Here is a 553,641-nt window from a genome sequence, read left to right as displayed (position 1 = left end):
AAGCAGCCTGATTTAGCAGCTGAATGCAAGTGCCCAAGTAGAAAAAACCCTGTATCTGAACAAAACCATCTGGGGGTCAGGGATTCCACTTGGTGTAAGGTTGCAAATCTAAATGCTTCGTAGTCTCTGAGCTTTATGCAGAGTTTTCTGTATTTTCATTCCCTCTCTGAGGACGCCATGGCCATTGAAAGGTTCTCAGCGTCTTCTTGAGAAATCCTGCATGTAATTCCTTATCCTAGACAGAAAACTATGCCATTCTTTGCAGGATTGCTTACCAGCAGCAGAATTAATTTTACCTGCTGTTCTGCAAACAAGCAATGGCCCAAATCCTGTAGCTTTAGTGAGTCAACCGCCCCATAAGTTCCATTGATTTAGATGGGCCTACTCTAGTTGCAACTTACTTTAGTGGAGTAAGTTGTGACTAAAATATGCTCATTGAACAAGGGAACTTGTAGAGGAACTGCCTCACCGGATCCCCATCAATTCAATGGGCTATGCTAATTGCAACTTTGTACAGTAAACAACATGTTTTTAGCCTGTATTTACCCATCTACCTACTTACATAACTTCGCTATCCCATACAATCCCTTATAGCAATTCCCTGCTCCAAAATGCTTACAAGCCAATGCGGAGACCATTTCTGATAAATTACATGATGTTGGTGTTTGAAAACCTCCAAAGCTCAGTAAAATGACCTTTACACAGGACACTCTTTCTTGCCCAGTTATGGAGAAGGAGAACACATGCTGGCTTCTCCATGCCATTTTTTTAAGTTTGAATTCCCATCCATTGCCTCACGTTACGGTAGCAGGACAAGGTAAGGCTCCCAGCCCTCCAGTCCTTCAGAACTGCTTCCGATAGGCAAATCTGTTCTCCATCATCCTAGAGTACAGTGGTGCCCCGCATAACAACGTTAATCCATTCCGGATTAATAGTCGCTATGCAGAAACATCGCTAAATGGATCGAAAAACCCCATAGAAATGCATTAATGGTTTAATGCGTTCCTGTGGGCCCAAACTCACTGTTCAGCGAAGTTCCTCCATAGCGCCGCCATTTTTGCGAAAACACTTGCGGCGGCCATTTTGGGCGCCTGGTGGCCATTTTGGAAACGCCGATCAGCTGTTTAAAAAAAATCGTGATGCGAAGATCAGTAAGCAAAATGCTTACCGATCATCGCAATGCAATGTTTTGCCCATTAAAACATCGCAATGCGATCGCATTAGCGATCTCAAAAAAGAGATTGCTATGCGGATTCATCATTAAACGGTGCGCTCGTCATGCAAGGCGCCACTGTACAGGATATGTAATAATGGGCTCAAGTTACAGGAAGCCAGATTTTAATTAAAAAGGAGGGGAAATGTCCTAACTATTACAGCAGTAAGACAATGGAACCTACTAGCTCAGGAAATGGTCAATGCTCCAATCTGGGGAGAGGTCGGCATTCAATCTGTGGTATATACTTTGAATTTGATTCCTGCATTGAGCAGGGAGGTTTGGACTCAATGGCCTTATAAGCCCTTTTGAATTCCATTATTTTGTGATTCAATGGGATTTGAAACACATTCACATACTGCAAAATGTGATTTGATGAGAGAAGTTGAAAGAAATTAAAGCAAAGACTGCAAATGAATGGGTTTGGAGGACTGGTGCGTGACCAAAGAATATGATGCCCTCTATATTTGCTGAAAGGGAGACCTATAAAGAAATGTGGAATGCACTTTGATAAGGAACACAGCCAACTCACTATCTGCAGCAGAAAAAGGTAAAGCTGCACTTTCCAATGGTTCCCGTCCCACGAGGGCACATGAAACGGTAGCATTTGCCTCTACTCCTTCTGCATCCGTCGAAGCCACTGCGAAATTGAATGTCTGCTGTGTGCGGAATAACAATTACCATTAGCTCAGTGAAGAGGTACATAAAAGTCTATGAGACAATTTTTAAACACATGTCAAAGAACTAGGGTTTCCTCTTTCTGAAATAAGCAGATATACTGCAGGTGTTCGCTTCAGTGGTCACCGTTAGATAAGATACTCCCTCGTTTCTTTTCTCATGACTCTAAAGCTACAAAGTCTTCTTTTCAACATGAGTCCTTCCTAAACATCATGCTTGCTTTCCTCTCTCCCGCCTCCCGCACTGAATTGTCCATCAAAAAAAAAAAAAAAACATGTAGGAGACAAAAAGGACCACTTGTTTCAGAGAAACTCCCTGTGGGATTCCCTACTGCTATATAAGATCCCACCACTTGGGAACTGCCGGATAGCTCAGCGACTTAGGCATCTGGCTGCAGAGCCAGAGGTTGGGAGTTTGATTTCCCCCACTGGGCCTCCCTGACAGGGGCTGGACTTGATGATCCCTTCCAGCTCTGCAGTTAAGTTGATTTTGGTTATTATGATACACTGAAAATTGATAATTAACAGTGGCCCCCAACCTTTTTTATGCCACGGACTGGTTTAGCAAGTTGCAAGGATGGTGCGTGCATGTATGTGTGTATGCATGCAGGAATATGCCTGTGCTTGTGGGGGACTGGTGGGGGAGTGCTGCATGGGGGCCATCTGTGCGTGTGCGTGTGTGTGTGTGTGTGTCCATGCACGAGGGTCATGCATGCATTTGTGGGTGCATGCAGGGGCATGCATGTGTCTGTGCATGAGGAGAACGCATGTGTGTACGCGCATGCATGGGGGACATGCATGCTTGGGGGAGTGTGTGTGCATTTGTGCATGTGCAGGGGGTGGGAGATCTATCTCTGCAGCCCGGTCCTGTGAAGGCCACAGACTGGTACCGGTCCACAACCCAGAGGTTGGGGACCCCTGTTGCAGAAGACAAATCAATCCATTGCTTAGTCCGATTAGGACATTGTAAAGGTAAGATGGCCAATTGGTTGGGAGATTACCATTAAAGATCAGGCCTCTCCAATTCCAATAACCAATGCTAGAAGGAGTTACTTATGAAACGGGAGACACTGATCTGCAGTTGGCAAGATGTCTTGAAGATGAGTCTTGGTTTGTTTTAGAGACTATTGCAAATAACAGCATTTCATGGCCGTGGCAAAATAGGCAGTATCGAGGAGCATGTGAAGAGTGTGCATTTTTTCCACTGAGGTACAATGTCTCTGAGAGGATGAGCAATGTAGCGATGGGGGTGATCATACCATCACTAAAGTCAGTATTAATTGGTTTCAATGGAAGTATGAAGCATGGGGTCCCTCTTTGCCACTGAAATTCTCCTGAATTCTCTTTGGCTGTATTGAACAGTCAATATTAAGAGAGATCTTTGATCTACATTTCGATCCCTTCCAAGCAGGTGAACTGCATGCAGACCTAAACTGTGCAGCTCCTATTAAAGCTGGAATAAATCCTGACCTCCATGAAAGTGAAAAAGTGTTTAAAATCTTCCACTTACCTCGGTCCTCTGCAGCATCGTCATCAGCACCGAGATCATCTGGGGGTTGGTCCTGGAACTCATCTAAACCCTCCCAGGGGTCTCCTTGTTGCTCTTGCTCCGGTTCGGCATCCTCAGCCTGCACACTGAAAAGGAAGGCGACTGCAAAGAGAAGATAGAGGAACCTCATGGCTGGAAGGTTGGATTCGGTCACTGCAGCGTCACAAAGCTTGATTCCTCAGAGGGATGCTTCCAAGGACGGAGCTGGCGCAAATTTATACAAGATGAAGAACTGGAGGGGAGCCAAGATAACTCCAGACGGCTCACGTTCTATTCACTTCGACTCACCAACCTTGATCAGGACACAAGATAAGCTTAGGTGTAGAGTTTGAGGATATTTTACTCTTCCAAATCAAGTCCTCTTTGATGTTGCCCTCAGCTTCCTTGTTCTTTCATCCTTACTGGAGCCCTCTATTTACCTTGCTTCTATTGGTACAAAACTGTTGAATTCCCCACTGAACAGCTGACACATCCAAACACAATCTGCTGTTCACTATTTAGTCAGAATCTTTCTGGCCATTAATGGAAACCAATGTAGCAAACTTTTGGACTTTCAAGCTTTTGGTGTTCACTGTACATAAATATAAACTTATTCTTTTATCCAGTGCTTCAAAATCTTGCAGTTGGTTACATATGATTAACTATCACGTTCGCTTATACATTTATAAACTTTTCATCTTGCAGTGAATTGAACCTTTGGTCTGCCAGGGAATCACTCCAACTGAGTCCCATAAAGTAGTAGCCTTATGTTGTTGTTGCTGTTTAGTCGTTAAGTCATGTCCGACTTTTCGTGACCCCAAGGACCAGAGCACGCCAGGCCCTCCTGGCTTCCACTGCCTCCCGGAGTCGGGTCAAATTTATGTTGGTACCTTCGGCGACCCTGTCCAACCATCTCATCCTCTGTCGTCCCCTCCTCCTTTTGCCCTCACTCTTTCCCAACATCATAGTCTTAGCCTTATACCTTGACCAAAAAGGTCAAGTTTGGGCATTGATTGGAGTCAGGCTGGAGCACAATTCCTCGTAGGTCATGTGATTACCAAGAAATGGATCACACTGGACTGCTCCACAAGCAGTTCAAAAGGTCAGCTAAAGATCATGGAAATTCCTTTGTCTGGTGCTTCATCTGTAATCCTTCTGCCTTGGGTGACCCTTCTAGGAGTCTAGCCTCCCGACAACACTGCTCTCAGCTTCCAGGACACACTCAAGCCACAACTCCAGAATAAGATGTGAATCCAGGAGGATATGGATCATAAATCCAAATGAGAAGACTGTAGAGAAATTAGAGAAAGTCTGAGAATAAGAAGGGAACCTATGAAGGAACTAGAAAATATAAAACCAACATTAAAAACATAACAATAGCAAATCGAATCAAGTCTAGGAGCCAAAATGTATAAGCGTAGGCTATTGTCCTTTGGGAACCTCATGAGAGGAGAAAACTCATGGGAAAAGACAACAGTGTTAGGAAGAGCTGAAGGTGTCAAGCCAGAGGGAAGGCCAAAAATGAAATAGACTGACTCCCTCAAAGAAGCCATGGCCTTCAGTTTGCAGGGGTAGAGCGTGAGCGTAAGTCAGAAGCAAGTGGACAGCATAGAACCACAACAATAGGATATGTCAGCTGTTGGACAGGAAGATGAACAGTAGAACAGATGTTGAGCAAGTGAGTTATTACAAGTATTAGGATAAACAGAAAGACTGTAATTATGAGGAAAGCAAACAGACAGGGCAAGATCAAAGAAACCACACTCCTTTGGATTAAAGCTGCCTCATATACTCTATTAGGTCTTATCTTCCTTCCTTATGGAAGAGCTGATTGAAATATGTCCCCTGTCATTCAAAGATATTGAAATATGGCCCTTGGGGATGATGACCACTTAATGGCTAGTCTTCCTGGCCAACCTCTTTCCCTAGAGGTTGGGCTCTCCCAAGATATTGTGATGGCTGAGGAAAATGCCATCCGCTCCCATTTCTTAAGCCAACGGTAGAGAAAAGCAGATAAGAAGTGACTGAGTACGGTGCAGAGAATAAAGAAGAGCATGGCTCATGAAAAATCTCCTATTGGTGGCCAAGCTAGTGGGTTTGAACTGCCCCCAGTGTGTTTGGTTGGGGAGGGGGACACTCCGGATCATGGCAAAGAGAGAGAGAGGGACCAAACCTCCCATTCCTACAAACTGTGTCACAATCTGGGCCATCGCTCACACAAACATTGTTTAGTTAAAGAACAAATTAAACAAAAAATCTCCAACTTCTGAGTATGTCAAAGTAATGGGTTTAAAGCATCATGGAGAACTGATGCCTGAAGTTGCTTATTTTCAGTTATGGACCTGTTGACCCTTTAAAGGTTCCACAGAAGGGAGCATGAAGTAGCTCACACACACTTTGCTTAATTAACATACAAATAACATTAAAGACCCCCATCAACTGGGTATATCAAGGTAATGTCTTTCAAGTGGATAGAGAATGGTGCTTCTCCAGCTACTCATGAACCACACTTCCCGTTTCTCTCTCTTGTGGATGTGGTATTTGCCCAGAGAAGCAGACAGCACCGGCATCATCTTTCTCACCATCAGAAGTGTGCAATCCCATAAAACTCCCAGTGAAGGCAGGAGGAGGAGAAAGAGGATGCAGAAGAAGAAAGAAAGGGTGTCTTCCTTCCCATCACCATATTCCTATTTGCCACTTCTTAGCTGGACATGTGGTGCTGGAAAAGATTCTTGAGAATCCCCTGGACTTTAAGGAGATCAAACCTATCAGTTCTGAGGGAAATCAACCCTGAGTGCTCACACTGGAAGGACAGATCCTGAAACTGAGGCTCCAAGACTTTGGCCATCTCAGGAGAAGAGAAGACTCCTTGGAAAAGACCCTGATGTTAGGAAAGTGTGATGGCAAGAGGAGAAGGGGACGACAGAGGACGAGATGGCTGGACAGTGTCATTGAAGTTACCAACATGAATTTGACCAAACTCCGGGAGGGAGTGGAAGACAGGAGGGCCTGGCGTGCTCTGGTCCATGGGTTCACGAAGAGTCGGACACGACTTAATGACTAAACAACAAAAGCTGGACATATTAACAATCCTGACAGCCAAAGTTCCCCAGCGTGAAGTCACTATGATAGACACATCATATGTATCTATATCCTTAAATGATGATGATGATGTTTTGCACATGCACACTACCTCAGGCTATACTCAAGTCTCCTAGCAAGCAACATCCTGAAGGATAATCAGATAAAAATGGGGTAGGTTTCGTTCTTTGCTCATGCATATATCCATTTGTTTTGCAGTCACTGCTTTACATTTATTTTCCTGAATGCTTCCCAAATCAAATTTTGCAGTATGTGAATGAATTTCATAGATCAATGAATCGTGGAGTTGGAAGGGGCCTATAAAGCCATCGAGTCCAACACCCTCCTCAATGCAGAAATGCAAACCAAAGTATATCTGACAGATGGTTGTCTAATGTAGTATTCTTAACTGGGCACAGCACACAAGATAAGGCCTAACTGATACCTAATCCAACCAACTGAGTCATGTCAGGATTGGATCCTGTGGTGGGTATACTCTTGTGAGGTGCCTGTACACTCTGGGCCGAAACCCCTATGAATCCATAAGCTGTGATCTGTGTTCTGCTGGATACCAGGAAGTCCACAACTCTCAGCATGAAAACTGCCTCGCCCATCGGGTCCATTGGGGACAAGGAAGGCCACCCTCCCTTCTAGCACTGATCTCCCACATCATCCTTTTCTAATGTGGTTCTTCTTTTCCCCTTGAGCTCACTGGTTGCATTTCTGTACTGCTCTAACTGTTAGGGAGTTTTTCTTCATATTCGGCTGAAACTGGCTTCCTTTAACTTGAGCCCATTGTTGTGTGTCCCTGCACTCTGGGATGATCAAGGACAGATCCTGCCCCTCCTCTGTACGACAGCTCCTCAAGTATTCGAAAAGTGTTATCATATCACCCCTCTGTTTTCTTTTCTCGAAGCTAAACATGCGCAGTTCCTTCAGCCTTTCCTCATAAGGCTTGGTTTCCAGCCCCCTAATCATCCTTGTTGTCCTCCTCAGGACTTGTTCCAGCTTGTCAGCATTGTTCTTGGCGTGTGGTATCCAGAACTGGACACAGTACTCAAGATGAGGCCGAATCAGTGCCAAATAGAGGGAACCTAGTACCTCACGAGATTAGGAGATTATACGTCTGTTAATGCAGCCTGAAACGGCATTTGTCTCTCTTGCAGCCACACCACACTGTTGGCTGATATTCGGCTCGAGATCGATGATTCCATGATCTTTCTCTCTCCCTTATTTTGTAACTGTGTGTTCCGTTTCTTTTTCCTAGATTCTGTACTTCGCCCTTACCCTTGGACATATCCCAATATGTCAACAGCCCCATCCACGTGGCGGGTCATATGCTGGACCTGTTTTTCCACAGGACGGTGGGAGATTGTCCTGGGAGTGACTGATCTTGTGTAGATTCCTCTGTCATAGTCGGACCATGCCACCACCACCCCCGTGCCTTGGTGAGCTCCAGTAATGATGCTCTAAATCCGTCAGTATCTCCCCTGGACTTTTCACTTAAGAGTTCATTGCTCGGCATAATCTAGCTGAGGGAAGAATCTCTTTAGCCTCCCACCAGGGCTACCTGACAAAAGAATTAGGGTGAGTGGAACCCCAAACCAGATTACACCTATAGAACAGGTCTGGTTTCTGCTACCCTCCTCTGCAGTCTATAATGGTGTCAATCCCTGGACTCAGCAGGTCGGTATTTCATGATGCCAGCGGCTCAGCATTCAGACGGAGAATAACCTTGGCATCCTTTTTCCTGCGGGCAATGCGGGCACAATATTGTGTGGTAATATTGGGGAATCTCCTGGCTTTTTTGAACGGTGGGTGCAGAAAGACAACATTTCACAGTCATCAACCAGAGATATTTTTTTTTTTTGAAGTATTGCATTTCAGACCAACGTGTCTTTCATGCTTTCTGCCAAATGCTTTTTGTAACCCCAATATTCAAGGGATATTTTACTGGAAGCATTAAAGACAAGTTGATATTAAGATGTAGTAGAAATACTAAATTCATTTAAATGGAAATTGTAACTTCATAAAAAGGAAAGGCAGACTTGATAAAGGCCAGAGTAGAAACATTTTTTTCCCTGCTTGGTAGCTATACCCTCCATTACATTTTTGCCTCTGATCTTACCCATGGATATGAGGATAAACGTCATCTCCACACTTCCTATCTCATATTGCTTGAACTGTGCTAGAAAATTGACTGAAATCCTAGAGATTAACCAACTGTAGAATTCTGAATGGGTCTTCTGTAATTATCTGAGTATATGAATATATGATTCGATTACCCCAAAAGAATGTAAATGAGAATTTGCATTGCTGTTTCTAAATAGGATTATGACAGGGACAACGATGATGAAATGATTTATTGTAAAGGAAGGGATAACAAAGAACAGAAAGACATCTGCATAGAATGTTCATGTTTTGATCACAAATGATTCACTTGTGGGGGAGAAGGAAAAGGTCAGTCAGGAAATTCTACACCCAAGATGTGGCAAATCCTTCAAACTCCAGATTAAGAAACTTTCATGTTTGTTGACCTGTTAAGAGGATAATGGATGAGTCCCACTTCATTTATTTGATCTGTCAAAAGAAAAATAGTAGATTGTCTTATTCGGGTCAGGATAAGTTAAGAATATACAGCATTTTCACCCCATGAACCCAGTGACTGAAAATCAGAAGTGAGACCTGGTTTTGTCATGTACAACCATGGAAGTTTAGAACTTGAATGGCAAATCTCTCCCAGCCACAATACATATGATAAGGTCACAATATCATCCTGCACAGCGACAGCATATAGGCTGTAATCCAGTTGCTTAATATAGTAAATAGTATTAAAGTAGGCCTATTGAAACACTAGGGCATTGGTGAGTCAACTGCTCTGAATGTTCCATAGATTCAAATGGACCTACTCTACTTGGAATATAGAATGCTGAAGTGCATTGCGGTATACACTGTATACATAACTGCCTTGCTAGTTCTCTGTCCCGTGCTATCATTTCTAGTTCTTAGCTCCACAAATAGTGCCAACAAGCCAATGCTGTCACCATTTCTGATAAATGATATGGTGTTGGTCCTTGAGAACCTCAGCAACCCAGTGCAATGGCCTTAACACGGCCCACTCTTCCTTGCATTGCAATGGAGAAGCAAATCACATGTTATTCTCTCCGTGCGGTTTCTCAGGTTCAATCCCTGGCCACTGCATGCTCCTCAAGTAGAAGGACAAGGCAAGGTTTCCATGTCTGGATCCCTTCAGAACGTCTCCCTGTTAAAGTAAAGGATACAGGACAAGAAGGGCTAGATCCTGACTAGTATTTAGCACCGTCATGTCCACATGCATTTGGTGCTCAAGTCCACAAAGATTGGTATTTCCTTCATTTATAAACATGCATAGACTTTTGTGGATTAAGTGCCACAGCCTGGAGTTTGAAAGCCCTTGGAATATTGGCTTCATTTGTAAAGGGGACGTGCCCAATGCTACAGTTTGCTTCTACCCTCTATGGATTTCCCTACTGCTCCTTTGAAAGGGGTAAGGCTCAGACAGTTGACTGTCACTGTCACAAAATTCCAATAGACCCTAGTGTTTGTGACAAAATATCAGCACATAGTGACTCAATCATCGTTATTTAAATCCTGACTGAATAATGGGTCCTGATCTCTTAGTAGAAGGATGAAAGGGAGGGGGGTAAAGCTCCCAAAGGAGCAAGCTGGAAGCCACCACAGAGATAGAGACCTCTCTTGTGTTCCCTTCAATGTGTCTGTGTTGGCAATGGGCCCCGAGGGAACAGCCTCCTTTGCCAGGAAGGCCCATGTGGTGAGATCCAGTGGATAACTTGAACAGAAATGAAACAGGCTTTATCCTGCTGCCATGCGGGCATGGTAGTGTGCAAAAAAACAGCAGGCCATTTTCTGGCTTTTTGAAACATGGATACAGAAGCACAGGATCCGACATTCGTAAACCGGAGACTTATTGAAGAATTTATTTATGTCATTCTCCTTTTTTCAGCTTCTGTTATTATTAGACGGCTGATTGCAAAAATGTTGATGACCGGGGGGTGAGGAATAAATATAACTAGAGAACCCAACCAGTCCCATTAATCTGTTCCCCTTATGGGATCTCACCAGGATTTCCATAGGATTGATCAAAGGTTTCTCCTAAATTGGCTCCATACAAGGGAGATCGGGGCACTGGGCATTCTGGGGAATAAAATCGAGGGCCTGCGGGTCAGATTACGGGATACCAATTGGTCTTTAATGCTTTTGTTTAAAAAATAGCCTCCTCTACTTTAGATCAGATAATATTTTACAAAGTGGATCAAAGACAAGTTGGTATAGAGAAGAAAGAGTGGAAATGGTAACTTCATTAAAATTGAAATAGTGCCTTTGCTAAAGCGAAGGCAGACTTGATAAGGGCCAGAGTAAAAGCATTTGTTCTGCTGCGTAGTTATACCCTCCCGTACATTTTCGCTTCTGACCTTGCCCATGGATATGATGATGTACCCTCACCTCCACACTTCCTATCTCATATTGCTTGAAACCTGCTAGAAGCTTGACTGAAATCCCAGAGATTCACCAACTCTACACTTCTAAATGGACATTCTGTAATTATTCGATTATATGATTAAGTTAATAGATTACTCTAAATGAATGTAAATGAGAATCTGTCATGCTGTTTCCAAATAGTAATACGACAGGGACACTGATGATTTCCTGATGATTAAATTGTTTATTTTAAAGCAGGGGTCTCAAACGTGCGGCCCGGGGGCCATTTGCGGCCCGCCGGATGATAGTTTGTGGCCCCCGACTTGCCTGCCCCCCCAACTGCCCACGTGGCCATTGCGGTCAAGAGTCAAAAAAAGCCTTGCCTCGCTTGCCTGCTCTTCCCCAAGACAGCGCCTCTTGCAGTCTCCATCCGGAACTTCAGCCTGCCAGCCAGCCTGCCTGCCTGTTCGCTGGCAAGCTGTGGTTCCGGATGGAGGGTGCAAGAGGTGCCGTCTTGGCGGAGAGCCGGCGAGTGAGGTGTGCTGATGGCCCTTTTCCCTGAGCGCCCAAGCCGCCGCCGAGCAATGCCTGAGAGCAGAGCTTGCTCCCAGCCTATCCTCAAGGAGTGCCTTCAAGCCGCCAACAGCAGCTGCCACTGTCACCGCCTCTTCCAGGCAAGTGGTACTCTGGCTCTTTTTCTCTCAACACCCCCAGCACACCAGCCCAGCCAGCAGCCGCCTCAGCACCCAGCAGTGCTTCCTCCTCCTTCTCCTCCTCCTCCTCCTCCTGCTTCAGCCGCCTCAGCTCTGGAGTCTGCCTGGGCTCGCCTGGCAAAGTTTGCTCTTCTGTCGTGGTGGGGGTAGCTGCTGCTGCTGAGTGTGCCTTTTTTGAGGGGGTTGCCGGACCTCCGTGTGTGTGTTTGTGTGCGTGCGCGCACGCACACCTGTGGGGGCCCCCCACCCGCTTCTGCTTAATTTCACAGGTACCGATGGGGGCTTTTCTCCTTTGGCAAGGCGATTCTGTGAGGTTGTTTTTTTAAAAAAATTATGATGTGCCCTAGGTGCTAGGCAGTCGCCGGCACTCCCTCCCTTCTCCGCTGCTGCTGCTGGTGGTGGTGGTGGTGGTAGTGAAGAAGGAGCCGGAGGGGCTCGTGGTCAGCGATGAGGGCTCTCACACCCCTCCTCCTCCTCGGAGCCCCAGCCAGGCTAAGGAAACTCCTGGGTGGCTTCCTCGGGCTCTTGCTCCGCTGGGCAGAAAATCTGATGCGGCCCGGCCTCACCCAGACTCTGCCTCCAGCGTCCCCCAGGTAAATTGAGTTTGAGACCCCTGTTTTAAAGGAAAGGACAACAAAGCACAGATGTGAAAAGATTTCTACATAGCATGTTTATGTTTTGTTTAGGAATGATTTGTTTTGGGGTAAAAGAAATAGGTAATTTAGTAAATTCTTGGCTCCAGAGATAACGTGTCCTTCAAACTCGAGATGAAGAGAGTTTCACATTTGTTGCATCTGTGAAAGAATACTGGACGAGGTTCCACCTCATTTTTTTTCGCTCTGTCAAAACAAAAAAGGTAGATTGTCTTGTTCATGTCAGGACAAACTGAGAAGGTGCAGTATTTTCACTCCATGAACTCAGTGGTTGAAAATCAGAAGTGAAAGTTTATAACTTGAATGGCAAATCCCTCTCAGCCACAATATGTTCGGCAAGATCACAACATCGTCCAGCACAGAGACAGTATGTGACATATTAGCTAAAATCCTGTTGCTTAGTGTAGTAAATTGCACTAGAGTAGGCCCATGGAATCAATGAAGATTTGGTGAGTCAATTTCTCTGCAAATTCCATTGATTCAATGGAATAGGACTCTTGACATGTTGACTGTTGACCCATTGGTTCAATGGGATACTACTGTTGACCTTAAAGCAATTGTTCTTGTCTTGATCTCTGGTGTGGCCCTTCCACCCAGCCTTGGAAAAAAGGAAGGTACCGTAGCCACAATCCTGCTGCTTGGTGTATTAAACTGCACTAAAGCGGACCCATTAAATCAAAGGGTAATTGGTGCGTCAACTGCTCTGAAAGTTCCATTGATTCAAATGGGCCTACTCAACTTGGAACACACTATGCTAAGGCTCATGGCAATTAGAGTCGGTCCATTTGAATTAATAGAACTTGACAGCAGTTGACTCACCAACTCCCTTTTGATCCAATGGCTCCACTTCAATGCAATTTAGTACACCAAGCAACAGGATTGTGGCTACAATATCTGTCATTTTATTTTTTATTTTTTTGCAAGGTTGAGTGAAATGACCATGCATAAGATCAAAGGAAATTACTTTAAGGTCAAGAGTCTTATCTCGGGATGAGAGGATCATGTCTGTAATATTTCAACTCTAATCTATATATTGACTAAACCAGTCTGAGAATAACTATTCTGTCTTCTGGCCTGGTCAGCAGCAGATTTGCCTGCTTTACTTAACTTGATCTCGTGGCTTATTGTGGGTCGCCACTAGATTATTTGTTTATATTATTTGTTCATGCCCAGAGGCAGACGTGTCAATTTCTTTCCTCTTGTTTAATGCACACTCCATAACTGGCAACTGGATGTGTGAACTCTCTCAGAAAGATGCTGCATGTTTTTTTCTTGACCTATCAAGAAATTGCAACCCTTCTGTCTGCTTCGTAAACCATTTGCTCTGTCAGGCTTTTTCATCACTAAGCTTCTCCATACGAAACACACCAGCCTCTTCAACAGATTTTCTGTTCCTCATGGGCATTGTTCGAGAAGATCAGAACAATCCAGCTGTATCTGTTTCCTTTGCAATTGTTTAGATAGAAGCAGTCTGATTTAGCAGCTGAATGCAAGTGACCAAGTAGAGAACAAAACCATGTGGGGGTCAGGGACTCCACCTGGTGTAAGGTTGCAAATCTAAATACTTTGTAGTCTCTGAGCTTTACGTGGAATTTTCTGTCTTTTCATTCCCTCTCTAAGGACGCCATGGCCATTGAAAGGTTCTCTGCGTCTTCTTGAGAAATCCTGCATGTAATTCCTTAGACCTTAGACAGAAAACTATGCCATTCTTTGCAGGATTGCTTACCAGCAGCAGAATTAATTTTACCTACTGTTCTGCAAACAAGCAATGGCCCAAATCCTGTAGCTTTAGTGAGTCAACCGCTCCATAAGTTCCATTGATTCAGATGGGCCTGCTCTAGTTGCAACTTACTTTAGTGGAGTAAGTTGTGACCAAAATAAGCTCATTGAACAAGGGAACTCGTAGAGGAACTGGCTCACCAGATCCCCATCAATTCAATGAACTACACTAATTGCAACTTTGTACACTAAACAAGAAGATTTTAGCCTGTATTTACCAATCAACCTATTGATCACAACTTCACTATCCCATACGATTCCTTATAGCTCTTCCCTGCTCCCAAATGCCTACAAGCCAATGCCAAGACCATTTCTGATAAATTACTTGGTGTTGGTGTTTGGAAACCTCCAAAACTCAGTAAAATGACCTTTACACACGACACTCTTTCTTGCCGAGTTATGGAGGAGAACACACGCTGGCTTCTCCATGCCATTTTTCAGTTTGAATTCCCATCCATTGCCTCACGTTACGGTAGCAGGACAAGGTAAGGCTCCCAGCCCTCCATCCCTTCAGAACTGCTTCCGATAGGCAAATCTGTTCTCTATCATCCTAGAGTATAGGATGTGTAATAATGGGCTCGAGTTACAGGAAGCCAGATTTTAGTTAAAAAGGAGGGAAATGTCCTAACTATTACAGACAATGGAATCAACTAGCTCAGGAAATGGCCAATGCTCCATCCCGGAGAGAGGTCGGCATTCGATCTGTGGTATATACTTTGAATTTGATTCCTGCATTGATCAGGGAGTTTTGGACTCAATGGCCTTATAAGCCCTTTTGAATTCCATTATTCTGTGATCCCATGGGATTTGAAACACATTCACGTACTGCAAAATGTAGTTGGAGGAGAGAAGTTGAAAGAAATTAAAAGCAAAGACTGCAAATGAATGGGTTTGGAGGACTGGTGCGTGACCAAAGAATATGATGGCCTCTATATTTGCTGAAAGGGAGACCTATAAAGAAATGTGGAATGCACTTTGATAAGGAACACAGCCAACTCACTATTTGCAGCAGAAAAAGGTAAAGCTGCACTTTCCAACGGTCGCCGTCCCGCGAGGGCACATGAAACGGTAGCATTTGCCTCTAGTCCTTCTGCATCCATCGAAGCCACTGCGAAACTGAATGTCTGCTGTGTGCGGAATAACAGTTACCATTAGCTCAGTGAAGAGGTACATAAAAGTCTCTGAGACAATTTTTAAACACATGTCAAAGAACTAGGGTTTCCTCTTTCTGAAATAAGCAGATATAATGCAGGTGTTCGCTTCAATGGTCACCGTTAGATAAGATACTCCCTCGTTTCTTTTCTCGTGAATCTAAAGCTACAAAGTCTTCTTTTCAACATGAGTCCTTCCTAAACATCATGCTTGCTTTCCTCTCTCCCGCCTCCCGCACTGAATCGTCCATCAAACAAACAAAAAAATGCAGGAGACAAAAAGGACCACTTGTTTCAGAGAAACTCCCTGTGGGATTCCCTACTGCTATATAAGATCCCACCACTTGGGAACTGCCGGATAGCTCAGCGACGTAGGCATCTGGCTGCAGAGCCAGAGGTTGGGAGTTTGATTCCCCCACTGTGCCTCCCTGACAGGGGCTGGACTTGATGATCCCTTCCAGCTCTGCAGTTAAGTTGATTTTGGTGATTATGATACACTGAAAACTGATAATTAACAGTGGCCCCCAACCTTTTTTATGCCACGGACTGGTTTAGCAAGTTGCAAGGGTGGTGCGTGCATGTATGTGTGTATGCATGCAGGAATATGCCTGTGCTTGTGGGGGGCTGGTGGGGGAGTGCTGCATGGGGGCCATCTGTGCGTGCGTGTGTGTGTGTCCATGCACGAGGGTCATGCATGCATTTGTGGGTGCATGCAGGGGCATGCATGTGTCTGTGCATGAGGAGAACACATGTGTGTACGTGTATGCATGGGGGGACATGCATGCTTGGGGGAGTGCGTGTGCATTTGTGCATGCGCAGGGGATGGGAGATCTATCTCTGCAGCCCAGTCCTGCCAAGGCCACAGACTGGTACCGGTCCACAACCCGGAGGTTGGGGACCCCTGTTGCAAAAGACAAATCAATCCATTGCTTAGTCCAATTAGGACATTGTAAAGGTAAGATGGCCAATTGTTTGGGAGATGACCATTAAAGATCAGGCCTCTCCAATTCCAATAAGCAATGCTAGAAGGGGTTACTTATGAAACGGGAGACACTGATCTGCAGTTGCCAAGATGTCTCGAAGATGAGTCTTGGTTTGTTTTAGAGCCTATCGCAAATATCAGCATTTCATTGCCATGGCGAAGTAGGCAGTATCGAGGAGCATGTGAAGAGTGTGCATTTTTTCCACTGAGGTACAATGCCTCTGAGAGGATGAGCGATGTAACAATGGGGGTGATCATCACTGAAGTCAATATTAATTGGTTTCAATGGAAGTATGAAGCATGGAGTCCCTCTTCGCCACTGAAATTCTCCTGAATTCTCTTTGGCTGTATTGAACTGTCAATATTAAGAGAGATCTTTGATCTACATTTCGATCCCTTCCAAGCATGTGAACTGCATGCAGACCTAAACTGCGCAGCTCCTATTAAAGCTGGAATAAATCCTGGCCTCCATGAAAGTGAAAAAGTGTTTAAAATATTCCACTTACCTCGGTCCTCTGCAGCATCGTCATCAGCACCAAGATCATCTGGGGGTTGGTCCTGGAACTCATCTAAACCCTCCCAGGGGTCTCCTTGTTGCTCTTGCTCCGGTTCGGCATCCTCAGCCTGGACACTGAAAAGGAAGGCGACTGCAAAGAGAAGATAGAGGAACCTCATGGCTGGAAGGTTGGATTCGGTCACTGCAGCGTCACAAAGCTTGATTCCTCAGAGGGATGCTTCCAAGGATGGAGCTGGCGCAAATTTATACAAGATGAAGAACTGGAGGGGAGCCAAGATAACTCCAGACGGCTCACGTTCTATTCACTTCGACTCACCAACCTTGATCAGGACACAAGATAAGCTTAGGTGTAGGGTTTGAGGATATTTTACTCTTCCAAATCAAGTCCTCTTTGATGTTGCCTCCAGCTTCCTTGTTCTTTCATCCTTGCTGGAGCCCTCTATTTACATTGCTTCTATTGGTACAAAAGTGTTGAATTCCCCACTGAACATCTGACACATCCAAACACAGTCTGCTGTTCACTATTTAGTCAGAATCTTTCTGGCCATTAATGGAAACCAATGTAGCAAACTTTTGGACTTTCTAGCTTTTGGTGTTCACTGTACATAAATATAAACTTATTCTTTTATCCAGTGCTTCAAAATCTTGCAGTTGGTTACATATGATTAACTATCACGTTCGCTTATACATTTATAAGCTTTTCATCTTGCAGTGAATTGAACAGTGAACCTTTGGTCTGCCAGGGAATCGCTCCAACTGAGTCCCATAAAGTAGTAGCCTTATGTTGTTGCTGTTGTTTAGTCGTTAAGTCGTGTCCGACTCTTCATGACCCCATGGACCAGAGCACGCCAGGCCCTCCTGTCTTCCACTGCCTCCTGGAGTTTGGTCAAATTCATATTGGTACCTTCGGTGACACTGTCCAACCATCTCGTCCTCTGTTGTCTCCTTCTCCTCTTGCCCTCACTCTTTCCCAACATCAGGGGCTTAGCCTTATACCTTGACCAAAAAGGTCAAGTTTGGGCATTGATTGGAGTCAGGCTGGAGCACAATTCCTCGTAGGTCATGTGATTACCAAGAAATGGATCACACTGGACTGCTCCACAAGCAGTTCAAAAGGTCAGCTAAAGATCATGGAAATTCCTTAGTCTGGTGCTTCATCTGTAATCCTTCTGCTTTGGGTGACCCTTCTAGGAGTCTAGCCTCCCGACAACACTGCTCTCAGCTTCTGGGACACACTCAAGCCACAACTCCAGAATAAGATGTGAATCCAGGAGGATATGGATCATAAATCCAAATGAAAAGACTGTAGAGAAATTAGAGAAAGTCTGAGAATAAGAAGGAAACCTATTAAGGAACTAGAAAATATAAAACCAACATTAAAAATATAACAATAGCAAATCGAATCAAGCCTAGGAGCCAAAATGTCTAAGCGTAGGCTATTGTCCTTTGGGAACCTCATGAGAGGAGAAAACTCATGAGAAAAGGCAACAGTGTTAGAAAGAGCTGAAGGTGTCAAGCCAGGGGGAAGGCCAAAAATGAAGTAGACTGACTCCCTCAAAGAAGCCATGGCCTTCAGTTTGCAGGGGCAGAAGCAAGTGGACAGCATAGAACCACAACAATAGGATGTGTCAGCCATTGGACAGGAAGATGAACAGTAGAACAGATGTTGAGCAAGTGAGTTATTACAAGTATTAGGATAAACAGAAAGACTGTAATTATGAGGAAAGCAAACAGACAGGGCAAGATCAAAGAAAGCACACTCCTTTGGATTAAAGCTGCCTCGTATACTGTATTAGGTCTTATCTTCCATCCTTATGGAAGAGCTGATTGAAATATGTCCCCTGTCATTCAAAGATATTGAAATATAGCCCTTGGGGATGATGACCGCTTAATGGCTAGTCTTCCTGGCCAACCTCTTTCCATAGAGGTTGGGCTTTCCCAAGATACTGTACTGTGATGGCTGAGGAAAATGCCATCCGCTCCCATTTCCTAAGCCAACGGTAGAGAAAAGCAGATAAGAAGTGACTGAGTACGGTGCAGAGAATAAAGAAGAGCATGGCTCATGAAAAATCTCCTATTGGTGGCCAAGCTAGTGGGTTTGAACTGCCCCCAGTGTGTTTGGTTGGGGAGGGGGACACTCCGGATCATGGCAAAGAGAGAGAGAGAGAGAGAGAGGGACCAAACCTCCCATTCCTACAAACTGTGTCCCAATCTGGGCCATCGCTCACACAAACTTTGTTTAGTTAAAGAACAAATTAAACAAAAAATCTCCAGATTCTGAGTATGTCAAAGTAATGGGTTTAATGCATCATGGAGAACTGATGCCTGAAGTTGCTTATTTTCAGTTATGGACCTGTTGATCCTTTAAAGGTTCCACAGAAGGGAGCATGAAGTAGCTCACACACACTTTGCTTAATTAACATACAAATGACATTAAAGACCCCCATCAACTGAGTATATCAAGGTAATGTCTTTAAAGTGGATAGAGAATGGTGCTTCTCCAGCTACCAGTGAACTGCACCTCCCGTTTCTCTCTCTTGTGGATGTGGTATTTGCCCAGAGAAGCAGACAGCACCTGCATCATCTTTCTCACCATCAGAATCGTGCAATACCATAAAACTCCCAGTGAAGGCAGGAGGAGGAGAAAGAGGATGTAGAAGAAGAAAGAAAGGGCACCTTCCTTCCCATCATCATATTCCTACTTTGCCACTTCTTAGCTGGACATGTGGTGCTGGAAAAAATTCTTGAGAGTCCCCTGGACTGCCAGGAGATCAAACCTATCTATTCTGAAGGAAATCGAACTTGAGTGCTCACTGGAAGGACAGGTCCTGAAACTGAGGCTCCAAGACTTTGGCCATCTCAGGAGAAAAGAAGACTCCTTGGAAAAGACCCTGATGTTGGGAAAGTGTGATGGCAAGAGGAGAAGGGGACGACAGAGGACGAGATGGCTGGATAGGGTCACTGAAGCTACCAACATGAATTTGACCAAACTCCGGGAGGGAGTGGAAGACAGGAGGGCCTGGCGTGCTCTGGTCCATGGGTTCACGAAGAGTCAAACACGACTTAATGACTAAACAACAAAAGCTGGACATATGAACAATCCTGACAGCCAAAGTTCCCCAGCGTGAAGTCACTATGATAGACACATCATATGTATCTATATCCTTAAATGATGATGATGATGTTTTGCACATGCACACTACCTCAGGCTATACTCAAGTCTCCTAGCAAGCAACATCCTGAAGGATAATCAGATAAAAATGGGGTAGGTTTCGTTCTTTGCTCATGCATATATCCATTTGTTTTGCAGTCACTGCTTTACATTTATTTTCCTGAATGCTTCCCAAATCAAATTTTGCAGTATGTGAATGAATTTCATAGATCAATGAATCGTGGAGTTGGAAGGGGCCTATAAAGCGATCGAGTCCAACGCCCTTCTCAATGCAGAAATGCAAACCAAAGTATATCTGACAGATGGTTGTCTAATGTAACATTCTTAACTGGGCACAGCACACAAGATAAGGCCTAACTGATACCTAATCCAACCAACTGAGTCATGTCAGGATTAGATCCTCTGGTGGGTATACTCTGTGAGGTGCCTGTACACTCTGGGCCCAAACCCCTATGAATCCATAAGCTGTGATTTGTGTTCTGCTGCAGTGGTCCCCAACCTTGGGCCTCCAGATGTTCTTGGACTACAACTCCCAGAAGCCTTCACCACCACCTCTGCTGGCCAGGATTTCTGGGAGTTGAAGTCCAAGAACATCTGGAGGCCCAAGTTTGGGGACCACTGTTCTGCTGGATGCCAGGAAGTCCACAACTCTCAGCATGAAAACTGCCTCGCCCATTGGGTCCATTGGGGACAAGGAAGGCCACCCTCCCTTCTAGCACTGATCTCCCACATCATCCTTTTCTAATGTGGTTTTTTTTTCCCCCTTGAGCTCATTGGTTACATTTCTGTACTGCTCTAACTGTTAGGGAGTTTTTCTTGATATTCGGCTGAAACTGGCTTCCTTTAACTTGAGCCCATTGTTGTGTGTCCCTGCACTCTGGGATGATCAAGGACAGATCCTGCCCCTCCTCTGTACGACAGCTTCTCAAGTATTAGAAAAATGTTATCATATCACCCCTCTATTTTCTTTTCTCAAGTCTAAACATGCCCAGTTCTTTCAGCCTTTCCTCATAAGGTTTGGTTTCCAGCCCCCTAATCATCCTTGTTGTCCTCCTCAGGACTTGTTCCAACTTGTCAGCATTGTTCTTGGCGTGTGGTATCCAGAACTGGACACAGTACTCAAGATGAGGCCGAATCAGTGCCAAATAGAGGGAACCTAGTACCTCACGAGATTAGGAGATTATACGTCTGTTAATGCAGCCTGAAACGGCATTTGTCTCTCTTGCAGCCACACCACACTGTTGTCTGATCTTCAGCTTGAGATCGTTGATTCCATGATCTTTCTCTCTCCCTTATTTTGTAACTGTGCGTTCCGTTTCTTTTTCCTAGATTCTGTACTTCGCCCTTACCCTTGGACATATCCCAATATGTCAACAGCCCCATCCACGTGGCGGGTCATATGCTGGACCTGTTTTTCCACAGGATGGTGGGAGATTGTCCTGAGAGTGACTGATCTTGTGTAGATTCCTCTGTCATAGTCGGACCATGCCACTCACCCACCCCCCGTGCCTTGGTGAGCTCCAGTAATGATGCTCTAAATCCGTCAGTATCTCCCCTGGACTTTTCACTTAAGAGTTCATTGCTCGGCATAATCTAGCCGAGGGAAGAATCTCTTTAGCCTCCCACCAGGGTTACCTGACAAAAGAATTAGGGTGAGTGGAACCCCAAACCAGATTACACCTATAGAACAGGTCTGGTTTCTGCTACCCTCCTCTGCAGTCTGTAATGGTGTCAATCCCTGGACTCAGCAGGTCGGTATTTCATGATGCCAGCGGCTCAGCATTCAGACGGAGAATAACCTTGGCATCCTTTTTCCTGCGGGCAATGCGGGCACAATATTGTGTGGTAATATTGGGGAATCTCCTGGCTTTTTTGAACGGTGGGTGCAGAAAGACAACATTTCAGAGTCATCAACCAGAGATTTTTTTTTGAAGAATTGCATTTCAGACCAACGTGTCTTTCATGCTTTCTGCCAAATGCTTTTTGTAACCCCAATATTCAAGGAATATTTTACTGGAAGCATTAAAGACAAGTTGATATTAAGATGTAGTAGAAATACTAAATTCATTTAAATGGAAATTGTAACTTCATAAAAAGGAAAGGCAGACTTGATAAGGGCCAGAGTAGAAACATTTTTTTCCCTGCTTGGTAGCTATACCCTCCATTACATTTTTGCCTCTGATCTTACCCATGGATATGAGGATAAACATCATCTCCACACTTCCTATCTCATATTGCTTGAACCGTGCTAGTAAATTGACTGAAATCCTAGAGATTAACCAACTGTAGAATTCTGAATGGGTCTTCTGTAATTATCTGAGTATATGAATAAATGATTCGATTACCCCAAAAGAATGTAAATGAGAATTTGCATTGCTGTTTCTAAGTAGGATTATGACACGGACAACGATGATGAAATGATTTATTGTAAAGGAAGGGATAACAAAGAACAGAAAGACATCTGCTTAGAATGTTCATGTTTTGATCACAAATGATTCACTTGTGGGGGGGGGGGGGGAAAGGAACCGGTCGATCAGGAAATTCTACACCCAAGACATGGCAAATCCTTCAAACTCCAGATTAAGAAACTTTCATGTTTGTTGACCTGTTAAAAGAGGATAATGGAGGAGTCCCACTTCATTTATTTGATCTGTCAAAAGAAAAATAGTAGATTGTCTTATTCGGGTCAGGATAGGCTAAGAATATACGGCATTTTCACCCCATGAACCCAGTGACTGAAAATCAGAAGTGAGACCTGGTTTTGTCATGTACAACCATGGAAGTTTAGAACTTGAATGGCAAATCTCTCCCAGCCACAATACATATGATAAGGTCACAATATCATCCTGCACAGCGACAGCATATAGGCTGTAATCCAGTTGCTTAATATAGTAAATAGTATTAAAGTAGGCCTATTGAAACACTAGGGCATTGGTGAGTCAACTGCTCTGAATGTTCCATAGATTCAAATGGACCTACTCTACTTGGAATATAGAATGCTGAAGTGCATTGCGGTATACACTGTATACATAACTGCCTTGCTAGTTTTCTGTCCCCTGCTATCATTTCTAGTTCTTAGCTCCACAAATAGTGCCAACAAGCCAATGCTGTCACCATTTCTGATAAATGATATGGTGTTGGTCCTTGAGAACCTCAGCAACCCAATGCAATGGCCTTAACACAGCCCACTCTTCCCAGCATTGCAATGGAGAAGCAAATCACATGTTATTCTCTCCATGTGGTTTCTCAGGTTCAATCCCTGGCCACTGCATGCTCCTCAAGTAGAAGGACAAGGCAAGGTTTCCATGTCTGGATCCCTTCAGAACGTCTCCCCGTTAAAGGAAAGGATACAGGACAAGAAGGGCTAGATCTTGACTAGTATTTGGCACCATCATGTCCACATGCATTTGGTGCTCAAGTCCACAAAGATTGGCATTTCCTTTGTTTATAAACATGCATAGACTTTTGTGGATTAAGTGCCACAGCCTGGAGTTTGAAAGCCCTTGGAACATTGGCTTCATTTGTAAAGGGGACATGCCCAATGCTACAGTTTTCTTCTACCCTCTATGGATTTCCCTACTGCTCCTTTGAAAGGGGTAAGGCTCGGACAGTTGACTGTCACTGTCACAAAATTTCAGACCACACTCGGCTCAGATACTCTTTCCTGACAACCTTGGACCTTTAAATCATAGATTTGTGGCTTTTGTATATGGAAGACACTTGGAGTGTCTGGAAGTTGTCTGATGGTGGCATTGAATATTTTCATGATGAAACTGCACTCTTCAAATACTTGGAGAATTGTCATACAGAGGAGAAGGAGGATCTGTTCTTAATCACTCTGGAGCACAAGACTCATGATCATAGGCTCAAGCAACAGAAAGCCAGATTTTACCTGAATATCAGGAAAAACTTCCTGGCTGTTAGAGCAGTATGACAACAGAACCCATGAAACTGGGAGACAGTGAGCCCTCAAACACCGGAGGCATTCAAGGGAAAACTGGACAATTGTTGGCAAGATCTGATTTAATTTGGATTCCTCTACTGAGCAAATCGGAGTCCATGTACTTTTTGGACCCATCCATCTCCATTATTCTGTGATTCGATGACCTTTGAAATACATTTGCATGCTACAAAATTTGATCTGAGAAGAGTTTTGAAAAAATTAAAAGCAGAGACAGCAAAATGAATGGGTTGGGAGGGTTGGTACATGACTAAAGAACAAGATGCATCCCATTTGGGCTGTCAGAGACACCTGCTAATAAGAAGAATTCACTTTTGTGAGGAGCACAGAAAACTCACCGGCTGCAGCAACGGAATAAGAAGTTGCACTTTCCAATCCTTCTGGTCCCTCCGCGGCAAAAGGCTATCTGGCATGTGCCATTCTTCGCACTGCATTCATCAAAGCCAGGACCACGTAGAAAGCTTCCTGTGTGTGAGTGACAGATACCGTTAGCACAGCAAAAACATACATGAAAGGCTACGAAACAGCAGCAAAATTTAAAAAAAAAAACATTTCAAAGACTAGGATGCCCTCTTTCTGAATTAAGTAGACATAGATTTATCCTCAGTGGTCAAAATTAGGTAATTCTCATTTGGTTGTTGTGAATTTTTCGGGCTCTTTGGCCGTGTTCTGAAGGTTGTTCTTCCTAACGTTTCGCCAGTCTCTGTGGCCGGCATCTTCAGAGGACAGGAGTAGCACTCTGTGCTCTGGTGCAGTTTGCTTGGGAGTGGAGTATTTATGGCTGTGGGATCAGCTTTTGTCCTTTTCAGGAGATGGGTGATTATGGTGATCAGTGTGTTTTTGTTGTAGGTGGATTGTTGTGATAAGGAGGAGAGATTATCTGTCACTGTGATTGATGGGTGTTGTTAGCTGGATCCTGGCCGTGAAAGCCTTTGTGAATACATTAAGTCTCATTTCTTTTCTCATGGACCTTCTTGCAGACCTAGGGCTATAATTCTTCTTTCCAACATGTACAACAGAGTCTGGCTTAAACATCACACTTGTTTTCCTCTCTCCCACACTTGTTTCAATGGAACCCCGTATGGGATTCCCTGCCACTATATACAGTATGGTATCAAAAACCAACTAAAAACATGGTTATTCAGACAGGCCTTCCCCCCAGTCACCTAAGTTCTTTTCCCCCTTTTTTCTGGTTCTTAATGTTGCCATCTTGGATAATATTAATTATCATAATTGCATCATGTTATTTATTTTTCTACATTGTTTTAATGTGTTTTAATTTTTGTAAGCCGCCCCGAGTAGACGTTGTCTAGAGGGGCGGGGTAGAAATTGAATAAATAAATAAAATAAATAAAATATCAGCATTAAACTGGGAAAAAAACGATCATCAAATGTTGTGAAAGATGGCTGGATCAATGGCTTCAAACACATTAAGAAGTTGTCTAGGTAGGATGAGCCAATTGGTTAAGATGGCCATTAAGGAGCTACAAGAAGAGCTATGTTAGACACAGACCTATGTATAATTAATTATAATAGTTAATTAAATAGTATCCTTTAGCTGGCTGTATGAGCAGCAGGATTTATTAATGGTAAACTGACTGTTTTAGTATTGGGTATTATTATAATATTCAGTATTATTTTAATGGTTTTTAATATGGGTCTAATGCCGCTCAGAGACCATTGGTAATGGTGCAGCATGAAAAAAAAATCTTGTAAATAAATAAATAAATAAATCTGTAACAGTATGCACAGGTTTGCAGCTGTCAAAATATTTTGATGGTGACTCTTTGTATGTTCTAGAGCCTATCACAAATATCAGGATTTCGTTGGCATGGCAAAGTAGGCAGTATCGTGGAGCATGTGAAGAGTGTGCATTTTTTTCCAGTGAGGCACAATGCCTCTGAGAGGATGAGCGATGTAACAATGGGGGTGATCATCACTGAAGTCAATATTAATTGGTTTCAATGGAAGTATGAAGCATGGAGTCCCTCTTCGCCACTGAAATACTCCTGAATTCTCTTTGGCTGTATTGAACTGTCAATATTAAGAGAGATCTTTGATCTACATTTCGATCCCTTCCAAGCAGGTGAACTGCATACAGACCTAAACTGTGCAGCTCCTATTAAAGCTGAAATAAATCCTGGCCTCCATGAAAGTGAAAAAGTGTTTAAAATATTCCACTTACCTCGGTCCTCTGCAGCATCGTCATCAGCACCAAGATCATCTGGGGGTTGGTCCTGGAAGTCATCTAAACCCTCCCAGGGGTCTCCTTGTTGCTCTTGCTCCAGTTCGGCATCCTCAGCCTGGACACTGAAAAGGAAGGCAACAGCAAAGAGAAGATAGAGGAACCTCATGGTTGGAAGGTTGGATTCAGTCACTGCAGCGTCGCAAAGCTTGATTCCTCAGAAGTATGCTTTCAAGGACGGAGCTGGTGCAAATTTATACAAGATGAAGAACTGGAGGGGAGCCAAGATAACGCCAGGTGGCTCACGTTCTATTCACTTCGACTCACCAACCTTGATGAGGATGCAGGATATGCTTGAATCTAAGATTTGAGAATATTTTACACTTTCCAAACTAAGTCCTCTTTGATGTTACCCCCCAACTTCCTTGTGCTTTCATTACTGCCAGAGACCTCTATTTACCTTGCTTCTATTGCTATGGACCCGGTATGTTGGGCTGGTGAATTCCCCACTGAACAGCTGACATGTCCAAACACAGTCTACTGTTTCCTGTTTAGTCAGAAGCTATGGACCATTGGTGGAAACCAATGCAGGAAATATTCGGACTTTCAAGCCACTCCCGATGTTTTGGCATCCACTGTAGACTTGTTTCTTTTATCCAGTGCTTCAAAATCTTGCAGTTGGTTTGTTGTTGTTGTTGTTTAGTCGTTTAGTCATGGCCGACTCTTTGTGACCCCTTGGACCAGAGCACGCCAGGCCCTCCTGTCTTCCACTGCCTCTCAGAGTTTGGTCAAATTCATGTCGGTCGCTTTGATGACACTGTGCAGTTGGTTATATATGATTAAGTATCATGCGTGCTTATACATTTATAAGCTTTTAGTCTTGAATAAAATCTCAGGGAGCCCAGCAGCAGAGCAGGAAAGCAGTAATTGATGTTGTCTTCTACCTACAACAGAGGAATCCTGCAATGAACATGGAGATGCAATCCTCACCCAGAAAACTAATCATTTTAGCCAACATTCCCATTCAGAGACCCTAATGCAATGATCATTCATTTCCTTTCGCTCTCCACCTTGCTTCCTGAGGGCTCTGGCAATTTCGAGTCATCCCTCTTGCTTTCTGGTGGTTTTTCTTGCTGCAGTTACTGAAGTGAGGAGTAGGATCTCATCCCAAAACTAGGTACACAAAGCTAATCTCCCCAGGATTTGCATTCAACACCTCTCTACATCTTACAGCAAAGCTGTCTTACGGAGGAGTGGCATGATGTGTTCTCGATCATCCCAGAGTGCAGGACATGCAACAATGGGCTCAAGTTAACGGAAGCCAGATTTTGATTGAATATGAGGGAAAAAACTTCCTGAGTCTTGGAGCAATGGAACCGATTCCCTCAAGAGGCAGTGAGTGGTCTAACACTGGAGGCATTCAAGAGAAACTTAGACAACCATCTGGCAGATAGCCTTTGATTTGTATTCCTGCATTGAGCAGGGGGTTGGACTTGATGGCCTTAGAGACCCCTTCCAACTTCACTTTTCTATGATTCTACTGGACATTAAAAGCTCCACCTTGGATTAGGTCAGACATCAGAGATGGTCATGGCTGGTCTGCAGTTGTTCCATGAATTCCTAGCAAAAATGAGAGAGGCAGAACGTACTTTTAGTCTAGACTAGGAGATCTCAAGATTGCTGAGCAATCTTGAAGAAGAGCTTGAGTGTGTGTCTTTTAGAGTTGCCTCAACTCTAACGTAGTGGCGCTGCAGGTTAAACCACAGAAGCCTCTGGACTGCAAGGTCAGAAGACCAAGCAGTCATAAGATCGAATCCACGCAACGGAGGGAGCTCCCGTTGCTTGTCCCAGCTCCTGCCAAGCTAGCAGTTTGAAAGCATGTAAAAATGCGAGTAGATAAAGAGGTACCACCTCGGTGGGAAGGTAAACGGTGTTCCATGTCTAGCCACGCTGGCCACGGAAACTATCTTCGGACAAACGCTGGCTCTATGGCTTAGAAATGGAGAGGAGCGCCACGCCCTAGAGTCGGACACGACTGAGCTAAATGTCAAGGGGAACCTTTACCTTTACCAACCAAAATGACTGTGATGATGGCCAGCCACCAGTAGGAGATGAAAAAGAAGAGGAGGAAGAAGTTCTGTCTATCCCAGGGCGTTGAGCAGCTGGTGAGCAAGAGAGTTATTACAAAAAAAATAGGATAAATAGAAAGACTGTAATTAGGATGACAGTAAATAGGCAGGGTGACATCAAAGAAAGCATGCTCCTTTGGAGTAAAGCAATCTTATATATTACATAGGGTCATATCTTCTATCTTCATGGAGGACCTTTTTTCAAATATGGCCCCGGTCATTCAAAGTTATTGAAATCTTGTTACCTAGTTTAGATGGGGAAGTTTCTGGCGAAACACCAAGAAAAGGGAGACCAGGGTGGTGATAAACAGCCAAAAGATCCACACTAGTAGCTATGCTCTAAAGATGACCCAGAGCCCCTAACAGAGACAAAGACTGATTCTTCTACCTTAGCTTATTATGCTAAAGAGCTCGAGGGGTGTCTTGAATGAGTGTTGGGTGAGGCCTGGAGAGCAGTTTTTGAGCTGACCGATGAAGAATGGATGCTTTTGAATTGTGGTGCTGGAGGAGACTCTTGAGACTGCAAGGAGAACAAACCTATCCATTCTGAAGGAAATCAACCCTGAGTGCTCACTGGAAGGACAGATCCTGAAGCTGAGGCTCCAGTACTTTGGCCATCTCATGAGAAGAAAAGACTCCTTGGAAAAGACCTTGATGTTGGGAAAGTGTGATGGCAAGAGGAGAAGGGGACGACCGAGGATGAGATGGCTGGACAGTGTCTGCGAAGCAACCAACATGAACCTGACACAACTCCGGGAGGCAGTGGAAGACAGGAGGGCCTGGCGTGCTCTGGTCCATGGGGTCACGAAGAGTCGGACATGACTAAACAACTAAACAACATCAAAAGGACAATACTGGCCATCCTTTATAAGGACATGGTATTGTCCAGGCCCTACCGAAGACCCCTTTTCAAGGTTACAAGGGTTAAATAACACAGTAGACAAAACTGAGGTACCCCATAAGGTTTGGAACATGAATTGCCCAGCATCACTTTCTGAGTCCTTTCCTTGAGGTTCTTATCCACCCATGGGGCTGAGTCCTTAACACAAGTATAACAAGCGAGTGCTGATTTGGAGATACTTACCAGCCTTCTGGACTAGGCACAGTCTGGTGCTGCCAGGAGCAAAACCTGGAAGGAGCCCCATGGGTTTGCTCAGACAGACCCATTTTGGTCAGAGACGCCTTGGGTTGCCTGAAGCTCTAAGTAAATCATCATGTGCTAGGGTTGTGCTGAGAACAAGCCTTGGGTAAAACTGTAAGACATTTAGGAATAGAGATGGGCACAAAACAGGAGAATAGTGGTTCGTGATGGTTTCTTGCTGGTTGCCACCACTATGAATCCCTGGGGACCAAAAGTGTGTTTGTCTTAAATTCACTGGGAAAAAAAATACATAAGTGCAAAAGTGTTATGTGTGTGACAGTGTGTGTGTGGGTTCCAGAAAGACCAGCACCCCAAACCTGAGAAGAAGGTGGAAAAATCACAAGGGAAGATGGGATGGCGTTGTTATTGTTTAGTCGTTTAGTTGTGTCCAACTCTTCGTGACCCCATGGACCAGAGCATGCCAAAGCCCTCCTGTCTTCCACTGCCCCCAGGAGTTGGGTCAAATTCATGTTTGTCACTTCGATGACACTGTCCAACCATCTCGTCCTCGGTCGTCCCCTTCTCCTCTTGCCTTTACACTTTCCCAGCATCAGGGTCCTTTCTGGGGAGACTTCTCTTCTCACAAGATGGCCAAAGGATTGGAGCCTCAGCTTCAGGATCTGTCCTTCCACTGAGGACTCAGGGTTGATTTCCTTCAAAATGGATAGGTTTGTTCTCCTTGCAGTCCAGGGGACTCTCAAGAGCCTCCTCCAGCACCACAATTCAAAGGCATCAAATCTTCGGCAGTCAGCCTTCTTTATGGTCCAGCTCTCACTTCCATACATTGCTACTGGAAAAACCATAGCTTTGACGATGCGGACCTTTGTTGGCAAGGTGAACTCTCTGCTTTTTAAGATGCTCTCTAGGTTTGTCATTGCCTTCCTCCCAAGAAGCAGGTGTCTTTTAATTTCGGGGCTGCTGGCATGATGAGCCTGATATAAATCTGCAAAGAACTGCAAGAGTTCATGTTTCTATATCAGTAAGGAACTGCAGACGTGGAAAACATTCTAAATGTGGACTTCTTTGTGCAGATAGAGAAAAGGAAGAAGGTTGTTGTGGGTTTTTCAGGCTCTTTGGCCGTGTTCTGAAGGTTGTTCTTCCTGACGTTTCTCCAGTCTCTGTGGCCGGCATCTTCAGAGGACTGGAGTAGGAACTCTGTTCATGCTCTGAGCACCTGGAGTTCCTGCTCCAGTCCTCTGAAGATGCTGGCCATGGAGACTGGCGAAACATTGGGAAGAACAACCTTCAGAACACGACCAAAGAGCCCGAAAAACCCACAACAGCCATCAGATCCCAGCCGTTAAAGCCTTGGAGAATACAAAAGGAAGAAAGCTGACTTTAATCAGTTCTCCAGACAAGAAAGAGGAAACAGCCTAGATGGAGCCAGGTTTGTGGCAGATGGAACAAGCTATACACATGAAAGGAAGCATTCCTGCATGGCAACAGATTGTATCTGCCCAGGAAACCAGAGTCTGACCCCCTGCTTGCCCAAAAAGGGAGTTCTATGCCTATAAGAAGGATGATGCCTATAAGGTCCAGATTCTACTCTGCTCATAGTACAGAAGCATCCATTGTAATGTCCAGTGCTTATTTTCAGATGTACTTCATGATAGTGGTTTGTCAGTGTGAGCCTGACCCCAGGCCCCTTGCTGGGGAAAGTGTGCTTCCTACCTCCTCAAAAGCAGACGCCCTCTTTCCCACCTGCAACCCACATGTAGAGTGGTGTGAAGCCCTAGAGGCATCCTGGCTAAGTCTGAAGGCTTGGGAATTTAAGGAGAACTAGGAGGAGAGTACGTGGGGCGTGGTGGCGCTGCAGGTTAAACTGCAGAAGCTTCTGTGCTGCAAGGTCAGGAGAGCAGCAGCTGTAAGATCGAATCCACGCGACGGAGGGAGCTCCTGTCGCTTGTCCCGGCTCCTGCCAACCTAGCTGTTCGAAAGCACGTAAAAATGCGAGTCGATAAATAGGTACCACCTCGGTGGGAAGATCACACAGTTCCGTGTCTAGTCACGTTGGCCACATGACCATGGAAACTGTCTTCGGATAAAATGCTGGCTCTATGGCTTGGAAACGGGGATGAGCACCGCCCCCTAGAGTCGGACACGACTGGACAAATTGTCAAGGGGAACCTTTACCTTTACCTAGGAGGAGAGTAAGGCCTGGGAAGATGCGCAGGATTGGGAAGCCCCGGCAGCGCAGGAGGAGCCACTGCCCCCCCCCCCCAAAAAAAACCTCTCTACAGAAGGTTCGGAGAAGTTCTGCTTTAAGGATCTTGATGCAGGTTGGTGGGAGGGATGGCTCAAGGCTGGAGGGATGAAACCAGGAACCAGGAAGAGAAGCGCTGGGCAAGGCATTGCCGAGGCTGCTACCCACAAAGACACCCAGATGGCACTGTCCTAACCCACGAGGATGGCCAGGAGTCAACCCTCCCCTCCACGCCCTCCTCCTGCAAATCTGCACAAATTAAGGTGGACCTGAGAAGAAGGGGAAGACATGGAGGCAGTGGGAGATTTTATTTTCCTGGGCTCCATGATCACTGCAGAGAGTGACAGCAGCCACAAAATTAAAAGACGCCTGCTTCTTGGGAGGAAAGTGATGACAAATTTTGACAGCATCTTAAAAAGCAGAGACATCACCTTGCCGACAAAGGTCCAAATAGTCAAAGCTATGGTTTTTCCTGTTGTGATGTATGGAAGTGAGAGCTGGACCATAAAGAAAGCAGACTGCCGAAGAATTGATGCCTTTGAATTGTGGTGCTGGAGGAGACTCTGGGGAGTCCTCTGGACTGCCAGGAGAGCAAACCTATCCATTCTGAAGGAAATCAACCCTGAGTGCTCACTGGAAGGACAGATCCTGAAGCTGAGGCTCCAATACTTTGGCCACCTCATGAGAAGACTCCTTGGAAAAGACCCTGATGTTGGGAAAGTGTGAAGGCAAGAGGAGAAGAGGACGACAGAGGATGAGATGGATGGACAGTGTCATCGAAGCGACCAACATGAATTGGACCCAACTTCGGGAGGCAGTGGAAGACAGGAGGGCCTGGCGTGCTCTGGTCCATGGGGTCACAAAGGGTCGGACACGACTAAACGACTAAACGAATGAACAAATGAGATGCACAACCCACAAGGGATTCCAGCAGCCTAATTATGGAGCAATTTGTTTGTTAACTGCCCAAAGTGGCTATATTTGTGTTTAACAATTTATAAAAACCTCTGCAGTGAAGCTCCATCAGCTGCATCCACGGCAGCCGGTCAAGGCGTAATCACTATCCGTGAACCACGAATTTTTGCAAGCTTTCTGATGAAATGGCCTGTATTGCGATTTGTGCAATTTGGACATTTTGGGTCTGGTCAAATGGCCCCAACAACAGTTAGGGATTCCAAACTCACGGGGAATCTTTAGCTGACCCTGGAAGTTTGATAGAGATTGGATTTGGGATATCTGAGTTATAGCCTCCCAAAAAGTAGGTCACCCAAGGAAAGTGCTCTTGAGCAACTGGCTTGGGGGAAACGAGTGATTCATGAGAGGGCACTTGAGACCAGGAGTTCCTTATCATGAGGTGGACTGGAGAGGGAAGAGAAAGGGGGAGGATGAATGGACTTGCTAGCTAAGTGTCCTTGTCTCATACCGGCTGCTGCAAAAGTGAAACCACCATCTGAGCTGCCCAGGGTGGGGCTCCTGCAATCAGCTACTACCTATCAGAGAACAGCCCTGGAGCTCCCTGGATGGCTGCCTGCCCTGACAATCAATCCTATGCAATGTTTTCTCTAGGCCCACTGCAGCACTGCCTAGGGAATTGAATGAGTGGTGCCAGGCTGTCTGGCCAGGGACGACGCACCTGAAAGTGAAGTGCATGAATTGCCAGATTAGGCATCCTTCAGTCTCAAGAGACGATGGTAACGTGCTCTGAATAGAGAACTTGGAACAGGGTCTAGTGTGGCTGAGAAGACCAATTCGAGAGTGACCATCGCTTCCACACTGAAGACAAATCCAGTCTATCCCCTGTCCAGCTCCCTAGTTTTCCTGCTTTTGTGACTTCCTCTTTGCCTCGGCCTGCTGGACAAGGGTCTCTTCAAATTGGAAGAGGCTGTGATGTACTGCCTGCCTCCAGGCTGAATGCTCAGATGTCAAGGTTTCCCATTTGTTGAGTTCCATTCCTAAGGCCTTCAGATCCAGCCTGCAGATCTCCTTGGATTGCAGCTGTGGTCTCCCTCTGGGGCGCTTTCCCTGCACTCATTCTCCATACAGGAGATATCGTTTGGGATCCGATCCTTAGCCATTCTCACGATGCCAATAATATTTCACCATTTTGTTTCATTCTGGGCAGGCGTGTTTCTCCAAAGTGCCCCAAAGTAAAACCTGAAATGGCTCTATTTGTGCAGGAAGAGTTGCTTCATGGTCCATTTTGTGTCCATCCCTAATGGACACAAAGGTAGTGAAGCAGTTCCAACTGGGAGGGGGGAGGATGTGATCCCTGGGACCAGCCCCGTTTAGCAAACTGGCTGCCTCTGAAGATCCAGATTCTTTCTAGTCTCCACACATGGCACAGCTCCATGGAAAACTTCATCGTAGTGCATGTTAAATGAAATGTCTGCTTCTCTTGGGCATGTGTGGTATAAGTTGTTCCTTTTCTGGTTACTCATTAGAACAATCACCCTCCTTCTCTTCAAGCAAGCTTTCACCCTCCCCTGAACTTAGTTTCTGATTCCTCCATGTCAGGCATGTGTACATCCATGCCTGTTTTTCATGCGCGTACATTCTGATAGCTCACATTTGACAATCGCTGGCTAGGGACTGTGCATGGGCAATACGGTACTGTATTGCACTGCATTGCATTGTAATTTTTTATATTCATGTCTCCCATAATGCCTTTGCACTGAAGACCCTTCTGTTTTTCACACTTCAAGCTAAAATGTGACTGAACTATGCAGACAGATGGTGGCAGGAAAAGAAGACGCCATGGGCTGCCCTTCCAGTCCTCTTCTACCTCCTCTTCCTCTTCCTCTGTGTGTGCTTGTGTATGACTTTGTATCAATGTCACCTTCGCCCTAAGGGTACCTGTCCACTTCTGGCTCTGTCCACCTGAATTGTGACTTCTACCCCACCAACCGCAATGATCACCAGCCGCCAACGGTGGATTAAGCCCTTCCTCCCTGCCAGCCTGACCCCCAGCTGGCTTAAAATGTCAAGAAAGGTGAATTAGGCATAGCTCTGTTAATATTTTACTTGGCAATAAAAGTTATGGCCTGTTGCATTCCCACCAGCAAGTTCTAATCATGACTGTTGTAGGTTTTCCTGAGTTTCATATCCTTTAGCCTTGAAGTTATGTAAGGGGTTTTTCTTTTGAAACATGATGTTGTAGGAGAGTTTTGCTGATTGCCTATGGTTTATTTTTTACACACACACACACACATTATTCTTTCTAATTTTCCCCTCTGGATTCTCCTGGATCAATTCTCCTGCACGTTCCCCATAACCTTCAGGAAACCTGTTCCTTGGAATAGGTAGCTCTATATCTTTCTTTGCCAATCTTTAGGCTTAAGACTACTGATGCTCAACTTAATGAGCTTCAAAGAGAGGAGTGATGGAAGATTAGCAGCAAATACGGTGTTTTCTAAAGGGCTAACTGTGGCTCATCTTGCCGAACTCTAATAGCGTCTGCTACTTTAATACTGGTTGTTCTGTTTTTTACTTTTAATTTCACCATTGTGTATTCTGTTAGAAACCGATTGATTTTTTTTCATATTTTCCCTTCATTTTGTGGATCTTCTTTCCTGTTTATAAGCTGTGTTTTAAATGATTTTTTCAGATTAATTGCAGCTGTGGAGAACTGCTAGATAGCTCAGTGGTTTGGGTCTCTGGATGCAGAGCCAGCGGTTGTGAATTCGAATCCCCCACTGTGTTTCCTTGACAGGGGCTGGACTAGATGATCCACAGGGTCCCTTTCACTTCTACAGTTCTATGATGATGATGATACTATAATATTATTATTATAATTATACAAAAATACCAGGCGCAGTCAATCAAAATTATAAAAACGTTGTATTATACAACAGATAGATGTTTTAACCCAAATCCTAATATTGATATAGAATGCATGCTGTTCCTAATATTGCCGTTTTTTGTAGCTCTGCTGGTATGATTTCTGAGATCTGCAAATGCTTATAATAATGTGTGAAATTTCTTGATATTGTTCCCGAAGCCCCAATGACTACGGGGACCACTGAAGGGTGTTTCATCCGATTACCAGGTCTCTGTACTTTGTACGTTTTTCCAATTCTTTAGCTTCAACTCTGGCATCCCCTAGAACTTCAATGTCAATGATCCAGGCATTTCTTCATTCTGTTACTACTATGCCTGGTTCAAGGTTCAGTTTAGATCTGGAAATCCCCCCAAAATCTTGACTTCCTCATTTTCTGACCCCACCTCTACCTGATGTCCCCATGGGTTTTTGGAGGCTGGCAAGTTACATTTTTTTTAATAATAACCAACACACTCATTTTGCCACTCCATCATGTCTAATTTTGTACTCTGTGCAATCTTTGGACATTCACAGATAGCAGCAGCAGCAGCAGCAGCAGCAGTAGTAGTAGTAGTGGTGGTGGTGGTGGTGGTAGTGGTAGTGGTAGTGGTAGTGGTAGTAGTAGTGTAACCAAAGATAGTCTGCTGCTGCTGCTGCTGCTGCTGCTGCTGCTACTACTACTACTACTACTACTACTACTACTACTAGTAGTAGTAGTAGTAGTAGTAGTAGTAGTAGTAGTAGTAGTAGTACCACCACTACCACCACCACCACCTCCTCCTCCTCAGAATATCTTTGGTTACACCTTTTGCCCACTGGGACAAATAAAGAAAAAAGTGTGTTGCTTATAAAGAGCTTATTATTCCCTATATCTTTTCAGGATTGTTGCCTGTCATCACCCTACTTTATAGGTTTAGTTCTGTGTGGAATTCAAATTGAAACAGAACTTTGGAAGACCGAAATGCCTCATCCAAGTGGTTTAGTGTTTCTAGAAAGCCCTCCCTCTACCTCGTCAAAAGACTAAACAGTAACCTGCCCTGGATGAAAAGTATTAGAAATGAACAGAGGAGTACTAGTAGTTCATTCTTCCGGATGAAAAGAGATGATTCAAAAGTGCCGCAGAAAACAGAGTAGGACCAGAGATACCCAGTGAAAGAGAGGTAACATCAGTTTTAATGAAAGTGGAGAAAGAGGACCAAGTGTGAAACAATTGACTGTCAGTCCCCGGATTTCAGGCTTTTCTGAGTCTCCGCTGGGTGGGTTCTTCATGCAAAAGGAAGGCAACACGCGACACCTGTCACACAGGCCCCAGTGTTTTGCTCAGTGGATAGGCACTTGGATGGACGGCAAATCCCTCCCACCGAACGACACTGAATGACACTTCTCGGACGGACAGCATCTGCAGGAATACAAAAGAGGCATTAATAAATCCACCCTTCTTTCATTCCTTCTTTTTTCCTTTGTTTGGTTAAGTCCTATATTTACACAATTATTCACCCTGCATCCTCTAATTTTTTTTTTCAGCGCAGTGTAATACTGGCAGTAGCTGACCAAGGAAATATCATACAATATTTATACCCTATTCCTATTCTGTTGTGAGCTGTCTGGGTATTTCAGTGGTTTAGGCTTCTGGCTGCAGAATACGAGGTTTGGAGTTCGAGAGCCCACTGGGCCTTCTGCAAGAAGAGTCAAACTGTGTGATCCTCACAATCCCAAGGCGCCCCCAGAAGATGGGAAGGATAGACCACTTCTGGGTACAGTTTTCTCTACTTGTAAGTCTTCGCCATAAGTCAGAATTGACTTGAAGGCGTATTATTATTATTATTCAAAAATACCAAATATAATCAATCAAAATTAACTGGTTGTTATCATTATTCTGTCTTGGAATGTACTGTCCAATGTATTCCCTAATGAAGAGCTGGAAACAAAGGTGCAACCTTGAATTAGAACATTCACTCTTTTATTTTTAATTTTTTTTAAAAAAAATAAATTTATTTATTTATTTTTGGATGACATCTCACAGAATCCCAAGCTAGCTAGACGGGGTGATCTGGAAATACAGTGTTTCCAGTCTCTGAATCCAACCCTGAATTAACTCCACAAGTTTCAATCAGGTCAGCAAAGTTACCATTAGAAAACTATTGCTAATATTTATTGTGTTATTCTACCCTTTATAGCCAACTAGAGGTAAGACGAACCAGGAGACAAGGAACCTCCTTAATCTTCAAATCCATCAGCAGATCCGAAGGATTCCTTACGATCCTACAACCCTCCTCTGCCTGAACTGGATTCCATCTTGCTTTCATTTTCAGCCCTCTAAACGACAGAGGATGAGATGATTGGACCATGTCATCGAAGCTACCAGAATGAATTTGACCCAAATCCGGGAAGCAGTGGAAGACAGGAGGGCCTGGCGTGCTCTGGTCCATGGGGTCATGAGGAGTCGGACATGACTAAATGACTAAACGACAACGAAACCTCCTTGGATTGTCGTCATGCTGAACCCTCAGTTGAAAGACCTCAAGTAATGGCTGCCAGTGGAAGAGGGAAGGAAGGGGACAATGAAGAAATATAAACAGGCAGGGCAGGAAGGAGCTGTCTGAGCCCAACAAGGATGCTTCATTCTCACTGTGAAATATGGCCCTTCCATGAATTCCTTAATTCCACCCAACTTCTCCCACCGGGATATTACCTTGAGGTCCTGGTGCTGGCTCCGGATTTGGCTCAGCCTTCATCTGGAAAACCAAGAAAGCAACAGCAAAGAGCAAGAGGAAGGCCTTCATGATGGACCGCGGGCTGTGATCTCAACGTCCCTGGTGGATGGATGGAGGCTGAAGAATGGATGCAGGAGAAGGACGCAGAAGCCTTCTATTTAAAGATGCTTCTCTGGTTGCAAGCTGGGTAGTTCTGGGTGGTGCACCTGCCATACGATGAAAAATTAGCTCTAGTGCAAACATCCTTGATCAGAACTCCCCCCTGAGAAATTCCACTGTTTGCTCAATACTTGCTTGAGATTAAAGGATCCTATTCTCCAGATGGAGGACCTTGTGTGAGCTTTCTGTACATATGTACGTATAATAAACCAACAACAGAGAATATAATAGTATGATTCTTCAGCTGTCTGTGTAGACATAGTCCCTGATGCATTCAGTTGCACTTAACTACATGGTAATTAACTGCAGAGTTTGTGCTACAACGTTGAATGAATATTATTCAGAATCTTTAATTATTTCAATGTTTGTCAATAGAGATGGGCATGAAGCAGGAAACCACCACAAACTCCCAAAAAATTCACCTGGTTTGCGGTTCATTTTGTCTGGTTCATGCCTGGGGGGAGAGGAACAGACCAGGTCCACTCCCTCTGACTTCCCACGACCCCCATCACCCCCCCTTCCTGGTTTCGCCACCTTCTCCTCCTGCACTGGTGCCGTCAGTCCCCGCCACCATCTTCACAGACAGCGGCCGAGCTTTCCTTTTCAGGATCTGGCCCACGGTCTCTGCCCAAGTGCCCACCTCTCTACTGATAGGCAAGTACATGCCCAGAGCCAGCTGGCCGGCCTCTGAGAAGGTCAGCTGGGCTACTGTCTCTGAAGAGGGTGATGGCAGACAAGGAGGAGGAGGAGAAGGCAGGCCCAGCTAGGCAGATGATGGGGCAACAGAAAAAAGGTGAATGGGCATCCATTGTGCCAAAACGTAATGAGGCACCAAGTGGAAAAAAGCTCAGTACTTCATTTTGTTTCAGCAAAATGGGTTGTCTCCATGTAGCTTTGCGTTCCCCCCCCCCCCCCCATTGGGACAAAAGTCAAGGCCACAAGTGCACCAAATAAGCTGAAATGGGATTATTATTATTTTTTGCAAGACTTGCAACTCATTCATTTTGTTTTGTTTAAATGGTGATCTTGGTACTCTCCTTGTATTTTGTGTTTTCTGTGATAACGAATTTCGTGACTGGTTCCATTTTTCGACAATACATGGATTAATCTCCCTTTCAAGATGCATCTTCTGGAGGAAAAGGTGTTCTTTCCAGCGAAGCACACCAGTGAAGACCACAGTCTGGAGACCACAATCTGGTCCGTGAGCTAATGGTACCTGCACATGTTGTTGTTATTGTTCGGACTCGTATATCACCCCATAGTGCTACAGCACTATCAGGACAGCTTACAACATATTTATTCAAACAATAACTTACTCCACCCCACCCCACCCATAGTGAACTGGGTATTCATTTCACTGACCTCAGAAGGATGGAAGTCTGAGCCAACCTAGGAGCGACAAGCTGGATCCCTTGGGATTGAACTCAGGTTGTAATAAGAGAGATGGGCATGAAACAAACACTGAAGGGGGGGACATGAATTGGGCCATTTTGTGGTTCGTTTTGGGGAAACACGCTTGCCGAGAACAAAACCAACGGAACTATTCTCAGCATCTACCATTCATCGTCCATGGCTGGACAGCCTGGAGCCGCTCAATCATTTCCCTGGGCATCACATAGAGAAAACTTCGAGTAGGAACACAAACACACACACACACACACACACACACACACACACACACACACACACACACACACACACACACACACACACACACACACGCCAGCGACTTCACTTCTTCACTTTACGTTATTTCTTCTCGTTTTCCCCTCTGGATTCTCCGGGATCAATTTTCCTGCACGTTTAGGAACCTCTAACTTGGAATAGGTAGCTATGCATCTTTCTTTGCCAGTCTTTAGGCCTCCTAATAGTAAGCTTGAAAGAGAGGAGTGGTGGAAGATTAGGGGCAAATATAGTGTTTTCTAAAGAACTAACTGTGGCTAATTTTGCACACAGTATCTATAAGATCATCTGTAACTTGAATGCAAGTTGTCCTGCTTTTCACTTTTGATTTCACCATTGTAAACTGTGAAATACAGTGGTGCCTCGCATTACGACGTTAATTCGTTCCAGCGAAATCGCTGTAGAACGAAAATGTTGTAATGCGAAATTTAAAAGCCCATAGAAACGCAGTAAAACCCAATTAATGCATTCCTAGGGGCTTGAAACTCACCGTCCAGCGAAGATCCTCCATAGCATGCCATTTTCGCTGCCTGTGCAGTGAGGAATCTGTCCCAGAAAAGAGCGGGGAGCCATGTTTTTTACCTGGTGGCCATTTTGAAACTGCCGATCAGCTGGCCGAAAATCATCACTTTGCGAGAATCAGTTCCCAAAGCAGGGAACCAATCATCGCAAAGCGAAATTCCCCCATAGGAAACATCGTTTTGTGATCGCTTTTGCGATCGCAAAACCTTCAATGTAAAGCAATTTTGTCGTAAAATGGAACACTCGTAATGCGAGGCACCACTGTATGCCTCATACTTGAATTACTGAGTTTCGTTTACCTTCTTCTGCTTGGTAATCATCCTCAGTTGAAAGACTAGGTCCTGCCTCGGTATTTGGCTCAGCCTTCAACTGGAAAACCAAGAAAGCAATAGCAAAGAGCAAGATGAATCCAGGCAATGCTGGGTAATGTGCCTGTCATATGCACCTGGCTACTGGGCAAACATCCTTGATTGTCGCTCACATCTGTGAAATTCTACATTATTTACAAAATACTCACTTGAGATTAGAAGGTCTTTCTCCAGATATTGGATTATTCGCTGACGTTTTCTGTTTTGTATGACCCTGTGTGAGGTCAGGTATGTACTTTATCCTAAACCAATAGCAAAGAATTTTTATAATGCACTCTATACCTGGATTCTGTTCAGCAACTCAGTAACTATAACAAGAAAACCAAAGGAAACCAAGAGGGATAAGTTGAAATTGACAGAGTCCTAAGAAAGTAAGGAAAGATGGAGTGAAAGGAAATGAAAGGCCTTCTGAACTGGCGTGTTGGGTGAGACCATTAGAATTTTCTAGCTTAGCCCCATGGATGGAAATTTGGATCTCCCTGTTCAATGAAGTATTTCTCTGTTGTTGGTAGAAGACAACATGACCCTTTTCTTTCCTGCTGTTCCATTGGGCTTCCTGGTTGGAACTGAATCCCTTAGGATCAAGATTGAAGCTATCATTAAATTACTGGAAGAAGAAAAGATTATAGGTGCACAAGCTAAAGTAGTACTTAATCACATGCAACCCACGACAAGACTCTGAAACGGTGGATTAAAGAAACAAAATGGATGGATGGATGGATGGATGGATGGATGGATGGATGGATGGATGGATGGATGGATGGATGGATGGATGGATGGATGGATGGATGGAACAATCTATCATTATAATATCATATTTGAGTGATATAGCGAGAAAGAAAGAAAGAAAGAAACCTTCTTGACTTAATAACAGATGGTTGACTGTATCTGGATGTGGAAAGTTTTGTGGAAAGTTCAACAGCCTGACAGACCAGTTTCTTAGCTATAGAAGCAAAGTCAATAGAGGGCTCCAATACTGATGGAAGCACAAGCAAATGGATGACAACATCAAATAGGACCGATGTAGTAAGAGCAAAATATTCTGAAATCCTGAAATAGCTATGCTTACAAATTCTTCAAGACGGACGTGGTGGCGCTGTAGGCTAAACTGCAGAAGTCTGTGCTGCAGGGTCAGAAGACCAGCAGTCGTAAGATTGAATCCACGTGACGGAGTGAGCTCCCGTCGCTTTGTCCCAGCTCCTCGCCAACCTAGCAGTTTGAAAGCATGCAAATGCGAGTAGATAAATAGGTACCACCTCGGTGGGAAGGTAAAACGGCGTTCCCTAGTCATGCTGCTATGTGGCAAAGGAAAACTGTCTTCGGACAAGCGCTGGCTCTATGGTTTGAAAATGGGATGAGCACCGCCCCCTAGAGTCGGACATGACTGGACTGAAAATGTCAAGGGGAACCTTTACCTTTACTTTACAAATTGTTCAAGCCCTGTCCATTTCATCACCTCTCTCCACCTGAAAGCGATGGGACTTTATCAGGACCACGCTTGGGGTCGGATGGTGGCCTTTGCAGTTATTTATCTCTTTGTTGATTAAGATCCAGTGGTAAAGACATGAAATTAAACTCTACCATGCATTTCGCATTGCAAAAATCTATGAAAGTGGACTGAACCCTTTCAGAAAAAAAGTTGATACCAAATGGTGAACTGACATGCGCCATGCTTCCTTGGCTTGGAAACGGGGATGAGCAACGCCCCCTAGAGTCAGACACGACTGGACTAAATGTCAAGAGGAACCTTTACCTTTACCTTTATCTGCATCAGAAATTTCTTTCTTTGAAAGGAACGTTGATGTCGGGACCAGTTGCAATGCCTTTTAATCCCATCTACAACCTGTTTCCTCTTTCCATTTTGGATAACAATCTCCTGCTTGGCACCTGCTACATTGTTTAATTTAGAATTGGTAGCCGGCACATCCTAGAAACCGTCTTTTGATTTGATTTACTTTGAGAGTTCAAGGGAGCTATTATATTTATCATGATGAAATAACAAATATTCGTTGGGTTGGCTGACTAGGGAATCCGAGCCTCCTTCAATATGATGAGCCACCCACAACACAGGCGGACAAATTATTTATTTAAAATATTTTTACCCCACCTTCCTCCTTAAAAGGCCCCAGGGTGGTTTACAATAATTAAAGGACAATATTTAAAAGATAAAAACAGTGAGTAGGCAAATATTTTAAAACAGAATTAAACCAGTATTATATTTAAAATGGTCACTAAAATTAATAGTAGAAACACATTTAAAAACAGCAGAGCAAAACAATTGATTACAAATATTTAAAAAAAGAAAAAGGAAAGAAAAACCCTCTCAGGGAAAGCCTGCCTGAAGAGAAAGGTCTTGGCCTGTTTGCGGAAGGACAGCAAAGAGGGGGCCAGGCTAGCCTCCAGTGGCAGGGAGTTCCAAAGTCTGGGAGCAGCCACTGAGAAGGCTCTGTCCTGTGTCCCCACCAAACACACGAGGGTGGTGGGCTTGAGAGAAAAGCCTCCCCTGACATTTCAGGGCAGTATATATATTTGTACGAAGTTTCTTGTGGCATGATTCCAGAGAACATAAAGGGGTTGCGCTTCTCACTGAATTCATTTTGATCGTTCCTTAGGTAATTCTGTGCATTTTTATATATTTTAGAAGGCGTCCAAGGTTTTGACAGGATTAATGACAAAGGGCCACCATTGGAAACATCCCAATATCCTCCCCCACAAATTACAAGTGACCTGATGACCCCAACCACTTTTTATTGATGGGTTGGAATATGCAAGCTGTCCTGCCTTGTCAAACCCCAAATGTGTTGTTCCTGGAAGGAAAAACAGATATATATTTTTTTGTCATTATAGGTCATGGGAGGAGGCTTCAGGTTTAAGGAGCTGAAGCTAACTTGAGGAACCTCTTGATCCAGCTCGGAATTAGAGGGAAGCAATAGATGTTGGATTTCTTTCTGGGAAGAGTGAAAATCGACACAGGCCAAAAGAAAGCAGGAACAGGAGATAAGAATGAAACAGAAAAAAAGGAGGCTCAGTTTAAGAGGCTTAGGGTGCGGTTTTACTGGCAATAAGAGCTACTGTTACATTGATTTAAGTATTATTTAAATCGATTTTTGCATTCCCAGGCACATGGCGCAAGGTTGGAATCCATTTATTTGCAAAGTGAGGTGTTTTTTCCCTAGTCAGCCAGCAGTATTTTTATATATCACTTCTAAATCCATGCAACTGAAATTTGTTCGGTTGTTGAAATGAGGATGTTGATTCACTTTGTAGTCCTGTTCAATATGAGTGCCATTAGCACCGCAATTTTTTACTCTCCTATTTCTTATAGAAACGTTTAGCTTAGTGAACCATGACCCTGAATGGGTTTGGGTTTTGAATGGGGGGAGTTTTGTTTGTTTTTGGTTTAGAGTTTATCTCTGCATCACTTAATCAATACGTTCTGTTCTCAGATGAAAGCAGCCATTGATTTTGTGATGTATTGCTTAAAAAAAGTTGGAAAAGGAAGAAACATCATGCTTCCAAAACAGAAAGGAAAGGAGTTTTATTTCATTGGTGCAGCGGCCAAGAACAGTTTTAATAATCACATTAATAAATAAATCAAATTAATTTAAGTTAAAATGAACACGGCTGCCAGTTTATATACCATGTGACTTAAGATCAATTTAAAAAAAAATCAGAACATGAATTGATTCGAATTGCCAGTGGAACCGCACTCTTAGCATATAGTTGCGGAGGATGAGAATAGCCAGAAAAGTGAATCTCCTCTACAGCAGTGGTTCTTAACCCTTTTGAAAGAAACGCCCCCTTGAGCCATTGAGGAAGTTATCATCGTCCCCCCCTCCCCACGGTGATCATATTTTTATTTATTTATTTATTTATTTATTTATTTATTTATTTATTTATTTATTTATTTATTTATTTATTTATTTATTTATTTATGACACTTAAATCCAATGACCCCTGAAAACAAAATTCAATTCCAAGAAAATGAAATGCCCCAAAAAAGTAACATTTAATGATTTAGTTGCAAGCGAATTTTAAGATGCAAAAAGAAATACAAAAAGGGCATAAAAACAAACCACATTGCAGGAACTAAAAATTTCAAGACGAAAACTCTGAAACTAAATTAAGATTGGAGGAAAATATATATTCATGCACACTGTAAAAAGGCTGCAGCCATCTTCACAGGTTTGGCTTGCTCCTGCGCCCCCCTGCCGCCCCCCTTCTGCTCCAGCGCCCCCACGCTGCCCCTTTTCGTTCTACCACCCCCCTGAAAAATGAAATCACCCTCTGGGGGGCATTATCGCCCACCTTAAGAACCACTGCTCTACAGTTACAGGGAGGAAGAGAAGAAATTCCATGAACAATCGGGAAAGACAACTTGAAGAGAAGAGAAAGTACTTTCCCTTGAAAGGGGAAAAGAAAAATTTTGAATTGGAACCAAGACGTTCTCTACGAGTAAAGGGAGAGAGAAAGTAGTGAGTGAGGAAGGGGGCAGAGTTACATTGATGTTACTAGACCCCAAAGTGTGTACATTGCCATGTGTATCATGAAGTTTATAATGTCCAGTTCAATGCCAAGAAACAATCCTGCTGGTTTTGTGCATTTTTTGTCCAACTGGGTGAGGCAGGATTTCTTTATCTTTTCATCCACCTAGAGTAGAGTAGGCATCCTTCAGTCTCGAAAGACTATGGTACCGTGCTCTGTATGGAGGACTTGGAACAGCATCTAGTGTGGCTGAGGAGGCCAATTCGAGAGTTACAATCTCTTCCACACTGAAGACAAATCCAATCTGTCCTCTGTCCAGCTCCCTGGTTTTGCTTCCTTTGTGACTTCCTCTTTGCCTCGGCCTGCTGGACAAGGGTCTCTTCAAATTGGGAGAGGCCGTGATGTACTGTACTGCCTGCCTCCAGGCTGAACGATCAGATGTCACAGTTTCCCATCTGTTGAGGTCCATTCTTAAGGCCTTCACATCCTGCTTGCAGATCTCCTTGTATCGCAGCTGTGGTCTCCCTCTGGGGCGATTTCCCTGCACTCATTCTCCATACCATGTCTATGTTATTACTATGCTATTCCCTGCGTTTCTGAAAGTTACTTTTTTGGGGGGGCTACACTCCCAATTCCCAGTTACTGTACCTCACATGGCTGCATTTTTCCTAAATCCAGTTCCACATTTACCTGTCATCTGTTGTGCTGTGAATTCCAGAAGAGGAAGCCTATGACTTTTAACTTCATACACAGAACTGCAATTTATTGTTCTGAATGTATCCCTGGACCCTTTATCGGGTGATTACATATTTCTGTCCAAATAAGAATGTGTTAGTCAAAAAAAATGCCCGTTAGTCTTAAAGGTGCTACGAGACTCGTTGGTTTTGCTGCAAAAGACTTACATGGCTTTGCTTGTTACAAACTGTCAAGTCCCTTCTGATTCCTAATGGCCCTTAGTAAGCTTTCTGAGGTTTGCAAGACGTTCCACAAGTGGTTTACCATTGCCACCTACCAGGATGAGCAGGGGTTTGTACCCAGGTCTCCTGTATGCTAGAGGGATGTGGTGGCGCTGTGGGTTAAACCGCAGAAGCCTCTGTGCTGCAAGGTCAGAAGACCAGCCATCATAAGATCGAATCCCCACGACAGAGTGAGCTCCCATCGCTTGTCCCAGCTCCTGCCAACCTAGCCATTCAAAAGCATGTAAATGTGAGTAGATAAATAGGTACCACCTCGGTGGGAAGGTCACGGCATTCCGTGTCTAGTTGCGCTGGCCACGTGACCAAGGAAACTGTCTTCGGACAAACACTGGGTCTGTGGCTTGGAAACGGGGATGAGCACCGCGCCCTAGAGTTGGACACGACTGGACTAAATATCAAGGGGAACCTTTACCATTACCTTTACTCCTATGTGCTAGTCTGATACTTCATCCACAATGCCCTACAGTCTTTTCTACCATGGATAGCTCCTTAGGAAAGAACGGTGTCCAGATGGTTTCATCTAATGTCTGAGCCCATGCTGATACATTGCCTAGACCTCCTTCGCACTACAATAAGGAAACTGAAGAATTTGCACAACCAATAAGGCATTGAAGAAGGTGACTTAACCAATAAAAGTTGAAAAGGATAATTATCTGTATATAGACCGATATGGACAGCTGCACATTTTATTGACAAATCATCCTTTTGATAACCACTTCAATCGTCTCTTACATGAATTGCACAGCTGGGAAACGTAACCCATATTTCAGCAATTGGACCACATTCCTCACTCTGGCCATAAAACCCTTGTATATATACAAGGGGTCTTGACTGCCATCCTCCAGAGGCTGTCTGAACATCTTCTGCTCACTTGCGTTGAGACCGAGATCTTAGCCAACCTTCCACCATGAAGACCCTTTTCTTGCTCTTTGCTGTCGCCTACTTGGTGTTTCAGGCCCAGGCCAGCCCAGCTCCGCAAAGTCTTGAAGATACTATCGGTGAGTAAAATGAAATCCTTCTCTCACAATACCTCATCAAATTTTCCCTCTGTGCATCCAGAGCCCAGTCTTAGGAAAACAAGACTGAGGTGAGATAAGATAGCACTTTTTAAATACAGTGGTGCCTCACTTAACAGCGATAATCCATTCCAGGAAAATCGCCGTTAAGTGAAAACATCGTAAAGCGAAAATAAAAAGCCCATTGAAACGCATTGAAAACCTTTCAATGCGTTCCAATGGGCTCAAAACTCACCATCCAGCGAAGATCCTCCATACAGCGGCCATTTTCACTGCCTGTATAGCGAGGAATCCATCCCTAAACACAGCAGGGAGCCATTTTAGTTACCCGGCGGCCATTTTGAAACCGCCAATCAGCTGTTTAAAAATCATCATTTTGTGAAGAATCTGTTCCCAAAGCAGGGAACCGATCATCGCAAAGCGAAATTCCCCCATTTAGGCCAATCTTTTAAGATCGTCATAAAGTGGATTTGTCGTAATGCGGGGCAATTGTAAAGCGAGGCACCACTGTACTTGAAAAGTAGTAATTCAAAGGAGGGGCAGGATCTGATCTCAATAATCCCAGAGTGCAGGACATGCCACTATGGGCTCAAGTCATGGAAGCCAGATTTAGACGCAATATCAGGAAAAACCTCTTAACTGTTGGAGCAGTATGACAATGAAACACATGACCTTCAGAGGAGGTGAGCACTCCAATGCTGGAGGCATTCAAGAGACAGTTGGACAACCGTTTATCAGATCTGCTTTGATTTGGATTCTTGCCTCGAGGAGGTTGGACTTGATGGCCTCATAGGCCCCCTTTCCAACTCAATTATTCTGTGGTTCTACAAGGGCCTTCTCTTTTCCTTTCAATCCTTCACTGAATGGCTTGTGCTTCCCTTCTCAATTGTTCAACAACATCAAACATGCCTGCTATGGCATCCTGGCAGTGAGATCCTTTGAACCTAATAGTATTTTCCTCCTGGTAAACAGATGTTAGACATCCAGGGGTAGGAGCCAGTTGTGCTCCTCTAGCACAGCACAAGCAAGCATGAAAAGCATAGTGGGACCTCATGACCTTCAACCTGGCACATGCTTTGTTCAAGGCAAGGACTGTTGCCCCAGTTAGAGTAGGAAGCCCTCCAGGATGGAGGTGAGGAGAAATGGGGAAGATCATGATTTGAATACAGTGGTGCCTCGCTTTACGATTGCACCGCATTACGATGATCTTTTTGCAATCGCAAAATGATGGTCTAAATGGGTTTTTTCGCTTTGCGATGATCGGTTCCCTGCAAAACAACGTTTTTAAAACATCTGATCAGCGGTTTCAAAATGGCCACTGGGTAAACAAAATGGCTCCCCGCTGTTTTCTGGGACAGATTTCTCACAAAACAGGCAGTGAAAACGGCTGCCCTATGGAGGATCTTCGCTGGATAGTGAGTTTTGACCCCATTGGAACGCATTGAAGGGGTTTCAATGGGTTTCAATGGGTTTTTTCCGCATTACGATGTTTTCGCTTAACGGCGATTTTCCTGGAATGGATTATCGCCGTTAAGCGAGGCACCACTGTACTGGTTGTCTTGCCAACAGTCATTAAAAGGAAGCATTGCACTAAAGCGTGACTCCCAACCTTGGGTCCCCATAAGTTCTTGGACTCCTAGAAATCCTGGCCTGCACAGATCCTGGGAATTTTAGTCCAAGATCATCTGAGGTTGGCAACCGCTGCACTAAAGCACCCAAACTGTATGGTTATGTGCTTCTTGAGACGCCCATTATAACTGAAAGATATGCACAAAATAATGTAATTGGGTTATACTCCCTACAATAGCATTAGCATTACAGGAAAATAAGGCACAATCAAATAACTGGGTCATAGATAGGCAAAATTTAAAAATAATAGATTTGTTTTTCTTTTCTTTTTTTATTGACAATAATGGGATGATGGATATCCCCCCCTCTCTTTTCCTCCAGAGCCCCAATTGAAAGGTGATAGCAGGAATGGCATCCTCATTGTCACTTGCTTCGGCCGGAGGGGCCTTTGCCAGAGACGTGACTGGAGGTGTCCCTCAGGGAAAGTGTGGTCCGAGGGAGCCAACAACTGCCCTTATCGTCATTTGAACAAGTGCTGTGTGATTTGAAGAACGAGGCGAAGCCCTGGGTGTCCCAACCACATGATCTTCAGCAAGAGAAAGAAGAAGTAGTTGTAGTTCTGTAATAAAGCATGTGTTAAATTCAAGAACCTCTTTCTTCTGTCTGTGTTTTCTGTTTTGTTTGTTTTGAAGGATGAAGTTAATGTGATTGACTTCATTCATTAGGAGTTAGTCCTATGAGGAATGCCCTATGAAGAAAGACTGCAATAACTAGACATGTTTAGCCTTGAGAAAAGAAGTCTGAGGGGAGAGAGGAGAGCACTTTTCAAATCCTTGAAAGGTAGTCCTACACGGGAAGGTCAGGATCTGTTCTTGATCATTCCCGAGTGATGTGATAAGCTCAAGTTACAGGAAACAGATTTCAGGTGAGTATCAGGGGGAAAAAATCCTAAATGTTAGAGCAGTACAACAATGGAACCAATTGCCTCAAGAGGTGGTGAGGGCTCCAACGCTGAAGGCATTTGAGAGAAATTTGGACAACCACCTGGCTGATATCTTGTGATTTGTATTTCGCAATTGAGGAAGGAGTTGGATTCAATGGCCTTTTAGGCCCCTTCCAACTTCACTAGGCTGATTCTATCTTGTAAGTGTAGATTGTGGCTAATTTAATGGTTGTTTTATGTGGAGATTAGAGGACTCAGACTTTCACAAAGAAATGAGTACTCTTTGATAGTTCTCTTGGTGGTTTTCTTGTATGGCCCTTTGATCATTACTCGCAACAGGAAAGAACTGGGAGATATTTGAGGCAATTTAGTTCCCCCTCCACTCACTTTTACGCTATCGCGAATCAACCTACCAGAAAACCAGACTCTATGTCTTCCTCTTCTGAGGAGAGGACATTTTGTAGGTCATCCCACCTCATACTTTCCTTAACCATGCATCCAGAGCAAGGTGTGCTGACGACCAAGGTATCTGTGATATTCGGTGTTCCCGTGGTGAAACAAAATTATTTTTGTGTCACAAGCTGGTGTTCTTTTCCACATACCCAGTGGTGTATCACGGACCAGAAAGTTCTGGAGCGCTCCAAAATTTCGAGGTCGGCACCAGCTTTCTCTAGTCATGGGTGTCCTGTGCAAATAAGAAAGGGCAGAGCCATCTGGTCTACATCATATCTTCACAATTTGGAGCACAAGTCTGCAAACGGCGTTGTTGAATCACAACGCCATCACCAGAAGGGCTTAGAATGATCACAAACTAAAGCCATACATATTGAGGCAAACACTGAAGTGACAATCAAGTAATAAACCAATAATTAAGCCAACGGGTTATCTAGAAAACCAAGAACCAAGAAAGAGAAGTTTTGTGGAGCATGAAAGTTACAGCAAATTGTGCTGCTTATATGCCATTCTATAGCACTTATAGCACTCTCAGGGTTGTTAACAATTTAATTATACAGTGGTGACTCGCTTAACGATAATAATCCATTCCAGGAAAATCGCTTTTAAGCGAAAACATCATAAAGTGAAATTTAAAACCCCATTGAGATGTATTGAAACCCGTTCAACGCGTTCCAATGGGGTAAAAACTCACTGTCCAGCGAAGATCCTCCATATGGTGGCCATTTTCGCTGCCTGTATAGCGAGGAATCCATCCCTAAACACAGCGGGGAGCCATTTTAATTACCCAGCAGCCATTTTGAACCCACCAATCAGCTGTTAGGAAAACGTCATTTTGCGAAGAATTGGTTCCCGAAGCAGGGAACCGATCATCACAAAGCGAAATTCCCCCATTAGACCATCGTTTTGTGATCGCAAAAGATCGTCGTAAAGCAGATTCGTCGTAATGTGGGGCAATCGTAAAGTGAGGCACCACTGTACAGGCTACACATTGCCACCCCCCAGCAAGTTGGGTACTCAGTTTTCTAACCTCAAAAGGATGGAAGCCTGAGTCACCCTCAAGCCAGCTACTCGGGATTGAACCCCAGGATGTGAGCAGAGTTTTGGCTACAGTACTGCTTTTGACCACTGCACTATGAGGTTCCTCAGTTACCTCTAAGAAAGGCTTACTCTCTCCAGTCACTAATTCAACCTTGAGCTTGCTCAAGGCCACACAGAGGGCAGAGCATGTACGGTGGCGCCTCGCAGGACAATGTTAATTCGTTCTGCAAAAATCGCTGTCTTAGGAAAACATCGTCTTGCGAAATGAAAAAGCCCATTGAAATGCATTGAAACCGGTTCAATGCATTCCAATGGGATGAAAACTCACCGTCCAGCAAAGATCCTCCATAGGGGCGGCCATTTTCGCTGCCTGTAAACCGGGGAATCCGTCCTGAAAATACAGCGGGGAGCCATTTTGCACAGCGAGCGGCCATTTTAGACCTGCCGATCAGCTGTTTCTAAATCGTTTATTGAAAAATTGGTTCCCGAAGCAGGGAACCGATCATCGTTAAGTGAATTTTCCCTATCTAAACATCGTTTTGCAATTGCAAAAGTGATCGCAAAACTTCATCGTCTACCGGTTTTGTCGTTTAATGAGGCAATCGTTAAGCGAGGCACCACTGTATCTCCATCAGCCACATACCTTCTGGGTGATCATGGGTGTAAGGGGAAGACCTTAATGAGTTGAACTGACACAAAAAAGAAAGCTAGGTCTTTAGTTTGTAAGATCAAAGCACATCTGTCAATCACAGGGCCTTTTGGAGATTCCTTCATAAAATTGCCTTAGCCATCAAGTTGTGTTTTGATGGTGCATGACAAAAAATGGAAGCAACATCACCATCTACTGGAGCATCACAGTAATGCTTTTAACTCAGGCATAAACTCAAACAAACAAAAAGTCCACCCCAAAAACGCATCCAAAATGTCTCTAAATGGCATTTAGTAGTGACTTCTAAAGTAAGTAGTATTTGCTGTTAGTAAAATCTAACATGGGAATGAAGTTGAGAGTTGGGATCTTCATTCCCAGTTGTCAACATTACTTTCGAAAGTTGAGTCATGGCAAGTCTGGAGATAACCTCACCTGGATGACTGAGATTCTTCACATTACTTTTGAAAGTTATTTTGTCAGGCCGGAAGGGCTTCCGGTTCCGGCTCAGCCAGGCAAGACGCTCATGGCTACACAGCGGTGATTTTATCTTTATTTTATGTAATTTTATATGGTTTTTATAGCTTTTGTTTAGTTGAAGTTCCTATTCTACTTCTTGGCTGAAGGCATGATTTTAACCTTGGTAAAAGTAAACACAGAGATAATGACCACTGGAGCTGCCGAGAGATATTAGAAATACCTCTGTACGACAAAATTACACAACTGCAGCCTTGGGAAGATAACAGAAGAAAATAACACCGCTATTGTGGACAGTAAGCACCTGCTTGAATCAAGTCTGCAAGAAAAACATTTACTTTGTTTAAGAAAAGCCATCTGCCTTCGGGGGTTGTTTGGCATACAGCAGGGACTGATCCGCTGACTCCGTCAATCTACAATTGACTCACAGTGAGTAAAAGTCCTCCAAGGAACGGGTGGAACAACCTGCCCTTTAATGGTTTATGTTTGAGTGTTTACCGGAGCTAAGAAGTGTTTTTATACAGCTACTACTGACCGTAACTGTGAAACCCACATTCTTCTCCCTTTGAGTGGTAGTTTGCACCTGCAGAAGTAGAAGGGGACACTAAATAAGCTTAATTTGTGGAGTATAACTATGGTCACCACTAGGACCAAAAAAACCTATGGCAAGTTAAAAAAGGCTCCCAAAAAGCGAAATCAGAAATCTATAGCAGACTTCTGTGTGGTCTCAGATCAACGTGAACATGTACCCTCCTATAATCAAAGGCCGCTGAGGGAATTTACATCAAGTACCCCACTTACTACGGACAATGTAGGCATAAGTAATGGAGAGACATACCAGGGGGCTGTAGTCGGAACTCCGCACTCCGGAGGAGAAATTGGCAATTGGTCTCTGGACCCAGAACTCCTAGAGAAGGCTCTCTCTGCCTCTATGGAATCATTCTATAAATACTTAAATCTATCAACACCTGGGCCTAAGGAGAACCATATGGAAGGAACAGTAGGCCCCCAAGATGCTCAAGGGCCCGAGAGTGAACAAACTAGGATTATTTACACCCAACTACGTGATCAGTGTCTCCTCTCAGCTAAATCCAACCAGACAATTTTCAATAATCTGCATGATCTAAAGAAAGAAATCGCTGATACTAAAGCAATACTACAATGCATTGCTGACATGATAAAGTTGGGGATTTTAAAAGCAGCACCCCCCTCAAACCCTCAGAATACTGAACAGAGAGGACTTCAGGCAAAAAAGGAGCTGGGTACAAAAGATCAAACACGCAAAGATAACTCCCTAGCCTTTAAAGGTCAGAGTTACCCACAGTTATCAGAAAAAGCAACTCAGGACCGAATGCCCATCTCTGGGAAGACCCCAAAGGCCTGGGCTGATCCATATGAGCGAAACGAGGACACAGAGGACACAGAGGGACCTGACCTAACATCCTCTAATCTAGAGCTAATAACCATAGACGAATGGTGGGGAAACACCCCAGAAGAACCCTATCCCCAGCATCCACTTGCTGTGACAACATGCAAGGAAAATATACAGATTAAAAAACCTCAATGGTCAGCAACCTCAGACAGTGAAGGGTCCACCCCTGCTGAAAGCCCATCACTCAAGCCTGTGAACCACATCACCATCTACAACTGGCCACTAAGAAAACCAAATGGCACCTGGGCCTCCAACTCAGAAGTATTATGGACAATAACAGAAATGCTGGGCAAGGATTGGGATGCTCAAATGAACACAAAATGTTACTGCATCTATCCCAGCAAGCCCGGGCAACTAAGAGGCAGGGTGCACTTGATCTTCGCCAATAGTGAACAGGCCCATCATTTTTGGAGCCTGTTGTACAAGTTTGAAAAAATAGCAGTATCTTTCAAATGGGGAATACATACAACTTACTCAAATATCAACCTAAGACCGATCACAAAATTGGACACCTACAAACTAACAAATACATCCAGAGAAATTCAGGTTCCAGAACAAAAAGATGGCCCCACAGCCGCTTCCATAAGGAGGATAACAGCCGAAAACCCTAGCTATGACCTGTACAGAGATAGGGCTGAAGCTTCCACCATTTACAACAGATCACCTTCCAAAACCAAATCAGATGGCAGAGGAAAGGAAACGCAGATCAATGTTGCAACCTTCCCAAACAATATCCCAATTAACAAGCCTCGTGATCTTACAAGCAAAATCAAAAACCAGAGTAATCAGGTGAAAATGCTCTCAAGGCCAAGGCATCTTTCAAAAGGTATTACATCCTCCAGAAAAAATAGAATATACCATCCATACAAAGAGAAGTTACATCTAGCCTGCTCGATGGGAACTATTTCCGACTCCACCTCTGAGTGGCATATGGGCAATAGATATGCCCCTTTAGTAGCTTATCCCCAGAACTGACTATTGGAAGGCAAAAAATATAAACATCTTAAGAAGCCTTTGTCCAGGAATATTGCATGGGGGGAAAACAAACAAAAAGTCCAACTCCACAAAGATACCACAGTTCCAAACACAACAACGATTACCTACCTGGGTAGAGCTGAAAGATATCCCTTTAGCAGAGAGACACAAAGAAATCAAAACAACAAAGACTGGGCCCGTAAAGATTATCCTTTTCCCACACCAGTTGCTCCCCTCACCTACAGAGGATGTCAGTCATCAGATGTATCCCTGCCTGCTCTGGAGAAGCTAACGTTATACAAGGAAGGGAACCCCATTAAAATGCTCTCTGCCACAAGAGGGGAAATGACCCCAAAGGCAGAACAACTGAACATTCAGGAGCGAAATGAGGCACCAGACACTCAAGAATCACGGTGTGCTCCAGAAAGCAACCAAACATCTGCATCTAAAATTGAACTTTTATCATGGAATGTGGCAGGTTGGACCAGATGTATCTCCCAAACCCATGATACTCCTTTCTTTCGTAGCAAATATGACATCATTCTTTTGCAAGAAACTTGGTCTGACAAAGATATAATTCTAGATGGTTTCAACTCTTTCATGGTAAAGGCAATCCCAGGGCGCGGACCGGGGAGACTGAAGGGGGGACTGAGCATCCTGGTATCAACGGCTCTGAAAGTGAAATCTGCGATGAAACCCCCCCTGAGACAGCTGGCCATGGCAGTAGTACTTACAGGAAGTATGAAAACCCTATTGATTATTAACATATACTTACCTCCCACATCCAGAAAAGCTGAAACAGAAGGAAACTGGACAGACCTTGAAAACTATGTAAGAGAGCTTATCATGGAACATCCGGATGCTCTGGTCCTGACTGGTGGGGATCTAAACGCCCGTATGGGACCAGATGATGACTATCTGGGAACCAAATTTAAGATGATAGCCAACATAAGAAATGATAATGTGGGAACCCTGAATCAGGAGAGGGCATCTAAGGACCAACATGCAAATTATGCCGGGGCCTGTCTGTACAAATTTGCCTACAGACTGGGCCTCTCAGTTTTAAATGGCACAATCACAGGTGATACTCCAGGAAAATATACATTTATGGCAGCAACTAAAGCTAGTACAATTGACTACATCCTGGTGTGCAGGGGGCTCCTTTCCATGGTCAAAACTCTCCAAGTACTTCCTTACATGGAGGGGGATCATTTCCCCCTACATCTAAGTTTCCACCTAAACGTCAGAAATTTAGACACAGAACCAAGATATTATACTGAAATTACAGCACTAGAAAGAGTGGGTTGCCGAGTAAGATGGTCACCTAAACTGGCACAAAATTTAAAACAACTTTTAACTTCGAAAAATCTGATTGATGCCCTTAATCCAGTAGGAAGCCAGACAGTCCACTGGAATCCCATAGATAAATATGAAATTCTCCTACAACAATTACAGCCACATCTCGTCCATTCATATAGCAGAAACCTTCAGAATTCATATAACCAATCCAAACCTTGGTTCAACCAAAGCTGTAAGGCAGCAAAACAATTAGTTAATCAGACATATCAGGAATACCTGAGAGCAGAAGACCATGTCAAAAAAGAGGCCCTCCTAAAACTACTGGTACATAAGAAAGAATACAAACAGCAGATACATCACAGTAAAAGAGTACACACGAGAGAACTATGGAGGAAGGTGATTGAAGCAGCAAAAGCCAAAAATCCATCCCTTTTCTGGAAACTAATCTCAGGCAGACTATCAGAGCCCAAACACCCATTATCCTCTTGTATTCCACCAGATAAATGGGTATCCCACTTTACAAGTATGTATGAGGATGTCATTGTACCCCCTTCTCCAGTAATGCTTGGAAGCACTCCCAAATGGCCCCCGGTGACCCCAGGTGAAATAATAGCTCATATAGATCAGTTAAAAAATGGAAAAGCCCCAGGCCTTGATGGCATCCCACCAGAACTCCTAAAAGAAAACAAGACATGGTGGGGCTCCTTTCTAGCACCTCTCTTCACCCATATTAATGACACAGGCCAAATCCCAATATCATGGAAAACGGCCACAGTGGTCCCATTTTATAAGAAAGGGAAAAGGGAAGATCCAGCCAACTACAGGCCAATAAGTTTGCTGAATATTATAAGCAAACTATATGCAAGGCACCTCCTAGACAAACTCCTGGAGTGGCTTGAAGTAGAAAATATCATTGGGGCAGAACAAGCAGGCTTTCAGCCAGGGAGATCCACAATAGAACAATGCCTAATTATACAGCATCTTATAGAGAAATACTCAGCCAAAGGAGTAACATCACTCTATGCCGCCTTTGTGGACTTTAAATCAGCATTCGATTCTATATCGAGAACACACCTCTGGGACAATCTATCAAACTCATCTATAGACAAAAGACTTCTATATCTAATCAGGGCCCTACATGAAGAAACATACCTGAGAGTCAGGTGCAGCAGACAGGGACACCTCACGGAATCTGTGCAAACGCACAGAGGTGTTAGGCAAGGCTGCCTACTGGCACCAGCATTATTCATATTTTACATAAACGACTTATCAAGCTGGCTTAACACCGCCGATCTCCATTCACCTAAACTTACAGATAGAACAGTGCCAGCCTTACTCTATGCTGATGATACAGTAATTCTATCCAGAACCCCCATAGGGCTTAGGAGGGCACTTAAGAAGCTTGCCTCATACTGTGAATATAAATCATTAACGATTAACTATCAGAAGACCAAGATAGTCGCCTTTGGACAGAGACCCAAGAGTAGGTCATGGCAAATAAATGGACACAGTATCGAGCAGGTGAACAGCTTCAAATATCTGGGGGTAGTATTACAGGCCTCAGGATCTAGGCTTCAGCATAGTAAATTTGTGGCTGATCAGGGAGAAAGATCGGCAAATAGTATAGTAAAATTCCATCTCTCCCAAGGAGGGTCCTTCATACCAGCAGCCCTCAAATTGTATAGAGCAAAGGCATTAGCCCAGCTGCTGTACGGCTCATTCATGGGGCCACCCAGTTCTCACTTCGCACCACAAGAAATAGTCCAATCCAAATTCTTAAGAACTATACTCCAGGTCCCAAGATGCGTGTCAAATGCAAGGATAAGGCTAGAAACAGGATGCCTTAAAGTAGAAGCCTGGATTAGAATTCAATCTATATATATGTGGCTAAAGGGACAGTCAAATCCAAAAGGCCTATTTTCCTTATTATTTAAAGATAACTATCAATCTAAGTGGGTTAAATCGGTCCAGGGCTACTTGGGGAAAATTGGCCTCTCACCTCAGGCGCTTATATCCTCTGGAATAGAGCAGGCAAAACAAATAGTTAAACAAAGAATAGAGGACAATGAATACCAAACAGACCTTTCTAGCATCCAAAATATGGCAGCAAGGACTTACATTAAAAATTGTATGGTACCGGCCAAATACTTAACATCTTTGGAAATTAAAGGAATTAGAAGAGCCTTTACTCTGGCAAGGTGTTTGGCCCTCCCCTCTGCTGTACTAGAAGGGAAGTATAAAAATACCCCTTTTGCTGAAAGGTTATGCTCCTGCCACCTGAGGGAGATCGAGACCATACAGCACATGTTCTTCACCTGCCCATTGTATGAAGCAGTGCGAAAAGAGACTATAACCCCCTTAATAGATAGATTGCCAGGACGTTCAGAGGGAAATAGGCTAGAGTTCCTTCTCTCAGATGTTGATGTCCAGATCACCTGTCGGGTTGCGAGGTTCTGTGTAGCAATTCTTCGATTGCGGAAGTTAAATACCAATTAGATTGCCGTTCCCAGTTGTATGTATGCCAACATGTTCTAATGGAATATTGAAAGTTAGAAATTTTAAGGTTTTATAAGGTTTTATACTTAGGTGACTGGTCTAAGGACTGTAAATAAACTATTGATTGATATTTTGTCAGGCCCTTGTTACTTAAAAAAGAATAATTCCTTGCTGGGAACTACATTACTTGTAACTCATTAGTTCCTTGTGGCACAGGAGTGCTGGACAGCATTAAACTCTGCTCACGACCTGGGGTTCAAATCCCAGGTAGTCAGTTCAAGGTTGACTCAGCCTTCAATCCTTCCAAGGTCGGTAAAAGGAGTACCCAGCTTGTTGCAGGGGCAAGGCGCAGCCTGCATCATTAATTTGTTAACCACCCAGAAAGTGCTTTAAGAGCTATGGGGTGGCATATAAGCAGCATGCTTTGCTTTCGCTTTATTGATGTCAAGGAATCAAATGGGACTAAGGGTGCAATCAGAGGGCAAGAAAAGCATGTATCTGATCACACTGAAAAGGGTCACATTGTAGGGAGGGATCTCCCTTAAACCACCCCTTCTGTCTGTTGGGGAATCGCTCCAACTTGTCCCCCAAAAGTAATAGGTGTCCAGATGGTCCAAAAAGGTCCAGCTTGGGCATAGATCAGTGTCAGGTTGGAATGCAGTTCCCCATACCTCCTGTGACTGCAGAAGATATGGACTGCTCCACTAATCATCCACAATGTCAGCTGTTTCCCCAGGTGATCACATCCTAAGTATACAATAATCCCCCTGGTTTAAAAAAAAAAAAGAAGAAGAAAGGGTTATCTTTAACAAGATCATTAAAATCATTGGAAAAAATCATCAAGTCTGGGCCTGCATGCACATGCCCAGAGATGGCAGGCCCGACTCCCAGAAAGGGAAAGCAGGCTGTTGTCTCCAAAGATGATGGCAGTGGCAGGACAAGGTCAGGAGTCGATGGGGCAGAGGGAAGGGGGAAGGGGACAAAGCCACTGGGCTATCTAAAGGAATACAGTTGTGCCCCGCTTAACGATTACCCCGCATTACAACAAATCCGCTTCACGACGATGTTTTTGCGATCACAATTGCGATCGCAAAATGATGGGGTTTTTTCGCTTTGTGAAGATTGGTTCCCTGCTTCGGGAACCGATTCTTCGCATTACGATGATCAAAACAGCTGTTTGACGGGTTTTCAAAATGGCCTCAGGGTGCTCGAAATGGCTCCCCACTGCGCTTCGGGATGGATTCCTCGCTATACAGGCACAGAAAATGGCCACTGTATGGAGGATCTTCACTGGACAGTGAGTTTTTAGCCCATTGGAACGCATTAACCGGGTTTTAATGCGTTTCAATGGGTTTTCTATTTTCGCTTTACAGCGATTTTGCTGGAACGAATTAACGTCGTTAAGCAAGGCACCACTGTAAAAAAGAAAATTCCCAGAAGAACAGATGGTTCATTGGTCCCAAAGGATCCATGGTTCATTGGTGAAAAATATAAATTTCTGGTTTTGTACAATTTAATTTTATGTAAAATTTACAAAAATTGTAAATTTCTGTGGCCTTTCACAAACCACGAACCAAGATGAAATGACCATTTTGCTAGTTCGTGCCCATCTCTAGCAACAACTTACCAGGGGTACAAAGATGCTTTGGAAAAGTATAGAAGGAAATGAGTGACGTGCTGAGGTAGCCATGTTGCCCCACTCTTCTAGGGGCCCTCCACCCCAAAAGATGGTTGTGCATAACGAAAACACAAACACTTCCGGGTCAGCGCATGCATTTTTATTTTTTCCCATTTCCACCTGGATTGAAGCCCACTCGTTTTGCAGTTGCCATGCCACTGGGGCTACTCTTAGGCAACGCTTACAAGGGCTCAACACATGGCCGGCAGGGCTACCAGGAAATCTTGGGATCAGTGAGGGGGGGGATGACAGTTGGAGGAAATTGGTCTTGACGAGCCACTTCAAAGAGGCACCTCACCCCGTTGCCTGGGTGACCCAGAATTACAACAACATCTGAGAGGCAGCTAATGAACAAAAGAATCTTTATTTCATTGACAAGTCCAGGAAGTACTTGAAAATTAAACATTCTATGAGGAAGAACAATACCAAAAGAACTTCAAAAGGTAGTACTTTGTAAGACTATTGGGCAAAAATTCAAAAATACAACAAGATGAAAACATGTATGGCACCTTAAAGACTATTATATATTCTTTGTAAGAAGCCACACTTTGACTGGAATGAGGAAGCTCACAGCCAAGAGGAAATCCAGGATGAATCAAGAAGGAAAATGGGGTTGTTACCGTGGGCCCAATTTTGGACTGTTGTATGTGTTTTGAGCTAATGTGTCTACAAGAAACCGAACAGTTAGATTCTGCAATGCAGTAAAACTTCCGCAAAATTTGTAAAATATCTGCAGATGGACTGAAGCTCTTACTGAAATCAGAGGGTTGGTCAGTCAAAACTTTATTGTTTGTGGCCATAGGCCTTTATAATATGCAACATATGGTATAAAAAGAAAATCCAGGTTTTAAAAACATAAATTTTAGAATGACACATTTTAAAATGTATTCTTCTTTGAGCATCTCCAAATAAACTATGGACCATTAAATTAAATGGCGTGACGGTCTTTGAAAAAACCAGATTTCAGCTTCTCGGCTGGCAATGCAAAGAGTGCTACAGCATATGTAATGAATGGCTGATTGTCAATAAGCAATTTTAATACTAATTCCTTGGGTGTGCAATTAGGGAACGACTGGATAATAAGTAACAAAAATCTTTCTCTGGCGTCCTTATAGATGGGGCAGAACAATAAATAGTGGATTATGTCTTCTATCTTCTATCAGAGGGTGCAAACTCACTTTCTTCCCTGTACACCGATTTCTTCCAAAATTTCATTACCATCTGCATAAGGATTCAGATCAACCAGGAAAGAGTAAAGAGTGTTCCAAAACTGTCACGGGGATATTTTTGACACCTCTGCAGGCCACCAAACCAAGGACTGGGGAGGGGGATAATAGAAAGGTTGCTTTTCTGTCGTTCTGTGAGGGATTTGGGACTGTTGGGTTTATCATCGAGAGATCTCAGAAGTCCAGCCTCCAAGCTCCTGCAAAACCACATACACACAAAACAAAAAACAAATCTGAATGTTTTGAATCCACCCCACCCCTATTCTTGGACCTAGATTGCTCCGTGGGGGATGCTGAGGTTGAAAATGTGGCCTGAAGACCCACCAGCCCTCGGAGAGGACCTTCTTCATCAAGGCTTCCCACAGGCAACTGGTTGGCCATGATGTGAACATAGCAGGGGATGTGAGGGCCTTTCTAGCTGATCAGTCAAGGTTCTTCTGATGTGCTTATGGTCATGAATAAAAGGCTTTTTCCAGCTCTTTGGGGAGGCTGTCCACACAATATCTTTCTCTGGAAGCCTCAGAAATAACTCAGGTGGAAGGTGGGCTAACTGGAATCCCATGCCAGCTGCAGAAACAGCTGGCCTAGTTCTTAAGCCAGGCCATTGGACTAGAACTCCCAGAATCTCCAGCCATCACAGCTATAGGTGTTTCCAAGTTCTAATGCAACCTTCATAGAGATTACTGAACTCTACTCTGGTTCTGGTTCCCCATCCTGGTCAAAATTTGGATTCTTCGGAGCCATAAGATGGGAGCAACTCACCATAAATGGTGAGGTCCGTCTGCCAGGATCTACATCACAGGACCACCTCATTGCCATGCCCTGCCAGAAACACAAGTTGGGCCATCAGAAACTGAAGGAAATGATACGAGGGGAACCAAACAAGCTTGAAAAATGAGTAAACCCCCCCCCCAAAAGGCCTTCCTGAATACTCAAGGCCAAAATCCAACCAAAGAAAAATTGCAAGCCTAAGGAAATTCCGTTTCCTTGTTTCCCAAGCATCTAGTTGCCCACTCAGTGGCACTAGTGGTCACGTAACTGGTTGAGCCACTTGTGGAAGATCAGGCATGTGAACGACAGGCCAAGAAACAAGTATATCCTCTGATCCTTCCATAGTCATGTAAGGCCATAAGATTCTGGCCTGGAGAATTAATTCGGCAACAACGGATGGATATTATTCCCCTATAGAATGACCTTCCACACAATCTAGTGAATGTCTATGCAAAAATGAATCCAACAGGCAGACGTGTAGGTATGTAGAAGAGTGCAGCCAGGGCCATAGCCAGAACAGAGTAACTGGCGCTTGGTCTCAGGGCACCAAATCTAGAGAGTGTGCCAGTTTCCCCAGACGTCCACGATTGCCCAGCAACTTGGTCTGCCACTCCAGGGGAAAAAAAAACAGTAGACCAGGCCTCTGGGGCAAGGCAATCATTTTTGCAAAGCAATGGTAAAGCCGCCAGGGAAGAACAGATGGAAGGTGGTCAGTATACCAGGCCCTGCTGAGAAAGTAGAGGGCAGATCTACATGTGGATCCAGAGGCAGAGATGTTACTTCCTCTCTGTGTTTCCCAAAAAAGGGCAGCCTGGGTAGCCTTGGGCAAACTGCACAGTCCCAGGGCTTCCCCAGAAGAAGGGAATGGGAAACAACTTCTTAGTATTCTCTACCTGGAAAACAGCGTGGGCCATCTCATGAGAAGAGAAGACTCCTTGGAAAAGACTTTGATGTTGGGAAAGTGTGACAGCAAGAGGAGAAGGGGACGACAGAGGATGAGATGGTTGGACAGTGTCATCGAAGCAACCAACATGAATTTGACACAACTCCGTCAGGCAGTGGAAGAGAGGAGGGCCTGGCGTGCTCTGGTCCATGGGGTCACGAAGAGTCGGACACGACTAAACGACTGAACACACACACCTGGAAAACATACTTTTGGTTTGTTTTTGCTGCTGATCCTCCGTGATAACCACTGAGGACTAATGTGATCTTGCAGAAGTAGGATTCTATTAGGACTCTGAAAACCTGAGTTCAAATTCATCCTCAGTCATGGAAACTCTTGAAGATGAGTATGTATCTCCAAAACCAAATCTGGATTGCCATACATTAGAAGTAACTAGACAACACAAAACACCGATGATAGCCATCCTAAACTATCCAAAGGACTGCTAGATGGAACTTCATTTCTGCTGGACATGAATTGATCCATTCAACTTACAGGGCAGGAGCTTACAACTAAATATTAAGTAGAACCTTCTGATGGGGTAAGAGCTGTCTAACAGTCGGATGCGATCCCTTGGAAAGCCTCCCACCTGCAAGGGGTCAGACTAGATGCCCCTTGGGACCGCGTCTGATTCTAAAACTCAGTTATTGTATTATTATTCTTCCGTGGCTCATTGAGTAATTTCAGAAAAAAAAAATGAGCCAGGCTCCTTTTGGATTGTGCAATGGTGCCAACACAATTGTGCAAACAAACTAGCTATTTTGCCAGTTGTCTGTTGTGCAATCAACCGCACTAACAGTCGCTCCTCCAGATGTCCGACGGGCTACCGGCAAAATGCAAGAAGCACAGGTGCGAGATTGCACTTTCTTGGGCAGTAAAACTCCATTTTTTAGCGATTTGGACCAGAAAATTTTAATTTTGGAATAGGAGGGAGAGATCCTGCCTTGTGACTCATTTATCTCATCACACACACAGTATAGTATCTTGAGATGTACATCAGAGGCATCCTGCTGGTGTTCTCTTAATGATTCTTGGGTTCTGCACTCCGTTTCCAGAGTGTGCTTTCACAAAGAATCTCTCCTGCACCATCTGTATAACATAAGGCACTAAGTGAAAAAGTTGTGAAATTTATTTGAGATTGATTCACCTGAAGCAGACAAAACGGAACAGGTCTATGTCCCTGTGAAATTTCTTATCCATCTGAAAGAGGAGAAGAAGGACCACCCAGATGATTGATTGAAGGGAACAAAGAGATCATCCTTCTCAGTGGCTGGAGACTGTTCTCAGCCGAATACGTTGGCACGTCGTCCAGATTCCTCAAAGAACACAACATTTGAGTGTACGGGTGTTAGGACAGTTGTTGAATTCTTCCTTCATCACAAAGCCCGATGAACACTGATAATCCCGGAATAAGCAGTATCCCCACGGGCTGAGGCAATAAATTTTCCCCACCGTGTTTGTGAATGGAAGTCCGGGCTCTGCACAAAGACACAAAAAAAGAGATAACACTTATTACTTAAGGGTTTATCATTTTGAAAAACAGCAATAAGAAGAACTGAAAGCAGGTTTTATTTCATCCTCTCGTTTCTCCCTGCCAATCTTTCCTGTCTACCTATATTCTTTTTGGGAAAGAAAACAGAAGCAAAAGCGTTTAGTTCAATCTACCTAACAACACCTCTGTCAGATCTGCTTGGATTTGGATCCCTGCATTGAGCACGGGGTTGGACTCGATGGCCTTCGAGACCCCCTCCCGACGCCCTCATTTTATGATTTTATGGAAAATCATGATGGCATGAGAAATGAGATGGGGGGCAGGCCTAAAACCTCAAGGGATTTGTTCAGCTTCAATTGACTTGCAAAAAGAAAAATAAATAAATATGGAGTCTTCCAGCCTGATGTTTGTTTATGTTTTCATATTCAGGTCTTGAATGTAAAGGGAACAGATTAGTGGATGGGCAGGGGGAGAGGATTGAACAGTACTTAATTTAGTAGATGAAAAGTTAAAGTCTGATTCACACAGGGCACATCTATCAATGTCTGAAGGTAAAAGGTAAAGGTTCCCCTTGACAATTTTTGTCCAGTCGTGTTCGACTTTAGAGGGCGGTGCTCATCCCCGTTTCCAAGCCATAGAGCCAGCGTTTTGTCCGAAGACAATCTTCCGTGGTCACATGGCCAGTGTGACTTAGACACGGAACGCTGTTACCTTCCCACCGAGGTGGTCCCTATTTATCTACTTGCATTTTTACATGCTTTCGAACCGCTAGGTTGGTGGGAGCTGGGACAAGCAACGGGCACTCACTCCGTCGCGTGGATTCGATCTTACGACTGCTTGGTCTTCTGACCCTGCAGCACAGGCTTCTGCGGTTTAGCCCGCAGCGCCACCACGTCCCTAATATCAATGTCTGAAGCAACTGCTTAATCCTTTCAAGATCCCAAAGACTATGTCTAGAGATGAGCCTGAACAAAAAAACAAAAAAATGGTGATTCGTGATTCGAGATGGGGGTATTCGTATTCGTGTATGAATCTGAATACTCCCGCACAGGTGGTGATAATGAGGGTCCGCCAGTGCCACCTGCTCCGCAATCCTTCCTGTCACTCTGGAGCTCACGATTGGTGATCTGCTCTTCGACCTGGCGGGGAGACTTGACATCCCACCGCCTGTCAGGAGAGGCGAGCGGATCACGAGCTCCAGAGTGATCTGAAAGATCGCGGAGCCGGCGGTAACGGCCAAATTGTGAGTGGACCGTCTGGCTCCAGGGGGGGCAGACCATTGTTCTTGCCACCTGTGTGGGGGGTATACATATACGAATACCCCCATCTCTATTCGTGATGGTACGTGGTTCGTGGCAAAGCTCAAACCACCACGAACCCCTGGAAAAGTGAATTGGTTTACCAAGAGCCGGGAGTGCTGCTTCTAAGCATGCACCCACCTGTCAGCTGGGCAGTGGGGCACATGTGAAGAGGCAATGGGGTCCGGCTTCCGGCAGGGAAGCCAAGCCCACTGCCTCTGAGGAGGCAGCACCAGAGGAGGGGGAGGAAGAAGAGGAAGAGGAGGGAGGAGGAGCAAGCAGAGAGGCAGTAGGGGCAGTGGGAAGGGCAGGCATCTCATTCTGCCGAAGCCAAACAAAGCACCAAAGGCAAAAAAAGTTCAGAGTGTTGTTTTGCTTCGGAAACACGGTATCCTCTAATCAGGTCACCAACCAAACCACGAACCAGCCCAGTTCGCCCATTTTTTTTTCTGGTTTACGGTTTAGTTTGTGCCCATCCCTAGCCTTTTATCCTGGAAAACCCATAGAGCGGAAAGGTGACGTGCCTGGCCTCTGGATCCTTTGGCTTGGGTCACACCATCCATGTCATCTATTTACTTTGGTTAACAGCCTATTCTGGAATGTTTCATATATCTAGCCTTTCATTTTCACAGATTGAAATGAAAGCAAGATTTAAACTAGAGCTAGGTATATGTCCATGAGAGATTGTTTGCCCTGTGCAGCCATAATTTGAGCAAGAGATGTCTATCGGAGCCAGGGAGTAGTTTGAAACAATAATAACAACAACAACAACAACAACAACAACAACAACGACAACAACAACAACAATGACAACGACAACGACAATGACAACGACAACGACAACAAAACAACAACAATAACTACTATTAGTACTACTACTACTACTACTACTACTACTACTACTACTACTATTATTATTATTATTATTATTATTATTATTATTATTATTATTATTATTATTATTATTATTATTGAAAAGTCATGTTTCTGTGATCTGAATTTAAATCAATATAAATCCTACCTTAGCTCTTAGAACTGCAGAGCTGGAAGGGACCTTATGGATCATAAAGTCCAGCTTCTGTCAAGGAGATTCGAACTCCCAGCCTCCGATACCTAAACCATTCAGCCATCGAGCCATTCCATGTGGCAGGCCTTTCTCTCTTTTCTGATTCTACCTGCTTCCTTAATCCTCTAAATCAACAACAGCTGTTTTCTTGCTGTTATTCCTTCCAGTATATGGAAAGATCGTCAAGCTGGAAGTAACTCATAGCGACCCTAGTAGGGCTTTCGAGGTCCGTGAGATATTTAAGGAGTGGCTTTACCAGGCCCACTCCCTTCCCCGCGAGTCTCTGTGGCTGAGTGAAGACTTGAACCCAGGCTTCCCGAGTCCTTGTCCACCATTTTGTCTAGTACACCACACTGCGTAGCTCTGAAAGGATAATAATAATTCCTTTCTTTATTGCAAAAACCTTTTTTAGAAGTGGCTTACTTTAACTGATAGACCCATTTGGTTTGTTCCTTTCTAATATCTGCTTAGTGAAACTTATTGTTTCGGCTTTAGTATCGTCTTTTCATGGTGTAATGGCTGCCGCTCATTGTTCTTAGCTTTAAATATTGTCTTTTAATGGCATAAACCACCCGTTGTAGACTCATTGTTTTCGGCTTAAATATTACCTTTCAATTGTTTAAGCCTCCTTGGGTCCTTCTGAGGGAGAAAGGTAGGGTAAAAAATATTTTAAATAAATAAATAAAGGCATATATTGGGCAAATGTACTGTAGGACATTTAGGGGAACAAGGAGAGATGTCACTGTTTCTCAGCTGCTGATATATCCTCACCCTAATCGGGTATGTTCTTGCTATATGAGACAGCTGCCTAAATTCATCACCTACAAATGGGTGTTTTAATCCAGCCCTGTATAAAACTCTACCTGTTCTGGCATCATATCACAGATGGCTTTATACAAAATGCGAGGGACACAGGTGGGAAGTGAAAAGGAGATGGCCGTGTGCATCTTGAGGGGCTCCCACGGAGAAAGTTTTGACCACATTCTTTTCATGTCTGGTATAGTGGTTTGTGGTTTGCTTTAACTACAAATTCCAGAATCCCCCCCAAATAGCTAGTCACTGGGCACGCCACCTGGAAGCATGGTGAGAGCTGTATTTCAACGAAGGGACGTCTTCTAAGTATCAGTCTAATTTCTAAAAGGCTCAATAGCTCAGTGGTTGAGGCATCTGGCTGTGGAGCGAGAGGTTGGGAGTTCGATTCCCCCACGGGGCCTCCCTGAGAGGGGCTGGACTGGATGATCCTTAGGGATCCCTTTCAGCTAAGCAGTTCTAAGATTATTGGGGAAATGCTGGATAGCTCAGTGGTGAAGGTAGAGGTGTGTGTGGGGGGGGGGTTAATTCCCCACTGTGCTTCCTTAACAGGGCTGGACCCTAGGATCTATAAGGTCCTTTCCAACTCTGAGATTTTTATTATAATACTCAATAGAGTGGGAAAACAAATCTCTGTCTGTAGAAGAATATAAAGAAACAGCCTCAAGAATGCCACAGCACTGAACTGCAGTCCAAAAAGCACACTTATAGATTCAGACATCAACAATGTTTGCAGATTTTTTTTCCACACTTGACCAATAATGGCTATCTCAATATATCACTGTAAGAATTGTCAACCATTACAATGGTACATTTTCATCCACTCTCCCCCTCCCCCTTCTGCACAGGGCAAACAAGTGCGTACTTCTTTTTCTCAGCTTCAGATTAGAAAAAAAGGGGGAGTGGACGAAAATATACTTTGCACGAAAACTTTGTTGCTTGATTTTTATTTTTTTAAAAAGCTGTGCATTTCCCCCACAACCATGAAAAAAATGCAAAGTTTTTGCACAAAATGCCAAGAGGAGTGAGGGCTTTGCACAAAATGTACATCATTCTTGGGCCGGACTTACCATCTCTCTGAAAAGCTGCCCGCACAGACCCTTCGTACTGTCCCAGTTTCTCAAGCAGTGAGGGATCAGGCTTGGCCTGGATGTGAAAAGCCAGGAAGACCACAGCAAAGGAAAAACAGAAGGGCTTCATGGTTGGATCCAGCTACGACGGTGGTGTCAACACAGAGGAAAGCTCCAGTGGATCTTGGCAATGTCAGGAGGGGTGTGAAGAGTCCCTCGTATTTATTCAGGGTTTTGTGTAATTTTTTTTTTTTTTGTCTGCTGGCAAAGGACCAGGAATTTAAATGTGGAGCTAAGTCATATCAGTGGGTACAGTGCCAATGCTCTTTAAAACAGCTATAAAACAGCCACTTGAAATTTCTTGCATTTTTTTCCGGCTTACAGGCTGCCCAACCTTGAGCACAAGGAAGTTCCTTCAGGCCTGCTTTGAATGGTGCCCGTTGTCCACTCTCTTGGGACAAAGGATGACTTTTTTTTCATCACCTAGTACATCATCCTTTCAACTCAGAGTGCCAGAGATTAAATATGGGACCTTTAGACCTTCTGGGGAAAAGAATTATTATGTATGGGTATGGGTACTGTGACAGTGACAGATTTTACTTTCCTGGGCTCCATGATCACTGCAGAGGGTGACAGCAGCCACGAAATTTGAAAAGACTGCTTCTTGGGAGGAAAGTAATGACAAACCTTGACAGCATCTTAAAAAGCAGAGACATCACATTGCCAACAAAAGTCGGAATAGTCAAAGCTATGGTTTTTCCTGTCGTGATGTATGGAAGTGAGAGCTGGACCATAAAGAAAGCGGACCGCCGAAGAATTGATGCTTTTGAATTGTGGTGTTGGAGGAGAATCTTGAGAGTCCCCTGGACTGCAAGGAGAACAAACCTATCAATTCTAAAGGAAATCAACCTTGGAAGGACAGATCCTGAAACTGAAACTCCAATTCTTTGGTCATCTCATGAGAAGACTCCCTGGAAAAGACCCTGATGTTGGGAAAGTGTGAGGGCAAGAGGAGAAGGGGATGACAGAGGACGAGATGGTTGGACAGTGTCCTCAAAGCTACCAGTATGAATTTGACCCAACTCCGGGAGGCAGTGGAAGACAAGAGGGCCTGGCGTGCTCTGGTCCATGGGGTCACGAAGAGTCAGACACGACTGAACAACTAAACAACAACATGGGTGCTACCCAGTGTAGTACAGTGGATACTGTGAAAGACTAGGAGTTCGAATACCAGTTTGGGATTAAAATGCTCAGGGGGAGGGGTGGACCTGGTAAAACCACTTCCTAAACATTTCTTCTACCTTGAAGGCCCTATTTGGGTGACCTTCAAGTGAGTTCTGATTTCATGGCACATAACCCACACATACAGGTGTGGCAGCATGACTGCTGTGACTCACTGTAAGAACGTTTTGCTAGATCTTGTCAGAGTGCCACTAGAGCATCGCAGGCCATGTTCCTTTGGGTTGCCACACCGAGGGAGGCCAGAAGAAAAACAACAGGCTAACAACCAAGCTTTCCCAACTGTGGCCAACCTTTCAGAATGGGCTTCTGGCCAAGCTGCGCCTGGCCCCCTCCCTCCCAACCTTTACAAGGCTGCTGAAGATGATGCTCTTTATAGAGGCTTCCAATGGCATCAGTGAATTAGCCGGTTTGTGGGTCCCTTCCACTTATGGTTTGATGCTCTTGGTCTGTTTGTCTCACGATGTTTCAACTTGATCTGATCTGATCTGATTGCTGTTTATTTTTCTTCTTATATTACTGTACCAGTGGTGCCTCGCAAGATGGGCGCTCTGTTTAACAATGAATTCTCATTACGACAAGGTTTTTGTGATCACAAAACAACATTTTCGCTGCGTGATGATCGGTTCCCTGTTTCGGGAACCAATTTTCACTTCCCGACGATCAAAACAGCTGATTGTCGGGTTTTCAAAATGGCCACCGGGTGCTCAAAATGGCTCCCCACTGTGTTTAGGAGCCATTTTTCACTGCACAGGCACCCGAAAATGGCCACCCCTATGGAGGATCTTCTCTGGATGGTCAGTTCTTAGCCAATTGGAACACATTAACCAGGTTTTAATGCGTTTCAATGGCTTTTTTATTTTCACTTTACGACATTTTTGTTCTACAGCGATTTCGCTGGAATGAATTAACGTCGTAATGCGAGGCACCACTCTATTTGGTTTTATTTGATTGGTAGCTGCCTAGAGTACTGCTTCACTTTAATCCAGCAATATACAAGTTTAAGAAATACATGAAGAGGAATAAGTTTAAGAAATACATGAAGAGAAATAAATCATATCTAGTTTTATATTCTCTTTACAACTTAGCCAACCAAGATTCCTACCAGTAAGATGTGACTGGAGTTCCTCTTCTTATGTCATATTCTCTAGCAACTGATATATGAAGGCTCTGATAATGGGAGGTGATGCATAACCACCCTGACAAGTAGCCGCATATGGTCCTAACATCTTTCAATTTATCCTCTCCTCCCTTAAAGCTGTTGTCTCCAGACGTCTTAGTATCTTGTAGTGGTGAGTTCCACAGTTTAACTGTGCATGAACAAGTACTTCCCCTTGTCCCTTCTGAAACTGATCCTTTTCAGATTCAATGACTCAAGGTCCCAACAGTACTGTATAAGAAACATACACCTGCCTTTCTACTTTTGCTACACTAGACATAATTTTAGACTTCTTTTTGCCTCTCCTTACCTACTTTTTTTCTAAGCTAATCACCCCCAAGCTTTCTTTATAAATGAGTTAGCTGGCTGGATTGTTCGGAACTGGAAATCCCACAAGATCTTGACTTCCTCATTTCCTGACCCCTTCTCTACCTGATGTTCCCACAAGTTTTTGGAGGCTGGCAAGTTATATATATTTTTTGATAACAACCAATGCACTAACTTTGCCACTGAATCATGTCTAACTTTGTAATCTGTTTGTTCAATTTTTGGACATTCGCAAATGAGGTGTGACACATTGTTGTTGTTGTCAAATGTCCAGTTTTCTGATTTTTCATTTAATCAAGAGAGAGGATTCGAAACAAAGCCCCTTATGGTTGTGTGGGGCCATAGACTAAGATATTGCTTTCTATGGATATGGTAGGATTAAAGTGGAGGACCCCTTCTCATGTTCACCAGACATTCATTGTTGCTGGGATGTGTCTTCCAATCATCATCATAACCAACTCAGTGCATCAGAAGAGTTTGTCTGAAGAGCACCTGTAATATCTTATGTGTATCCAGGGGGGTGGCTACATAAGCATTTGTCTCACTGCTTGGACTGTTGGTGGGGACAGGTTGGTTCATTCCTTTTGCAACAAACCAGATGACCTAAGTACCAGTGTAAAATAGCCCAACCCCAGAGCGTTCTCACCTGCACCATTCTGGATCCTAATCAGGGGCTACACTTTTTTAGGCGTGGGCAGGATCAGTCCATCTGGGGTTGTTTCCAGCACATGCAATCGATGGACTCAAACCAAAGCTTGCTGTTTTAATTCTTCCCTTCCGCTTTCACTTTCCCAACATCATTAAGCAGCTTAAGAAGACAGCCACTTCATGATGTTGGGAAATTAAAAACTCCCTTCCTATGCCCACACCACAGAGGAACAGAGAAAAGAAGCAAAAATAGTGGGGTTTTTCAGCCTATTAGGGCTGTGCTGATGCAGTGTACCATTTAGGGGGCACAGGAGGGGGCAAGCAGGGTTTTTTTCCATCTGTTCTGCCTATTTTCTTAAAGGAGGTGGACGAAATAAGTGTTTATGCCGTGGATTGCAAAGATTGAGTAATTATTTAGCTAAATCTTTCCCCCGCTGTTCCGTGTGTTCGGAAAGCAAACAGACAGGAATCAAAGAAAAGTTGTCATGAACAGATGCTTTACTGAAAGGCGTGGTGCTAATGAACCAATGATTTACTGCCATGAAAGAGGAAACAGTGGGACAATTCGAAGGAGGAAGGCAACAAGGCCATGATCTTATGAACAAAAAATGACCTTCGAAAGAGTAGGGTGTCCTCTAAATAACTGTCAATCAACTGTTCCTAGGGAGAGGGGGGAGAAGGGACTAGTGTCAATGTGATCCAGGATATCTCATTTCCAGAAAAGAGCTTAGCTGTTGTGATCCCTTTTTTAAAAAGCCTCTGCTGTCACCAGATCACTGTTCAAAAGGTTTGTTTTCTTAATTAAGTTGTACCCTATGTGACCAAACCTCCTGGGTAGTAAATGTATGCATTGATCATGTTCAGGCTTAATCAGGCTTAGACATGCTTGCAGGTGGTCTATGTGTATTAATTTAATCAAGCCCTTGCACTGTTCAGCCTGCCCACAGACATTACTATTCCTTTTAATAATACAGCCTGTATCATTAAATGTTTTCTCCAGGAAAGGGCCTGGCGTGCTCTGGTCCACAGGGTCACGAAGCGTCGGACGCGACTTAACGACTAAACTACAGCAAAAATCATTAAATGTTACTTCAAACCCTTTTTCTGTTCAGCATTTCACACTCAGCAAATTGTTTAATTGGGGTATCAACAATACTTCTTCAAGCTTACCTAAACCAGGTATTTGAACAGAACCTTGTGCTGTTACAGGGGAACACAATCCATTTGCTAAGCTTACACATTGTAACTTGCAATTGTCCCTGGAAATAAGCAACTCCGGATTCCTGGTCACGAGGTAGCTGGCTCCGCTGTCAAGGATCCAGTCTCGTCCTTGAAAATGCTCAGCCTGGTAAAGGCCTGAAGCCTCTGGAATCTGTCGATTCTGCTTCTCTGCTTCAGCTGCCACCGCTTGCCTTTCCCTCCTGAAGCTCTGCTGGATGAGAATTTCAACCTTTCTCTCCGGACAGGACTTTAGCCGATGTGAGGTACTTCCATAGAAAAAACACCTTTTCACTCTCAAGACGCCTGGAACTTCGTGCTGTCTAGGTACAGCTTCCTTGACTGCTCGGGCTTGCTGGCTCCTTGCCACCTGGTTTACTGCTCTTCTGGACTCCTCCTCTCTGAGTCTCACAGAGATGTAAGGCAGAGTAAGCTGATCCCTCGGGACTGCCTCCAATGTCACAGCCAATACATCATAGGATGCATCAAGGCTTGACAGAATTAAGTAAAGTTTATGCAATTCAGAAAACTCCAAACCCATTTCTTCAAGCTGGATGGACATCCCGGTCATCTGTTCCAGGTTTTTTGGATACACTCCCTCCTGGCTTCAGCCTCAAGCGATAGAGCTGCCTGGCGAGGATTATCTGAGAAGATAGAGAGTCCCGTACACGTGTCCTCCTTAATGTTGACCAGCGTTGTTGTGCTGAGTCAATTCCTCTGACCAGAGATAACTGACTGTCCTCTAAGCTCAAAATAATAATACACAAGGCACGTTGGTTGCTCTGGATATCTTCCTCCCTCCTTATGGGAGTTGGTGGGTTGTTAATTATGTCCCAAAGACCTTCCCCGAGCAGGAACATTCTCATCTTCAGCTCCCAAGAAAGATAGTGCCTCTCATTTAGACTGGGAAGTTTGAAATTAGGAGCAGTCACTGCCATTCTGATAAGAATTGGTGCTCTCTCTCTCATGCTCTCGCATAAACAACAAAAAATTAAGCTGTGCACATGGGCTTGTTCTCACAACATGAGAGGCTCAAAAATAGCCCGTTAACAGGTCGGTAGCCTGGGCCCATAACCTGTTAAGATTTGGTGGGAGATAACGGAGCGGTATCGTTTATGCCATTTGAGATTCTTCAGTAATCTCCAAACTGAGAGCAAAAATAAAGACTCTGGACACAGACGTTCCCTTCACCGAGAGAGTACAGTATTTACAAATATACATACGCCGCACCTCAGAACTGGCAAGGTCCATGATTTCGACTGACAAAGTAACATGCTGCTCCTCCATGCATCAACCCAACAATAAACTTAGTCAGCACAGGATCCAGGATATCTCATTTCCAGAAAAGAGTAATCCCATTTTAGCTGTTGTAGTCCCTTTTAAATAGCCTGCACTGTCACCAGATCACTGGTCAAAAGTTTGCTTATTTGATCTCTTTTGGCATAGCTTCTGAGTGCCTCCATCCAAACCCACAAATTCTGATCTAATCTGGACAATTCAATCTGAAGCAATTATCGATGGGTATTTCCATGTCAATAAAGCCCAGAGCATTAGTCAAAGGTACTTCTTAACTTTGCCTATTCAAAAAGAATGTGCAATACTTTAACTGTATTTTAAAGTGTTTGCGTTTGTGCCACAATCAATAATAACTAGCAGAACCAAGAAAGTGGATTGGGGGGACTTCAAACCAATGCCCATGAGGAAAGGCGGAAAGAACTGAGCAGGTTTAGTCCTGAGAAAAGAGGTCTGAGGGGAGATACTTGAAAGGTAGTCATGCAGAGGAGGGGCAGGATCTGTCCTCAGTCATCCCAGCATGCAGGACATGTAATAATAGGCTCAACTCCTGGAAGGCAGATTTCGGCTGAATATTGGGAAGAAACTTCTTAACTGTTAGAGCAGTACAACAGTGGAACCCATGATCTTGGGAGATGGTGAGTGTTCCAACACTGGAGGCCTTCAAGAGAAAATTGGACAACAATCTGCCAGATCTGATTTGATCTGGATTCCTGCCTTGAGCAGGGGGTTGGACTCGATGGCCTTATAAGATCCTTCCAAATCCATGATTCTAGTATGATTCTATGAACATGATGCATCTGGAGATGTGGAAGCTGTTCTCTCTCCCCCTCCCCTTCTCTCTCTGTCTGTCTCTTATGGCAGAAAGAGTTTTGTTCAACTGAGGGGGTTGTAAACTATTCCGAGAAGGGACAAACAGGATATGCTTATGGGGGGGGGGGGTGAAGGATCCTTCAGTCATTGTTGTATTCTGGTCTAATTGGGTTTTTAATTGGGATAACAGTGTATTGAACCATAGGATTTGGCCCATAGTGATTGAGACCGGACATGGGCTAATTATATTCATATCCCTGGGGATATGAATATGGAGGGCCATGGAGGGCCATGACCTCCCCTGAGAACTAGCTGGTCCACACAGTGCTGGGGTCCATTATTGCTGTTGTCATGCCAATCCGGGAAGGAACCTCGCTAGTGCTTCTCTGCCTCCCCGAGCAGCCGACCACTGCAGCATAGGGGGGGGCGGGGAGTCTCCCTGCTCAGCCGGCCGGTTCTGAGGCGAGGGACTGGGTCTCTGTGGCACCTGTGGTGCCGCTATTCATATTCATATCTCTGGAGATACAAATAGAAATGTAGCCCATGTCTAATTGAGACCCCAAGGAAGGGAATGTGCTGTGCCTCCCACCCAGTGAAAATGACCTCCCCAAAGATCCCCTCTGAATGAGGAAGGAGTTTCTGGCATCAGTCATGAAGGAATGTTTTTACTGGAAGAGGATTCTGGATGTTGTAATCCAAACAAAGGGATGTTTCCTTCAACCTCCACCTTTTGAGCCCACCCTGATCTAATACTGCTTGCACACTGAGAAAACGAGACAGAAAGAGACACACACAGAGAGAGATAACACTGCAGGACCAAGACACGTAATTGGTGTAGCCTGTAGTTTAGCCCTCAAAATTCAGCTCAGCTGCTGTGTTGTTCACAAAGCCTCCCACTGGCCCCACCTTCACCCTGAGAACTCCAGATATCGTGAGAAGCTGGCGAGGGGCATGTGTTTCTCCTGCATGCTCAAATGCCCAATGTGGGCTGAACAGAGCTTCAGCCAGGTATCTCTGAGGACTATAAACACCCAGAATCTCTCAGCCAGACTCTGTTGGGGGATTCTGGAGGCTGTGATCTGAAGCAGGGACTGACGGTTGAGACCTTGTACAATTGCCACCACTGACAAATATCCTATGTTGAGTTACCTGCTTCACTGCCATACCCATGCAGAGGGCAACATGAATGACCCCATGCTCCCACTGGTTAACCTGAACTCCACATACCGAAATATCAGGAATTGTATAGTTGAACCCAATGGTTCTCAAACTTGGGTCCCCTGATGTTCTTGGTCTGCAATCCCCAGAAATCCTGGCCAGCACAGCTAGGGGTGAAGACTACTGGGAACTGCAGTCCAAATAATGGATTTTCTTTGTCTCTGTTTCCATCTTTGACACTGACCAGTGATTGTACCTTTGTTGCCCTGTACCTAAGCTTTCATTAGCCATAGATCTAGAAGAAGCTACGTCAGCTGTCCAGTCTGGGCAGGAACCCAGGCTTCCCTGCCCTGCCTCCTCCAGCAGCTGACCGCTCAGACAAGAAGCCATTGAGCGGTCGGCTGCCAGAGGAGTGGAGCAGGGATGCTGGGCTCCTACCTGGATGGGACAGTCAACCCAGAGGGACAACGTGGCCAGTGTGCAGAGAGTTGTAGGTGGGGCAGCCAGCTAGGGGGAGGGAGAGGGAACTTGGGTCAAAGCATGATAAAACATTTTGTGCCCATCTCTATTTGGGAGTTCAATTCCTGCTGTGCCTCCATGACAAAGGCTGGACTCATTGAGCCACAGGGGCCCTTCCAGCTGCAGGCCTTTGATAGATACTGCATGTTAAGACAACCCCAGACAAGGTTCTGAAGACAGGGAACTGCAATGCGTAGACAATTTATTGAATGTTGAACAACAGGTTGTTCTTGTTAATTGAAGAATCCTGAATCAATTCTTCCCAAAGATTTCAGCATCTTAGCCAGTTATACGTCCCACGCAGCATTTGATTTGATCCTTTTGGGGGCAGTCATTGTATTCCTCCTTGAACACTGAACCGAGAGCACAGAAATATTGCCGGGGTAGACAATATCCGGCCCCTTCAAAGCAAGTTATTAGGATTGCTCGAAACTTTCCAGCTGGTTCATCCTTAAGGTTCTTGTCTGCATGAAGAAAAAATAATGAGGATGGTTAATGTTTTTATTTATTATAGAGTAGCAGATACAGATGTACCAGGCTGGATAGATCAGTGAGATAGCTACATGTTGGGACTTCAATTCCCCACTGTGCCTCCCAGAGGAAGAGCCAGCCTGTGTAGCCTTGGGCAAGCTGCACAACCACAGCGAACCCCTCCCAAGAAATTACAAACAGTAAAACACTTTTGTGTTCTTTATATCTAGAAAACCCTGGGAATGGGGGCCATAAATAGAAATCAACTTGACAGCACACACAGGGGACATGGTGGCATTCCGGGTTAAACCGCAGAAGCCTCTGTGCTGCAAGGTCAGAAGACCAACAGTCATAAGATCCAATCTATGCAACGGAGTGAGCTCCTGTCAATTTGTCCCAGCTCCTCGCCAACCTAGCAGTTCGAAAGCATGTACAGTAGATGCGAGTAGATAAATAGGTACCACCTCGGTGAGGAGGTAAAACGGCGTTCCCTAGTCATGCTAGCCACGTCGCAACGGAAACTGTCTTCGGACAAGCACTGGCTCTACGGCTTGAAAACGGGATAAGCACCGCCCCCTAGAGTCAGACACAACTGGACTAAAAATGTCAAGGGGAACCTTTACCTTAACTTTGCCTGACAGCACACAATGGTTACCATTATTTATTTAACTCTTAAAAAAATATTTTTGCCCTAACTTTCTCCTTAAAAGGACCCAAGGCAGCTTCCATGGGTAAAAAGGCAATATTTAAACACTATAAACAGCAAGTATACAAATATTTTAAAAGCATTAAACAAGTATTAAATTGAAAATGGTAATTAAAATCAGTACTAAAAAAAATTAAAAGCAACAGAACTCAGCAATCTCTTCAAAATCCCTGCTGAGATAACTGGTCGCTAAGAAAACACCTCCGTCAAGATAGTAACTGCATAATTACTCAATGTATCCAATGTAAGATTAAAATTAGAGTTGTATTCTTCCAGAAACAAATATTCTCACAAAAATGAAAGGTGGACTGATGAAAATGTCGAGGTCTACAGAACGGTCCTTTGATTTGAATTTTTCCCCCCACACCTGCTGTTTGGGTCACTTTGCTTTCTTTAGTTTTGTGGAGACCCCCCATGGACAATCTTTCTTCTGCCCAGGGGGAAACCTTATGCTATTTGGGAACACTCCAGCCCGGTTCCTCTCAATACCCATGCCAATATTTATAAACATCAAGGTCTCCATGAAAAGCTGCTTTCTCATGAATGAGGAAATGCAAATGGCTATGAATGGAGGTGGTTACACAGCAACATCAGAATTCTTTCTGGCAGAATTATTGGCCCACCTTTAGCCAAAAGAACAGGAAATGGAGATGAAGATCACTATGAGAAACTGTAGAACTAGTACCAGCTCACTCTCAAGAAAAAAGAAGCCAGAGAGAGAGAGAAGAACACAGCTCTAAGCATCCTAAAATTAAGTTCAGACTCCGGCAGAAGGACTCAACAGTCCATCTCCATAAGTGTCCTCTATCTCAACAGGATCATACTCCACTGAGGTTCCTCGCTTTGCACTAAAGCTAAAAATATGCTGATAACAGCTGCTATAGTCTGGTGACCTCACTCGGAGGCCTTCCCTCACATCTCAGTAGATAAAGTTATCTATCAAGCTTTCAGTCACTTTTTTCTTTAGGTGAAGTATTTCCCTTTTCTTGACTGATACATCTTTTCTTTTTCTTTTTCACGCCAAGAATCCTAGATTGAACATGAGATGACCATGTAGACGACCATGTTTTATCACCTTATATTCCAGCCGATGTATGGTGGTCATTCCACATTTCACCCTAGGATGCTTACACATCCCATAGTCTTTAGCAGACAAATCCTTGTTCCAACCAGTTACCATCAGCTTGAATAGCAGGACCTTCAGGGACCTTTACATCCGCCTGAGTTGTTGGTTTTGGGTTGCTCTCAACCCGGAAAGCCAAGAAGACAACAAGCAGGAGAAGGTAAAAAGCCTTCATGGTTGAACGTTGGCTCCAATTTCAGTACCCAGGAAAGTCAAAGGTTCAAGAAAGAGGACGTTGGACCAGACCACCTTTGGGAGAATCTTTCACACCTTGGATATTTATAGAGTTTTGCTTCTGGCAAAACTACAAGGAAATGTTCAACATCTCCCTGAGGGTGTTCCCCACATTGCTAAAGCTCAGCTTTGGATGGCCAATGGAAACCACTTGAAACCTTTCCAAACTGTTTCTCTTTGCATTCAGCTTTGAAACTGGCTCATGTGATAACATTTCCTTAACAATGATCCCACGCTAGTCATGCTCCATACTTTGGATCACCGCTCTGCGTTACATCTTTCTCTCCTGACTGCCATATTTTCATTGTCTCCAATCCCTATATTGGAAACAAGTTTAAATTCACATAAACCCCAAATTGTTCTATGCATATCTTCTGAACACATGTAGCAAATAGAAGATAACCATGTAATCTTTATGCACCTTCTGTGTCACTAAGCAACCTTTGAGATGCTCCTTTCTCTTGCAGAAAGAGGCAGTTGTACCCCTTCAAGCAGAAGAGACCTTACTAGAATTTCCCCCATCACCCCGATAGGAGACAAGGCGTCCATGGATGAAGACAATGTGTCTTCAACCAAACAAAGAGGATTAGGAGGTTAATTTTATAACATTCTTTTTTTCTATCTGGATGTCGTTCAGTCCCTTGGGCACTGCCTGGAGGCCATCCTACAATGGATGTAGTCAAAGGGACTGAGGTTGAACCTGGACAAGACGGAGGTCCTGCAGGTGGGCGGTCCCAATGTCAGTGGTTTTGGGAACTCCCTCTCTTGGGGGGGGTGACTCCCACAACAAAAACTTCTGTTCACAATCTGGGGGTCCATATTGATCTGGCGTTTACCATGGAGACCCAGGTAGCGTCCATGGTTTGGTCCACCCACTTACATCTTCAGCAGATCGCCCAGCTGTGTCCCTGTCTAGACGCGGGCTCGTTCACCATGCTGATAGTCTCAAGAATAGACTACTGTAACACTCTCTACGTGGGGCTTCCTTTGAGACTGATGCGGAAGCTTCAGATGGTCCAGAATAAAGTGGCCAGGCTATTAACAGGGGTGAAAAGATTTCACTATATTTTCTGCACCCTGACCACATTGCACTGGTTACCTATCCACTTAGGTATTGATTTCAAGGTGCTAACTATTACATATAGAGCCCTAAACGGTTTAGGCCCTCAATACCTGGCAGAGCGCCTTTTTCTGCCCAGTTCTACTCGTATCACCTGCTCCATTCACACCGTGCAGCTGAGGGTCCTAACACCAAGTGAGGGCCAAAGGGAAAAATCTAAAAATCGGGCCTTCTCGGCAGTGGCCCCTCGCCTCTGGGACAACTTACCTGCAGAGATCCGCCTGGCCCCCTCGCTGAGGGCCTTCAAAGCCAATCTGAAGACATGGATATACAGGCAGGCCTTCCCTACAACCATTGCAAACCTGATTTCTTTTCTTTTTTCCTCTTTTTCTTTTTCCATCTTGGACTCTGCGATTAATTCAGATTTTACCTTTAGTTTATTTATTATGCTTTATGTAAACCACCCAGAGTAGACACGTTCTAAATGGGCAGTAAATAAATAAATAAATAAATAAATAAATAAATAAATAAATAAATAAATAAATAAATAAGAAAGACATAATTTTATACTTTTCCTTTTTGCCTCTCTTTGTTTACCTTTTTCCTAAACTAATCCCCCCCCAATAAAAAATGTTTTATGCTTTCCTTATAAAGGAGTTACCTGGCTGGAGAGTTCAGTCATTTAAGCATCTGATGGGAGAGCCAGAGATTGGGAGTTTGATTCCCCGCTCTGCATCCCCAAAGAGCCAGCCTGGGTGGCCTTGGGCAAGCTGCACAGTCCCAGACACTGCACAGTTCCAGAATGGACCATCTAGGGCAGGGATCAGGGAACTTTTTTTACCTTTTACCCCCAAAAGGTTTATATACGCTGACATTACCCCCTTGATTTGAAAGGAAGGAAATCATACATTATTTGAATTCAAAATATTGAATCTACACAGGCTGTGTACTGAACTAGCAGCATATATCATAAGTATCAATGGCTGCCAGGCTATATACCGAACTAGCAGGATGCACCAAATTTAATAAAGATGTGCACTATTTTGCTGGAACACACTGGACTCCAGCCATGGGGTGGTATAGGGAGTAGTAAGGTGTCCAACGTGCCTAGCAAGTTGCATTAAATTTTTGCTAGCTCGCAGAGGATTTAATCATCATCAATGGCTGCCAGAGTTGTGCTAGCAATGACATCCTTGCTAGAGACAGGCAACACAGAGTTGGGGAGGGGGGGTCCTAACACTTTAATCATTCTGTGTGTGTTGTGCAAAAAGGAACAAACCAGGCTAAAGGTCATGTCACCCACCCTGGTGCCACAGCCCCTTATCAAAGACCAGTGTGCTATTTTTTTTTAATCATCATCAATGGAAAACTCAGCAGTGGCCAGAGGATTGGAAAAGATCAGTCTACATCCCAATCCCAAAGAAGGGCAGTGCCAAAGAATATTCCAAGTACTGTACAATTGCACTCATTTCAAACGCTAGCAAGGTTATGCTCAAAATCCTACACGGTAGGCTCTGCCCATTACCCCCATGATTTTCATTTTTACCCCATTTGGGGTAATTTACCCCTGTTCCCAGACCACTGATCCAGGGGAGAAAATTTTAAAAATTGAAAACTTCCTCCCAGAAGGAAGGGCGCACAGGAAAGGGCAAGAAGGGTTTTTTTCCATTTGTTTGTTTTGCCTGTTTTCTTAAAGGAAGTGGGCCAAAGAAAGCCTGGCTAACAACAAGGCCAGTGGAGGTGATAGCATTCCAGTTGAACTATTTAAAATCTTGAAAGATGATGCTGTTAAGGTGCTACATTCAATATGCCAACAAGTTTGGAAAAATCAGCAGTGGCCAGAGGATTGGAAAAGACCAGTCTACATCCCAATCCCGAAGAAAGGCAGTGCGAAAGAATGCTCCAACTACCGTACAATTGCACTCATTTCACACGCTAGCAAGGTTATGCTCAAAATCCTACAAGGTAGGCTTCAGCAATATGTGGACCGAGAACTCCCAGAAGTACAAGCTGGAATTTTAAGGGGAAGAGGAACTAGAAACCAAATTGCTGACATGCAATGGATTATGGAAAAAAGCCAGAGAGTTCCAGAAAAACATCTACTTCTGCTTCATTGACTATGCAAAAGCCTTTGACTGTGTGGACCACAACAAACTATGGCAGATCCTTAAAGAAATGGGAGTGCCTGACCACTTTGTCTATCTTCTGAGAAATCTATATGTGGGATAGGAAGCAACAGTTAGAACTGGATATGGAACAACTGATTGGTTCAAAATTGGGAAAGGAGCACAACAAGGCTATATATAATATTCTTAATTAAGTTACAGTATATGCAGAATACATCATGTGAAAGGCCGGACAGGAGGAAGCCCAAAACGGAATTAAGATTGCTGGAAAAAAATAGCAACAACCTCTGATATGCAGATGATACCACACTGATGACAGAAAGTGGTCGCAATGACCAGATAGGCGGGTATAAATGAAATAAATAAATAAATAAAATAAGTGAGGAGGAATTAAAGTACCTCTTAATGAGGGTGAAACAGGAGAGCACCAAAAAATGGTCTGAAGCTCAACATCAAAAAAGCTAAGATCATGGCCACTGGTCCCATCATCTCCTGGGAAATAGAAGGGGAAGATATGGAGGCAGTGACAGATTTTATTTTCTTAGGCTCCGAGATCACTGCAGATGGTGACAGCAGCCACAAAATTAAAAGATGCCTGATTCTGGGGAGGAAATCGATGACAAACCTAGACAGCATCTTAAAAAGCAGAGACATCACCTTGCCAAGAAAGGTCCACATAGTCAAAGCTATGGTTTTTCCAGTAGCGATGCATGGAAGTGAGAGCTGGACCATAAAGAAAGCAGACCGCCAAAGAATTGATGCCTTTGAATTGTGGTGCTGGAGGAGACTCTTGAGAGTCCCCTGGACTGCAAGGAGAACAAACCTATCCATTCTGAAGGAAATCAACCCTGAGTGCTCACTGGAAGGACAGATCCTGAAGCTGAGGCTCCAATCCTTTGGGCATCTCATGAGAAGAAAAGACTCCCTGGAAAAGACTCTGATGTTGGGAAAGTGTGATGGCAAGAGGAGAAGGGGACGACAGAAGACAAGATGGCTGGACAGTGTCATCGAAGCTACCAGAATGAATTTGACCCAACTCTGGGAGGCAGTGGAAGACAAGAGGGCCTGGCGTGCTCTGGTCCATGGGGTCACCAAAAGTTGGACACGAGTTAACAACTGAACAACAAAATGGGCTGGATTACAAAGATTGTGTAACTATTTATCTAAATCTTTCCCCCTCTGTTCCGTGTGTTCGGAAAGCAAACAGACAGGAATCAAAGAGAAGTTGTCATGAACTGATGCTTTACTGAAAGATGTGATGCAAATTAACAGATGATTTACCGCAAGGAAAGAGGAAACAGTGGGACAATTCGAAGGAGGAATACAACAAGGGCATGATCTTATGAACAAAACAGAACCTTCAAAAGAGTAGGTGTCCTCTAAGTAGCTCTCAATCAACTCTCCCTAGGGGGAGGGGGGAGAAGGGACAACAGGATCCAGGATATCTCATTTCCAGAAAAGGGTAATCCCAGTTTAGCTGTTATAGTCCCTTTTAAAAAGCCTGCGCTGTCACCCGATCACTCTTCAAAAGTTTGCTTATCTGATCTCTTTTGACACGACTTCTGAGTTCCTCCATCCAAACCCACAAGTTCTGATCTAATCTGGACACTTCAGACCTGGCAGGGATTTTCTTTTTGGAAATGTTTTTTATTTTTTGGCTTTTCATTCAGCCACAGTGGGTCAGAGGGGGTTGGATTTTTACTAATTACATTATACTGAGGGGGCGGACTTTGTTTGGGTAGGAAAGTCACATTTTAGTAAAAGAATTAGTCCACCACCTCATCACCCCCAAAAAATAAAATTTGCACAGTCACTCCCTCTTTCCATTGCTCTATGAATTAGATTGCTGTTATTATTACAGTGGTGCCCCGTATAGCGAGGTTAATCCGTTCGGGATTAACCTTCGCTATACGAAAACATCGCTGTGCGGGGCAGGAAAACCTATTGGAACGCATTAAACTTAGTTTAATGCGTTCCAATAAGTGTGTAAACTCACCCCCTCCAGCGATGTTTTCGCTCCGGCGGCCATTTTGGAGCCGCCGATCAGCTGATCGGCGGCTCCAAAATGGCCGCCGGATGACCCGAAATGGCCCCTATCAGCGTTTTCGCGCCCTCCCCTTGCTTAGGGAGGTCGCGAAAACGCTGCGGGGGGGCATTTCGGGCCATGCGGCGGCCATTTTGGAGCCGCCGATCAGCTGTTTGGCGGCTCCAAAATGGCCGCCGGAGCCCCAATCGTCGCAAAGCGAGTGCGGCGATTGGGGCTGATCCGTATAGCGATCCCCAAAAAGGGATCGCTATACGGATTTTTCGTTAAACGGTGCACTCGTTAAGCGAGGCACCACTGTATTTGTGTAGTTGGTTTGGTAGGCAGGCCGTAGAAAAGGACGGGATTTCTTCAGGGCCAATCCAAGGGGGAAAAGGCTGTGAAGCTACGCAGGCTAGGCAGTGGCAGCATGTCCATCCCCACCACGTGTACGTCCGCTACCACCACCACGGCCACCACTGTTCCTCCTCTGGGGGCCTTGGGGGCAGTCATGGAAGCACAGCTTCCAGAGGTGACAAAAGAACTGCCGCTCCTCTTCCTAGAGCAGTGGTCCCCAAGCTTGGGCCTCCAGATGTTCTTAGACTGCAATTCCCAGAAGCCTTCACCACCGCCTCTGCTGGCCAGGATTTGTGGGAGTTGAAGTCCAAGAACATCTGGAGGCCCAAGGTTGAGGACCACTGTCCTAGAGGACTCTGAGGAGTTACTGGTTGTTTCTGAAGATCCCATGTCGGATCTGGAACCAATAACGGCAGGGCAGGCTTCACACTTCCCCCAACCCCTGTCCCCAGAGTCATCTGTTCCCTCTTCCCAGACCAGCAGCACCCCTGGGACACAGAGTTCTAACCCTTACCAGCAGTCAGGGGCAGGCGGTGGGTCCTCCTTTGGGCAAACATGGCACAGGGGCCACGTGGGCTGATTTCATGATGCTCAATGACCCACCACTGGCATGCTGCAATGCCTGTCTTGTCCGGAGAAGGTCAGACCCCAGGCATCTGTCCTCCACCACCCTCCACCAACATCTGGAGAGGCACCACCAAAGGCTCCTGTCCAGGGAAGGCACTTTGTCCGCACCGTCCGGGAGAGGGAAAAGAGCAGCACCAAGGGAGGCAGGAGATAGGCAGGAGGAGGCGCCTCCTTTCCAAAGGGCAGTACAGGGGTTTCTGGGGCTGGGAGCATGAGGCAGGCCACGCTCCATGAAGTGGCACTCATTCAGTCTGCCATGACCCTCAGCCAGGCAGAAAATGTTGGTGGCAATGTTGCCGGCTTTGAGGGCATTGTATGCATGGTGCACAAATAACACCTTGTGGTGTGTGATGCCGTCAGCCTGGGCAAGCCCGAGTGGGATGCAGACACCCGGGAGATGCAGGCACTCCTGGCGCAATGCCGCCAACTGTGTGAGCCACTCCTCCCGCAGCCTGAAAGCCGCCCGCCGGCAGGAGGAGTTGGGTCAGGAGGCCCACCTTCTCCTGACAGACCTGCCCACCAGGTGGAACTCCACCTACACCGTGGTGTCCCGCCTGGTGGAGCAGAAGGCCATTTTGGAGGACATCGTGTCAGACATCTCATCAAGCCCGGCACACCTGAAGGTGTCAAGAGGGCCAGCCAACCCTCTTGGTACAACCAAGGCCAGTCCTGGCATCCTGAACGTGCCAAGAGGGCCGGCCTGTCTCAGCCCCCACCCCAAACCTCAGAGGGCTATCTTTATCATATCTGGGGAGTCTCAGCAGCCAAGTTGCGATCCCGATCTTTCCAGTTCTAAACTAGCATCTTTGCTTCTTCGAAAGTTGTCAGTAAGCCTAGTTAGACGTTGATGGACAGGTGAGTCTCCTAGGCCAGGCTCTGCCCCACCCAAAGCCTGTTCGGGCTTCACCCCATTGCCCGGCTTTGGATTGCAGAGCTGATCTGTTTCCGACAGCCCTGCAGCCCCATGGATTAACTGCGGTTAGTAGCACCGACCCTGTTCATCTGATGGTGCTGCTGGTGTGGTTGGAAGTTGCAAGCAACCTCAGTTGCCTCCTGGGGGCAAAAATCTTTCCTTTGCAAGCAAACCTGATGTTGCTGAAGAAGACCAGAGTCTGCTCTGCTGCCTTTTGCCTCAGTGCCCTGATGGGGCCCAAAAGCCTGCTTTCCGGCTGCCAACTACCTCAATCCTGGGGAGACCCAATTCGTGGGCGAATAACTCAGAGTTCAGATATCCAACCTTCACCAAAGTTGGCAGGCATGTTGGGGAAAGACATAGGAATCTCCGATGTGATTCTGGATTCTCTAAGTACCTGGGGGAAGCTTTCCTGGGGGGAGGGTTCCTCTTTGTAACTATATAACTCAGGGGTTCGTGATCCAATGTTCACTAAACTTTCAGGAATTGTAGAAACACAGAGTGGAAGTTTTCCCTGCAAATTTGGTGTCTTTAGGTCATCAGGGGGCAGTGTTATAGCCATTTAAAGTGTGAATGAATTGACAGATCAATTAGGAAGAACAACCTTCAGAACACGGCCAAAGAGCCTGAAAAACCCACAACAACCAATTGACAGATCGATCCGTCGATTCGTCGAAGAATATTTGTATATTTGTATTCGTTGATGCATTAATCTTGATGAATAAGAGATCAAAACGAATTGCCATTTCTTTTTTAATTTGTCCCCATCTCTAATGTCCATCCAGGTGGACATACCTTGTGCTCTGGCTTGAACCTTGTGGTTACACTGCAGTACTGCAGTGTAGACTCTGCTCACAGACTCTTTCTCAGTAAATTGAATCACTGAGTCAGTAAATTGAATATCCAGCTTGAGGAGGGGAGTATTCTGCAGCCTGAATTATTTGTTTGTTGCTTGCTTCTTTCCTTCTTTCTTTCCTTCCTTGCTTGCTCACTTGTTTATATCCTACCCAACTACTCTAGGTGGCTAACAGAAGAACACACCATCATGTACAATCATGGAAGGAACACTAAAACTGTGGGGGGAAAGGGGTTCCAGACATAGATACAGGAACCACAAAAGAGAAAAGAAAAGGTAATGGTGGGCAGGGGCAGAAGGAACAGATAACATTGCTTAACCAAGAGCAGACCATTTAAAGGCTTGGGAAAACAGCCAGGTCTTCAGTTGCCTCCTTAAACCCAGGAGGGCTGGGACCTATCGCAGCTCTGGCAGGAGCGAGTTCCAAAGTGAAGGGGCCACCACAGAGAAGGCCTGGTCTCAAGTGACTGATTTCTGGGCCTCCCCCGAGGTGGCCCCTTGGAGTCTCCCAATACAAGAGGTGCAGGTGTGATGGGTAGACGCTTTGAGAAATAATTACAATAATTAGATTGTGAACTGCCCAGAGAATGTTTTAAGCACTGTGGGGTGGTATATAAGCAGCAGGCTTGGCTTGGATTTTGCTTTGCTGAGCAAAAGAATAAAACTCACATGTATTTTTGGAGAAAAATCCTCACCTGGTTCCCCGCTTCCCTCTCAGCATTCATTTTAAGAAACATCATTTAGAAGCAGAAGGCTTTTCAGTTACTGGTAGTGTTGGATGACTGAGGGCCAGAAACTCTCACTGACCTCTTGCAAAAACCTGCCCAAACCTCTGCTCCTTCCTGTTGGATTTCCAACAAGGCTTTGCGGAAATTGAAAATGCTACTTTGCCGACAACAACCGGCTGCAGCCATTTTGGATGGAAGTTTCTAGGAATTCTCGTTTAAAAAGAATGACTTGAACTTGAAGGAAACTGGTTGGATAGCTCAGCGAGCTAAGTCTCTGGCTGTAGAGTGAGTAGAGCCAACCTGTGTAGCCTTGGGTAAGCTGCATATTCCCAGGGCGTTCCCGGAAGAAGGGAGTGGTGAACCACTTCTGAACACTCTCTACTTAGAAAATGCTGAAAAGGCTTAACAGAAGCCAGAACTGAAATGACATCACAAAATTATTATTATTATTTTAACCTGAAGATCTCAGGAACTGAGTATGAATGTCCTTTCTACTGCAGAGAATTTTTTTTACTGGAAAATGCTAACTAAAATCATCTTTAGCTCAATGGTTTAGGTCCCTAACTGTGAAGCCAGAGGTTGGGAGTAGAGATAGACACAAAGTGCTTTGTCGCACTTTGGCCCAATTTGTATGTGTGGCACCACAAATGCTGTGCGTTCCCTTCCCTACGGCTGGCTGCCCCACTCACAAACCTCTGTGAGCTGGCCATGTTGTCCCCCTATGTCGGCTGTCCAGTCCGGACAGGAACCCAGGCTTCCTTGCCGTGCCTCCTCCAGCAGCTGACCACTCAGACAAGAAGGCAGGACGAGGATTCTCCCTGAGAAGTCATTGAGCGGTCGGCTGCCAGAGGAGTGGAGCAGGGATGCTGGGCTCCTACCAGGATGGGGCAGCCAACCCAGGGGAACAACCTGGCCAGGGTGCAGAGGGTTGTAGGTGGGGCAGCCAGCCAAGGGGAGTAGTAGGGAATGTGCAGCACCTGTGGTGCTGCGCATACAACTTGGGTCAAAGCATGATTGAACACTTTGTGACCATCTCTATTTGGGAGTTCAATTCCCGCTGTGCCTCCATGACAGAAGCTGAAATCTATGAGTCATAGGGTCCCTTCCAGCTACAGGCCTTTGATAGACACTGCATGTTAAGACAACACCAGACAAGGTTCTGAAGACAGGGAACTGCAATCAGTAGACAATTTATTAAATGTTGAACAACAGGTTGTTCTTGTTAATCGAAGAATCCTGAATCAATTCTTCCCAACAATTTCAGCATCTTAGCCAGTTCTTCTTGCCAGGCAGCATTTGTTTCTCCCCTTTTGGGGGCAGTCGTTGTATTCCTCCTTGAACATTAAACCAAGAGCACAGAAATATTGCCGGGGTAGGCAGTACCCTCTCCCATTAGAGCAAGATCTCCGAATTGCTCGAAACTTTTGAGCTGGTTCGTCCTTAAGGTCCTCCTCTGCATGAAGAAAAAAGAAAATGAGGATGATTATGGTCGCTATTTATTATAGAGTAGAGCATGGAAGCAGATACAGATGTACCAGGCTGGATAGATCAGGGAGTTATCTGTGTGTTGGGACTTCAGTTCCCCACTTTGCCTCCCGGGGGGAAAGCCAGCCTGTGTAGCTTTGGGCAACCTGTACAACCTCAGGGCAACCGCCCCGCCCCCCAGAAAATACAAACAGTAAAACACTTTTGTGTTTTTTATACCTAGAAAACCCTAGGAACAATTATTTATTTTACTCTTTAAAACATTTTACCCTAACATTCTCCTTAAAAGGACCCAAGGCAGCTTACATGGTTAAAAAGGCAATATATTTAAACACTAAAACAGGAAATTTACAAATATTTAAAAAGCATTAAGCAAATATTAAATTTAAAATGGTAATTAAAATCAGTACTAAAAAAATTAAAAGCAACAGAACTCAGCAATCTCTTTATTTAAATTATTTTTATTATTTGGATAACTTGGGTTGGGGTGTGGGATCCAGAAGGTAAAAGGGAAGGAAAGAGGATTGGGGTTAGAGGGGGAGGAGAAACAAAAATATACTAACATCCATGCTATTCATATTGCAATATCAAGATTCATACTGTGCTGTTCTGCTATTTTCTGCCTTCCATATTTTAGTTCACATTTAGATGTATGTTATTCGAGCACTATCTGATAACTCTAGCCATTTGTCAAATAAGTCCCATCTTTTTGTTGTCTTTTGTAATGTGCAGTCTCTTCAAAATCCCTGCTCAGATAACCAGTCTGCCTGAAGATAATAATTGCACAATTACTCAGTGTATCCAATGTAAAATTAAAATTAGAGTTGTATTCTTCCAGAAACAAATATTCTCACAAAAATGAAAGGTGGACTGATGAAAACGTTGAGGTCTACAGAACGTTCCTTTGTTTTGAATTTTTTCCCCCACACCTGCTGTTTGAGTCACCTTGCTTTCTTTAGTTTTGTGGAGACCTCCCATAGACACTCTTTCTTCCGCCCAGGGATACACCTTATACTATTTGGGAATACTCCAGCCCGGTTCCTCTCAATACCCATGCCAATATTTATGAACCTCCAAGTCTCCATGAAAAGCTGCTTTCCCGTGAATGAGGAAATGCAAATGGCTATGAATGGAGGTGGTTACACAGCAACATCAAAATTCCTTCTGGCAGTATTATTGGCCCACCTTTAGCCAAAAGAACAGGAATTGGAGAAGAAGATCACTATGAGAAACTGTGGAACTAGTACCAGCTCACTATCAAGAAAAAAGAAGCCAGAGAGAGAGAACACAGCCCTAAGCATCCTAAAATTAAGTTCAGACTCCGGCAGAAGGACTCAACAGTCCATCTCCATAAGTGTCCTCTATCTCAACAGGATCATACTGCACTGAGGTTCCTCACTTTGCACTAAAGCTAACAATATGCCGATAACAGCTGCTATAGTCTGGTGACCTCACTCGGAGGCCTTCCCTAGCATCTCAGTAGCTAAAGTATGAGAGTTCTTGGCCTTCAGTGATAGGGGTTCAGCTTTCAGTCACCTTCTTCTTTATTATTAGCTCAATCTTCCTGACACTGCAATTTCCCTTTTCTTGTGTGATACATCTTTTTTATTTTTTTTATTTTTCACCCCAAGAATGCCAGATTAAACATGAAATGACCATGTAGAGGACCACGTCTTACCACCTTATGTTCTAGCCAATGTATGATGGTCATTCCACATTTGACCCTATGATGCTTACGCATCCCATAGTCTTTAGCAGACAAATCCTTGTTCCAACCACTTACCATCAGCTTGAAGAGCAGCACGTTCAGGGATGTTTAGATCCTTTTGTTCCGGTGGGTTTGGGTTGCTCTCAACCCAGAAAGCCAAGAAGACAACCAGCAGGAGAAGGTAAAGAGCCTTCATGGCTCAACGTTGGCTGCAATCTCAGTACCCGAGGAAGTCAAAGGTTCAAGAAAGAGGACGTTGGACCAGACCACCTTTGGGAGAATTTTTCAGACCTTGGGTATTTATACAGTTTTGCGTCTGGCAAAACTACAAGGAAATGTTCTACATCTCCCTGCGGGTGTCCCCCAGATTGTTAAAGCTCAGCTTTGGATAGCCCATTGAAACCACTTGAAACCTTCTCAAAATGTTTCTGTTTGCAGATTAATTCAACTTTGAAGCTTGCTTTTGATTCCCGCTTCCTCTTTGGTCTAGATCCTTATTGCTGGAGCTCGGTTTCAGATGCCCCTTGACGCTGGCCTGAAGCAATTCAAGGGTGAGGCATCGTGTGATAACAATTCCTTACCAATGATCACACACCGGTCATGCTCCATACTTTAGATCACTGCTCTGCTTTACTTCTTTCTCTCCTGACTGCCATATTTTCATTCTCTCCAATCCCTATATTGGAAACAAGTTTAAATTAACACAAATCCCAGATCATCCTATGCACGGTTGGTGTGGGTTTTTCGGGCTCTTTGGCCGTGTTCTGAAGTTTGTTCTTCCCGAAAAACCCACAACAACCATTAGATCCCAGCCGTGAAAGCCTTCGCGAATACATCGTCCTATTTATATATATTCTGAGCACGTGCAGCAAATAGAAATTGACCATGTGATCTTTGTGCATCTTCTGTGTCACTAAACACCCTTTGAGATGCTCCTTTCGCTTTCAGAAAAGGGGCGGTTGTACTCCTTCAAGCAGAAGAGACCTTACTAGAATTTCTCCCATCACCCTGATGGTTGACAATGTGTCCATGGATGAAGATAATGTGTTAATGGATGAAGACAATGCGTCTTCAACCAAAGAGGAGTTGGAGGATTTGCAGTCTTTTGCCCTTCCTCAGTCCTTTGTTTGCATCTGTGTTAATGTTCGGTGTTGTCTGTGTTGCTTGCCTTCTCTCCTTTGAACCCTGCCCTCTTTTTCTTCTAAAAACGATCCTATAGCTATGACACTTCTCAATCTGAGAAGGACATTTGGAAAGGTGTGGGGAGGAAGAGGAGGGATCTGTCTCCCAGCCTGAGATGAACTTGTTATCACTTGACCTCAGTCCCTAATCTGAGGAGAATATTTGGAAAGGTGAGTGAAGGAAGAAGAATAGGAAGAGGAAGAAAGATTTTCCCTCCTCCCTGCCCCATATGCCTTTGTTGTGCTTCTTGTCTTTCGTTTCCATTTCACTTCTCTCAAGTTTTCCTAACAGTCTTGTCAAGGAAATCCAATATGGCGGCGTTGCTCTTTATGAGTACAGTGGTGCCTCGCTTAACGAGTGCCTCGCTGAGTGATGAAATCGCTTAACGAGGCACTCTGGGCCATCGCTGGAGCATTCGCTCAACGATGGCCCCTATGGCGATTTTTCGCTTTGCGAGGCACCACTGTATCTGAGATCTTCTGGGTTGCCTGCAGGAAGCAGCTCCATGGTTCATTTTGGAATGCCAACCAAAAAGTAGAAGTTTTGTGTGGATGAGTAGAGAGACTTCAGCTGGATTTCCAAAGAACTTGGTCAGGATGCAAGAAATAGTGGCAGCCAGGAAAAGGAGAGAACCAGATGGACTCCAAACCAAGACATCAGCTGGATTTCCAAAGAATTTAATCAGGATGCAGATTTGAAGAATTACCAATAATTTCCAAATCAGTGGCAGCCAGGAAAAGGAGAGAACCACCCGGACCCCAAAAACATGGCACAATTCGCCATCTAATCACATCCTAAATCTACCCAGTCTTAAACCAATGCAACATCTATGTGCATGCAATTTATACCTCCCCATGTGTACAAAAGATCTACCAAATAGTCGAGATGACACTATTAAAGCAAACCACTTCTGATCAGAAATAGTCTAATTATTTTAACATTCTACTTTGTTTCTAATTTTCATCCACATTTCATATATGCCCATAATTTTAGATTGTCCACTACTCTGATACTAATAAAGGAAGAATTCCTTGAGAAATATTAGGGTACAAACTTTAAAGCCAGCCATGGGGACAAAGTTTCACAAGGTACCAGGAAGGGTCATGATCCGGAAGCTACTCCATTATGCACTTTCTGTGCTCCATCTAACGGTACGAAGTAGTAAGAAGAATGGCATGAACACAACACTATGGGATTTTGAGATTTTCTTCCTTTTTTTCCTGTTTGTTTTTCTTTTGTTTAGGCTGGAGATGAGTGGGAATCATATTGTTTATCTTTAATATTTGTCAAAAGTACAATGAACTATATCTTTTGTGTAGTTTTGATCTTGTTCTCACAGGTGTTTAGCTGGAATTTTGCCCATTCCGCTAGGGGAAAAGGCAAGGGGGGGGAACGGACGGACGGACGGACGGACGGACAGAAAGACAGACAGACAGACAGACAGACAGACAGACAGACAGACAGACAGACAGATAGATAGACAGATAGATAGATAGATAGATAGATAGATAGATAGATAGATAGATAGATAGATAGATAGATAGATAGATAGATAGATAGATAGATAGATAGATAGATAGATAGATAGATAGATAGATAGATAAACCCAGTGTGTCATGTGTTTTCAAGTAAAACCAACTGACTACCCGGTCCAACTCCATGCTTTACACAGATCTACCATTAAAATTTGTTTGTTTTTTGTTTTGTCCCTGTTAGTATCTCTTTTATTTAGACTACTGAGGACTTGTCTCCTTTACAAAATGGCAGCTGCAGGGGCTAAGGCAAGTCCTAAAAGATATGGTTGCCAGGAAAAAGAGTGAATCAGCTCATCTCTCCAATTCAAAGGACGAATATCCATACGTGGAATCTTCCCTGTTCTCATTCCATGATCAATATCAGGGTACTAGTGGATTATAACAGGTTTGTGCATTTGGTTTCCCATAAAAAGTTTGACATTTCTACTTGTGCCTTTTATGTAAATGTACAGGGCAATTCTGCAGTGAAAAATGTGTCCCCCCCCTATTTACTAAACCATGGTGGAACACATCTGGTACTGAAATGTGTTTCCTTGGCAAGAACTTTAAGGATCACACCAACAGTATGTTTAGAACCTATGAACAGCCCTTCATTGTACAGAGAGCCCATCTTTTTATGAGAGAAGGTTAAATGGCTCTGCAAATCCTTCCCTTTATGAGTGGTTGGGGTTTCCTTCACTCCCTCTTTGGGAGAACTTGGTCTGCTTTGGGCAGTGGGTATAGCTGTTGACTGTTTGGTCTTTGCATGCATGCTGCAGATGACCATTGACAACTGAGTGAGTGGGAGAACAGTGAAATAGACCATCAGCCGTGAAATGCATGCAAAGTCATTTTTAATGAGAGAGCAAACAAAAATGTGATGGCCCGAGTAATCATTAATTTGGATTGATTAGGAATATCTTGTCCTCCTCAAAGGCAACTGCTCTTTCTTGAGTTGGGGATTAATTTCACTTGTACCGCAGACAGCACCTCACACCGGCCTCACAGAATCCGACCATTTTTTCCCTTGAGGTGCAGGTTAGCCGGCAATTTCCTCCTACAGCAGAGCACGCAAGGTCTTTCCCTGCAGAAATAAGAAAGAGAGTTCTCATGTAATGAAGAGTGGTTTTGGTGTTATCTGGATCAGTCTATTTTTCTGTGACAACATGATTTAGGGGCAATAGTGATCCTTCAATATCTTTTCCATTTTGACGAGGAGCGGTCAAGAGGCTGCACTACCTGGTCCAAACCCATGCTCAATCCAGATCTACAAAACAAACAGGTGATGGTATACATACAGTAGTGCCTCGCAAGACGATGTTAATTCGTTCCACAAAAATTGCTGTCTTATGAAAACATGGTCTTGCGAAAATAAAAAGCCCATTGAAATGCATTGAAACCGGTTCAATGCATTCCAACAGGCTGAAAACTCACCGTCCAGCGAAGATCCTCCATAGGGGCGGCCATTTTCGCTTCCTGTAAAGTGGGGAATCCGTCCCTAAACACAGCGGGGAGCCATTTTAATTAAGCGGTAGCCATTTTGAAACCGCCGATCAGCTGTTAGAAAAACATCATTTTGCGAAGAATCAGTTCCCGAAGCAGGGAACCGATCATCGCAAAGCGAAAAAAACCCTATTTAGACCATCGTTTTGCGATTGCAAAAGTGATCGCAAAAATGTTGTCGTGAAGCGGTTTCGTCGTTTAACGAGGCAATCATTAAGCAAGGCACCACTGTAGCTTGCTTGACTTCAATGATCAAAGCACAGCTGGGTTCAGAACCCAAGCATTTAAAAAAAACAGTCTTTTGACTGCAAAATAGTCATTCCAAATGAACACCCATTTAACAGAACAGAGGTCCTATTAGAAATCCTCTGAATTCAATTTTTACATTACAGTAGGAAGATCACTGGCTATCAGACTTCTGACGTCTGCGGAAACTACTTCATTTTACGTAGTGCAAGAGGTAGTTCTGATGGTGAAGACAACAACTAGAAATAAGGGTGCATCCAGATGGGGGAAGATATTGTGAGAAGCTGAAAACAGAGAAGGTTTGTTCACTGGTCCCTTCTATTGTCAGAACCCACTGCATAGATCCCAGGGTGTATAACCCAAGAAAATGCCTCCCACAGCTCTGTTTGTGTGTGAATGAAGTAACCGCGCTGATGGCCAAACTGGATCATCAGGAGCAGTTCCGATCACATCAAATAAATGACAGAAAGTAGTGGAGCAGCTTGCAAATAATAAGGAAGCAATTAATCTCACTTCTTGGGGAAGAGAGTTCAGCCATCACGGTGCAGCTCCTTAAAAGGCCCTGTTTCATGTATTGACCAACCTAACCTGTCTAGGTGATTCTCTAGAGATACCATAAATGAGAGTTTATGTTAGGGTCAATCATTCAAAAAAGTCTCACTAGGCCAATTCTTGTCTTTCCTTCCCTGCCTAATTCTCCATCTTCACTTCTGCCACTTGAAGCCACCTGCTTTGCTTTACCACCTGCTATGCTTGCCCTGCCTTAGCACCTTATGTTTGGTGTATGGTGGTCACTCCAGGTCTCACCGTAGGATGCTTGCACATCCCACGGTCCTTAGTCCAAATACTTGTTCCATCCACTTACCAGCAGGCTGAAGAGCAGAACATTCAGGGGCCATCATATTAGCCTCCTCTGCTGGTGAGTTTGGATTGATTGGACTCTGCAAACCCAAGAAGATAAGAAGAAAGAAAATTTAAGAATCCCCATGGACCACTCTTGGCACCAATCCCAGTGCCCAGGGAAGTCAAAGAGAATGTAGGACCAGACCACCTTTAGAAGAGTTTCCCAAACTTTGGAAATAGATACAGTTTTGCTTCTGGCAAAACTACAAGGAAATGCTCTGCATATCAGAGTGTGCCAGCCACACTGTTAAAACTCAGTTTTTGATGTGCAATTCAAACCACTTGAAACCACTTCATTTTGTTGTGCTTCCACTCTTTCGTTTTTCACTTGACCTTGCTCCAGTGTTTGCTCCTGTTGTTTTCTTCAGGAAATCGAACATGATGACTCTGCCCTTGGTAAGTATGTATGGGCTTATTTGTGGCTTGCAAAAAGCACTTGCATCATTCATTCTTAAAAGACAACCCTCAAAAAATGGAGTGTCCAGGTGAATGAGTAGAGACACTTCAGATGGATCTCCTAAGAATGTGGTCAGGATAAAGATCACCAGGAGTTCCAAAATAACAGGGAGCAGTGGCCGTCAAGAAAATGAGCAAACCCGCCAGTTCCCAAACTAATCACACCCTAAACCTTCCCGGTCCTCATTGTGTGATAAATATTAGAGTACAGTGGTGCCTCGCAAGACAATGTTAATTCGTTCCACAAAAAACAAGCCTCTGACATACATTGTGGTGTGTATCAGTAAATGATACAGTGGAGAAACTTCCCCCTTTATGACTGTGTTCTCAAAAAAAGTTTTAAGGTATTATTAAATGATGCAGTGCTATTCCGGATACACTGGAAGGAATCATTTCATTCTGTGTATCTAAAACAGCACTGAATCGCTGTGAAGAAAATATGGCAATTAAGTGAAGTGGTGGTTCTTTTAATATTATTGTGTCCCTTTATTTCCATATTATGGGTACATGTTTTTGGTATATTTTCAGTGCTTGTGCTGCAATTGTAACCCATGTTTGACTTAATGTTGTAGCGCTATGTCACTTACTAACGGTAACAAAATAAAATAGAAAATCACCCGTGGGGTGAATATTCTGGATGTCAGTAATAAAAACCAGGGGGAGGAAAAACACTCACAGAACAGCAAGATTATTATTCCCCCCAATGCATCCCTGCACTTGATTAATTGCCCTAAATCTATTTCCCACAGTCGGAAGGTCACTGGAAATAGGACACACCTTTTGCCTGCAGAAATGGCTTTATTATACTTTATGCAAGGTGGTAGCTCTTAGGCTCTAGAAATGAAAGGCATTAGTCCAGATTGTTGTTGTTGTTGTTGCTGCTGCTGCTGTTATTGTGGTTGCTCTCCTCCTCCTCCTCCTCCTTCCTCTCCTCCTCCTCCTCGTCCCCCTTCTCCCTCTGTGGTGGGGTGGCATCTGCTCTCAAGCATCCCACTGTAATTATTTTTCTCACAAAAGAGATCTTTTACACCTGAAAAACTCCATTACACCCCTTAGTGCCCCAGAGTATTTTTAAACCAGTGTTGTTTTTACAAAGAGTAGTGTGACATCTTTCAGAAGTGGAACCATTAAAACATAGCAAAATTGTCCTCAGTGCCCCCCAAAAATAAAAACAGACTTGACAAACCAAGGAAGTTTTCAAATTCTTTCTACAGCAATGGTTCTGGGGAAACAGAGACTTTATTTATTTCATTTTGATGAACAGTAGAGATGTGAGCATGAAGGCAGAAGGAGTATCATTCAGAATAGAGGAAACCCTTACAATAAGGACTCTGTTGGAGTCCTTATTCTGAGGGTTTCCTCTGTTCTGAATGATACTCCTTCTGCCTTCATGCTCACATCTCTACAGCTCATCAAAATGAAATAAATGAAATGAAATAAGGAAGTAGCTAATCTCACCTCCCAAGGAAGAGCATTCAGCCATCATGGTGCTGTTCCTAAAAAGGCCCTGTTTCATCCATCAACAACCTAACCTAAGTGGTTCTACACAGTTGATCCTTAGGCTCATTCTTGTTTTCTTCTTCCCCATCTAATTCTTCCTCTTCATTTCTGCCTCTTGCAGGGAGCCTGCTTTTGATTTGCCACCTACTCTGATTGCCATTGCTTAGCTCTTTACGGTTGGGCTGGTGTGTGATGGTCGTTCCAGGTCTCATCCCAGGATGCTTACACAACCCACAGTCCTTACCAGACAAACATTTGTTTCATTGTGACCACATCCCGTTCAGGAACCTTCATTTTGGCTTTCACATCCTCCTCAGCTGGTGGGTTTTGGTTGCCGTGAACATGGAAAAACAAGAAGGCAATGAGGAGGAGAAGGCAAAGAGACTTCATGGCCAAGCGTTGGCTCCAGTCTCGGTCAAATGTTCAAGAAAGGGAATACTTGACCACAGCACCTTTGGGAGATTTATGCAGTTTGGATTTTGGCAAAACATGCAGGGCAATGACCGACCTATCTACACCCTGAACAAACAGCTTTGGATGGTCAGTGGTAACCACTTGAAACCTTTCCAAACACTTTCTGTTTGCACATTATTTCTGTTCAGAAACCTGCATTTCGTTTCCAGTCTTTGGTCTAGATCCTTATCGCTGGAGCTCGGTTTCAGATGCCCCTTGACACTGGCCAGAAGCAATTCAAAGACCACAGGGTGAGGCTTCATGGGATAACAATTCCTTACCAATGATTCCATGCCAGTCATGCCCCATACTTTGGATCAGTGCTCTGCTTTACATCTCTCTACCCTGACTGCCATATTTTCATTCTCCACGATCCCTCTATTGAACATAAGGTGAAATTAGTAAGAAACATATTAATGGTTTGGGAGTAGCTCTGTAGCGGACAAAAAAGCTCTACAGAGAACCATTAAAATTGCCCAGAATATCATCGGGCTCCAGCTACCAACCCTGGATGACATCTTCACATCCTGCTGTCTGAGGAAGTCACACAGCATCCTGAGAGACTCTTCCCATCCTGCTTATAACTTTTTTGAACTGTTGCCGTCTGGCAGAAGATATAGAACAATTAAGACTCGGACCACACGTTTTCTCAATAGTTTTTATCCCAGAGCTATAATTGCACTTAATAATGAGCTTAAAAACCACCAGTAGTGAATAGTTAGTTGGACTGTGTTACTTGGCCTGCGGTGTAGATGTTTGTATTTTTAGTGGGGACTTTTAGTGGGTGGGGAGTGTTGGGGGATTTTTTTAGTGGGTGGGGAGTGTCTGGGGAATTTTATGTATATGCATGTGTCTGGTCTCTGGGTGTCTGTGAATTTCATTATATGAGTATACTGTGTATATACTTACAATGACAATAGAATTATTATTATTATTATTTTAAAAAAATTATCAGAAGACAACAATCACCCAATCTTTTGCAACCACGCCCCACTGCATATGTCACAGGCTTTTCACCATGGCAAACACTGCTCACACTGCTATTTGGGAGGAGAATAAGCAATGCAGAACACTGAAGAGAAATAAACTGGAGCGCTCCCAATTGCATCAAAATAACAGAAGCATTAGCACTGCTCCAGAAAGCAATGGCACAGCATGCAGAACTATGGGGATATGACTCCACTGCCCATAACTTGTGTGGTCACAGGAAAATAAATTGATGCAGAGACAGTCATTGGGGGTGTCACCGGGGGAGTCGCTCAGGGAATCCTTGGGAAACTCGTTGAGTGAAGGGATAAAATGGCCTCAGAGCTGCACCTTAAAGGAGAAGACAGTTAGATGTTCCTTCCTAGGTACAGGAAGCTTTCAGGCTTTACAAAAGAAACGAATCTCTATTGGAAACTGAAGATGGGGCAGTTGCCTTTGATCAGAGCAAGAAATATCCAGTCAATCCAAATTAATCATTAATCTGTTCATCTCACATTTTGATCCCTCTTTAATTCGAAACAGCTTTGTAAGCATTTCACTGCCTATGTGCAATATCACCCGCTCAATTATCACTGGTCATCTGCAGCATGCATTGAAACAGCAGTCAACAGCAATACCCACTGCACAAAAGCAGACCCACATCTCCCCAAGAGGGAGTGGACAAAACTACACCCTGCTCACAAAGGGAACAGTTGCAAAGCAGTTTAATTGTCTCTCCTAAAAAGATGGGTTCTGCATACCAGAAAGGGTTCTTCACATGTTCTACACAGACCTTTGGCGTGTTGCTTAAAGGTTTCCCTCAGGAAACAAATTTCAGCATCAGAGGTGTTCCACCGACATCTAGTAAATAAAGGGAAGAATGACATTTTCACCTCAGAAGTGTCAGGGTACATCGCCCATGCTCACAGAAGACAAAATAGCGACGTCAAGCTTTCTGTGGGAGAGCTAGTACATAATGCTCTTCGTAACCCACTTGTACCCTAATATTTATCATGGAATGAGGACTGGGAAGATCCAAGGTGCCATCCTATGGGGATTTGTCCTGCGGGTTTGGGGACAGGCTGGTCCACTCCTCTTCCTGGCATCCACATGAAAATGTGAGTTTTCACAAGCAGAGCACAACATTTGAGGACAGGACATTTTGGAGGCTGTTCATTCATAGGATCTACTTGACAATACATGGCAACTGAAGCAGAACATGGCATTCTTTTTAACTTGGCATTTTAATCACAAAGGGGGCATCCAGGGTATTCAAAAACTACTGGGGGCTGGGGGCTGCAGGTGGGCTAAAATATTTTAAATAATAATAATAATTGGTGGAAGGCATTTGACCTATCGACAGGCCCACTAAACATTTGAGTGTGTTGATGCTGTTCATCATTTCTTAGGATTTATGTTTTTACCTTGGCGTAGGTGCCACAAGGAAGAATCTGCACAAGGCAGAGGGGAAGGTATCTGCAAAGTTAAACACACTGTTGGAGACTATCAGAAGTTGAAAGCTTTCAAATCTATACACATTTCAAATGAGTCCCTGGACCCAGCCTTAGATAGTGCCCAGAAAGTCAGTCAAGAAACTTCTCTGTTCCTAGGTGTGTTTCGCAAACCATTTGAGGAAGCGAATTTATATTTATATTTCTTTAAGTGTATCGCTGGTGAAGTGTGAAGCGAAAAAGCAAAACTAGATTCTTGGTTATGTAACCAGGAAGCAACAAGGAGAATGTTCTGTGAGTGGGAAGCTATAAAAATGCATCTCCTTACGCTGTGCTGTTTTGTGGGGTGAAACCGAGAGCAATCCAGGAAGAAGTGTGCAAAAACATTTTTGTTCTGGCTCATTGGCAAGGAATATGTCAAGATTTGGAGTGTGAGAGATGGCTCAGAGACAAGTCAGCCTTCCAGGTTGACAACAAAGAGACTCACAGAGTTGGTAAATCCTTTCACCAGCAGTGTGTTTACTGACTATGTACAATAGAACTCTGTACATCGGTCAACTGACTCAATAATACACTCTCAGTAAATGAACGCATAGCACTTTGTGTTTACAGAACCCATCACTGGGCACATCACCTGATGTCTTCTCCCAGACATTACCTCATGTCGAAAACACATTTCATTGATTGCATCAGCTTCGTGTGCATGGCATGAGAGGAAGTTGAACACGTTCCATATGTGTTGTCTCTGACACATTTTTGGCATCACCTGGCAGGACAAAGTTCCAAATAGTGCAATCCTGGAACGAGCTGTAATTTTTAGCATGTATACATTACTGAAACAGTGATGTCTGTGTTGGCTTGGGCATGTCGTGAGAATGGCTGACGGGTCGGATTCCAAAAGATCTCCTGTATGGACAATTAGTGCAGGGAAATCGCCCCGGGGGAGACCACAGCTGCGATACGAGGATATCTGCAAGCAGGATCTGAAGGTCTTAGGAATGGACCCAAAATATATCACAATCTTTGTAAAGGAAGGGGTTTCTGAAGCAAGATGGCCACTGGGACACAAAGAGCCTCAGGAAGTGCTTTTATTACCAGCGGCTTAGGACTGAAGAGATTAGGAAAAACCACTGGGCCACTCAGGTATAATCTAAACCAAATCCCTTATGAATACACAGTGGAAGTAAAGAACAGATTTAAGGAACTTGATTTGGTGGACAGAGTGCCTGAAGAACTTTGGATAGAGGCTCGTAACATTGTCCAGGAGGCAGCAACGAAAACCATCCCAAAGAAAAGGAAATGCAAGAAAGCAAAGTGGCTGTCCAACGAGGCCTTAGAAATAGCAGAGAGGAGAAGGGAAGCAAAATGCAAGGGAGATAGGGAAAGTTACAGAAACTTGAATGCAGACTTCCAAAGAATAGCAAGGAGAGACAAGAGGGCCTTCTTAAATGAACAATGCAAAGAAATAGAGGAAGATAACAGAAAAGGAAAGACCAGAGATCTGTTCAGGAAAATTGGACATATTAGAGGAACATTTTGCGCAAAGATGAACATGATAAAAAACAAAAATGGGAAGGACCTAACAGAAGCAGAAGACGTCAAGACGAGGTGGCAAGAATACACAGAGGAATTATATCAGAAAGATTTGGATATCCCGGACAACCCAGACAATGTAGTTGCTGACCTTGAGCCAGACATCCTGGAGAGCGAAGTCAAGTGGGCCTTAGAAAGCCTGGCTAACAACAAGGCCAGTGGAGGTGATGGCATTCCAGTTGAACTATTTAAAATCTTGAAAGATGATGCTGTTAAGGTGCTACATTCAATATGCCAGCAAGTTTGGAAAACTCAACAGTGGCCAGAGGATTGGAAAAGATCAGTCTACATCCCAATCCCAAAGAAAGGCAGTGCCAAAGAATGCTCCAACTACCGTACAATTGCACTCATTTCGCACGCTAGCAAGGTTATGCTCAAAATCCTCCAAGGTAGGCTTCAGCAGTATGTGGACCGAGAACTCCCAGAAGTACAAGCTGGATTCCGAAGAGGCAGAGGAACTCGAGACCAAATTGCTAACTTGCGCTGGATTATGGAGAAAGCCAGAGAGTTCCAGAAAAATATCTACTTCTGCTTCATTGACTATGCGAAAGCCTTTGACTGTGTGGACCACAGCAAACTATGGCAAGTTCTTAAAGAAATGGGAGTGCCTCACCACTTTATCTGTCTCCTGAGAAACCTATATGTGGGACAGGAAGCAACAGTTAGAACTGGTCATGGAACAACTGAGTGGTTCAAAATTGGGAAAGGAGTACGACAAGGCTGTATATTGTCCCCCAGCTTATTTAATTTATATGCAGAATACATCATGCGGAAGGCTGGACTGGAAGAAACCCAAGCCGGAATTAAGATTGCCGGAAGAAATATCAACAACCTCCGATATGCAGATGATACCACTCTGATGGCAGAAAGTGAGGAGGAATTAAAGAACCTTGTAATGAGAGTGAAAGAGGAGAGTGCAAAAAAACGGTCTGAAACTCAACATCAAAAAAACTAAGATCATGGCCACTGGCCCCATCACCTCCTGGGAAATAGAAGGGGAAGATATGGAGGCAGTGTCAAATTTTATCTTCCTGGGCTCCATGATCACTGCAGATGGAGACAGCAGCCCTGAAATTAAAAGGCGCCTTCTTCTTGGGAGGAAAGCGATGACAAATCTTGACAGCATCTTGAAAAGCAGAGACATCACCTTGCCAACAAAAGTCAGAATAGTCAAAGCTATGGTTTTTCCTGTCGTGATGTATGGAAGTGAGAGCTGGACCATAAAGAAAGCAGACCGCCGAAGAATTGATGCCTTTGAATTGTGGTGCTGGAGGAGGCTCTTGAGAATCCCCTGGACTGCAAGGAGAACAAACCTATCAGTTCTAAAGGAAATCAACCCTGAATGCTCACTTGAAGGACAGATCCTGAAGCTGAGGCTCCAGTACTTTGGCCATCTCATGAGAAGAAAAGAGTCCTTGGAAAAAACCTTGATGCTAGGAAGGTGTGATGGCAAGAGGAGAAGGGGACGACCGAGGATGAGATGGCTGGACAGTGTCTGCGAAGCAACCAACATGAACCTGACCCAACTCCGGGAGGCAGTAGAAGACAGGAGGGCCTGGCGTGCTCTGGTCCATGGGGTCACGAAGAGTCGGACACGACTAAACGACTAAACACACACACATAGGACGAAAAAAAGAGCAGAGGACAGATATAACTATCAGGTTTCGTAATGCTTTTGTAGCCTCTGCCTGACTATATCCGGTGATCAAGCGGTTGGTTAAGGAAAATGACAATTCACCTGCTTTTCTTTATCAATGCATCAATGTCTCATCTTTCCTTTAACTTTGTACAATCTAGAAGGCTTAAAGGGGGACAAGGGCTCTTGAACAGTTATGCTTCGAATTCCCCCTCCCTCTTTAAAACAGATGTAATATTGGGAGAACATTATCTCACCTGTTTGTCCAAAGCAAACATACCTTTCCAAGAAGTGTTACCTAAACACTCCTCTCGCTGCATGGATTTGCTCTGCACTTCCTCCTCACCTGCTCTTAGGATGACTCTCCCAGTTGTCACCTGAAACACAGCAGGAATTAAACATGCACTGAGCATCTTCTATGGCAGGGGTTCCTAGCCTTGGGTCCCCAGATGTTTTTGAATGAAAACTCCCAGCTATCCTAACCAGCACCTTGTTTGTGGACCTTGGCGAACCATGAACCAAGAAGAACCACTATTTTGCTAGTTCATGCCCATCTCAAACTGGCAACATCTGTCCAGATACAGTGGTGCCTCGCTTGACAAAGATAATTCGTTCCGTTGAAATCACTGTTAAGCGAAATCCTAGTCAAGCAAAACGAAAAAGCCCATTGAAATGCACTGAAACCAGTTCAGTGCGTTCCAATGGGCTAAATACCTCAGTATCCAGCGAAGATCCTCCATATGGCGGCCATTTTCGGTGCCTGTAAAGCAAGGAATCCATCCTGAAAACACAGCGGGGGAGCCATTTTGCACAGCGGGCGGCCATTTTAGAGCCGCTGACCAGCTGTTTCTAAATCGTCGTTTAGCGGGAAATCGGTTCCTGAAGCAGGGAACCGATCGTCGTTAAGCGATTTCTTACCATTAAAACATCATTTTTGCGATTGCAAAAGTGATCACAAAAACTTCATCGTCAAGCGGTTTCGTCATTTAACATGGTAATCGTTAAACGAGGCACCACTGCGTCTTTCTGGCAGCACCTGGATGAAGCTAAGATTAAATGTGGGAACTTCTGGATGTAAACAGAGTGTCACTGATTTATTCTCTTTTTCCATCCTCCCTTCACTTGGAAGGGCTCTATCACTTCCCCTAGGTTCTGGTCCATTTCCACATGGCCACTGGCAAATGTGTCTTAGAAGAGATGGGGTGGGCCGTCAACGAAGTCCTGATTCAAATATTCGCTGGGCTGATCTGTGTCAGGATCTCCTGCACTTCAACATGAACTAGCTACATTTCTAAGGCTGGCATCTCGTGACATAGAGAGCGTACCAGAACGTACTGACCAATGGAAAGAGGCAAACCTGGAAATGGCTGGTGCCCATTTTGAGAAGGCCGCTCTCTGTTCTTTTCTGGTTTCCAGAAAGGGCAGTCCTTTATTAACGAAACATTATCTGCTGTGCAAGGAGATGCTGTTTTAAAAGTTCAGGTTGATTCCTTTTTTTTTTTTTTTTTTTTTGTAGGAGAAAGTACAAAAACAAGACTTGCAGGTTGTGTGGAGAGCCCTATAGCAGGAAATGGAGGGAACATTTCACAGGTTTGTGTGTGTGTGTGTGCGTGCGCGCTTATGGTCAAGACCCGCTGGCCAGAATCCTACTGGGAATTTAAGTATAATTGTGCAGGTTGAAGCGGAAAATTGTTGCCAATTAATGAATTGCCCCTGGCATTCCTGGTTGAATACCAGTTGCACAACTTAGCAGACGAGTTGTTAATTTGGGGCAATTTGCAGCCACCGTTTATCACACTAACTCCAGTGCGAATCCGGCATGGGGACTCAAGCTGCGGGACTTACAGTCAAGTCAGACTTAAGTTGCACCAGTGACTCAACATGGACTGAACGCAGGATTGGTTTGTTTGTTTGTTTCAATGACTCAGACCCAATTCACGACTTGGGGGAACAAACTTGTTTTTAATAGAGACTCTGATCTGGGGCTTGGGAATTGGGACTCAGATGCAAAGACTTCCCAACATCGCTGATGCAAATTCTCAAGAGGATTCTGGCTTGTAGCAGATTACCCAGTTTCCTTGACCAGTCTGTCTTTCAGTGCAAGAACAGGAGATCAAGGGGTTCCCCCCCCAAAAAAAAACATAAATACAAAAATGTTCACCACATCCATCTCTAACTACAACTTCCATAAACCCTGATCAGCAGCCCAGCTGTTGGCAGCGGTTGGGACTGGTCATCAAGCCTTCTGGTTAGCCATGCCAATGTCTGCCAACAATCCAAGAGGTCAACATGTACTTAGTTCAAGAAAGAAAGAAAAAATCATTCCTTCACAGAGCTGTGAGTTCATTTGTCCTCCCTGCGATGTAGGTTCGTAACAATTCTCTCCAGTGAGAAAACTCACTGCTCTTGTAGTAGATGTTATCAAATTTGTGAGTCTTTCAGTTTTTCCATTGCAAGCATTTTTCCCCCAATGGAAAATGTCCAGAGGTGTCAACGTTTTATAAATCTGTTTTGGGCAAAGCTCAGGATTTGAATCTTACCTTAACAAGAGTTCTCCTGTATCTTCTGAGATGAAATCACTGGCTCTTCCATGCTGACGAACCTCTACCTTGTCTCTGCCATTTTATGAACTCATCTCCAAGCTTCTTCACAAGGTACCCAGTATGGTGTCACAGAGAGGTTGGAGGACTCTGGGTTCAAATCCCCACTTGGCCATGGAACTCACTGGGGGAGTACAACTGGTAAAACCACTCCTTAAATATTCTCACTTACTCAGCTTCTTCAGGTAGAGAATGGAAGGTGTACAGAAGAATTATATGAATTTCATGAAGGACATAATATGGGCTAATCAGGCAGAGGAGGAAGGAGAAGGTTGGATCTGGCCTTCAGAAGAGGAAAAACATATTAAACCCTGCTCATAAGGGTTGCAGATCATGATGAGGCAGTTACTCCAGACCACAGGATTATAGATTATTTCACAAGATTAGATCTCAAGCACTATGTGTCCTTTATAACAAGGAACTGCCATTTGAAACAGGGTGGAGCAGATACGTGTCATTTTGACTTTTGATTCTGGGTGCCAGACTGTCTGGGGCTTCTGCTGTTGTTGAGTGGATTGGTGAGGAAGGAATATCACAATTAATCCTCTGGAAGTCCCCTGTGTGGAGGGACACACACAACAGATCACCTGTTGCATTTCTTATTTTGGTTGACACACACACCCCAATAAAACTGCAAATATATCTTACTTCTCTTTGATTTGTATCCATTCAACTGCTTGTAGGGTTACATCCTGGCAACATGCTCCAATATGGAAGAAGGACCTTATCGGCTGTTGTGCTTTTGATGAGTTTCAGCTCAGTTGTGTTGCATTGTTAATCTCCCAAAGTTAGCAATGATTCAGATAATGAGGAATTCAACTCCCACACTCCTGTTGTTTTTCCTGCCATTCTGATCCAGAATAATTGCTGGCTAAAATCACCTTGAGATTTTATGCACATGAGGAATCATATAAGTTATCATGGCTAACTGAGGGTGTCCTGTGCACATAGGTGCTATGCACAATCATGCTCCCAATCACACACCCAGGCACACCAAGCACCTCATCTGTAAGCCACAATCAGCTGCAATAACATATGTGATTTCTCTCTCTCTCTTTTGCATGCACGTAAAACCCCAACAGGAATTTGACCAGTATCTTTTCAATTCCTTTTTTCCTTGCTGCTTTGAAAAATTCAACCATTCATTTTATCATATCCTCAAAGGGTGTTTTTCTGCCATTTTTCAGTTCTCCAAATTTCTGCTACTATCATCAATGTTCTGCAGTAGTAGAACTGGACACAATACTCAAGGTGAGGCCTAACCAGTGCTGAATAGAGGGGGGCTAGCACCTTGTGGGATTTGGAAACTGTACTTCTATTAATGCAGCCTAAAAAAGCATTTGTCTTTTTTGCAGCCATATCACACTGTTGGCTCATATTTAGCTTGTGATCTATGACAATTCCAAGATCCTTCTTGCTCATTGTTTTGCTGAGCCAGGTAACCTCCATCTTGTAACTGTACAATTAGTACTTTGCACTTATCCCTGTTGAATTTCATTCTGTTGCTTTCAGCCCAGGGCTCCAGCCTATCAAGGTCATTTTGAATTTTAATGCATTCTCAAAGGCATTTTGAATTTTGTTTCTGTCTTCTAGGGTATTCGCTATTCTGTCCAATTTTAGAAAATAGCAGATCTGCCTTCATGTTATGGAAACTGTTTCTGTCCTGGGAGAAGAGGGCCAATTATTTCTCACTACTTTCATGAAAGTTCACACCATTCACTTGGGGGTGGGGGTGGGGATGCCATCCCTTCATTGAATTAAGCCCAGGAGAGGACTAAGGATGCAGCACAGAGCAGATGGTAGATATTCGCAGCAAAAGGACAGATCCTGTTTCAGGATTTTATTGTTCAGATAAAAGCGGATGACACTTTAGTTAAGTTCTCATCATTTAGTCGTTTAGTCGTGTCCGAATCTTCGTGATCCCATGGACCAGAGCATGCCAGGCCCTCCTGTCTTCCACTCCCTCCCGGAGTTGGGTCAAATTCATATTGGCTGCTTCACAGACACTGTCCAGCCATCTCATCCTCTGTCGTCCCCTTCTCCTCTTGCCCTCACGCTTTCCTAAACTCAAGGTCTTTTCCAAGGATTCTTCTCTTCTCATGAGATGGACAAAGTACTAGAGCCTCAGCTTCAGGATCTGTCCTTCCAGTGAACACTCAGGTCTGATTTCCTTCAAAATGGATAGGTTTGTTCTCCTTGCAGTCCAGGGGACTCTCAAGAGCCTCCTCCAGCACCACAATTTGGGCAGATCAACATTCATTGGTTTAAGAGAAAATAAAAATGCCAGCCTCCTGAAAACACTGATAGTATCTCTTTGTGGAGCAGGGCATTTTCCTTTCATGTAGAATGACACCTCCTGTCCTGGAAGCAGGCAAGAACTAAATGTGCTCCTCTCAAACTGGGCACATAAAATTTTCCAAGGTTGTTCTATTGTTCCTCCAGGACTTACTGACTCGTTAATAGTTTTCCCTCTCTTCTCATGACATGACTGTTTTATCATACAGCTTTATTTTGTCCATCTATATTCTTTTACACTTGCATTCTAACAATAATAGAGAATCACACTGCGTTGCAGGAAAAGAAAAGACATACTAATATAAAAGCATAAGCTTCACATTCTCAGTTTAGCAGCATCAAGAACAACAGCCAAGCTTGGATAAGTTTCTTTAGGGGATATTATTTCCCGGAATCTCCCCGTCAGTGGTGGTCAATAATGGATCAAAAGCAATGTTTTCAAAGCTGTGTTTGAAAGAACCCTGAATCATATACTTGGTTGTTCAGGAAATTGGGATACTATAATTTTGAAGAGAGGAATATTTATTGATTGATTGATTGATTGATTGATTGATTGATTGATTGATTGATTGATTGATTGATTGATTGATTGATTGATTGATTGATTGATTGATTGATTGATTGATTGATTGATTGATTGATTGATTGATTTGATTTATATCCCGCCTATCTGGTCGGGTGAGGACCACTCTAGGCGGCTGCATTGTAGGAAGAAGCAGGAGACCTAATGCCTTCCCTGGCAGATTTGGAACTAAACAAAAGTAGAGTTTTTCAACTATGAGGATGTCCACACTGGCATATAAATAAGATATATGGGCTGCTGGCGGCATGGTTTGGAACAGTAGGGAGGGGGGAGTCCACAGCAGTATCTGTTTCTACTTAGATCGATCCATGCTTCCACTTTAAGTGCCGTTGTGCGCCTTTCTGGCCCAGCAGGAGGACACGCATTCTTTTTGGCACTGTTGTTGTTTATCCTGTTTCATCAGGAGATGTACGCATCCTTCAGACTCAAGAGACGATGATAACGTGCTCTGAAGAGAGGTCTTGGAACAGCGTCTAGTGTGGCTGAGAAGGCCAATTCAAGAGTGACAATTCCTTCCACACTAAAGACAAATATAATCTGTCCCCTGTCCAGATCCCTGATTTGGCTGGTTTCGGGACTGCCTCTTTGCCTTGGCCTGCTGGACAAGGGTCTCTTCAAATTGGGAGAGGCCATGATGCACCGCCTGCTTCCGGCTGAACACTCGGAGGTAAAGCTTTCCCATCTGTTGAGGTCCATTCATAAGGTCTTCAGATCTTGCTTGCAGATGCCCTTGTATCACAGCTGTGGTCTCCCTCTGGGACAATTTCCCTGTCTAATTCTCCATACAAGAGATCTTTTGGAATCTGACCATCAGCCATTCTCATGACATGCCCGAGCCAATATAGACGTCACTGTTTCAGTAATCTACACATGCCAAAAATTCCAGCTCATTCAAGGACTAATCTATTTGGAACTTTGTCCTGCCAGGTAATTAAGAACATCCTCCTACCGTCCTGTGGGCCCCATGGCTTCTCAATCATGAAAGAGATTACCATAAACCTCAGGACCTTCAGAAGTGAAGTCAGAAAGGTTTAATTCCTGAAAAAATTGCCACTCTCAATGACAACATCAGTCTTACATGGTGTAAGTCAATGGCCAACAGGATTCCAACCATCAAACTGGTTTGTGTTTCTAAATTTCCTAGTCCATATGGAAATAGATCACATTTTGGACTACTTGTGGAGTGATCTGGTGCGATCTATTTCCTACGGGCATGAACCATAATTCAGCGGTTTGGCCCGCAAAGGCATTTTGTGGACACCATGAGCTTCCCCCCCTCCAAGAAGATGGGCAGGGAAGCCTTTGCTGCTGCCATTGAGTGGGTGATCACCCGAGAAGGCAGAAGATGGAAGTGCATGGTGCCCACAGAACACCTGTGTGGATGTCACACCTGAACCACTAAACCTTGGCTTGTGCCCATCTCTACTGATAATCAGATGACATACAGGGAAACGCGCCCCAGCTAGACCATGATTGGTGCCCATAAAAGGTAAAGGTAAAGGTTCCCCTTGACAATTTTTGTCCAGTCGTGTTCGACTCTAGGGGGCGGTGCTCATCCCCGTTTCCAAGCCATAGAGCCAGCGTTTTGTCCGAAGACAATCTTCCGTGGTCACATGGCCAGTGCGACTTAGACACAGAATGCCATTACCTTTCCACCGAGGTGGTCCCTATTTATCTACTTGCATTCGCATGCTTTCAAACCGCTAGGTTGGCGGGAGCTGGGACAAGCGACGGGCGCTCACTCCGTCACGTGGATTCGATCTTACGACTGCTTGGTCTTCTGACCCTGCTGCACAGGCTCCTGCAGTTTAGCCCGCAGCGCCACCACGTCCCCATGCTGGATGAAAAACATTTGCTACTTTGTGGGGATTGGCTAGAGCAGTGGTCCCCAACCTTGGGCCTCCAGATGTCCTTGGACTTCAACTCTCAGAAATCTTGGCCAGCAGAGGTGGTGGTGAAGGCTTCTGGGAGTTGTAGTTCAAGAACATCTGGAGGCCCAAGGTTGGGGACCACTTGGCTAGAGGGATACCCCAACAGATGGTTGAGTTGCTTTAAGGGAGATTTTTTCCCTCCAAAGTGACCCTTCCTGATGCGATCGGACACACACCTCTCCATCCATCCGATGTCACTTTTAGATCTAACCTGACAAGCATTTTTTTCACTCTTATACTTTTGAGAACTGTATCCCTGCAAATGAAGGATGAAAGGAAATTCTTAGGATCTCTTACAATGACAGTTGAAGTTTGAAACTGGTTAGACTGGATAGTGTGGGCACCTCCTAATGGTCCACACGACAAAATGGATTTAGAAAAGAAAAGGCCATTGATTCCCAACTTTGGGTCCCCAGATATTCTTGGACTGCAGCTTCCAGAAGCCTTCACCAGTAGCTCTTCTGGCCAGGGAGTTGGTTTCTGGGAGTAGCAGTCCAAGAACATCCGAGGACCCAAGGTTGGGAACCACTGCCTCAAGGGAACAGGTGTGGAGAAACACTATGTAATCAGAATTTAATAATCCCTTTTTAATTCCAGCACAAAAGGTGTTGCCTTCCTCTATTCTCTTTTAGAAGAAAATGTCATCTTTATAAAATAGGCTATCAAAACTTTCCTGGTTTACAATGAAAAACAAGGGTTTTGTTTCATTTTTTAAGACTTCATTTATATCTATTCCTGGAAGAAAAGGTGTTCAGCGTTCTTGATCCCCAGCAATGCAACTTTGTTGGTTTCTGAAAATATTGGTCTCCCTTCTTAGAAAAAAAAAGGTTTTCTGGTATACAAGTCCTTGAATCTTCTCCGTATGCATAGCCATAACTGTGCTCTTTTTCCCGGTAGAATCCCAGCTCTTATGAGGTTAAACGTCATCCAACTTTCCATTATGAAGCCCTTCTCCTGTTTCTTCTCACATTATGGGATGGGAATCCAATCGAGTGAATTATACAGGCTAAGAAATGAGAATAGGGCTGTTCAGTGTTTTCTGAACCAGTGGTAAACAACCTCCATTTCGCGGGCTGGATTTGGCCACAAGAATCCCCATCTGGTCTCCTAGCACACTGGTTCTTAACCTTGGGTTACTCAGGAGTTTTGGACTGCAACTCCCAGAAGCCTTCACCACCAACTGTGCTGGCTGGGGTTTCTGGGAGTTGCAGTTCAAAAACATCTGAGTAACAAAGGTTAAGAACCACTGTCCTAGCATCTTCTTTGGGGGGGCCAAGAAGGTGTGGAAACAGTAGTTTCCGACCATGTAGCAGTGTGGTCCATTTCAGTGGTAGATCTGAGGTACCAAACATGGACAGGGTCTCACTCTCATGGAAACCCGATGAACTCTCAGTCCAGTTTGGCGTCTTTCAGCAAAAAAATATCTCAGTGGGCCAGATTTGGAAAAATCGATGGGATTGAATGAATTTCTGTTTGAAACATCCCCAGGGAGATGTTCCGAGTCCTCCATTCATAAGCAGATACAATCCAAAAGGGTGCGGGTTAAATCTCTCCCTTGGAGCAGCATTTTCTGCCAAAACGGCAAGGCACATCCAGGATGAGATCCGAAGGACACATCTGATTTGGCTGCAGGATGCAGACGCCACCCAGGGAGACGCACGTCAGCAGCATCGCTTCCACCAGGCTGCCCTCTGTGAAAAGACAGAGAGGTCTTGAGGCATCTCCCTTTCTTAGTGCACATATTTTAATTATACCTATTCTGCTGCTCTTATCGCAGTCTTTTGACACTGTTAATGGACAAGGGGATCCAGGCTGAGAAATCCCCAATGCGCGGCTCCTACAGTGAAACACTGAACCGGAAGGAGAAGCCGGAGGCTTACACAATAGACAGGGAGGTAGGATAAACATGGTTTATATATTTAAAAATTGCAATAAATGTCAGTTGGGTTTGTAGGTCAGACTGATTTGGATTATAAACAGGCACAGACAGCTTGAGTGCATCCCTTCAAGGAAATCTGGGAATGTAGACATCAGTATAGATTGTAACGCACTAAAGCAGTGGTTCTTCACCTTGGTTACTCAGATGTTTTTGGACTGCAACTCCCAGAAGCCTTCACCACCAGTTGTGCTGGCTGGGGTTTCTGGGAGTTGCAGTTCAAAAACACCTGAGTAACCCAAGGTTAAGAACCACTGCACTAAAGGATCTCCTGTATGGAGAATGAGTGCAGGGAAATCGCCCCAGAGGGAGACCACAGCTGCGATCCAAGGAGATCTGCAGGCAGGATCTGAAGGCCTTAGGAATGGACCTCAACAGATGGGAAGCCCTGACCTCTGAGTGTCCAGCCTGGAAGGAGGCGGTGCATCATGGCTTCTCCCAATTTGAAGGGACCCTTGTCCAGCAGGCAGAGGCAAAGAGGAAGTCACAAAAGCAGCAAAACCAGGGAGCTGGACAGGGGACATATTGTGTTTGTCTTCAGTGTTGAAGGGATGGTCACTCTCAAATTGGTCTTCTCAGCCACACTAGACACTGTTCCAAGTTCTCTATTGAGAGCACGTGACCATCGTCTCTTGAGACTGAAGGATCCCTAATCTGGCAATTCATGCACTTCACTTTCAGGTGTGTCGTCCCTGGCCAGACAGCCTGGCACCACTCATTCAATTCCCTCCTAGGCAGTGCTGCAGTGGGCTTACAGAAAACATTGCGTAGGATTGATTGTCAGGGCAGGCAGCCATGCACGGAGCTCCAGGGCTGTTCTCTAATAGGTAGCAGCTGATTGCAGGAGCCCCACCCTGGGCAGCTCAGATGGTGGTTTCACTTTTGCAGCAGCCGACATGAGACAAGGACACTTAGCTAGCAAGGCCATTCATCCTCCCCCTTTCTCTTCCCTCTCCAGTCCACCTCATGATAAGGAAGTCCCGGCCTCAAGTGCCCTCTCATGAATCACTCGTTTCCCCCAAGCCAGTTGCTAAAGAGCACTTCCCTTGGGTGACCTTCTTTTTGGGGATGGGTGGGAGGCTATAACCCAGATATCCAAAATCCAATCTCTATCAAACCTCCAGGATGTGGGGAGGAGAGTCAGCTAAAGATTCCTGGGGAGTCTGGCATCTCTGACTCATGTGGGGGCCATTCGACCACTCCCAAAATGTCCAAATTGCACAAATCTCAATACAGTCCATTTTGTCAGAAAGTCTGCGAAAATTCGTGGTTCATGAATAGTGATTGCGAGCATAGAGGCATTTCTGATCGCAGCTGCTCGTCCTCCTCCTGCTTCTCTTTTTAGAAGACAAATCAGAATTGCAGAGCTGGAAGAGACCCAATGGATCATGAAGTCCAGCCTTTGTCAAGGAGGCACTGTTAAGGAATCAAACTCCCAGCCGCTGGCTCCGCAGCCAGAGACCTACACCACTGAGCTAGCTAGTAGTTCCAGTAAAAGGGGGGTTACTTCTAGGACTTATTGAATGCCAGTGGTAGGTTGTTGACCCAGTCCACAACTGCAGAGAGTTCTAAACAGGAACACAAGTTTTACATACAGTAAGACCCCCATATCTGCAGGATCAGTGTCCATGGTTTCACTTATCCGTAGTCTTCAAATATTAAATATATTAAAAGGGGGAAAAAACTAGAAATATGGATTTTTCACCATGTATTTACTAGAACTGGCCACTGGAGGGAGGTGCCAGGGCATAGACTATAGAGCAGGGAGAAACGAGATGCAGACTGTGGGCCAGATGCCTCCCCAGGGACCCAAATGCCTCCCCCCACATCAATGCTCCCATATTTTTGTTCATAAAAATAGGTCAAACCAGTTTAATTGGTTGTCGTGGGTTTTTCGGGCTCTTTGGCCGTGTTCTGAAGGTTGTTCTTCCTAACGTTTCGCCAGTCTCTGTGGCCAGCATCTTCGCGAATACATTGAACAGCTTAATTCTTTCCTCTTTTTTAAAGAATGTAGGGTTGATACTGGCATGTTTTGAGAGGCACCCTGTATCTCTGGGGAGCCTCCCAACTCCCAATTTTTAATTAATTTAAAAGCAAATGTTGGGCCACTAGAAAGCTCCATAGGTATTTCACTTAAAGCCCCCACAGTTTTTTTTTAAAAAAAGAAAACCCATTTGTGAGACAGGGTACCATGTGCTGACCCTGGATCTCAAGAGGTTGTCAACCCTGATGCAGAAGAACATTTAGAGTGGAGAACCAAAGTCAAGGAGTAATATTTGAATGAGAGCAATCCTGCCGGTGTGGGCAGAGTGTCGGACAAAAGGCTCAGGAAACTAAGCTTCAAATCCTTGCCCAGTTACGGAACCTCTCTTGGGTGAGTGGCAGTAGGAAACCAACCCTTGAGTGTCTCATACTTCAAAAACCCTACCAGGATCACCATTCATTTGAAAGTGTCTTGACAGCAACGTAACAACATTGCATGACATAAGCCTCCTTCTCAGGTGTAACTGGTGAATGGAGTCATTATGCAGTGAAAATAGAATAAAGCTGGGATACTGACCATCACCCTTTCCGGCTGGACCAGCCCAAACCCTGAGATCCTCTCCTTGCAAACATATGTTAGAAGAGGAACAAACTTCTAGGGATGAATAGGGGCAGATAATTATGAGGAATCTTCAGGGCAGTGGTCTAGCCTGGGGAAATGTCACTATGGTGGTGACCAGTTCACCACCTGCATTGCCTTAACTTTGACCTCCCAGCAGTCCACCCAACAAATGGTTCGAATAAAGTGGAGGACAGCATCTTGGTTCAGCCTCCCAATGCATTTGATGGCTCTGTTTACATAGTTCACGCTCCTTCAGTTGTGTGTCTGCTCATATCAATGTCATGCCAAGCCCCAGATTTATAATCCCATGAGCTCTCAAATGTGTGGGACAGGTTTTTGACTCGTAGTTGGTCAACATCCAGTATCATTCTCAAAAAAGCAGTGGAAGTCCTCTGCATGTGTTTATGCCTCACCTGCACTCACCTTGAACAGCCTGAAGGAAGAAGATCACAGCAGAAAGACAGTAAAGGAATTTCATGGCTGACATTCAGATGGAATCACGATGTCCTTCTGAAGGAGATAGAGTCACAAGAAAAGATCCAGTAAGCTGGAGGAGGAGAAAATCTTCACCTCATGTTGGTCATATAATTAGAAATTCCATTTAATTATTCACTGCCATAGAGACAGGCTTCACCTTTCTGATCGCTATGGGGAATGGCCGAAAGCGACTGTGTGAGGCACGAGACACTGACTTCCATTGTGAGTCTCTAAAGTCCAACTGCCGACACCCTCAGGGTAGGTGGGCGCAGACTTCAGAAAGGTGAAGGACATAATCTTGCTGCAACACACGTCAACAGAAAGTGACCTGGTAAAGAGACAAGATCTATAGAATCTTGTAACAGTGTTTTTTCTCTTTACCAGATCACTAAAATCCTTCCGTTATGACACTGTATTTTTAAACACTGGAATTCACTGGGAATTCCAAACAGCAGAAGCCAAAGACCAGCTGGTGGTAGGACAGGACGATCTCAGAACGAGGTAGGGAAAAGGTGAACAAGCAACACCCAGGCACCGTATTTGAGACCCATTGCGAATGTACAACATACCCACCCTCCCAACCATTGGCCATGATATCCTCCCCTAGATATAATCTCATCAATGCTATGTGTCGGGCAGAGGGTTGTGTCAATCCTTATTCACAAAGCAGGAGGTCAATATTATCCATGGGTCAAAACATTGGTTCAATCCCAGTACACCACTCACCTTCATGAAAGGGAGCAGGAAGAGGCGAAGTTGTTTTTGGTCCCTCAAAGGTTCTCAGAATCTGGATAGGCAGGACGGAAGAGCAGGAGACAGAGAACATCCATGTTGTTACCCACATGAGCCTCACGCTACTGCACTTCTCTTCCTCTTCTGATACGCTTGACTGTGGTCCTTCTAGAAGGTTCTAGAACAACTCTGACATGGGGAGCACTGAAATCCCCTTTCACACCTACAGCCAGCTGTCAAAGCTCTTCCCCCACTTCTGAAGCTGATTCAGCCAGGTGAGGCATGACGGTAAAGCATAGTTCCCATTTGGAGTCCGAAGTTATATTTTCTGCATTGCAGAAATTACAATTGCCTCGCATGCTGCCTTTAGTAGGCTTGGCTGGGAGGGATCTTTCTGGGTTGGGATAACTGTCAATCAATCCAGCAGTATGGCAGCAATGCGGCCGGCAGTTAGCTAGCAGTTAGAGAATATAGTTTGCCAGTTGAGAGTCTGTTGAGGCTTGTTGCTGTAAGCAGTTAGTTGTGTTGCATATACTGTTTTATCTGTTCAGAACTGTGAGTAAATGAGACCTTTTTATTCTTCCCATCACAACATCTCTGAGTGGGTTATTCATTCATTCATTCATTCATTCATTCATTCATTCATTCATTCATTCATTCATTCATTCATTCATTCATTCATTTGATTTCTATCCTCTCCTTTTAGACAAAGTCTACTCTGCGTGGCTTCCATTAAACATTGTGAGCTAAAACAGTGATTGAGACTGTAAGTGCCAGTTGATGAAAAGAAAAAGGGTAGACGACTCTGGGAAACCTGAAGCGAATCCTGCTCTGTGAATCCATGCACTTCTACTGTGCAGCCAGAGGAATTTAACCAAAATGCAAAAAACAATAAAAAAACTGTAACTCTGTTGCAAAAATTCTCTTGTACACAAGTAGAAATGTGTGAGTAAAGATTTGGGGAAGGAGGGAATGCTTGCGAGCTCTGTTCCCCAACCCATAGACTCTGGCTGCATTTGGTGTCTTTAGCCATTCCTCTCCACACATCTACAAAGCGTGTTCCACTGAATGGGCTTACAAAGGGGTAGAAACCCCTGGCTGGTCAGTGGCATGAATTGCAGGATCTCCATGAAATCAAGGCCCATGCAACTTTTATCCTGTTCGGACAAACAGAGAAAAAGGCATCTAGTGGAAGTTAAGGGGAGGCATAAAGACTGTTCCTCTGAGGTAGAAAGCAATGTGGCGCCCACCACCGCCACCAAGTTGGAACAAGTTCAGAGGAGGGCAAGAAGAATGATTAGGGGACTAGAAACCAAGCCCTAGGAGGACAGGTTGAAAGAACGGGGCATGTTCAGTCTTGAGAAAAGAAGACTGAGGGGAGATCTGATAGCATGTTTCAAATTCTTGGAAGGCTCTCCTGCAAAGGAGGGGCAGGATCTGATCTCGATCCTCCCAGAGTGCAGGACATGCAATCATGGGCTCAAGTGACAGGAAGCCAGATTTTGCTTGAGTATCAGGAAAAACTTCCTAACTGTTAGAGCGGTACGACAGTGGAATCCATCACCTTGAGAGGTGGTGAGAGCTCCAGTGCTGGAAGCATTCAAGAGAAAACTGGACCAATATCTGGCAGATCTGCTTTGATCTGGATTCCTGCCTTGATCAAGGAAGGGCCTCGTAGGCCCCTTCTGACCTCATTATTCTATGATTCTATGGTTCTGCCATGGGAGCCAACAACAATACCCATAAATCACTGCCATGTGGAGTTACAGTCGTGCCCCGCTTAACGATTACCCCGCATTACGATGAATCTGCTTCACGATAGTTTTTGGCGATCACAATGGCAATCACAAAACGATGGTCTAAATGGGGGGATTTCGCTTAGCGATGATCGGTTCCCTGCTTCGGGAACTGATTTTCACTTTACGACGATCAAAAACAGCTGATCGTCAGGTTTTCAAAATGGCTGCCGGGTGCTTAAAATGGCTCCCCGCTGTGCTTAGGGACAGATTCCTCACTATACAGGCACCGAAAATGGCCGCCGTATGGAGGATCTTCGCTGGACTGTGAGTTTTTACCCCATTGGAACGCATTGAACGGTTTTCAATATGTTTCAATTGGGTTTTTAATTTTGCTTTACGATGTTTTTGCTTAACAGCGATTTTCCTGGGACGGATTATCATCGTTAAGCGAGGCACCACTGTATACATACAGCCAAGACCACAATCACTCTCAACTTCCTATCCAAGGAAAAGAAGAGTTATTTCATGCAGAGAAAGGAGAGAGGGAAAGCAGGAGGAGAAGGGAAACAGGAAGGAGGAGTCCCACTTCACATCCTCTCCAAAGGAGGAGGAAAGTGCAAGAGGGACTGTAATAGAGGATGCTGCAGTAATACAGACAAGCCTGCTCACACCACCAAAGAAGGAAGCAGAAGCTGGCACTGCCACACATCCTAAAAGCTGGCTAATTGTGTTGAATGTGGCTCTAGACAGCTGGCTAGTTCTTCTGAATGCATGATCTGAGAAATAGCACAGGTATCTAGGAATCAAAGCTATCCCCCTCCTGTCATCCCATAGATCCAAGGATCTCTCAGAGGAAAGCACTCAGGAAAACCAGTCAACAGTATTTTACATAAGTAAGGTATTAAGGTCCCAGTGGTGTGGTGGTTAAACTGCAAGACTGCAGTCCAGCCTCTGCTCAGGACCTGAATTCAATCCCAAAGTGGCTCAGGTAGCCAACTTGAGATGGATTCAGCTGTCCATCCTTCTGAGGTCGGTAAAACGAGTTACCCACAAGCAATGTGTAGCTTGCATCATTAAATTGTAAGCTACCCAGAGAGAGCTTTAAGCATTGGGAAGCAGTACATATATGTCAAAACAACAATAATTCTCTGCATGGCTGGCCGTAGCAGTAGCTCTGCAGAACGGATCAGGCTGTTCTGAGACGGTAGCACTGTGGGAGAGACAGAAAGGAGCGTCGATCATTTTCAGAGCTTCATCGCGTGCAACAGCCACTTCAATGGGACCGAGGCTGGTTCTGAATCAATGTCGAGGTTCACAAATGAGTCTGATTGAAGGAAAGGATCCTGAACATATGGCCAAGTTGGATCGGGCTATTTTTTTGCATGGAGGAGGAGGAGGGCAAACTAAACCATGTGCTTAGCGCCCATCCCGATTTCTTTTCAACTGTATGCAATGCCTGTACTTTACATAAGTAATGCATATCATAGAATCATAGAATCATAGAATAGTGAAACTGGAAGGGGTCTATAAGGGTCTCAAGTACAACCCCCCCTGATCAATGCAGGAATACAAATCAAAGGATATCTGCCAGGTGGTTGTCTAAGTTTCTCTTGAATGCTCCCAGTGTTGGAGCATTGGAGGTAATTGATTCCATCGACGTACTGCTCTAACAGTTAAGAGGTTTTTCCTGATATTCAATGGAAATCTGACTTCCTGTAGCTTGAGCCCATTATTATGTGTCCTAAGCTCAGAGAACAAAGAGAGTATGGCTTAATAAGAAGTTGACAGCATAGACCAAGATGCAGGTCTGTAGAGCCTGTGTCCTGAGCACTCTCCTGTCCTGCAGTGAGTCCTGGACCCTTTGTGCACGGCAGGAGAGGAAGCTGAACACCTTCCATATGCGTTGCCTCTGATGGATTTTTGGTATCCCCTGGCAGGACAAACTTCCAAATAGAGTAGTCCTAGAATGAGCTGTAATTTTTAGCATGTATACATTACTGAAACAGTGACGTCTACATTGGCTTGGGCATGTTGTGAGAATGGCTGATGGTCGGATTCCAAAAGATCTCCTGTATGGAGAATTAGTGCAGGGAAAGCGCCCCAGAGGGAGACCACAGCTGCGATACAAGGAGATCTGCAAGCGAGGTCTGAAGGCCTTAGGAATGGACCTCAACAGATGGGAAATCCTGACACCTGAGAGTTCAGCCTGGAGGCAGGCGGTGCATCACGGCCTCTCCCAATTTGAAGAGACCCTAGTCCAGTTGGCCGAGGCAAAGAGGCAGTCCCAAAAGCAGCCAAATCAGGGAGCTGGACTGGGGACAGATTGTATTTGTCCTCAGTGTGGAAGTAACGGTCACTCTCGAATTGACCTTCTCAGCAACACTAGACGCTGTTCCCAGTCCTCCATACAGAGCACATTACCATGGTCTCTCGAGACTGAAGGAGGCCTAATCAAGAGCTCAGGGATGATTGAGAGCAGATCCTGCGCCTCCTCTGTATGCCAGCCTTTCAAGTATTTGAAAAGATAAGATCACCCCAGCAGCAGTGTGATGTGGTTTTGCTCTGCATCTTCACTGCATTATGACACCAACTGACAGAATGGCCCCTCACTAGCAGTCCAAAAGGATCTTTTCTATTGCTTTCTGTTGTCGCAGACATCATAGTCTGAATAACTGGTCTGCGAACTTTCCTCTCTCCCCTGTCCCCACCCATTTCTCACCTGGAAAAGATATTTGAGCTCTTTGAATATTGCCTTCGAAGTTATCACATGCTGGTGGTTTTGATATTTTAATGCTCTGGATGTGATTTTGATGGTTATTCATACTGGTCTGTGCAAGGACGCAGCTGTATTTCACATTTGCAATTATAAATAAAATTAACCAATTACTGTAAAGTTTGGGAGATACAGTATGAACCATTTTTGCATAGTTCCTTGCTACGTAGTCCTCCACAGATGCAAATCTGACGAAAGCAAAAACATGAATTAAAAACGTCTTACCTTTACGGCTCAGGAGAGGCAGCTGCCTGCCAAGAGACCTCACAGGCAAAATGCGCTGGACGTCTGCCTCTGAGCCGGGAACGACAGCCTTCTTGATCAAGCTTAGCTGCATCATTTCCTGTCATGATTCTGGGGAGGGTAGTTTTCTCACCCGCCTGAGCCAAACGATGAGGCACAGAGCGAGATACACAGAGATGTGCTCCCTTCAGTAAATGTTCTTCCTCTAGATCAGACAGGAAACCATCTGTCTTTATCTATTTTATTTATTTATTTATTTATTTGATTTATATCCTGGGAGGAGGAGGAGGAAGAAGAAGAAGAAGAAGAAGAAGAAGAAGAAGAAGAAGAAGAAGAAGAAGAAGAAGAAGAAGAAGAAGAAGAAGAAGAAGAAGAAAAGATTCACACACACACCATTTCCCATCAAGTTTGTTCACACAAATTGTACGAGTTCTAAAGATCCTCTAGATGCACACGCCATACTGATTGTTCAGAATGAAACAAACCATTTTCAGTCGGGGATGTTGCTTCTCAAGTTACAGGAGGCCAGATTTGGATTGAAAATTAGGAAGAAGAAAAAACTTCCTGATGGTTAGAACAGAACGACAAGGGAACCCATAACCTTGAGAGGTAGTGAGCACTCCAACCCTGGAGGCTTTCAAGAGAAATTTAGGCAACCCCCTGGCAGGTACACTTTGATTTGTATTCCTGCCTCGAGCAGGGGGGTTGGACTGGATGGCCTCATAGGCCCCTTTCAACTTCATGATTCTACAATTCTCTTCTATAATTCTCATTTATTCCAGCGGTTCCTAGAATCAACCTTCTGGATGACCCAGGGCTCTACTGTGACCCATTTAATTTCTAAAATGAGAAGAACCTGCACTCAAGGCCGTCTGGAAGCTAGTTAGCACTGCCTCTATTCCCAGGTAGCGTAATAGGTCCACCTTGGTCCATCCAGACGAGTGTCCTGTTAGCAACAAGAGACAGCGACAGGATTCTGGGGGAGCCATCAGATCACGTCAATGCCTTATAGGAAAAGACTGAGGCTGTTCCTTGATAAGTGGCTGGCTCCTTGAGGTGTGGTTTGAAAGATTCTGGGTGAAATCCAACCTTGAACAAGTGGGTTTCGGTTTGTGGGACAAGAATTTCCTCCCCCTCATGCAGAGAGCCCGTGCCAGCCCGAAGCTGTCCTGAAGGGTCTTCTTCGCTGCTCCAGTTACTATGGTACAGTAGTTACCATGGCAACCCAAATTGAGAAAAACGAGATTGCTGAAGGCTGTCTTTATAGGGAAGAGAGTCATCATTTCTTCTGTCTAAAATGCTTTGCAATCTAGGACAACATCTGTGGCGGAATGATTGAGGGCCAAAGTAGACATTCCAGGTGGCCTCTCATTCATGGTGTTCCAGATACATGATTCAGGCAGATCGTCATGGAAGTGTAAGCAGAGGCAATGGGGTTGGTGACCCCCACTGCCCATAACTCCATCAGACCCAAGTTGCTAATAACGGTGTTCTTTATTTTACCACCGGTGGCTAACACAGCTTCCCACCATCCCACCCCCGCAGGAGACTGAATTTCCACCACTCGTCCCTGGAAGCAGTCAATTTTATACTGGACCCCTTAGCGGAAATCCCACAGCTGGGAGGCCTGCAAAGAAGTCTGGAAGAGCTGATGTTGGCTGTTCCTCAAGGCCATATTACAGTGGTGCCTCGCATTACGATGTTAATTCGTTCCAGCGAAATCGCTGTAGAACGAAAATGTCGTAATGCGAAAATAAAAAGCCCATTGAAACGCATTGAATGCGTTCCAATGGGCTGGAAACTCACCGTCCAGCGAAAATCCTCCATAGGGCAGCCATTTTCGGTGCCTGTGCAGCGAGGAATCCATCCCAGAAAACAGCGGGGAGCCATTTTATTTACCGGGCGGCCATTTTGAAACCGCCGATCAGCTGCTGGAAAATAGTCATTTTGCGAAGTATCGGTTACCAAAGCAGGGAACTGATCATCGCAAAGCAAAAAAACCCCATTCAGACCATCGTTTTGGGATCGCAATTGCAATCGCAAAAAGATCGTCATAATGCGGTTTTGTCGTAATGCGGGGCAATCATAAAGTGAGGCACCACTGTATTCATAAGGCTGACTAAGCTGAAGACCCATGGTCCCTGCAGGGATTAGGGGCGTGTCAATTTTATTTTGGCTCCAATGGTTAAAGGCACTTGGCACTACCCGGACCCAAAATACTGTACCCGAAAGATCATGGACTAATATGGCCCTGCTGTTCCCTTGCACCTTTTTCCTTCCATGCTAGTGTGGGTGAAGCCACTGCCTTAGCTGAATTGGGGTGGACACCACAGGACCATCTCAGGTGCCACAGAGGTGGTGTAGCGAGAGGAGATTTTTTAGTGCTGATGCGATCCCCTGGATGATCTCCTTGGATAGGGATGCCTGCCTTGAGCAGGGGGTTGGACTCGATGGACTTATAGGTCCCTTCCAACTTCTGGGTTCTAGGATCAAGATGCTTCTTCCATGGCCTCAGACGCTTGCTTCAGGAAAACGGCCCACTGACTCCTGCCAGGGGCCGTCCCCCCAAGTCCCATGCCACCTCTCCCATTATACAAAACATGGGGTCTACTTCCTCAGTTGCTGAGCCCCACGTCTCTTCCTTATCTGTCAACCTCTCACCTGGAAGACCCCGAAACATCTTCCCTGCGGTACTTTTTTTAAAAAATGCAACTCCAATAGATTTGTTAGAACTATTCTTGTTCAAACTAGTTTTAATCTTCTTTTTATAAAAAATTGTACAGTAGGACCCTTGTATCCGCGGGATCAGTATCTGCGGTTTCACATCTCTGAGATTTGCCACACCTCTATATACAACATACAAGGGTGCCCCCTTGTGGCTTTTGTCCTACCATTTGTGGCCTCTGTCCCATCCCTTGTATCCTATATATAGAGTTCACTCATATCCACGGTTTCAGGCATCCATGGTAGATCATGGAACAAATCCTCTGGCTGTATATGAGAATTGGCTGGCTCATGACGAGACTATCTACAACTCCTCAGGTAACCATACTGCAGAATGCTGTAGAAGTCATTTCAAAGTCATGGAAGAAAACATGATTCTGGAAGTCTGAATGGTAATTGACCGTAGAAGAGATGATATCAGTAAAGAACTACACTTCAGTTCTTAGAAATAAAGCAAGAAAGCTATAACAGATATTTCACACCAAATAGTGATGGCAAGTTTAAAAACTGGATCTATAGGGTTTTGCTGTCATGGCTATTTATTTATTTAAAATGTTTTTACTCCACGTTTGTCCTTAAAAGGGCCCAGGCTAAGAGAAGGAAAAGAAACAGAAATGTGAACATGTCAGCCCGTGTGTTCACTTGATTTCCCTTTTATTTTAGTAACCGTAAGGAGTGACACACAAAATATTCCATGTTGTTAAATAACATTGTTATGGTCTTGCGTCTTGTTGACCAAAACACATTTTTGATGTGGTTTTCTTACCGATGTAATCAATTTGAAAAAAGGGCAACATTAAATAAATCCTTTTAAAAAAAAGAAATGTAGGACTTCAAAAGATCATCAGTCTACATTACACTCAGTCATTCAGTCATACTGATTTATCACGGCCTTCTAGACAAGAAGCCGTCTCTATTCATTCAGCTTAAATCAGGGGGGGTAGGTGGGAAGCAAAGCTAAGAGCCAAGCATGTACATTTCGGGCGTCCGGCACTCCTCCATATTAATCCTTTGCACAGCATATGTTGTCCTTCTCACAGGTACCTTTCAGAACATGTACGGGGTCGCAGTCGTCTTCACAGTGGCCTCCCATAGAAGCACATGTTGGAGGTGGCTCTGCAGAAAGCACAAAGATAATTCTGTCAATATTTTTTAACTCAGTACAAAAAAAGGGGGAGTGAGCCAAACATGGTGAGAACAGCTGCCACGGAGAACGGTCTTCGCTCAATATTCCATCATGCTTGGATCCCTGGATGACCCAACGGTCCACTCTTCCGATCCTAAAGAGGATCTCATGCAGTTTCCTTCGGAACTTCCAAAAGAGGATGGGTGAGTAAATTAGTGCTTCCAAAAGAGGATTGGTGAGTAAACTGGTGCTTCCAAAAGAAGATTGGTGAGTAAAATAGCGCCCAGCTCCCGTTGGCTGCTGAGTAGAGATGAGCATGAATTTGTTCATCCTGGGTTCATGGCAGTTCACAAAGTTGGGCAGGACAGGCACCGCTGCTCCCCTTCCCCATATCCCCAGCCAATCAAGCCACTCCCCAGGCCCAGTATGCTTGCTTTTCCCACCTCCTCGGCTAATCTCCCAGTCCCAAGCAAGAGCACGGGCTTCTCTTCCCTGCTGTTTTGTCTGAGTGGGAGATCAGCCAAGAGAGCAGGGCAGGGAAGCCTGAGCTGTTGCCGGGACTGGGAGATCCGTTGAGGAGGTGCCGGAAGCCAGCACGCTGGGCCTGGCAAGTGGCTGGTTGAGCCAAAGGAGGCAGAGGAGGCGAGCCGCAGCAGGAGCTGTGCTGTCACCTTGACAAACTGGGGTGAACTGGGATGAACTGGGATGAACAGGTACATACCTATGGTCTCTATCCCTTAGCCCTAGATGCAATACAGCCCAGTCCCCAATAAGGAAACTGAGGCAGAGCCATCACTGGACATACCCCAGATCTGTCTCCATCCCCAGCTGGCCATGTTCGGTCTTCCACCTTTGAAGCTTAGCATGGATAGGGCTCTCAGAAAGCAAATGCCTTCACAATTTCCTAGGAGCTGCCTAGACAGCGGCCAACGGAGAGACGTGGAACAAAGACATCTCAAAAGTTGAGATGCTGATAGACAGCCTGTAGCTCCTCAACATTTTGGAGAGATAGACTCTCTCCTGTACCTCAAGTGCTGGGCCCAACTTTTCAAGCATTTGCTTTTAAAAATAAGTCAGCAGCAGCAGCATGATCGTTATCATCACCATCATCAGGGCTGGTGCAATCTCCTTTCTTCCGTTTGGAAATGTACGTGAGTGCTACGCATGTAGCCCTGATGGGCCAAGGCAAAAGATGCTTCTCCCACCAGGTGGAACAAAATTAAGTGAATTGACTGGTTGGTATGGGTCATCCCTTCTCCCATCCAGCATGCCATCCAAATTGCTTAAACTCCTTGCCTGCCATAGTTCTACAGTGGTGCCTCACTTAACAAAGATAATCTGTTCCAGGAAAATCGCCGTTAAGCGAAAACATCGTAAAGCGAAAATAAAACCCCAATTGAAATGCATTGAAACCCATTCAATGCGTTCCAATGGGGTAAAAACTCACCGTCCAGTGAAGATCCTCCATACGGCGGCCATTTTCGCTGCCTGTATAGCAAGGAATCTGTCCCTAAACACAGCGGGGAGCCATTTTAATTACCTGGCGGCCATTTTGAAACCACCAATCAGCTGTTTAAAAATCATGGTTTTGCGAAGAATCAGTTCCCGAAGCAGGGAACCGATCATCGCAAAGCGAAATTCCCCCATTTAGACCATCGTTTTGCTATCGCAAAAAGATCGTCATAAAGCGGATTCATTGTAATGTGGGGCAATCGTGAAGCGAGGCACCACTGTATTTGGCTATAGGTGCCAAATCTAGATCTACCGATTTCTGTACTTCATACGGCCAAGCGCCAACAACTCTGCTGGAACACGTTTGAAGTCTGGTCCGTGACAACAGCTGGAAAAATGCCATGATTAGCTAACAAAACAGAGCATCTGGCGTGTCATTGTTCATGCCTCAAACAAGCCGCTCAAAGAACATCATGTCCTATTCGAAGCATCGGAGCATGGAGGCTTAGATTAGCTTTGTAACTATGTGGGACTGAGATGTAAGGGAGCTGATAACACGCTTGGTGTCAACGGTGTCGCATCAGAAGCGGGCAACAGAGTTGACCGTCTCTTCTGCTCATAGGAAGGCTACCACCACAATGAAAAAGAATGGGGGGAAAAGTTACATACTTTGTTATCCCCAACTCCACTCATTTCACAAGCTCTGAACATCATCCTCCCCTGAAAGGGACTTCAAAACCCAAAGACCTGACCGCTTCAGAACAGAAATGGAGCCCAGATTTAGTCCTCAAGAGGCTGTGAGAAAGTGGGTTGACTCCGTGATCTCATAAGTCATAGAGGTCTAGACTGGGATGCCTAGTGGTGCAATCAACATACCTGGCTTCTCTGGTTCTGGCTCAGTAGGTGGTTCTTCTTTTGGCTCAGGGTCTAAGGAAGAAAGACACACAGCATCGTCTTAGGATGCCAGCTAGGTTATGCCCCACCTTGTCTTCCACCTCTCTGCCTGAGATGGTCCTTTCTCCAGGCTCTCTGGCTTCGCCAATAGGGTGTTAAGATCTAACACAGTCTTTGCCTCCAGGAGAGGAAAGAGATGATGGGTAAGTAGAGGTGGGCACAAACCAGTGTGTCTCAGTTCGTCCCAACCTGAGCTGTTGCTGGGACTGGAAGATCAGTTGAGGAAGTGCAGGAAGCTAGCATGCTGGGTCTGGTGAGAGGCTGATTTGAGTCAGAGGCGGTGGGGAGGGGAGCAACAGCCCCTGTGCTGCTGTCTTGTCAAACCGGGACAAACTGGGGCAAACCGGTTTGTGCCCATTTCTACTGATAAGGTAGCCTGTTCTTAAGCTGGCAGCATCCGTTGCATGTTTTCTGCCCGTTCTTCTGGCAAAACCCTCAGGCAAACTGACACTGTTTCTTATGAAGACCTTTCTCCTTGTGGGTTCTCTCCCTTACATTGAAATTAAAATGTGAAAGGGAAAAAAACCACATTCTTTCCTCTGGCGAGTCAAAGCAATAGTTGGCTGTCCTTTGAAGATGCCGGCCACAGAGACTGGCGAAACGTTAGGAAGAACAATCTTCGGAACACGGCCAAAGAGCCCGAAAAACCCACAACAGCCATTGAACCAATAGTTCCTCAGCACACCTAGTTTGGGATATGGACTCATTCACAGTTGCCAAGAACACAAGCCAAGCTTTAGGAAGGCCATTTCCTCTCACTTGCTCAGACTGTTGGGTCCCGTCAAGACCAGGTCAACTCACAGCTCCTGCCGTTGAGTCACAACAGACTTAGCAAGAGAGGTATTTCCTTCAAAGTTGGATGAAAGAACAGTAGTATATATTCTCGAAGGCTTTCGCAGCCGGGATCTGATGGTTTTTGTAGGTTTTTCGAGCTGTTTGGCCATGTTCCGAAGGTTTTTCCTCCTTCTATATACATACTATCCTACACCAGAACACAGAGTTCTAACTCCTGTCCTCTGAAGAGGCCGGCCACAGAGACTGGTGAAACATTAGGAAGTAAAACATTCAGAACATGACCAAACAGCCCGAAAAACCTACAACAACTAAAGGACCGTCTTACACCAATAATCTACCATATGGCCATAATGTTTTGGAGGAAAATGACCAATGAGTTTGAGGAAGGAGAAGGAAGTTGCCTTTTCCCCATGGAGAGGGCAGGGAAGTGACCCTGTGCAATCAAGGCCACATTGGGCCCTTGGGCCAAGTTTATGCCACCTGCAATGTTCCTCCTCAGCCATAAAAAGCAACGTGAAGCCTGCCAATCGTTGAATGCCCATCCCTGAGATCCAGGTATGTGTGAGTGTGGTATACAAACCTATAATGAGGATGTAGGAACAGTGTGTGGACCTCCCAAGATCATTTAGATGTTCCCCAGGGAATATCTGATGGTTCCGACAACATACCTGGTTCGCTTGGGGCCGGATCTGGCTTTTTCGGTTCGTCTGTTGGTGGTTCTCCGTTTTCAGGATCAAGGTGTACTAGGGTTGAAAGACACATCAGTCTATTAATACTGAGCCATAATATTTACCTTGGCTTCCACAACTCTGCTGAGGGTGGCACTTATTTTGCCAAGGTCGTTTGGTCCTTTCTCCTGGTCCTCTAGCCTGGCCAGTAGGGTGATAAATCCATCTTAGGCTCTTCCTTCAAAGAGAAGGACGACTGCCAACCTAACAGTTCGAAAGCATGTAAAAATGTGAGTAGATAAATAGATACCACCTCGGTGGGAAGGTCCTGGCGTTCCATGTCTAGTTGTGCTAGCCACGTGACCCCGCAAACTGTCTTTGGACAAAACGCTGGCTCTACGGCTTGGAGACGGGGATGAGCATTGCACCCTACAGACAGACATGACTGGACTAAATGTCAAGGGGAACCTTTACCTCTAAGAGAAGGAAGCAATGGGTGAGGAATACACCTGCTCCTCAAATGGCTGCTTTCCCTTGAAGGTTCTCCGCCCTTTCCTGGGGACCACCTTGCCAAATTCTCAACCCTACATCCAATGCTATTTTTGAAAGCCTGCTCTCCCAGGTCCTGTTATCTCCTTATCTTTGCAGGAAGAGCCTTTCCCACCAAAAAAAGGAAACCTCAAAGGAAAAATAGTCAGAGGAACCAACTTTCTGAGTGCAGCAAATGCCCCAATCTGTCTAATCCAAGATGGAGACTCCAGAAGTCATACCTCAAGCCTAGGAACTCTATTCTTATCTCCTCTCAGACTGCCACTCTATATAGAGACCGTGAAAAATGTGACTGGGTCCTGTTGTGTCTCCCCTCACAACAAAAAGAAAACATAACAGTAAAGGTTTTTCCCCTCAAAGTTTTTGTTGAATAGTGGTAGGGCTGTCTAGCTGAAGTAGACCAGCATTTCAGAATGATGTTTTTGGAGGAGCTCAACGGCTGTTTTGAGAGAGTCGAAAGGATTAGAAACCACAAGGGCTTCTCTTTGAAAAGATGTGATGCCACTTGGTCCATTCTGGGACACAGCCGTGAGCTCAGAATGTCTCTGGGGATCCAAAAAAATAATTTTGATGTTGACCAATTCATTGCTCTCCAGCATAGATGGAGGGAAACAGAGTCTGAAGTGGCAATCACATCAGTCTCGGCTTCGAGTCCTTTCACATTTATGAGCTTACCTAGGCAACCTGGGGCAGAAGTGAGGGAATTACTGCCCCCAAGGCCATATCAGCCGAAATTCTCCCCTCATAAGGGAAAAAGATACACCAAAATCAGCACAAGAATAAGTTTCTACTTCTGGAGCCTCGAGGACTGGTGGAACTGCTTGCAGCCCCAAAACTTTGAAATCACAAAAATATAACCAAAAGTAGGTTTGCAACAATATACTTTTTTTAAGTTTTTATTTACAATCCTTAAGGCGAACAACAAGACAAGACAATATAAATTTTATACAAAACCTATAGCCTAGAAATTAGGCTAATACTATCCTTTGATTTGATGCATGGAAATAGCCTGACTTCTATCAATATTTCAGTCCTTTCCCATAGTGCATTACACAAAGTTTGTGTCCAGCTTAAAAGATAGCAAAACAGATTTGCAACAATATTTGGTCTCACTTCTTTCATACTTTTTGCTTATTTTCTGGGCTAGTATGGTTCTCACTTGGTCCTGGGGACAAAAACATAGCCACCTGTTAATGTCTTAATAGGAACTCAATCTTTCATGCTAATGCCTTCTCAGTCATGATGATGATGAGCACCTAGAAGCCACAAACCTAGACTCAAGGGCCACTCACTTGCACACAACTTGCTTCTCATTCAACGGCTCAGATCCTTAGCACACTAAGTTGCAGTTGCTATGCACATTTAATAAGTAAGTAAGTACTATTACATAGCTTAGCATAGTCTCACTTAGAGTAGGCCCATTGAATCAGTGGGAAGTTGGTAAGTCAACTCCTCCATCAGTTCCATTGATTCAAATGGGCCAAGACTCATTGCTTAGCACAGTAAGCAACAGAGCATCCGCTGATGCCTCAGAAGGTTGACCATATCCTTAAGCAGAGGGAGCTACCGTATTTTTCCGTGTATAAGACTCCCCCATGTATAAGACACACACACCCCACTTTTCTAATTGAAAATTAAGAAATCTAAGCAGGGCTTAGCAAGGGTGGGGGGGAAAGGGATCAAAGCGCTGCAGGATCACTTTGATCCCTGCTTTCCCCTCCACTTGTTTTTGTTCTCTCCTCAGCTTACTTCCATATATAAGGCAACCCCCAATTTTAAGTCTAAAGATTTTAGACAAAAGTATAGTCTTATACATGGAAAAATACGGCAACTCTCTTATGACTATATATTGTACTACAGAAAGATTACATCTTAATACAGCTCTCTAAAAAAAATACTACAGCCATATTGCCTGAAGAAGTCTGAAAACCAAAGTTTAAAAATATAACGTTTCTGAATTCTGCATAGCGCTAATGCAGAACGGCACGGAGCCCGTGCTTTCTAAAATTATTCAGATCCCTCAAAGGTGTGGTTCCCAACCTTGGGCGCCCGGATGTTGAGTGCTCCAAACCCCAGAAAAATCTAGTTGTGGTCAGCACAGCTACTGGTGAAGGCTTCTGGCTGGTTTAGTCCACGAACATGGGAGACCCAAGGTTGGGAACTATTGCCTCTACGGTTAAAATAACAACAACAACAGAGTGGTTGTCATTTTGAGGGGTCTCTCCCTTTGCATTTCAGCAACCTGAGCATTCCTCTTACCTGAACCCATCTGGCAAAGGAGGGTGGCCAAAGCAAAAAGAAAGTAATAACTCTTCATGGCAGATGTTTTCTCTTGAAGTCTCCCGTGGCCCTGGGTAGAAGCCGTAAGGGCAGCTCCGGATCAAAGTCTCAATCGAACCAAGAGTTTCCCCTCTATTTATAAGATCCTGGGGACAATAGAATACAGATGCACACGTCACAATTCGGCGAAGGCAAACCTGGAGTGCCAGGCGGATCTATTGTGTGCAAAAGAGCAGAAAGGGTCTGAGATGCTTCGAGGTTTAATTAGGAATGATTTCTTTGTTACAGAACTCTCTAGAAGGTCCAGGACAAAAAGAGAAAGCTTAGTGGTTGTTGTTTTGTGCCATCAGGTTGCCTCTGACTCAAGACAACCCTCTGAATGAGTGACCTCCAAAATGCCCTGCCCTTAAGAACTCTGCTGAGCTCTTGTAAACTCAAGTCTGTGGTTTCTTTTAGGAAGTGAGTCCATCTTGCATCTTCCTCTTTTCCTGCTGCCTTCCACTTTTCCCAGCATTACTGTCTTTCCCAGAGAATTCTATTTGAAAGTCTGTCATCCAGAACAGAGGTCCCCAACTCCCGGTCCGTGGCCCGGTGCCGGTCTGCGGCCTGAGCCAGACCAGGCCACGGAGACAGACCTCCCACCCTCCCGCACGCACTCCCCTCGCACAGCCCCTTTGTGCATGCACGTGTGCACCAGCACCCACGCAACCACTCCCCCATCCTTTTGTATGCATAAGTGCCCGCACAAGCACCGCACCATCATTTGCACATGTGCACTAGCCCGCGTGTGTGCCCTCCTGCTCCTATGGATGGCTGTGTGCATACAGAACCCCTCGTAAGCATATGGGACCTGTAGTCATATAAAGATGGAGTCTGTTAAGTTTTCTGTATAGTTTGAATTTAAAACACTGAATGCTCTCATAGGATTATTGTTCCGAGTTTACTCTGGACTTGTTCCAAGATAAGGAACAGAGTCTGAGAAGATCAAGAGAAGAACAGAAGAAGACCAAACACCACGTTCCTCCTAATTGGGAACAAGATAAACACCTGCAGATCTCATGTGAAACAGGGGCAGTGAACTTTGTTACACCCTCATAATCCTAATTGGTTAACAACGTGTTTCGTGTAGGTGCAGACTCACCTGGAGCAGCTAAACCAGAAGCTGTGACTACTTGGCTGCTGGATCCTGGGTGGTCCGGTGCTCTGAGCCTTGCCGCCTCTTCATCGCCCTCCATCTGCCCTGTCGTCTGTTGAGCACACACCTCCTCTTCCACCATTGTTGTCTGGGTACCAGTTGTTTGCCTGATGAACATTTTCAGTCACCGCCTCCTGATGCTCCTGATATATGTTTTATGATTGTCATGATGATTGTCTCATATGTGTGTGTGTGTGTGTGTGTGTATGTGTGTGTGAGAGACAGAGAGAGACATACACACATGCACACATACATATACATATACATATACACATATACATATAAATATATATACATATACATATACATATATATATATACACACACATACATATATACACACACACACACATATGAATTTTTAAATCATGTACAAATTCCTTTTTATTTATATATTGTTCTTGTATATTTTTTCCCTTTGTGTGTTGTAAGCCGCCTAGAGTGGTCAATATGACTAGATAGGCAGGGTATAAATGGAATAAATAAATAAATAAATAAATAAATAAATAAATAAATAAATAAATAAATAAATAAATAAATAAATAAATAAATAAATAAACAAACAAATAAATAAATAAATAAATAAATAAATGTGTGTGTATATGTGTGTGTGTATGTGTGTGTGTGTGCATGTGTGTGTATCTCTCTCTCTCACACACACATACACACACAAACACACACACTGGCCACTGGCTAAGCCCCATGCTAAAGCCCTACAGTCGGTGCATGGGATCTGGGCTATGTGCTTGTCCTGCCCGCAACCCCCCCTCTCACCCTTCCTCCCTGCTGCTTTCCTTTTTATTTATTTATTTTTTGTCTATTCTGGGGTTGTTGTTATTGTTGCTACTTTAAATGATTATTATTAAAAAGGGGGCTTGCAAACTCCAAATTCGACCAACCCCCCCCACCTCTGTGGGCACAGGGGATCATTTCACCCACCCACCCAATGGCTGGCCATGCCTCTGCGCCACCCTCCAGCGTCAGCCAGCATGCACAAGGCCCTGGGCAGAATGGAAGGTGCCCCGCTCAGCCCGCTGAACATCTGGTTCGCCCAACCTCCGCCAACCACCTTTCCCTTCAACCCCCCAAGCCTCCAAACCGTGGGTGGCACAGCTGCGCAACCCTCCATGCTTCACAGGTGCACGTCAGGCCCCAGGGCGAAATCTAAAGCACCTCGCCTGGGCTACCACACACCTGCTCCCCGCTCTTCAGATGATTTAGCCGCAAGAGGCAGCACATCGGGCAAGCCGCCTTAAGAAAGGCTTGCTCTTCCCCTCCTTCCTCGGCCACTGGACTGGCATCCTGCGCTCGCCCTCAGCCGGGGTGGCTGGTAAAGAGCTCCTGCCCCCCACAAGAAGGAGCCTTGATTTGGATTCCTGCCTTGAGCAGGGGTGCGGATTCAAGGGTGGGCTCCTTCCAACTCAATGATTTGATGATATTTTTATTCACAAGGTCACCGTAAGTTGGAGGACACTGGAAGGCATGTGACAGCAATGTACAAGTGTGCTCAGCAGGTCCTCCTAATCTTTCCCCTTTAGTATAAAGGTGCCCCACAATACCGCAATACCAGAAAATGACAGCATTACCCAAAGTCGGGAACCGTTGCATTACAGCATTGTACAGATCGGCACACAGAACAGCCCACACCTCTGTGCCTCCTTGCCAGAGGTAGGTGAAGGTCCCCCTGTGTTCCTCCTCGGCTGTGTTCCCTTCATCCCACCTCACCCCCAGAAAATGTACTGTCTTAGACAAGGTGGAGAGTGTTCTTCCATCATCATTGTGTAACTAAAGTGGAAATATGTATTTTTGAAGGTTTTCACAGCCAGGATCCAATGGTTGTTGTAGTTTTTTTGGGGCTCTGGTCACATACAGTGGTGCCTCACATTACGAGCGCTCCATTTGACGACGAAATCGCTTTACGTTGATGTTTTTGCTATCGCAAAAGCGATCACAAAATGATGTTCCCTATAGGAGAATTTTGCTTTGCAATGATCGATCCCGTTTCGGTAACCGATCATTGCAAAGTGATGATTTTCGCACAGCTGATTGGCGGTTTCAAAATGGCCGCTGGGAAAAAATGGCCGCCCGCTGTTTTCTGACACTGATTCCTCACTGCATGGGCAGCGAAAATGGCCACGCTATGGAGGATCTTCGCTGGACTGTGAGTTTGAAGCCCCTAGGAACGCCTTAATTGGGTTTTAATGTGTTTATATGGGCTTTTTAAAATCGCATGATGATGTTTGTTTTAAAGCGATTTTTGCGGAACGAATTAACGTCGTCATGCGAGGCACTACTGTACCAGAAAACGACAGCATTACCCAAAGTCGGGAACCGTTGCATTACAGCATTGTACAGATCGGAACGCAAGACAGCCCGCTCCTCTGTGCCTCCTTGCCAGAGGTAGAAGGTGACGGTCTCCCTGTGTTCCTCCTCAGCTGTGTTCCCTTCACCCCACCTCACCCCCAACTAATTTACTGTCTTAGACAAGGTGGAGAGTGTTCTTCCATCATCATTGTGTAACTAAAGTGGAAATATGTATTCTCGAAGGCTTTCACAGCCGAGATGCAATGGTTGTTGTAGAGTTTTTTGGGGGATTCTGGTCACAGACAGAGTTCTAACTGCTGTCCTCTGAAGATGCCGGCCACAGAGACTGGCAAAACGTTAGGAAGGAAAACCTCCAGAACACGGCCAAACAGCCTGAAACACCTACAACAACCAATGTGGAATATCTTTCCAACGTAATTTCTTGTCCTTTGCCTCAGGTGGAAAAACATTTTGATCTGGCCCATGAACTCATTAAAAGAACAGGACGTCCATTCTTCATTTTAAATCATGCATTTAATGATGAGATCCTGTGGATTTATCCATGCCTTGTTTGGCATGAAGTAGATAGAACCTCACTGGCTTCCCCAAAATAAAGATCAGCCACCAGGAAATCAGGTTGACTAACAAAAACATGTTGCAACCCAGGGGTCTGAAGCTTTACGGGCGCTTGCAGCATTTTCGGCCTTCACGACACTTGAATGGAAGCATCTCGTTGAGCGGGGTGGGGCAACGGGCAAGTTTGTCGACGCAGAAGCCGTTCATCTTCTGGCAAAGTTTCTCGGGGTCTGCATGAAAGAATCAGAGAATTGTAGCGATTAGTTGGAGTTAGTTATTGGAGGGGAAGAAGGATCCAGATTTATGTAGAGGACCCTGGGAATCTGCTGTATACAAGGAATCAGATCATTGAGTTATCTCATCTACTACTGTCCACCTCCGACTCGCAGCAAGTTGGTGGAATTTCAGAAGATGTTCTAAGAGGCGCCCAAACCACTTGTTCTTGTTGCAATTTTAGCAACTGCTGGATAACTCAGAGGCTGAGGTCTCTGGCTGTGGAGCCTGAGGTTGGGAGTTCAATCCCCCCACTGGGCCTCCTTGTCAGGAGCCGCACTTAATGATCCATAGGGTCCCTTCTAGCCCTGCAATTCTAAGATTATTGCTGTTGTTGTTCTTAACCTTCGTATGCTGCCTTTAAGAGATTTTGCTGGGCTGGGGAGACTGTCAGTCAATCCAGAAAGAACCAATTGTTCCCTCTGTGCCTCAGATTTTTGAAGACAGACAGGCCTCTTGACTTAAGAGTCTTTTCCCACTTTTTTTCAGTTAGTGTTCAGTTAATAGTATGTAGTCAGTCAGTACCTATCTGTGGTCAGTTAACTATATATTCAGTCATGTAATTAGTCACATAGTTAATCAATGAGAAGACCCTGAGACAATTTAAGCTCTGTTCATGTAATCAGTCATTATTTTTCTACTATTTTTCATCAGTTCCAAACTGTGAGTGGATGGGACCTTTTATTTTTCCTCTTACCAATGTCTCAGAGTGAGTTATTGAGACTATAGGTGCCAGTTGAGGCGAACAAACAATACGGGGTAGTATACTCGGGGGGGACTTGAAGCTAATTCTGCTCTGTAGGTCCCTGAATCTTTTTCTCCTGCAGAGCTAGAGGTTTTTTCTAGCCAAAAATATCACACTGCCAAGAGCTGCAACAGTGAAGTAGGGCCCTTGTCTTCACCATTGCTATCCCTGCATTCAGTCTTTTGAATGGAGCAAGGACAAGTCCTGAGAACTGTAGTCTCTGACCTTAACCTGATAGCATTTTAAAGCTTAGATTAAACTGAAACTTAATCCAGACAAGGACAGAGGTGCTCCTGGTTAGTTGGAAAGTAGACGAGGGAATAGGGATACTACCTGTGCTGGATAGGGTTACACTCCCCCTGAAAATTCAGGTCCGCAGCTTGGGTGTAATCCTGGATACATCCCTAAGCTTGGATGCCCAGGTCTCGTTGGTGGCCAGGAGGGCATTTGCACAAGTAAAGCTGGTGCACCAGCTGCGCCCGTTCCTTGAGATGTCGGATCTGGCTACAGTGACACATGCCTTAATTACATCCCGTTTGGATTACTGTAACACGCTGTATGTGGGGCTGCCTTTGAAGATGGTTCAGAAACTTCAGCTGGTGCAATACACCCAGACTACTGACTGGGGCCAGCGACAGGGAGCATATAGCGCACCTGTTACAAAAACTGCACTGGCTACCAGTCCATTTCTGGGCCCAATTCAAAGTGCTGGTCATTACCTATAAAGCCCTATACAGCTGGGGTCCAGGCGACCTGAAGGACCGTATCTCCCAATATGTCCCTTCTATTTGCCAGGAGGTGGTGAGACCAGTGGCCATGATCTTAGTTGCCTCAACCAATACTAGTGAGCTTCAAGCCTCGATCCCTCTGTGGACTTAGAAGTTGTCTCTCCTCAGGGCCCTGCTGCTGGTACTCTGTGGAGACCTCCGTTGTGGGAGACTAAGAGCTCACGGGCCCCGATGGAGCTAACTTGGGGGCTGGCCTGAACTGGGACTGTGCAATTGGACAAGTGTGTAGTGTTTCAGTTAAGGGCTCAGCTGAGACCAATGCTTGACATTGGAGAGACAGATCCACATGAGGTTGCTCACTAAATCAGGAACAACAACTCCATCTCAACAGCTCCGCATGACAAAAAATGACCCCTTATGTCAGATCCATTCACAGGTCAGCCTGGCACCCAAAAGGCAGGTACATTTACTCAGCTTTTCTTATTATTATTTGTTTATTCTTATTTATTTAACTTATATGCCACCCACTCTATCCAAAGGTCTCTAGGTGGCTTACAACAATCAAAATACAATAGTTTTGACTGTCGATCATTTCCATGGAGCTCACTTTTCAATAACAACACTTAGGAACATAGCAAAATAATGCAGAAATGAAAGCCAAAGCACATGTCCTCATTCCTTATACAGTGGGGTCTCTACTTAAGAACTTAATCCGTGTTGGAAGGTGGTTCTCAAGTGGAAAAGTTCTTATGTAGAATCTGCATTTCCCATAGGAATGCATTGAAAACCATTTAATCTGTATCTGCTCTTTTCCGTCCATAGAAACTAATGGGAAGCTGCTATTCCACCTTCTACCACTGGAGGGGGATATTTTTTCTTTTTTTTTTCCCCTTAGGTCAGGGAACAGTGTTAAAAGCACTTCTGACGAAGCTAATTTTGAAGCAATGGACTGAAAACCAATTAATCTGTTCTGGCTGTTTTTTTGTTATATAGAGCTGCGTTCGTACATTGAAGCATTAGTTCCCATAGGAACTAATGCAAAGCTGGTTAATACGTACTCTACCACTAGGGGGAGAACTTTTTTTTAACCTAAGATGACCTAAGGTTAAAAAAAGAGCAGGAAAGTGTTTTTTTCCTGTTCTTATCTTGGATTTTTGTTCTCAAGTAGAAGCAAAATTTAGCAAATGGAGCTGTTCTTAAGTGGAATTGTTCTTAAGTAGGGACGTTCTTAAGTAGAGACCCCACTGTATCCCCATGCATTAAAAATGGGGCAGGTGGGTGGCTTCTTTCCCTCCCCAAAGTTAATGGTTCCCAACCTTGTGTAACCCAGCTGTTCTTGGATTGCAATTCCCAGAAGCTTTCCCCACCAGCTTGGAAAATGACTGCATTACCCAAAGTCAGGAACCATTGCATTACAGCCTTGTACAGATCGGAATGCAGGACAGCCCGCACCTCTGTGCCTCCTTGCCAGAGGTAGAAGGTGAAGGTCCCTCTATGTTCCTCCTCAGCTGTGTTCCCTTCACCCCACCTCACCCCCAGCTAATTTACTGTCTTAGACAAGGTGGAGAGTGTTCTTCCACCACCATTGTGTAACTAGAGTGGAAATACAGTGGTGCCTCGCTTAACGAGTGCACCGTTTAATGACGAATCCACATAGCGATTCGTTTTTTGCGATCATTTTTACGATCGCATTGCGAAGTTTTATATGGCAAAACATTGCATTGCGATGATCGGTAAGCGTTTCGCTTACCGATTATCGCATTGCAATGTTTTTAGAACAGCTGATCGGTGATTCCAAAACGGCCGCCACATCAACAAAATGGCCGCCCACAGCGTTTTTGCGCCCTGCCGTTGCTTACCGAGGCACAGAAAATGGTGGCCGGAGGGGGAATCTTCGCTTACCGGTGAGTTTTCCCCCCATAGGAACGCATTAAATGGAGTTTAATGTGTTCCTATGTGGTTTTTAGTTTTGGATACGGTGGTTTTTAGTTTCGGGTATCTTTCCACCCTAATTTCTTGTCCTTTGCCTCAGGCAGAAAAATATTTTGATCTGGCCCAATGAACTCCTTAAAAGAACAGGACGTCTTCTTCATTTTAAATCATGCATTTAATGATGAGATCCTGTGGATTTATCCATGCCTTGTTTGGCATAAAGTAGAGCCTCACCGACTTCCCCAAATAAAGATCAGCCTTCAGGAAATCAGGTTGACTAACGAAAACATGCTGCAACCCAGGGGTCTGAATCTTTATGGGTTCTTGCAGCATTTTCGGCCTTTAAGACAGTTGAATGGAAGCACCTCGCTGTGCCGGGTGGGGCAACGGGAACGTTTGTAATAGCAGAAGCCATTCATGTTCTGGCAAAGTTTCTGTCGGTCTGCATGAAAGAATCAGAGATTTGTAACAATTACTTGGAATTGGTTATTGGAGGGGAAGAAGGATCCAGATTTATGTAGAGGACCCTGGGAATCTGCTGTATTTTATTTATTTTTTATTTATTTTTTATATCCCGCCTATCTGGTCGGTATAAAAGGAATCAGATCGTTGAGTTATCTCATCTAGTACTGTCCACCTCCGACTGGCAGCAAATTGATGGAGTTTCAGAAGATGTTCTAAGATGCATCCAAACCACTTGTTCTTGTTGCAATTTTAGCAACTGCTGAATAGCTCGGTGGTCTAGCTTTCTGGCTGCGGAGCCTGAGGTTGGGGGTTCAATTCCCCCACTGGGCCTCCTTGACTGGGCTGGACTTAATGATCCAGAGGGTCCTTTCTAACCCCACAGTTCTAAGATTATTGCTGTTGTTTTTCTTAACCTTTGTATGCTGCCTTCAATGTGTAATACTGAAGGATCCCGGCTAAGGACTTCAGCTGAGAGCAATGGAAAGGCATGGACGCCCCATAGAAGGCAGGCCCCCAGGATGAATCGGTCCAGGAAACAGCTGTTGTCTTTCCCTGCAACTTGCCTTGGTATTTCCTGGACCTTTCTTGACTCGTGGACCGGACCTGGACTTCTCTTTTTGATTCCTTGACTCCAGCATTATTACTGCTGGTTCTGACTGATTCTCTGCCTTCTGACTTTGGACTGGCTTATCGGACTCTGCCTTTCGTTTACTGAATTAAATCATGACAAACGTGGCAGGAGGGGATCAATTTCCTGGGACTGTTATTTTCCTTCCACCTATTTCTATAAATCCTGTTGGGCTCCAACTGGACTTTGTGAAGTCATAGGAAACGGGCATGGAGCGAGCCTTACCTGCCAACCATGTGAGGGACAGGGGGCCACACGGCTTAGATACAGGTGGAGTTCCTGTCTGCATTTGAAATAATCCACAAAAGATTCTCGGAAAAGCTCTGCTTGACATTGGAGAGACAGATCCACATGAGGTTGCTCACAAAATCAGGAACAACAACTCCCTCTCAACAGCTCCGCACGACAAAAAAATGACCCCTTATGTCAGATCCATTCACAGGTCAGCCTGGCACCCGAAAGGCCGGTACATTTATTTACTCAGCTTTGACTGTTGATCATTTCCATGGAACTCATTTTTCAGTAACAACACTTAGGACCATGGTGAAATAATGCAGAAATGAAAGCCAAAGCACATGTCATTGTTCCTTATATCCCCATACATTAAAAAGGGGGCGGGTGGGTGGCTTCTTTCCCTCCCCACGGTCCCCAAGCTCAGTTACTTGCTCACCTGCAAGAACCGGGACAAGCAGGAGAGCGAGAGAGAAGAGCAGAAGGAACCTCATGGTAGGAGCCTGGGAGCGATCCGTCTCCAATGAAGGAAGGACAAAAATAGATCAAACCTGGACAAGCCTGCTTATATAGAGTTGTGGTGCATAATGGCTTATGGTAGAGAGGGATGTATCCGGCTTCTGGAAGCTCAAGATTTCTCCTTGAAGAACTGCCAGTCCTCATTTGAAAGCACCATCGGTTTCATGGGCTTTCCAAGCCAAGATTGATGGAAACATCAAGAACCCTTTGGAGATACCATCACCACCTGAATCCAGGAATTTATTTATTTATTTATTATATTTATATCCCGCCCATCTAGTCATTCAACTACTCTGGTTGGCATATGTCAAACAAAACTGGTCTCTTCAACTTTAAAGGGGGTGTACCAAGGTTGGAGAGGAAGGGGAGATTTTTACGCAGAGGCTAATGAGCTCAGGGGTTAAACCAGTCAATGGCTTTAACCCAAAGCTATATATGTGTTCAATTCTACAGATATCTGGCTGCAGAGCCAGAGGTTGGGCGTTCGATTCCCTCACTGTGCCTCCTGCGAGGAGAGCCAGCCTGGGTGACCTTGGGCCAGCTGCACAGTCCAAGGACGCCCCCAGAAGAAGAAAAGGGGAAACCACTTCTGGGTATTTTCTACCTGGAAAACCCTGGAGAGGGTGGCCGTAAGTCAGAATTCACTTGATGTCACATAATGATTATTAGAACTGTTGGATAGCTCAGTGGTTTAGGTATCTGGCTGAGGAGCGAGAGATTGAGAGTTTGATTCCCCAATATGCCTCCTTGATGGGGGATGGATTCGTAGCAGCTATTGGACTCAAGTCATGTGACTCACTGTTGAACCGGACTTAAGTTGCACCAGGGATGTGACTCAAATTCAACTTTGGGGGATGGTTCGATGACTCGGTCTTGACTTGCGACTTGGACCCATTTTTCGCGATGTCAAGTCCCTATTCTTTTAATAAAGGTCACCGTAAACCTGGAAAAGGCTTTGTGACACTCGTCAGAAGACACAGAAGAGCCAGGCGAAGAGTGGAGGAGGAGGTAGCAAAGGGCAGAAAGGGTTTTCAAGAAGGTAGAGGGTGGAGGACTGAAGGAAGGTGAGGCAGACAGGGAAGATGGGACCAAAAATGGGTGGCTTATAAGCCTCAGATCTCCACACACACACATCCTATATAGAACCCACCCCTCCCTTTTTTTCTGGGAAGAAAAGCTTGTTTTTTAATAGGGACTCAGACTCGGGACTTGGGACTTGAATGCAAGGACTTGCCAGCATCCTTGATCCATAGGGTTCCTTCCAGCTCTGCAGTTCTAAGAGGATCTGAGATTCTCACAGCAGTCCATTTAGGAGTATTTGAATAAATCATCTCTCTCTCCAGTTGCCTTTGCGTCCAGCTGAGCAGCTGGAATAAAGTGGTGCCTCGCTTAGCGATCGCTCCAGTGAGCGATGAAATCGCTTAGCGATGGGGTTTGGGGCATCGCCAGAGCGATCGCTTAGCGATGGCCCCTATGGGGAAAAATCACTTTGCGACGATCATGGGGAAGCGATCGCCGCAAAGCCCCCATTTTCGAACAGCTGATTGGTGGTTCCAAAATGGCTGCGGGGTAAACAAAATGGCTGTGCGCTGTTTTGCCTCGCTTTAGAGGCACCCAAAATGCCTGCCACTATGGAGAATCTTCACTTAAGGTCAGTTTTTCAGCCCATAGGAACGCATTAAACACGTTTTAATGTGTTTCTATGGGCTTTTTCTTTTCACTTAGTGGTGAAATCCCTTAGCGACGTTTTTTCCGGAACGGAATAACGTCACTAAGTGAGGCACCACTGTATTTGGGATTACTGTACAGCAAAATCTTCAACCTCTTCCTTGCTTGACGGTTTACTCCTTTTGGAAGGGAGAGTATCTACCCTGAGGTAGAGACGGCATGCACCCATTTGGCCAACTTAAGTACAGCCAGCCAATGTGCAATTCTTGCCAATAGGGACTGAGGATTGTACCAACCGGTGTTTCAGAGAACACGTGTGTGTGCCTCATTACGACTTCAAAATGCCTGCTTCTTTTCCTCTCCCCATTGCCTCACAAGGGGTCTCAGGCTTAGGGTCCTAGGCAATCTTTTAGGAGGATTGTGACCCAGAGGATTGTGACCCAACAGATTTCAAAGCTTCCTCAGATGCTTCCACCTCATGTTTCTCAATATGGTCTGAGTGATGTTACTCTGAGGCAGACCACTGGAGGTGGTGGCCTCACAATCTTTGTGTTGCCAGTTGGAGTTATCCCTTCGCCCTGTTCCCTGGGCTTCCTGGTTTCACTGTATTGTGATGAATTCAAAGGCCAATCTCTGAATCTGGACATCAGCCGCAGCAGTCCCAGAGGACACGAGATTTAAAAAATGACAAGATGCTTCTGAGCATCTCTCGATGGCATGTTCTGCAGTCAGGAGAATGATCCTCAGGCGCTCAGACAGAGGGCAAATCCTTGTGGTGTCTTCAATTTTAATCCTTCTAGCAATTACGTTACGACTCTTCTACTGTCTAGCATGAACCCATGGAGGTTACATTGCATTTATGACTTAGGTTGCTACATCAACAGACATCACTGTGATATTCATGAGCCTGCCCAGATCATCAGGAGAGGCCTTTCTCTCGGTCACCACCACTTTCCCAGGTGTAACTGGTGGGCACACAGGAGAGAACCTTCTCTGTTGCTTCTCCCAGACTTTGGAACTCCCTGCCACTGGAGGCCGGCCTGGCCCCATCTTTGCTGCCCTTCCGCAAGCGTGCAAAGACCTTTCTCTTCAGGCAAGCTTTCTCTTACTAAAATTGCTTTTCTTTTTTTTATCGCCTGCATACTGTACAACTGAGGGTGAATCTTACTTTCCTGACACTTAATGGACAGTGAGGTTGTCAGCTAGCTTTTTCCTTTGGACCGCTGTAGTAGCAGCTAAGTCAACAATGGGGTACAAGAAGGAATTTTTGTCCAAAAAAAAGGACAGAAACTTCATCAAGTATTAGTTCAGAGATAATCAAATAAAATTATACTCACCACTTCCAGCTTCAGGGACAGAAACTAAGAATGTTGTCTTTATATCTCCAGCCTTCCTGCAGTACTGGATTCTGAAGACATTGTCGTACTGCTCTAACAGTTAGAAAGTTTTTTCTGATATTCAACCAAATACTTATCTTCTGCTATCTCCCCTCATTTCCTCTCTCTCTCTCCAGTGGTCTTCTTTTCCCCCAAACATGAATACGGCTGTTCTGCCGAGCTGTCCATGGCCATTCCTCAGATAATCTCTCTACTCCTCTGCCCTTTTTCACCTTGAGGCAGGGCGACCCAAGGAAAGCACAAGAGAGGAAAGATCCTATTGATCTCAATCCGGACTGTATTCGCGAAGGCTTTCACGGCCGGGATCTAATGGTTGTTGTGGGTTTTTCGGGCTCTTTGGCCATGTTCTGAATGTTGTTCTTCCTAACATTTCGCCAGTCTCTGTAGCAGGCAGAGTGCTGTCCTCTGAAGATGCCGGCCACAGAGACTGGTGAAACGTTAGGAAAAACAACTTCCAGAACACGGCCAGAGAGCCTGAAAAACCCACAAGAACCATTCAATCTGGACTGTTTCTCTCTACTTCCTGGCACAGAACCACCTTTCTGTGGTTGTACCATTTAATATCTCCCGCCAACCTACCAGTTCGAAAGCATGCAAATGCAAGTAGATAAATAGGGACCACTTCGGTGGGAAGGTAACAGCATTCCGTGTCTAAGTCGCACTGGCCATGTGACCACGGAAGATTGTCTTTGGACAAACGCTGGCTCTATGGCTTGGAGACGGGGATGAGCACCGCCCCCTAGAGTCGAACACGACTGGACAAAAAATTGTCAAGGGGAACCTTTACCTTTACCTTTACCATTTAATATAGTATAGTTGCCATCCCTACATGTGTTGTGGCAAGGATAATTTCCACACTGAGGCAGAACAAGGCCTATGATAATCAGCAGCCATACTTGTGAAAAATGTGTGAAAAATGCTGAATTATGCAGTCTGGGATGATGCAATGTCCACACTGATTGGTGGTATGTATATGTGTATGTGTACAACTATGTGGACATGTGGAGAAGATGTACTCTCTTTTAATGAGTGTCATGCTGTCATGTTGCCGATTTGTACTGCTAAACTTCTGTATATATTGTAAATGCATTTGGTGTTGGAAGAAGCTGTCCTTGTGTAATTCAACTGGACTGCCTGGACTGAAACAAAACTCTGCTAACTTACACCAACATGTTGATCACATGTTGATCACCTTGGTCACCTAGCTAAGCTAACTCAAAGTTAATATCCAAATTTCTTCTGCATTCAAAATCCAGAAAAACACACCTGGATGGAGTTTTATATATTTTATTAAAAGGGAAAGATTTAAGCAAAAAAAAAAAAGGATAAAATGATTACTAAAAGTAAAAAAAAAACATGAAAGTACTTCAGAACATCCTTAGTAAAATAGAATGAGGTTACAGGAAGTTGCAAAACTAATTTTGAATCATCTCAAAGAAGGTACACATTTAGAAATATAAGAAAGTTCTAGCTGACTTCCTCTTCTAGTGCCTCAGGCTTATATTTTTACAGAAGAGTGCTTGATGCCTTAATCACCTGTCATAGCTGTTAATCCTTCCAAGCATCTCTATAATCCCTTTCAGGTATTTTCAAGTTTCTCCAAGTTAGGGATTGCTTCCTTAATGGGGATTTGCCCTTCAATGCCAATTATCGTAGGCATCCTTCAGTCTCGAGAGACGATGGTCATGTGCTCTGAAGAGAGGTCTTGGAACAGTGTCTAGTGTGGCTGAGGAGGCCAATTTGAGAGTCACCATCCCTTCCACACTGAGGACAAATACAATCTGTCCCCTGTCCAGCTTCCTGATTTGGCTGGTTTCAGGACAGCCTCTTTGCCTCGGCCTGCTGGACAAGGATCTCTTCAAACTGGGGGATGCCTGATGCATCACCTGCCTCCAGGCTGAACGTTCAGATGTGAAAGTTTCCCACCTGTTGAGGTCCATTCCTAAGGCCTTCAGATCCCACTTGCAGATGTCCTTGTATCGCAGCTGTGGCCTCCCTCCAGGGCGATTTCCCTGAACTAATTGTCCACACAGGAGATCTTATGCAATCCGACCCTCAGCCATTCTAACGACAGCCCAAGCCAACGTAGATGTCATTGTTTCAGTAATGTATACATGCTAAAAAATCCAGCTCATTCTAGGACTACTCTATTTGGAACTTTGTCCTGCCAGGTGACACCAAAAATACATCGGAGACAATGCATATGGAATGTATTCAACTTCCTCTTCTACCATGCACAAAGGGTCCAGGACTCACTGCAGTACAGGAGTGTGCTCAGGACACAGGCTCTATAGACCTGGATCTTGGTATATCCCATCACCTTTTTGTTAAGCCATACTTTCTTTGTGAGTCTAGAGACCATGGTAGCTGCTTTGCCAATGTATTTATCCAGCTCGACATCTAGAAAGAGAGTATCAGAGATCATGGTACACAAAATCATGAACAACCTCCAATTCTTGTGAAGAGATGGTGATAGAGAGAGGTGAGTCCATCCCCTGGCCCATGACTTGTGTTTTCTTCAGGTTTGTTAGTCCAAAAGCTTGCCAGGCCTTGCTAAACCGATTCATGAGCTTCTGGAGGTCTTCAGCAGAGTGAGCAACAATGGCTGCATCATCGGCGAAGAGGAAGTCCCGCATGCAATTCAGCTGGACTTTGGTCTTTGCTCAAGAGACCCTTGTCCAGCAGGCCGAGGCCAAGAGGCCAACCCGAAACCAGCAAAATCAGGGAGCTGGACAGGGAACAGACTGTATTTGTCCTCAGTGTGGAAGGGACCATCATTCTCAAATTGGCCTTCTCAGCCACACTAGACGTTGTTCCAAGACCTCCCTTCAGAGCACGCTACCATCGTCTCTCGAGACTGAAGGAGGCGTAAATCCTGCCACTTGTGTCTGTGTGAGAGTGTGTGTGTGTAGGTATATTTGTCCCCAGCTCAAATTGATTACTCCTGGCTCTGCCCATTATGCCTTCTGACACACCAGCTGCAATGAACACCAGCCACCAGTGCTGGTCAACCCATTACCTTCATGCAATCCTAATTCCTGGTAGCATGATGTCCACTGAAGATAATCCTATCCCTATCCTAACAATGGGATTAGATTCAACTGCCAGTTCAATCAACCTCCATAGGTGGAGTGAGAAGGCGGTGGAGGATCCTGTCCTTTAGACCGGTGGTTCTTAACCTTTGTTACTCAGATGCTTTTGAACTGCAACTCCCAGAAACCCCAGTCAGCACAGCTGGTGGTGAAGGCTTCTGGGAGTTGCAGTCCAAAACTCCTGAGTAACCCAAGGTTAAGAACCAGTGCTTTAGACTATTGCTTTCCTCATTTCTACCTGTTGGGAAAAAGACGCCCCTCCTGCATGTCACTCCTTTAAATCATGGTCATGAGTGTTTCTACCACAGATATGTTCATGTAAACAAATAGGGTTCACAGGATTATGTGAACTCTCATAATCCTGAACAGGATTAGGTGAACACCACTCTCATCTCCACACTGCAATTTGCAATCGGCATTCAGAAAGAAAGATACACGTTGTGAAATCTTATGTTTATTCAGCGTTTAATTAGCGGATGATTTCACTTTTCCATGTATTTCACCTCCTGATTGTGTAGCTTGGGCTCCACAAGGAATGGCCCGTGTCTTCCTTCAGGAGAGCGGTTTGCAGCATCTTGCGTTAATACCACAGTTGGCTGGATAGCTGACACCGGAGGGACATTCCTCGCTCAAGGGAACGTGGCAGTAACCCCCCAGGGCTGCGCAGTCCTCTACTGTCAGAGGTTTTTCTGCACACACAGAAAAAAAAGAGAAGCACAGGATTTTATCCTTGATGACACCATAGCCTTCTTCAGGCCTTCAGTAAAAGGGTTCGCCTTCACCCCTGAGGTGAGGGAAGAGAATATCTCTTTCCAACAACATCTGGTTCTAGACATGGAACTTTTGGATTCTTTGGATGACAAACCCCATAAACTCCCAGCGAGCAGTAATGCAACTTCCTCCCCAAACAGGAAGTTAGAATGGAGCTAGGCCTAAGCTAGGCCCTGAAGCCTTCTAGGCCTTTCCTCCAGGCGAGCCACATTTATATGTCTTTCACACGGAATGGTCAAATTGGGGAAGGATGGGATTTGCAGTCAAAGACTTCAAACAATGTCATGACCCCGGGAAACTAGGATGGCCCCATCGTTGCTGTCCTTCCGCAAGCAGACAAAGATTTTTCTGCTTAGACAAACTTTCCCTTCATAACTGGTGGGCTGAGAGGGTTTTTTTTAAGGAGTGGTTGTGCTCTGTTGTTCTAGTATTGATTTTATTCCTGTTTCTAACGTAATACTTGTTTAATTTTTTAAAAAAATATTTGTAGAGCTACTGTTTTCAGCTTCTACATATTGTCTTTTTAATGATATAAGCCACCTTGGGTTGCTCTTATGAAAAAAGGTGGAATACAAACAAACACATAACTAACTAACTAACTAACTAACTAACTAACTAACTAACTAACTAACTAACTAGACGGACGGACGGACGGACGGACGGACGGACGGACGGACGGACGGACGGACGGACAGACAGACAGACAGACAGACAGACAGACAGACAGACAGAGATAGATAGATAGATAGATAGATAGATAGATAGATAGATAGATAGATAGATAGATAGATAGATAGATAGATAGATAGATAGATAGATAGATAGATAGATAGATAGATAGATAGATACAGACGGACGGACGGACAGACGGATGGAAGGACGGACGTGGATGGATGGATGGATGGATGGATGACAGACAGATGGACGGACGGACGGATGGACAGACAGATAGATAGATACGGACGGATGGACGGACGTGGATGGATGGATGGATGACGGGCGGGGGGGCAGGCAGGCAGGCCAAGGTCATGTCCCCCCTTCCAATATTTTGAAGACAGATACTGTATATAACCCTGCTCAGTCCATGGACCACCCAGTTTTTGTGGGGGTTTTTTGGTTTTTTTGGGAGGGGAGGGGGGAAATGGTCAGTCCTCATAATTTTATCATAACCTTAAGCCAGAACATTTTCTGTTTCATCAAAAAAGAGAAGGGTTTTTTTCTGCAACAAAGAGATGCTAGAGAGGTCAAAAGCTTTGCAAAACAAGGAAAAGTTAGAGGGTTCTTGCCGTTTTTTCAGGCTGTCTGGCCATATTCTGCACACGTGTTTTGGAACACAGCCTGACAGCCCAAAATTTTTGCCTGTCATTGATGTCAGGCTAACAGGCCTGTATTTCCCAGGTTGGTCTTTTTTGCCTTTTTTGAGGATGGGGACAACACTGGCCCTCCTCCAATCCTCTGGCACCTTCCCCGTTTCCCATGATTTCAAGAAAATAATGGATAGCGGTTCTGAGAGTTCTCCAGCCAGGTCCTTCACTATTCTCAGATCCACTTCTTCCAGCCCTGGAGATTTGAACTCGTTCAAGGTGGCAAGGTGTTCCTTGACTATTGGTTTATCAACGTCCAGCTGCAATCCTGTCCCTGCCCCCACTTGCATGTCCAGTCTGTTTGAAAGTTCATCATCTGTCTTAAGGGAAAAGACAGAACTGAAATAGGAATTGAGCCCCTCTGCCTTTTCTTTATCCTCTGTTCTCATTTTTCCATCTCCATTGTAGAGCTGTGCCACTATGTCTTTTGTTGAAATCTTGAATGAAATGAGTCAAGATTTAATAAATAATCATTGCGTCTATTCTGACATGTGTTGAGCCTTTTCACAGTTTTCTAGATAGAGAATACTCAGAACTGGTTTACCTTTCTCTTCTCCTGGGGGTGCCCTGGGCCACTTGCCCAAGGCCACCCAGGCTGGCTCTTCAAAGATGCATAGTAGGGAACAGAATTCCCAAGCTTTGACTCTGCAGCCAGATACCCAACTTACTGAGCTATCCAGCCAGCTAAATCAAGATTTACATTTCTACTACAATCCAGATCCTCAACCAAATGGCCAAAAATGCTGGACTGCAAGCAAGAATACTGTCCAGTATAGGTACAAGCAACCTCGGTCACTATAGCCAATGGTGATGGATGATGGAAGGTGCAGTCCAGCAGCATTTAGATGGCCTCCTTTTTTACCTAGCCTGAGTCTCCCAATCAACAGAACACGTTTGGTACCTGTAGTTCATGTAACCTGAGTTTGCAAATTTGGTGGGTCCAGCCCCCAGCATCACTTACTTGCACAGCATCTCGCATTGATGCCACAATTGGCTGGAAGGGATCCATAAGGGCATGGCTTACTTAGCGGAACTTGGCAGAAACCTCCCAGCTCTTGACAGCTCTGAGTGTGCCCTGTATGAAATAAACCAAAATAAGAATCTTATTTAAGAGGATGGCTGTTGGGGGAATAAGGAAATGAGCACAAATATAGAGAAAGGGGGCAGACAACATCTTAAGAAGCATCTGGCACCCCTCTGATCACAGAGGCATACCCTGCCTTGAACAGTAATAAACCTGACCTGGATCCAGGTTGATTCATAACCACTATTTTTCCTCCTCCCTCCTCTTCCCTTATTCCTTGTGTGTCGTATCTTGGGCGGGGACTGCTCCATATTATCTGTTTGGTAAGCCAACTTCCTCAAGACTTTTTGGCTGAAATGTAGATAATGCAGTGCTGGTTTGGCACCCATTTTCTCCCCACTCCCAGATGGTACAATCTTCGTTCTACCCGACGAAACTGTTTGGGAAGGATTGCTGCATGTATAATATGCGCTTAGAATTGAGTGTGTACAGCCAAGATGTACCATCTGCCTTAGTCTTCCATATTTCCATATTATTTTGCAGTTGGTACACTATGGTCTACTTGCTGTGACATTACAGGTCCTTCTGCTCTTGCACAGCCTTCTGGGGCAACCCCACAGGCCTCAAAGCAGGACCTCCCCACCAGCCAAGAGAGTTATCATTAATTCATCAGTGTGGGGTTCTGTTTCTTCCCTCATGGCCAGGAAGCAATCTTGTTGAAAAATGAGAGACCGTCACACCACAAGCCTCTGCAAAGAGTCTTCTGCAACGGTTCAAGAATATCCACCATTTCTTGATAAAGAAGGGTGGTTGGTGGAATTACCGGCTAGACGAGGAAGAGGGCCCTTCCCTTTGTCTGGCTGGAAGCTCTCCTATTCTGACTTGTGTTGAGCCTTTTCACAGTTTTCTAGGTAGAGAATACTCAGAACTGGTTTACCCTTCCCTTCTTCTGGGGGGGTGCCCTGTGCCGCTTGCCCAGGCTGGTTCTTCTGAAATGCATAGTAGGGAACAGAACTCCCATCTGGCTCTGCAGCCAGATACCCAACTTACTGAGCTATCCAGCCAGCTAAATCAAGATTTACATTTCTACTATAATCCAGATCCTTAGGCCGATAATAAGGTACCGGTAGCTACCCAACCAAACAGCCAAAAATGCTGCAAGCAAGAATACTATCCAGTATAGGTACAAGCAACCTCAGTCACTATAGCCAATGATGAAGGATGATGGAAGGTGCCATCCAGCAGCATTTAGATGGCCTCCGTTCTTACCTAGCCCGAGTCTCCCAATCAACACAACGGGTTTGGTACTAATTATTCCCCTAAATCAGTGTTCCCCAACCTTGGGCATCCAGATGTTCTTGGACTACAATTCCCAGAAGCCTTCACCACCACCTCTGTTGGTCAGGATTTCTGGGAGCTGAAGTCCAAGAACATCTGGAAGCCCAAGGTTGGGGACCACTGCCCTAAATCATGTAACCAGTGTTTGCAAATTTGGTGGATCCAGCATAACTTACTTGCACAGCATCTCCCATTGATGCCACAGTTGGCTGGGAGGGATGCATAACGGCATGGCTTACTTAGCGGAACTTGGCAGAAACCTCTCAGCTCTTGACAGCTCTGAGTGTGCCCTGTATGAAATAAACCAAAGCCTCTGCAAATAATCTTCTGCAACGGTTCAAGAATATCCACCATTTCTTGATAAAGAGTGGTAGCTGGTGGAATTACCAGCTAGACGAGGAAGAGGTTCCTTCCCTTTGTCTGGCTGGCAACTCTCCATGAAACCTGACCAGAAAATGGACCAAAGTTCTGTCACCAACCTAACCATTGCCAGATTCTTGTTCCAGCAGGCATAAAGTCGCTTCCAACTTAAGGCAACCCTGTGAATCAATAACCTCCAAAATGTCTTGCAAACCTCAATCCATGGCTTCCTTGGCTGAGCCAATGCATCTCGTGGCTGGCCTTCCTCTTCTCCTACACCCTTCTCCCTTTCCTACCCTTATTGTCTTTTCCATTCAGTCATTCCAAAGTAGGGGAAGTGGGAGTGAAGGAGTGCAGAAATAAAACTGGGAGACAAAATAGTTGAAAAGGGACTCAGACACATGTCCAGCTGGGGAATCATCTCATCATGCCAATGTTTGGCACCCAAGCTGTGCAAGACTGCAAGAGCCGAAACACAGTATAGACAAAGGGGCAGAAGTACTGGGGCACAGCATTCATGCATCTCCAGGTTGTGTGTGTTTTACTTGTTAAACTGATATTTTATTCAACATTCTTTTTCCATGTCTGATGAAGGGGATGCATCTACAAAAGGCTATGTTAGAATTATATAGTTAGTCTTTAAGGTGCCACGTGGTTTTGTCTTGTTTGGTTTCTTTAGATTTTGCCTGATATTTGGCGGAACGCCTCCTCCCACCAAGGTCTACCCGGATCACCCGCGCGAGTCAGGAGGTGAGGCTGAGGAGCCTGGCGCCGAGAGAGGCCCGGAAGGAGAAGACACAAAACCGGGCCTTCTCGGCGGTGGCTCCTCGCCTCTGGAACAATCTCCCTCCGGCGATTCGCGCGGCCCCCACGCTGGGCACCTTTAAAACCCAATTAAAAACATGGCTGTTTATTCAGGCCTTCCCTCCAGCCAACTCTTGATTTTTTTCTTACTTTTCCTTTTTATTTTTACTGCTGTTCTTGTTTGATTATTATGTATTTGTCTGTTTTATTATTTGATTTTATATTTGGAAGCCGCCTAGAGTGGTCCGGTGGGCCAGATAGGCGGGGTATAAATAAATAAATAAATAAATAAATAAATAAATAAATAAATAAATAAATAAATAAATAAATAAATAAATAAATAAGACAGGTTGTGTGAGTGGTTGTGTCTTTTCCACACTTTCGCGAGGAGGAACCCTTTCCAGAAGCAGTTTGTTCCTGGAGGGGCCCCTGATGCCGAGGCCGGAAAGCACAAAGGCCACCAGAGATGTAGGTTGGACACTGACTGAGCCCATGAGTCCAGCTGTTCGCTCCCCACCCTGAAGCTTGGAAGCTCATTTCATCCCTCCTTTTTTTTACCGAAGTCTCAGAGAACTACACCGCTGGAACTGAGTGTTACTCCAGCTTCGAATGGGACCTTGGTCCGAGTGCCACTTGTAATCGCAAAAACACATCACACCCACAAAGGAGGTTTGAGTCCTGAATAGAGATGAACCAGGAAGCAAAAATAAAACAAACCCACAAATTAGGCCATTTTGTGGTTCATTTGGGGAAACGGGCTTGCCCAGAACGAAACGAAACAGCAAACTATTGGTGTGCTTCATGTTCAGGCCCGTTGTCCCTGGCCAGACAGCCTGGAGCCACTCAAGTCAATTCTTTAGGCATGGTGGACCTAGAAAAAAAAAACTTTGTGTAGAATTGATTGGCAGCTCAGGCAGCCAACCACGGAGCTCAAGGTCTGTTGTCTGGGAGTAGCTAGTTATAGGAGTCGCACCCGGGCCGCTCAGATGGTGTTTTCGCTTTTGCAGCAGCTGGCATGAGAAGATGACACTTTGCTAGCTAGTCCCTTTCTCCCGTCTCTCCCCTTTCTGTTTCCTCCTCAGTTTCAACCTCCTGAGGAGCTACATCCTGCCTCAACCCACTCCTTTAATTTTTCCCAGATCATTTGCTAAAAAAACACTTTCCTGGGTAGCCAGCTTTGTGGAGGGAGGGGGGCTGTCGCTTGGACATCCTAAATCCAGCCTTCACCAAACTTGAAGAGAGTGAGAAGGAGAATCAGCTGGAGACTCGTGGCACGTTTGGTCCCTCCGATTCATGTGAGAGCCATTCTATTGCTCCTGGGAATCTCAAATCGCACAAGCCACGAAACGGTTCGTTTTGTCACGAAAGTTTGTGGTTCGTGAATACCAACGAACCATGAACTACCATGAACAGCCAGTTTCCCCATTCATGCCCAAATCTAATCCCAAACAGACTGACAGAGGTGACCCAGGTTTTCATGTGTCATTCAGGTCATTCCCTTGTTTTTGAAATAAATCAAAGAAACCGAGGTTCATCAAGTTCTCTCTCCTGCTGCTGCTATATACCAGTAGCTATTCCATCCTTTCGTAGCCTGGAGAAAAATCCAAATCAGGACCAAGGCCTCAATTCAGCTCAGAGAATAGCCAGTCTGTTGTTGTTGTTACTTTTCCTCTCCCGAAACTTCAGCTGACTGGAATAAGAGGATTGTGAGGACGAACCACTTATGTTTATATTTTTCCTTTTTTCTCTCTCAGCAGTTCTTGGTTTTTATGCCACATCATGAAGACCATAAAGCATGAAGCAGGAACTGACTCATGATTGACTTTGAATGGCTGGTCTGGAAGTTTTTCACATCGCTGAAGAGCACCATGAAAATGTTATCATGGAAGAAGTATATCAGTGAGGATCTCAATTATTATAATGGGTTTTTTTAATCCCTCCTTCTCCCTCTCTCTCTCTCTCCTTCCCTTGTGTGCATCTCCAACACCCCCACATGGCTTTCTGTTTAAAAGTCAGAAAGGTGAGATTCCCGCCTTACCTGGAACAACTTGAAAGAGGAAAAAAACTAGAGCAAATAGGGAGTAAAGAATCCTCATGGCTGAAGATTAATCTGAGATCTCTCCCAACGATTGCAGCCGTGGAGGCGGTGTAAAGGCGAGGGCTCTGGATACAACTTGGATGCTCCCTTTACTTATAGAGTAGTGCTGTTCAAGAAATGTTGAAATACCTGCACGGGTGTAATCGTTGCAGGCAACTGTTTCCTGTTCATCTCTTTCCCAACAGTTGCTTTCCAACCGGTTCCTCTAGACACAGCATTTCGGACAGATTGTCCTGTCCTGAAACAATTCGCATTGTGGGATCTCTCTCTCTCTCTCTCTCTCTCTCTCTCTCCTTAACTTGCAAAGTTTGCACACAGCAGTTGAAGGCGTATTGATTTCTTTAAAAACCATTTGTTAGAGTTAAATTTGATGTTTTTCCCTTACATGTATTTTGTACCAGCAAAATGGCACTAAATGATCACTTCTGTTTTTTGGTCAAAACATGAAATAACGTTTAGGGTTTGTAAAAATATGTAAAATGCAACGTAACTCATCACTCTTAGACTTTCGGTATTTGACTTACATGTTCTGGACTTATTGGCAGACCTATTTTTTCTCTAGTAGAGAACTAACTCTCCCATCGTAACACTGTTATATTGCTAAGCCCTATCTGGCCACCATTACATTCTGGCCATTAGACCTTTCTTCCTGCCAACTCTGTCAAGCCTAGCCGTATATTTTGGTCCCTGTCCCAGGTTGGACCCTGTCGGTGTTACTTGTTTGGAAATGTCCCTGTATGACAGATTGACACCTGCCTTACGTAGCTGCCTGGCTGACTCCAGACACATTGTGCTTGATCAGAATCCTATGGTATGCAAATGCAACGATCTGGTCTTTCGTAGCAGACAGATGGAAACATACAGAGACACATATACATTTTGTGTTGTATAAATGTATATTTGTTGGGACATCACAAGGACACACACCCTCAGGTCCTGACTCTCAAATCTCAGGGGCTGGGAAAGCCGAAGACCTGGTAACCCTAACTCTAGAGCGGTGGCTGGCTCAAACATCAGATAGGTAATTATGCCTCCCAGTTTTCTTCCCCACCAGGTAACTGGTCCTTCCAGCTTCCTCTCACCAAGCAGATTTTTCTCTCCCCAGGAAAGCAGAGATTTTTTTAACTGAGGTCCTTCTCCTCTTGCACTGCCCTTTGGGGCAACCTCTCGGTCCTCAGAACAGGACCTCCCCACCAGCCAGATTCCAGTCAGACAAGGAAGGACCCTCTTCCTCATGTAGCCAGTAATTCCACTAACCATTTCATGGTGGATTTTCTTGAACTGTTGCAAAAGACTGTTTGCAGAGCTCTGTGGGGTAACAGACTCTCATTTCTCAACAGATTTGTTTCCTGGTCACGAGGAAAGAACACAGAAGGGATGGATTAACGGTTGCTAGTACTCTAGACGTGGCCCAAGCAGTGCTGAATAGATGAGTACCTCACTGCCGTCCTTCTGAAATAGATAAAATAAATCTGGGTTCACCAAATTCCCTGTCTACGGTTGTGGACGCCATACTTGAAGAAAGATGCCAAAAAAACTGGAACAAATTCAAAGGAGAACAGCAAGATCAGAGAACTGGAAAGGAAGCCCTAGGAGGAAACACTGAGCATGTTTAGCCATCTAGATGGGCACACAAGTCAATATATGGATCTATTATCATTATGCTTTTGTTTTTGTTATTTTACTTTTATTTTATTTTGTTATTCTTTTTGTTGTTTTATTTGAAATATTAAGATGCTACCTTTCTCCTCAAGGATCCAAAGAGATGCCATGACTGCCATGACTGGCTGCCTGGCCCGACAGTCAATCCTACACAAATGGTTGCTGTAGGTTTTTCGGGCTCTTTGGCCATGTTCCAAAGGTTTTTCTTCCTAACATTTCACCAGTCCTCAACTGGCCGGTATCTTCAGAGGACAGGAACTAGAACTCTTTCTGTGTTCTGGTGTAGTCTATGGGATGCCAGCCACAGAGACGGGTGAAACGTTAGGAAGAATAACCTTCGGGACATTGCCAAACAGCCTAAAATACCTACAACAACCATCGAATCCCGGCCGTGAAAGCCTTCGAGAATGCAAATCCTACACCAAGTTTTCTCTAGGTCCACCCCAGCAACGTCTAGGGCATTGATTGATGTGTTGTTCATGGCTGTTTGGCCAGGAACAACACGTCCAATGACAAAGTCTATGAATCGCCAACGCCGATAAAAGTTCAGCATTTTGTTTCATTCTGATGAAGTGCATTTCCCCAAAGCTCTCCAAATGAACCATGAAACACCCTGATTCGTGGGGTTTCTTTTTTTTTTTTTTGCTTTGCTTTGCTTTGCTTTGCTTTGCTTTGCTTTGCTTTGCTTTGCTTTGCTTTGCTTTGCTTTGCTTTGTTTGTTTGTTTCATGCCCATCTCTTCCTGTGACCTATTAAGTGGTGCTCTGCTGACCAGTTGAGAGAGTTTTATCAGCTCAGATTGGCTTCGAATCCTTGGCTGGAGAATTTTGGGTGTTGTAGTCCAGCCAAGGAACATTTCTAAGCTTTGGAAGCATTACAAGATGGGACCAGAAGTTACATTTTCAATTATGAACCAAACTGTTCTCGAAGGCTTTCATGGCCAGGATCTGACGGTTATTGCTGGTTTTTCGGGCTGTTTGGCCATGTTCTGGAGGTTTATCTTCCTAACGTTTCGCCGGTCTCTGTGGCCGGCATCTTCAGAGGACAGCAGTTAGAACACAAACAGAGTTCTAGCTCTGAAGATGCAGGCCACGGAGACTGCTGAAACTTTAGGAAGAAAAACCTCCAGAACATGGCCAAACAGCTGGAAAAAAACACAACAACCATAAGAAGCAAACTCCTTCCTTTGTGAAGATTCTTTGCTAGGTTTAGTTTCTTTTGCAGCTATCATGAAATATCTTGGTGATTCCCAGCCTAGGTAATATGTATCCCCAGAAATATGAAACAGGACATTTAGGGGAATGCGGGGGGAAATGAATAACGGTGGGAAAAGGCACACACATCAGCTATGTAAGACAAGACACAAGTCAGAAGTCGTGAAACAAATTGAACGTTGTGAGGAGTCGTGGAATGGGTTTTCTTTGTTGTTCAAGCTCTGGAAAAGCCTGGTTCACTAACATTTGTTACTTAGGCAAATGGTGGGGAGTCCCTCCCTGAACAGTGTGTTGCGAACATGCCACTACAGTGTTCATGCTCAGCGGTGCGCCCCTCAGCTTTCCGTCTCCTCTGCTTTGCAAACATTCGAGTGCTGTTATACCAGTAGCGGCGTATAGCAGCCTCAGTCGGTCCTGTGAACCGGGTTCGATGAGTCAACCTTTCCAGGTCTTCTGTGATGTATTTACAAACTCTTTTGAATTAGTAGTGTAAATATATACGCACACCCACCTTATTATTCCATTGCCTTTTAATCCCATTGTTGGGCTATTTTATTTACAGTGGCAACGTATGCCTTTGAAATAACCGCAATCATCTTAGTTACAAATATGTTGCTTATAGGATTGAGTTCCTTTTTTTAAGGAGAGAGTGAGAGTGAGAGAGAGAGAGAGAGAGAGAGAGAGAGAGAGAGAGAGAGAGAGGAAAAATGCTAAAGGACCATAACACAGAAAGGCCACACATTCTTGAGCCTTGAAGCGAAGCAAACTTATTGCGATTGTCTGCAAGTGTTTTGTTTTAAAGCAATATTTATTTATCCATATTCATGTTTTCGGAATGCTTTCCTGAGAACACATCCTGCTTACACCAAATAAATCAGAACAAAAGAGGGGGGAAATCCTTTTGAAAACAGCCTTTATACTCTATATTGTGAAAGAGCAGCATTATTTATTAATTTGCTTTTTAAAAGAACACCATCTTTCTCCTGAAAAGGACCCGAGGCGCTTTATGTTGAAATCTTCCCTCCATGAGCTTAGAGGGTAAAACACGAAGTCTCGCTAATGTGAAGCCTCTTCTGGCCAAGAGTCCAGCAATCATTAAATAATTTGTTATGTGCCAAGATCTACTGTCTGATTGAGAAATGGGAGACTTTTGCATCACAGAGCAATGCAAATATTCTTCTGAACTCATTCAGGTGCTTCTGGGGAAATTCCTCCTTTCCTGGTAGAAGGGGGAGAAGAGGGCCTTCAGTGGAATGTTTCCAGCAAGCCTGTCGAGAACGGAGCACAACTCTGCCACCAACCTTTCAGCTCCTAGATTCTTATTCTTATGTGCTATCAAGTCTGACTCACGTCTGGTTTCTGATTCCTTGGGTACAATCCCCGTTTAGATTGAAGATTGAACCAAGGTACAGTAGGACGATGGTCTCTGTGGAGGGATCAGCTCCATACGCCACCCACACCCTGTGGATACCAGAAAGTGCGGATGGTAAAGGTTCCCCTTGACCTTTAGTCCAGTCGTGTCCGACTCTCGGGCACGGTGCTCATCCCCGTCTCCAAGCCCTAGAGCCAGCTTTTTGTCCGCAGACAGTTTCCATGGTCACGGGGCCAGCGCCACTAGACACAGAACGCCATGACCTTCCCACCGAGGTGCTACCTATTTATCTACTCACATTTTTACATGCTTTCGAACGGCTAGGTTGGCAGCAGCTGGGACGAGCGACGGGAGCTCCCTCCGTCGTGTGGATTCGATCTTACGACGGCTGGTCTTCCGACCTTGCAGCACAGAGGCTTCTGCGGTTTAACCCGCAGCACCACCACGTCCCTTCTAAGTGTGGATACAGAAACACAATATATAGCTGGTTCCCTGTAGTGACCAGTTCCAGTAATAGACCTTGGAAACACATATTTCTAATTTACTTGGATATTTTTAGGCGGCAGATAAGTAAAGCTGCTAGTACTGATCCGCGAAATATGACGGGCCTACTGCATACAAAATCTCTAATTCAATTCTTTTCATCATCAGTGCTAAAGTTGTGTCATGATTTTTGCCTTGTGCACATTGAACGCCAGTCCTGCTTTGCTACATCCTCTTTCAATTTCACTGAAAGTATAGTATAATTATATGATTATATTTAGAACAATTATTAGTATAATTGTAATTATTAATATAATGATAGCATCATAAGATATGGTAGGAGTATAATGCAAATAATCTTTGATGGTTGTTCTTCCACGCCATCGAAATGGAACCTACTTATAGCAACCCTAATAGAGCTTCTGAGGTAATTGAGACATTTAAGGAGTGGGTTTACCAGTTCCACACCCCTAGTGAGTTTCCATGGCCGAGCGGGGATTCGAACACAGACCTCCAGAATTCTCATCCGTCACTTGTCTACTACCCCATACAGGGTATCCGTTTGATAGAAGTATACTAATATATAATAGAAATGTAACAACAATAATATTTGTGGGTTCTTTATTACCCAATATGACTGTGAAACTGAAATGGGAGAGTTACTTGCCTGAAGAACTCTGTGTTAGTGTTTCGAACTGCAAAATCACTGTTGTTTAAAGTTACTATGCTTGGGGAAACTATATGTTGTGTTGTGTGTTATTAGGCGCAGTGTCACATTGCTCTTAGTTGCTATCAGCAGAGCAGAAAGACTCAGGAGAGTGCCCTCTGTTTCCCTCTACTGGAGACCTATTGCACCTCCAGTCTACCTAGGAAAATGCAGAAGGAACAGCGGAACAAAACAGACCCAGCTTCACTGCCACTTTCTTTCCATCTGCCTTGGTCTACAGACCCCAGTCCCAACCCAACTGCTGCCTGGGGGGAGGTTCTGTAGTGAAGTCCATTAGGAAATGGTCAGGCTGGCAGGAGATCTAGACATCGCCATATCCTGGAGGTATTTGTTCTACTACAACAACAATACTTGTGTGCTGTCAGATCAGTTCTGCCCTCCTAGGATTTCCGAGGTAGAGGTTGACCATCATGTTCTTCTGGGGGCTCCCTGGGACTGTGCAGCTGGCCCAAGGCCACCCAGGCTGGCTCTTCCCCCAGGAGGCATCCAGTGGGGAATTGAACTCCCAACCTCTGGCTCCACAACCAGCTACTTAAACCAATGCAACGACTTAGGATGAAATGCCTGTTCTGCTGAATTCAATCCCTCTTACATATCTTCCCAGTGTGGCGTCGTGGTTAGATCCCTGTGTCAGCCCATTGACATCTTCCTGGCCCAGGTACTGAATTGATCTTAATTTCCCTTTACCATCTCTGTTTCTGTCTCTTTTGCCGGGGGGGGGGGAGAGATACCTTGGGTTTTTAACGTCTCTTGGTTTCCTAATGCTGTATTTGTGGGTGGTGTTGGGTGGTTGTATTTTAATTGTTGTTAGCTGCCCAGAGTTGTGCCCCAGCACTAGATGATGGAAGGAAGGAAGGAAGGAAGGAAGGAAGGAAGGAAGGAAGGAAGGAAGGAAGGAAGGAAGGAAGGAAGGAAGGAAGGAAGGAAGGAAGGAAGGAAGGAAGGAGACAGAGAGAGAGAAAGAGAGAAGGAAGGAAGGAAGGAAGGAAGGAAGGAGACAGAGAGAGAGAAAGAAAGAGAGAAGGAAGGAAGGAAGGAAGGAAGGAAGGAAGGAAGGAAGGAAGGAAGGAAGGAAGGAAGGAAGGAAGGAAGGAAGGAAGGAGACAGAGAGAGAGAAAGAGAGAAGGAAGGAAGGAAGGAAGGAAGGAAGGAAGGAAGGAAGGAAGGAAGGAAGGAAGGAAGGAAGGAAGGAAGGAAGGAAGGAAGGAAGGAAGGAAGGAAGGAAGGAAGGAGACGGAGAGAGAGAAAGAGAGAAGGAAGGAAGGAAGGAAGGAAGGAAGGAAGGAAGGAAGGAAGGAAGGAAGGAAGGAAGGAAGGAAGGAAGGAAGGAAGGAAGGAAGGAAGGAGACAGAGAGAGAGAAAGAGAGAAGGAAGGAAGGAAGGAAGGAAGGAAGGAAGGAAGGAAGGAAGGAAGGAAGGAAGGAAGGAAGGAGACAGAGAGAGAGAAAGAGAGAAGGAAGGAAGGAAGGAAGGAAGGAAGGAAGGAAGGAAGGAAGGAAGGAAGGAAGGAAGGAAGGAAGGAAGGAAGGAGAGAGAGAGAGAGAAGGAAGGAAGGAAGGAAGGAACGAAGGAATGAAGGAACGAAGGAACGAAGGAGGGAAGTGCAGCTGTAGTTTAAAACCACCCCTGCACTGTATCAGCTCTGAGATGTTCATCATCCTCTTAGAACTGCAGAGCAGGAAGGGACCCAATAGAGTCCAGCCCCTGTTAAGGAGGCCCAGTGGGGGATTCAAACCCCCAACCTCTGACTTTGCAGCCAGATGCCTAAACCACTGAGCTATCCAGGGGTTCTTGGCCCCTGTTCTGTTTTATGATGAAGTTCCCTTCCTTGACTCTGTTGCAAATTAATTTTATCTTCCTGGAAAACTGATCCTGTTTCTGTTCAATGCCAGAAACCAGCCTTGGATCTGTCCACTTCACGAGGCCATGTCCTGCCGCGCCACGAACCCTCCACTCCACCCATGACGAGATGCCTTCATGCCTTCCCAACTTGGAGGTGGCTCCGGCCACATCCGCCTTCGTCTCTTCTCCCCCCTGCCTCCCTCCATTGCAGGACCGCCTCCAGGCCACCAGCGATAAGGCTCCGTGTGAGAACAACATAGGTCTGTGTTGGTTCCTGGCACCGCGGCGTGGGTCTGGTCTGCCTTTCCGCCCACCCCCAGCTCCGATCTCACGGAAGAACTTCACGCCTTTGGCACAAACGACCAAACAAATGGAACAGAAAATTTTGGCAGATAAGTTCTCATTTTTGTCATTGATGGGATCCATGGATGTGGATAGAAGCAACAAAAAAAAAAAAACAAAGCTATATATAAAAAAAGCTCAGTCTAGTGGCCAGTACTGATAATGTCCTTGTGGAAATACAGTTCTCTAGCAAATGCTATACATGGCATGATCTCTGCCTCCCTCTAGGGCCAATTCTGGTAACTTCATCTTTAGAAATATGTTTCTATTGTGTTTCCCCCAAAATATGACAGGATCTTATATTATTTTTTGCTTCAAAAATGCATTGGGGCTTTTTTTTCAGGGGATGTTTTATTTTCTCCATGTACAAAAATCTACATTTATTCAAATACAGACATGTCATCTTCTGGTTGCTGCACAAGGGTGGAGGGCAGGGTTTCACTTCACTGGCGCTTATTTCTGGGGTAGGGTTTATATTACGAGCATCCTGAAAAGTCACACTAGGGCTTATTTTCAGGTTAAGTCTTATTTTGGGGGGGAAACGGCTAGCATTTTTCTTAATTTTTTTATTTTCTTATTTTCTTTTTCTTATTTTCTTATTTTTAATATTTTCAGACTATGAATCAGCAAATAACAATCCCGCAGATAAGGATGGCTTTTTACAGTACCTAAATAACCAGTGCTGCAAATGTGGATCTAAGGCAATAGTTTGTCCTCTAGATCACTGGTTCTTAACCTTGGGTTACTCAGGAGTTTTGGACTGCAACTCCCAGAAGCCTTCACCACCAACTGAGCTGACTTGGATTTCTGGGAGTTGCAGTTCAAAAGCATCTGAGTAACAAAGGTTAAGAACCACTGCTCTAGATCAGTGGCTCCCAACCTTGAATCCCCAGATGGACTACAAGTTCCAGAAATCCTTGCTAGCACATCTAGTGGTGAAGGTTTCTGGGAAATTTAGTCCAAGAATATCTGGGGACCCAAGGCTGGGAACCACAGTTCTAGATGTTTTCATCTCCACCTCCCAGAAATCACGGTCAGCCTGGCCAATAGTTAGCATCTCTAGGGGTTGCCAGACTGAAGCGTGAACCATGATCTAAAGGAAACATAACATTTTGAAGTCTTTATTGTTCCCAGAGGACAATACTGTTTACTTAATTTTTTTTTTTCAAAAACTCACAATAGGAAATTTTGTGAGCCAGTTTTGATAATATCTTTTGAAAGAACAGGGCATTCCCTTTTCACAAAGCAAGGAACTTTCTGTCCTAGAACCGAGGAAGCAGAATGAGTATTTACCACTCAGAGGGGCCCACGGGATGCATACCTCTGTATTTTAGTTTCGTTAGGCTGTTTTTGAGCCCGTGTGACTTTCGGAAGAGACAGAACCTTAAAGCAGTGGTCCCCAACCTTGGGCCTCCAGATGTTCTTGGACTACAGCCCCCAGCAGCCTTCACCACCACCTCTGCTAACCAGGATTTCTGGGAGCTGAAGTCAAAAAACATCTAGAGGCCCAAGGTTGGGGACCACTGCCTTAAAGCTTTTCTGAATAAATGTTTGGGAAATGGGCTTAAAACTTTACCTGCTGATTTATTTGATGTAAGCAGGATAGGTTTGGAGGAAAGCTGTCTGAAAACATGAACATGGATGGATACATTCCTGATGTCACTGACAAGGATTCTGGGCCAGGTGGTTATGGAAACTGACATAAGGAGAATCTTTTTGGAAAGTAATGTGACAAGTTGCTTTTCCAGCATTGCAGTCAATAATGAGGATGGGTTAATTTTCAAACCCATCGTTGTTATTTAGTAGTTTAGTCATGTTTGACCCCATGGACCAGAGCACGCCAGGCCCTCCTGTCTTCCACTGCCTCCTGGAGTTTGGTCAAATTCATGTTGGATGCTTCAATGCAGCAGTCATGAAACCTAGTAATAGGTAAAGACGTGGGCTTAAAAAGTAATCTAGCTCTAGATCCAGGAGAGGGATACGAATGGGCTGGCAACGTGATTTCCTGAAGAACTGTGGATCTGGGATCTGGGATTTGCTCACAGATCCCTGGTTTTCACCTTCCGATCTTCAAGAACGAGGTGATGCTGACTTAGAAAGCCAAGATCTGAAGCACAGTCTCTGGTGGTTAGGATTTTTCTTTTAATATTTTCAATGTTTTCAGACTATGAATAAGTGAATCAGTGGATACTGATCCCATGGATAAGAGGAATCCTACTGTATTTACTGTTTTTTCCAGTAGCGATGTATGGAAGTGAGAGCTGGACCATAAAGAAAGCTGACCACCGAAGAATTGATGCCTTTGAATTGTGGTGCTGGAGGAGAATCTTGATAGTCCCCTGGACTGCATGGAGAACAAACCTATCCCTTCTGATGGAAATCAACCCTGAGTGCTCACTGGAATGATGGAATCTTAAGCTGAGGCTCCAATCCTTTGGCCATCTTATGAGAAGAGAAAGACTCCCTGGAAAAGAGGCTTTGGAGCCAGAGGTTGGGAGTTCGATTCCCCTGTGGTGCCTCCTTGACAGCGGCTGGACCGGATGATCTACAGGGTCCCTTCCAGCTCTGCAGTTCTAAGATGATGATGTCAAGGAGCTGCTAATGGTACATTTGTAAGACTCTGCATTTTATCTTCTCACACATAGCCAAACATGCACACTGAGGGAGGGAGGGGTTGAGCGTGAGCGAGAACACAAGGGAATATCAGCTGGCCTTGCTTTGTCTGGGAAGCCATCCCAGTGGATGTCAACCCTGAAGTCCTTCGGGCTGAGGATCTCGGCCGGCCCTCTCGTTAGGCAGAGCGAGGCAGCTGCCCTCAGCTAGCGGTGAAACATCTGGGAGGTTCTCAAAGACGACAGCCCGGGTGAGCTGGCAGGTCCCCCTGATCATCCCTTCTTCTTAGAGAAAGACAGCTGAGAATCAGATCCAAGAGTCTCATCCACTGTGTTCTGCAGCTGGTTCAGTTCTATACGGAACTTTCCAGATCTACGTCAAGAGGGGAGCCATGCCGTGGGAAGGGAGCGTCACACCACGAGAGAGGAAAGGCACTCCTTTTTCCGGCTCAGGCAGGAGCAGACCTTGGACCACCCAAAACTCAGACAAAAGGTTCTCTTGTTGAGAATTGTTGGAGTCTTTACAACCTCACATGCTGCCTGCAGCGGGTGTGGTTGGGATGGACCTTTCTAAGATGGACTGTCTGCTAATCTGTCCAGCCCTAACGAACCATTCCTTCTTGCCTCCAAGTTCAATGAGAGCTCTGAGTTCAATATAGTCTGCTGGAAGCCTTCAATTTGTTCATTTGATCTGTTCACAACTGTAAGTAAAGAAACGTTTTTATTCTTTCTCTTCCAAATGCTTCTGAGTGACTTGTTGAGACCTTACCTTCTAGCTAATGAGAAAGGGGTGGACTATATGAGGAACTTGGAGCTATTCTCTATTCTGTGAGTCTCTGGACTTATAGTGCTTAATGAAAAGGAATGGTGCCAGAAATTCACAACTCTGCAGAGTTACCAACCAAAGCAGAGCTTGTCTTAGTGGGGCAGAATTCTAACCAATTATAAAGCTCCTTTATACACTCTGAGAATTAGGTACAGGAGGTTGGAAGTCGGATTCCCACACAGGGCCTTCCAGGAGAAGAAGAAACATCATCGCAGAGCAATGCCAGAAGGAGGGAAGGCTAAATGTCTTCTGAGTATTTTATACCTTGATCTGGAAACCACTTTGGAGGACTTTATTCCTAAAAGACCCTGGGAAGGGCTGGACCTGAAACTAAACTAGAACTGGCTCGACGGCACATAATAACGGATTGTGAAGTTGCTTTACGGTATACACAATCCTAGGTCTGATTTGAAAAGAGGGTACAAGCTTTTTAAACAAACAAACAGAGACATGAAATGCATTCACAGAGTGTGTATCTGTGAACAGTTTGTGCGACCAGTGGAGGAAATGAATGGAAACAATGGAACATTCCAGATGGGTCATCTGACTGGCTTTGGCCAATAGGGAGAAAGATCTTTTTCCGTTGGCCCTGCTCTTTCCGTTGGGAAGACAACGGGATTTCTCTTCTATGTGGACGCTGGTGAACGGACACCGTGAGTCAAATGCGTGGCAACCGACCCATTTCTGCTCCTTTCCCATGAGCTGTCCAGCAGCTAATCCTCTTCTCCGCCTTTATAGGTTTATTGCAGTTCGTCGCCATCCCGGTTCAGTTCCCAGCAATGAAGCGCCGAGCAGGATTACTTGCGGCTCTTTTTGCCACCCTCCTCATCTCTTTGGGTAAGGGGCATGGAGGGGGCCATGGGTCCTCGGCACCTGGAAAGACCCACTTACAAGTAACTGATTACTTGTTATTAATTCCCCTTTGCAAAAATTAAGGCTTCGGTATATGAAACTGTTGCTATGAGACAGAGTCATATATTTTACAGTGTACCAATTCCAGCTGCATATTAAAAGAGCCTCGTGGCACAGTGGTTAAAATGCTGTACTGCAGCTAAAACTGTGCTCACGACCTGGGGTTCAAATCCCAGGTAGACGGCTCAAGGTTGACTCAGCCTTCTATCCTTCCAAGGTCGGTAAAATGAGTACCCAGCTTGCTGGGGGGGGCAATGTGTCGCCTGTATAATTGTAAACCGCCCAGAGAGTGCTTGTAGCGCTGTGGGGCGGTATATAAGTCCAAAAAAAAAAAAAAAACTGCCCAGAATGTGGCAATACAAATGGGGTAATATAGAAATTGAAATACATACATACATACATACATACATACATACAGACAGACAGACAGACAGACAGACAGACAGACAGACAGGCAGGCAGACAGACAGACAGACAGACAGACAGACATGCTTCAGTAGTTAAAGGAAGATGGGTTCATTACTTGTGTATCTTGTACCACGGCCCATTGTGATTTTTAAAAGTTCCTAAGTAACTAGTAATTATTACTGAGTAATTTCTGTAGGTAACTAGTAATTGGTTGTTGTGGGTTTTTCGGGCTCTTTGGCCGTGTTCTGAAGGTTGTTCTTCCTGACGTTTCACCAGTCTCTGTGGCCGGCATCTTCAGAGGACAGCACTCTGTGCTCTGGTGTAGTTTGCTTGGGAGTGGAGTATTTATGGCTGTAAGACAGGCTTTTGTCCTATTCAGGAGATGGGTGATTAGTGTGTCTTGTTGTGGGTGTATTATTGTGATAAGGAGAAGAGATGATCTGTCACTGTGATTGATGGGTGTCATTAACTAGTAATTGTTATTAAGTAATTGTTCTAGTTACTAAGTAATTGCTCCAGCTAGAAAACCAAGAAAACAAGGAATTACTTTTAAAGATGTACAGTATATCACAGAAGTGAGTACACCCCCTCACATTTCATAAATATTTTAGTATATCTTTGTAAGGAAATGGAAGGAAGCTGGGAATTGTAGTTATACTAAAATGGAGTCTGTTATGATGAATCACGAGAGGAATTTCCTCACCTCTACCTCTTATATGTCTTTGGTGGAGGATGAGTGATTGTGAATTTCATTTTTAAAATGTTTAAATCTTTTTTTTTTTTAGGACATGGCTTGAATTTATCCACCCGGCTCTGCTGGCAACGAGGAGGCCAGTGCCGCAGCAGTCCCTGTGTTGACAACGAAGTTGAGATCAGCACCTGTTACCAGGAGCGACTGAAGTGTTGCCGAGAAAAGACTTCTGAGGAGACACACAACAACAGGCGTCCTGTGTGACTTTGGACGAGGGGGTCCCGAGCCATCCTGGTCTTCAACCTCCATTTCACAAAAGATACGTCCTATGCATTCATCCTTTGCGTTGTGATTCAGGGAGGAAATCACAAACTGGGGTTTGCACCTAAATCTAGCTTAATCGAACATGAATAGAATCTCTCTCACGGTTGTGCCCATTGCACACGCAGACCTTCTGACTTCCGATTACTATAGGACTGAGGCCATGAGTGTTTCCAGCTCGGGATGTCTCAAGATATAAAATCAATTGTGATAAAAGAAAAGGCATGCACCAAGCAGAGAAACCAAATACAGGTTTCTTAATAAAAGTCCCAACATGTCTTGGTCTGGTAAGACGAAGCCACACCGTGAGTTTATCCCACCCACGATGAGGCCACACTAAATGTCACATCTTTCCCAATTTGCTACCCAAGTCCCTTCAGGTCAAGAGGGGCCCGTTCCCAACCAGACCCCCACACCCCTCCCATTTAAACGAGAAGGCTTCAAAAGAAGAGTTGGACTCAGAATGGTCCCTTCTGCCCTCCAGGGTTGGTGGTGGGCAACATTGCTAGGTTTTTGAGACCACCAAACACCCCTCACTGTCGTCGTCATGCGCCATGAAATTGGAACGGACTCATAACAAACCTAAATAGGGCTCCCAGGGTACGGGACGTGTTTAGGAAATGGCTCGATCTTGAGAAGAAGGCGGATGAGAGATCGATTAGCGTTTTCCTTTGATCTGTATTCCTGCTGTTAGCAGGGGGCTGGACTGGATGGCCTTAGAAGCCCCTTCCATCATTCTAGGATTCTATAAAACACATGTGAAACCCTAGAAAAGGGTGACGGGATTGAGAGGCGGAACTTTGCACAACTTCCAGTGAATGTCGAAGCAAGAGTGTCCCTGCTTATGGGAGGCAAATATTTATTTTGAAGCTTTGGGCAAACGCGTCTTCTAACTCTTGTACACTAGAGCATGAGCTAATTTCTCAGGAGGACTAATCCTACGCAGGGCAGGATACTGAGCTGTTGAAGGCAACCGGCTGCTTCTTACAGAGTCGTGGTGCTGAAATACAGCTAGGCTCCCCTTCCAGGGCAGAACCAGAGATTCAGAGACCCTGCATTTACTCTTGCTCTGGTTGCTGGGAGGACTATTTGAATGGAACTGGGGTTTGGTCTCGAAGAAGGGCGGGCACACCCGTGACCCCCTCGCAAGTGAGAAGCACCCCTCCCTGTACCCTAAATGCTCGGCAGAGCTCAGCTTCTAGGCTCAGTGGGGTGGAGCGGTCAATCCCACCGGTCTCCAAGGAAAGAGGCAGCCGTTCAGTGAGCTGGGCAAGGAGCCCAGGGCCAGAGGTTGCCAAATGAGGTGCAAACGGGCCCATTGGGGAGGCTTCTGTCAGGAAGCCAGGTTGGGGAAGGGCTGCAAAAGTGAGGAGCGGTGGGGAATGGGCTGAGGAAACATGGCCAGTGGTTTGCTTCTGGATGAGAGGGTTGTTAACTCAGGCCCCTCATCCTGTTAGGCACAGCTGACCCAGGTGGGCGGCCAGCAGTTAGGCTGATCATGGGAAGCCCGTCCTGCCTTTGAAGGCCTGTCAGAGGAGAATGATTGATTGATTGATTGATTTCCCACCTTTCACCTTGAAAAGGGCCCAAGGCGGCTCACAATAATGGAAGACAATGCTTAACGTGGAAACCTATGAGTACGCAACAGGGGTTCCCATCCTTAAAAGACGATATTTAAAAATGACAATCATTGAATAAGGAAGTAGAATACTTTTGCCTGTTAATGTTAACAGGCAAAATTACGGCAAAAATCAATAAGGACACAAATATATCTAAGAAAAGACAAGAGAGGAGATACATTCAACAAAGTTTTATTAACAATAACAGGGTTTTTCTTAACAATAACTTCTACAGGGACAGTATAACTTGGATTAAAGGTAGAACTGGCCCATAACATAGGTAAAGGATTTAAAATATATCCGGCTCCTAATGGCATGTCTTTCCTAACGGTATGTTTGCATCCTCCCGTGATCCCTGTTGAGAGAAATAATTCCTTTTTTGTTTTCTATTTGAACTTGTAAACCGCTTAGAGTAATGCATGCACTAATGGGGTGGTATATACATCAAAGGAAGGAAGGAAGGAAGGAAGGAAGGAAGGAAGGAAGGAAGGAAGGAAGGAAGGAAGGAAGGAAGGAAGGAAGGAAGGAAGGAAGGAAGGAAGGAAGGAAGGAAGGAAGGAAGGAAGGAAGGAAGGAAGGAAGGAAGGAAGGAAGGAAGGAAGGAAGGAAGGAAGGAAGGAAGGAAGGAACGGAGGGAGGGAGGGAGGGAGGGAGGGAGGGAGGGAGGGAGGGAGAAAAGAAAGAAAAGAAGGAAGGAAAGAAGGAATAAAAGAAAGAAAGGGAGGGAGGGAGGGAAGGAGGAAGAAAGGAAGGAAGGAAAAGAAAGGAAGGAAGGCTATCTGACAGGAAATAATCCCACAGCAAAAACAGGAGGAAAGTAGGGAAAGATCCACCTTCAGGTCGGACCGCCTCACCTGTCCTTTGTGGCCCTTAAGGGATGTGCTGACTTTCTCCATTCCTTCTGTTGCCAATGGAGACAGTGGTCTACTCCGTAGGTGCTGTTGGACTCACCGCTTACCTGATGAGTAATAGTTCCTCCTTAGGGGATCCCCGGGAAAGCCGCTTCACCACAGGACGGGCGACAAACATCATAGTTGGGTAATGGCAGCTTCATGTCTTCTGCAGCGATGCCTATGATGGCCTCGGTGGCCTTGTTGTGGAATACCACAGGCTTGCCGTTCTTTGTGACCTGAGAAGAGAGTTGACACCAAGCACAACTCTGGGAAGGGTCAAATGAGATGGGAGAAGCTCTCGTAGAATAGAGTGGGGGTGGACTCGATGATCCACAGATTTGGTAGGAGGGAACAGCCAGTCAGCTTACCGAGGGGGTCAGTAGAATCCTGGAGCAAAGCCGCTTTGCAGAAATGACCTAAACGGCAGCCCTCTAAGGTCTGGCCCAAGCAATGGCAACGGCCCCTTCCTCTGAGCTCACCTGATCGCCTTGAGTGAGGTCTGGCTCCTTTCGTGGCTCTCAAAACTTTCACCCATTTCATTCAGGAGCCAGTCGCTGAAAGTCCTGGCGTCGCCTTCCTCCATCAATCGCTGATCCTCGGCAGTATATTCATGAATATCGGATTCATTGCCATCAAGGATTTCATTTTCCTCCTGCACTTGGCTGGTATGCTCTTTCTCTTTAAAAATCTGAAGCTCCTCCTGGAGTCCAAGGCAAGACAGAAATTATTTATCATTTGCAGAAATGACCTAAACGGCAGCCCTCTAAGCGTTGCGGCCCTCTAAGGGCAACGGCCCCTTCCTCTGAGCTCACCTGATCGCCTTGAGTGAGGTCTGGCTTCTTTCATGGCTCTCAAAACTTTCACCCATTTCATTCAGGAGCCAGTCGCTGAAAGTCCTGGCGTCGCCTTCCTCCATCAATCCCCGCTCCTCGGCAGTATATTCATGAATATCGGAGATTTCATTTTCCTCCTGCACTCCTGAACTCTGAAGCTCCTCCTGGAGTCCAAGGCAAGACAGAAATTATTTACCATCAATAATCATGAAGAGAGAAATTATTTGCGGAAATGACCTAAACGGCAGCCCTCTAAGCGTTGCGGCCCTCTAAGGGCAACGGCCCCTTCCTCTGAGCTCACCTGATCGCCTTGAGTGAGGTCTGGCTTCTTTCATGGCTCTCAAAACTTTCACCCATTTCATTCAGGAGCCAGTCGCTGAAAGTCCTGGCGTCGCCTTCCTCCATCAATCCCCGCTCCTCGGCAGTATATTCATGAATATCGGAGATTTCATTTTCCTCCTGCACTCCTGAACTCTGAAGCTCCTCCTGGAGTCCAAGGCAAGACAGAAATTATTTACCATCAATAATCATGAAGAGAGAAATTATTTGCGGAAATGACCTAAACGGCAGCCCTCTAAGCGTTGCGGCCCTCTAAGGGCAACGGCCCCTTCCTCTGAGCTCACCTGATCGCCTTGAGTGAGGTCTGGCTTCTTTCATGGCTCTCAAAACTTTCACCCATTTCATTCAGGAGCCAGTCGCTGAAAGTCCTGGCGTCGCCTTCCTCCATCAATCCCCGCTCCTCGGCAGTATATTCATGAATATCGGAGATTTCATTTTCCTCCTGCACTCCTGAACTCTGAAGCTCCTCCTGGAGTCCAAGGCAAGACAGAAATTATTTACCATCAATAATCATGAAGAGAGAAATTATTTGCGGAAATGACCTAAACGGCAGCCCTCTAAGCGTTGCGGCCCTCTAAGGGCAACGGCCCCTTCCTCTGAGCTCACCTGATCGCCTTGAGTGAGGTCTGGCTTCTTTCATGGCTCTCAAAACTTTCACCCATTTCATTCAGGAGCCAGTCGCTGAAAGTCCTGGCGTCGCCTTCCTCCATCAATCCCCGCTCCTCGGCAGTATATTCATGAATATCGGAGATTTCATTTTCCTCCTGCACTCCTGAACTCTGAAGCTCCTCCTGGAGTCCAAGGCAAGACAGAAATTATTTACCATCAATAATCATGAAGAGAGAAATTATTTGCGGAAATGACCTAAACGGCAGCCCTCTAAGCGTTGCGGCCCTCTAAGGGCAACGGCCCCTTCCTCTGAGCTCACCTGATCGCCTTGAGTGAGGTCTGGCTTCTTTCATGGCTCTCAAAACTTTCACCCATTTCATTCAGGAGCCAGTCGCTGAAAGTCCTGGCGTCGCCTTCCTCCATCAATCCCCGCTCCTCGGCAGTATATTCATGAATATCGGAGATTTCATTTTCCTCCTGCACTCCTGAACTCTGAAGCTCCTCCTGGAGTCCAAGGCAAGACAGAAATTATTTACCATCAATAATCATGAAGAGAGAAATTATTTGCGGAAATGACCTAAACGGCAGCCCTCTAAGCGTTGCGGCCCTCTAAGGGCAACGGCCCCTTCCTCTGAGCTCACCTGATCGCCTTGAGTGAGGTCTGGCTTCTTTCATGGCTCTCAAAACTTTCACCCATTTCATTCAGGAGCCAGTCGCTGAAAGTCCTGGCGTCGCCTTCCTCCATCAATCCCCGCTCCTCGGCAGTATATTCATGAATATCGGAGATTTCATTTTCCTCCTGCACTCCTGAACTCTGAAGCTCCTCCTGGAGTCCAAGGCAAGACAGAAATTATTTACCATCAATAATCATGAAGAGAGAAATTATTTGCGGAAATGACCTAAACGGCAGCCCTCTAAGCGTTGCGGCCCTCTAAGGGCAACGGCCCCTTCCTCTGAGCTCACCTGATCGCCTTGAGTGAGGTCTGGCTTCTTTCATGGCTCTCAAAACTTTCACCGATTTCATTCAGGAGCCAGTCGCTGAAAGTCCTGGCGTCGCCTTCCTCCATCAATCCCCGCTCCTCGGCAGTATATTCATGAATATCGGAGATTTCATTTTCCTCCTGCACTCCTGAACTCTGAAGCTCCTCCTGGAGTCCAAGGCAAGACAGAAATTATTTACCATCAATAATCATGAAGAGAGAAATTATTTGAGGAAATGACCTAAACGGCAGCCCTCTAAGCGTTGCGGCCCTCTAAGGGCAACGGCCCCTTCCTCTGAGCTCACCTGATCGCCTTGAGTGAGGTCTGGCTTCTTTCATGGCTCTCAAAACTTTCACCCATTTCATTCAGGAGCCAGTCGCTGAAAGTCCTGGCGTCGCCTTCCTCCATCAATCCCCGCTCCTCGGCAGTATATTCATGAATATCGGAGATTTCATTTTCCTCCTGCACTCCTGAACTCTGAAGCTCCTCCTGGAGTCCAAGGCAAGACAGAAATTATTTACCATCAATAATCATGAAGAGAGAAATTATTTGCGGAAATGACCTAAACGGCAGCCCTCTAAGCGTTGCGGCCCTCTAAGGGCAACGGCCCCTTCCTCTGAGCTCACCTGATCGCCTTGAGTGAGGTCTGGCTTCTTTCATGGCTCTCAAAACTTTCACCCATTTCATTCAGGAGCCAGTCGCTGAAAGTCCTGGCGTCGCCTTCCTCCATCAATCCCCGCTCCTCGGCAGTATATTCATGAATATCGGAGATTTCATTTTCCTCCTGCACTCCTGAACTCTGAAGCTCCTCCTGGAGTCCAAGGCAAGACAGAAATTATTTATCATCAATAATCACGAAGAGAGAAATTTTTTGCAGAAATGACCTAAACGGCAGCCCTCTAAGGGCTGCAGCCCTCTAAGGGCAACGGCCCCTTCCTCTGAGCTCACCTGATCGCCTTGAGTGAGGTCTGGCTTCTTTCATGGCTCTCAAAACTTTCACCCATTTCATTCAGGAGCCAGTCGCTGAAAGTCCTGGCGTCGCCTTCCTCCATCAATCCCCGCTCCTCGGCAGTATATTCATGAATATCGGAGATTTCATTTTCCTCCTGCACTCCTGAACTCTGAAGCTCCTCCTGGAGTCCAAGGCAAGACAGAAATTATTTACCATCAATAATCATGAAGAGAGAAATTATTTGCGGAAATGACCTAAACGGCAGCCCTCTAAGCGTTGCGGCCCTCTAAGGGCAACGGCCCCTTCCTCTGAGCTCACCTGATCGCCTTGAGTGAGGTCTGGCTTCTTTCATGGCTCTCAAAACTTTCACCCATTTCATTCAGGAGCCAGTCGCTGAAAGTCCTGGCGTCGCCTTCCTCCATCAATCCCCGCTCCTCGGCAGTATATTCATGAATATCGGAGATTTCATTTTCCTCCTGCACTCCTGAACTCTGAAGCTCCTCCTGGAGTCCAAGGCAAGACAGAAATTATTTATCATCAATAATCACGAAGAGAGAAATTTTTTGCAGAAATGACCTAAACGGCAGCCCTCTAAGGGCTGCAGCCCTCTAAGGGCAACGGCCCCTTCCTTTGAGCTCACCTGATCGCCTTGAGTGAGGTCTGGCTTCTTTCATGGCTCTCAAAACTTTCACCCATTTCATTCAGGAGCCAGTCGCTGAAAGTCCTGGCGTCGCCTTCCTCCATCAATCCCCGCTCCTCGGCAGTATATTCATGAATATCGGAGATTTCATTTTCCTCCTGCACTCCTGAACTCTGAAGCTCCTCCTGGAGTCCAAGGCAAGACAGAAATTATTTACCATCAATAATCATGAAGAGAGAAATTATTTGCGGAAATGACCTAAACGGCAGCCCTCTAAGCGTTGCGGCCCTCTAAGGGCAACGGCCCCTTCCTCTGAGCTCACCTGATCGCCTTGAGTGAGGTCTGGCTTCTTTCATGGTGTTACATACAGCACTGATGTTACCTGTCTGTCATGGGTTTGGAGGGAAAGTTCCATCCTATGGGGAGTGGAAGGCGGGACATCAGGAGGAGGGGCTGTACTGTATATATATGTGAAGCCTGTGTGGAGAAGTGGGGAGACGCTGGGATGTGACGAAGCAGCAGCTGGGAAGAAGAAGCTGGTGTGGGAGTCTGTGTGTCAGACAGGGTACTACTGTGTGTCAGAGTACCAACCTGATAGGTTCAGGTGTCTGTTGGTTAGCCAGAACTGATAGGTTCAGGGTCTGTGCTTCAAGTTAAGGGTTCTGTGTGAACCAAACTGTGTGTATGTATGAGTGAAACTAAGCCACGTTACTTTATCTTATTCACCTGATTATTTTATTTTCCCTGTGTGTTGTATTTAAATAAACCTTGTTCTTTTATTTGTTTAAAAATCCATCCCTGGTCTGTGTGACTTCTTATAGGGAATGGTTGGTGGCAGCTTAGTTAAGTGTGGCAGATCCCAGTAGGTCTGGGTTTGTCACATTGATTGGTGTCCAGCGTGTGGGATACGACTGGTCCAGTTGTCCAGCGGTCCAGCAAAGCCTTGGCAAGTGTGCCCAGAGCAAGGGGGGTCTAGTCAGGGACAATCTGAGGCGCGTAGGTAATCTTCTAGGTGTACCTCACGGGGAGGTGCACTAGTGGAAGAACGTGCCAACTGGGGAAACTAGATTAGGGTGCTCTGAGGCAGCCTGTTTTTGGCGGGAAAAAAGCTGAGGCAAAACTGTGTAGTAGAAGTGAGCTAGCTTGCCAGCTGAGAGGCCCAGCAGAGGGGGGTAGACTCAAACTCGCTACTGTTGCAAGTTAAGTGCTGAAGAACAGCAGCAATCTATAGAAAGCTGGTTCTGAGGCAAAAGAGAAAAAAAGTGGTCGTTTTATTTTGAGGCTTGACTTTTTAAAAGCAGCCTGTTCTGAGGGGGGATTATGCCCTTGACTCGAAGCCAGATGGCAGAAATGGGTGAAATGAAAGACCCCCAGGTTGACCAAGGTTCTGAGGATGAATTTGGCTCAGTGCAAGGTGACAGCACAGGAGAGCAGAACCCAGAACTTAGAAAATTACTCCTAGCCCAACAGCATGAACTGAGGGTGAGGGAAATGGAGGAAAGATTAGAGAGAGAAAGAAGGCAATTTGAGATTGAGAGAATGGAAAGAGAAGCAAGATTAGAGAGAGAGAAAATTGCTCTGGAAAAAGAAAGGATGGCGTATGAGTTAAGAAAATTGGAAATGATGAACCAGAACAATAATAACAATAGGGATTCTGAGGGAGGCCAATTGTCTAAAGCTGACCTGAAGAAATTCCCTGTGTACCACAAGGGAGATTGTCCTGAGGTGTTCTTTTCCTTAGTGGAAAGAGCGTTTGTGGACTTCTCAGTGAGGGAAACTGAGAAGATGACCATCATGCGATCTTTAATCAGTGGTAGCCTGGCTGAGGTTTATGCCGAGATGCCTGAGGAACTGATGAAAGATTTTGCAGAGTTTAAAAAACTGGTGTTTGCAAGACATGGGATAAATGCGGAACAGCTGAGGCAAAGATTTAGGTCAATCACCAAAAAGCCAGAGCAGACTTTTACCCAAGTGGGGGCTCAATTGGTGAGGCTGCTTGAGAAATGGCTATCTCAGGAGGGGACAGAGACCTTTCAACAGCTTAAAGATTTGATAGCGCTGGAACAGTTCTATTCAGTCCTGCATGGGGAATTGAAATTCCAGGTGAGGGAAAGGAAACCAAAATCTGTGGCAGAAGCCGCCGAGATTGCAGATTTTATTCACCAGATAAGAAAGCCCTTAGGTGAGGAGAAATCTGTAGGAAAACCCAAAGAAACCTACAGCAAGTACTCTCAGGGACCAGGGAAAAGCCAGCAAGGGGGAGGGGCCCATGGTGAAGGGAAGCCCTCAGACATGAAACTAAGACCTCAGATTTTGGAGGGAAAACTAAAACAAGATGAGAGAGAATCAAAATACACCAGAAAATGCTATTTCTGTCAGGGAAAGGGCCATCTAATCTCAGAGTGTGAGAAATTAAAGCAGCTAAAAGGAATGGTGCCTCAGGATTCGAGTGGAACCAAGCCAAAAGCTGTGTTCTGTGTCCAGAAAGAGCAAAGCCCCTTGTCACTGAGGGAGCCTGTTGCCATGGCTACTCAATCTGGAACAGTTACATCTGCTGATCAGGCTGAGGAAAATGGTCCTCTTGTGGAGGTCAAGCGCTGTTTGCTCGTGAGAACAGATTCTCAGTTGTTTGAAACAGCAGGGGTGGACGTAGGAATACTTGACCATCAGTATCGGGGGTTGAGGGACACTTGTTCCCAGGTGACCCTGTGCCATCCAGATATTATTCCTAGGGAATATATAATCCCAAATGAGAGCATGAAGGTGGCAGGGATTGAGGGGCAGGTAATCTCACTGCCAGTCGCGGAGGTACCTGTGAACTTTCAAGGCTGGAGGGGAGTTTGGCGGCTAGCAATTTCATCGACTCTGCCAGCAGCCGTGCTCGTGGGAAATGACCTGGCTGAACATGTGAAAAGGGTGCTAGTGATTACACGCTCACAAGCCACCACGGGGACAGTTCAGGGGGGTAATGATGAGCCAGAGGCGGAAGCAGAGGGGAGTTCAGAAGCTGTGGTGGAAACCTTAACCACAGACAGCAGATTTGGACAGGAGCAAAAGGCAGACGCCACTCTCCAAAAGTGTTTTGAACAGGTGACTGACGCCCAGCTAACACCTGAAACCCCAGTGAGATTTCTGGAGAAAAAGGGGATTTTGTATAGAGAGACCCCGAGGAATATCTCAAAAGGGGGAGATGGGATCAGAAGTCAGCTGGTGGTACCTGAAAAGTATCGCCCCATGATCTTACAAAGGGGGCACTCTGACATGTTTGCTGCACACTTAGGGGTGAACAAAACACAGCAGAGAATCACACAGAATTTTTACTGGCCTGACATAGGGAAGCAGATCAGGGAGTTCTGTAAACAATGTGATGTGTGTCAAAGGCAGGGGAATAGCCGCGATAGGACCAAAGCAAAGTTGTGCCCTTTGCCTGTGATTGACACTCCATTCAAATGCATAGGGGTGGATATAGTGGGACCTTTGCCCAAGGCCACAAAGAGGGGGAACAGGTTCATTCTCACCATTGTGGACCATGCCACGAGGTACCCTGAAGCCATACCCTTGACTAAGATTGAAACAAACACAGTGGCAGATGCCTTGGTGGGGTATATGTCCAGGATGGGATTTGCCTCAGAAATAATCACAGATTTGGGCGCATCGTTCACATCAAAGCTCATGAAACGCTTATGGCAAATCTGTGGAATTAAGCACAAGGAAACCACTGCCTATCATCCTGAAAGTAATGGGTTAACTGAGAAGTTCAATGGGACTCTAATGCGCATGATTAGGGCTTACTTGGCAGAGAATCCAGACAACTGGGACCAGAAGCTGCAATCCCTTTTGTTTGCTTATCGATCAGTGCCACAAGCCAGTACCGGGTTCAGTCCATTTGAACTTTTATTTGGGAGAAGGGTGAAAGGGCCCCTTGATTTGATCAAACAAAATTGGGAGCAGATCACCCAGGATGACCCACCAGACGTTGTGACATATATAGACTCTTTAAGGAAGGACCTAAAGAGAAACCTAGAGCTAGCAGCAGAGACCCTGCAAGCTCAAAAGGTCAGAAAGAAAGTTTGGGATGACCAGAAAGCCGGGGAGAGGCACTTTAACCCAGGGGAGGGAGTGCTTTGGCCTAGGCTCTGCAAAGAAAACAAACTGCAGCTGGGTAGCCCAGAAGTAAAGTGCTTGGGTCACATGGTAGGGGGAGGAGTGATAAAACCCCTGGAGGCCAAAATAAAAGCTGTTCGTGATTGGCCCAGACCCAACACCAAGAAAAAAGTCAAATCATTTCTTGGGTTGGTGGGCTACTACAGAAAGTTCATCCCGAGGTTTAGCGAGATTGCGGCTCCGCTGACCGATCTGACAAGGAAGAAGGCTGATGACCACATCCCGTGGACCAGCGACTGTGAGGCGGTGTTCCAGAGGTTGAAGGAGGCGCTAATCAACTATCCAGTGCTGCGTGCTCCAGACTTCGACCGGGAGTTCATCATCTACACCGATGCGTCTAACAGCGGGGTAGGAGCAGTTCTTTGCCAGGAGGATGAGAATGGTGACCAGCATCCAGTGTCCTACCTGAGTAGGAAACTCCAAAAAGGTGAGAGACATTTGGCAACCGTGGAGAAGGAGTGTTTGGCCATAGTCTACGCGATCCAGAAGGCCAAGCCTTACATCTGGGGAAGACATTTTGTTCTGTGCACTGACCATTCACCATTGCAATGGTTAAAGACAATGAAAACCCACAATAGCAAACTTATGAGGTGGGCTTTAAACCTACAGGACTATGACTTTGAAGTGAAGGTGGTCAGAGGGTCAGTGAACTGTGTTGCTGACGCCTTGTCAAGAAGACCTGAAGATTGAAGACGGCGAAAGAACTTGGACTATGTATATATATTGATGACAAAAAGTTAAATGTACCTGTTTTTGAACTTGGTTTGTATGAATAAAGGTAAATTGATGTAATGTATATGGTAAATGTTTAAATGCCTAATTGATATGGTTGACTTAGAATGTAAGTATAAGTAAGTATGATATGGTATGTATAACTGTTGTTGTGTGTTTTATCCAGGTTGTTTTTTTGGGAAAAAGCACCTTAGCTTTCCCCCTACAAAACAACTTATAAAGAGGGGAGGTGTTACATACAGCACTGATGTTACCTGTCTGTCATGGGTTTGGAGGGAAAGTTCCATCCTATGGGGAGTGGAAGGCGGGACATCAGGAGGAGGGGCTGTACTGTATATATATGTGAAGCCTGTGTGGAGAAGTGGGGAGACGCTGGGATGTGACGAAGCAGCAGCTGGGAAGAAGAAGCTGGTGTGGGAGTCTGTGTGTCAGACAGGGTACTACTGTGTGTCAGAGTACCAACCTGATAGGTTCAGGTGTCTGTTGGTTAGCCAGAACTGATAGGTTCAGGGTCTGTGCTTCAAGTTAAGGGTTCTGTGTGAACCAAACTGTGTGTATGTATGAGTGAAACTAAGCCACGTTACTTTATCTTATTCACCTGATTATTTTATTTTCCCTGTGTGTTGTATTTAAATAAACCTTGTTCTTTTATTTGTTTAAAAATCCATCCCTGGTCTGTGTGACTTCTTATAGGGAATGGTTGGTGGCAGCTTAGTTAAGTGTGGCAGATCCCAGTAGGTCTGGGTTTGTCACACATGGCTCTCAAAACTTTCACCCATTTCATTTAGGAGCCAGTCGCTGAAAGTCCTGGCGTCGCCTTCCTCCATCAATCCCCGCTCCTCGGCAGTATATTCATGAATATCGGAGATTTCATTTTCCTCCTGCACTCCTGAACTCTGAAGCTCCTCCTGGAGTCCAAGGCAAGACAGAAATTATTTACCATCAATAATAATGAAGAGAGAAATTATTTGCGGAAATGACCTAAACGGCAGCCCTCTAAGCGTTGCGACCCTCTAAGGGCAACGGCCCCTTCCTCTGAGCTCACCTGATCGCCTTGAGTGAGGTCTGGCTTCTTTCATGGCTCTCAAAACTTTCACCGATTTCATTCAGGAGCCAGTCGCTGAAAGTCCTGGCGTCGCCTTCCTCCATCAATCCCCGCTCCTCGGCAGTATATTCATGAATATCGGAGATTTCATTTTCCTCCTGCACTCCTGAACTCTGAAGCTCCTCCTGGAGTCCAAGGCAAGACAGAAATTATTTACCATCAATAATCATGAAGAGAGAAATTATTTGAGGAAATGACCTAAACGGCAGCCCTCTAAGCGTTGCGGCCCTCTAAGGGCAACGGCCCCTTCCTCTGAGCTCACCTGATCGCCTTGAGTGAGGTCTGGCTTCTTTCATGGCTCTCAAAACTTTCACCCATTTCATTCAGGAGCCAGTCGCTGAAAGTCCTGGCGTCGCCTTCCTCCATCAATCCCCGCTCCTCGGCAGTATATTCATGAATATCGGAGATTTCATTTTCCTCCTGCACTCCTGAACTCTGAAGCTCCTCCTGGAGTCCAAGGCAAGACAGAAATTATTTACCATCAATAATCATGAAGAGAGAAATTATTTGCGGAAATGACCTAAACGGCAGCCCTCTAAGCGTTGCGGCCCTCTAAGGGCAACGGCCCCTTCCTCTGAGCTCACCTGATCGCCTTGAGTGAGGTCTGGCTTCTTTCATGGCTCTCAAAACTTTCACCCATTTCATTCAGGAGCCAGTCGCTGAAAGTCCTGGCGTCGCCTTCCTCCATCAATCCCCGCTCCTCGGCAGTATATTCATGAATATCGGAGATTTCATTTTCCTCCTGCACTCCTGAACTCTGAAGCTCCTCCTGGAGTCCAAGGCAAGACAGAAATTATTTATCATCAATAATCACGAAGAGAGAAATTTTTTGCAGAAATGACCTAAACGGCAGCCCTCTAAGGGCTGCAGCCCTCTAAGGGCAACGGCCCCTTCCTCTGAGCTCACCTGATCGCCTTGAGTGAGGTCTGGCTTCTTTCATGGCTCTCAAAACTTTCACCCATTTCATTCAGGAGCCAGTCGCTGAAAGTCCTGGCGTCGCCTTCCTCCATCAATCCCCGCTCCTCGGCAGTATATTCATGAATATCGGAGATTTCATTTTCCTCCTGCACTCCTGAACTCTGAAGCTCCTCCTGGAGTCCAAGGCAAGACAGAAATTATTTACCATCAATAATCATGAAGAGAGAAATTATTTGAGGAAATGACCTAAACGGCAGCCCTCTAAGCGTTGCGGCCCTCTAAGGGCAACGGCCCCTTCCTCTGAGCTCACCTGATCGCCTTGAGTGAGGTCTGGCTTCTTTCATGGCTCTCAAAACTTTCACCCATTTCATTCAGGAGCCAGTCGCTGAAAGTCCTGGCGTCGCCTTCCTCCATCAATCCCCGCTCCTCGGCAGTATATTCATGAATATCGGAGATTTCATTTTCCTCCTGCACTCCTGAACTCTGAAGCTCCTCCTGGAGTCCAAGGCAAGACAGAAATTATTTACCATCAATAATCATGAAGAGAGAAATTATTTGCGGAAATGACCTAAACGGCAGCCCTCTAAGCGTTGCGGCCCTCTAAGGGCAACGGCCCCTTCCTCTGAGCTCACCTGATCGCCTTGAGTGAGGTCTGGCTTCTTTCATGGCTCTCAAAACTTTCACCCATTTCATTCAGGAGCCAGTCGCTGAAAGTCCTGGCGTCGCCTTCCTCCATCAATCCCCGCTCCTCGGCAGTATATTCATGAATATCAGAGATTTCATTTTCCTCCTGCACTCCTGAACTCTGAAGCTCCTCCTGGAGTCCAAGGCAAGACAGAAATTATTTATCATCAATAATCACGAAGAGAGAAATTTTTTGCAGAAATGACCTAAACGGCAGCCCTCTAAGGGCTGCAGCCCTCTAAGGGCAACGGCCCCTTCCTCTGAGCTCACCTGATCGCCTTGAGTGAGGTCTGGCTTCTTTCATGGCTCTCAAAACTTTCACCCATTTCATTCAGGAGCCAGTCGCTGAAAGTCCTGGCGTCGCCTTCCTCCATCAATCCCCGCTCCTCGGCAGTATATTCATGAATATCGGAGATTTCATTTTCCTCCTGCACTCCTGAACTCTGAAGCTCCTCCTGGAGTCCAAGGCAAGACAGAAATTATTTACCATCAATAATCATGAAGAGAGAAATTATTTGCGGAAATGACCTAAACGGCAGCCCTCTAAGCGTTGCGGCCCTCTAAGGGCAACGGCCCCTTCCTCTGAGCTCACCTGATCGCCTTGAGTGAGGTCTGGCTTCTTTCATGGCTCTCAAAACTTTCACCCATTTCATTCAGGAGCCAGTCGCTGAAAGTCCTGGCGTCGCCTTCCTCCATCAATCCCCGCTCCTCGGCAGTATATTCATGAATATCGGAGATTTCATTTTCCTCCTGCACTCCTGAACTCTGAAGCTCCTCCTGGAGTCCAAGGCAAGACAGAAATTATTTATCATCAATAATCACGAAGAGAGAAATTTTTTGCAGAAATGACCTAAACGGCAGCCCTCTAAGGGCTGCAGCCCTCTAAGGGCAACGGCCCCTTCCTCTGAGCTCACCTGATCGCCTTGAGTGAGGTCTGGCTTCTTTCATGGCTCTCAAAACTTTCACCCATTTCATTCAGGAGCCAGTCGCTGAAAGTCCTGGCGTCGCCTTCCTCCATCAATCCCCGCTCCTCGGCAGTATATTCATGAATATCGGAGATTTCATTTTCCTCCTGCACTCCTGAACTCTGAAGCTCCTCCTGGAGTCCAAGGCAAGACAGAAATTATTTACCATCAATAATCATGAAGAGAGAAATTATTTGCGGAAATGACCTAAACGGCAGCCCTCTAAGCGTTGCGACCCTCTAAGGGCAACGGCCCCTTCCTCTGAGCTCACCTGATCGCCTTGAGTGAGGTCTGGCTTCTTTCATGGCTCTCAAAACTTTCACCGATTTCATTCAGGAGCCAGTCGCTGAAAGTCCTGGCGTCGCCTTCCTCCATCAATCCCCGCTCCTCGGCAGTATATTCATGAATATCGGAGATTTCATTTTCCTCCTGCACTCCTGAACTCTGAAGCTCCTCCTGGAGTCCAAGGCAAGACAGAAATTATTTACCATCAATAATCATGAAGAGAGAAATTATTTGAGGAAATGACCTAAACGGCAGCCCTCTAAGCGTTGCGGCCCTCTAAGGGCAACGGCCCCTTCCTCTGAGCTCACCTGATCGCCTTGAGTGAGGTCTGGCTTCTTTCATGGCTCTCAAAACTTTCACCCATTTCATTCAGGAGCCAGTCGCTGAAAGTCCTGGCGTCGCCTTCCTCCATCAATCCCCGCTCCTCGGCAGTATATTCATGAATATCGGAGATTTCATTTTCCTCCTGCACTCCTGAACTCTGAAGCTCCTCCTGGAGTCCAAGGCAAGACAGAAATTATTTACCATCAATAATCATGAAGAGAGAAATTATTTGCGGAAATGACCTAAACGGCAGCCCTCTAAGCGTTGCGGCCCTCTAAGGGCAACGGCCCCTTCCTCTGAGCTCACCTGATCGCCTTGAGTGAGGTCTGGCTTCTTTCATGGCTCTCAAAACTTTCACCCATTTCATTCAGGAGCCAGTCGCTGAAAGTCCTGGCGTCGCCTTCCTCCATCAATCCCCGCTCCTCGGCAGTATATTCATGAATATCGGAGATTTCATTTTCCTCCTGCACTCCTGAACTCTGAAGCTCCTCCTGGAGTCCAAGGCAAGACAGAAATTATTTATCATCAATAATCACGAAGAGAGAAATTTTTTGCAGAAATGACCTAAACGGCAGCCCTCTAAGGGCTGCAGCCCTCTAAGGGCAACGGCCCCTTCCTCTGAGCTCACCTGATCGCCTTGAGTGAGGTCTGGCTTCTTTCATGGCTCTCAAAACTTTCACCCATTTCATTCAGGAGCCAGTCGCTGAAAGTCCTGGCGTCGCCTTCCTCCATCAATCCCCGCTCCTCGGCAGTATATTCATGAATATCGGAGATTTCATTTTCCTCCTGCACTCCTGAACTCTGAAGCTCCTCCTGGAGTCCAAGGCAAGACAGAAATTATTTACCATCAATAATCATGAAGAGAGAAATTATTTGAGGAAATGACCTAAACGGCAGCCCTCTAAGCGTTGCGGCCCTCTAAGGGCAACGGCCCCTTCCTCTGAGCTCACCTGATCGCCTTGAGTGAGGTCTGGCTTCTTTCATGGCTCTCAAAACTTTCACCCATTTCATTCAGGAGCCAGTCGCTGAAAGTCCTGGCGTCGCCTTCCTCCATCAATCCCCGCTCCTCGGCAGTATATTCATGAATATCGGAGATTTCATTTTCCTCCTGCACTCCTGAACTCTGAAGCTCCTCCTGGAGTCCAAGGCAAGACAGAAATTATTTACCATCAATAATCATGAAGAGAGAAATTATTTGCGGAAATGACCTAAACGGCAGCCCTCTAAGCGTTGCGGCCCTCTAAGGGCAACGGCCCCTTCCTCTGAGCTCACCTGATCGCCTTGAGTGAGGTCTGGCTTCTTTCATGGCTCTCAAAACTTTCACCCATTTCATTCAGGAGCCAGTCGCTGAAAGTCCTGGCGTCGCCTTCCTCCATCAATCCCCGCTCCTCGGCAGTATATTCATGAATATCAGAGATTTCATTTTCCTCCTGCACTCCTGAACTCTGAAGCTCCTCCTGGAGTCCAAGGCAAGACAGAAATTATTTATCATCAATAATCACGAAGAGAGAAATTTTTTGCAGAAATGACCTAAACGGCAGCCCTCTAAGGGCTGCAGCCCTCTAAGGGCAACGGCCCCTTCCTCTGAGCTCACCTGATCGCCTTGAGTGAGGTCTGGCTTCTTTCATGGCTCTCAAAACTTTCACCCATTTCATTCAGGAGCCAGTCGCTGAAAGTCCTGGCGTCGCCTTCCTCCATCAATCCCCGCTCCTCGGCAGTATATTCATGAATATCGGAGATTTCATTTTCCTCCTGCACTCCTGAACTCTGAAGCTCCTCCTGGAGTCCAAGGCAAGACAGAAATTATTTACCATCAATAATCATGAAGAGAGAAATTATTTGCGGAAATGACCTAAACGGCAGCCCTCTAAGCGTTGCGGCCCTCTAAGGGCAACGGCCCCTTCCTCTGAGCTCACCTGATCGCCTTGAGTGAGGTCTGGCTTCTTTCATGGCTCTCAAAACTTTCACCCATTTCATTCAGGAGCCAGTCGCTGAAAGTCCTGGCGTCGCCTTCCTCCATCAATCCCCGCTCCTCGGCAGTATATTCATGAATATCGGAGATTTCATTTTCCTCCTGCACTCCTGAACTCTGAAGCTCCTCCTGGAGTCCAAGGCAAGACAGAAATTATTTATCATCAATAATCACGAAGAGAGAAATTTTTTGCAGAAATGACCTAAACGGCAGCCCTCTAAGGGCTGCAGCCCTCTAAGGGCAACGGCCCCTTCCTTTGAGCTCACCTGATCGCCTTGAGTGAGGTCTGGCTTCTTTCATGGCTCTCAAAACTTTCACCCATTTCATTCAGGAGCCAGTCGCTGAAAGTCCTGGCGTCGCCTTCCTCCATCAATCCCCGCTCCTCGGCAGTATATTCATGAATATCGGAGATTTCATTTTCCTCCTGCACTCCTGAACTCTGAAGCTCCTCCTGGAGTCCAAGGCAAGACAGAAATTATTTACCATCAATAATCATGAAGAGAGAAATTATTTGCGGAAATGACCTAAACGGCAGCCCTCTAAGCGTTGCGGCCCTCTAAGGGCAACGGCCCCTTCCTCTGAGCTCACCTGATCGCCTTGAGTGAGGTCTGGCTTCTTTCATGGTGTTACATACAGCACTGATGTTACCTGTCTGTCATGGGTTTGGAGGGAAAGTTCCATCCTATGGGGAGTGGAAGGCGGGACATCAGGAGGAGGGGCTGTACTGTATATATATGTGAAGCCTGTGTGGAGAAGTGGGGAGACGCTGGGATGTGACGAAGCAGCAGCTGGGAAGAAGAAGCTGGTGTGGGAGTCTGTGTGTCAGACAGGGTACTACTGTGTGTCAGAGTACCAACCTGATAGGTTCAGGTGTCTGTTGGTTAGCCAGAACTGATAGGTTCAGGGTCTGTGCTTCAAGTTAAGGGTTCTGTGTGAACCAAACTGTGTGTATGTATGAGTGAAACTAAGCCACGTTACTTTATCTTATTCACCTGATTATTTTATTTTCCCTGTGTGTTGTATTTAAATAAACCTTGTTCTTTTATTTGTTTAAAAATCCATCCCTGGTCTGTGTGACTTCTTATAGGGAATGGTTGGTGGCAGCTTAGTTAAGTGTGGCAGATCCCAGTAGGTCTGGGTTTGTCACATTGATTGGTGTCCAGCGCGTGGGATACGACTGGTCCAGTTGTCCAGCGGTCCAGCAAAGCCTTGGCAAGTGTGCCCAGAGCAAGGGGGGTCTAGTCAGGGACAATCTGAGGCGCGTAGGTAATCTTCTAGGTGTACCTCACGGGGAGGTGCACTAGTGGAAGAACGTGCCAACTGGGGAAACTAGATTAGGGTGCTCTGAGGCAGCCTGTTTTTGGCGGGAAAAAAGCTGAGGCAAAACTGTGTAGTAGAAGTGAGCTAGCTTGCCAGCTGAGAGGCCCAGCAGAGGGGGGTAGACTCAAACTCGCTACTGTTGCAAGTTAAGTGCTGAAGAACAGCAGCAATCTATAGAAAGCTGGTTCTGAGGCAAAAGAGAAAAAAAGTGGTCGTTTTATTTTGAGGCTTGACTTTTTAAAAGCAGCCTGTTCTGAGGGGGGATTATGCCCTTGACTCGAAGCCAGATGGCAGAAATGGGTGAAATGAAAGACCCCCAGGTTGACCAAGGTTCTGAGGATGAATTTGGCTCAGTGCAAGGTGACAGCACAGGAGAGCAGAACCCAGAACTTAGAAAATTACTCCTAGCCCAACAGCATGAACTGAGGGTGAGGGAAATGGAGGAAAGATTAGAGAGAGAAAGAAGGCAATTTGAGATTGAGAGAATGGAAAGAGAAGCAAGATTAGAGAGAGAGAAAATTGCTCTGGAAAAAGAAAGGATGGCGTATGAGTTAAGAAAATTGGAAATGATGAACCAGAACAATAATAACAATAGGGATTCTGAGGGAGGCCAATTGTCTAAAGCTGACCTGAAGAAATTCCCTGTGTACCACAAGGGAGATTGTCCTGAGGTGTTCTTTTCCTTAGTGGAAAGAGCGTTTGTGGACTTCTCAGTGAGGGAAACTGAGAAGATGACCATCATGCGATCTTTAATCAGTGGTAGCCTGGCTGAGGTTTATGCCGAGATGCCTGAGGAACTGATGAAAGATTTTGCAGAGTTTAAAAAACTGGTGTTTGCAAGACATGGGATAAATGCGGAACAGCTGAGGCAAAGATTTAGGTCAATCACCAAAAAGCCAGAGCAGACTTTTACCCAAGTGGGGGCTCAATTGGTGAGGCTGCTTGAGAAATGGCTATCTCAGGAGGGGACAGAGACCTTTCAACAGCTTAAAGATTTGATAGCGCTGGAACAGTTCTATTCAGTCCTGCATGGGGAATTGAAATTCCAGGTGAGGGAAAGGAAACCAAAATCTGTGGCAGAAGCCGCCGAGATTGCAGATTTTATTCACCAGATAAGAAAGCCCTTAGGTGAGGAGAAATCTGTAGGAAAACCCAAAGAAACCTACAGCAAGTACTCTCAGGGACCAGGGAAAAGCCAGCAAGGGGGAGGGGCCCATGGTGAAGGGAAGCCCTCAGACATGAAACTAAGACCTCAGATTTTGGAGGGAAAACTAAAACAAGATGAGAGAGAATCAAAATACACCAGAAAATGCTATTTCTGTCAGGGAAAGGGCCATCTAATCTCAGAGTGTGAGAAATTAAAGCAGCTAAAAGGAATGGTGCCTCAGGATTCGAGTGGAACCAAGCCAAAAGCTGTGTTCTGTGTCCAGAAAGAGCAAAGCCCCTTGTCACTGAGGGAGCCTGTTGCCATGGCTACTCAATCTGGAACAGTTACATCTGCTGATCAGGCTGAGGAAAATGGTCCTCTTGTGGAGGTCAAGCGCTGTTTGCTCGTGAGAACAGATTCTCAGTTGTTTGAAACAGCAGGGGTGGACGTAGGAATACTTGACCATCAGTATCGGGGGTTGAGGGACACTTGTTCCCAGGTGACCCTGTGCCATCCAGATATTATTCCTAGGGAATATATAATCCCAAATGAGAGCATGAAGGTGGCAGGGATTGAGGGGCAGGTAATCTCACTGCCAGTCGCGGAGGTACCTGTGAACTTTCAAGGCTGGAGGGGAGTTTGGCGGCTAGCAATTTCATCGACTCTGCCAGCAGCCGTGCTCGTGGGAAATGACCTGGCTGAACATGTGAAACGGGTGCTAGTGATTACACGCTCACAAGCCACCACGGGGACAGTTCAAGGGGGTAATGATGAGCCAGAGACGGAAGCAGAGGGGAGTTCAGAAGCTGTGGTGGAAACCTTAACCACAGACAGCAGATTTGGACAGGAGCAAAAGGCAGACGCCACTCTCCAAAAGTGTTTTGAACAGGTGACTGACGCCCAGCTAACACCTGAAACCCCAGTGAGATTTCTGGAGAAAAAGGGGATTTTGTATAGAGAGACCCCGAGGAATATCTCAAAAGGGGGAGATGGGATCAGAAGTCAGCTGGTGGTACCTGAAAAGTATCGCCCCATGATCTTACAAAGGGGGCACTCTGACATGTTTGCTGCACACTTAGGGGTGAACAAAACACAGCAGAGAATCACACAGAATTTTTACTGGCCTGACATAGGGAAGCAGATCAGGGAGTTCTGTAAACAATGTGATGTGTGTCAAAGGCAGGGGAATAGCCGCGATAGGACCAAAGCAAAGTTGTGCCCTTTGCCTGTGATTGACACTCCGTTCAAATGCATAGGGGTGGATATAGTGGGACCTTTGCCCAAGGCCACAAAGAGGGGGAACAGGTTCATTCTCACCATTGTGGACCATGCCACGAGGTACCCTGAAGCCATACCCTTGACTAACATTGAAACAAACACAGTGGCAGATGCCTTGGTGGGGTATATGTCCAGGATGGGATTTGCCTCAGAAATAATCACAGATTTGGGCGCATCGTTCACATCAAAGCTCATGAAACGCTTATGGCAAATCTGTGGAATTAAGCACAAGGAAACCACTGCCTATCATCCTGAAAGTAATGGGTTAACTGAGAAGTTCAATGGGACTCTAATGCGCATGATTAGGGCTTACTTGGCAGAGAATCCAGACAACTGGGACCAGAAGCTGCAATCCCTTTTGTTTGCTTATCGATCAGTGCCACAAGCCAGTACCGGGTTCAGTCCATTTGAACTTTTATTTGGGAGAAGGGTGAAAGGGCCCCTTGATTTGATCAAACAAAATTGGGAGCAGATCACCCAGGATGACCCACCAGACGTTGTGACATATATAGACTCTTTAAGGAAGGACCTAAAGAGAAACCTAGAGCTAGCAGCAGAGACCCTGCAAGCTCAAAAGGTCAGAAAGAAAGTTTGGGATGACCAGAAAGCCGGGGAGAGGCACTTTAACCCAGGGGAGGGAGTGCTTTGGCCTAGGCTCTGCAAAGAAAACAAACTGCAGCTGGGTAGCCCAGAAGTAAAGTGCTTGGGTCACATGGTAGGGGGAGGAGTGATAAAACCCCTGGAGGCCAAAATAAAAGCTGTTCGTGATTGGCCCAGACCCAACACCAAGAAAAAAGTCAAATCATTTCTTGGGTTGGTGGGCTACTACAGAAAGTTCATCCCGAGGTTTAGCGAGATTGCGGCTCCGCTGACCGATCTGACAAGGAAGAAGGCTGATGACCGCATCCCGTGGACCAGCGACTGTGAGGCGGTGTTCCAGAGGTTGAAGGAGGCGCTAATCAACTATCCAGTGCTGCGTGCTCCAGACTTCGACCGGGAGTTCATCATCTACACCGATGCGTCTAACAGCGGGGTAGGAGCAGTTCTTTGCCAAGAGGATGAGAATGGTGACCAGCATCCAGTGTCCTACCTGAGTAGGAAACTCCAAAAAGGTGAGAGACATTTGGCAACCGTGGAGAAGGAGTGTTTGGCCATAGTCTACGCGATCCAGAAGGCCAAGCCTTACATCTGGGGAAGACATTTTGTTCTGTGCACTGACCATTCACCATTGCAATGGTTAAAGACAATGAAAACCCACAATAGCAAACTTATGAGGTGGGCTTTAAACCTACAGGACTATGACTTTGAAGTGAAGGTGGTCAGAGGGTCAGTGAACTGTGTTGCTGACGCCTTGTCAAGAAGACCTGAAGATTGAAGACGGCGAAAGAACTTGGACTATGTATATATATTGATGACAAAAAGTTAAATGTACCTGTTTTTGAATTTGGTTTGTATGAATAAAGGTAAATTGATGTAATGTATATGGTAAATGTTTAAATGCCTAATTGATATGGTTGACTTAGAATGTAAGTATAAGTAAGTATGATATGGTATGTATAACTGTTGTTGTGTGTTTTATCCAGGTTGTTTTTTTGGGAAAAAGCACCTTAGCTTTCCCCCTACAAAACAACTTATAAAGAGGGGAGGTGTTACATACAGCACTGATGTTACCTGTCTGTCATGGGTTTGGAGGGAAAGTTCCATCCTATGGGGAGTGGAAGGCGGGACATCAGGAGGAGGGGCTGTACTGTATATATATGTGAAGCCTGTGTGGAGAAGTGGGGAGACGCTGGGATGTGACGAAGCAGCAGCTGGGAAGAAGAAGCTGGTGTGGGAGTCTGTGTGTCAGACAGGGTACTACTGTGTGTCAGAGTACCAACCTGATAGGTTCAGGTGTCTGTTGGTTAGCCAGAACTGATAGGTTCAGGGTCTGTGCTTCAAGTTAAGGGTTCTGTGTGAACCAAACTGTGTGTATGTATGAGTGAAACTAAGCCACGTTACTTTATCTTATTCACCTGATTATTTTATTTTCCCTGTGTGTTGTATTTAAATAAACCTTGTTCTTTTATTTGTTTAAAAATCCATCCCTGGTCTGTGTGACTTCTTATAGGGAATGGTTGGTGGCAGCTTAGTTAAGTGTGGCAGATCCCAGTAGGTCTGGGTTTGTCACACATGGCTCTCAAAACTTTCACCCATTTCATTTAGGAGCCAGTCGCTGAAAGTCCTGGCGTCGCCTTCCTCCATCAATCCCCGCTCCTCGGCAGTATATTCATGAATATCGGAGATTTCATTTTCCTCCTGCACTCCTGAACTCTGAAGCTCCTCCTGGAGTCCAAGGCAAGACAGAAATTATTTACCATCAATAATAATGAAGAGAGAAATTATTTGCGGAAATGACCTAAACGGCAGCCCTCTAAGCGTTGCGACCCTCTAAGGGCAACGGCCCCTTCCTCTGAGCTCACCTGATCGCCTTGAGTGAGGTCTGGCTTCTTTCATGGCTCTCAAAACTTTCACCCATTTCATTCAGGAGCCAGTCGCTGAAAGTCCTGGCGTCGCCTTCCTCCATCAATCCCCGCTCCTCGGCAGTATATTCATGAATATCGGAGATTTCATTTTCCTCCTGCACTCCTGAACTCTGAAGCTCCTCCTGGAGTCCAAGGCAAGACAGAAATTATTTACCATCAATAATCATGAAGAGAGAAATTATTTGCGGAAATGACCTAAACGGCAGCCCTCTAAGCGTTGCGGCCCTCTAAGGGCAACGGCCCCTTCCTCTGAGCTCACCTGATCGCCTTGAGTGAGGTCTGGCTTCTTTCATGGCTCTCAAAACTTTCACCCATTTCATTCAGGAGCCAGTCGCTGAACGTCCTGGCGTCGCCTTCCTCCATCAATCGCCGCTCCTCGGCAGTATATTCATGAATATCGGAGATTTCATTTTCCTCCTGCACTCCTGAACTCTGAAGCTCCTCCTGGAGTCCAAGGCAAGACAGAAATTATTTATCATCAATAATCACGAAGAGAGAAATTTTTTGCAGAAATGACCTAAACGGCAGCCCTCTAAGGGCTGCAGCCCTCTAAGGGCAACGGCCCCTTCCTCTGAGCTCACCTGATCGCCTTGAGTGAGGTCTGGCTTCTTTCATGGCTCTCAAATCTTTCAGCCATTTCATTCAGGAGCCAGTCGCTGAAAGTCCTGGCGTCGCCTTCCTCCATCAATCCCCACTCCTCGGCAGTATATTCATGAATATCGGAGATTTCATTTTCCTCCTGCACTCCTGAACTCTGAAGCTCCTCCTGGAGTCCAAGGCAAGACAGAAATTATTTATCATCAATAATAATGAAGAGAGAAATTTTTTACAGAAATGACCTAAACGGCAGCCCTCTAAGGTCTGGCCCAAGCAATGGCAGCACCCCCTTCCTCTGAACTTATCTGGTCTTGAGTGGTCTTGTTCCCTTTGTAGGCTTTTCCTGAGATCTCTCCCATTCTCCTCCTGCGCCTGTAGGTTTGTTTCCTTTTCCTCCTGCACCTGGCTGGTCTCCTCTTTCTTTTCCTTAATATGTGGTGAACTCTGAAGCTTCTCCTGGAGTCCAAGGCAAGACAGAATTCATTTGTGATAAATAATAAAGACAGAATTTATTTATCATTAAATTTATTATAAATGGTTGGAGTTTTTGCAAAACCTGCCTTGAGTAGGTTTGGCTTGGAGGGACTTTTCTGGGCTGCGGTCACATAGAATATGCCCAGCACTAACCAGTCATTCCTTCTCCTGCCTCTGAATTCAGAGAGAGCCTGGCCTCTCTTTGCTCAGTGCTTTTCCTTTCTTTTTATCTGTTGGAAGCAGTGAATCTGTTAATAATCTGTTGCTCAAAGCGCCCCTGTATGTTAGTTTGCCGTTTGATCTGTTCAATTGTATGTGATGAAACCTTAAATTCTTTCTACTATCAATGTCTCGGAGTAAGTTTCTGAGACTGTAAGTGCCAGTTAAGGAGAGAGAAAAAGGAGTTAGTCTACTCTCACCAACTTGAGATTCTGTGAATCTCCTGTTTCCTTCCTGTCTAGGATAGAGACAATGTGAGAGGAAAACTGTGTGAATCCATGAGAAGCCAGACAATAGAAAGTCATCCTTCCAGGTTTAGAGCTTTGAGGGCATAAATCTTAAAAGCCTAGGTTTGAACCTTTGGGGATTCAAGCACCCTGGCGAAGAATTAGGGTTGCCACTTCATTTCTCTGTCATGCACCACCTCCAAAAAAACATATGGGTGTCATGAATCTGGTCAAAGGCAGGATCTCTTTAATTTGGCGACTGCAAATTGGATTCTAATTCAATTTGGGTTCAAAAGATTTCCCCCCAACCTCTGACTCTGCAGCCAAATTCTTAAACCACTGACCTGTCCAGCCAGCTGTAGCTAACTAGGGCAGAACCATACTAGGAAATGCAGCTATTGTCCTGAGAAGAAGTGATTTCTTAAGAGAGAAAGGACCTTTATTGATCCTATTAGTCGCCCTGTACAATGACTTGCTGAGGGAGGCCGACAGGGGTAAAATATCTTTGTTGGTCCTCCTCGACATCTCGGTGGCCTTCGATACCGTTGACCACGGTATCCTCCTGGGGAGGCTCTCTGAGTTAGGTATCGGTGGCTTGGCTCTGGCCTGGTTCCATTCCTTCTTGGAGGACCGCACCCAGAGAGTGCAGCTTGGGGAGATTATCCAGTAAAAAACTATCATGCATTTTCTGTCTCCGTCCACTGTTTATGTGGATAAGGACATTTGCAAATAAAACCTTAACGTGTGTTTTGCAGATTAGAAAACTACTGAAAAGTTTTTAAAAATTAAGCAAGAGGCACTTTTTGCATCCCTACCAGCTGTCACTAGAAGGTCAGAAATCATATTCATGTTTATTCTAGCACAGGGAAACATGCTGCTCTCCAGTTCAGCTGAAAGGGCTCACCATGCTAGCGTTAGGAAGGGCGAGACAGTTGCAAGGCATTGGCAACATGGCGCCCATGAAGGCTTCCCTTCTCTCCCTAACCAGTTTATTGTCTTCAGGGACACCGTCCTGGAGCTTTGGTATGCAGAGTGGATAGATGGTCTTCCACCCTACATTTCAGACCTGTGCCGCACTAAGCAAGAAAAAGTGACTGTTGCGGTAGGATGTTCCAAAATCCTAACCAGGGCATTCTGAAAATGACCAGCTGGGACCACCGCAGAGCACACGTCTCCATTCGGAGAGGCATGTTCTCTTTATCCGAGAACTAGCATCCCTCCAGAGCGCTTGCAACTTCTCGTCTCACCTGGCTGGAGGTTTCCATCTCTTGCATCCACACCATTTTCTACCAGACCTGCTATCTGGAGGTAGGGCCCATTTTCGATGACGATTAGACCCAATCCATCCTCTTCCATCGAGATACCTGTTTTCACTGTGGGGCTCAGGTTATGCTGCAATCCATCAATTTCTGAATATTCATCATCTAGATGAGAATGCGAGAGGCCTTAACTTGTTTCATTTGCGACTCACCCCGCCATGGACCTCCTCCCCAGTTTCGACATATGATGCTTTTGGACTACAAAAGGCAGAAGACCTCTACATGTTAATGTGCTGCATTTTTATCATGCCCTTCCTCTGAAGAGCTCTGCTTTTTCTTTCCATCTACCCCCTAGTTGTTGTTTCCTCATCATAAATGTGTCCTACAATCTCTTGGGAACCTTAACTAGGAGGCCACACTAGCTCAGCTGGTCTATATTCTGGACCAGCTGGAGTTTTGGGTTAGTCGCCCCCACAGCGCAACAGAGCAGCCTTCCTGAAACTGGTCCCCTCCAGATGTGTCACGTCCCAGCACAAGGCAATGTTGGTAACAGAGGGGTGCCAGGCTGGCCACAGAGGGTTTACAGAGAAGTGTCTTTATGTTGGTGAGGGCGGGTGGACTGCACTTCATGAGATGCCAGTTTTTTTGGAAATAACAAAACTGTATCCGATAACACAGTGCTAGTCTGTTGCAAAAACAGTTAAGAGTCTTGTGGTGCCGTAAAGACTTGATTGTTTTATTTGGCATATGCGAAGACGCAGATTAAAGTCCATGAACAAAAATGTATGTGAAATGAAATCTATTAATTATAAAGCAGCTTACTGAATTAATTTTTGCACTGGTGATACTAATTTCTGTTACTTTAAAAAAGCACATATAGGGCAAGAGAATGACATAAAACTGAAAAAGGAATTACTAAAAATTCTTGAAGTACCCTTTTAAAGGTAACTTTGAAAAGTCTCTAGAAAATGTTATTCATTACATCAGCCAGTAAGGAGCACAGTTACTTCATTTCTACTTGTGTTACTTTTTGTGTTTCTCCTCTTCCCCTTAACCTCAACCCCTTTTTCCTTTCTGTTACCCTTTGTTAAAAATAAAATCTTAAAAAAAAAAAGAGCACAGTTACTTTATTTCTACTTGTGTTGCTTTGGGAGTGTAACCTTACTGCATCCACATTAACAGAAAGGGCAACTTCTCAACAGTAACCACATTACTTGTAACTAATTACTGCCAAGCTCTGCCCCACCGGGAACCCTCAGAGATACCTCTGGGAAATCCAAGAGCAAGAGAGAAGGCAAGGCCCACAGTTGCCCAATCCCCAAATGACTCTTACCCTGTGCCTGATCACAAACGTCCTTTTAGCTACCATTGCTTTGAAGTTCTCCAGGGCTCTTTGGAAACTGTGCTAAGTCAGTAGCCGCCACCACATTGTGTGGCCCTGATCTCCATCCATTCATTGTGTCCTGGATCTCCTACCGCTCACCTGAGTCCCAGTCGCTATCCCATTCTTCAGAGTCACTGTGCAGGCTTTCTTCGTCTTCTGTAGCAAAAGAACATTTGGACATATTGGAAAAACTCATTTTGCTTAATGGTAAGCCAGTCTGCTCTATCGTTATTTTATTAGTTTGCTTCATTCATCACCTCTCCTGGTGAGGCAACCCAAGGTAGCTCACAATATTAAGTCATACTAAAAACACATTAAAGTATAAGGTCAGAAAAGAGTTGGACACACAGGGGCAGAAGGGCTATGGGGCAGGATATAAGCAGCACACTTTGCTTTTCGCTTTGAGACTGAGAGAAGGAATCCCCGCACTTGTTTCTGCTTTTCCTCTGAGAGGCAGCAGGGAAGGCAATGGCGAGCATTCATAGTTAGGAAAAGAGATGCCAGTTGTTCTATGGGAATAGAGGTGCATAATGTCTGCTATGTGTGATCCTCACTATGATTAGGGTGAGTTCCATCGTCTATCTTATGCTTGGAACTGACCTGCAAACGTACTTTGTGATGCTGCCTGTTCTCTCCTTACTCCGGTGCTCTTCTCACAAGGCATCTTTGTTTTCTAAAAAGCACCGAGCTCTAGCCCTTTTTGTTTCCCTCTTCTCTTAACGAAACAATCCCTAAAAAGCTGAACTATATGCCATATTCTGAGCTCTGTATTAAAATTAGGGCAAAACATTCGCTGCTTTTATTCTGAAGTGAAGCTGGATTTTGAGCTGAAAGAGGATGGAGGCGTTCACACCCCTTTTTAAAAAAAGCAAAAGCAAAAAGCAAAGCGTGCTGCTTATATACCACCCCATAGTGCTTCAAGCACTCTCTGAGCAGTTTACAATTTAATTATGCAGGCTACACATTGCCCCCCCCCAGCAAACTGGGTACTCATTTTACCAACCTCAGAAGGATAGAAGGCTGAGTCAACCTTGAGCCGGCTACCTGGGATTTGAACCCCAGGTCGTGAGTACAGTTTTAGCTGCAGTACAGCGGTTTAACCACTGCGCCACGAGGCTCTTTTAACCAAATAAAAAACGAATCTTCCTTCTGTGTGCCCCCCCCCCCCGCGCAAAGGTTTCCTGTGCAAATAATCAGGAAGCAGCACCTTGAAAAGAAGAATAGCTTCTACTCAGTCAGGTTGGGCAGGTAGAGTTTCTGACAGGAAACTAGCACCTGACCCAAACCCATGAACATAAATCTGCAGGATCAGATAGTCTTGGCATTGGTTTTAACCTGTTGTTAAACCACCCAGACTAGTGCTTCTGCATTAATGGGGCAGTATTAATTAATTAATTAATTAATTAATTAATTAAGGGCATTCATGGGGCAATACATGGCAAAATAAAGCATACTGTACTGTTGTTTCTTTGTTGTCACTAGATTGGTCCCATTGGGGCAGGAGGGGAATTCTAACCACAACTTGAAACCTAGTGCTGACCCCCAATAAATTAGAATTCTTGCCATCTCAGAAAATATTTCAGAACTCATTTAGTGAAGATTTTGGTCTGATTGATTTACCCCTGGAGGATGAGCCTCAAAGTATTCAAAACATGGGTAGTTTTGTGTTCCTTCAGTTCTTCATCATGCATATGTTCTTAGATGAGAATTAATGCAAGGGTCGATAGTTCTACAAGGAGAAATGAAACAGAGATGAAGCATCATTCTGGTCATTCGCTGGCAAATCTGAGAGATTTAAACATTTTAAGGCAAGATGGAAACATAAGGAAAAGATCCAAGCATCTGCTTTTTGTTTTCCAGCATTTTATTCCTGTCTCCTCTTATGCTCTGTACCATTTTCTATTTTAAACTTATTACCACTTTTTTGCAAGCTGAAATGTTGGTCTTCTCTAGGTCTTTGTTTCCTCCTTTCTCCCTCTCTCTCATGCCCTACTTGGTACGTTCATTCTCTTGTTTCATTGACTCATTCTTTAAAGCCACTTCTTCAAAAATCAGTGTGTTTGATGTCGCCCTTGTGCCAAGTCCAGATCATCATGTTTGAAAGATCTAAGCTCTTAAAAGTGGTGGAAGAGCTTAGTACAGTATAACCAAAGGGGCTCTATGCCTTTTGTCACTAGCCAGAGGATTAATTGATGAGCCAAATTTTTTAAAAAGGCAATTAAAATGTATGGCAAAATCAACTAGAAGTGGCTGCAGTTATTCAGAGTCAGCTGACCTGGTCCTGTTAGTGCAATGGTTTCCAACCTTGAGTCTTCAGATGCTCTTTGACTAAAACTCCCAGCATCCTTCATTACTCACTATATTGATCAGGTTTTCTAGGAAGTGTAGTCCCATAACATCTGAGAACTCAAAGTTGGGAACCACTGTGCTAGTGAACTGAACTGAACTGAAAAAGGCCAAGAATGCCATACTGGGGGTTGTGGATTCTCCCATCTCAACTTAAGCTACCCTAGAAGTGCAAGAGTTTAGGCATCGCAATATGGGGAGTTATAGAAAATACAAAGCTGCCCCCCATACTTTACATCTCCCGGTGCACTGATGAATTCTTAGCTTTGAACATGCGCCACAACATCTGATAAAGTTAAGAAGGGTCAAGCACATGGTGATGCAAGGATATAATAACCAAGCAAGATGAGGAAAATTCTCTCTCTTTTGGTAAATAACTAGGCATTTCTTAATGACGAACATTTACTGTACTGAAGTTGGTGGCAGTCTAGGAAAGCTTACATCGTAACAAATCTATTCATCTCCAGGGTCCCACAATGTTCTTAAAATATATGGTCCAAGATATCCTGTTCTGTCTGAGGACAATCCACACACCATGAATTCTCAATGGAAATCAACTAGTTTTACAGATAGACTATCTCTCTGAAAACCACCAAAAGGACCTTCATTATGTTCATAATAATCATTAATGGTGCTGCTAAAAGATTAATTTAAACATCCATAGATCAAAGACACACCTATAACCCACAGATTTGGGGCTTTTTGAGACCAAAGATTTGAAGTAGGGAACCTCAGTTTGGGACATTGCTACATGTTACAAGATTAGGGGCCCTGAAGTTTCAGTTTCATTAATTTCCTTGGAGACTTTTCCTGTTAAATGTCAGCTGGCGATTATACTTCCCCAGGTCCAAAGCATGGATCCTTGAACTGCCCTTACTCCAGTTCTGAGGTTCAGGAGAGTAGTGGGGAGCGCGTCCCAAGGTTCCTCCTGGACTGGTCAGCCATTGCCCACGAAGGCTCACGTGGCTTTCCTGTCAAGGAAGGCCTGTGAACGATTTCACCGACACCATTCTTTCCTGAGGAGGGGTAGCTTGGCCCCTGTCTTGCTAAACTCCTGCTTTGAAACGTTAGACTTTCCTGAGGGGGAAAAGCCAATGGGTTGAGGGTACTATGGCGGCTGTGAGGTGAAAGCGGTTCCCGCTCAAATGGCTTCTAAAAAGTGGGGGGAGGGGTGAAGAAAGGAGGCCTGAGGACAGGCAATGGGTTAAAAAAAGAGACCCCGCTCAGCACCCTAAACGCTTGCCACCTATTAAACACCAAAATTTCCCCTCACATAACCTCCCAGCTCCCTTTATTCCTTTCATTTGCGCTTCCTTGTTCTCTATCATGTTTTTTATGCGACTATTTTCTTTTGAAGAACGACCTCACGTGCCCAAGCACAGCTGGCGGGGGGGAAAAACGCAGCTTTCCCCCCTCACTCAGTGGCTTTACAAGCCAACCCCCCCCCATATAAATGTAATTAAGAGAAACCCTGGGAGGGGGGAGGGGCTGTGCTGCCCTTCCTTCCCACCCAAGAAAACATGGCTCCCCCACTGCCTTTCGCAGCCTCGTCCCTTTTATCAACATTCAGTATGTTTGAGTTGTGGGTTTTGTTGTTTTTTGAACCACTCGTGCCAAAACAGGAACAAATACGACCTTTATTAGAACATTGGAGAGCTATAATGCAGTGGGAGAGTTTATAGAAATGGGATTTTTGTGGGATTTCAGCTCCCAGAATTTGCCTCTCTGAGTGGTTCGAGCAGCCGGCTTCTCCTTTCACAAACAAGGAAGCTGCCCCCAAGCTCCCTGGGAGTTACAGTTCCCTGGGAGGCCACCCTCTCTAGCGCCAAATGGGCAGCTAGACTATCTCTCCCGGGAAGTCCTAATCCCTGATGTTTATACGAGAAGAGTCCTAGGTTCAATTTTTGGTTTATTCAGTAAATAAAAGATCAGAAAGCTGGAAGTGGGAAATACCTGTACTGCCACCTCCGCAAGTGTTCTTACTAAGCAGATGGAATAATCATTTAACCTGGGAGAAAGCAATGGCCGTAATTGCAGCAACAATGCAGTGCAATTAAATGTGTCCTGATGACTGAAACAGAAACATCTTAGGGAGGTATCCTAAAAGCATCCAACCGCATTGAATAAATGGATGAATGAATTGCCGGTGTCATGTTTGGAAAGCTCTGTCCCTGTGTTCTGAGAAATTATATTCCCTGCCCGCCTCCCCCAGTTAATCCAAAACAATTCAGGATTGTATACTACTCCTGTTCATTTGTATGCATAGGGTGGGTTGGGAATCTCTGGTCCTTCAGGGGTCCTGGATGACGATTCTTCCTATCCCCCAGCCAAGGCCCTTCAGGATGGAACTGGCACCAGCTGCAGTCCAAAACGTTTGCAGAGCGGGAGGTACCTCCAGCCCAACATTTGCCCTGTGTACACCTTAGTCACTGGTTTCCTGTCTCCAGGTCCTCGGCAGGAATCTTTTGATTGTCAGCAACTCTCCATATTCGCAGCAGAAGCCTTTTTACTAGCACTTTTCTGAGATCCTTTGAAGGTGGGAATGCTCGGTTGAAAGGCAGAGGGATTTCTAGAGCTGAATTATGGCCCTTTCCAACATCCTGCTTGGTCCTGGGCAGAAAATAATGCTATTTTTTTAAAAAATGATTGTTCCTACAGTTATTGTATATGAAATGGAAGGCAGCACACATGGTTCTCTTGCCTTTTCCATTTTATCTTTTTTAAAAAACTTTGAGGTAGGATATGCATAGTGGTAGCGATGATCCCAAGGTAAACATCATAGCTAAGTGGGGATTTTGGTGTGGCTATTCTTGGACCACGTTTGACACTTTAAGCACCATGTCACTCTGGCAATTGTGTCTAAAGGCTAGTGAATAAAAAGGCCAGGGTCCAGATGCTTTTACACAGACTTTTCATCCCATGCTACCTTTTTTTTTCTTGTTTCTGAAGCTTGTTTGTTGTTTAGTCATTTAGTCGTGTCCGACTCTTCGTGAAATCAGAACAAACTCATAGCAACTCTAAATAGGGCTCCCAAGGTAAGGGATGTGTTTAGGAAACGGTTCGGCCAGTTCCATTCCCCAGTGAGCTTACTTAACGGCAGGTGAATTCAAAACCAGATCTCCTGTGTCCTAGTCTGTCACATTGTCCACTGAACCACCTCGTAGTGTAGGACACCCTTGGGGGCACCCAAAACACACCCCAAAAAAGGCTTAGATAGAGCCCTGTGGTGCAGGGGTTTAACGGCTGTACTGAACTCAAGAGATCCTGCTCACCACCTGAATTGGATCCCAATGGACTTGGGTAGCTGGCTAAAGGCTGAGTCCGCCTTCCATCTTTCCGAGGCTGGTAAAATGAGTGCCCAGCTCACTACACACCACTGTGAGGTAAAGTGTGATTTGCATATATTGTACACTGCGCAGAGAGTGGGGTTTAGCGCTGTGGAGTGGTGTATCAATTGAAACGGCTTTAGATTTCTTTTTAAAAGAACAGTCACTAGAGGGTGAAAGGGAGCTATAAAAATCTGTCCCCATTTTTACGTGTGTGTGTGTGTGTGTGTGTGTGTGTGTGTCCCTGAGTCGGAGACTTCTGAACAAAGAGTGGCTGAAATCCTGTTGCTTCATGCAGGAAATCACATTAAAGGACGCCCATTGAATCAATGGCGATTTGGTAAGTCCAACCCCTCTGTAAATTCTTTTATTCGAACAGGCCTACTCTGGTTACAACTTACTTCAGGGTAGGTCTGTTTGACTCAACGGCACATAGGGGACCATTGACTCACCCAATCTCTGCTGCTTCAATTGGCCTCCTCTAGTGTAAGAGGCTACACAAAGCCACAGGTTCTCAGTCAGCGTAGAGTGACACAAAGCTGCATCCAATAAATAGAGGTTTCCCAGCTCACTGCAGCCCCACTGGGCCCATAGTGGAGCACCGGCTCCGTCGTTCGCCGTAAGGAGGTGGTTAACAGAGATGAGACAGGCTTGCGCTGTGGAGCAAGGCATTAGTAAAGAGAGGAACAGCCCTTCTGTAGGACAATGTGAGGCGGCTGCCGAGGGCTTCTAGCCCTGTAGTTTGATTAGGCATCCTAGAGATGATGGTCATGTGCTCTGAATGGAGAGGCCAAATTGGGAGAGGCCATGATGCACTGCCTGCCTCCAGGCTGAATGCTCAGAGGTGAAGATTTCCCATCTGTTGAGGTCAATTCCTAAGGCCTTAGAAGAATATGACTCTTCTTTTACATAGCTGTGCCAATAATTAAGATGCTATTGCACATAGAGGGCATGCATCAAATATATGTTGACATGTTAAATGATTAACAGGACGACTACAGCCTCTCCCCCTCAATGAATTCTCAACACATTTTGTGTCTCTCTAGCAATCTCAACAGTCTAGCTGGCGATCTCAGCATCATGCTGGCACGCATACACTGATTTTCTGGAGTTTAAGTACCTCGGGTGATAAATAAAGTCATGGAACAAATCCAAAAGTGTGAATATATTTATTTGTGTATTTCATGCAAACCTGCCTTTCCAGTTAAAATATCGTGCTTGGTGTGGTTAGAAACAAATTGCAGACAGGTGAAGAGCAGCTGAATCAATTAAGCCATTAAAAAAATCACAACCATCAAAACAATTCAACCCGTCATAAAAATCACTTCAGTGCAAGAGTTTAAAAGCCCAGTGTGGAAAGATGTATTTTCACAAATTTCTCTCTAAAACCAGCAAGAGGGGGATCTGATGGGACCTCCAAGGGGAGTGCGTGTCACAATCGGAGGGTAGCAACAGAGGTCTCCACAGGCAACGGTGCCCTCAAGGGGTACCTCTATGGCTTGTTTTTGCTTGAGGGAGGTTAAAGTGACGGAAGGCTCATAGCTTACATCGCATTTGTATTTTTTTCTTCTTCATTTGCTCAGGAAAATAAAAGGAAAGTGAAGCAGATTTCTGGCTTGACGCCGCGACGAGACAGCAGCAGGAGGTCAGAGCTCTGTCCTCTGGGCTGAATTCTGACCTGTTTGGGACACCCCAGGGTGTCAGAACCACCCCGGAGAGGTGGTGAACTGGGGGGGGAAGCCTGTTGATCACGGGGGAGACAGTGGTCACCCCCGTTCGATCCAGGAAACTCCCTAATCAGCCAACAGGCAGAAACAAGCAAATTTTTGCTTGCTAGTTGTCGGCAGCCGACTAATAAGAAACAACATCAAGCTTTGCAACATCAACGTTACTACGGGTGAGATATATTTTTACAACTAATTGTGATTACCCTGGAGAAGACAATTCCTATATTCAGGAAAAAGAACCTTCTATCACTCTCATGAATCATTAGCGGCAGACAATCTGGAGAGAGGGATAGTTGATATGAAGAAATAATTTGAAGATTAATGGGATATTAACTATTCATTCAAATACTTTTAAAATACTTTAAGAATATTATAATTTGGCGTTATAGATCTTAAAGAACTTTCTCATAAGTTATTACTAGATAAGTCTCGACTCATCTTTTATCTATTTGAAGTCTTTTGGCATAACGCCTAGGAACACTGACCTTGAGCACTCCACTTCTGTTTAAGGCTTGGAAACTTGTTTATTGCTCCTTGACTTTTTTTATGCCTGGCTGGATAAATTAACCCTAAAGTGGATTTTTCTCTAGGACCTTGAGAATATTGTATACTATGAAAGTAGTTATGATAGTAGCCATATTATATATCAAAATATGTACATGAATGATTTGAATGTTTGAAAGATGTTTGGAATTTGGGGGATAACTGGAAAGACACTGAGATGTAAAAAAACAAATAATTGTAAGCAAAATTTGTAACACGATGTTCGATAAGCACAAATTAATGTAGATAGATTAAAAACTAATAAAATGTATTTTTTTAAAAGTAAGTGAAGCAGCCTCTGTCCTGCCTATCTAGATACCAGGTGTGTGGTCTTATTAGGCTGGGTGCTGAGAGTCAAGCCAGAAGCGATATTAATGTGTATTTTTATTCGTGATGTACAGGTTTGTTTGTTTTAAATATAAGCAGCAATGACTGTGAGATAGCCAACAGGGGATTCCACCCATCCCCAGCAAATTCCAAATGAATTTTTGTCACCTTCAAAAGCATCAGTTTCCAGATGATGTTCAGTCATTATTTCCACTTTCCCAAGGCTGCTTCTATTTTTAAGCCCTGCAAAGGACATACAAAGGTGCATGTAGTACTGTAGTGTAGTTGGTCAAGAGAGGTGTGTAATACTTTGCCAGTTTCAAAGACTAGCCCTTGCACACGAGAAGAGGGTAGCCTTGTCTACTTCCTGGAAGCATCTCTAGTCCAGGTACTTCTTATCAGTTTCAACGGAGATGTTGATGCATCTTTCTTCTTGACAAGGACTTAAGGAGGCTTGGCTACAAAAAAGGCCAATGCTATTTTCGGCTGCATTAACGGAGGTATAGTCTCCAACTTCTGCGAGATGCTAGTTCCACTGTATTTAGCACTGGTTAGGCCTCCCCTTGAGTGTTGTGTCCAGTTATAGATACTGCACTTTAAGAAGGATGCCAACAAACTGGAATTAAGTTGAGAAGAGGCCAACAAGGATGATCAGGGGACTAAAAACTGAGTTTGATGAGGAAAGACTGAACCTTGAGAAAAGTAGACTGTTTAACCTTGGAAAAAAAGAAGACTGAGAGGAGACAGGAGAGCAGTTTTCATATACAGTGGTGTCTTGAGTTACGAACTTAATCTGTTCCAGAAGACGGTTGTAACTCATATTGGTCGTAACTGCCCAGAGTAGACCCTTGGTCTAGATGGGTGGGATAAAAATTTAATTAATTAATTAAATAGTAACTCTAAAGCACCATTTCCCATAGGAATACACCAAAACACAATTAATCCGTTCTGGCCGAACCCCTCCCCCATTTAAAAAACACACTAAAAAACACACTGCAAGAGCCATCAAAGCACAGAAACACAACCCCCTAACCCCGGAATCAAACAAACCCATTCCATCAGGAACTATAAAACACACTGCAAGACTCATCAGAAACACGATTAATCTGTTCCAGCTGAAACCCCCCCCCAACTAAAAAACACACTGCAAGAGCCATCAAAGCACAGAAACACACACACACAGGCACAGAATCAAACAAACCCATTTCATCAGGAACTAAAAAAACACACTGCAAGACCCATCAGAAATGAGATTAATCCGTTCCAGCCGAACCCCCCTCCCACTAAAAACACACTAAAAAAACACACTGCAGGACACATCACAGCATAGAAACAACCCCACCACCCAGCCCAAACCCACACTGCAAAACCCACCCAGAACAGGCAGTTTCTGAAAAGCAGAAAGCAGCGCCTTACCTTACCAGGCAGTCCAAAGCCTCCTCCGATCACACACTCTCTAACCGCTGAAGTGAAAGAGCTGCACAGAAGCAGCCTCTTCACCGACCAATGGTTAGCAGGACATTCGTAAGTCGAGGCACCGCTGTACTTGAGAGGTTGTCTTCGAGAGGAAGGACAGGATCTGCTAAAGATTTCATATTTAGAATAATAGCCTATCAGATTAGGTAAATGACAGTATCAGATTTTAGTTCCATAGGCTAATCACTCATATTTGGAAAATGACTTAAATTGTTTTATTTAAAAGAACAACATTATGTAGCATACATATTTTTTGTCTTTACTTAAATGTCAATGTGTTCATTGTGTATAGATTTGCAGTGGGATTACGGTCTTTTCCTGAACTTTGTTCATTTTATACAATTTTTACTGTGAAAAAGTGCATGTTATCTCAGCTTGGATAACAGTTTACCAAAATGTAAATATTGCATGAATATACAGAATATACAGAATATACATAACTAAGTTCTATTTCATGAATAACCTTTGAACTGTTGTTGTTCAAAGAGTGCCCCTGGCTGCCAGATGGGTGTTAAATACATCAAATCAACCAATCAATATTGTTATTGTTTAGTTGTTAAGTCATGTCCAACTTTTTGTGACCCCGCGGACCAGAGCACGTCAGCCTCTGTCTTCCACTGCCTCCCGGAGTTGGGTCAAATTCATGTTGGTCGCTTTGAGGACACAGTCCAACCATCTCATCCTCTGTTGTCCCCTTCTCCTCTTGCCATCACACTTTCCCAACATCTGGGTCTTTTCCAGGGAGTCTTCTCTTCTCATGGGATGGCCAAAGTATTGAAGCCTCAGCTTCAGGATCTGTCCTTCCAGTGAGCACTCAGGGTTGATTTCATTCAGAATGGATAGGATTGTTCTCCTTGCAGTCCAGGGGACTCTCAAGAGTCTCCTCCAGCACCACAATTCAAAAGCATTAATTCTTTGGCAGTCAACCTTCTTTATGGTCCAGCTCTCGCTTCCATACATCACTACTGGAAAAACCATAGCCTTGACTATGTGGACATTTGTTGGCAAGGGGATGACTCTGCTTTTGAAGTTGCCGTCTAGGTTTGTCATTGATTTCCTTCCAAGAAGCAGGTTTCTTTTAATTTCTCAATGATCCTGGAGCCCAAGGAAATGAAATCTGTCACTGCCTCCATATCTTTCCCTTCTATTTGCCAGGAGGTGAGGGGACCAGTGGCCTTGATCTTAGGGGTTTTTTTCATGTTGAGCTTCAGACCTTTTTTTGCGCTCTCCTCTTTCACCCTCATTAAGAGGTTCTTTAATTCCTCCTCACTTTCTGCCATCAGAGTGGTATTATCTTCATATCTGGATTATCCAGGACATCCAGATCTTTCTGGTATAATTCCTCTGTGTATTCTTGCCATCTCTTCTTGATGTCTTCTGCTTCTGTAAGGTCATTACCATTTTTGTCCTTTATCATGTCCATGGACAAAATGTTCTTTAATAGCTCCAATTTTCTTGAACAGATCTCTGGTTTTTCCCCTTTTCTATTTTTCCTCTATATCTTTGAACTGTTCATTTAAGAAGGCCCTCTTGTCTCTCCTTGCTATTCTTTGGAAGTCTGCGTTCAATTTTCTGTAACTTTCCCTATCTCCCTTGCATTTTGTTTCACTTCTTTTCTCTGCTATTTGTAAGGCCTCGCTGGACAGCCACTTTGCTTTCTTGCATTTCCTTTTCTTTGGCATGTTTTTGTTGCTTTCACCTATACAATGTTACAAGCCTCCATCCATAGTTCTTCAGGCACTCTGTCCACCAAACTGAGTTCCTTAAATCTGTTCTTCACTTCCAATGTGTATTCATAAGGGATGTGGTTTATATTATACCTGACTAGCCCAGTGGTTTTTCCTACTCTCTTCAGTTTAAGCTTGAATTTTGCTGTAAGAAGCTGATGATCAGAGCCACAATCCGCTCCAGGTCTTGTTTTTGCTGACTGTATAGAGCTTCTCCATCTTTGGCTGCAGGGAATATAATCAATCTGATTACGGTATTGCCCGTCTGGTGATTTCCATGTGTAGAGTCACCTCTTGTGTTGTTGGAAAAGAGTGTTTGTGATGACCAGCTTGTTCTCTTGACAAAACTCTATTAGCCTTTGCCCTGCTTCATTTTGAACTCCAAGACAAAACTTACCTATTATTCCTTTTATCTCTTTACTCCCTACTTTAGCATTCCAGTCCCTTATAATGACAGGAACATCTTTCTTTGGTGTCCATTCTAGAAGGTGTTGTAAGTCTTCATAGAATTGTTCAATTTCAGTCTCCTCAGCATTGGTGGTTGGTGCATAAACTTGGATTGCTGTGATGTTGAAAGGTCTGCCTTGGATTCGTATTGACATCATTCTATCATTTTTGAGATTGTATCCCATTACAGCTTTCCCCACTTTTTTGTTGACTATGATGGCTACTCCATTTCTTCTATGGGATTCTTGCCCACAATAGTAGATACGATAATCATCTGAATAGAATTCACCCATTCTCATCCAATTTAGTTCACTGACACCCAGGACATCAATGTTTATTCTTACCATCACCTGTTTGACCAGATCTTGCAAACCACAGCCGAGGCTTTCATTATTGAGTCTGTCCCTCTCATGCTAGGCCTTCTTTCTCCAACTACCTTCCACTTTTTCTAGCATTGTTGCATTTTCCCATGAGTTTTGTCTTCTCATATGATGTACAAAGTATGCCATCCTCGGAGGGTGGGCTGTGGAGAGCGGAACAGGGGGGTGGGGGGACCCCAGGGTGCAAGGGGACAAGGACCTGGTCAGGATAGGACCCCCCTGACTGGAAGGAAGGGGTCCAGGCGGGGGGAGAGGGAGAGAGAAGCACCCCTTGTCAACCTGGGGAGGGGTGCCGGCTCTGTATCTCTGTGTGTATTCTGCAACCCATGCGCCACTTCTTCTTGCATGGCAATCAAAGACTGCCAGGCTCTGGCATGCCACCCCTTTCCCCAAAAGGGCTCGGAATTGGAAATAAAAGCAAAGCCCAAGGCAGGACCAAGGATATATTTGCTAAATATATATATTCTGGAGAAGGCAGCATGCCATATATATGGCATGCTGCTAGGATAGACTCTTCTAAATTAGACGTAGCTCAGAATATACGTGTGTGTGTGTGTGTGTGTGTGTGTGTGTGTGTGTGCGCGCGCGCGCGCGCGCGCTGCCTTCTTGGCTCTCATTCACCTCCAAGGCAGCTGAGCCAAATCTAATTTAGAACAGTCTATCCTGCAGTGCAAAAAAAGAAAAAAGGAAAGGAAAAAAAGAAAAAAGAAAGAAAAAGCAAAATAAAAACAGAGTGGTAAAAATGGGAACGGTGTGCCACGGAGGACGAGGGCAACCTTTCTGCAGGCACTGACCAGAGAGACTTGGAAGATTAGGGTGGTTTTGAAAGAGGGAGCCCCGACACCACCCCTCCGTGAGTCTGTGCTTAGCATGTCAGGCAAAGGAAACAAAATAAATACATAAAAGAAACAAACACAATTAAAACAAAGAGGACACAAACGTTGTGGTGCCTTAAAACAGAGGTCCCCAACCTTGGGCCTCCAGATGCTCTTGAACTACAACTCCCAGAAGCCTTCACCACCACCTCTGCTGGCCAGGATTTCTGGGTGTTGAAGTCCAAGAACATCTGGAGGCCCAAGGTTGGGGACCACTGCCTTAAAAGACTGAACTGCTGTGTTTCCATGGGAGCGCTGGTGGACCAGCTCCGGGTCGGAAGAAGTGGAGTTGGTCCACGGAGGAAGCTCACATTAAAATAGAGCATTATAAGTGGGAGGGGAAAAGACAAAAACGTGGTAGTGGCACCTTAAAGAGTAGCTTTTGTGTTGTTTTCATGTGAGCTTTCGTGGGCACGTTCCCTTCATCAGAACCTGAGCTGGTCCACAAAAGCTCATATTAAAAATTATAAAAGTTAGTCTTTAAGAGACTACCATGTTTTTGGCTCCCCTCCTTTCCCCCCCCCCACCTGTAATGCTTGCATAGACTAACACGGCTGCCTCTCCTACAACTGAAATATAGCAGTTAATCTTTAAGGTGTCACCTTTTTGTCTTCTTTATTGTTTGTATGTTTGTTTTGTCTTTGCTTGGAGGTGGGTGCAGAGATCCCAGTCAGGCAGGTGCTGGAGTGGGGTGAGGTAGCCAGCATGGCTTAATGACATCACAAGCCAGGAGCAGGAAGGACCTAGCCTCCTCCCCCCCCCCCAGGGACCTGTTTCATTCACACAACCCGGCTTGTCTCTTGACTACAGGAGGAGCCGACAGATCGGTCAAATCACAAGGTCTGCTTTCTGCAAAAGTGTGATATTGGAGAGAATCTCACCAGCCTGGCACTTGGTGCTTAATCGAGAGGAGAACGGATCGAGGAAATCCCCCAGGTATTTGGCATCACAGAGAGGTGGTGAAGATGAAAGACTCCCAAAAGAGGGATGGGACTGGGAATGGGATGGGGGGGAGGATGAGAACCAGGTGCAGCATTTTGGAAGGAAGCCAATTGTTTATATTTCTTTTTTTTATATCATAATATTCTGCGGGTAATACGTCTAGGTTTTCCTTTCTATAGTTGTTATATACCTCTCTCATTTGTTTTTTAGCAACACGACATTCCCTGTCAAACCACTTGGGGCCGCTTATCGTTAATGAGGCGTGTGGAAGGGGTTGCTTAGACTAGGTTAGGGCCGTATTCGTCGCATGGATTAGGACTGAGTATTTATGGCAGGAGTGGCATTTGTGGCTCCTATGACTGAATTTTTTTAGCGACTCTCCCCCTGAGCGGAGCCAAAGAAGCTTTCTAGCTTATTGTGAGTTTCCTCAGTCCAGTGTATTCTCTTTTGTCTGATGCTTAGGAATTTATCTTGGAGATGAGGTTTTGCAGTCCGGTGGATGGATTGTCAAAGCAGGAGGGTAGTATTAAGGGGCAGGTGGTCACTATCCAGCCTTAGGCCTACAGAACATTCCAGGACCTCTCTAGATAAAGGGTGGGCGATTAGCACAAAATCCACAGCACTGCTTCCATGTCCTGATACATAGGTGAATTCAGGTTGCTTGTCAACGTGGGGGTTCCCGTTTAATATTATAAGCCCAAGACGAGTCACCATTGGATCATACAGATGCCACCATAATTGACCTTAGTATCTTTGGACATTCTGTCATAGCTAGGGACAAAGATCTCATTGTCAACTGTCCCCCATAAACCAGAATAAAAAGGGTACACTGTTATTTGAGCCTAATTTTGCATTAAAGTCCCCCATTATGAGTAACTGAGCTCTAGGGAGTTTGCATTCTAGTCCTATTATATAATTCCCCAGGTCTTCCCAAGCTTGCTTTGTGCTTTTCTGAGATGAGTAGGGCAAAGGAAGGGTCTTAGGTCCAAAGACTATATGCCCGGCTATTGCTATTTTCCCACAAGTGGGGATCCAGTTGACAGATCCCTGTAGAGCAGGAGATATCAATATTGCTAGACCTGCTTTAGGTCTGCCTTTCCTTTTGGTGGTCTCAGCGGGCATATCATAGGCAGCATATCCATTTAGCTTGATTTGTTTGGTGAACCATGTTTCCCGAATAGAAATTATATCATGAGCCCTCAGATGTTCCAGAAAGTTGGGATCCTTTTGCTTTGAGGTCCCCCCTGCTATGTTCCATGAGATAACTCTGAGATGATTGTGCGATGCATTCAAGATCTCCCCTTTATCCCATGGAGAGCTATCAGGTTGTGTGGGGCAGATTCTAGCTGTGGTATCCTTATGCTGCAAGGTTTGTCCATTCATCTTAGTAGCATCAGGAAAGTTTCTCTGGCCTTCATCTAGGGGTGCCTCAGCTGTCAAACCCAGCTCAGGATGGTTCGCAGGCCCTGTCAAGTTAGAATTTTGTGTTTCCGCTTGTTTATTGTTATCATGGGCTCCAGAGGGGGTTTGACTCTATCCTTAGTCTGTGTCTCAGTACTGGGGCGCCAGGTACGGGCAATTGATGCTCTGCTAGGTCTTCGTTGGTATTTGGGGGCGGTCCCAAATTCCTCAAAGCTGCAGCCAGACCTTCCGGTCGGTGTACTCTGGACATCTGCTCACAAATCTGCAGTCTGCTAAAGGAGGCAACAAGATGCGTCTCCGCCTCCTCTTCTGGCCAAGCAAGACCTGGAATGGTCTTTTTTGTTGTTGCATGGCTATCATCCTTGCATTCTTCTGTGGTATAACCGTAAGTGTTTTGCCCATCATTCTGAATGGTCTTCTAAAATTTGAATAAGGTCTTCCTCAGTGTGCTTCTCCTGGGCATAGACTGGTTTCTCCCTTTCTGTCTTCCTTGTATACTCACTTATCAGGGGTAGTGGGTGTGCTAAATTTTGGAAGTACCTAACGACCGTTATACCTCTCACAGCTAGATCCCTTCTTTTGCCATAAATCCTACTGGTTATTATACTATCCTTAAATTTTACAATTGCCTGTACGTGGCTATAATTATGGAACAAATATTCCACATTAAGAATTTGGGATGTGGAGGTTAATTCAGGGATTATGGGTTCTAAGATATTTATCAGATTCCATTTGCGCTCATTCTGTGTAAGTATACCTTTAGGTTTTGGGTATCCACAGAAAGCTAGAGTGTGACGACGATAATCCGTTCTGGGAAAATCGCTATTAAGCGAAATCATCGTCATGCGTAAAGCCTTTCCCCATTGGAATGCACTGAAACCCGTTTAATGCGTTCCAATGGGGAAAATACCTGGTCGTCCAGCAAAGATCGCCCATAGGGAAGCCATTTTGCGAGTGCCAATCAGCTGTTAAAATGGCTGCCCTGTGAAGCATGGGTCCATAAAACACAGGGCAGCCATTTTAGGAAGCTGACGATCCTCGAGAAAAATCGTCGTCTTGCGAATAAACGGTCCACGAAGCACAGACCTCATTGACATCCAGTGGAATTCCCCGATAGGAATGATTCTTTTGCGAATCGCTATAGCGATCGCAAAAAGTCATCGTCATGCGGTTTTGTCGTACGGCAGGGTCGCCTAGTCACTGTAGTCTCAGCTTCCATGTTGCATTGTTTTCAGGCTTTGTCAGCTGGATTATTGATTGAGCGTTCTTCTCTATATTGCTCTTTAGCACATCAGTCCAGGGGTCATTTCCCACTTCATCTATACCATCCTCACTAATACCCTGTATGGTAGAGGTGATTGCTGATTGATGTATATTTGTCTAAGCTACACCAGTACCTAAATTTTCAGAGTTTCTTTTAAGTCTGGGAGATTTTTGCTCTTTATTTGAGTTCATCTCAAGATGTTTGAACAGGCTATGATAGTTCATTTTGGGGGGGATGGTTTTCTTGTTTTATTTGCATTCTTAATATTCTTGGGCTTTTGAATTAATGATGATGTGGTCTTATTTTTTGCTAATTTTATTCTTTTTTTACTTTTACATCCATGGAGAGATCCTTCTTGTGCCCTATTCTTGGTTTCCTGTTTGGAGTTTTTACCCTCTTTGGCAGAACTGTCCTGTAACAATGCAATATCTTGATTGTTGTTAGGTACCTTTTTAACTCAGTTAGTTTGGTTAGAGTAATTAATAGCTCATAGGATTCATAGAGGGAAAAAAATTAATTAACTTCATCTCCTCTGAAATGTCTTTTACCCACTGGAATAGTGTACTGTACAGTATTAGTGTCAGACTCTGCACTTGCCTTAACTGCCTTTGGAAAGGGCTCTTTTTCTGTTTGAGTGCATCCTTGTGCCAGTTCATCTCTTTGTTTTAACATAAGATCGTCTGCCTCCTTTTTTCCCCTTCTTTTCCACCCTACTGGAATCTAAAGCATTTTCTGCAACTGCTAACTCTGTCGCCAGGTCAGGAGCATAATCTTTCTTAATTGTTTCTATTGCTGAACATCGATACTCAACTGACCAGTCAAGATTAGGGGCTGATGATGATATTGTTGTAATTTCATTGGTATTTTTAGTGCCCTCCTCTGTGGGAGAGAAGAAATTTGTAATTTTCTTTTGTCTCCCTTTCCTCTCTGCTAGTAAGTCTGCTAATACGTAAGTTTCTTCAATATCTTTTCCAAATATATCACATATTACCTTAAAAATCAATTTCCAAAATTACTGAATATGTTTACACTCCCACCACGTATGATAATACGTGCCAATTTCTTCATCACATTTCCAACAAGCTTTAGAATAATCTGAACTTATTATATTCATTTTCACCGGAGTCATATACTGTACCACCTTAAACTGATTTTATTTTTTTTCTATTATTCATACCAGCATTAATCTCAAAGCTCTCATCCTCCAAATTTTTATCCAATCCTCTATTTTAATTTCTGTCTTTAAAGCATTTTCCCAAATTGATTTCAAACGAGACAATTTCTTGTCTGGGAACGCTCAGTGATTCTTCACATGATCTCTTGAGTTCACTTCATAGTCCCACTCCATACTTTCCAATAAAATCTCTTTGTGCACTTTTTCCTATCTGAGCATTAAAATTCTTCATTCTGGAATACGGGGGTTTCTTGTCTTATATTTCATGAGCATAGGCATAAGTCCTATGTCTGAGGAAAATTTTTGAAGCTGCCTAGTGTTGTAATAGGGGCGTGGTGGCGCTGTGGGTTAAACCGCAGAAGCCTCTGTGCTGCAGGGTCAGAAGACCAGCCATCGTAAAATCGAATCCACGCGACGGAGTGAGCACCCGTCACTTGTCCCGGCTCCTGCCAACCTAGCAGTTCGAAAGCATGTAAAAATGCAAGTAGATAAATAGGGACCACCTCGGTGGGAAGGTAACAGCGTGTAGTCACGCTGGCCACGTGACCACAGAAACTGTCTAGGGACAAACAAAGGCTCTATGGCTTAGAAACGGGGATGAGCACCGCCCCCTAGAGTCAGACACGACTGGACTAAAATGTCAAGGGGAACCTTTACCTTTACCGTACTGGCAGCCCCAGTACTGTTCAAAGCCATGAGGTGAGGGGCCAGTTGTGCTTCAGTTGGAGGCTGAACCTGATCAAAGGATAAAATGCTTGACAGCTGCCAGTCATGATGGCTCCAGGAGAAAGCCGTGAGTGTTTGTGCTTCTTTCTGTTGCTGTTGTCCTGAGATGGGCTTTAAGGCCTTTAGTTCAGTGTTCATTTTTAATATTATAATCTAATTAAACTTTTTTTAAGCATTGCAAATTTTTAGCAGCGCCTTTACTTACTGACCTTGTGTGTCGGTCTGCTTTGATCCTGCAGTGCAGAGAAAGAAGAAATGGCAACAATGCTGCAAAAACACCTGGCAAGGGAATATCCTTCATTTCAAAATCTTGCCATGTACGAAGGCAGGTTTGTGCAGGTAAGTGTAGGAGAGAGAAGAGATAACTGGGCATCATGGCTGGCATTCCAGCCTGACAGCTCCCGGGAACTTACCTTCTTTCTTCCACGACTCCACCCTTCACAAACAATAGAACAGAGGTGGCGATAAAGCTGTTTCTGAATCCACCTTTGCTGGAAACAAGATGGAGGGCTAGAAGGGTCCTTGAGCATTATCGCCATCATCTCAGAACTGGAAGGGACCCTGTGGATCATCAAGCCCACCCCCACTCTGTTCATGGAGAGCTTCTCCCACCTCATTCGACCCTCCTCAGTGTTGTGCTTGGTGTCCACTCTCTTTCCAGGTCACAAAGAAGGGCAAGCCTGTGGACCTCCACAACAAGGCCACCGAGGCCATCATAGGCATTGCTTCCGATGACATGAAGCTGCCGTTGCCCAACATGATGTTCATCGCCCGTCCGGTGGTGAAGCGGCTCTCCTGCGGACCCCCTAAGGAGGAACTAATACTCACAAGGTAAGCACTGAGTCCAACAGCAGCTACGGAGGAGACAACAGTCTCCACTGGCAACAGAGGCAATGGAGAAAGTCATCACATCCCTTAAGGGCCACAAAGGACAGGTGAGGAGGTCCTAGCTTAAGGTGTATCTTTCCTTACTTTCCTCCTGTTTTTGCTGTGGGATTATTTCCTGTCAGGTAGCCTATAGGAGCTGGCTGTGCTTCCTCGGTGGGTAGAAGCATCTCCCTGGTGGACGGCTCTCCCCGGAAGCATCTCTCACTACCTGAGACTGGCATGTGTTTGAGGGGGGGAGATATTTGGAGAGGAGATGATGATGATGATGATGATGATGATGATGATGATGATGATGATGATGATGATGATGATGATGATGATGATGGGGCTTCCACAGTTAAGGTTGTTTGCCGGGGGAAAAACAGCACAAGAGGGTCTAAACAACAGTCTAAGAGATGTGAAGAGAGAGAGTTAGCATCCGTTTCCACACCTGGTCCTCAGCTCCCCAAGTACGTACGTTGCCCTAATCAGAATTCCTTCAGGTCTCTTGGTGGTCGTGATTAATATGAGGCGAAGAACAACTCCATCATTTTATCATTTCTGAGTGAAAAAGGCAACCAGGTGTGCCATCACTGAGAATCGGCTGGGAAAAGCAAGCGGGACTATCTGAGCGGTGCCCCCCTGGGTTTTGATAGAGCCCCAAGAGGCAGGAGGGTAGCCAACGTCACCTACAACATGGTTCCCAATCTTGGGTCGTCCCGATGTTCTTGAACTGGAACAGCCAGAAATCCTGGCCAGTGGCGGAAGCTTCTGGGTGTGACAGTCCAAGAACATCGGGATGGCCCAAGATGGGGAGCCCTTGATCTACCAGGATTCCATCTCCCTCTTCCGGATCCCTGTTCAGGTGAGTCCTAGAGAGTCTATACCTGGGGTGGGTTTCTCAGGTTTCTCAACTAGAGATTCTCACAACAGGTTGGGTAGCTCAGGGGCTGAGGATGCCATTTCTGGAGCAGCTTTGGGGTGCGTGGGCTCTACGATATCCGTAGGTCCTTGCCAGCCGCCCAACGCATCGAGCAGTCACATGCGATCAACATGATCTTTACCCTTGGGACAATCGGAAAGGGAGACGACTTACATCAGTCCCGGTGGTCTGGTGAGATCTCGTTCTACAAAGGTTCGGGTTTAAGAGGATCTGCCTCTGAACAGGAATGAGGTCCCCGAGGGCTGTGAGGATTTTTCCTGTTGACACGGTTGGAATATGTGTTGACATTCCACCTTGTAGTGGAAATCAAATACTGATTGAGAGAATGGACAGGATCGCTGCCCTGCACCAACTTCCCTGGCACTTAAGCAGACAATAAAGAGAAAGGGGGAAGTGGTTGGAATACAGATTCTGGAAGACTCTATACATTCCTTCCTTCCTTCTTTCCTTCTTTCCTTCCTTCCTTCTTCATTCTTTCTTTTCTACCTTTTTTCCTCCTTCCTTCCTTCCTTCCTTCCTTCCTTCCTTCCTTCCTTCCTTCCTTCCTTCCTTCCTTCCTTCCTTCCTTCCTCCCTTCTCCCTTCATTCCTTCCTTCTTTCTTTTCTTCCTTTGTTCCTTTGTTCCTTTGTTCCTTCCTTCCTTCCTTCCTTCCTTCCTTCCTTCCTTCCTTCCTTCCTTCCTTCCTTCCTTCCTTCCTTCCTTCCTTCCTTCCTTCCTTCCTTCCTTCCTTCCTTCCTTCCTTCCTTTCTTTGTTGTGTATACCACCCATTAGTGCATGCACTACTCTAAGCAGTTTACAAATTCAAAGTTATAAGTTACACAGGGTTAGGGACCATTAGCCAGCCTGCTCTGTGGTGGTGGAAGTAGTGATGATGACAAAGAAGCATTTCTTTCCCGCCTCCACTGGATTCTCAAAGCATTCCCCCCCCCCGTCGAGATTGTTCAGTCTCTTCACAGCCTTCTTGCAAGCAGTAAAAAAGAAAGATCCTAGACTGCTGGATGTGATTGGTCCGTAGGGGGTACGTTGAGGGCCGTTTCGCTCCGGTTGGCCACCGCTGGGCCAAGCAGCTACGCCAACCAGATGGTGGGATTGTCTAGCACGCGGGATGAGTTTCGCTTGCTGAATCTTGATCGTGTGAATTAAGCACTCGGTTCTGTCCCCTCCAGTCCTGGGCCCTCTTCATCCCTGCCCATCGGGTTGATCTCAACCAGTAGACCTGTCCTGAGGACCTGAATTCAAGTCTGTGGCTTTCTTGAAAGATGGCTGCTTACTAATGTGTTTAAAAGAAGTAGTGTTTTGGCAAGAAGAATCAGGAAATAAATAACTTCAGAGGAAGTAGAAAGGAAGCCTACAACCACCAATCTGCATTAGATTTAGAAAAGACAAGGGAGAGTTAAAAAAAAAAACAGGAACCATGTTTCCTTCTCTGAGGGATCCTTGTGGCACAGTGGCTAAACTGCAGGACTGCAGCTAAAACTCTGCTCATCGTTTGGGTTCAATCCCAGGTAGACGGTTCAAGGCTTACTCAGCCTTCCATCCTTTCAAGGTCAATAAAATTGAGTACCCTGCAAGGTCAGGAGGGGGACAGTGTGTAGCCTTCATAATAAAATTGTGAACCACCCAGAGAGTGCTTTCAGCGCTATGGGGTTGCATATACGCAGCCCATTTTTTATTTTTTGCTTTCCTGTGTTGCCACTGCAGGCTCATTCCTTTGAGAAGTGTCCGGCTGTCCATCCATGACCGGGAGAAGCAGATTATTAAAATCCACCTGATCAATGGTCAGTCGTATTATCTAATGCTTCACCCTTGCACCGAGGAGAGAGACGAGGAGTTTGAGCGCTGGCGCAAACTCATCCACCTCCTCTGCCACCCGCCCGCCTGCAATGTCCAACCCCGACCCGTCTCCCTGACTGAGATCGACAACGTGAGCATTCACGTTCCCTCAAGTGATGACGAAACCGTAAGTATAAAAGGAGCTTGGTGGAGTTTGCTGTTCACAAGACCAGGGAATTGGAGAGGGCTCTTGAACACTCGAGTGGCTTAAATTGACCTCTGGAATCACACAAGGTCCCTACCAGCTCTGTGCAGCTCTCTGCGAACACTTCCTGAGAGTTCTTCTAACAAGAGCAGTAGACAAAATTGGGTGGGGAGAACCAAGGCGAGGCTTAGATAAGAGGAGCAAATTATACACTCCAGAAAATGCATGTTTCCTGCTATGGATACAGTAGGACCTCTCTATCTATGGGATCTGCATCCACAGTTTCAATTATCGATGGTCTGAAAATATTAAAAATATTAAAAGAAAAAATCCAGAAAAATATTTTCATGTGTATTACCAGAGCTGGTCACTAGAGTGAGCTAGAGACCGTGCAATTAATAGTTGTTCATGAAGAATACATAGGATGGTCACTGGCACCCTCCAATGGTCAATTCTGGCAATGCATGTGAAAAAAAATTTTTCTGGGGTTTTTCTTTTACCATGACAGGCATGGTAGGATCAATAAAGGTCTTTTCTCTCTTAAGAAATCAATTCTCCTCAGGACAGTAACTGCATTTCCTAGTATGGTTCTGCCCTAGTTAGCTACAGCTGGCTGGACAGGTCAGTGGTTTAAGCATTTGGCTGCAGAGTCAGAGGTTGGGGGGAAATCTTTTGAACCAAACTTGAATTAGCCTCCATTTGCAGTTGCCAAATTAAAGAGATCCTGCCTTTGCCCAGGTTCATGAAACCCATATGTTTTTTTGGAAGTGATGCATGACAGAAAAATGAAGTGGCAACCCTAATTCTTCGCCAAGGTGCTTGAATCCCCAGAGGTTCAAACCTAGGCTTTTAAGAATTATGCCCTCCAAGCTCTAAACTTGGAAGGAAGACTTTGCATTGTCTGGTTTCTCATGGATTCACACGCCTTTCCTCTCACCTTCTCTGTCTCCTAGATAGGAAGGAAATCTGGGGTTTTGGAAAACACCTGTTAGAAAGAAACTGAAACTGAATGATCTCTCCTCTCTAGTGGCTTATGTTGCAGAGTTTTGCATTTTGATTAAATTCTCTCCCAGCTGCGCAGCAGAAATTGAGAGATCCACAGAGCAGAATAGCCTTAAGTTGCCCAGAGTAGACCAACTCCTTTTTTCTCTCTCTCCTTAACTGGCACTTACAGTTTCAGGAACTTACTCTGAGACATTAATAGTAGAAAGAATTTAAGGTTTCATTACGTACAATTGAATGGATCAAAGGGCAAACTGACAAACAGGGGCGCTTTGAGCAACAGATTATCGACAAATTCACTGCTTCCAACAGATAAAAAAGGAAAAGCACTGAGCAAAGAGAGGCCGGGCTCTCTTTGAATTCAGAAGGAGGAGTAGGAATGATTGGTTAGTGCTGGACCAATTCTATGTGACCCCAGCCCAGAAAAAGCCATCCAAGCCAAAGCCAGTCAAAGCGGGTTTTGCAAAAACTCCAACCGTTTATGATAAATTTAATGATGAATAAATACTGTCTTGATTATTAAAGATGATAAATAAATTCTGTCTTGCCTTGGACTCCAGGAGGAGCTTCAGAGTTTTAAAGAAAAGAAAGAGGAGACTAACCACGTCCAGAAGAAAAAAGAAAAAAACCATCAGGAGCAAGCCTACAAAGGGAGCAAGACCGCTCAAGAGCAGGTAAGCTCAGAGGAAGGGGCTGTTGCCATTACTTGGGCCAGACCTTCAATCAAGGGTTAGCAAGTATGGGTCTGATGCTACCATCTTTCTTTGGCACTGCAAAGTATTGGGAGTAGAAGCCGCTCTGTATGTCTTGAGCTGGTACTTTTTGAATGGCTTGTTTTTGAAGTAAGGAAGCGACTTCTTCTTCTTCTAGGGCTGGCGCAAACGAGGTATACTTGATGTGCTCTAGGGGTGGATAGTCTGTAAACTCCAGCCGATAGCCGAATTGAATTACACTTAAAACCCATGTGTCTTTTGTGGTTGATAGCCGGTTTTGAAGAAAGGGAGCGAGACGTGTCTGTACGGAAATGTTTGAGTCAAAGGTACCGCTTTGTTTTTCTAGCAGGTGGACGGGAAGAATGGCGTCGCAGTGAAGAGGCTTGAGTATCAATGGGGGGGGCCGCTGAAGAAGTCTGCGAGGATCTCGGATTTCCGTGCTGCTTGGAAAACCCGTAAGCCTGAGAGAATGATGGTTGAAATTGCTGTTGCTTATAGGGCTTACACCATTGGTACCTCTGATACTTGGGTTGCTGTTGGATGGTGTAAGATTTAGCAGTCTTCTTAATTTTATGTAGATTTTCCATTTTGTCATTGGTTTTCTCATTAAAGAGTCCAGTGGCATCAAAGGGAAGGTCCTCAATGTGTGATTGAGCATCTTCAGTGATGCCTGAAGACCGCAACCGAGCGTGTCTCCACAGTGCAATAGCTGAAGTCATGGATTTAGATGCCACATCTGTAGAGTGTCTTGAAGCTAAGCGCTGATCTTTGGCTACTGTGAGGGCCTCAGAGTAAGCACTGAGGAATAATGCTCTAGAATCCTCTGGGGCTGCCTCTAGGGCAGGAAGCACCCTAGTCCAAAGCTGCTTTTGGTAAGCCCCCATTGCCACTTGATAATTAGCCACTCGGAGTAGAAAGGTGGCAAGTGAATACAGCTTCTGGCGAAGAACATCCAGTTTACGCCCCTCTTTCTTAGTCGGCGTAACCTTGGCCTTACCTCCTGACTTTGAAATGTTAGATTGAACGATGATAGAATTGGGGGTAGGATGTTTTAAGAGGAAATCCGACTCTTCACCATGTGCTCGGTACTGGTTCTCTATCCTGCGGGTAACTTGTGCTGAAGCAGGAGGTAAGGACCATGATTCTTTAACAAGTTTTATAAGAGCCAGGATAAAAGCTAAACTCAACTGAGAGGCCCGTTCTGGTAGAATATCTCCAAAGACGAAGTCGTCTTTGGGTTGAGGAGGTTGTTTTGCATCAGCTTAAGACATTTGCCCATCCTGGAGACCATCTGAGCGTATGAGAAGAAGTCCTCAGAAGGGGATGATGGACGAGGGTCCCCAGCATCAGGTTCTGGTGCCCTGCCATCAACAGGGGTCTCCTCTGAATCTTCTGAAAAGAATTCCTGCCCCTGGTCAGATGGTAGTGGTGAAAAAGATTCATCCTGTTCAGAGGGAGGAGGGGATGGAGGTGCTCGGACAGTCTTGTATCTTTGAACAGCGTGTTTGGTAGGCTCTTGCGAGGTCTGCGAGGCATCCCTTTGCTTGGTAGCCTCCGATGCAACAGTAGATGCTTTGGTACGGGAAAGCAAGCTGTCTACCAGACCTTTTATCCACATCATGACATTTAGTTTGTTGATGGGTCCTGGTTTCGGCATTGGAAGATCTCCGATGTTGACGCCTCAGTGGAGAGGTAGATGAAGAGGACGATGTCGAGGCATAGACATAGTGGATCTTTCTGTGTCTGTGAATAACCTCGTTGTCAGAGTAGGAATCCAAATAGTAGTCCTCCTCTTGACATCAAGGCCAAGATCGCCTTCTGTTGATGGTAACATAGACAGGGTCATCGAGCAAAGATTTCGATCGACGCCAAGAAGAACACGGCAGAATTACTACCTCCCGATGAGAGTGTCAACGTCGATCGGGGAAAACATGTTTCCTCCTAGATGTTCTCTTATGGGGAGGAGATTCTTGCCCTTTCAAGGCCGAAGGCGATGGATGAATATTTAATGCCCGCCCGGTAGACACAGGACTGTAAGCCAGGCTAGAGTGGATGATGTCCTCTAGCTGGCTAGGTGAAGGCAAGCAGCTTGGCATAGGGACCGAAGCCGGTGCCTGTCGATGTGGTAGAGGTTCAGCGTTCTCCGAGGGAGATTCACGATCCTGAGGTGAATCCTCCAGAATAGGCGATGGGAGGGAGGCCGAGACAGGAGGGATATCTCGGTGCCGATCCTTTTTAGCCGATTGCTTGTCGTGCTTGTTCTTAACCTGTAACTTTTTCTTTTTCAGGTCGTCGTCCTTTTGGGAGCAAGACAACGTTGAGGTAAGGGATTTTTTCAAGTCCGAAGGGGCTGGCTTTTTAGATGTTTTCCCCACGCTCTTCGGCGCCGGTAGGGCGGGAGGGAGGCGGTAGAATCCTCGGGCCGGGGAGTAGCAGAGGGGTTAGAATCAGCCTCCATAGGAGGAGTCCTGCGCAGCCGCAGTCTAAACCCAGTTGTGTGCATTCACAGAGGCCATAAAGAAGAATCATGAGCTTTCTATTCCTCCTCGTTTGCTTTGGGTCTCACATATTGTTGATTAAGCACTCCTTCCCATCTGTTCAATGATAGTTGCGGCTGAAAAAGGATTTGAAGAGGGTGGAATGCCTGTTGGCGTCACTGCACGCAGGGCAACTCTGAGGATGTTGTCTTCCTGGGATAGTAATCCTCAGTTTCATTGAAAGCTTCATATTCTCCCTCTCCAGTTTCCTAGGAATCTTTTTAGCCCTTTGGGAAGTGTTTGGGAACCTCACGACTGTCTATTGTCCCGCATTTCTCTCCAAAGTGAGACTCAAGGCAGCTTGCAATTATGTCTGAAAAAAAAAAAAGAATTCCATTAAAAAGAACAAGATCAGCTGGTTATTCAGAATAAAATTAAAAGCATAACTGAAAACAAAAAAGCAGTATAAAAAGATAACGCTCAGCAGCCCGTTAGCTGTAAAAAAAGGGCTGCTGAAACAAACCACATCTTGAGCAGCTGGTGGAGTCATTCCCCCCCCCCCCATGGCAAAGATGCCCAGTTGAGCTTCCTCTGGGTAGGATTTGGCAAAGGGGCTGATCTAAAAACCAGAAAGTCCCTGGTTCCAATCCCACCTCTGCCATAAAGCAGAGCGCCGGCCATCAGCTAGTCCTTTTCTTTCCTCCACATCCCCCCCCCCCCAGGATTTCTTATTTCTAATTTATTTAAAATATTTCTATCCCACCTTTCACCTTAAAAGCGTCTCCTGGTGATCATCTTTAAGCATCGTAGTTTACCTTATACAGCTCCTTGCGCCTTGCCTTTCTTACACCTGTGTGTTGTTTTTATTTTCAGCTCCAAAGAAAGGTGAAAATGGAAATGTTGACATGGTTACCATCTATTCCGCCAGCGGGCAAACCACACGGCCCCATGTGCCAAGCCCAGGCCACTGCCGGCTGAGCCCAGAACTCCAGGTGCCTTGACCAGAAGCCCACCTGTCAAGCCCAGGGGCCCGCCATGCCTGCCCTACGGTGTCTTCCCCTGCAGAGATGCTCCCTTCCCTCCTTCCCATTGGCCCATCCGAGAGCTGGACCAGCCTCAAGAAAAGGATTGAGGGCAAAATGGAAAGCTGCAAACAGAAGATCCTCCAACTGAGTTGGGCGCAGAGTGTCTAAGCAGAGCTGCCCACAGTGAGCTTCCCAGGCCTCTGTGCCTGCCTCACGCCCTGGTCGAATCCCTGGATAAGAGGAAGCCATGCAGGACCTGCGCTTGTGCCTGGCTGAGGACCTGGAGAAAGGTCCTTCGTTCCATGCAGGATGTTTCCCAGAGGCCACAAGACTGCTCTCAAAGCCCCAAAGGTCAGCTTTCTACCAGCTCCCAGGTCCCCCACGAAACCATGCACATCGCAAACACACTCCTGGTCTGCAAATGGAGCCGAAGGCTCCCTAGAAGCGTCCCAACATCTTCAAACGCCTGGTGTTCTGTCTCAAGGGAGTCTGTCCTCAATTACAGTGGTGGCCCGCTTGACGATTACCTCTTTAGAAGATGAAATTGCTTGACGATGAGTATTCTGCGATCGCAAATCGATGACGAACTTTCCCTTTTCCTATAGCTCCCCATTTTGTTTAGTATATATTTTCTCTTTATTATATAAAATGGTTTTGTATATATTATTGTATTTTCTTTATGTTGTTAGCCGCCTAGAGTGGTCCTCACATGACCAGATAGGCGGGATATAAATTAAATAAATAAATAAATAAATAAATAAATAAATAAATAAATAAATAAATAAATAAATAAATAAATAAATAATTTTTTCCGTTTCACGACGATCGGTTCCTTGTTTCGGGAACTGATTCCCCCTTCCGTTTTCCATCCTTCTCCTTCCCCCGCTTCCACTGAACTGGCCGCATCTCTTGGGGGTTGGTGGGGACTGTCTTTATTCCCCTTTTCTTAATTTAAACCTGTCTCCTCCCTCTTCTTTCCTTCCTTCCTGATTACTGTCAGCTGTTTTCTCCTTTATAAGTGGTGTCCTGACTTACAGTACGAACGCCTTGACCTACAAACATTTTGAGTTGCGATCATTTTTTTTGCTTACAGTAGAGCCTCAGTACCTGTGGGGGACTGGTTCCAAGTTCTTTGCCCGTGGATACCAGAAACTGTGGATATAGTGAACCATATATAGAGAGTGCTGTCCTCTGAAGATGCCGGCCACAGAGACTGGCGAAACGTTAGGAAGAACAACCTTCACAACATGGCCAAAGAGCCCGAAAAACTCTCAACAACCACAACAACCATATATATATATGGTTCACTATATCCACAATTTCTGGTATCTGTGGATGAGATCAATGGAATCAGATGAGCCCCGCGGTCTGGAACAGGTTGATTGTCCTGAACCAGAATCTTCCTGCACCCAGCATTCATTAAACAAGCTTCAGGACACATTTAGCTCGCTCGGTGGCATTTCAGCCCTTTGTCAAAACCACATTTACAAGCCAAAGGGACTCTCATAAAACCCAGTGCCATGGAAAGAGAGCAGGGAGAGAGAAAAATAGAAATGACAAATGCTCATTGCAGTTTGGGGGAAATTTATGTTTCATGAGCCATGAGATTGCGGCTGCCAGACAGGTGGATAAATCATCATCTGCAACAGTTTTCATTATTATTTAACTGAGCTGATTCCCACCGCAAGTAAAGCCCTCCGACCTCCTCAGTTCATTTCAAAGCTGAAGGGTGCATGTAAGGGGGACCCAACGCTGCTCTTCCTCCCTCCGTCCAGGCACGTGTAGGGCTTACGATGGGGATGTGAAAGCCAGGCACTCTTTGCATGCTCAGAGTGCTCACTGTAGATACATGATTTAATACTAGCATCTGTAACAAATGGAGGGAGCAGAGTATGCTCCTTGCTCCAGATTCCAGCCCCTCTCCTTTGCATTACTATCTTTGCATATCCTGTCCTCACTGCAGTGTTTGGGGTTTCAAACTATTCCCTTCTAAGGTTTTTGCGGGCTGGTGTTTTTGCAAAATTTGGGGGGGGGGTGGATCCAGACTGGCTGATGCCACCCTTGTATTGGATACATAAACCATACCATGAACAGCCTGTCAGAAATGAATGAAATTATAACATGCTGCCTTAACATTAAGGACTACCAAACTCCATGGGTCTTACATCTAACTCTGCACCTTAAAAGTCTGATAACTGGATATCCCTGCAGGCAGGAATGCTGGAAACCCATTTTAGAAAGAGAGGCACTTACCAGTACTGCATTTTTTATATACAAAAAATAAGAACATTTAGAAGAGAAAGAGGGAAGGAACCAATCTCAGGTCCCTCCCCAAGTACAAGAGAAAATATGATGGCCAAACCCTCTCCACGGTCTAGTCTCATCCCTGATCCTCCGAGGTGTAACCAGGTAGTGCTTTCTACACATTTCGGATTTGAAAGCCCATCCTTCCCAGCCAGTCCGGGACTTGTATGCTAATGACATTTTGGAGGACCCTGGATGAGAAAATACTCCTGTCGTGATGTATGGAAGTGAGCGCTGGACCATAAAGAAGGTTGACCGCCAAAGAATGGATGCTTTCGAACAGTGGTGCTGGAGGAGGCTCATGAGAGTCCCCTGGACTGCAAGGAGAACAAACTGATCCATTCTAAAGGAAATCAACCCTGAGTGCTCACTGGAAGGACAGATCCTGAAGCTGAGGCTCCAGTCCTTTGGCCATCTCATGAGAAGAGAGGACTCCCTGGAAAACACCCTGATGTTGGGAAAGTGTGAAGGCAAGAGGAGACGGGGACGACACAGGACGAGATGGCCGGACAGTGTCACCAAAGTGACTGACATGGATTTGACCCAACTCCGCGAGGCAGTGGAAGAGAGGAGGGCCTGGCGTGCTCTGGTCCATGGGGTCACAAAGAGTCGGACATGACCAAACGACTAAACAGCAACAAATGCTTTCAAGCCCAATTCCTCCGTCTGGAAACATAAATAGCGCCACCTCCCGAGACAGTCTGTCTCCTGTGAGTAAGGAAACCAGAAAAATGGTTCAACACTTCCCTCTAGTGAGTTTCAGGATTAGCGCATGATGTCCAGTTTGGAACAGCCAAGTAAGGCCCTTAATGATCAGACATTCTGAAGGTCACTCATTCAGAGGGTCACCGTAAGTTGGAGGCCACCTGAGCCCATATTGATTTCCCAGGGACCAATCAGGAAATGAAGGCTTGCAGGAACAACGCAAGATATGGAGCTGGCTTTGGCAACCAGACCTCTTCCACCACTCAAGTAGCATTTCTAATCATGGTCTAAACCAGTGGTTCACAACCAGTGGCTCCCGAGATGTTCCTGGATAATAATTCCCAGAAATCCTGACCAGCACCGCTAGGGTGAAGGCTTCTGGGAGTTTTAGTGCAAGAATATCTGGGGACCCAATTGAATGGGACCCACTGGTTGGGACCCACTGGCCTCAACGGAACCCGAGAGACCCTTCTTTTCGTTGTTGTGGGTTTTTTGGGCTCTTTGGCCGTGTTCTGAAGGTTGTTCTTCCTAACGTTTCGCCAGTCTCTGTGGCCGGCATCTTCAGAGGACAGCACTCTGTGCTCTGGTGTAGTTGGCTTGGGAGTGCAGTATTTATGGCTGTGAGATACACCAGAGCACAGAGTGCTGTCCTCTGAAGATTCCAGCCACAGAGGCTGGTGAAACATTAGGAACAACCTTCAGAACACGGCCAAAGAGCCCGAAAAACCCACAACAACCATTAGATCCCGGCCGTGAAAGCCTTCGCAAATACCCTTCTTTTCCTTGAATTCCCAGATCTTCAGACTCCCATGTCCCCGAACGACCCTAACCCTCCGCTTGACGGAGTTCCATTCACCCGACTGCTCTTTCACCAAAGTGCTGAGAAAGTGAGTCCAAAGTTTTCAGAAAGTGTAGGAAAAGAGGGCTGGGGGAGGGGAAGAGAGAGATGCCGGAAGGCTGAAAACGGATGCCCTGCTCAAGAACATAAAGCCATGCTGAGGCAGGGCTGGCAGAAAGAGAAGCGGAAAAGGAGAGGAGACAGAATGCGATCAACCCTTCGCAGAGACAAGAACAGTGGGAAGGAGAGGAAACAGAAGCCCTGGAAGGAAATGCAAAAGGGGAGCTGAGGCAGCATCTTTGGAGCAGAGACATAGGAGCTGCTGAAGCTGCCCCAGTTCATTGTGTTTCCTTGCACAGGGAAGCACTGTGGAGACAAGCCGCGGAGGGGGTGCATGTGCGGGGAGAGAGGGGAGCACAGCAGGGTTATCCACGGCACTTTGCAAACCCTCTCCTTTGGGACCAGAGGCGCACAGCAGAAGAACTGAGCTCTCTTTCCAGCCTCTGACACTGATGCACTGATGTTCTGGATAAACTAGGACATGTTCCCCTATTTCTCTCTCTCTCTCTCTCTCTCTCTCTCACACACACACACACACACACACACACACACACACACACACACACATACACACACACACACACACACACACACACACACACACACACACACGATACCAGCCCCTGTAATAAGAAATGTCAGGCGTTGTGGGGAGCATGATGGGCTGGGGCAGGAGGACACCTTCTGCAGCCTCCTGAGTGTATGTGGACCCGATCCTGCGTGGTTCTCCTCCGGATGCCTCAGTGGCATTTCTGCACTAAAAGATGCCCTGAATCCACTTGCTCTAGATATTTTGCCTCTCTGAAATAGGGAAGCTGCTCTTCATGTTGTGTGGCTCGAACGTCTTCTCTTCTGAGATGAGAGAAACGAAAGTGGGCTTGGAGGGCGAGTTGGGGGGGCCCCCCCGATGAGAACAAACGGGACGTGGCCCTTAACCCGCTCTACCTGGAGAAGCATCATTGCTTAGGGATGCGGGCACTCCTTTTCAGCACACCTGGTGCACCTTAGGCATAAACAGTCCCCCCGGGAAGCGCCTGCCCCATGCGCCTCTGGATGGTCCCTGGGGGGCCAGTCTGGGCTGTGGATTCCCAAATGAATGGACAATGAATGGACAAATGCCACCCCCCTGAGAACTTTGTTTGGGGTGGGGGGCATTCACACGATCCCGCCCGGCTCTACTTCCCCCCCCTTAAGAAGTGAGGGGTTGGGGGTCTTGGTGCCCGGCCTTGGCCCACCTCTGCCCCCCTCCTTACCCCCCCAAGCAGGCTGTCCCAGTTCATTAGCAAACAGCAGCACATAAATTCTTCCCATTTAATTATCCTCTAAGCATCTTTCCTCCTGTACACTTGCACGTGTGAAGGGGTGGCTTTGGGGGAAAAGAGGGAAACGTCACGATTTTTTTAAAAAAAACAACAACATCCTTAACAGTTTTAAAATATCCTTGGCATTTATGAACAAGTCTAAAGATGCAGATTTTTAACTTTTTTTAAAAATTCCAAGTTCAATGGCTGAATAGCTCGGTGAGTTAGGGAATCTGGCTGAAGAGCCAGAAATTCAGAATTGGATTCTCTGCTGTGGATCCTGCGAGGACGGCCAGCCTCATATCTTAATCATCCCATTATATTGCATTTTGGCAGGAATCCTGAGCCTGTTGCAATAAGGAGAGAATCAACTCTATACCTCGAAACCTTGGAAAGTGTGGCCCTAAATCAGGACTGATGTGATGGCTCACAAATCATGATGGTTTATAATTAATCATTTCAAAAATTGTCCTGTTTCTCGCAAACTGCACATATTCAGCGCACATATGTGCATCTAGGTGAGAAAATTGGGGAAAGCCTCCACTTTCCAGGTTGTGATCCCTCTACCACTTCTTTCAGCCTTTCGCCCACGTCTTCCACTGGGCTCGATCCCCTCTTCACGACAGCCTGGCAGAGTAGGCTGTTCCGTGCCTGCCAAGCCTACGCAGCCCCTTCCTTGGGAAGGCAGCGGGGCCTCACTCTGAGTCAACAGGCTTAAAATAAAGCCGCCCGTGAACGGAGGAGGCAGGAGCGCAGGGCCGGGCCATTGGCAGCCCCCCCCCAAAGACTGCAGCCCTGGCGAGGGAGCCCTGCAGCTAGAAACCTAGCACCTCATGGGTGTGTGTGTGTGTGTGTGTGTGTGTGTGTGTGTGTGTGGCTTCCTTATTTTTCTTTGGTTTCCCACATGTACAGAGATCTCCCATGGACTGAACTTTGTGCTTGCGGTCCAAGCAATTCTTACCATGGGAAACGCGCGAGAGATGGGAGGCGAAGGGGTCCCCTTGCCACTGGGCTCAGCAGGCCTTTGGTGGGCCGGCAACTCCCCAACCTCTGAGCAGGCCCGGAGAGCTTTTGTGAGGATGATGGGTGGCCACCAGGCACCGCAGAGGGAAAGTTCCCCCACCTACCCCGCCAGAAGAATAAAAACCCTCTCCAGTTTGCTTAAGGGGAAAGGAAGGATCAGCAGAAAGACCTCCAGACCCTCAACCCCCACACACATCAACTGCATCCCTTTCAGAATTTAGACTGTAGCCCCCTTGGGGCAGGGACTGATTTTTCTTTCCACGGCATGGTGCTGAAAAGCCCCAACCCGACCCCCCACAATCTTCCCCCCCTCCAAAAGCGACCTCCGCTGCCTTGCAGAGCAGACCCTCCTTTCTCCCTTTTAAGCTCACAACACCCCTGCAAGGTGGGAATTGGGGAAAGTTCCTTTCTTTTTTCTGGCACACGCACCTCCCCTGAAGGCCAGCGCCGGGGGACTTTCTTCTTATCCTTATTTCTTTGGACTACATATTCTGGGAACTGGAGTCCAAAAAAAATGAAAGACACCCCCCCCCCAACCTTAATTGATCAATCCATCTTTAGAACTGCAGGGCTGGAAAGGATTCCATAGAGCCGGGAAGGGGAATCGAACCCCCAACCTCTGGCTCTCATTGATCAATCAAGAAGCTGATTAAAGACCTAAGAAAGGTGATCTGCAGGTCAGGCTTCCTATTCCTAACCGGATGCACGAACCACCGTCCCTCCAGCCTTCCCCCGCTTGAAAACCTGTCCCCCTGCCCCAAAAAGCCCCTTCCCCGCGGCCCCCACCCCTGGAGAGGCGTGCCTAGTGGAGAGCCCGCCCCTTGCTCCACCCCCTCCTCCTGAGCCCCCGCCCCTGCGCTCCGCCCGGCCGCATGAGCCATGAATGGGGCCCCGTTCATTCATGGCTCGCCCGCCTGGCCCCGCCCACGCGCCCGGAGGCGGGGGGGGGGAGGCTCGGCCATGCAGGGTAAGAAGGGGAGACACGCGTCGCGTTCGTTCCCATGTTCCTGGTTGTTTCCTTCTCTCCCCCCCCCCCGTCCTTGCTAGGGACTGGCTGCTTGAACCCCGATTGGTTACATTTGCTGCAGGAGAGAGGGCTGTTTTGGGGGAGGGGGGCCCTCGTTGCCCCCTCCCCGCAAAGACCTCCCGGGCCTGATCCTTTCTTTGTTTGCTGCATGATCTCCCCCCGCGGTCTCTGCACAGGATCTCCGGGGAAGAAGCGTGCTTCCCCCCCCCTGCCCAAACCAGTCCCTCCAGTATACTTCACCCCCCCCCCTTAAGATGCAGACACGACTGGACTAAATGTCAAGGGGAACCTTTACCTCTTCCCAGTATGGCATGGATTTTGCTACCTGCCCTGTAGGATGCCTATGAGCTACTGGAGGTACCTGGCAGGACACCTGAGAACGGCCCATCATCCTCGCTCATCCCGGGTTGGACATCTGAGGATGCTGACCCTAAGAGAGTCCTGGAGGGAGCAAACAAGGAAGTGCCCTCTTTTAGCAGTTGCTCCTCGTCTCTGAACTCAACTCTACTGGGTCCCTTCACGACCAGTCTTCAAGAGCCTTTTAGAAACCTCCCTGTTTCGGCAGGGCAAGGAGGCTGAGGTTGTATCTGATTTTATGAGTGTTGAGGTTTTGAGGATTGGGGAAGGCTAGACGCTTTGCTTCTTGCTTGCTGTTATTGTCTTTGTTATGAACTGCCCAGAGTGGCCTTTGGTGAGATGGGCAGCCCATTAATTGATTCCTATACTTGATAATTAATTAATATACTAGTGTCTGACGAAGTGGACCTGTCCATGAAAGCTCACATTAAAGAATATAAAAGTTTTTAAAGTGCTGCCACGTTTTTGTCTTTTTTTAACTTTTTATTTTTATTTGATTTCCACTTATAATGCTTACACAGACTAACGCGGCTACCCCTTCTATAACTCTTAATAGATGGCCAGGACCCTGTCAGAAAGAAGGTGGTGGCAACCCTAAAAGGGCACAAACATTGTAGGTAGACCTTCGTCAGAGACAGCAGCTTTGGGCCTCTGATTTCCATAGACAGTCGCTGTTCGATCCACACCACAGCCTCGCTTCCTTTCATCTGAGCCTCTCCCAAACCTTGGCCAGAATCTTGTTGCTTAGCATACTGCTCGCAGACTGTGGAACTCCCTGCCACTGGAAGCCAGCCTGGCCCCGTCTTTGCTGTCCTTCCACAAACAGACAAAGACCTTTCTCTTCAGGCAGGCTTTCCCTTATTGACTGGTGGCCTGAGCGGGTTTGGGGCTGCTGTGCTTAGTTAAAATAGTTCTTTAAAATGTCTTTTAGTATTGGTTTTACTTACCATTTTTAATAAAATACTTGTTTAAATCTTTCTTAAAGTTTTAAATATTTATATACTTACTCTTTTAACTTTTAAATATTGTCTTTTTTAATTATAAAGGAGAAAGATGGGTTAAAACACAATAAATAATAAATAATAAATAATGCTGCTTTTTTCAATGAGTATATAGACTGTTTTCAAAAGGATTCCCCCCCCCCTTTCGTTCTGATTTATTTGATGTAAGCAGGATGTGTTTGGAAGAAAGCAGTCTGAAAACATGAATATGGATGGATACATTCCTGATGTCACTGACAAGAGTTCTGGGCCGGTGGTTATGGAAACTGGCATAAGGAGAGTCTTTATGGAAAGTAATGTGACAAGTTGCTTTTCCAGCATTGCAGTCAATAATGAGGATGGGTTAATTTTCAAACCCATTGTTGTTATTTAGTAGTTTAGTCATGTTTGACTCTTCATGACCCCATGGACCAGAGCACGCCAGGCCCTCCTGTCTTCCAGTGCCTCCCGGAGTTTGGTCAAATTCATGTTGGATGCTTCAATGCAGCAATCATGAAACCTAGTAACAGGTAAAGACGTGGGCTTAAAAAGTAATCTAGCTCTAGATCCAGGAGAGGGATACGAATGGGCCGGCAACGTGATTTCCTAAAGAACTGTGGATCTGGGATCTGTGATTTGCTCACAAATCCCTGGTTTTCACCTTCCGATCTTCAAGAACGAGGTGATGCTGACTTAGAAAGCCAAGATCTGAAGCACAGTCTCTGGTGGTTAGGATTTTTCTTTTAATATTTTCAATGTTTTCAGACTATGGATAAGTGAATCAGTGGATACTGATCCCATGGATAAGAGGAATCCTACTGTATTTACTGGTTTTTCCAGTAGCGATGTATGGAAGTGAGAGCTGGATGATAAAGAAGGCTCACCACCAAAGAATTAATGCTTTCCAATTGTGGTGCTGGAGGAGACTCTTGAGAGTCCCCTGGACTGCAAGGAGAACAAACCTATCCGTTCTGAAGGAAATCAACCCTGAGTGCTCACTGGAATGATGGAATCATAAGCTGAGGCTCCAATCCTTTGGCCATCTTATGAGAAGAGAAGACTCCCTGGAAAAGAGGCTCTGGAGCCAGAGGTTGGGAGTTCGATTCCCCTGTGGTGCCTCCTTGACAGCGGCTGGACCGGATGATCTACAGGGTCCCTTCTAGCTCTGCAGTTCTAAGATGATGATGTCAAGGAGCTGCTAATGGTACATTTGTAAGACTCTGCATTTTATCTTCTCACACATAGCCAAACATGCACACTGAAGGAGGGAGGGGTTGAGCGTGAGCGAGAACACAAGGGAATATCAGCTGGCCTTGCTTTGTCTGGGAAGCCATCCCAGTGGACGTCAACCCTGAAGTCCTTCGGGCTGAGGATCTGGGCTGGCCCTCTCGTTAGGCAGAGCGAGGCAGCTGCCCTCAGCTAGCGGTGAAACATCTGGGAGGTTCTCAAAGACGACAGCCCGGGTGAGCTGGCAGGTCCCCCTGGTCATCCCTTCTTCTTAGAGAAAGGCAGCTGAGAATCAGATCCAAGAGTCCCATCCGCTGTGTTCTGCAGCTGGTTCAGTTCTATATGGAACTTTCCAGATCTACGTCAAGAGGGGAGCCATGCCGTGGGAAGGGAGCGTCACACCACGAGAGAGGAAAGGCACTCCTTTTTCCGGCTCAGGCAGGAGCAGACCTTGGACCACCCAAAACTCAGACAAAAGGTTCTCTTGTTGAGAATTGTTGGAGTCTTTACAACCTCACATGCTGCCTGCAGCGGGTGTGGCTGGGATGGACCTTTCTAAGATGGACTGTCTGCTAATCTGTCCAGCCCTAACGAACCATTCCTTCTTGCCTCCAAGTTCAATGAGAGCTCTGAGTTCAATATAGTCTGCTGGAAGCCTTCAATTTGTTCATTTGATCTGTTCACAACTGTAAGTAAAGAAACATTTTTATTCTTTCTCTTCCAAATGCTTCTGAGTGACTTGTTGAGACCTTACCTTCTACCTAATGAGAAAGGGGTGGACTATATGAGGAACTTGGAGCTATTCTCTATTCTGTGAGTCTCTGGACTTATAGTGCTTAATGAAAAGGAATGGTGCCAGAAATTCACAACTCTGCAGAGTTACCAACCAAAGCAGAGCTTGTCTTAGTGGGGCAGAATTCTAACCAGTTATAAAGCTCCTTTATACACTTTATAACTGGCTGAATAACTCTGAGAATTAGGTACAGGAGGTTGGAAGTCGGATTCCCACACAGGGCCTTCCAGGAGAAGAAGAAACATCATCGCAGAGCAATGCCAGAAGGAGGGAAGGCTAAATGTCTTCTGAGTATTTTATACCTTGATCTGGAAACCACTTTGGAGGACTTTATTCCTAAAAGACCCTGGGAAGGGCTGGACCTGAAACTAAACTAGAACTGGCTCGACGGCACATAATAACGGAGTGTGAAGTTGCTTTACGGTATACACAATCCTAGGTCTGATTTGAAAAGAGGGTACAAGCTTTTTAAACAAACAAACAAACAGAGACATGAAATGCATTCACAGAGTGTGTATCTGTGAACAGTTTGTGCGACCAGTGGAGGAAATGAATGGAAACAATGGAACATTCCAGATAGGTCATCTGACTGGCTTTGGCCAATAGGGAGAAAGATCTTTTTCCGTTGGCCCTGCTGTTTCCGTTGGGAAGACAACGGGATTTCTCTTCTATGTGGACGCTGGTGAATGGACACCGTGAGTCGAATGCGTGGCAACCGACCCATTTCTGCTCCTTTCCCATGAGCTGTCCAGCAGCTAATCCTCTTCCCCGCCTTTATAGGTTTATTGCAGTTCGTCGCCATCCCGGTTCAGTTCCCAGCAATGAAGCGCCGAGCAGGATTACTTGCGGCTCTTTTTGCCACCCTCCTCATCTCTTTGGGTAAGGGGCATGGAGGGGGCCATGGGTCCTCGGCACCTGGAAAGACCCACTTACAAGTAACTGATTACTTGTTATTAATTCCCCTTTGCAAAAATTAAGGCTTCGGTATATGAAACTGTTGCTATGAGACAGAGTCATATATTTTACAGTGTACCAATTCCAGCTGCATATTAAAAGAGCCTCGTGGCACAGTGGTTAAAACGCTGTACTGCAGCTAAAACTGTGCTCACGACCTGGGGTTCAAATCCCAGGTAGCCGGCTCAAAGTTGACTCAGTCTTCTATCCTTCCAAGGTCGGTAAAATGAGTACACAGCTTGCTGGGGGGGGCAATGTGTCGCCTGTATAATTGTAAACTGCCCGGAGAGTGCTTGTAGCGCTGTGGGGCGGTATATAAGTCCCAAAAAAAAAAAAAAACTGCCCAGAATGTGGCAATACAAATGGGGTGATATAGAAATTGAAATACATACATACATACATACATACATACATACATACAGACAGACAGACAGACAGACAGACAGACAGACAGACAGACAGACAGACAGACAGACAGACAGACATGCTTCAGTAGTTAAAGGAAGATGGGTTCATTACTTGTGTATCTTGTACCACGGGCCATTGTGATTTTTAAAAGTTCCTAAGTAACTAGTAATTATTACTGAGTAAATTCTGTAGGTAACTAGTAATTGGTTGTTGTGGGTTTTTCGGGCTCTTTGGCCGTGTTCTGAAGGTTGTTCTTCCTGACGTTTCACCAGTCTCTGTGGCCGGCATCTTCAGAGGACAGCACTCTGTGCTCTGGTGTAGTTTGCTTGGGAGTGGAGTATTTATGGCTGTAAGACAGGCTTTTGTCCTATTCAGGAGATGGGTGATTAGTGTGTCTTGTTGTGGGTGTATTATTGTGATAAGGAGAAGAGATGATCTGTCACTGTGATTGATGGGTGTCATTAACTAGTAATTGTTATTAAGTAATTGTTCTAGTTACTAAGTAATTGCTCCAGCTAGAAAACCAAGAAAACAAGGAATTACTTTTAAAGATGTACAGTATATCACAGAAGTGAGTACACCCCCTCACATTTCATAAATATTTTAGTATATCTTTGTAAGGAAATGGAAGGAAGCTGGGAATTGTAGTTATACTAAAATGGAGTCTGTTATGATGAATCACGAGAGGAATTTCCTCACCTCTACCTCTTATATGTCTTTGGTGGAGGATGAGTGATTGTGAATTTCATTTTTAAAATGTTTTAATCTTTTTTTTTTTTAGGACATGGCTTGAATTTATCCGCCCGGCTCTGCTGGCAACGAGGAGGCCAGTGCTGCAGCAGTCCCTGTGTTGACAACGAAGTTGAGATCAGCACCTGTTACCAGGAGCGACTGAAGTGTTGCCGAGAAAAGACTTCTGAGGAGACACACAACAACAGGCGTCCTGTGTGACTTTGGAGGGGGGGGTCCCGAGCCATCCTGGTCTTCAACCTCCATTTCACAAAAGATACGTCCTATGCATTCATCCTTTGCGTTGTGATTCAGGGAGGAAATCACAAACTGGGGTTTGGACCTAAATCCAGCTTAATCAAACATCAATAGAATCTCTCTCACGGTTCTGTCCATTGCACACGCAGACCTTCTGACTTCCGATTACTATAGGACTGAGGCCATGAGTGTTTCCAGCTCGGGATGTCTCAAGATATAAAATCAATTGTGATAAAAGAAAAGGCATGCACCAAGCAGAGAAACCAAATACAGGTTTCTTAATAAAAGTCCCAACATGTCTTGGTCTGGTAAGACGAAGCCACACCGTGAGTTTATCCCACCCACGATGAGGCCACACTAAATGTCACATCTTTCCCAATTTGCTACCCAAGTCCCTTCAGGTCAAGAGGGGCCCGTTCCCAACCAGACCCCCACACCCCTCCCATTTAAACGAGAAGGCTTCAAAAGAAGGGTTTGACTCAGAATGGTCCCTTCTGCCCTCCAGGGTTGGTGGTGGGCAACATTGCTAGGTTTTTGAGACCACCAAACACCCCTCACTGTCGTCGTCATGCGCCATGAAATTGGAACGGACTCATAACAAACCTAAATAGGGCTCCCAGGGTACGGGACGTGTTTAGGAAATGGCTCGATCTTGAGAAGAAGGCGGATGAGAGATCGATTAGCGTTTTCCTTTGATCTGTATTCCTGCTGTTAGCAGGGGGCTGGACTGGATGGCCTTAGAAGCCCCTTCCATCATTCTAGGATTCTATAAAACACATGTGAAACCCTAGAAAAGGGTGACGGGATTGAGAGGCTGAACTTTGCACAACTTCCAGTGAATGTCGAAGCAAGAGTGTCCCTGCTTATGGGAGGCAAATATTTATTTTGAAGCTTTGGGCAAATGCGTCTTCTAACTCTTGTACACTAGAGCATGAGCTAATTTCTCAGGAGGACTAATCCTACGCAGGGCAGGATATTGAGCTGTTGAAGGCAACCGGCTGCTTCTTACAGAGTCGTGGTGCTGAAATACAGCTAGGCTCCCCTTCCAGGGCAGAACCAGAGATTCAGAGACCCTGCATTTACTCTTGCTCTGGTTGCTGGGAAGACTATTTGAATGGAACTGGGGTTTGGTCTCGAAGAAGGGCAGGCACACCCGTGACCCCCTCGCAAGTGAGAAGCACCCCTCCCTGTACCCTAAATGCTCGGCAGAGCTCAGCTTCTAGGCTCAGTGGGGTGGAGCGGTCAATCCCACCGGTCTCCAAGGAAAGAGGCAGCCGTTCAGTGAGTTGGGCAAGGAGCCCAGGGCCAGAGGTTGCCAAATGAGGTGCAAACGGGCCCATTGGGGAGGATCACCCAGCTTCTGTCAGGAAGCCAGGTTGGGGAAGGGCTGCAAAAGTGAGGAGCGGTGGGGAATGGGCTGAGGAAACATGGCCAGTGGTTTGCTTCTGGATGAGAGGGTTGTTAACTCAGGCCCCTCATCCTGTTAGGCACAGCTGACCCAGGTGGGCGGCCAGCAGTTAGGCTGATCATGGGAAGCCCGTCCTGCCTTTGAAGGCCTGCTAGAGGAGAATGATTGATTGATTGATTGATTTCCCACCTTTCACCTTGAAAAGGGCCCAAGGCGGCTCACAATAATGGAAGACAATGCTTAACGTGGAAACCCATGAGTATGCAACAGGGGTTCCCATCCTTAAAAGACGATATTTAAAAATGACAATCATTGAATAAGGAAGTGGAATACTTTTGCCTGTTAATGTTAACAGGCAAAATTACGGCAAAAATCAATAAGGACACAAATATATCTAAGAAAAGACAAGAGAGGAGATTCATTCAACAAAGTTTTATTAACAATAACAGGGTTTTTCTTAACAATAACTTCTACAGGGACAGCATAACTTGGATTAAAGGTAGAACTGGCCCATAACATAGGTAAAGGATTTATATCCGGCTCCTAATGGCATGTCTTTCCTAACGGTATGTTTGCATCCTCCCGTGATCCCTGTTGAGAGAAATAATTCCTTTTTTGTTTTGTATTTGAACTTTTAAACCGCTTAGAGTAATGCATGCACTAATGGGGTGGTATATACATCAAAGGAAGGAAGGAAGGAAGGAAGGAAGGAAGGAAGGAAGGAAGGAAGGAAGGAAGGAAGGAAGGAAGGAAGGAAGGAAGGAAGGAAGGAAGGAAGGAAGGAAGGAAGGAAGGAAGGAAGGAAGGAAGGAAGGAAGGAAGGAAGGAAGGAAGGAAGGAAGGAAGGAAGGAAGGAAGGAAGGAAAGGGAGGGAGGGAGGGAGGGAGGGAGAGAGAGAGAGAGAGGGAGAAAAGAAAGAAAAGAGGAAGGAAAGAAGGAATAAAAGAAAGAAAGGGAGGGAGGGAGGGAAGGAGGAAGAAAGGAAGGAAGGAAAAGAAAGGAAGGAAGGAAGGCTATCTGAAAGGAAATAATTCCCAGAGCAAAAACAGGAGGAAAGTAGGGAAAGATCCACGTTCAGGTCGGACCACCTCACCTGTATTGTGGCCCTTAAGGGATGTGCTGACTTTCTCCATTGCTTCTGTTGCCAAAGGAGACAGTGGTCTCCTCCGTAGGTGCTGTTGGACTCGCTGCTTACCTGATGAGTACTAGTTCCTCCTTAGGGGGTCCCCGGGAAAGCTGCTTCACCACAGGACGGGCGACAAACATCATAGTTGGGTAATGGCAGCTTCATGTCTTCTGCAGCGATGCCTATGATGGCCTCGGTGGCCTTGTTGTGGAGGTCCACAGGCTTGCCGTTCTTTGTGACCTGAGAAGAGAGTTGACACCAAGCACAACTCTGGGAAGGGTCAAATGAGATGGGAGAAGCTCTTGTAGAACAGAGTGGGGGTGGACTCGATGATCCACAGATTTGGTAGGAGGAAACAGCCAGTCAGCTTACCGAGGCAAGACAGAAATTATTTATCATCAATAATCATGAAGAGAGAAAATTTTTGCAGAAATGACCTAAACGGCAGCCCTCTAAGGGCTGCGGCCCTCTAAGGGCAACGGCCCCTTCCTGTGAGCTCACCTGATCGCCTTGAGTGAGGTCTGGCTTCTTTCATGGCTCTCAAAACTTTCAGTCATTTCCTTCAGGAGCCAGTCGCTGAAAGTCCTGGCGTCACCTTCCTCCATCAATCCCCGCTCCTCGGCAGTATATTCATGAATATCGGAGATTTCATTTTCCTCCTGCACTCCTGAACTCTGAAGCTCCTCCTGGAGTCCAAGGCAAGACAGAAATTATTTATCATCAATAATCATGAAGAGAGAAATTTTTTGCAGAAATGACCTAAACGGCAGCCCTCTAAGGGCTGCGGCCCTCTAAGGGCAACGGCCCCTTCCTGTGAGCTCACCTGATCGCCTTGAGTGAGGTCTGGCTTCTTTCATGGCTCTCAAAACTTTCAGCCATTTCCTTCAGGAGCCAGTCGCTGAAAGTCCTGGCGTCGCCTTCCTCCATCAATCCCCGCTCCTCGGCAGTATATTCATGAATATCGGAGATTTCATTTTCCTCCTGCACTCCTGAACTCTGAAGCTCCTCCTGGAGTCCAAGGCAAGACAGAAATTATTTATCATCAATAATCATGAAGAGAGAAATTTTTTGCAGAAATGACCTAAACGGCAGCCCTCTAAGGGCTGCGGCCCTCTAAGGGCAACAGCCCCTTCCTCTGAGCTCACCTGATCGCCTTGAGTGAGGTCTGGCTTCTTTCATGGCTCTCAAAACTTTCAGCCATTTCCTTCAGGAGCCAGTCGCTGAAAGTCCTGGCGTCGCCTTCCTCCATCAATCCCCGCTCCTCGGCAGTATATTCATGAATATCGGAGATTTCATTTTCCTCCTGCACTCCTGAACTCTGAAGCTCCTCCTGGAGTCCAAGGCAAGACAGAAATTATTTATCATCAATAATCATGAAGAGAGAAAATTTTTGCAGAAATGACCTAAACGGCAGCCCTCTAAGGGCTGCGGCCCTCTAAGGGCAAGGGCCCCTTCCTGTGAGCTCACCTGATCGCCTTGAGTGAGGTCTGGCTTCTTTCATGGCTCTCAAAACTTTCAGCCATTTCCTTCAGGAGCCAGTCGCTGAAAGTCCTGGCATCGCCTTCCTCCATCAATCCCCGCTCCTCGGCAGTATATTCATGAATATCGGAGATTTCATTTTCCTCCTGCACTCCTGAACTCTGAAGCTCCTCCTGGAGTCCAAGGCAAGACAGAAATTATTTATCATCAATAATCATGAAGAGAGAAAATTTTTGCAGAAATGACCTAAACGGCAGCCCTCTAAGGGCTGCGGCCCTCTAAGGGCAACGGCCCCTTCCTCTGAGTTCACCTGATCGCCTTGAGTGAGGTCTGGCTTCTTTCATGGCTCTCAAAACTTTCAGCCATTTCCTTCAGGAGCCAGTCGCTGAAAGTCCTGGCGTCGCCTTCCTCCATCAATCCCCGCTCCTCGGCAGTATATTCATGAATATCGGAGATTTCATTTTCCTCCTGCACTCCTGAACTCTGAAGCTCCTCCTGGAGTCCAAGGCAAGACAGAAATTATTTATCATCAATAATCATGAAGAGAGAAAATTTTTGCAGAAATGACCTAAACGGCAGCCCTCTAAGGGCTGCGGCCCTCTAAGGGCAACAGCCCCTTCCTCTGAGCTCACCTGATCGCCTTGAGTGAGGTCTGGCTTCTTTCATGGCTCTCAAAACTTTCAGCCATTTCCTTCAGGAGCCAGTCGCTGAAAGTCCTGGCGTCGCCTTCCTCCATCAATCCCCGCTCCTCGGCAGTATATTCATGAATATCGGAGATTTCATTTTCCTCCTGCACTCCTGAACTCTGAAGCTCCTCCTGGAGTCCAAGGCAAGACAGAAATTATTTATCATCAATAATCATGAAGAGAGAAAATTTTTGCAGAAATGACCTAAACGGCAGCCCTCTAAGGGCTGCGGCCCTCTAAGGGCAACAGCCCCTTCCTCTGAGCTCACCTGATCGCCTTGAGTGAGGTCTGGCTTCTTTCATGGCTCTCAAAACTTTCAGCCATTTCCTTCAGGAGCCAGTCGCTGAAAGTCCTGGCGTCGCCTTCCTCCATCAATCCCCGCTCCTCGGCAGTATATTCATGAATATCGGAGATTTCATTTTCCTCCTGCACTCCTGAACTCTGAAGCTCCTCCTGGAGTCCAAGGCAAGACAGAAATTATTTATCATCAATAATCATGAAGAGAGAAAATTTTTGCAGAAATGACCTAAACGGCAGCCCTCTAAGGGCTGCGGCCCTCTAAGGGCAACGGCCCCTTCCTGTGAGCTCACCTGATCGCCTTGAGTGAGGTCTGGCTTCTTTCATGGCTCTCAAAACTTTCAGCCATTTCCTTCAGGAGCCGGTCGCTGAAAGTCCTGGCATCGCCTTCCTCCATCAATCCCCGCTCCTCGGCAGTATATTCATGAATATCGGAGATTTCATTTTCCTCCTGCACTCCTGAACTCTGAAGCTCCTCCTGGAGTCCAAGGCAAGACAGAAATTATTTATCATCAATAATCATGAAGAGAGAAAATTTTTGCAGAAATGACCTAAACGGCAGCCCTCTAAGGGCTGCGGCCCTCTAAGGGCAACAGCCCCTTCCTCTGAGCTCACCTGATCGCCTTGAGTGAGGTCTGGCTTCTTTCATGGCTCTCAAAACTTTCAGCCATTTCCTTCAGGAGCCAGTCGCTGAAAGTCCTGGCGTCGCCTTCCTCCATCAATCCCCGCTCCTCGGCAGTATATTCATGAATATCGGAGATTTCATTTTCCTCCTGCACTCCTGAACTCTGAAGCTCCTCCTGGAGTCCAAGGCAAGACAGAAATTATTTATCATCAATAATCATGAAGAGAGAAAATTTTTGCAGAAATGACCTAAACGGCAGCCCTCTAAGGGCTGCGGCCCTCTAAGGGCAACGGCCCCTTCCTGTGAGCTCACCTGATCGCCTTGAGTGAGGTCTGGCTTCTTTCATGGCTCTCAAAACTTTCAGCCATTTCCTTCAGGAGCCAGTCGCTGAAAGTCCTGGCATCGCCTTCCTCCATCAATCCCCGCTCCTCGGCAGTATATTCATGAATATCGGAGATTTCATTTTCCTCCTGCACTCCTGAACTCTGAAGCTCCTCCTGGAGTCCAAGGCAAGACAGAAATTATTTATCATCAATAATCATGAAGAGAGAAAATTTTTGCAGAAATGACCTAAACGGCAGCCCTCTAAGGGCTGCGGCCCTCTAAGGGCAACAGCCCCTTCCTCTGAGTTCACCTGATCGCCTTGAGTGAGGTCTGGCTTCTTTCATGGCTCTCAAAACTTTCAACCATTTCCTTCAGGAGCCAGTCGCTGAAAGTCCTGGCGTCGCCTTCCTCCATCAATCCCCGCTCCTCGGCAGTATATTCATGAATATCGGAGATTTCATTTTCCTCCTGCACTCCTGAACTCTGAAGCTCCTCCTGGAGTCCAAGGCAAGACAGAAATTATTGATCATCAATAATCATGAAGAGAGAAAATTTTTGCAGAAATGACCTAAACGGCAGCCCTCTAAGGGCTGCGGCCCTCTAAGGGCAACAGCCCCTTCCTCTGAGTTCACCTGATCGCCTTGAGTGAGGTCTGGCTTCTTTCATGGCTCTCAAAACTTTCAGCCATTTCCTTCAGGAGCCAGTCGCTGAAAGTCCTGGCGTCGCCTTCCTCCATCAATCCCCGCTCCTCGGCAGTATATTCATGAATATCGGAGATTTCATTTTCCTCCTGCACTCCTGAACTCTGAAGCTCCTCCTGGAGTCCAAGGCAAGACAGAAATTATTTATCATCAATAATCATGAAGAGAGAAAATTTTTGCAGAAATGACCTAAACGGCAGCCCTCTAAGGGCTGCGGCCCTCTAAGGGCAAGGGCCCCTTCCTGTGAGCTCACCTGATCGCCTTGAGTGAGGTCTGGCTTCTTTCATGGCTCTCAAAACTTTCAGCCATTTCCTTCAGGAGCCAGTCGCTGAAAGTCCTGGCATCGCCTTCCTCCATCAATCCCCGCTCCTCGGCAGTATATTCATGAATATCGGAGATTTCATTTTCCTCCTGCACTCCTGAACTCTGAAGCTCCTCCTGGAGTCCAAGGCAAGACAGAAATTATTTATCATCAATAATCATGAAGAGAGAAAATTTTTGCAGAAATGACCTAAACGGCAGCCCTCTAAGTGCTGCGGCCCTCTAAGGGCAACGGCCCCTTCCTGTGAGCTCACCTGATCGCCTTGAGTGAGGTCTGGCTTCTTTCATGGCTCTCAAAACTTTCAGCCATTTCCTTCAGGAGCCAGTCACTGAAAGTCCTGGCGTCGCCTTCCTCCATCAATCCCCGCTCCTCGGCAGTATATTCATTAATATCGGATTCGGTGCCATCAGGGATTTCATTTTCCTCCTGCACTTGGCTGGTATGCTCTTTCTCTTCTTTAAAAATCTGAAGCTCCTCCTGGAGTCCAAGGCAAGACAGAAATTATTTATCATCAATAATCATGAAGAGAGAATTTTTTTGCAGAAAAGACCTAAACGGCAGCCCTCTAAGGGCTGCGGCCCTCTAAGGGCAACGGCCCCTTCCTCTGAGTTCACCTGATCGCCTTGAGTGAGGTCTGGCTTCTTTCATGGCTCTCAAAACTTTCAGCCATTTCATTCAGGAGCCAGTCGCTGAAAGTCCTGGCGTCGCCTTCCTCCATCAATCCCCGCTCCTGGGCAGTATATTCATGAATATCGGAGATTTCATTTTCCTCCTGCACTCCTGTACTCTGAAGCTCCTCCTGGAGTCCAAGGCAAGACAGAAATTATTTATCATCAATAATCATGAAGAGAGAAATTTTTTGCAGAAATGACCTAAACGGCAGCCCTCTTAGGACTGCAGCCCTCTAAGGGCAACGGCCCCTTCCTCTGAGCTCACCTGATCGCCTTGAGTGCGGTCTGGCTCCTTTCGTAGCTCTCAAAACTTTCAGCCTTTCCATTCAGGAGCCAGTCGCTGAAACTCCTGGCGTCGCCTTCCTCCAGCAATCGCCGCTCCTCGGCAGTATATTCATGAATATCGGATTCGGTGCCATCAGGGATTTCATTTTCCTCCTGCACTTGGCTGGTATGCTCTTTCTGTTCTTTAAAAATCTGAAGCTCCTCCTGGAGTCCAAGGCAAGACAGAAATTATTTATCATCAATAATAATGAAGAGAGAATTTTTTTTGCAGAAATGACCTAAACGGCAGCCCTCTAAGGGCTGCGGCCCTCTAAGGGCAACGGCCCCTTCCTCTGAGCTCACCTGATCGCCTTGAGTGAGGTCTGGCTTCTTTCATGGCTCTCAAAACTTTCAGCCTTTCCATTCAAGAGCCAGTCGCTGAAACTCCTGCCGTCGCCTTCCTCCAGCAATCGCCGCTCCTCGGCAGTATATTCATGAATATCGGATTCGGTGCCATCAGGGATTTCATTTTCCTCCTGCACTTGGCTGGTATGCTCTTTCTGTTCTTTAAAAATCTGAAGCTCCTCCTGGAGTCCAAGGCAAGACAGAAATTATTTATCATAAATAATAATGAAGAGAGAAATTTTTTGCAGAAATGACCTAAACCGCAGCCCTCTAAGTGCTGCGGCCCTCTAAGGGCAACAGCCCCTTCCTCTGAGCTCACCTGATCGCCTTGAGTGAGGTCTGGCTTCTTTCATGGCTCTCAAAACTTTCAGCCTTTCCATTCAGGAGCCCGTCGCTGAAACTCCTGCCGTCGCCTTCCTCCAGCAATCGCCGCTCCTCGGCAGTATATTCATGAATATCGGATTCGGTGCCATCAGGGATTTCATTTTCCTCCTGCACTTGGCTGGTATGCTCTTTCTGTTCTTTAAAAATCTGAAGCTCCTCCTGGAGTCCAAGGCAAGACAGAAATTATTTATCATAAATAATAATTAAGAGAGAAATTTTTTGCAGAAATGACCTAAACGGCAGCCCTCTAAGGTCTGGCCCAAGCAATGGCAGCACCCCCTTCCTCTGAACTTATCTGGTCTTGAGTGGTCTTGTTCCCTTTGTAGGCTTTGCCTGAGATCTCTCCCATTCTCCTCCTGCGCCTGTAGGTTTGTTTCTTTTTCCTCCTGCACCTGGCTGGTCTCCTCTTTCTTTTCTTTAGTATGTGGTGAACTCTGAAGCTTCTCCTGGAGTCCAAGGCAAGACAGAATTCATTTGTGATAAATAATAATCAAGACAGAATTTATTTATCATTAAATTTATTATAAATGGTTGGAGTTTTTGCAAAACCCGCCTTGAGTAGGTTTGGCTTGGAGGGACTTTTCTGGACTGGGGTCACATAGAATATGCCCAGCACTAACCAATCATTCCTTCTCCTGCCTCTGAATTCAGAGAGAGCCCGGCCTCTCTTTGCTCAGTGCTTTTCCTTTCTTTTTATCTGTTGGAAGCAGTGAATCTGTTAATAATCTGTTGCTCAAAGCGCCCCTGTATGTTAGTTTGCCGTTTGATCTGTTCAATTGTATGTAATGAAACCTTAAATTCTATCTACTATCAATGTCTCGGAGTAAGTTTCTGAGACTGTAAGTGCCAGTTAAGGAGAGAGAAAAAGGAGTTGGTCTACTCTCACCAACTTGAGATTCTGTGAATCTCCTATTTCCTTCCTGTCTAGGATAGAGACAATGTGAGAGGAAAACTGTGTGAATCCATGAGAAGCCAGACAATAGAAAGTCATCCTTCCAGGTTTAGAGCTTTGAGGGCATAATTCTTAAAAGCCTAGGTTTGAACCTTTGGGGATTCAAGCACCCTGGTGAAGAATTAGGGTTGCCACTTCATTTTTCTGTCATGCACCACCTCCAAAAAAACATATGGGTGTCATGAATCTGGTCAAAGGCAGGATCTCTTTAATTTGGCTAATTCTATTTGAGTTCAAAAGATTTCCCCCCCAACCTCTGACTCTGCAGCCAAATTCTTAAACCACTGACCTGTACACCCAGCTGTAGCTCACTAGGGCAGAACCATACTAGGAAATGCAGCTATTGTCCTGAGAAGAAGTGATTTCTTAAGAGAGAAAGGACCTTTATTGATCCTATTAGTCGCCCTGTACGATGACTTGCTGAGGGAGGCCGACAGGGGTAAAATATCTTTGTTGGTCCTCCTCGACATCTCGGCGGCCTTCGATACCGTTGACCACGGTATCCTCCTGGGGAGGCTCTCTGAGTTAGGTATCGGTGGCTTGGCTCTGGCCTGGTTCCGTTCCTTCTTGGAGGACCACACCCAGAGAGTGCAGCTTGGGGAGATTATCCAGTAAAAAACTATCATGCATTTTCTGTCTCCGTCCACTGTTTATGTGGATAAGGACATTTGCAAATAAAACCTTCACGTGTGTTTTGCAGATTAGAAAACTACTGAAAAGCTTTTAAAAATTAAGCAAGAGGCACTTTTTGCATCCCTACCAGCTGTCACTAGAAGGTCAGAAATCATATTCATATTTATTCTAGCACAGGGAAAGATGCTGCTCTCCAGGTCAGCTGAAAGGGCTCACCATGCTAGCGTTAGGAAGGGCGAGGCAGTTGCAAGGCATTGGCAACATGGCGCCCATGAAGGCTTCCCTTCTCTCCCTAACCAGTTTATTGTCTTCAGGAACACTGTCCTGGAGCTTTGGTATGCAGAGTGGATAGATGGTCTTCCACCCTACATTTCAGACCTGTGCCGCACTAAGCAAGAAAAAGTGACTGCTGCGGTAGGATGTTCCAAAATCCTAACCAGGGCATTCTGAAAATGACCAGCTGGGACCACCGCAGAGCACACGTCTCCATTCAGAGAGGCATGTTCTCTTTATCCGAGAACTAGCATCCCTCCAGAGCGCTTGCAACTTCTCGTCTCACCTGGCTGGAGGTTTCCATCTCTTGCATCCACACCATTTTCTACCAGACCTGCTATCTGGAGGTAGGGCCCATTTTCTTTGACGATTAGACCAATCCATCCTCTTCCATCGAGATATCTGTTTTCACTGTGGGGCTCAGGTTATGCTGCAATCCATTAATTTCTGAATATTCATCATCTAGATGAGAATGCAAGAGGCCTTAACTTGTTTCATTTGCGACTCACCCTACCATGGACCTCCTCCCCAGTTTCGACATATGATGCTTTTGGACTACAAAAGGCAGAAGACCTCTACATGTTAATGTGCTGCATTTTTATCATGCCCTTCCTCTGAAGAGCTCTGCTTTTTCTTTCCATCTAACCCCTAGTTGTTGCTTCCTCGTCATAAATGTGTCCTACAATCTCTTGGGAACCTTAACTAGGAGGCCACACTAGCTCAGCTGGTCTATATTCTGGACCAGCTGGAGTTTTGGGTTAGTCGCCCCCACAGCGCAACAGAGCAGCCTTCCTGAAACTGGTCCCCTCCAGATATGTCACGTCCCAGCACAAGGCAATGTTGGTAACAGAGGGGTGCCAGGCTGGCCACAGAGGGTTTACAGAGAAGTGTCTTTATTTTGGTGAGGGTGGGTGGACTGCACTTCATGAGATGCCAGTTTTTCAGAAATAACAAAACTGTATCCAATGACACAGTGCTAGTCTGTTGCAAAAACAGTTAAGAGTCTTGTGGTGCCGTAAAGACTTGATTGTTTTATTTGGCATATGTGAAGACGCAGATTAAAGTCCATGAAAAAAATGTATGTGAAATGAAATCTATTAATTATAAAGCAGCTTACTGAATTAATTTTTGCACTGGTGACACTAATTTCTGTTACTTTAAAAAAACACATATAGGGCAAGAGAATGACATAAAACTGAAAAAGGAATTACTAAAAATTCTTGAAGTACGCTTTTAAAGGTAACTTTGAATAGTCTCTAGAAAATGTTATTCATTACATGAGCCAGTAAGGAGCACAGTTACTTCATTTCTACTTGTGTTACTTTTTATGTTTCTCCTCTTCCCCTTAACCTCAAGCCCTTTTTCCTTCCTGTTACCCTTTGTTAAAAATAAAATCTTTTAAAAAAAAAGGAGCACAGTTACTTTATTTCTACTTGTGTTGCTTTGAGAGTGTAACCTTACTGCATCCACATTAACAGAAAGGGCAACGTCTCAACAGTAACCACGTTACTTGTAACTAATTACTGCCAAGCTCTGCCCCACCGGGAACCCTCAGAGATACCTCTGGGAAGTCCAAGAGCAAGAGAGAAGGCAAGGCCCACAGTTGCCCAATCCCCAAATGACTGTTACCCTGTGCCTGATCACAAACGTCCTTTTAGCTACCATTGCTTTGAAGTTCTCCAGGGCTCTTTGGAAACTGTGCTAAGTCAGTAGCCGCCACCACATTGTGTGGCCCTGATCTCCATCCATTCATTGCGTCCTGGATCTCCTGCCGCTCACCTGAGTCCCAGTCGCTATCCCATTCTTCAGAGTCACTGTGCAGGCTTTCTTCGTCTTCTGTAGCAAAAGAACATTTGGACATATTGGAAAAACTCATTTTGCTTAATGGTAAGCCAGTCTGCTCTATCGTTATTTTATTAGTTTGCTTCATTCATCACCTCTCCTGGTGAGGCAACCCAAGGTAGCTCACAATATTAAGTCATACTAAAAACACATTAAAGTATAAGGTCAGAAAAGAGTTGGACGTACACCCAGCATGCTGGGTGCAGGGGCAGAAGGGCTATGGGGCAGGATATAAGCAGCACACTTTGCTTTTTGCTTTGAGACTGAGAGAAGGAATTAAGCAGGATCCCCGCACTTGTTTCTGCTTTTCCTCTGAGAGGCAGCAGGGAAGGCAATGGCGAGCATTCATAGTTAGGAAAAGAGATGCCAGTTGTCCTATGGGAAGAGATATGCATAATGTCTGCTATGTGTGATCCTCGCTATGATTAGGGTGAGTTCCATCGTCTATCTTATGCTTGGAACTCACCTGCAAACGTACTTTGTGATGCTGCCTATTCTCTCCTTACTCCGGTGCTCTTCTCACAAGGCATCTTTGTTTTCTAAAAAGCACCGAGCTCTAGCCCTTTTTGTTTCCCTCTTCTCCTAACGAAACAATCCCTTAAAAGCTGAACTATATGCCATATTCTGAGCTCTGTATTAAAATTAGGGCAAAACATTCGCTGCTTTTATTCTTAAGTGAAGCTGGATTTTGAGCTGAAAGAGGATGGAGGCGTTCACACCCCTTTTTTAAAAAAGCAAAAGCAAAAAGCAAAGCGTGCTGCTTATATACCGCCCCATAGTGCTTCAAGCACTCTCTGGGCGGTTTACAATTTAATAATGCAGGCTACACATTGCCCCCCAGCAAGCTGGGTACTCATTTTACCGACCTTGGAAGGATAGAAGGCTGAGTCAACCTTGAGCCGGCTACCTGGGATTTGAACCCCAGGTCGTGAGCAGTTTTAGCTGCAGTACAGCGGTTTAACCACTGCGCCACAAGGCTCTTTTAACCAAATAAAAAACGAATCTTCCTTCTGTGTGCCCCCCCCCCTGCGCAAAGGTTTCCTGTGCAAATAATCAGGAATCAGCACCTTGAAAAGAAGAATAGCTTCTACTCAGTCAGGTTGGGCAGGTAGAGTTCCTGACAGGAAACTGACACCTGACCCAAACCCATGAACATAAATCTGCAGGATCAGATAGTCTTGGCATTGGTTTTAACCTGTTGTTAAACCACCCAGACTAGTGCTTCTGCATTAATGGGGCAGTATTAATTAATTAATTAAATAATTAAGGGCATTCATGGGGCAATACATGGCAAAATGAAGCATACTGTACTGTTGTTTCTTTGTTGTCACTAGATTGGTCCCATTGGGGCAGGAGGGGAATTCTAACCACAACTTGAAACCTACTGCTGACCCCCAATAAATTAGAATTCTTGCCATCTCAGAAAATATTTCAGAACTCATTTAGTGAAGATTTTGGTCTGATTGGTTTACCCCTGGAGGATGAGCCTCAAAGTATTCAAAACATGGGTCGTTTTGTGGTCCTTCAGTTCTTCATCATGCATATGTTCTTAGATGAGAATTAATGCAGGGGTCGATAGTTCTACAAGGAGAAATGAAACAGAGATGAAGCATCATTCTGGTCATTCGCTGGCAAATCTGAGAGATTTAAACATTTTAAGGCAAGATGGAAACATAAGGAAAAGATCCAAGCATCTGCTTTTTGTTTTCCAGCATTTTATTCCTGTCTCCTCTCATGCTCTGTACCATTTTCTATTTTAAACTCATTACCACTTTTTGCAGGCTGAAATGTTGGTCTTCTCTAGGTCTTTGTCTCCTCCTTTCTCCCTCTCTCTCATGCCCTACTTGGTACGTTCATTCTCTTGTTTCATTGACTCATTCTTTAAAGCCACTTCTTCAAAAATCAGTGTGTTTGATGTCGCCCTTGTGCCAAGTCCAGATCATCATGTTTGAAAGATCTAAGTTCTTAAAAGTGGTGGAAGAGCTTAGTACAGTATAACCAAAGGGGCTCTATGCCTTTTGTCACTAGCCAGAGGATTAACTGATGAGCCAAATTAAAATAAACAAACAAACAAAAGAACAGGTCAATTAAAATTTATGGCAAAATCAACTAGAAGTGACTGCAGTTATTCAGAGTCAGCTGACCTGGTCCTGTTAATGCAATGGTTTCCAACCTTGAGTCTCCAGATGTTCTTTGACTAAAACTCCCAGCATCCTTCATTACTCACTATATTGATCAGGTTTTCTAGGAAGTGTAGTCCCATAGCATCTGAGAACTCAAAGTTGGGAACCACTGTGCCAGTGAACTGAACTGAAAAAGGCCAAGAATGCCATACTGGAGGTTGTGGATTCTCCCATCTCAGCGTAAGCTACCCTAGAAGTGCAAGAGTTTAGGCAACCCAATATGGGGAGTTATAGAAAATACAAAGCTGCCCCCCATACTTTACATCTCCCGGTGCACTGATGAATTCTTAGCTTTGAACATGAGCCACAACATCTGATAAAGTTAAGAAGGGTCAAGCACATGGTGATGCAAGGATGTAATAACCAAGCAAGATGAGGAAAATTCTCTCTCTTTTGGTAAATAACTAGGCATTTCTTAATGACGAACATTTACTGTACTGAAGTTGGTGGCAGTCTATGAAAGCTTACATCGTAACAAATCTATTCATCTCCAGGGTCCCACAATGTTCTTAAAAATATATGGTCCAAGATATCCTGTTCTATCTGTCTGAGGACAATCCACACAAAATGAATTCTCAATGGAAATCAACTAGTTTTACAGATAGACTATCTCTCTGAAAACCACCAAAAGGACCTTCATTATGTTCATAATAATCATTAATGGTGCTGCTAAAAGATTAATTTAAACATCCATAGATCAAAGACAATTTGACCTTTCCCTCTATTTACAGGCTAATGCCTTTCAAGACTTACTCATTAACCTGTTAATCAAGCTGTTCAAGTGGTAGTTTTTCCCTCCCCTTCACTGGTTAGAAATTTGTGGAATTTGCACAGAGGAAGAAAAAGTGGGAGCAATATGTATTCTGCTAAACATCGTTGTTTTGTGAATACTGAACAGAGGATTATTATTTTTTTGCTTTGTTGACACACCTATTACCCGCAGATTTGGGGCTTTTTGAGACCAAAGATTTGAAGTACGGAACCTCAGTCTGGGACATTGCTACATGTTACAAGATTAGGGGCCCTGAAGTTTCAGTTTCATTAATTTCCTTGGAGGCTTCTCCTGTTAAATGTCAGCTGGCGATTATACTTCCCCAGCTCAAAAGCATGGATCCTTGAACTGCCCTTACTCTAGATCTGAGGTTCAGGAGAGTAGTGGGGAGCGCGTCCCAAGATTCCTCCTGGACTGGTCAGCCATTGCCCACGAAGGCTCAAGTGGCTTTCCTGTCAAGGAAGGCCTGTGAACGATTTCACCGACACCCTTCTTTCCTGAAGAGGGGTAGCTTGGCCCCTGTCTTGCTAAACTCCTGCTTTGAAACGTTAGACTTTCCTGAGGGGGAAAAGCCAATGGGTTGAGGGTACTGTGGCGGCTGTGAGGTGAAAGCGGTTCCTGCTCAAATGGCTTCTAAAAAGTGGGGGGAGGGGTGAAGAAAGGAGGCCTGAGAACAGGCAATGGGTTAAAAAAAGAGACCCCGCTCAGCACCCTAAACGCTTGCCTCCTATTAAACACCAAAATTTCCCCTCACATAACCTCCCAGCTTCCTTTATTCCTTTCATTTGCGCTTCCTTGATCCCTATCATCTGTTTTTTATGCGACTATTTTCTTTTGAAGAATGACCTCACGTGCCCAAGCACAGCTGGCGGGGAAAAAACGCAGCTTTCCCCCCTCAGTCAGTGGCTTTACAAGCCAACCCCCCCATATAAATGTAATTAAGGGAAACCCTCGGAGGGGGGAGGGGCTGTGCTGCCCTTCCTTCCCACCCAAGAAAACATGGCTCCCCCACTGCCTTTCGCATCCTCGTCCCTTTTATCAACATTCAGTATGTTTGAGTTGTGGGTTTTGTTGTTTTTTGAACCACTCGTGCCAAAACAGGAACAAATACGACCTTTATTAGAACATTGGAGAGCTATAATGCAGTGGGAGAGTTTATAGAAATGGGATTTTGGGGGGATTTCAGCTCCCAGAATTTGGCCGGCATTCCCCAAGCAGAATTCTAGGAGAAGTCTACAGAAAACAGCTTTTCCTGCCTCTCTGAGTGGTTCGAGCAGCCGGCTTCTCCTTTCACAAACAAGGAAGATGCCCCCAAGCTCCCTGGGAGTTACAGTTCCCTGGGAGGCCACCCTCTCTAGTGCCAAATGGGCAGCTAGACTATCTCTCCCGGGAAGTCCTAAAACCTGATGTTTATATGAGAAGAATCCTGGGTTCAGTTTTTGGTTTATTCAGTAAATAAAAGATCAGAAAGCCGGAAGTGGGAAATACCTGTACTGCCACCTCCGCAAATGTTCTTACTAAGCAGATGGAATAATCATTTAACCTGGGAGAAAGCCGTGGCCGTAATTGCAGCAACAATGCAGTGCAATTAAATGTGTCCTGATGACTGAAACAGAAACATCTTAGGGAGGTATCCTAAAAGCATCGAACCGCATTGAATGAATGGATGAATGAATTGACGGTGTCATGTTTGGAAAGCTCTGTCCCTGTGTTCTGAAGAATTATATTCCCTGCCCGCCTGCCCCAGTTAATCCAAAACAATTCAGGATTGTATACTACTCCTGTTCATTTGTATGCATAGGGTGGGTTGGGAATCTCTGGTCCTTCAGGGGTCCTGGATGACGATTCTTCCTATCCCCCAGCCAAGGCCCTTCAGGATGGAGCTGGCACCAGCTGCAGTCCAAAATGTTTGCAGAGCGGGAGGTACCTCCAGCCCAACACCTGCCCTGTGTACACCTTAGTCACTGGTTTCCTGTCTCCAGGGTCTCGGCAGGAATCTTTTGATTGTCAGCCACTCTCCAGGTTTTCAGCAGAAGCCTTTTTACTAGCGCTTTCCTGAGATCCTTTGAAGGTGGGAATGCTCAGTTGAAAGGCAGAGGGATTTCTAGAGCTGAATTATGGCCCTTTCCAACATCCTGCTTGGTCCTGGGCAGAAAATAATGCTTCCTCGGATACTGTATATGAAATGGAAGGCAGCACACATGGTTCTCTTGCCTTTTCCATTTTATCTTTAAAAAAAAACTTTGAGGTAGGATATGCATAGAGGTAGCGATGATCCCAAGGTAAACATCATAGCTAAGTGGGGATTTTGGTGTGGCTTTTCTTGGACCACGTTTGACACTTTAAGCACCATGTCACTCTGGCAATTGTGTCTAAAGGCTAGTGAATAAAAAGGCCAGGGTCCAGATGCTTTTACACAGACTTTTCATCCCATGCTACCTTTTTTTTCTTGTTTCTGAAGCTTGTTTGTTGTTTAGTCATTTAGTTGGGTCCGACTCTTCGTGAAATCAGAACGAACTCATAGCAACTCTAAATAGGGCTCCCAAGATAAGGGATGTGTTTAGGAAACGGTTCGGCCAGTTCCATTCCCCAGTGAGCTTACTTAACGGCAGGTGAATTCAAACCCAGATCTCCTGTGTCCTAGTCTGTCACATTGTCCACTGAACTACCACGTAGTGTAGGACACCCTTGGGGGCACCCAAAACACACCCCAAAAAAGGCTTAGATAGAGCCCTGTGGCGCAGGGGTTTAACGGCTGTACTGAACTCAAGAGATCCTGCTCACCACCTGAATTGGATCCCAATGGACTTGGGTAGCTGGCTAAAGGATGAGTCCGCCTTCCATCTTTCCAAGGCTGGTAAAATGAGTGCCCAGCTCACTACACACCACTGTGAGGTAAAGTGTGATTTGCATATATTGTACACTGCGCAGAGAGTGGGGTTTAGCGCTGTGGAGTGGTGTATCAATTGAAACGGCTTTAGATTTCTTTTTAAAAGAACAGTCATTAGAGGGTGAAAGGGAGCTATAAAAATCTGTCCCCATTTTTACGTGTGTGTGTGTGTGTGTGTGTGTGTGTGTGTGTGTGTGTGTGTGTGTGTGTGTGTGTGTGTGTGTGTGTGTGTGTGTGTGTGTGTGTGTGTGTGTGTGTGTGTGTGTGTGTGTGTGTGTGTGTGTGTGTGTGTGTGTGTCCCTGAGTCGGAGACTTCTGAAATCCTGTTGCTTCATGCAGGAAATCACATTAAAGGAAGCCCATTGAATCAATGGCGATTTGGTAAGTCCAACCCCTCTGTAAATTCTTTTATTCGAACAGGCCTACTCTGGTTACAACTTACTTCAGGGTAGGTCTGTTTGACTCAACGGCACATAGGGGGCCATTGACTCACCCAATCTCTGCTGCTTCAATTGGCCTCCTCTAGTGTAAGAGGCTACACAAAGCCACAGGTTCTCAGTCAGCATAGAGTGACACAAAGCTGCATCCAATAAATAGAGGTTTCCCAGCTCACTGCAGCCCCACTGGGCCCATAGTGGAGCGCCGGCTCCGTCGTTCGCCATAAGGAGGTGGTTAACAGAGATGACACAGGCTTGCGCTGTGGAGCAAGACGTTAGTAAAGAGAGGAACAGCCCTTCTGTAGGACAATGTGAGGCGGCTGCCGAGGGCTTCTAGCCCTGTAGTTTGATTAGGCATCCTAGAGATGATGGTCATGTGCTCTGAATGGAGAGGCCAAATTGGGAGAGGCCATGATGCACTGCCTGCCTCCAGGCTGAATGCTCAGAGGTCAAGATTTCCCATCTGTTGAGGTCAATTCCTAAGGCCTTAGAAGAATATGACTCTTCTTTTACATAGCTGTGCCAATAATTAAGATGCTATTGCACATACAGGGCATGCATCAAATCTATCTTGACATGTTAAATGATTAACAGCACGACTACAGCCTCTCCCCCTCAATGAATTCTCAACACATTTTGTGTCTCTCTAGCAATCTCAACAGTCTAGCTAGAGATCTCAGCATCATGCTGGCACGTGTACACTGATTTTCTGGAGTTTAAGGACCTCGGGTGATAAATAAAGTCATGGCACAAATCCAAAAGTGTGAATATATTTATTTGTGTATTTCATGCAAACCTGCCTTTCCAGTTAAATTATCGTGCTTGGTGTGGTTAGAAACAAATTGCAGACAGGTGAAGAGCAGCTGAATCAATAAATCCATAAAAAAAATCACAACCATCAAAACAATTCAACCCGTCATAAAAATCACTTCAGTGCAAGAGTTTAAAAGCCCAGTGTGGAAAGATGTGTTCACAAATTTCTCTCTAAAACCAGCAAGAGGGGGATCTGATGGGATCCCCAAGGGAAGTGCGTGTCACAATCGGAGGGTAGCAACAGAGGTCTCCACAGGCAACGGTGCCCTCAAGGGGTACCTCTATGGCTTGTTTTTGCTTGAGGGAGGTTAAAGTGACGGAAGGCTCATAGCTTACATCGCATTTGTATCTTCTTCATCATCATCATTTGCTCAGGAAAACAAAAAGAAAGTGAAGCAGACTTCTGGCTTGACGCCGCAACGAGACAGCAGCAGGAGGTCAGAGCTCTGTCCCCTGGGCTGAATTCTGACCTGTTTGGGACACCCCAGGGTGTCAGAACCACCCCGGAGAGGTGGTGAACTGGGGAGGAAGACTGTTGATCACGGGGGAGACGGCGGTCACCCCCGTTCGATCCAGGAAACTCCCTAATCAGCCAACAGGCAGAAATAAGCAAATTTTTGCTTGCAAGTCGTCGGCGGCCGACTAATAAGAAACAACATCAAGCTTTGCAACATCAATGTTACTACAGGTGAGATATATTTTTACAACTAATTGTGATTACCCTGGAGAAGACAATTCCTATATACAGGAAAAAGAACCTTCTATCACTCCCATGAATCATTAGCGGCAGACAATCTGAAGAGAGGGATAGTTGATATGAAGAAATAATTTGAAGATTAATGGGATATTACCTATTCATTCAAATACTTTTAAAATACTTTAAGAATATTATAATTTGGTGTTATAGATCTTAAAGAACTTTCTCATAAGTTATTACTAGATAAGTCTCGACTCATGTTTTGTCTATTTGAGGTCTTTTGGCATAACACCTAGGAACACTGACCTTGAGCACTTCACTTCTGTTTAAGGCTTGGAAACTTGTTTATTGCTCTTTGACTTTTTTTTATGCCTGGCTGGGTAAATTAACCCTAAAGTGGATTTTTCTCTAGGACCTTGAGAATATTGTATACTATGAAAGCAGTTATGATAGTAGCCATATTATATATCAAAATATGTACATGAATGGTTTGAATGTTTGAAAGATGTTTGGAATTTGGGGGATAACTGGAAAGACACTGAGATGTACAAAAACAAATAATTGTAAGCAAAATATGTAACACAATGTTCGATAAGCACAAATTAATGTAGACAGATTGAAAAACTAATAAAATGTATTTTTTTAAAAGTAAGTGAAGCAGCCTCTGTCCTGCCTATCTAGATACCAGGTGTGTGGTCTTATTAGGCTGGGTGCTGAGAGTCAAGCCAGAATCGATGTGAATGTATATTTTTATTCATGATGTACAGGTTTGTTTGTTTTAAATATAAGCAGCAATGACTGTGAGATAGCCAACAGGGGATTCCACCCATCCCCAGCAAATTCCAAATGAATTTTTGTCACCTTCAAAAGCATCAGTTTCCAGATGATGTTCAGTCATTATTTCCACTTTCCCAAGGCTGCTTCTATTTTTAAGCCCTGCAAAGGACATACAAAGGTGCATGTAGTACTGTGGTGTAGTTGGTCAAGAGAGGTGTGTTATACTTTGCCAGTTCAAAGACTAGCCCTTGCACACGAGAAGAGGGTAGCCTTGTCTACTTCCTGGAAGCATCTCTAGTCCAGGTACTTTTAATCCCTTTCAACGGAGATGTGGATGCATCTTTCTTCTTGAAAAGGACTTAAGGTGGCTTGGCTATAAAAAAAGGCCAATGCTATTTTAGGCTGCATCAATGGAAGTATAGTCTCTAACTCCTCCGAGGTGCTAGTTCCACCATATTTAGCACTGGTTAGGCCTCCCCTTGAGTCTTGTGTCCAGTTATAGATACTGCACTTTAAGAAGGATGCCAACAAACTGGAACAAGTTGAGAAGAGGCCAACAAGGATGATCAGGGGACTAAAAACTGAGTTTGATGAGGAAAGACTGAACCTTGAAAAAAGTAGACTGTTTAACCTTGGAAAAAAAAGAAGACTGAGAGGAGACAGGAGAGCAGTTTTCATATACAGTGGTGTCTTGAGTTACGAACTTAATCTGTTCCAGAAGACGGTTGTAACTCATATTGGTCGTAACTGCCCAGAGTAGACCCTTGGTCTAGATGGGTGGGATAAAAATTTAACTAATTAATTAATTAATTAAATAGTAACTCCAAAGCACCATTTCCCATAGGAATACACTAAAACACAATTAATCCGTTCCGGCCGAACCCCTCCCCCATTTAAAAAACACAGTAAAAAACACACTGCAAGAGCCATCAAAGCACAGAAACACAACCCCCTAACCCTGAAATCAAACAAACCCATTCCATCAGGAACTATAAAACACACTGCAAGACTCATCAGAAACATGATTAATCTGTTCCAGCTGAACCCCCCCCAACTAAAAAACACACTGCAAGAGCCATCAAAGCACAGAAACACACACACACAGGCACAGAATCAAACAAACCCATTTCATCAGGAACTAAAAAAACACACTGCAAGACCCATCAGAAATGAGATTAATCCGTTCCAGCCGAACCCCCCTCCCACTAAAAACACACTAAAAAACACACCGCAGGACGCATCACAGCATAGAAACAACTCCACCACCCAGCCCAAACCCACACTGCAAAACCCACACAGAACAGGCAGTTTCTGAAAAGCAGAAAGCAGCACCTTACCTTACCAGGCAGTCCAAAGCCTCCTCCGATCACACACTCTCTAACTGCTGGGGCGAAAGAGCTGCAAAGAAGCAGCCTCTTCGCCGACCAACGGTTAGCAGTTCAAATTTCCCCACCTTTTTTCCAATCGTAACCCAAAGCTCTGGTCGCTTACTCAAAGCAAAATTTTGCAAGCGAAGCTGTTCATAACTCGAAAAGGTCATAAGTCAGGAAATTCGTAAGTCGAGGCACCGCTGTACTTGAGAGGTTGTCTTAGAGAGGAAGGACACGATCTGCTAAAGATGTCATATTTAGAATAATGGCCTATCAGATTAGGTAAATGACAGTATCAGATTTTAGTTCCATAGGCTAATCACTCATATTTGGAAAATGACTTAAATTGTTTTATTTAAAAAAACATTATGTAGCATACATATTTTTTGTCTTTACTTAAATGTCAGTGTGTTCATTGTATATAGATTTGCAGTGGGATTAAGGTCTTTTCCTGAACTTTGTTCATTTTATACAATTTTTACTGTGAAAAAGTGCATTTTATTTCAGCTTGGATAACAGTTTACCAAAATGTAAATATTGCATGAATATACAGAATATACATAACTAAGTTCTATTTCATGAATAACCTTTGAACTGTTGTTGTTCAAAGAGTGCCCCTGGCTGCCAGATGGGTGTTTTATACATCAAATCAACCAATCAATATTGTTACTGTTTAGTTGTTAAGTCATGTCCAACTTTTTGTGACCCCACGGACCAGAGCACACCAAGCCCTCCTGTCTTCCACTGCCTCCCGGAGTTGGGTCAAATTCATGTTAGTTGCTTTGCAGACACTGTCCAACCATCTCATCCTCTGTCGTCCCCTTCTCCTCTTGCCCTCACACTTTCCCAACATCAGGTCCTTTTCCAGGGAGTCTTCTCTTCTCATGAGATGACCAAAGTATTGAAGCCTCAGCTTCAGGATCTGTCCTTCCAGTGAGCACTCAGGGTTGATTTCATTCAGAATGGATAGGACTGTTCTCCTTGCAGTCCAGGGGACTCTCAAGAGTCTCCTCCGTCACCACAATTCAAAAGCATTAATTCTTTGGCAGTCAACCTTCTTTATGGTCCAGCTCTCGCTTCCATACATCACTACTGAAAAAAACCATAGCCTTGACTATGTGGACCTTTGTTGGCAAGGGGATGACTCTGCTTTTGAAGTTGCTGTCTAGGTTTGTCATCGCTTTCCTTCCAAGAAGCAGGTTTATTTTAATTTCTCAATGATCCTGGAGCCCAAGGAAATGAAATCTGTCACTGCCTCCATATCTTTCCCTTCTATTTGCCAGGAGGTGAGGGGACCAGTGGCCATGATCTTAGGGTTTTTTTTCATGTTGAGCTTCAGACCTATTTTTGCGCTCTCCTCTTTCACCCACATTAAGAGGTTCTTTAATTCCTCCTCACTTTCTGCCATCAGAGTGGTATTATCTGCATATCTGGATTATCCAGGACATCCAGATCTTTCTGGTATAATTCCTCTGTGTATTCTTGCCATCTCTTCTTGATGTCTTCTGCTTCTGTAAGGTCATTACCATTTTTGTCCTTTATCATGTCCATGGCCAAAATGTTCTTTAATAGCTCCAGTTTTCTTGAACAGATCTCTGGTTTTTCCCCCTTTCTATTTTTCCTCTATATCTTTGAACAGTTCATTTAAGAAGGCCCTCTTGTCTCTCCTTGCTATTCTCTGGAAGTCTGCATTCAATTTTCTGTAACTTTCCCTATCTCCCTTGCATTTTGTTTCGCTTCTTTTCTCTGCTACAGTGGGGTCTTTACTTGAGAATTTAATCCGTATTGGAAGGTGGTTCTCAAGTCAAAAAGTCTGTAAGTCAAGTCTCCATTGACCTACAGTGCATTGAAAACCGATTAATCCCGTAACAGGCCGTTTTTGTTCCATTTTGGTTTTTTTCTGGTCTGTAAGTCAAATCTCAGGCTGCAAGTCAAACCTAAATTTTGCGGCCAGAGAAGTCTGTAACTCAAGAAGTCTGTAAGTCAAGCCGTCTGTAAGTCAAGGGTCCACTGTATTTGTAAGGCCTCGCTGGACAGCCACTTTGCTTTCTTGCATTTCCTTTTCTTTGGCATGTTCTTGTTGCTTTCACCTGTACAATGTTACAAGCCTCCATCCATAGTTCTTCAGGCACTCTGTCCACCAAATTGAGTTCCTTAAATCTGTTCTTCACTTCCACTGTGTATTCATAAGGGATGTGGTTTAGATTATACCTGACTAGCCCAGTGGTTTTTCCTACTCTCTTCAGTTTAAGTTTGAATTTTGCTGTAAGAAGCTGATGATCAGAGCCACAATCAGCCCCAGGTCTTGTTTTTGCTGACTGTATAGAGCTTCTCCATCTTTGGCTGCAGGGAATATAATCAATCTGATTACGGTATTGCCCGTCTGGTGATGCCCATGTGTAGAGTCACCTCTTGTGCTGTTGAAAAAGAGTGTGATGACCAGCTTGTTCTCTTGACAAAACTCTATTAGCGTTTCCCTGCTTCGTTCTGAACTCCAAGGCCAAACCTACCTGTTCCTTTTATCTCTTGACTCCCTACTTTAGCATTCCAGTCCCCTAGAATGAGAAGAACACCTTTCTTTGGCGTCAGTTCTAGAAGATGTTGTAAGTCTTCATAGAATTGGTCAATTTCAGCCTCTTCAGCATCAGTTGTTGGTACATAAACTAGGATGACTGTGATGTTGAAAGGTTCTCCTTGGATTCGTATTGACATCATTCTATCATTTTTGAGATTGTATCCCAGTACAGCTTTCCCCACTTTTTTGTTGACTATGATGGCTACTCCATTTCTTCTATGGGATTCTTGCCCACAATAGTAGATACGATAATCATCTGAATAGAATTCGCCCATTCTCATCCAATTTAGTTCACTGACACCCAGGATGTCAATGTTTATTCTTGCCATCTCCTGTTTGACCACATCCAGCTTCCCAAGGTTCACAGATCTTACATTCCAGGTTCCTATGCAGTATTTTTCTTTACAGCATCAGACTTCCCTTTCACTTCCAGGCACGTCCACAGCTGAGCGTCCTTTCAGCTTTGGCCCAATCACTTCATTGGCTCTGGAGCTATTTGTCCTTGTCCTCTGCTTTTCCTCAGTGGCATGTTGGATGCCTCCTGAGAGCCTCATCTTCCAGTGACATATATTTTTGCCTTTTGTTTCTGTCCATGGATTTTTCTTGGCAAATATAGTGGAGTGGCTTGCTAGTTCCTGCTCCAGATGGATCGTGTTTAGTCTGAACTCTCCACTATGACCTGTCTGTCTTGGAAATCCCTGCACGACATAGCCCATAGCTTCTCTGAATTACTCAAGCCCCTTCGCCACAACAAGGCAGCAATCCATGAAGGGGTTTAAACTGCAATGTATCTTAGATAGAAAACAATCTTTAGATAGATTGTTTTCATTTCATTTAAATAAAGCATTTCATTTAAGTAAATTTGATTTCAATTTTAAAAATCCATTTTTTTTAATCTTCAATTTTAATCCATCCTGATAATGAGGTAGTATTATTTCTGAAGTCTTTCAACTACTGTATATAAAATCCACAGTTTTTTGTAGATATATGTTGCTGGCTGAAATCCTATAAAGAGTCAAATCTTCCATAAGCTGTTAAATGAATTCTCACTTATGGGGACCTTATGAATTGACAACTTTTAAAAAGCTCCCCTAAAAGCCCTGTCCAGATCTTGCAAACCACAGCCGAAGCTTTCATTATTGAGTCTGTCCATCTCATGCTAGGCCTTCTTTCTCCAACTACCTTCCACTTTTTCTAGCATTGTTGCATTTTCCCATGAGTTTTGTCTTCTCATATGATGTACAAAGTATGCCATCCTTGGAGGGTGGGGCTGTGGAGAGGGGAACAGGGGGGTGGGGGGACCCCAGGGTGCAAGGGGACAAGGACCTGGTCAGGATAGGACCCCCCTGACTGGAAGGAAGGGGTCCAGGCGGGGGGAGAGGGAGAGAGAAGCACCCCTTGTCAGCCTGGGGGGGGGTGCCGGCTCTGTATCTCTGTGTGTATTCTGCAACCCATGCGCCACTTCTTCTTGCATGGCAATGGAAGACTGCCAGGCTCTGGCATGCCACCCCTTTCCCCAAAAGGGCTCGGAATTGGAAATAAAAGCAAAGCCCAAGGCAGGACCAAGGATATATTTGCTAAATATATATATTCTGGAGAAGGCAGCATGCCATATATATGGCATGCTGCTAGGACAGACTCTTCTAAATTAGACGTAGCTCGGAATATACGTGTGTGTGTGTGTGCGTGCGTGCGTGCGTGCGTGCGTGCGTGCGCTGCCTTCTTGGCTCTCATTCACCTCCAAGGCAGCTGAGCCAAATCTAATTTAGAAGAGTCTATCCAGCAGTGCAAAAAAAGAAAAAAGGAAAGGAAAAAAGAAAAAAGAAAGAAAAAACAAAACAAAAACAGAGTGGTAAAAATGGGAACGGTGTGCCACGGAGGACGAGGGCAACCTTTCTGCAGGCACTGACCAGAGAGACTTGGAAGATTAGGGTGGTTTTGAAAGAGGGAGCCCCGACACCACCACCCCTCCGTGAGTCTGTGCTTAGCATGTCAGGCAAAGGAAACAAAATAAATAAATAAAAGAAACAAACACAATTAAAACAAAAAGGACACAAACGTTGTGGTGCCTTAAAACAGAGGTCCCCAACCTTGGGCCTCCAGATGTTCTTGAACTACAACTCCCAGAAGCCTTCACCACCACCTCTGCTGGCCAGGATTTCTGGGTGTTGAAGTCCAAGAACATCTGGAGGCCCAAGGTTGGGGACCACTGCCTTAAAAGACTGAACTGCTGTGTTTCCATGGGAGCGCTGGTGGACCAGCTCCGGGTCGGAAGAAGTGGAGTTGGTCCACGGAGGAAGCTCACATTAAAACAGAGCATTATAAGTGGGAGGGGAAAAGACAAAAACGTGTTTGCACCTTAAAGAGTAGCTTTTGTGTTGTTTTCATGCGAGCTTTCGTGGGCACATTCCCTTCATCAGAACCTGAGCTGGTCCACAAAAGCTCATATTAAAAATTATAAAAGTTAGTCTTTAAGAGACCACCATGTTTATGGCTCCCCTCCTTCCCCCCCCCACCTGTAATGCCTGCATAGACTAACACGGCTACCTCTCCTACAACTGAAATATAGCAGTTAATCTTTAAGGTGTCACCTTTTTTTCTTCTTTATTGTTTGTATGTTTGTTTTGTCTTTGCTTGGAGGTGGGTGCAGAGATCCCAGTCAGGCAGGTGCTGGAGTGGGGTGAGGTAGCCAGCATGGCTTAATGACATCACAAGCCAGGAGCAGGAAGGACCTAGCCTCCTCCCCCCCCCCCCGGGACCTGTTTCATTCACACAACCCGGCTTGTCTCTTGACTACAGGAGGAGCCGACAGATCGGTAAAACCACGAGGTCTGCTTTCTGCGGAAGTGTGATATTGAAGAGAATCTCACCAGCCTGGCACTTGGTGCTTAATCGAGAGGAGAACGGATCGAGGAAATCCCCCAGGTATTTGGCATCACAGAGAGGTGGTGAAGATGAAAGACTCCCAAAAGAGGGATGGGACTGGGAATGGGATGGGGGTGGGGGGGAGGATGAGAACCAGGTGCAGCATTTTGGAAGGAAGCACAGAAATGGGAAGCCAATTCTTTATATTTCTTTTTTTATATATCATAATATTCTGCGGGTAATATGTTTAGGTTTTATATACCTCTCTCAGTTGTTTTTTTAGCAACACGACATTCCCTGTCAAACCACTTGGGGCCGCTTATCGTTAATGAGGCTTGTGGAAGGGGTTGCTTAGACTAGGTTAGGGGCGTATTCGTCGCATGGATTAGGACTGAGTATTTATTTATGGCAGGAGTGGCATTTGTGGCTCCTATGATTGAATTTTTTTAGCGACTCTCCCCCTGAGCGGAGCCAAAGAAGCTTTCTAGCTTATTGTGAGTTTCCTCAGTCCAGTGTATTCTCTTTTGTCTGATGCTTAGGAATTTATCTTGGAGATGAGGTTTTGCAGTCCGGTGGATGGATTGTCAAAGCAGGAGGGTAGTATTAAGGGGCAGGTGGTCACTATCCAGCCTTAGGCCTACAGAACATTCCAGGACCTCTCTAGATAAAGGGTGGGCGATTAGCACAAAATCCACAGCACTGCTTCCATGTCCTGATACATAGGTGAATTCAGGTTGTTTGTCAACGTGGGGGTTCCCGTTTAATATTATAAGCCCAAGGCGAGTCACCATTTGGATCATACAGATGCCACCATAATTGACCTTAGTATCTTTGGACATTCTGTCATAGCTAGGGACAAAGATCTCATTGTCAACTGTTCCCCATAAACCAGAAGAAAAGGGTACACTGTTATTTGAGCCTAATTTTGCATTAAAGTCCCCCATTATGAGTAACTGGGCTCTAGGGAGTTTGCATTCTAGTCCTATTATATAATTCCCCAGGTCTTCCCAAGCTTGCTGTGTGCTTTTCTGAGATGAGTAGGGCAAAAGAAGGGTCTTAGGCCAAAAGACTATATGCCCAGCCATTGCTATTTTCCCACAAGTGGGGAGCCAGTTGACAGATCCCTGTAGAGCAGGAGATATCAATATTGCTAGACCTGCTTTAGGTCTACCTTTCCTTTTGGTGGTCTCAGTGGGCATATCATAGGCAGCATATCCATTTAGCTTGATTTGTTTGGTGAACCATGTTTCCCGAATAGAAATTATATCATGAGCCCTCAGATGTTCCAGAAAGTTGGGATCCTTTTGCTTCGAGGTCCCCCCTGCTATGTTCCATGAGATAACTTGAGATGATCGTGTGATGCATTCAAGATCTCCCCTTTATCCCATGGAGAGCTATCAGGTTGTGTGGGGCAGATTCTAGCTGTGGTATCCTTATGCTGCAGGGTTTGTCCATTCATCTTAGTACAGTGGGGTCTTGACTTAAGAACGGCTTGAGTTAAGAACATTTTGACTTAAGAACCACTCTCATAGGAAAATATTGACTTGACTTACATACTTAAATTTGAGTTAAGAACTGAAAAAAAAAACGCGTGGGAGGCAGGGAAAGTGCAAAATTTGAACTTTCAGTTAACTATTGGCCGGTGAAAAGGGTGCCTGTCTGCTTCCTCACTCCTCCCAGCGTTTAGAGAGTGGATTGGGAGACAGTCTTCGGACTGCCTGGGACTGTCCTGCCTGGACTGTATTTTCCCTGCCTTCCCTGAACCTTTCTTGACCTAAGAAAAAAAGAAACAAAATATCCCCCTCTAGTGGTCGAAGGCGGAATAGCAGCTTCCCATTAGTTTCTATGGACAGAAAAGAGCAGATATGGATCAAATGGTTTTCAATGCATTCCTATGGGAAATGCAGATTTGACCTGAGAACTTTTTGACTTGAGAACCGCCTTCCAATATGGATTAAGTTCTCAAGTCAAGACCCCACTGTAGTATCAGGAAAGTTTCTCTGGCCTTCATCTAGGGGTGCCTCAGCTATCAAACCCAGCTCAGGATGGTTCGCAGGCCCTGTCAAGTTAGAATTTTGTGTTTCCCTTTGTTTATTGTTATCATGGGCTCCAGAGGGGGTTTGACTCTATCCTTAGTCTGTGTCTCAGTACTGGGGCGCCAGGTACGGGCAATTGATGCTCTGCTAGGTCTTCATTGGTATTTGGGAGCTGTCCCAAATTCTTCAAAGCTGCAGCCAGACCTTCCGGTCGGTGTACTCTGGACATCTGCTCACAAATCGGCAGTCTGCTAAAGGAGGCGACAAGATGCGTCTCCACCTCCTCTTCTGGCCAAGCAAGACCTGGAATGGTCTTTTTTGTTGTTGTATGGCTATCATCCTTGCATTCTTCTGTGGTATAACCGTAAGCATTTTGCCCATCATTCTGAATGGTCTTCTAAAATTTGAATAAGGTCTTCCTCAGTGTGCTTCTCCTGGGCATAGACTGGTTTCTCCCTTTCTGTCTCCCTTGCATCCTCACTTGTAGTGGGTGTGCTGAATTTTGGAAGTACCTAACGACTGTTATACCTCTCACAGCTAGATCCCTTCTTCTGCCATAAATACTACTGGTTATTATACTATCCTTAAATTTTACAATTGCCTGTACGTGGCTATAATTATGGAACAAATATTCCACATTAAGAATTTGGGATGTGGAGGTTAATTCAGGGATTATGGGTTCTAAGATATTTATCAGATTCCATTTGCGCTCATTCTGTGTAAGTATACCTTTAGGTTTTGGGTATCCACAGAAAGCTAGAGTGTGACGACGATAATCCGTTCTGGGAAAATCGCTATTAAGCGAAATCATCGTCATGCGTAAAGCCTTTCCCCATTGGAATGCACTGAAACCCGTTTAATGCGTTCCAATGGGGAAAATACCTGGTCGTCCAGCAAAGATCGCCCATAGGGAAGCCATTTTGCGAGTGCCAATCAGCTGTTAAAATGGCTGCCCTGTGAAGCATGGGTCCATAAAACACAGGGCAGCCATTTTAGGAAGCTGACGATCCTCGAGAAAAATCGTCGTCTTGCGAATAAACGGTCCACGAAGCACAGACCTCATTGACATCCAGTGGAATTCCCCGATAGGAATGATTCTTTTGCGAATCGCTATAGTGATCGCAAAAAGTCATCGTCATGCGGTTTTGTCGTATGGCAGGGTCGCCTAGTCACTGTAGTCTCAGCTTCCATGTTGCATTGTTTTCAGGCTTTGTCAGCTGGATTATTGATTGAGCGTTCTTCTCTATATTGCTCTTTAGCACATCAGTCCAGGGGTCATTTCCCACTTCATCTATACCATCCTCACTAATACCCTGTGTGATAGAGGTGATTGCTGATTGATGTATATTTGTCTAAGCTACACCAGTACCTAAATTTTCAGAGTTTCTTTTAAGTCTGGGAGATTTTTGCTCTTTATTTGAGTTCATCTCAAGATGTTTGAACAGGTTATGATAGTTCATTTTTGGGGGATGGTTTCCTTGTTTTATTTGCATTCTTAATATTCTTGGGCTTTTGAATTAATGATGATGTGGTCTTATTTTTTGCTAATTTTATTCTTTTTTTACTTTTACATCCATGGAGAGATCCTTCTTGTGCCCTATTCTTGGTTTCCTGTTTGGAGTTTTTACCCTCTTTGGCAGAACTGTCCTGTAACAATGCAATATCTTGATTGTTGTTAGGTACCTTTTTAACTCAGTTAGTTTGGTTAGAGTAATTAATAGCTCATAGGATTCATAGAGGAAAAAAATTTAATTAACTTCATCTCCTCTGAAATGTCTTTTACCCACTGGAAGAGTGTACAGTATTAGTGTCAGACTCTGCACTTGCCTTAACTGCCTTTGGAAAGGGCTCTTTTTCTGTTTGAGTGCATCCTTGTGCCAGTTCATCTCTTTGTTTTAACATAAGATCGTCTACCTCCTTTTTTCCCCTTCTTTTCCACCCTACTGGAATCTAAAGCATTTTCTGCAACTGCTAACTCTGTCGCCAGGTCAGGAGCATAATCTTTCTTAATTGTTTCTATTGTTGAACATCATACTCAACTGACCAGTCAAGATTAGGGGCTGATGATGATATTGTTGTAATTTCATTGGTATTTTTAGTGCCCTCCTCTGTGGGAGAGAAGAAATTTGTGATTTTCTTTTGTCTCCCTTTCCTCTCTGCTAGTAAGTCTGCTAATAAGTTTCTTCTATATCTTTTCCAAATATATCACATATTTCCTTAAAAATCAATTTCCAAAATTTCGGAATATGTTTACACTCCCACCACGTATGATAATACGTGCCAATTTCTTCATCACATTTCCAACAAGCTTTAGAATAATCTGAACTTATTATATTCATTTTCACCGGAGTCATATACTGTACCACCTTAAACTGATTTTATTTTTTTTCTATTATTCATACCAGCATTAATCTCAAAGCTCTCATCCTCCAAATTTTTATCCAATCCTCTATTTTAATTTCTGTCTTTAAAGCATTTTCCCAAATTGATTTCAAAGAGACAATTTCTTGTCTGGGAACGCTCAGTGATTCTTCACATGATCTCTTGAGTTCACTTCATAGTCCCACTCCATACTTTCCAATAAAATCTCTTTGTGCGCTTTTTCCTATCTGAGCATTAAAATTCTTCATTCTGGAATACGGGGGTTTCTTGTCTTATATTTCATGAGCATAGGCATAAGTCCTATGTCTGAGGAAAATTTTTGAAGCTGCCTAGTGTTGTAATAGGGGCGTGGTGGTGCTGTGGGTTAAACCGCAGAAGCCTCTGTGCTGCAGGGTCAGAAGACCAGCCATCGTAAGATCGCATCCACGCGACAGAGTGAGCGCCCGTCGCTTGTCCCAGCTCCCGCCAACCTAGCAGTTCAAAAGCATGCAAATGCAAGTAGATCAATAGGGACCACCTTCGGTGGGAAGGTAACAGCGTTCCGTGTCTAAGTCGCACTGGCCGTGTGACCACGGAAGATTGTCTTCGGACAAAATGCTGGCTGTATGGCTTGGAAACGGGGATGAGCACCACACCCTAGAGTCAGACACGACTGGACTAAAATGTCAAGGGGAACCTTTACCTTTACCTTACTAGTAGCCCCAGTACTGTTCAAAGCCATGAGATGAGGGGCCAGTTCTGCTTCAGTTGGAGGCTGAACCTGATCAAAGGATAAAATGCTTGACGGCTGCCAGTCATGATGGCTCCAGGAGAAAGCCGTGAGTGTTTGTGCTTCTTTCTGTTGCTGTTGTCCTGAGATGGGCTTTAAGGCCTTTAGTTCAGTGTTCATTTTTAATATTATAATCTAATTAAACTTTTTTAAGCATTGCAAATTTTTAGCAGCGCCTTTACTTACTGACCTTGTGTGTCGGTCTGCTTTGATCCTGCAGTGCAGAGAAAGAAGAAATGGCGAAAATGCTGCAGAAATACCTGGCAAGGGAATATCCTCCATTTCAAAATCTTGCCATGTATGAAGGCAGGTTTGTGCAGGTAAGTGTAGGAGAGAGAAGAGATAACTGGGCATCATGGATGGCATTCCATCCTGACAGCTCCCGGGAACTTACCTTCTTTCTTCCACGACTCCACCCTTCGCAGACAATAGAACAGAGGTGGCGATAAAGCTGTTTCTGAATCCACCTTTGCTGGAAACAAGATGGAGGGCTAGAAGGGTCCTTGAGCATTATCGCCATCATCTCAGAACCAGAAGGGACCCTGTGGATCATCAAGCCCACCCCCCCACTCTGTTCATGGAGAGCTTCTCCCACCTCATTCGACCCTCCTCAGTGTTGTGCTTGGTGTCCACTCTCTTCCCAGGTCACAAAGAAGGGCAAGCCTGTGGACATCCACAGCAAGGCCATCGAGGCCATCATCGGCATCGCTTCCGATGACATGAAGCTGCCGTTGCCCAACATCATGTTTGTCGCCCGTCCGGTGGTGAAGCGGCTCTCCCGGGGACCCCCTAAGGAGGAACTAATACTCACAAGGTAAGCACTGAGTCCAACAGCAGCTACGGAGGAGACAACGGTCTCCATTGGCAACAGAGGCAATGGAGAAAGTTAGCACATCCCTTAAGGGCCACAAAGGACAGGTGAGGAGGTCCTACCTGAAGGTGTAACTTTCCTTACTTTCCTCCTGTTTTTGCTGTGGGATTATTTCCTGTCAGGTAGCCTATAGGAGCTGGCTGTGCTTCCTCGGTGGGTAGAATCATCTCCCTGGCGGACAGCTCTCCCCGGAAGCATCTCTCACTACCTGAGACTGGCATGTGTTTGAGAGGGGGAGATATTTGGAGAGGAGATAATGATGATGATGGGGCTTCCACAGTTAAGGTTGTTTGCCAGGGGGAAATACAGCACAAGAGGGTCTAAACCACTGGTTCTTAACCTTGGGTTACTCAGATGTTTTTGGACTGCAACTCCCAGAAGTCTTCACGATCAGCTATGCTGGCTGGGGTTTCTGGGAGTTGCAGTTCAAAAACATCTGAGTAACAAAGGTTAAGAACCACTGGTCTAAACGACAGTCTAAGAGATGTGAAGAGAGAGAGTTAGCGTCCATTTCCACACCTGCTCCTCAGCTCCCCAAGTACGTTGCCCTAATCAGAATTCCTTCGGGTCTCTTGGTGGTTGTTATTAATATGAGGCGAAGAACAACTCCATCATTTAACATTTCTGAGTGAAAAAGGCAACCAGGTGTGCCATCACTGAGAATCGACTGGGAAAATCAAGCGGGACTATCTCAGCGGTGCCCCCCTGGGTTTTGATAGAGCCCCAAGAGGCAGGAGGGTAGCCAACGTCACCTACAACATGGTTCCCAATCTTGGGTCGTCCCGATGTTCTTGGACTGCAACTGCCAGAAATCCTGGCCAGTGGCGGAAGCTTCTGGGTGTGACAGTCCAAGAACATCGGGATGGCCCAAGATGGGGAGCCCTTGATCTACCAGGATTCCATGTCCCTCTTCCGGATCCCTGTTCAAGTGAGTCCTAGAGAGTCTATACCTGGGGTGGGTTTCTCAGGTTTCTCAACTGGAGATTCTCACAACAGGTTGGGTAGCTCAGGGGTTGAGGATGCCATTTCTGGAGCAGCTTTGGGGTGCGTGTGTGTGTGTTTAGTCGTTTAGTCATGTCTGACTCTTCGTGACCCCATGGACCAGAGCACGCCAGGCCCTCCTGTCTTCCACTGCCTCCCGGAGTTGGGTCAAATTCATGCTGGTCGCTTTGATGACACTGTCCAGCCATCTCGAACTCTGTCGTCCCCTTCTCCTCTTGCCGTCACACCTTCCTAACATCAAGGTTTTTTCCAAGGACTCTTCTCATGAGATGGCCAAAATACTGGAGCCTCAGCTTCTCCTGTTTGACCCACCTCCAGCTTCCCAAGGTTCATAGATCTTACATTCCAGGTTCCTATGCAGTATTTTTCTTTGCAGCATTGGATTTTCCTTTCACTTCCAGGCACGTCCACAGCTGAGCGTCCTTTCGGCTTTGGCCCAACCACTTCATTAGCTCTGGAGCTACTTGTACTTGTCCTCCACTCTTCCTCACTAGTATGTTGGACGCCTTCCGACCTGAGGGGCCCATCTTCCAGCATCATATCTTTTAGCCTTTTGTTTCTGATCATGGGGCGTTCTTGGCAAAGATACTGGAGTGGCTTGCCATTTCCTACTCCAGGTGGATTGCGTTTAGTCCAAACTCTCCACTATGACCTGTCTGTCTTGGAAGTCCCTGCACGGCATAGCCCATAGCTTCTCTGAAGTCCTCAAGCCCCTTCGCCACGACAAGGCAGCAATCCATGAAGGAGTGTGTGGGCTCTACAATAACCGTAGGTCCTTGCCAGCCGCCCAACGCATCGAGGAGTCACACATGCGGTCAACATGATCTTTACCCTTGGGCACTCAGATGGCCAATCTGAAAGGGAGACGCCTTACATCAGCCCCAGTGGTCTGGTGAGATCTCATTCTACAGAGGTTCGGCTTTAAGAGGATCTGCCTCTGAACAGGAATGAGGTCCCCGAGGGCTGTGAGGATTTTTCCTGTTGACACGGTTGGAGTATGTGTTGACATTCCACCTTGTAGTGGAAATCAAATACAGTACTGATTAAGAGAACTGACAGGATCACTCCCCTGCACCAACTTCCCTGGCACTTAAGCAGACAATAAAAAGAAAGGGGGAAGTGGTTGGAATACAGATTCTGGAAGACTCTAAACATTCCTTCCTTCCTTCTTTCCTTCCTTCCTTCTTCATTCTTTCTTTTCTACCTTCTTTCCTCCTCCTTCCTTCGTTCCTTCATTCCTTCCTTCTTTCCTTCTTTCTTTCCTTCCTTCCTTCCTTCCTTCCTTCCTTCCTTCCTTCCTTCCTTCCTTCCTTCCTTCCTTCCTTCCTTCCTTCCTTCCCTTCTTCTCTTTCTTTCTTTCTTTTCTTTCTTTCTTTCTTTCTTTCTTTCTTTCTTTCTTCTTTCTTTCTTTCTTCTTTCTTTCTTTCTTTCTTCTTTCTTTGATGTGTATACCACCCATTAGTGCATGCACTACTCTAAGCAGTTTACAAATTCAAAGTTATAAGTTACACAGGGTTAGGGACCATTAGCCAGCCTGCTCTGTGGTGGTGGAAGTAGTGATGATGGCAAAGAAGCATTTCTTTTCTGCCTCCACTGGATTCTCAAAGCATTCCCCCCCCCCCCCCGGCCGAGATTGTTCAGTCTCTTCACAGCCTTCTTGCAAGCCGTAAAAAAGAAAGATCCTAGACTGCTGGATGTGATTGGTCCGTAGGGGGTACGTTGAGGGCCGTTTCGCTCCGGTTGGCCACAGCTGGGCCAAGCAGCTACACCAACCAGATGGTGGGATTGTCTAGCACGCGGGATGAGTTTCGCTTGCTGAATCTTGATCGTGTGAATTTAGCACTCGGTTCTGTCCCCTCCAGTCCTGGGCCCTCTTCATCCCTGCCCATCGGGTTGATCTCAACCAGTAGACCTGTCCTGAGGACCTGAATTCAAGTCTGTGGTTTTCTTGAAAGATGGCTGCTTACTAATGTGTTTAAAAGTAGTAGTGTTTTGGCAAGAAGAATCAGGAAATAAATAACTTCAGAGGAAGTAGAAAGGAAGCCTACAACCACCAATCTGCATTAGATTTAGAAAAGACAAGGGAGAGTTTAAAAAAACCAGGAACCATGTTTCCTTCTCTGAGGGATCCTTGTGGCACAGTGGCTAAACTGCAGGATTGCAGCTAAAACTCTGCTCATCGTTTGGGTTCAATCCCAGGTAGACGGTTCAAGGCTGACTCAGACTTCCATCCTTTCAAGGTCAATAAAATTGAGTACCCTGAAAGGTCAGGAGGGGGACAGTGTGTAGCCTTCATAATAAAATTGTGAACCACCCAGAGAGTGCTTTCAGCGCTATGGGGTTGCATTATTTTTTGCTTTCCTGTGTTGCCACTGCAGGCTCATTCCTTTGAGAAGTGTCCATCTGTCCATCCATGACCGGGAGAAGCAGATTATTAAAATCCACCTGATCAATGGTCAGTCGTATTATCTAATGCTTCACCCTTGCACCGAGGAGAGAGACGAGGAGTTTGAGCGCTGGCGCAAACTCATCCACCTCCTCTGCCACCCGCCCGCCTGCAATGTCCAACCCCGACCCGTCTCCCTGACTGAGATCCACAACGTGAGCATTCACGTTCCCTCAACTGATGAGGAAGCCGTAAGTATAAAAGGATATTGGTGGAGTTTGCTGTTCACAAGACCAGGGAATGGAGAGGGCTCTTAAACACTCGAATGGCTTAAATTGACCTCTAGAATCACACAAGGTCCCTACCAGCTCTGTGCAGCTCTCTGCGAACACTTCCTGAGAGTTCTTCTAACAAGAGCAGTAGACAAAATTGGGTGGGGACAACCAAGGCGATGCTTAGATAAGAGGAGCAAATTATACACCCCAGAAAATGTGTCTTTCCTGCTGTGGACACAGTAGGACATCTGTATCTATGGGATCTGCATCCACAGTTTCAATTATCGATGGTCTGAAAATATTAAAAATATTAAAAGAAAAAATCCCGAAAAATATTTTCATGTGTATTACCGGAGCTGGTCACTAGAGTGAGCTAGAGACCGTGCAATTAATAGTTGTTAATGAAGAATACATAGGATGGTCACTGGCACCCTCCAATGGTCAGTTCTGGTAATGCATGTGAAAATCTTTTTCTCTGGGGTTTTTCTTTTACCATGACAGGCAGGTTCATGGTGGGATCAATGAAGGTCTTTTCTCTCTTAAGAAATCACTTCTCAGGACAATAACTGCATTTCCTAGTATGGTTCTGCCCTAGTTAGCTACAGCTGGCTGGACAGGTCAGTGGTTTAAGCATTTGGCTGCAGAGTCAGAGGTTGGGGGGAAATCTTTTGAACCAAACTTGAATTAGCCTCCATTTGCAGTTGCCAAATTAAAGAGATCCTGCCTTTTCCCATGATCATGACACCCATAGGTTTTTGGAGGTGGTGCGTGACAGAAAAATGAAGTGGCAACCCTAATTCTTCGCCAGGGTGCTTGAATCCCCAAAGGTTCAAACCTAGGCTTTTAAGAATTATGCCCTCAAAGCTCTAAACCTGGAAGGAAGACTTTCTATTGTCTGGTTTCTCATGGATTCACACGCTTTTCCTCTCACCTTCTCTATCTCCTAGATAGGAAGGAAATCCGGGATTTTGGAAAACGCCTGTTAGAAAGAAACTGAAACTGAATGATCTCTCCTCTCTAGTGGCTTATGTTGCAGAGTTTTGCATTTTGATTAAATTCTCTCCCAGCTGCGCAGCAGAAATTGAGAGATCCACAGAGCAGAATAGCCTTAAGTTGCCCAGAGTAGACCAACTCCTTTTTCTCTCTCCTTAACTGGCACTTGCAGTTTCAGGAACTTACTCTGAGACATTAATAGTAGAAAGAATTTAAGGTTTCATTACGTACAATTGAACGGATCAAAGGGCAAAGTGACAAACAGGGGCGCTTTGAGCAACAGATTATCGACAAATTCACTGCTTCCAACAGATAAAAAAGAAAGGAAAAGCACTGAGCAAAGAGAGGCCGGGCTCTCTTTGAATTCAGAAGGAGGAGTAGGAATGATTGGTTAGTGCTGGACCAATTCTATGTGACCCCAGCCCAGAAAAAGCCATCCAAGCCAAACCCAGTCAAGGCAGGTTTCGCAAAAACTCCAACCGTTTATGATAAATTTAATGATGAATAAATACTGTCTTGATTATTAGAGATGATAAATAAATTCTGTCTTGCCTTGGACTCCAGGAGGAGCTTCAGAGTTTTAAAGAACAAAAAGAGGAGACTAACCACGTCCAGAAGAAAAAAGAAAAAAACCATCAGGAGCAAGCCTACAAAGGGAGCAAGACCGCTCAAGACCAGGTAAGTTCAGAGGAAGTGGCTGTTGCCATTACTTGGGCCAGACCTTCAATCAAGGGTTAGCAAGTATGGGTCTGATGCTACCATCTTTCTTTGGCACTGCAAAGTATTGGGAGTAGAAGCCGCTCTGTATGTCTTGAGCTGGTACTTTTTGAATGGCTTGTTTTTGAAGTAAGGAAGCGACTTCTTCTTCTTCTAGGGCTGGCGCAAACGAGGTATACTTGATGTGCTCTAGGGGTGGATAGTCTGTAAACTCTAGCCGATAGCCGAATTGAATTACACTTAAACCCCATGTGTCTTTTGTGGTTGCTAGCCGGTTTTGAAGAAAGGGAGCGAGACGTGTCTGTACGGAAATGTTTGAGTCAAAGGTACCGCTTTGTTTTTCTACCAGGTGGACGGTAAGAATGGCGTCGCAGTGAAGAGGCTTGAGTATCAATGGGGGGGGCCGCTGAAGAAGTCTGCGAAGATCTCGGATTTCTGTGCTGCTTGGAAAACCCGTAAGCCTGAGAGAATGATGGTTGAAATTGCTGTTGCTTATAGGGCTTAGGCCATTGGTACCTCTGATACTTGGGTTGCTGTTGGATGGTGTAAGATTTAGCAGTCTTCTTAATTTTATGTAGATTTTCCATTTTGTCATTGGTTTTCTCATTAAAGAGTCCAGTGGCATCAAAGGGAAGGTCCTCAATGTGTGATTGAGCATCTTCAGTGATGCCTGAAGACCGCAACCGAGCCTGTCTCCACAGTCCAATAGCTGAAGTCATGGATTTAGATGCCATATCTGTAGAGTGTCTTGAAGCTAAGCGCTGATGTTTGGCTACTGTGAGGGCCTCAGAGTAAGCACTGAGGAATGATGCTCTAGAATCCTCTAGGGCAGGAAGCACCCTAGTCCAAAGCTGCTTTTGGTAAGCCCCCATTGCCGCTTGATAATTAGCCACTCGGAGTAGAAAAGTGGCAAGTGAATACAGCTTCTGGCCAAGAACATCCAGTTTACGCCCCTCTTTCTTAGTCGGCGTAACCTTGGCCTTACCTCCTGACTTTGAAATGTTAGATTGAATGATGATAGAATTGGGGGGCAAGATGGTTTAAGAGGAAATCCGACTCTTCGCCATGTGTTCAGTACTGGTTCTCTATCCTGCGGGTAACTTGTGCTGAAGCAGGAGGTAAGGACCATGATTCTTTAACGAGTTCCATAAGAGCCAGGATAAAAGCTAAACTCAACGGAGCGGCCCGTTCTGGTAGAATATCTCCAAAGACGAAGTCCTCTTTGGGTTGAGGAGGTTGTTTTGCATCAGCTTAAGACATTTGCCCATCCTGGAGACCATCTGAGCGTATGAGGAGAAGTCCTCAGAAGGGGACGATGGATGAGGGTCCCCAGCATCAGGTTCTGGTGCCCTGCCATCAACAGGGGTCTCCTCTGAATCTTCTGAAAAGAATTCCTGCCCCTGGTCAGATGGTAGTGGTGAAAAAGATTCATCCTGTTCAGAGGGAGGAGGGGATGGAGGTGCTCGGACAGGCTTGTATCTTTGAACAGCATGTTTGGTAGGCTCTTGCGAGGTCTGCAAGGCATCCCTTTGCTTGGTAGCCTCCGATGCAACAGTAGATGCTTTGGTACGGGAAAGCAAGCTGTCTACCAGACCTTTTATCCACATTGTGACATTTAGCTTGTTGATGGGTCCTGGTTTCGGCACTGGAAGATCTCCGACGTTGACGCCTCAGTGGAGAGGTAGATGAAGAGGATGACGACGAGGCATAGACATAGTGGATCTTTCTGTGTCTGTGATCAACCTCGTTGTCAGAGTAGGAATCCAAATAGTAGTCCTCCTCTTGACATCAAGGCCAAGATCACCTTCTGTTGATGGTAACATAGACAGGGTCATCGAGAAAAGATTTCGATCGACGCCAAGAAGAACACGGCAGAATTACTACTTCCCGATGAGAGTGTCGACGTCGATCGGGGAAAACATGTTTCCTCCTAGATGTTCTCTTATGGGGAGGAGATTCTTGCCCTTTCAAGACCGAAGGCGATGGATGAATGTTTAACGCCCACCCGGTAGACACAGGGCTGTAAGCCAGGCTAGAGTGGACGATGTCCTCTAGCTGGCTAGGTGAAGGCAAGCAGCTGGGCATAGGGACCGAAGCCGGAGCCTGTTGATGTGGTAGAGGTTCAGCGTTCTCTGAGGGAGATTCACGATCCTGAGGAGAATCCTCCAGAATAGGCGATGGGAGGGAGGCCGAGACAGGAGGGATATCTCGGTGCCGATCCTTTTTAGCCGATTGCTTGTCGTGCTTGTTCTTAACCTGTAACTTTTTCTTTTTCAGGTCGTCATCCTTTTGGGAGCAAGACAACGTTGAGGTAAGGGATTTTTTCAAGCCCGAAGGGGCTGGCTTTTTAGATGTTTTCCCCACGCTCTTCGGCGCCGGTAGGGGCGGCAGGGAGGCAGTAGAATCCTCGGGCCGGGGAGTAGCAGAGGGGTTAGAATCAGCCTCCATAGGAGGAGTCCTGCGCAGGCGCAGTCTAAACCCAGTTGTGTGCATTCACAGAGGCCATAAAGAAGAATCATGAGCTTTCTATTCCTCCTCGTTTGCTTTGGGTCTCACATATTGTTGATTAAGCACTCCTTCCCATCTGTTCAACGACAGTTGCGGCTGAAAAAGGATTTGAAGAGGGTGGAATGCCTGTTGGCGTCACTGCACGCAGGGCAACTCTGAGGATGTTGTCTTCCTGGGATAGTAATCCTCAGTTTCATTGAAAGCTTCATATTCTCCCCCTCCAGTTTCCTAGGAATCTTTTTAGCCCTTTGGGAAGTGTTTGGGAACCTCACGACTGTCTATTGTCCCGCATTTCTCTCCAAAGTGAGACTCAAGGCAGCTTGCAATTATGTCTGCAAAAAAAAAAAGAATTCCATTAAAAAGAACAAGATCAGCTGGTTATTCAGAATAAAATTAAAAGCATAACTGAAAACAAAAAAGCAGTATAAAAAGACAACACTCAGCAGCCCGTTAGCTGTAAAAAAAAAGGGCTGCTGAAACAAACCACATCTTGAGCAGCCGGTGGAGTCATTCCCCCCCCATGGCAAACATGCCCAGCTGTGCTTCCTCTGGGTAGGATTTGGCAAAGGGGCTGATCTAAAAACCAGAAAGTCCCTGGTTCCAATCTCACCTCTGCCATAAAGCAGAGCGCCGGCCATCAGCTAGTCCTTTTCTTTCCTCCACATCCCCCCCCCCAGGATTTCTTATTTCTAATTTATTTAAAATATTTCTATCCCACCTTTCACCTTAAAAGTGTCTCCTGGTGATCATCTTTAAGCATCGTAGTTTACCTTATACAGCTCCTTGCGCCTTGCCTTTCTTACACCTGTGTGTTGTTTTTATTTTCAGTTCCAAAGAAAGGTGAAAATGGAAGTCTTGGCATGGTTACCATCTATTCCGCCAGCGGGCAAACCACACGGCCCCATGTGCCAAGCCCAGGCCACTGCCAGCTGAGCCCAGAACTCCAGATGCCTTGCCCAGAAGCCCGCCTGTCAAGCCCAGGGGCCCGCCATGCCTGCCCTACGGTGTCTTCCCCTGCAGAGATGCTCCCTTCCCTCCTTCCCATTGGCCCATCCGAGAGCTGGACCAGCCTCAAGAAAAGGATTGAGGGCAAAATGGAAAGCTGCAAACAGAAGATCCTCCAACTGAGTTGGGCGCAGAGTGTCGAAGCAGAGCTGCCCACAGTGAGCTTCCCAGGCCTCTGTGCCTGCCTCACGCCCTGGTCGAATCCCTGGATAAGGAGGAAGCCATGCAGGACCTGCGCTTGTGCCTGGCTGAGGACCTGGAGAAAGGTCCTTCGTTCCATGCAGGATGTTTCCCAGAGGCCACAAGACTGCTCTCAAAGCCCCAAAGGTCAGCTTTCTACCAGCTCCCAGGTCCCCCACGAAACCATGCAAATCGCAAACACACTCCTGGTCTCCAAATGGAGCCGAAGGCTCCCTAGAAGCGTCCCAACATCTTCAAACGCCTGGTGTTCTGCCTCAAGGGAGTCTGTGCTCAATTACAGTGGTGGCCCGCTTGACGATTACCTCTTTAGAAGATGAAATTGCTTGACGATGAGTATTCTGCGATCGCAAATCGATGACGAACTTTCCCTTTTCCTATAGTTCCCCATTTTGTTTAGTATATATTTTTTCTTTGTTATGTAAAATGGTTTTGTATATATTATTGTATTTTCTTTATGTTGTTAGCCGCCTAGAGTGGTCCTCACACGACCAGATAGGCGGGATATAAATAAATAAATAAATAAATAGATAAATAAATAAATAAATAAATAAATAAATAAATAAATAAATAAATAAATAAATAAATAAATAAATAAATTTTTCCATTTCACGACGATCGGTTCCTTGTTTCGGGAACTGATTCCCCCTTCCGTTTTCCATCCTTCTCCTTCCCCCGCTTCCACCGAACTGGCCGCATCTCTTGGGAGTTGGTGGGGACTGTCTTTATTCCCCCTTTCTTACTTTAAACCTGTCTCCTCCCTCTTCTTTCCTTCCTTCCTGATTACTGTCAGCTGTTTTCTCCTTTTAAGTGGTGTCCTGACTTACGAACGCCTTGACCTACAAACATTTTGAGTTGCGATCATTTTTTGTGCTTACAGTAGAGCCTCAGTACCTGTGGGGGACTGGTTCCAAGTTCTCTGCCCGTGGATACCAGAAACTGTGGATATAGTGAACCATATATAGAGAGTGCTGTCCTCTGAAGATGCCGGCCACAGAGACTGGCGAAACGTTAGGAAGAACAACCTTCACAACACGGCCAAAGAGCCCGAAAAACTCTCAACAACCACAACAACCATATATATATATGGTTCACTATATCCACAATTTCTGGTATCTGTGGATGAGATCAATGGAATCAGATGAGCCCTGCGGTCTGGAACAGGTTGATTGTCCTGAACCAGAATCTTCCTGCACCCGGCATTCATTAAACAAGCTTCAGGACACATTTAGCTCGCTCGGTGGCATTTCAGCCCTTTGTCAAAACCACATTTACAAGCCAAAGGGACTCTCATAAAACCCAGTGCCATGGAAAGAGAGCAGGGAGAGAGAAAAATAGAAATGACAAATGCTTATTGCAGTTTGGGGGAAATTTATGTTTCATGAGCCATGTGCCATGAGATTGCGGCTGCCAGACAGGTGGATAAATCATCATCTGCAACAGTTTTCATTATTATTTAACTGAGCTGATTCCCACCGCAAGTAAAGCCCTCCGACCTCCTCAGTTCATTTCAAAGCTGAAGGGTGCATGTAAGGGGGACCCAATGCTGCTCTTCCTCCCTCCGTCCAGGCACGTGTAGGGCTTACGATGGGGATGTGAAAGCCAGGCACTCTTTGCATGCTCAGAGTGCTCACTGTAGATACATGATTTAATACTAGCATCTGTAACAAATGGAGGGAGCAGAGTATGCTCCTTGCTCAAGATTCCAGCCACTCTCCTTTGCATTACTATCTTTGCATATCCTGTCCTCACTGCAGTGTTTGGGGTTTCAAACTATTCCCTTCTAAGGTTTTTGCGGGCTGGTGTTTTTGCAAAATTTGGGGGGGGGGATCCAGACTGGCTGATGCCACCCTTGTATTGGATACATAAACCATACCATGAACAGTCTGTCAGAAATGAATGAAATTATAACATGCTGCCTTAACATTAAGGACTACCAAACTCCATGGGTCTTACATCGAACTCTGCACCTTAAAAGTCTGATAACTGGATATGCCTGCAGGCAGGAATGCTGGAAACCCATTTTAGAAAGAGAGGCACTTACCAGTACTGCATGTTTATATATATATATATATAAAAAAGAACATTTAGAAGAGAAAGAGGGAAGGAACCAATCTGAGGTCCCTCCACAAGTACAAGAGAAAATACGAAGACCAAACCCTCTCCACGGTCTAGTCTCACCCTGATCCTCTGAGGTGTAACCAGGTAGTGCTTTCCACACATTTCGGATTTGAAAGCCCATCCTTCCCAGCCAGTCCGGGACTTGTATGCTAATGACATTTTGGAGGACCCTGGATGAGAAAATACTCCTGTCGTGATGTATGGAAGTGAGCGCTGGACCATAAAGAAGGCTGACCACCAAAGAACTAATGCTTTTGAATTGTCCTGCTGGAGGAGGCTCTTGAGAGTCCCCTGGACTGCAAGGAGAACAAACCTATCCATTTTTAAAGAAATCAACCCTGAGTGCTCACTGGAAGCACAGATCCTGAAGCGGAGGCTCCAAGACTTTGGCCATCTCATGAGAAGAGAAGACTCCCTGGAAAAGACCCTGATGTTGGGAAAGTGTGAAGGCAAGAGGAGATGGGGACGACACAGGATGAGATGGCCGGACAGTGTCAGCAAAGCGACTGACATGAATTTGACCCAACTCCGGGAGGCAGTGGAAGACAGGAGGGCCTGGCGTGCTCTGGTCCGTGGGGTCACGAAGAGTCGGACACGACTAAACGACTAAACAGCAACAAATGCTTTCAAGCCCAATTCCTCCGGCTGGAAACATAAATAGTGCCACCTCCCGAGACAGCCTGTCTCCTGTGAGTAAGGAAACCAGAAAAATGGTTCAACACTTCCCTCTAGTGAGTTTCAGGATTAGCGCATGATGTCCAGTTTGCAACAGCCAAGTAAGGCCCTTAATGATCCGACATTCTGAAGGTCACTCATTCAGAGGGTCACCGTTGGAGGCAACCTGAGCCCATATTGATTTCAAAGGGACCAATCAGGAAATGAAGGCTTGCAGGAACAACGCAAGATATGGAGCTGGGTTTGGCAACCAGACCTCTTCCACCACTCAAGTAGCATTTCTAATCATGGTCTAAACCCAGTGGTTCACAACTTTGGCTCCCCAGATGTTCCTGGATAATAATTCCCAGAAATCCTGACCAGCACAGCTAGGGTGAAGGCTTCTGGGAGTTTTACTGCAGGAACATCTGGGGACCCAATTGAATGGGACCCACTGGTTGGGACCCACTGGCCTCAACAGAACCCGAGAGATCCTTCTTTTCGTTGTTGTGGCTTTTCCGGGCTCTTTGGCTGTGTTCTGAAGGTTGTTCTTCCTAACGTTTCGCCAGTCTCTGTGGCCATGGGCATCTTCAGAGGACAGCACTCTGTGCTTTGGTGTAGTGCAGTATACTCCCCTCCCAAGCAAACTACACCAGAGCACAGAGTGCTGTCCTCAGAGACTGGCGAAACGTTAGGAAGAACAACCTACAGAACACGGCCAAAGAGCCCGAAAAACCCACAACAACCGTTAGATCCCCGCCGTGAAAGCCTTCGTGAATAACCTTCTTTTCCTTGAATTCCCAGATCTTCAGACGACTCCCATGTCCCCGAACGACCCTAACCCTCCGTTTGACGGAGTTCCATTCACCCGACTGCTCTTTCACCAAAGTGCTGAGAAAGTGAGTCCAAAGTTTTCAGAAAGTGTAGGAAGAGAGGGCTGGGGGGGCGGGGGGGAGAGATGCCGGAAGGCTGAAAACGGATGCTCTGCTCAAGAACATAAAGCCATGCTGAGGCAGGGCTGGCAGAAAGAGAAGCAGAAAAGGAGAGGAGACAGAATGAGATCAACCCTTTGTAGAGACAAGAACAGTGGGAAGGAGAGGAAACAGAAGCCCCAGAAGGAAATGCGAAAGGGGAGCTGAGGCACCATCTTTGGAGCAGAGACATAGGAGCTGCTGAAGCTGCCCCAGTTCATTGTGTTTCCTTGCACAGGGAAGCACTGTGGAGACAAGCCGCGGAGGGGGTGCATGTGCGGGGAGGGAGGGGAGCACGACAGGGTTATCCAGGGCACTTTGCAAACCCTCTCCTTTGGGACCAGAGGCGCAGCTGCTTCACCGGCTGATGCACGCCGGGCAAGCCCCTTTGCACACAGGCGAGCAAGTGCTGTGTGGCATCATGGAAAGGCCTGATGGACCACGGTGTGTGTGTGAGTGAGTGAGTGAGTGAGAGATGGATTGCTTAGCTCCCTGTCCACTCCCCGACACCGCCTTCCCATAGTGAGAGATATCAGGCACATGGGTCAGTTTGTTCAGGCATGAGCTGGGAGGGTGGGGATGGTGGGACCCCACAGCGGAAGAACTGAGCTCTCTTTCCAGCCTCTGACACTGATGCACTGATGTTCTGGATCAACCAGGACATGTTCCCCTATTTCTCTCTCTCTCTCTCTCTCTCTCTCTCTCTCTCTCTCTCTCTCACACACACACACACACACACACACACACACACACACACACACACACACACACACACACACACACACACACACACAGGATACCAGCCCCTGTAAAAAAAAATGTCAGTCATCGTGGGAAGCATGATGGGCTGGGGCAGGACACCTTCTGCAGCCTCCTGAGTGCATGTGGGCCCAATCCTGCGTGTTCCTTCTCCAGATGCCTCAGTGGCATTTCTGCACTAAAAACGTGTCCCCCCCCCCCGCCAAAAAACCCATACCTGTGGCCCCCACCCCTGGAGAGGCGTGCCTAGTGGCGGGCCCGCCCCTTGCTCCGCCCCCTCCTCCTGAGCCTGCCCCGCCCCGCCCCTGGGCTACGCCCCGGGCCGCGTGACGCATGAATGGGGCCCCGTTCATTCATGGACCGCCCGCCTGGCCCCGCCCACGCGTTTGGAGGCAGAGCGCGGGGAAGGGGAAGCTGAGCCGTGCACGGTAAGAAGGGGAGACACGCGTCGCGCTCGTTCCCACGTTTTTTTTTCTGTTTTTTTCCCCCTCGTCCTTGCTAGGGACTGGCTGCTTGAACCCTGCTTGGTTGCATTTGCTGCAGGAGAGGGGGCTGTTTTGGGGGAGGGCGGCCCTCGTTGCCCCCTCCCCGCAAAGACCTCCCGGGCCTGATCCTTTCTTTGTTTGCTGCATGATCTCCCCCCCGCGGTCTCTGCACAGGCTCTCCGGGGAAGGAACGTGCTTCCCCCCCCCCCCGCCCAAGCCAGTCCCTCCAGTATACTTCACCCCCCCCCCCTTAAGATGCGAGGCTTGCAAGGCATCGCCCCTCTCGCGTCGACTCGGTGTGTGTGTGAGTGGGGGGGGTCTTGGAGCCTGGCCTTGGCCTGCCCGGGCCCACCTCTGCGTCCCTCCTTCCCCCCAACGGGGGGGGGGGGGTTGTCCGGGGATTCCCATCGCTGGGGTGGGGCGTCGCCGAGCACAGCTGGATGTGGTCACCCCACCCCAGGGAAGGATCCGCCCCCCCCAGAACTTTGTTTGGGGTGGAGGGCATTCACACGATCCCCCCCCCGCTCTGTTCTCTGGAGAGCCGAAGACCTATGGCTGTGCCACTTGGGGGGGGGGGGGTTCTTGGAGGAAAGGATTTTGATCTGCTGGGGAGGGGGGAAATCCTCTGCAACGCCCTCCCCCAGCAGGATTGGGGGCCCTTTCCTCCAGCAACAACCCCCCCCTTTTAAAACTGTTTTCCTGGTTACTTTTTGTAAGGCTCCCCCTAGGGGAAAAAAAGCACAGGGGGGGGTCAGCTCCCTGGCCCCTGAGAGAACAGATGGCAAGCAGAGAGAAATGGCCAAAGAGATGGGGGGGGGAGTGCAGCATTCAAGGGATGAGCCAACCCCCCCCCCCCCAGAAAACACACGTTTGTCAGTTTGACGGAGTCTGGATCACCTTGTCTTGGGGGGGTCCCTCTCTCTCACACACACACACACGGACACACACAGGGCAAGGGCTGGAACCTACAATGTGGGGGGGGGGGCTCCAGTGCTTCCCTTAGTGGCTAGTTCTGGTAAATATGCCTCGAAATACAAAAAAAAACTATTATTTCTGTATATTTTATTTCATATTTTCCAGAAGCAGATAAATGAATCCACGGATGATAGATAGGGGCTTTTCCTACTGTACTACGTAAGTTTATTATTCCACCACGTGTTGCCCCCTTTTAAAAAACTTCAGATGCCAAGAATTCCCCAGGCAGAATTCCGGCAGTGCCAGCCCACAAATGTATACTACAGACACCTTCATTTCAATCCCCGGGAGGAAGCCTAAATCTTCATTTCCTGCTGCAATCAAGCTGCCAAGGCTTCCCGGGGTGGGTGGTCGTCTTGATTGCTCTTTATCCTGTATCGAAGAGGGCTTTCTCAGTGGCTGCCGGGCTTTGGAACGTCCTGCCCCCCCAAAAAACAGGTTGGCTCCCTCCCTCTTGTACTTCGGTAAGCAGGCTTCTAAGCAGTAAAAAGCTTAAGGTCAGGAATAGAGAATTCCTGAGCCTAAGGAATTTAAGCTCAGGTGGCCAGAATCCCCAGTTCCTGCTTCCCTGAACGGACATGTCCACTGGTGGGTTGCCACCTGCAGCCTGCAGGGCCAACATCATGCTCATCTGTCTTTCAGGATCTGGGTGGCGTCAGGACTTCCCCTGCACCTCTGCCCTGGCAGCTGTAGGATCAGGACCAGCTTGGTCCCAGGAAGAACCCAGTGTTTGCAGGATCAAGCCCTGCTGGGGCTCTTATGAGGTCTACCTGGGAGTCCTGAGGGAAGGACTCTTCCCTCCCAGAAGCTGCCTCAGCAATAGAGGTACAGTGGTTCCTCGCTTGATGAGGATAATCCGTTCCAGCAAAATCGCTGTAGAACAAAATAATCGTCAAGCAAAAGTAAAAAACCTATTGAAGTGCATTGAAAACCGGTTCAATGCGTTCCAATGGGCGAAATACCTCAGCGTCCAGCGAAGATCCTCCGTAGGGCGGCCATTTTCTGCTCCCTGGATAGCGAGGAATCCATCCTAAAACATAGTGGGGAGCCATTTTGAAAGCCTGACAATCAGCTGTTTTGATCGCCGTTAAGTGAAAAATCGGTTCCCGAAGTAGGGAACTGATCATCGTTAAGCGATTTTTGCATATTAATACATCGTTAAGTGATTTCCTCATCTAACAAGGTAATCGTCAAGCGGGGCACCACTGTATTCGGTTGTGCTGGTCTTAGTCCTGTGCCGCTGTTCCTGCTGTGAACTCCAGTATTCCTGACCCTGCATTCCTCCTCTGGCTCAGTGTTCCCACTCCTGCAGCCTGGTTGCAGTCCAGGTGCTCCGGTTTCCATTCCTGTGCCCCCATCCTGGCTTGTTGGTCCGTGGTGTGATTTGGGCTTGGTCCTCTGTGCTGCTGGCTGGGCGCTGGTGCCCTTGCTGTTGAAGGCCACCGTGCACAACCTGGACCTTGACATTGTCGTGCCAATCTCCAACAAAGCCCAGCTGGTGCTTCATCCGTGTTCTTGTGCTTCTGGCCACTCCACCCGGGGGGGCAGGATGATGAGCCTTCCCGCTCAGCGGCAGAGTGGCTGAAAGAGCAGGAAGGCGGAGAAGTGACAGCTTGGCTTCATTAGAGATTGGTGCAACGAGCCGCATGCTGGCCCTGCGCGCTGTGCGACAACCTGTAAGTGGACGGGTCAGTTTGGGGAGACGGGACTGAGGATCCTGGCCACTTAGGTCTGGGATAAAGGTAAAGGTTCCCCTTGACAATTTTGTCGTGTTCAACTCTAGGGGTGCTGCTCATCCCCATTTCCAAGCCATAGAGCCAGCGTTTTGTCCGAAGACAATCTTCTGTGGTCACATGGCCAGTGCGACTTAGACACGGAACACTGTTACCTTCCCACCGAGGTGGTCCCTATTAATCTACTCGCATTTGCATACTTTCAAACCGCTAGGTTGGTGGGAGCTGGGACAAGCAACGGGCGCTCACTCCGTCGCGTGGATTCGATCTTACGATTGCTTGGTCTTCTGACCCTGCAGCACAGGCTTCTGCGGTTTAGCCCGCAGCGCCACCACATCCCAAATATACACCACGTATACAAATATCCCATCTCTGTTCAGGAATGCTGGTTTTTAAATTACAGGTTTTTGAATTGTTTTTTAAGCTTGACTTTAATATTCACGAGGGACGTGGTGGCGCTGCGGTTTGAAAACACAGAAGCCTCTGTGCTGCAAGGTCGGAAGACCTGCAGTCGTAAGATCGAATCCATACAACGGAGTGAGCCCCTGTCGCTTGTCCCAGCTCCCACCAACCTAGCGGTTCGAAGGCATGGAAAAATGCAAAAAATGTGAGTAGATAAATAGGTACCACCTCAGTGAGAAGGCCTAGTCACACTAGCCACGTGATCACGGAGGATTGTCTGAGGAGAAACCCTGGCTCTATGGGATGGAAACGGAGATAAGCCCCGCCCCCTAAAGTCAGACACAACTGGACAAATAGTCAAGGGGAACCTTTACCTTTTACCTTAATACTCATATTTGTATAATTGTTTTTTAAATATTATTTTATGTAGTTTTTTGTTAACTCTGTTGTTTTATGTGTTTTAAGCTGCCTTCAGTCCCCTATGGGGAGAAAGGTGGCATATGAATATTTAAAATAAATAGAAGGCTCCTCCTGATGAACCACCAGTCTCGGGCACTGCTGGGGCAGCTACTTCCCAGAAAATATTGCAACAGGAAATAAAGGCTTCCAAAAATTAAGGTTTTTGCAGGTATGTGTTTGTGAGCTAAAACTCCTAGAATTCTCCCTAGGGAATTCTTGGGAGTCTAGGATTTGCAGTCCAATTCCTCCCTTCCTCCCAAAATTTCATGCCCCATGACCTTTGGTTGGATGACTTGAAAAAGGAGGTCGATCAATCTCAATGAGAGGAGATAATGAATGCTAACCACATGGCTGGTATCTGGCTGAAGAGCCAGAGGTTGGGAGCCACTGTGCCTCCTTAACGGAATGGACTTGATGATCCCATAGGGTCCCTCTTACCTCTGTAGTTCTAAGATTATAGGATAGCACAGTGGTTTAGGTTTCCGAAAAAACCTCTGAAAAGTTAGGGGACGTTGGAATTGTTGTAGAAAGTACAGTGGAAGAAATTTGCAAGTAAACCATGGAACTTTTCCAAATAAAACCTCAATTCTAATCAACTCCTATCCTTGTATTTCTGAGTAAGGTGGCTGGATAGTTCAGTGGTTTAAATATCTGGTTGCAGAACCAGAGGTTCCCCACAGTGTCTCCCACGGATAAGGTCAGCCTGTGTGGTCTTTGGGAAACTGGACAGTCCCAGAAGCAGGGAATGGGAAACGACTTTTGAGTATAATCGACCAGGAAACACCCCCCCAAAAGGGTTGCCATAGGTCAGAGTTGATTTGATGGTCCATGATTACTATTACATTGAATATTGGTTAATATTAATTAACTGTACAGTCGTGCCCCGCTTAACGATTACCCCGTATAACGACGAATCTGCTTCACAACAATGTTTTTGCAATTGCAAAACGATGTTTTAATGGCGTTTTTTCGCTTTGCGACGATCGGTTCCCTGCTTTGGGAACTGATTCTTTGAATTACGATGATCAAAACAGCTGATCATCGGGTTTTCAAAATGGCCACCGTCTGCTCAAAATGGCCCCCCGCTGTTTTCTAGGACGGATTCCTTGCTTTACAGGCACCGAAAATAGCCGCCGTATGGAGGATCTTCACTGGACGAGCAGGTATTCAGCCCATTGGAACGCATTGAACGCTTTTCAGTGCATTTCAGTGGGCTTTTTTATTTTGCTTTACGATGTTTTCGCTCAACAGTGATTTCGCTGGAACTAATTAACGTCAAGCGAGGCACCACTGTATTTTCCCATCACTGTCCCTTTGGGAAGTATGAATTCAGGCAAGTGGAGTCCATGCTGTTTTCACAATATGGCTAATTTTTCAAATGTTTCCTGTAAAGCATTCAGGAGACATATGCCTTTCAGAGGAGTCAAATTAAAAGCAAACTCTTTGGTTTGACCTCCTATTAGATTGTGCTCTGTGCCGCATTCTTAAGACATCTTTTTTTCTCTCCATCAGGTAACAAACACGATGGCTGGAATTATATAGAGCCGCTTCTTCTTGGCCCTGAAAAGAGTCCGGGAAGAAAAAAATTGGGAAAAACCCCTCGGCTAAAGGGGAAATGCCTTAAACGCCTGAAGTGTGGAGGCAACTTCAGAGCAGTGCTGCTAGTTCAGGTCAAAGAACTCCCCCTGTAGAGAAATTGTACAAAAACATGGGAGATGAAGAGAGTTTCAACGGGAGAAGAAATGTGCGTTCACATCGAAGAACTCGCCCTTTGGAGAAACCATATAAATGCGTGGAATGTGGATTACACTTTAGCTTTAAAAGTCTCTTTACTTCACATCAAAGAACTCACACAGGAGAGAAACCCTATAAATGCTTAGAATGTGGAAAGAATTTCAGTCACAGCCATAGCCTCAGTACCCATCAAAGAATCCATACGGGGGAGAAACCGTATAAATGCATGGAATGTGGGAAAAGCTTCAGTCAGAAGGCGATCCTGAATTCACACCAAAGGACTCACACGGGAGAGAAACCATATAAATGCACAGAATGTGGATTTACATTCTCTCAGAGGAGCAGCCTGAATTCACACCGACTAACTCACACAGGGGAGAAACCGTATAGGTGCATGGAATGTGGAAAGGACTTCAGTCACAACCATAGCCTTAGTTCTCATAAAAGAACACACACTGGGGAGAAACCATATAAATGCATGGAATGTGGAAAGAGCTTCAGGCAAAGCAGTAGCCTTAGTAACCATGAAAGAACGCACACTGGGGAGAAACCATATAAATGCACGGCATGTGGGAAGAGTTTCAGTCTAAGCAATAGCCTTCGTTTACATCAGAGAACTCACACGGGGGAGAAACCATATAAATGCAAGGAATGTGGGAAGAGCTTCAGCCGCAGCTTTAACCTGAATTCACACCAAAGAATCCACACTGGGGAGAAACCATATAAATGCATGGAATGTGGGAAGAGCTTCAGTCAGAGCACTAACCTCAGATCACATCATAGAACTCACAAAGGAGAGAGGCCATATAAATGCATGGGATGTGGGAAAAGCTTCAGCCACAGCCAAAGCCTTCGTTCCCATCAGAGAACTCACACCGGGGAGAAACCATATAAATGCATGGAATGTGGCAAGTGCTTCGCACACAGCCGTAGCCTTAGTTCCCATGAAAGAACTCACACTGGGGAGAAACCATATACATGCATGGAATGTGGCAGGAGCTTCAGCCAAAGCAGTACCCTTGGTAACCACGAAAGAACGCACACTGGGGAGAAACCATATACATGCCTTGAATGCGGAAAGAGCTTCAGACAAAGCGGTAACCTCAGTGACCATCAAAGAACTCACACAGGGGAGAAACCATATGAATGCACAGAATGTGGGTTGAGTTTCAGGTTTAGCAGCAGCTTAACTTCGCATAAAAAAGCTCACACAGGGGAGAAACCATATACATGCATGGAATGTGGGAAGAGCTTCAGGCAGGTTGCTCACCTTAGTTCACATCAAAGAAGTCACATAGGGGGGAAACCATATAAATGCATGGAATGTGGAAGGAGCTTCAGGGAAGGCAGAGCCCTTAGTTCACATCATAGAGGTCACACTGCTGAAAAACTTAAACATTAAAGGGGTAACTGTTTTTTTTTCCAATTTATAAAATACAGTGGTGCCTCGCTTAGCGAGCACTGTTTAGCGATGAAATCACTGTGACGAAGATTTTGTGATTGCTTTGCGATGTTCCCTATTGGGTATTTTCACTTTGCGATGACCGATCATCGCAAAGTGACCATTTTCACACAGCTGATCGGTGGTTTCAAAATAGCCACCGGGGAAAAAACATGGTCACCCGCTGTTTACTAGGACAGATTCCTCGCTTAAGAGGCACCAGAAATGGCCGCGCTATGGAGGATCTTCGCTTGACGGTGAGTTTTAAGCCCATAGGAACGCATTAATCGCATTTTAATGCGTTTCTATGGGCTTTTTTATTTCGCATTGCGACGTTTTCCTGCAACAGCGATTTTTGCGGAACGGATTAACGTCGCAATGCGAGGCACCACTGTAATTGTGTGCTGTCAAGCCTATGCTGGCTTATGACAACCCTTTCCAAGGTCCTCCGGGTGGAGAGTAACTTGGAGGTGTTTTCCCCTTCTTTTCTTCCTGGCGGTTCTTGAGACTGTGCATCCTCCTCAGTGCTCCATGAGGGAGCAAGCTGGGTAGGTGGGGCTAGGCAGCCCATCTAGGAGAAGGAAAACTCCAATTTCAAACCTCCACTGCCTTGTGGCTATATCCATTGACGGAAAAGGCTTCAGGAGTCAACCTCAAGGCAAAATCCGGAGCAGGAGGAAGTTCTTGTCATTCTGACAACTTCTGCGACATCACTGGAACCAGTTGTATTGACTCTTGCCTTTCCATTGGACTATTTCAGTGACATGGAGAGGGGGGATTTGCTGCTTGGGTAACACCCTATCCTCCATATTATTTTACCCAGACTTCGTGCCCTGGAGGGGACACTCCAGCTTCGCATACAGCATTGAAACACTAGACGCTGTTCCAAGTCCTCCATACAGAGCACGTTACCATAGTCTCGATAGGATGCCTATGGAGCAGGGGTTCTATTTCCTGTGCCTCCTTGACAAAAGATGGACTTGATGATCCATACAGCCCCTCCCACCTCTGCAGTTCTAAGTCCAGCTGTGTTGTTATATAGTGTGTTTCTCAATGCCACCTGGATGGGGGACAAACAGGATAAGGATGAACCTGGAAATGGAATCCTGAAGCTACTGTAGTAGTATTAAGTCACTGTTGTCACTTAGAAAAACTCGTCATTGGCTACAGATCTGCACAGGCTGTCACTTCATGATGCAGTAGTTCACACACAGCTCAATCATAATCCTGAACTTTTACTTGTTTTTGGTGCAGAGTTAGAAGCAAGGTGTTACGTCAAGCGAGGAACCAAACTTGAGTTCCAGAATGAAGAACTGAACGAACTCGTGGAACTTTCTTCCTCCGTAAAACTGTCTAATATGTTCTATTTACTTAAATCTTAAGTATTTCCTTTGATCCTAGAGGTAGTACTATATACGTTGTTACACTGTTATGTGCCTTCAAGTCGAAACGGACTTATAGTGACCCAAGGATGGCTTTCAGAGCAAGAGAGATATTCATGGAGCAATTTCACCACTTCTGCACCTTTCCCTATAACTGAGCGGGGATTTGAACCCAGGCCTGAATTCCAGTCCATTGCTCTATACAGTACAAGACTGGATATCCATGAAGGTAATATATTTAAATATGAATAAAATTATTTTAAAATATCATCCTTAATGAATTTGGTTAGGTGCCTTAAGTGCTATTGTTATAGCTGGATTGAAATGTAATAAATCAATTTGTCTTTTAAATTTAACTCAATTATTCTAGTAACTCTGCCCAACCCAACTTCCTAGTAATAAGAAAATGTTACCTTTTTGCACTAATTAAATACTGTCATCTTCACCTGTTTTGCTACTTTAGAACTGTGACGTGATTATCGTGACCCTGCAACCAAGGAAACATAGCCCTAGTAGGATTTTTCTCATACATCCTACCCCCAAAATTAACCCCAGTTAAGTGAAATCCACCCTTGGGCAGCAACCAGATGAAGATGACATGACTGTATTTGAATAAATGTAGATGGTTGTACATGAAAAAATATCCCCTGAAAATAAGCCATAATTCCCTTTTTTTTTTTTTTTTGAGCAAAATTTAATGTAAGACCCTGTCTTGTTTTTCGGGAAACACAGTAGAAGTATAGTTTCCAAATCCTACGAGGTGCCATTCCCCCACTCTTCAGCACTGGTTAGGCCTCACCTTGCGCATTGTGTTGAGTTCTGGACACCATGCTAACAAACGAACAAGTTCAGAGGCAGGTGACAAGGATGATCAGGGGGCTGGAAACCAAGCCCTAGGAGGAAGGAGTGGAAGAGCTGGGCATGTTTAGCCTTGAGAAAAGAAGACAGAGATCAGATAGCACTTTCCCAATATTTGAAAGGCTGTCCTACAGAGGAGGGGCAAGATTTGTTCTTGATCATCCCAGAGTGCAGGAGGCGCAACCATGGGCTCAAGTTAAAGGAAGCCAGATTTCGGTTGAAGATCAGGAAAAACTTCCTAACTGTTAGAGCAGTACAACGGTGGAACCAACGACCTTGGGAGCTGGTGAGTGCTCCAACACTGGAGGCATTCAGGAAAAACTTGGCTAACCATCTGTCAGATCTGCTTTGATTTGAATTCCTGCAGCTTGCCCAAGGCTACCCAGGCTGGCTTTTCTCCCTGGAAGCATGGTGGGGGAATCGAACTCCCAGCTGCTAGTTCTGCAGACAGAGACCTAGACCACCGAACTATCTAGCCAGCTTTAGTCATTGTATGCCATCAAGTCTGTTCTGACTTACGGTAACCCTTTTCAGGGTTTTCTAGATAAAGATTAACTCAGAAGTGAGTTACTGCTCTCTTCTTCTGGGGGCTCCCTGGGACTGTGCAGCTTGCCCAAGGCCACACAGGCTGGCTCTACTTGCAGGAGACCCAGTGGGACAGACCTGGGCAAAATGCGGCCCTACAGATGTTGCTGAACTGCAACTCCCAGCAGTCCTAGCCCACACAGCCAATAGTGAGGAGTGTTGGGATTTGCAGTTCAGCAACATCTGGAGGGCCGCACTTTGCCCAGGTCTGCAGTGGAGGAATCAAACTCCCAACCTCTGGCTCTCCAGACAGATGCCTAAACCCCTGAGCTCCCCGTGATTTAAGGGTATATTTCGTTTCTTCCTAATGTGGTTTCCTTGCACAATACAGTGGTGCCTCGCTAGACGATGATAATCCGTTCCACTGAAATCGCTGTCTAGCAAAATCATTGTCTAGCGAAAAGCAAATCGTCTAGCAAAAATCGGTTTGCGAAGCAGGGACCAAACATTGTCCTGCAAAATTCTCCCATAGGAATCACTGTTTTGCGAATCGCTATAGCGATCGCAAAAAGTCAATGTCTCACGGAAAAACTGTCATGCGGGGTAACTGTCTAGCGAGGCACCACTGTACATAAATAACAAATGGGGTCGGGGGGGGGGGAAGAGATAACATTCCAACAGGTTGCATGGAAACAAACTAGACCAAAACCATTCTTATTTATTTCTTTTATTTTTTTACCCAACCCATCAAGTGACCCGGTCACACTTCTTCACGTGCCTCTGGAAAGCTGACTACAGAAGATGACACAGCTTGACAGCCTCTTGAAAAGGAGCAATTTGCATGTCTCACCGGATTGGTCAGTATTGTTCTGGATCGGAACTCATCATGAAACAAGAGGGTGCTAGACAAACAATGGGCTTGCTTCCATTAGACTTTTTTCTAGCCAATGAGAAAAGAGGATTTCATTCTTTTATGTCACACTGTGTGTGTTCCAAGCAGGAGCTGGTTCAATCCACAGGGAGAGAAGGGTAAGTGTTGCCTCTTGGGGGTCCAACCACTGATGGGTTTCGATGCCCCCTGCCTCAGAACTTGGGGTGACGAAATTTAGAATTACAGTCAACCCTCGATTTACGAATTTAATCCGTTCCGGAAGTCAGTTCGTAAATCGGAAAGTTCGTCAATCGAGCCAGCATTTCCCATAGGAATGCATTGGAAACCAATTTATGCTGTTCCCATGGAAAAGCAAGCCGGGCGGCCGGGGAGAAATCGTCTCCCTCCTTTCACCTGATGCTGAGTCCACTTCGCGCTGGCTGAGCTCAGCCCAGCACGAAGGGGAGTCAGCATCGGGTGAAAGGAGGGAGCCCATTTCTCCCCGGCCGCCTGGCTTGCTTCCAAAGCCAAAAAGCAGGGAGAAAGGGCGGGAAGTTCGAACTATCCTAATGTGTCCTATTTTGGGCACATCCTGAGAAGGCAGGATTCTCCGGAAAAGACCATTTAGGCTGGGCAAGGTTACAGGCAGCAGGAAAAGAGGAAGACCCAATAGGAGATGTGCTGACTCCCTAAAGGAAGCCACAGGCCTGACTGTACAAGAGCTGGGCCATTTTGGAGATCACTAATTCATAGGGTCGCCATGAGTCGGAGGGGACTTGACAGCGCATAACAGGGAAACTGTGTTTGCAGTTTTACTAAGTTATTGTAACCTTTATCCTTTGCTTCCTCTGCTCTTCCTAGTTACTCGGAAGTCCCTGTCTGACCCAGCCATGAAGCTTTTCTACCTCTTCGTGGTGTCACTTTGCTTTGCTCTGCTCCTTGTGAGTCCAGGTGAGATTCGAGCCACACACCTGCATGGTGCGATGCACAAACATCTGTCAATTAAACAGGTTCAACACAGGAAGTTCATGAGCTCATTCTGGATTCAGGCTAATTGGGACATTGATCTCAAATAGGACCCAAGTCCCAGATATGATAACCTTCATAGCTAGCAAAATGCTTCAGGTTACTGCTTCCAAAGTAAACCTGGGCTTTCCCAGAGGTGCGCACAGAAAGCACAACTAAGATGGGGTTTTCAGAAATCAAGTTATTCTTTCACCAAGAACTTTCCTTTTGATTTCTAAAGGAAAATGGGTTACCAAATGCATGGTTTATGCAGCAAGATTTAAATTTTCAGACTTTCAGAAGACCAGAAACCCTAATTTAAAACTTACAGCTTAAACACACACATAACACACACATAAACACACACACAAGGCTACAGTCACACTGGCAATTTGAATTGATTTCCATTCAGATTTTTTAAAAAATCAGGTTAAAGCCCCATGCTATTTAAACCGGTGGCTGCATTCATATGCGACAAAAGGTAAACTGTTTATGGCCATTGAAACCAGTTTTGGCATCTACGCTGCTGGAACCATTGGCATCATATCTGTGAAGATTCTCAGTCATCCAGATGTGGTTGTCGAAGATGAGTCATGGCAACTGGACTTCCTTCTTGTTTGGTCAGCATCCTCGTTGAAAAACATGACTTGGCTCTTAATTGGAAGAAATCGAAAAGGGAGATTTCTCCGTTTCAGCTTTCTGCTGGGAGAAGCGTGCATTTAACCAATACATTTCGTTATTGTTGTACACGGAGGTAAAAATACTGTAAATTGGTTTTCCTCTGGCTATGTCTTAAAAGAGGCAATAGGACATCATCCAGAGCAGCAGGTCTCAACCTTGAAGCAATCAGTCATTCATGGACTGCCACTCCCAGAAGACTCCACCACTAGCTGTGTTGGCCAGGATTTCTGGAAGATGCAGGCCAAGAACATCTGGAGAGCGAAGGTTGCAAACCACTGAAGAGAAGTGGAAGGAGCAACTGGAGGGTTTTGCTGGTGGAATGTCATCGGAGCCTTTAGACTAGAGACAAAATCAGAACTTCAAGATGACACTTTAGATTTAATGGGTTGGCATGGAAGAGTGTTACTTTTTCTAATAGGAATGCATCTACTATTTTGAAAATGATGCTTTGAAAATGAAGGGGGAAAGATTTTAAATGTCAGTTTCAAAACTTTTTTGGGGGGGTTATCTTCTGTTCATGCAAAAGTGACTTTTTTTAAAGCTGCCACATTAAATCGAAAGCATTGTTTCCCCACTGTGGTTAAACCGGAGTTATCCCAGCTTTACCTCTGCAGTTTTTTTAGGTACCTAAGCAAACAGTCGGAACAGTTGTTAGTTCAGACCTCTCTTCAAGTCAGCTGTGGTGTTCAGGAGTTCAGTTTAAGACTGATCCAAGAGATGCATCTTCATACAATATGTAACAAAAAAAATTACAGTCTTTCCCTTTTAAGGGAGCTCTGCTTCTAATGACATGTTAACTGTTATAATTTAGTTTGCAGCAAAGAAGAGAGTGGGAAGACAGTTTTTAAGCTCGCTTTCTTAAGTTTCCAGGAATGATATGTGGGTGGCCCTCAAGCAAAGTCGATAATAAAACCTCTTATCCCTTGTTTCCAACTTGTGCAGGAAGTGGCCAGCGTGAGCCGCGGTTCGTCAGCCACTGCCTCCGCAGAGGTGGCATCTGCCGATACGATGACTGCAGCGAGGGTGAAGAACAGATTGGAACCTGTTACCATCATACCATGATCTGCTGCCGGGATGAAGTCATGTAGTGAGGAGAGGCGGACCGACAAGCTGGCGAGATACTCACGCGAAGGATTATTCCTCGGATCTTTTATCCCCAGTCATGAATGACCCTATCTAAAAGTTACAAATCCTTCCTAATAAAACTGCATTCTTCCTGTTGTCCTTAGATGTATTATTCTTTGAACACCCATCTCCCCTTGGGGCCCTGAGTGGCAAATGCGTGTGTCGTCCTTTACCCCGAAAGAGACAAACGCAACGGCTTTTGGCAAACACAACAGCTTTCAGACTTCAACAGACTGACTGCTTCCAACGCAGTAAAAAGAGGGAAGGAGAACTTAGCAGAGAGGTGGGGCTCTCTTTGAACTCAGGGGCACGAAGGACTGACGGACTAGTGTTGGGTCGATCACCCCAGCCCAGAAAGGTCCCTTCCCACCTACTAAAGGCAACATGGAAGGTTGTAAAAACTCGAACAGAGAAGGGGGTTCTAGGGCACACGTCTAACCCACCAGCATCCCAATACAGTGGTGCCTCGCTAGACAATGATAATCAGTTCCATTGAAATTGCTGTTTAGCGAAATCATTGTCTAGCGAAAAGCATTTCCCCATTGGAATGCATTGAAACCTGTTTAATGCGTTCCAATGGGGAAGAATCGTCGTCTAGCAAAGATTGGCCATAGGAAAGCCGCTTTGCGAATGCCGATCAGCTGTTTAAATCACTGTTCTGCGAAGCTTAAGTCCCGAAAACACCCGTTATGCAAGCACGAAGGGAGCTGTCAAAATCGTCATCCAGCAAAAATCGGTTTGCGAAGCAGGGACCAAACATTGTCCAACAAAATTCCCCCATAGGAATCACTGTTTTGCGAATCGCTATAGCGATTGCAAAAAGTCAATGTCTAGCGAAAAAACTGTCATGCGGGTTAACTGTCTAGCGAGGCACCACTGTATTTACTATAGAATGAGAAGTGAGTAGACATTCTATGGTGGTCCTTGGAACCCTTGGCTACAGTGGCACTAAAACCACCCTTCACGACAAGGGAAATGAAAGAGAAGGGAAATAAATAATGGCCATAATCCTGTTTCTTATACCCAGGACACTCCTCGATACAGAGCACGTTACCATGGTCTCTCGAGACTGAAGGATGCCTATGCATACCCAGTGATGTAGCTCCATCCAAACAACTTTCTGCAACTCCCCACAAGTTCAGAAGTCAGCGTAGGTATTTGCTATCACACACCAGCCATGTGTTTGGCACACCACAGTCTCTACCTACCATGACTTCCAAACCTGCATTGATTCCCCTCTTAAATTTATGTCAATGGAATTATACCACACTCAGCATGTAATGGGATTCTGGCCAAGAGTTGAAGCATTCATTTAAAAAAAAAACATTGCTAGAATCATAGAACAATGGATTCGGAAGGGGCCTGTAAAGCCATGAAGTTCAACCCTTTACTCTGTCAGGAATCCAAGTTCAATTATAATAGAATTATAGAATAATAGAGTTGGAAGGCATCTATCTATCTATCTATCTATCTATCTATCTATCTATCTATCTATCTATCTATCTATCTATCTATCTATCTATCTATCTATCTATCTATCTATCTATCTATCTATCTATCTATCTCTATCTATCTATCTATCTATCTATCTATCTATCTATCTATCATAGGTCGCACATACTAAATTCCTGCCTACCTCACAATGTCTGCAGCAATTTCTTGGGGCTGAAAACTGGGGACTAGTGGACTTATTTGTGTGGTGGCCCTCCCTAGGTTGATAGTCTCTTACTCGTTCCTCACCGACTTGCATGGACTGCTCAGACATGGACCCCAATAACATCTGGAGAACTTCGGGCCCTACAGCTTTCCATCAAGAGAAGCTTCCCTCTGTTACTGACCCAGATAGGAAAAGTGATTCCTGAAGCCCTTCACTACTCTCCCGTAACTTTACCAAGCTCTGGTTACCAATCACCACCTCCTAAGTTTGCCTTCTGACACAGAGCTTTTTGTGAGAAAAGACAGCCATGGCTTTCAAGCTGTGATTTGTCATTTTTCCTGAATACAACAGAGGGACGAGAATTTCTCTCATGCCCCTGGCATCTGGGGCAAAGCAATCTCCAGCCACTGGAAGGATCAGCCTTCATAGCACGTTATGAATAAGTCGACTTGCTGGCATGGAATGCTAAATATTTCCCAGCCCTCCTGCACGGTTCCAAGAATCTCTTCTGGGTCACGGTGACATGGGAGGTGGGAGACAATGAGCAAGGAAAGCATAATTCACAGGTACTTGTGCCTACACTCCCTCCGAACAGTCCTCTCAGCAGCTCATAACCAATATAAGCTTCCCCCTCTTGCATTGTGTTACACAGGACGGCCCGCTTGTAGCCATGATGAAGATCTTGTTGACACGGATGCTACTGCTGCTTGTTGGTTTAGATCTGTCCACTCCAGGTAAGACCAGGATAGTTTGGGATTTTGGAAATGCATGTAGATCTGTCTGTCTGAATAGTTTTCAGGCTTCGGTGGTACCTTATGTGACTGGTATGCAGCTCAAATCAGCATGCATGGGAACAACCCTTGTCTATCTAGCATGTATGGCTTCACACACCTTGGTCTATACGTCTCAGAACCATCAGTTTTAACTGACAGAAATGGTTCTCCAAAGTTTCAGGGGCAGGTCCCTCCTAAAAGCCTCAAAATCCCTACTATTCTGTAGTGGTCTCCCATCCATCTACCAACCTGGCTTGACCCTGCTGAACTTCCGAAGTCATGCATAAGATACGTTTGGTGATACCACTCTGTCAAAAAAAAATCTGGGCCCCAACATGGTAGAAAACAGAAGGCCTGTTTTTCTTGAGAAGAATATTTATACACTTCTGGGAGTTCTATTGTCTATAACGCAAGGAACTGGCACGTCCACTAAAATCTTAGGTTGAAAAGATGGAAGTGCAGTCTCGGGATGCAGAAAATATCATGCGCTTTATTTCAGGATGAAAAATGCCCAATGCATTTCGGCCTATCAGCCTTCTTCAAGGTCTATATAACATCGAAAGAATTATAATTGCAAGGCTTCAACATTATAATTTATTGGGGACAACATGAATACATTCATATAGACACGATTCTTTAAGCAGCCATGGGTGTAAAAGACCAGCCGTTCTTTTTACCCTGATCTCTTCCCCAAACTCCCTAAATACAGAAGCAATTTTTTTTAAAAAAAATGCCAAGCAATGATGATGATGGCTTGATCATTTCACTCAAAGTTTTCTCACCGGATGAGTCTTCCTACTTTTTAGTTCTTACTGGTTCAGACTCAACTGGTTTATGTCGGGAGGTGGTTCTCTTAGGGCTCTTGAAAGAGGGAGGGAGAGAACCGAGGGGTTTGGATGAATGGATGGATGTGGTTCGGTAAGGAGGGTGCGCCATTGGCATCGTGGTCCACGGTAAATCCATCACTGAAAAAAAAACTTGGGGTACTCTCTTCCCTTGTTGATGCCTGCTTCTGCTCCAGATTAGGTATCACTAAAAAGGGGGATTGAAAATAAAACAGACAACATTATACAGTAATGTTGAATTTTCTAACTCTTGTTAGAATCTTGTTGAATTTTCTAGCTCTGTGAGAATTCCCTTTTCATGCTTGTTTTGTATTTTGTGTTGTAAGCCGCCTAGAGTGGTCGCAATGACCAGATAGGCGGGGTATAAATGGAATAAATAAAAATAATGCCATTGTACAAAATGCTGGTAAGGCTGCATCTGGAGTACTGTGTACAGTTCTGGTCTCCGCACCTTAAAAAAAAAAAAACATCGTGGAACTGGAAAAGGTGCAGAAAAGAGTGACTAAAATGATGACTGGGCCGGGGCATCTCCCTGATGAGGAAAGGCTACAGTGTTTGGGGCTCTTGAGTCTAGAGAAAAGGGCACCTGAGGGGGAACCTGACTGAGACGTATAAAATTACGCAGATGTATAAAGTGAATGGAGGGAAGGTTTTTCCCCTTTCATGCAATACCAGAACCAGGGGACATCTACTCAAATGGAGTGTTGGGAGAGTAAGAACAGACAAAAGAAAATATTTCTTGACCCAGCGTGTGGTTAGTCTGTGGAACTCCTGGCCACAGGATGGGGTGATGCCATCTGGCCTAGAGGCCTTTAAAAGGGGATGGGACAGATTCCGTGAGGAAAAGTCTATTGCAGGTGACAAGCCATGATGGGGATGTACTGGTATATAATCTCCAGGCTTTGAAGGAAGGGACCTCCAAATGCCAGATGCAGGGGAGGGGGATTGGGAGACAGGGATCTCGTGGTCTCATGGCATCTGGTGGGGCCACTGTGAGATACAGGAAGCTGGACTAGATGGGGCCCTTGGCCTGATCCAGCAGGGCTTTTTTTTTATGTTCTTATGATTTCCTTCCTCTCCTACATGTGGGGAGAACTGAATCAGAAAAAGGACACCACTATTTGTGTGGGCTCTCCAGGTAAGTGCAGGTCATGGGTTACAATGAGTCTGAAGTGGAGAGATTCTGTTTTCCGTGGGCGCTCTTTAAGGGACTCGGGGACGCCCCCAGAGAATCAGCGTCCCAAATCATCTGGAGGGCCCACAGAGAGAGCAGAAGCTCTCTTATTCCGACTGGTTCCTCCCCATGTGCAGGAGAGCAAATTTGTAACCATGTGCCAAAGGTGGGTGGGTGGGGGTTTAGACCACTGCCCTTTGCCTCTGGAAAGCAGGCGCCACTGAATAGGGCTTCAGATGTTCTTGGCTTTGCTGTCACCGACCGAACCCATTTGCTCTTCCACCGCACCTCACTCCTTCTGAAAGAATGTTGTCCATTTCCCCGGCCACTGTGAACGATGTGTCCCTCTTTGCTCTCGGCAGGAACGGTCCCAGCCCGACCAGCCAGCTGCGACCCGCCACACCACACCTGCCGAGTGGGCTATTGCACCGAGGAGGAGGTTCCCGACGGCAGGTTTTGTTTCGAGCCGGTGATTCTGTGCTGCAAACGGTGGCCCCAGAAAGCCAAGCGCCCCGAGGAAACTGGGGAAGTCGCTCCCTTTGGAAAAGTCCTGGGCAGCCTCCTCTGATCGGGAAGAGGGGCTTTGGAAACGACGCTCCCCAAATAATCTCAATACTGTACGTTGAAGGTGAAAATGCAGGATGAAATACTTCCGTTGACTCTTATTCCTGTAGGCCTTTCAGCGGCAGTCTGCAATGGGGAAAACTTTGAGGACCGTTTCTCAGTTATAGTGTTCCTTCTTCCTTGAGCTTCAAGGCCTTTAAAGAGTTTACAGTCGTGCCCCGCTTTACGATTACCCCGCATTACGACAAATCCACTTCATAACGATGTTTTTGCGATTGCAATTGCGATCGCAAAACAATGGTCAAAATGGGGTTTTTGCTTTGCGAAGATCGGTTCCCTGCTTCAGGAACTGATTCTTCGCATTACGACAATCAAAACAGCTGATCGTCGGGTTTTCAAAATGGCCACCGGGTGCTCAAAATGGCTCCCCGCTGTGTTTAGGGATGGATTCCTCACTATACAGGCACCGAAAATGGCCGCCATATGGAGGATCTTCCCTGGACGGCGAGTTTTTAGCCCATTGGAACGCATTGAACGGTTTTCAATGCGTTTCAATGGGCTTTTTATTTTCGCTTTACGACGTTTTTGCTTAACAGCAATTTTCCTGGAACGGATTATTGCCGTTAAGCGAGGCACCACTGTACTTCCTGTGTTCTACTGGGTATGATTCAGGGATGTTCATAGAATCATAGAATAATTGAGTTGGAAGGGGCCCTAAAAGACAGATGAATGTTTTGATGCATTCTAGGGTGCTATTTTTTTGACCGAACACCAGGAGGCAGTGGAAGACAGGAGGGCCTGGCGTGCTCTGGTCCATGGTGTCACGAAAAGTCAGACACAACTTAACCACTAAACAACAAGGGTGCTATTTCCATTTAAGCAGGGTAAAGATGCTGCTGCTGGATGTTGGAGCTTTTTGCAACCTCGCAAGCTGCCTTTAGTGCGTTTTGGATGGAAGAGACCTTTCTGGGCTGGGATGACTGTCAATCTATTCAGCAGTAACCAAAGAGAGCCCCGCCTCTCTCCTCGGTGCCTCTTTCCCTCTCTTTAATCTTTGGAGGTCAGTGAGGGTGTTTGTAGTATGTTGCTGAAAGCAGCCATGTTTTGTCAGTTCACTGTTTGGTCTGTTCACACCTGTAAGAAACAAAAATGGATTTTAGTCTTTCTTCTGTTAATGTCTCAGAGTGAGGTGTTGAGATTGTAAGTGCCAGTAAATGAGGAAAAAAGGGCATGAAGTAATCTGCGGGAGCTTGAAGCTATTCTGCTGTGTGAATCCCTGCACTTCTGCTGCACGGCTAGAGAAATTAAACCAGAAGTTCAAAACACTGTAATACTGGACATCACTGCCATGCTTAAACTAAACATGAACCTTTAAACACACCAGTATGTACCAAGGATTCCAGTTCCATAAAAAGACTGGGAGTTATGAGCAACTCACATAGTCTTTCAGAGAATTTTGTCCACTGTTCCTGATTTACTCCCATGGAGGGACTCCTCGGTAAGATTCCAAAGTACCCCTTCTCTCTTAGGGACAAACTATTCATTAAACATTTGTTGGTGTTGGTGGTGTGTGCCTTCAAGTCAGAACTGACTTCGAGAAACCCTAATAGAGCTTTCGAGATAAGTGAGAATTGTCCACACCTCCAGTGAGCTTCCATAGCAGCTGGGGTGGGAGAGGAGGAAATCCAAACCCTGAGCCCTACCCCATCACTCTATCCCCCTATACCACCATTAATACTGCAATCACGCTGGTGTTCCGGAGATGCGATTTAGGCAGGCCTTCGTGTCCGTTTGCCAAGGACATCCGTGCTCTCCTGCTGAAGGCAGCTCACCCCCCCCCCCAAAAAAAACACAAGGTGATTTGCCAACGAATGGAGTGTTGTGAAAACCAGTAATAGCCAACACGGAAGGAACTCTGTGTTCCAATGACACGTTGTCCGTGTTATATCATTCAGTGCTCAAGAGTTTTGACAGCTATTTTGGAACAGTCATTGGGTGCAAGTATACCAGTTCATTAACGGAGATTACATACACCATTTGGGGAATACAGTACCTTACTTTCCTATTTCTCATGTGTAACTAAAATCCTTCCCCAAACCTCTTAGCACATCTGAACGCTCCAACTCATGATCTGGAAGACCAACCCCAACTTCTTTCTGCCCAGTTAGTTCCTCACTACCTCAGTTCCCTCAAGAAAGTGCAAGGCACTGTGCTTGAATTATTATGGGATATCCTTCACCGCTCAGCGAGTCTACCTCCCCACATTTTTTATTACACTTGCTTATTTATAGCAGTTACATTCTGCCTTTCTTCAGCTCATGATTTGCCCGAGGAAACGTTTCTAATGGTGAAGATCGAGGGGGTCACTGTCGAACTGACCTTATTTGGATGGCCGTTCCCACCGAAGCCAGCCAGAAGGTGATGGGTCTGGTGGCCATGATCTTAGTTTTTTTGATCTTAATCGTTGTGAAGTGGATTCGTCGTAATGCGTAAAGCTTCAGACCATTTTTGGCGCTCTCCTTCTTTCACCCCCAGTTCTTCATAGACTCCTAGAATAGTTGGAAGGAGCCGATCAGGCCACTGAGTCCAATGCCCTGCTCCATGTGCGAACCCAAATCAATGTACAGTGGTGTTTCTCTAGACGATGACAATCCGTTCCACTGAAATCGCTGTTTAGCGAAATCATTGTCTAGTGAAAAGCATTTCCCCATTGGAATGCACTGAAACCTGTTTAATGTGTTCCAATGGGGAAGAATCGTCGCTGTCTAGCGAAGATCGACCATAGGAAAGCCGCTTTGCGAAGGGCTGATCAGCTGTTTAAATAGCTGTCTTGCGAAGCTTAGGTCCCAAAAACACCCGTTTTGCGAGCACGGAAGGAGCTGTCAAAATCGTCGTTCAGCGAAAATCGGTTTGTGAAGCAGGGACCAAACATTGTCCGGCGAAATTCCCCCATAGGAATCACTGTTTTGCGAATCGCTATAGCGTTCGCAAAAAGTCAATGTCTAGTGAAAAAACTGTCATGCAGGGTAACTGTCTAGCGATGCACCACTAACCCGATAGATTGTCGTCTAATTTTCTCTTGGATTAGTTTACCAGCAGATGGCAGTGTTGGCTCAGTTTGCTTTATGCAACTGCGGGTTAATTAATTAATTATTTTCAGTCAAGCAGACTCTTTCCAGGGCTTCCTGAGTGTGTCGTGGGTGGAAGTGGTTTCCCATGCTCTTCTTCTGCGTGCATTCTGGGATCACGCAGCCTGCCCAAAAACCACACCGACGCTGGCTGTTCTCCTTGGATCCACAGCGGGGAATCGAACCTCCCAACCTACAGATTCTCCACCAGGTCACCAACTCTGAGATGCAGCTACACTGGCAAGCCGAATCAGAACCGTCCGGCTTGGCATCAGCTTGATTTGCTTCTTGTCGTTGTCGATTCATGTTGTCGATTCGGCACCCGCATGAAGACCCCGGGTTGCTCCAGGGTCACTATCCACTCTGGCCTCTCAACTGGATTGGATTTCAGATCCAAATGGATTGGATAGAAGGACAGCCAACCCCCAGCTCTAGGAATTTTTGAAGGGTTGCCCGGTGGTTGGGAAAGGGGGCAGTTTTCTAAAGTTCTCCATACACATAGAAAAATACACACAAACCACGGAAACATGGGAGTTATTTCACGTCAATTTCCTGGTTAGGCTTCGCCTTGAGTCTTGTGTCCATTTCAGGACACCACAATTCAAGAAGGATGCCGACAAACTGGAGCAAGTGTAGAGGCGGGCGACAAGGATGATCAGGGGGCTGGAAGCCAAGCCCTTGGAGGAGGAAAGACGGAAAGAACTGGGCAGGTTTAGCCTTCAGAGAAGAAGACCGAGGGGAGGTGGGATAGCTCTCTTCGAAGACTTGAAAGGCCGTCATACAGAGGAGAGGCGGGATCAACCCAGAGTGCAGGACACACAACAATGGGCTCAAAGTACAGGAAGCTAGATTTTAATTAAATACCAGGTAAAACTTCCTAGCTGTTAGAGCAGTGCAACAATGGAATCCATGACCTCAAGAGGTGTTGAGCGCTCCAACCCTGGAGGCATTCAAGAGAAATTTAGGCAACCCCCTGGCAGATCTGCTTTGATTTGTACAGTATTTCTGTATAGTAAAGGGGTAGGACTCGATAGCCTTAGAGGCTGCGTCCAACTTCACTATTCCTTCCTTCCTTCCTTCCTTAATTCCTTCCTTCCTTCCTTCTCTCTTTTTCTTCCTTCCTTCCTTCTCTTTCTCTTTTCCTTCCTTCCTTCTCTTTCTCTTTCTCTCTCTCTTTCTTTTGTTTCCTTCCTTCCTTCCTTCTCTTTCTTTCTCTCTCTCTCTTCCTTCCTTCCTTTCTTCCTTTCTTCCTTCCTTCCTTCCTTCCTTTCTTCCTTCCTTCTCTTTCTTTCTCTCTTTTCCTTCCTTCCTTCCTTCCTTCTCTTTCTCTTTTCCTTCCTTCCTTCTTTCTCTCTTTCTTTCTCTCTTTTCCTTCCTTCCTTCCTTCCTTCCTTCCTTCCTTCCTTCCTTCCTTCCTTCCTTCCTTCCTTCCTTCCTTCTCTTTCTCTCTTTTTCTTCCTTCCTTCCTTTCTCTTTTCCTTCCTTCCTTCTCTCTTTCTTTTCCTTCCTTCCTTCTCTCTCTCTTTCTCTCTCTCTCTTTCTTTCTTTTCCTTCCTTCCTTCTCTCTTTCTCTCTCTTTCTTTCTTTTCCTTCCTTCCTTCCTTCCTTCCTTCCTTCCTTCCTTCCTTCCTTCCTTCCTTCCTTCCTTCCTTCTCTTTCTTTCTGTCTTTTCCTTCCTTCCTTCCTTCCTTCCTTCTTTCCTTCCTCTTTCCCTCCCTCATCTTTTGAACTTTACAGTGATAAAAGTGTTAAAGTGATTGACTGCTGGTCTTAATAGTTTGTTTTAAAAAAAAAAAGGACAAAAAATATACTTTAGGATGTCCAGTGAGAAAGACTGTCGGGTAATGGTTCCCGCTCTCTTAAAATACCACACCCGATCTTACTATTTTTATTTATTTATTTAAAATATTTTTGCCCTGCCTTTCTCCTTAAAAGGATCCAGGGTGGCTCACAACCATTAAAAGGCAAAATTTAAAAGCTAAAAATGAAGTAAGTGTACAAATGTTAAAAAGGAATCGAACAAGTATTATATGAAAGAATGGTAAATAAAATCAGTTTACTAAAGACTCATTCAAAAACAACATGGCACAACAATCCATTTAAAAAACATCTCTCAGGCCCCCACCCTGGTCCTTTTGCTGTTGTCATGTGCTGTCAAGTTGCCTCCGACTTAGGGAGTCCTTGTGAACCAGTGGGGAAAAAATCACACTTGAATTGGTGCAATTAGTTTAAAAAAAAAAGGAGAAGCCCTCAACACCAGAGATAGGAAAGTCCAAATTGAAAAGGGGGAAAGACCGACTGATCCTCACGGACCTCTATGTCATGTGATCATTGATGAATACTTCCAGTTCACCCATTCCTGAGCAAATTGGGAAGTGTTTTTCAATGTATCCACATGTTCAGTGAGTATTCGGGCCAGCGGATGAATAGGAAGATGTCATATGTTGTGTTAGATCAGGTCTTTCCTCATCAGATTCATGGCAATGCTTTTTTTTTTCCTCTTGGTTTCTCCCTCCCTGATAAATTTATTCTGATTTTCTGCACATCGTTTTACACAATGATCCATAGACTTTTAAATGTATATCCATACATCGATCCATTTATTTAAATTTCATGACGTTGTTCCTTGCACTTTTCAAATATTTGAAAGGGAGTCCTACGGAAGAAGGGCAGGATCTGTTCCGGATCATCCCAGAGCGTAGGACACACCACCGTGGGCTCAGGAAGCCAGATGTTGCGTGAACATCAGGGGAAAACATCAGGACGACAATGGAACCGAGTACCACAGATATGGAGGACCTAAAAACACATTTAAAAGCAACAGAGCACAACAGTCCCTTTTTGAAAAATCTCTCACAGACTGCCTGTCAGAAAGGAAAAGCTCGTCTGAAGAGAAAGGTCTTGGCCTGGTTGCAGAAGAACAGCAAAAATGGGGTCAGTCTGGCCTCCAGTGGGAGGGAGTTCCAGAGGCTCAACCACAGTATTTTGTCCAGTGGATCAGACTAAAGGCCTCTTCAGTTCGCCGTCTCTTGGTTTCTGATCATGGCCTGTGGGAAGAAGGCCACAAATGGAACATGAATACCGTAGGACCCTCCTCTTCGCCATTAAACGGCACAGAGAGGTTTACGCCCACGTTTCTGCCACATTGGCCCTGAAATCCATCCACGGTCACCCTGGCCATCGTCCAGCCGGGACCTCGTCCAAGAAGCTTGGCGTCTTCTCCACACACTCGTGCTTGCTCATGAGTTTTCCTTTACATTCTCCACAGCTTTTCCCTCGGGAGGGGTGTGTTAAGCAGGGAAATGGGGAGAAGAAGGGAGGCGCTGGACGGGGAGCCATGACGACACCTTAGGATCTCCCGAAGGCCATCGGGCAGAGATAAGGGGCCGACTCGCTGAAAAAGCCATTGTGAGGTTTTTCCACTTTCTTGACATCTAGCCCGGTGATATTCTGCAGGCCTAGAAGCTCCGGCCAAAGAAACTGAATGTATGGCTTATGTCTTCCCACTTGGCTGGCCCCGTTCCTCCTGTGAAGTTCACGCCTCCGAGTCCTCCACCACCCCTGATCCAGGTGATGTCATGAGGCTTTGGTGCCGAAGACGTGAAGTTCTTCCATGAGATTGGAGCTGGGGGTGGGAGGAAAGGCAGACCAGACCCACGCCACGGTGCCAGGAACCAACACAGACCTATGTTCTCACACAGAGCCTTATCGCTGGTGGCCTGGCGGCCGTCCTGCCATGGAGGGAGGCAGGGGAGAAGAGACGAAGGCGGTCGTGGCCGGAGCCACCTCCAAGTTGGGAAGGCATAAATGCATCTCACCATGGGTGGCGTGGAGGGGGTACGGCGTGGCAGGACATGGCCTCGTGAAGTGGACATATCCAAGGCCGGTTTCTGGCATTGAACAGAAACAGGATCAATTTTCCAGGAAGATAAAATTAATTTGCAACAGAGTCAAGGAAGGGAACTTCATCATAAAACAGAACAGGGGCCAAGAACTGCTGGATAGCTCTGTGGTTTAGGCATCTGGCTGCAGAGCCAGAGGTTGGGGTTTGATTCCCCTTCTGGGCCTCCTTAACAGGGGCTGGACTTGATGATCTATTGGGTCCCTTCCTGCTCTGCAGTTCTAAGAGGATGATGAACATCTCAGAGCTGATACAGTGTAGGGGTGGTTTTAAACTACAGCTGCACTTCCTTCCTTCCTTCCTTCCTTCCTTCCTTCCTTCCTTCCTTCCTTCCTTCCTTCCTTCCTTCCTTCCTTCCTTCCTTCCTTCCTTCCTTCCTTCCTACCTTCCTTCCTTCCTTTCTATATTCTTTCTTTCTTTCTTTCTTTCTTTCTTTCTTTCTTTCTCTCTCTCTCTCTCTCTCTCTCTCTCTCTCTCTCTCTCTCCTTCCTTCATTCCTTAATTTCTTTCTTAATTTCTTTCTTAATTCCTTCCTTCTAAATACTTCTAAACTTCCCATCTGATCCATGGTCACTCAGGGTGGCGAACAACAGGGATTGGTATAAACATACGAATGCAGACAACACCAATTAAAATTAATTCAAAAACAGGCGGTGGCGGTAGATATTAAGCATATAGTTAGATACGGAATGTTCATATTTGTTTCCCTGGGAGAACCAGATGCGCACATACCAAACCAACAAGTCCAATTACCTGACTCAGAGATGAAACGGTAACCAGTGTAAGCCATCCGGCACAGGGGAAATATGTTAGTATGTGTTGATTCCCCTAAGTAATCTGGCCATCGCATTGTGGACCTGCTGCAGTTACCGGATCTTTCTTCAGGCTACCTGTCCTCTACACCTGCGGTGCCCAACCTTGGGTAATCCAGATGTGATTGGGCTGCAACCCCCCGACCCCCCCCCCCAACCAGCACACAGCTGAGGGCGAAGCCTTATGGGAATTGCAGTCCGAGGACACCTGGGCTACCCCAAGGTTGGGAACCACTGCTCTATCCCATACGGGTAATAAAAATGTCCTACCCTAGAGGGTTATTGTGTGGCTTTGATGATTGGTGAGCGACAGCAGAGGGCTTTTCAAAAGAACAAGGCAGATTCCTGTATCAAGAAGGACAGAAAAATGGAGCTGCCGCCTTCTTTTTAATCCCTAACCCTCTGGCTGAAATTCATTCACACTTTTCTTTGTTAAATGGTTCAAATCTTCTTTATTTTCAACCCGCTCATTCGTTCTGGGCCCAGGGAATTGGAAAATTGTGCTTCCGCTCTCCCCAAACAGAGCAGGGTGGCTTTGTTTTTGCCATGTGGGATAAATCTGGGAGGAAAGTGACAGAAAACGTATGACGTCTCCCTAAGAACATGGGTGAGGGCCCAGATTCGTGCCGCGGCCCACTGGAATTTTAATAGATTTATCTCTCCTGAGGAGGGGGGAGACCATAACAAATTGGTCTCCCTTGCTCCGAAGGAGTAAGGCAGGAAAAAAAAAGGAACAAAATTCTCCGCCTTTATGTGTCTGTGCGCGCACATACCTCACTTGGTGAGAAAGGAAACACTCAAATCTCCAGGGCCCTGCCAAAAGAGCTACAGACATTGCGCCTCTTGGAGCGCATGGGAGTTAAACCAGGGGCAAAGGCCTTCTTCTGGAAGAGCTTTATCGCTCTGCGGCTGAAAGGCTTCATGCGCAGTTCGTTTGTATTGTCACACAGGAACCGCTGGCTCTTCTCAGGGAGAACCTGCCGGGCTGTCAGCTCACACGGCTGTGTTGTCGTAGAGGCCAGGAAGACACCTAAAAAGAAAGACACAAAAATTAAACTAAGTTGAAATGAAAGTAAGAACGTTTTTTTTCTCTCTCTTTCAAGAGGCAATCAATATTAAAGGACAATTGAAGTGAGAGCGATTTAAAGCAGAGCAAATTGCATTGCTTATAGACCGCCCCATGGCCAACTTTGGGCCTCCAGATGTTCCTGGACTACAACTCCCAGAAGCCCTCACCACCACCTCTGCTGGCCAGAATTTCTGGGAGCTGAAGTCCAAGAACATCTGGAGGCCCAAGATTATGGACCACTGGCTTAAAGCACTCTCTAGGTGGTTTACAATTTTTAAGTATGCAGGTTACACATTGCCCCCACCGAGCAAGCTAGCCTCAGAAGGACGGAAGGTCGAGTCAAGATCCATTTACCTGGATCCACTGGGATCAAACTCAGGTGGTGAGCAGAGTCTTCACTGCAGTACTACAGTTTAACCACTGCACCACAAGGCTCCTGGAAGAAAACATATCCGGCCTTCTTCAGCAGACCACTAGGGTCCAAAAATTCTCCATGAACAAAAATACCAACTCTTTGATTCTCTTTTGGCCAGATTTCACCTGGCATAAGTTTTCATGGACTGGCAGTACCACATTTAGCCACTTGTTTCAAGGTTGTAACTCTCAATCTCCTGCATTGCCAGGGGGTTGTAGCAGGTGATGTCTGAGTTCCCTTTCAACTCCATGATTCTAAAAAGCTGGACATATCCCATTGCTAGTCTTAATTAAAGTAGACCTATTGAATTAATGGAATTTACACAAGCATTGCCATATCATTCAGTGAGTCTATTCCAGGTGGGACTTGCTTTTATTTTAAGATGACAGGTAAGGAGGAGGTAAGCACTGGCTTCGTTGGCAACTGTGACTGCATTAATCCTGAAATTCTGTACAACCATGTGCCTGGAACGAAAATGTTTTATCACTTTCTAATTGTGAAGCCAATGGGTCAGAAATCAAATCAAGCTTGAAGTTTCTCCGGAACCAAAAATGACAAAATTGAGGCTGTCCTGTTTTAGGCACATCAGGAGAATGGTATTTATGTATTTATATATTTAGTTGGTTGGTTGGTTGGTTGGTTGGTTGGTTGGTTGGTTGGTTGGTTGGTTGGTTGGTTGGTTGGTTGGTTGGTTGGTTGGTTGGTTGGTTGGTTGGTTGGTTGGTTGGTTGGTTGGTTGGCTGGCTGGTTGGTTGGCTGGTTGGTTGGTTGGTTGGTTGGTTGGTTGGCTCATTGGTTGGTTGGTATATTATGCCATTAGTGCACACACTACTCTGGGCAGTTTACAAGTTAAAACCTTACAAAATCTCAAAAACCCAACATGGCTATACGTATAACAGTATAGCAATTAAAGAAAAAAATTTTAAAAAGAGAAAAGAAGAAAAGAAGAGAAGAAAAGTAAGTATTAATCTTAACAGAATCTGAAAAACTCAGTTGTCGAAGGCAAGATTCATTGGAAAAAACCAAGAATGCTGGGAAAAGTTGAAGGCAGCAGGAAAAGAGGAACACCAAATACAAGATGGGTAGATTCTCTAAATGAAGCCACAGGCTTGAGTTTGCAAATACTGAGCAGGCCTGTTCCGGACAGGCCATTTTTGACACCACCATGCTTAAAGATCACCCTACGTTGAAGGCAACTTGATGTCAGCTAACAACAACAGTTGTGAAGCTGGCATTTCACCTACTTTCACCTTGCGTTACAGCAGGAAAAAAAAAAACACCACATGCAAGCTAAACCCTATTGCTATGGAGCATTTTACAAACATTTTAAAATATCTTAAACTGATTTTTTATTATTATTTTGAGAAAAACATTTCAGGTCCCGTGTTGTTTTCAGCATGTTTAGATTCCTTGCTTTTAAAGGGGCTTGGCCCTCTCTCTCTCTCTCTCTCTCTCTCTTTTTTGCTTTGATATCTTGTCATCTTGCCCGTAAACTCCTTAAGCCTCGCCATCATCCTATCGCCTCCGGCTACCCGAGAGGGCTTGACAAATCAGGATCGGGGTCCTGTTGCAAATTTGATGGATGATCTGTGGGGTGTCCAGAAGGGGCGGAGGGGGGGGAACCTGGGCAGGACAGGGTTGGAGGACTTGAGGGGAGCAGGCATCATTTGAATGGAAATTTATCAGCAAATGTCTGTTCCGCGGCACTTCGTTATCAGCCTCGCTATTTCAGGCCCTAAGACTGGAGCCTTCCCTGAACGGGTGCCAGACAGAGAAAGAGGAGGGTGGGAGGGGGAGGATGCTGGAAGAAGGGGAAGGCGAAGAGGAGGGTGGAATGGAAGGGGATTCGGCTGGTCAGAAAACTGGGATTTCTGCCAGCATCCCGGAGGGCCGGCAGAGATAGGACCAGCTCTCGGGAGACGGGTTTGACCCCTGAGTCTCACCTCAATTGCTGAGGGGAGGAACAGGGGTGAAAACCTTCACTTATAGGGAGATAAGGAGGGGGAAAGAGTAGCCAAGCTCTCACGGTTACATTTGCGGTTGCTGGCTTGTTGAGGAGAGAAGAATCATAGAAAGGCAGCCCTGGAAGGGACCCCTAAGGGTCATCCAGTCTAGCCCCATCAAGGAGGCCCGGGGGGGGATTCAAACTCCCAACCTCTGGCTCCACAGTCAAATATCCTAAGCCACTGAGCTATCCAGCAACTCAGATGACGTAGAGCTGGGGCACGGCCACCTTCCACTATTACTGACCTACCGAAGCTTTTCTCTTTCTTTCTTTTTTTAATGGTTGGGAGCTTATTTTTAAAAGGGCTTGGGGTGGACAGGAACAGAAGACACAGAAGACGCTGAGAGGATGCCGTGAAAATCAATGCAAATGGGTGATCAGCTTTTACAGATGCTAAAGAAGGCTATAAATCAGTTGGGCTCTTTTAACAAGTAAAAAAATCCCTTTTTCTGCTTCTCAAAACTTGGGCTCTGCTTCCTTTGTGGTCCATCCTGGGCTAATGGATCGTAAGCTACAAGAAAGGAGATTTCCGCTAAATGTAGAGAGGTGCTTCCTGACCATCAGAGCTGACTGAGAACTGAACGGACTACTTCGGAGGAAGGGTGGATTATTCCTTGTTGAAGAATTTCAAAAAAAGGGGGGGGGACTCAGCAAGTCTTAATCCAGCCTAGACTGGAGTCTGGTGAAAAGCAGATCACTTAATTAATCACTTCAACAATTCTGTGAGCAGCTATTTGAGAACCACGCCTGAACATCGATTGCAGTCTTGCCAAACCCAAACCACTCCTAGCAAATGCTACATTTTCCCCCAGTTTTGAATGTTGGTTCAATTCCTCTCATTGTGCAGCAGAAGTGCAGGAATTCACAGGGAAGAATAGCTTCAAGTTCCCCAGAGTCGTCCACTCCTTTTTCTCATCAACTGGCACTTACGGTCTCAATAACTCACTCCGAGGCATTAGTCGTCAAAAGAATAAAAACATTTCATTACTTACCGTTGAATAGATCAAGCAGCAAACTTGACTGCTTTCAACAGACTCTAGTGAGGGGGGAAAATCACAGAAGCAGGGATCTCTTCGAACTCAGAAGGCAGAGAAGGAATGTATGTCATTAGTGCTGGATATATTGAGAGTCATCGCATCTCCCTCCCGGCCAAATCTGCTAAAGGCTGTACGCAAGGTTGCAAAAAACTCCAACAGGTTGGTGGCTTATTTTATGGCTGCTGTGTTTTCAAATAATGTGAAATAAAAAATCCTTGCTCATCTGTCACCCAGTATCTACTATACATCTGGATCTACACCTTCTGCCACCCTCTGTCGTAAGGTATCTGTCAAATTTTCCTAGCTGTAGAATCCCAAAGGGTGAGTCCTTTTGCCTCTTAAAGGTGGTTTTGGACCCCCACCGGTGTTGGCATAAGATCCGGTGTAATACGCTCCTGCTAAATGCAGCTAAAAGAGGACGTGATAGCGCTGCGGGCTAAACCGCAGAAGCCTCTGTGCTGCAAGGTCGGATGACCAGCCATCGTAAGATCAAATTCACGCGACGGAGTGAGCTCCCGTCGCTTGTCCCAGCTCCTGCAAACTGAGCCTTTGGAAAGCATGTAAAAATGCGAGTAGATAAATAGGTACCACCTCGGTGGGAAGGTCACGGCATTCCGTGTTTAGTCACGCTGGCCACATGACCACGGAAATGGTCTTCGGACAAACGCTGGCTATACGGCTTGGAAACAGGGATGAGCACCAGGCCCTAGAGTCGGACACAGCTGGACTAAATGCCAAGGGGGACATTTATCTTTACCTAAATGCAGCTAATCAGTGAGATGCTAGGGGTACATCTCGGCTGCCTAAGCAAGCAGATGACTGAGATGTGCCCTGGCGCTTTATCAACCAACTCTTGCAATAAATTGTGACAGGTTATGCAAGCCTTAAACAAACACCATCAGGATTCTGGCCTGCTGATGCCATTCCAGGCCGCATCAATGGAAGGACAGTCCATCCAGATGTAATGGTACCGCTCAATTCAGCTTTGAACAGACCTTGTCTGGAAGACCATGTTCTGGGTGCCCCAGATGAGGAAGGAGATCAACAAGTAGAACATTTTAAAGAGGAAAGCAGTCAGAATAGGACAGGATCTGGAAACTAAACCCCATGAGAAAGAATTGAGGGAGGTGGATGAGATGGAAAATAAGAGGTGAGGTGATCGCTGCTGTTAAGGACTTTCACATAGGAGATGTCCCCAGTTTGTTTCCTGTTCCTTTGGGACATGAGGCTGTTGTCTGTCATCTATGTGACTGGGAGGGACTATTTAGCCAACTATTTAGCCAATCATTCCTTCCAACCTTTGAATTCAAAAGAGAGCCCCACCTCTCTGTCAAATGTTCTTTTCCCTCTCTTTAGTCTGTTGGCGGAGGCAGTTTTGTCGGCTGTCGATCTGTTCGCAGCTTGGAATAAAGGGTTCCAATTGCAAGCAAGAAGGAAGTGGGCCTAAGCATACTAATCTACATGTTGAGCTAGAAAACCAAAGGGAGGAAATTCACCTAGATGTTCCCGACAAGAAGAGCCGGTCAGCCATGAAATGGACTACCTCTGCAATTGAAAACTCCTTCACATTGAAAGAGCGGATGGCCATCCGTAAGAGATCCTTTAGTTCTGGGTTTCGGCGATAGCAAGGAGGTTAGACTAGATGGCCCTCGGGGATCCCTTTCTGATTTATAATTCTGAAAGTATAATTGCAAATTATAATTTCATGACTCTAGAGAGGTGGGACGGTGGATGGGAGGGGACACTGTTTTCTTGAGCCAACAAAGACCGCTTCGTCAGCCACCTTCAACAGATGATTGCAAAAAAAGAAGAGGTTGGTGTCTCCATTTGTAGAGACCTTTCCTTCCACGCACTTTTTCTTATCTCCTTCCACCTTCCTGTTTTCCAGTCTAGCTGGGCAGCCTTTGAGCCATCTTGGCTCTTGCTGATTTCCTCCCGGGCTTTAAACGTGCCCTGAAACAGCCACCGACAGGCAGTCTGAGGGCAAATTTCTCCGGACGCTGTCCTCCCGTATCCCTTTGGCCCCTGGGGTAGCCTGCTAGGAAGGAGGTTATGGCAAAGGGCCACCTCAGAAGGAAGACCCCAACAGAATGAGCCTTGGCTTTGGAGTCCTAGAATGTCCCTAATAAGAAGCAACGGCTGTATAAAAATATACACAGCGATAAGGAACCAGGAACAAACAATACAGCTGTAGGAAAGGTCAGAAGGGTTAGATTCAGCCCATTTATTCATCTCTGGGTGTCAGATGGATTTTTCTTCCTTCTGAGCATATCCTAGTGTTTTGGTCTGACCAGGTTTTGCTGAATTGGAGTTGTTGGGGGGGGGTTGCCTCTAGGGAGGTTGCCTTGGACGAGAGGAATGTGTTAGACGGCCAGGATGACTTGATCATTTTCTTTAATTCTTTATTGGGGCTTTAGACTGTTCTGTTTAATGAAACACTGCTTGAAGAAAGTAAGCGATCAAACGCATCCGTGTTTAACCCTGCAATTATAAGAGAAGTGTGAAATATTGAGAAAAGAACCACCTCCAACTCAACGACAGTAAGCCTTAAATTTTTGGTCTTTAGTGAATCAAGGAAACGATTCAGTTGGGATATCAATGGGAATAAAATCAACCAAGTGAATCCACTGAAGTATTTAGGAGTCCTCTTTCAAATGAACCTTTCTTCGACTTCACAGCATAGGGAATTCAGGAATAATGCTAAGAGCACAGCCCAAGCCGTTGTATGTTTTTTCTACAATAAAGGTAACTTGTATGTCCCGGCAGTTCTTGAAGTTTATAGAGTTAAAATAATCCCCCCCCCCCCAGTCTTCTATGGGGTCTCATATCTGGCTGAATGCAAGGGACCATCCCTTGGAACGGATCCAGGCCTCTTTTCCGCATGACATTCTTGGATTGCCAGGTTGTGTAGCATATGTGGCGCTTTGTTTCAAGACAGGGCTACTCAAGAGGAAGACCGTGTGGCCTGGTTGAGATTCTCTAACAATTGGGTCAGAATCTTCTACACCTCCGATCACTACTGCCTTGTAGCCCTGCAGGGAGACGATGAGTCTTTTTGAAAGGAAAATTAAAGCCATTGGTCTGGATTCTGAAATCTTTGGCTCACTCAAATGAGAACGTGCGTACGATGGCATTAAAGCATAGACTTCTAGATATTGAACACCAGGGACTGCGGAGTGCTGCCGATAAGATCTGTTTGCCTTTTTACATGCCTCTCCCGGACTATTTTTATTTCTTAAAAAGTCCTAACGCCCGGAGAGCCTTTTCATCAGAAGTAACGCGATGCCGTCCGAGGTGTACATGGAAGATTTAGAGGAATCCCTCCTAAGGAGAGAAACTGTGTTTGACCCTTAGGTGGGAAGGAATTCCCCCAACATATGATCTTTTATTGCCCCTTCTATAAGGAGCTGCGCTCTGGGTTTGCTGGAAAGGTTCCTTAAAGAATAAGGGCTGGGCAGATCTGGAGAAAATAAGGTCTATTCTTTCAGGTGCTAATGCTGATGTATCAGAGAAAGGGGCAAACTTCTTGAAATTGACTATCCAGAGAAGAAGGATGCTACCCAAATCTAGCTAACCGGGGCCTATTTAATCCTTGGCTTTACACTTGCTTATCTCTCATAATCTTTGCTAGCTGGATTTTATTTGTTTGTTGGTTCTCTATTTACTATTTTATTCTGTTTTTCTTTACTATGTGAATAAAGGGATGGTGAGGATGATAAAAATGTTAAAACAAAATCAATAGTACCACAAACCTAAACTAAAACTAAATGAAAAAGGTGCGCTAAGAGAGACACCTGGTCATTTAAATGAGCCAAATTATAGCAGAGAGCACCAGATTCAAACACCCTCTGCAACTTATCTAGAAACATCACCGCTCTGGAGACAAATGTATTCCTCAAAAAGGAAAAATAAATGTACTGTTATCTACTTAGGAAATCTATTTCAGGATAGTGCAGGAGGATAAAACTGATAAACTTAGTTATAGAAGCCACTAGAGGTGATGTCTCTTTTCAGGACCACTTTTCATTCTAGCTAAGATCTGGAATAAGAAGACGCAGCAACTGGCTCCAGAGAGAGAGAGAGAAAGAGAGAGAAGGAAGGGGGCCTGAAATTATTAATCCATAGGCTGATCTGGAAAACCAAAGGGAAAATCTTGTCTAGAGCACCGACCTGCTGCTTCGTCCATATCACTAGCCAGTTGCATTGATACTCTATTCCTCCAGCGTGAAGAAATCGAGTGGAAAATGGGAGACTGCAGGAAAATGTTTGGTTCTCCGGCCTGTCGAATCCAGAAAGTGTGCCTGTCAATGCTTCCTGCTCGTGAGCAAAACAAGATATGGATTTAAAATGTTGGGGTTTTGTTTGCAAACTTGCATGCTGTCGTGGTTGGTGTGACCGGGCAGGATTTTTCTAGACTGAGGTTACTGTCTCAGTACTAATCAGTTGTTCCTTCCAGCCTTTGAATTCAAAAGAGAGCCCCGCCTCTTTGCCAAGTGTTCTTTTCCCTCTCTATAATCTGTTGGTGGTGGCTGTTTTGCCTGCTGTTGATTTATTCGCGACTGTGAATAAAGAATTCAAATTGCAAATAAGAAGGAAGTGAGCCTAAACATACTAATCTACATGCTGATCTAGAAAACCCAAGGTGGGGAGCGCTCCAACACTGGAGGCATTCAGGAGAAAACTGGACAATCCTCTGTCAGAACTGCTTTGATTTGAATTCTTGACTTGAGCAGGAGGTTGGACTCAATGGCCTTAGAGGCCCCTTCCAACTCTGTGATTCTATGATTTTATGATTCTAATTTAACACTGGAGAGGACAGGATCCAGAGGGACATTTTTATAAGGACCAAAGTACATCCTGCTGTTTCAGGGGCTGCCATTGGATGTGCTAAAAATAGCCATTTATTTTAGGGTTAGGGTATTTATAAATGGTCTCGCTATCCTGATAGTGTAGGAGTAACATAGAGTCAAATTTAAATATACTGTAATTATAAGTTGATATTTGGAGGGCAATTAACGGGGAAAAGTAGAGAGTTGATTTTCTTATTGAAATATGAAAAGATTGGATGATTGTATACTTTGTGCTCTCCTATCCTCTAATTTTTTTTCCTTCCCCTCCCACTGCCTTTTATATTTTGTAGTCCCTACCCTATCCCTTGTAGTTAAAAAATAAAAAGTTGTAAAAAAAAATACCCCTTCCACCAAATGTATGACGAAATGTGCCCATTTTATGAAGTTGTTTAAAGCACCTGCAACATAAAGGCATTGTCTATATAAACTGTGGCCCTAGACATGTTATTGCCACTTCTGCACAGAGTCCCTATTTTAAAACCACTGTGAACAGTGGGGGAAAAAACCGGGATCACGGTCATTCAAATCCTCACTTGGCCACTAGATGGCACTACAAAATAATCTTCCATAAAAACTGAGTTTTTTTGTTATGGGCCATCAAGAACTGACTTATAACCACCCTAATAGGGTTTTCCAGGTAAGTGAGGTATTTAAGGAGTGTTTTCACAGGTCCATACACACACACAGCCAGTGACTTTCCAGGGAAGAGCGGGGAATCAAACCCAGGTCTCCTGAGTCGCACTCCATCACTTTACCCACTCCGCTAAAATCTACAACGGGGTATTGAGAGCTCCGGGTTCAGGTTCTGACTGAGCCGGCAAATCAACTTGGCCTTGGTCCTGTTTGAATGTCATAAAGGAGGCACCGTGAACAAGTTAAGAGCCACATTCTATGGCTGTGTTCTTCACGACAACCCTTCGAGGTGGGACAGATTGAAAGAGAGACCTACGCTATTGAGAATCAGAGCTGTGGAAAATGCTTAGGGCAAAGCTCCTTTCTGATAAGCGGTTTTTAAAGCATTTCAGGCTAGGTCTGGGCAGGAGAGGTTCCTTGCTTGTGTATGAACTCAACATGCAAGCCAGGATCCTGGAAAGTCTCGTTTCTTGCTCGCACTGATGGCCGACATGCAAGCAGAGACATCTCTTCCGAGCTGGTGCTGAACAGCCCAGGAGAGAGGGAAACTCTAGAAGATCATCTTGAAGCATTTCTACAACTCTGGCATCCTTAATACCTGAACCAGGTTTTTCTCTCTCTCTTTCAGGCTGTCCTCCCTCACAAGGTTATTGTGTAAATAAAGCAGAGGGCAGGAGAACCACGTAGATCACACTACACTCATGTAAGGAAAGGTGAGACACCAATGCAACTAATAAAGGGTGTGACTACACTGGAAATTGGTCCACAACCTGTATTATGCTTGAAATCACAGTTCATGCTCATGCAGGGGCTGTGGATTGATTCAGGAGTTCAATCTGGCTGCCACGTGAGTCGCATCCCAGCCCCACAGCCCCCGCTTTCTTTCCTTCCTTCCTCTAGTCCCACCTCTGTCAAGCCTTTTGTGGTTCAGGCTACGACATTTCTCAGAAACCTTTCTATAGAAAAATAACATGGAAGGGTACTTCACAGTCAAAGAGCACAGAACCTCGAAAGTTTGAATAGTAGTTTCAATAGTACTTTCCCCTTATTATCAAGCAATGGATGCAGGAATGACCTCATCTCCAACCACAGTTGATCACAGCAATGGTTTAAAACCACATGTGACCAGAGATGAGGTAATCCCTGCATGCAATACTTGAAAATAAGTAATGAATAATGGTGAAGATTTTAATAACATTTTAAGACCTGCTAATTAAGTAACTAACAGCAGAAGGCCTTTGCTTCACAGCAAAAGGGTGTTCTCACGTGATCCAACAGGATTCAGGATTAGCACTCGGTCCCCCACATTAAAATCACAATGCTTTGCATTTGCTTGGCCCGCATCCTGAAACTCACACTCCAACTTCCCCCATCACCAAAACACCACTAGAGACACACACCCCATCTTTACAAGAAGATATCACAACTAAGATCCTCAGGAGATGCCTTTCTCTCAGTCCCATCACCTTCATAGGTGGGGACACAGGAGAGAACCTTCTCTGTGGCTGCCCGAAGACTGTGGAACTCCCTCCCACTGGAGACCAGTCTGGCCCCATCTTTAATGTCTTTACTCAAGCAGCTGAAGCAATTTCTCTTCAGGCAGGCTTTTCCTTAGTAACTGGCAGTCTGAGAGGGTTTTTGTGCTCTGTTGCTTTTATGAGTGTTTTTAGTATTGATTTTATTTACCATTCTTAATATACCTGTTTAAAACTTTTTTAATCTTTGCACACTTAGTGTTTTTAGCTTTTAAATATGGCCCTTTTAATGATTTCATCTACCTTGGGTCCTTTCAAGGACAAAGGTGGAGTAAAAGTATTTTAAATAAATAAATGACCACATGGGGTGGGGTGGGGGAAGCCTTTTTTGAATTATTCTTCTTTGAAAAAGTGAGGGGGGAACCCCGCCAGCAGCAAAGCAAAAGAAGAAGAAGAAGAAGAAGAAGAAGAAGAAGAAGAAGAAGAAGAAGAAGAAGAAGAAGAAGAAGAAGAAGAAGAAGAAGAAGAAGTCACTTTCAGAGCATAAAAGGGCTGGACAGATCCAAATCAGCCTTTATGGTACGGCGTCAGTTAGAAAATACTGTACTTTGAATTGATCCATTTTATAAGCAGAGTAAATCCCACGGTATGAGACCATGTAATCACACTTAAATTCAAATTAGTTCTGATATTGGTTATTTAGGAAGCAATCAGATGATAATATAGGATCACTCTGGATCACACTGGGAAGGGTTGCTGTGCTGGGAATTGCTCCAGTTCAGTGTCATCGTCCCCCCCCCCAAAAAAAAGCATCCCTGATGCTGGACCACAATGGTCAGACAGATATGGAGCAAAGTCCAGCCGGTTCACCATTTCCACTACCTTGTCTTGTTGTTGTTTAGTCGTTAAGTCTTGTCCGACTCTTTGTGACCCCATGGACCAGAGCACACCAGGCCCTCCTGTCTTCCACTGCTTCCCATAGTTGTGTCAATTTCATGTTGGTTGCTTCGATGACACTGTCCAGCCATCTCGTCCTCTGTCGTCCCCTTCTCCTCTTGCCTTCACACTTTCCCAACATCAGGGTCTTTTCCAGGGAGTCTTCTTTTCTCATGAGATGGCCAAAGTATTGGAGCCTCAGCTTCAAGATCTGTCCTTTCAGTGAGCACTCTGGTTTGATTTCCTTCAGAATGGATAGGTTTGATCTCCTTGCAGTCCCGGGGACTCTTAAGAGCTTCCTCCAGCACCACAGCCAAAGCAGTACCCTTAGTAACCATGAAAGAACGCACACTGGGGAGAAACCATATACATGCATTGAATGTGGATTGAATTTCAGGTTTAGCAGCCACTTAACTTCACATAAAAAAACTCGCATGGGGGAAACCATATACAGTGGTGCCTCGCTTAACGGGCGCCACGTTTAATGATGAATCCGCATAGTGATGAATTTTTTGCGATCGTTTTTGCGATCGCATTGCGATGGTTTTAATGGGAAAAATCACTTTGCAATGATCAGTACTGTTTTGCATACCGATCATCGCATGATTTTCCAACAGCTGATCGGCAGTTCCAAAATGGCCGCCAGGTTTAAAAAATGGCCGCCTGCTGTGTTTTTGCCCGGATTCCTTGCTTACCAGGCCGTATGGAGGATTTTCGCTTAAAGGTGAGTTTAAAGGTTGATTTCCTTCAGAATGGATAGTTGCTAGAAAATAGCTTGAACCAGAGCACACCACAAACAGTCTCAAACGTGAGCTATATTGCTGTCTGATTGAACTCTTACTGTGGTTTTAGCTTGGCTGGTTTTACTCTCATTCTGTCAGCCTCGTTCTGTCCCTGCAGTGGGAGGAAGGTGTACGTAACAGACAATAAAACGAAGGATACGGGCCCTTGTCCTGTTACTGGCCCCAAATTATTTGGTCATCTGGGGCAGAAAAAAAAACCCAAATCAGGGAGCCATTCCTGGCAGTTAAAAATACACCATTCATTCATTCATTCATTCATTCATTCATTCATTCATTCATTCATTCATTCATTCATTCATTCATTTCAACTGCCATCCTGCCTCATTAGTGCAAACAGAAATTAATAAACAGATAATCCACTGCCAAAAAAAATCTGCCATTTGAGCAGCCACCTCATCCCGCCTAATAGCAAGGCCACCTCTGCCGCTTTAACTCATACATTCTACAATTAATTGTAAAATGATCTGCCATGCTCACTGGGGCTCGCTGAGGCTCCAATCCTTTGGCCATCTCATGAGAAGAGAAGACTCCCTGGAAAAGACCCTGATGTTGGGAAAGAGTGAAGGCAAGAGGAGAAGGGGATGACAGAGGACGAGATGGCTGGGCAGGGTCACCGAAGGTACCAACATGAATTTGACCCAACTCCGGGAGGCTGTGGAAGACAGGAGGGCCTGGCGTGCTCTAGTCCATGGGGGTCACGAAGAGTTGGATGTGACTTAACGACTAAACAACAAAGATCTCCCATGCATCGCCTCTATTGTTACAGCCTTTGTTACGGCTGCTAGCTCTTAATTCTTGACCCCGATGAACGACGGATCTCCAAAATGGCCTGTCCTCAACTACTCTGCTCTGCAACTCCAGACTCCAGCTTGTGGCTTCCTTAAGGGAGTCCGTCCATCTCGTATTTGGTCTTCCTCTTTTCCTGCTGCCTTCCATCTTTACCAGCATTCTGGTCTTTTCCAAAATATCCTGTCTTCTCCTGATGTACCCAAAGTAGCACAAACTCAGTTTCAATATTTTTTTAATCCCCAGAGATAGTTCAGGCTTGATTTGCTCTAGGACCCCCCCTTGTCCATCTTTCCTGCAGCCCAGGGTGTATCTGCAAAACTCTCTTCTTCACCACGTTTCAAACTACTCCATTTTTTCCCCCTGTCCGCTTCATTTACTGTCCAACTTTTCCACCCACACATGGTGATCAGAGATACAAGACTGTGGTTAACCTTTCTACTCCCTTCTAGAAAAGAAAGGAAGACTAGAGCTACTAAGAGATCAGAGGTCTGAGACTCTTAAGGGCCACAATGAAAGAATTAGAAAAAGATCATCAAGTGTAAGGATATGTCCCTGTTGCCCAAAGTCAAGATCAACAGCTGCTGAGTCCCTGGAAATGTGACTCTTGGAGGAACTACAAGCACCCCGAGCCACATGTCCAATCTCTTTGCAGAATCATAGAATCATGACTTTGGAAGGGGCCTTTAAGGCCATCGTGACCAACCTCAGTGCAAGAATTCAAATCAAAGGATATCTGCCAGGTGGTTGTCTAAATTTTTCTTGAAGGCCTCCAGTGTTGGAACCCTCACCACCTCTCGAGGTCATGGGTTCTATCGTCATACTGCTCTAACAGTTAGGAAGTTTTTCTGTTGTTGTGCTGCTCTAAAAATTAGGAAGTTTTTCCTGATATTCAGCCGAAATCTGGCTTCCTGTCACTTGAGCCTCTTGCTCCATGTCCCGCACTCAGAGATGATCGAGAGCAGATCCTGCCTCTCGTCTGTAAGACAGCCTTTCAATAAAACGTGCAATGTTGTGACCATCATAGAGCAAGTGGGGTTGCAAAGCTGAACAGCTGTCCTACCATCTCTTTGTTAAATGGCTGCCTTGATGTTTTTCATTATTCAGCAAATTACATCGAGTTTGCATATCACGGGTTGAATGGGCCGCAAATATTTCGTAAAAGTGCTTCCAACAGCCTCGAATCTCTCCTCTATCTTTCAGATTCAGCAGAGTTTGTACGAGGAAGGATACCGAAAATAGGAGCAGGCAGAAAGATGATAGATTAGGAGCTATTGATAGATAGCTGGGTGATTAGGTGTAAACAAGGGAATTTCTGAGCAATTGTGTTATGGCCCTAAATAAGTGGATTCAGGGTTGCCTGCTTGGGAAAAAGTATAGCCATTCCATTTTTATTTTATTTTTTTAACTTCCAGACACTTAAGTATAAGTTGCAGAGGCCGTAGCAACAACTTCCACCTCCCACAGCTATTAATGCAAACTTTGCAAAAATCCAGCTGTTATAACAGCACAGCTTGGTTGCTCCCCTAGCATTTCTTTCTGCAAAATGTGTGCTCAGTGATCCCGTGACTGCCATCTCAGCACTGATATCAGAAGAAAGTGTGAGAAGTTTAAAAAAAAAATCACTAAGCATGAACCACAAGCGTCAAATGGGGGGAAAGAACCCTTAGGTCTTAGGAATGACAGAGCAATTTTAAGGAGTGAATCAGCGAAATAGCCAAGGGAACAAAAGTTAGGTCTCGGAGACAAAAATACCACTGAGCATCATAGATTGGTGCCTCGGCTTATGAGCTGGTCCTGCCATGTATGCAGATTTTTAAATATTCAACGCATTTCAGCACATGGCCTTCTTTGGGAGCTATATAAAAATCTATTTTTTCATTAAGCCCCGAAGGAGCTAGAATGTTCAATCTCAATAGCCAGTTGAAGAAGGAAATCAGATAGGTATCAGAAACTTATAGAGCATGCTATGACAACTGAATGCATATTCATTGATGCAATTTCGTCTGTAAGGATATGAAAATGACTACAATACTAGTTATAGACATGTACAGTTGCCCTGTGCTTGTTGTTTACAGAGTAATTCATTTTCATTTTTATCTATAGCTCCTGAAAAGGGCTGTGTACCGAAATATATTGTGCCTTTTAAAATCAGAATAAAGTTGTTGTTCATTTTAAATACATCTTTCTGCACCCTAAGACCATTTTTTTACTTCTGCTACCACTGCATGTATCAGTTTCTTTTGTTCCTACCACTTCTGCTACGCTCTTTGGCCAAAAGAACATCTGGCACTTATTTGTGTCACCCGCTGAAGCTGAGCCATGGAAGATTTGAGATCAAGAAACAAAACTTTCTTTATGCAGCAAATTGTGAGGCAGTGCCATAAGAGGGTGCCCCTCCAACTTAAATGGCTTTGGAACTTACATGGGAACAACAATCAATATTGGAATTATCCATCCATCCATCCATCCATCCATCCATCCATCCATCCATCCATCCATCCATCCATCCATCCATCCATCCATCCATCCATCCATCCATCCAAGATAATAACATGGGAACATGGGAACAACAATCAATGTTGGGATAATCCATCCATCCATCCATCCATCCATCCATCCATCCATCCATCCATCCATCCATCCATCCATCCATCCATCCATCCATCCATCCATCCATCCATCCATCCATCCATCCATCCATCCATCCATCCATCCATCCATCCATCCAAGATAATAACATGGGAACATGGGAACAACAATCAATGTTGGGATAATCCATCCATCCATCCATCCATCCATCCATCCATCCATCCATCCATCCATCCATCCATCCATCCATCCATCCATCCATCCATCCATCCATCCATCCATCCATCCATCCATCCCTCCATCCAAGATAATAATAATAGTTTATTTACGGTCCTTAGACCAGTCACATAAGTATAAAACCTTATAATTTCTAACTTTCAAAGTTCCATTAGAACATGTTGGCATACATGCAGCTGGGAGCTACTATCTAATTGGTATTTAACTTCTGCGGTGGAAGTACTGCTACACAGAATTTCGCAACTTGACAGGTGATTTGCATATCAACATCTGAGAGAAGGAACTCAAGCCTATTTCCCTCTGAGTGTCCTGAGATTCTATTTATTAAGGGGGTAATAGTCTCTTTTCTCACTTATTCAAGGTATATTGATCTGCAAGGTGGCTTAAATCCTTAAAAGGCAGTATTTAATGCTAACAATGGTAAATATAGAAATAGAAAAGGATGAAACAAGTACCAAACAGAAAACATAAGCAATCCTGAAACCCATTCAAAATAGTAAGGCACAAAACTCAATTTTAAAAAATCCCACTGAGGCAGCCTGTCACTGAGGGAAGAGAAAGATTATCGCCTGCTTGCAGAAGGACAGCCAAGATGGGGCCAGGCTGGTCTCCAGTGGGAGGGAGTTCCAAAGTCTGGGAGCAGACACAGAGAAGGTCCTCTCGTGTGTCCCCACCAAACCCACATGTGAGGGTGGTGGGACCGAGAGGAGGGCCTCCCCTGAGGATCTAAACACCTGGGGAGGCTCATAAAGGGAAACACGGTCCTTGAGATAGCCTGGGCCCAAGCCATTCAGGGCTTTATAGGTTAGAACCAGCGCTTTCAATGGGGTCCGAAAACTGATTGGCCGCCGGTGGAGCCGTTGCAACAGGGAGCTTATGTGATCCCTCTATCTAGCCCCAGCTAGCAATCTGACTGCAGCATTTGGGAGCTGCTGAAGTTTTTTGACATTTTCCATGACTTGGTGCAGTGTTTTGCAAGCAATTCATGGTCTCCACTTGTTTCTGTATTTTAAAAAGCATCTCCTGCTCCTGTTACTTACTGGCTAGAACCTTGCCATGAAATATGACACACACGGGAAACCATGGAGGTCGTCACTGCAGTTTTCTGGCCGGCTGTTGAATGCCGGGCATACAACTAAAGGCACATCTCAGGGTGCCACCGCCTGTATATATATCTGAGTGCATGAAAGATGGGTAGAACGACGGCATGCCCCCGCTTAGCTAACCCCAGGTGGTCTCCTTCGGCATGCCTCCTGAACAAAGCTGGAAAACGAGGACTCCATCTCCCATGCTCCCCTCCCGCTGAATTCCCAGCTTCATCACCTTCTGTGTGAATGTGGGTGAAAGTAAAAGAAAGCTGGGCAGGAGGGAAAAGAAATCAATGTATGTGAGTACAGTGGTGCCTCGCTTAACGACGATATTCCATTCCAGGAAAATCGCCGTTAAACGAAAACATCGTAAAACGAAAAAAACCCATTGAAACGCATTGAAACTGTTCAATGCGTTCCAATGGGGTAAAAACTCACCGTCCAGCGAAGATCCTCCATACGGTGGCCATTTTCGCTGCCTGTATAGCGAGGAATCCGTCCCTAAACAGAGTGGGGAGCCATTTTAATCACCTGGTGGCCATTTTGAAACCACCGATCAGCTGTTAGAAAAACATTCTTTTGCGAAGGATCGGTTCCCGAAGCAGGGAACTGATCATCGCAAAGCGAAATTCCCCCATTTAGACCATCATTTTGGGATCGCAATCGCAATCGCAAAAAAATCGTCGTGAAGCAGATTCATCATAATGCGAGGCAATCGTAAATCGAGGCACCACTGTATGTGACCGCCCTTTGTGTGTGTGTTGTGTGTGTATATGAATATACACCTTATCCCCCAGCTAAACTCACTATGCCATCTCTGCCCACTATTGGCAAATGTGACTTCTGCCCACTTCCAAATTAGGTACCAGCTGCCACTGTCTTAATAATAAATATGTGCCATCAATTCTGACCTGATCAGAATTGACCTGCAAGGTTTTCTAGGTAGCAAATACTTAGAAGCGGTTTCCCGTTCCCTTCTTCGGAGGGAGACCTAGGACTGTGCAGCTTGCCCAAGGCTACAGAGGCTGGCTGCGCCCGCAGGAGGCAAAATTGGTGGGGGGGAATCAAACTCCCAACCTCTGGCAGCCTAACATCCACGTTACAAAAAAAATATAAATCACCCAAAGTAACTACGTTGCCTGTATCTCACTGTGTCCCAGATGTCAGGCTCATAGGCTTCTTTTTGGAGTTCCCAAACGCTATTTGGGGCTGTTGAAGAAAAACAGATGCTACACCCACAGTCCGGAAATTACAAACCCGTCTTGCCCTGCCATTGACTAAGCTGCTGTGATGTCACAGAAGCCAAGATTCAGAGCTGCAGTTTCAGAATTCAGCTCTTTCTCAGGCATCGAATAAAGACGACAGTAAAACGAAATGTGATATCAATGTAGCTCAGTACCTATTAAATATGTTGGCTCTTGATGAGGAATTCCTACACCGAGCTAAGGATGTTTTTCTTCTGGCGTGACTGGGCTGACAAGTGCTACTGTCAACATGGGCCTCGCTTCGCTTCACTCTGAAGGCAGATTTTGCTTTCCAGCAGCTTTGAGATTCTTCATTTGGATGATCTAAGCAAGAGTGCTTTGTTCATAGATGTTCAAGAGCTGGAAGTCAGTTGACTAAGGAATAATCAGAGTTCTTAATGCTGGTATTTTGCAGGGGTGCCTGATACCAGGAAAAAGACTATCCCGTTCCTTGTCCATTCAAAGAGGTTTTGATCTGCAGGAATAACCAGGTAAACCCACCTAGAGTGGTCCTAACCCGACCAGATAGCCGGGATATAAATAAAATAAATAAAATAAATAAAATAAATAAATAAACCTGATGATGGCCTAAACGGCTGAGGCCCAAGCTATCTCAAGGACCCCCATCACCCTTTATGAGCCTGTTGTTGTGTAGTCATTAAGTCATGTCCGACTCCAAGCCGTAGAGCCAGAATTTGTCCAAAGACAGTTTACACACACACACACACACACACACACACACACACATATTGCGATCGCATTGCGATGTTTTAAATAGGCAAAACATCGGCTTACGATGTTTTAGAAACAGCTGATCAGCGGTTCCAAAATGGTCGCCAGATCAACAAAATGGCCGCCCGCAGCGTTTTCGCGCCGATTCGTCGCTTACCGAGGTGGCAAAAATGGCGGCCCTATGGAGGATTCCCACTTAGCGGTGAGTTTATCCCCCATAGGAACGCATTAAACGGAGTTTAATGCATTCCTATGGGGTTTTTATTTTCGTATATCAATGTTTCCGGATAGCGACGATTTATCCAGAATGGATTATTGTCGCTATGCAGGCCACCACTGTGTGTATATATATTTTTCTGTCTCGTTTCTGAGTTCCTCTTACTGACTCCTCCCTCACACATGCACACAAACAGATGTTAAGGAGGTGGAAATAGAAATGGGGAAGGAATGATAATTTGATTATTTTTAAAAGAGGTTATTTATCGCACCTGTCTTGGTTTTCCCTTTCTGCTTTGTCTGGTCTCTGTTCACAGCACATTCTAAGTGGCCTCTTGGTTTCCAACCAATGAGGAAAAAGAAACAACCAGGCTGTAGAGATCTGAACCGCAGACTAAGACTCAGAAGACCTGGGTTCAACTTGCCTCTTGGTCATGAAGTTCAAGAAGTGACCTTGGGCCAGTCAGATTCTCTCTGAGACCTACCTCGCAGGGTTATTGAGAAGACAGAGTGAGGGTGAAGGAGAGATATATATATTCCTGAGTTTATCGCAGGAAAAGATGGTTCACAAACAACCAATCAAACATCATCCAGTAAAGCTTTTGCTGCATGGAGAGAGAGAAAAACTTTACTCATACTAACTGGAATGGTAGTGTGGTGTAGTGGATAGAGTGATAGGATAGGACTCAGGAGGTCTGGGTTCGAATGTCTGCTCAGCCACAGAAACTCACTGGGGGAAAGGAACCGGTAAAAACACTCCTTAAATATCTCATCTACCTTGAAGGCCCTATTAGGGTGGCTGTAAGTCAGTTCTGACTTGAGAGCACAGACCACGAAAACACACACACACACACAGAGAGAGAGAGAGAGAGAGAGAGAGATTGAGAGAGAGCACAAAATTCACTCCATTGGAAGCAAATCCTGTGGCCGAAAAGCCCAACGAGATGTTCTGATTTTAGATATTTTATTCCATCTGAAGCTCTGCTAGACTCTTGCAGAAAGTTCTGATGTTTGGGGCTTATTTTATCTTATTTCTTTCTAAGCCCTCACTCTTCCGCTGCAATGAACGGCAGTGAAAGAGAGGCGCATCGACATTTCTGACTTTGTGTCAAAAGGTGCGGTTGGAAACCAGGCCGCGGAGGAATGAGAGGGGGCACAGATTTGTGGTTTTGCACTGCAACCCTGGGGGAAAGCTGCCTTCCAGGAAATTCTCATCCAGAACCACACATCTGCACACCTCTGCCGTGAATCCAACAGATCCAGGCCATCCAGCTTGGCCAAGGCACCCACCCTTTTATCAGTCTGGAAAGTCCTCTCCTTGGAACGATGACCAGTCTTTAAGGATAGATCACTGGGGCAGGGTTTCTAATTCCTTCCGCAGTCCCATTCTTGTAGGACGACAGAAGGAACATCTTAGGAGGCTTTCCGAACCAGCCCAGATGGCTGCAGGCCAGGAGAGCTGCTCCTAGCCCTATCCAAACCAGGCTGAATCCAACCCTCTCCCAGTTTAAGGATGCTGTAGATGCCTCTGGATGACCCTCACCTTAGCCCACCTTCGTAAACATGTCCTTTGGCTGAAGGACATCTGGATCTGGTGTCATTCAGCCGATCCTTCCCCCAATTCCTCCTCGGCTCCCCTTATTCTAACTCCAGTGGTTCCCAACCTTGGGTCCCCAGAGGGGTGAAAACTCCCAGAAGCCTTTGCCACCAGCTGTGCTGGCCAGGCCATCTGGGAGTTCTAGTCCAAGAACATCTGGGGACCCAAGGTTGGGAGCCAGTGCTGGACAGCTCAGTGGTTTGGATATCCGCCTGCGGAGCCAGAGGTTGGGAGTTTGATTCCCGCATTGGGCCCTCTTTGACAGGGGCTGGACTTGATGATCTATTGGGTCCCTTCCTGCTCTGCAGTTCTAAGGTGATAATAATGATTCTTCTATTCTTTTCTTTGGGGATTTATTCAATCATATTTTATTAGCTTCTCTACCCATTCATCTTAGTCGGCACTGTCGTTATGGCAGCCATTCCTTCTGTTGACCGACACCTGGACCAATAGTTGTTTTAGAAAGTTTTGGAAAGAGTTTTTGAAAGTAATTTTTTTAAAAAAAACCTACAGCTACCTGATTCGTTCAGCCCTGCTTTCCTTAGATCCGGTTAAACTGTTTTCTTCTGCTGTTAAAGTAAGGCATGCAAGGGATCATACGATGCATGAGTCACTCTGTGGCAACAGTAATAACTTAGGAAGAGAAAATGCAAGAACTTTATTTTCATAACTCTCCGTGAGGTGGTTCCTGGAGAGAAGACATACACGATCCCTCTGTTCTTGGCCCTCTATTCCACTGGCAGTTTTGTCCTTTCCTTAGAAGAAGGGATAAAGGCCAGGAAAATAAAGCTAGAAATGTGTATTTTCCTTTCCAAGGTTTGCTCTTCAGGAAGTGGGCCGGTGGGAATCGAACCGCCGATGATGTCACTGTGACCTCATTCGGATTCCAAAAACTCCTGCAGGAGTTGAGAGAGGTCATGAGGATGTCGGGTTTTGCAATTTGCTAAGAAGGGGGAAAAAAGGTCCCATACATAGGTGGCTGGCATCAGAAAAGCCAAAGAGCACGCTTACTCTGAAGGAGGCCCCACTCACGTCAACGGGGCTCCCTCCGTGCCCGAGAACATCTGGACTTCCTTTTCTACAGATCCGGCACAATGTGGGGGATGTGGGGTTAATGTGTGCGTGTGTGTGTGTGTGTGTGTGTGTTGGGGGTGTCTTAAAGAAACTGGGGACTTGTTGCTTTTTTTGTTTTTAAAAATGCTGTTCTCTCAAAGGACATTTTATGGCTTGCTTGTTTACTTACCTATTTACTTAATTTTTTTATCCCATTTTTCTCCTTGAAAAGGAGCTAAGGCGGCTCGTGACAAACCATGAAAGGCCATCTTTAAAGATGAAAATCAGAAATGCTGTGCTTAGTGCCTACATCTGTTTCCCCCACACACACACTTAACTGCTAGGAGGTACTTACAGCAAACCCCTCTGAGCATGTACAGAGTGTTTGCTGTGTTTGTCAATTCTCGAGGGAAAAGGGTTTACAAATGAAAAACATGATTCCTCTCCCCCGACACCCTATGACATTCTTATAGTATGAAGCGAAGAATTTGGAAAAGCGCAGGTGACCAAGTTGTCCGACAGGTTGAACACGGCCAAACATCCTGAAAAAAAAAATGACAACCACCATCGGATCCAAGAATACCTCGTTCACCCCTCGCTTCATCATCGTACTTCCTCCTGTTAAAGCCAGGGAGACAAAATTCACGTTAGACCAGTAAATACTCAAGGGCGCTGGCCTTCTTGGGGAAACAAAGGGCAAGCTTACCACTAGGAGTTGCCGGTGGGTCGCCCCGCCAGTCTGCCCATTCAGACACAGCCCAGAGTCTCGTGATATCCTGAAGATGACTCGCAAATGATAAAGGGCCAGGGATAGTGGGATACGTGAGATTTGAATCAAAGAAGAAATTGCAGAGTTAAAGAAATAAAAACACAAGCCATGATGGTTATCTTACAACAAACAGGAGCCGCGTGATAACACAGACCTCCTAACGCAAACAAGATGATGAAAGCTGGTAGGATAAGAAGTCCTTGACCCTGGATCAAGACACGGGAGAGGAAGTTAAGCCTGGGGACAGATTCTCGGTCAGCTGCTTTCCATCCGAATCACCTTGAAATTCCTTTGTTCCAGCCATCCGGAAGGCAGAAATCAGAGCAAATCAAAGGTCCGAGAAATATTATCATTTCAGATTTGGGGCCGTCCTGTCTTTCACATAAGGGGCCAGCATCTTGGCATTACAAAATTCATTGCTCAATAAACACCCCATACCCAACCCCAAAGTTGATCGTACGAGACAGAAACGTTCCTCTGTTTTTGGACTACAATTCCCAGAATCCACCACCCCTACACACGTGTTGTCGTTCCATGCCGTAAAATCACTCCCAGCTTTTGGCCATCCAATCAAGTAACGATTGCCAAAAAGCCCAGCCACCGACTGCCTTGATCAGATTCTGAAACCTCATGAAAGTGGTTTCCTTTAGGGAGTCAATGCATCTCCCATTTTCCTCCTTGCCTACGGCCTTCCATAGCACCATTCGGGGGGGGGGGTTCTTTTCCTCTGTGAGATGTGCAGCATAAACAGGGGTGATGTTGGCTGAGAAATTCTGGATGGAGCCCAACAATGCCTATATTCTCTAGGCTGTGAGAGGAGACAGAATGCAGGGTGCATAGGACTGGTGAATTAACCGTCTCTCTATAAACCTCTTTAAATGATGCATTTAGGGACACGTCTGTTGGCCTTGTTGTTGCTGTTGTGTTGTGCTGTCAAGTCACCTCTGACTTATGGCAACCCTATGAAGGAGAGGACTCTGAAGCGTCCTATCCTCAGCTGGCCTGCTCAGCTCCTGCAAATTCAAGCTTGTGGTTCCCTTAAGGAGTCAGTCCATCTCCCGTTGGGTCTTCCTCTTCTCCTGCTGCCTTCCACTTTTCTCAGCCTTACGGTCTTTTGCAGAGAATCCTGCCTTCTCGTGATGTGCCCAAAGCAGGACAGCCTCAGTTTCCACATTTTTGCCTCTAGAGAGATTTCAGGCTTGAACTGCTCTAGGACCTACTTGCTCATCTCCCTGGCAGTCCAGGGAGTCCTCAAAGCTCTTCTCCAGCACCAGGTTTCAAACGAATTATCCCCACCCCCCATCAGCTTTCTTTACTGTCCAGTTTTCACTGGCTGGAAACACAATCGTGTGGATGATCTTAGTCTTGGATGTGCAAACGTTGTGCATTTCATTCATTTATTGCTGACCCTCTATCCTTTGGCCTGAACCACCCCACCCTCCCACCAATGTGTTGCTTAATTTATTTATTTATTTTATTTATTTATTAAATTTATACCCCCCCCCCCGTCTAGACCATGTCTACTCGGGGCGGCTTACAACATTAAGGCAGCTTCCATGCATGATTTAAATATAAAAGCAGATGTGAATCAGTGCAAAGTCAGGTGAGAAGAAAACAAACGGTCAAAACAGAACAATAGGGTGTTAGTTCTTTAAGAAATAAAGAGGAGGGCAACCCATATCAGATCCTTGTGCAAACAGCAGAGATTCAGCCTAGTGCCTGAAAGACAGCAAGAGGAGGGAGGGAGCTCGGCAAATGGCCGGGGGGGGGGGGGGCGGAAGAGAGATTCTTTGCTCTTATTTATATCTTTATCAGACAGTTACAAAACTGCAGATCTGGGCAATCCCACTACAAGCAAAATGGTCACAAGATGGTGAGTGAGCTTTGGCCCTCTCCAGAACTTTAAATCACGGCCTCCAGGAAACCGGGAAAGAGAAGTAGAAGGGAGGGGGCTGCAAACACAGAAATAGCAGCATGGGATCAGATGCACCCTGTCTCATTAACTCTTCAGACTGGGGCTGATGGGACATGTAATCCAAGAGCAGAAAAAGCCCTGTGCTCCCTCACCCCCCTGCCATGAGGTCTCAAGTTGGTAACTGCAAAGGGAATGAATTATGTTCTCTGGGAGTTTGAATCCTCACTGTGGCTTCTAGGAGAAAAAAGCCATCCGGGCACTACCCCATTTCCCCAAAAATAAGACCTAACCTGAAAATAAACCCTAGTAGGATTTTTCGGGATGCTCGTACTAAAAAATAAGCCCTACTTAAGTGAACCCCCCCCCCCTTCCACCATTAGGCAGCAACCAGAATAAGATGACAGGACTGTATTTGGATAAATGTAGATGGTTGTACATGAAAAAAAATAGAAAACATCCCCTGAAAATAAGCCCTAATGCATTTTTTGGAGCAAAAAATAATATAAGATCTTGTCTTATTTTCAGGGAAACAGGGTATGTAGTATTTTGAAATAACGGAAACTTTGAAAAGACTAGCTGTTTTTCAAACGGTAGAAAATCATACATAACATGTGTCATATGTCTGTATATGCAGTATAATATCTGAGGGTGTATATATATGTGTGTGTATATATGTGTGTGTATAAATACACATGCGTATGTATAGGTATTTGTGTGTATATGTGTATGTATACATATATGCAGACACACAATATACGTTATAAACACACATCGTAGAGTGTGTGTGTGTGTGTGTGTGTGTGTGTGTGTGTGTGTGTGTGTGTGTGTGTGTGTGTGTGTGTGTGTGTGTGTGTGCGCACGCGCGTGCATCCAGATTTTTGCATTTCTTTTTCCTCGTCCTCCCGAGGAAAAGCCTCGCTGGATACCAAAGGGGTTTACTCGCGAGCAAACCCTCCCGCCCTTGGCTCTCTCTCCTCCACACACACACACACACACACACAGACACTGCAACGCGATCGTGGGGTGCGTGTTTGTGTATATGGAAAGGGTGGTGGCGGATCACATGATGCTGCGGGGGGGGAGGAATCACGTGACCGCCGCGGTGGCTAAGCGGGGGTGGGGGTGGCGTGGGGTGGGGGCTCTTCGACCACGTGGGGTGAGTCAGCAAAAGGCGGGGCCTCGGGCGGCCCGGCGGGGAGGGGCGGCCGAAGCCGGGCTTCCTGGAAGCCGGAGATAAAAGCGGGCGGAGGGGAGCCCTGCAGGATCGGTCCCGTTTCGCAGCCCCAGGTGAGCCAGGATCGGGGTTTTTTTTTGGGGGGGGGTGTTCTTTTTCAACCCCTTTATCTGGTAATCGCGGCCCCGATCCAGGGAATCTTGGTTTAGCCGGGGGGGGGAGTGGGATAGTGGGGGGGGAGTAGGTCACCTCAAAGGCTGCGAGGGATCCCGGGGATCTGGGAAGGTGCTGAGATCGCTCGGTGGGGGGGGGGGGGAAGCAGAATCTGCAGAAAAGCAATCGGGGATTTTTTTGGGGGGGGGAGAGAAGAGAGAGGGGAGCGAAAGGAAGGGGGAAAGGCCAGGGAGCGGGTTTTCTCCCGTGCAGGCCCGGGGATCGGGGCGTTCCTGGAAGGAACGGCGCGTTACATTGTATCCGTTTGTATCGCTTTCCCGGCGGAGGTTCCGTTTCCCTCCCGGGGACTGCGCTCGGTTGCGGGCGGGGGGGGGGAGAGAGGCAGGGAGTCCCTCGAGGTGCAGGACTCGGAAAAGTTACTTTCTCTGCCTTATCCCGGTGATGATGATGATGATGATGATGATGATGATGGCGGCGGCTTCAGACGATCCCGAAATAGATCGAGGTTCCCCCCCCCCCAGGCTTTGCTGACCGAAGAGGACGGGTCTCATCCTGGCCTGCTTGCAGTTCCAGGCACTGTTAAGTTCAGGTTCTGGTTTTATTTTCCTGGGTGAACCCGTGTCGGGGTTTTCGGCTTCAGACGATCCCGATCTGCCTGTCATTAAAGGGCGGGGGCCCTTCCCCCCCCCAGTCACTCCCGGTTGCTTAAAGGAAGAAGGCCAGAGGGTGACTGCAATCCCATCCTCCCCAGGCGGCCTGGCCGACGGATGATGGGCGTTGTAGTCTAACCAGCAGGTGGGGAGGGGGGCAGGTTTAGTATGGGCTCGGAATCATTCGCTGGCGGGTCAGGATTGGGAGCTGGGAGAAAGACTGGCTGAGGCTTGGCGAAAGTTCACTGTGTTGGACTACAACTCCCAGTGGCAGGGTTGGCTGGGGGGATTCTGGGAGTTGTAGTCTAAGGAAGCAATCCATGTTTGAGCTGAAGGAAGACCAGGAAGACCTGTTCAAGATGAATGACTATTACTCTTGGGCCCCAGGAGTCAGCATGAAAGGTTAGATCTGGGTCTGATGATAAATCAGCATTTAATTGTGGTGGTCTCTAAACCCAAGCCCTTCCTAAATTGCTCAGCTGGAGTGGCAAAACCAGGAGCGGAGTTCTTCTTTCATAGGACCGAACTGTGCTCCAACCTCTTGCTCAGAAGCCCAGTGGGGAATCTCTTAGGGCTCCAGATGTTTTGAATGTAAGGCTCCACCCACTGGCTGTGTTGGGTGGGGCTAATGGCCATTGTAGTCCAAAACAACTGGATTTAGCCTCAAGTTATGACCTTGGGAACTCCCTCCCACTGGAAGCCAGGCTGGCCTCATTTTAGCCATCCTGCAATCAGATTAAAAAAAAAACTTTTGTTTCCCATTTTTAGTATGGTATTTGTTTGGTCCTTTTTTAGTAGCTATATACTTACTGTTTTAGCTTCTAATACTGTCCTTTCATGGTGGAAACTGTCTTGGGTCCTTTTTGAGCAGTGTAAAAATATTTCCAATAAACAAATTGCTTAAATAATCTCATCTGTGATTTGAGGCAGATCTCGGGTTTCTGGAGGCTCCTCCTTCCTAAAGAAAGTGTAAGCTTTCACAGAATCCAGCTGCCAACATTGGCCGCAGTGAGTGACAGATCCTGGGAAATGGAATTTTTTTAAAAAACCCAACTTTTCGGATCTCTGGATTCCACGTCGTTTGTGTTTCCTCCAATCTAATTTCACGCTTGGCTGCAGTGGCGAAGACCTTGAGACTCAAGGAGGAAAAAAAAATGAAAATAAATTCCAGAAGTGGGCAGGCTGGTTTGAGGTACTTAGTTTTGCTCTGGACTGGAAATCTGAAAACGGAGCCAAATGCAAAATAATATAAGAAAGCAGAACCAAGCAGAATGCAGATGACGATCTTTTTCTCTTCCACCTCCTGAATGTTATACTTGGGTGACCTACACAGTGAAAGACACATATTGACCACACATCAGAGGATCTAGCACAAAATTTGACGTTGCTTGCTGGCAGAGGTCCATGCATATCTGGCCAAAGGCAGACAATTAATAGGCATATTTCCAAGCAAGGCAGGAAGGAACCCTGTATCTGAGAGAGGATGATCCTAAGCTTGTTGTTTTGTGAAGCCAAATTGGGCAAGAATATTTCCTAAATACATGGCCCCATTTGATAGCTTATCAACAGCTTTATTGGTTTAATTTGACGTATTTTCAACCCACCTTTCTCCTTAAGCAGGACCCAAGGTGGCTTACATATTGAAAAACAGTACAGTATTTAAAGCGGAGAACAATAAGTATGCAAACAATAAAAAGCATCAAGCCAAGGACAGAAGCAACACCAAAGTAGACCTGCAAAGCATTAAGGCAGACCCATCCATTAAAAAAAAAATCCCACTCAGGCAAAGTCTACCTGAAGAGGGAGGTCTTTGCCTGCTTGTGGAAGGACAGCAAAGATGGGGCCAGCCTGTCTTCCTGTGGGAGGGAGTTCCACAGTCTGGGGGCAGCCACAGAGAAGGCCCTCTCCTGTGTCCCCCACTTGTGAAGGTGGTAGGACCGAGAGGAAACCCTCTCCTGATGGTCTTAAACACCTGAGCAGTCTCAGATGCCATCTGCCTGTGGATGCTATGTTTGGAAGAGAACAGGATTTTAATATCAAAGATTTGGGAGGCCCTTCTAGATGAACTGCAGGCCATACAGAGCTGGACCCGCACAGTATTTCCAGCTTTTCCATTGCCTGTTCCTTTGTAGTTCAAAAGTTTCTACTGTGTAGTGTTTGGGTAGTTTCTGGAGATTGCATTAATTTATTTATAAGACCACTTTAGGCGGCCAAGTTGAACATGGGGGGCGTATGTCTGGTGGGGAGCTGGAGGAATTTTTCTGCCCTCCTTTCGAAAGAGATTGAGCCAGATTGGGTTGGTGTTTCTGCCTTCTGTTGGCTGAGAGTTATGGGGGAGGTTCTCCAAGGGCTGAGCATGTCATGGGTCGGAAAGAGTAGCCAGCTCCTATGCGTGTCCGGTAGGACCTCGCATAGCGCCGTGCTGTTTAGCGCTGATTCATATTCATAGGATGATCCATATTCAGTCATAATCATCGTCTTAGAACTGCAGAGCTTGGAAGGGACCCCTAAGGATCATCCAGTCCAGCCCTTGTAACGGAGGCCCGGTGGGGGAATCAAACTCCCAACTTCTGGCTCCACAGCAAGAGACCTACCTAAAGCTGAGTTCCCACTCTGCCCACTTCATGCTGTTGATAAATTGGCCCACCACAATTCCTGAATAAGACACTATTAAAATGATGGAGTAAAGCATTCCCTTTTCTTGGAATACAATGGTGCCTTGCTTGACGAGGATAATTTGTTCCGTTGAAATCGCTGTTAAGCGAAATCCTCGTCAAGTGAAACAAAAAAGCCCATTGAAATGCACTGAAACCAGTTCAGTGCATTCCAATGGGCTGAAAACTCACCGTGCAGGGAAGATCCTCCATAGGGGCAGCCATTTTTGGTACCTGTAAAGCGGGGAATCCTTCCTGAAAACACAGCGGGGAGCCATTTTGCACAGTGGCAGCCATTTTAGAACTGCCGATCAGCTGTTTCAGAATCATTGTTTAGCGAAAAATCGGTTCCCGAAGCAGGGAACTGATCATCGTTAAGTGAATTTTCCCCATAGGAACATCGTTTTGCGATCGCAAAAGTGATCGCAAAAACTTCATCATCAGGTGGTTTTGTCGTTTAACGAGACAATTGTTAAGCGAGGCGCCACTGTACCTCCATCAAGAGAAAGATTATTGAGGCATTTATCTTCATTCCACCGTTTTCCCAAGCTCATTTGTTGGGGACCTGAGAGAAGGTCTTCATGGTGGTGGCTCCCAGATTTTGTAATGTGATGCCTTGAGAAACCGGGTTGGTCCCCTCCTCCTCCTCCTCCTGCCCCCATCAGTCAGAAGCCTTCCTTTCAAGCAATAAGGGGCTGGGTCTAGGCAGGGGAATGCTGTATTGATCAGATTTAGATAAGTTTAAATGTCTTTAATGCCTTCCAAATTACTTTTTCTCTTGCTTTTAATTCTGATTCATGATGGCTTGAGGTTTGTTTGTTTTTTAAACAACAACAGTATTTTAAACCGGTTGTGAGGAGAGTTTTAATGGTTGTGAGCTACCTTGAGTCCTCTCTCGGGAGAAAGGTGCCATATAGACCTTATAAATAAATCGGTATGGATGAGGAATATCCGCCAGTGGTGTTGCATGGCTGCAAAGCCAGCTTAGAACTACAGCTTAAATGAGATGATCTAGTGACCTGACTTGTCTCCAGCAATCCTGAGGTTTCAGATGCCGGCTCTCGAGGCTGTCTTTGCTCCGGCCGGACAAACCCTTTGGAAAGGCACGTCGGACCTTGTTCCACGTCCGTGTTACATGTCTGAATGTGGGTCTCCGAGGCCACAAGACTGTTTCCAGATAAATAGCAGGAGAGGTGGTCATGATGGGATGTAGGGTTGGGAGTGTCTGTTGAGTACAGTGGTGCCTCGCCATTTTGGAACCGCCGATCATCTGTTAAAAAATCATCGCTTTGTGATGATCGGTAAGCGAAACAGGGAACCGATCATCGCAAAGCAAAAAAAAAAGGATAGGAAACATCGCAAAGTGATCACTTTTGCGATTGCAAAAAGTTCATCGCTATGCGGTTTCGTCGCTAAACGGAGCACCCGTTAAGCGAGGCACCACTGTATTTCTGGAGGAAACCCGTCTGGATTGAAGGCTAGTGCCTGAGAAGGGGGCAACCCTCCGAAGCATTGATGGTTGGGGTGGGGAAGTGCATTGCGTTCCTCGTGGATGCTCTCTGCCCCTATAGGAAAACTTGGCATTTCCCCATAAGTAAGAGAAGGTCAGGATCCGTTGGGGCCTTCTAACGAACAATGATGGGTTGATCTGGAGTTCTACCCAGGAAATGGGCTGAGCTGCCGTTTGGGAGACTCGGCCGGACAGTGAGGACCAAAGGATAGAGCGATCCTGGCTTAACTGTTGCCTTTGAGTAGAAACCCTGTGCCCCTTAATAGAGGCTGCAGTGGTAGTCAGTCGTGGCTTTAATGGAAAGAGCCAGGCTGTTGGATCAAGACTTTGATTTTGTGGATGAAAGGGGGAAGACTGGGAGGGTGGTTTTGTTCTTGTTCCATGCTGTCAAGTCGCCTCCGATTTATGGTGACCCTGTAATCCTGATCCTCAACTCTTGTAAACTCCAGCCCATGGCTTCTTTTAGAGAGTCAGTCCATCTCTTGCTTGGTCTTCCTCTTTTCCTGCTGTCTTCAACTTTTGCCAGCCTTAGTGTCTTTTTCTAGTGAATCTGCCCGTCTCATGATGCGTCCAGAGTAGGACAGCCTCGGTTTTTATCATTTTGGCTTCCACAGAAAGTTCAGTCTTGGTTGGATTTAGGAGCTGCAAACAATTCCTCTTTCTGGGGGAAGTTTCAGTAGATAATAACAAAGCTTAATGGACCCTTTGAGGAAACGTCACATCTAGACCTGGAAAATTATGACTCTTTTTTTTTCTGTTAACCTTTAGCCTCTTGCCTGTGGGGTTACACACCTTCTGTTGTCTTCAGGCCCTGATGTTTTAGCTCCATGGCTTGTATTTATTTTCTTCAGTGTTGTTCTACCTGCTCCAGTGGTTTCCAACCTTGGGCCCCCCAGATGTTCTGGGACTAAAACTCCCAAAGGCATTCACCCCTTGCTGGGCTGAGCAGGATTTCTGGGAGTTGCTGTCCCAAGAACATCTGGGAACGCAAGGTTGGGAAGCGCTGTCCTAGAGTGTATTAAGGGTATTTAAAGGTGAGCAGAGTTGTGGTTTTTTGGGTCTACAACTCCAAGAATCCCATAGGCAGCATGGCTCTCAAACAGGACAGCCTCCCACCCATCTTGGGGGTGAGACAAAGCTTTTTCTGTGGGGCCATAGGCATATAGGGCTAAATAAAGTTGCTCGTCCCAATTAAAGCAGTGGGACTAGAAATGAGTGTTGACTTAAGAAAGCTCTGTTGATTCAGCGGCTGAAATCATGTGGCTTAGTGTCGTAAGACCCTTCGCATCCGTGAGGATTTGGTGCGTCAACTCCAAGTTCCATTGATTCACTGGGTCTACTCTAGTTGCAAGATAGGCTAAGCAACAAGATTTCAACCAGTAGATTGACATTTGTTGGGGGCCAATGATTCAATCAGCCTGTAGACTTTAGTTTCTTACATTTACCCAACTGAGTTGTGTTTTTTCTTTCTTTCATGCCCCTAAAGAGCTAGGAATCAACTTCATAGAGTCTGGGTTTTCTGGAATATTGGCCTTACATTGCATCTACCCAGCTTTAGCTGGGGCTGACGGTGCTAATGGGGGGGACGATGGACATTGTAGCCCAGTACCTCTGGAAGGCAGAGGATTAGAGGGCGCTGTTCTGGAAGGATTTACAGTGGTGCCTCACTAGACAGTTACCCCGCATGACAGTTTTTTCGCTAGACGTTGACTTTTTGTGATCGCTATAGCAATTCGCAAAACAGTGATTCCTATGGGGGAATTTCGCTGGACAATGTTTGGTCCCTGCTTCGCAAACCGATTTTCGCTAGACAACAATTTTGACAGCTCCCTCTGCTCTTGCAAAACTTATGTTTTTGGGATCTAAGCTTCGCAAGACAGCGATTTAAACAGCTGATCGGCGGTTCGCAAAGCGGCTTTCCTATGGCCGATCTTCGCTAGACAACGACGATTCTTCCCCATTGGAATGCATTAAACAGTTTTCGGTGCAATTCAAAGGGGAAATGCTTTTCGCTAAACAGCGATTTCAGTGGAACGGATTGTCACCATCTAGCGAGGCACCACTGTATGTTCCTTTTTTCAGTGAGTTGAGCAGAGAAGGGAGAGACCGACTGGAACAGCCACTTGTAACTCCCTGAGAGCATGTGACTAAGGGACGTTAACCAGTCAAGCCATAAACAGAGTCGAAAGTATTCTTGCGTGTTTTTCCTGCAGTGAAATCTGCAGGATTGGCAGGAACTGGGTCAGCTTTTCCAAAAAAAGGGCTCAGAGGAACTTTCCTGTTTTGCTTTATTCTGCTTAATGCATTTCTCCTCCTTGGTTTCCTGTTCAGGCTGTGCTGAAGTTTAAGTTGCTTACCTTGTCTTTTTTTTTTTTTTTCCTGCCTCGTCCCAAAATTCACTGTTACACAACCGGAGACTTTCCCAGAAAAACACTCGCAGAGACTCGCACTCACACACCCCTTTCAGCTGAGTTCAGATCTTACATTCGTTCTTGGTTGGTGGGCCTCAACAGATGTGCTTTGATTTGGGTGGAACTCCAGATGTGATCTCGGAAACTTTTTGGGGACACAAGAACATGCCACACAAGCTGTGCATTTCTGGAGAATCTCACCCTCTTTCCTGTTAATATTTTAAGCAAGAGATGGCAATGCTCAGCACTCCTATTCCGGGTGGAATGCGGCTTCCTCCATTTCTCGCCGTGGGCTAATGGGAGATGTAGTAGGACAACACATCATAGGTATGCCTTGCTTATGCCAAACCTTAGTTTTTTTAAAAATGCTGATTTTTAGAAAGACACAATGGAATGATCATGCATTCCTGGGCTAGTAGAGAATTTCCCAGAGGTCACAGACTGGATGCATGTTTGCCACACCAGTACCCAGGTGTGGAAATGTGCGAATTGGTCCTTTTTTAAAAGGGGGGGGGGGCAGAGAAGTGTAGCTTTATTCTTCATCCTTTCTGCCCGCTGTCCGTGCGCCTAATGGGGGTCACCTCATTGTACACGGCTCTCCCCCCTCTGCTTTCCACACCCTCTTTTTCGTCTTGGTCAGCAGCCCATGAAACAGGATGGGCCTGAGATTGATGCATCCTAAAGTACAGTGGTGCCTCGCTTTACTATTGCCCCGCATTACGACGGATCCGCTTAACGACGTTCTTTTGCGATCGCAAATAGATGGTCTGAATGGGGGAATTTCGCTTTGCGATGATTGGTTCCCTGCTTCAGGAACCGCTTCTTCGCAAAATGATGTTTTTTGAACAGCTGATTGGTGGTTTCAAAATGGCCACCGGGTGATCAAAATGGCTCCCCGCTATGTTTATGGACGGATTCCTCGCTATATAGGCAGCGAAAATGCCTGCCGTGTGGAGGATCTTCGCTGGACGATGCGTTTTTACCCATTGGAATGCATTGAATGGGTTTCAATGCGTTTCAATGGGTTTTTTTTCACTTTACGATGTTTTCGCTTAACGGTGATTTTCCTGGAATGGATTATCATCGTTAAGCGAGGCACCACTGTAGAGAAAGAAGACTGAGGCTGAGATGCAGTTAGCCCTTTTCGCATCCCTGAGAGATTGTCCTACAGGAGAGGGGAAGTATCTGTGCTCTGTCATTGTTTCCATGCAGGAGCCAGATTTAGGCTGAAGATCAGGGGAAAAAACTTCTTAGCTGTTAGAACAGTACGACGATGGAGCCCATGATTCTCAAGAGGTGACGAGGGCTCCCACGCTAGAAGTGGTCAAGAAAGAATGGGGGCAATGATCAGTCAGATCTCCTTTGACTTGGATTCCTGCCTTGAGCGGTGGGTGGGAAACGATGGCCTCATAGGCCCCTTCCAGTTCTATGATTCAAACTCGGATCTCCTTAGTATGATTCAAATACTGCTGCAGTCTTGGCTTATCTCAGTTCAGCGGCAGATGAGTGCCTTTGTTTAGATGGATGGGTTTTTTAAACCCAAAGAAGACCTTTCCACAGATACCGATCTGGGGAACATAACCTTTTATTAGTTAAATGTGGGGGGAAAAAACCCTATATCCCTGTCATCGTCTTCCATTCTATTCTCCTCTTTTGCTTGCTTGCTTACTTGGGACTTTGAAGGAGGAAATAATAGGTAACGTTCCGTTTTGTCCACCAGAAACTCTCTGCTTACTTTCCTTTCTTTCCCTTCTGTATGGTGGCACACCGGTGGGAGGTCTGGATTCGAATCCCCCCTTTGTCCTAAGAGAAACAAAGCGATCTTGGAGTATATATATCCCTGCAATTTTTTTTGAGAGAGAGAGAGAAATGAGGACATTTATGTCATTAGAAAGAAGGAAAAAAGCTGCCTGGAAATATCGCCGTGGCCTTTTCGGTCTTGTGACCAGAGAGTTTCGTTTTAAGCGGTTTGGCCAGAGTTTTATTTTAGAAAGCGGTTCTTCTTTCTGCAGCTGATCTGTGTGTGTTTCGAAGGGAGAAACCGAAAAAGGGCTTAGCCAGCATCTGAGTCACGAGAGCGGGACTGGATGTTGTAACATGTTGGTTCCAGACCATCGTACCCCGTGTAGGAAGTTGCACTCGTACGGAGAAAAACTGAAAAGGCTGGTTTTGCCTTTAAATGCCGAATTGTCTTCTCCTGCCAGTCTGAAAGCTTGCAGAATTCCTGTAGGTCTCATAGGTTACTGACGGTATCTGAAACTTTCATCTCGGCTGCCTTCCCCAGAATCTCTCTGATAAGAGGACCCATGGCTGTTGGTCTTGTAGTCCAGAGAATTCACATATCTGAACTCTGCACAGCATGATCTCAAAATGATCTTGTTATTATGTGCCATTAAGTTACCCTAGGCTTATGGCGACCCCGTGAATGAGTGATAACATGAATAATAATTGGAGAACTGCAGAGCGGGAGGGGACTCTATGGGTCACTTGAGTCCAGCCTCTATCCAAGAGGTGGCACGGTGGGGAATCGAACCCCCAACCTGCAGTTCTGCAGCCAGAATCGCAGAGCTCCAGAATGTCATTTCCTTGGTCTCCTTGTCCAGCTCTTGCAGACTCCTGTCCCGTGGCTTCATTTATGGAGCCCGTCCATCTCGTGTTTGGTTTTCCTCTTTTCCTGCTGCCGCCCCCTTTTCCGAGCATTATTTTGTTTTCCAGAGGGGTCCTGTCTTGGTAGTTGGTCCAAAGGGGAGGCTAGGTTTTTAATCAGCAGGACACATCTGTTGGGGGGGGGGAGAGAAGGCAAAATCTATTTCTGAGAGCTCTAGATGACACTGGGTGTGACGGTCTCTTATCAGCATTCTGATGCCATATGGGAAGAGTTCAACCAGATGAGCAACTGAAAGTTGGAGCAGGCATTTTGTAAATTTAAGGACTCCTAATTGCCCGTTCAACCATTGTAGAGCAGGTCTTTAGTGAAATTATGTCTGCGTGTTGTGCCATTGTTAGAGCAACCCTAAAAGGGCTTTCAAGGTACAGTGGTGCCTCGCTTGACGACGCTAATTCGTTCCAGCGAAATCGCTGTAGAGTGAAAACATCGTAAAGAGAAATAAAAAAGCCCATTGATACGCATTGAAAACCATTCAATGCGTTCGAATGGACAATTGCGATCGCAAAAACATTGTCGTGAAGCGGATTCATCGTTATATGGGGTAATCGTTAAGCGGGGCACGACTGTAAGTGGGACATTAAAGGAGTGTTTTTATCTGTCCCTGTCTCCCAGTGAGTTTCCATGGCTCAACAAGGATTCGAATCCTGTTCGCCAGAGCCCTAGTCGGTCACTCGATCCAGTCCACCACACGGGAAATCTCATTTTGTAAACCTAATGACTCTTAGTTGCCCACTCAAGGCCAAATAGCTCTCAGGTGTTTTGCTGGACAGGGGGGACGGCATATACACACTATATATCTCTATATTCCTAGGAAAATTCAGATATTTCTCTGTTTACAGAGTGTAGGGTTGGAAGCCGAATTCTGTCTTGCCGAAACAAACTACTAGGTACATCTGTGTCTTCGGCTTCTCTCTCCTTGACTTTTGTTTGTTTTCCCCCACCTCAGAAAGGAGAACATGCAAACCACATGACTGGGAAAGTTTTGTGAGGCAAACCAGTAGTCGTGTAAATATTACTTAAGAAGCGTGGCACTTCCTCGTTCATGCAAAGCCAAATCTCGCCCGACTGCTTTTTCTTAGCTAGGAGAATGGAGCAAAAACTTCCCACCGTTTTAAAGGCAGGCGCAGGATGGATTTGATTTAAATCCTGATTAAAAATTTAAAAATCAAATTTTTATTTTTTTTTACAATTTAAACTTTAAAAATGATTTCTTTAAAATGGTGGTTTTAAATTGTTAATTAAATCAATTGATTTTTTAAAAATCTTTTATTTTTATCCACTCTGGCCAAGGGTAAGAAACCTAGTGCCTTCCAGATGTTATGACAAACTCTTATAATTCCTGCTCATTAACTAGTTACCAGGGACTGATGGGTTATGTAGTCCAGAACATCTGGAAGGCCCGATGTAGCCTACCTCAACTTTTTTTAGGTGTGTGCCTCCCTCCCCCAGGTTTCTTTGAACTGACTGGCACCCTGAGAAATGTTTTTTTAATGAATTGTTATGCTCTGATGTTTTTAAATGTGTTTTTAATATTGATTTTGTTCCCCATTTTTAATATAATGCTTGTTATAGATAGATAGATAGATAGATAGATAGATAGATAGATAGATAGATAGATAGATAGATAGATACTGTTTCTTGCTTTTCAACATTGTCTTTTAATTGTTGTAAGCTGCCTTCGGTCCTTTTGAGGAGAAAGGTGAGGTGAAAAATATTTTAAATAAATAAATAATATGGAGGTCCCTCTCTGGGAAGCCCACGACTTTTTGGGTTGTATCTTTACTACTCTCACACAGCGCACAGCTGAAGGTTCAAACAGAACACTCACCCCACAGACTTTATAGCCGAAACTTTGTGTGTGATTGTGGGGGATTTTTGTGTGTGAGATGGACGGGGTGGGGAAGGGAATATATTTTTTTTTCCTTGCAAGGGGCTTAAAGCTCCCTTCCTGTCATGTGGAAGAGCTGATCTGGAGATAATCGACAAGACTGGTGATCCTTCCGCATTGCCTTCTGAAAGTGGTTAACGCTCAGCCCTTGGAGGAGAGAATTTTTCTGGACTCCCAGAATCTTTTGGCCGTGGAATAAAAGTCACTTCTCCAAGATCTGGATACAGCCCCCTGATTAAGGATTCTGCAAGAAAGGGCCTGGGGCTGAAGATCGGGGAAGGTTGCCCTGGAAATCTTGAGGGACCCGCTCAGCAGACGGGAACGGCAGCCGCTTAACGTTTTTTTCCCTCGGATGTGGGGCAGGCCCAGCTTTGCCACTGAACGGAGAGGCGGCCGGCTGGAAACCAAAGGCAATTTCTCTCTTAGACGCTCAGGCTGGCTTTTATGCATTTCAAAAAAAGGGCATGAGTTCTCCTGTGTCTTTGGAGAGGCTTAAACCGGAAGAAGGAACTCACCCCGGTTGAAACTGCAACTCTACTTGACAATTTTGCAGGGAGAAAGGAAAGCAGAGTTTTGAATTTCTGGTTAAACTTCCTTTAGCTGTGCCGCAGAAGTGCAGGGAATGACAGAGCAGAATCAGCTTCAAGTCCCTCAAATTAGCCCACCCCTGTTTCTCACCAACGGGCTGTTAGGTCCATCCATTGGAAGTCCTTGTGTCTGTTGAGGTCTGTTGTTGTACGCCGTCCTCTGTGTACTAGTTTGATCTGTCCTGCTTTAAGGAACGAAGTATTTTTATTCTTCTGATAATGGCTCTGAGTGAGTTACTGAGACTGTAAGTGCCAGTTAATGAGAAAAGGAGTGAACTATGTGGGGAACTTGAAGCTTATTCTGTGGAACTGTGTATTTCTGTTGGGCAGCTCAAGGAATCTAACCAAAAACTCTGCAACAGATGGGGCATTTTGCTGATGCCATGCAAGCTTCAGTGCATGAGACTGATGTGAAAAAGGTACCACATTTTCATCTGGAGAGACCCTCACGCAAAAGAGGGTTTTGGTTTTCTAGACTAGATGTTCTTATTTCTGGACACGCTTGCTTGCTCAGGATTTCTAAAGCCGTTTTCTACATATTATTCTATGCACTTCTTGCTAGGTTGATATTCTGCACCCCTTCCTGCAGCATGATCTGCATTCCGTTTTCTGCTTTTATGGAACCTCATCTTATTACCTGTGCAGAGCTAAAACGTTGCAGGTATAGGAGCTGTGCATACTAGCCATATGTAGATATGGGGGAGGCGGGGGGAATGGGCCATACTAGATTATGTGACCCCCCAAAAAAACCCAGCAGTTTTTTCTTGGAAAGTGAGACCCTTTGAAACACCAACTTGCAGAATCCTGTTTGCAGCTTTATGCTGGTAGGGCTGAACGGGTGTCAACATGATCACCAGAATGGTTGCTAGCCAAGGCATTCAAGGGCTGGTTTTCTAGCCAGGTACCAAGTCAGGCGACCACTGTGAGATACAAAATGCCAACACTGATTTAATTTGGCATGAACTTTTATGGACTTTGGGTCACTTTTTTTGGATGCCACTCACAATGTGGTTGCTTTCAAAGGGATCACAAGGTTTAGTGCTGTTTGTGCGAGATCCTAAATGGAAAACCACTCTAGATGTAGATTGGAAAAATGAAGGTTTTGCATCATGCATCTGATTAAGGAATCTTGAGGTTGTAATGGGTTCATGATTCGGATTTCTCATCATCGGCGCTCATGGAGTTGGTCGCTCATGTGGAGTAAAAGTGCTTTGAGAAGCATTACAAGTTTTTTATGGGATGTGGTGTTGCTGCAGGTTAAACCGCAGACGCCTCTGTGCTGCAAGGTCGGAAGACCAGCTGCCGTAAGATCGAATCCACGCAACGGAGGGAACTCCCGTCGCTTGTCCCAGCATCTGCCAACCTAGCCGTTCAAAAGCATGTAAAAATGGGGGTAGATAAATAGGTACCACCACAGTGGGAAGGTCACGGCGTTCCGTGTCTAGTCGCGCTGGCCACGTGTCCACGGAAACTGTCTTTGGACAAGTGCTGGCTCTGTGACTTGGAGACGGGGATGAGCATCACGTCCTAGAGTCGGACACGACTGGATTAAATGTCAAGGGAAACCTTTACCTTTACAAGGTTTTGGCTTACCTGTACAGGAGATGAAGAGCTGCCTGTTTGCACAAACTTGGTAACCGAACACAACCATGGAAATAAATCTTGTCCATCCTTCTCCAGGTAAAGACCCGTCTCCAAGATGTGGCCGTCTGTAGCAGCGCTGTGCCTCGTGGTGGCCCTCACAAGTGCCGTTACGGTCCCTCCCTCCTTCCCTCCTCTGTCTCATGACATGGTGAACTACATCAACAAACTCAACACCACCTGGCAGGTGAGTCAGCAGGTCTTGGCTGTGCCGTGGCATGGGAGGAAGGGAGAGCGCATGTGAAGGAGATGCTCGTGGGTTTGTTCCCTGAGGGGCTGAAGGAACACGTGGTTCCCTTGGGAACATACCGATCATTTTCTCACTTGGGAAGGTAAGCAGGGTTGGAGACCTCTTGGGAATGCCGCGAATCTCTTGGTTGTGTTGGGAGGTGGAGGGGAGAAATAGCTGAAACCCTGGACAGCTGTGGCTGTCTAGCCAAGACTGACTCAGTGGTTCCCAACCTCGGGTCCCCAGTTGTTCGTCGACTACAATTCCCAGGAATCCTGGCCAGCCCAGCTGGCGATGACATTTTCTGGGAGTTTTAGTCCAAGAACATCTGGGGACTCAAGGTTAGGAACCCCTGAATAGATAGTCTCTATCTATTTAGATAGAGAATAGTATGAGGCCGGTTCAAATGTTGGTAAACCTGGATGGAGTTGGTGATCTCCAGCACGGACAGGCCAGCTAAATTCCAATAAATTAGGGAAAGAAGCCCTGAATGCGGGTGCCCCATGAACAGCTAACAAGACTTAGACCAGAGAGAAGATGCTCTAGTTCAGTGCTGGTTCAACCTTGGGCTTCCAGATGTTCCTGGACTACAACTCCCAGAAGCCTTCACCACCACCAGGATTTCTGGAAGTTGAAGTCCAAGAACATCTAGAGGCCCCGTGGTTGGGGACCACTGAACTAGAGCATCTTCTCTCTGGTGTAAGTCTTGTTAGCTGTTCACGGGGCACCCGCCTTTAGAGCTTTTTCCTCTAATTTATTAGCTTCCTGCCTTCAACGTGAAGGTGGGAGTTGGGCTACTATTCAGTGGCTGGTTAAACTGCAGTGCTGCAGTCAAGACTCTGCTCACGACCCGGGATTCAATCCCAAGTCACCGGCTCAAGGTTGACTCAGCCTTCTATCCTTCCAAAGTTGGTAAAATGAGTACCCAGCTCACTCGGGGGGGTGTGTGTGTGTGCAATGTGTAACCTGCATAATTAACTTGTAAATTGCCCAAAGAGTGCTTGAAGCGCTATGGGGTGGTATAGAATAAGCAGCACACTTTGCTTTTTGCTTTTGAGTGCTTAAGGCCATGTGCCTGCATAGAGGCTGATGTGGGAGGATTAGCCATCTGGCCTTGAAGATAAGCTTCAGTTTGGCTTTGGAGGAAAACGTTCTGTCTAGAAGGGTGGGTGTTTACAAGAGAGGTTGGAATGTGAAAAATACCAACTGCTGCAAGATGTTCTATTGTAGTTGACTTCAAAGTCTGCAGATTTTAGGAAATTTCCTTTATATCAAATCAATCAATCAATATAATAATCAATAGACAGCATCTTAAAAAGCAGAGACATCACCTTGCCAACAAAAGTCCGAATAATCAAAGCTATGGTTTTTCCTGTCGTGATGTATGGAAGTGAGAGCTCGACCATAAAGAAAGCTGACCGCCGAAGAATTGATGCCTTTGAACTGTGGTGCTGGAGGAGGCTCTTGAGAATCCCCTGGACTGCAAGGAGAACAAACCTATCTGTTCTAAAGGAAACCAACCCTGAGTGCTCACTGGAAGGACAGATCCTGAGGTGCATGGGAGGTTTCAGGGGCACCCCAAGCCCCACGGCACGCCCTCGGATGGTGGCAAATTGCAAATCTCCTCCAGAGACTACATGAGAAATGTTTCCCAATGTCCTTTTCCAATGTCTTTTAACATCTCTCTCACTTGTGCTGCCTCTCTTTTTTCCCTTGCTAAAGGCAGGGCACAACTTCCAAAACGTGGACATGAGTTACGTGAAGAAGCTATGCGGCACCTACCTGCATGGCCCCAAACTGCCACCAAGGTAAGATTGTAGACTCATAGAATCACAAAATTGGAAGAAGCCTATAAGGCCATTGAGTTCAGTCCCCTTGCTCACTTGCTCAAGGCATCTGCCAGGTGGTCATCGACATTTCAGTGTCTCCAGCATTGAAGTGCTCACCGACTCCCCCCAAAAAATTGGTTCCATTGTTGTACTGCTCTAACAGTTAAGAAGTTTTTCCTGATACTCAGCCTAAATCTGGCTTCCTGTAGCTTGAGCCCATTGTTACGTGTCCTGCACTCTGGGATGATTGAGAACAGATCCTGCCCCTCCTCTGGATGATAGTATTTCAAGTATTTATGAAGTGCTATCCTATCACCCCTCAGCCTTCTTTTCTCAAGGCTAAACATGCCCAGTTCTCTCAGCCTTTCCTCGTAAGGCTTGGTTTCCAGCCCCCTGATCATCCTTGTCGCCCTCCTCTGAACTTGGTTCCAAGCATCCTTCTTGAAATGTGGTGTCCAGAAATGGACACAGGACTCAAGATGAGGCCTAATCAGTGCCGAATGGAGGGGGAACTCGTACCTCGTGGGATTTGGAGACTCTAACTTAAGATGTTGACTCTCTGTGCTTCCAATCCTATTGGAACTTTGCCCCTTGTCCAGACAGGGACTATCTTGGGGGGGTTTTGCATCTCAAGGATGTCTACTTGATAACGGAAGTCACTGTAAACACTGCTAGAGTGGAGGGAAAAGGTGCTGACTCAGCGTCTGTGCTTTGAATGCCAAAAGTCGAGAGTTCAGTCCTGGGCATCCCCAGTTAGTATGAAAAAGAGACCGGCTGGAAATAATGGAGACTCATTGGAGCTCAAGAGTCCCTATTACGGGCCTAGATGGACCACTGATCTGGCTTGACCTGAGGAAGGTATTTGTGCCCCTCTTCGGTCAGCGTGATGTAGTGCAGTGGTTCTTAACCTTTGTTACTCGGATGCTTTTGAACTGCAACTCCCAGAAACCCCAGTCAGCACAACTGGTGGTGAAGGCTTCTGGGAGTTGCAGTCCAAAACTCCTGAGTAACTCAAGGTTAAGAACCAGTGATGTAGTGGAGAATTGTCAGACTAAGACTCCGGAAACTCAGGTTCCGATCTCCTCTCAGCCGTGGAAACTTAGTGGAGGATAGTAGCCATGTAAAACCCATCAGCCAGCACAGGACAGGTAATCTGTACAGTGGACCCTTGACTTACAGACGGCTTGACTTACAGACTTTTTGAGTTACAGACTTCTCTGGCCGTAAAATTTAGATTTGACTTGCAGACTGAGATTTGACTTACAGACCAGAAAAAAACCAAAATGGAACAAAAACGGCCTGTTACGGGATTAATCGGTTTTCAATGCACTGTAGCTCAATGGAGACTTGACCTACAGACTTTTTGACCTGCAGCCATTGTTCCAATACAGTTTAATTCTGTAAATCAAGGGTCCACTGTACTGTCTGGACTGTATTTTCCCTGCCTTCCCTGAACTTTCTTGACCTAAGAAAAAAAGAAACAAAATATCCCCCTCTAGTGGTCAAAGGCAGAATAGCAGCTTCCCATTAGTTTCTATGGACGGAAAAGAGCAGATACGGATCAAATGGTTTTCAATGCATTCCTATGGGAAATGCAGATTTGACCTGCGAACTTTTTGACTTGAGAACCGCCTTCCAATACGGATTAAGTTCTCAAGTCAAGACCCCATTGTACTGGTCTATCTTCCAAGAAGCATGGTGGGAATTTGAAATTCTAACCGATTCTGAGGCAGCTGCTTGTATCCACTGAGCTACATCAAGGTCTCCCAGTTTAGGGGTTGGGCTGTATGATCCATCGGGTCCTTTTCAACTCTGCAGTTCTAAGATGATGACGAGTTTAAGTCCTAACGAGGCCTTAGTTGATCTTGGTAGGCTGCCGTATGTGTCAGCGATTCTGGAGAAAGCTAGGACATTCTTAACCACGTTGATTTCTCTCCCTTTCTCCCTTTGGCCACTTCGGAACCCAAAGATTCGAGTTTGCGGGTGACGTGGTCTTACCGGAGAGCTTCGATGCGCGGCGACAGTGGCCCAACTGCCCAACGATCAATGAGATCAGAGACCAGGGTTCTTGTGGTTCCTGCTGGGTAAGATGTCCTAATTGGGTTCTGTCGTTAGAGTGCAATTCTGAGCCCTTTTCTCTGTCAACCGGGGTTGGCAGTTCCAGCATCTGGGTGCTAGTGGGTGCTTCAGGAAAAAGGAGGGCTTCCCAAAACCTGTTTAGAAAGGTGGAAGAAGGAAGGGAGATGGGATGGTAGACCCAACGGGCATCATCTGACCTATTAGCAAGGTCAAACTGGATACGTAATCAGCACATCGGTCTGGCTACTGGAGTTCATCGGGCCGGAGAACTACTCTTCTGGAGAAAAGTCTGAGATTGGGAGTCCCTTTATTACATTGATACATCACAAATAAGATGATTCCTGCATTGAGCAGGGCACTTACAAGCCCCATCGGACTCCACTCTTCTACGAGTTTTTGAATTCTCCAGCACTTGCCCAAGATGCTGTCAAAAAACTTGGGGTTAAGGCCTCAAAATAGTTCTGTTTTGTCAGATGTGGAATATAAACTCCATTTTGTTTTGTTGGCCATCTGGGGGTTCTTCCATCTGACCCAGATTTTGAAAGCTCTCTTCTACCTTAGCGTTCCAGCTAGGGTCCATCCCAAATTCCTTCAGGCAGGAATTTGGGCACAGGGGTCATCCTTTGCCAGAGCTTAGGAAAGGAAAGGAATCCTTCAGTGTGTGCCCACCTGATCATCCTTGGGATACAATCTCAAAAATGATAGAATGATGTCAATACGAATCCAAGGCAGACCATACAACATCACAATAATCCAAGTTTATGCACCAACCAGCATTGCTGAGGAGACTGAAATTGAACAATTCTATGAAGATTTACAACACCTTCTAGAACTGACACCAAAGAAAGATGTTCTTCTCATTCTAGGGGACTGGAATGCTAAAGTAGGGAGCCAAGAGATAAAAGGAACAACAGGGAAGTTTGGCCTTGGAGTTCAGAACGAAGCAGGACAAAGGCTAATAGAGTTTTGTCAAGAGAATAAGCTGGTCATCACAAACACTCTTTTCCAACAACACAAGAGGCGACTCTATACATGGAAATCACCAGATGGGCAATATCGAAATCAAATTGATTATATTCTCTGCAGCCAAAGATGGAGAAGCTCTATACAGTCAGCAAAAACAAGACCTGGAGCTGACTGCGGTTCTGATCATCAGCTTCTCATAGCAAAATTCAAGCTTAGACTGAAGAGAGTAGGAAAAACCACTGGGCCACTCAGGTATAATCTAAACCAAATCCCCTATGAGTACACAGTGGAAGTAAAGAACAGATTTAAGGAACTAGATTTGGTGGACAGAGTGCCTGAAGAACTTTGGATAGAGGCTCGTAACATTGTCCAGGAGGCAGCAACGAAAATCATCCCAAAGAAAAGGAAATGCAAGAAAGCAAAGTGGCTGTCCAACGAGGCCTTAGAAATAGCAGAGAGGAGAAGGGAAGCAAAATGCAAGGGAGATAGGGAAAGTTACAGAAAATTGGATGCAGACTTCCAAAGAATAGCAAGGAGAGACAAGAGGGCCTTCTTAAATGAACAATGCAAAGAAATAGAGGAAGATAACAGAAAAGGAAAGACCAGAGATCTGTTCAGGAAAATTGGAGATACTAGAGGAACATTTTGCGCAAAAATGAACATGATAAAAGACAAAAATGGGAGGGACCTAACAGAAGCAGAAGACGTCAAGAAGAGGTGGCAAGAATACACAGAGGAATTATATCAGAAAGATTTGGATATCCCGGACAACCCAGACAATGTAGTTGCTGACCTTGAGCCAGACATCCTGGAGAGCGAAGTCAAGTGGGCCTTAGAAAGCCTGGCTAACAACAAGGCTAGTGGAGGTGATGGCATTCCAGTTGAACTACTTAAAATCTTGAAAGATGATGCTGTTAAGGTGCTACATTCAATATGCCAGCAAGTTTGGAAAACTCAACAGTGGCCAGAGGATTGGAAAAGATCAGTCTACATCCCAATCCCAAAGAAAGGCAGTGCCAAAGAATGCTCCAACTACCGTACAATTGCACTCATTTCACACGCTAGCAAGGTTATGCTCAAAATCCTCCAAGGTAGGCTTCAGCAGTATGTGGACCGAGAACTCCCAGAAGTACAAGCTGGATTCCGAAGAGGCAGAGGAACTCGAGACCAAATTGCTAACTTGCGCTGGATTATGGAGAAAGCCAGAGAGTTCCAGAAAAATATCTACTTCTGCTTCATTGACTATGCCAAAGCCTTTGACTGTGTGGACCACAGCAAACTATGGCAAGTCCTTAAAGAAATGGGAGTGCCTCACCACCTTATCCATCTCCTAAGAAACCTATATGTGGGACAGGAAGCAACAGTCAGAACTGGTCATGGAACAACTGAGTGGTTCAAAATTGGGAAAGGAGTACGGCAAGGCTGTATACTGTCCCCCAGCTTATTTAACTTATATGCAGAATACATCATGCGGAAGGCTGGACTGGACGAAACCCAAGCCGGAATTAAGATTGCCGGAAGAAATATCAACAACCTCCGATATGCAGATGATACCACTCTGATGGCAGAAAGTGAGGAGGAATTAAAGAACCTTGTAATGAGAGTGAAAGAGGAGAGTGCAAAAAACGGTCTGAAACTCAACATCAAAAAAACTAAGATCATGGCCACTGGTCCCATCACCTCCTGGCAAATAGAAGGGGAAGATATGGAGGCAGTGTCAAATTTTATCTTCCTGGGCTCCATGATCACTGCAGATGGAGACAGCAGCCCTGAAATTAAAAGACGCCTTCTTCTTGGGAGGAAAGCGATGACAAATCTTGACAGCATCTTGAAAAGCAGAGACATCACATTGCCAACAAAAGTCCGAATAGTCAAAGCTATGGTTTTTCCTGTCGTGATGTATGGAAGTGAGAGCTGGACCATAAAGAAAGCAGACCGCCGAAGAATTGATGCCTTTGAATTGTGGTGCTGGAGGAGGCTCTTGAGAATCCCCTGGACTGCAAGGAGAACAAACCTATCAGTTCTAAAGGAAATCAACCCTGACGGCTCACTGGAAGGACAGATCCTGAAGCTGAGGCTCCAGTACTTTGGCCATCTCATGAGAAGAAAAGAGTCCTTGGAAAAAACCCTGATGTTAGGAAGGTGTGACGGCAAGAGGAGAAGGGGACGACCGAGGATGAGATGGCTGGACAGTGTCTGCGAAGCAACCAACATGAACCTGACACAACTCCGGGAGGCAGTAGAAGACAGGAGGGCCTGGCGTGCTCTGGTCCATGGGGTCACGAAGAGTCGGACACGACTAAACGACTAAACACACAGTGCCCACCTCCACTAACTGGCCCCCACTAACCTGGGGTGAACATATTTCCCCCATGCTGGCCACCTTGCATTGGCTGCCCATTCGTTTCCGTGTTGACTTCAAAGTCCTAACAATGACATATAAAGCCCTAAATGGTTTAGGACCTCGATATCTGGCCGAGCGCCTTCTCCCACCCAGTTCTGCCAGAGTCACTCGTTCCAGCCAGGCCGGGCGTCTGAGGGGCTTAACGCCGAGGGAGGTCCGGAAGGAAAGAACGATGAACCGGGCCTTCTCGGCAGTGGCTCCTCGCCTTTGGAACAACTTGCCCGTGGAGATCCGCCTGGCTCCCTCTCTGGGTGTCTTCAGAAGCAAACTCAAGACCTGGCTATTTGGGCGGGCTTTCCCTCCTGCTGTATCTTAAATGTCACATCTTACCATCTTGGGTTTATAGTGCATGTTTATTGGCTTAACTGTCTTTAAAATTTGTAATGCCGCCCAGAGTAGACCTTTGGTCTAGATGGGTGGGGTAGAATTAAATAAAATAAATAAAATATCAGACGGTAACTCTTTGGGTCGCCACCTGCAGGCCTTCGGTGCTGTGGAAGCCATGTCGGATCGTGTTTGCATCCACACCAACGCCAAGGTGAACGTGGAAATCTCTGCCGAAGACCTGCTCTCTTGCTGTGGTTTCGAGTGTGGGATGGGGTGAGTCGCCGTCTTGGCCTCGGCACTGCTCTGCTGAAGACGTTGCCGCTATGGGGAGGGGTGGAAAACCGCTTTCTAAGGCCTTCTTAGACTCTTCTAAATATGGAGGAGGACTTCTCTGACACAGGTTGGAAAAGGTTCCCTTTTGTGATGACAAAATCCCTCAGTCTGCATAGCCGGTGACCTCATTCTTTGTAAAAATGGTAATCTTGGAAGAGTTGATCTTCCCATATTCTGCTCTGTGGGTGTCAAGAGGAACAACAGTTAGCCACTTCTGGAGACTTGCATTCTTCGCAGAAGGAAGCTGTCCCTAATTTTCTGTCGCAGTTTTTTTCTAAATAGTAGGCATTTTAAAAAAAACTCCTTATTTTTCCCTAGGGAATCATAGAATCGAGAAGTTGGACGGGGCCCTCTAAGGCCATCAAGTCCAACCTCCTGCTCGATGCAGGGAATACAAATCAAAGGATATCTGCCCGGTGGTTGTCTTAAGTTTCTTTTGAAAACCTCCAGCGTTTGGAGCGCTCACCACGTCCTGAGGTCATGGGTCCCATCGTCATACTGCTCTAACAGTTGGGAAGTTTTTCCTGATAATTCAGCCGAAATCTCCCTTTGGGTAACTTGAGCCCATTGTTGCGTGCCCTGCACTCTGGGATGATCGAGAGCATCTCATCAACTGTAAATAATCCGTGTAGTTTTAGACGAGGGAGCCACGTTAGTCTGTGCTAGCATCTCAGGCCATGAATAAAATAATGAAAAACTAAGAAGGCCAAAAAAACATTGTGGTGCTCGAAGTGCTAGAATTTGATGAGAGCTTTTGTGGACAAGTCCAGTTCCTCGGTGTCCATAACTCTTGTTGGTTTGCAGATGCAACGGAGGTTATCCTTCTGGAGCGTGGAAGTACTGGACCGAAAAGGGCTTAGTGTCAGGAGGCCTCTATGACTCCCATGTGGGTGAGTGAATCCTCTTTGGCTCCAGGGTGTCTTTGGTGCTCACTGGGATGTGGACTTCCTATTAAGCCCTTGGTGGTGATTGTCTTTCTCTGAATAAATTCGTGCTTCCATCGGTTCATGGCGAGGAGCTTCGTGGTTCCTCAAGTGTGGACGGATCACGAAGCAGGACGAGTCGCCAAACTGGGGATTCGTCCCCATCTCTAAATCAGGACTTAATTTCAGCTTGTTCACATGGCTGAGCTGAGGCCAGTGGTCCAGCGTATTGGCTGTTCAATCTGTGTTAAGTGACGAGGCGGAGAAGAGCAAAGCAACCTCAAGATGCTGGTGGTATCTCGCTCCAATGCTTTGAACTGACCTCTTCTAAAGAAAGAGTTATGGGACGTGGTGGCGCTGCGGGTTAAACTGCAGAAGCCTCTGGGCTGCAAGGTCAGAAGACCTGCAGTTGTAAGATCGAATCCACACGATGGAATGAGCTCCCGTCGCTTGTCCCAGCTCCTGCCAATCTAGCCGTTCAAAAGCATGTAAAAATGCGAGTAGATAAATAGGTACCACCTCAAGTGGGAAGGTCACCGCGTTCCATGTCTAGTCACGCTGGCCACATGACCATGGAAACTGTCTTTGGACAAACGCTGGCTCTACGGCTTGGAAACGGGGAAGAGCACCGCGCCCTAGAGTCGGACACGACTGGACTAAATGTCAAGGGGAACCTTTATCTTTTTAAAGGAAGAGTTGGTTATATTCTGTGGTCTTGCTTCTCTCTGCTGTGTCCTACACATTAAAAAAATAATTCCGGGTGCTAGTTGTTTCAGTTTGGTGAAGCAGCATCTTGTGACCGCATCAAGTCATCAGTTTTGTGGCTTCCACCTTTAGAAATGGCCTTCTAGGCCATGTTTTTATGCTCATTAAAATAACTTCTGTTTCTGCTATCCAAGATCTTCCGTGGGATTTGAATCAAGGAAGTGGAATGGGATTATGTAGCTATCGCTAGATCTGTCTGGAGAGACCATAGGTTTTCTCTGCTCTGGGACTTAGGGCCCCATGGAAGATCGTTTCTGAATGGTGTTTTGTCTCCATTTTCCCCGGACAGGCTGCAGACCCTATTCTATCCCTCCATGTGAACATCACACTAATGGATCTCGGCCCCCCTGCACTGGAGAAGGGGGAGAGACCCCGGATTGTGTCAAGAGGTGCGAAGATGGCTATTCTCCGTCCTATAAGGATGACAAACACATGGGTAATAAAAGCTCTTGGTTTTTTAAAAAACTTTGAAAACTTGACTCTAGCTTTTTAGAATCTGCCAGGCTTCCCAAGACAGTGACTCTTAAGTTTTTTTTTAACCCTGAAAATAGTCATAGAAAACAAGTTGACCTGACCAGCGTCAGCTGGTTTTTATTTCATTTTTTAAAATTAAGCATGCAATTAAAGATGTGGTTTAATTAAAACTAGAATTCAGCAGCTTGCTACCATTACGTGGGAGCCAGATCTCGGATAAGAGAGGCTAAATCTTCATTATTTAAAAATGTTTACGGTCACCCCCCCCCCAGACAATTAACTTGAAAGGAATTAAAGAGAATTCTAAAACCAATTTAAAAGTCATCCATACAGTCAAATCAAACTGCTCATAGATTTTTGGGGAAAACAAAACACTTTTAAAGGGTCCTGGTGCCAAAAGGATTACAGTGTGTTTAAACTGTGCCTCTAGTCCTTATGAAGGAAAAGACTTGAGAAAGTAAGTCTAAAAAAACACAAAGAATCCAAAGGCAAAAATAGGTAATACTTTCATAAACCACTAAAAACTCATTACAGAAGAAACAACCTTTTATTTCAGAGAAACACAAATATTGTTATTCATTCCCAGTGAATTGCAGCAATCAATCATGGGGAGGTAGAAGATGTACTGTACATCTGAATTCAGGTGTCTGAATGGTTTCTCACATTGAATTTACCTTTTCCATCATCATCACCTCTTCGTTTATCCAGGACTTACATCCTATGGCGTCCCACGCAGTGAGAAGGAAATAATGGCTGAAATCTACAAGAATGGGCCTGTGGAAGGAGCATTTACTGTTTACTCAGACTTCCTCATGTACAAATCAGGTGGGTCTTTTGGGAATAACAGGTTTTTGAAAAATACAACCCTCTTAAAATGGCGTGACAGTGTCCATGCGTCAACCTCATTAGCACTCAAGCGACTTTGTGATGCGCTTTAAAGAGGAGATAGCAAATTCCAGTGATAATGGAGTGGACAGAATTCAAAACTGGTTATCCATAATTTTATTGATGATGATGATGATGGTCAAGTCAAGTCACTGACTTAGAATGGACTTTTTCAGGGTTTTCCAAGTAGAGAATGCTCAGAACTGGTTGACCCTTCCCTTTTTCTGGGAGGGGATCCCTGGGACTGCAGTTTGCCCAAGGCTACGCAGGCTGGCTATTCACCCAGGAGGCATAGACTGTTAAATATATATGGTACGATACTCTTTATTATGGGTTCTGGTGGGTGCTGCGGGTTAAACCGCAGAAGCTTCTGTGCTACAAGGTCAGAAGATGTGCAGTTGTAATCCACACAACGGAGTGAGCTCCCGTCGCTTGTCCCAGCTCCTGCCAACCTAGCAGTTTGAAAGCATGTAAAATGCGAGTAGATAAATAGGTACCATCTTGGTGGGAAGGTCACGGCGTTCCGTGTCTAGTTGTGCTGGCCACATGACCATGGAAGATTGTCTTCGGCCATACGCTCGCTCTACGGCTTGGAAACGGGGATGAGCACCGCGCCCTAGAGTCCGACATGACTGGACAGATTGTCAAGGGGAACCTTTACCTTTCTCTTTATTATGGGTTCTCTTGACTTTATGGGGATTTTGACACGGGGAAAACCGTAAGTGTGAATTTTGCTTAATGTCTTGCTTGATAGCAGTGTTGAAATCTAAAATCATGTAGGTCAGTTACCAAAGCGACACACACACAAAGCCATGGGCAAAACAGGCTTCTCTCCCCCCCCCCATCCTGTACAAAAACCAATGAAGTTCAGAAATCCACCTGGATCTTTTCAGCCTTGACGTCTGTAGTTAAATTCAGTCCCAAAATGGGACATTGGGCTGGAGGACTCAGTAGCAGGTATGCAGATGGCACGTAATGTCTAGCAATGCTGGCTGGCTTTTAAAAGGAGACAGTCAGGCTCTTATCTCTGGAAATACAAGTTATAAACAGCATCTCAGTCCAACTTCCTGTTGCCATCAGCCTGACATGAAAGCTGTTCCAATGAATGGAAAAACGTTCTTGTGTCTTATCTGAGTAGCTCCTTACTTGGTTTGCATGGGAAAGTCTAATGCTTCTGTTTGGAAAATGTGTTAATTCTCTATTTTTTTCTGCATTATTTCCCCCCCTCCTCCTGCAGGTGTCTATCAACATGTTTCTGGAGAGGAAGTGGGTGGCCACGCCATCCGGATCCTTGGCTGGGGTGTTGACAAAGGCACACCTTACTGGTTGGTTGCCAACTCCTGGAACACAGACTGGGGTGAAAATGGTATGTGATGATGATGCGTCTCATGGCAGCTTTGGGTGGCTCTATAAGAGGAAGGTGTGTGGGTCAGGGAGGCTTGGGCTGTTTTTAATGCCTCAGGAGGAAGCAGGATTTTCTGGGAGAAAAAAAGCAGTCGTGCTGGAAAAGGTGGAAGGCGGCAGGAAAAGAGGAAGGCCAAATATGGAATGGATTGACTCCCTGAACGAAGCCACAGGATTGTGTTGGCAAACAGTGGAGGCCAGGACATTTTGGAGATCATTCATTCATTCATGGGGTCGCCCATAAGCCAAGGGTGGCTTGACGGCACATCACAACCACAGGGCTTGTGGGACTTCCAAGTCCTACCAGCCCTAGCTGGTGGTGAGGAATGATGGAATCTGTAGTCCAGCAGCATGGATTTTTCTTATGTCCTGACCTTACCATCCCCGGGTTTGTCTTGAGAGAGCTTGAGAGCCCATTCGTTTGGTCCGTTTGCAGATAAAATACGTGGTGCCCTTCCTTCTGAGCTTGTAAAACTGTTCTAATGTCTGTTGGCATAATTTCTGTTCTCAACCTTACGTTCGTCCCACATCTGGGCCCTTTTGAGGAGAAAGGCAGGGTAAAAATATTCTCCATCCGTCCGTCTGGGTATGCCAAAGCACAAGAAAATAGGGCAGGTGGAGTACTTTTTTGGGGGGGTGAGAGAGGTGACACCCCTTCCACAAATGTCACTAGAGCTATTGATGGTTTGCTTTATAAGCAGGGGACTTTATGACCTTCACTCCTGTAATTCACCCAGAACCTTCCCATAGAAGAATTATGTGGAGGTTCTTATGTGCTGTCAAGTAGTCGCCTCCGACTTATGGTGACCTTATGAAGGCGAGATCTCCAGAATATCCTATCTCCATGGCCTTGCTCGGTAAAATCCCCCAAGTCCTATTGCTACTTATAGAAATCATAGAAAAGAGAAGTTCGAAGGGGCCTACAAGGCCATCAAGTCCAACCCCCTGCTCGTTGCAAGAATACCATCAAAGCATATCTGCCAGGTGATTATATAAGTTCATGAATCCCTCCAGGGTTGAAGCACTCGCCAACTCCTGAGGTAATTGGTTCCGTTGTCGTACTGCTCTAACAGTAAGGAAGTTTTTCCTCGTATTCAACCAAAATCTGGCTTCCTGTCACTTGAGCCAATTGTTGCGTGTCTTGCACTCGGGGACTTCTCTATATAGCTAGTTTCGTTTCGTGCTGTCCAGGTTAAAAGGAACCGGACGAGTGTGTGCGTGAGAGAGTTGAAGTGTTCTGTCTCAGTAAGGGGAATCTCTTAATTCCAGATGGCTTTGTCTTGTTTCGTTTATTGCTTTTCTGCCTGCCACGGTCTCCCAGAATTATGGATGACAAAAACAAATGTATTTATTTAAAACAATCTTAAATGTCGCTTTTTAAAAACCCAACATTTTAAAAAAATATTAGTTATTAATAAAAGAAAAATTGCAAATAATAAAATGAAAACTAAAATACAGACTCAATGGTGACTGCGCACACAATACACATTGAAGTTTCCCCACCTATGCCACCTTCATCATTGGGACTAGGTGACCAATAATACCAATTTGTACCCCTTTTAACCCCATTCCTCTCCAGAAATACTGTACATTGATTCTTCTGCTGGCCTATGGCCTTTCTCCTTCAAAAAACCGTATTCCAAGAATAAATTCCATACATCTTTGAAATCGTTAGACTTCGCCATTCCAATTCTCATTTACATTTCATATGTTAACATATCGTTAAGTGCTAAGCTCCACATTTCTTTATACCAATCTACAAGATTAATTTGTTGCTTTTCCAACTCTTTGCAAATATTAATCTTGCTACTGTAACCATTACAACTAACCCTTTTCTGATTTTTTTTTTCAAATGGTCATTCTTGATTAAGTTCAGGAGGGCAATAATTGGAAATATCTAAATATCCAATAATTTGTCATAATGGTTAACATGCAACGGGACCTTCATAGAGGGTCTCAAATTGCAGACAGGATAATATGGGATGAGGCATATTTTTAGAAAACTTGCCTGCAAAATCCACTTTAAAGTCTGCCAAAAATGCTCAAAGCAAATGTTTGTTCCTAGGGATAAGGTTTTTGAATTTTCCGGAGTACGGATACCTACTTTGCAGACACCTTACAGACACCTCCGTAGAATGGACCTGGGAGAAAGGGGCTACATTAGAAGGCCTTGAGGCTTAGCTAAGCCTAGTCTTGCCTCTTTTCCTGTTCTGAAAGGAAGCTCCCCGCTAGTACGGGGGGCAGGAACAGGGAACCTGGGCAGAGCTAGGCCGAGCTAAGCCTCCAAGCTTTCCAGCTGAGGGAGAACTCCAAGAATGGAGAAATATGACATTTGTAGTTAAAAAACAAAAATCTCTTCCCTATTTATTCCTGAAGGGATGTGGTGGCGCTGCGGGCTAAACCGCAGAAGCCTGTGCTGCAGGGTCAGAAGACCAGCAGTCGTAAGATCGAATCCACGCGACGGAGGGAGATCCTATCACTTGTCCCAGCTCCTGCCAACCTAGCTGTTCGAAAGCACGTAAAAATGCGAGTCGATAAATAGGTACCACCTTCGGTGGGAAGATAACAGCGTTCCGTGTCTAAGTCGCACTGGCCATGTGACCACGGAAGATTGTCTTCGGACAAACGCTGGCTCTATGGCTTGGAAACGGGGATGAGCACCGCCCCCTAGAGTCGGACATGACTGGACAAAAATTGTCAAGGGGAACCTTTACCTTTACCTTATTTATTCCTATTTGCCTAGCTAAGAACTCTGGGTATGGGACGACTTTGCCAAAATGTTTTCTCAACTTTTTCTAGGTTTCTTCAGAATCCTCCGCGGAGAGGACCACTGCGGGATCGAGTCGGAGGTTGTCGCTGGAATCCCCAAGACAAGCCAATACTGGAAGATGCTGTAACGTCGTCATCATCATCTTCCAGCTCCAGTTAATTCTTCTGCGAATAATCAAGTTGATCATGACCTGTGGAAACGGAAGCTGTTGTTGCTTCTGAGACATTTTAAACTTCATTCTCTCTCTTTTTTAAAAAATTAATCTTAAAGCCTTTAAAAAAATATTTTTTAAAACTTTATTGTACAGTACTGGCCGGTTGCCTTTCCAGCAGGGAGGGTGAGGCGCTGTACATCCTGCCTGTGAGACAAAATGGCGGGAGATGCAACTGGACGGACCGAACCGGGCGTCTCTCGACAAAGGAAAGACGTGATGGAACGCAACACTTCCTTTGCTTTTGTTTTGCTTTTTATGGGAAGACAATGATCCTTGTAACAAAAAAAAAAATTGGTAATACGAGCTTGGATGGCTTTGAGCATCCTTTGATTCAGGTAAAGCTGTGAAGTTAGTGGTGGGAAACCAGCGTTGTGAGTTGACTTTTGGAAAGCTGTGCTATTGAGCCAAGAGATAAAAGTGGACTTGAGCATTAACGCCCAGTGCCCGCAAGGGCAATAACGGCTAAAGTAGCCGTTTGTTTACGATACCTAGGTTGAGCTCTCTTACGTATTTTCAGAGGACATCTCCTCAGTTTAACACTAGGGAGTACGAGGAAGGAGAGAAAACTTGACAGGTTTATCTTTCACTTACACAAAACCCTTCTTTTCTTTCCCATTCCTCCATTTTGACACGGGTGCGAAATCAGCAAGAGAAGGACCAGGGAGGAGAGCTGACAGGGGGGCCTTATTTTAAACTGACCTGCATTGCATTCTTTATAAACTACCCTTGGCTTGCAAAATCATTGAGGGGGCTAGCATTTTAAGGCTTCCACCATAATGGAACTGAATAATTGGGGAAGCCCAAAACTAAGAAGGTCTGGCATGAGTTTTTTATTCCTATGAGGCCTTAGCATTTCCTCTATATATTCCACTTTATTCCCATTTTCTATGCTCTGAGGAGTATGGGACGAGCTGGACTTTTCTGTAAAGAGGTAGCAATGCTTCGCTTAAACACTAGTCTTCCTACTGCACGTTATCTGTAGGAAACTGAAGTAGAAGTGGAAACACTGTTGGCAGGTGGCAAAACATCATGGCTTAGATTGATTCTTGGCCTGTACTTTTAGCATAACTGAAGCCCATTGGCTTTTAACTGAATGCCCCTGATTTCAGTGGATCTGCTGCAGAAATGAGTCATTTTGGATCTGGCTGGTAGGCACCACCTAACTTCACTCGTGTTCCGTTTCAAAGACTTGTACAGATTAAAGGCCAACAGTCATCAAATGTGTAGTTGCAAAAGTGGCCGAATGTTGATCCCTGTGGCTTCGTAATGTATTTCTCATCTCTAATAAAGACTTTCCAATCTCGTGGTGGTGTCTAGATTTCCCCTCTCCTTTTCAGCTGCTCCACGGCAGCAGCACACCTGTCTCTGGTGTCAGATGGTGAGGTTTCAGCTAGGTGTTGAGGGAAACCCCTGATGGTTACTAGAGCAGACCAGATGACTTTGGAAGGCTGGAAGTTTTGAACAGAGATGGTGGTGGTGGGTCACCTGTTACTGGTGCTTTAATGGTTTGTTGTTAAGTCGTGTCCGACTCTTCATCACCCCATAGACCAGAGCACGCAAGGCCCTCCTGTCTTCCACTGCCTCCCGGAGTTGGGTCAAAGTCGTGTTGGTTGCTTCGATGACACTGTCCAACCATCTCGTCCTCTGTCGTCCCCTTCTCCTCCTGCCTTCACACTTTCCCAACATCAGGGTGTTTTCCAGGGAGTCGTCTCTTCTCATGAGGTGGCCAAAGTACTGGAGCCTCAGCTTCAGGATCTGTCCTTCCAGTGAGCACTCGGGGTCGATTTCCTTCAAAATGGATAAGTTTGTTCTCCTTGCAGTCCAGGGGACTCTCAAGAGTCTCCTCCAGCAACATAATTCAAAAGAATCGTGTACCTACCCCAATCCACCCATGTTGGTCAACACAACCCACAAGGCAGGAAAACAAGATGGCAGATGCAACCAGCTTGGCTTTTCAGCTATTCATAAGAACTAGGGACAGCCAACACCCCCCTCCAGTTCAGTTTCCAAAGAGGCCAGCCAATTACCTGCGGAATTAGGGGCACATGGAAAAGGGCTCAAATGCACCCTCTCTCTTACATGTGCCAAGAACTGATCTCAAAGTACAGATGTGGGGGTGATACATAGCCATTCTAGCTAGTAGCCATGCACAGCTGTAAGCTCCACAAATGTATGTAATGCCCTTTTAAAACCATGCATGCTGGCAGATGTCACTACTGCTTGTGGCAGTGAGTTCCACTGCTTCCTTCTATTCCATCTCCTGTCCTTCACTTTCAGCAGTTGAGCCCATGATTGTCCCAATTGTTTCTAGTTAAACCTGCCAGATTCCAGCGTTGAATAGCCACCAGGTCTTCTCATGACCCTGTGACAAACCCAGACCTACTGGGATCTGCCACACGTTAACTAAGCTGCCACCAACCATTCCCTATAAGAAGTCACACAGACCAGGGATGGATTTTTAACCAATAAAAGAATAAGGTTTATTTAAAACAACACACAGGGAAAATAAAATGATTAGGTGAATAAGATATAGTAACGTGGCTTAGTCTCATTCATACATGCATACAGTTTGGTTCACACAGAACCCTTAACTTGAAGCACAGACCCTGAACCTATCAGTTCTGGCTAACCATACAGACACCTGAACCTATCAGGTTGGTACTCTGACACACAGTAGTACCCTGACTGACACACAGACTCCCACACCAGCTTCTTCTTCCCAGCTGCTGCTTCGTCACATCCCAGCGTCTCCTAACTTCACCACACAGGCTTCACATATATATACAGTACAGCCCCTCCTCCTGATGTCCCGCCTTCCACTCCCCATAGGATGGAACTTTCCCTCCAAACCCATGACAGACAGGTAACATCAGTGCTGTATGTAACACCTCCCCTCTTTATAAGTTGTTTTGTAGGGGGAAAGCTAAGGTGCTTTTCACCAAAAAACAACCTGGATAAAACACACAAAACCAGTTATACATACAATATCATACTTACTTATACTTACATTCTAAGTTAACCATATCAATTAGGCATTTAAACATTTACCATATACATTACATCAATTTACCTTTATTCATACAAACCAAGTTCAAAAAACAGGTACATTTAACTTTTGGTCATCAATATATATACATAGTCCATGTTTCTTTCGCCGTCTTCATTCTTCAGGTCTTCTTGACAAGGTGTCAGCAACACAGTTCACTGACCCTCTGACCACCTTCACTTCAAAGTCATAGTCCTGTAGGTTTAAAGCCCACCTCATAAGTTTGCTATTGTGGGTTTTCATTGTCTTTAACCATTGCAGTGGTGAATGGTCAGTGCACAGAGTAAAATGTCTTCCCCAGATGTAAGGCTTGGCCTTCTGGATCGCGTAGACTATGGCCAGACACTCCTTCTCCACGGTTGCCAAATGTCTCTCACCTTTTTGAAGTTTCCTACTCAGGTAGGACACTGGATGCTGGTCACCATTCTCATCCTCCTGGCACAGAACTGCTCCTACCCCGCTGTTAGACGCATCGGTGTAGATGATGAACTCCCGGTCGAAGTCTGGAGCACGCAGCACTGGATAGTTGATTAACGCCTCCTTCAACCTCTGGAACGCCGCCTCACAGTCGCTGGTCCACGGGATGCGGTCATCAGCCTTCTTCCTCGTCAGATCGGTCAGCGGAGCCGCAATCTCGCTAAACCTCGGGATGAACTTTCTGTAGTAGCCCACCAACCCAAGAAATGATTTGACTTTTCTCTTGGTGTTGGGTCTAGGCCAATCACGAACAGCTTCTATTTTGGCCTCCAGGGGTTTTATCACTCCTCCCCCTACCATGTGACCCAAGTATTTTATTTCTGGGCTACCCAGCTGCAGTTTGTTCTCTTTGCAGAGCCTAGGCCAAAGCACTTCCTCCCCTGGATTAAAGTGCCTCTCCCCGGCTCTCTGGACACACCAGGCTTTCTTTCTGACCTTTTGAGCTTGCAGGGTCTCTGCTGCTAGCTCTAGGTTTCCCTTTAGGTCATTCCTCAAGGTGTCTATGTATGTCACAACGTCTTGTGGGTCATCCCGGGTGATCTGCTCCCAATTTTGTTTGATCAAATCAAGGAGCCCTTTCACCCTTCTCCCAAATAAAAGTTCAAATGGACTGAACCCGGTACTGGCTTGTGGCACTGATCGATAAGCAAACAAAAGGGATTGCAGCTTCTGGTCCCAATTGTTTGGATTCTCTGCCAAGTAAGCCCTAATCATGCGCATTAGAGTCCCATTGAACTTCTCAGTTAACCCATTACTTTCAGGATGATAGGCAGTGGTTTCCTTGTGCTTAATTCCACAGATTTGCCATAAGCGTTTCATGAGCTTCGATGTGAACGATGCTCCCAAATCTGTGATTATTTCTGAGGCAAATCCCATCCTGGACATATACCCCACCAAGGCATCTGCCACTGTGTTAGTTTCAATGTTAGTCAAGGGTATGGCTTCAGGGTACCTCGTGGCATGGTCCACAATGGTGAGAATGAACCTGTTCCCCCTCTTTGTGGCCTTGGGCAAAGGTCCCACAATATCCACCCCTATGCATTTGAACGGAGTGTCAATCACAGGCAAAGGGCACAACTTTGCTTTGGTCCTGTCGCGGCTATTCCCCTGCCTTTGACACACATCACATTGTTTACAGAACTCCCTGATCTGCTTCCCTATGTCAGGCCAGTAAAAATTCTGTGTGATTCTCTGCTGTGTTTTGTTCACCCCTAAGTGTGCAGCAAACATGTCAGAGTGCCCCCTTTGTAAGATCATGGGGCGATACTTTTCAGGCACCACTAGCTGACTTCTGATCCCATCTCCCCCTTTTGAGATATTCCTCAGGGTCTCTCTATATAAAATCCCCTTTTTCTCCAGAAATCTCACTGGGGTTTCAGGTGTTAGCTGGGCGTCAGTCACCTGTTCAAAACACTTTTGGAGAGTGGCGTCTGCCTTTTGCTCTTGTCCAAATCTGCTGTCTGTGGTTAAGGTTTCCACCACAGCTTCTGAACTCCCCCCACCTGCTTCCGTCTCTGGCTCATCATTACCCCCCTGAACTGTCCCCGTGGTGGCTTGTGAACGTGTAATCACTAGCACCCGTTTCACATGTTCAGCCAGGTCATTTCCCACGAGCACGGCTGCTGGCAGAGTCGATGAAATTGCTAGCCGCCAAACTCCCCTCCAGCCTTGAAAGTTGACAGGTACCTCCGCGACTGGCAGTGAGATCACCTGCCCCTCAATCCCTGCCACCTTCATGCTCTCATTTGGGATTACATACTCCCTAGGAATAATATCTGGATGGCACAGGGTCACCTGAGAACAAGTGTCCCGCAGCCCCCGATACTGATGGCCTAGTATTCCTACGTCCACCCCTGCTGTCTCAAACAACTGAGAATCTGTTCTCACCAGTAGGCAGCGCCTGACCTCTACAAGAGGACCATTTTCCTCAGCCTGATCAGCAGATGTAGCTGTTTCAGATTGAGTAGCCATGGCAACAGGCTCCCTCAGTGACAATGAGCCTTGCTCTTTCTGGACACAGAACACAGCTTTTGGCTTGGTTCCACTCGAATCCTGAGGCACAATTCCTTTTATCTGCTTCCATTTCTCACACCCTGAGATTAGATGGCCCTTTCCCTGACAGAAATAACATTTTCTGGTGTATTTTGAGTCTTTCTCATCTTGTTTTGGTTTTCCCTCCAAAATCTGAGGTCTTGGTTTCATGTCTGAGGGCTTCTCACCAAAATGGCCGCCCATTTCTGGCGGGCTCTGAACTAACCCTTTGGAGTACTTAGGGTCCCATGTTTCCCTCATGTTTTCCTCAGAATAATTCAGGTTTTGAAGTTGTGCCTTAACCTGTGTGCCTTCTTTTGGTTTCAGAATAGTTTGTGGCTTTATCTTTCTTTCACACTCATAAACCATATCCACTGCCACTTTGGATTGTAAATCTTTTCCCTCAGAAAACTCATCTATGCCGTATGCATCCTTAAAAACTTGCCTTAATAGAGTAAACCCAGACCTCTGTTTCTCTTTCAGTTGTTCAATATATCTATTTTCCATTTGCTTAAATATATTTTCAATATTTTTCATCTCTTCCATATACCTATCCCAGTCATCATCCCTCTTGGATTTTTCCTCACTATTTATTTTCATTTGGCAAGTGGTGCAGCTTTGACAAAATTCTTTTATTTCTTTTCCCATTTTTGGCCAGTAGTACTTCTGGGATATTTTCTGCTTAGTCTTTGCCATCCCTAAATGTCCCGATAGGGTGTCTGTGTGACATTTTTCCATTACTTTCTTTCTATATTTAGAAGGAACTACAAGCAATTTTTCCTTCTTGGAGTTCATTAAGATCTCCCTACATAAAAGGCCTTCTTCACAATAATATCTCTCACGGTTCTCAGGGGTTACTGGACAATTGCTAACCATCTTAAAGCACTGCTGCAAGGTTGGATCTAGTTGTTGATCCCATTTGCTAAACTCAATAGAGTCCTCCCCCTTTGAGTTCTCCATTTCTATTTCTAACTGCCTCATTTGAACTTCATGCTGTTGGGCTATGAGCATTTTCCTGAGTTCTGGGTTCTGCTCTCCTGTGCTGTCACCCTGCACTGAGCCAAATTCATCCTCAGAACCTTGGTCAACCTGGGGGTCTTTCACTTCACCCATTTCTGCCACTTGGCTTCGAGTCAAGGGCATAATTCCCCCTCAGAACAAGCTGCTTTAAAAAGTCAAGCCTCAAAATAAAACGACCACTTTTTTTTTTTTTTTTTTTGCCTCAGAACCAGCTTTCCCTATAGATTGCTGCTGTCCTTCAGCACTACTTGCAACTGTAGCGAGTTAGAGTCTGCCCCCCTCTGCTGGGCCTCTCAGCAGGCAGGCTAAATCACTTCTACTTTACAGTTTTGCCTCAGCTTTTTTCCCGCCAAAAACAGGCTGCCTCAGAGCACCCTAATCTAGTCTCCCCAGTTGGCACGTTCTTCTACTAGCGCACCTCCCCGTGAGGTACACCTAGAAGATTACCTACGCGCCTCAGATTGTCCCTGACTAGACCCCCCTTGCTCTGGGCACACTTGCCAAGGCTTTGCTGGACCGCTGGACAACTGGACCAGTCGTATCCCACACGCTGGACACCAATCAATGTGACAAACCCAGACCTACTGGGATCTGCCACACGTTAACTAAGCTGCCACCAACCATTCCCTATAAGAAGTCACACAGACCAGGGATGGATTTTTAACCAATAAAAGAATAAGGTTTATTTAAAACAACACACAGGGAAAATAAAATGATTAGGTGAATAAGATATAGTAACGTGGCTTAGTCTCATTCATACATGCATACAGTTTGGTTCACACAGAACCCTTAACTTGAAGCACAGACCCTGAACCTATCAGTTCTGGCTAACCATACAGACACCTGAACCTATCAGGTTGGTACTCTGACACACAGTAGTACCCTGACTGACACACAGACTCCCACACCAGCTTCTTCTTCCCAGCTGCTGCTTCGTCACATCCCAGCGTCTCCTAACTTCACCACACAGGCTTCACATATATATACAGTACAGCCCCTCCTCCTGATGTCCCGCCTTCCACTCCCCATAGGATGGAACTTTCCCTCCAAACCCATGACAGACAGGTAACATCAGTGCTGTATGTAACAGACCCAATAAAGCAAAGCTGCCTTCTTGACACTCATCAATTCATGGCTGAAATACATTGATGGGGTTACCCTGGCATATATGTACCGTGTTTCCCTGAAAATAAGCCCTAGTGGGATTTTTCAGGATGCTTGTAATATAAGCCCTACCCCAAAAATCAGCCCTAGTCAAGTGAAACCCCACCCTCCACCATTGTGCAGCAACCAGAAGATGATGACAGGATTGTATTTTAATAAATGTATATTGTATATGAAAAAAAACATCCTCTGAAAATAAGCCCTGATGCATTTTTGGAGCAAAAATTAATAAAAGACCATCTTATTTTGGGGATTTTGGCCTCTACATTCCCTTGACATGCGTAATTTTCTGCACCTGTATTAATTTGTAAGGGATGTGTTGTCGCTGCGGGTTAAACTGCAGAAGCCTTTGTGCTCCAAGGTCGGAAGACCAGCCGTCGTAAGATCGAATCCACGCAACGGAGTGAACTCCCATCGCTTGTTCCAGCTCCTGCCAACCTAGCCGTTCGAAAGCATGTAAAAATGTGATAAATAGGTACCACCTCAGTGGGAAGGTCACGGCGTTCCGTGTCTAGTCGCACTGGCCACGTGACCACGGAAACTGTCTACAGACCAACGCTGGCTCTACAGCTTGGAAATGGTGATGAGCACTGTGACCTAGAGTCAGACATGACTGGACTAAATGTCAAGGGGAACCTTGACCTTTATTACATTGGAGCTTTTGCAACCTGGCATGCTGCCTTTAGCAGGATTGTCTGGGAGGGACCTTTTTGGGTTGGGATAACAGTCAATCTATCCAGCACTAGCCAATCATTCCTTCCTTGCCTCTCTGCTCTGTGTTTTTTTTCTTGTCCATTGGCAGTCAGGAATCTGTTGAAAGCAGGTACAGTGGTGCCTCGCATTACGACGTTAATTCATTCCAGCGAAATGACCTTAGAACGGAAATGTAATGTGAAATTTAAAAGCTCATAGAAACGCATTAAAACACGATTAATGCGTTCCTATGGGCTTGAAACTCACCGTCCAGTGAAGATCCTCCATAGTGCGGCCATTTTCGCTGCCCGTGCAGCGAGGAATCCATCCCAGAAAAGAGCAGGGAGCCATTTTTTTTTACCCAGTGGCCATTTTGAGACCGCCGATCAGATGGCCGAAAATCGTCGTTTTGTGAGAATCGGTTCCCGAAGCAGGGAACCGATCATCACAAAGCAAAATTCCCCCATTGAAACCATTGTAAAGCGATCGCAAAAAAGTTCATCGTGATGCCAGGCGCTCGTCTTGCAAGGCACCACTGTAGTCTGTTAAAGTCTGTTTGCTGAAAGCAGTCATGTTTTGTCAGTTTGCTACATTTCACTGTAAGTAAATGAAACATTCTTCTTTCAAGTATCTCAGAGTTATTGTAAGAACCACTTAATGAGAAAAAGGACTAGACTAATCTGGAGAACCTGGAAGTTTTTCTGTGAATCCTGGCACTTCCGCTGCAGTTAGAGGAATTTACACAAAAATTCAAAACTCCAACATATAATGCCTCCCTTTACTCCTTTTTTAACTAACCTAACCAGCTCTAAATATTCTGATCCCCCCCCCCCTTTGCTGGTCCCTTTCTGCTCTGAAATGTTAAGTATTTTTAAAAAATGAAATAGGACCTCTTGTGCCTTCGAGAGAAACCAGCAAAAGACACTGAACTAGTTTGAGCAATACCATCTGAAGCAAAGGAAAGCCAAACACCCTACAAAGCCAGGACTCATGGTGATGACCACAAGCCGTTGAGCCGAGCACTCCTGTTTCAAGTGGTTTTGCTGCTAGCTTGGCCTAAGAAAGCAAGCTCCCAGCTAGCACCAGGACAGGAACAGGAAGCTTGGGCAGAGCTAGGCTGAGCTAAGCTTCAGTGCTTTACAGATTTAGGCCGTTCCCCCAGGGGCATCACATTTGTGAGGTTGTCTGTTAAGGCAAGAACTCCCAGAGTGGAGAATTTCGTCATTTGTAGTCCAGAAGATCCACAAATCCCATCCCTTCTGGTGACCCCTAAGAGGACATGGCAGTGGAAAGCTGAAAACCTTCGGACTTAAAGGCTGCACTCCAGTTGTTATTATGGTCAAGTGTTTTCCTACTCTCTGCTCTAGACAATGGCCCTCATTCAAAGAGACTGAGGCAGGGAACTCTGCCAGTGCTGGTCGTTTTGGAGAGAGGGAGGGACCGGGTGCTCTTCTTTTCTCCCTCCAAGAATTAAACAAACGGTACAGCAGTAGAGATGGGCACAAACCGGTTCGTCCCGGTTCGTCAAGGCGGCAGCACAGGGGCTGATGCTCCCCTACCCTGCCTCCTCTAGCTCAACCAGCCCCTCACCAGGTCCAGCTTCCTGCTCCTCCTCAACTGACCTTCTGGTCCCCGCAACAGCTCAGGATTCCCTGCCCTGCCCTCTCGGCTGATCTCCCACTCTGACCAAAAGGGAGAGGGGCAGAGAAGTCTGTGCTCATGCTGGTAACTGGGAGATCAACGTGGGGGAAAAAACAAGCACGCCGGGCCTGGTGAATGGCGGAGGAGGCAGGGAAGTAGCAGCTTCTGCACTGCCGCCTTTACGAACTGGGACGAACCAGTTCGTGCCCATCTCTATACAGCCGCAAACAAGCATTCCAGGTATCTAGTGAATATAAAAAGTTTACACACCCCTGTTAAAATGTCAGGTATCTGTGATGTAAAAAAATGAGACAAAGATAAATCATTTCAGAGCCTTTTACACCTTTAATGAGACCTATGAACTGTACAACAAACTGAAATCTTTTAGGTGGAGGGAAGTAAAAATAAAAAAATAATAATATGGTTGCATCTGTGTGCACACCCTTAAACTAGTACTTTGTCGAAGCACCTCTGGATTTTATTACAGCACTCAACCTTTTTGGGTATGAGTCTATCAGTATGGCACATCTTGACTTGGCAATATTTTCCCACTTTTTGCAAAAATGCTCCAAATCCGTCAGATTGCAAGGGCGTCTCCTGTGCACGGCTCTCTCCAGATCACCCCACAGATACTCAATTGAATTCAGGTTTGGGTTCTCCTGGGCCATTCCAAACTGTTAATCATCTTCTGGTGAAGCCATTCCTTTGTTGATTTGGATGTCTGCTTTGGGTCGTTGTCATGCTGAAAGATGAAATTTCTTCCTCATGTTCAGCTTTCTAGCAGAAGCCTGAAGGTTTTGTGCCAATATGGACAGGGATTTGGAACTGTTCATAAATCCCTCTACCTTGACTAAGGTCCCTGTCCCAGCTGAAGAAAAACAGCTCAAAGCATGATGCTGCCACCACCATGTTTCATTGTTGGTATGGTGTTCTTTTGGTGATGCGCAGTGTTGTTTTTGTGCCAAACAGATCTTTTGGAATTATGGTCGAAAAGTTCAACCTTGGTTTCATCAGACCGTAGCACTTTTCCCCACATGCTTTTGGGAGACTTCAGATGTGTTTTGGCAAAATTTAGCTGGGCTTGGAAGTTTTTCTTCATAAGAAAAGGCTTCTGTCTTGCCACTCTACCCCACAGCCCAGAAATATGAATACGGGAGATGGTTGTCACATGTACCACACAGCCAGGACTTGCCATATTCCTGCAGCTCCTTTAATGCTGCTATAGGCCTCTTGGCAACCTCCCTGACCCATTGTCTTCTAGTCTCTTCATTGCTTTTGCAAGGACGTCCAGTTCTTGGTGATGTCACTGTTGCGCCATATTTTCTCCACTTGATGATGACTGACTGTCTTCACTGGGTTCCTTGGTATATCTCAGAGGGCCCTAACCCCCAGTCTGCGGCCCGGTGCTGGTCCGCAGTCTGAGCCAGACTGGGACACAGAGACAGACCTCCCCCTGCAATACTCCCCCACACATACAGCCCCTTTGCACATGAGCACCCTCGAGCACCATGCTGACCTTTGTGCATCCCCACAAACACACGTGCTAGCACAAGCACCACCCTTCACACATGCGCATGAGCACACCCGCGCCCACATACCCTCCCACATGCACATGAGCACCTGCCCGCAAGCACTCCACGCATGCACATGAGCATGGGGGGCCTGCCTTCCCCAACCAGTCCGTGGGGTTAAAAAGGTTGAGGACCACTGGTATATCTAATGCCTCCTTCTCCTGACTGATACCTTTTAACAATGAGATCCCTCTGATGCTTTGAAGGCTCTCTGCGGATCATGGCTTCTGCTGTAGGATGTGACTACGAAAATGTCAGGAAAAGACCTACTAGTACAGCTGATCTTTATTTGGGATTCCTCAGAGGCACTTTAAATGATAGCAGGGGTCTCCTGACTCCTACTTAACGTGAGTTTGAACATGATTGTTTACTGCTGAACACAGTAACAGCCCCAGTTATAAGAGGGCGTGCACACAGATGCAACCATATTATTTGAGATTTTAATTTTAACTTCCCTCCACCTAAAAAGATTTCCATTTGTTGTTCAGCTGAGTTGTACAGTTTACAGGTCTCATTAAAGGTGGAAAAGGTTCTGAAATGCTTTATCTTTGCCTCTCTTTTTTTTACATCACAGACACTTGACATTTTCACAGGAGTGTGTAAACTTTTTATTTCCACTGTATGTCCATAGAATTTTTTAAAAAACAGTATTTAATACACTGGTTCCTAAATATAGGGCCACAGGTGCTCTTGAACAACTCCCAGAAGGCTGGGCCAAGACCTCAATACCTCTCATAGCTTCTGTGGACTGTAGTCAAGGAGAACCTGCACCAGGTAAGTGCAAATAGAATAATACGTCGCTTTGTTGACCTGAGTTGCTGTAAAAGTGGGCAACTGGTCACTCTCCACATGTTGTTTGGCTCAATTCCACAACATCTGGCTCCACAGGGTGAAAAGATTAGAAGAGTGAGCAAAAGATGGACAACACCTGCAACCACTTCTACTAAGAACTGTTTCTGCACATGTATTTAACCAGGGAGAGGGCACCTTTGTTTCATGCTCTCCCCCCCCCCAACAGATTACCCATTGGAAGTGCAGCCCTCCTATCCCGGCAGTAGAGGATTCATTCTCCAAATAAACGAGAAGACCGCAGGAGACTTTATTACAGCAATTTCTTTTTTTACCGTCAAAAACTCACAAGCAACAAAATCGGCACCCTGTAACATTCTCGTTAAAAAAAACCTACGTTCGAAAAAACCCAGTGCAGTCCAAATTCCCTGCAGAAGGAAAAAAAAAGAAGAAAAACTCTTAGTGAACTCAAAACAGACTTCTCTGTGACTTGTCCAAAAAGAAAGGGAAAAAATGGTTTCCAACTAGAAACGTTATTTGTTAGCAGCTCCTTCCGGGTGAAAGCTTGCGGATCAACCCTTTCTTGAAAAATCAAGGTTTCAAATCCAGCTTTCCTGCAAGTCCTAGGATTTCTAAAGCAGTTCTCTGGCTCCATGATGGGATTTCTCTGCAAAGACGTCAAATAAAACCCCCAAGGAAGAAGGTCTCTCAGTTTTCGCCAGTGTGTACGTATTCCTCGGTCGCTTTCGATACGGTGCTGAGATACTGCCAGCTCAAAGCAGCAAGAAGCATAATGCAGGACAGGTAGACCCGGGAATAAGGGGCGCGGGAGACAAGGGCTCCAGCCGGCAAGCTCATGGATCGGATCGAGGCGATGACCTGTTGCGTTCTGCAAGAGGAAGGGTCTGTGCTTGGGATCTTCTGGTAGATCTAGTGAAAGGAGAATGGGGATCCAGTCAAGCGACAACATTTGGGAAAACATGCATGTTACCAAAACCACGCCATGAAACTACACTCTGCTGCCCCGTTACCACATTAAGTGATGCTGACCTCTTAATGAGAAATGAGGAGGAATATAAAAACAGATATTCCTGCAGCTCCTTTAATGTTGCTTTAATTTTTCGACAAAAATAGCCAATTTGTTAAATATTCGTCGATCCGTATTCGTCAGATTTTAAGTCCCAACGAATACGGATCGATGAATATTTCCCTGTTTTATTCGTCCCCATATGAATACTACTACTACTAATAATAATGATAATGATGATAATCATCATCATCCTGTAGCTTTTCTATTCTGCCTACCGACCCGCCAATCAGCTGATCCATGGGCTGATAGGCAGCCGCCCACCCACACAGCCTACCCCCACCCTCTTCCTCTCCCTACCTTAGCCCCACCCCCCCGCGACACCCCCTTACCATACTCGTTACCGAGGAAACTGGCTGCCCTTTGCAAAGATGGCGGCTGCGGCTTCATTTAGGGTAGGGAAGCTGCTGCTGCCATCTTTGTAAAGGGCAGCCTGGATTCCCTTAGCCACAGAAGGTGGCAGTGGGGGTGTTTTTTTTTAAATAACCCTACCACTATAAATCAACGAATAACTTTATTTTTCGCTTTATGGGGCCAAGTTCGTGCTTCACAAGTTGTCAACTTCTGAAGACTCACAAAGCGGGACGACTCGCCAAAATGGTGAGTCATCCCCATCTCTACTCTTAACTACAGAAGGACCCTCTATCCGTGGGATCAGTATCCAATGAGTCACTTACCTGCAACCTGAAAATACTAAATAAAACAAACCCAGAAATACATATTCCTATGCATTTCCTGGTGTTTTAACAGGAGCAGGCTACTAGAGGGAGCCAGGGACCATGCAATGTATAGGGTTTGATACTTCCACATTATGGGTATCGGGGGGGGGCTTGTAACTGATCCCCCTGCAGATAGCGTGGCCCCGTTGTATTATGCCGGCTGAATGCAAGCTGCCGCAGGTTCTCCCAAGCCCATAAGCATTAGGATGCAGTTTTAGCAGCACAGCCTCTTCGGGACCTCGTTATTTGTCTGGAAGTCTTCTGCCAAGTTTGGCAGCCCTTCGGACCCAGTCCTCACGCCCGCAGGTGTTAACACACAGAGAAAAGCCCGGGGAATGGTAACCAGAAACTGGGCTTTTAATGCAGGGGAATGCTCTCCCCCAGGAAACACGTCAGGCGCCTTCCCTCTGCCTATTCAGAAAGCTCCTAAAAAAACTGAACTATTCAGAAAAGCTGTCGGAAAGAATGTCCCCAAATAGCTGGCAGACTAGAGGAAGGAGGGGAGAAATAATGCCGTATTGTCAGGTATTCCAAAAATGATTTCGTCTCCTGTCTTGGGTTATGATTTGTTTCTGGGATAATTCATTGTCTGTATTATTCTATAACGTATGTTTATTTTGTTGTGCACCGTCCAGAGTAGCAATTTGCTAGATGGGCAGTATGTCAATTAAATTTAAATTAAATTACAAATGGAAGTAAGCAAGCCTAGCAAGAAAGCTGGCTCCCAAGGGACAAATCAACTACCATCGGCATGCTGGCTGGGGGATCCGGTGAGCTAAAATCCAGAAAAGGTACTTTTCCTAAACTCTGCTTCCTCCTAGTGACACACCTTCACCCCTCTCTGATTCACACCCACCCTCATCCCTTCCTTTCAGCCCTGGGGTTTCCTTCTTCTTGTCCTTTTTTTCACAAATGGCTGCACGCAAACCACATGAAAAACTCAACATTTAAAAGCTAAAAGCAGGAAGTCCTGGCTTTAACCGATAAAGCCCTAAACGATTTGGGTCCAAGCTATCTCAAGGACCGCATCTCCCTTGATGAGTGTGCCCGGGTGTTAAGATCATCAGGGGAGGCCTTTCTCTCAGTCCCGCCACCTTTACAGGTATGTTTGGTGGGGACACAGGAGAGAACCTTCTCTGCGGCTGCTCCAATACTGTGGAACTCCCTCCCACTGGAATCCAGGCTGGCCCCATCTTTGCTGTCCTTCTGCAAACAGACAAAGAACATTCTCTTCAGTAAACCAGCCCCTTGTGTGTGATTTTTAGATAGATTATTGTACATTACTGCTTTGACTGGATTTTAGTACTATTTGTGTTTTCCACTTCTCAGAGTGACATGTTAAAATTTTTATATGCTTATTGATCTTTGCCTTATTGATCTTTGTCTTAACATTGTTTGTTAATATTGTAAGATGTGTCCTTATTCACTGTTCATAAACACTGTCTTTTAGTGATGTTAAAAACTGTTGTTCACTCATTCCTTCCAACTTTAAACATCGTCTTTCATTGTGGTAAGCCGCCTAGGGTCCTTTTCAAGGAGAAAGGTGGGGCAAAATATTTTAAATAAATAAATAAGTGGTGGAATATTAAAAAGGAATTAAACAAGAAGACTGATAGTCATACTATGATAGTACTGTACTTTGAAATACTTGAATGGCTGTCATACAAAGGAAGGGCAGGATCTGTTCTCAATCCTCCCAGAGCGTACAATGGGCTCAGGTTAAAGGAAGCCAGATTTCGGTTGAATATCAGGAAAAACTTCCTAACTGTTAGAGCAGTACAACAAGGGAACTTGAGCACTCCAATGCTGGAGGCACTGAAGAGAAAATAAGAACCATCCGTCAGATCTGTTTTGATTTGGATTCCTGCCTCAAGCAGGGTGTTGGACTTAGAGGCCCCTTCCAACTTCATTATTCTGGTTCTAAGTATTATATTAAAAATGGCAATTAAGATCAATACTAAAAACACAGTTAATAGCAACTGAGCCCAATCCATACAAAATGCCCTCCCATAGACAAGCCAGTTACTAAGGCAAAGCCTGCCTGAAGACAAAGGTCTTTGCCTCTGGAGATAACCTCTGCAGAAACACCTTTGACACCAATTCTCTTAGACAGGAGCAACTTCGTGAAAAGGGAGGACAGAAAAGCCAGGGTTGGTGCTAGACAAGATCTGAACTTCCTCTGGATCACAGAAACTTAGATCATTCTTACTTGGTCGCCTAGGTGGCTCGGTCAATAAGCCCAGGAGACTTCACGCCACCCAACTCACCTCTTCCACATATTGGTACATGATGGCTTTAACAGCCTGGATGTTCGTCGCATCCATCATCAGGGTGACAGCCTGTCCCTTCCGAATCTTCACCATGCCCTTGAAGACCTGCTGGTTGTTGTAGCAGGTTGCTAAGGTAGCTATGGCCATCACCTAAGAGGAGGATGAGCAAGGAGAAGATCGTAAAAACAAGCCCTGCTTGACTGGACTACAAATACAGATCGGTAATCGTTTGTTGATCAAGAGGATGGCCAATGGAAAAGTAAAGCAGGACACCCTGTCTGTGGGACCAATATCCACTGATTCACTTATCCACTGGCTGAAAATACTAAATCACACAGCACCACCCCTCAAAATGCCTATTTATATATGTATTTCCAAGGTGTATTTACCAGAACTGGCCACTAAAAGGAGCCAGAGATTTTCCACATTTTTCAGCGTACGTGGGTGGAGGTTGGAGCTGATCCCTGTGCTTTTATTTATTTAATTTATTTAATTTATTAGATTTATAACCCGCCCATGTAGACCAAAGGTCTACTCTGGCCGGCATTACAAATTTAAAAACAGTAAAACCAATAAATATTCAAAAGAACTCCAAGATGTTAAAATATGAATTTAAGATGTTACTGTATTAAAACCAGTGAGTGCATAGAAAAACTTACAAACCAAAATACATAAAAGGTAGAAGGAAAGAGTATGTTATGTCACTCACATAATGAGAAACAAGATGTGTAGGTTATTGCTGATCATTCAAGGCAAAACCAGTGTGTGGAGGGGGGGGGGAAGATGGCAGGCAATTGAAAAACATCTCAACGGAATAAACTGGTTTGGACATTCAGAACTGTGCTCGGAACCAAAACATTTGTAGTCCACAAAGCCACAGTGCTGCTCAATATGCTCCTGTGCTGTGGAACTCCCTTCCACAGTAAACCAAGCTAGCCCCCTTTCTGCTCTTCTTCCACTGGTAGGTCACGTGTTTTTTTTTAAAGCGACCTTTTAATATGTCAATTACTTCTAAAGAAGGAGATTTCGTGGATAAGTTCTTTTGAATCTTTTAAACACATCTTTTTAATTGTTTTAAAGAGATTATATTGAGTACTTTTTAATGACTACTGTATTGAACTGTTTTTTTAAATACTGCGATCCATTGAATGCTGTTTTTTTTTTTAATCTTTTACACATTTGTGTTTTGAAATCCTCTGCAGGCCACCTGGCCTCTTTTTGCTGGAAGAAAATGTGTTATGGGCTGTTGGGCCAGAATTGACTGACAGCAACCCGTTAGGGCTTTTCAAGGTTAGCGAGATATTTAAGAAGTGGTTCCTGGCTCTGTGCCCTCCCCCTCACTGAGGTTCCACGACCAAGTAGAGATTTGAATCCAGATTCCCCAAGTCCTTAAGCCCATTATTCTTTGCATTGCACCATACTGGGTCTTTAAAACACCAGTCAAACTTCAGTAAGAGAAGAATGAGACAAAGCAGTTATCTTGAAGAAGCTATCTGGGACTGAGCTTCTCACCTCTACGGTGGTGGTTCCCAACTTTGGGCCTCCAGATGTTCTTTGACTACAATTCCCAGAAATCCTGGCCAGCCCAGCTAGTGGGTGAAGGCTTCCGGGAATTTTAGTCCGAGAACATCTGGAGACCCCAGGTTGGTAACCACTGCGCTAGATGAAAAGCAAATGTCCTTCCAGGGGCTGGCAGCCTCTCCTGCCCAATGACCTACCTGCGGAATAGCGCAAAAGTTGAACACACTCTGGTTCTTGAGGCGGGACAAATAAGTCAGGACGTCAGGCACGTGATGCAGGGCGTTGGTGATGAGCTCGTTCATACACTGGACCGCTTTGTCGATGTTCTCTGGCTTGGCCAGATCCGACATTTTCTTCACATACTTGTTCCAAACCTGGGAGAACAAAGAGGATGAGGCACGTTGGCTGGCGTTCTCTAGGGGCAAGCCCCTCGGCCTTTTGTTCATCCCATACTCTCTCCCCGTGGAAATGACGACCTCATAGTGGCTTACAATCATTCCACATCACAGAGGCAGATACCCTGAACTACTCTGACCCCCAAAAGAGGGGCATTTACATCTAGTCTGGGTGTCTGGCATGACACCCCCCCCAATAGGCCAAAAACTGGGCTCCAAACCTCGAAAGCTCAGCCACATCCTGCATCCAGTTCAGGGATGCCAACAAACTGGAGCAAGTTCACAGGAGGGCAATAAGGATGGAAGCCAAGCCTTATGAAGAAAGAACTGGGCATTTTTAAGCCTTGAGAAAAGACTGAGGGGTGACAGGATAGCACTTTTTAAATATCTGAAAGGCTGTCCTACAGAGGAGGGACAAGATCTTGGATGTACTTGATGGCCTTGTAGGCCCCTTCCAACTTCACTTTTCTATGAAATACGATAGCAATTTTCAAATACAGTGGGGTCTTGACTTGAGAACTTAATCTGTATTGGAAGGCGGTTCTCAAGTCAAAAAGTTCACAGGTCAAATCTGCATTTCCCATAGGAATGCATTGAAAACCATTTGATCCGTATCTGCTCTTTTCCGTCCATAGAAACTAATGGGAAGCTGCTATTCTGCCTTCGACCACTAGAGGGGGATATTTTTCTTTTTTCTTAGGTCAAGAAAGGTTCAGGGAAGGGCAGGGAAAATACAGTCCAGGCAGGACAAGTACCAGGCAGTCCGAAGACTGTCTCCCAATCCACTCTCTAAACGCTGGGAGGAGTGAAGAAGCAGACAGGCACCCTTTTCACTGGCCAACAGTTAACTGAAAGTTCACATTTTGCACTTTCCCTGCCTCCTACGTGGGTTTTTTAAAGTTCTTAACTCAAATCTAAGTATGTAAGTCAAGTCAATATTTTCCTATGAGAGTGGTTCTTAAGTCAAAATGTTCTTAACTCAAGCCGTTCTTAAGTCAAGAAAGGTAGTCATACAGAGGAGGAGCAGGAGCTGTTCTTGAAGTTTGTTAAAGCCTACGTATGTCTCCTCACATCCACCTGCATGAATAGAGGTTGCTCCCACGTGTGTGCAAGTAATCCGGGAAACAACAGATCTATCCAAAGTCTCAGAAAGTCACTATCACAGGGAAGACATCAAGAGGGCTGTCTTACACTAACAAGGTAAACAGTCTTCAGGGAATAGATCTCTACAGAAAACAGAATTAAACCAAGTCAAGACTATTCATCTACTTTCACCAGGGGCTGACTATAAGAAATAAGCAAACCTGCAACTGGAGATATATCCAGTCAAGACCTTCTGCATTCAGAGGGCACACTCTCCCACTCATCTACGAATCGCCCCCCTGGTCCATCCGTCACGATTCTCCCCTCTTAGCCTTTATTCATTCCATGGTTATGTTGCCTTTCTCCCAGCAAATGGGACCTCTTCTTACCCAACCTCTGTCCTCCTCCTCTTACCTCGCTGGGCCAGAACTCTCTGCCTTCAAGTTGGTCCTCCAGGTAATCCCGAATGATGTTGGTTTTCTGCAGGAAGAGCCCCATGGAGTTGGCGAGCGCCGTGTCTTGGCCAACAATGGCGTCTTCCAGCTGGGAGGCCGAGAACAGCCGGGAGAGCCCAATCCCTACCAGCCCGGCGACGTAGTGACAATACTAGAGAAATACAGAAGGATCAACCATTAAAAAAACACACACACACACCAAAACTCCAGCGGTTCTCAAACTTTTGCATCCTACCAACGCTCAAGAAGCAAGAGGCTCACATCTCCTGACAAGGACAACTGATCATTATTACATTTGTCACATTAAAACCTGCAGTAATATTACCGTGCGCGCGCGCACACACACACACACACACACAACCCCCAAAATAAATTAATTTAGCTACCAATCATTGTCATTGACTGGACATTGCTAACTGTGAAATTGTCACACTATCAACAACTTGTGCCCAGAAAATAAACCAGTCTCGCCATTAAAAACAGTCTCTTACAGTAATGGACCCATGTATAAATAAATGGATAAGTATTCTCCATGTAGTCCTACTCTTTCATCAGAAGATGGCTTGTCCACAAAAAGTTCACATTAAAATACAGCTGTCAGTCTTCAATGTGCTGCAATGTTTTTGCTTTTTTTACTTTTTTTGGATCTCTCTTTTGTTTTTGCCAAAATACACAATTTAGGCTCTGAGAAGTGCAATAACAGTGCTGAGTTGGCTACAGAGGCTTAGAAGGATCCCATCATTTATTGCTAGAGGGTTCTGCTAGCCATGCTTTTTCAGCTTCATTCCCTTTGTTAATGAGGTACTATCCTGTTCCCTAAACAAGGGACAGAAGAAATCTGAGTAAACAGCCCCAGCCCAGCAGGCTCTGGACTGTAGGTCTGATCCCACCACCACCAGCAGAAAATGGGCTTGCTGGAATTGTGGGGGTGGGACGTTTATGCCTTTTCTCTTCTGCTCCGTATTTAGGCCACTGGAGGCAAGCCAAGTTCCAGCTGCCTCAAGGGTCCCCCGCGAGGCCCTCGTTCGTAACAAAAACCGGAACGGAAAGAAAATAAACCAGAAGACCTGCGGCACCTTTACAACAACCCATTTTTATTTCAGGGTGAACGTTTGTGGCTCACAATTCACTTTTTCAGGTTCAGAAATGATAGTACCAGGCGCAGGGAGGTTCGCTTATCACTTTTCAGCTCTCAAGAGGGCCCAAGAAAGGTTTAAAAAAGCAAGAATGAGAAGCGTAACAGATAAACATCAATTTAAAATCCAGCTTTAGAAATCGTGTTCTAAAGCCACATCAAGAAAATCTACAAACCAGCTCTCAAAACAGTTTTAGACACAACCCCCAAGGGCCATGTGACAAACGACGGTCTAAATGTCTTGCCGAAAGTTCATCAGGAATGGAACCAGCCTGGCTTTTCTCGAAAGGCAGCTCCTCTATCAAACAAAGGGTGTTGCAAGAGAAAGCCCTGCCTTGTGGAGCCACCAGCCTAGCTTCTCCGGGTAAAGGGACAGATAACATCTGCTCATCTTGCAGAAAGGCCAGCTCCTCCCTTCCTAAGGCACCAAAGCGGCCAGGAGACAACTGAGAAGTCCCAGCGGTTTCCCTTCTTTGCAACCTTTGCTGAAAAAGCAAAGAGATCGCCGGAAGGTACCAGACGGGCCCTCGGAGACTGTCAACCGTTCCCCAAGGAAGCCAATCCCAGAACTTTCAAACCTTCCCCTTTGAGAGCCGTTCACTTTGGCTATTTTCCCGGTCCCTCCATGCCAACAGACACTTTGCTGTTTATATAAAAGAGGTTTTTTTTAAAAAAACCTACCTAGGATGAGCATTCGCTTAGCTCTCCAATCTCAAGAACACCATTTTATAGCCTGTTTACTCAAAACAGAACACAAAATGGTGCTTCTGAGACTGGAATTAGATAAGGCATCCTTCCATCTCGAGAGACTATGGTAATGTGCTCTGTATGGAGGACTTGGAACAACGTCTAGTGTGGCTGAGGAGGCCAATTCGAGAGTGACCATCCCTTCCAAATACAATCTGTCCCCTGTCCAGCTCCCCGATTTTGCTGGGTTCGGGCCTGCCTCTTGGCCCTGGCTCGCTGGACAAGGGTCTCTTCAAATTGGGAGAGGCCGTGATGCACTGCCTGCCTCCAGGCTGAACGGTCAGATGTCAGAGTTTCCCATCTGTTGAGGCTCATTCCTAAGGCCTTCAGATCCCATTTGCAGATATCCTTGTATCACAGCTGTGGTCTCCCTCTGGGGTGCATTCCCTGCACTAATTCTCCATAGAGGAGATCTTTTGGAATCCAACCATCAGCCATTCTCACGACATGCCCAAGTCAACGTAGACATTGTTGTTTCAGTAATGCAATTCCAGCTCGTTCTAGGACTACTCTGTTTGGAACTCTGTCCTGCCAGGTGATACCAAAAATGCGTTGGAGACAACACATATGGAACGTGTTCAGCTTCCTCTCCTGCCATGCACAAAGGATCCAGGACTCACTGCAGTACAGGAGTGTGCTCAGGACACAAGGCTCTATAGACCTGCATCTTGGTCTATGCCGTCAGCTCTTTATTAAGCCATACTCTCTTTGTGAGTCTAGAGAACATGGTGGCTGCTTTGCCAAAGTGTTTATCCAGTTCGACATCTAGGGAGAGAGTGCCAGAGATTGTTGAGCCAAGGTACACAAAATCATGAACAAAGAGCTTTCCATCTGATCTAGTCCGGAGATAGACACCTTCGGTTGCAGTTCCAAAGGCCTGCTTCAGCATAACAGCAAAAAAGATCCCAAACAGGTGTAAGGACACCGCTCTGTTTCACTCCGCTTTGGATGTCAAAGCAATCTGATGTCGAGCCATCAAAAACTACAGTGCCTTTCATTTCCTCATGAAAGAACCTCATGATGTTAAGGAATCGAGGTGGACATCCAATCTTGGGAAGGATTTTAAAAAGGCCATCCCTGCTAACCAAATCAAAGGCCTTTGTGAGATCTATGAAGGCTACAAAGAGTGGATGTTGTTGTTCCCTACATTTCTCCTGCAACTGTCTGAGGGAGAATAACATGTCAGTGGTGGATCTATTAGCTCAAAATCCACACTGTGATTCTGGATAGACTCTGCCTGCAAGCACCTGGAGTCTCTTCAGCACAACACGGGCAAGCAGCTTCCCTACAACGCTGAGAAGAGAGATGCCACGGTAGTTCTTGCAGTTGCCACTGTCTCCTTTGTTCTTATACAATGTGACGATGTTTGCATCCTTCATGTCCTGTGGTACTCCACCTTCCCTCCAGCAAAGACAAAAGATTTTATACAGCTTGGTGGTGATGATCTCTTTATAGCACTTCAACAGGGATGTTATACTTCCCAGGTGCCTTGCTGGAGATGAGAGAATCCAAGGCCACTTTTATTTCTGCTAAAGTTGGTTCGCTGTCCAACTCTTCCAAAACAGGCAGGTGCTCGGTGTTATTTAGTGCCTCTTTGGTTACTACATTCACTCTGGAATATCGCTCAGAGTAGTGCTGCACCCAACTGGAATTAACAGACTGCATTTAACAAAATGGTCTTCCAATTGTGTGAGGTACTATTCTAGAGACCTGTGTCCAGTTCTGGACACCACCATTCAAGGAAGATGCTGACAAACTGGAACAGGTTCAGAGGACGACAAGAGAGATGATCAGGGGGCTGGAAACCAAGCCTTATGAAGAAAGACTGCGAGAACTGGGCCTGTGGAGTCCTACCTCCTACAGGAGGTAGGATAGCACTTCTCAATTATTTGAAAGGCTATCCTACAGAGGAAGGGCAGGGTGTGTTCTCAGTCAGCCCAGAGTGCAGGACACGTCACAATGGGCTCATATCAGGGGAAAAATAATTCTTAACTGCTAGAGTAGTACAACAATGGAACCAATGGCCTCGGGAGGTGGCAAGCACTCCAACAATGGAGGTATTAAAAAGAAAACTGGATAACCCTCTGTCTGATCTGCTTTGATTTGGATTCCTGCCTTGAGCAGGTTGTTGGACTTGATGGCTTCATCAGCCCCTTCCGACTCCGTGATTCCTTGATTCTATAGCTCCGCACTCACCTTGTCCCAGTCTTTCTCAGAATCCACCTTCTTTTCCAAAAACTCGACCATCCCCACGCCCATTTTGTGGCAAACGTCAGCAATCACATCCTGGTAGACCTTGGCCAGATTCCGGAACTCCAGGGAGATCTGAAGCAGAGCAAAGAAAGAAGCAAGCAAAGAAGTAGTCAAGTGTGAGCCGTAATTATGGCGAGGGTGACCACTCCCTCCCCCACCAAAACCAAACTAGAAAAAGCCTAAGAGTCACAATATTCCACTACCGCAGTCCAGGCACTGGTTCACACACCTGGTGCAAGAGACAGAGTCCAGGAGTTTCATTTTCCACTGTGCCTCCTGGGAGTGAAGCCCAGCCTGTGTAGCCTCGGGCAAGCTGCACCTGGCCATGCAAACTCACCATGCAGATACCCATGATAAGTTGCTCCTTGAACATCTCATATTCCTTGAAAAGCCTGCCAAAATTCTTCTTAAAACTCTGCTCCACCACCTGGCCAGAATCCCATTGGTTAATTATGCTGCTGTTAAGCAGAAGGACATAAATTTCTCATCACCTACCACCGCAGGTGACAGCCACTGGACAAAGAATATGAGCATTTATTTGCTAGCCAGCAGCAACAGGTCCTTGCAGTTTATGCCACTGTGCTTACACCAGTGTCACTGACCAAGGAGATTCCAGCTTCTGTTTTGAATTCACCTCTGTGGGGCAGAGGGAACCATCTCCTGCTCCATCGCCTTAAACACTGGAGAACGTGGCTTTCTCTTCCTAGTTATTTCCATCCAAGTGGATCAAGCTCAATGCATTTAGTTTTGAACAGGACACACAATCAACTGGGGAATGAGTTGATATCTACCAAATGTGTAGATGTGAATTCTTCCTCCACCCAAATGGAAACTCCAGTCCATCTGGTTCCCTGTTTACATTGAGGCAGGTATGCCCATAGGTTTATTTGCCCACAAGTGGAGCCCTGCTGCACTTCCCCAGAGAGGAGCGGAGAATACACTGGTTTTGGAAGGAGAGGCCTGGCGCATGGACGCATCCCATGATCCTTCACCGACAGTGAGAGAGGAGAGAGAAGGTTGAGAGGTGATTTTTAAAACATTGGAAGGGCCCTCATGTAGAAGACTGAAGCTAGTTTACAAATCCCATGAGGCACTAGCTCTCCTCTATTTAGCACTGGTTAGGTCTCATATCTAGGAACGTGGTGGCGCTGCGGATTAAACCGCAGAAGCCTCTGTACTGCAGGGTCAAAAGACCAGCCATCGAATCCACGCGACAGAGGGAGCTCCCATCGCTTGTCCCAGCTCCTGCCAATGTAGCCATTCGAAAGCATGTAAAGATGTGAGTCAATAAATAGGTACCACCACGGTGGGATGGTCACGGCATTCCATGTCTAGTCGCACTGGCCACGTGACCACGGAAACTGTCTATGGACAAACACTGGCTCTACGGCTTGGAGACGAGGATGAGCACCACGCCCTAGAGTCGGACACGACTGGACTAAATGTCAAGGGGAACTTTTACCTTTACTAGGTCTCCTATCTAGAGCACTGCATCCAGTTCTGGCCACCCCTACTTACCAAGAAGGCAGCACAGGAACACTCAACACCTGCAGAGCAGAACGGCAACCACTAGGTAATATTCTTTTTACTTTAATCTGACCCAAATGGGCTAGACCCAGTGGGTTTACTAAATTATACCCCAATTCCCAGATAGAGGACATGGGTTTTCTGCCTGCCCTCCTGGCCAAGCGAAACATGTCTGTTTTGAAGAGCCAAACGAGGAGATGTGTTTGTGTGCACGCATAGCCTGTGCCCCTCTGTTGTGAGAGCTAGAGTGTGAAATCCAAACCACAAATGTCCAGGGGTAACCTTAGAACAACTTCCTCCTTCATTTAAGACAGAGGTGCCTGGTGAAAATTCATCTTAACAAGAACTTGAAATAACCTCCTGGGCAAATCCCACGAATATTTGAACTTTCAGTATTTGCTTTGAGGAAGTGGGATTTACCCACAAAAGGTTAGCTCACACAGTGTATGCATTTTTTTATTTTTTATTTTATTAGTGGCCTTTAAAGGTACCACCTATTCTTGCATTTGCATTTTGTAAGTGGCCACACGGCTAACCCCTTTTATTTCAAGGACACTTTAAGAAGGATGCCAACAAACTGGAGCAGGTTCCGAGGGGGCAAAAAGGATGATCAGGAGACTGGAAGCCCAGCCCTAGGAGAAAAGGCAGAAAGAACTGGCCAAGTTTAGCCTTGAGAAAAGAAGACTGAGAGGAGAGAGGATAGCACTCTTCAAATACAGTGGTGCCTCACTTAACGGGTGCCCCGTTTAACGATGGATCCGCATAGTGATGAAGATTTTGCGATCGCAAAAGCGATCGCATTGCGATGTTTTAGATAGGAAAAAATCGCTTTGCGATGATCGGTACCCTGTTTCGCTTACCGATCATCGCATAGCGATAATTTTTCAACAGCTGATTGGCAGTTCCAAAATGGCCGCCGGGTAAATAAAATGGCCACCTGCTGTGTTTTCGCCCGGATTCCTCGCTTACCGGGCAGCGAAATGGTGGCCGTATGTAGGATTTTCGCTTAAAGGTGAGTTTTAAGCCCATAGGAACGCATTGAAGGGGTTTCAATGCATTCCTATGGGCTTTTTAAAACCGCATAGCAACAAAATCGCTTTGTAGCGATTTTTGCTGCACGGATTATTGTCGCTATGCGGGGCACCACTGTACTCGAAAGATCGTCATCCAGAGGAGGGGCAGGATCTATTCTCGATCATCCCAGAGTGCATGATAGGTCACAATGGGCTCAAGCTACAGGAAACCAGATTTCAGTTAAATATCAGGAAAAACTTTTTCATTGTTAGAGCAGTACAAAAATGGAATCCATGATGAGTGCTCCAGCACTGGAGGCCTTCAAGAGAAACTTATGAGAACCACCTGGCAGATATCCTTTGATTGGGATTCCTGCTTTAAGCAGGGGGTTCAACTTGATGGCTTCATAGCCTCCTTCCAACTCAGTTATTCTGCGATTCTAGTTTTCTGCTGTTTATGACTTGAATAAGGAGATTCATGTGATAACAAAGGAGATTCTAACTAAACCACCAGCAGGTTGTTTTCCTAACATTCAGAGAAATCTCCTTTCTTATCCTTTCAATTTACTATTGCCCTGGATTACCTGGGGAAACGGTGGGAGAGACTTCACGAGAGACTTTTAAATGGAAACTGGGGGTGGGGTGGGGCACCCGAGATGGATGATTTTGCTTCTAAGTTGCCAGAGGGAGAGTAAGCATTCCTTCCTCCCAACTCTGAGATACAAAGCTGAGACATCCAAGAAGGGACGCAAGCGCTCACCGTTGGGAAATCCTCCAGCACCTGCTTGTCCTTCTCGTTGCTCTCCATGAACCGCCAGTCCGGCTGATACAGGTACGAGTGGAAGTTGTGCAGGATGGGAACCTTGGTTTCCAGGTTGATGGTCATGTCATCCTCGACCGTGTCCAAGGCTCGGAGAACCAGGTAGAAGATGCAGACGGCATGACTGTGGAAGGAGGTGACGGAAGAGGGTCATTTGTGACTCAGATGGGAAAAAGAGAACCAACATAAAAGCAGTGGTTCCCAATCTTGGGTCCCTGGATGGTCTTGGACTAAAACTCCCAGAAGCCTTCACGGCTACCTGTACTCACTAGGATTTCTGGGAGTTGTAGTTCAAGAACCTCTGGGGACCCAAAGTTGGGAACCAAGCTTGTAGAGCATTCCAACAACTCAACTCCAACTGGTTCAAAACTGAAGTGTCCCAACTTCTCAGTGGAAGACAGCGGAAGAATTAAGTCTCTACACTCCGTAAGGGAAGAACTTATCGGTTGCCGTTATACGTATCTGCCTTTCATAACAAGAACAAACAGAAGTAAACTCAACCACAGAACCGTTAAAGGTAAATTAAACCAAACGCAACCACAAAAGCCATTTAAGTTACATTTGTAAAGTCAGTGACATGGCAACAAATAAGACAATTTCACAAGCTAATTTCAAGCAATTATGTTTTCACGCCTTTCCTAAAGAGCCTAGCAGGAGGACACCTTTGAAGCAACCCTATTCCTTGATCTGGGCGACGCAGGAGAAACCCTTTTCCCCTGTACCTGTCAAGGAGGCCCCAACAGCTGTTGCCATTTTCAAGAGAACTGACATCCTGCCTGGAGTATCTTTTAACATCCAGCCAAGTTCATGAGAAGTCACACAGTCCTTTTCAACAGACAGACAAGATCCAAGATGTTTGGGGCGATAAAGGCTAAAGCCAATGCCCTGAATCAGACCCAGGAAGCAATCTGCAACCGGTGCATGTCTTTTCAAAATCAGACCCACATATTCCCAACACCACACACCAGTCTGCAGTCTTGCACCTGCAAACTGGACTCACTTTCTGGACCCACTTCAAGTGTAGTCCTACCTGTACAACTGCAGCCTAGTAAAGTCTCCCATCAATTGGCAAGATTTTCTAACCGAGATCAGACAGAATACCAATACTAGCTTATTTGCTTGCCCTAGCATTTTCTAAGCCACACAGCAGAAATATTATTAAATATAATAAATAAATACAAATAAATATAATATAGCAATAGCTCTCTTTTATACCTTCCATCTATCAAAGATGAAGATAGAAACAGCATTCCGAAGAGATTAAAGCATGATAGAGAGTCCTTTGAAGAGAAATCCTACGATGTTGATGAACCTGCAGTTCTAGAAAGTGAAGTGAAAGCTGCTTTGAAAGCACAAGGAAGAAATAAATCACCTGAAGCAGATGGAATACCAATGGAATTATTTCATTGCCACAGAGATGGGAATCTGTCAAAATCCTAACAAGAAGATGCCAACAAATGTGGAAAACAAAACACTGACTGGAAACTTTTAATATACATTCCTAAGAAAGAAGATTCCAAAGAGATTTACCATGCAAAAAAGTGACGCTCAAGGTGTTGCAAGTAAGCCTCTTTCCTTATATGGAGCAAGAAATGCCTGATGTTCAAGCTGGAGTCCAAAAAAAAAAGGAAGAAGCACTCAAGATCATATTGCAAATATCTGCTGGCTACTGGAGCACACCAAATAGAAAATGATTTATACACTACAGCAACAGGTTTGACTGCGTTGATCATGAGAAGTTATGGGTTGTTCTGGAAGATATGGGTGTGCTGACGGTCCTAATTAGTAACTTTGTATTGTGGACAGAATAGAGAGTTTCCTATAGGCAAAGATGTCAGACAAAGGTGCATTTTATCCCCTTACCTGTTCGATCTGTATGCAGAACATATATGGAAAGGCAGACTAGATTCAGATGAAGGAGTGAAGACTGGTAAAATAAACGTACTGATGCATCTTGCTTAGCAGAAAGCAGCAATGACTTGGAAACAACTTCTGATGAATGTGAAAGAAGGAAGTGCCGAAACAGGATGTAGTTGAGCGTGAAGAAAACAAAAATCATGATTACGAAAGAACTACACAGCTTTAATGTTGTCCATGAAGCAACTGAAATGGTGAAAGGTTTTGTATGCCTTGGTTCAATCACACATGGCAACATGGAGACTGTAGCCAAGAAATCAGAAGAAGACTGAGATTTGGAAGGACAGTCAAGAAGGAATTAGAAAAGGTCATCAAGTGTAAGGATGTGTCAACAGAGACCAAGACCGAGATCATCCAGACTGTTGTGTTTCCAATCACTGTGGATGGGGCATGAAAGCTGGACAGTAATGAAAGCTGACCAGGGAGGGGGGATTGATTTGTTTGAAATACAATTCTAGAGGAGAGCTTTGCGGATAACTCTGGACTGCCAGAAAGACAAAGACGTGGGTCCTAGAACAAATCAAGCCTGAGCTGTCTTCTGGAGGCAAAAAATGTTGAAACTGAAGCGATCTTATTTCCGGCACACTGTAAGAAGGCAGGAATCTCTGGAAAGGACCACAATGCCTCTCGATTTAATGAAGGTTAACTGGGCAGCATTAAAACAGGTGAATCATCCCATCTAACATCCCAAGATCCAGGAACCCTCCCTGATGCCTTGTGGTTTGGACTTCCAATTCCATAATTGCTATTTCAGGTTCAGCAATTAATTATAAAATACTTTTCTAAACAGCTTGCACCCAGGTCACTGCATGGTAAAGTAACTGCACCAAATGCAGGAATGTGTACAGGGGAATCAGCAAGAGACTACAAATTTAAAAATAAGGCAATTTAATATGGTGTCAAGAGCGGACCTTGTTTTGGAGGGGGTGGTAGGCATTTCCAGAGGTTGTGACAGTTATTTGTTGAAGAATGGCTCAAAATGCCTGTAATTCAAGGGAGTGCCTCTCAGCAGGGCAAGACAGTAGTCTAGCTGGACCATCCAAAAGTCACTTAACAGACTTCCAAACAAAATAGGAAGATCAAAGACTAATCCAGTAAAATGGGGATACTTGGATACAGGACAAATCTTCTGTGACTGTGGAGAAACTCAACCCATGCAGCATTTTAAAAACCAACTAAAAACGTGGATGTTTAGGCAGGCCTTCCCCACCCCTCCCAATTAATTCCTGATTTCCTTCCCTTCTTTCTCTATTATGATTCATTTTGTTTGCTCTCCATGTTGCAGAATTCTCTAATTGTGTAAAAATTCCTTCCTTATATTGTTGTGCGCCGCCTAGAGTGGTTGCAATGACCAGATAGGTGGGGTATGAATGAAATGAAATAAATAAATAAATAAATTAAAAATTGTGTGTGCAATTGATATCCCACCACGTGTACAAAAGATCTACAGCAAAAAGATGAAATAACGGTAGGGGAGTAGCCCACTTTGGGTCAAAAATAATCCAATTTATTTAACGTTTTATTTTGGCCCATATATGTCCATATATTGTATTTACACTGTGCAATGCTCGGATCCAAATAAAGAAAAGGATGCAAGAAAGTAACCCTCCCCAAACTCTCACCGCTGCTGCAACCTGCTCATTCTTCCCCCCTCTCTCCACCCTGTTAACCCCACTGCGTAGACACTGCTGGCCACTCCTGGAAACTACTCCTCCCACAATGCCTTCTGCCTGCCTCCGCCTGCCAGGGCTTCTGGGAGTTGAAGTCCAAAACATTTTAAGAGGCCTACGTGCGCCAGCTTTTCCCCCCCCTGCGCAACGCACGTGCAGCGTTGCAAGAATGGCAAGCCTGCCCAAGCGCGGGGCGATCCTCTTTTTTTTTAGGGGGTGCGTAATAAAGGGATCGCCCTGCGCTTGCATTTGGAGGGGCTTTTTGCAAACTGCGCCTGGAACCCCCCCCCCCCAAAAAAATCTCCGTCCTCCAAGGGATCTGCCCTTCCCTTTTCACCCCCCCCCCCCAAAAAAAAGCCCCACTCACCGCAACTCCCCGTCCAGGGCCTGGATGACGGCGGCGAAGCTCCGGCTGGTCTGGTTCAGGTAGAGGTAGCAGCGGCGGAGGCTGGCGCTGAGCGCGTCCTGCGGGGAGAGCGCGGGCGTCAAGGGGGCGCAGGCGGAGGATGCGGCGGCGGCCGGGTGCGCGCCCAGGAAGCGCAGCCGCCGGGCCAGCTGCACCGGGGCCCGCGGGGCGGCGCAGGAGGAGCGCAGCCGGGCCCCCGCGTCCAAGCCAGGGCCCGATCCCCCGGCGGAGGGCCGGCCCGGGCCGAGGGCCAGCGTGCGCTTGAAGAAGGAGGTGGCCGCTTTGCAGCTGCAGGGCATGGCAGGACCCCGGGGCGCGGCGCCCCTAAAGGATGGGGGGGGCTTCCCCTGGAGAAGGGGGGAGGACCCGGGGCGCGCCCGGCAGAGGCCCTTGGCCGAGCACACAACCCCCCTCCCCGAGGCAGGCACACCCCTCGCCCCCCTTCCCGGGGCCGATCCGATCCCCGCCTCCCAGCAACCCGGGGCGGGGATCCGGGCAAGCCAGCTGGCGTTTAACCCCGCGATCGCCAGCCTCCTTCCTCCAAAACAGGAGGCTGCGATGCAAGCCTTCCAAGGAGGGAGGAAAGACGGGAGGGGGGGGGGAAGCGGAGTGCAATCCTAAGCGTGTCTACAGCGAAGCTCCCCCCCCCGGGGGGGGCTTTAAGGCGGCTTGACTCCCAGGGAGCAGAGAGAGAATCTCGCCCTGGCGCTCCGGGGACTTCGAAGCAGGCGCCCCCCTCCCGCGGGTCTTCCTCCCGAGGAGCCTCCTCCCCTGCACAGGATCGGGGCTGGCGATCGCGCAAGGAACACACACACACACCTCCGCGCGCACAGCTTAAGGGCCGGATCCCTCCCGCGTCTGCTCTTAAAAGTCAGGCTGCGCAATTTTTAGGAGTCTGGATGATCCAACGGGGTATTTAAATTCCTAAATTGGTTGCTAGGGCCGCGGAGGACAAGGATTCGCTCCCGAGTAAACGCGTTTAGGATTGCGCTGCGCCGTCTTATGGGCGGCCTGTCAGATGGAAAAAGGAGGGCACTCGTTGTCGCTCCTCTCCCTTGAATGAGCCAGGTAATGCCACGAAATTTGGGAGCTTGCTTTCACCCTGGTGTATCAGCCGAATTTAACCCTGGCTTTTATCAAATGGAAAAAACCTTCTGTTTTCTAGACTCTCCTGGGCACCCTGGTACCGATCCTGTGTTCCTCCCAAGGCTGGTGGGGAAATGCACATAATAAACATAGTTTCCGAAGTTGCAGCCCTGTTAGCCAGAGCAGGTGGGTTGCCACAAGAAACACTGAACAAGACCACACGCCAACGAAACCAAGTGGCACCTTAAAGACCGACTGCTAAGTTTTAATGTAAGCTTTCATGGAACAGGATCCGATTCTTCGGAAGTATGAGCTAGAATGCAGAGACTCCATGCCAAAACTCTATGCATGCAAGGCTCTAAGTCTAAGATAAAGGGACAGGGGCGTTTGGCCGCAGTTCACCGCTAGTAATGATGTGTTCAGTATTCCCTTCTTTTGAAGCTGATTTCTTTAACATTAACAGTCATTAAAGGAAACAACAGAACATGGGGTCAGGTAGAGAAAATCAACCTGTGTGTTTGAACCTCTTTCTGAAAAGGTGGGTCTGGTTAGTTGGGAAGGAAACTGATAACATACATGTTACAATGTACAGATTACAGTATGTTAGAATAACAGATAACCACATAATTATTACATTTGGCTAAGAAACCTTGGCTAATATTTAATCCATTGAGCTGGGTGTCTAGCCTGTGTATGTGGGCATTGTTGGCAGAAGATGGAATAGATCACATTTCACTTTCCCAAGCACCTGTTGGCAGGACTGTAGTTGCTTACAGACAATCACTCAATCTCAGTCATATCCCTCTGGATTTTTGTTCTGAAATTTTTCTTCTCCAAAACAGCATCTTTTGAAGAGAGTCCTGTTACACTGAAGTGCAGATAAGTTTTTGTGTATTGCATTTTCCGATGTCTGATTTATACCCATTAATATTTTTTTTGGTGCAGATTGTCCTATTTGTACCATGTAGAGTGCAGAGGGGCGTTGTTGGTAAAAGGTGGCATAGGCCATATTAGCAGAGGAACAAGTTAAAGTACCCTTGATGTTGTGTGTGTGAGACCGTGTTTGGTGATTGTGCTGCCAGAGTAGGGGCAGAGCTGGCAATCTGGTTTTGTGACAAAGTATAATCTCCATCACTGTATTAGTGTTGTGTAACTTGTGTATGAATAGTTGCGTGAGATTGTGACTGTCTTTAAGTGAGTATAGGCCCGCCACCAAGTGCTTGGGAGAGTGAGGTGTGAACTGTTTTCGGTGCAGAAGAATTAATGGACATAAATCAGACATCAGAAATTTCAATGCACAGAAACCTATCTCAAGTCACTTCAGTCTACCTCAAGATGTGAACGTTGTTATTCTTAACAAGGAAAACTACAAAACAAGTCCAAAGGGAAACAGCTGAGATAAAATATATGGTACATAGATGTAATACCCATCTCAACAGATTAAATAGTGAAAGCTTCTTAAGTCATTACCAAATGTAATAATTATGTTGTTGCATATTTCAGCTTGCAAGGTTGGGAAAGGAGATAGACTATGATAGACTATAATCCTCAGGGCTCATGTGCAACAGAGGTATGCAGTTCAACCTGGTTCAGGCAGCAAGGTGTGGGGAAATCACCTGCTATTCTTCAGGATTCCTTTATCTCACAAAACATATTTTTCCCTTGAAAAAGCCTTCTCTAGGGGCCAAACAAATTATTTTTAAAAAAATTAAATATGGTAGCTGCAGGGAAGACCTACTGTAAAACATGGGAAAACTGACTTCCATTCCTCCACAGAGCATAAGGGGACTTTGAACCAATATTTTTTCTAAAGATTTTTTTTAAAGAACATGCTGGTGAATCACATGGCCATCTTGCCCCTCTGCTACTTAATCTTGTGCACTCTAGAAAAACCAGAGGGGAACCGATTTCTATTTAAAACCTACGCTTCAAGACAGGGAAAAAAACAGCCTAGGTGTGTATATAACAAATTGTGTTCCAGCAAGTCACTTTCAGTGTACGGCAACCCCTCTAGGGTTTCATGGTGGACAAGTACCGTACTCAGAAGTGGTTTACTTCCTTCTGGTGGTGCTTTGAAACTGCCATACAGCTTTCCCAAGGCTGCCCAGGGGGGGCACAGCGCAGAACCCCTTCAGCCACACGCTCTGGACAATCTTGGCTGGCACCTCTCCCAGGATGCATAGCAGGGATTCACTCTCCCAGCTCTGGCTCCTTGTCCAGTTGCTGCAATGCACTGATCTGTCCCATTGGTCATGTACGTGCATGACCCCTTTTGTGTCAAGAGGGGAGACAGGGGGAAATACTTCTAACGCTCCATCATTTATCCTATGTGTCCAAGAACAGCAAACAGACGAAATCTGTTTGAGACTGCAGCCAAGAAATCAGAAGATGCCTGAGGCTAGGAAGGGCAGCAATGAAGGAAATGGAAAAGATGGTCAAGTGTCAGGATGTGTCACTGGAGACTAAGGCCAAAATCATCCACACTCTTGTATTTACAATCCTCATGCACAGGCGTGAAAAACGGACAGTAGAGAAAGCTGACAGAAAAAGAACTGATTAATTTGGAATGTGGTGTGGGTAGAGAGCTTTCTGGATACCCTGGACTGTCAGAAAGACAAACAAGTGGGGCCTAGGTCAAATCAAGCCTGAAATATTTCTAGAGGCAAAAACTAGAGGCAGAAACTGAGGCTGTCCTACTATGAGTACATCATGAGAAGGCAGGATTCCCTGGAAAAGACGATCATGCTGGGAAAGGCTGAAGGCAGCAGGAAAGAAGTAGACCACATATGAGAGGGGCTGAGTCCCTAAAGGAGTCTGCAGGCGCCTAGCAGGGCTGTTGACGACAGGATATTTTGCAGATTGCTCATTCATAGGGTTGCCATAAGTCGGAAGTGACTTGCCAACACATAACAACAAAGCAGTGAAAGATGCAGATGAGAATCCACCTTCCTTCACTAGGTGTGTCTAAGTATCTTCACATGTTTATTTTAACCCAGATTAATAAAACTGCTTCTAGCCAAAATCCTCATGTTCATTTTACTTTTGTTTAAGATAAACACAGGTTTTGGCAGCAAATTGCTGCCCATTAACGAGGTGTTATATCGCTGGTGATGTGACGGGGACAAAACCACCACCTGAATGACAACAGACTGTCATATTGAAAGCTTTCCTTAATGAAAGCTTAAAGAGCAACCCAATTCTACAGTGTTCAAAGTTAGTACCGGCATATCCTAGGGAATAACTGGTGGCAGACAAAATCTGTAGGAGCTGGTGTGTCACAACTGCAGGGAGCATGAGGAATGAGGTAAGGATGTTTCACTCGAGATGAAGCCAGGATTACCCACACTATTGCACTCCTAAACACTCCAAACTGATGTGAAAGCTGAGCAGCGAAGAAAGCTGACAGGATTTTAAAAAAATGATTCATTCACTCTATGGTGCTGGGGGAGAGCTTTACGGGGACTGTGGGCTACCAGAAAGATAAATCCTAGATCAGATTGAGCCTGAACTCTCTCTCTCTCTCTTGGAGGAAAAAATGATGAACTTGAGCCTGTTGTACTTTCAAGAGAAGACTCACTGGAAAAGACAATAATGCTAGGAAAAGTTGAAGGCAGCAGGAAAAGGGGAACATGGACTCCATAAAGGAAGCCAAAAATGCAAGACCTGACCAGGGCTGTTAATGAGAGCACATTCTGGAGGTCACTCATTCATAGGGCTGCCATAAATCAGAGGTAACCTGAGGGAATGTAACAACATCATTGGGAAAGAGAGAATTGTTTATTCTTGTTGCAGTAACTCTATATCTCACCTAGACTACTACTGTGTTCCTGACAGAAGGGACTTGATCCATTCTTAGGGATATAGATGTTTGCTGCCGGGCACTGTTTGATTTCTTTGGCTTGTCCGCCTGGACACCTTACTCTAATCTAGAATTCCATAAAAGATCCTTTTGCAGATGTTCAGATGACCCTTACTGGCCAGGTATTTGGAGAAGCAGATCCAGGTAATTCAGCAGGGGGATTCCCACAGACTGTTCACCAGAGGCAAAAACAAGAAATTATCACAGACCTGTCTGGCCCAAAAGTTCCACAGGGTAGAATATAAATCAAAATGCTACATTTATGATATTAAGCTATGTCATCACTTCTAATTTTGTCTATACCATTCACTCAATGATGTCATTCCAGAACCTGGTCTTCTCAGATTATTTTCAAGCATCTTGTGTTATGTGCACAACTTCATGGCAGCTATGCCTTAAAAACAGCTTTGAAACACCTCTGTGTTTATTCATTGCACTTCCAAATTCTGCTACGTTCTCAGTCAGTGCTAAGACATGGGTATAAACATGGGGAGGCATGTAATGTAGACTGTAATCACTACCTTGATTACAGATTCTCCTTAGGTGAATACTAATGTAATGTGACACTGTCTTAGTCATATAAGATTCAAATCCAAGATGTAAATCATGGGAAGTAGTTTCATCTTGTGAGATAAATCAAACAGATTTATGGATGTTGTAGGTTTTTCGGGTTGTTTGGCCGTGTTCTGAGGTCTTTCTTCCTAACGTTTTGCCAGTCTCCATGACCGGCATCTTCTAACAGGAGTTAGAACAGAATTTAATTTTTCTATATTTTTATATTCTATATTTTGGGGCACAGATACAGACACACCAACCAAATAGGAGTGGTCTACAGGGTACTTTTCCAGTGGGTGGACTTTCAACATACAGTAAAACTTCCTTCAGATGCTGGGTGGAGCTGGATTGAAACTTCTCCCCATGTCACTTGCATATTAGCTTCATTGCTTGATACCAATACACTGTGTCCTTGGGACCATCCATACAGTCTGCTCTACAGCCTCCGTTAATTAAATGGGCAACTTGATACCCTATCTGCGTACTTAGGGAAACAGCAGTTTGTCCCACTGCAGGTTCCCCCAGTTAGGACACCCATCAAGAATTATTGTCCTGATACACCTGGAGTACACCTGTTTGCTTTCATTTGGTGATTTAAAAAATATTTCGAGGGAAGTTGAATTATTGTTCCTAGCACATAAGCCCAACAAAACATTTGAGAGTCAACACAAGAGTCATCTTATGCCAACAGTCTTTGGAATCAAGATGTCTTATATTTCCTCCACCCTTTGACTGATGTGCAAAACATACACAAGAAAGGGGCAGAGGATACTGAACACAGAACTGCCCGGCTTCTACCAACACCTCTTTTCCGCGTTGATTTAATTTGTTTTAAATCTATTCCATATTTTAATCCCTAGTTAATGCAATATGCATTTTTCCAAGGGATTCACCCACCAGTCAGCAATAAAAAAAGAGACAAATACTTCTTATTGTTGTTGTTCTTTTGTTGTTATTGTTATTATTATTATGGTGGTGGTGGATTAAACTTGTATGTGTTATATAATACTGTGCCTGGTGTTTGTTTGTTTTTTTACTTTAACAACAACAACAATCAAAGAGTTTTGATTGACTGAACAATTTCTGAACAATAAAAAGGAAAACGCCAGGACAAAAATATTGTGGCACCTTGAAAAGTATGGTGAGGTTTCCCGGATCGACATCCACGCCTTCACACTGGAAACTTCAAGGTGCCCAAATATTTTGCCCTTGCGTTTCTTCCCACCCGTAATTTTGCCAACCCACTGAGCTGGATCGAGCACCCTGGACGACGATGACAGCAGTGTGAAATAAAGCAAGGAATGCTTGCATGGGGAGGGGGAAAAAATAAGAATAATAACGCATTTGATTCCACCACCGACACATCAGCAGTAGCTCCCACCAAGCCTAAAGAAGAGGGAAAGGGTTTAGGGTTGCAGAAGTCAAAAGGCGACCTGGGGGGGGGGTGTCGGCTGACTCACCTGGTCCATCTTGGGCATGACGGTCTTGTAGCCCCCCATCTTGAATTTCACCAGGTTGTAGAGCTCCTCCGGGTGACCCAACCACTTCTTTAGCAGCTCCATCCTTGGGCACTCTGGGATGGCCCCGGGGGGGGGGCAGAAGGCAGGCAAAGGGTCCCTAAGAAGGGGGGGTGCTTCGTTTTCCTCTACCCTCCTCCTCCCTTTTTTCCTCTTTTTGCCCCACCACCCACCAAAACCAACGGGGTCCTCTTTCCACCTCCTCCCCTTCCACCCTCCTGCTTTGGTGGCCCCCCTTCCCGGGCCTTTTTGGGGTCCCCAATGGGTCCTTCCTTCCTTCCTTCCCGGGCGCCTCCCTTAAGGATGCTCTGGACCACCTGAAGCCATCCTCTCCGTCGCCTGGTCTTTCATCTCCTCCCTCTGAGGCGCGTCACCTAGCAGCAGCCAATCAGAGGGCAGCGCACCTGGCCGCCGGGGCTGATAGGGAGGCTCGGGAGCCGCGCGGTGCTCGCACCAGGAAGGAGGCCACCAATCGGAACGCGCCGGGGCTGGTGTGACGGCCGCTCGGGAGGCTCCGATTGGCCAGGGCGCGCGCTCAAGGGCGGGGTTTAAAAAAAGGTGGGGGGGAGCAAAAAAAAAGATCGTCTGGAAGTCGCCGGATTTTTTAAAGGGGCCGCGCGCCCTTTTTAAAGTCGTGGCTGTCTTTTCCCTGGGAGAGTCTTCTGAGGTTCCTGTTCATGCAAAAAAATTGCTTTACGTCATGCAGTGTCAGTGTGCAATTCATAATGTGCTAGTGCAATCCGGTAAAATGCACATACGTGAACAGCATCATCAGTACATGACGTAGCACTATCTGTATCAGAGGCAATCTTAGTATTAATTCATAATTCTAGAATTACGGCATCCTCAGTCCTGTTAGTACTGTTATTGCTGTTGTTGTGTGCATTATTGCTATTGTTGCATCAGGAGGCTGTAAATAGGTAACCTCAAAGGAAGTACAGCTTTTTTACAAAAAGCTGATTTTTTTTTAAGTATCATTGATTTCAGCAGCATTCATTTCTGTTTAGTGCTTCTTATTTCCGAAGTCCGGTGACAGTTTTTGCTCACACTCCTATCTTGTGAAGTACATCTCAGTTATTTGTATTAAATAGATGAAGCAATAATTTAAAACATGGGTCAGAATATCAAAGAGGTACAAACTTGATCCAGACTCGTATATTTACAGTGTGCTTTTTATTTTATTTTTAACTTTTATTTTTAATTTCTCCTTTAAAAAAGACCCAAGACAGCTTACAAAAATTAGAAGACAGTGTTTAACTTAGTAACAATTAGTATATAATAGTAAAAGGATCAATGAATACAATACCAAAAAAGATAAGCAACATCAAAACACATTCAATGCACTAAGGTTCAACAATACATGTAAAAACTCCACTTGGCAGCCATTCACTCAGGGAAAGTATGTCTGAAGAGGAAGGTCTTAGCCTTTTTGCAGAAGAAAAGCAAAGATGGGGCCAGTCTGGTCTCCAGTGGGAGAGAGTTCCAAAGTCTGAGGGCAGCAATATTCAAGGCCCTTTCCAGTGTTCCCACCGAACATATAGTTCATGTCCAGATGGCTTCAAGATAATCAGCAGCCCCATCTTGAGATTTACTAAACCTCAAAGCTACAGAATTTATCTTAAAAATTAAAAGAATTTAAAAAACAAACATATTTTACATCAATAGAGCAAACATATTTTTTTCATTTCTTGCCAGTATAATTTATTCTTTATTATCTTGGTATATTTCCTTATAACTTGTTTTATTTCTTTTTCTGTTATTTTCTTGTAAAAAAAAATAAAGTTTTTAAAGTGAAAACAATCTGCAAGCTTTCAAAACGAGGCAGAGCACGACAGCTCTGGACTTCAAGCAAAATAACTTTCCTTCTTCCTCCAAGCGTGAGGAAGATACGATGATTCGGTGTCTCCCCAGGCTGAGAAACATGAGCACTGGCAATTAAAAAGGATAGCAGAGAGAGAAATATTCCCCGTTTTGAAACCAAAGACTTTCACAATCGACCTCTGCCCTAAACAGGTACTGTCGCAATGAACACGAAGGTTGCATTTCTTAGCATTTCATCAGTAAACAGGTGAAGAGTGCTGTTGCAATATATTGTCCATCTGGTAGGCCAGTATCTGGTTGAAAACCCTAGAATCATAGGAATCGTGGCGTTGGAAGGGCCCTATAAGGCCATCGACTCCAACCCCTGCTCAAGGCAGAAATCCAAATCAAAGCAGATCAGGCCAGGCCTTCAGCCTAATAATAATAATAATAATAATAATAATAATAATAATAATAATAATAATAATAATAATAATAATAATAATAATAATAATAATAATTATTATTATTATTATTATTATTATTATTATTATTATTATTATTATTATTATTATTATTATTATTATTATTATTATTATTATTATTATTATAAGTCCAGCCCCTGCCAAGAAGATTTGACTGGGGAATCGAATTCCCAACCTCCTGCTCTGCAGCTGGAGACCTCAACCGCTGGCAGTTCATTAAGGACAAATATCATCAACATCATCGTCTTAGAACTGCAGAGCTGGAAAGGACCTCTAAAGATGATCAAGTCCAGCCCCTGCCAAGGAGACCCCAGCGGAGGAATTGAACTCCCAACCTCTAGCACTGCAGCCAGAGACCTAAACCACTAAGATGTCCGGCAGTTATTAGCTATTCCACCCAAATACTGTGCCGTCCTCAAATTTTGTATTCCCTGCACTCCCTGATCCAACAGCGCCGGGCCCAGGACTGAGCCTTGGAGAACCCCATCGGGTCCAAGATGGTGGCCTTGTTTCTCCTCCTATTTTTGGGAAGGGGCCATTGATAAGCACGCTCTGAGTAGGGTCCTGCAACCAACGGACAGTTGTTCCATCCAAGCTTCTTCCTGTGTCTCTCATAGAGGCTTCCAAGACGTCCATAAGGAAGGCGTGAAAGTGATTCGCCTCTCAGGGGCCAGCCCAAAACATTTTGCTGCCTGGCTCCCTGCAACAAAAACCCAATTTCACAAGTTTTGAACAAGACATGCCTCTTTCAAAGCCCTTGTATGAAAGAGATGGCTAGATGAGCAGCTGGATTTGTCTTCTGCACTGGCGGTCGGTGGGAGAGGATCTTCTCCCGGCCTCTCCTTCCACACCTCGCTGCCACCTCCTCATTTCTGCTGCCTGGGACAACCACCTCGCTCTTTTTTATCGGTGTCTCCTCCATTCTGTTGTTCACCAGCAACTGGCATTTCAAGTTGCAGTATCTCTGTATCATATCTTGGTGACTCATGGCTGCCCACTTGATTCTATAATCATGAGACGCATAATCTCATCTTGTGCCAGAGGGTCATGGCTAGCAGCGTTTCGAATCAGCAGACCTAGAGATTCCTCCACCTACAGAAGGTATCTTATGCTGTCTCCACCCATCTGCACCTATTCATTCATTCATTCATTCATTCATTCATTCATTCATTCATTCATTCATTCATTCATTCATTCATTCATTTGACTTGTATACCACACCAGTGAGCCGTAAATGCTACTCTGGACAGGCTGTACCCAAAAGGAAACAAACATAACATTACATAAATCTTCAATGATCTACGAAATACCAGTACCCCATAAACAAATAAGACAACCCACCACTAAAAAAAATCAAAGAAACCAATTCACAATTTTCTCTGTGCTAAGGTTGCCATAGACCCAGATCCAGACTGCCTGTTTTAAACTTCCTACAAATTTACATGGTTAATTAATGGAAATCATTCCTATTATACAAGTTAAGCCTGTTAAGCTCCATTATTACTATTATTATTATTGTTGTTGTTGTTGTTGTTGTTGTTGTTGTTGTTGTTGTTGTTGTTGTTGTTGTTGTTGTTGTTGTTGTTACAATGTTGGTGTGTTATTCTTGGGTGAGATTCCATACTTCTCATATATAGAATCAGACGTGAAGGGGAAACCATGTAAAATAGGGATGAGTTGAAGAAATTGCAGGGGATATTATAACTAGAAAATACTCTAGCTGAACTTCCTTTGCCATTTTTTAGTTTTCATATAAGCACACACAAAAGCTTCGGAGTACAAATATATCAATTTCTTGTGTATACTGATGAAGCTGTAAGGTCCATTTAATTAACAGGTGAGAACAAAATAAAAATTAAAAAGACAATAACGTGGTGGCACCTTAAAGACTAACTTTTATGTTTTTTTTTAAATGTGAGCTTTCATGGAAAAGTCCATTTCATGAGACATACAAGAAGGAGATAGAACAGGGGAAATATTTATATGTGGTGCCAAAGTATAGATTATCAAAAACAGATCGTGGTTGGTGAGAAAGTTGGTGGGATACTTACTGGAATATGTATAGAAAGAATTTATGTCCGTTTAACTCTCCATTAAGATTGGTGAGTGAAATAGAGAATTTTCCTGTCAATATGAAAGTTTATGCAGAATTATTTAAAGAAAAAATGTGATTAGATTAAAAGACTGGTTGTATAAAATGAGATTGAAAGATCAAATGAAACAAATCCTTCAAAATAAGAATATATCACGGCTGAATTATATGCAATTAGAAAGATGGACTAATGAATGGGTAAAGAAGTATAATAAAGGTAGAGAATATGCAAAGTATGAACAATTTCTATTATCATATGAAGCTATTCAGGTGACTCAGTAAAGGGTGCAGTGAGTAAAATTTATAGATTCCTGCTTGATCTAGAAGAAGAAGAAGAGACTGAGAAAGAAGGATTGAAGTTCGTGTGGGAACAAGACTTAGGAAAACGAATAAATGATGAAGAATGGAGGAAGATGTGGAAAATGAGGGTTTTAAGATTTATGTCAGTGAGAATAAGAGAAAAAAAATTCAAATTGGGTTTAAGATGGTATGTAACTACCAACAAAATTGAATAAAATTAATGCTAGTTAGGTGAATGTCTGTTGGAAATTTGAGAAGGAAATTGGTACATACTTTCATACATGGTGGGAATCCTGAATGTCTGTTGGAAATTTGAGAAGGAAATTGGTACATACTTTCATACATGGTGGGAATCCGAAACAGTACAAAAATTCTGGAAACTTATCTTTAAAGAACTAAATGACAATACAGTATTTTATTTTATTATAGTATTACAACTTTGTAAGCCGCCTAGAGTGATCATAACAACCAGATAGGCGGAATATAAATAAATAAATAAATAAATAAATAAATAAATAAATAAATAAGATGACTAAAGAATTGATTACCAATTTATTAACAGCAGCTAGAGTAATAATAACCCCTTCATGGATTGCTGCCTTGTCGCGGCGAAGGGGCTTGAGCAACTCAGAGAAGCTATGGGCTATGCCGTGCAGGGACACCCAAGACGGACAGGTCATAGTGGAGAGTTCCGACTAAACGCAATCCACCTGGAGTAGGAAATGGCAATGGCACTCCAGTATCTTTGCCAAGAATGCCCCATGATCAGAAACAAAAGGCTAAAAGATATGACGCTGGAAGATGGGCCCCTCAGGTCGGAAGGCGTCCAACATGCTACTGGGGAAGAGTGGAGGACAAGTACAAGTAGCTCCAGAGCTAATGAAGTGGTTGTGCCAAAGCCGAAAGGACGCTCAGCTGTGGATGTGCCTGGAAGTGAAAGGAAAGTCCAATGCTGTAAAGAAAAATATTGCATAGGAACCTGGAATGTAAGATCTATGAACCTTGGGAAGCTGGAGGTGGTCAAACAGGAGATGGCAAGAATAAACATCGACATCCTGGGCATCAGTGAACTAAAATGGACAGGAATGGGCGAATTCAGCTCAGATGATTATCATATCTACTATTGTGGGCAAGAATCCCGCAGAAGGAATGAAGTGGCCCTCATAGTCAACAAAAGAGTGGGAAAAGCTGTAATGGGATACAATCTCAACAATGATAGAATGATGTCAATACGAATCCAAGGCAGACCATTCAACATCACAATAATCCAAGTTTATGCACCAACCAGCATTGCTGAGGAGACTGAAATTGAACAATTCTATGAAGATTTACAACACCTTCTAGAACTGACACCAAAGAAAGATGTTCTTCTCATTCTAGGGGACTGGAATGCTAAAGTAGGGAGCCAAGATATAAAAGGAACAACAGGGGAGTTTGGCCTTGGAGTTCAGAACGAAGCAGGACAAAGGCTAATAGAGTTTTGTCAAGAGAATAAGCTGGTCATCACAAACACTCTTTTCCAACAACACAAGAGGCGACTCTATACATGGAAATCACCAGATGGGCAATACCGAAATCAGATTGATTATATTCTCTGCAGCCAAAGATGGAGAAGCTCTATACAGTCAGCAAAAACAAGACATGGAGCTGATTGTGGCTCTGATCATCAGCTTCTTACAGCAAAATTCAAGCTTAGACTGAAGAGAGTAGGAAAAACCACTGGGCTACTCAGGTATAATCTAAATCAAATCCCTCATGAATACACAGTGGAAGTGAAGAACAGATTTAAGGAACTCGATTTGGTGGACAGAGTGCCTGAAGAACTTTGGATAGAGGCTCGTAACATTGTACAGGAGGCAGCAACAAAAACCATCCCAAAGAAAAGGAAATGCAAGAAAGCAAAATGGCTGTCCAACAAGGCCTTACAAATAGCAGAGAGGAGAAGGGAAACAAAATGCAGGGGAGATAGGGAAAGTTACAGAAAATTGAATGCAGACTTCCAAAGAATAGCAAGGAGAGACAAGAGAGCCTTCTTAAATGAACAATGCAAAGAAATAGAGGAAAATAACAGAAAAGGAAAAACCAGAGATCTGTTCAGGAAAATTGGAGATATCAGAGGACCCTTTGGTGCAAGGATGGACATGAAAAAGGACAAAAATGGGAGGGACCTAACAGAAGCAGATGACATCAAGAAGAGGTGGCAAGAATACACAGAGGAATTATATCAGAAAGATTTGGATATCCCGGACAACCCAGGCAATGTAGTTGCTGACCTAGAGCCAGACATCCTGGAGAGTGAAGTCAAGTGGGCCTTAGAAAGCCTGGCTAACAACAAGGCCAGTGGAGGTGATGGCATTCCAGTTGAACTATTTAAAATCTTAAAAGATGATGCTGTTAAGGTGCTACATTCAATATGCCAGCAAGTTTGGAAAACGCAACAGTGGCCAGAGGACTGGAAAAGATCAGTCTACATCCCAATACCAAAGAAGGGAAGTGCCAAAGGGAAGTGCTCCAACTACCGCACAATTGCACTCATTTCACACGCTAGCAAGGTCATGCTCAAAATCCTCCAAGGTAGGCCTCAGCAGTATGTGGACCGAGAACTCCCAGAAGTACAAGCTGGATTCTGAAGGGGCAGAGGAACTCGGGACCAAATTGCTAACATGCGCTGGATTATGGAGAAAGCCAGAGAGTTCCAGAAAAACATCTACTTCTGCTTCATTGATTATGCAAAAGCCTTTGACTGTGTGGACCACAGCAAACTATGGCAAGTCCTTAAAGAAATGGGAGTGCCTGACCACCTTATCTATCTCCTGAGAAACCTATATGTGGGACAGGAAGCAACAGTTAGAACTGGATATGGAACAACTGATTGGTTCAAAATTGGGAAAGGAGTACGACAAGGCTGTATATTGTCTCCCTGCTTATTTAACTTATATGCAGAGTACATCATGCGGAAGGCTGGACTGGAGGAATCCCAAGCTGGAATTAAGATTGCCGGACGAAATATCAACAACCTCCGATATGCAGATGATACCACTCTGATGGCAGAAAGCGAGGAGGAACTAAAGAACCTTGTAATGAGGGTGAAAGAGGAGAGTGCAAAAAACGGTCTTAAACTCAACATCAAAAAAACTAAGATCATGGCCACTGGTCCCATCTCATCCTGGCAAATAGAAGGGGAAGATATGGAGGCAGTGACAGATTTTACCTTCTTGGGCTCCATAATCACTGCAGATGGAGACAGCAGCCACGAAATTAAAAGACGCCTGCTTCTTGGGAGGAAAGCGATGACAAACCTTGACAGCATCTTAAAAAGCAGAAATATCACCTTGCCAACAAAAGTCCGAATAATCAAAGCTATGGTTTTTCCTGTCGTGATGTATGGAAGTGAGAGCTGGACCATAAAGAAAGCTGACCGCCGAAGAATTGATGCCTTTGAATTGTGGTGCTGGAGGAGACTCTTGAGAGTCCCCTGGACTGCAAGGAGAACAAACCTATCAATTCTAAAGGAAATCAACCCTGAGTGCTCACTGGAAGGACAGATCCTGAAGCTGAGGCTCCAATACTTTGGCCATCTCATGAGAAGAGAGGACTCCCTGGAAAAGACATTAATGTTGGGAAAGTGTGGAGGCAAGAGGAGAAGGGGACGACAGAGGATGAGATGGTTGGACAGTGTCACTGAAGCAACCAACATGAATCTGACACAGCTCCGGGAGGCAGTGGAAGATAGGAGGGCCTGGCGTGCTCTGGTCCATGAGGTCACGAAGAGTCGGACACGACTAAACGACTAAACGAACGAAAACGAGAGTAATAATAGCTAGAAATTAGAAATCAAAGTCTGAATTTCGAATGGAAGAATGGTATAATGATATATGGAACCCTGCTATAAATGATAAGTTAACTTGTAACCTAAAGGTTAAGAAAGGAGAGATGAAAAAGAATAATTTCTATGATATATGAGGCAGATTTTTGGAATATGTGCTAACAAGAGGAAAAGGGAAACCTCTAAATCAAGAATCAATGCAGTTCTGGAGAAGAGGACAATAAAGGAAGAAGAAAAATATAGATAGAGGAAGAGGAGGGTTACTGCAAGAAGTCCCAACTAGGGTGCTGGGGAACACAGTCAATTTGTATTTTGGTTTATGTATTTTATGTTTATGTTGTAGTTAAAATAAAATAAAATTTTAAAAAAGATTGCTGTACAGTTAAAGACACCCCGATGGTCATGGAGAGCAACCTTCTGCCAAAGCAGATAATGCAGTAAGCTCCATATCATCACCACTGTGAAAGTGACATTTTTGGGTGACAGCTCCCATAATCCCTCAGGGAGCATTTCTAGCTATGGATTAATGGTGTACCGTTTGCATAGAACTAGTGCAGGGAACTCGAAAGCAGATCTGTAAACAGATTCAGCTGTAATTGCAACCTTGCAATTAGAATTGCAATTATAATTGCAACATTGACCCATTTATCGGATTCATTTCACAACGAAAGCCTGTAAAATTGTGAGTGGCTTCACTAGTGGCTCCATAAAAAGGAGCACTTGTTTCTCACATACTGTTGATCAAAGTAGTGACTGTATGTTTCACTTCCTATCTTTGGAAACTGAGGCTGTGGTCACGCTGGCAGTAAGAACTACATTTAAATCGATTTAGATTTTGTCATTCACATGACACTAGGGTAAAACCAACGTATATGGGCTACAAAGCAAGGTGTGTGTGTTTTTTTCACCTGGCTGGTAGGGGCTTTTTAAAACACTCCTAAAATCAACTCAATTCAATGTGGTTTTATGGGTGTGAACACTGCTGATGTTTTTAATACTGTATGTAGATTTTGGGTGGCTGGGCCACCACTGTTTATTGCTTTCAACTTTTAAAAAAAAATAGACTTAAAATGTTTTCACTGCATTACTTCATCAAGGGCAGCTGATCCAAAAATGGATAGAACAACTAATATCTTGGAAGACAGGAACAAAATGTTTAAAAGGATCTTGATAGCACTGAAATCAACAGAATGCAATTTGAGAGGGACAAGTGTAACGTTCTAAACCTGGGGGAAATAAACCTAATGCTCAGTTACTAGATGGGGGATACCTGGCTCAGTAATCCTACAAGTGGGAAGGATCTTAGAATTGTTGCTGAGTGTGAGCCAGCAAGGGGACGGGACTGCAAAAAAGGCCAATGCTATTTTAGGGTGCATTAACACAAGTATAGTCTGCAAATCCCGTGAGGTACTAGTTCCCCTCTATTCGGCACTGGTTAGGCCTCATATAGAGTACTGTTTCCCGTTCTGGACACCACACTTCAAGAAGGGTGCCAACCAACTGAAGCAATTTCAGAGGAGGGCAACAAGGATGATCAGGGGCCTGGAAACCAATCCCTATGAGGAAAGACTGAAAGAACTAGGCATGTTTAGCCCTGAGAAAAGAAGACTGAGGGGAGATAGAATAGCCCTCTTCAAATACTGTACATGAAAGGCAGTCATACCGAGAAGGGACAGGATCCGTTCTCGATCATCCCAGAGTGCAGGACACATACTAATGGGCTCAAGTTACAAGAAGCTAGATTTAGGGTCTTTATCAGGAAAAAAACAGCAGTTCAACAATGGACCCAAGAATATAAATTGTTCAAGAAAACCCCAGAAAGAATGAAAGGGAGGTGAAGTTGCAATATATGTCAAAAATACACATTCTTGCAGAGAAATACAGGTGGAGGATATTGGCTGTCTCATTGAGAGCATCTGGAGAGAGTACTTGGGGCAAAAAAGAAGAGGAACATGGTCGTCGGAGTCTATTACCAACCGCCCAATCAAGCAGAGGGTGAGGATGAAAGTTTTGAAACCCAAATTACAAGGATTTCAAAGAGGATGTAGTAGTGATGGGAGATTTCAATTATCCTGATATCTATTGGGAGGCAAATTCTGTCAAGTATGGCCCTTCCAAATATGTATATCAGCGTGTGGCTGATGATTTTCTCCTACAAAAAGTGGAGAGAGAAAGTAGAGCACTAGCTATCCTTGACTTGATTCTAACCAGCTGAAATGGCCCGGTGGAGGAAGTGACAGTAAGAGGGGTTCTGGCCAAGAGTAACCATATTCTACTAGAATTCTTGATTTCAAAGGAAACCGAAGTAGAGTGGTGCCCTGCATAGCGAGGTTAATCCGTTCTGGACTAACGGTCGCTATGGGGAAACATCGCTATACGGAACCGAAAACGCCATAGAAACACATTAAACTTAGTTTAATGCATTCCTATGGCTCCTAAACTCACCGTTGTGCGAAATTTCCCCATAGTGCCTCCATTTTCGCGCCCTCGGTAAGCGAGGGCAGGGCGTGAAAATGGTGCAGGCGGCCATTTTGGGCATCTGGCGGCCATTTTGGAACCGCCGATCAGCTGTTTTTTAAAAATTGATATGCGAAAATCGGTAAGCAAAACGCTTACCGATCGTCGCAAAGTGATTTTTTCCCTATCTAAACATCGCAATGTGATCACTTTTGTGATCGCAATTGCGATGTCGCTATGCGGATTTGTCGTTAAACGGTGCGCTCGTTAAGCGAGGCACTTCTGTAGAGTGTAGCCACTCACATACACTGGATAAAAAAAAATTAACACTCTCAGAATGATGATGAATAAGGTTCCATAGCAGGAGATCCTAACAAGAAGAGGCACCCAAGAAGGGTTGGAGCTTTTAAAAAAGAGAGAGAATTCTAACAGGACAACTAAAAACCTTGCTAACAACAAGAAGAAAAAGTGGGAGACAGCAAAGCAAGCCATTCTTATTTTTTTTTAATCATTAATCAGCTGGCAGAGAGTGGATGTGGCAAGGAAGAAGAGGGAATGATCACAACCAACAAATACACAACGAGCCCCATGTTCCACCTACAAAACTCTGAGAAAGAGTTATCAGCATCTCTTCAGCCAGCCAGGCTGTAATTATCTGCTGAATAGAGAATCTGGTCTCATTTCCAGAATGTTGAGAAAGCTGTATTTCCTGTTTGAGATGAAAAGTGCCTCTGGGGTCTGAAGACCAGGAAACTAGAATGCCATAGGAAATCTATTCCACTGCATTACTTGGGTGGGGGAAAGCAAAGAGTTTTGTGTCACCTTTTACAGCTACCTTATTTCAGCCTCTTATTTTGTGGATTATGATCCATTTTCTCACATGCACAGAGTGTAACATGGCCACTCCAAGTCCACAGGCAGAAAGTTCAAATTTATTTTGGTTTCGTAGCCCATTGGCCATACACCATGTCACGTTTTAAAAATACGTTAAAACAGACGTTTGCCACATCCGAAACACCATTTTTACAAATGCTGCTCAAGAGCAATTTTAGTCCTGAAGTATGCAAGAAGGTTGAAAATTTCGATAGCCATTTTTTGGGGGGAGGAATCATTCTCTTCTTATTGCATATTTCGGACAGCAAAGGACGGTGTGGGTCCCCTTCTAACGGGACAGTCACAGTAACGATGGTCCAGGGGTAGCTTGAAGAATCATCCCCTTGTCTCAGCCATTGGGAACGTGAGCTATCCTATATAGGTGGAAAATGTGTATAGTTTTTTGGGTAGAGGTGGAATTAGCCTGCAACTAAATGCAGGAGATGATAATCCAGTGTCTTTCTCCTCCTCTGCTAACCAGAGATTGGAAAACTACTGCCTTGATCCATTTCTTGGCACGTGGCAGAAGCACCAGGTAACATGGCAATCCTGGTATCAACCAAACGATGACCCTGGGAGCCATAGAAAAAATAATAAATTTCCCAGTCTCTGTAAAGCAGCACCCATTGGGATCCTCTGCTCAATCTGAATGGAAGGAGATTTTAAGGCAGAAGCGTGGAGGTGCTGCTTTGCACAGTGCAGAATTAAACTGTGGAACTTACTGCTACAGGGTGTATGCACAGCCAACAGATGTCATGGCTAAAGAGTTGGACTATGGGAGACAAACCTTGGATTCAGATCTTCATCTGGCCATGAAGCTCATTAGACGTCATAGAATCGAAAAATGAATGGAGTTGGAAGGAACCTATAAGGCCACTGAATCCAACTCCTGCTCAAGGCAGGAATCCCACGGATCTGACAGATGGTGGTCCAATTTTCTCTTCAACACCTCCAGCATTGGAGCACTTGCCCTCTCCCAAGGTCAAGCACCCAATTTTTTTATTTTATTTTTTTATTTTTTTATTCTATTTATATCCTGCCTAGGAGGGTGTCATGTTCATGCCTGCAGATTTCCCATAAGGAACTAGTTTCGGACGGCCATGTTGCCAGGTGCTTCTGCCACATGCCAGTGCAAAGGAGACCTGGACATCAACCAAAAAGCAGGGGACCAAGAAGCTGAGTGCTCGCATGCCCTCCGTTCTAACGAAATTGGTAATGGGCAATCCGTTCTTCTCAATCCTGTCAGATCCAAAGTAATGACACCACACCTCGGATTAGGGTGTCATCTTCATTTTGGAGAGACAAATGATCCCAGAGGCCAGGTTTACAACATCTGGCTACGATGAACACACACACACACACACACACACACACACACACACACACACACTGAGAGACTCCTCGTCTCTCTCACACACACCTTGCCAGTTTTTGCAGCATTTACTTGACAAACCATCGGGAAAGACTTAAAAGATCGCATTTCTGTCTTTTCTGATAGGTTGGTAGTTCGGTAAAAGTATAAAAAAACAACAACCACGATTTCAATTTCTTTTCTTTTCGTCTCTCAAGATTCTGCAATCGTATTTCCAGCCATCATATACTGTATGGATGTGAAAACTGTGGAGTAAATAAAGCTTTGGGGGGGGGGGAATTCATTTGAAATGTGATGCTGCAGAAGAGCTTTGCAGATACCCTGGACTGGCAGAAAGATAAACAAGGGAGTCCCACAACAAATGAAGCCTGAACTTTCTCTGGAAGCAAAAATGTTGAAACTGAGATTGTCCTCCTTTGGGCACATCCTGAGAAAAGAAGATTCTCTGGAAAAGACCGTAATGCTGGGCAAGGTGGAAGGCAGCAGGAAAAGAGGAAGGGCACATGTGAGATGGACTGACGCTGTAAAGGAAGCCACTGGCATGAGTCTGCAAGAGCCGAGCAGGGCTGTTGACGACAGGATATTTTGGAGAGCACTTTGTTGCCCTAAGTCGGAAGTGACTTGACGGCATATAGCACAAAGGAGAAGATTCTGCTTGCTCTCAAAGCATGGGGTGTCCATAAAAAGAAGATCCAGAAAGATGCAATGAAGCAGGAAGGGATTGACTTCGGTTCTGATCTACTCTGGTGCCAACCCACCTTCACCGGATGATCTTGAGCCATCCCTTCTCAGCCTGACCTACCTGGCAAAGCCATTTATGGGGGAAAACACTGGACAGGAAGAGCACTGGCGCCACCTTTAGGCTGTGGCAGGAAAAGCAGCATCTAAATGGGGTCAATTACATCCAGAAACAAACGAGCCACCGATAAAACATCTCTTTTCTACTCAATCCCCTTCGACCAGAGGCGGGACATCATCATAGCGGCCTTCACTTCAGCTGTGGCAACTCGGAACCCGACTGTCGTGCTGCGTCCAAAACTCTGTTCCGGGTTCATCACGAATAAAAACTTCTCCTTCCTCCATTTTACGGTTGTCGGTTGTATTTATAGGCCACCTTTCTCCCATTATGGGGACTACAAGCCAGTTCCCGATTTTGAAAAGAATTAAAAACATAATAAGTTCTACAACAATGTTTTTTTTAAAATATGCAAATTAAAAGACAATTGAATTAAAAGCAAGTACACATCAAAAGCTATCTTAACTTTTAAAAGGCATCCAGGGACTCAGTCATGATGGTCAAAAGCCTGCCTGAAAAGGTGGGGAGAGCATCCCATAACCTGGGAGCTGCCACCGAGAAGGCCCTGTCTCATGGCCCCATCAAAAGTGCTTGCGTTGGCAATGGGACTGAGAGAAGGGCCTCCTCTGATGATCCTTCCGAGAAGGTGCATGTGGCTACATTAAAACATAGCAGTTAGTCTTTAAAGAGCCACAGTGTTTCTGTCTCCTTCCTTCCTTCCTTCCTTCCTTCCTTCCTTCCTTCCTTCCTTCCTTCCTTCCTTCCTTCCTTCCTTCCTTCCTTCCTTCCTTCCTCTGGTCCCACCTCTGCCAATCGTCTTATGCGTAATAAATATGGGAAAGACAGATAATTATGACCCAGCAATAAGGTAATAGGGTGCCTCCCAACAGCAGCGAGGAGGGTGGGGGGGGAGAGCCACTTTGGGAGTAAAAAGGGCTAGGCTGATTCAAATCAGCCTTTGTGTCAAGTGGTCAGTATAAAAATCCTGCAAATGTACCTGTTCTGTAAGTGGAGCAAATCCCGCAGCGTTTGACCATGTTGTTGCAGCCTCACTTCGCCTAACACTAGGGGCGGCCCTGCAGCCTTTTTAGCCATTGACGTTATAAAGTCACGAGGTTTAGCAAAAATGGAATCCTGGAATGGGGCTTTGGGGTTATTTCTCAAGGGTGTGCGTGTGTCAACTTTGATACTCCAGATGTTTTCTAGCCTTTAAGCCCCATCAGTGATAGCCAGCACAGCCTGCCAAGAAGGATGGGAGTTTTATTTCAAACACAATTGGCAAATGGCCCAATCCTGGCTTAAGATTCTGCCTGTTCTGTTGTGTGTCGTCAAGTCCGGAATTGCGTCTGGTCACCCTCTTAAGGTCCAAAAGAACAATCGCTCCCAGAATTTTCCCCAAAAAGTGCGAAAAGAGATAGTGCTTTTGCAGGTTCTGAATGTGATCATTCGTAAGAGGCCCTCTCTGGTTTGGAAGGCTAGCTGGCTGGATAGCTCAGTAGTTTAGGTCTCCAGTTGCAAAGCCAGAGGTTGGGAGCTTGATCCATGCCAGTAGAGCCAGCCTGGGTAGCCTTGGGCAAGCTGCACAATCCCAGGGTACTCACTGAATGGTAACCTACTTCTGAGTTACTCTTTATCTAGGAAACCCTGAAAAGGTTCGCCATAAGTCAGAACTGACTTGACAGCACATTATTATTATTAGTTTAGAAGTTCATCAGCAGGGAGGCTGGCTTGTTGGCAGACCTCCAGTCCCTTTCACCCCCAAAATTGAGGAGAGACAATCGCAGCCTGACTGTGTTGTAGCTGTCCTGGCAGGACAATGTTCCAAATACAGTAGTCCTGGAACGAGCTGGAATTTTTAGCATTTACATTACTGAAACAGTGACGTCTACGCTGGCTCGGGCATGTTGTGAGAATGGCTGATGGTCGGATTCCAAAAGACCTCCTGTATGGAGAATGAATGCAAGGAAATCGCCACAGAGGGAGACCACAGCTGTGATACAAGGACATAAAGCCTTCAGATCCTGCAATACAAGCAGGATGTGAAGGCCTTAGGAATGGACCTCAAAAGATGGGAAACCCAGACCTCTGAGCGTTCAGCCTGGAGGCAGGCGTTGCATCACGGCCTCTCCCAATTTGAAGAGACCCTTGTCCTGCAGGCTGAGGCCAAGAGGCCGTCCCGAAAGCAGCAAAACCAGGGAGCTGGACAGGGGACACACTGTGTTTGTCTTCAGTGTGGAAGGGACTGTCACTCTCGAATTGGCCTTCTCAGCCGCACTAGACGCTGTTCCAAGTTCTCTATTGAGAGCACGTGACCATAGTCTCTCGAGACCGAAGGATGCCTAATCTGTGACATATTTAGCGTGATCAGTTGATGCCCAAGACCAGCCTAAATCCCTGGGATGAAATATATACTGACCTATATAAAGGAAGAACAGTTAGTGGTATAACTCTCTATTAACTTTAGAAGAGGTAGCTGTGTTGGTCTGAGCTAGCATATGGGGGGGAAGGAAGGAAGGAAGGAAGGAAGGAAGGAAGGAAGGAAGGAAGGAAGGAAGGAAGGAAGGAAGGAAGGAAGGAAGGAAGGAAGGAAGGAAGGAAGGAAGGAAGGAAGGAAGGAAGGAAGGAAGGAAGGAAAGGCTGTAAGCGGGAATGTGAATTGCATCACATCCAGTGTCAACAATGAACCCCCGAATCATTCTGCAGCCCCCATGTGAGCACTGTGATTTCAGATGTAATACAGGCTGGGAATCAAATTGTAGCAAAGTATAGTCACTCCCTTAGTAAGCCAGGGATGCAGGACTTTCCACGCTCAAATATTTTGGACTACAAAGCACAGCTCTTTCCCATCAGCTGGGTTGGCTGGGGATTGTGGGAAACGAGGTCCAAACCACATTATCTCTAAGTTTCCTTCCCACCTCACACCAACCCCAAGGTTGCACACAACTTTTTGAGGATTTCTCCAGCTTCTCTGCTGGACAGCTTGGTTGCAGGTCCATCACGCAGAATTCTGCGCTTTGAGCACCATGTCTAAGGCCTGTTACTGAAATGCAAGGCTTACTCATGTGAAGGGTTTTCTCCCCCCCTCCAATGCTCTTCTAAGCATCTCACATATTGGCCGACCGATTCTTGTTCTCCAAGCAAAGAAACTTCTCCAGTGTTCCCAAAAATATGAGCCAGACCAGATGCTAAAATTTCCTAATATGTCCTCCTAACCCATACCCTCATGTTAGTCACAACCAAGAGTAGGCCATTGAGTCAATCAGCTGTTGAATGGCACATCTCATTGAGCCAGTGGGTCTACTCTAGTTGAGGCAAGCAACACAATACTGGCCATGTAGAGCTTGGGCATTTAGAGGTCTTTTGCCTACCAGCCTGCCCGTTTCATATTGTCTCTAAATCAGTTTATCCCAACACGGTGCCTTCTAGATACGACGGGCAACCATTTCTATTATCTCCAGCCATTTGGGCTGTTGTCTGGGGACGGCAGGAATAGTCCACGGGCTGAAGGAGACGGTTTGGGCAAGGCTGATGGATACAGGCGGTCTTCCCAGGCTATCAGGCAGGTGTTCTCTGCCTCACCTGCCACCTAGTTCTTGCCCTGGCAAAACTAGGGAATGAACAGATGACATCGAGCTTTTTGTTTGACTCGGCTCTCTTTCAATCTGCAACGAACCACCCAGGAAACAACGCTCCCATTTCATGAATCACACATCACAGCCAACGTTTGGTCAACGAGAACGAAACGTAGTGACCACCTGGGATGATCAGGTGAAGAGGAAGGATGAAACACAAGGAAGACTTGGAGAACTCGACTTTATTGTGCTATTTTCTAAGCTCCTTGATCTCAGAAAGGTAAGACATGATCTGGTTTTGCTATAATCTGCTTTACGACACATTAACGTTGCATTCTGCAGGGATAGCAATGGCTTCAACTGTGTTTGGTCTTCCCTGGGAAAGGAAATACTGCCATTGTTATGTTTTTTACCCTGCTAGGATTCCCCTCATAAGAAACCAAGGGTAGGCATCTTGATGTGAAAACAAGCTGATACTTATCAATTTTGGGCATGCATGGCTTGTGACCTGCCCCAAACCAAGCCCAGCCTGCCATCCAGGAACTTCGAAAAGGTTCTTACACCAACTCAAACTATTCCTCGCTTGCGCCGAGGACCTGTGGCTTCTGATGGAACCAAAATCTGCACCCAAAATCCTGTTGAAGAAAACGGTGTGCTTAAGGCACCATTGCCCAATTGTGTTTTTTTTCTCTCCCCCACTCCATCTTGCTTCCCGTCTGTCAGGTGACCAGGCCTGCAATCGTTTACTCAACCGACAGATGTGGGAAAACACGAGCAACCTGCAACCCAAGTAGAATCGAGGGCTCAGTTGCCCCTTGACACTGTGCGTTTGTGACAGGATTCTAGTTCATACAATGGATGGAGTTCCAAGTTGGGGGGGGGGGAGCCCGCCTGGCTTCTCTGTCTCTTGTAGCATCTCATCTGCAGAAATCAGCAAGTCAAATTTTTTCTAGGCGTGAAGGGGCAATCAACATTTTCAGCCTGTAAATGTGGGTCAGAAGACTATCACAAGCAAAGAACGTGGACTGGTAAACAGAACGGCAATGAAAGACCTCATTTAAATTTTATTTGAGTGGATACAGGTAAGGTTCAACATCTTTTCCCTTTCCCATTCAAACCTCTGTTTCGGAGAAGAAAAACAAAAAAAAATTAAGAGAAAACTGCAGAGAACCTGAAGATCAATCGAAGGGCCTTCTCTCCGCTTGACGTCAGGGGAGAGGAGGTGGAATGTCTACTTTAGAAAGGAAGAAAATTTAATTCTTCATTAGCAATGGAGAGAGGGAATAATAAAGTTTCAAGAAATGCAGATAAATTAACCTAGGGGTGCTACAGGGAATTACTGGGTCCAGGAGATTACTGGGGAATCCACCAGCAATGAGCACAGTGAGGCAGAACTTTCAGAAATCTTTTTCACGCTTTTCGAAAACTTCTTGAGTCTTTCTCGGCTCTTCTGCGGAAGTCTCGAGCTTTGCATTTATTGTGGGATCTGCTGTCTAAAAACCCTTCCCATTTCTATTGTAGCTTATTCAGCCAACACTATCTTCAGCTTGGAAAGGAGAAAAGCAACAGTGAAGTAGATCCATTAAGTTGGGTAGACTCAATAAATTGTCTAGACAGTTTTCCATCCAGTATGGTGACTAACGAATTCTAGTTAGCAGCTAGTTTAGGAGAGGAACACGCTGGCACTGGGAAATTGGCTAGGACAGGCCAGGGACCCAATCCACCTAGGCAGCCCTTACCTGGTTGCCTAGATTCCTTGCCAGCATTGCTTTTTCCTCTCCAGGTAGACGGATATCAACACCACCCATCAGGCTGGATTTTGCACAGTGTCCGGCAGTTGCTGATCCCCCTCCTTACAAATTACTGTGACTCTGCCCATCCGTGTATTACTGGATCTTCTCCTGGTTTTTTTGCTTTTAAAAAGAACCCACACATATTTTATGGCCTGATTTGCAGTCACATGCCCCTTGTTTGATTTTTCAACCCTTGATGATGACTCAACGGGTAAAGGTGTGAAAAGTGACACCGACGACAATGGAGGTTTGATTGGAAGGATCAGATTGGTTAAAGATTCATTCATCAAAACACAAGCCGAAGTTTGATGTTGCAGTTTTCGGGGGGGGGGAGTAGGGCAGTGTACACGGGAATCAATAGAAAAAATCCATCCCTACAGCCAAAACTGGTGTACTCTGAATGATGCTGGAGTGGTCGTCTTTTCTCATCCTGTCGGGCTACAGAGCAAGTCACCGAAGAGATGGCGAAAAATCAAGAAAGGAAGCCATCATTTTGGGTGTCCATGAGAACCAGGTCAGATCTTGTTTGTGTTGTTTGTGAGGAATGACACTAGGCACAATCTGTCAGTTGTGCTTAAAGCGGTTGTGATTTGAAAATCGTGGAAAAGCCAGGGATTAAAACCACTTTTGGGTTGTTCTCTATGGTTAGAAGGGAGGGATCCAACGATGGCCTTCGGAAAGCGCGTCTGGAAAACTCAACCTGGAACGCTTCTTCTACAAAGATCGACCGACTGATACCCTTTGAGAAAGGGAGTGGAGAAAGAAAGAAAGAAAGAAAGAAAGAAAGAAAGAAAGAAAGAAAGAAAGAAAGAAAGAAAGAAAGAAAGAAAGAAAGAAAGAAAGAAAGAAAGAAAGAAAGCAGAAAGGGAAGAAAAAGAAAGAAAGAAAGAAAGAAAGAAAGAAAGAAAGAAAGAAAGAAAGAAAGAAAGAAAGAAAGAAAGAAAGAAAGAAAGAAAGAAAGAAAAGGAAAACAGAGAACCCAGCGTTGTTTGACTGCTCCGGCTGTCCATGAATCCCGAGCCCAGGGAAACTCCATTGGAGGGCGGAAGGGGGTTATGCTGTGATGATGTCTCCGTGGGTTTCAGCTAAACCCAGGCCATTCCAGGAGTCGGGTTGCTTGGAGTTCGACGGGACAGACTGGCTGATCGCTGCCTGGTAGGCCTGCGGGGAGAGTTTCAAGGCCTGCATGGCGGAGTGAAGAGCTGAGCCGTGGCCAGACATGGTGGCAACGGAGAATGCCTGGTGCGGGAAGGAAAGAAGGGAATAAATCATCAACAGAAGGAACGAAGAGAAAACAGGAGAAGAGCCAGATTAGATCAGGTCCAAGGCCTGACTAGTCCAGCGCTCTATCCACACAGTGGCCAAGCCGTCTCCACTGGAAAATCCACTCGAAAGGTGTGGGGGCAGCTCTACCCTCCCTTTTGCAGTCCCCAAAATGGTACCTCATGGGATTTGGAGACTATACTTCTGTTAATACATCCTAAAATAGCTAAATGCTTTTTTTTTTTGGTAGCCACATCACCCTGTTGGTTCATATTTAGCTTGTGATCGACAACCGTTCCAAGACCCTTCTCACTCGTAGTTTTGCTGAGCCAGGGATCCCCCATCTTGCAATTGTGCATTTGTGTTCTCCCCCAAAAAACCTTTGCATCTATCCCCATTAAATTTCATTCTGCCATTTTCAGCGCCGTACTTGAGCCTACCAAGATCTTTTCGAATTTGGCTCCTGTCTTCCAAGGCATGAGCTATGCCACCCAATTTTGTGTCATCTGCAAATCTGGTAAGTCTTCTCACTCTCAAATGGTGTTTTCTTAGGTGGGGTGGCGACCAGCCATTACACAAATACACCACAGGTGGCCACACCATGTTTTTGTAGGGCGCCCGTATGATGCTGGCCATTTTATCTTCTTTTACCAACATGAATTTGACCCAACTCCGGGAGGCAGTGGAAGACAGGAGGGCCTGGCGTGCTCTGGTCCATGGGGTCACAGAAGAGTCGGACACGACTTAACGACTAAACCACAACAACCATAAGGTTTTTCCCTTTCAAGAGTCAAGCTTGCAAAGCTGAGAGTTCAGGCCAGCCTTTGTCTCCCTCACAGGCTTGTCATGAGATCAAAAATGAGGAAGCTGGCATTGATTGATGCTGCTCTGAACTACTCAGTCAGCAAGGAAGACTAGGAGGGTATGAGGACGCCATGGTCTCCTGTCGGCAAGACCTCAGTAGGAATGTTCCTTTACAAGGACCTTGTGGAGGTCATTAATTCATGGAGTCGCCCTCCGCCAGAAGCAGCTTGAGAGCACATAAACAACTGTCTGGCAGTGCTAAATGTCATAGTCCTCACCTGAGGGACAGGGCTCGCCTGCCCGTAATGTGATGAGATCCCCGGTTCTGTTTTGATGGGGCGCATCTCCTCAGAGGTGGTGGTGGTGCTGGTGCCGGTGGCGGAGCTGGTGGCTGAAGTCAAGTTTCCGTTACTACTGGCTGACCCTGAGTATTAGTGTGAGCAAGGAGGGAAAAGAAACCACTTTAGAAACAAGAATTGCGTAAGAATTCAAGGATTGGTAGGGTTTGGTGCTTAGGGTATGAAACTGGGAGACCCAGGGTTCAAGTCTCCACCATGACCCACGAGGCGTGGGACCCTCGCTCGCTCGCTCTCTGCCTTTTTAGCTCACACTCCGTCTCAGTCTGATCTCCCTCACAGGGTCGTTGTGAAGACAAAAAATGGGTGGAGTGACAGGCGTCCTGCCTTAAGCTTACTGAAGGAAGGGTGGGGTATACTTGTCTCTCAGTTGGGTGGAGGGTTCCTAAACTTGAAATAAAGTTACCCTTTCGGACTCCAGATCCCAGAGTGCTCCAGTCAGCACGGCTGGCAAGCAAACAGCTGGGTATATGGGAGTTGAAGTCAAAAAAGAGAGAACTTTTCCAAGCATCACTAGGCCTTTGTCCCTACCTTGAAATGGGGACCTGCATAGCCGGGAAGATCCTAAAGCCGTCAGGGGCATTTCTATGGTGGCTGGCGGCTCTAAAAGGATTAAGCAGGTCGGACGGGTTGATTATATAGGACGGGTTCAGCCAGCCGTCCCCAACCCAAATCCCTCGACATGTGGACTACAACTCCCATTAGCTCCCAACAAAAGGGCCATGGGTTGGGGATAATGGGGTTTGGGGTTGGACCAGGAGGAGGAGGAGGAAGAATCCCCCACCCCCACCCCACTTAAGCTGTACTTACCGGCTGATGTCTTGGATTTATTTAAGTTCTTCGGTTTGCGCTTCCTGGTCTGGATCCCTTCTTTTCTCATTGCTAAAGGCCTCGGCACCTACAAGGAAGCATTGAAGACTTACCCTTTATGGCACGCACAGAACCCTTCCCTTCCTGTGTAGCCACCCTGACAAGAGGCCCGAAAGTCATTTCTCTACTGGAGGCAGGGCTTTCTTGGTGGTGGCTCTCCGGTTATGGAATCAACTCCCAGAGGAGTCTGACACCTGGCTGTTGAAGAATGCCTAGCATGGCCTCTGTCTCTCTCTAGTGGCCAGTTCTGGTAATACATGCGAAAATACTTTTTCTGGATTTTTCCCCCTTTTCTTTTACAGTACTATAGCATTTGCTATTATCCACAGTTCTCAGCATCCGTGGGAAAGGAACCAATCCCCCACAGATACAAGGGTCCTAACTATGCAGATATTATTCTTACAGACCTCTGACAGAATAGGCTGATCCAGAGCCACTAAGTGCAGGAATTTTTATTTTATTTTCCTCTACTCATTCCATTCTTACAAACGATTCTCCCTCACCCCCCCCCCCGTTGCGTCTTCTCCCCTTTTCACATTTCACTGAGGCCACGGACCCTGATGGCTGGAGATTCCGAGAGCCATCGTCCAGCAAAATAACTCTGCCAGGTCAGAAGGGCTCCACCCTGAAAATGATGGTTCTTCCTCTTGCGAATGCGCCAGCCTTGAAAACACCACGCCACTTATTTTCTGCCCGCTCCCCTCACTCCACTCCATCAGCCTTTGTCCAACGTCCCCGAAGAACCCACTGCTCGACACACCCCTCCCCACAGAAACAGCTACTCCCAGGGGCCTGCATAGACTACAGAGCCCATGTTCCAGAGAGACCGCAACAAGGAAATATCGCCCTGTTCCACTGCTCTTACCCCGTGGAGTTTCATGTATAAGCCGCAAGCGTTGCAGACCGGCTCGCCTTCGGCGTTCCGCCTCCACAGGGTGGTTGTCGGGGTTTGGCAGTTGGCGCACGAGAGACCGATCCGGCGGGAAGCAGACTGTGGGATCAAGAGACCCAAGCGAAGGCAAGTGGCTGTTAATTCACCAGCAGCTTACAGCAAACTTCTATCACTCCCCAGCTGCAAAACGTTAACTAAGAACCCGGACCCGATGAACTCCATCAAGTTCTAAACATCACTTGGCATCCAGCACCCTAAATATCTCAATTTTTTTTTTTAAACAAACAAGTTTCTAAAGATGTTTTTAAAATCATTATTTAAAGGGAGCCCATGCAAGAGTTTGCCATGGACAACTGAAAAAAAAAAAGCTCCTGGGAGAAGTTTGACTCTCATATCCTGGGGCACGAATCGCGATCAAGGGTTTGTAAAAAAGAAAATCTCATTGCATGCATTAATGGGCTTATCTGTGCAGAATGGTCTGTAGTTCCACCCACCTATATTTCCATACCGGTTCTAATGTTCTCACCTGTGCTAGTACTTCAGAAGTGTATTTTCATTCCCTTTTTCCGGGGGCGCCCTGGGAGTGTGCAGCTCGCCCAAGGCTACTAAGCTGGCTCTCCTTGCAGGAAGTACAGTGGGGAATTGAACCCCCAACCACTGGCTCTTCAATCGGACTCCTAACCCACTGAGCTATCCGGCCCCCTTGCGTATTTCAATCCTGTATTTTTGTCAAACGGGCCTTGTTTCAAACTGTATATTAACTAGGAGTATATTTAACTGGTATGGTTATGGTTTTGCGCTATAAGCCGCTTTACGCTGTGTTCCAAACAAGAATATGAGTACTGTACATAAACAAAAGAATTTTTCAATCTGTGCTATATTACCTACAGAGGCAAAACTTTTCACATGTGAAAAAGTGAGTTCAAGCTATATTCCTGGAAATAATTGGGGTTTTGCAACCCAGTTTCAATATTTTGTAAACCCCAGATGGGGTTACAATGGCACAGGCATATCTGCTCGTGATGCATGAGGCTTCCTGGAGATGAACCCCAAAAGATGAATCGCTAAGAGCACATCTACACTATGCAATTACTCCCAGAGATGATATTGGTTCATTCTATTAACTTTGGACTGGTTTGAGAGACTCCGAATTCTAATTCAACATTAGAAGGCTCTAGTTCTGTTGTTTGGGAGAGTACACTGAAGCCTTCTAGTAGAAGAGTCCATGTTTTTCACCAAACTCCCAGAATCTTTTATCATAGGATCATAGAATAATCGAGTTGGAAGGGGGGGCTATAAGGCCACTGGGTTCAACCCCTCTGTTCAGTGCAGGAATCCAAAACAAAGTAGATCTGGCAGGGGGTTGTACAATTGAATGGAGTGTTGGGAGTGCTCACCACCTCCTGAGGTCATGGGTTCCATTGCCATGCTACTCTAACAGATAAAAGTTTTTCTTTCTTTCTGATACAGTGGTGCCTCGCTTTACGATTGCCCTGCATTACGATGAATCTGCTTAACGACAATGGGGGAATTTCGCTTTGCGATGATCGGTTCCCTGCTTCAGGAACCGATTCTTTGCAAAACAACTTTTTCTAACAGCTGATCAGGGGTTTCAAAATGGCCTTCGGGTAATTAAAATGGCTCCCCGCTGTGTTTAGGGATGGATTCCTCGCTATACAGGCAGCAAAAATGGCCACCGTATGGAGGATCTTTGCTGGATGGTGAGTTTTTACCCCACTGGAACGCATTGAATGGGTTTCAATGCGTTTCAATGGGGTTTTTAAATTCTCTTTACAATATTTTCACTTAATGGCGATTTTCCTGGAATGGATTATTGTCGTTAAGCGAGGCACCACTGCATTTAACCTAGATCTGGCTTCCTGTAGCTTCAGCCCATTGTTATGTGTCCCTCACCATGGGTTGATCGACAATAGATCGTACCCCTCCTCTGTAGGACTTTTCAAGTATGTGAAAAGTGCTGTCATCTCTTCCCTCAGTCTTCTTCTCTCAAGGTTAAACATGCTGAGTTCTTGAAGTGTGGTGTCCAGAAATGGACAATACAGTGGGGTCTCGACTTACAAACGGCTCGACATACGAACGTTTCGACTTACGAACCGCTCTCATAGGAATATATGGACTCAACTTACGAACTTAGATTCGAGTTACAAACTCTTTTTTCCCCTTTTTTTAAAGCTAAGTCATCTTAGGTTAAAAGGAAAAAAGAAAAAATATCCCCCTCTAGTGGCAGAAGGCGGAATAGCAGCTTCCCATTAGTTTCTATGGACGAAAAGAGCAGATACGGATTAAATGGTTTTCAATGCATTCCTATGGGAAATGCAGATTCGACTTAAGAACTTTTTGACCTGAGAACTGCCTTCTAATACGGATTAAGTTCGTAAGTCTAGACCCCACTGTAGTACTCTTGGTGATGCCTAACCAGTGATGAACAGAGGGAGACTAGTACCTCATGGTGTACTTAAGATGTACCAGACCATTATAACTAGGTAGAATAGATATGTTGGGTGGATGGGTAGGTGGGTGGAAGCTTACAGCTGCCCCACCTCCCCGAAGGTTCACAGGTATCTCCTTACCAGCCTCCGCTGGGGTTTGATCAGGGGGCGGTTGATGCCATTCATCTTGTGGTAGAGCCCGCAAGCATTGCACAAGTAGTGGCCGGTACCATCTCGCCGCCACAGCGGGGTAGACATGGCCCCGCAGTTGACGCATTCCCGACCTTCGGAGTAGTCGTCAAAAAACTCTGCAGGTACAGGGAAATGGGGGGGGGGGGGAGAGACAACAATCAAGAGACGGAAAAATCAAACATTTGCCTGAAAACGCATTTCTCTAAGCTTTTTCACAGACTTGTGGACTCTGGATCCCATGAATGAATCAGGATGATCACAATAATGGCATTCCGTGTCTAGTCACGCTGGCCACGTGACCACGGAAGATTATCTTCGGACAAATGCTGGCTCTATGGCTTGGAAACGGGGATGAGCACCGCCCCCTAGAGTCGGACACGACTGGACAAAAATTGTCAAGGGGAACCTTTACCTTCAAGGGATCACAATATGAGTTTGCCAGAGTCTTCAGGCTGTTTAGCCCATTCCTACCTGGACCAAGGAAGACCATCATGGCCTCCTTGTTGTCAAAGAATCATAGAATCAGAGTTGGAAGGGGCTCATAAGGCCATTGAAACCAAACTCCCGCTAAGTACAAGAATACAAATCAAAGCAGATCTGACAGGTGGTTGTCTAAATTTCTCCTCACCACCTCTTCAGCTTATGGGTTTCATCACTGTACTACTCTAACAGTTAGGAAGTTTCCCCTGATATTCAGCCTTAATCTGGCTTCCCTGTAGCTTGAGCCCGTTCTTACGTGTCCTGCACTCTGGGATGGTCAAGAACAGATCCTGCCCCTCCTCTGTATGACAGCCTTTCAAGGATTTGAAAAGTGCTACTATATCCTTGAGGTCCACATGATCAACGTACTGTAAGGTGGACAGTCCTGTGTTTGAAGCACTGTCCGGTTCAAGTGCAGTTTAAAGATCGCAAAATCTAAGAAGGGAGACAAGTGGGCCCAAAGTTGTTCAACCATAGTCATATAGGTATAGTAAACGGTGGGGGCTGATAAAGCCTTGGTCACCTTCTTCCTCATTATGGGGAGTTGGGTTTAATCACAGGTGAGCATCCAGTGGCTTTATCCAACTAGCACAAGTACAATAGTAATAGAGGAAACCTACTCCTAGACCAGAGGTGGGCAATTTCCAAACCCCCAAGGGTGAAATATGCCCACCATAGGACATATGAGGAACCTGCTCTTGCACTCCTACCCACCTAAAATATTTTCTTTGGAAATGATTTTTTTTAAAAAACCCCAAACCATTTATGTACCCTCTAGTGACATTTAATACATATATATATACACAGTCGTGCCCCACTGGACAATTACCCTGCTCTACGATGAATCCGCTTTACATTGACGTTTTTGCGATCGCTTTTGCAATCGCAAAACAATGTTTTAAATGGTGTTTTTTTTTGCTGTGCGATGATCGGTTCCCTGCTTTGGGAACCGATTTTCGCTCTACGACGATCAGCAAACGGCTGATCGTCGGGTTTCAAAATGGCCGTCGGCTGAAGAAAATGCCCCCCCACTGTTTTCTAGGACGGATTCCTCACTTTACAGGTGAGTAGATCCCCAAAATATCTCCAAATTGTTCCCACACATGTTCTATTGAGCCAAAACTTGAACTAAGGGATAGGCAAGAACAGCCAGGCGGTTCAGTGGTTCATGCCCGTTTGTCCACAGATCGAACGGGTGTTCGGGACTTCCCAGCTCTGCCTCCTCTGGAGGGTGTCTACTCAGGTGCAGGGCCCCGAAGAGGAGAAAGCAGAGGTTTTTTAAAAAAAATCGAAACAAATGAAATAAATAAATTGGAGGCGACACGACGGCACATAACAACACCAGCTCATTCACGCGCCACTCCAAAATCCAAATTCCGAGCCACCAGTAAGCTGTTTCCTTGCTTGTTAGGGCAGAATCGTTGTTTTCTAAATTTGAGCCCATACCAGTAACTCAGCCTGGGCTGGTTTTATACCAACCTGCGGCATCCGTTGTACATCTTTCCAATGATGCCACTCTGTGGGGTCCACTTCAATTACGTATGGATCGGCCCCTGGAGTTCCTTATGAGACTATCTGGATGGATGGGAAACCTGCCGTTCAACTCACGCCCAAACTGGCATACTCTGGAGACCCACAGGGTGTCCAGCTTGAACCACTGAACATGCAGGAAACATCACCCTAACGCTGTTGTTCATGGAACTGACCGCTAGAGGGCGGTCTTGTTCTATTTTACACAAGAAGGAGCGATTGAACAGCCTTGCCGAGACATAAAGAAGGTGCGGCTACTTTGAGATATCATAGAATCATGGAGTTGGAAGGGACCTATGAGGTCATCAAGTCCAACCCCCTGCTTGATGGTCAATTTCTCATTCACTCATAGCATTTTAGCCTCGGAGGGCACTCCACGGATCACCTGTTACTTCACTCCTCCACCAATGTTGGAAACCAATAGTCTGCAAACCCCCCAAATAATTTAATGTTCCCACCCGGTTCCACCCAAGACAGGAGCGCTCTGTTGGAGAGACAGGCGGTTCTTTTATCTCACTGGTGGTCAGGCAATTCCGAACGGACCGTGGTTGAACGGTCTTCCTTCCTCAGCTAGATCCCACAGAAGGGGCCTCTAAGCCTATGGAGTCCAACCCCCTGCTCAAGGCAGGAATCCAAATCAAAGCAGATCGGTTGCTTAAAGTTCTCCTGATGGCCTCCAGCGTTGGAGCGCTCACTGCCTCGAATGATCCCAGCTGCATTGTAACCCTGGGAATAATGGTCGTCTGGAACATTCAACAAGAGCAACAAAATCCACAACGTGCCTTCAAGTCCCTTCCGACTCATGGCAACCTTTTGAAGCGTTTTCCAGGGACAGAACACTCAGAAGCGGTCACCCTTTTTTCTGGTGTTCCCCTGGAGCTGTGCAGCTGGCCCAAGGCCACCCAAGCTGGCTGCACAGTGTAGATCCCACACATATCCCTATTCCTAAAAGGAATGAGGCAGTTGGTTAGCTGTATGCCACCCCGCGGATGCAGAAAAATGCAAATTACAGAGAATGAAATGTGTTCTCTGGCTCCCTCTAATGGCCCGTTCTGGTAATGCCATTGTAGAAATATATTTCGCCAGCAAATGCTATATACATGGCCTGCTCTCTGGCTCCCTCTCGTGGCCCATTCTGGTAGCACCACCTTTAGAAATAATACCTTTCCAGGATTTTTCTTTTAAATATTTTTAATATTTTCAGAGCATGAATCAGCAAATCAGTGGATCCTGATCCCGCGGATAAGGGGGTTCCTACTGTCTTTCAGCAAGAGGAAATGGTGGAAGGGGAAGGAGTCACACAGGGACACACACACACATAGCACAACCTCATCTGCTGTTTTAACATTACAAAAACGTATCAGGAGGTCTGATTAAGAATCACTGCATCCCATCCACCATTTTTGCAACACTGTCTTGGGTTCAGATGTGGTTTTGCAGTGGAGGGGGCGGGATGTTTCCCCTTTAAAGAATTTGCTGACTTGTAAAAGCAAAGCAAAGCAAAGATTGCCTGTCTCCAACCGTCACAGAACGGACAGGCTGGAGGAAACGGATCGCTCAGTGGCCCACGGATGAAGCTGCCCAGGACTTATCATGTGGGAACAGAAGGCTGTCTCTGCTGTATTCAGGCCGGCCAAGACTGAATATACATAACGTTCAGGCCAGGGGTTGATAAGCGGTGCATTTTTATTCGTTTTTTGGAAGAGAGTCAGCCTTCTTCTGTCTATGCCAGACAGAAGCTGGAATCATGTGCAAAGCAGATGTAAGGAGAACCAGAGGAGGAATAGAAGATTGAGGCGGGGAAAAACACACACACACACACACACAGAGAGCGAGAGAGAGAGAGCATATCCAGAGAACAGATCTTCGCTTGTGGGATGTTCCAGTGTGTCTTAAAACTGCCCTTGCCAATTACGATGGAATCAGCTCGTTCTCTGCCACTGGAATCGCTCCTTTTTTTGGACTCCTTGCCAGGGGATTCTGGGTCTTGTAGTCCAAAAAGAGGGACGGGGCCCGGATCTGCTCCTTTCCAAAGTGGTGCATATGAAGCCAAGCCATTGGCGAGTCATCAAAGGGAACACGCTCCGCCACTCCAGGTTGTCTGTTTTTCATTGCTGGCCTGGAGTGGCAGGTTTGGGGGAAGAGGGTTCAGGAACCCCACCAACGGGGAGGACCGCATTTCCCTGGGACAAGGGCGCAGACGGTGCAGCCCAGATCATTCAAACATCCTTTAAGGCTATCATCTTTTCATCAATGGTTGTCACAGCCGCAGTGGTCCTTTCCCAGCTCCACGTTATGGCCCTTTTCTCTGCTACCATTTTAAAGTGGGGAAGAATTAGGTACATAATATCCAGAATTTCGTAGCAAGTTTTATCCGGGGACAGCCCAAAACTGTGGGTTCGTAAGATCTTCAGGGGAAGCCCGTCTCTCAGTCCCATGGCCTTCTCAGGCAAATCTGGAGGGGCCGTCTCTGTGGCTGTTCCTAAGTTGTGGAATCAAAGAATCACAAAATCATGGAGTTGGAAGGGACCCCTTGAGGTCATCAAGTCCAACCCCCTGCTCAAGGCAGAATTCCAAGTTGAAGCAAATCTGACAGAGGGTAGTCCAAGCTTCTCTTGAAGGTCTCCAACACTGGAGCATTCACCACATCCTGAGGCTATTGGGTCCATTGTCGCACTGCTCTAACAGTTAAGAAATTTTTTCCCTGATATTCAACCTAAATCTGGTTTCCTGTTGCTTGAGCCCATTGTTACATATCCTGCACTCTGGGATGACTTGAGAACAGATCCTGCCCCTCCTCTGTAGGGCTACTTTTCAAGGATTTGGAAAGGGCTATCATAACTCTGATAGACCCCGATGTTGAGAGCAAGAGGAGAAGGGGACGACAGAGGATGAGATGGATGGACAGCGTCATCAAAGCGACCAACATGAATTTGACCCAACTCCGGGAGGCAGTGGAAGACAGGAAGGCCTGGCGTGCTCTGGTCCATGGGGTCACGAAGAGTCAGACACACATTCAGTGATAATGATCCCCTTCATGGATGGCTGCCTTGTTGTGGCGAAGGGGCTTGAGTAACTCAGAGAAGCTATGGGCTATGCCGTGCGGGGACACCCAAGACGGACAGGACATAGTGGAGAGTTCTGACTCAACGCGATCCACCTGGAGCAGGAACTGGCAAGCCACTCCAGTATCTTTGCCAAGAAAACTCCATGGACAGAAACAAAAGGCTTTTCTTTCTACATACTTGGATTTTAATTATTGAGAGCTCTCTTCAGTCCCTTTACAAGAGAAAGAGGGCATATATACGAGAGGGCAGGAAGATAACTGAAGGCACAATATCCTGCCCAGTCTTTTTTTTTAAGAAACAAACCCATCTCGACTGCCCTTCACCATCTTCATTACTGATTTTGTTGCAAGGTGATAATAAATTGATGCCTTCTCCAGTGTAACTCCCCTCACAGCATGTTTCCAGTTAAAAACAGGAAATTCCCATTTAAAATAAGGTGTGCACCCTCTTCACAGGTCAAAGCATGCTTCTGGAGGAAGCCAGATGATTTGTACATGAGAGCCCCCTGTCACGATGGTTAAACTGCAGTACTGCAATGAAGGCTCTGCTCATGAGGACCTCAATTTGATCCCAGGCTCAATTTTAATTGGCTTGAGGTTGAGTCCACCTTCCATCCTTCTAAGGAAGGTAAATTGAGTATCCAGTTCATGGGTACCACCTCAGCAAATGCGCACAAAACAGCACTTCTCTGTTACGAAACCGTTTTGAGGCTATTCCCGTGTTATCATCAACCGTGTTGCTTGTACTGCTTTCGTTCCACGTTGTGGACGCTTTAATTTTGGTTAAATCCCGCTAGTTGCACCGCAGGAGTGCAGGGATTCACATCACAGAATAAGCTTCAAGTTCCCCAGTTAGGCCATTCCTTTTTGTCATCCGCTGGCACTTACGGTCTCAAATGACCCCTTCTGAAACATTCGCTGGAGAAATAATAAAAAGTGTTCCGCTTACTGACAGTGACCAGATCACAGCAAACCGACAGAACGTGAATGCTTTGAGCGACAGGCCTCGACAGACTAACCGACTACTTCGGATAGAGAAAAAAAAGAGGGGGAAACAAGACTTCAGCAGGGGAGCGTGGCCCTCTTAGAATTCAGAGGCAGGGAAGGAAGAACTGGGTTACTACTAGGTTGACTGACAGTCACCCCAGCCCAAAAAGGTCCCTCCCAGCGAAACTTACTAAAAGCAGCATGCAAAGTTGCAAAAAAAAAAAAAACCCCGCATGCAAGGTTGCAAAAAAATAGTACACAAAAAACATTCTTTTTCCTAAAACAAGATGCAGGGAAAACCACGCTGTCTTCCAGAGGCAATGCCAACCTCCAGCTATTCCATGATAAAATAATCCGCTGGTGTGTGGTTCTTCCTTCTGTATCAAACAACGTTGTTCATGGGACACAGCAATGAACGCCAGCTCATCGCTCAGTGCCCTTAAGAGGGGCAGCAACGGAGCTTGGAAAAAGCACCAAAGCTGTCATCTGTGTCACACGCACACACACACACCCACCCACAGAGCGGCAGTCCAAAGAGACCACACTTTACAGCGTTCGGCTTCCAGCGGAAGTTCTAAATCTGGCATTATAATGGGGCCTCTTGACACCAATCGCTTTCCATGAGGGTCCCAGCGGCCTGGAAAGGAAGCACTAATTCAGATGGCCAACATGCAGAAGGACTCCTGCCCAGTGTGGGAAATACATCAATCTTCAGGAAAGATGGATGCATTTCTGACAAGAAGCGTGTGAGAAATTTCCTCTCCTGCCACGGAGGGGCTTGACGGGAAGGGTTGCGCACTGCAAATGAGTCTTAAGCCGTCCGGTCGCCAGAGGGGAAACCTGACACATTCGGGATGTGTGTGTGTCACATTCACCCTAGGAAGCAGAGTTTGGGAGAGTGGCATCCTGAACTACATACCCCAGAATCCCCCAAATTCCTTTCCCCCCCAAGGAAACTAGCTTGTCCTAAATCAGAGCATGAATCAAAGGAGTCCCCGTGTTGGGGCATTTGTGGTGTTGAATTTTCCCCCCAAAAAAACCCCACCTTTTTGAAAGCTCTGTAATGACTCAGAGAAGCGCTCCCTGAAATCAACAGAACAGCCAAAATCCTGCTGCAAAAAAGGATTCTGAACAAGAGCACTGCACGCTGCAACATTTTGTTACAGGTCCTGCCGGTGCGCTTAATTCTCAGCACTACAGGCTGGTCCAGGAGCGCAACCGGCGGAGTTCCCTGCCTCAGCCTCCACCGGGGCCGAGCAAACCGAACACCTGCTTTCCTCCTTCCCTTCCTTGTCAAACACTAAGCATCAGAATCCGTGGAGGACGGAGAAAGAAGGTGGGAAGTGGAAGGGACAAGCAGACACCCACAGAGTGACACCCCCCTGTCTCTGTTTGTGGGTTACCTTCCCCCCTGCCACCACTTTTTAAAAAATCATCCTCGTAAAAGCTGGGAGGGACCCCATGGATCATCATCATCCATCCCCTGTAAAGCAGGCGCAGTGGAGATTCGAACTCCCAACCAGATTCACTGAGCTATCCAGCAGTGCATAAGAGATGGCAGTACAATGAAACCAGATCCACTGCAATATTATTAACCTTTAAAAACAAAACAAAAAAATGCTGGCCGGATTGCTCACTGGGTTTAGGGATCTGGCTGTGGGGCCCCGAGGTTGGGAGTTCGAATTCGCCGCTGGGCATCCAGGAAGGGCCAGCCTGGGTGGCCTCGGGAAAGCTGCACAACCCCAGGGCAGCCGGAGAAGAAGGGAATGGGGAACCGCTTGTAAGAGCTTTCTACCTAGAAAACCCTGGAAAAGTTGATCATGTCAGGTGATGATGATGATGATGATGATGAGAGAAAAGAGGAAGGAAGGGAGGGAGAGGGGGAGGGAGAGAGAGGAATGTCTATTCTCTATGTATACATGTAAATGGACTAAGTTGGTTTTACTCTCTCCGTGTCATTGTGTCATCGTGTCATAAGTATCTCTGCTAACCAGTATCTCTGCTGATGTTGTGAGAATACACGTTATCATCAAAATTCTCAGTTCTGGGCCACACAGAGAGCATTCCCGTGGAAATCTGCACAGACGCAGGTGGAGAACAGTGGCCGATTCGGAGGAGAGAAGGGAGGGGAACACACAGACGCCTCCACGCACGAGTCCAAGACCACACTCTGCGCCGAGCGTGTGCCAGGTTCAAAAGAAAGCAAGCACATGCACGGAAACCTGCTTTTTTCCTCAGCCTTCCTCAGATGGGCACAGGCGGAGTTGAATGACAACTCCTATCATTCTGAGACACAGGGGAGGATGGGAATTGTAATCCTGCCCATCTGGAGGGTGCTGGTTCGAGGGAAACTATTCCAGTCCCTATCTCAGCAATTCCGATATCTCAGCTGCCCCTTTCTCAGGGCTGTCAACCAAAGAGGTGGCTCGTGGTTTGAATTTTAATAAGTGCACGATTTAAAACACAGTTTCTTACAGATGGTGAAACATCTGCACCGAATGAGCACAGTTCCTCCCACAGGAGAATACGGCTCCTTGGTACATCCGTGTCTACACTGCACAGCAAACGCCTCATTTCTGGAAACAGATTGGCTAGGAAAATATAGCCTTACAAATTCTTACATATCTAACTTCCCCGCTACGAAGCTTTTACCTCTGGAGTCCTTCGCCATCCACGTTTAAAGCTAATTAAACACTGATTCAAGGTTTCTGACTGGGGAACCTTTTGATTCAGGAATGAACGAGATGGAGGGACATGTCCGGTTTTCTTAAAAATCAAACCGGGGTCTTGCTCCCATTCTCTGTGAAAACAAGCCATCTCAGACAGTCTGAGGTTACATTTTTAAACTTCTAACAGAAATCCGCACTCAGATCAAGAGAGGTCCACTAAAGGGACTCTTCATGTGGGCCATGAAGTCAATGATCCCAGATCCAATATACTGTGATCGGCTCTCGTCTTTAACTTAGGAAAGGAATGTTTTTGTACTACAACTTCCAAAATTCCCTCGCCAGCCTGGCTACCGAAGCTTGGAGTTTAGTTTTCCAAGTTTTTCTTGGAGCTTCAAAAGGCGAACTATTCCCACCCTCGTTTTCTGCGGGGTCTCGGGTAGCTTAACCCTTGATCTCATCATCTTTACACTCTTGTGCTGAAAAATGGCCCCTAATGGGGGTGGGAGAGAAACCCACCTTTATTCTTCCACCGAACGAACAAAGTGAAACCACCTGCTCTGAAAAAGGCTAGCGTGTGTGTGTGTGTTCTTTCTTTGACACATTGGAGTTTGGAACGATGTCAAAACCCAGCCGCCGAGGTGTGATCGATGTGGCCTGCTTAGGAAGCAGGGGGGAAAAGCTTTACAGGTTTCAGAAGCCCTCAAAGCGGACCTCTGGTTTAGAGATTAAAAGCTTCGCTTGAGTTTCAGCCATTCCCCCAAAGCACAATATCACAGTTTTTAGGCAACCATCAACCTGTGTTGCCCAACATTTTACCAAGGTGGAATGCAGGGTGGCTCGGCCAATTTTGTAAAAAGAGAGAGAGAGAGAGAGAGAGAGAGAGAGAGAGAGAGAGAGAGAGAGAGAGAGAGAGAGAGAGAGAGAGAAACGAAAAAACAGAAGTGTTGTGTGCAGGCAATAATTTCCTTCTGACACTACTTGGTGGCAGAACCACAGTGTGCATTTTTTTTAAAAAAATATTCATTTTCAATAAGGGTAAGAGTTGGGGTGTAGGTACAAGGGAATAAGGAAGGAAGGAAGGAATAAGGGTGGGGAAAGGGTAAAATTCCAGACAGTGAAAGAATATTCTTACATCCACTTACATAATTATGTTAAAAAGGGAAATCTCATAAGTAAACGATCTAACAATTTTTCCAGACTATTGTTACTACTCTCTCCATTCCTCTGGACCTCCTCGTGCTTCTTTTATTCATACTTTCCAGTCCGTATTTAGGATCTAATTACAGCCGTGCCTCGCTAGACGACGACCCCGCTGTACGACGAAACTGCATTACACTTAGGTCATCCCCTGGCAGATCTGCTTCGATGGTATTCCTGCCTTGAGCAGGGGGCTGGACTTGATGGCCTTGCAGGCCCCTCCCAACTTCACATTTCTATGATTCCATGAAAACCATTCCCATTTTTTTGAGTCCATTTTGAGATGATCTTTCATTTAATGCTTCTGTTAGAAAACCTATCTCCACCACTTCCAGTATCTTTTCTATCAGTTCCTCCAGAGACAGTACCTCTTCTTGCTTCCAATATTTTCCATATAGTATTCTCGCTACCGTAAGCACATTTATTATCAAATCTCTCATCACATTGTGCATTTAAATGTACTTTAAGGGATCGTGCACAAGAGCCCTTCAGGGGAGACGTCAACATCCATAGCAAACCTACAAATTTCAGGATTATAAATTTTAACTTTTGAACAGCAGAGGTGGAAGGGGCCCCTAAGGATCATTCAGTCCAGCCCCCGCCAGGGAGGTCCAATAGGGAATCAAACCCCCAACCTTTAGCTCTGCAGACAAATACCAAAACCACTGACCTATCCAGAGACATTACAGGTTTTTTTAAACTAATGATGAGACTGTATCATCATATATACTGTATGATGATAACGAAACCTTATCTGAGCCCAAAGTTAAATAAAGAAATGAACAAGAAGAGCCATGAATAATCAGTCGAATTTCACTGAAGCAGTCTACGGACCATGTCATCAATCATTCACCACAGACAATAATATTATTGAATATTATAGATTTATGAAAGATCGGCTCTTACGTGAAAAAAAAAGGAAACTGAATCATGTGTAGACCAAATACTCCAAATTATATCAGTCAGGCCCTTAATCTAAGATAAATTACTATTAATCCTGTAAAGCTTTGATTTAAAATCCTTACAGAACTCTGTTATATAATTAAAAAACAACACATTTCTTTTCATCCTCTTTCTTTCTAAGAAAGGCTGCCTTGATCGCATAAAGAGCAACAACCCTCTGTGTTACGAACATGTTGGACCCACACAAGAAGTTGTCTATTTTTCTCTCATCCTCCAATGTACTCATCCTATTAAAGAGCGAGGCAAAGTAATGTTTTCTAATATTAGCATACAACTGACTGTGTAACAAATAGTGGGCAAGATCTTCTACTTTATCATTCCCACGGGGGCCATGTCTATTTTGTACAGGTATGCCCCCCCAAAAAACGACCCCCTCTGCATCATGGTACCCATGTCTTCGAAAGGGAGTCGTGTAAAGGCCGCACGCAATTTTCCTTTCTGAAACTGGCCATTCGCCCCAGCCAGCCATTTCATAGATTTTACAGGTGCTAGTGCAGCTAAGGTCCACCTGAGCTCTAATATTTAAAACTCTTTGTTTAAAAAACATTTTTTAATATATTGCAGTTAAGAACATCTGATCGCCACTCCTGGTAGGAGGCGAGAGGACAAGCCTCGCTGTAAGGTCGAAGAGTGGCGAGCGGATTGCGTGCTGCAGCGCCATTGGTAGAATCGCGCCATCCACGTTCATATCCAGCCCCATGGGGGTGGACCATCGTTAACACCACCTTTGCGGGGATATTCGTATACGAATACCACCATCTGTACTTATGATGAATCTTTTTTCTTCAGAGTTTTTCAGGTAGAAAATACAGTTGTGCCCTGCTTAACGATTACCCCGCATAATGACGAATCCGCTTCACGACGATGTTTTTGTGATCGCAGTTGCGATCACAAAACAATGTTTTAAATGGTTTTTTTTTTCACTCTGCGAAGATTGGTTCCCTGCTTCGGGAACCGATTCTTCGCATTACGATTATCAAAACAGCTGATTGTCAAGTTTTCAAAATGGCCACTGGGTGATCAAAATGGCTCCCCGCTGTGCTTAGGGACGGATTCCTCGCTCTACAGGCACCGAAAATGGCTGCCCCTATGGAGGATCTTCGCTGGATGATGAATTTTAAGCCCATTGGAATTCATTAACCAGGTTTTAATGCGTTTCAACTGGCTTTTTTATTTCACTTTTATGACGTTTTCACTCTACAGCTATTTCGCTGGAACGAATTAACGTCGTTAAGCGAGGCACCACTGTACTCAGAAGTGTTTCACCCTTCCCTTCCTCTAGGGGGTGCCCTGGGACGGTACAGCTTGCCCAAGGCCACCCAGGCTGGCTCTACTCTCAGGAGGCACCGTGGGGGGAATCGAACTCCCAACCTCCAAACCAACGTAACTCCACATTACCTGGATTCAGCACCACCAGGATTTCTGGGAGTTGAAGTCCAAGAACGTCTGGAGGCCCAAGATTGGGGACCACTGATCTAAGGCATGCAGTTGAGTTCGTTCCAGGTTCCCTCCACAGAGGGGCAGGTGCACCCGAAAAGTCTGAGTTATTATGGACTCTGTTTGGGCATTCTAGAAATCCCAAGCCCGGCTTTCAGATCACGAGAGATCTGTTTGGTTTTTAAGGAATGTTTTACAGTTCCTGAGTCAATAGGGTTCACTTAAGCCATCCTGGAAAACTTTGTTCTTCCATTAGCAGGAGGGAGGGGGAGAGAGAGAGAAAGAAAGAAAGATGAAAGCTGAGATTCCGTCACGTAATCATAGGCCTGTAAGGGTTTTCAAACAAGAGAAGGGTGCCATGACAGCATTGTTTTGAATGCCGGAGCGCTTGATCCTCATCAAACGCTTATAAGGCCTCTGTGCAAAGCTGCTGAGACAGAACTCTGCAAAGCTACAGGGCGGGAAACATTTGCCCGGACCATCGTCTGGAGGCTTAAGCGATTGAAATTTAACTAGGACTTCCCTCCATGAGACGTGGGCGACCCTCCACGCCAGCCCTTTGTGATAGCAACCCTTCTTGAAGAGACCTCCAGACTTTGTATGGGGGGAAAAAAAAAAACAACAACCACCCAAAAACCAAATAGAATCACTTTCTGGCAAGGATCTGTCTTTGATGGTCTTATCAGGAATAGTTAACATATTCGGGCTGTCTCTAGGCATTCCCTCTTGGCTGCCCGGTCCGTGTGTATGGATGTTTCTCCGCAGAATCAGACATTTTTTAAAAGTCGGGAGACATTCCACAGAAAGACCGCTTCCCTGTCCTGAGCAAAGCGCGGGATGAATGAGTTGCATTACATTTGAAGTAACGCAGGGAAATATTTAGAAAAAAGTAATGGCCAAGTTTGCATTTTAAGTATACGAAGCAACACTTCCTAGTTTTATTCGGAAGTTACTTATAAAGGGCAATTGAAAGGCACTGATAGAGGCATTTTGGATAGGAATTTTTCGGGCTTCTCTTCTCATTCCTAGATGATGAGGGAAATATTTGTTTTCATTCCACTTTTTGCATTTTTTAAAAAAAAAACACATGTGGACGATGCGATATCAAAATTGGCCACTAGAGGGAACTAATCCAGATCTACCTTTTCCTTGTTCATGCCCCTGAAGAACTTTGTGCCGCTTCGTGACGTAGTTGGTAAACTGCAGTACTGCAGTCAAGACTCTGCTCACAGCCTAAATTCAATCCTGACCAGCTCAGGTAGCTGGCTCAAGACTGACTCAGCCGTCCATTCCTCTGAGGTTGGTAAAATGAGTACTCAGCTCACTGGAGAGGGTACAATGTGTAGTCAGCATAATTAAAATGTAAACCACCTAGAAAGTGCTTTAGCGCTATGGGGAGGAATATACAGTGGTGCCTCGCTTAACGACGATAATCCGTTCAAGGAAAATCACCGTTAAGCGAAAACATCGTAAAGTGAAAATAAAAACCCGATTGAAATGCACTGAAACCTGTTCAGTGTGTTCCAATGGGATAAAAACTCACCATCCAGTGAAGATCCTCCATATGGCAGCCATTTTCGCTGTCTGTATAGCGAGGAATCTGTCCCTAAACACAGCAGGGAGCCATTTTAATCACCTGGCGGCCATTTTGAAACTGCCGATCAGCTGTTTTGATCGTCGTAATGCGAATAATCGGTTCTCGAAGCATGGAACCGATCTTCGCAAAGCGAAATTCCCCCATTCAGACCATCGTTTTGCAATCAATCCTTATGCATTTAGAAATTAGCTTTATAGATAGGACAACCAAACGTTTGGCTTTAAAATTTGCTATTTCCAGAGATCCTCTGCTTGAAGGGCTGTCCAAAATCTAAAGAGTGAACCTGAGAACCTGAAGCTGGCCATCCACCATTAGCAACACTCAGACAACAGAAGGACCCGCTTTCACCTGATCGGTCTTCCCCATGATGGTGAGTTGTATGGCATGGGTAGCCTTAGGCACCTATCTGAATCGTGATCGCTCCTACTCCAGGAGCCAACCCGTCAAACTCAAGGTGAAAGGTCGCGTCCTGTTGACTTCCTGGAGGAAATAACATGTTCAAGAAAAATCCCCTCGCGCTCGTCCGTGAACTTGGACAGCTTCGCCGGAGTGTGTGCTTTGCAGGACGTAGAAGAAAACAATAATAGGGAATGCACGTGATGCCCCCCTCATAGGGTTTGCTGAGGAGAAAGGGCATGGAGAAGGGCTACGGGTGACGTTGTGTTGTTCCACCCACTTTGGCCGGCAACCCTGTCTTGTCTAGGTTATTACAAAAGTACAGTACGCAAGAACAACAACAAATAAAAATAAAAAATATGGAAATTGGTCTGTTCTCCTTCCTCGCACCCCATAATTCCTAGACGAATTGGCATTCTAGCATCTGATAAAGTAACCATTGCAAACCGATTGGCCTGTATATGTCGTACAACACTTCCCATTATTCCTGGACAGACTGAGGATGATAAGACTTCTCGTGCAAAACATCTGAAAGCCACCAGGTTGGGGAAGACCAAAAGGAGGTTTTGAGCAGGAACTAGAGAGCCCCCACATTGGCAGGCAAGGTGATGGGTCCCCAGCTGGCAAATCTGTCTGAGAACCATTTTTTTAATGCCTCGAGTTGTTCTGCCCCTATTCTCGTAACCATCCGGGGGGTGCAAAGGCAAACGCATGAAAAGGGAAGGCTTTAAAAAGTTTGTGAATCAATTTAAGACTTAGCATTGTTCTTTTAAACGTGGGAAATCCCAACAGAGCCATGTGGGCGGAAAATATTCCCTGGTTTTCAGATCTATAGGGAAGGCTGTGGAACTCCCTTCCACAAGACACTCAACTGAATCCTTCCAAGCTTGCCTTCTACTGCCAGGCAAAGATCTGCCTCTTCAGATCAGTGGTTTGCAACTTAACTGATCATAAGGGAACCTCTAGTTTTTCAACTTCTTCTAATGAGCTTCTAAATATATAACTCAGTGGTTGCTTCAACAGGATCATATGCTTCATAATTACAGTTTTCATTGGCTGCATGCCAGCTGCATTTGTGTTTTTTTAAAAATATTTTGAAAACCACTTTTACTGGATATATAAAAACCAATGACTGCCCGGGGCCCATTGGAGGGATGTGTATATACTATGTATATGTGAAAAGAATATATGCGGTAAATAAATGTCTTAGGATCTCTTTTGGAAGACTCGTCTGCCGTATCCGAAGACAGGAGCACCGGTCTAAGGCTCTGGGGAGCATACTGATAACAAGAAGAAGAAGATGATGATGATGATGAACAACAGGAGAGCAGTGCCTGATCAAATAACTCTGGAGGTCAGTGCCAAACTCAACACAACACACGACTGAACTATCCAATAAGCCAGCGCAAGGGAGAGCGATCAGAGCGAGGGAAACAGACCTTTTAGTTTTCTACCTCAATTGATTGGGATTTTTATCTCAAATAGCAGACATTATAAGATAGGCGAAAAAAGGCTTCAGATAAGGAAGACGAGGGAGGCGATCTTGAATCCAGACCAGAAGGGCTCAGGGGAAGGGAAGAAGCGGTGTGTGTGTGCACGTGTGCGTGTCATATTTGTTCAAACTCCTGCCTCCGATCAATAAGAGAGGCCTGGCGTCCTCCCCTGGCCAGCTTTTGTGTTGTATCTGAAACGCTGCTAAAGTTGGATGAACTTTGAGACTTTCCGAGTTTATTTTGCGATTATGATTAACTTGGCCAGGGAGTCCCCCCCCCCCACGGGATCGAGCCTCAGGTTGGAAGGGACGGAGTTTAAATACAGGGTTTTGAGGGAAATGAGGTGGAGATGGGATGGGTTGGGGGAGAGAGAGAGATGGGCCTGAGAATATTCTCCAACTTCCAGCCTCCCCACTATCACAGCCACCAGCAAAATTGTGACAATCATCTTCACGAATTCACCTTCGCGAATACTCTGACAATCACGTTGCTTTCCTCAAGCTGTTGGCATTTCTCTCACGAACGCACTTCATTTTAGGTTGAATCTTGTCAGCTATTATAACGCTGAGTTCCACATTTCAAGAGATTCTCCTGATGCGCTTTGCAATCATTTTATGCTCTCCTTGCCCAAAATGATTTGGTCCCATCAACAAACATGGACACTTGGACGACTTCACCCCACATTCACTGTGGGATGGCAAGAAGTATTTTGCATGAAGGTCCCACGTCCGTGGAGACCCCGTCCACCTTTCGATCACGTTCGACACGCCTGTAAACCCAGAGCTCTCATCTACGGTCCAAAGATGAGAGAAGTTACCTTTTTTGGACTGCAACTCCCAAAATTCCACACTCTCGGGACCAAATCCTGACACACCCTTGCTATTCTGTGATGCACCCAGAAGAATAACAACAGATAAATGTCGTATTTTGCCTAGAATCTCTAAATGTTGTCTTCTTTTTGGATTACAACTCCCGCAATCCACAGTGGCCAGGATGAGAAGGGATTCTGGGAGTCATAGTCCAAAAAAACCCCCAAACTTTCCAAATTCCAGCTTTTGATTAAGGAAGTGAGGAAAGCTGTGGATACCAAAGAGATGTTTTGGAAAAAAAACCAAAAGCAAATCCCTTTTACAGAATGGTCTTTCCAGGAATTCTGCTGGTCAACTCATACCAAGCGCAAAGAATGTTTCCTCCGCAGGGGAATGTCGCTCGGAAAGCTACGTGGGCCCTTCAGATTTTTCCGCCTTGTCCTGATCCACTTTGTCTGGCTTTTTAATAGCAGTGAGACTCAGGCGAGTGGGAGGGTGGAAACGTGTTGCAGAACTTTGAATTTGAGGTTAAATTCCTCTAGCTGTGCAACAGAAGTGCAGGGATTCGCAGAGCAGAATTAGCTTCAAGTTCCCCCCATTAGTCCACCCCTTGAAACCAATCAACCCCCACCTCCCCGAATACAGTGGGGTCTCTACTTAAGAACTTAATCGGTATTGGAAGGTGGTTCTCAAGTTGAAAAGTTCTTATGTTGAATCTGCATTTCCCGTAGGAATGCATTGAAAAACATTTAATCCGTATCTGCTCTTTTCCGTCCATAGAAACTACAGTGAAACCTCTACCTAAGAACTTAATCCATTTTGGAATGGTGTTCTTAAGTTGAAACGTTCTTAAATTGAAGCAAAATTTCCCATAGGAATGGACTGAAAACCAATTAATCCGTTCTGGCTGTTTTTTTTTTTGTTATGTAGAGGTGCGTTCGATTGAAGCATTAGTTCCCACAGGAACTAATGCAAAGCTGGTTAATACGTACTCTACCACTAGGGGGAGAATTTTTTTTTTAACCTAAGATGACCTAAGGTTAAAAAAAGAGCAGGAAAGGTTTTTTTTTCCTGTTCTTATCTTGGATTTCTGTTCTCAAGTAGAAGCAAAATTTAGCAAATGGAGCTGTTCTTAAGTTGGATTGTTCTTAAGTAGAGACGTTCTTAAGTAGAGACCCCACTGTACCTCAGTCCGACATTAGAGCCCTGGAGCAAAGCCTTACATGCCCTGTCCTAATTAGGGCCCAAAGGTACATATGACTGCAGAGCTGGAGGTTGGGAGTTCGATTCCCCGTCGTGCCTCTCAGGAGAGCAGCCAACCATGTGCAGCTTAACTTGGGGGTAATCAGTACAGTCCGGGGTCACCCCAGAAGAATGGAAGGGTCAACCACATCAGAACTGGCTTCAGGGCACGTGGTGATGATTATTAAGGGATCTGGTCATCATCTTCAAATCTGACTATATCCAGCTGATCCTGAACCTCTTTACTTCATCACTCAGTTCCTCCAGGAACCAATCAAACTGCACTGATTGCAATGCTAATTTCCTCTGAAATGCAAATTTCCCTGTCTCCTTTGTGCTCCTTGTCTCCTGAGATGTCCTCCTGAGAGCTCTCAGGGGTGGTTCCAAGCAGATCTACTCAGGTTTCCCTGATCTCTTCACCCATGGTTGGGGGGCATTGGGAGAAGAAGGAGGAATGGGTGGGGTGGGGTGGGGTGGGAATGGTCACCACCTGGACAACACCCTGGAAGTAGCCACAGAAGACTCTGAGGGCCAGATTATCCTCCTTCTTGAATTGCAAATGGGGCTTGAAGGGGGAAGCCAACGTCTGCTTTGGGGGCACAAGAAACACCCAACTAGATCAAAACAAAGAGGATTCAAGGTCTGAAAACATGGGAACATGCCCCCACTCAACATCCAGCTCCCAGAAAAAAAAAAATACTGACTGAAGAACAGCTAGATGTGTCATAGAAACAAAGACTCACGGAGTTGGAAGGGGCCTCTAAGGCCATCGAGTCCAACCCTATGCTTAAGGCAGGAATTCAAGCCAAAGCAGATTTTTTTCAGAAGATTGTCCAATGTTCTCTTGATGGCCTCCAGCATTGGAGCATTCACCACCTTCCAAGGCTATGGGTTCCATCGTCATACTGCTCTAACAGTTAGGAAGTTTTTCCTGGTATTCAGCCTATATCTGGCATCCTGTAAGTTGAGCCCATTATTGTGTGTCCTCCACTCTGGGATGATCGAGAACAGATCCTGCCCCTCTGCTGTACGACTGCTTTTCAGTATTTGAAAAGTGTCATTCCAAAACAGGGCTCTTCAAGTTCTGCCCATCACATTGTTCCAATGTGAGTTTGGGGGTCCAGGTTTCAAGCTCCCTGTCAGGGTTTAGTTGCCTGGGAAAACCAAGACCTAGCTTAAAATCAAGCAAAAACTGTGCCTGAGCATGTACAGAGTACTTTTTTCTTTAACACAAGGTAGGAAGAGCAGAAGGGACGTGGTGGCGCTGTGGGCTAAACTACAGAAGCCTGTGCTGCAGGGTCAGAAGACCAAGCAGTCGCAAGATCGAATCCACGCGACGGAGTGAGCGCCCGTCACTTGTCCCAGCTCCCGCCAACCTAGCGGTTCGAAAGCATGCAAATGCAAGTAGATAAATAGGGACCACCTCGGTGGGAAGGTAACAGCGTTCCGTGTCTAAGTCGCACTGGCCATGTGACCACGGAAAGATTGTCTTCGGACAAAAACGCTGGCTCTATGGCTTGGAAACGGGGATGAGCACCGCCCCCTAGAGTCGAACACGACTGGACAAAAATTGTCAAGGGGAACCTTTACCTTTACCTTTAGGAAGAGCAGAAGTCCTAGCTGTTGCCTCTCTCTGGTTACAAATGGAAGCCTCTTGTACCAAGCCAAAATTAGGTTGAGGTAAGCAGAGTTTTGAGGCCCTTGAGAGTCCCCTGGACTGCAAGGAGAACAAACCTATCCATTTTGAAGGAAATCAAGCCTGAGTGCTCACTGGAAGGACAGATCCTGAAGCTGAGGCTCCAAGACTTTGGCCATCTCATGAGAAGAGAAGACTCCCTGGAAAAGACCCTGATGTTGGGAAAGTGTGAAGGCAAGAGGAGAAGGGGACGACAGAGGACGAGATGGTTGGACAGGGTCATCAAAGCTACCAACATGAATTTGACCCAACTCCGGGAGGCAGTGGAAGACAGGAAGGCCTGGCGTGCTCTGGTCCATGGGTTCACGAAGAGTCGGACATGATGAAACAACAAACAACAAGAAGCAGGATTTTGTCCCAGAAGAAAGAGATCAAGAGGGAACAATAATCCATAAGGGTGTAACTCTTTACCCTTTCCTGCTGATATTTCTTTTCACGATGGGAACCCACCCAGTCTGAGCATCTATACTGCCTCCAGCCTCTTCTGCCCAGGGGCCAAAATGACTAATTATATGGCTCTGGGACTATGATCTCATTAACTGTTTACCTTTGAGATACCAGTCACCCCCATGGACCTAAATCTCTATGTTGGTTCAACAGACCTGAGAAGTTTATGCTGGTCATCAACACCTTGGAGATTCAACCAATACCTTATTAACACTATGTCCAAATCTCTTCCCACCCCATGCTGGTTGAAAGCAAAAGGCTAAGGAAATTTAAATTTCATGGGCATGGGGTGTGGGTGGGAAGACGGAATGAATTGAATTTATTTACCTGCCTTTATTAGGTGCGAGGAGGCTGCTAAGCTGCCCTTAGCACAACCTACTCGAGGGAAACCCTCATGATGATGAGAGGCCAAAACAAGAGAAAAACTAAAATAAACCAACAAATAAAAATGACAAAATGTTGTTATATTTTAATGTGAGCTTTCATGGACAAATTCCACTTCCTCAGATGCAAGAGAGAGAGATAACATGGGCAATATGTATATATGGCATCCACTGCATCACATGGGGCATCTTCCAGTCTCTTATTAACAAGCAGCAACTTGCCCCCACGGTCTATGCAAACATGCAAGAATAAATCGGAAATAGGATTCTAGCCAATAACAGCAACAACAATCAAGTTACTGTTGAGATCATCTGCAGAGCAGCCAGAAACCCTGCTTCCGTAGTAGCACAGAAAGAGAAACAGATGCACTGCAGAATTTACAGAGAGAGAGAACCCATTTAATGGCTGCAAAGAGGACAGGCATGGGGAAATGGGAACTTAGTGGTATTTTGCCGCCTGAAGCAGGAAAATGTCACAAACATTTCACTTCTTGCCTGGCAGTCATATGGCGAAAATAACACTTTGCTGTCCGGTCACAGCGTTAAAACTCAGCTGCTGGAGATAGCTATCGAGGCAGTTCTTATCTTCTTTAAAAGTTCCAATAATATCAGGGGCACCGAGAATTCCTTTAATGAGTCCCATCTAACGTCCAAAATTGGGAACCATTGATCCTAAAGTCAGTGTTGTGCAACGCCTGTACATAACCACTGTACTTTGAAACCTTAGCCACCGGTCCTAGATTTTTTTTTCATTTGCTGTCTTCATGTACATACACAGTAACATCATTGATCCATCTCTCTCTTTACTGTCTGGGTAATTTACAATAAAATTAAGCAAGGACCACCTGGCCCTCCTCCCAGCGACCCGGGTACTCATTTTGCCAACCTCAGAGGCTGAGTCAACCCTGACCTGGTTACCCAAACCCATCCGGATCGAACTCAGGTCCAGAGTAGAGGCTTGATTGCAGAACTGTAGTTTAACCACAGCATCGGGGGGGGGGGGCTTGCCTAAGGGGCGACCTGCTCTTCCAGTATCATCTCACTTGCTTTGAGACCCCAATGCAAGACGTTTGAAGCATTTATTTAACAGGAAACTCACACCTCACATTTACACGGTGCCTTTTGAAAAAAATAAGAACCGTTTTTTAAAAAATCAACTACTTGACTAAGATATGAGTTCATGTTCCCCCCCCCCACACACAGACACCCCAAGTGCCTCAGTAGAATTACAGAAAAGCAAACAAACATGGTAAAATGGCTTCCCTCTCTATCCCTCTTATACTCTTCTTCTTCTAATGTCTTTCATACTGTAGGCTCAGCATCATTGCATCAGTTCTGACCTTGGATAGGGCCACTCTCAACGATGATGTGGTCATTTCGAAGGTTCTTTAGCGTTTGGAATGTGGTAAGAATTTTCTTTCGGGACCCCATGGACCAGAGCACGCCAGGCCCTCCTGTCTTCCACTGCCTCCCGGAGTTGGGTCAAATTCATGTTGGTCGCTTCAATGACCCTGTCCAACCATCTCGTCCTCTGTCGTCCCCTTTTCCTCTTGTCTTCACTCTTTCCCAACATCAGGGTCTTTTCAGGGAGTCTTCTCGTCTCATGAGATGGCAAAAGTCTTGGAGCCTCAGCTTCAGGATCTGTCCTTCTCTTTAAGTTCTCTTCCTTCTCTTCCTTCCTGCACAACTTTCCCTACTTATTTTGCCTTGAACACTTAGCTGGAAACATCTGTACCAGTCTTTTCCTGTGATAGGAAGACAATACTCTCACTTTCTGCTGGCTTTTTTTTTTTTTTTGGTCTTTTATGACTTCTGGTTCTTCATCCTTTCGCATTAGCTTTTGTCCATTTAGCCATCCTCTCCAGTAACAGATTTTACTTTTTCCGGGCTTCATGATCACTGCAGAGGGTGACAGCAGCCACGAAATTAAAAGACGCTTGCTTCTTGGGAGGAAAGCAATGACAAACCTAGACAGCATCTTAAAAAGCAGAGACATCACCTTGCCAACAAAAGTCCGCATCGTCAAAGCTATGGTTTTTCCTGTCGTGATGTATGGAAGTGAGAGCTGGACCATAAAGAAAGCAGACCGCCGAAGAATTGATGCTTTTGAATTGTGGTGCTGAAGGAGGCTCTTGAGAGTCCCCTGGAATGCAAGGAGAACAAACCTATCCGTTCTGAAGGAAATCAACCCTGAGTGCTCACTAGAAAGACAGATCCTGAAGCTGAGGCTCCAGTACTTTGGCCATCTGATGAGAAGAGAAGACTCCCTGGAAAAGACCTTGATGTTGGGAAAATATGAAGCCAAGAGGAGAAGGGGACGACAGAGGACGAGATGGTTGGACAGCGTCATCGAAGCGACCAACATGAATTACATACATAAACCTTTATTGGCATTTGATCATAGTAAGAAAAATAGACAATGTAACCAGGGAAGTAAAGAGGGGGAAGGTTAAAACTGAAGTTGGGAGGGATGGGGATTACGGTTTCTCATGAGAATAGTTGACAGAAATTCCGCCACGAGATGGGTAGTGGTTGGAAAGTAATCACTTAGAAGAATTGGGAGGGGGTCAGAGAGGGAGGGAGGGAGGGTTAGGAGAAAAGGGTGTAGCAAGGAAGATCTAAGGGCGGAGTGAGAGGGGCAACGAAGTATAATATGGGCTACTGTATCTGATTCGTGAACCAACATGAATTTGACCAAACTCCAGGAGGCAGTGGAAGACAGGAGGGCCTGGCGTGCTCTGGTCCATGGGGTCACGAAGAGTTAGACACGACTTAACGACTAAACAACAAATCCTCTCCACCCGAAAGCAAATTCTTACCACATTCCAATTATTTCTACCTTTTGTATGAAACAACCACCACAAAGCCAACCCCAAACTCTGATGGCGGCCCGAAGGTGAGGGTTTGCAGTCCACTTTTTCAGATACAGACAAATCTGTCTCAAGACCGTGACCTGCGATCGCTCGCTCTGAAATAAATGTGTTCCTCTGAAAAATGTCTTAAAGATGATACTCTTGTATAAGTTGCATGTGGTTCTTGTCCCCTCGTTCTTCTTCTAAAAACCATCTCGTTTCACTGTGGCCAGCGTGGATGTCCTGAATTCATTCAAGGGAGCTTTTTGGAGAAGGGTCTGCACACCCTTCATTGTAAACAGCTGCTCCTTTTTTTTTTTCTTCCCCTGGAGCGCCGGTCCTCTTTCTCCCCACTCGGCATGTTTTCACGCCAACACCTTGAGAAATCTGTGGAAACGTCCCCTCCAGGCTGAAAATTGCAGTGAAGCTTGCAAGCATTTTTAAAGTACAAACCTTCAGCCACCCCCCACCCCCAAGGCGACATCCGGGTGGACTCGGCTGAAGTCTGGGGTGGTTGTTTTTCCTGATGTTTACAAGGCTCATTGGCAAAGTTTGGTTTAAGGATATTTTCGACGCTCAGAAGATTTGGTGTTCTTCGTAATTTGGGGTGGAGGTGGGAGCGGCCATCTGGATTCACTTCTTAAGTAAAAGAAGCACATCCATCTTTTTGGAGGTCATTAATTCACACGGTGGCCACAATTCGGAAGTAACGTGATGGCGCAAAACTAGGTCTTCAACCTTGCCCCTAACTAACATCTTCTATCCCTCTTCTATCAAGGTTCATGACCAGAGTCGTAACACATGACCGAAGCATCATCTGAACTTCCTGTTGTTGTTGTTGTTGCTCTTATGTGCTCTGAAGTTGCCTCTCAGTAACGGTGACCGGGTGAATGAGTAATCTTCAACCTTTCCTGTCCTCAACAGCCCTGCCAACTCAAACCTGTGGCTTCCTTTAGGGACCCAATCCGTCTCATCTTGGGCTTCCTCTTTTCCTGCTGCTTTCCACCTTTCCCACCATTACGGTCTTTATGTTTTATTTCTAATGTCCTCCTCCGCTGGCTTCGGAACAGAGCTCGGCTACATTACAAATCCAGTTCCCCGAAACTGGAGCTAGAAGCTCAGAAATTCCTGGTTCTTCGGCTGGAGTCCTCAACACACTTTTTAGTAGGAACAGTGAACACACTGCAGTTTGCATCCAAATAAACAGCCATGACATCTGTCAGTCTGCTGGACGGGGCATTATTTTGCATCCCACGTTGGAAATGCCAAAAATCAAGCTGTCTGTTAAATAATCATACATCAATACAGATCAATAATACTCCAGAAGCAACTTTTCCAACCTTGGGTGCTGAGATCCTCAGGGGAGGCCTTTCCCTCAGTCCCACCACCTTCATAGGTGTGTTTTGTGGGGACACAGGAGAGGGCCTTCTCTGTGGCTTTCCCCCAGACTGTGGAACTCCCTCCCACTGGAAGCCAGCCTGGCCCCATCTTTGCTGTCTTTCCACAAGCAGGCAAAAGCCTTTCTCTTCAGGCTTCCCCTTAAGGACGGGCTGCCTGAGTGAGGTTTGTTAAATGTATTGCTGTATTTTACTAATTGGAATTTGTTTTGGTATTGCTTTTGTTTATTGCCTTTTTGTGTGGTATTTGTGTGACCCTTTTTGGGTATTTGAATACTTACTGTTTTTTAGCTTCTACTGTTTGTCTTTTAATGATGGAAACTGCCTTGAGTCCTTTTAAAGGAGAAAAGCAAATAAATATATTTATTGGCCATACAGGACACGTTAATTGTGTTTGAGAGGGTGTAGCCATAAAGTTTGAAGTGAGAGCTGGACCATAAAGAAGGCTGACCACCGAAGAATTAATGCTTTTGAATTGTGGTGCTGGAGGAGGCTCTTGAGAGTCCCCTGGACTGCAAGGAGAACAAACCTATCCATTTTGAAGGAAATCAACCCTGAGTGCTCACTGGAAGGACAGATCCTGAAGCTGAGGCTCCAATACTTTGGCCATCTGATGACAAGAGAAGACTCCCTGGAAAAGCCCCTGATGTTGGGAAAGTGTGAAGGCAAGAGGAGAAGGGGACGACAAGAGGACGAGACGGCTGGGCAGTGTCATCGAAGTGACCAACATTAATTTGACCGAACTCCCGGAGGCAGCGGAAGACAGGAGGGCCTGGCATGCTCTGGTCAGATAGGACTTAATGACGAAACAACAACAACAAAACCATAAAAAGCCTAAAAATTATCTATTATTTCTAAAAAATTATCTCTTCTATTCCTGGTCCATTTTGTTTTCAGACTGCAAACATTGTTCTCTCTAAAAAAAATTTAAAAAAAAAAAAGCAACATGAACATAAACTTCATTGTCACTGTATCTCTAGGAATGAACTTTTTGAAAAGAAACAGGTTATGGCTTATAGATCTCTCTTTTTAAAAAAACTCACTTAGGGGGGAAAAAACCTCAATGACTTTGAAACATACAGAGACCCCATGGAACTGACAGAAAACTAAGTGGGCTGGAAATACATAGAACAGAAATATGGAGACATGTGTCCTGTGTGTCAGATTGTGGGCTTAGAAGGGAAATTGTCATTTTGTCCCTGTGCCGCACGGAGTCCTTGACATCTTGGGAGAAATGACAGATGTTTCTGGACGACTTCACCTTATAGGACTGGACTGCCTCTCCAGGGAACAGAATAAACACTTTGGTATATATTGAAATAGAATATTTTTAGTCAAAGGTTCAATTCACTTTACTTCTTCACACAAATAGGTGGGCAGGTCAGAAGGCTTAAGACCGCCCAGGTTTGCAAAAGTATATTTGAATCCCCCCTTTTTTATTTTACAGGACACCCAAAACGGAATTGCAGAATTATTTATGTTCTATATCTAAAAATCACCCAGAGTCGTGGCCTATCTATTAAAGGAGTGGGGTGTTACTCTAAAAAGTAAATAAGTAAATAAAATCTATTTTCTGCTTTTTGGTATGAAACTCTTTTGTGCTGTGTTGCACCCCGATTTGAAAAAAGAGCACATGCTGTATCAAATGGAGATGACGGGTATAATTTATAGAATATTGATTGAATCAATATTTGTACAATACTGACTGAGGAAAATCCATAGGGAGGCCCTCAAAAATAGTAAAGGAAACAGATTTGGGAGAAAAAAATATGGTAAAAAGGAAGTATGGAGGAATATATGGTGTAAGAGAATTTTAAAGAGTCTGTAAGAATAAAGGGAAACTTACAAAATGGTTTGGAGATGCTATTTAACACTGGCAAAATTACACTGTATAGATAATAAATACTCCAAATTATGTTGGAGATACAATCAAATTATGCGTACAGTATATGCATACGTGTAGCAATCTTGAACTGTTGAGAGCTGGTTTTTAAGGAGCTACATGTAATATTGGATTTAAATATAGACATTTGCCCAAAACTAGCATTATTTTCTACGCTAGGCGATGTGCAATGTGAAAGGTCAAAGGAAGAATTAATCTCCATTTTACTAACAGCAGCAAGATTAATGATAGGCAAAAACAAAGCCAAGTAAAACACAATTTTCAGGTAAAATGAGACATGACATATAGCAATTAATGATAAGTTAACAGGTGATATTAAGTTAAAGAGAGGATGGCCGAGTAAGAACATATTGAAGGATATATGGGGAATTTTAATAGAGTTTGTATTAATTAAAGGGAAAGCCGACTACCTATGCAAGAAACATGCTAATTCTGCAGGAAATAAGGGTCTGACAAATAATAACCACACTGAAAGTATCCTTATTGGCCCCAAAGTGGAAGAATGCACTGAGTTTTTAAATTCATATATTAAATTTATTATGAATATTACATTAAAAAGATACTGTTTATTTGTTAATTGTTGTATTTTGTTTTATTCTGTTTTATAGGTTATATATTGTTTAGTCACATGGCTTTTGTTATTGCTGTTTATTTTGTTTAAAATTTAGAAGAAGAATAAAGAGCCTATGTTAGCTCTGAGTTGATGCCTGAACGGTTGAATGCTAGTGTTTGCACAGGAATGTTGAGGATTCCAGGCAGGTCATTGGGGCATTCAGAGAGACCCTGCTGAATGTTATAGCCGCTCTCCGAGTCTGATGGCCAACATTCGCCGCCGGTGTGCTTCCAAAGTGCGTAAAAATAGATATATTCACACTTTCGTGAAAGCCACCCAGGACTATTTGCATCCCCGTGCAAATACATGCCAAATGTCAGGTTATTTAACATACCATCTGTGTAACAATCAACCATAACAGGTATATGTGTCAGACGAAAAGTCAGCAGGGGGTGAAATCTCCACCTTGACTTGATTCTCTCATGAAAATTGAAATCTGCTGACTAGAAAACCAGCAGGACCTTGAGGGAGAAAGCTAGCTCAGAACCCCTTTCCTAAGAAGCTACTCTTCCATGAGCAGAGAATTGCTCCTAGCTCAAAACAATTTTCCCTGGGAAGCTACTGTTCCATGAGCAGAGAATTGCTCCTAGCTCAAAACAATTTTCCCTGGGAAGCTACTCTTCCATGAGCAGAGAATTGCTCCTAGCTCAAAACAATTTTCCCTGGGAAGCTACTCTTCCATGAGCAGAGAATTGCTCCTAGCCCAGAACCCCTTTCCCTCAGAAGCTACTCTTCCAGGAGCAGAGAATTGCTCCTAGCTCAAAACACCTTTCCCTCAGAAGCTACTCTTCCATGAGCAGAGAATTGCTCCTAGCCCAGAACCCCTTTCCCTCAGAAGCTACTCTTCCAGGAGCAGAGAATTGCTCCTAGCTCAAAACACCTTTCCCTGAGAAGCTACTCTTCCATGAGCAGAGAATTGCTCCTAGCTCAAAACACCTTTCCCTCAGAAGCTACTCTTCCATGAGCAGAGAATTGCTCCTAGCTCAAAACACCTTTCCCTGAGAAGCTACTCTTCCATGAGCAGAGAATTGCTCCTAGCTCAAAACACCTTTCCCTGAGAAGCTACTCTTCCATGAGCAGAGAATTGCTCCTAGCTCAAAACACCTTTCCCTGAGAAGCTACTCTTCCATGAGCAGAGAATTGCTCCTAGCTCAAAACACCTTTCCCTGAGAAGCTACTCTTCCATGAGCAGAGAATTGCTCCTAGCTCAAAACACCTTTCCCTGAGAAGCTACTCTTCCATGAGCAGAGAATTGCTCCTAGCTCAAAACACCTTTCCCTGAGAAGCTACTCTTCCATGAGCAGAGAATTGCTCCTAGCTCAGAACACCTTTCCCTCAGAAGCTACTCTTCCAGGAGCAGAGAATTGTTCAATATGCCTCCATTTTAAGAATCTCTCTCTATAAAGCTACATTTCTCAAAGAGAACTCTAGAACGGAACCCATCTCTTTGGAATACAAATAAGACTTTGATTACTGCTTTTAAGCAGCCGGGACGGGTAGTCTGAAAGAGTAACGCTTCTCGTCTCCGCCTTAAACTATGAGGTTGTTGTCCACTCTGTGGCCCGGGGCCCCTACCAGGTGCCAAGTCTTATATGCCAACGCTGTGCCACCTCAGTTGTGATCTTAATCTAGGTGTTTGACCTGGAAAACCCCATAACTGGTCTGACCGCAGCTTGGAAAAATTCATCTCCAAGGTGACATACGGGTCCCAGCTGGCATAGCCGGTGGCCCTATGGACTGGGGAATTCTGGAAGTGCCCATCCCGAAAGAGCAACTTCTCAAATTTTCAAAGAGCATTTCATTGTTTCGGTTCAGTTTTCTTTATGGCTCTAGGCGGGCGATTCCCAGCTGCGTTTACCAAACTGCTTTTGTTTTCCTATGTGTGTGTGTGTATGTGTGTGCAGGCGGTTTATTATTGTCATTTTTATTTTTGGTAGGTTGTGTTATTTTTGTTTATTCGTATCTGAGCCGCCGTGTCCAACCCTGCGTCGGATTCCGACATACAGATCCAAATCCGGCGACCTTGATCGGCGGTAGAGCTGGTCCCCCTTTCGGAGTGTTATGAAATGACTCGTCCTCATAGCCATTCCAAGCCCTACTTTTTAAACTGCGCTTTTCTCTTGGAGTTTTTTTTTCCCCCTCCAGCTCCCCATGCGCAAAATACAACATTTCAAAGCTTGACAGCCGGACAGGGTTTGTTCTCTAAGTCCCACTTATTTCAACAAGAGGTAGGAAGCAAACATTGGGTTTGAGTCGACGGGACGGTTGGTGATTATGCCCGATGGGATGGTTGACAGGGAGCAGTCTCCCGAAAATTCACCCTTCTGTTTTGCCAGGGGATCATTCCAGCTCTGAGCCAAAAAGTAGAAGTCCTGCCATTGCAAAAGAAAGAAAGAAAGAAAGAAAGAAAGAAAGAAAGAAAGAAAGAAAGAAAGAAAGAAAGAAAGAAAGAAAGAAAGAAAGAAAGAAAGAAAGAAAGAAAGAAAGAAAGAAAGAAAGAAAGAAAGAAAGAAAGAAGGTCCAGTTTGGGCCCAGATTGGGGTCAGTCTGGAGTGCATTTTCCTGTGCATTGTGTGATCATTGGGAAATGCATCACATTGGGGCCACTCCAGAAGGGATCCAAATTGCAATCTATTTACCCAGTGCATAGGGTATTTACCCTCACTCAAGCTCCAGGCCCGGAGCCATGGGGCACATGGGTGGGGAGAGACTGGGGCAGCGCAAACATGCACACGCCTTTCTCATAAGGGCAGAGACAGAAAGATGGAGCAATGATACCAGACCTCGCTTTCCCTATAGTTATGTACCATCAAGCCGGCACTGAGTTATAGCAACCTTATTAGGGCTTTCAAGGTAAGTGATATATTTAAGGTGTGGCTTTCCCCATAGTATTCATCATCATCATCATCCTTAAAACTGCAGAACTGGAAGGGACCCTATGGGTCATCGAGTCCTGCCCATATTAAGGCGAGCCAGTGTGCAGCCAGAGACCTCACTGTAGATGAACTGCAACATTACAGTTCATCTGCGCTGCAGGAAAGGATAAGTAGACTTCGGTCTAGATGGGCGGGGTATCAATTTAATAATAATAAATAAGAATAAACGATTAAGAAACTCAGTCCCTAGAGCAATATACGTTAAAAAATTCGCAGCAGCCTCAGCCATACTGAATTCAGTCAGGATCTGCAATGAATTATTATTATATAATAATATTATATTATTATTATTATAATTCTACTCTGAATTATTTATCACATAATATAAATATGCTGACACCCATCTTCTTAGGGGGCAAAAGGGATAAAAATCACTCTTCAGTTCCGCATTGGCTCATTCTTGATATTTAGAGTACCTCTTTTTAAGACGAATTACCAATCCAGCTATTGGTGGCCACCGGTAGAGCAAAATTAGTTCGGCTTATTAAAGGCGTAATTGCAACCGTAGCATAACCATGTTTGGATTTTGAAATACGAAGTGGGAGGTGTTCCCATTCTGGGGCTCTAATAATAGCCGCCAGGTATTTCATAAGGCACTTTTAATAGGCAGTCACATCCCCCAGTATTATTTTGTTCTGCCGATCGATAGAACCGCTCCAGACTTTAATAATGTAGTCAATAATTTAATCAACTACAGTTTTATCTCCTGCTGGGCAATTTAATAGATGGAGGTGAAAGGTAAATGAATGTTTATTTTAAATGATCCGGTACATGTATTGCGACATAGAATTAGAAAGAAAATAAAGATTGCTTTTCCTGTGATTGAAGGGTGCTGTTTTTGTTTTTCTTATTGAGTTGTAAATTGCTTTATGTTATCTCCCCTTACTGTAAAAAGCTTATAATGAGGTGTTGGTAATATGCAAATATATTTCAACAAAGTAAATTAATTAAGTAATTGGTCTAAGAGGCAGGTTCGTAACCCCTTCCTGGCTGTTGAGAAGCAGACTTTTCTGATGTGTTTTTTTAAACTGATCTTAATTCCACTGCTCTTTCGGTGTGACTAATTGTTTCATTCTGCTTTAATACGGCTACTTAACTGTATCTTTAGTTATACCTGTTTTGGCAATCATGCTATGACTCACCTTGGATTCTGGTGTTAGCAGAAGGGCAGGAGTCCAATCAAAAAATAAAATAAAGCTTTATATTCTGGGTTTCTTCCTTCAAAACAACACAAAATCTAGTTCCCTCTATGCTCCATCCTGCTTCTCAAGCCCAGCCTTGAGAATATTCGGATCATTTGCTGACATATAATTTTCGGAAACAACCAAAAAGTTCTTGGTTAACTTCCATGACACAAGTTTAAAGAGAAGCAGCTATTTTAAGCCTTTCTCAGCATGGTGCAAAAAAATTTTCCTCCTTAATTTTGCGGAGAAAATATATATATATATAAGACCTGGATACCTCACCAAATTAGTTTTCTGTACATGAACGGCAGTCCTTTCGAAATGCGAAGATCCACAAACACTGCCAAGAGGCCGTAACTCTTTGAAAATAAACCAGGGTTAAGGTGTAAGGCGTGCACAACCCATAACCCATACTTTTTCCATTGAAAAAGCAAACCAAAGCTTGAAACCCCATTTCCCCCCGCTCCCCCTTCGAACCTCTGTTAAAGAGGTCCTTTTCCAACTGACACCCCTAACCCCTCCTGCCTGGAAAGAGGGTCTCCTGGGGAGTTTTATTTAAATTGATCTAATTATGGAACAAAGGGGGGGTGCAAAGGAACTTTAGCTGCCCCCAGCCCTTATTCTACTTCCCAGCTTGCAAAAACAAACAGAGACCTGTTAACTTTGCAAAGGCTCCTCTCGTTGGCAGGCCCTTGCTTCCAACAGGAGTTTACATCCGTCACAGGGAAGGACAAAGTGGCCCCCGCCAGTGGCTGAATCCAGGCCAACCCCAGAAAGAAACCACTGCCTAAAAACTTTAAGAATCCCAACGTGAACCTCGTCAGAACTCAAGCCGAACTGACTATCTATCTATCTATCTATCTATCTATCTATCTATCTATCTATCTATCTATCTATCTATCTATCTATCTATCTATCTATCTATCTATCTATCTATCTATCTATCTATCCATCCATCCATCCATCCATCCATCCATCCATCCATCCATCCATCCATCCATCCATCCATCCATCCATCCATCCATCCATCCATCCATCCATCCATCCATCCATCTATCTATCTATCTATCTATCTATCTATCTATCTATCTATCTATCTATCTATCTATCTATCTATCTATCTATCTATCTATCTATCTATCTATCTATCTATCTATCTATCTAAAATATTTTTACCCCACCATCTCCTTAAGAAGGACCCAAGGCTTACATCTTTAAAAGACCATATTTGAAGCTAAAAACAGATACTAAAAGGGATCAAACAAGTACAGTAAATAAAATCAACACCAAAACCATATTCAAAGCAGTAACACACAACCATCCATTTAAAAAACCCTTTTTCAGGCTGCCCGTCGCTAAGATAAAGCCTGCCTGAAGAGAAAGGTCTTTGGGCCTGCTTGTGGAAGGACAGCAAAGACGGGGCCAGGCTGGCCTCCAGTGGGAGGGAGTTCCACAGTCTCTGGGAGCACCTACAGGGGAGGCCCTCTCCGGTATCCCCATCAGATGCATCTGTGAAGGTGGTGGGACTGGCAAAAAAAGGCCTCTCCTGATTATCTTAACACCCCAGCTGGCTGATAAAGAGAAACAGGTTCCTTGAAATAACTATTTTAACTCATGCCCTCTGCTCCTCTCACCTGCCTCATCCCACTGTCTTTCCTTCCCCGCAGGGTTGTTATGATGAGGATAACCTCCCGGGAGGAGAAATGAGAGAAATGTAAACAAAATGCAGAATCCTGAGCCTGCTTACTTATAAGTGAGGCCTGCTCTTTTTTCGGTGGAACGTGATACCCAGAGAAATATACTTTTGCAGCCTACGTTTTTGTTCTTGTTGTTCAGTCGTTAAGTCGTGTCCGACTCTTCGTGCCCCCATGGACCAGAGCACGCCAGGCCCTCCTGTCTTCCACGGCCTTCCAGAGTATGGTCAGATTCCTGTTGGTCGCTTCGATGATCCTGTCCAACCATCTCGTCCATCACCAGATGGTTGGGCAGCCTAAGTACACTTTCCTTTTCTTGCCTTTTATGCATGAAACCGGCCAGATGCCCAATGAAATCATGCCGCTTGGATTCCAAACCCCAGCATCCTTCTCCAGCCGACCAGGGGATTGCCACAGTTCTTCTCGTCTAGAGAAGGAGGTTTTCTAAGTTGTACAAATCAGCAAACATGGCTGCTGTCATCCCCACTGGTTAAATCTGTGGCCTAGGTCAGTGGTCTCCAACCTTGGGCCTCCAGATGTTCTTGGACTTCAGCTCCCAGAAATCCTGGCCAGCAGAGGTGGTGGTGAAGGCTTCTGGGAGTTGTAGTCCAAGAACATCTGGAGGCCCAAGGTTGGGGACCACTGGTCTAGGTATCCAGCTGCAGAACCAGAGGCTGGAGGTTCCATTCCCCATCGGGCATCTCAGGAGAGCCAGCCTGGGTAGCCTTGGGCAAGCTGCGCAGTCCCCGAAAAAGGGAATGGGAAATCACTTCTGAGTATTTGGGTACTTTTAAGGAGGGATAACAATATTTTAAATAAATAAAGAACGAAATATGTTCTCCCTGATTTTGTAACGGGTCAATAAAAGTATCAACTGACTTTTGCATTTCTACTATATACAGTAATCCTTTTCCTAAATCTTTCTCTACCTGGAAAACCCTGGAAAATCAGAATGGACTTGACGGCGTGCAATTCTTACGATTGCTGTGCTGGCAAACATGAAATAAATTCTGCGTTCGTATGGGAGCTGAAGTCCAAAAAGCATCCATCGGCACCCCTCTAGTCTGTACCCTGGTAAGGGCAAGAATGAGGTTGTAAAGCCAATCTCCTGCGGGATTTTTATTTTTCTTTACAAGGATATCCCACAAATCTGTGTAAGGGTCTCAAACGTGGAAAAGGTCTGCCAAGCAGAAAGCAGAATTGAAGGGGAAAAGTCTTCCCCCCCCCCCCGGTTTGAATGACACGAAAATGGTACAAGCAAGAAACATGTTGCAGATATATCATCTGCAATCTCATCATCCTCATGGCTTGCATATGTCCTTGCAGCTAATCATCCTCATGGCTTGCATATGTCCTTGCTCCTAATCATCCTCATGGCTTGCACTCCAGGGCTGCAGTCAACCACGGTCGTGAACCAGAGGCCCCCTCTCCCCCCCCCCGGCCGGGGAACCAAACCCGATCCATTGACCAAACCTCCCTTCGCCTTGAGCAGAAACCAGACTGAAACCACTTGAAATTCCTCAGGGTCTCCACCCCATCTTGGTCACCTCCACTCTTGTCTGATTTTGGAAGCTCAGCAGGGTCAGGTCCGTTTCACACTCGGATGGGAGACTCCCCGGAAATGACTCGGGTTATTTAAGAAAGAAAGAAAGAAAGAAAGAAAGAAAGAACTACAGCCCAATCCTGCCTAAAATTTAGCAGAACTGTTGTTAGCCAGAGTCCGCAAAACCTCTGGTCTTGGCGGACCTTGGCTTGGGAGTGATCTGATCTCTCTGGCACACCTACACACGCCCTGAATGAATGTGCAAATATGAGGGTCAACTTATCAAGCATTTCTGCGCACGCCCACATCACAGAATAACCAACTTTGTCCACGCAGAGGGGTGTCTGCCAGATGGGCTACACCAGTGGTCCCCAACCTTGGGCCTCCAGATGTTCTTGGACTGCAACTCCCAGAAGCCTTCACCACCACCTCTGCTGGCCAGGATTTCTGGGAATTAAAGTCCAAGAACATCTGAAGGCCCAAGGTTGGGGACCACTGGGCTACTCACAGGGTCATTTCTGTGTCTTTGTTATGTAAGAATGTAGCTCCTTATTTCTCAAGAGCAGAGCCCGAGAAAGGATTTCACACACCCCAAGGGAACTACAAGTCCCAGAATCCCCAACCAGAATAGCCACTGCCCACGTGGGATCAAGATTTTCCGTGACCGGTCGTTTCCAAGCTCCGCTTCTTTCTGATGAGCACCCAAGCCTTCAGCCAGCGCCCTACCGTCCCTCAACACTGCCTTTCCACACTGCCTCGGGTCATGTGCAAAGTGCCCCTCAGTTATGTCCACAGCAAAGTTAGTTTCTCCTCTACCCAAAGAACAGACACAATCCCATGATTCTGTGAAGCATTTTAAAGTACCACATAAAAAGTACAAAAGGCGATTTATTCCTTTTGTGGTTCAATAAATTAAAGGCGAACTCCTCTAATTTTATATATGCCTCCTTAATACAGGCTGGGTCCCCTTCCTGCTTCTGCAGTTCTTAGACAATTATTAAGTTTGGATTTCTTGAACAATCTGAACATGTATGACATGCTAACCAAATCTTTGGTGCAAAGACCATGATTTTTAAAAAAAAAAATTAAAATTTTAAAATATATATTTTTAAATTTTTTTAATTAATTTTATTTTCCAGGATCTGATCTCAGAGCCAGTATAACGACAGGATTCCCAGCTCTGATTTGGAGATGGGCTGTAGAAACACGGATTGTTCGAGGGAACTATTTTTTTTTTAATTTAAGATTAGAAAAAGAAAAGGAAAACAGTCGGAGATTAAAAATGTCCAGCTTCAAAGTACATCAGTAACTTCCGCTGAGCATAGCGCCTTAAACAATGATTCCATTTTCCTATCTGAATCCCAAACTTTACAGAAAAGTTTGTTTCCAACCGACTCCGTAGGAAACGCATGACTTGAGGTCCTGGTTGTGTATTTCATGCAGGGTTCGATGGAAATGAATCCCGTACCTTGAACAGCATGTGGATCACCGGGCCTACATGGAAGTAAGCCATGGTGTTCAAGAAGGCTCACTCACAGGTTTACGTGAACAGGAACGCAACCTGTGAAACGTTGCAGCGGTCTTACAAAATCAAGCTAAGACAGAAGCAACTCCTACTCAAGATTTTAACATTAAAGTACCTTTGGAGTGATTCCTTTCTCAATGCAACTGAGCATTCTCCTGCACTGATGGCAGCCCCCCCCCCAAAATTTTCGGGTAAAGTCCCCCCAACCTCGTTCACGTCCATGAGCCTGAACTCGAACTCAGCGTCAATCACATTTCCAAATCCATCACAATATAGAGAGTCCATAAACTTGTTTAGACAGACAGAGAGAGACTGACGAACAGATACACGTGTACATATGTCTACAGACACATCTAAGCTACATATGCCAGCGCATGCACACTTTTATATATTTCTCTGCATAACCCTGTTTATTTTCCTGGGTCCACAGTCAATACTCTGAACTCCCAAACCTGAGAATAACCCATTATTTTACTGTAAAATAGCAGGCTTTTTGTGTTATTAATTTTTGAATTAACTCATGCTCCAGGGAGGAAATAAAGCACACATCTCTATGTTCTCTCTCTCTTTTTTCTTTTTTGAAAGGGTCTTTTGAAAGGGCATGCAACCAATACATTTCTGGAAGCATAATTGCTTAATTAATTCATTAAGAGACTGCCTATAGTGCCTCCATGCAAACAGAATTGATTGCAATTCACCGGTTTTATTTTGGGGGGGAAAAAGGGATCTCCTGAATGCAGAGAAAAGTAACAGAGTTTTCTAGCATATTAAAAATTCACAATAGATAGACATTTAAACAAATAGAGAGAGGAAGGGAACATAAGAACTTGGGAACATTTTTTTTAGACGGTGGCAAATTCCAGAAGTTGTAGTCCCAAAAAAGTTCTAACCGACTTCTAGAAGAGCCTGAAACACACAGAAAAGAAAAATCACTTACCGAGGTTGTTGTGTCTGGCAACTCCTGGAGTTCCACGGTTTTGAAGGTTGTGGAGAACGGGGCTGTCGAAAGGAGATGAAGTCCAGGTGGTCCCCAGTTCTGGGCTCACATAGGTGGCCGGATAGGGGCTGGAGTAGGACCCCCCGAAATTCCGGGCATACTGTTCTCGGTTGTTGGCCGAAATGCTGAGCGAGCTGCTGTAAGCGGCCACCTCCCTGGAGGTGGTGGCCGGGATGGGAGAACTGGTGGCGAAGGAGAACCTGGGGGACACCGAGGGGTGAGAAGACCCCGGGTTGTACGTCACGCTCTCGGCCCCCGGTTGAGTCCAGATGGAGTGACTGGAGACTGGGCTGCCTTGCTGGGTCGAACCGCTCCCCTGGAGATAAGGCAAGCTAGGGATCATGGTGGTCACCCGGGTGGTGGGGATGTAGACCGGAGAGGCGGTGGCTGCACTGTGCATGAAACCTCCAGCCCCTTCGTAGGCTGGGGGGCCATGGTTGGCTGCCATGGCTAAGCTCTGGTACATCTCGGAAGCCACAGGCTGGGCCCTGGACCGTAGCCCAACCGAGGTCGGGAGCTCCCTCTTTGCTACAAATCTGAAGTCCCAAATCTGGAAGGCAAGTTCAGGAGGCCCTTCGTCCAACGGAGGAGGACCAGGAGAGACCGCGCCGTTCCCAAATCAGGTCCGGTCAGAGGATGGTTCGTTTTCCAGCACCGTCCAGTTAGCTCCAAGCAGAGGGGGCCGTTGTGTGTCAGACCTTTGACTTCTTTCTCCCCAGCTGCAAAGGTCTGGAGATGTTCTTCAGCCTTGCCTTCCCCTGGGGCTGGTGAGATCAGCTCGGACCTAGGAAAGCAGTTAGAATCCAGTGAGGTCGGGGCTAAGAGGAAGACGGAAGAAGGTCATCCCAGGAGAGAAAGAAAGATCTCCTGGGAGCGCAGATAAGGTTAGGAAAGGTCCTGGGAGGGGGGTGGAGAAGATCCCAAGGTGCCAGACAGCTGTCCCTGACGGCCCACCCACCTCAGCCAAACCTTTGCCCCCAGGTACAAGCGGCCCCCTTTTTGTGTTGCTAATTAAACCGCAGGGGGTTGTTTGATCTTAAATCACATCATCCCAGGAGAAAGAGAGGTGGCGTCTGCAGTCGGGGTAGGGGAGAGAAATTCAATTAAAAAAGCCAAGTGGAGGGGGGGGGAGAAGAAAATAAGGTGAGGCTGTGGGGCCAAGCAGGCGGCCACTCTCGTCCTTGTCCGCACCTGATTGCAGATGATTCATGCAGGGCTTGGCAGTTCCAGCTGGACAATAAGAAGTGGGGCGGGGTGGGGGGGGAGGAAAGGTGGGGCAGGGTCTCCTCCAAAGCACCCTCTGATGCAAGCCGCCTGGGGTCCTTCCTCAGGAGAAAGGCGGGGCAGGACACATTTTGAATAAAATCAAACAAGATCAAGATCCATCTAATAGAAGGAGCACTCAGCACGACTCATCTTGTGACCTATGGAGGACAGACTTCTGCCCGGAGCTGAGTTTCAGGCGACTACAACCCCCAGAATCCCCCCCCCCAACCCGCAGGGCCACAAGCATCACATTACTCCTGAACGCCTGGTTCCTCCTGACAGCTGTGCCCACACAGAAAGCCAGGGGTGCAGAACACAGAGGGAGCCATGCTGGAAAGCCACCGACTCATAAAAGACGTGCGCTGTGCGCGTTCATGCACAATTTGCACACTTGTCTACAAGCCTACCCATTACGCTCTTAAAATGCCAGGCAGGAGCTGTTGAAGGCCACAAGAACGCTCCGTTGCAAAAAACACACACACAACAACAACGAAAATCCAGCAAGCCCAGAAACTTAATCTTAGATGCATGATATATTTGCACTTTTCGCAACATGAGAAGGACAGCCTGCGCACATGGTTTTCTTAAAGACTCTGCAATGGAGGGCTGTGGGCCACGGCTGGAATTGTACCACGCAAAATATGGGAAAGAAAGACCTAGGATAGAGCTATTAGGATAGAGATTCAGCCCCCACACCTAAGAACCCAAATATAGATTCCTCACCCCTTCCCTTAACTGCAGAAATCCTAACTCAGGAAGGCTGTGCCACTTTGCATCCCCCAAAAATATGAAAAATGAATATATATTTTTTTAAAAATTCTTGCTTATAGAAAAGCAGAATGTCAGGACAGGAGTGCGAGACAATGGCAGATCTTTTTCTTAGAGTGGTAGCTGTCTTTAGAAGGGGTGTCAAACTCCTATTTTCTACTGGGCTTGGTTCAAATACTTTAGTTTGTTATCACGCTTTTAATGGTTTTTATGGATTTCCCCATTTCGTGCAGCTTCTCGCGGCATTTTTAGCCACTCGATGTGCTGTTGTTAGTGAAAAGGTAAAATAAAAAAATAAATAAATCAGTCCATCAAAGATCTTTCTGCACCCGGGGAATATGTCTGCATGGACGGGAACTGAGGTTTGGAGGGTCCCCATTTCCAGCCAAAAATGATACAATTCAGACACAAGAGGCATGCCAAAAATCATGCAGCGCAGGACAGTCTCCCACAGGGGATCAACCAGATTCATCAGCCCATACTTCAAAAGGTGCACAGCCAAAAATGTACAGTTTTGTGTGGTGTTCATTACATGCCATATTTGGCGATATTTACTGCCGCCTGGGCATACATGACCACGTGGCTACCCATAGAGTCAGGGATTCTAGGATTCTGTACTAACACAATGCACACGTCCATAAAACACCCTGAACACACACACTTTTGGCGTGCCAAAACCAAGGGCTGAAATGCAGAGCTGGGGAACAGGTAACACACAATACTGCTCTTATAAATATTGATACAATATCTGTTTAATTATTTTTTAACATTATTATAATGTATTATTCTAGCTTTCAACTTTGTTTTAATTTATGCCGTAAGCTGCCTCGGATCTTTCAAGACTGTGGCTTCCCACCTTTTTCGAGTCGCCGGGCCCCCTTTCATAAGCTCCAAGTAACCTGCGACCGCCCGCCTCTCGGTGGAACAAACAGCATTTTTAATGGGGCAAAATCATCCCTCCTTGGAAACAAAAGGGCCTGTTCCACAAACACAGTAACTTTAATATCCCGTTCCAAAAGGTCAAGGGAGAAATGATTTAAAAGGGGCTATGACACATATACTGTATATATGGTGAGCAGCAACACTCCCCCCCCAAGAACACACTTTGACCCTTCCCTTGGTGGGGTCACACAGCCCCCCCAAGTTGAGAAACACTGCTTTAGAGGAAGGGTGGCATATAAATAAATAAATAAATAAATAAATAAATAAATAAATAAATAAATAAATAAATAAATAAATAAATAAATAAATAAATAAATAAATAAATAAATAAATAAATAAATAAGGATAGATAAATAAGGGTAGGTAGGTAGGTAGGTAGGTAGGTAGGTAGGTAGGTAGGTAGGTAGGTAGGTAGGTAGGTAGGTAGATGATAGATAGATAGATAGATAGATAGATAGATAGATAGATAGATAGATAGATAGATAGATAGATAGATAGATAGATAGATAGATAGATAGATAGTGCTTGTTGTTTAAACTTTTATGTATGGAGTGCCATGTGGCTGTCTGGCTAGGACTTAGAAGTCCTGCTTGCCACTCCAAGGTCCTGAGAAACTGTTTTGAGTAACTGGCCCTTTACCCCCCCCCCCACACACACACACACAAACAAAAAAAACGACATCCTCAGGTCTTTACTGCTTGGACAAAAAAGAAACCCAAAGATACTCAAATCCTTGATCAAATGTCACAAAGTAGCCCTCAAAGAGAGAAAGCTGCTGTGATTATGTTTTCATACCATTCTGATTGTGTGAGGGACTCTGTGGTGTGTGTGTGTGTGTGTGTGTGTGTGTGTGTGTGTGTGTGTGTGTGTGTGTGTGTGTGTGTGTGTGTGCACGCGCGCGCACTGCAAATGCTCAGATGCACGGATTTCCCCGGGGGCTCTTGGCTCTCCCCCCCCCCCAAACACACACACATATGTGCCCGGTGTGATGCAAAACCCTTTGGTATTCTGAAGAACTTTGCACTTCTTTCTAGCAATAGAGTCTCTCTCTCTCTCTCTCTCTCTCTCTCTCTCTCTCTCTCTGCCTACACAAATGAATGGGGAGGTTGCCTTTTGAGAGGTCGGGACAGAAGGTTAAAGTTTGCTCTGCTGTGTTCACCACCGTGACTAGGCTGGGTTGCAAGCTGGAGAAGACTCTGGGGCGGACGTGATCCCCGCACTGGGGGGAATGGTCATATCTGCAGCTTTAATTATTATTATTTATTTTTTTACAAAAATTGTGTTAGTAAAATTATGGGAGGAAGGCTTAAAAAGAAAAACCCGCAGTGCTGGGGAGGTTTTTCCAGATCAGCTGAAATCCTGCAGGCTTTCCCATCCAGAGAAACATCTGGATCATACAAGGGTTGACTCTTACACCTTATTCTCCGAAGCCAGGAGACGAACCATCTCTGCCCACCTCGGCAGAGCGCCGCCGGACACTTTCTCCAAGCTGATTTTCCAGGACGGAAAAATGGAGGGAGCCCTTCGGAATGGCGTTTCTCATCATCAAACCCGAGGACGGCCTGCAGGATTGGGAAAAGTCCCCCTTCCCAAAATAAGCCCCAGGCTTCTGATAATGTCTGTAAAGGGGAAGGCTGGGGATGGGGTGCCATCAAATCTGCATAAAAGGATTAGAGGCTGAAAGGATCGCCCGGAGAAGAGTGGTTTTCGGAGGCAGAGGTTGAAAGGAACCGGCCTTTGCCAAACGGAGGGCATCGCCAGGGCTCGGTTGGGCGCGTCGGTTCCATCATCCGCCTTTCCAAGCCAGGCGGACTACTAGGGCGCAGGAGGGATCCTGAAGTCTGCTGCGCGCTGCTCGGAGGAGCCTTGCGCCGGGAGCCCCCTTTTTCTTGAATGGATCCGATGAAACCACACGCGTGCGCGCGTACACACAGCCCAGTCCCTCTCGTGCGTTTTTCTCGGCTCCAGCCCTTAGGATCGGGCGCACGGGAACACACACACACCTTTATTAGACCACTAAAACAATGACAACCATCAAACAAGCGCCGCGATCCACTTCACCGGGCGCGCCTCGTGGACGAGGCAGAAAAAAACGGCAAAGGGCCAAAATTCACGGCAGAATTTTCCCAAAATTCACGACAGAATTTTCCCAAAATTCATGGCAGAATTTTTCACTCTTGCTTTCTTCAGGCCGGTCCCCTAAAGCGGTCTTTTCGGGGCTGGCTTTTATTCCACAAAGTGGATTTCACTCACTCCACGGAAGCTGGCATGGATTGCTCGATTTTTTTAAAAAAAAATTTATTATATATATTTTAGTGGTCTAATGATTAAAAGGATCCTCTTCTCCTGCATTTGGTATTGTGTAAGGAAGGACCCCTTGCGTTTTTTCATGAAGCGTGTCATGTGGATGGAAAGAAGACGGGTTTTCTGACCTTACATGGGGGGTGCATGTGCGTGTCTATCTATATACATAATTCATATACATATAAAAAATTAAAAATATATTTTTAAAAATCAAAGTATGTATCTTTACAGCTATCTGTCTACACGATACACTAAATAGATACAATGACCACACACTCACGTATGCATGTATGCCTACCTGTATATATTGATATGCATATACACATTGCATATACACAAGAGAGAGAGATTAAGAGATATGTGTGTATGTGTGTGTATTCATGTATGCACACACACACCTATAATGCACACGCACTCCTCACACACATACACAAACAAGGCACACAGAGGGAGACCGACAGAACGCTTCGCCTGTTTTTCCAGCCCCCACCCGCCCGTGAAGGTCTGCGGCTTGCCGGCTGATCCCAAGCAAGGCTGAGAGAGCCACAGGGACGCGTGGATTGGGATCCCCCGGATTACCCCGACTATCAACCGATTCTTAATAGACCGCCATCAGTCATCACCCCCACCAGCCGGCCACTCACTGCTCCTCCTGTTGCTCTTTCACATGCTGATTTCACACGGATCAAACATATTTTCTCACGCTTCTACCGACTTTAAAAAAAATAGGAAGGAATAAAAAAAACACCTTCTGTCTATAAACAGACAAGCTGCTTCTCAACAGACGAACGGATCTAAAGGGAGGCGCGAGTGAATTTAAAGCCGGCGCTGCAACTCTGCGCCCAGAGTTTATTATATTATTATATATATAGGGCAGTGATCACACCCCGCAACGATCCATCCTTCGAATAGGGCTGGAGATTTGCACGGCATAGGAATGCTTTTAAATTAATGCACGGTGCAAATTTATTTCCTAGGTAAAGTGCAGGGGGAAAATAGTATATATTTTTATATCATTGAAACCAATCGGACTTAAAAAGTGGTTAAGTTTTTGTTGACTAGTGCAATTCAGCAAACTCCGGGCCGATGTAATGAGAGTCCACATATATCAACGGGGGTATACACTCACATATAATCCGTGCATTATATCGCTGCATAACACACACATATGCGCGCACAGATTCAAAATTACATATTATGTATGTATTCATATATAAATAAATATATTATGCATAACATACATGCATACATCAGGAAATAGTTAATTAGTAATTACTACAAGAAACAGAATCAGAAATATATTACTTAATTACTAATTAAATGTTTGGTGGGAAAACTAGGATTGTTCCAAAACAAAGCTTTCCCATATTTCCGAACAGCAAAAACGCAATAAAAGTATCCCAAATAATTAGATTATCCCCGTTTTCTCTTTGGAAGACGCAGTGTTTTGCCCAATACGAAGTGGTCTGGTTATCATGTTTTCGAATTACACTTGAGGAGGCGGTAACAGGAAAAACCAAGCAGGGCTTTTCAATTTTCAGAGTCCGTTTTATGTTGAACTACTCTAGAGAAACAGAAGGAACGCTTCATCGTAGGGAATATATTGTATTATATAGATACAATTTGCCTCCCTCGTAGTTTAGCGGGGGGAAAGGATCGTAAGAAGACAGGAAAGAATTAAGACGAAACAAAACCACAGAGGGATAACAATACAGTAACGTCGTTTTCGAACAAAGAATTAAGAAGAACTAATAAGAAAAAAAAAATAACGTCGATTCAGAAAGAATATATATATATGTATATATATTTGTGAGTGTACGTAAGTCTGTATCTTTCTCTCTCTGTGTGTATACACACACACATCCCATATATTTTCCATATATATATCCCCATATACATACAGAGAGATACAGACTTACGTACACATACACACAAAAATATGTGCATATATGTATGTACACAATAAATATATGTATCTATTTATATTTCTGTACATACCTATATATTTCCCCTTCGTTTCTTTTTGCTCAAGATTCAAGAATATCGGCTACAAACGCTGGATTCGGAAAGAGCTCCGGAAAACGACCCCGAAGCCGGCCGTCCTAAAGAGGCCGGAGGTTCCTCTAGATGCCAAGCAAGCTAAAGAGCGCAACCTTCTTCCAAATTGCACACAATTCTTGTTGCTGGTTTTTATTCCTCTTAAGGCTCACATGAGCCAAGCCAGCCCCCCCCCCAAAAAAAAACAATCACCGTCCCAACCAAAAAGGAACTTTAGGGCGTCTTTAAAGAACAACGCATTTTATGCGGCAAGAACTTAGCCAAAACGACTCCAAAAGGAACGAAAACTTACCCCAAATAAAAATGGTTGAGAGACACCAGAAGGAGGTCACCCCCCCACACACACCCCCTCCCCATCGCTATCCCGATGAGGTTAAGCCGGTTGACGTTCCATCGGGGTCCCTGAAGCCAACGGCGTGGTCGCGGAGAGGGGACTAACGGAATTTAAAACGCGTTTTTCCCCCTCTGGCCAACCGTGAGGCATGGGGTCGAAACAGCGACTATGAAACTTTTTTTTAATAGAGCCCAAACGAATACTGACGGTAGGGGATTCCCAGCCAGAAACTATGGAGAACATGCTCTCTTTCCCCCTAAACTGAATTCTTTTCTTTCAAAACTGGGGGGGGGGGGGGTGTGGAGAAAGTTTCATGATTTTTAGAAAGTTCCTTATCCCTATGAGAAGGATCATTCTTGCTGCCTGTTTCCAGGCGATGACTCTTTCTTCTGGAGAAAGAAAGAAAGAAAGAAAGAAAGAAAGAAAGAAAGAAAGAAAGAAAGAAAGAAAGAAAGAAAGAAAGAAAGAAAGAAAGAAAGAAAGAAAGAAAGAAAGAAAGAAAGAAAGAAAGAAAGAAGGCAGGCAGGCAGGCAGGCAGGCAGGCAGGCAAACAAGCAAGATGATTCAAAAATAAGTAAGCGAGACAAGCACCAGGGTGAAAATTGAAAATTGCTGTTTTAGAAATCAAAGGGGGAGCGAGGAAAGTTCTGTTGCCTTGAGGAAAGAAAGTAAAAGTAAGTAAGAAAGGAAGAGTGCGCAATGACTAGAGGGGAAGAGACGGGGCCAGGATCCCCCAAGAGCCAGACTCTCTGCGCGCGCCTTTCCTGCGACGTCGGGGTGTCCTCGTCCGGGGAGACCCCCCCCCCCGGGCGCTTTACTCGCAGGCAAGGGGATCGGAAGGCATGGGCGCGCAGAGCCGAGACAGCGGCGCAACCCGGGTCGCGGGGGGTGAGTGGGTGGGTGGGTGGGGGGAGTGGAAGGCTCCGCGAGGATCGCGGGCAGGCCCGGCGCGCGCCTCACCGACCTGCGCTTGCCCTTCTTTGGTGGTGCGGATCCCTCGCGCCCTCCGCCTTCGCTCGGCCGTCTGAATGCCAACCGGGGCCGGCGACGAACGCCTGCTTGCCTGCCTGGGCGACTGGGACCGATCCCGGGACTCAGGATCGGGAGGAAGAGGAGGAAGAGGAGGAGGAGGAGGCGAGCCGGGCACACCTGGCCTGCCTCCCTCGCCTCTGCGGGCGGGATCGGGAGCCCTCCGGCGCTCGGGGCTTCAGAGCCTGGCCAAGAGCCCTCGGGGCGGGCGCGCGGCTCGCCCCCGGGCGCGCTCCTCCCCGGCCCGGCCCGGCCCTGCTCTCTTCTTCGCCGCCGCTTTCCCAGTTCTGGCCGCCCAGCCTCCGGCCCGGTGGTGACTGGTCTCCCCCCCCCCATCACGTGGAAGGAGGAAAGGGGGGGAGGGGAAAAAAGAGAGAGGGATCACTTGCACCATCAGCCGGCGCCGAGCTTCGTGCTTGACTGGGGGGGGGGGTCTAGCTCGGAGGAATGAGATGATATAATGTATATGAGAGAGAGAGAGAGAGAGGAGAATAAGATCACATGCATTATAGTTCTGTATGCATGTATGTATACAGTATATAGTACACGATTTCATTTCATTGATATATATACAGTATATATGAGATCATACATACGAGATCGTATGCATGTACCTGCAGATGCATACACAGTGCATATATATATATTCACCCACAAAGACATAAACAAGGAACGAAGAAACGTTCACCCACTATATATATGCATGTGTGTGTGTGTGACACTGACACACACACACACACGCATGCACGCACGCACGCATATATATAGTGGGTGGACGTTTCTTCCTTCCCTGTTTATGTCTTTGTGAGTCGTGTCGGGTTGTGGGCATTTATTTTAATTCTTGTTAGCAGCCCGGAGTCGTGTCTCAGCCCTAGTTGGGAGGACTGTCAATCAATCAATCAATCAATCAATCAATCAATCAATCAATCAATCAATCAATCAATCAATCAATCAATCAATCAATCAATCAATCAATCAATCAATCCTATGTATTGTTCAGGGTCACCAAGTTGCCTTCAATTCAGGGCCAGCTTGGTTGCCTTTTCCAAGCGTGAGGGAGGGGGCTGGCCTGGAGAGCCATGGTGTGTGTGTGTGGGGGTCTCCTTTCCCTTTCCAGGTTGAGGGCATACAACCCCCAGGGAAAGGAAGGGCTGTGTGTGATAGCCACACACACCCCACCCTGAAAAAAATAAAGTTTAAGCTTGAAGCAAAAAAGGAATGAAAAATAAGACCAAGAGAAGTTCCCAGGTAGTTTGCTAACACTTAGGGGTTGATTCCCCTCCAGATTGATTTGTTTTTTGGGGTGGGGGTGGTTAATTTTAGGGGCCCTGGGCCAAAGCCCCAGCTGCCTACATCATCCTTACAGCCCTGCTGTAAGTTCATGGAATGGTTTACTAGGGTCACCCAGCCATCCCAGGAGTTTCCATACCTTGAGAAGATTTGAACCCAGATCCCTTGTGCCTAGTCCAATATTCTATCCACTACACCCCACATGCTTGTATCTAGAGAGAGACACAATAGATATATGGAAATGTATACAGTACTATAGTATCTATACTTTATAATGTGTAAAGCATATGGATGTATCATGGGTGGGAAAGGGTAGGTGTGGGTGTATACGTACTGTGTATACATATTTTCCCTTGTCTCTGCCATCCTGAAGGGATAGAAGAAGAAGAAACTATACAGTAGTTTCTCCCCTGGACTTTGCCTGCCTCCTTCTAGCTGCATCAGCTTAAACTGCGCCAATATACTGTATAAATAAAGTAGAAGCCTACACACACACACACACACCTATAGGGTTCTGCTTTATGTATAAGTTGGCACAGTTTATGTAGATGCAGCTAGAAGCAGGCAGGCAAAGTCCAGGAGAAAAAACAATAGGCTCTTAGCCCTCCATGGAGGCAGAGGTGGGGGAAATGGGTCTCATTGATGCCTGAACCTTCCTTCCCCAAACTGAGTGGCTTCTGGATGTAGTGGGCTCTGAGTGTGTGTGTGTGCATGTGTGTGTGTGTTTGTGTGTGTGTGTGTGTGAAAATGGGTGAACTCTTGGAGTCGTGGCAGCCACCATGGCCACTGAAAGTAGGGAGCTTTAAAATTTATTTATTTATTTATTTATTTATTTATTTATTTATTTATTTATTTATTTATTTATTTATTTATTTGATTATTTGTTTGTTTATTTATTTGATTATTTGTTTGTTTGTTTGTTTCTTTGTTTCTTTGTTTCTTTGTTTCTTTGTTAGTTTATTTAATTTATACCCCGCCTATCTGGGCTACTAGACCACTCTGGGTGGCTAGGATGTTTTCTGATTGGCCTCCAGGGCACATCCTCCACCTCCCTGTCCAACAAGCTGGGAGTGATGGATGTTGTAGTCCCAGCACATGAAGAGGACGTTGGGCTACCAGAGATTGTAAAGGCAGGAGGTGTTCAGAAAAGCAGATTCTGAGAAACAGCTTTCCATAAAACCCACCATGAATTTATTTTCCTTCTTCAAATGGTCTTCCTTCCTTCCTTCCTTCCTTCCTTCCTTCCTTCCTTCCTTCCTTCCTTCCTTCCTTCCTTCCTTCCTTCCTTCCTTCCTTCCTTCCTTCCTTCCTTCCTTCCTTCCTTCCTTCCTTCCTTCCTAGATTTATTGCCTTTCCAGCCACCACAGATGCGTGTGAGAGCTGGACAGTTAAGAAAGCTGACTGGGCCAAAAAAATATATTATTCATTTGAAATGTGGTGCTGGAGGAGAGATTTGCAGATACGTACCCTGGACTGCCCGAAAGACAAAGAAGTGAGTCCTCAATCTAAGCCTGAACTATCTTTGGAGGCTGAAAGGATGAAACCGAGGCTGTCCTACTTTGAGCAAATCATGAGGAGGCAGGATTCTCTGAATATCATCCTGCTGGGAAAGATGGAAGGCAGCAGGAAAAGAGGAAGACTAAATATGAGATGGGCTGACTCTGTAAAGGAAACCACAGGCTTGAGTCTACAAGAGCTGAGGAGGGCAGTTGAGGACAGGATATCATAAGTCGTCATAAGGGCTGTCATAAGTCGGAGGCAACCTGACGCCATCTAATAGCAACATTTATAACTTGACTTTCCTTTCCTTCAGTCAAGACACTTATATGGCTGTTGTCTTCCCTCCTTTATCCTCCACCGCTGCCCTATCAGATAGCTGGTTCGTTAGTCGTACACTAATCTCCTGGAATCTCCTGCTGATTCATCAGGTCCTATCACTGGGGAGAGCAAGGAAGCTTGGCTCGGGCGGCAGAGGCCAGGGGGACAGCATCAGAGCATTGGAAGCCCAGGTACCACACAGATAGAGTGTGTGGTCCTTAAGCCAACTGGTTGCCTCCAGGTATGTCAGAAGATGATGTCCCACTGCCAGCATTGAAGCAAGCGTCCTTCAAGGTTGGTCCAAGGTCCAAGATGGCGACCGCACCCATTCCATGAACTGGCAAGGCCAGTTGGCTTTTGTTCATGAAATGGGGATGGTTGCCATCTTGAACTTTGGACCAGCCTTGTAGTCAGTTCAACTGACCTCTGAAATGATGCATCTCCTCTGCTTCTGAATCTGAGATTTAATCTCCGCAGGACCCCCCCCCCCCCCGAGTCCATGGGTTGACAGCTGCTGGTTTGGAACCATGACTGGCCATTTTGCCACCCGGGGCCAGCAGTGGCCCAGAAGCAGTGAACACAAAATCTCTCTCCCTCCAAAGAAAAAGGACACAAAAATGGATGTTTTCCAGCATGAGAGTTGAAATCCTGCTGCTTCCCATAGCAAGTCAGACTAGAGAAGGCCCATTGAATCAGTGAAGTCCTGGAGAATCAACTCCTCTCTAAGTTACATTGATTCCGTTGGGTCTACTCCAGTCATGGCATTGATGTCGTCAGTCCCAACTGGAGTAGGTTTATATGAATCAAGGGCACCGAAAGAGGGGCTCACTCACCAAATCCACACCAATTCAGTGGGCCTACTCTAGTGTAACTTTACCGTGGTGTTAGAGGTTCCGAAAGGTCACCCTGTGTAGATTCACGATTTGGAACTCCTCTTGATTTCTGTGTTCCTACATGATGCCCATGTCTGCATAAACCCTTCCTGTAGATGTTACCCTCTGGAATGATCTAACAGAATGCTTTCTAACCTTGGATCCCCAGATGTTCTTGGATTAAACTCCCAGAAGCCTTCACCACCAGCTGGGCAGGATTTCTGGGAGTAGTAGCCTGAGACCTTCTGGGAATCCAAGGTTGGGAAGCATGGATGGATTCCTGGGGGGGAAAAGGAACGGATTTGAGTTGGACATTAGGAGAAACATCATGACACAGCTGGCTGAGGATGGAATGAGTCATAACCCAGAAGGTTATGGTGGGCTCTCCCTCACTGTTGTTGTTGTTGTTGTTGTTGTTGTTAAGTCATGTCCAACTCTTCGTGACCCCATAGTCCAGAGCACGCCAGGCCCTCCTGTCTTCTACTGCCTCCCAGTGTTGGGTCAAATTCATGTCGGTTGCTTCGATGACGCTGTCCAGCCATCTCATCCTCTGTCATCCCCTTCTCCTTTTGCCCTCACACTTTCCCAACATTAGGGTCTTTTCCAGGGAGTCTTCTCTTCTCATCTCCCTCACTAGAGCTTTTCAAACAGAGATTGGATGACCAAGTTAGAGGCCCACGCCTAGTCCCGGGTTCCATTGAGCAGCTGATTGAATGGGATGGTTTATGAGATCCCCTCCAATGTGAGGATTCGCGCCCATGAAATCAGATCCAATTTAGACGGTCGTGAACTCTCCGGAAGAAGAACACTCATTGTTCAGAGAGTTCATGGTTATGCACGTGGCTTTTTTCCTCTCCCTGTATCTTCACAACAATCCTTGAGGTAGGTTGGATGGAGGGATAGCGATTGTCTCAAGGTTACAGATGGATGGGGAATCTGAACCAGGACCATCCCAACTTAAATCCAACAAGCTAAGCATGACCCCATTTAGTTGATCTGCAAATGATATTTATAACCACAGCCAGGAAAAGATTCTTTTTCTGCTACAAATCCCAATATTTCCAATGCACCATGGCTAGCTGCTGGTTAGGGTGTTTTTTCAACTTTTTCAAGCTTCCTAAATATGCTTCCTAAATAAGTTTCCTAAATAAGCTTGAAGCTTCCTTATAATTTATTTATTTATTTATTTATTGAATTTATATGCCGCCCACTCTACCCAGAGGTCTTTTCTGCATAAAAGTGTTCAAGTTTTGTTTAACCCTTTCGAACCTCTGCATAATCTTGGGCAACAAGCTAATTTTTCAAGTTCTCTTTAATCTCCTTAATGCTCACTTGTTATGCATCTGGTCCTTGTTTCCATTTTATCTTCCTAACAGCCCTGTCTGGTAGGTCAGGGTAAAATATGCTTCAAGGTCATCCACTGGGGATTTTAACCCAGGGTCTGTTCTAGTTCTTGTGATCACGATTATTGTCCCTGACTCTTGCCTCCAAAATGTGGCTTGGCTCTCTTGCTCGAGTTATCCAGATCCATTTCCTGTGCATTTTTTGTCCTCTTATCCCTTGCAGAGAACTACTGTATACCAGCTCAGTCCCATGATATAGGAACCTGCCCAATGATTCAAAACGAATTGGGCCAGATTCTCAGGGTGGAAGGTGGCAGACATAATTCCTTCCTGCACCTCGAGTCCACCAAATGTTATGGATTCCAACTCCCATCGGTCTCAGTCAACGTGGGCCAATAGTTTCAGAAAAGGAATGTGTAGATCAAAACATCTAGAGAGCACATGCAGTTCCTCTCTCTGTACAAGTCTTAATGGAGCCTCGGTCTCCCTCCTGTTCATTCCATTTCTGTCAACAGAATGGATTAAAAAGGCTGTAATTAGGCTGTAATCATTGTCTGGCTTCCATGCAGAAATAGTTGTAGCTCTGCTGAAGATTGGGGCAGATAATTAATCCATACAGCACAGCAAGGAGTTGATAGTTCAGTTCCCCACTCATAAGTCCCAGAAGAAAAGCCAGCCTGGGTAGCTTTGGGCCAGCTGCACACTAGTCCCAGGGATCCCCTCCCAGAAGAAGCGAAAGGTGAACCACTTCTGAGTAATCTCTACCTAGAAAACCCTGGAAAAGGGTCGCCATGAGTCAGAGTTGACTTGACAACACTATTACAGTATTATAATTATTATAGGCCTTAGCAATCAAGGCCTTAGCACAGAGAAAATTGTGAATTGGTTTCTTTGATTTTTTTTAGTGGTGGGTTGTCTTATTTGTTTATGGGGTACTGGTATTTCGTAGATCATTGAAGATTTATGTAATGTTATGTTTGTTTCCTTTTGGGCACAGCCTGTCCAGAGTAGCTTTTACGGCTCACTGGTGTGGTATACAAGTCAAATGAATGAATGAATGAATGAATGAATGAATGAATGAATGAATGAATGAATGAATGAATGAATGAATGAATGAATGAATGAATAGGTGCAGATAGGTGGAGACAGCATAAGATACCTTCTGTAGGTGGAGGAATCTCTAGGTTTGCTGATTCTAATCGCTGCTAGCCATGACCCTCTGGCACAAGATGAGATTATGCTTCTCATGATTATAGAATCAATTGGCAGCCAGGAGTCACCAAGATATGATACAGAGATACGGCAACTTGAAATGCCGATAAAAAAGATAAAAACACAGATAAAAAAGAGCGAGGTGGTTGTTCCAGGCAGCAGAAATGAGGAGGTGGCAGCGAGGTGTGGAAGGAGAGGCCGGGAGAAGATCCTCTCCCACCGACCGCCAGTGCAGAAGACAAATCCAGCTGCTCATCTAGCCATCTCTTTCATACAAGGGCTTTGAAAGACGCATGTCTTGTTCAAAACTTGTGAAATTGGGTTTTTGTTGCAGGGAGCCAGGCAGCAAAATGTTTTGGGCTGGCCCCTGAGAGGCGAATCACTTTCACGCCCTCCTTATGGACTTCTTGGAAGCCTCTATGAGAGACACAGGAAGAAGCTTGGATGGAACAACTGTCCGTTGGTTGCAGAACCCTACTCAGAGCGTGCTTATCAATGGCGCCTTCCCCAAAACAGGAGGAGAAACAAGGCCACCATCTTGGACCCGATGGGGTTCTCCAAGGCTCAGTCCTGGGCCCGGTGCTGTTGGATCAGGGAGTGCAGGGAATACAAAATTTGAGGACGGCACAGTATTTGGGTGGAATAGCTAATAACTGCCGGGCATCTTAGTGGTTTAGGTCTCTGGCTGCAGTGCTAGAGGTTGGGAGTTCAATTCCTCCCCCGGGGTCTCCTTGGCAGGGGCTGGACTTGATCATCTTTAGGGGTCCCTTCCAGCTCTGCAGCTCTAAGATGATGATGTTGATGATATTTGTCCTTAATGAGCTGCCAGTGGTTGAGGTCTCCAGCTGCAGAGCAGGAGGTTGGGAGTTCGATTCCCCAGTCAGGTCTTCTTGGCAGGGTCTGGACATCATCATCATCATCATCATCATCATCATCATCATCATCATCATCATCATCATCATCATCATCAGAACAGTAAAAGGACAAAAGCTGGTTGAATTTACAGCTTTTGCTTGCCACCTTCCATATAAGTCAGGCTGTCATTTCTGACACCCCCTAGTGAACTGGGCCTGGTTGTCTGCGCTAACTAGGCATGATGGGAGCTGTAGTCCTGCCTATCTGCAGAGAAGTAGGTTGGGAATGCTAACTCTGAGGCATGCTGTGGGTCAGGCTAGGGGGGCGGCGTGTGATCTTCAGAGGGCCGGGTGGCCACCCCTGGTCTTTGGAGAGCCACACTTCCTCCAGAAATCTGTACCAGGTTCTCCCCTGGCTGCAAAATTATTATACGAATTTTTTTTCACTGAAATTTTTCTTTAAAAGAATGAGGGCGTAGGGACCAAGAAGGTCGATTTTCTGCAGCATTTATGCAGCTGCTACCCGGTCGAATCCGCGTTCGCTCCTCTTACCGAGGAAAGGCCAACGACCTTCTGGAGGCCCATGAAACCCTGGGCAGAGAGAGAGAGCTACTCCGGGTGTTTCCAGTATCAAAAGTCATCTTATGAAGCTGGCTTGCTTTAGAAACCTGGGTCTCCTTTCTCCCAGTTTCCCGGTCTTCAGGCTTCGAGTGCCGTCACTTATGCAGCCCAAACATCTCCACCCGTGCAGAAGGGGGGAGGCGTCCTCAGTAGCGTTGGTAGCTACCTCCATGCACCCTGAAACAAATCCTTTTAGGAAAAGAGGTCTCTATGGTGACTGAGCATGCTTAGTGTCGAAGGAAATGGATGGGATGGAGGATATGGGGTAAACGGCAGAGTGGGCTGGCCAGAATCCTGAACAACAGCATGAACTACTTGGAGACAAGTCCCATTTGCCAAGTTCAGAGGAGGACAACGAACAGGATCAGGGGACTGGAAACCAAGCCTTGTTGGGAAAGACAGAACGAACTGGGCAGGTTTAGCCTTGAGAAAAGAAGACCGAAGGGAGATCTGACAGCCCTTTTCAAAGACTCGGGAGGCTGTCCTACAGAGGAGGAGCAGGATCTGTTCTCCATCATCCCAGAGTGCAGGACACACAACAATGGGCTCAAGTTACTGGAATATAAATTTTGGCTGAATATCAGGAGAAACGTCTCAACTGTTAGAGCAGTACGATGATGGGACCCATGACCTCAAGAAGTGGTGAGCGATCCAGTGCTGGAGGCCTTCAAGAGAACATTTGGCCACCCTCTGTCAGATGTTCTTTGATATGGACTCCTGCACTGGGCAGGGGGTTGGACTTGATGGCCTTACAGGACCCTTCCAACTCCATTATTCTGTGATTCTGTTCTAAATGCCATGATGAGGGTTGGATTTTTGGGGACAGACACCCCAGAAGGAAGCCCGGGGTGCTCAACTTCTTTGAGTGCTGCCTGTCGTTAGATTATTTATTCAAATGTACATTTTGTAGATTAAAGAAATCATTTGTCGCTATATGACGTGCCTGGCCATACCGATTTGACATGGCGAACACCCCAGTACTTGCTCCATCTTTTAAAACAAAGACTCAAATCCTGTTGCTTAGCATAAGCCAAACTGTAGCTTGCAGTCCGTTCCTCCCTGGTAAACAATCTGTCCTTGCCACAACTCTTGGGACTGAGCGCACATGCGCCAAGCTAGCGTGAGCACTCAAACTGCCCTCCTTGAGAATCACATCAAGGACGGTGTGTTTAGAGGGAGGAACAGACTGAGAGCAATGATGTGGCTTATGCTAAGCAACACAATTTTGCTGTTGCATTATTGTTTTGGAGAACCTTGACAACTTTGGTTTCTGCTCAGCAACACATGAACATGCGTGTTTGGGCTCTGGCTATGCTCATATGTGCCTATGGGCCCTTGTGCAAGCAGTCTGTAGCACTCAGCAGGGAAAGGAAAGCCTGGCCGTTCTACCACTCTGCCAAAACACAGTTTCTTTTCTTTTTTTCCCCTCCTCCCTCTTCATCTCTTTTTCCTTTTGTGTTGTTCCTTTTTAAAACTTGTTAAGCCCGCAGGCGTGCTCTCGAAAGCCTCGTTGGCGAAAGAGACATGGCAAAAATAAAATAAAATATGGTGCACAGAATCTCTGTCAATGTTGCGATACGGGGCCCCGATGCAACTCTAAAGTGCAAAATCTGGATGGGGAGGACCTGGCAGTGCAATGCCACCGGAAAGATTACGCAAGCTCCCGAGTTCTCCAGAACGCTTCACGAGGAAGAATCAAGCAGGGGAGGGTGGGCGAAGGGAGGGGGAAAGTTCCACAATCAGGGCAGATCCTGTGACCACGAGATATGTGGGATAGGCTGGGTTTTTTAAATGGAGAAGGGCATGGAAAGGATTAGTCAGGCATCGAAAGATGGTGCTTAACATTATTTGTCCCTTGCTTAGTTTTTGGCTTCATTGCTCATAGACAAGCAGGTAGCTGTGTGTGTCTTTTCTCATATGCAAACACACACACACACAAACACACACACACAGAGAGGGGGGGCAGTTTTTCCAACCAAATCCAAGGAGAGAAGTAACTCTCACAGAGAGAGCCTCCTCACTTCATTTCTGCAATACACATCCTTTTGATTAATTATACTACTATTAAGTTTTAAAAAAAACTGGATTTGTTTGAAATGCAGTGCTGGAGGAGAGCTTTGTCAATACCCTGGACTGCCAGAACAACAAACCAGTGGGTTCTACATCAAATCAAGCCTGAACTCTCCTCTCTGGGGGCAAAAATATTGAAACTGAGGTTGTCCTGCTTTGGGCGCATCCAGAGAAAGGAATGGAGTCTCTGGAAAAGGCCGTAATGCTGGGCAAGGGGGAAGGCAGCAGGAAAAGAGGAAGACCCAATACGAGATGGACTGACGCCCTGAAAGAACCCCCTCGGTTTGAGCTTGCAAGAGCTGGGCAGGACCGTCGAGCTCTTGCAAGCTTATTTTGGAGGTTGTTCATTCATTGAGTTGAAGGGGACTTGACGGTACATCGGAAGTAAAAAGGGGATAAACTGCAAGAGGTAAATCGCCACAAGTTGACAGAGCTGTTGTGATATGCCTTGTTGTGTACTGATTTCCTGTTTTTCAACTTTGAGTTCGTGTGCCCCAAGGATTACACTAAAAGTGGTGGGATAGCAAAATCGAGTCCTTGTAGACAACCTTCCATTTCTAACCCATTCTATGGATCTGTGTTAGTCTTAAAAGGGCCATGATACTTTGGTTGTCATGCTCTCCAACCGAACAGATCTGTTCTATCCGTGGGTTTTTTTTGCTGAGCCCTCGGGGATGGAAGCCCCCTTGATTCGGTGGGTTTGCTCTACTGGGGACTCCAAGCTGGACCTTGGCTGACCCAAGCAAAGATCTGAAAAAGCTGCAGAAACGGAGAAGGAAAGAAACACCACGAGGTCTTCATGCCTGGGGCGCCATTTGGTCTGGGCCTCGCCCTGGGCGTGATGATAAGTTTGCTTCATCAGTGAGTGGATCAAAAGCAGGATGCATTGACGACCCCCAATGCTAATGACTTTTGGGAAGTCTGGAGGAGATAACCTAGGAGAACTGGATTAATCGAGAAGGACCACCACGTGTCCCCAAGCTACTCAGCTGTGGCACATGATGGGGCCAAGGATTGCGCCACTTCCAGGCGGCTGGGTTTCTTGGTCCGTCCTTCCATGCTCATCTAAAGATGATTGCCAAAGTCTACTGGACCGTCTTGGCTCTAGTCTTCTCTTAGAAGCTCAGAGCAGCTTTCCGAAGCTCTAACAAACTCATTACAAGAAGGGAGAGCAGCGATAAGATCTCGTGGTGCAATCCTCTCGATTTTCCAGGCTCCCCGCCAGCCATGCCCTCTTCCATTCTGTTCCCACCAGACCACTTCCTTTCTCTTCTCCCAGTCCTACTCAACAAATTATGTCATCCATGGGCCATTTGGATGAGGTTTTCTGCCCATGTCGTTTTCTCTGGAAAGACTACATTCAAGATAGGGGGAGGTAGAGGGGTCTGGAAATCTGGGGGTTCACCCATTCCTGGCTATTCTCCTTTCTTCTTCTGCAGGGATGGGGTTTAAGTGTGTGCCAGAGTTCACACACTCACTTCATAGGACAGAGGAAATTGGGGGGGGGGGGAGAGAGAGAACTGAACATTTGGTTGGCATTTACTTATTTATTTAAAATATTTGTGCTACACTTTCCTCTTTAAAAGGGCCGAAGACGGAGCATGAAAGCATTCAAAAAATTAAACAGTCTTAAAAAGTGCAGAACAATACAGTACATTATTACAATATTTAAGAAGAATTAAACAAATATTTAAAGCCAGTAGATCTAAACTGTGCTAAAAACACATTAAAAGTCACAGAAACACAACAGACACACAAACAGCCTTAGACAAGGGGGTATGGCAGGAATAGAAACTTAAAGCTCCTTCCACCAGATCTCTCAGAAAAACTAGAAGGGAACAAGGTTCCGAAATCAGATTCCCGAGAAAGATACATTTCAGATGACAACTCCCAGAATCCCCCAGCTGGTTGGGGGATAATGGGTGTTGTGATTTTTTTTAAAAAAATTAACTTTTTCAAGCTGTTTTTCAAACAAGGACCTGTGTCCTATGGTTCTTGGATGGCCTTCGATTGAAACGAGCCACGTGATTATAACAAGCAGTGTGGAAGGAAGGTCTAAAGGTTAATATGGCAATAAGAGAGCAATATTGCTGAGTCAAAAGGAATAATCACCTATTACCATCCAGACTTCAAAGCTGGCAACGGGAGAGACGCCATAGATTCTCCCAACCTCAAAGACTGATCATTTCCAAAACAGGGAGAATTAAACACAACAACATGAACAGCATTAAAAGAAGAAGAAGAAGTCAGCTCTCTATGGGCTTTATCTGTTTTGACCCCAGGACCCTCCAGCGGGTACCACATTTGGGCCCCAAGAGTTTTGTGCAATTCCGACTCTTAGAAGGAGTGGGAAAAAGGGAGGATGCTGTAGTGTGCAAATATGATATTTTTGGACTCTGTTTCCCATTATCCCCCCCAGGCAGAACTGGGTCTTGAAAAGCAACCAAGCTGTGCATCAGCAGCAGCAGCCCTCATAGGCGGATGTAGAAAACGGACCTCACTTAACCAGAGCGCCTTTTAAGTTAAACCAGACACATCATTTTCCTTTTGAGACATGCAATCTGCGCTTAAAAGGCAGCGCTCTGTTCTGTCTGCGTTATTCCACGTTCAGCAGAATTTGCTTCTGCTGAGCACGCTGACCTGGGAATCAGTGCCACATTGTTGTTGTTAGGTGATCCGATGAATGAGTGATCTCTAAAATGTCCTGTCTTTCGCAGCCCTGCTCAGCGCTTGCAAACCCGAGCCTGTGGCTTCTATTAGGGAGTCGGTCCATCTCATATGTGGTCTTCCTCTTCTCCTGCTGCCTTCCTCCCACCTTTCCTAGCCTGACGGTCTTCTCCAGAGAACCCGGTCTTCTTGGGAATGCCCAAAGACGGACAGCCTGAGTCTCATCATTGTTATCTCCGGAGATCCTTCATCCTTGATTTGCTCCAGGACTCACTCGTTCATCTTTATGGCAGTCCAGGGTCTCCTCAAAGCTCTCCCCCGGCACCATTTTTCAAACAATCCATTCCCCCCCCTCAATCATCTTTCTTAAGGGTCCAGGTTTCACAAAAGATCATCAGTTCTGAGAATTAAAACAACGAAATGAGCATTTCTAATTGTCAAGGGGAACAACTTTACCACGCAGGCCTAGCTGAGCAGGCGTGGTGTATAGTGTGTGTGTTTTTTTTAATTCGCCTTTAGCTGCTTTGTGGGTTGTTTGTTCAGTGGAAACGTGGGGGCAGAAAAGTCAATAAGCAAGCAGGCAAGCAAACCAATATGGCTTTTGGAAAGCAAGAATAAAGAAAAGATGCTACAATGAACCATATCGGCCCTGGCAGTCCCTAGCGTGTCTTGGTTGACCTCTTTGATGGGGCTGCTTTCTGACTTGCCCTGTGTGTGTGTGTGTGTGTGTGTGTGTGTGTGTAGGGGGGATTCTCTCAGACTATAGTCTTCTGGAACCTATTCCCTACCGCTCAGCCGCTGATGAACAACTGTGCACCGATATACACTCAGAAATATACCTATATTTTGCATAAGCCCACCTTATACCTGTGAGCCCACTAAAAATAATCTCCCTCTTTCATCGCTGGTGGCGGCGGTAGGATCAGAGTGATCACAATCCAGTATTTGTAGGAGAAAACCAGGGTGCCACCCATGGGGTGGCTATAGTTAAGGCTTGGGCAGGCTGCATGTGGCCCCTGGACAGTGGGTTGCATCATTTCGAGATGCGTGCTCAGACTACGGCTCCCAGAATCCCCAGCAGATGGATGCTACGCCTCTCTGCGGGTCTACTTTGATAGAAGTCTGAAGGTCTTTTTACTACCAACTTAGACTGCCAGAGACATGTGACCCTCCCGATGGTTATGTACTACACAACCCATCTGCCCTAACCGGCATAAGTGATGGGAAGGGATTGTGGGAGTTTTATAAAACGTAAAAAGAAGGGTCCCTGCCTCAAGGAGCATCCAGTCTAAGCCTAGGGAAAAAAACGTGGCTTTAGAAAGAGATCGACACAATTCAGAAGGACCTTCAGTTTTCATTTCTTCTTCCTGGTTTGTGTGCTTAACTATTACATTTAGACTCTGGCTTTCTTTCAAAGCGCTTAAGATGATGTCCGTGGCCCTCCTCCACTTTAGTGTCACAACAAACCTGCCAGGTAGGCGACATTGAGAGATTATGGAATTAGCCCAAAGTCACCCACTGAGTGACATGGCTCAGTGGGGAACATGAAACTGGCTCTGACATTCAAACCCAGTATTCCCTGACTGGCCTACCGAGGATATCTTGGACTGCAATTCCCATCACCCTCCTGATTGGCAGTGGATGATGGGCACTGTACCTCCACAGCAACAGACAGTGGCCGGTTGGGGAGCTGCTTTAGAATTTGTGCCAGGGTTAGAGCACTTCCATCCTTAGTTCAAAGGTAGGCAGCCAGAGGTCATAACCCCCTCCCTCAAGTCCACAGACAATCTCAAGTGGAATCAAGGTCCACAACCAAAGATCCAGAGGTCCACGGTCCATGCCAGATGCCCCCCAAGCTACAGAGGAAAGCATAGCTTCACTGTTGTATGTGGTCAAGCAGGTTTGGTAGGTTTTTTTTTGAAACCATGTTCAAACCTACCAAACCTGTTTACCAAAAGAAGAGAGAGAAAGAAAGAAAGAGAGAAAGAAAGAAAGAAAGAAAGAAAGAAAGAAAGAAAGAAAGAAAGAAAGAAAGAAAGAAAGAAAGAAAGAAAGAAAATAGAGTCTTTACATCACTAGTGCTTAGAAAAGTTCCCCTTTTTAGTGGGAGGGATAGATTATAGGTACTTTCAAAGATAGTTTTCCAAGCTCTGCTCCTCAGCTAACTTGTTGTAAACAACCAACTTCTTCCCCTTTGGATTTAACGGAGGACAACTAGTGTAAAATAACAGCTAAGAAAGTGAAATGCTGTGCAAATGCTTGGTATGTATCTCAGATCTTCTCCTTTCCTGCACCCCACCCAGCCCGTCACATATGGGTTCATGGGAAGATGAACAAAATAATGTGGTTTTCCCCCCCATGCTTAGATGCCTCATAAAAGGGCATATAAGTGCAAAGTATTTTTCTTACATAACCTTGGATCTGGACTTTCCCGACTGGGGGCAAAGGATCTCATTGGAAGGCGAGCGTGCTGAAGATCACGGTGGAAGGCTGCCGTCCTGCGCACCCTTGATCAGGGAGGGAGCCTGGATGGAATTACAGTGTGGTTTACTCCTGAGTAAACAGACATAGGGTGGGGAGCCCAAGCCACTGGTTCCTCTCTCTTGCAAAAACTTCCAGCGGGGGAGGAGGGGGGGAGTCATTTGTATTTCTTTGAAGTTTTTATATATTTCTTATATATACTTTCTTTGAAGTGGAAATGACAAAGAGGCCAGTGACACCCTGAAGGCAACACAGTTTAGTGGTTAGCCCCAGAGTCCAACCAAACTTAGTCTCAGGAGCTTCTCTCTCTGTGTGTGTCACCTTCATGAAATGCCGAATCTTCCAGTGGCCCACTCCAGGCAGTAGAAATTGCTTGGGGAGCAGCCAGGGGTATTTTGTGCTTCTTTGAAGATGATGGTTTTTTTAAAAAAGTGCCCAGCTAGATCCTGTGGCCTTTTCAACTTAAGAAAGTAGAAACCCTTTGCTATGAATGATGCCTTGATCTTCCTCTTAACATATTCACCGAGAATAACCCTTTTCTCAACAAATGGGGTTTACCTCCAAGTAAATTATTTATGCTTGAGGTCTAAAAGTTCATCAGTGCTGAAATTAAACATAAACGGTCTGGATACGTGTACGGCTGACATGCGTTACTAAGCCTGCTTCTAGTTTGTCCCTGGTTTTATTTTTTTATTATTTCTTTGTCAGTCTTAGGCAAAAATTGACCTGTTGTTTAGTTTTAAGGCATTTGTAACTGAATAAATAGATGTTGTCATTTATTATGGTTTACCCTTGCCTTTAAATTATTTATAACAGATGAAAATCATAAACCTTTCAAAGGACAAAAGGTCCCTCAATATATTTGGTTGTAATCCAAATATATACTATTGGACTTAATCCTTTTTTTAAAATGCCTGCTAGCAGCACCTTCTTTGATTGGGATACATCATCACTGCTAACTCCAGGTTTCCTGCCTGTGGAACGGAAACCACTGTGGTCTCCTCCATGCAACAAAATTGTGGTTTTAAAACATAGTCTTTTTTTGTAGAAACTGTGGATAATATGAGAATGGCTACAGGACGATATACTTTTATTTAGCAATATTACGAACCATATGGATATTCTGGCATATCTTATCAACAGTGTGTGTTTTGGAGGGGGTGGGTTGGATCTGGAGAGAGAGAGAGATAATTAAATGTCTCCTTAATTATCATTTCTTTTCTGTGTTTTCTTTTTTAAATCTTAAGACTGGCAGAATTCCTTTTTTTCAATTTGCCGGCTGGAGAAAGGGGTGGCCTGTTTCTCTTATTTATGAAGTTTAGTATGTGTTTTTTTCCCCTTTACTTTTTTTTTAAAGTGTTACAATCTTTTTGAGATAAATGGCAGTTTGGAAAAGGGAGAAGGAGCTGAAATGAGCGAGAGATTCTTTCCGGCAGCCAAAAAATGTGGACATGGATTACAATTAGCTTCATATCCCCAGCGAAAAGGACAAGAATGTCTGGGTGGGAGTCTATGTACAGTATTTGTATCATATTTCAATATATTTCTTTGCTAAAATCCTGGTAGGGCAAGAGGTTGTGAAAGAAATTGAATTTATTTGAAATGCTGTAAATGATCACTTGTAATTGACCACCCAGTTCTACACCCAGGAAATTAAGAGGATTTCCTATAAACTGTAAGATAATTTTCTTTCTTTCTTTCTTTCTTTCTTTCTTTCTTTCTTTCTTTCTTTCTTTCTTTCTTTCTTTCTTTCTTTCTTTCTTTCTTTCTGGGAAATGTACTTCTTTCATCAGAACGGAGGATATTATGAAACGAGCGGGAACGAAAAGAAAAGAAGGAACGTAAAATAGAGGTTCCTAATTAGAATAAAAGGTTGTAATAACGAATTAGGAATACAGCTGTTGGCTTGAATCGTCGAATCTTTGGAAATCCGTTCCACTGAGTTGATCGGAAATTTATCCCGTGGAAAAATGAACAAGGTAAGGTGAGAAAAAAGCACAGCCTAAGAATTATATTCCGGCAGCCCGGTTCTATGGTCTCACCTAAGTTATATCCAACTGATGCTATGAAATCTTATAAGTAAAGAGCGACTCGTATTTTCCTTGAACTAAGCCTTTACGCTCCTGTCGTTATGCAGCGAATCAGGCATATTGATCAGTCATATCACAAGAAGATCATTTTTAAAATAATACTGAATATAATCAATTACCTTTTACCAGCATGGAGCATTAATTAGAAGAGGAGCTGAAAACAAACTAGAGATGGCAATTTTTTCTTTCTTTCTGAGCATGCCAACAGTATAAAATTAAGCTATTGGTGAAATATGAAATGCCTTCAAAGAACAGGCTCCGCGTGAAGTAGAAAATACGGTTTTCTTAGGTATGCGATGTAACGTTTGTTCAGACCAAATATGTCCACCGTTCCTGCGTTTTGGAAAGAAAAATATCTCTTATTTTTTTCCACGGGAGTGTAATGGAAAACAACGGCCGATAACCCGACCACGTTCGCCTCCCCCCGAAAACTATTCCCAAACTTTGTTTGTTATCATTTAAGAAGTAACGATGTCCAAATAATTCGGGGTAGAATTCTGTACCACGGCAAAGGCTGGCCCAGTTAGTATGGCATAAATGTTTCCGATCCGTAAAAGTTTCACAAAAACTTGTGCCATAATAAATCGGGTTGTGTTTAAGGTGTCACAGAATTCTTCGTGATTTGTGAAGGAAGCAAACTTCATTTGGGAGTTCGTTTTTAAAGGCTGGTGTTTTTGTTTTTGTTTTCTCCCCAAAGCGCAACAGAAAAGTGTTAACATCGGAAATCTTCGGGGGAAAAGGAAAAAGTTGGAATTTACTGAATACGGTTGAGAAAACTCCCCGCATTCAGTTGCGGGGCGAAAACTGTGCTACCCCATGTAAAGAAGAGGGGAGTTAAATTTTAGCTAGTAAGAAAGGAATCGAAGAAATAGACATAAAACCGGAAGAAGGAGCCGAAGGCGCTGATCAGGAGACAGAAACGAAACAGGCAGAATCCTGATTTTGTGTCTTATTTTTTTTCCCCTGGAGCAAAATCGATTTGGATTTTGGAGTTAAACGGGGCGAGGCTGAGAATCGGGACCTTTGATTCCCACGGGAAAATGAACCTTGATTTTCTAACGTCTTCCCTCCTTCCTTCCGTCCCTCTGTCTTTGGAATAAAATTCCAGATGCCTTGGTTAAATATATATATTTATTTCAACATGGATTTGCGTTGACCGATCAGAGGAAGAAAGAACAGGCGCATCATTTCTCAGAGAGAGGTGGATGATGTAGATAATAAGCTTTTATTTTATTTTTTCGCCCGAGAAAGCAAGCGCAGGTCGCTTAAACCTAGCCGTTTGGACCGACGCCTGTGTAACGTGGGAATACGTCTGCTTGCAAACACGTGTACTCCAGAGAGGGGGGAAAAAACCGTCCACGGGGTGAATAAGAGAGTGGTCAATCTTCTTCGGACGAAATGGGAACGTCAGGGTTTGCTCCCTCGTCGAGGCCCATCCGCTCCTCGCTTCCTCGCGAGTAAGGCGGTGCCCTCTTAAGCAGCGTTAAGAGCGGCTCGGCGCCCGGGGTGAATCCAGAGGGATCACCTCGTGATGCAGGATCTGTCCCAGCGAATTCCACGGGATTTCCTTTTGCTGGGGGAAGCAAAATCCCAAACTCGGCTGGCAGTTTTTTGTTTGAACGCCGTTCGGCTTCTCAAAAAAATCAAATATTTAGCATCAGGGTGTCAACATGTTTCTCTGTCATAAGGCTTTTCTTAAAAAGAAAAGAAAAGAAAATACAGTAAACCTAACAAAGCACCAAATCAGATCTTATCCGGAGCTATTCAAGTTTCCTCTTTCACAATCTAGCTTTGCTTTGTTTATTTTATTGTTTTTAACTAATCCCTAGTTTATTATGCGTGCTTGTGAGTGTCACGTGCATCCTAATAAAGTGGATTATTAACAAGACGGAGAAAAGTTTCCTTCCTTGGATTAACGTTTTCGGCCAGGGTAGCAAAGCGATTCTCTGAAGACACGCGGAACGGGTTGCGACTTGATTCTCAGTCAAAAGCGCATCAGATTACAGCGCACGTACCTTGGGAAAATTTACTTTTTTGGACCAGAACTTACTAGAATCCCATAACCAGAGTATCATTTTCTGTTCTGAGGTCTCCAATCTTATTTTTAAAAACCCCATTTAAAACCTTTTCCCATTTATGGTTAAAAAAAAAATGATGCAAACATCTGGTATATAGTATCTGTGTCATCAGGCAACTCTCCATGGCTCTGAAGAAGCGTGCTGTAGCTCACCAAAGCTTACACCAAATGAAACAGTTTTCGAAGATGCCCCGAGAATCTTCCTTGTAACCAGCACCCCAGGCAAAAAAAATGAGTCAAGAATACAGTACTTTTATTAATAAAACTAACAATGAGCCGTCAGGTCAATTTCTAATGGGAGGAAAAAGCTAGATTTGGAGTTTTGTCTTCCAAACTAGACATGGCAGGCGGAGAGACAGAAAATAGCATGATATCCTGGCCGAAGGTTGAGGCTTCGGGATCTTCAAAATAAGATCCCAGATCGGAGGCTACAGGACTGTAGAGCCAGTTCCAACTACAGTATCAGGAATTTTGGTTTCTTAACATACAATCATAGAATAATGGAGGCCATTAAGTCCACACACACACACACCCCACCCTCACCCCTCAGTGCAAGGATCCAAATCAAAGCAGATCTGACAGACGGTTACCCAATGTTCTCTTGAAGGCCTCCAGAACTGGAGCACTCATCATCTCCCCTTAAGGTCATGGGTTCCCTTGTCGTACTACTCTAACAGTTAAGAAGCTTTTCCTGATATTCAGCTTAAATCTGGCTCCCTGTAGCTTGAGCCCATTATGTTGTGTCCTGCATTCAAGGATGATGGAGAACAGATCCTGCCCCTCTGTTGTACAAATAACTACCTTTCAAGTCTTTGAAAAGCACTATCCTATCTCCCTTCGGTCTTCTTTTCCTCAAGGCTAAACATGCCCAGTTCTTTCAGTCTTTCCTCCTCCCACTTGCCCTGCTGTGAACATTATCTTTCCCAGGAAATCAAAGCATCCCCTTCTTTCTAGCTCCCATCCCATAATATATTCCTGGGTGGGTTTTTTCCCCTTTGTTTGCTTGCAGGTTGTACAAACCACTTTTCCCTACAGGCTGTTGAGGCAATATGTGAGAAAAGTAACTACACACATTTTTTCAAAAAACAGTTAATCTGCGCTAGGGACTAACAGCAAATGGAATCTCAGTAGAACTTAATGGCTTAAACCTTTGTTTTATGACATTTCTACATTTCCTGAATAGCCAGCCCAAAAAGACAGCAGGATATGTGTTTCGTAATGACCACACAATCCAATCTGTGTCTACTCAGAAAGTCTCTACCATGGAGACTTACTCCCAGGCTGCGATCCTTTAACAATTTCCTAGGAGTAAGTCCCATGAAACTTAGAAACTGAACTGTAAATCAAATTTCAAATGTAGGAAAGGCTTAAATTGACAATTTTAGAAGTTGTTATGTTGTATCAAGTCACTTCTGACTTAAAATAACTCAATGAATTAATGACTTTACCAGGATCTATACTTAATAGCTCTACCCAGGTTTGGCAACCTCAAGCCCATGGCTTCTATTACTAAGTTGATCCATCTTATAGTAGGTCTCCCTCTTTTCCTTCTACTTATCCCAGCATTATTTTCTATTCCAGCGAGTTTTGCCTTCTCATGACATACCAAACATCATGATATTGCATATATCATGATATCGTATCCTTAGATTAGTTATTTTAGCTTTTGATCATGAACCAATTTATTCGTCTTTATGGTGTTCCATGGTATCTATAAAGCTCTTCTCCAAAACCACATTTTGAATAAATTATTTTTCCCCTTCAGCTTTCTTCACTGTTCAACTTTCACAACCATAGATTGCAACTGGGAATAATATACCATAGATAGCATTTGTTCATCTTTACATTTGAGGGTTAAAAGCTGCCCTTCCAAGTCTCAATTATCTTTCATTTCCTATGCTGCAGTCTTCATTTAGATAGACATCGTACATGGCTTTACCATTATGAAATGAACTGAATGCATCACTTTGCTTCCATGTGAAAGTCCAGCGGGCACTACAAACCTTGGTGTTTCTTATCTTTGAGATATGCATGTTGGATATTTTCAGTCTGTGGGCCATGATTTCATTTTCCCATATTGGTTGGCATAAGCTTGTTGGAATTCCGATAAAGTCAATCTCTATAGCTTGAAATAACTCTATTGGCACCCCATCTGTTGCTGGCGATTTTTCCTTCCAATTGTTCTAACAGCAGCTTTCATTTCACTTTCTAAAACTGCATGTTTTTCATGCAGGAAGGAATCTGACATCTTTCCATCTTTTCTGTCTAGTTCTTCAGTACAGTACATTGTTTCAATCTTCCCTTGATTTTATCTTGATATGATAACGTATCCCATTAGGGAACTTGCAGCATTCTGAGTCCTATGTTTCAAATTTCCTTTGACTTATTGGATTTTACAGAAGACATTTTGTTTTGTTTTTTACCTTCCCCCCTTTCTCTTTTTTTCCCCTTGCAAACATTAGCATGACATTTCTTTTTAACCCTCTGTACAAGTCAATGGAAAGTTGCCTTTACATTTCTGACCTCATTTTATTGCACTTCACTTCTGCTTTTTGCCAATCACAAGCACAAGATTTACGTAATCTGAAGAGAAACAAGAATAGCACTTGTAAGAGTTTCATGAGTCATCCACTGAGGCTTTTCTGTTCTTTTGACTCCGGGGCTACTGTTTTTGCAAATGTTTAACTAGATGCTGCCGTGCAGATGTTTAAATAAGAGTTATCTGCCAAATATAAAGCAGTTCTTATAGTCAGCATTTATATGAATACTTTTACCCATGTAAAACTGGCAAAAATGCCAGGCACCACATTAAAATCTATCTCAGCATTAAACTGGAGACTTTCCCATTCTTAGCCATCAATCTATTAAACCTAAAGTCTTTGATTCTAAATAGAATTTAACACATTTTGTGTGTGTGTGTGTGTGTGTGTGTGTGTGTGTGTGTGTGTGTGTGTGTGTGTCTGTGAAAGGACTACAAATCCCAGCATGCTACAGGCAACACAGCTCTACTGGTTGAAAGATTCTGGGACTTCTAATCCAAATTAAATAAAACTGTAACTATTCCACAAACTGCTTCTGACCAAATAAGTTTTTCCACACCTTACAAGTCTCTTCCAGGTACACGTAGTGAAGATTTGGGTGGCGACCAGATTTTCATGGGACACCCAAACACATTTAAAGCTCTTGTGATTAAATGAACTGGAGAGAATAGTTCTCTTGAACTGTTTTGTATTTGATTTGTATGCTCAAATCAAGGGGCCACTTCAGAAGACTTGATCTGATCTATTTTCGGAAGCTGCAGGACACTGCTTAACCATCTCTGCCTTTGGCTTCAATCTGAACTCAGGTTCGGCATCATCCCTCAGCAGGGATCTCGACAGAGTTTCACTGAGGTGTTCTGGCCATTCCCGGTTCTACCTTCCTCACAATCCTCAAAAGCTAAATGAAAGGCATGTCAAACTGAGTTCTGAGTTCCTTCATTCCCAACCATGCAGGTCTTAATGGAGCTTCTTTTTAACAACAAATCTTTGAACAGATAAAATAGAAATATCTAAACAACCATGCTTTCGTACACCCTTGTTTTATTCTTTTCCTACTTTTTCCCCTTGTTCTTCAGCTCATAATAGTGATCTTCCTTCCTTCCTTCCTTCCTTCCTTCCTTCCTTCCTTCCTTCCTTCCTTCCTTCCTTCCTTCCTTCCTTCCTTCCTTCCTTCCTTCCTTCCTTCCTTCCTTCCTTCCTTCCTTCCTTCCTTTGCTTTGCTTTGCTTTGCTTTGCTTTGCTTTGCTTTGCTTTGCTTTGCTTTGCTTTGGATCTTCCCCAGCAGTTGCTGAGTACAGGCAGAATTTCAAGGATTTCTCTGCATGGAATGTTATCTCCCAACTTTTCCCAAGACTCGTGTAAGTTCTCAGCCAATCATGAAAAGTAAGGCGCTAGACAGGAGTCATTTTGGAGGACGAATTCAAAGCTGGAATTCAAATGTCCTTCCGACACGGAGCTACATCTTGCAGTGAACAGACTTTATGGAAGAAGGCTCACACACCAAACGGTGAGCTTACCCCCCAGAACTTGCGTTTTAAGAATGACCTATACACCATTCTGCAGCAGAAGCTACTCCAGTGCTCTGGGTTCAAACACTGGGAAGGTGCCGATCCTTGGGAAAACCATGTCAGGTTAGATAGAACTTGATTCACTCCATCAAGGCTTGGGGCCAGGCCCTCTGAAGGCTTGTGTTCCTCCATATTTGGAATTCCCAATGGAAGACAAGATTCTCTGGAAAAGACAGTAATGCCAGGAAACATGGAAGGCAGCAGGAAGAGAGGAAGAATCAAACACAAGATGGACTAACTCGATAAAGGAAGCCACATCCTTGAGTTTGCAAGATGTGAGCAGGGCTGTTGAGGACAGGACATTTTGGAGATCACTCCTTCACTGGGCTGCCATAAGTCAGAAACAATCTGACATCGTCGTTGTCGTTTAGTCATTCAGTCGTGTCCGACTCTTTGTGACCCCATGGACCAGAGCACGCCAGGCCCTCCTATCTTCCACTGCCTCCCAGAGTTGTGTCAAATTCATGTTGGTTGCTTCAATGACACTGTCCAGCCATCTCAGATCCGACATCACACAGCAACAAATCTCCCTATATTAATGTGCCCGGGCACTATGATCTTCAAGGAAGATGTTTCTGTCTGTTCCACCGTCCTTCAAGGTGCACATGACGAGAACACAAGAGAAGGCCTTTTTGGTGGCTGTTCTCTGTCTGTCAAACCCGTTCCCAGGGAAGGGTGGTCTGGGCTCCTCCACGTTGTGACCTTCTGCAGGAAGGCAAAAGCATATTTATTTAGTGAGGACATTGGCCATTCACTAACACCTAACAACCTCTTAATGATCTGTGCTGTACTTTTATTTCTTATGCTTTCTAGGAGTTTCTAAGGTGCTTTGATTCACTGCTTGTTTTGAACAGGCCAGCTTATTCCTGTTTCCTTATTGCAACTCATTCTGTCTGTAGCTCCGCCTATTTTTAATTCAAGTTTTGAGTGGCTCTGGCTCCTATACTAGAAGGAAGCCAAGGTATCAATCAATCAGTCAATGAACGGATCAAGCGTTGGTATTGTTACAGGCCACCAGGTCACCTCCAATGTCTGGTGACCCTGTCAATGAGCCATCTCCAAAATGTCCTGTCCTCAACTGAATTTCTGGGATTTTTCTTAGCGCGGGTGTCGTTTTGCAAATGTCAGTGAGCACAAGAGGGTATGTGGTAGACCAGCCATTCTCAACAGGGGCCTGATGCCCACCCCTGGTACATCTGAAGAGAGCCGGAGACCGGAAATAATTCTTCACCCACCACCTTATAAGGTTTGTTATGTGACTTATGCAATCTTGATTGGGTCTGTCTTTCTTTCATATGGCTATGTTTATGGCCATAAATGATGTATGGAAATGAGAGCTGGACCATAAAGAAGGCTGACTGCCAAAGAATTGATGCTTTTGAATTGTGGTGCTGGAGGAGACTCTTGAGAGTCCCCTGGACTGCAAAGAGAACAAACTTATCCATTCTGAAGGAAATCAACCCTGAGTGCTCACTGGAAGGACAGATCCTGAAGCTGAGGCTCCAAGACTTTGCCCATCTGATGAGAAGAGAAGACTCTCTGGAAAAGCCCCTGATGTTGGGAAAGTTTGAGGGCAAGAGGAGAAGGGGACGACAGAGGATGAGATGGTTGGACAGGGTCATCGAAGCGACCAACATGAATCTGACCCAACTCCGGGAGGCAGTGGAAGACAGGAGGGCCTGGTGTGCTGTGGTCCATGGGGTCACAAAGAGTCGGACACAACTTAACAACTAATCAACATGCCTATGGCTGAAAACAGGTTGAGAACGGCTGCTGTAAACCATCTTGACTGCTGTGATTGGTCTCTTCAACATTCAGCTATGCAAAGCTTGGCATCATTTTTCCACACTAGCAAGGCTTTTTGAATCAAGCCAAGGAATCAACTCCCGGTCATCCGCCAGACTCATTTTGCTACCCACCCCAATGCTGTTTCATTCTTCCTGTGGCAGATAGGGGGCGCAAATTCCAGTCTTTGGCAAAGTTGGTTTTCGGACTACAACTCCCATGACCCTCGCCAAGCCAGCACTGCCAGCAGGAGTTTTACTTTGAACCACCGATTCCACACACCCCCTTCTCCGGTGGCCTTGGGTCTCCACTGCGTATTTTTGTGGATCAGCAAATGCTCCGATAAGGGAGTCAATATTTCTTGTCTCAAAATATATAAATAAACCCCAATTTAAATCTTCAGAGGAGTGTTGGCTCCTCTTATCTCTGGCATTGTTTTATTTCATCCTCGCCCCTGAGGTGACTTCCTGTTTTTTAAAAAATCATCCTCTGTGAGGACGGGAGAAAAAAAAAGTTTCTTTTTTTTCCTCCATCCTTTTCTTTCTTCGACCCAGGAGAAAAAGGAATCTGTCTCGAAGGCTGATGGTTGTTGTGGGTTTTTCGGGCCGTTGGGCCTTGTTCTGGAGGTTTTTCTTCCGGGCGTTTCACCAGTTCCTGTGGCCGGCATCTTCAGCCTGAAAAACCTACAACCACCAAACTGGTCTAATGTTTGTGTGCATGTGTGTACAAACACACTGGAACATGTGTCTCTCAGTTGGAAACATGGCACATTTCCGTAAAGAAATGTGCCAGGCCTTTTCTATTGGACGTCTTTGGGGCGCTGGGAAGGAAACTAGAAAGCCAGCCCTCTGAGAAGGAAGCTGGTGTGGGGGCAAGACTTGGGGGGGGGGTAAGAAGGGTCAGGCCAGATGGTCTGTTTTTTGGGGGGGTAGGTACGTTGCAGGGGGGGGTGCGCCAAGAAGGAAGAGGTGGGACTTGTTTCTCTTTCAGGTGTCGCAAAACACGCTTGGTGGCTTCTATCCATCTGTTGTGCATCCGAGATGTCCAAGGTGGTGGTTGTGTTAGGCTGTTGCAACACAATCAACAAGTCATGTGCGGTCAAGTCGCCTCTGGCTTAGGGCAACCTGACGAACGAGGGATCTCCAGCATGTCCTGTCCTCAACAGCTCTGCTCAGCTCTCGTAAACCGAAGCCTGTGGTTTCCTTTAGGGAGTCCATCCATCCCTTATTTGGTCTTCCTCTTCTCCTGCTGCCTCCAACTACAACATATAGTAACGACGACAACGGTGACGACGACGACGACGACGACGATGACGACAATAATAATAATAATAATAATAATAATAATAATAATAATAATAATAATAATAATAATAATAATAATAATAATAATAATAATAATAATAATAATAATAATAATAATAATAATAATAATAATAATAATAATAATAATAATAATAATGGTGTGCCATCAAGTCAATTCCAGCTTAGGGTGATCCTTTCCAGGGTTTTCCAGGTAGAGGAGATTCAGAAGTGGGTGCCCCGGGATGGTCCACCTAACACTGGCTAGCTCTTCTCCCTGTGGGGAATTGAACTCCATTCCCAGTGTGGTGTAGGGGGTAGAATGATGGCCTAGGACTCCGGAGAACAAGGTTCGAATCCCCGCTCAGCCATGGAGACTCACTGGGGGAGTGGAAATGATCAAACCGCTCCTTAAATATCTCACATCCCTGGAAAGTCCAATTAGAGTCGCTATCGGTCGGTTCTGACTTGATGGCCCAGAACACACACCCCAGCCGGAGGATGCTTAACCCGCAGAGCTATCCGGTTAGCTTGCAACTTAAATGAGGACGGGTTTATTACGCAACTGGCGTTTGGCTTCAGGTTTCACGGGGAGCGGTCTTCCAGCCTCACAAGTGGACTCCCGTCCGTGAACTCTCATGTTGTGCAGAAGTTGGCAGGCTTCAAGGTGCCATAAGAGATTTGGCTGAGTTCTCCTGCTGCCTTGCGTTCAGACGGGCTTGAGGTGCCTTTACTCTTCTTCTTCCCGAGACGCCCGGGTCGGGCAGGCCAAAAACCATCAGGGGCCAAAGTTCCTCTCACAGGCCCAAGCAAGCTGCCGATGGGGACCCCTCTCCCTGAAATTTTGGGGAACCCCTCTCCGGGTTCACCAACTGCCCCTGGGGGGGGTTACAATGGACGGCATGAAATAAGAGGTCATGTAAGGGGTCCATAGACTCATTTCAGGCACACACTTTTGAGTCCCTCTTACTGCTGCGGGGACTACAACTCCCAGTATCCCCCAGCCAGATGATGAGATTTGTTGTCCAACAGAATGCGCCAACCCAGCTCTGGGCCACCACCTTTCTCTCTCTCTCTCTAATAAAAATATTTCAAATAAATCAATAATATGCATTCACTTCGGCAGAGTTTGAAAGGAAGGTTTTGGGAAAGGGTACTACAGTTCCCCAAATCCCCAGCCAGTAGAGAGAAGAAATGAATTTGAAGTAAGGCCTCGGGGCTGTTCTTCCTTCTACCACCCCCCCCCCCCGGTGCCACAGCATAGTTTCCGAGGCTTCTGACCCGCACACCCCCCCTGGTGTAAACGGCGCCTGCCTCGCTCCGGTTTCCTTTGGGACCTGGGGTATTAATGAGGTGTTGACGGATCGGAAGCACGCTGGGGGTGCCACCGCCTGGGCCCAGACTCCCCGGCATGGGCCGAAGGCGGGCTCGCTGGAGGATCCCCAGCCCCGCCATGGCCGAGCCCAGCCAAACCTGCCAGCTTCCCCTGGCCCGAGGCTGTCTCTCGGGTGCCCACTGAGCATGGACAGAGTTCCTGGCCGCTTCATCCTTTCTGTGTCTGGGCACGTACAGAGTTCCCTGCCTTCCATGCTGGGCATGTGCAGAGTTCCCTGCCGCTTCAAGTCTTTCCGTGTCTGAACCTGGGCAGGGTTCCCTGTTGCTTCAGCCTTTCTGTCTCTGGGCATATGCAGAGTTCTCCATTGCTTCAGCCTTTCAAGGAGACCCCCACACACACACACACCATCAGATGCTCCTGGTTCAAACAAAAGCCAACCCATGTGAGCCTTCTGGGACAGCTTTGCGCTGGCCATTAAGATTACAGCCCGCTCATCAGACCCTCAGAAGATGCCCCTCTAGCCCAGCGCCCTGGATCTCACAGCGGCCCCCACCAGAGGGATGCTTCTGGGAGCACACCGGACCACAAGAGACCGGTCTCCTGATCCCCCTTCCCCTGCAACTGGCATTTTGTGATCAGAAGTGTGTTACTCATGAGGAGGCCAGTGCCCAAAGGGGTGTTGCCGTTAAGAGCCTTGGGTTCCAGCCCCTTCTCCCAGCCACGCATCTCACTCCCAGCTTGGCCTACCCGACGGGGCTGTTGTGCAAAATTACGGGGAGGATTAGAATCTTAGATCCTGACACGAGCAGGCTGCAGGGAAGAAGAGTGGAATATGTAATCTGTTGATTTATCCTAGTTATTTTTTTAAAGGAGAGGGCTCTAAGTACAGTGGTATTTCTCTTCTAGTAATGGACGGTGTGCCACTCTGTGAGATTAAAGCTCCAGATTTTCCATGGCAGGTGTGATGGACTCCAGTTCCCCCTCATATGCCGAGCACCGAGCATAAACCTCACCCCTCCGGTTTTGTTACTATTTCCAAACCAGCAGGATTGGTTTCAACCCCCAGGTCTGGCAGGTGTGGGCGAGAAGGCCTCTGAGCATGTGCAGAGTAACGAGAAAAAAGAGCAGCGAAGGGATTAAATTTTGAGCTTTCCATCCTAGGTTGGCTTCATAGAATCACAGCATCATGGAGTTGGAAGGGGCCCCTTAAGGCCATCCAGTCCAACCCTCCTGCTCAAAGCAGGGATCCAAATCAAAGCAGATCTGACAAACGATGGTCCGGTTGACTCTTGCGTCCAGCGCTGGAGCGCTCACCAGATTCCAACACAATTGGTTCCGTCGTCATACTGATCTCACAGTTAAGAAGTTTTTGCTGATATTCAGCAGAAATCCGGCTTCCTGTAGATTGAGCCCATTGTTAGGTATCCTGCTCTGTGGGATGATTGAGAACAGTCCCTACCCCCCTTTTTGTGTGACTGACTACCTTTCAAGGAATTTGAAAAGTACTATCCTATCTCCCCTCCCTCTTCTTTTCTCAACGCTAAACATGCCCAGTGCTTTCCTTCAGAAAAGTGATTTTTCCCCCTACCGGCCACAAAACATCATCCTACAACAGCCCTCAGAGGTAGCTGAGGTAAAGAGATAGCGACTGGCCCAGCTCACCTAATGAACGTGATAGCTGAGGAGTAATTAAGAGTTTGAAAGTTATCTCTTGTTGTGACATACACTCATTGTGATGTGTGTGTGGGCTATTCGTGAGTAAATAATATGCCCCCCCCCCCATATCCCCGGGGATAAGGGGAATTTATCATTTCAGTGTTGAATCAGTCCTGTTTACTTTCTCCTATCTTTTATGGCTGTCATGGCAAAACCAGGGAAGAATTGTATGGTGCCTTCAAGGTGGACAGAATTATGATGAAATCATAAACCAAATATTGGGTGCGATCAGAAAAAGCACGTGCTCGATCGCACCGGAAAGGGTCACTCTGATGGGAGCTTCAGGCTGGAATGCGTTCCCCCATCTGTCATGTGATCGCCAGGAAATAGATCATTCATTTCATTTTATTTTATTTTACACTATTAAACCGCCCATTTGATGAACGGTCACACTGGGCGGTGTGCAGAAGAGAGCAACGAAAACGTACAACAAACATCAGTAGCTTGAACAAAGATAATAAACAGACACAATTTTAGAAGTTACATTTTCCTTGATTTCAATTAAGCCGAATGAAATCAAAATCAAACTAAAATCAACATTGAAATCAAAACCACACACTCCACAAGCGGTCCAATTTGTGATTTATTTCACTGTGTGATCACAGCCGTTGTTGGTCTTTAAAGTGCTACACGATTTTTTCAACATTTCTTTCTTATTTTGGCCCACACCCTATCAGTTACACACTCACCAGCACAACACAACCGACCCAAAGCTCACGTCGCCAGCTTAGAGGTTACGTGTCGGCATTTACTGTTGCAAGCTGAGTCTCATTGCAAGGCGTCCTAGGTTGTAACAATTTGTTAATGAGATTTAGGCCAGATGTGCTATGCTGAAGTAAGAACCCAGCAGGATCTGAGCCTCTGTATTATTATTATTATTATTATTATTATTATTATTATTATTATTATTATTATTATTATTATTATTATTATTATTATTATTATTATTATTATTATTATTATTATTATTATTATTATTATTAAGCTTGGGTCCAGGTCACCCAATGGACCATATCTCCCTATATGTGCCTTCTAGCCGTTTAAGATCATCAGAGGAGGCCCTCCTTTTGGGCCCTTTGCCAGCGCGGGCACTGTTGATGGGCCCATGAGTCGGGGCCTTCTCTGCGGCAGCTCCCAGATTATGTGATGCTCTCCCTCGGGAGATCAGGCTGGCCCCCTTCTCTTTTATCCTTTCCACCAACAGCTGAAGACCCACCTTTACCAGGCAGGGTTTGATCATCATGAACTGAGTCCATGAATGCCTTTTTAAAGTTAAGATAGCTTTTAATGTTGAGTTGCTTTTAATTACAGTGGTGCCTCGCTTAACGACGATAATCCGTTCCAGGAAAATCACTGTTAAGTGAAAATGTCGTAAAGCGAAATTTAAAAAACCCATCGAAATGCATTGAAAACCGTTCAATGCGTTCCATTGGGCTAAAAACTCACCGTGCAGCGAAGATCCTCCATACGGCAGCCATTTTTGGTGCCTGTATAGCGAGGAATCTGTCCCTAAGCACAGCGGGGAGCCATTTTAAGCACCCAGCGGCCGTTTTGAAAACCCAACGATCAGCTGTTGATCGTCGTAAAGCGAAAATTGTTTCCCAAAGCAGGGAACCGATCATCGCTAAGCGAAATTCCCCATTTAGACCATCGTTTTGTGATTGCAATTGCGATCACAAGAACATTGTTGTAAAGCGGATTCGTCGTAATGCGGGACAATCGTTAAGCGGGGCATGACTGTATTCAATTGTATTTTAATTAGCTTAAACTTTGTGTTTTTTTAAATGTTTAACTTATTCTCTTTTTAATTCTATTCTTTTTAATATTGTGAGCCACCTTGAGTCTCTTTATTGGGAGAAAGGTGGCCTATAAACAAACCTCTTTTGAAGTTGTACAGGGAAAACCAGCCAGTGTATCATCCTACTATTTCTTTATTCGGGCCCCCACTTTACTCTGGTGTAGACAAAAGACGCTGGATGCCAAATAGAGCAGCTGTGGGGAGACAACTCTGCGGAAAGAAACCATCGTGACTGGGATCTCCTCAATCTTCTTCCGGTGACCTCAGCTTTTCAGGAATCTGGAATATGCAGAGGATGGAGTGATGTGTCCCATCAGGGCTCTTGGGCCGTGTCAGAGCCCTTGCTTTTTGGGCGCAAGGCGCACTCCCCAGCTCCAGGGAAGGAAGCTGCAGCGTTGCCAGGATTGAGCAAATACTTCCTCTCTTATCTTGGTCTAGAGAAGCAGCTCCTAGAAGCCCATCACCCTCTGGCGTGCGACCCTGGAAGAGGAGGCAGGGAGGGTGGGTGGGGGATTCCGACTCTGTCCACGCTACACAGCTAGGCCGCCAACTTGACCATACTTGAAACATCGTGGCTCCCATCACGTGGCCTCCTGGGTTTTAGCATTTAGGAAGCACTTTCTACGTTCAGGAGAGGGCCCCAGAGCTTCCTAGCATAAGACTAGACTCCATGGGATGGGATTTGTAGTCATTCATGTGGCATCAAACTGCTGGATCAGTACATTACCCCAGGGTATATGGATTTACCCTTCAGTTCCTCACTGGCGCCGTGGGTTAAAACGCAGAAGCCTCTGTGCTGCAGGGTCAGAAGACCAGCCGTCGTAAGATCGAATCCACACGACGGAGGGAGCTCCCGTCACTTGTCCCAGCTCTTGCCAACCTACCCGTTCGAAAGCATGTAAAAATGCGAGTAGATAAATAGACGCCATCTTGGTGGGAAGGTCACAGCGTTCTGTGTCTAGTCGTGCTAGCCACGTGACCACGGAAACTGTCTACAGACAAATGCTGGCTCTATGGCTTGGAGACGGGGATGAGCACCGCGCCCTAGTGTCGGTGGACTAAATGTCAAGGGGAACCTTTATCCTCACTGGTTTCCAGTTAATACAGAAGGACAAAAGTGAATGAACTCCAACTTGGGAATAATCTGAGAGGGGACAGATCTGCTTTTTTCCTTCCAATGCACCCCATCCTTTTGGGACAGCCTACACAGGTGACTGCCTGGCTACTCACCTGCTATATGTCATCAAGTGAAGGATCTCCCAAAGGTCCGGTCCTCAACCACCATGCTCAGCTCATGCAAACTCACACCTGTGGCTTCCTTTATGGACTCAATCCATCTCGTATTGGATCTTCCTCTTTTCCTGCGGCCTTCCCCCTTTCCCAGCACAGTGGACTTTTCCAGAGAATCCTGTCTTTTCTTGATGTGCCCAAAGTAGGACAGCCTCAATTTCAACATTTTGGCCTCCAGAGAGAGTTCAGGCTTGATTCGCTCTAGGACCCATTTGTTTGTCTTTCTGACAGTCCAGGGGTATCACCAAAGCTTTCCTCCAGCGCTACATTTCAAACCATTTTTTCTCCCCCTGTCAGCTTTCTTCACTGTCCAGCTTTCACTCCCATACATGGTGATCATAAACACAAGTGTGTGGATGATTTCGGTCTTGGTCTCCAGTGACACATCCTTACACTTGATTCTCTTTTCTAATTCCTTCCTTGCTGCCTTTCGGAGTTTCAGTCTTCTTCTGGTTTCTTGGTTGGAGTCTCCCTTTGAATTGATGGTTGAGCCTGTCCTTCCCATAATCAAATAACACGTGGAAAATACAAGACAATCCTTCGTAAAACAAAGGATTCTGGTAAGTCTAGTACATGAAAGCAAATTCTAGCAGTAGTAGTCAAACGGTTATTTTATACCTATAAATCCAGCTATGCTTTGATATGTACGGCTGTGTTGTATTCAGTTAATGCTGCCCATGTTGTTGTTGTTGTTGTTGTTGTTGTCTGATACTGCTATTGTTTATCATTGTTGTTGTCGTCATAAAGATTTACAACATCCGATTACACACATCCAATGTATCGTACATGGCATGCCCACGAGCAATTCAGAGTGAATGCGATAAGATCCATGGTAACCTTTTGATCACTTTATGGCAGCGATAAATCATGCATGGCCATTGAAAAGCGGTTGAAATTCAGTTTAAACCCCTAAGGTATTCAAAAGCAGGTCAAGAGAACAGGGATGGGCGGTGGGATGGATGAAAGATCCTTATTCACCTTCCGTTTGTGGCCCAGAGTGAAGTCATGGCTAGCCTTCCAGTCCATGGGCTTACTTTTTGGGTTGTTTGCCTGGTTCAGTTGTTTGGAATGTGTTTTGTCATGTGTGAATTATCTTAGAGCCCTTGGATAGTTTTAGGATGTTTGTGCCCCTTAACCATGATGATTAAGGTTGCCTGTAATGTAATGCGCTGTCTCTGATGCATTTTTGGTATCACCTGGCAGGACAAAGTTCCAAACAGAGTAGTCCTAGAACGAGCTGTAATGTTCAGCATGTATACATTACTGAAACAGCGATGTCTACGCTGGCTTGGGCATGTCATGAGAATGGCTGATGGTCGGATTCCAAAGGATCTCCTGTATGGAGAATTAGTGCAGGGAAATCCCCCCAGAGGGAGACCACAGCTGCAATCCAAGGACATCTGCAAGCAGGATCTGAAGGCCTTAGGAATGGACCTCAACAGATGAGAAACCTTGACCTCTGTGCGTTCAGCCTGGAGGCAGGCGGTGCATCACGGCCTCTCCCAATTTGAAGAGAACCCTTGTCCAGCAGGCCGAGGCAAAAAGGCAGTCCCAAAACCAGCAAAATCAGGGAGCTGGACAGGGGAAAGACTGTGTTTGTCTTCAATGTGGAAGGGATGGTCACTCTCGAATTGGCCTCCTCAGCCACACTAGAGGCTGTTCCAAGTCCTCCATACAGAGCATGTGACCATAGTCTCTCGAGACTGAAGGATGCCTAATCTAAAAATGTTCATCCTAATAGGGTTTTTGATGCATGTGAGATGTAGATGGACTGGTTTAACGTGGCCACCCAATACAAGTGAGTTTCCTCAGCCAAGCAGGGATTTGAAACCCTTCAAAGTCTACCTTTGGCCAGTCCGAAACCGATTTGGATCTTTGGGCCATTTAGCATGTCTGAGAGCATGGAGTGGCAGGAATGAGAGAAGACCCAGCCACTGTTTCCAAAGGACAAGTAGAGTTTCTTTAGGGACTAGAATACCTAGAATTCTCCGGAAAGTTACTGGAAATTTTGGGGAGGGTAGTCCCCCCCCCCAAAAAAAAACACTAAAATTTCTCATCCCTGTCATTTCCTGGGGTTGCTCTCAGTCTCTTTTAACTCTGGGGGAAATTTTCAACTAGGTTGTCGTTTTTGCTTGTTTCAAGAAGAAAACCAATCAAGGGGATGGTAGTATTTTTAAGCCCGACAGACTTAGAATCATAGAAACACAGAATAATTGAGTTGGAAGGGGCCTATGAGGCCATCAAGTCCAATCCACTGCTCAAGGCAAGGATCTAAATCCAAGCAGATCTGACAGAGGATGGTCCAATTTTCTCTTGAACGCCTCCAGCAGTGGAGCGCTCACCACTTCTCGAGGTCATTGGTTCCGTTGTCATACTGCTGTAACAGTTAACCCATGGTTGGCGGCTTGGGTGACTCTCTCACGTTTGGGGGGGGGTGACCCTGGCCGCGAAGAGTGTGGTCCGCAGCCTGGGCGTACATCTGGATCCGACACTTGCCATGGAAACGTAGGTGGCGTCGGTAGTCCGCCCCGCCTTTTTCCACCTCTGGCAGATTGCCCGACTGCGGCCCTATCTCAAAACGGGGGCACTCACTACCTTGGTGCATGTGCTCGTAATCTCAAGATTAGACCACTGTAATGTGCTTTACGTGGGGCTGCCTTTGAAACTGATGTGGAAACTTCAGGTGGTGCAGAATGCGGCAGCCAGACTCCTCACTGGAGTGAGAAAATACCAACATATTTCTCCAACTCTGGCCGCATTGCATTGGCTGCCCATTCGTTTCCACGTCAACTTCAAAGTCTTAATGCTTACTTACAAGGCCCTAAATGGTTTAGGACCTTGATATTTGGCCGAACGCCTGCTCCCACCAAGGTCTACCCGGATCACCCGCATGAGTCAGGAGGTGAGGCTGAGGAGCCTGACGCTGAGAGAGGCCCGGAAGGAAAAGACATGAAACCGGGCCTTCTCGGCGGTGGCTCCTCGCCTCTGGAACAACCTCCCTTCAGAGATTCGTGCGCCCCCTATGCTGGGAATCTTTAAAATCCAATTAAAAACATGGTTGTACATCCAGGCCTTCCCTCCAGTCAATACCTGATTTCTTTTCTATTCCTTCTTATTTTATTCTCATTCTATTTATTGTAACTGTATCAAATGATTATGTAATGTTCTTGTGTTTTATTGTTTTATCCTATACTGGAAGCCGCCTAGAGTGGTCGAGTAGACCAGATAGGCGGGGTATAAAATAAATAAATAAATAAATAAATAAAGAAAGAAAGAAAGAAAGAAAGAAAGTTTTTTTCCTAATATTCAACTGAAATATGGCTTCCCATAAATTGAGCCCACTACTACATGCCCTACATGGGATGTGGTGGCGCTGTGGGCTAAACCGCAGAAGCCTCTGTGCTGCAGGGTCAGAAGACCAAGCAGTCGTAAGATCGAATCCACGCGACAGAGTGAGCTCCCGTCGCTTTGTCCCAGCTCCTCGCCAACCTAGCAGTTTGAAAGCATGTAAATGCGAGTAGATAAATAGGTACCACCTTGGTGGGAAGGTACAACGGCGTTCCCTAGTCGCGCTGGCCACGTGACAAAGGAAAACTGTCTTCGGACAGGCGCTGGCTCTATGGCTTAAAAAACGGGATGAGTGCCGCCCCCTAAAGCCGAACACGACTGGACTGAAAATGTCAACGGGAACCTTTACCTTTACCTTACTACATGCCCTGCACTCTGGGATGATTGCAAACAGATCCTGCCTCTCCTCTATAGGACCGCCTTTCAAGTATTTGAAGAATGTCATATTGTTTCCTCCATCTTCTTTTCTCAAGGCTAAGGAGGCCCAGCTCCTCCAGTCTTTCCTCACAGGGCTTGGTTTCCAGTCCCCTGATCATCATGCCGCTTGCCCTCCTCTGAATTTGTTCGTTTTCAGCATCCTTCTTCAAATGTGGTGTCCAGAAGTGGACGCGGTACTCAAGATGAAGCCTAACCTGTGTCGAAGAGAGGGAACCTGGGACTTCACAGGATTTGAAGGCTAAAATTCTATCCATGGAGCCTAGCATGGGCTTTCATAGACCTCGTCAGATGAGCCCCATTCCATCTCCAAGATTTCCTGAAAAACCCACTTTGGGCCTTGCCCATCCATCCATATCTACCTGCTAATTCACCAAGACCTCAAGACATGTTTCCAGGAGTGGACGGAGACTGTTTGGCCATCTTGAAGAGATTGCCGATAACCCTTGCAACTCCTTTGGATAATCTAATCAGTACAACAGCCCTAACAATCAATTAAACAACTGCCCGGCTTTCTTCTTCCTCCTTTTCTCCAACTCTTGGAGCTCACCAATCACTCTGCCTGATAGAGATATCTCTGAACAAGCAAGACAATCCCCATAGATCCATCTTTCACATGCATCTCTAAAGATTCGCAGTTTTGGAAGTCCAACTCCCAGGACTGAAGATTTTGCGAACGATGCTGTCTAGACGAAGCGGGGGAGCAGGGGAGGGAAAGAATGAGATGTTGCTGGTTTGGAAAAGCGATTCACTTTTTCTCTGACCAAGGCCAGACTCCACAAGGTCTCGGAGAAGCCACAGTTCTGGGAGAGGAGAAGGGGAGATGAATGAGTCACAGGTGGGTGAGTGGAGGGGGAACACACTGATGTCTGTGACTCTTAATTCACTTTGGATTGGATTCAAGTGGGACCAGGATGGTGAAGGGTCTGGAAACCAATTCTGTGAGGAACAGTGGAGGCGGCTGAGTACGTCTAACCTGCAGAAGAGGAGGTGAAGAGGTGATGTGTTGTCCGTCTTCAAATCTTTGAAGGGGTGTCACGTTGAAGATGGAGTAAGCTGGGGCAACAGAAGACAGGACCAAAATGGATTTAAAATAGAGGTGGGCACGAACTGGTGAAGTGGCCGTGCTGGTTCGTGCCGGATCAGCCAAGAGGGTGGGGCAGAGAAGCCAGGACTGGAAGATCAGTTGAGGAGGGTCAGGAAGCTACTCTGATGGGTCTGGTGAGAGGCTGGTTGAGCCCGAGGAGGCAGTGGGAAGGGAGCATCAACACCTGTGCTGCTGCCTTGACGAACTGGGACGAACCGATTTGTGCCCATCTCCATCCATGACATTCTGGGGAGGTCTCCCCCAGCTCTGCCGTTCTATGATTCTGCGGCCATGTATGCGGCCATGTGGAAATACATTTGCGGTTGCCGTTTCCTCACCCAGTTTTGTCCGACGCAGCTCTTCTCCTGCGTGAGGAGACAAGATGTCTTCCCAACTTTTCTGCCAAACGCTGATCTTTGAACTCAAAGACACTTGCTGTTGAACCACAGATCTTCTGCATGCGACGCCCAGGCTGCGCCACTAAGCCTTCAGCCCTCTTCCTTCCATTTAGCCACAGTGACAGCCCCCAATGTATAACAAGAGGGGTGGGGTGCGGGTGAGACAGAAGGAGACCCGTATCTTTTACAAGACAAATGGTCCTCTTTATCTGCAGGACTGCGGATTACACACAATGAAATAAAAATGGAACGAGGCTGAGAAGAAGTCTCCCATTTACTTTGGGCAGCTCGGAAGGAGCCTCCTGCTTTATTTAAATACAGGGTGTGCTCCTTTTAACCTCCAGCTTCTCTTGTTTGGATGGGGGGGGTGGAAACACAGAGAAAGAAGAGCCGGTATGTCTCAGAGGCAAGCATTGTACAGCAAAAATATACTGTACTTGGATGGCTTCCACGAGGAAGAGACGAACCGGAGTGGAAGGGGTTAACTTGTGCATGTACATTGATGGCCCCAGACTATAGGGTGAAGTGGTAGAGTCTTCCAGTGGTGGAACAGACTGTGCCATTTCAGGCTGCAGGTGGGAAAATAGCTTATTTCGAATTCTCCCCTACCTAAAAAAAAAAGCAAACAAATAATAACATCCTTAAAGCATAACATTTCTGTTCACGCAGCTAGGAAGGAAGCACGGCCAGATTCCGTCACCCCAGTTTACTCAGGAGTAAAACCTACAAGAGCATGCCGGTATACAAGGCACAGCTCAGTTCTACGAACGGTATTTAAGAGGGAGATATTTGGAAATTATGAAGAATTCCATTACGTCCTTATTGGCAGAAAAAGATTGTGGGCTGCTTTCTGCCTCATACAACAGAATCTCATCATTCTTCTCCTAATGGGCTCATTTTTTTACTGGCAGGGAAGGTTATACATTTTAATTTTCTTTAGATGCTCTGGATTCCATTTTTTACACCAGATCAGGTTTCCACCAACTCAAAAGCATATAGTATAGTTTTTATTATTTATGCTGTTTTACATATGTATATTTTTATTATTTGATGATTGTTAGCCGCCTAGAGTGGTCCTGAGTTGGCTAGATAGGCAGGATATAAATAAAATAAATAAATAAAATAAATAAATAGTACAGTAAAAGCATATTCGAAAAAGTATACTTTTTTCTTAAGTTGTTGTTATTGTTGTTTAGTCATTAACTCGTGTCCGACTCTTCGTGACCCCATGGACCAGAACATGCCAGGCCCTCCTGTCTTCCACTGCCTCCCAGAGTTTGGTCAAATTCATGTTGGTCGCTTTGATGACACTGTCCAGCCATCTCGTCCTCTGTCGTCCCCTTCTCCTCTTGCCCTCACACTTTCCCAACATCAAGGTCTTCTCCATGGAGTCTTCTCTTCTCATGAGATGGCCAAAGTATTGGAACCTCAGCTTCAGGATCTGTCCTTCCAGGGAGCACTCAGGGTTGATTTCCTTCAAAATGAATAGATTTGTTCTCTTTGCAGTCCTGTTGATCATCAACAGCCAAGCACCTACCTGAACAGGAAGGCCTTTGGCTGGCAGCAGAAAGATAGCAGGGAAGGGGCTGGTCCGGTTTCCCTTGGGAGGGAGTTCTGAAACATGGGAGCAGCCACCAAAAAGGCCTTGCTTTATTTCCTCACTGGGTGTGCCTGCGAAGAGAGCGGGACCACGAGAAAGACTTCTGCAGGAGATATGAAAACCTGGGCAGGCTCATATAGAGACACACAATCCTTTAGGTATCCCCTGTATTTGCATCCTGTCCTGTCAAGTGGGAAATGATTTATAGTGACCCTAATAGGGTTTCAAGGCAGCCATGCTAGACCAAAGCAAATTGGGCCTTTGTAGCTCAAAGCCAATAAGATATGGCTCCTAACTCACTCCTATACGGCCTCACTGTGGGTCCCCACCTTTGTCTTCCAGCTGCAAATCCTTCACTCTGCCTGGATATTTCCAAACTCTGGGCCTGGATGTATGATGGAGGCTCCAGCCATGGCAAAATTAAATGTGCATAGTGAAGAATATCATAGAATCACCGTAGGGTTGGAAGGGACCTTGGAGGTCTTCTAGTCCAACCCCCCTGCCCAAGGCAGGAGACCTCGTACCATCCCGGACCTCATACCATCCTGGACAGATGGCTGTCCAATCTTCTCTTGAAAACCTCCAGCGATGGGGCACCCACCACATCGGGAGGCAAGCTGGTTCTCACCATCAGGTAATTCCTCCTGATTTCCAAGTTGGATCTCCCTCTGACAAGTTTCCCACCCATTGGTTCTCATCCTACCCTCCGGCACAATGGAGAATAAATTGATGCCCTCTTCCCTGAAAGACTGCGGACATGTCTCCCCTCAGTCTTCTCTTCTTGGTTTCTAGGCTTGCTCGTGTGCTCATGTGTCTGGATATAGGCTCAGAGAACTGTTATGTTTCTCTTGGTCTCCAAGCAGAAAGACCACCCAAAAGGAGAGAGGTGGTGAGTCTGATTTGCCTACATACGGTTCTTTTCTCCGCTCATTCCCAGCTGGCACCAGGACACTCTGGCCAAGCACGAGGTTGTACATATGTGGATCCAGTAAGGACGGAGTTTTCAGATTTTCTGCATGACAAATACTGTACCATAATTCTCCACCTCCTGCCTTTCAGGCACCAATGAATGTGGCTCGCCTGGGGGGGGGGGGAAGCCTCAACTGCTAGGCCTAACTTGCCCCAAACGTCCTGTTTGGAGAGAAAAGCTCCCAGCTAGCACTGGGACAGGAACAGGAGAATAAAGGTATTTGTAGATTAAGCCGCCTAGAGTGGACGCAATGACTAGGGGTATAAATGAAATAAATAAATAAATATGTAGTTGAGAAAATCCGAAAATCCCATCTCAACGTCCCACGTTTTCCCTGCCCTGGCTTCGTGATAGGACCGGCTGCTGTGACATCACAAGGACCCACCCAGGTTTTGATCCAGAAATGACGCTGAGCCGGCAACTCTCCATCCTTTCATGCAGGAATTTTCGGAAGGTTGTGGAATGTTACGCTAAGACGCCCAGTCATCTATTATTATTTTTAATAGGGGTGCATGCATGAATGCTGTACAAGGGACAAATCTTTTCAATCCCCAGCAAAGGTGAAACTGACGTTCAGCAGAACTGGTGAAACGGATGGGGAGATAAGAGAGCAAAGAATAGCTAAACAGGTAACACCCAATTACAGCCGCAGCTCTGTTGACTTACACTTTTCCTTATCGCCAGGCATCAGGGTATCCGTGTAAATGGCCAAAAAAAAAAAAAGCATTTCGACGGATGCCAACTCATCGCAAGGCCTCCGACCCACAGAGCCGGCGAAACCCCAGCGCAGCCCGCCAACCTACACTCTCCTTATCAGGAAGCTGTGACGAGGGCTATGAAATTAAAACTATAAAAGGAAGGGCCTTATCAGCCACTTCTAATTCCCATCGTGTTCATTAAGGACGGCTGCGCCATCGTGGAATGAACCTCCAGGGAACACTTTCCATGTGTGTTAAGTTTGGAAGGGTGCAGTGTGTGTGTGTGTGTGTGTGTGTGTGTGTGTGTGTGTAAATGAATGGAAGGGGTGGGGAGGGAAAGCGTTATCGTAAGTTGTCTTGAGCAATTAAGCAGTCTCTTGCTTAAGAAGTCTGTTTAGACTAGGTCCCAAGCAGGGAGGGAAAGCAGGATTAAAAGGCACTTTCTTTCTAAGACTGACCTAGAAGTTAAAGAGGTCTTCCTAAGACTCGCCTGCTGGCGCTTGGGCCTGGACATTTGAAAAGCCCAAGTTGCAAAGTGCATCTATCATGTTGGAAAAGGCGTCGGTCGCCTCTGCCTCCCACGGCTTTATCTCTCGTTTTGCTATTCTCTTCCTCTCTCTCTCCTCGCTAAGTACAGGCCAAGAGCAGCGGGGCATCCTGAGACAGAACGCACAACGCTATATTGATAGCTGGAAGAATTGAGTTTCTTTCCCCAGGTATGAGGGTAGACAGGCCAAGAAAGAGCAGGGCATCTGGGGAGTGGTGGGATGGCAAGGTGACATCCATCCATCCATCCATCCATCCATCCATCCATCCATCCATCCATCCATCCATCCACTCATTCACTCACTCACCCATCCATCCATCCATCCATCCATCCATCCATCCATCCATCCATCCATCCATCCATCCATCCATCCATCCATCCATCCACTCATTCACTCACTCACCCATCCATCCATCCATCCATCCATCCATCCATCCATCCATCCATCCATCCATCCATCCATCCATCCATCCATCCATCCATCCATCGATTCAGATAACTCAGTAGTTTAGGTCTTTGGTTGCAGAGGTTGGGGGTTCGATTCCCCACTGAGCCTCCCTGACGGGGGCTGGACTCGACGATCCATAATGCCCCTTCCAGCTCTACAATTATAAGATGAGGATTGCCATCATTCATTCCCATTTATGTGCCTCTTTTCTCCCGGAACTGAAACTTAAGGCAGCATACAAAAATGTTAAAAGTACAATAAAAACTTGAAAATACAATAGAATTACAGAGGTTAAAATAAATCTGATGAATAATGAATACATTCTAACATTACAGTTAAGATTAGGAGACGATAACATTTTTGATTAAATATATTCACAATGGGTTTCTTTTAAAAAGAAAGCCAGAATGCTATCGTTAAAACAACTGCAACAAACCCCCCAGCAAGCATGGCTTCAGCTCCTGATACCTAAATGTCAATAGGGTAGGAGAGGCTTGGGAAGTCCTGCCTCTGCTACGTTACTGGCCTTTAGGTGTCAGGGGCTAAGCACATACTGAACATCTGCCATGTGGATTCCCTTGTGCCATCTAAGGAGAATCTGTGTACCTTGGCTCAACCATCTCTGACACCCTCTCCCTAGATGTCAAGCTGGACAAACGCATTGGCAAAGCAGCTCCCATGTTTTCTAGACTTACAAAGAGAGTATTGCTCAATAAGAAGCTGACAGCATAGACCAAGATCCAGGTCTATAGAGCCTGTGTCCTGAATACACTCATGTAATACAGTGAGTCCTGGACCCTTTGTGCATGGTAGAAGAGGAAGCTGTACATGTTCCATATGCGTTGTCTCTGATGCATTTTTGGTATCACCTGGCAGGTCAAACTTCCAAATAGAGTAGTCCTAGAACGAGCTGGAATTTTTAGCATGTATACATTACTGAAACAGAGACATCTACATTCGCTTGGGCATGTCGTGAGAATGGCTGATGGTCGGATCCCCAAAGATCTACTGTATGGAGAGTTAGTGCATGGAAATCACCCCAGAGGGAGACCACAGCTGCGATACAAGGAGATCTGCAAGCGGGATCTGAAGGCCTTAGGTATGGACCTCAACAGATGGGAAACATTGACATCTGAGCATTCAGCCTGGAGGCAGGCGGTGCATCACGGCCTCTCCCAATTTGAAGAGACCCTTGTCCAGCAGGCCGAGGCAAAGAGGCAGTCACGAAACCAGCCAAACCAGGGAGCTGGACAGGGGACAGATTGGATTTGTCTTCAGTGCGGAAGGGATGGTCACTCTCAAATTGGCCTTCTCAGCCACACTAGACGCTGTTCCAAGTCCTCCATACAGACCATGTTATCATACTCTTTTGAGACTGAAGGATGCCTAATCTTAAATCTTAATCTAATGAGAATTTGAAATAGCAATAAAGAAAAGAAAGGACAAATAATGACTAAACTCACACAAGTGTTCCCCAGGCATACTAAAAGACAACAGAACTCACTGGAAAAGACCATAATGTTAAGAAAAGTGGAAGAGAGAAATGGGTTGAACATGAGATGGGTCAATGCAGTAAAGGAAGCCATGAGACCCAGTTTGCAAAACCTGACCAGAATTATTAATGACAATTAGAGGTCATTAATTCATTAGCTTCCCATAGGTCAGAGGGGATTTAATGGCACATGATCGCAAGAGGAGGATTTCAGAAGACCTTGCATTGAGGGACTTTTCTGACCCTGTGCTCCTAACATGGGACATTTTAAAAATCTGAATATATTACCCTAATTTGGTAAAAAGAAAAGTACCCAGTGCCAGAATGTGATAGATCTGTAAAGATATCTTCTCTCTCTCTTCACACAAGGAAACAAATTGCACATGGCAAGTGGCTGAACCATGGGGATTTTATATGCAACCCTGCCATAGAAGTCTAGTTCTGTGTGAATTCTGCGAGAAAAACATGGCTGTGGAGGACTTAAAATATCCTGTCCTGGTGGAGGAGGATGAATAACCATCAGATCCTAATGGAGCTCAATGACCCACAATAGAAAGGGTAATGTAGGGAGAGTCATTATACCATTCACCTTCTATCAAGGGATACAGGATAGACCCTATTGGCTAACAAAGAGTTAACCCCACGTGGGTCGTCATTCCCCCCCCCCCCAAATAGGTGCTGGCATTTAGCAGGTGAGCAAATATAGGGCCAAAAGGATATAAGATATCAGCATCTCTTAGCAACATAAAAATCAAGAATCGACCATGTTTATCTCATGACCTTTTGATCTGGGCAGAAAACGTTCAACAACGGGAACAGAAAATCCATCACTCACATACATCCCACCCCACCCGCCTGATCCAGGTAGTTTTGGGTGGTTCCAGCATGATGGCACATAACTAAGAAGTGAACGACTCCTGTCTTCGGAGGGTATGCAAGAGCCACACGGCTTTTTCCCCTTTGGTTTCTCTTCGCTTTGTTATCTACCCTGCATGAGGCGAATTCAGACTCTGGTCCCTATGCCTTTCCAATTTACAGTGGTACCTCGCAAGATGACAACCTCGCAAAATGACGAATCCGCATAATGATGACTTTTTGTGATCGCGATAGCGATTTGCGAAACAGTCATTCTAATGGGGGATTTTCGCTGGATGTCGATTAGGTCCGTGCTTCGTGAACCGTTTGTTCACAAGACGATGATTTTTTCGGCTTCGCAAAATGGCTGCCCTGTTTTCCGGACCCATGCTTCACAGGACAGCCATTTTAACACCTGATCAGGGCTCACAAAATGGCTTCCCTATGGGCGATCTTCACTGGACGAGGAGGTATTTTCCCCATTGGAACGCATTAAACCGGGTTTCAGTGCATTCCAGTGGGGAAAGGGTTTTCGCATGACAACAATTTAGCTAAACAGCGATTTCAATGGGACGGATTATCGTCATCATGCGGGGCACCACTGTACTTAGTTCCCTGCTGAGCCTCTTCTTTTTCTCCTTCTCCACGTTTGATGTCTAACTGTTTCACTTAATAATAATAATAATAATAATAATAATAATAATAATAATAATAATAATAATAATAATAATAATAATAACAACAACAACAACAACAACAACAACAACAACAACAACAACCATCATCATCATCATCATCATCATCATCCTCCTTTATTATCAATGCACAACATGTGTGCAATGAAATTGAATGAGCCTCCATGGATACAACCACCCAAAGCACAGAAACACAGAATACAGTACATTCAAACACAGAATATTCTCCAGGCTTATAAGCAAATCCCTAACCCCAGGAATACTGGGGCTAGGCGCGCGCGCACACACACACACACACACACACACACACACACACACACACACACACACGTACATATTGCATGTTGTACTGGCACTGTGAGTCTATTGTATTAAATCTAGTCATGGTGCTATGTGGCATTTAGAAGTCTGATGGCCCATGTTGTTGTTTAGTCGTTAAGTCATGTCCGACCCTTCGTGGCCCCATGGACCAGAGCACGCCAGGCCCTCCTGTCTTCTACTGCCTCCCGGAGTTGGGTCAAAGTCATGTTGGTCACTTTGATGATACTGTCCAACCATGTTGTCCTCTGTCATCCCCTTCTCCTCTTGCCCTCAGACTTTCCCAACATCAGGGTCTTTTCCAGGGAGTCTTCTCTTCTCATGAGACGGCCAAAGTCTTGGAGCCTCAGCTTCAGGATGTGTCCTTCCAGTGAGCACTCAGGGTTGACTGACACCCCATGGATAGAAGCTATTTTTCAGCCTATTTGTCCGGCAGGCTATGCTTCTATATCTCTTGCCCAGTGGTAGAAGTATGAAGAAATGCTGTCCCGGGTGAGAGTCCTCCCTGAGAGCTTTACTCCCTCTGTTTAGACAGCGGGACCTGGCGATTTCCTCCAGTGGGGTTTATGGGGCAGCCCATGGTTTTTTTGTGCTCTGCTCATCACCCTCTGTAGTGCCCACGGTTGTTAAGCCAGCGTGTCTTACTGTGACACAGTATGTGAGGACGCTTCAATTTGCTGGAAACACACCATGACACCTGTGGTTGCACACTTGGGTAAAATGAAACCAGAGCAGGGGTGTGTGTGTGTGTGCGTGCCACGCGTGAGACCCTGCTGGCCACTGATCTCAGCATGACTTCCCATCTTGTCTGCTGGTGTTTCCCGAAAGGTGGTCTCTCTGTGTATCCATTCCCAGAATATGACAGTGGCTCTCATTCATTCATTCATTCATTCATTCATTCATTCATTCATTCATTCATTCATTCATTCATTCATTCATTTTCTTTTTTTTTCTTTTATACCACCCATCTCACAAATTGCTACTCTGGGCAAATTGCTATTCTGGGCGGTGTACAGAAAGTAAAGCAAAAATCATAAAAACACATTCTAAAATACAGAGATTGCGGGGGGGGGCATAAAAGACAGGTGACAAAAATGTTAGCAAAGAAAACCCTTCTTCCTCTTCCACACATTCAGTTAAGGAGAACCTGGAGAGCTTGGTGGTTTAGGCATCTGTCTGTGGAACCAGAGGTTGGGAGTTTGATTCCCCCACAGGGCCTCCTTGACGGGCTGGACTGGATGACCCAGAAGGTCCCTTCCAGCTACTGCAGTGCTAAGGTGATGAAAGTCTGCCTTCAAAAGCTGTGTATTTAGTTGCTTTTTTTTCTAAAGGCATGGAGTAATTCCTGTAGCAGGGCATTCCACGTGGAAGGTGCCACAGCAGAGAAGGCCATGCTTCTGGTGGTTGTTTTCCGGGCCTCACGAGGTGTTACTATTCATCGGCGCATGGTGCTTGTCCCCGATCCTCCATTCTCTGTACCACAACTTCAACCCCAATCCTATGTATCTGGACTATGAAGTGCCACGGAATACCACGGCGCCTGTTCTCTAGGATCTTATGCTTGGCCAAAACATATCTTCTTGGGAGGATGCTGGTCGGGGATTCTGCCACTTTCACTTGCTGGGGGGATTTTGGGAGATGTAGTGAGAAAGAATAGATTCCCCGAGTTTTGGTGCAAAGCATGATTAGCTTTAGGGTATCAAAACGGAGATCCGCAGCAGAATTAAAATTGTTTCTGTCCTTCGTTGATAGTTAAAGGTTTGTAGCTATGTTGCAAAACCCAAAAATCATCAGTTTTAAGTTCTCCGTGATAAAACCAGAATTTGAACCTGTTGCTCTTCCTCAGAAGATGAAGGTATATTTGTTTAGTTTTTTCTTTCTTTCTCATGGTTATTAGGATGGTTTGGCGTTCTGTTTTTATTGCTGCCACATCGCTGGCGATTGATTTTTGTGTTTATGAAGAATCGAGAGTTAACACAGAGATCATTCAGGCTGCTTGGAAGTGGTTTAGAGAAAATGCCCAATTCCTCCCCCGTTTTCTCCCCCCCCCCCTTGGACACCCAACCAGGTGGCTCGGGCATGTGGGAGCATCTCAGCCCCTTTTCAAGAGTTGTTATATTTTGGATTAGAAGAAAGAAAATTACAGGATTCTCTGAAGATAAATTCCCTGGCCTTCGTAAAAGGAAATAAGTCCGAAGGTCACAGGAAAAAAAGGGGCCGGTTTCAAACAAGCCACTTTTATTCTTACCATTCTGTTTATTCGAAAAAGTCTGCAACAGCTCTGACGCTGAGGACGATTACTGTTAAATAAACGATTTCCATGCAAGCCCATTACAAAAGTACTTTCTTAGCCAAAAGAAAACGGAAAGAGAAATGTGCAAGAGAGAGAGAACCACAGCAAAGAAAATAAATTACTGTGTGTTCTACTCAAAGACAATCAATCTACTTCTTTATTTCCATGCCTCTTGAAAGACAACTAATCGGCATTAATAACAACATCTAGATGAGCCTCTTAAACTCATTTGTAAAAGCAAGAGAGTTGGAAGGAAGGAGAAGAACTAGACTACAACCCCAGAAGGTTTCAGTCAGCATAGCCACAGCTGTCTGGCGGATTTGGGGAACAGAGGTTTAAAGAATAAAGCCACAACCGCATCTAAATCAGGACGAAGGAAAAGGCAAATGCATAGACTGAGCATGTTTTCCGTTTGTGTCTTTTCTAGATCCCTGTGCAGATTGCTACTCCCAGGCTCCTCTTCCCTCCTCCTCCTTCTGCCTCATCGAAATCATTTCCAAAGACTTTGGTGAAAATCTCTGAACTCCTGCACTGTTCTAAAAGTACAGTATTTCCAAAATAATTAACATTCCCCCCCTTTTTTTGTTTAACACGAAGCTCCAGAGTTTGCCATTCCTTTCCAATAGTCACTGTTTCTGCTCCACAACTCAAAAGAACAGAGGATCCTACCGTTCCTATGACGAGAAAGCATACTCCTAGAAGCAGAGAAGTAGAAAATGGGTCTTGCCTTCAGCCTTCAGGCACGACTCCCACCATTGACATTTTGAGGCCACACACGTGGCAAGGCCAGTCGGTGGCTGTGGCGGCAAGTTTCCATGTCTGAAGGCTATCAGTCACAAGTTTGAATTCCAGGTAGTCTCATGGGGCTGATGCTCTGGGGAGATGGACTCCCACACACCGTTGTGTGTTCTGCGTTGCTTCCATACAGGACTGTTATAAGGCGCTGAAACACAGAATCAGGTCTGTGTGCCACCACACCCAGTATTGGCACCACGAATCCCCAGGGTATCTGGAAAGATTCCACCATACTGTACCCTTTCTAGAGGTGCTGGGGATTCGGCCAACCTGCAGAAGACTTGCAGGTTGCATGCAAAGCCTGTGCTAGGGTCTATCAGGGAATTGTGCCAGACTTTGGAAATGTTACGTTTTGTTGCAGCAGAACTCCCAGAATCCTATAGCCAGCCTAGCTGTGTGCCGTTTGCCATCTGGGTTGAAGGATTCTTGTGCTCCAAGACAAGGCAATGCCTCCAGGTTCTGGCTAGGAAATGGTATTTATTTATTTATTTATTTATTTATTTATTTATTTATTTATTTATTTATTTATTTATTTATTTATTTATTTATATCCCGCCTATCTAGTCAGTTACGACCACTCTAGTCATTTCTTGGACTATAATTCTACCTTTGAGGAGTTCTACTTGACCTTCACACTCCTTATAGACACCTAAATGCGGCTCACCTGGGAGGAAAGGGCCTAAACTGGAAGGGTTTGAGGCCGAGCTCCGCCGAGCTCCACCCAAGCTTCCTGTTCAGAAAGGAAACTCCCAGCTAGCACTGGGGCAGAAACAGGAAGCTTGGATGGAGCTAGGCCTAGCTAGGCCTCAAAGCCTTCTGCTTCCTGCTCCCCAACCTTGGGCCTCCAGATGTTCTTGGACTTCAACTCCCAGAAATCCTGGCGAGAACAGTTGATGGTGAAGGCTTCTGGGAGTTGTAGTCCAAGAACATTTGGAGGCCCAAGGTTGGGGACCACTTAAGATGCGTGTAAGTGAAGCAGAAGTCCCAGAATGGGGAATTAAGGATTTTTTAGACCAAAAAAAAAAAATCCAAATATCTTATCCCCGGTCCAGGTTATTTCAAGCTTTATTTGGCAATTTTAGCAGAGAATCCTGGTGACGGCAGGCTTCTTAGGCCTCTTATGCCTAAGGAATCATCACCACGACAGCATCAATGGTGACATTTCCAAGATTTTTTCAAAGTAAAGAGTACTCAGAATATTCTGTGGGAGGCAGCCAGCACAGGGGTGGACAGACGCAGGGCAAAGCTTCAAATGCAATGTTTGTGGTGCCCGCCCACCCTCATGCTGGCTGCCTCTCACAGCCATTCTCCCCTGCCACCAACAGTGTTCTTTTCGATATTTGACAGGGTTTTTTTTATTTCTATCAAATTGGGATGCCTCTATTTCAGTATTACAGATAGAAAAACTATATCGCAGATCGGATCGCAACAGCAACTCAAAACCGGTGAACCTGGCATCCAGTACAGTACATGACAAACCCCACAGACACAATTTACTCCAACGCAGACACGCACACATGCCCAAACCATTTAAAATACAGTGGGACATCAACTTACGAACGTCCCTAGCTATGAACATTTTGACTTATGAACGACTCTGTTCGCAAAAATTGGTATTGATTTGCGAACGGAGCCACAACCTACTAAAGAAAAAAGGCAGGGGAAAAAGGGTAGGAAATTCAAATTTCCCACCCTTTCCCCCTGCCTTTTTGCCTTCAGAAGTCGCCAAGGGCTTTCCCCCCAACATTGGAGGAAGTCCTTTGAGACCTCCGAAGGCAAAAAGGCAGGGGGAAAGGGCAGGAAATTTGAATTTCCAGCTCTTTCCCCCTGGCTTTTTGCCTTTTTTCTTCCCTCAGAACGCATTGATTGGTTTTCAATGCATTTCTATGGGAAATGGTGCTTCGACTTAAGAACACGGTCCCAATACGGATTAAGTTCTTAAGTCGAGGTACCACTGTAAATCACACCCTTTTGAGGCTGTTTAAAATACCTTACTTTCCAAACAAACAAAAAAAATCCACATGCTTCCAAGCAAAAAAGAAAAAGAAAAAAAAGAGGTGCTCTCTTTTTTTTGGATTTCTCAGCTGTCCATCATGAATAAACTGATATTTAAAAATCATTGTCAAGCAATGTCAAACAAAACCAGGAGTTTTTTAATGTTTAACCATGCTCTGAGATATTTAAGAAGTCATTTTAGCAGTTCCACCTCACCATTCAGTGGCCAACTGGGAATTTGAATCCAGGTGTCCTGAATCGTAGTCTGTCATTCTGTCCACTGGAAGGCAGATGGAACGCGCACATCCACGGGTGACAAAAGTACAAATGGGAGACTGAGTCTCAAGAGGTATAAAAATGTTCACAAGCAATTTTTTTTCGTTATCCAAAAAGCTCAGGCTTGGCACAGTGGCCTTCTGCAGGAGCCAAGCATAAAATAAAAATATTTAAAAGCTTGGTATGTCTCTTAAAGGCCGTCGTTAAGCTGTACTAAGAGTTTATGCATCTCATGATGTGCATCTTTATTATTAATAGTTTATATTGCCAACTGTATCGATAAGAAAAAAGAGCTGCAACAAGCAAGCTGTTTCTAAATTAATATCTATATATTTATGCTTGGCTTCTGAAGAAGGCCACTGCTGAAATGCATCAAGCCTGAGCTTTTTAGATAAGAATAAAATCTGTATTGCCAATATTTTTATACATCTTGAGACTCAGTTTGCCATGTGTATTTCTGCCATTCTGTTCACTACGCCACGCTGGGTAACTGCAGTAAAGAACGAAGAAGGGCGTGGGGTGGGGAAAGAACAAGCAACCATCTTCTCCGGGATGCGTTTTCCCCCATCTTTTGGGATTACTAGTAAACACTTAATTCTTGCCAACTTGAATCTATACTATATACCTTTAACTAGGAGTTCATTCTGACGATTTGTGTTTGATTGCTGATCCGTGCAACTTTTAATAACCAAAACAAACTCAAGCATGTGAAACCGTAGAAATAAAGCTGGAACCTTTACAGAGAACATATAAAAATGGTAAAGTCGGCGGTCCCTCTAAATCGACCCCTTACCATGACTCATCTTTGCTAACAGAGATCCTGCTACCTTAGGCATGATGTAACGTTCATACCGTCCAGAGTGCAAATAAGTTTAAATCTATTTGTCCAATTACGACTCCGATAACAGGAATCCTTCAGCTGTTTTTGTCTCAGTTTAATCATCCGTCCGATACGTGAGCAGATAGCATATCTCGCTTCCTCTGCAGATAGAAAGGGTTTCTTGAGAACCTTTTCCACAGTTACAAAGATTGGATCATGTGAGTTCCTTATTCCTACGGCAGCCCCAGTTCCTAGTTCCCAGGGAAGCCTGCGAGGTGGGCTTTGGTTCCTTCATCCTGGAAGAACTTCTGTCTTCATGATGTCCAGCTGAACTAGATTGCAGCAAAAGACCATTCGCAAGATGGCCAAGCCAAAGCCCTTTCCAGACCTATAAAAACATATCATTGCTTAACATGCATTTTAAAAAGCAAGTATTATTTTGCACACAAGTCTGGAAAATTTACAATGGTGCCTCGCTAGACAGTTACCCCGCATGACAGTTTTTTTTTGCTAGACATTGACTTTTTGCGATCGCTATAGCGATTCGCAAAACAGTGATTCCTATGGGGCAATTTTGCTGGACAATGTTTGGTCCCTGCTTCGCAAACCGATTTTCGCTAGACGATGATTTGCTTTTCGCTAGACAATGATTTCACTAGATAGCAATTTCAGTGGAACGGATTATCATCATTTAGCGAGGCACCACTGTACTGTAAAATGTTATGTTTGTCTGCATTGCCTTGCAGGTGACTCATGTAAAAAAAAAAAGTACCACAATTCGCCACTTGTTATTACAGTGTCATATTCATTATTCTTGAATCATAACATTTTAAAAGTTTTTACATAAGAAAGCAGAGAAGATTCTACACAATCAGAATGTGAACCTCACATTAATTTTTAAAAATTCCTATTTTCTCCTTGCAATAACCTTCGGGCAAGTTTTGTGTGTGTGTGTGTGTGTGTGTGTGTTAAATTGTTATGGGAAATCTTACAGGATTTCTGCAATATTTTGCACTCTTATTTTTCTAGAAGAAAAACTAATCTGTCCACAATTAATCAGAATTTCTGTGCCAATGATGTTTTTCATGTGCAGAATTCCCTGGTGAGGAAATCGAGATGCCCAGAATTTGGCTTTGTGTGTGTGTGTGTGTGTCAAATAACAGCCCCTCCCCAAAAGGAAGTATTTTCCCTGGGGGAAAGGAAGTTACGGACGTCTAGGTTTCAAAGAAGGCTGGGAGATCTTACTGTTGAAGGAGGAAATTATGGTGAGAAGACTCAGCATGGTAGAACTCAGAATGAGAATTTAGGGTGAAGTTAAACAACTGAATTACTGCCAGCCAGATTGGGTTACATAAGGACACAGGGCGCAGTATGCCATTTAGATCGGTCCTCGATTTCACAAACAAGTACTGGGTGGTTTCAGGACAAACCAGCCTCTTGGCCTCCATGCTCCCTCAATCCTCTCCTGTTTCCCACTCTGTGGAAGAGTGGGGACTTTTAAAAACATTATTCTTAAGTAGCCTAGCACTCAATTGGCTTGCCATACAAGTGATATAGCGCTGATTCTGGGGGGAGGGAGATAGTCCTCCTCTTCCTCATCTCCTGTCTCTCCCTCTGGTAGAAGTGGGGGGAAAGCTGGATTTAAAAAAAATTGAGAGGTGGCATAGCGCTATAGTTTATTGGGAAGTGGCATAGCACTCAAGTGATATAAAACCCGCCAGTGCAACTTTGGTTCAATTCCAATGATTTAACCAAGCTGAGATAGAGCAAACCGACCTGCGCTCAAAAGCAATAAGACCCTGCCAGTGATCAAAAAGGATGTAAACAGCCATGGAAAAGAGTCGGGCTGGCACGCAGTTGCCTGCATGTCGTGTAGATCCAAACAGAGGGTGCCAAAAGCTGCTCCAAAACCTGAAATCAATCTGATCGCACTTTTGTCTCTCCCCATTCCTTCTACGCACCTCTGAGTAGAACAGTGCTTTCTGTTCTTCCATCAGATGCACCACCATCTTTTTAAGAATCGTGTTCAGGGTAGACCCGGACTTCCTCTACACCAGTAATTCCCAGCCTTGTGTCCCCAGATGTTCTTGGACTACAACTCCCAGAAGCCTTCACCACTAGATGTGCTGGCCAGGAGTTTTGGGAGTTGTAGTCCAAGAACATCCGGGGACCCCTGCTCTACACAGAGCTGGTTGCTGGTCTTTTCGATCGCAAACCCACCTCCCACTCCCTCACCATAGCAGTTTTTCAAGTTTTAAGCGAGACAAGAAAATGAAGGAAAGGTTAGCAATGGCTTTGCTGGCATGTACTCACTCCTTCATCAGAAGGCAATAAAATGTCACCGATCTGGATGGCCCTTTCAGGCCATCTTTGTTTACTTAGAGATTTGGTTGCATCAACTTTCAAAGATAAAAGATAGTTGAAATCAAACCCAAGGGATAAACCGAAAGCTTTAACTGCTCAGGAATTAGAAAGTAGGCTGAGGTTTTAAAGCAATCCCTGAATATATATTTTAACAACGAGGCAAGGTTCTGCTTCTTTAAAGTCCAACCAGACTAACCCAACATCTCACTCAAAATGTTAAGAAACATAGATTTTAACCAACAAACCACCAACATTTATGGCTTCTTTTACCACTTGCCCAGATTTTGAGATCTGAAGCACCTGATCCACCTTATCATGGATCAGTTCAAGCATTGCCTGACTTGATGGCCTGATAGGCCCCTTCCAATTCCACGATTCTATGATTCTATAGCACTGTTTGGTCTGTGCATCCACAAGTCCAGCATCTTTGATGCCACAATGTTCTCTGTCTACACAGAGTCAATTTTTTCATAATGGCCCGCTGTCCTTTCCCGTTCTCCCCCTTCTTCATTAACCAATTTCTCTGCCCATTTCATTCCCTCTCCTTCTGTGTTTGCTGTCCTTCTCTGCCCACATCCTTCTCAAAGTCTTTCCAAACTACAGTTCAGAGAAAAATCAGTATTTGTTGCATATTTTTCTTTACAGCAAACCTTTTTATTTCCAAAAAAAGAATTGCAACATATCTACTGCTAAAACATTAATGGCAGTGTAGCAGATGAGCACTAAACTTATCTAGCGCTAAAACAGTTCATTCGTTGCAGTATAGCAGGTGAGTGCTAAACATATCAAGGGAGAAAAAAGTTCATTCATTGCAGTATAGCAGGTGAGCACAAAACCTATCTGTACTATTACCATTCATAGCAATGTAGCAGTTGAGCGCTAAACTTACTGGATGCAGACAACAGGTTTTGGTGGTTTGTATCAGTAATTATTGTAAGCCGCCCAGAGACCTCTGGGTAGAGTGGGCGGCATATAAATAAATAAATAAATAAATAAATAAATAAATAAATAAATAAATAAATAAATAAATAAATAAATAAATAAATAAATAAATAAATAAATAAATAAATAAATACCCGACCATGAGTTCCTTTGTCTGAACTCCTCTGAGATCCTTCTGTCTTCCACCAGGTCTTAATTTGCTGGCTGAGTTAAGAGATGTGTGCGTTTATTTAAAATATGTTTACCCTACCTTTTTAGCCCAAGGCAGTTTATATCAGTAAAATACAGTATTTAAAGCTAGGAACTTTGAGTATGAAAATGCTAAAGAGGATCAAACAAACTATATACTTTAAAAAAAGGAAACAAAGTATTGCCAAAACAAATTCAGAGCAATAATGTACAACAATCCATTTCAAAATGAATGAATGAATGAATGAATGAATGAATGAATGAATGAATGAATGAACCCACTCAGGCAGCCAGTCATTAGGAAAAAGCCTGACTGAAGAGAAAGGTTTTTGGCTGCTTTCTAGACCTTTGGTCTAGATGGGCAGGATAGAAATCCAACAAACAAACAAATAAATAGAGCAAAGATGGGGCCAGACTGGCCTCCAGTGGGAGGGAGTTCCAGGGTCTAAAGGAACAGCCACAGAGAAGGCCCTCTGCCATTTCCCCCACCAAACGTACTTGTGAAGGTGGTGGGACTGAGAGGAAGGCCTCTCCTGATGATCTTAACACTTCTGGCTGGTTCATAAAGGGAGAGGCAGTTCTTGAGAGGGCTTGGACCCAGGCCCTTGAATTTGTCCTAGAAATGGATCAGCAGCCAGTGGAGCTGCTGCCTTTAGGGGGTGGGGGTTATGTGATCCCTCTAACCAGCCCCAGTTAGCCAGCTGGCAGCTGCGTTTTGGACCCCCAGAAGTTTCCTGACACTTTCTAGAACCATTAGAATCCCTGATCAGTGGTGTCTCAGAGTTTGGGAATGCTTTTTTTAAGGGGGGGGGTAGAAGGGCAGACTACAACTCCCAGAATCCCCGAGCTCACATGGCCAGAACGAACACACAACCTGCTGCCACTGTGGCTGCTGTAAAAGGTCTTGCTCCGAGTGTGTTTTAGGTAGCAATAGCGTAGATGTCAGAGTGACCTTCAAGGATCTGATAGAGCCAAGAGTCCCAGCGCACTGGCTGAAGTCTCGTGGAACTTCTTTGCTTCTATAGGAAGGGAGACTAATCTCCAGATAAAGAGAGATAATTATGATTTCAGTGTCTCGAGGGGATTTAAAGCCTGGGCTGTCACCTCCACCCAATTCCCAGCTGGCAGCTGAGACCTATTAGCTCCGTGTGCAAGTGTCTCTGGGTGTGGTGCTTTGAATAGCATGAGGGGCTGAAGTTTGTGGACCCTTCTGCTCACTGCCCACCCTCGGCATCGCACTCCTGACAGTTTGGCGCATGGGGAGTCTGTGCCGAAGTAAGGCAGGGAGTTGAGCTCTCTCATCGCGACTCACGAGACTTCTTGTGACACACGCCTGGCCTGGGGTGCCACCAAGTCTGGAAAAGGCTCCCTCTTCCCACCCCTCGCCTCCCTCATCTCTGCAACACACAGACACCCCTCCCCAAAGATTTGTCCCAACATCTCGGGGAACAAGGGTCTGATGACTTAGCAACCTTCTCTCCCGTTGGCCATGGGGCCAACTTGCCCTCTTCTGTTCCGGGCAGGGAACCAGAGCCAAGAGATCCAAATTACAAGAGAGGAGATTTTGACTAAACATTAGGAAGAGCGTTCTGACAGGAGGAGGAGGTAACTGACATTTTCAAGGACTGGGTTCACCATGCAGGATGAAATGAGTCGCGTTGGCCATTGCTTCAAAAGCCACAGGGTGAAAACGGAGTTGGGTGGAGGGCTTGGTTCTGAGCCTGGAATGAGATATTTGCTATCCTCAGTCCCCCTCAGTGGGTCTGATGATAAGGCCAACCCTAAGACTTCCTTTCTTTTAAACATAGCAGAAGTCTTATTTTATCGCAGAATCACCATCCGTGGCCTGTCTGGGAAGTGACACTCTCTGACCCCTTAGATCCAGAAGGACCTAAGAGGGAGGTTGTTGAAATAAAAAGTGCCTGGTTGGACAGAAGGGGGATCGTTGAACTGGGCTGAACCTCAGCCCACCAAGACTTCGGTTAGCTTTTTCTGTTGGAGTTATTACAACCTCGTATGCTGCCTCTGGTGGGTTTGGCTGGGAGGGACCTTTCTGGACTGTCAATCAATCATTTTTCCTTTCTTTGCCTCTAATTTCAAAGAGAGGCCAGCCCATCTGCTTAAGTGTCTTTCCCCCTCTCTTTTAGTCTGTTTGTGTACAGTTAATGCAGTTATGAGAATGTAGTCTGCTGGAAGCAGGCTGTGTGTTGTTGTAAGCAGTCCTTTACGTGCACTGTGTTGTTTTTTTTAAAAAATCTGTTCATCTGTGAGTAAATGAAACTTTTTTTATTCTTTCTCTTACCAGTGTCTGAGTGAGTTACTGAGACTGTAAGGGCCAGCTGATGAGGCAATATGGGGTGGTCTACTCTGGGGTGCCTTGAAGCCAATTCTGCTCTGCATGTCCCTGCGCTTCTGCTGCGCAGCTAGGGAATTTTAAGCAGAAATTCGAAACTCAGCAACATCTTCCTCCACCCCCTTACAAAGAATCATGGGTAATGGGCTGAGAGCCACTGTATGGCGGCCCACTTCGCAACCTCTCCTTGGCAACCTTTTGTGATAAGAAAATACCTAATTAGTTGCCCTGAAACGAGACTTAAACAGCTGTCTGAATGCACAAATCCACCCACGAGCCACACTTTTTAATATTCTTTTCGGTTCCTAAAGGGAGTGAGAGGAGAGAAGAATAGAAAAACTCCTGAGCCTGCTTTTCTCACTCAGGGCTTTGAGTTAATATCCTGCCATCTCTGATTGCGCTTTGAGAGGCGTGACGTTTGATAAGCACCATTTAACTTGGCTGTGTTCAACATTGTTTAAATAATTCAAACAGAGATTGGCCCTTTCAGAGGGTTTCTGCTGTGTTGACCTTGCTGGGCACATGTTACCAGGAAATTAGGGAGGGCCTCTTGCCGGAGGGCTGGTGTGAAAGAAAAAATACCTCCTAGCTTTATACTGGGCTCGCGTCACCCCATAATTCTAGCTAATTCAAAAAAGCAGTGGGCTTTTTAACCCTTGCCGTGTGACACCTTTGGAACAAGGCATGATTTGGCTGGCGAATAATAATAATAATAATAATAATAATAATAATAATAATAATAATAATAATAATAATAATAATAATAATAATAGTAGTAGTAGTAGTAGTAGTAGTAATAGTAGTAGTAGTAGTAGTAGTAGTAATAGTAGTAGTAGTAGTAGTAGTAGTAGTAGTAGTAGTAATAATAATAATAATAATAATAATAATAATAATAATAATAATAATAATAATAATAATAATAATAATAATAATAATAATAATAATAATAATAATAATAATAATAATAATAATAATAATAATAATAATAATAATAATGCCTCAGAGCTCCCTTATCACACTCACTGTGTGGAAAAGCCTTCCCATGGAGGTAATTTAGTGAGTTCCCGGTGAGGGCTATTTCTGACATCAATAGAAGGCATATCTTTCTACCCAGAAATTCTCTTGAGTATTCCTGACACAGGAATCCACGTAGCCTGAATTTAATGGCTGAAATCCTGTTGCATAACTTATGCTTGTGGAAGGCAGATGACATCACAGGCAGGCAGCAATACATAAAACTTCCTTCTTCTGTTCCGTGGCTCTCATGGCTTCTATGTGATGCAAAGGATTATATGGGAGTCAGAAACTTGTAGAACAGGAGGTGGAAGTGTTTACTTAGTAAAAATTGCTCCCTGCCCATGATGGCCTTGCCCTTCCACAGGTGTAACTTACACAACAGGATTTTAGCCTGTGGCAATTCTAATACTAAACTCAAGAGGGAAATGACGAAAGAAATGGGATGAAAAGAGGCACACAGATAAAGAAGGTAGACATATCAATATTCTTGGGTTTTGTTGTCAATGGGTTGTGTTGACCCTAACTGGGTTATCACTCCCATGAATAGCAGGCTAAATCCTGGAGCAGATTCATAACCTTTCTGAAATTGGAGTTAATCACTGCCACGGCCTCCATGTACCGATGGACAAGAAGAAGGGCTTCATCTGTTGAACTGCTGCCTGTCATTTAAGTTGTTGAAGACCCAGGAAGCATTGTCAGCATGTGAACTACTGCTTGATTATTCCCGATCCATGCATCGGTTGTCTCTGGAAATTATTTACTTTATTTTATATGTTGTTACTCCACCTAAAAATGGACCCAATGGTGGCTTAATTTATTAAAAGCACAACATTAATAGCTAAAACAGTAAATTATTCAAATATAAAGAAGAAATTAATAATATTATATTTAAAATACTGTATTAGGTAAGAGTAGACCTTTGGTCTAGATGGGTGGGATAGAAATCAAATCAAATCAAATAAATAAATAAATAAATAAATAAATAAATAAATAAATAAATAAATAGTAAAAGCATCACTAAAAATAAACTGAGAAGCAAGAAAATACAACGCATTCTGTTTTAAAACCTCTCTTTAAACAGCCAGTCATGAAATAAAAGCCTGTTTAGCAAAAAAAAAAAAAAAAAAACCAAAAAAACGGTCTTTGTCTGCCAGCATGGCATCCAGTGGCAGGGAGTTCCAAAGTCTGGGAGCAGCCACAGAGAAGGCCCTCTCCTGTGTCCCCATCAAATGCACCTGGGAACGCGGTGGAACCAAGAGAAAAGCTTTTCCTGATGATCTTCACAGCCAGGCAGGCTCATCAATGAAGATGTGACCCAAGCTGTTTAGGACTTTATAGGTTAGAACCAGCCCTTTGAGTTGTGCCCAGAAACAGATCAGGAAAAAAGGTCTCCCCTAATGATCTTGGAATCTTAAGTTGATGTATTTCAGCCAAATGCCTGAACCGGTTCATATCTGCATACAGAGCATTTACTATGACCTGCCTTTCTGCAGCCTGGATACCACTGGATGGGTGGAGAGAGGACCATGGCTCTCTCCAACATCCATTAATCTCTATGGAGATCCCTGCCCTTGTGCCGAAAGTCCAGAACGCAAGATGGGCAGGAATCCTGAGAGATTTAGTCAGAAGAAGGGATTTCCCCCCCAAAGCCCCGGCTAGACCACTAGACCAGCTGATGCGTGGCAGGGGATAATAGGAATGGTAGGCTGTGAATCATCCAGCGTGCAGGAGGATGAGGGGAGTTGAGCGCTATGCGTTTCCTCTTCGTGATGCGCAGCGTCCACCCCGATGGCCTCACAAAAGGGTTAACGGGGTGTTGGCGCTATTCGATGAATAGAGGCAACGCGGTGACGTGCACCTGGTCCTTTGCATTCCTGGGTCTTTCTTTTTTTTTTTTTCCCTTCTGTGATAAGGGGAGGCCAAAGTCCTCTTGTTCCGGTCCAAGAAGACAAACAGCCCCCCCCAATGGTGCTGTTATTCATACAAGGCCGTGCGGGTTCGGGGGATTGTGTTGCTCAGCAACCCGTGGGCTTTCGCACGCTAATCAATAATAGGGCCTAATGGGGATGGAAAGATCTCGGGGGCAGCCTGACAACGTTGCTCCGATCTCATGTCTTTCCAGAGTTCAGCCTCCACACACCGTAGAAAAATACTCCTCTTTTTATAAGCAACAGTGTCTGTAGAAATATTGAGAAAAGCCTTGGTCTTCCTCTGTCTTTCTTCTTTTTCTTCTGTTATTTTCTTCTTCTACAGAACTGCATCGATTCCTGATTTGGAACTTTCCCTTTTCCTCATGTTAGCACATATTCAAGAAATCCGCCCCGTATATCATAAACGTTATCATTTTTCATCTCTTCTTTCTTAACTTTTAAGTTACAAGTGAACTGATCATTTATAGCAATGTTCCATATTTCATTATACTATCCTTCCATTCAAAATTCCACTTTTGACTTCCAACTCCTAGCTATTGTTAATCTGGCTGCTGTTCATAAATTGGTAATCAGCTGTCTAGTCATCGTATCATATTCCACATTCCCAAATATTGATAACAAAGCTCTCTCAGGATCCAACATGTATCATTTAATTCTTTAAAGATTGGTTTCCAAAAATCTTTGTAGTTTTTCACATTCCCGCCACCTATGAAAGTATGTACCAATTTCCTTCTCACATTTCCAACAGACATTCAGATAACTAGCGAAGTTTACTGCAAGAGGTCCCGATTACGATGGTGGCGAACACAGTTGATTTGTATTTTGGTTTATGTATTTTATGTTTATGTTGTAGTTTATCTAATAATATTTTTTAAAAAATAATAATAATAAAGAGAAAAGCCTTGGTTTTGAGGAATCTGCTGCCCCCACTTTAACCATGCCCGTTTAATAGCCCCTCCCACACAAGGAGCCCCCCCAAACACCCTGTCAGATTTTGAACCAAGCCCGTCCCCCAGAAAAAGATATAAAACAATATTATTTCTTTATTTGAAAACATTTCTCTACTGCTTGCCATTAAAAATCAGCTGAGAGTAGTTTTATGGCCATCGGTATAATAAAACCAGTAGCCAACATCCTACTGGAGATTCACTCAGGTGCGAGAGGAATTGTGGTCTCTACAGTGGCTATTTGTGGGCCAGATGTGGGCCAGACCTATGCCAGGTGTACAATTCAGTGTGTAAAGAAGCATCTGACTGGTGGCTCCTGAATTAGTCGCAGCAGCTTGCCTGATTGCTCTTGCATGCATGTAAATACCCAGCAGGAATGGGCTGAGTAAAATTCATTAAAACTAGTTCAGAGGCTAAAATCCTGTTGCACAACTTACACCTGTAGACGGGTAAGGAGTCAATGACATGGGCAGGAAGCAATCTTTAGTACATAAATATTTCCACTTTGTGTCCTACAGGTGCCCCTTTTTATCTCATTTCTTTTGGCATTTGCCCCTTGAGTTTAGTATTAGAATTGTCACAGGCTAAAATCCTGTTGCACAAATTACACCCAAGGCCATCATGGGCAGGGAGCAATTTTTAGTAAGTAAACACTTCCACCTCCTGTTCTACAAGTTTCTGACTCCCATATAATCCTTTGCATCACATAGAAGCCGTGGGAGCCACGGAACAGCAGTAGGAAGTTTTATGTATTGAAAATTGCTGCCTGCCTGTGATGTCATTTGCCTTCCACAGGCGTAAGCTACACAACAAGATTTCAGCCATTAAATTCAGGGTAAGTGGATTGTGCTAACAATCAGGAATACTCAGGAGAATTTCTGGGTAGGAAGACAGGCCTTCTTTTGTTGGCAGAAACAGCCCACACCGGGAACCCACAAAATTACCTCCATGGGAAGACTCTTCCGCACAGTGAGTGTCATAAGAAGAAGGTTCTCCTCTACGTGACAACTGAAGGTGCCTCACTAATCTAAGATACAGTAAGCTGAGAGCTCTCTCCTATGTAAATACCAGGGTCATACATAACAGTGGGTCTCAACCTTGGGTAACCTCGGTGTTCTTGAAATGCAACTTCCAGAAACCCTGGCCAGCACCGCTGGTGGTGAAGGCTTCTGGGAACTGCAGTCCATGAACATCTGAAATGAAATGAATGAAAACTAGAAGTCATGCCTTCTATTTAGCAAATTTCCACTCATCATAGAACTGCATGTTTGCATGCATGTGGAATGAAGGAAGCCATGCGCACACGTTAGCTACCCTAACACAACCCTCACAGGGAAGGCGTCCTCCCCTGAAAAGGCTATCTGATCCAAGCAGGGCGGCCAGGAGTAGTTCTTTAGGGAGAACAGTCCTTCCTTTCGACAACCGTGGAAATTGCTTTCATTTTAAGGGTTGCCCAGTGACAGCCTGATTTGAAGATAAGAAACGAGGAGGAGGGCTATCTGGAACCTTGAAGCAGCTCCTCTGCACGGAACACTCCGAAGACATGCACGTTGCCAAGTGGCCGTTTTCCCCATCTGAGATGTATTGCACTTCTTGTAAAGAATCTTGCAACAAACATTTGCCATAGTTTAAATTTGCCTCGGTTGTTCTATGAAAATCGCTCTCCTCTTTTGTTCTCCTTTTTAAGGATGTGCAATAATAATAATTATGTGCCCTCAAGTCAATTCTGATATATGGTGATCCTTTTCAGGGTTTTCCTGGTAGAAAATACTCAGAAGTGATTCTTCTGGGACGGTGCAGCTGGCCCAAGGCCACCCAGGCTGGCTATTCCCCCAGGAGGCACTGTGGGGAATCGAACACCCAACCTCTGGTTCTGCAGCCACAGACTTAAACCCCTGAGCTATCCAGCCGGCTCATAATATTTTAACCGCAGAGCTGGAAGGGACCCCCAAGGATCATCCAGTCCAGCCCCTCCCAGGGATGCCCCATGGGGGAATTGAACTCCCAACTCCAGCCAGCTTAAAGATATGCAGACCCTCACATTTTGCTTATGCTTCACTTTGATTGGACTCAAAAAAGGCACGATCCCAACGCTTGCCGGGCTACAAGAAGTTTCCAGTGGGGAACATTTCCGTGACGTCTTCTTTCTATCTAGAGCACGTCATCCCTTGGCGAGCTTTTTGCAAGAGTAGATCAGTGGATCCATTCTAACGGCGATCTTCCTGGTTGAAAGGGACCACCGCTTTGCAATCTCCCTTCCTCCCTCATTGGCACTGAACCATTCTGATTTGGTGGATTTGTCTCCTCTTTTCCACTGTATTGCAAATTCAGCCATTACAATTGTGGCCACTGGAGAAGTTCCCTTTTTTTTTTGAAGTATGACTCAACCGTGCCTGGATAGATTCCCTCCCCTGCCTCAATTCTAATCAATTCCCAAGCTTTGGGATGGGGGTGGTGGTGGAAGATGCTTGAACAAACATGCCAAAAAGTCCATTCATTCCAAGGTACATGTGCTTCTGTGCATAGGTGCCCCCTTGGAAAAACCATGTGTTTAGCCCCTTAGCTGTGGCTTCTTCCTTTCTTTCCTCCTTTTGCTCTTGGACGTTTCATGCAATTTATTTTCTCTGTTCTGCCATTAAGGGTGGTTACGAGAGATGGGCAAGCTGCCATACTGTCAGGCGACTTGATTCTTTCAAGGAAAGCCTTGAAATTGAGCATTGACACCCTTCCCCCCCTCCCACACCCCTGCCAGGACACCCCCCCCTTGTTGTCGAAAAATGATCAGACCTCCTGGGGAGGGTGATAAAAGCCAGCGAGGTTTCTCCTCCTGAAGGCGAACAGAGGGCTGAGTTTTCCCTGCTGGAGAAGTAGTAGGGGAGCCAGGCCATGACATCAGCTGAGCAGCTGATAAGAGAAAGAAGCACAATGGAGTGTGAGACTCGTAGAAAAACATTGCCAGGATAAGAGAGGCTCCTGATAGCCTGGAGGGATGAGGTAAAGTGCTATTGTCTCTCCCCTGTTGTCAGCTGAGTCACTGGGTGATGGGGGATTAAAGAAACAGGAGGCGATGGAAGGGTCAAAAGCTGTGGAGAAGACCTCCATGGATTACCTTATAGATGGAGACATGGATGGGCAGTAGTGTAGGTTGATGGACTGATCCACTGAGAAAGAGACTCCCTGTACATACAGACCCACATGCCGCTATGCCAGTGGCTTCCAACTGTGGGTCCCCAGATGTTCTTGGACTAAAACTCCCAGAAGCCTTCAACGCTAGCTGTGCTGGCCAGGATTTATGGGACTTCAAGACCATCTGGGGACCCAAGGTCCGGAACCACTGCTATTGTTGTTGTTTAGTCGTTAAGTCGTGTCTGGCTCTTCGTGACCCCACGGACCAGAGCATGCCAGGGCCTCCTGTCTTCCACTGCCTCCCGGAGTTGGGTCAAATTCATGTTGGTTGCTTCGATGACCCTATCCAACCATCTCGTCCTCTGTCGTCCTTTTCTCCTCTTGCCCTCACACACTTTCCCAACATCAGGGTCTTTTCCAGGGAGTCTTCTTTTCTCCAAAGGATGGCCAAAGTCTTGGAGCCTCAGCTTCAGGATCTGTCCTTCCAGTGAGCACTCAGGGTTGATTTCCTTCAGAACGGATAGGTTTGTTCTCCTTGCAGTCCAGGGGAGTCTCAAGAGTCTCCTCCAGCACCACAATTCAAAAGCATCCATTCTTCGGCGGTCAGCCTTCTTTATGGTCCAGCTCTCACTTCCGTACATCGCTACTGGAAAAACCATAGCTTTGACTATGCGGACCTTTGTCGGCAAAGTGATGTCTCTTTTTAAGATGCTGTCTAGGTTTCTCATTGCTTTCCTCCCAAGAAGCAGACATCTTTTGATTTTGTGGCTGCTGTCTCCATCTGCAGTGATCATGGAGCCCAAGAAAATAAAATCTGTCACTGCCTCCATATCTTCCCCTTCTATTTGCCAGGAGGTTATGGGACCAGTGGCCATGATCTTAGTTTTTTTTTAATTATTGTTTTGATAACTTGGGTTAGGGTGTGGGATACAGAAGGTAAGAGGGGGGAAGGGTTGGGATGGGGGGGAGGAGAAACAAAAATATACTAATATCCATTCTATTTGCAATATCAAGGTTCAAACTCCGCTTTTCTACTATTTTCTGCCTTCCAGATTTTAGTTCACACAATCTTAGTTTTTTTTAATGTTGAGCTTCAGACCGTTTTTTTGCGCTCTCCTCTTTCACCCTCATTAAGAGGTTCTTTAATTCCTCCTCACTTTCTCCCATCAGAGTGGTATCATCTGCATATCTGAGGTTGTTGATATTTCTTCCAGCAATTTTAATTCCAGCTTGGGATTCCTCCAGTCCAGCCTTCCCCATGATGTATTCTGCATATAAGTTAAATAAGCCGGGGGACAATATACGCCTTGTCGTACTCCTTTCCCAGTTTTGAACCAATCAGTTGTTCCGTATCCAGTTCTAACTGTTGCTTCCTGTCCCACATATAGGTTTCTCAGGAGGTAGATAAGGTGGTCAGGCACTCCCATTTCTTTAAGAACTTGCCATAGTTTGCTGTGGTCCACACAGTCAAAGGCTTTTGCATAGTCAATGAAGCAGAAGTAGATGTTTTCTTGAACTCTCTGGCTTTCTCCATAATCCAGCGCATGTTAGCAATTTGGTCTCTAGTTCCTCTGCCCCTTTGGAATCCCGTTTGTACTTCTGGGAGTTCTCGGTCCACATACTGCTCAAGCCTACTGTGGAGGATTTTGAGCATAACCTTGCTAGCGTGGGAAATGAGTGCAATTGTGCGGTAGCTGGAGCATTATTTGGCACTGGCCTTCTTTGGGATTGGGATGTAAACTGATCTTTTCCAATCCTCTGGCCCCTGTTGGGTTTTCCAAATTTGCTGGGATATTGAGTGTAGCACCATAACAGTGTCATCTTTTAAGATTTTATATAGTTCCCCTGGAATGCCATCACCTCCACTGGCCTAGTTGTTAGCCATGTTTTCTAAGGCCCACTTGACTTCACTTGAATGATAGGCATACAGACAAGGGGCAGGATCTGTATTCCATCATCACAGAGTGCAAGGCACGTAACAGTGGGCTCAGGTCAAAGGAAGCCAGACTTCAATTGAATATCAAGAAAAACCTCTTAACTGTTAGAGCACTACGACAATGGAACCATTTGCCTCAGAAGGTGGTGAGTGTTCCAACACTGGAGGCATTCAAAAGAAATTTAGACAACCATCTGTCATATTTGCTTTGAATTCGATTTCGGAACTGAGCAGGGAACTTGATGGCCTTGTCGGCTCCTCCCGACTTCACTTTTCTATGATTTCTATGATTGCAGTGACAAAACTGCACAGATGCAGTCCTTAAGCTGTAAAATCCGGGGAAATACGATGTCCCACCTTTAAGACAAAGCAATATATGACAACCCAGGGTTTAGCATCTTGTACTACGCGACGTAAGAGGCAGCTTTTGGCATGGGAGAGAGCCTCACCACATCATAAATCAAATGTTTAAAATGACCCCATCATGCCAAAATCAACCTACAGAGTGGCGGGGTGTCTCCGTTTGTCTCCATCATCATTTCCCCATTGTTATCGGCCTTCTGTTGGGTGTTCTTCCGCGCCAGACCAGGAAGGAGTCTCTTTTCTCCCGCTTCTTCGATGGCTCCTTGTCCGCTTCCTCCATCCAGGAGACAAATGCCAAACAAGCCTTTTAACAAATTAGACACTTCCCCTTCCTCTTTCGCCTCATTTCCCTATGTGTAGGAGGGTGTGAAGTGCATGTGTGTTAAGCGTGTGCTTTAGTCATATCGCTCTATCACTGCCACCTTGTTTTAAAACCATCGCCTGGGAATGCATCTCAAGAAACTTGAGCGGTTGAGTCCTGTTTCTCACTGGGAACCACCATAGTTTCCCTGGAGCGATTTCAGCCAAGAATTTATTTATTTATTTATTTATTTAGGAGTTCCGCTTCCAGAATTTCTGGAAAGCTGAAGAATTGGTGGTCCAACCCACTAACCTTTCTAAGCAACGCCAATCAGAAGGCCCATCAAGAAGCTAGTTTGCTAAATGGAACTCTTTACTTTCTTCAAGACATAGTCTGTTTCAGAATCATGGAAAGGAAAAGATGGAATGGGGAGCCCCTTTTGGACTTCCAAGTTGACCTCAGAAGGAACTTTTAGAATAAATTGGTTAAACTTGAACGTTGTTACAGGGTTCCTTTGTCTCTTTACTTTCTTGCTTTGCAGACATAAATAGATCAGTTACATTGAGATCATTAAAAGAAACCTTATCAAACACACTCAAGCCAGGGAAAACCAAGCACATCAAAGGGTTGTGTGATCACAAACGCAACGGCTATGAAGGCAACTAGAAGCTGTTGCAGTTCTGTCACAACTGACTAGATAGGCGGGGTATAAATGAAATAAATAAATAAATAAAAATAAAGAAATCCCTTGTTCTGTTATGACTTAGGCATACATACTGTCTTTGGACGACTGTGCAAAAATCGGATTTGGACAAGTTGTTGCCTGAAACCAAAGCTAGATGGAACAAATCACATCTCTAAAGGAAGGGAGCTCCAGAGCGATGGGGCCGCCACAGAGAAGGCCAGGTTACGTAGCTTCTTGCAGCCGTGGTAGCATCACTCATTTTGTGAAGCTGTAAGACAAAAAGAAGGATCTGAATGGCTGTTTTAAGTTTCTGTTTACAAAAATGTTAGACTCTTCTTTTTCTTCACTCTCTCTCACCCATCCTGGTCAACTAAAATATGATTACCTCGAGTAGCTTTAGTAGGACTGACAATGTGCGTGATCGTGAAAGAAGGATTCGTTGCATGGGCTTTGAGTGGAGAGGTCACATATGAGAATGCTGTAAAACCACCAACAACAACCCAACTCATAACTGGGAGCAACATTCAGTTGCACCTTGTTATATTTTTAGTAGAGATCCAGAAACACAGAGATAACAGGTAAAAGGGTGAAGCGAATCAGAATATCAGATTTCCTGCTCAGAAAACTCTCAGCTAGCACCAGGGAAGGAACAAGACGCTTTGGCACAGCTTGACCTAGCTAAGCCTTCAAGCTTTCTAAAATCTTTCATCTCTCTTCGTTTCCTTGCTTCAAGGCAGTGGTTCCCAACCATGGGTCCCCAGATGTTCTTGGACTGCAGCTCCCCAAAATCCTGGCCAGCACAGATTGTGGCGAAGACTTCTGGGAGTTTTAGACCAAGAACACGTGAGAATCCAAGGTTGGGGAACCACGATTTTAAGCCATTCGTGTTCTCTTCCCAGCCAACGTTTGAGTACCAAGAATATGGAATAACTCAGCACCAGCCTGAATTAGACCCAGGAACCGACAGCTTTGTGCGGTACTGCCCCCATGTGGTGAACCCCCAGGACTGCAGTCTCTCCCGATGAGTAAAGCGTTTCTAAGACCTGTACTAACTCCACTCGCCCAGCTTACCCATTGTGTCCTTGGCAGGAAGAGCTATGAAGGACCTCCTGTCGAACCTCGGACTCGCCGCCTCTCGAGCATCCACCGTTTTCCTCCGGTGTTTTTGGGGCACCAACTGGCACCATGTTGGTTCCAGACTCCAGACTCAAAGGGCACAGCTCGGTCCCAAGAGAGATCTCTTCCTCCAAGAGAAAACATCTTGTGTGGGTTTTCCAGATGGAATTCACCTTGCATTCCTGGGCTGGCCTTTATTGAAGCCCTTCTTGGTTTGGGACTACATTACTTATGGGAGTCTCTCTCCCCCCAAGGTCAGCTTTTGCTCCCCCTACCATCAGATCTTTGCAGGCTACGTTCCTCTGGGGGGGGGGGCAACAACGAAGGAGGCCATAAAATCATCAGCAACATGTAGAGCCTTCTCGGCCGTGGCACCAGCTCATTCACCTCCCCGCTGAGCCATGCCTGGCTCCCTCCCTCCCTCCCTGGTTTTAAGAGGCTGCTGAAGATGCTCCTTCTTCGCGTTTAGCCGCTCATGAATTCATTTTATATTATTGTTTTGTGATCTTTTTTTTCCTCTTTGTTTGTTTGGATATCGGATTCTCGCGTGCTGTTGGTTTTAAATGCGTCTGTAGTATTGTTGCTGTTTTTGAATGATAAAACCTGCTAAATCATTTTTAAATATTTGTCTGTGTATTGTTTTTAGCTTTTCATGATGTAAGGGTCCTTTTAAGGAGAAAGGTGGGGTCAAAATAAAATAAAATGAAACGAAACGAAATATAGGTGCCTTACTCAGAAGAGTGCTGTCCGCCAATGGGACAGTAAAACAACAACAACAACAACAACAACAACAACAACAACAACAACAACAGCACACACACACACACACACACACACACACACACACACATGTGCAGAGCTGGTTGGACCAACACTCCAAGAAGTTCCCAGACCCTCCCGTCTCAGACCCCTAGGTGTAGTCCAAATGAGTAACTTGTCCAAAATCTGATTCCGACCCCCATAATCCCCCAGCAGGTTCCTCAGGGGAAGGAATGTGAGATCCACCAAGCAGGGCCGAACGGGGAAAGTGAAAGCGAACATTTCATGCGCCCGGAGTCTCCACTGGGCAGGTGCCTTGATCCTGATGTTTTACGAGCAGGCCTATGTAGACCCCCACATCTGGCGTTCTCTCCCTCCTTGTTCCATTCCTCCGTCTCCCCCCCACCAACTCATATAGCGGTCCTTTCCTCCAAGGTCATTTCAGGCCTGTTAGCTTCAGGGGGAGGCTTTTTTCTTTTCTTTTGCAAAGCCTGGAATGATTTCAGACTCAACTTTCCTCCTTTTTTTGAAAAAAAAACAACCACCGAGGCTCATTCAAGGCCGCGAGACCTTCTTCTGCCAGCCTCATGATTCCTGCCAGCCTTGGAGGTCGCCCTCTGATACTGGCAAAGAGGGGGAACGAGATGAAGGACAAGAAAGGGGTTAGCACCGGTGACGGTCAGGATTCTGTAGGTGAGAGAGGGAGGGAGGAGCTGTAGGGTCGGTCCTGCCTCGGAGGAAGAGAGAGAGGCGGTCACCTCGGGTGGCAGATGCTGGAGAGAACAGCAGGGATGATGGGGGAGACAGAGCTAAGCCTCCTCCTTCCAGGTGCAGTGGAGGGAAAGTAGAAAGAGGAGTGAACTTTGCCCCTTCCTCGCAAGTTTCCTTTCTGCTCTGAAGCAGCTTTCTCCCAGTATTGGCCCCAAACCAGCAGGGGCCCAGGTGTGGAGCCGTTGTTACACGCCGTCAAGTCTTGCCCTCCGACTTACGGCGATCCTGTGGATGAACACTCTCCAAAAAGCTCCTGTCTTCAACATCCCCTGCTTAGCTCTTGTAAACTCAACCTTGTGGCTTCCTTTAGAGAGTTGCTGCATCTCGTATTGGGTCATCCTCTCCTCCTCCTGCCTTCCTTCCACCTTTCCCAGTGTGATGGCCTCTCCTAGAGAACCCTCCCTTCTCAGGAGGTGCCCAAAGGAGGACAGCCTCAGCTTCAGCATATATATATATTCGCCTCCGGAGATCATTCAGGATTGATGTGCTCAAGGACCCACTTGTTCATCTTTCTGTTGCTTAGGTGTGGAGAGACATCCTCAAATCAACAGAGGTCACCAAAATAAGCCAGGTCAAAGATTGAGTTTTCTTCCCCTCTCGTACACAATCTTTTTTTTTTCTTCCTGTAAAGTTGTCATGGGCAACTTTCAATAGCCTGGAGCAACTTTTTGCTTCCCCTGTCTTGGACCTTGGAGGGTTGCACACCCTTTGCCAGATGGCTGGAACCACAAACTCCATCATCCCCTGATGGTATGCTAAGTGTCTGCACCCTGCATGCTAGGCGGTGCAGTCACTCAGCTCGGACGTGTCAGGTTGGAGGAGAAATCATGGACCTCTATTTCTCAATGTCCAGTCTTGAGGAGACAGGCTTTTCTTTTTCAAGAGCTGCTTCCGACTTTAGGACATGGAACGGTCGGCTTTTAAAAAATTACAGTTCACAGAATCCATCCTCCAGGAAGTAAGGTTTCAAAAATAGCATTTCCAGGTGGCGTCTGGGTCTACGATTGGGTGAAATCAAATGAAATGCCTTACAAAAAAGGTAGCAGGGCTCCCTGATTTCCAGTGTGGCAGACTAGGACTCTGGAGAACAGGGTAGGAATCCTCACTTGACCATCAAAACCCACTGGGGTAGTGGAACTAGTAAAACCACTCCTTAAATACAGTCGTGCCCCGCTTAACGATTACGCTGCATTACGACGAATCCACTTCACGACGATGTTTTTGTGATCGCAAAACAATGTTTTAATGGGGGTTTTTCGCTTTGCGAAGATCGGTTCCCTGCTTCGGGAACCGTTTCTTCGCATTACGACGATCAAAACAGCTGATCGTCGGGTTTTCAAACTGGCCACCGGCTGCTCAAAGTGGCTCCCTGCTGTGCTTAGGGACAGATTCCTCGCTATACAGGCACCAAAAATGGCCGCCGTATGGAGGAACTTCGCTGGACGCTAAGGTATTTAGCCCATTGGAATGCATTGAACTGGTTTTCAATGCATTTCAATGGTTTTTTTATTTTTGCTTTACAACGTTTTCACTCTACAGCGATTTCGCTGGAACGAATTAACGTCGTTAAGCGAGGCACCACTGTATCTCACTTCCCTGGAATGCCCTGTTAGGGTCACCACAAATTCTGACTTGACAGGACCGAATGCACAACAGCTCTCAGAGGATGTGGCAGCTCATAAAATATCCCAATGAGTAAGAGGACTCAACCACTCAAGTTTCTTGAGATACATTCCCAGATGGTGGTTTTAAAAACAGCTTTAGGATCCATCTGGACCTGGCGCTTACCATGGAAACTTAGGTGGCATTGGTGGTCCGTACCACCTTTTTTCATCTTCAGTGGATAGCCCAGCTGCGTCCCTGTCTTGACGTTGGGGCGCTCACTACCTTGGTACATGCGCTTGTAATCTCGAGATTAGACCACTGCAATTAGCCCACTGCAATGCGCTCTACGTGGGGCTACCTTTGAGGTTGATGCGAAAACTCCCAAGTGTTGCAGAACGCGGCGGCCAGACTCCTTAGTGAGGCGAGAAAATACCATCATATCTCTCCTACTCTGACCGAGTTGCATTGGCTGCCAATTCGGTTCCACATTGACTTCAAAGTTTTAATGCTCACGTATAAAGCCCTAAATGGTTTAGGGCCTTGATACCTGGTGGAAAATCTACCCGTATCACTCGATCGAATCAGGAGGTGAGGCTGAGGAGCCTGACGTGAGGGAGGCCCGGAAGGAAAAAACAAGGAACTGGGCCTTCTCGGTGGTGGCTCCTCACCTCTGGAATAATCTTCTTCCAGAGATTCGCTGGGCATTTTAAAAAATCAATTGAAAACTTGGATGTTTACGCAGGCCTTCACTCCAGTTAATACCTGGTTCCCTTTTCTTTTTCTTTCTTTTCTTGTAATTTTTCCTCTTTTTTTCATCTTTAATAATCTATATATTGATGTATAAATATTTTGTTATATTTTATATGTTTTGTTTGTAGGTTGGAAGCCGCCTAGAGTGGTCGTTTGACTAGATAGGCAGGGTATAAATACAATAAATAAATAAAAAAAATGAAAACAGGGTGGCAGTGATAGAGTGATGTGACTAAAGCGCAC

General features: G+C 45.4%; 8 protein-coding genes and 20 long non-coding RNA genes across 49 annotated transcripts; 11 read left to right on the top strand and 17 right to left on the bottom strand.

The window, feature by feature from the left end:
- Window positions 1-8,844: 8,844 nt before the first annotated feature.
- On the bottom strand, window positions 8,845-26,732 carry LOC144584827 (uncharacterized). 2 transcript variants are annotated; one of them, XM_078381936.1, is made up of 3 exons: window positions 26,092-26,732; window positions 24,245-24,371; window positions 8,845-9,079 (listed from the first exon to the last, which is right to left on the bottom strand). In XM_078381936.1, the coding sequence occupies exons 1-3, from the start codon at window positions 26,258-26,260 to the stop codon at window positions 9,067-9,069; spliced, it is 309 nt and encodes a 102-aa protein (XP_078238062.1). In that variant the 5' UTR covers window positions 26,261-26,732; the 3' UTR covers window positions 8,845-9,066. The 2 variants fall into 2 exon arrangements, with proteins under 2 accessions (XP_078238062.1, XP_078238060.1); XM_078381934.1 differs by lacking the exon at window positions 8,845-9,079 and adding an exon at window positions 22,351-22,595 and having other exon boundaries at window positions 26,092-26,710.
- Window positions 15,123-17,686, bottom strand: LOC144584832 (uncharacterized). The gene is made up of 2 exons (XR_013539304.1): window positions 16,763-17,686; window positions 15,123-15,250 (listed from the first exon to the last, which is right to left on the bottom strand). It is a non-coding gene; the product is annotated as an uncharacterized LOC144584832 (long non-coding RNA).
- Window positions 26,733-63,385: 36,653 nt separating the features above from the next.
- Window positions 63,386-70,158, bottom strand: LOC140703304 (uncharacterized). Its single transcript, XR_012082742.2, has 2 exons — window positions 68,991-70,158; window positions 63,386-64,732 (listed from the first exon to the last, which is right to left on the bottom strand). It is a non-coding gene; the product is annotated as an uncharacterized LOC140703304 (long non-coding RNA).
- A 7,391-nt stretch (window positions 70,159-77,549) lies between these two features.
- LOC110071059 (uncharacterized) lies at window positions 77,550-81,572 on the bottom strand. Its single transcript, XR_002299138.3, has 2 exons — window positions 79,719-81,572; window positions 77,550-77,828 (listed from the first exon to the last, which is right to left on the bottom strand). It is a non-coding gene; the product is annotated as an uncharacterized LOC110071059 (long non-coding RNA).
- An 8,190-nt stretch (window positions 81,573-89,762) lies between these two features.
- Window positions 89,763-95,015, bottom strand: LOC110071060 (uncharacterized). The gene is made up of 2 exons (XR_002299139.3): window positions 91,857-95,015; window positions 89,763-90,041 (listed from the first exon to the last, which is right to left on the bottom strand). It is a non-coding gene; the product is annotated as an uncharacterized LOC110071060 (long non-coding RNA).
- Window positions 95,016-95,314: 299 nt separating this feature from the next.
- Window positions 95,315-110,612, bottom strand: LOC140703296 (uncharacterized). The gene is made up of 3 exons (XR_013539309.1): window positions 105,465-110,612; window positions 97,092-102,721; window positions 95,315-95,561 (listed from the first exon to the last, which is right to left on the bottom strand). It is a non-coding gene; the product is annotated as an uncharacterized LOC140703296 (long non-coding RNA).
- A 2,605-nt stretch (window positions 110,613-113,217) lies between these two features.
- Window positions 113,218-133,978, bottom strand: LOC110071169 (uncharacterized). Of its 2 annotated transcripts, XR_013539299.1 has the most exons (7): window positions 133,626-133,978; window positions 130,818-130,892; window positions 129,277-129,327; window positions 123,081-126,938; window positions 118,338-118,398; window positions 117,558-117,644; window positions 113,218-114,284 (listed from the first exon to the last, which is right to left on the bottom strand). It is a non-coding gene; the product is annotated as an uncharacterized LOC110071169 (long non-coding RNA). The 2 variants fall into 2 exon arrangements; XR_013539298.1 differs by lacking the exons at window positions 113,218-114,284; window positions 117,558-117,644; window positions 118,338-118,398 and having other exon boundaries at window positions 126,460-126,938; window positions 133,626-133,958.
- Window positions 133,979-137,657: 3,679 nt separating this feature from the next.
- On the bottom strand, window positions 137,658-142,516 carry LOC144584821 (uncharacterized). Its single transcript, XR_013539287.1, has 2 exons — window positions 142,428-142,516; window positions 137,658-137,951 (listed from the first exon to the last, which is right to left on the bottom strand). It is a non-coding gene; the product is annotated as an uncharacterized LOC144584821 (long non-coding RNA).
- Window positions 142,517-149,847: 7,331 nt separating this feature from the next.
- Window positions 149,848-157,238, bottom strand: LOC140703294 (uncharacterized). Of its 2 annotated transcripts, XR_012082730.2 has the most exons (4): window positions 157,099-157,238; window positions 154,073-154,186; window positions 152,496-152,609; window positions 149,848-150,088 (listed from the first exon to the last, which is right to left on the bottom strand). It is a non-coding gene; the product is annotated as an uncharacterized LOC140703294 (long non-coding RNA). The 2 variants fall into 2 exon arrangements; XR_012082731.2 differs by lacking the exon at window positions 154,073-154,186 and having other exon boundaries at window positions 157,099-157,221.
- LOC144584822 (uncharacterized) lies at window positions 154,340-428,738 on the top strand. The gene is made up of 2 exons (XR_013539288.1): window positions 154,340-155,409; window positions 416,038-428,738. It is a non-coding gene; the product is annotated as an uncharacterized LOC144584822 (long non-coding RNA).
- On the top strand, window positions 163,165-165,120 carry LOC144584823 (uncharacterized). Its single transcript, XR_013539289.1, has 2 exons — window positions 163,165-163,273; window positions 164,508-165,120. It is a non-coding gene; the product is annotated as an uncharacterized LOC144584823 (long non-coding RNA).
- LOC140703290 (uncharacterized) lies at window positions 166,916-170,860 on the top strand. Of its 2 annotated transcripts, none has more exons than XR_012082723.2 (2): window positions 166,916-169,074; window positions 170,343-170,860. It is a non-coding gene; the product is annotated as an uncharacterized LOC140703290 (long non-coding RNA). The 2 variants fall into 2 exon arrangements; XR_013539285.1 differs by having other exon boundaries at window positions 166,916-169,130.
- Window positions 172,067-195,511, bottom strand: LOC140703291 (uncharacterized). The gene is made up of 4 exons (XR_013539268.1): window positions 195,436-195,511; window positions 173,561-173,781; window positions 173,147-173,317; window positions 172,067-172,543 (listed from the first exon to the last, which is right to left on the bottom strand). It is a non-coding gene; the product is annotated as an uncharacterized LOC140703291 (long non-coding RNA).
- On the bottom strand, window positions 195,869-202,950 carry LOC140703288 (uncharacterized). Of its 2 annotated transcripts, none has more exons than XR_013539269.1 (4): window positions 202,238-202,950; window positions 199,114-199,170; window positions 197,619-197,795; window positions 195,869-195,907 (listed from the first exon to the last, which is right to left on the bottom strand). It is a non-coding gene; the product is annotated as an uncharacterized LOC140703288 (long non-coding RNA). The 2 variants fall into 2 exon arrangements; XR_012082721.2 differs by lacking the exon at window positions 202,238-202,950 and adding an exon at window positions 200,635-200,764.
- LOC140703287 (Golgi-associated RAB2 interactor protein 6-like) lies at window positions 205,404-227,545 on the top strand. Of its 2 annotated transcripts, none has more exons than XM_078381902.1 (8): window positions 205,404-213,124; window positions 217,956-218,055; window positions 218,378-218,547; window positions 221,230-221,488; window positions 223,069-223,182; window positions 223,571-223,676; window positions 225,510-225,543; window positions 226,572-227,545. In XM_078381902.1, the coding sequence occupies exons 2-8, from the start codon at window positions 217,972-217,974 to the stop codon at window positions 226,585-226,587; spliced, it is 783 nt and encodes a 260-aa protein (XP_078238028.1). In that variant the 5' UTR covers window positions 205,404-213,124; window positions 217,956-217,971; the 3' UTR covers window positions 226,588-227,545. The 2 variants fall into 2 exon arrangements, with proteins under 2 accessions (XP_078238028.1, XP_078238022.1); XM_078381896.1 differs by having other exon boundaries at window positions 223,568-223,676.
- Window positions 233,961-239,999, top strand: LOC140703285 (uncharacterized). Its single transcript, XR_013539286.1, has 2 exons — window positions 233,961-238,217; window positions 239,482-239,999. It is a non-coding gene; the product is annotated as an uncharacterized LOC140703285 (long non-coding RNA).
- Window positions 241,513-242,592, bottom strand: LOC140703283 (uncharacterized). Its single transcript, XR_013539280.1, has 2 exons — window positions 242,291-242,592; window positions 241,513-241,686 (listed from the first exon to the last, which is right to left on the bottom strand). It is a non-coding gene; the product is annotated as an uncharacterized LOC140703283 (long non-coding RNA).
- On the bottom strand, window positions 248,585-259,251 carry LOC140703276 (uncharacterized). 3 transcript variants are annotated; one of them, XR_013539273.1, is made up of 5 exons: window positions 253,552-259,248; window positions 251,867-252,073; window positions 250,524-250,699; window positions 248,933-249,076; window positions 248,585-248,825 (listed from the first exon to the last, which is right to left on the bottom strand). It is a non-coding gene; the product is annotated as an uncharacterized LOC140703276 (long non-coding RNA). The 3 variants fall into 3 exon arrangements; XR_013539271.1 differs by having other exon boundaries at window positions 248,585-249,076; window positions 253,552-259,251; XR_012082707.2 differs by lacking the exon at window positions 248,933-249,076 and having other exon boundaries at window positions 253,552-259,245.
- On the top strand, window positions 267,348-283,303 carry LOC140703275 (Golgi-associated RAB2 interactor protein 6). Its single transcript, XM_078381903.1, has 8 exons — window positions 267,348-267,518; window positions 272,866-272,965; window positions 273,290-273,459; window positions 276,897-277,155; window positions 278,737-278,850; window positions 279,239-279,344; window positions 281,167-281,200; window positions 282,226-283,303. Exons 2-8 carry the CDS (start codon window positions 272,882-272,884, stop codon window positions 282,239-282,241), a joined length of 783 nt encoding a protein of 260 aa, XP_078238029.1. The 5' UTR covers window positions 267,348-267,518; window positions 272,866-272,881; the 3' UTR covers window positions 282,242-283,303.
- On the top strand, window positions 287,518-296,371 carry LOC110071133 (uncharacterized). Of its 3 annotated transcripts, none has more exons than XM_078381860.1 (3): window positions 287,518-287,533; window positions 288,671-288,724; window positions 292,672-295,337. In XM_078381860.1, the coding sequence occupies exon 3, from the start codon at window positions 292,868-292,870 to the stop codon at window positions 294,293-294,295; it is 1,428 nt and encodes a 475-aa protein (XP_078237986.1). In that variant the 5' UTR covers window positions 287,518-287,533; window positions 288,671-288,724; window positions 292,672-292,867; the 3' UTR covers window positions 294,296-295,337. The 3 variants fall into 3 exon arrangements, with proteins under 3 accessions (XP_078237986.1, XP_072842905.2, XP_078237982.1); XM_078381856.1 differs by lacking the exon at window positions 287,518-287,533 and adding an exon at window positions 291,166-291,328 and having other exon boundaries at window positions 288,410-288,724; window positions 292,672-296,371; XM_072986804.2 differs by lacking the exon at window positions 288,671-288,724.
- Window positions 295,805-300,878, top strand: LOC110071134 (beta-defensin C7-like). Of its 3 annotated transcripts, XM_078381905.1 has the most exons (4): window positions 295,805-295,945; window positions 297,852-298,128; window positions 298,832-298,921; window positions 300,599-300,878. In XM_078381905.1, exons 2-4 carry the CDS (start codon window positions 298,047-298,049, stop codon window positions 300,742-300,744), a joined length of 318 nt encoding a protein of 105 aa, XP_078238031.1. In that variant the 5' UTR covers window positions 295,805-295,945; window positions 297,852-298,046; the 3' UTR covers window positions 300,745-300,878. The 3 variants fall into 3 exon arrangements, with proteins under 3 accessions (XP_078238031.1, XP_020634519.3, XP_072842917.1); XM_020778860.3 differs by lacking the exon at window positions 295,805-295,945 and having other exon boundaries at window positions 297,680-298,128; XM_072986816.2 differs by lacking the exon at window positions 295,805-295,945 and having other exon boundaries at window positions 297,684-297,956.
- Window positions 301,048-307,125, top strand: LOC140703270 (uncharacterized). Its single transcript, XR_012082698.2, has 2 exons — window positions 301,048-303,172; window positions 305,593-307,125. It is a non-coding gene; the product is annotated as an uncharacterized LOC140703270 (long non-coding RNA).
- Window positions 339,007-371,349, top strand: CTSB (cathepsin B). 4 transcript variants are annotated; one of them, XM_078381887.1, is made up of 10 exons: window positions 339,007-339,045; window positions 354,484-354,631; window positions 356,396-356,481; window positions 358,472-358,586; window positions 362,433-362,551; window positions 363,416-363,501; window positions 364,589-364,735; window positions 365,482-365,598; window positions 366,896-367,024; window positions 369,862-371,349. In XM_078381887.1, the coding sequence occupies exons 2-10, from the start codon at window positions 354,503-354,505 to the stop codon at window positions 369,957-369,959; spliced, it is 1,026 nt and encodes a 341-aa protein (XP_078238013.1). In that variant the 5' UTR covers window positions 339,007-339,045; window positions 354,484-354,502; the 3' UTR covers window positions 369,960-371,349. The 4 variants fall into 4 exon arrangements, with proteins under 4 accessions (XP_078238013.1, XP_072842883.2, XP_078238002.1 ...); XM_072986782.2 differs by lacking the exon at window positions 339,007-339,045 and adding an exon at window positions 340,228-340,374; XM_078381876.1 differs by lacking the exon at window positions 339,007-339,045 and adding an exon at window positions 340,234-340,371 and having other exon boundaries at window positions 354,482-354,631.
- FDFT1 (farnesyl-diphosphate farnesyltransferase 1) lies at window positions 382,788-408,872 on the bottom strand. Of its 2 annotated transcripts, XM_072986771.2 has the most exons (8): window positions 408,457-408,872; window positions 401,458-401,555; window positions 397,444-397,627; window positions 394,087-394,215; window positions 389,968-390,159; window positions 388,273-388,449; window positions 386,552-386,704; window positions 382,788-383,408 (listed from the first exon to the last, which is right to left on the bottom strand). In XM_072986771.2, exons 1-8 carry the CDS (start codon window positions 408,556-408,558, stop codon window positions 383,187-383,189), a joined length of 1,257 nt encoding a protein of 418 aa, XP_072842872.2. In that variant the 5' UTR covers window positions 408,559-408,872; the 3' UTR covers window positions 382,788-383,186. The 2 variants fall into 2 exon arrangements, with proteins under 2 accessions (XP_072842872.2, XP_072842866.2); XM_072986765.2 differs by lacking the exon at window positions 408,457-408,872 and having other exon boundaries at window positions 401,458-401,942.
- On the bottom strand, window positions 398,319-401,364 carry LOC144584824 (uncharacterized). Its single transcript, XR_013539290.1, has 2 exons — window positions 399,367-401,364; window positions 398,319-398,842 (listed from the first exon to the last, which is right to left on the bottom strand). It is a non-coding gene; the product is annotated as an uncharacterized LOC144584824 (long non-coding RNA).
- GATA4 (GATA binding protein 4) lies at window positions 427,126-480,763 on the bottom strand. 4 transcript variants are annotated; one of them, XR_013539265.1, is made up of 8 exons: window positions 480,380-480,763; window positions 471,684-472,527; window positions 434,656-434,822; window positions 432,038-432,163; window positions 431,113-431,200; window positions 430,225-430,370; window positions 428,844-429,118; window positions 427,126-428,657 (listed from the first exon to the last, which is right to left on the bottom strand). XR_013539265.1 is itself a non-coding variant. In XM_072986757.2 (7 exons), exons 2-7 carry the CDS (start codon window positions 472,207-472,209, stop codon window positions 428,933-428,935), a joined length of 1,239 nt encoding a protein of 412 aa, XP_072842858.2. In that variant the 5' UTR covers window positions 472,210-472,527; window positions 480,380-480,763; the 3' UTR covers window positions 427,126-428,932. The 4 variants fall into 4 exon arrangements, 3 of the variants coding, with proteins under 3 accessions (XP_072842858.2, XP_078237998.1, XP_078237997.1); XM_072986757.2 differs by having other exon boundaries at window positions 427,126-429,118; XM_078381872.1 differs by lacking the exon at window positions 480,380-480,763 and adding an exon at window positions 479,374-480,208 and having other exon boundaries at window positions 427,126-429,118.
- A 14,547-nt stretch (window positions 480,764-495,310) lies between these two features.
- LOC110091213 (uncharacterized) lies at window positions 495,311-499,410 on the top strand. Of its 3 annotated transcripts, none has more exons than XR_013539258.1 (3): window positions 495,311-495,453; window positions 497,466-497,651; window positions 498,460-499,410. It is a non-coding gene; the product is annotated as an uncharacterized LOC110091213 (long non-coding RNA). The 3 variants fall into 3 exon arrangements; XR_013539257.1 differs by lacking the exon at window positions 495,311-495,453 and adding an exon at window positions 495,817-497,174; XR_002302449.3 differs by lacking the exon at window positions 495,311-495,453 and having other exon boundaries at window positions 495,474-497,651.
- A 45,230-nt stretch (window positions 499,411-544,640) lies between these two features.
- Window positions 544,641-549,589, bottom strand: LOC144584799 (uncharacterized). Its single transcript, XR_013539256.1, has 2 exons — window positions 549,469-549,589; window positions 544,641-548,665 (listed from the first exon to the last, which is right to left on the bottom strand). It is a non-coding gene; the product is annotated as an uncharacterized LOC144584799 (long non-coding RNA).
- Between the last annotated feature and the right edge of the window lie 4,052 nt (window positions 549,590-553,641).

This window comes from Pogona vitticeps, chromosome 1 (assembly GCF_051106095.1).
Source record: "Pogona vitticeps strain Pit_001003342236 chromosome 1, PviZW2.1, whole genome shotgun sequence".
NCBI lineage: Eukaryota > Metazoa > Chordata > Lepidosauria > Squamata > Agamidae > Pogona > Pogona vitticeps.
Note: the sequence above shows the minus strand (reverse complement) of the source record. Positions and strands in the feature narration are given on the sequence as shown.

Coding starts and splice junctions, on each gene's coding strand:
- LOC110071133 (XM_078381856.1), top strand. CDS start 292,868: ATGGGAGATGAAGAGAGTTTCAACGGGAGAAGAAATGTGCGTTCACAT.
- GATA4 (XM_072986757.2), bottom strand. CDS start 472,209: ATGTACCAGAGCTTAGCCATGGCAGCCAACCATGGCCCCCCAGCCTAC. Junction 430,371..431,112: donor TAAATCCAAGACATCAGCCG/GTAAGTACAGCT, acceptor ACTAATACTCAG/GGTCAGCCAGTAGTAACGGA. Junction 429,119..430,224: donor AGGCGAGCCCTGTCCCTCAG/GTGAGGACTATG, acceptor TTCCCGCACCAG/GCATTCTCCGTTGCCACCAT.
- FDFT1 (XM_072986765.2), bottom strand. CDS start 401,795: ATGCCCTGCAGCTGCAAAGCGGCCACCTCCTTCTTCAAGCGCACGCTG. Junction 390,160..394,086: donor CTGAGAAAGACTGGGACAAG/GTGAGTGCGGAG, acceptor GTATTTCTCTAG/TATTGTCACTACGTCGCCGG. Junction 388,450..389,967: donor GAGAGTTCTGGCCCAGCGAG/GTAAGAGGAGGA, acceptor TTGTTCTCCCAG/GTTTGGAACAAGTATGTGAA.
- LOC140703287 (XM_078381896.1), top strand. CDS start 217,972: ATGGCAACAATGCTGCAAAAACACCTGGCAAGGGAATATCCTTCATTT. Junction 218,548..221,229: donor GAGGAACTAATACTCACAAG/GTAAGCACTGAG, acceptor TTGCCACTGCAG/GCTCATTCCTTTGAGAAGTG. Junction 223,677..225,509: donor CCGTGCTGCTTGGAAAACCC/GTAAGCCTGAGA, acceptor TTTCTTTTTCAG/GTCGTCGTCCTTTTGGGAGC.
- LOC144584827 (XM_078381936.1), bottom strand. CDS start 26,260: ATGAGGTTCCTCTATCTTCTCTTTGCTGTTGCCTTCCTTTTCAGTGTC. Junction 24,372..26,091: donor CGATGCTGCAGAGGACCGAG/GTAAGTGGAATA, acceptor ACTCACACACAG/GAAGCTTTCTACGTGGTCCT.
- LOC140703275 (XM_078381903.1), top strand. CDS start 272,882: ATGGCGAAAATGCTGCAGAAATACCTGGCAAGGGAATATCCTCCATTT. Junction 277,156..278,736: donor CCTCAACTGATGAGGAAGCC/GTAAGTATAAAA, acceptor CTTGGACTCCAG/GAGGAGCTTCAGAGTTTTAA. Junction 278,851..279,238: donor GCAAGACCGCTCAAGACCAG/GTAAGTTCAGAG, acceptor TTTTTCTACCAG/GTGGACGGTAAGAATGGCGT.
- CTSB (XM_078381887.1), top strand. CDS start 354,503: ATGTGGCCGTCTGTAGCAGCGCTGTGCCTCGTGGTGGCCCTCACAAGT. Junction 354,632..356,395: donor AACTCAACACCACCTGGCAG/GTGAGTCAGCAG, acceptor CCCTTGCTAAAG/GCAGGGCACAACTTCCAAAA. Junction 362,552..363,415: donor GGTTTCGAGTGTGGGATGGG/GTGAGTCGCCGT, acceptor GTTGGTTTGCAG/ATGCAACGGAGGTTATCCTT.
- LOC110071134 (XM_078381905.1), top strand. CDS start 298,047: ATGAGAAAAGAGGATTTCATTCTTTTATGTCACACTGTGTGTGTTCCA. Junction 298,129..298,831: donor CAATCCACAGGGAGAGAAGG/GTAAGTGTTGCC, acceptor TGCTCTTCCTAG/TTACTCGGAAGTCCCTGTCT. Junction 298,922..300,598: donor TCTGCTCCTTGTGAGTCCAG/GTGAGATTCGAG, acceptor CAACTTGTGCAG/GAAGTGGCCAGCGTGAGCCG.